The sequence below is a fragment of the Natator depressus genome, chromosome 10, assembly GCF_965152275.1.
Source record: "Natator depressus isolate rNatDep1 chromosome 10, rNatDep2.hap1, whole genome shotgun sequence".
NCBI classification, from domain to species: Eukaryota; Metazoa; Chordata; order Testudines; family Cheloniidae; genus Natator; species Natator depressus.
Window position 1 is genome coordinate 3,466,935 of NC_134243.1, and position 457,883 is coordinate 3,924,817.

The window sequence follows — 457,883 nt, forward strand, 5'->3', positions numbered from 1 at the left end:
GGATCCCCCTAGAAATGTCCAGTCCCTTTTCAAGTCTCCAAGGGGCTGGTGAGCCGTGCGCTGCGATGCTGGCCCAAGGGACTGGGGCATGTCTGAGAAATCCCAAATTGCTTATCGGTTTCTAAAGCCTCAATGTCCTGCCCCATTTCTGTAACCTGGCTCCCTCCTCCCTGCCCCTTGCTGTGTCTGAACAAGCAGGGGTGACGCCCGGACCAGAACTAACAGCCGTGGGGCTGTTCGTTGGGCTCAAGCTGAGGTTGGCCAACAGGGACGAGGCTGAGCAGCTGATGTGTTGTCAGGGCTTTTCCTCCAAACTCTTGACAGACCAGCATTTCCTGTCTACAAGGGCTCCAGTTACAAGGCCTCCCATCCTGCAGCCTGTACCCAGGTAGGTAGCTATTCCTTGCAGGCGTGGGCCCATGGATGTCAGCGGGGCCATGTATGAGTGAGGGGGCTGGGATCGGCTTCCCTGCTTCTTGCAAGTGCCAGTGATTTCCCCCGCCACATCCCGATATGTCTGCTCCTTTGTCAATCCAATGACCTTGGGGACCCAAAATCGGGCTAGAGGAATTCAGACCAGCCCATGGGTTCAGCTCCTTTGTTTCTGGCTTGAGCCTCCTGGTCCAAGAGGGTTGTTAGCTTCCTCTATATCCCGGTAGGTTTCTTACATGCGCTGAGCTCATTGCAGAGGACAGAGGGCCTTAGCCGAAGCAAGCAGAGCAGTGGTGGGCATGGCTGAGCGAGGCCTGTATTTAGGACAATGCCCTGCTGCAGTGAAGTGTTATGAACGCTTCCTAGTTGGGGAACAAAAACTCTTTCTGTGGAGGGTGATAAGGGATGAAGAAATAATAAGCTATATAAAGAAGTATTAATTTATTGGGAAAAAAAGATATAAGACAGATATTTTCCCCCAGAAATTAAAAAAAGGAATAAACTTTAACAAATATATATTTAAAATATTAAAAATAGTGTCAATTATATAATAAAAGTTTTAAAAAAATCAAGAGAACTGGATTTTAGCTTGAGAAAATCTATTAGATTACAATAAGCTCTATGTCTTTGTGGCAAGATCATATTAAGAGTAGCACAAGCATAAGATACCTTTTATCTCCTTAGAAGGTCTGTGCAAACAGCTTTTGGTTTGTTTTTCTGTTGGAATTCAGTGTTCTTCCTTTATTTTTACACAGTTTAAGAAACTCAAAGGATGTGCCTTGTTTCATGAAGGTTTTTGTTAACTCTGATCTGGAGGTTGTTTTATTTTTCTTAGGTGTCTTCAGGGTTGTTTTTTAATTTTTTTTTTAATGTGTGTGAATGTGTGTGTGTGTGTGCGCGCGCGCGCGTATTCTCGAGAATACACAGCTGTATATTCATGTATAAACAGGATTTGGAGTCTGGTTTATCGCTTGAATTCTGATGAATGCATTTTGCTTGTGGTTTCAAAACAACGTGTCGATGTAATTTTTTTCTGAGAAGTACAAACTGCTTTCTCTCTCTCTCTCTCTCTCTCTCCCCCATTGTGTTTGCTGATCCAGATGTGTTTGGCACAACTTTGAAATTTCTTTAAAAAAAAAAAAAAAGCCTAGAACTATCTGTTGTAAAGAAAAAAAATGTATCTTAAAAAAAATCCATGAAGCTCTCCATGATGGATATATACATATATATATATTTTTTATGATTAAGTTATGGAATCTGTATTGTATTCCCATTCTGTCAAAGCTATGCATCTTGGTGCTTTTCCCTGCTCTTCTGTGCTTCGGTTCCACCTATATTATTCTGACTATTCTGAATATTAAACGGCTCGTGGTGCTTTGAAGACGTTTGCTCCTATAAAAAGTCTGGCAACAAATATTTAAAGGAAAAAAACCAACCTTATCAACCTTAATTGTAAAAGAGACAAATGTTATTTTTATTGTTGGGAGTTAACACCAACCAAAAAAAATTCCATGGTACAGACAATTCCTAAAGCACCAGGTTGTACAGTGTGTGTATATGTCCTTCTGGTCCCCTGCGATGGACTGACTCATACTGTAATTTTTTGTCAGGCATGTGGCAGTGGTATGCTTGACTGACTGCAGTTACTGCCATCGGCTCTCAATAAATGTCAGAAAACTCCAGGTGGGTGCTGCTCTTGTTTCGCTAGGCCTGGCTGCTGTAGTTAATGGGCCTGCGGCCAGGAAGGGGCGTGGGTGTTGTGCTACAACCCTGGCAGAAGTGGCTATGGCGTGGAGGAGCAGGCGCACCTAACCCACCCAGGAGCATAGGGGTGGCCAAGTAGCACGGAAAGCTGGAGCAGCCACCTGTGGACCTGGGGACTGACATAATGTCAGCGCACTGCGGGACAATTACACCAAACTGTCCCTGCTTGCTTCGCAGCGCCTGGGCCTCCCAGGGCCCCAGGGTGTGAAATCCCCAGCCCAGCTGCTGCCCGGCTCAGTTCGAGCACCCAGAATGCTGGCACCTTTTGCAGATTGGCAAATTAGGATGGAAATGGAAATTCCCTGAGCAGAACTGCAAGAGCTGGTCCTGTAGCTTGGGGGCTTTGTCCCCTGGCTGCACTGTATTCACCATTGGCGTTCCCAGGGTTTGAAGCGTTGATCTGGCCCAGACGAGGTAAATTTCTTTGGCACGGGGTAAGGGAGCTGGGGCTGAGTTTACACCCTTTCCCATGGCTCTGGCTCCAGCAGGACACTTTAAGGCTTTTAATGCTAAACTTGACCCTTTTCAGAGTAGCAGCCGTGTTAGTCTGTAGCCGCAAAAAGAAAAGGAGGACTTGTGGCATCTTAGAGACGAACAAATTTATTTGAGCATAAACTTTCGTGAGCTCACTTCATCGGATGCATTCAGTGGAAAATACAGAGGGGAGATTTATATACACAGAGAACGTGAAACAATGGGTGTTACCATACACACTATAACGAGAGTGATCAGGTAAGGTGAGCTATTACCAGCAGGCGAGAAAAAAAACAGCACCTTTTGTAGTGATAATCAAGGTGGGACATTTCCAGCAGTTGACAAGAACGTCTGAGGAATGGTGGGGTTGGGCGGGGGGGAAATAAACCTGGGGAAATAGTTTTACTTTGTGTAATGATCACATCCACTCCCAGTCTTTATTCAAGCCTAATTTAATGGTGTACAGTTTGCAAATTAATTCCAATTCAGCAGTCTCTCGTTGGAGTCTGTTTCTGAAGTTTTTTTGTTGAAGAATTGCCACTTTTAGGTTGTGGGACCAGAGAGATTGAAGTGTTCTCCGACTGGTTTTTGAATGTTATAATTCTTGACGTCTGATTTGTGTCCATTTATTCTTTTACGTAGAGACTGTCCAGTTTGGCCAAGGTACATGGCAGAGGGGCATTGCTGGCACATGATGGCATATATCACATTGGTAGATGTGCAGGTGAACGAGCCTCTGATAGTGTGGCTGATGTGATTAGGCCCTATGATGGTGTCCAATCCCCTGGCCTGAGCCCTGTGCTGCACCTTGAACCCCTCCTGCATCCCACCACCCCTGCCCTGAGGCCCCTCCTGTGCCCCAACCCCTTGTCCTGAGCCGCTTCCTGCACACCGCACCCCCCCGCCCACTTGACCCTGTTACTCTTAAAAAATCTCCCTGATTGACACCGTGGGTGAAAAAAATGATCAAGAAGCAGGCTGGTGTCACCCAGCTCACGCCTTGTTACCGGAGCGAGGAAAGCAAGCAAGGCTCCTTGTGTTCGCCTCTTAAGGACGCCCATGTTATAGCAGCAGCTGTGTCCCCTGGCATTTAATTCAGGTGTTGTACTAAAGCAGGGGTGGGTAAACTACGGCCCACGAGCCAGATCCGGCCTGTCCGGGCTTTAGATCTGGCCCATGGGATTGCTGTGGCCGATGGGAGCTTCAGGGGAGGTACCTGCAGGCGAGGGCAGAGCCCTCTGGCCCCGCCTCACGTGCCCCAGGGTCCGCAGTGCCGGGAGCAGCGCGGGGCCAGGGCAGGCAGGGAGCCTGCCTTAGCCTCACTGCGCACCGCTGCCACCCCAGAGCCACTCCAGGTAAGCGGCGCCAGGCTGGAGCCTGCACCCCGAACCCCTCCTGCACCCCAATCCCCTGCCCTGAGCCCCCTGCCGCACCCCGCACCCCTCCTACACCCCAATCCCCTGCCACACGCTGCACCCCCTCCTGCATCCCAATCCCCTGCCCTGAGCCCCCTGCCGCACCCCGCACCCCTCCTGCATCCCAATCCCCTGCCACACGCTGCACCCCCTCCTGCATCCCAATTCCCTGCCCTGAGCCCTGTGCTGCACCTCGAACCCCTCCTGCACCCTACCCCCTCCAAGCCCCCCCCACACTCTACAGACCCTCCTGCACCCCAACCCCTTGTCCTGAGCCTCTTCCTGCACACCCCAGCCCCCTGCCCCAGCCCTACGTTCATGGCCCTGCGTTCAATTTCCACAGCCAGATGTGGCCCTCGGGCCAAAAAGTTTGCCCACCCCTGTTGTAGGCAGTCTGGGCGGGAGATGGGACTGCTCTGTGGATGGGAACAGGGGGTGTCAAATATATAACTCCAGCCTGTGCGCGGCCAAGGGACCAGCCTGCAGCTCCAGGGGCTGGTCCACCTGAAGAAGGAGGTGCTGGCCGTTTGGGCCCAGACCGCTTCCTGCTGCTCAGTTGCTGGGGCTCAGAGGAGGGGCCCCATGACAGCTGGAGCAGGGGATGGGCTCTTTCTGGGCCCCGCACGCACATTGGGCAGTTGCGGGGAGGCAAAAAGCGGAACCTGCCAGAGGCAGAGTAAAGCGAGGAGTGGGGTGGGACACCCTTCCAGTCCATGGGGGGTGTCCCAAAGTGAGGCACTGGTGCTACCCTCCTTGGGCAATAAAGCCCCCCCCCCAATGGACTGGAGGGGCAGGGTCCCTACTGCTAGCCTCAACATACCACAGAGTGTGTGTGTGGGGGGCTGTTTTCTGCAGCTTCAGGGTTGCCAGGTATCCGGTTTTCGACTGGAACACTTGGTCAAAAAGGAACCCTGGTGGTTCCGGTCAGCACCAGTGATCAGGCCACTAAAACTCTGGTTGTTGGCGCAGTGGGGCTAAGGCAGGCTCTCTGCACGGCGCCTGGGAAGCCAGGCAGCAGCCAGCATCTCTGTGGGTGGAGGGAGAAGGGTCAGGGGGGCTCCGTGTGCTGTCCCCGCCCCAAGCACAGGCTCTGCAGCTCCCATTGGCTGTGGTTCCCAGCCAATGGGCGCTGCGGGGCAGTGCCTGCCAGCAGGAACAGCAGGTGGAGCACTCTGGACATGCTGCTGACTAGGAGCCGGCCATGCCGGCTGCTGCCTGCCTTCCCAGGAGCCACCTGAGGTAAGCATTGCCCGGAGCCCCAACACCGCTCCCCAGCAGTATCCCACACGCTGAACCACCTCCCCCCAGCTCAGAGCCCCCTCCTGCACCCCCAGCTGGAGCCATCACCCAACACCCCAACCCCTTGCCCCAGCCCTGAGTACCATCCCACACTCTGACCCCTTTGGCCCCCGCCCCGAGCCGGAGCCATCACCCCCCTCCCCCCGCCCACAGCCTCCTGCCCCAGCCCAGTGAACGTGAGCGAGGGTGGGGGCGAGCACGGGCGGGGGGGGAGAAGGGACTGGAGTGAATGGAGGGGGCGGGGCTAGGGTGTTCAGTTTTCTATTAGAAAGTTGCCACCCCGAGCAAGCGTATGAAGGGGGCCTGTTGGCCCCTTACTAAAACGCAGCGGGGTTTTGGGTTGGCTAGCCCCCAGCACCAAAAGAAAGGGCAAGAGTCAATGAGAAATCAGGCCCCCTGAGATTGACAGGCTCCCAGAGCCAATGAGGCGAAGCCAACATGCTAAGGCAGCCTGATTGACAAGGCAGGCTGGTCAATGATGGGGGGTCAGGAGGGCTCATCCTCCCTAGGAGCTGGGGCTGCCTGGGGCAGAGCTAAGGGGAAGAGCCGGGGCCTGGGGAGCAGCATGGCTGGCCAGAACCAGGGAGTGGGGCTGGGGCTGGAGCTGGGGAGCGTGAGGGGGACCCAGGGCAGGCCAGACTTGGGGGGAATCGTAACCCCAACAGGGCGGGGATGATGCTGGGAAGAAGGGTCCTGCCACCTCGAGCCTAAGAGTGTGTGGCCACCGCCAGAGCAAGTGTCCGACCTGCAGCATAGCCAGGGCCTGGGACGGTGAGGGCCAGACTGGGGCCCACTGACAACCGGGTGTGATGTCCCCGGGCCGCACAGTGGGTGGGTGATGTGTTTTAACTTCACCCGTTCCCATTGTTTTCCTAATTGGCTGCTGGTTAGTAAATTGTCTTTGCTTTGAACTAGCTGTAACGATCAGTGGCTCAGGAAAGAGTCCGGTGTGAAGACAGTGCCCTTGAGTGGGGACACCCTAACCCCTGGCCAAAGTGACCACGATAAGATTGGGGGGTCCAGGCCCCCCAGCCCCGGACTCCTGGGCCAGCCTAGGCAGGGTTATGAGCACTCTGCCAGACAGCAGAGTGGAAGGGGAGTCCTCGAGCTCAGGCAGGCCTCTGGGTAAAGGCAGTGGGAGCGAGGACTCATGGCCTTTCGCGAGCCCAACCAGGAAAGTTCCCCACAGTAGCAGGGCCATTCCCCTGCTTACACTTAGCTTAGGCAGCCAGCTGAGCCCCGTGCATTTGGCTAATGGCGCTGCCGCAGCCAGAGCAGTTTAAGCTGGGTACGTGACGGTTCCTCAAGGCCCCCGTGAGGCTGGGGCATTAGTGGCCTGCTCTTTGGAGCCAGCCGGTGTGTGGGAATGTCTCTTTAGGTGAGCGTTACTATGTTACAAATGAAATATTTAGTCTGAAATGCTTTCGAACAGTGGGGTTAGTGAGCCCCCCCCCCCCGGTGAAGCCCGAGGAGCCCAGACAGCGGGGCACCCCTTTTTGTGTAACGGCCCCGTGTGGGCCCTTACCCAGGGTTAAGGCAAAGCCTGCTGGGCAGGGTGGAAGGCGCACAAGCTGGGCCAGGCTCCCTCCACGTCTGTTCCGTTTCCAAACCCCGCGGTGCCGGTGGGGGCAGGGGCAGGGAATGAGCCACCGGAACAAGAAGCTGTTTTCATGCGCTGCTCTGCTACCGGAGGTCAGTGCCTCCCTGTGCAGCTTTTGGCCTGGACCCTCCTTACCTATGGGTAGAACCCACCCATGCTGACCCCGGCTGCTTGGAACCCTTCATTAGGGCAAGCCTAGTTCTGGGGCCACAGCCGCTAAAGGCCCCAGGAGAAGCTGCAGTGCTCGTCCCATGGGATCCACCCCCTCTCCTTGCTTACAAACACACCAAGGCCTCTCTTCATCAGCCCTCAACTACGCGCCCTGTTGCTCTGCAAGGCAGTGGGTGTAGTTCTAGTCATGGTAGGAGACACTTTCCCATGGCTTTTGCCCGCAGCTAAGAGGCAAATACGCAGTGTTTAACACCCTTGGGCCACAACCACCTTAAAGCTCTGGTGACACCGGTCTTGCCAGGGCCCTCGCAGCCATGATGCAGCTTTAGCTCTCCAGTGCCAGGGATTATACCAAGGGGAGGTAATGCGGGGAGACAGGGATTCGCTTAGACTACACCCGACAAGGCTAGTGAGCCAGCTACTGCCAGTTACTCCATTCCTGCTGGCTTACTCTGCTGCCAGTAGCCGATCGGCGCCTTGGCTCAGAGACACCACCTGATTCTCACCCACCGCGTGGCCCTGAGCCGCTTCAGCTCGCTGCCGCGGTTATCGAGTGTACGGATGGGAAAGCCCCAATTCTAATGGGAGAAGAATTTTTCAAGAAACCACTTCACCCCTGCTGGTGCCATGCCATTCACTTCTCATGGCTCTTGTCTTACCCTATGTCTACACTGCAAAGAAAAACCCCTGGCTGGCGTCTGCCAGCTGGCTCACGCTGTGGGGCTGTTTCGTTGCTCTGCAGAATGCGGGGTTCAGGCTGCAGCCCCAGCTCTGTGACCCTCGCAGGGTCCCAGAGCCCGGGATCCAGCAAAGCCCAGAAGTCTACACAGCAATGAAAGAGCCCTTAGCTGACTCGGGCTCACGGGGCTCAGGCCAGCTGCAAGTGTCTAGCGGCTATGTAGACATATCCCTAGTGGCCTCCCACACCTGCTGTGCCTGGCGCAGGGACGAGCTCCCCTGCCCAGGTGTGCGGGGTTGGGAAGTGCGTGCCCGTGGAAGGCCAGGCAGGTGGCAGCTGGCCCTCCCCCAGCGAGCCCCCCCCCAGTAACTCACACGTGCCTGGAACAACTTTCCACTTTTATTGTCAATGAAGAAATAATCCAATTATATTACAATCTTAAAAACCGTAGAAAACGTGAGTAAAAATGCAACAGAGGCTTTTTCTCTTTAATGTGGAGACTGTAATTACAGGGAGGGTGAACCAATGCGCTTGTGTTACTTGATCAGAGAACTAGCTTGTGGTGTAAAAATCGTACCTGGCTACACAAGGAAGATTCCTCTTCAAAGGCCAAACAACAGCTCGCTATCGTCTGGGCAGTCAAATTAAATACGAGAGAGACAGAGAGGGGCCCGTGCGAACCCGAGCAGAGGGCAAGGCCGAAGCTCCGTTCTCCTGTTTGCAAAGTGACCTCGCTCCTGGTTCTTTGCTTCCTCGACAGGCTCCGCTGTGACCAGCTGAGTTGTGCTGTCCCATTGCCGCCTGGCGTCCCACGCCAACTGCACCATGCTGGGCCCAAACGGCCCAGCCAGCCTGGGCCCGGCTCTGCTGTGGTGACACCACACTCAAAAACCTCTGCCCGGTGCTGTGTGCAGTACAGAGAACAGCAGTGACCCACCGGCCCTGGCAGCAGGCCAGGTCTCCCATGAAATACGTGGGACATGGCTGACTTCTGGGGCGTCCCTGGGCGACGGCAGGTCGGAGGGACTAGCAATGCTGAGGGCGCAGTTGCTGTGGCCGATGGAAGGCAGCCGGTGGTGCTGGTGAGCAGCGGGGCAGCAGCAGCTATGTCAGAGCGGTGTCGGTCATCCAACAGGCCGGCAGAGGAGAAGGAGATTTTGGTAGCTCGGGGTGCAGGATCCGTGCCGTTAGCACGTCCAGACCTGTGGGGGCAGGGAGGGACGGGTGAACAAGGATCCAGGTCAGTCAAGGGAACACAGCTGGTTCCTTCCGCGCCCTTCCCCAAAACGCCCTTCTCAAAGCTGAGCCCATAGCGATCCCTGCTGGCCAGCCCGGGGCCCGTTCTGCTCCCTGACCCCGGCTGCTGTCCTAGCGAGCCAGGAGGAAAGGGGAGCTCTTGGCCTGTCCAGGAACCCCAGAGAGTGGACACGTTGTGGCAACAGCTGCTCTCCCCAAACCGCGCCCCCCGCAGGGCAGGGCTCAGGGAGTGAGCTCATGAGGATAGTCTCAGCTGGTAATTCTACCCCCTCCATCCAGGACAAGCTGCTGGGTTCTCCCCCACGGGGAGGAAGCCGCAGTGGGAAAGCTCAGGGGCGACCGACCTTAACAGTGCTGTCCACAGCGCCGGAGAAGAGGCGGCCCCTGGAGACCGCGAGCGCCGTCACACTGCCCTGGTGCCGCAGCAGCGTCTGAGTGCAAATCATGTTGTCCATGCTCCACACCTGGAAGCACATGCAAGGATGGGTGAATGTGAAGCCGGGGACCGCAAGGCCTGTCTTCCCAGGCACCAAGGGGGCTCAGAGGAGAGGGTTCTGGCCACGAAGGGAAGGAAACAACCTGGGGGTGTGAACGACCCGGAGAATTCTCCACCCCCAGCCTAGAGGCCTCCCTTGCCCTTCGGTGACCTATGTTACTCTCCCAGGGACTCGGGTTAGTTATGGGAGCCGGGCCTGGGGCACTGAACTGAGACAGTGTGTCTGTGCGTCACCATGTCCCGGCTGTCTGGGTATGGACATGGTCCCAGCACCACATCATCTGCCTCCCTCTCACTCCTTCAGTTCAGCGGCACAGTGCCCCACAGCCAGGTACTAACCCCAGCTCTCCCGAGTCCCAGGCCGGAGCCAGACTAGGCCGTACTGAACAGGTTCTGCGCGGCTCTGCACTGTGGCATCACTAGTCACTGTCATCGGGAACAGCAGCGCTCTGCAGCCTTGTCTGGGGGCTTTCCAAACATTAAGACACTGCAGCTGCTCCCATCACACAGGGCCGCACCCAGCCCCGTTTTACAGCTGAAGGGCCTGAGGAACACACAGCAGAGTGGCCCAAGACCCCTCACTCCCAGTCCCCTCCTTACCTGACACTGAGAACCTAAAAGCAAAGGAGTGCAGTAAGACCCACGGGCTGCAGGTGGAGAGGGAAGGGTGTGAGGTCTACGTGGGGACTAGCCTCCCAACGCTGCTTCCCCCTCAGCCACGCGAGCCGCACCTCAGGAGCCTCTCCCCCGGCTAGGCAAGGCCACGCAGCACGTACCCTAAGAGAGCGATCGTACGACGCGCTGAAGACTTTGGTTTGGTCCGGCGTGGAGATGACGGCCAGGGCATACACCGTCCCCACGTGCCCAGTCAGCGTGCGCACCTGCTCCTTAGACTCGATATCCCAGACCTGAGCGAGGAGAATAGGAGAGAGACGGCTCAGCATGACAAGGCGCCGCAGTCAGCGGACAAGGGTGCAGAGCAGGAGAAAGCTAGGCCAGCGTCCGGGATTCCAGGCAGAGACGATAACAGCATCCTCTGACTGCCTGGCACCCCCAGCCCCGAGAGGGTGGGTTTCAGGCCAGCCCCTAGGGAATGGGAAAGCACATTGCCTGGACAGCCGCAATGAAGCCCATCTCTCATCCCCCAGGGGGGCTCCGTCAGCCCGCTGGGCAGGAGGGAGGTGGGCCTGTTGCCACAGCAGATGCTGGGGATATCCCAGGCATGGCTAGCCATGCTGTGCCCCTGTTCTGCAGGGAGGGAGCGGCAGGGCTGCACCTCCTGCCCCGTCGCCAGACTCCGTGCTCTTACATGGATGAGGTTCTCGTAGGTGCCGCACACAATGTGATGGTTGGTCACGGCGATGGAGTACACGCTGCCCCCTGACGTCTGCAGCACATGGACACACTCCAGGTTCCGGATGTCCCAGATCTGAAACAGTCCCCGCCCAGGTCAGGGTCGCCCCAGTGCAGCAGCCCGGGCTCAAGAGGAACGCGCAAGCCCCAGAGCGATACACTGGATTCCTCTCAGTGCGTAGCTGGAGGTGCCTTTCCAGACCAGCTGGAGGGCCCGTTGGGGCCAGTGGCTCTGAACCAGGCAGGGCCAATGGGTCAGCAACAGGTGGAAAGGCTCTTGGCCAAGTTCCTACTGAGGCATGAGCTGCACCACTCCCACAGCCACCATCTGACAGGCAGCAAAATACAGAGCTGGGCCCAGCAGAACCGGGCTCGAGCCTGGTTCTGTGCCAGGAAGGGAAGGGGAGGTGGCCCCAGTGTCACAGGATGGGAGAGGGTGCTACAGCAGAGCCGGGCAGGAGCAGTGGGTGCCGGGCACAATGTACCCCAACTTTCTAACACAGTCCAGACACCAGCTGCTAAGTTAACAAGCAGGGACTGGGCCAACAAAGACAGGACTCTTACAGGAACCAAATGCAGATTGATGGTGTTTCTGCAGCCCAGACACTGCCCCTCTTCTCTTATCAGCAGGCGTGTCAGTGCAGGAGAATGGACAATAATGTCCCAGCAGCTGGAGAAGGGCCACGGCTACATGGCAGCGTTTGTCTTAGCTCATGTCAAACAGCAGCTGCAGCAGCGTGGACCTGCCAAACTCTGATATTACTGCAAAGACGGGAACCTACCAGCCGCAGTCGCCTGCGTAAACTCCAGTGTGCCAGTGACGCAACAGCTGTGCAAGCACGCCGCAGAGTGCGCCTGGCTGCCTTTGGTTTTGCCCAGTTGGGAAGTCAGTGCTCTCGCATGCCATCAGCGTACGTACCTTGATTGTTTGGTAAGACCCACTGTACAGATAGTTTTGAGAAGCCACAAGTGCTCGCACCCAGTGATTGAGACCTGTCAATTCCTTTTTCAGCTTGAGTTCGGTGCCCACGATGTCCCAGACCTGTGGCAGGCGCACACACATACACAGGGATTGGAAAGGGACGTGATGGGTCAGCTTGCACACTGCTAAGCAGGGCCATTGTGGTCAGAAAGACCAGTCCAAATGGCTACGACTAGCTGCAGGGCTGCTTCCTGCACGAAATCCACCTCTGTGCAGAGACAACACAAGGTCCCCAAAGAGGGTGGAAGTGGGGCCTCGATCCCATCCTGGCCCTTGCATGTGGGGGGAGAAGTGAGAGCGGCGGTGTCAGACACCCAAAACCAGAGGCACCTGAAATCACTGCTCCGTTGGCCCTGATCCCAGCGCCCTGCTGAAAGCACATGGTACACAAGCCCCCCATATGGGTTTGTGTGTTTGCACAAGTACACACCAACTACACACTTGCCCCCAGCCTCCGATTTTTAGGAGTCAACAGAAACAAACAAGGCTCTTCAGGCAGCTGCTCCAGAATCTGCTTGCAGCCTCGGCGGCAGGGAGCACTGGCCGTCCTTCCTAGTGCTCCTTCCTGCTCCCCCTAAGCTCATGCTGCAACGCTAACCAGGCCACATGCCGACATACGCACACAAGGCCAAAAGAGCCTTTTCTTGCCGGCCAACTTGGCCCCAAATGGCCACCCAACCCCAGCAGGTGCCTTCTCAGCCCCCTACCTTAATGGCTTTAAGGGAGCCACTGAACAGCATGTTGTGTGAGGAGACCAAAGTGCAAACAGGATTGTCATGTGCTCGGATCGTGTTCACCTTCTGCAAGGTCTGAATATCCCAGACCTCAAAAAGGAAGACAAAACTGGTTAGGGATTGGCCTGCTTTGGAAACCCCCTGCAGTCTCCCCCTCTCACCTACCTGCCCTGGAAATACCCCCCAGCAGGAAAACACAGCAAGGGCAGTTGTCACACAGGAGCTATTCTGCTGGGTGGGTGATAGAGGGCAGCCGTGCCCAGAGGATCTAGGCCTCTCTTTACAGCCCCTCTCTGATGGGCGTAGGTTCGGCTGGAGGGCTCCTGCGTGGGACTCTCATCCCAGACACTAACACAGCCTCTTGCTAATCAGCCAGAAGAAGTGGTGAGCATTCAGTGGCTGGGGGCCACACTCCCAGCCCTGGCTGGCCACAGAAGCTGGAGGCCTGGTCCCTCGTGTGGCAGGCCAGAGCCTTCCCAGGAAGCCACTGCTGGATTAGAACTTGTCACTTATTCCAAGCTACGTATGGTCATCCCTGAGCCAGTCCAATGCCCGGGCCTCCCACTCCCTGCACTGGGGGGTCTAGTCAAGTCTAGGACACTTGAAAGACACAAACGCCCACCTTTTATTATTATAAAACCCAAACAAATTCATCCCTGGGATGGGGAAACCACACGCAAGGGATTCAGGTGTTCTCTCGCTCTCTCAGGCCATTCCCAGCCAAGAGGACATTTGAGGTGCTGCTTTTCACAGGCTCTTGTGCTCTAGCAGCCGGGGGCCACCCTGTAACCTCCCACGTGCTGACTTGTAGCCAGGGCGGCCCCACATACTCACAATGATGGTGCAGTCAGCAGAGCCGCTGTAGAGCTTGTTCCTGTAACGTCACAAGAAAACGAAAGGGCGTCAGCAAGGGAGAGCCACCTGTGGGATTTCAGCTGTGCCTGGGGCTCTGCTCCCAGGACACAAAGGTCAGAAACAGGATTCTCGCACCTTTCAGACCCTCCTTGCCCCACCCCTGACTGCTCAGAGGAAAGGAGCCGGTGCGACACCCCCCGCCCCCCAACAAAACACTAGGCTCATCATCTCCCAGGCGGCAGGGCTGGTGCGGCTGTGGAGAGCGGGCGTTGGGACGAAGGGGCTTTTCACTCCGATGACCTGGCCCATTTGTCCCTCTGGCTTATTAAAAGGGGAGATCTGGGATTCTGGCCCCTCCAATCCACATGTGTGTAAAAGCCTGGTGCACGTGCTCAGGTCAGAATGAGGAAGGAAATTAACATCTTAGTCCCTCTTCTAATAATTCACTAATTAGGAGAGGCCAGAGGACAGACCACAAGTCTCTCGTCGCAATTCCCCATTTCCCTTGCCAGCGGCACAAAAATCATCCACTCCACTCACCCCTGAATGCAGAGAGCCAGGACAATTCCATCGTGGCCCTCCAAGGTCTTTTGGCACTTGTATGTAGTGCAGGTATCCCACACCTAACAGGAAAGACAAGTTAGCAGGAGATCACATGCCTGCACTAGAGAGCAGCTGGGGATCAGAGCAGGAAGTCAGCTGAGCCAGGAGAGCAGGGAAATCAGTCAGCTGTTTCCTGTGGCACCCGTTTTCCTGTCTGACCGGCAGAGATGAGCACATCTAGGAAAGGAAATTTCGCAAGCAGGGTCACACTGAATTTCCAAGGGACACCAAACACTGAAATGCAGCCACAGCAGCTCCACAGCGCTAGGGCGGACAACAAACTTTCCTAAAAACCGTACTAAGAAAATGCCAGGCAATTTCAGCTGGGGGACCTTGATGGAATCAAGCAAAACACACGGGTGGTGAGGGCTAGTTACTGCACAGCTAGCTTTCCCTGCTTCTTTTCTCATCACTCCCAGTGGTTGAGCATGAAGAATTTGTGTTCCCCATTATCATTCCTGCTGCATGGGGATTTCAGCTGCTGAGTATTACATGCTATTTGTACAAGTGACCTCAAAACCAACCCTACAGCAACAGCTTTCCATGCTGGGAGAGCAGGACACAGGCAGAGAGAAGAGGGAAGTTCCTGCTAATCAAGATTGGGCCTGCTTTTCTAGCCTGGCCTCCCCGCTTAGATACCCCACCATGCCTACATGTTGGCATTTGTGGCTCCAGCCAATGGAAATCAGGTTTAAAACCACATCCTTTATCTCAGAATTCAAAGTGTTGGGAGAAAAATGCAGACAAATGGAACACTAGGAATTATGCTTTGCCAGCCTCAGATCTTTAAGCACTTGCCACTTTCCGTGCCCTAAGGCTTCCGATGCCCCTCGGCCACAGGTCATTAAGAATTCTTACTCCCAGCATATGGATGGGTAAATGAGGCCCAGAGAGATGACCCGGCCAATTGCCATTGGTGCTGAGTACACACAGCGTTCACTGATGTCAACAGAAGCAGAGAGAGCTCAGCTCCCCTGGGGAGAAAATCCAGCCAACAAGGCCTCAAGTGACTTGCCCCAGATCTGAGCGTCAGCGGCTCAGGCAGGATTGGAACCCAGAAGTCATGGCTCCCAGCCCTTAAATAAATAAACCCAAAAGAATCAAGATTAAACCACGACCGTCTCTGTTTGTGTAGGGTCTATAGGCACCCTGTTTTCTAGTAATCAGTGAAATACACAATTCCCAGAGCTTTGCTGACATCCATCCATCAGTCAGTCATCGTGACACTGGTGGCTGGCCAGGATAACATTTGAAACTATTGTTTTGGTGGGACTGTCTGTTTGCTCTACTCAAAAGCAGGACAAGGGAAAGCAAACAACGTCTGTAAAATGGGCACATTTCGTAGGGAAAAGCTGGTTTGTTTTTCAGCGTCTAAAAGGGCTTTAGCCACCACGGAAAATAAAGAATTAGCAGCTAAAATGCTGAGATTGGGACAAGGTGTAAACATGAACAGCAGGAGCGAGATCAGGATCAGATTTTCATACGGAGCTCCAAAGCCTGTATTTCTCTCTGAGATGAGACTTGGAGGTCTGGCGTCTTCCTGCTGATAACTGAACAATGCTTCCGGCCCAGGTGTAGCTGGGAAGAGCCATTTCAGCTCCAACCTGGCGCCGGGCAGGTAAACTCAGAGCTCAGCGGAGGAGTGGGTGGTCCTGTCTAATGCATGCAAATGCTGGGAGGCTCTTACCTTAATGGTTTTGTCTGAGGAGCCACTGAAAAGCAAGTCTCCTATGGAGTAAACACACAGACACCAGACAGGGCCTTGGTGCCCGACAAAGGTCCCCTTGCATTTGAAGATCTGCTGAGGATCATATGCTGTGGAGTGAGAAGAGGCAGGAGAGGGTTAGGGGAATCATGATGCTAAGCCCCGCCAGCACAGAACCGGCCATGGAGCTCAGAGGGGAGGGCTCTACTGAGCCCTCTAGTGACAGACAATAGCTGGAGTGTTACACTAGCCTGAAATGCATTATGGGAAATACACTGAGTCAGCTGAAGCTTTGCCGACACAACACGGTTACTGCTCCAAAAGGGATCTGCTGAAAATCCTAACAACAAGCCTAACGTTCTGGGGCAAGCCGAGGGAGAGAGCATCAAGCTTGTACTCACATCCTAAGATGCCCATGTTGAGGCGGGCATTGATGTGGGACAGTTCATCCTGAAAAACAAACCAAGCGGGGTTAGGAGCAGAGCAACTGAAATCAATCCAGAGTCCTGGAACTGGCAGGTGCTCCGCTATGCTTCCCACAGAGTCTGAGCCACTGCTTTAATACCTCCCCTACAAACGCTGAGAACTCAAGCCAGCATCCTCCTGACTGAGGACAGGAGCGCCTAGCACTGCCCACCCAGGGGGTTCGTTCTCTGGCCAGAGGAAAGTGGAGGTCTGGAAGCACCTTCCTTATAGCCATGCATGTTGTCTCTGCAGAGGTGAGCAGACATCTGCTTTCACACTCCTGTGGGTACAGGGCTCAGCCTGGGTCTTCCCGGGATCAAGGTATGGATATGGACACTCGTACACCTTTCAAAATGCATGATCCTTCCTCTTCCTAAAACTGACACCGGGCAGAGCCAGGCAGTCATGAGGAGCTACTCATTCTGCGGTGCTTTCGAAATCCACTTTACCTGAAAATATTGCAGGGGTGACTCGACAAAGTGCTCTGGGGCCCAGACCTTGCTATCTCCCACGGAGCTGGCTGGATCTATGTCAGTCAGGGCTAGCGCTCTCTGCGCTCAGCCATGAGGAGCATGCACAGAGCTGGGGTGTGCGCTGCTGGTGGGACGTGTCCCACCTGAACCCTGATCCTATCAATGCCCTGAGAAGCGCCAGAAAGGGCTGCCAAGGGCTTGCTACATGCTAGTACTAGACAGTGATTGTGGCTCTGCACAATTCTCCTGCCAGTGGTAAGAGAGAACCGCGGTAAAGACCCAAAGAACCAGCCACGCTTGTGGCAGGCCCTGGGCCGATCCCTGGCTGCAAAGAAAGGCCCAGGAGTGCTAGAGTTCCGGGCAAAGCCCTGGCTACTGGCAACAAGTGTCCTGCTGGGCTGCTCACCGGGGCCAGATTCCAGCTGTGCTCTGGAGCCCTTTGCACCTGGCACACACAGGGATCCCTGCCTGGCTACGACAAGAACAAAACTGGGGGTGAAGAGAGCCAAAGCGGAGGGAATTGGATCTTGGCCATTTTGAAGCCCTAACCCGGCTCTCCCCCGCCCAAGGGAAGAGAAGCTTTACAGGTACATGCTGTTAACCCTTTCTTCACCAGAATCCCCTGCCAACCAGAACCACTGCTGAATACAATGGACAGGCTCCTCCACGCCGCCCTGTATCCTGCAAAGGACTCACGTTTAGCATGGAGGCATCCCTGCGGAACTCCATCAGGTCCTCGCTCAGCTTGCTTTGGTTCTCATCCAGCACATCTAGGGCGACAGAATGGCAGGTCTGTCAACCTCAGGGCCGCCTGGCCAGGAAACTCACTCACTGTCACAGGGTATTTGCACAGATAATGGGTTGTTTGTGTTACATTTGTCGTGACCCTGGAAATACTGCAGTTACCTTACTGTGAGGATGTGACGCAGCAGGGAGGGGGGAGTGTTGACCTGGGAATGTGCCCTGGGGACGGGAGACCTGAGAGCCTGTCACCTGAGCCAGGAGGGGGAGGGGGAGGTGACACCTCTGCCCAGGAATGTGGACGGAGGCTGCAGCAGGGAACCTGCTCGGTGGGTTTAGTTTCAGTTTGGGGCTGGGTGGAGGAACACAGGGAACCCCAGGGCTGGGGTCTAAGCTCCCTGCTCCCCCAGAAGGACTTCACTGAGGGGTCCTGGGTGTACCCCACAAGCTCTGTTTTGGACTGTGTTCCTGTTGTCCAATAAACCTTCTGTTTTACTGGCTGGCTGAGAGTCTCAGTGAATCCCAGGAAGAGGGGTGCAGGGCCTGGACTCCCCCACACTCCGTGACAACTGGTGGCAGCGTTGGGATCTACTGCACCCCGTGAACGGCGCTTCCTGCAGTAAGTGACTGGGGAACAGTAAAACGAAGGGGGATTGACGGGGACCAGGCGTGCTGAAGATTCAGAGAGAGACGGTTTCAGGGGGCGGTTAACCCCTGGGAGTGTGTGACCAGAGAGAAGGACTTTTGCAGTAACAGGGTCCCCCGGGGGATTGCAGCGAGCGGTCCCAGGGGCGGAGGAGTCTGCAGCTCGACCCTGGCAAAGAGGTGGTGACCTCAAGAAGGACTGGCACACTAGGGGCTTTTCCTGGAAACCGTGGACAGCTGCCCGGCCTGCGAGTGGCCAGCCGGGAGATGTACGCTAAACGCCTTAAGAGCGACCTGGTGGAGCTGTGCAGGCAGAGGGGGCTGCGCGTCGGGAGGTCCACCAAGGAACAGCTGATTGCCCAGCTGGAGGAGAGGGATCGCTTGGATGACCCAATCCCTGTCCCTGAGGGAAGCCGCCCGGCGGACGCAGCGTGGGCCCTGGGGCCTGACCAGGCTGGGAGGGGTCAGACTGCTGCCCAGGACACCCCGAGACCCTTCCTACCCATGCCTGGGGGAGGGGTTGTGGGAAGCCCAGCGAATACCGAGGGCCCCCTGACCCCAGCAGCCAGCAGGGGATCCTCCCAGCGGAGCTCCCCATCCCTGGAGCGGATGCGGCTGGAATGGGAGAGGGAGAGGAAAATGAGGGAGCTGGAGGATCATGAAAAACAACGTCAACATGAGGAGAAACAACGTCAACATGAGGAGAAACAACGTCAACATGAGCAGGAGGAGAAGGAGAGGGAGCGTCAGGAGAAGGAGAGGGAACGTCAACATGAGCAGCAGGAGAAGGAGAAACAAAGACAGCATGAACTGGAGCTGGCCAGGCTGAGGAGCAGTGGGGCCCCGGCTGCGGTGAGTGCGGGGGGACCCAAGACTGCAAGGAGCTTTGATAAGTGCTTCCTGGCCCAGCGGAAGGAGGGGGAGGACATAGATAGCTTCCTGACGGCCTTTGAGAATGCCTGCGAGCTGCACAGGGTTGACCCTGCAGACAGGCTCCAGTTCCTCACCCCCTTACTGGACCCCAAAGCCGTGGAGGTCTACAGCCGGATGACAGGGGCAGAGGCAGGGGACTATGAACTGTTCAAACAGGCCCTGCTCCGTGAGTTTGGGCTGACCCCCGAGATGTACCGGAGAAGGTTCCGGAGTCAGCGTAAAACGCCTGAGGTCACCTACCTACAACTGGTCAACAGGATGCAGGGATATGCCCGCAAGTGGACAGCGGGGGCCCAAACTAAAGAGGACCTGCTTGACCTGTTTGTACTGGAGCACCTGTATGAACAGTGCCCTTCCGACCTGAGACTGTGGCTGGTGGACAAAAAGCTCGCGAACCCCCAGCATGCAGGGCAGCTGGCCGACGAGTTTGTGAACAGTCGGTCAGGGGGTAGCCGGGAGGAGTCCCAAAAGAACAGGCCCCCCCCGATGCAGAGAGAGAGTCACCATGGGGCCTCCCAGCGGGGAAATAGGGAGAACCCCCTCCAAAGGGGAACGCCTGGTGTCGGGCCCCTCCGACCCGTTCGAGGGGACCAACGTGACCTGAGCTGCTATCACTGTGGCCAGAGAGGCCACGTACGGGCCCAGTGCCCCGGGCTCCGGGACAAACTGAGCAGACCCAACCTACCCAGGGTTAACTGGGTAGGGACTCAGCTGGACGAGGGGCAGGCGACCCAGGAAAGGGGGGCTACCAGTTTGCCACCTGCTCAGGAGGGAAGAGTACCCCCAGCCAGCCCCGCCAGAGGGCTGGAGGCTCTGGACTCAGGGTGCTCAGTTTACAGGGTGGGTGCGGGGCTGTCCCTCCGGAGAGAGTGCCTTGTTCCCCTGGAGGTGGATGGGAGGAAGGTCAATGGATACTGGGATACGGGCGCGGAGGTGACGCTGGCCCGGCCCGAGGTGGTGGCCCCAGATCGGGTGGTGCCCAACACCTACCTGACCCTGACGGGGGTGGGCGGGACCCCATTTAAGGTGCCCGTGGCAAGGGTACACCTGAAATGGGGGACCAAGGAGGGCCCCAAGGAGGTGGGGGTACACCACCATTTGCCCACTGAAGTTTTGATGGGGGGAGACCTAGAGGACTGGCCAAGCGACCCCCAGACCGCCCTGGTTGTGACCCGTAGCCAGAGCCGGCGAGGGGCACTGCGACCTGACCCTGGGGAGGGTACCACACTGGAGGCGCGAGACCCTACTCGGGTGGGGAGGGAGCGCCGAGGGGCACGGCTCAGAGAGGCTGCGGCCTCAGACCTGGCCACGGAGGGGGAACCGGGCCCCATCCCTTCCCCAGCCGCTGAGTTCCAGGCCGAGTTGAGGAAAGATCCCTCCTTGCAGAAGCTCAGGGACCTGGCCGACCTCAGTGAGGGACGGACCATGAGGAGAGGCTGCCAGGAGAGGTTCCTGTGGGAGAAGGGGTTCCTGTACCGAGAATGGGCTCCCCCGGGGGAAGGGGAGTCCTGTGGGATCAGGAGGCAGCTGGTGGTCCCCCAGAAGTACCGCCGCAAGCTCCTGTCCCTGGCCCATGACATCCCCCTCGCAGGGCACCAGGGAATCCGGCGCACCCGGCAGAGGTTGCTACAGAACTTTTACTGGCCCGGGGTCTTTACCACCGTCCGGCAGTATTGCCGATCCTGTGACCCCTGTCAGAGGGTGGGGAAGGCCCGGGACAAGGGGAAAGCGGCGTTGAGACCTTTGCCCATCATAGAGGAGCCTTTCCAGAAGGTGGCCATGGACATCGTGGGGCCTCTCAGCAAGACGACCCGGTCGGGGAAGAAATACATTCTGGTGGTGGTAGATTTCGCCACCCGCTACCCCGAGGCAGTGCCCTTAGCTTCCATTGAAGCAGACACCGTGGCAGATGCGCTCCTGACCATTTTCAGCCGAGTGGGGTTCCCCAGGGAAGTCTTGACAGACCAAGGCTCCAACTTCATGTCGGCCCTGCTCCGGTGCTTGTGGGAGAAATGTGGGGTCCGGCATGACTGGGCCTCAGCGTATCACCCCCAGTCCAATGGGCTGGTGGAGAGGTTTAACGGGACGCTAAAGATGATGCTGAAAACCTTTATGAACCAGCACCCGCAGGATTGGGACAAGTACTTACCTCACCTGCTGTTCGCGTACAGGGAGGTGCCCCAGGAGTCTACCGGATTTTCGCCTTTCGAACTGTTATATGGAAGGAGGGTGAGGGGCCCCCTGGACCTGATGAGAGACGAGTGGGAGGGGAAGGCCACTCCCGATGGAGAGTCAGTGGTGGAGTATGTCCTGACCTTCCGAGAGAGACTGGCTGAACTCATGGGCCTGGCCAGGGAGAATCTGGCCAGAGCCCAGAGGAAGCAGAAGGTCTGGTATGACCGCACGGCGCGGGCCCGTGCCTACGCCACCGGGGATCAGGTGATGGTTCTCATCCCGGTGAGAAAGAACAAACTACAGGCCACCTGGGAGGGCCCGTTCAAGGTCGTCAAGCAGCTCAATGAGGTAAACTATGTGGTGGAGCTGTCGAACCGGGCCCACCACCGCCGGGTGTACCATGTGAATATGATGAAGCCATATTATGCCAGGGGGAATGTGGTGTTAGCTGTGTGTGGTCAGTGGGAGGAGCAGGGAGATGACCCTTTAGTAGATCTATTCCCTGGGACCAGAGCTGGTTCCCCCCTGGAAACAATCCCCCTCTCGGATCAGCTCACCCCTGCCCAGCAAGCTGAGGTCAGGGGGGTGCTGCATCCGTACCGACAGCTGTTTTCCAACCAGCCTGGACGCACTAATCTGACTGTCCACCGGGTGCGGACAGGGTCGCACCCGCCGATAAGATGCTCCCCCTTCCGAGTCACAGGGAAAACTGCTCAGGACCTGGAAAGAGAGGTCCGGGACATGCTGGCTTTGGGGGTGATCCAGCCATCGGCCAGCCCTTGGGCCTCGCCGGTGGTGCTGGTCCCCAAAAGGGATGGGTCAGTCCGGTTCTGTGTGGACTATCGGAAGCTCAATGCCATCACTGTATCGGATGCCTACCCCATGCCCAGGCCGGACGAGCTCCTAGACAAGCTGGGAGGAGCTCGGTACCTTACCACCATGGACCTTACAAAGGGCTACTGGCAAGTGCCGCTGGATGCAGATGCCTGGCTGAAATCGGCCTTTATCACCCCTCTGGGGCTCTATGAGTTTCTGACCCTGCCTTTCGGCCTCAAGGGAGCGCCGGCCACCTTCCAGCGCCTGGTGGACCAGCTCCTGAGGGGGATGGAGAGTTTTGCCGTGGCGTATATTGACGACATCTGTGTCTTTAGCCAGACCTGGGAGGACCACGTGTCCCAGGTTAGACAAGTGCTGGACCGACTCCAGGGGGCTGGGCTGACTGTCAAAGCGGAGAAGTGCAAGGTGGGGATGGCTGAAGTATCTTACCTGGGCCATCGGGTGGGGAGCGGCCGCCTAAAGCCGGAACCGGCCAAGGTGGAGGTGATCAGAGACTGGCCCGCTCCCCACACCAAAAAGCAGGTCCAAGCCTTTATTGGGATGGCAGGATACTACCGAAGATTTGTGCCCCACTTTAGCGCCATAGCCACCCCCATCACTGAGCTATGCAAGAAGGGGAAGCCAGACAAGGTGGTCTGGACCGAGCAGTGCCAGGAGGCTTTCCGGGCGCTGAAGGAGGCTCTGGTCAGTGGCCCAGTTCTAGCAAACCCAGACTTTGACAAGCCCTTTGTGGTGTTCACCGACGCGTCAGACACGGGACTGGGGGCGGTGTTAATGCAGGAGGATGAAAAGGGGGAGAGACACCCCATCGTGTACCTGAGCAAGAAGTTGCTACCCCGGGAGCAACACTACGCGGCCATCGAGAAGGAGTGCCTGGCCATGGTGTGGGCCCTCAAGAAACTAGAGCCCTATCTCTTCGGGCGACACTTCACCGTGTACACCGACCACTCTCCCCTGACCTGGCTGCACCAGATGAAAGGAGCCAACGCCAAGCTCCTGAGGTGGAGCCTGCTCCTGCAGGATTACGACATGGACGTGGTCCATGTGAAGGGAAGTGCCAACCTGATAGCGGATGCGCTGTCCCGGAGAGGGGGCCCCGAACTTCCCCAGGTCACTGGTCACAGTGACCCCGCTCAGTTCAGTCTCGAAGGGGGGAGAGTTGTGACGATGTGACGCAGCAGGGAGGGGGGAGTGTTGACCTGGGAATGTGCCCTGGGGACGGGAGACCTGAGAGCCTGTCACCTGAGCCAGGAGGGGGAGGGGGAGGTGACACCTCTGCCCAGGAATGTGGACGGAGGCTGCAGCAGGGAACCTGCTCGGTGGGTTTAGTTTCAGTTTGGGGCTGGGTGGAGGAACACAGGGAACCCCAGGGCTGGGGTCTAAGCTCCCTGCTCCCCCAGAAGGACTTCACTGAGGGGTCCTGGGTGTACCCCACAAGCTCTGTTTTGGACTGTGTTCCTGTTGTCCAATAAACCTTCTGTTTTACTGGCTGGCTGAGAGTCTCAGTGAATCCCAGGAAGAGGGGTGCAGGGCCTGGACTCCCCCACACTCCGTGACACTTACTGAAGGCTGGGGCTGAACTAACAGAAATATAAACACCCTGGTTAATTGGGCCCCGGGTCCAGGGTTAAACCCTGACTCCCTTTTGTGTCTTTGGCTGACGTTCACTAACCAGCAGGAACATCACTTCTTTGTTCTGGGGTATAAGAAGCAAGGCTTGTAGATGTTTCTCTAGCTGAGCCTTTTCCGTACCCCTCTGGAGTTACTCCACGATGGGAAGGAATCTCCCAGGCCTGATTGTGCTGTGAGTATTTGGGCCAATGCTTACAATTGTGTTGCTGTTAGGATATAAAATATGTGTGTGTGTGTGTGTGTGTGTGTATATGCCTGTACTGATATTTGGATGTAATTAAGACCCAGTGGCCGTTTGACTAATAAAGGAACACTTGTGTGGAAGCTGAGTCGTGGTAAACCTTAATAAGGGACTTTTAAATTCCCAAGGGAAATTATTTCCAGCATAAGAACTGACGGATCAGGCCCCAACCCTGCAGACCCAAGAAATCCAGGTAGCTCCGAAGATCAGCTGAATTTTGGTTGTTCAGCCAAAGGGAATCCCTGACCCTCCTGAGGTTTGCCCACAGCTAGTTTTCACTATGGTGTGAATGGAAAGTTTAAACACTTGACAAACATGACCACCTAGCTGTAAAGCCCTGAAGGAGGAGCCATGCCCTTGCCCTGGAGACTCACCAAACTTGAGCTCCAGGTTCTTCTCCAACTGGTCAATCTTCTCTGAGAGCTTGCCCAGCATTGAGCGCAGGAAGGCGATTTCTTGGTCCTTCTGAGCCATTGCCACCTGCATCTCATGGAAGCGGTCGTCTGTCTGCTGCAGGAACTCCTTCAGCCCCTCAAACTTACACATCTCCAAGTGAGTCTCATAGGTGTCTTGATTTCCTATGAACGTACACCTGGAGGGAAGGGGGAGAGATGAAGGCTGGAACGAGGCTCTGTTGGGAGGGCCTAGTGCTCACTGGCTCCTGGGCTGGGCATTTAGACAGCTACAGGGCAAAGGCTCTTGCGCCCCACTCCCCTCTGGAGGGATCTCTGTGGTGCTGCAGGGCTTCCACTAAGGGCTGAGGTGCCCAAAGGCCAGTCGTGGCTGCAGCCACCCCTCCCCTGTAAGCACAGGAGAAGGCTGAGGCTGAGCGCTGCACCTGGGGAACTTGCCCAAGTAGGCTTTTGCGATTCGTCTCTCCAGGAAGTTCCAAGAACAAGCAGATCCCAGGCAGGATCTGAAGTATTATGTCAGTGCGCGTGCTCTACAAAGGCCCTGTCCAGCTGCCGTTAAAGTCAAGGGGCAAGCTCCAGCTGGCACAATGGGTGCTGGCTTGGGCCTCACGCATGCACCCAGGCTTCTGGCAAATTGCCGAGGCTGGTCTGTGCATTGCAACTGTTCTAGCAGATCCAAGCTCTGCAGTCATACATCAGGGGATGGCCCCATGATGGGGAGTCTCCTCACACAACAGCCACCTTCCAGGAGAGCAGTAGAATCTATTCCTCCACTTCTGGCACTGGGTCCTAGCCATGCCAGTGCCCTCAGGCCTTCTGTCCTGCAGGCCGGGCACTTCCCAGACGAGGAAACCTTCCTGTCCAGGGATTCCAGCACACAGAGCAGCGGCCTCAGCTGCACTTCCATTATCCTTGTATCAGTTCTGCCCTGGACAGATCCTGCCAGGCTCTCTAGCAGGCTCTCCAGCTGAAGTCTCCTCAGGACACTCCCGAACGGCCAGCAGTGGCCACACCTGAGCAGCGTGCGCTATGCTTGCCTGTGGGGGAGCTCAACGTGCTCCCTTCTGCAGACCTTCTTGGCCACAGAGAGTGAGGCCAAGCACCAGATTCGGTCTCAGGGCCCTGCCCAGCCCTGGGCAGAGCTGCCACTAGCCCAAGGACCCGGTGTCTGAAAGGCCGTCCAGAAATGGAGTCAAACCACCCCTAGCAGTGAGGGGCCCAGCCAACTCTCCCAGTGCCAGTCCCCGGAGCCCCACGGCTTACCCGTATTTGGAATGAGGGCACTTGATGTGTTCGCACTCTTTGAGATGCGCCTCCAGGTTCATTTTCAAGAGAGGTGGGCAGCTGGGGTTATTGGGACAGCGAACTGGTCTGTAATCACAGCTGCTTTCGTGATCTCTGCACACCGGGAAAGGCACAAAGGAGAGAAAGTCACCAACATGCAGAGAGGATGGGAAATGATATGGCTTGACAGGGCCTGGAGCAAAGCAGCCCTTACGAGAACTCCGGCTAATCAAAACCTTCCCCATCTCTAGATACACACTTGTTCAGACGCTGGAAGCTATCTTTGAACCTCTGTTTAACCATACGGCTGTAATTGGTGGAGGATATACAGGCCACATATGTGTCCAGCACCAACTTCTCCAATTGCATCCGTCCTTCCACAGACGGCTGAAAGGGCAGCTGATCAACAGCACCCAACAGCTGAGGACATGAAGCAAATTAAATGCTGTTGGGGCAGGGGGCGGATTAGGGAGGCAGGATGGGAATTCCTCAAAAGGGAATCGAGGTAGGGTAGTGGGTTTAATGCCCCCATCTCTTGGAGATCCTGTGGTCCTTGTCACAGGTGGCCAGAGCCTCAGTTTTAGATCTCAGCTGAAAGGCATCACATTCAGCAGTATAATATCCCCGTGCAGGGCCGGCTGGGTCAGTTCTGACTCTTACGGGCAGCACCTGCTACTGCAACACAGCGCCCCCTAGCGCCTCACTAAGACAGAGGCGAGGGCGTCCCCTCCTGCACCCACCCCATTCCCAGCAGCACAGGGCTGGACAGAAGGACCATGGGAGCAGAACTGTTGCAAGGAGCCATATAACGTTGCAAACACAGAGCAATAAACCAGCAACAGAGGCCCCGCCCTGGAGAGTCCATCCTCTGGTCACAAGGCACTTACTTCCGGGCGCTCAGTTTAATGGTAAAGGGGCATCCGTGGGGGTCCACCTCGAAGGCAGCGGGCTTGCTGCTGGCGGCGGGCCGGCAGCCATATTTACAGTGAATGAACAGCTCCCCTATCTGCTCGGCCACAGCAATATTGTTAACAACCACAGTCAGCTTGGCGTTGTCCACTGGGCACTTCTCTGAGAGGGAGTGGGGAGGGGAGAGAGAGGTGTTCGTTAAGACACTCCAAGTGCAGAGGGGCAGCTGGGCCTCGGAGGGCCAGTTTTCAATGGTGTTTGTGCAGGTTCTTTTCTCTAAGGCCTCATCTATGCTGGGAGTTAGCCCTGACTTCAGCTCTCAGAGCCAGCTCCTGGAACAGCTGCATCAGAGCAAGCCTCTAATAGCCACAGGGGAAACTCTAGTGTAGCCATTTGCATCAGTGCCGTTTCCTTAAGTGTCAAGCAGGCGTCGGCTGCACCAGTGCCAGTCATGCAGCCTGGGGCATGGCTGGCTGTGATCACCACCTACCCCAGGCACGAGGGAGAGAGGGAGAGATCTGCAAAGAGCCCCAGGACTCCGGAGCACAAATCCCAGTTATTTGGGGGGCAGAGGGGGGAGTGCTGTTCCAAAGTCACTGAGTCAACAGAGCCTTAAACCCGACTGATTTGTGCTAGGCATCTTTCCCACCTCAGCTCCAGGCACCTCTCTGCTGTCTCAGCGGGCAGAGGTGGTGGGGTGGGGGTGGGAGGTTTCTTTTCTCTCTCTGTGTGCAGAGAATACAAACATCTGCACCTCAGCTCTGATGAAAAGGGAACAGATGCTTTTCCACACACTGCTCTGGTGCCTTTGTTCGCTGGACAGACCCCAGAGCAAAGAGCCAAAATCACACCTATGAAGCCTCCTGCTTCAGAGCCCTGGGGTGGGAAGGAGCGGACGAGGACAAGGCAAGGTTACAGGGAACAATCAGCAGATAACTGGGGGGGAGCCTTCTCACTTGAAAGCCAAACATCTTTAGGCAGAATGAGCTGCTGTTTACTCAACCCCTCGGGGAGCCTTCCCTGGACAGGGGGAAAGCCCAGCAATCAGCATGGCTGGGCCTTGGGCTGGAACAGTGCCTTTCGTGTTCATGTGCCAAGCAAAGAGAAAGATGGATTTTAATAGCATGGTGGGCAACAGAGAGAGGTGCTGGCTACTCCATCTCAGCTGCCAAATGACTGAGAGCCTCTCCTAGCTTTCTCAACCGGAGTTTATTGAAGAAAAGAGGCTCAACTTTTGGACTGACTGGAAATCAGCGGCTGGAGGAGCTGGCATGAGCAGGGTGCCGGGAGGAAAGGAGACAAGTTGGGTGCGGTAATCTCTCTTATTGGACCAACTTCTGTGGTGAGAGACAAGCTTTTGAGCCACAGAAGTTGGTCCAGTAAAAGACAGAGAATCTCAGGGTTGGGAGGGACCTCAGGAGGTCATCTAGTCCCACCCCCTGCTCAAAGCAGGGCCAAGCCCCAATTTTTGCCCCAGATCCCTAAACGGCCCCCTCAAGGATTGAACTCACAACCCTGGGTTTAGCAGGCCAATGCTCAAACCACTGAGCTATCCCTCCCCCACCCATGACCTTACCCACCCTGCTTCTCTAATATCCTGGGACCAACACGGGTACAACACTACTGCATACAACAACAGGAGGAAAGGAGGCATTTACGACACCTGTGTCAAAACTCATGTCAATTATCCCTAGCAGAGGGGCTGAACAGAGCTCTAGTCAGTCACTGCTGGGGATCAAAAGCCAAACTACTTGGGTCATTTATTGTCCTGGAGATTATCCACTCCACATTCCTGACCAGGACTTTGGAACACTTTGCTCCTAGGGAATCCACTCCAGCCTGCACTGACTCCAGTACGTGCTGCAGTGGGGTTTGGGAGCTCAGTGAGGATGCCAATGCTCACAGCCATGTACTTCCCCACTGAGCCCCAGGGCCTGGATCTGAGGAGCTACCAAAAGCCTGGGGCACAGCAGGTCACATGGGGTGGGCTTGGGGGGTCCATTCTAGACCCTAGCAGACTTTAAGGCGGATGTGCTGCAGTTTCTCCAGGGGGATGAGAGGAACAGATTGCCAGGCTGAACGGCCCAGAGACACGGGAGGGAGCGGTGGGCACTGCACAAGGATGGTCCGGTACTTACCAGATGTCAAGGCACATCTTCTGCAAAATGTGTGCTGTGGAGGCAAAGAGGAACAGCACTGTCAGACTCCCCACGATCAGACAAATAATCCTGGGGGGAGGGGGGGGAAGGCTGTCAGAGTCCCGTGGATTGTGGGCCACAGCAGATATGCCCCCTGTTCTGTACCATAACATGCCCCTATGACCACCCAGACACATACCATGAGCAACGAAGCTGTTTGAAAACAGCCATATAGTTCAAGAAGCCAAAAAAAACCCCACCACCACCAGGGGCCTGATCCTCAGAGGTACTGAGCACCTGCAGTGAATCCAGTAGGACTTGCTCTGCACCTCTCTGAATCCTCTGGTCTGATTTCTCTAACCACAAAGACCAAGCCGGGTTTCCCTGCCACCCACCCCCATTATAATATGGAAATTACATAAGTAACGATTTATGAAAGAAGCATCCAAAGGTGAATAATACAGTTTAGCCTTTTCCCCCCTGGACCATGCTACTTGGCAAATTGTCCGCATACAGTCCACCCACCCTGAGAGCTTTTAGGTCTGTCCAAAGCACGGCTGTGCAGATAGAAGAATGGAAAGGTGGCTTGTAACCAGCTATGTTAAATGCTTTATAAACTGGTAAACCACAGTATCTACATTTCTCCTCAGGCAACAGAAACCTGCAGTAACTAAGGCAACCGACTCACTCTCAGGCTAAAGCTAATAGGCAGAACAAGAGAAAGACGAACAGTGCAGCAGTTCACAGGATTCTAATCTGACTCCGCAGGTTCTCTGGAGTCTGCGACAAGGCCGCAACTTGGCAGCGTCACCTGAGAATTTGCAAGTTATTATTACAGCAATATCTTATCTGCAACTCTGCTGCGGCCTCCCTTTCCTGCCTCACACAGCTGCGTGCTCCCTCCAGAGCTGCCAAACAAGAGCTGCAAATGAAACTGGTTGGTTTCCTGCTGCTGAGGGTTATTTTCCATATTAACCAGTAAATCTCAGAGTCTACATGAAAGGCTGCTGGCTGGAACAGTCACACGGGTATTGTGTACAGAGAGGCAGGCTTTCTGGCTGACTGAAAAGGAACAAGCTTCAAATAATGAGAGAGAGCACCATTACCTTAATAATCATCCTGCCTTGTGCTTACCACAAAGACATATTCCTTTTGCAGGTGGCATAGAAGCAGGAATAATATACAGCTACTATTAAAATACTAATAAAATGGAGTATATAGAAGTAATTAATAATCCTTTGCGCTTCCACTGTGCCTTTCATCTGAGGGTCTTAGAAACTTTTAAAAGCATTAACTAAATTAAGCCTCACGCCACACTTAGTAGATAGGGAACAGTCTATCCATCACTAAAATGCAGCCACCTCTGGGGTGAAACGTAGCAGAATGCAGAAACGCTGCACAGCAAAGCTCTTCAGGACTGGAAGTGAAGGGTTACAAACCCAACTGAAATAAGACTGGAACATGCAACATGAAAAGTGCCATGGGATCTTTAACCATCTTTAATCTCATTTGACAGACAGCACGGCTGGCAGCACAGCGCCCCCTACCACCTCAGTGGGGGCACTGACTCAGAATAGACTCAGGTGACAAAGCCACCTACTAATCATCAACACCTTTCATGGAGCACCCTGGGTTTTCCTGGCAGGTCTCCCCTCATCTAAGCACAGACCCAGGTTGGCTTGCAAAATCTAATGGTCACCAATCGAGGCGGCATAGCTGCTAGCCACATTGTTAATTCACAAAGCCCATGGCAGTGATGTGGAAAGAGGATTTCCTTACCCCACAGGTTGTGATGACTGGATCTTTGAACACACTACAACACAACTGGCAGCAGAGTTTCACTGATGGCTGTTCGGCAAACACCAAGGGCTCCTGAATACAAAGAAAGACCAAGGGTGAAGTCAGAAGATTCTCTACAATTCAAATGCAACCATCTTCCTGCACTGCAGGGAGCGGAGAGTAAGGAAGCAGCTAGTACAGTAAGAGTTCTGAGGCCACGTCTACACTACAAAATGAAGTCAACCTAACTTAGGTTGGCATACAGATGTCGCAGTAATTACATCGCTCCTGGGTGTCTACACATTGTTCCTTGTGTTGGTGGTGCACGGCTTCCCCAGAAGAGCTTGTATCCATTGTACTGTCAGAGTGGGGCATTGTGAGGTGACTCCTGAAAGCCAGTAACAGTCGACGTAAGTAATGCAGTGTCTACACTGACACCGCATTGACATTGACTCTGTGCTGCTCGGGGAGGTGGAGTTATTAAGTCCGCATAGCGGGGCGGTTACATCAGTGGAGCGACGTTTCAGTGTAGACACTTCCGTAGTTCGGTCGGCGTAAACTGCCTTGCGTCGACCTAACTCTGTAGTGTAGACCAGGCCTCGGTCTGCTTCTGCGGCTGTGATGCCAAACACCACCAATGCAGCCCCAAGGCTACCAAGGAGACAAGAGAACAAAGCTTCCTAACCAACAGCCAGGGCTGCCAGGACTCAACTTTCCTTATCTCCAGCTGAAGTTTAATTTCGATAGGCCAGCTTCTGGGGGCTGAGCCTAGAAATGGCTGGCGGCCCTTACCCACCACTCCATTCACTGGGAACCAGGGGTACTTGGCATCTGGCAAGATCAGGGCCCTAATGGGGTCAGCTAGTTTAAATTGAAGACAGTGGAGCTGTGCCCGTTTAGCCCAGCAGAGAATTTGGCTCCTAGTTTACAAGACTGGCTGAGTCCTTAGGAACTGCTCCGCTCGGCAGGAGTACCTTGCCAAGTCATGGACATACTGAAGCAACGAGTGAAGCTTAAACCTGCGGGGTAAAAAGGCCTCTGAATGATTGATTTGAAGCCTGGCATTCGAAAGTGATTTAGAAACAGGACGTACGTCCCCCTGTGTATCTGAGATGTCCTAAAGGAAAGATCTCTCTGCCTCATGCAATCCATGGGATTTTCTTCTGTCACTATGGGCCAGGAGCTCTGCTTTCGTTTTCCAGTTAGACTGGAAGCTCAGGGCTCAGAAGCAATATTCCCTGGCTGTATGGAGCACACCCTCTGAGCTCAAAGCAGACCCAGGGGTAAGTCTTTATTAACATTTCAGATCAGTCACTCAAGATTCAATATATATCGCTCCAAGCCTGAATTCCCCATGGATTGTGGTAAGGATGAGTCACTCTCACATTTGCCGAACACTTGAACCAGACGAGGCCTGGCCTGGGGGACATTTAAGTCTGGATGCAGTCTCTGTGACGCAGGCTCGGCTCTTGTTAATGCTTTTAAGAGTAAGGCCCTGATCCCGTATGAAGCTCCAAACAGGTAGATCCCCGTTCCCAAGTGGAGCTGCAGTGAAATCAATGGGACTGTGCATACAGCTAACTGCAGGACTGGGGCCTAAGACAGCGATGACCTACGGACACTGCCACCCGCAGACAGAACGATCACATAGACCTTTCCCCTCTGTAGCACCTTTCATCACAGCTAGGTTCTCCAAGCACTTCACAGATGTTAATCAGTGAAACCTCACTGCTCTCCAGTCAGGATTATCATCACCCCCATTTTATGACTGGGCAAACTAAGGCACAGGGAGATGAGGTGACTTGCCCAAGGTGACAGAGCAAGTCAGTGGCAGAGCTGGGATTGGAACCCAGGAGTCCTGACTGCCAATCTCCTGATCAACCCAACATTCCCTCCAAACAAGGGCTCTTCCATTTGAAGGCCATATGACACACTGCAGGTTACACAAAGAAGCTGTTTTGACATTGAACATTCTTGTTTTGCTTCTAAAGAAGACATCAAAATACCTACTGGTTCCTCCTCTTCCTCGTGGAGCGAGAACGTCGAGCGCAAGGACATGTTGGACTCAGAGTGTAACGAGCGAACGGAGATGGCAGAGTCGGAACGGCGTGGGGTGCTGATCGGAGGCTTCCACATTAAAGACAGAAAACAACCAAGTTATTACAAGTAACCCCACCTCTCCATGGAGCTTCCAACTCCCACCCTCCTCCGTGCAACTTAGCGGTTCCAGGGGCCCACATGCTCTGCCAAATATTCCTGCACGCCAGATTGCTTGGCCTAGCCAAGTGTAAAACAGGACTGAAGTAGTAGGTATCTAATCATCAACACAATACGGGTCACCTAACTCCCGCACCAGGTTTGGTGGCAGTAGTCATTCAGGCCCCACGTACACCAATACATTAAAATGCCACGGTTCACTTGTGCAGTTACTTACTGTGTGTCCCTGTAGAGCGGGAGCTAAGAATGAATCCTTTGCAGAAAGCTTAGTAAATCTGCCCCCGAGACAGCTCCCATGCGCTGCAGTTTCTATAATCTCTGCAGTAGCACTTGTTGTTTCACTGCTATCTAGCTTCTGCCAAATTGCTTTGCGTAAGTGTGGAGACTTCCTCCAATTCAATTCAAGAACAGCCGGGCTTTGTTGCTTCCTGTTTGGGAGGGGAGAGCTAACTGGGCTTTGCATGCACCAATCAAGGAGGTTGCTCTGGCTGCAGGGCTCTTTGGGATTGGCTTTGCAGGGGATGTTGCCACTGGAATATTAACCATCAGCATGGCCCTTAGCATTTCCAATTCAGCGTTAAAGCAACAATGGAGAAAACTCTTCAGCCTAGCAAGGGGGAGGGGGAATGAGCAGCCTGCAGTACGTCCATTGCTGGGCATCTCGGTACAAGAGTGATACCGACAAACTGGAAAGAGTTTGGAGAGGAGTAACAAAAACCTGCAGGGAGCAGGAGGGATGGACTGATGGAGAAAAGACTGAAAGTGTTATGCATGCAAACTAGGGAAATCTGGTCTAGGCGAAATTACTATAAAGCGGGTGCACAACGGGTTGAAAGACGGTTCTCAAAGAGCAGTTATCAGTGGTTAGCTGTCAGGCTGCAAGGACCTATCTAGTGTTGTTCTCCCAGGGGTCTGTCACTATTCAACATTTTCATTAATGACTTGGATAATGAAGTGGAGAGTATGCTCATAAAATCTGCAGATGACACCAAGCTGGGAGGGGTTGCAAGCACTTTGGATAACAGGTTTAGAATTCAAAATGAGTGTTAATTTCAGACCAGTTCTCTGATTTGTAACAAGATAAAATTTAATAAAGACAAGTGCAAAGTACTACACTTAGGAAGGAAAAATCAACCGCACAACTACAAAATGGGGAATGACTGGTTAGGCAGTAGAACTGTGGAAGAGGATCTGGGGGTTATAGTGGATCACAAACTGCATGAGTCAACTACGTGATACAGCTGTGAAAAAGGCTAATATCATCCTGGGATGTATTAACAGGAGTGTCATATGTAAGCCATGGGAGAGAATTGTCCTAGTCTACTTCGCACTGGTGAGACCCCAGCTGCATATTGTGTCCAGTTCTGGGCACCACTATTTAGGAAAGATGTGGTCAAATTGGAGAAAGTCCAGAAGAGAGCAACAAAAATGCTAAAAGTTTAGAAAACCTGATCTGTGAGGAAAATTAAAATAACTGGGAATGTTTAGTCTTGAGAAAAGACGACTGAGGGAGGACCTGATAATGGTCTTCAAATCTGGTAAGGGCTGTTATAAAGAATGATCGATTGCTCTCCCTGACAGGTAGTAACGGGCTTAATCTGCAGCAAGGGAAGCTATTAGGAAAACCTTTTAAACTTTCAGGGTAGTTAAGCTCTGGTCTAGGCTTCCAAGGGAGGTTGTGGAATCCCCATCACTAGAGGTTTTTAAAAATAGGCTGGATAAACACTTGTCAGGGATCATTTAGGTTACTTGGTCCTGCCCCGGCACAGGGGGCTGGATTAGATGACCTCTTGAGGCCCCTTCCCTAGCTTGGCTCAACAATGACTGAGAAGGGACAAGCAGAGGTTGCACCAAAGGCTGATGCTACAAGCCCTTACTCACATGAGTAACCCCAACGAGCATTGTCACGTCAGGGTTTACAGGCTCAGGACCCAGGACAGACAGGAATGGGTTAAGAGGAGCCTTAACGAGTGCACGACTGGAAAATAAGTAGGAGAAAATCAGGGAACATCTCTGCTAGCAAGATGTAGCAGGCTGTAAAATGGGCTCCCCAAGGGAAGTGCAGGGAAAACCAAAGGCTTTGGGTTTTTTGAAGTAAAGTGGCCAAGCCACACCACCGCGTACTGCAGGATGGGGACAAGTCTGAACTGGACCAAAGAAGATGAGCAAGTAGGACCAACTGGTCTTCTGCTTTTACCGTCTCCAGAGCGTAATGACACTAGAATTTGAGTTTGTATCATTACTGCACCTACTTAAAAGCCAAAGCTTAGAGTTCTTTGTAATAGAGTAGGCAAATGTATTGTTAGGTAAATATATAAACCCAACGCTGAGTAGTTCCAATGGGTTAAATCAGTTTTATGCACTCAGCCATGAATGTGCTACTGGTGGGAAGATAATAAAAAGTTATTAAACAAAGAAAGTCACTGCAGGAGCTTGACCTCAGTAGTCAGACAACACACGCTAGAAGGGGCAGTTCTGTCAACAATGCTACTCTGCATGTGTCTGAGATTTAGATAGGTGTAGCTAGAATATACCTGCACGGATTTATTGGGGGAAGGAGGGCACATGGGGTAATTAGGTAGTGAAATGAAGTTTTTGTAGCGGAAGATTCAGGGCTCGGTTCCGGGCGGCTCAGCAGTGGTGTAAATGGAAATGACAAGGAATCGATGAGTTAACTTAGAATTTTTGAAAGGAAAGCGACAGTGAGCAAAATCGGATGTCTGGGGAGGTGACCCCCTCGAGGTAAATATCGCCCTCGGTTTTGCCGATACAAAAGCATGGAGGCAGCATGCTGCCACAGACAGGAGACCTAGGCTTTATTCCCTGCTGCCTCACCCGGGAAGGTTCCTCTTCCTCCCTTGCTCTTGGCTATTCAGATGTAAGCGCCTTGGGGCAGAAATGTCTTTCACTACGTGTGTGAGCAGCACAAAGCGCAATGGGGCCGGGCTCCATGTGGCATCGAGCCGTTATTGCAATAAAATTAAAACAACCCAGGGCCAAGGGTGACAGAAGAGCTTCACGTGCCACACAAGGAGAACGTCTGTCTCCTGGATGCACATGGACACAGATCTACACGGAGCAAGGCTTTAATGAGCCGGCTAACGACCACTAGGGACTGCCCGGCCCAAGGGCTTGGTGACCAGCAGTGACGATTTGGCACATATTGGTTCTCCCAGGGCTTTGAGAGGGACGAGGTCTGTTAGCAGAGGTGCTGTTTAGTCTCGCCCTCCTCCGCCAAGGCTGGGTTGTTTCACACCAGATCCTTCAAAATTCTGTCTATTCCATCTTCAGATAACGTAAGCGATGGGGCTTCCATAACTTCCCTTGGTGGAGAATTAACAACCTAGCGCATTTCACAGGCATTATTCCGCCCCCAGGCACAACCCCGACCTAACAGAGTGGGAGCTGAGAATCCATATCCAAGGGCAGAAACAGGCCCACCATTGTCAAGCGTTTCCTCATACTCAGCGTTAGCCATTAGCATTTACACTAAGGCCACTTCACACTGTGCTGGGAAGACGGTACATTTCGCACACTGCTAGAGCACCCATCGTGTAAATGAAAACCGGGCCCATAGCTTGTACCCTCGTCACGTTCCCGCAAGGCCCAACAAGGATAGGACCATGCTGTGTAGGTTTCCGAACAGCCTTTGGTCACCACCCAGTAGGGCAACCAGCAGCACTCGCACCGCATGAAGACAGCACTTGGCTACTTTTGGTTTCGTTACCAGCAATTAAAAGAAAACTATCCTATTCCCAAGAGAGCTCGGGTTTGCCTGCAGCTCCCTCTGCGATGGGTGACGAGCCTCTGGCACCTCCTGGGGAAGGGAACGGAAGCTTTTCCCAAGGGTTAGTGAGAGTCAGTCTGGGATTTCAGGCAGTCATGGCTTCGCACTTCTCCTTGTCCAGAGCTCTTCACCAACTAGGTGGCTTCCTGTGTTCGTTATGATTATTGCTATTTTTGCTGACTGATGTGTAGCACTGTAGGGAAGACGCTTTGCACATTTGGGTGGGGACAGCTCTTACAAGAGATCTATTTTGTTTTCGATTGGCGTTTGGAGCCCTACATGCAAGGGGACCTAGGTCTCTAATTTAGTCTCCTCTGAAAATCCCAACTGGAATCTTTTTCCTCTGTCTATATTGTTAGGGTTTTAAAGCACTAGATGTTAGCGGAATGCGCCAAATCAATGCTTGGAACATAGGATTCAAGAGCAGGGCAGTGTAGCAGGCGTAATGGACCAGATCCAGGGAGCCAGCGGAGCTATACAGATTTAACCCAGGTGAGGATCTGGCCTCATATTAATAACAATTCTCTTATGTGTTTTTTTTAACTGAATGACAAGAGGGTGTGGAGGTTTTCACAAAAGCACCACAGCCCTTGAAACAACAATTTAGGGGAAGGTTTAGGGGCCTGATCTTGCAAATTGCTGAGCAGTCTGGCCCCAATCCAGCACAACATTGAAGCACATGCTTAACTGTAAGGGATTACTCTCATGCTCAAAGTTAAGCATGTGCTTTACACTTTGGGGGAACAGCACCAGCAAACGATCAAGCCCTACATCCCTCCCATAACTATGTGCATTGAAATTAAGAATCATAAAATCGCAGGACTGGCAGGGACCTCAAGAGGTCATCTAGCCCAGTCCTCTGCACTCATGGCAGGACTAAGCATTATCAAAGTCTGACAAAGTCTACTCAGACTAAGGTGGGTGTTTTATTTGTTTGTTTCAAAAAGCCATCAGTCTAAGTTAGATTTAAATGCCCCGTAACCACACTGCTCTCAAACCCTGTGCTAACACCTGATCCTTGAGGAGGGAAGTTACTCAGAGATGTGTGTGTGATGAATCAGTTAGCCAGATACAAACAAGAAGGTCTCCTTTTGCGAGGCTATCTGGAGACTCGGGAACGTTTTGCTTTAAGAACTTCACACTGGGTCATCCGTGGCTGGGGTAAAACCCACTGGCTCCAGTGGATGGGGTGAATATGAAGCACAGCCCTTCGGCACAATCACGTCCTGTCTAGCTCGGATTCTGGTTCCAGATTTTCATTCTCTGGTGAGGGGCCCCCTCTAGAGGTGCAAATAGGAAAAGATTCTGTGGAAGTAGCTACTTATCTAACTGGTGTGGCTGGCGCCACTGAAAAGGGGCTTGGTTCAGACCGGCAGGCCGCAACTGTGACCCCAAACCCTTCGAAAAACAGTTTTGTTTCAAGCCCTTCTCCACCCTGGGTAACAAGTGACACTTGGGGCAGAATGTTCCCGCACAGGGAGGTGCTGTATGGGCACAAGTAGACCTGTGGGCTTTGCAGCTGGTCTGCATGGACATTCAGCGGGCACAACTCTGGCACCTGCTTTTGAAAATGAGGCCCATCACCTCCAAAGCTAAGGCTGCAGTCTGAAGAGTCCCACGCATACATCTAACCCCAGCTACAAACTGCTAGAGCCTGACAGACACATGGCCTCGCGGTCTGAGCACCAGATAGGGGCAGCCACGAATGCGGAGGTCTAATCCCGACTCTGATATCGATCATCAGCGAGCACCGCCACCTCTCTGCCTGCCAAACAGGGACAGCGATACTTACCTGCCCTCCCACAGGTCCCTGTCGCACCACTCTGTGTCTCCAGTAAACCAGGCAAAGACCAGACAGGTCTAGCTGTGCTACTGTCCTGTCCAGGAACTGCACATGCCCTGATCGAGACTTGCCTGGCAGAGTGCTCTCAAAAGGGATAATCAGACAATGCGCTCCCCTGCGAGTGGGATCAGAAAGGTCACTCCCGTGAAATACGTACCATGCCATCGTCCTCGTCTCGCGGGGAGTAGGTGAGCGTGCTGGATGAGGATGGAGTCCTACGGTGCTGCTTAAAGGTATTGGTCCCGTCAGCTTTAAAGCAAAAGAAACATTTCAGGTTTTTCGCGGCACCTTTAACGAGCAAGGGCTCTTGTGAACGCAGCTGCAAACTTAGGAGACGCGAAAGAAAAGGAATAGGGATTTCCCCTCTCTCCCCTGGAGGCCCCAGGAAGGGCAGCGCAATCAATACCTTATCACCAGTGCTTCCTTGAGGGGAGCTGGCCCAGCAAGAAAGAGAAACAGACATTCCGCTCGAGCTATCAGCTTAAAATAGTCTGAAAAGTCTTAACATTTATCCTCTTGTAAATTGTTTATATCAGGGGAGGTCTGGATATTCCTTGGGCTCCAGGGAAGGCGGCTATACCCAGAGGGGAGACGTTCATATAAAGATCAGCTTGTTGCGAATTTACACTAAGGTTGTAAATGTAACTACTCAAACGTCTGGAAATGTGACAGGTACAGCGGCAAGTGTAACCTTTACTCCGCCCCTTTGTGAGTATGCATTATAACGGGAGCGCTCCTTTTACTATGTCACTTGCGCCTGTAGGAGAGTCTTAGCTTTGCTAAAGCAAAAGCAATGTTGTCAAGGCAAGCAAAGCCACTGGTCCTCTGTGAGGTCTATGTTCATGCCCTGCTCCTACCCTGTTTGGCTGGAGCCCTATGAGGTGGAGTGTACTACCCCTTTAAGGGATAGTCTGGCGCTTACAGCCAAGACAGCGCGGGAGCAATCAAGGAGCACCCTGCCCCGCAGTGATGCTGGGCTATTTAAACAGGAAAAGGGAAGCTGAGCACTCAGGGGACCAGAAGTCATGTTGGATGCTGTGGGTTGCAGGCCCCTGGACACCAGCCTGGCCTAGACTTTTGTTCGCTGATGGTAAGTTTGGTTGCTCTGTCTCAAGGCTCTGAGATAAGGGCCTTATGCCCTCCAGCAAGCTGCTCCTTCCCCGACTTGATGCCCAAGGAAAAGGGAGAAAGCCTGCCTGCTTCCCAGAGCAGTAAGAGAATTCTGTCAGCTGGAGTAGGTTTGAGGGTCTTCTTAAAGGGGACTTTTGGTTCGGGTGGTTGTGGACTCCCTTTCTTGGATCCTGTGCACTTTTTTTTTTTTAAATGAAGAAAAAAGGGCAAGGATTTATTTGTTCTTAAATGGGAAAAGTGAAGTCCCCCCTTGCTAAACTCAAAACAACTTGAGGGGATTTTGCTCAACCTGTCCAAAATAATTCACATTTGGGCAGAGAGCAAGATGGAAAGTATCTGCCCTAACAGCAAGCGCTTGGGAGGTTCACAAGGAGGGGACCATAACTGGAACAGGGGAGAGAACGGACACTGCTGTGCAGTCCTGGGCAGAGCAGGGGCCCCCCCCGCAGCACCGTGAAGTATGACTGATTGGAAAGCATTTCCACGGACACTTATCTCTGTCCTGCCTGGTGATCAGAGCCCTAGAATAAGCTGGGCTGGGACCGCATGTGACTTGTTGCTTGTCCCTCAGCGAACGCGCAGTGACTAGCTTTGGTTCACTTCAATCTGTGCAGCGAAGGAAGAATTCAATCGAAGTGGTAAGTTGCCCTTCCGGCAAGGCTGCAGTGCTCCGGGGCAGCGAGATGCTCACCTTTCGTGATGGTGGTCACAGCGGAATAGGCAGGCCCAAAAGTCGTTTCCATTCTCGTCTGAAAAGAAGGCAGAATTAATGTCACCATGTGTCGACCTGTGAAACTCCTTGCCTGAGGAGGCTGTGAAGGCTAGGACTATAACAGGGTTTAAAAGAGAACTGGATAAATTCATGGAGGTTAAGTCCATTAATGGCTATTAGCCAGGATGGGTAAGGAATGGTGTCCCTAGCCTCTGTTTGTCAGAGGGTGGAGATGGATGGCAGGAGAGAGATCACTTGATCATTACCTGTTCGGTTCACTCCCTCTGGGGCACCTGGCATTGGCCACTGTTGGAAGACAGGATACTGGGCTGGATGGACCTTTGGTCTGACCCAGTCTGGCCATTCTTATGTTCTTATGTTGATCTGGCACGGGACTGGGGATTGCTACTCAGCCAAGGTTGGTAAAATACACAAGAAGATTGCTAAGATTTTATTTGTGGAGATCGCAGCCCCAAGGGCCAAATTTTCATTCATCATCTTTATTTTGGCCAAACAAAGAGGAGGGCGTAAGAGGCCAGAAATACTTCTCCTCCTCCCCCCCTCCACCAATTTCTCGCCCCTGCTCTGCTCCTTACTCCGTTAGTGTTCTCAGACGTAGTGATGTTTGCTGCGCCACTGCAGAAGCGATTGTAGCGAGCGCTCTTGTTTGAGCTCATAATCTAGGCCAGCATTTATTAGTCATGGGAAGTTTGCTCTGGAGGAAGAACAAAAAGTTGGAGGGTTGGTTATTTTTGCAGGGGCAGAGGAGATCAGAAGAACGTCCCTCCTAACCCATGAATCTCCTTCTGACATTATACTGTCCACGCATGGCTACACTACATTCAGGCTTTCAAGAGCGACTGCTGAACATGGGTCTCTAACTGAAGATGCCTTAAAGGAGTCCGAGCTTTTTTCAGAGGGTGGAGGCTCAGCCCTTTCTCGAAACCAGGTCTCTTCAAAGGTGTCAAGTTGGTCACCCAAAAACTGAGAGGCCCAAAAGCACTGGCCATTTCTAAAAACGTAGCTTCAGTGCTTTAGGGGCAGACAGACAGCTCTGAACTCGGAACTCTGCCCTGGTGAGACAGTGTCCCACCAGCAACAATACACAGGAGTCTCTTTAAAGTGTAAGATACACGATGCAGCACAGCTCACTCATGACTGAGAAGAGGTGCTCTCTCTGCAGGGATTAGTTATTGTTCTCTTCCCTTCCTGGTCCTCTCTTCTTCCACAGTTCCATTAGCCCTCTTTCTCTCCCGGCTCTCTCCCTCCTTCCCAACCGACACCCACTTGCTACTCTCCCCTAATGCAGATCCTTTGCCGCTTTCCCCTTCTCTTCCCCAGCCTCTACCCTACACATGTAGCTATCATGATGGGATGGTGTAACCTGAAATGGATCCCAAATAATTACCTGGTTATCCACAAGAGAATGGCACTCCGAGGAGTCTGAACAAGGCTGAGAGAGATCTAGACCAATGGTTCTTAAACTTCTGTACTGGTGACCCCTTTCACACAGCAAGCCTGTAAGTGCGACCCCCCTGCGCCTTATGAATTAAAAACTCTCTTTTTTATATTTAACACTATTATAAATGCTGGAGTGAAGCGGGGTTTGGGGTGGAGGCTGACAGCTCATGACACCCCAGGTCATAACCTCACTATCCCCTCAGGGGTCACGACCCCCAGTTTGAGAACCCCTGATTTAGAGCTACTTGGATAAATGGCTCGAGCATGAGAGAGAATTTTATTTTCCATTTCCCAAAATGCTTTCCAAGACTCTGTACAAACAGCGCCCCCGAAATGCAGCCACCTCTAGGGTGGAGAGTGGCAGCAAGTATATAGGAGGATGCACAACAGCAGAAGGGGAAATTTTGCCACAGGTACCAGGGCAAACCTGATCTTACAAAAGCAGTAGGGGGGCTTCTGCATCCCTAGAGAACAAGCAGGACCTCTGGCTTTAAAGCTACATCGGAAGGAGACTCGCACAGTGAAGCGTACACACTGGGCTGAGCTGACCCTGCTCGGATTGGTCCCAGAGGGTCCACGTTCACTCTAACGTCGAGGCTTAGACCTCTGTGACACACTGGACCTTAAAGTAGTGCCCTGTAACCCCCACATTCATCATTCATACATGGTTGTGCTATTTCATGCAAAGCATGCCCTGTAAGATATCAGAGGAAAGGTCATGATCTGCTGAAACCCATGGTTCTGTCAAAAATATGTATATCGGTCGTGAGCATGAAGTCATGAGATTTTGCAGTATGGTTGTGAGTTTGGGAGTTGCCCGCTGCTAGTTCTCCAGTGACCATGACAAAGGAGGTGACCAACACCGGGGCAGGCGCAGAATGATCATCACCAGTCACTGACCAGCAGGGGAATAGTAAACAAGGGATTTACAATTCAACGGCAGTTATGCAAGCACCTCACCGGGGGGATTGTTCAACTCAGTGACTCAGCATGGCCCACCAGGGCATGTCTGGGCTAGTATTTTCCAGATACATGGACTGAGTGTATAAAATAAGGGACAGTGGCACCATGCGATTACCTTTCTCCTCCCTCACCTACAGTGAAAGCAACAAAAACACCGGGAAGGCAAAGACTTTGAACTGAGGAGACTGGTCCCAGGCGTAAATGGGAAGCCTGTGTATTAAGGACTGTAACCTACCTGCAACATCCAGTGGGATGAGAAAAACTACTTGATCCAAATATGGTTAGTCAAATAAGGTTTAGGATTTAGACTGATTTAAGGGTGGCAATTTTGCAGCAGAAAAGCTTCAAAAACAGACTCCAATGAGAAACTGCTGAGCTTGAATTAATATGCAAACTAGATGCCATTAACTTGGGTTTGAATAGAGACTGGGAGTGGCTGGGTCATTACACATATTGAATCTATTTCCCCTAAGTTAAGTATCCTCACACCTTCTTGTCAACTGTCTAAATGGGCCATCTTGATTATCACTATAAAAGTTTTTTATCTCCTGCTGATAATAGCTCATCTTAACTAATTAGCCTCTCACAGGTTGTATGGCAACTTCCAACTTATCTGTATGTATGTATATATCTTCTTACTATATGTTCCATTCTATGCATCTGATGAAGTGGGCTGTAGCCCACGAAAGCTTATGCTCTAATAAATGTGTTAGTCTCTAAGGTGCCACAAGTACTCCTGTTCTTTTTACCTTTTATTGTCTTTGGTAACTATCTCTGACCTTTTATGCCTGCCACTTATAATAACTGAAAATCTATCTTTCTGTAGCTAATACACTTATTGTAATGTTTTCTCTTAACCAGGGAGTTTGTCTGAAGTGCGTGGGGAATCTGCTCAGGTTACAAAGGCTGGTGCATGTCCACTTTCCTTTGATGAAGTCGTGAGCTAGTTAATAAACTTGCCCTGCTCCAAAGAAGGACTTGGGAGGCTTGCTGGTGTTTCCCTGTGTACAGTTCACAAGAGCATTCACACACCTTAGCTGGATGTGTCTCTGCATGCTGGTGACTGAGTGATCACAATGCCTGGAGGGGTTTGCTGCTTGGCACTGGCAAAGCATTGTGAGAGACAGCCCAGGCTGGAAAGTTAAGGGGGCACAGCAGTCCCACAGTCCCAAGCTATACCCCGGGGGTCCTGTCACAGCCTCCCAAGCCACCTTTCCAGCACGTGGCAAAAACTCCATATTCAAATCACAGCCAAGAGCTTTTATAGGTGAAGGGTCAATTCTCCCATTTCCTCCCTTCAAGGCCACCCAACATCCAAACAAGGGCTTGCCACATTTCCCTTGGCAATCTGGCCACATCACTCTGAATCAGCTGGGGTGGAAGATTACTGCTGCTGAGATTTTTGAAGTAACCTCTGTACCTAGAGTCAGAGTAGGCTGCCTCCCCAGAACTCCCAGCTCAGGAAGCAGTGGACTGAAATTCTTCTTCACCACCCGTCCTTAAGGCTGGCCCATAGTCAAGAGTGTGGTCGATACAGGCCTGCTCCTGGCCTTGTGGACAAGTCAATGGCAGTTTTGCTATTTTTTGTACATGTGTCCATGCTGATGGGATAGCTCAGTGGTTTGAGCATTGGCCTGCTAAACCCAGGGTTGTGAGTTCAATCCTTGAGGGGGCCATTTAGGGATTTGGGGCAAAAATTGGGGATTGGCCCTGCTTTGAGCAGGGGGTTGGACTAGATGACCTCCTGAGGTCCCTTCCAATCCTGATATTCTATGATTCAGGGCCATGGTGCTGGGCTTTCAGACCATGTAGCATGGGCTGGTCCTGCACCGGCAGAAATAGGACACGTGGTTTTCTGTTAAGCTATTACATTTTTGCAAAAGTTATCTTCAGCGTGATCCGAGCTGCATGGCAGACGACACCAGGAGAGAAACCTTTATTCAATTAAAGGTTTGTGATTCCTGGATCTCGCTCGCAGTTCCAGCTCCTTTAGGACAGGAAGCTGCCAGACCCCTGTTCCCTTATTCAGCTGGTTAAACTATTTCACTAGGTTCAGATTTGCAAAGCCGCACAATTGCCCACAATCAATCACTGAAAATTCTGAGTTTGCTTTCTTTAGTGCTGGCTGAAGCCCGATCCTGTTTGAACACATTTGCTGGGATGGAACCAATTCATTGTTTTAGCAAATTTCATGGTAAAAAGAGAATGCTATGAAGGTATTTGTCCATCTTTTTAATATCATTATTTCTGACAGGTTTGACACAAACAAACCCTTTGGGAGCTTACAACTCACAGCAGTGCCCGCATGGTTTTGGCTCGATAGTACACCATCACCAGGCTTTTTAATGTAGGGCTGGAGTCCTGGTTTGTTACTGTAGCGTCAGCCAGGAGTCCTGGGTCCTGATCCTGGGACGAGACTTTTGTGAGCAGGTCCTGATGCTCAGATGCATGCCTACTGACTTCAGTGGACTCCATGTGGGCGTGGTTCTCACCCTGCACACATCAGGCCTTGGCTTATAACAGTAAGGCAGCTCATGTGGGTTTTTGTTTAAACAGCAAAGCCCAGCCAACAGCCACCAGACACTGAGCTGTTTATTTGGCGGGTTCTGGGCCCCATGTAAAGAAATGCCTGAAACTTTTGGTGACAGAGATGGGGAGAGGGTGGAGCAAATTAAGAGGGAGTCCTCCCTAGCTGTTATTTCTGAGCCTGCTGTTCAGAACGATCACAGTGATATTGAATCTCCTCACCTAAAGTAATGCAGCATTTCCTCTCTCGGCCTAGGGGAGGCGACATCTTCCAGGTGAAAGGGTGCCAGGCTCTCCACACCCACAATCTTGCAGTACAAACATGCACACCAAGTCGCAACAAGGCCCCCATCCCAAATTCTGTTCAAAACAACTAACTGGTGTGGAACAGACTCATGTTAAGTGCATGACATGAACTGGGTGCCTCAGGCCATTGGGAATGAGATGCAGAGCCTGCCATCTCTAGCTCACCAGTTCAGATTCAGACCAGGGTTTGTGGAGAACTTTAGTTACCCATCTGATGGCTATTCGGAGACTTCCCAGACTACAGAGAAAACCCTGCAGTATTGTACGTTAATTGCTCCAATGATGGAAACTTCAGTGTGTGGGCCCACTACAGCGCGATACCATGGAACACCCATCGGGGTCACTCAGTCCAGTTTTACATCACAGCAGACAAGGATTCACAGGGCCCAGGAGACAGAGCTCCCCTCTTGAGTTTCCCCTTCTTCGTCAAGGCTGAGGCGCTTTGGGGATGGCACTGCAGAGAAGCTTGCATTCCTATATCTGTCTGGTGGATAAAGAGGGGACAGCTGAATTTGAAAGGCAAGAGGCTTGTACAAGGCATAGTTATCCTTTGGTACTCACTGCCACTGGATAACAGAGTCCAAGAGCTTAATTAAGAGGATTCAATGCAGGATTAGACATTTGTACAGGGAAGAACATCTCCAGGTGAACTAGAGAGGACAAAAATAATTAAACTGAACAGGGAGCCAAACCCTCCTATTTCAGGGCACGAGCCAACACTAACAGAGGTCAGATAGGGAGAAACATCTGCTCTGGCCAGCAATTGCATATTTGGCCAGCACAGTGTTTCTGGTCCATTTCTCCCAAGCAGCTGGCACTAACCACTGAAGATGAGACTGGACTAGACAGACCCCTGCCCTGGCAGCTCCTTCCATTCAGGACTTCGGTTTCCAGGGCTCTAAATGCGGCCTCTGCACTATGTCAATTTAAGCTCTTTGGGGCAGGAGCTGTCTTTGTGGTGGGTTTGTCCAGCACTGGCTCAATGGAGCACTGCCTCGCGGGCTACCACCACATGCCCAACAACCTAGCCTAAATTCGCACTTACAGATTTCTCTACGCGACCGAGACTACGCCGGCAAAGCTATGTCCCCATAGCTACACTGGCATAACTGCGCAGTGCAGAGGCTATCTGCGCCAGCGGAAAGGGTTTCCCATCGGTGCAGGGACACCGTCACTCCGAATGACTCTTTGGTAAGACAGCTGCATCTACGCTTGGGGTTAAGTTGGCATAACTGAGTCAGTCAGGGGGCTGGTTTCTTCACACCCCTCACCTAGGTAGCTGTCGCATCCTAACTGTGAAGTGTAGATCAGGCCTCACAAGCATGACAATCGTGCCGGGCCATGTTTATATTAAACATTCTGCTCGTGAGCCAAAAGGACACCACTCAGTCCTGCCTGACAGGACACGCTGTACAGGTTTTCGGTTCCATGTTGCACAACTGTCCAGTATTCACAGTACAATAGATCAGTCCTGGGAAAAGAACTGTTCCCTAGAACTAAACTTTTGGAACAGGCTGTGGTTTCAGAAAGCAAGAAACCGGAGACTGTTTTAAAAAGTCATTGTGGGATAATATTTTCCATTTCTTTGGAAGCAGTGCACTGGCCACTTTCAAACGCCACCTCCCGTAGGAGATGTTAAGAGTTACTGGAGTGGTCTCACGAACAGCACGGCGCTGCTTCAATCCAGAGATGAGCAGAGTCTCAAGCGGTGCTGGACACCACCAAGAGCCTGGCAATTGGTCGTGAGTATCTCTGTAGAGCCCAAAGAATAGGAATAAATAATATGGGCTTGTGGTTAAGGCACTGGGCTGGGACTCAGCAGACCAGGGTTCAATTCCCAGCTCTGCTACCGACTCTCTGCGTGCCCTTGGGCAAACCACTGACTCTCTCTGGCCAGTCTGCTCAGAGTCCTTCTCCCAGAGGTCACAATCTCTTCCTATGTAGCTGTACAGTGCCTAGCACGATGGGGCCTCTGGTGCTACTGTATTAATAACTCCTAATGCAAACGCACGTCTCCCCCCCATTGCCCAGGCCAGGATACCGCTGTGCCCATTTCCAACCGTTCCCAGCCCCGCTGGCAGCCAGGGTGCCAGCGCTCATGCAGACAGCCAAGCACCCCATGTGATTTAGGTTCAGCTCAGCTGCGTTTGTGCTGCCCCCCCGAGTCCCAGCGCATTGCACGAGCCCCAGCACAGAGGGCAAGGATTCAGTAGGCAATTGCCCTGCAGGAGTGGTTAAGGGGGAGCTGGGTAGGGGCTTGGGCACCCAGGAAGTGCGGGAGTTGGTGTGGTATCCTGGCAAGCAGGAAGCAGTTGAGATGCTTGCTGTTGGGGAGGGGAGGTTTCTCTTTTCTCCCACCCTTTAGGGCAGGAACAGAGGGGACTTAAATTTGGGGGAAAGAGGTTGAACTCGTGATTCCCCACCCTAGCAAACCTTGGCAGCATCTACCTGCTCCCTGCCCTCTCCCTCCATTCCAGTGCCCACCATTTCATCCAGCAGCAGGGGAGCAGCGCTCCCGCTTGACGTTCCTCCCACAGCGAGTGGAGCTAAAAGAGCTGACATTTAAGGTGTTCTTGTTAGGCTCAGAGTGAACAAACACCCCCTGAGATGAAGAGAAGCAAATTGCCTCCTTGGGGAATGTTTCAGGCTGCGTGCAGACTCAGGCAGACTCCATTTCACTCTCTCTCCCTTGGAAGGGTTTCTTAGCAACCATACGGGATGGAGACTTCACAAAGGAAAGGGAAGCTCTGGTCTGGGGCACAGGGATGGACTAGTCAAAGGAAGGACAATTAGAGGCAATTTGTGCAGTCATGTAATTGCATGACCCGTGGGGCCCTGGTTCCCTGTCCTCTCCAGATGGGAGTGTGTAACTGTTGAATGCTCCAGGGAACTGAGCAGGTACATCAAGGATGGGGAAAGTACACACCCTCTTGGGGGCTGATCCAAAGCCCACTCAAATAGACGGAAAGATGCCATTGGCTTCAGTGGCCTTTAGATCCAACGCTAAATAAGGGAACGTTGGCCAGAAGATAGGGATTTTCCACTCTTCTTTCTAAACGTCTCCTTGGCTGAGCAGCCCCCCTGAGCTAGGCAGACAGGAGTTGGCTTCAGGTCTCCCCTGAACGGCAAACCAGCAGAATGCAAGCAATGGGCAGGATGCCGAGTGGAATATCGGCTGCTTACAGAACAGCAGCAGCCACAACTCAGATTTCTATTTATATCATCTTTCATCCCAGACTACGTTAACCCCCATACCTAGGAATCACTTCACCGAGTCCTGAAATGCAGCCACCTCTAAAAAGCAGCCACCTTATAGAACAGTTGCCCGACTGACAATGAGACACCAGGGGAATTCCAGGGAGGCCAAATGTCAAAGACTCAAGCTGGAATTTGCTTAGGCCACTAGGGTTAGCACCTTTTGACTCTTGCAAAAATGATCATGGGATCTTAGATGGCCACAAGTGGGCAGGACTTTGATTTTACATCCGAAAGCCACATCCTCCTCACGCTAAGCGGGGGCAGTGAATCAACTCTAGCCCAGAAGGCAGAGCACCCCTGGATGAATCTGCAGCACTTCCCTACAGCACGCTGCATTTTCCTTCAGCTTCCCCGCTCCAAGCACTGTTGAGGAGGACAAAAATCGCATCCTTAGGTGAGGGGGCCGGCTGCCCCAATGCTGCATTCATGCCAGGACATACTCTGTGTTATACACAATACGTGCACACCGTGATCCCGAAGGAAGCCTTTAGGATACAAGATGTACAAGGAATAACAACATCCTTGGGACTGTGATGTCCTTCTCAGCTGCTCAGAAAAGCAGGTGGCCTTAGGTGTCCACCCAAGCAGCCCCCTGCAGATCTCCACTGAGAAGGCCCTAAAGTCCTGATTTTTGGAGACCCTCGCTGAGTTTTCCCACCCAGAACTTTATAGGGTCATCTCCCACAGGGGCAGGAGGTATCCAACCAACTGCTGCAGGGAAAGGGACATCTCCATTTTGCACCAGAAAGCCAAGCAAGCATCAACAGTTCACATGGCCGGGGGCATAGCTAGTGGCAAAGGCCTTGGGGTCATACCTTAGGAAAGGGACAGGCCTGGGAGGACAGCTAGCCAGCCTGACTAGATCCAGATGTCTGTATAGCGCCTCTGCCATGCAGCTTATTTCTAAAAGCAGCTTCCCTGTTTTTGCCAAGAGAAAATCAAAAAGAGGAAGCACTCAGGCCAGCCTTTCACTAAATCACATGACTGACTGTAAGCAGCTGCAGCAAGGGAGGTGGGCTAGATTCAAGTACTCACACTGAACTTTTAGGTCCCAGAATTCCTGCGTAAGTGACCCAGCCAAAAAGTCTGGGGCTGGCTGACAGCTCACAGGGACAGCGACCCTCTCCCCGCAGGGTCAGCAGCAATGAGAATTTCCCCCACTGCCCTTCCCAAGCCAAGATGCCTCAACCATGTTCTCTATGTATATAAATCTCCCCACTGTATTTTCCACTGAATGCATCCGATGAAGTGAGCTGTAGCTCACGAAAGCTTATGCTCAAATAAATTGATTAGTCTCTAAGGTGCCACAAGTCCTCCTTTTCTTCCTGATCAGGAGGAGCACCTCTGCGTAAGAGGGGAGCGTGTTCCCTACGGCCAGTCTAGCTTTTGGCCTCTCTCATGCACTTGCCTACAAGGCAGCGGAAACGGTGAACCTGCTCGTTTCCAGGGATGTCCCTCTTTTTGGTCCCTGAGCTCCCCAAAAACTGGGCGTCCCCTCCCTTTCACTGGGGAGGGTTATTTACAACAGGAATGGGCGCAGGAAGGCCAGGTCTAGGAAGAGCCATTTCCCCAAGAGAAGGAATCCCCCAGGATTAGAATCATAGAATATCAGGGCTGGAAGGGACCTCAGGAGGTCATCTAGTCCAACCCCCTGCTCAAAGCAGGACCAATCCCCAATTTTTGCCCCAGATCCCAAATGGCCCCCTCAAGGATTGAACTCACAACCCTGGGTTTAGCAGGCCAATGCTCAAACCACTGAGCTTTTCCATCCTCCTGCTTGAATACAGTTCTGTTTCCTTTCTGGGTCTACGTCCCAACCTGTGTTCCGTGTTTGGGCCACAGGGGGCCGAGGGCCGTGATGGGTTTTGTGATGTGGACACTTTCACTGGGGCGGGGCAGAAACCCTCCAATGCATTTCCTTAGATACAGACTTGCACCTAAGAAGAAGGACCTGAAAGGTGGGAAACCTCATACTGCAAAATGTCTGGTATTTGCCAAGGAACGTGCAACCACCTCCCAATTTTATGTGCCGAATGGTCCATACAGTCCAGTTAAGAAGCCTCATATGTGTAGCTTTCTTCCTCCCCCCTGCCAGCTTCACTGGAGTGGTCTCTAATGCTACGCTATGCTGCTGAAATCATACCAAGGACGGCTGTTTGCTAGAGAACACAGCCAGTGCATGGAGCCAGCCTAACGGTGGTGAGGATGGATGGGGGGCGGGGTGTGTGTGTCCGTGTGTGTGTGTGTGTCCGTGTGTCCTCTTACTGTATCTCGTGTGAGCCCCTGAGGCATAGAATTTCTTTAGTTCATAGCAGGTATTTTAATAACAAAATCACAAACTTCTGCAAGTCTGTAGCAGAGGGTTACACATTCTTTAGCTTATTTGCACAGCACCTAGGAAAGAATATTACAGGGCAGAGAGAGGGCAACAAAGTGAAGTAAATGGTGAGCTGGTCCAACCGTCGAGCACGCTGGGCCAAATGCAGATGGAAAGGGAAGGACGTGTTTGGAGTGGGGGATGAGACGATGGGGAATCGGTAACTACATCTCCCAGGTTCTGTCACATTTCTTCGTACCCAGAACTCTCCCCTGAGTCAGTTTTTAGATGGTCAGTTAATCCACACAGAATCTGCCATCATGGATTGAGCTTTCTCCACTTTGCCAAGCTGCAATAAGAATGGGCTGTCTATGTTTTACTTCCAGGCCAAAAAACGTTGTCTGATGGAAAGCTGAAAAGCCACCTTCTGTTGAGAACTGGCTCTTGGATTCAAGGGAGGGTATCCCTCTAGAAAGGCTGGAGGCCAGCTTTGTGGATTTTGAACGTCTCTGGAGATATCACACCTTCTCTACTTGATAAAGAATTCCGGACACCCGAAGACAGAGTCACATGTCAGGACTCAGCAGAGCCTTCTCTCTCTCTCTCAGCCATTAACTGTGTGTATGCGACAGAGACAGCCCTAGAAATTGCAAGTCTACGCACAGAACACAGAGACAGCGCAGCCATCAGCAGTGTGAGCCTCCTTCCACTGTCAGTGGTCACAGCTTCTGTCCTGGAGGGGACTCGGTCTCTCTATGACCGTGTTCAGGCTATATGGTTTATTCAATCCTTGACTGGTGCAAAAGCAGGCAAGGACAGCCTTGTGGCTAAGGCACAAAGGAGACCAGATTCATGGGTTCTAGTCCTGGCTCTGCCGCAGTCTCATTAGGCGACCTTGGGAAAGTCACCTCACCTTTCTGGGTCTCAGTGTCTCCATGTATAAATGGGGATAACAATACCCACCTCACAGGGGCTGTGAAGCTGAATTAATAGATTGTTAAGTCCAGAAGAGACCATAATGATGATCTAGTCTGACCTGTCCAACACAGGCCAGAGAATTCACCAAGTGATTCCTGCAGCAGCCTGTAACTTCTGGTTGAGCTACTGCAAGTCTTTTAGAGAGATCTAGAAAGTGCGTTGAGATCCGCCAACAGACTGCGCTGGAGAAATGCAAAATATTGTTAACAGAGGTACAATAAAAGGGGCCCCAGTTACTACCATGCAGGACGGCAGGTTTTGTAGCACTGGTCTCTGTTCTTGAGGAACAGAATCAGCCTTTCTAGTCTGTGTGTGTTCTTTTGCTGGGCTCAGACATCATGCTTCTTCTCTGAGCCCCTCTGAAGTGGTTTTCCCCTTCTAGAAAATAGTCAGCTTTAGTTATGGACAAACTATTAGCAATATTTTGTTTTAAAAACGGAATCAATAACTTGTACACATTCTTACAACTGGATCAAAACTAATTTTCAGGGGGATAAAGCATCTAGTTTTTCCTTAGATCACATCACAGCTGAGATCAGAGGTCAAAGGTCACAATCAATCTTGCAGCACTGAAAACAAAACCTATGCTTCCCAATGCTTTCCCCGACTTAATTTTAGGCAACTTGGGGGGGGGGAGCTTCCCCCAGGAATCCACACCAACCTCAGTCCTGGCGGTATTGTATGTGTGCACAAGAAATACACATCTGAAACAAAGCACAGCTGCCTACTCTGGGCAGGATGTCAGAATTTGCTGACCAACCCAGAAGTAGTGATAACAGACCACGGAACTTACTGTACAAACACAGACCCTGATCTCAGCCCCTACACTTCTCACCTCCCCAGCTCCCATAATTCATACACAGGCTCCTCAGATATTCTGTGGCCGAGGAATTTGCCTGTGAAAAAGCAGCAGCTGAACAGAAGCTAATCTGTCCTCAATCAATCAAACCTTTGGTGTTTGACTCACATTGGTTGCAGTGGATTTAAAAGCTATCTTTCACTTGAATTGTGAAGAGATTTAAACACCACCAAATACCCAGTGGTAAAGTTTAATAAGTGATCAAAGAAATCCCTGTCAATATCAAGGGAACTGTTGCCAAGTGGTAGAAAACCTGCCTCACCCTCGACACTAAAAGCAGCACATTACATTCTGCCTTCCTAAAACTCACCCCAATTGTATGACTATTTCTTCTTTACCTCCTGTCCTAAACTGTTGTGTACTGCTGTTGTCCGCCGTTAAACAGCCACTATGTTCCATGCTAATGGTGGCCGCATTCCTCTGGCAGGGTCCAGCAATTCCATTTAAAGAACTCTACGGGGATTCTTCTGGCTGAAAGGCATTCCGAGAAACACAAGCCATAATCTCTACCCAAACATATGTAGCTTCCATTTTTTTTCATACTGCTTTGAAATTGGATGACTTGCTTTACCCATGTTCTGGGTGCAACTGGTTTGCTTTAAAGACTCATCTGAAATATGCCAACCATTGCCCCCTTACTAGAAGTGTCACAAAAGCAATGAGAAGAGAAAAATTTCAGTGCGTTTCAGTTGTCTGCTCATATTACTACATCTCCCTGACTTCGCTGCTTAAAACAGAAACAATCAGACACAATGAAAGCCAACCAACACTACTGCTAGAGAAACTTTCAACTAGCATCAGAGCAAAGGAAACAGAGACTACGGAGAGCAGGGATTGCAAAAGATAGCCATGAATGGACCTAGGAAGCCCGTGCACTTTGACACTTGAAAACAGACCCTTGATTCCTTCAGATAAGTTTGTGACAATGGTGATTTCCAAATGTAAGCGCAGAAATTCAGTAGCAGCTTTTAGATCGAAAATGTATCAACTCCCATACTAATAAAACACTCAGACGTTTCCTTTAAATAACACAGAGCACTTTACAATGGAGTGGCAGCTTCAAGAGTAGCTGACATATGAGACCTCCTTAGTTAGCACTTGTGACAGGTTTGGAAATGTGAAGTCCCCCGATCACTGCACAGGAAAGGGTTAATGATGCATCAAGCTGACCTTATAGACAAGCACATTAAGATATCGTAAGGTATTGCAATTAGGTGCAGGCGAAGGGTAACAGCCACTTCCAAACGGGACTTGAATTTTAGCTCCATTCAGCTTCCTTACTTAGCTTTGCATACAGCTATGAACACGCATAATACTTCCCTCGCTTGTCACTGATTACTAAAAAACAACAGCCACCTTCCGACTATGCTTCAAACAGAAACTCTGCTGACATGCACAGGACACTCCTTACACAGGGCTTTACCTCGTGCGAAATTCACTCGGGCTATTCGAGCTGGAAGCAAGAAGCAAAGCTCACCAAGTGGCTCCCAGGACAAAGCGCTCCAGCTCCAGCAGACTTTTACTCTTTCAAAATGTCTCTTCCACTATCTGCGTGCGTGTCTGTGTGTATCGCTGGCTCTTAAGTGATGTAAACAGAAAGGCATGCAGAGAAGTGGGTGATATGTAAATTCAGATGGAAAATCCCACAGCTCAGCCAATCCCAACTCTCTATTTCGGCTTCGTCTGGGTTGTTCTCAGAGTCTGAAGAGATTTAGACTAGCAAGGAAAACCCTCCCCACACACGGATTTACTCTGGCCTGACAAACCTCCAAGGAGAGGTTAGTACATACAGTGCTCGCTCCAGAGGGATTTTAGAACTGGGCCAAAGAAGGGCAGAAATTCTCAAACTATTCATAGTGTTTAGCAGTTTAATAAACAGCAGCTCATGGTTTGCAGACCTGCCCAGGGAACGCTGGGGTGACTGGAATTGTTGTGATCACAAAGAGCCCTGTTACTGAGCGGAGAGCCTGTCACACTGGCATAGATCAGGAGGCGGCTCACTGGAGTTACAGGCCTGTGAAACCTGCTCCAATGAGATAAGAATCCGGTCGTAGGATTTTAGGTTTGCCCCTGCTGCAGCCAGTTATCTCCAAGGGGAAACACACATGGCTCTTTTTCCATTGCTTTCAAATCAAACCCCTATTTATGTTTTCTCCTAGCTCCTAAGAGTCACTGTTGACTCAGCTGAAGCTCAAGAGAGGCTCCGTTAAGGGGAAGAGGACAGTTTGCACCATCCAAAATGAACCAAAACTCTGTCAGTGACATTTGGACTAAACACGTGTTTTTTGGCTTTGTTTTTTAAATTGGTGGTGGGATTTTCAGATGTGCCCTGCACTGGCCTAACTCTGCTCCCATTTCAATCAATGGGAATTTTACCCTTGACTTCAGTGGGAGCTGAGCTAGACCAGTGCAGGGCCCATTTGAAAATTCCTCCCTCAAATCTTCGAATGCACCACTGAGACCCCCAACGCCGCAGTGATGGGACTGTGCCAGTTCGGGAAACCGAGCAAGCCCGGATCTGTTGCCCAAAGAGAACAAAGTGACGCCGGAGTGTGTGGGAAGCAGCGTAAAAGGATGAAAAGCAAACAGGATTTTTAAATGTTGCTTATTTTCCTAATCGAAGGGTGCAGAAATAAGACAAGGAAGGATCTTCTCCCCTGCGTCCTTCAGATGACACGGATGGAGGAGGTGTGTTGTTTGACCGGGGCCATAAGCAGTCTGAAAGACTAACATTACCTCAGCGGAAGATTTATAGATTTTAAAGCCAGAAGGGACTGTTAAGATCAAACATAATAAAAAGAGGCTTGATCCTGAGGGTGCTGGGCACCCACAGCACACCCTAAAGTCAACTGGAAGTTGCAGGATCCTCACCACCACTCAGAATCAGTCCCAAGTAAACATATTCACTTCACAATCCCTTCCTCTGTAATTCCCCTCCAGCTCGTCACATGACACAGCTTCCTGCAGAGCAGGTCCTAGCCTTATTGGGAGTTGCACAATCAAGAACAACAAACTGAACTGAACAACCTCCCAGACCTCTTGCCTCTGTGTTTCTCACCCTGGCAGCACGAATACAGCTTTGATGGCTGTCCAGGCGTTAATACAGGTACTACTCTTACCTAACACCACCACATCTCTTCGGCTTCCTTGCTGGAGCTATTTTCACTCACTGGACGCTTACACCTACCCCTTTGTGCACCAGTTTGGCCTTGGTTGCCCAACACCACTTAGGAACATTTCACCAGAGAGAAACTGATCTTTACCTTTTCCCAGCCACACCTTGCTGAGGCATTTTATTTGCAGTGGAGCAAGATCAGCCACAGTGCAGAGCACTCCAAAAAACGAATCCAGAACTTTCCAGATTGTCCTGTTTGAGTTTACTGTGGCATTTCTCAGTCTGACTCTGGGAAATAGTGCAGTAAGCGCCACCCACACCACATGGGAGTGAAGGCACTGGGATTGGAGAGCTGGGATCAATTTCCTCTGCCACCGACTTCCCATGTGTCCTTGGGCAAGTCACTTCATCTTTCTGGGCCTCAGTTCCTCACTGTCAAATACCAAGCCCTTTCTCCCATCTTGTCCATTTAGGTTCTAAATTCTCTGGGGCAGGGCCCGGTTCTTACTATGTACATGTGCAGCACTTAGCAAAATGGAGCCCCATTTTCAGCTGGGGCCTCTAGCCAATACGGTAACACAATGAATAATGATAACTACGGATTTCTTTAAGTGATAACTGCTGAATGTGTTCCAAAGAGCTGACTGCACAATGCACTCACCTCAGTGCTTCTCCAGTGATGAGCACGGTACAGCTACAGATAGGTTAAACAAATGCAATGGAATGGATTGGTAAGGAAAGGGTTAATCCCTCTCTGCCCAGATCTTTGCCTTCACTGCAGGGATTGTTATTGAGCAGAATAGGGCTGGGCTACAATGGAGCAAACTCCTTTTCTGGGGAGTGTCTGGACTCGGACTCCGGCAATGTGGAGCCCTGTAGACTGTGCCCAGTGAGCCTTGGCTGCAAGGAACCTTTTGCCTCCCTTTCTCAGAACTCCAAAGGTGCGAGATGTTCCTCCTCCCCCCATATCCTCTGTCACAGAGCGCCACGGCCTGCTCCAAAACCCGGCAGAGTTCCTGCTGGGGAGAGACTGGGCAGATGAAGTCCCAGAGAGCCACACAGAGGAACCTGTAACAGAAAGAGATTCTTTAGCAAGTTACTGTATGCGGCTGCAATCTCCTATTTAAAGAAAGTGTATCCAGGCTTCTGCTCTTGGCAGCTCGCATAATAGCAACCTTGGCATGTTCCAAGAGCTGCACAAACACTAACTGATGGGAACAAAACTCCCAGCTCTTGCCAGTGGATGAAGGAACCCTCTGTTGCGATTTGCTAAGGGTGGATTTTAACAGCAATTAATTTGACAATGTAGGAACTTGGGGCTGAATTTATTTTTAAATGTTCAAGCTTGTCTCAGTTGCTGACACCTACATCAGTGAGCCCTTCATGTGCTGGCTAGATTCAGCTGCCCGTACATTCCTGAACAGTTCATCTTCTTCTGACTGGGAAACTGACAAGGCTGGACAAATGGGAGAGCAACATGTATGCAAAAGAGGTTTTGGGGCATAAGATTTAAACTGAAACTTGTAAGTGACAAGTGCTGACTAGTGCAGAAATTATGTCAGGTAGACCTGGTGCAGGAAGCAATGTCTTGCAACCAACACTTCCTCGATTCCCTGCAGAATCCCACAAGGCCCTGCCTGAAACCAGCATAATTTCTCAGCTCTCTCTGCTATAAGCAGCGTTAGGAACATAGTCAGCATGTCAACAAAGCATCCACAACCCAGCCTTCTATATTCCCGGGTAACCCTTAAAGCCATAAGTCACAACTGTTTGATTAGCTACATTCAGCTTTTCCCAGAGAGCTTAGGTTCAGAATCTTCAAACTCGGGTGTGGAAAGTTAGGCCCGAAATCGACATTCCAGCACCTAACCAAGTGTCAACATTTTCAGACGTGTCAAGATCCTGCAGTGCCAGCGGAAGTCAACATCAACCCTTCAATGGGGGTCAATGGCTCACTCTCTATTTCAGACATTACAACAGCTGCTAGGTCCAGAATGGTTTTCCTCTGTGAGGAGTGTGGCCTATCGTAGGTTTTACTGCAGATTTACAGGTTTTACAGCTGATTTACCAGATACTCACACTCCTGTTACCACATACATACTTCAGCATGCCTACTGCAGACAGATTCGTGTCTGAACCAATGCCCACGTAGTAAATGGGAGGTTCTCCATTGACTTCAATGGATATCAATCAGGCCCTGGATAAATTTTATTTGTACATGCATGTTTTATCCTTATTCAGAAAATTGCACTGTTAACCCCTTCACACCCATGGCAGGTAGATATCTATATACAAGAATTATTTAAAATCCCATGCCAACTGAACAACCCTATGCATTTATGTATGTAAATGTATATAAATATTCACTGTCATACATATGGATACAAATCAATTCCTAGCCTACGTGGCCATGCATGCAAAGAGAGGCAAGTAGTTAACACATATTTCCATTCCTTCATCTCACCTGATGCATGTGACAGATTTTGGCACATCTGTGCCTCTGGGCAGTAATACCCATATGGGGCCAGGAAACGCCAAGAAAATCTCTCTGCATTCTTCTGCTGGGGAAACATTGCAGAACAAAGCAAGGATCCTGCAGGGACACAGGTCTTTGGGCATGGAGTCCTTGTGTGTCCCCCTCACCATTACCTGGCAACACAACTCAGTCCTCAGCTAGTGCTTGCCCTTAGGAGTTTCAGTGGGAAACTCTCCAGAGCCAGTGGGGAGGGGAAGAAGGGCAATGCACATTCTCCCTGACCTACCCACTTCCCTCAGACAGACGGCCATCTAGAGAAGCAGGTAGGGATGCTGTTATGGAGATGGCTGACCTGCTTTCCGCCATTCTGCATAGCAAGGGTAACCACGGCACTGTCTGGCCCTCACCCACTTATACAGCCCTTCCATCCCAGAGCGCATAGCAAATGTAACCAAATGATCCTCCAGTTCTACAAAGCGATCGCTCACCCAGCAACCATTCTATGCTGAAATGCAAAGGTACTTACTACTAATGCTAATCAGGTTAGGAGAGAGGTGAATTAAAACTGCACAGGGACTTTAAGGAGAAAAACTGAACTTACCAGAGCAGAAAGGAAGGATTTGGTACTATTTTCAAAGTTCAGAAAATACATTAATGCCACACAGGAGTTCTTTGCAGTGTAGTTAATCTTCACAGGGAGAACACAGTAACCTGCTCCTGACTTGTTATATGTGCATCAACAGCTGTTGAGGTCTACACTGATCTTTCCTTTCATGTCTATCCGCATACAGCAGACAGGTTCCCGCTTAGTGGCTTACAATGGGATCCCAGCACGAAGGCAAGCTGAACTGAAAGAGAGCCCATGCTTCATAGCTCCACAGAACAAAAAAGATCGGTGGGTTGAAATCTGATCAAGTAGGAAAAAATGGCTCTGGTACATGGACAGCAGCTAGACGTTGGCACGAAAATCAAGCGGAACTGAAGAGGCCATCTGAGATGAAAGATTCAAAGAGCAATTTTCTACTCTGCCCCAAAGAGGAAGATCTGTAACCAAAATATCCTTGAGGCTATTGCAGAATCTTACTACTAAATGCATATTGAGAGACAAGTAATGGGAAAGCTAAGGGCACAAACCTGAAGGAAATGTGATTATTAAGGTGATCAAGAGAAATGGAGGACAATCAACAGCACATGCCCCAGGGGCAGGACATGCAACACAACTAGCCAATATAGATTTGAAATGTACTGTATGATAAAGAAGTACATAAAACAGCACCTAGCAGAGAGAAGATATTGAGATAAGAGATAGGGAGAGCGAGAGGCAGTCAAGACTTACTGAGGCCTACGTCCCATAAGGAGACAGGAGACCTGGCTTTATTGTGCACTGGACAGTCACACATCCCCTATTGGGATTTAACAAATGATTTAACTTTTAATAAAAGACAAAGAAACAGCCACCAAGAGAGTCATCCCAGAGAGCCGTGTGCATAGCTTTATCCAGTGGCCAACTGCAGCGCTCAGCACCTCCACACAGCTGTCAGCCAGTTAACTAAACACAGGTGCAGCATAGAACATCTGTTGCAATAATGTGTCAGGCTTGTCATTCCCCTGCAAGGGTAACCAATAGGAGTGCAACAACTCACAGTGTAACCCCCATGCATAGAGGCCAACAGCCTCTTAACCCTTGAGATGCTGAGTATCTACCAGGAGCTCCTGCAGCAGACCCTGCATCGAGCAGCAAGCCCGGTCGCCGCCCGTACATGTGAGATCAAACTGCGCCCCTGTGGCAGCGCTGGGAACAGATCACACCAGTGCCCCTGTCACACAACTGGCCACAGCCTCCCCCAACAGATCCCATCCCCATTCTCCTCACCTGCAGCCTGCCCCACACCCCCTCCCCGGGTCTCCCCCCACAGTCTCCCCCACAAAGCCCCCCCTCCCCAGACACAGATCCTTCACCCCTAGGTGCCTCCCCATGCCCCTCCCCCCACTGCCCCCATAACGCCCCCTTGTGATCCAGCCCCCCCACCCTACAGCTCCCCCTTGTGATCCGGCCCCCCACAATCCCTCCCCCCACCCTACAGCTCCCCGTGATCCAACCCCCCACCCTACAGCACCCCCTCGTGATCCAGCCCCCCACAGCCCCTCCCCCCACCCTACAGCTCCCCCTCGTGATCCAGCCCCCCACAGCCCCTCCCCCCACCCTACAGCACCCCCTCGTGATCCAGCCCCCCACAGCCCCTCCCCCCACCCTACAGCACCCCCTCGTGATCCGGCCCCCCACAGCCCCTCCCCCTCCATCCCCCGGCCCTCACCCAAGGGCTCCCCAGCCTCAGGGCCGGGACCCCCATCCGTCCCCGGGGGCCCCGGCCCGCCAGATCCCCGGCCCCGCACTCACCTGGCGGCGGCGGCGGCGGCCCGACCGCGGCTGGACGGTACCGGCCCATAGTGATCTGCTGCCCCTCCGCCTCCTCCAGCTGCTGCCCCGGCGCTTGCTGCGCCTGCCGAGCCAGGCCGGAAGCGCAGGTCCTAGGGCTCCCTGGGAGTTGTAGTCCCTCATCGGCAGCCCCCCACCCACCCGCCAGAGAACCCCGTGGCTCATGGACTACAAACCCCAGCAGCCCTAGGCCGCCTTGCCCTGATTGGTGCTCATCTGCTCACTCTATGCTGCAATCCATGTCACTATTGGCCACTAATGTACGTCCCTCAAAGCTCCTGCCCAATCGCACGGCTAAAAACGAGTCTCTGGCCGGACTGGTGCGTGGGGGGAGCAGCTACCAATTAGAGCCGGAGGAGGCGGGGCTTTTCCGAAACGAGTGTTTGTGACTGGCTGTGCGGGAGGCGGGGGTGGCCATAAAGGTCGCGGTAGGGGGCGGAGACTCTCTCTCTCTGCGCGGAGGTGGCTGAGGTGAGGGGGCTCGTGGGCGCGCCGAGGCGCTGCGGCGGCCTCTTGCCGGGGGAGCCGGCCCGGGCCCTCCGGGCAGCCCGCGGGACGCTCCGCGCTGAGGGAGGGGCCGGAACCCAGGCGTCCGGGCCCGGCCCCGGTGTGGGGGCTGCCTGCGGGGAGGGGGCTAGACACGGGGCGGCTAACACGCTCTCCAGCTCTAGTGCGGACGGGCCGGTGGCGGCTGGAACCCGTGTTCGCTGGGCGGGGCCATGCGGCCCAGACCCCCCCCGGCTGGCACGTGTTAGACGCCTGGGGCCGCGGAGGGCTGATGCCTAGTGTGAGCAAGGCAGGGTGGGGGTGGCGCACGTGCCGGCTGGGCGGGTCTACACTTGGAGCGGCGGGCAGGGGTTGATTCCCCCCGCTCGTGTAGACTCAGCGCGGTGCGCGATGTCCGTGCAGGCGTAGCCGTGTAAACCGGAAAAAGACAAGGGGGACTTGTGGCACCTTACAGACTAACCAGTTTATCTGAGCATAAGCTTTCGCGAGCGACAGCTCGCTTCCCTGGACGCGAACTGGGAATCGCATCCCCCCGCCCCATGCCAAGTGTGGACGTAAGCCGCACGGCGGGCTAACGTGTTACAGCTGTCCTGCGTATGCGCTGTTTAAAACTTGTTCCCTGGCATGGCTTTAATGCACCTGTTTTTTCTAGTATATATACTTACCCTTGGGGTCTGCTACTGACGCACGCTTGCCCAAGGTAAAGGTCGGACCAGCTGCTGTTGTGGCCCTTGCAATGTGTGTCCTGCCAAGGGTAGCCTGTGATGAGCTTTCAATTTCTGACACCCCGTATGAGTATTGCCCAAGCAGTACTTGATTACACTTCATGCCCGAGGCTGCACCTTTGTACTTGTAGCTATCATTCCTTGTTTGAGATGTATTAACTGGTGTGGTTTTTTTAGGTTGCTCAATGGTCTGGTCAGCGCAAGTAGAGGTGAGTCTAGACCAGTGACTCTTGTTAAAATGAGGCCATGAAGTCTGCATGTTTCAACTGGGCCAGCAAACTCTAAACTTGAGCCAATGATGATTGACTTTATTTCTGACACCTCGTCTGAAAACTGTACCTGCAGTATTTGATTATGGTTTTCTTGGCTGAGGCTCAGACTAGTTTTAAATCTTGTTCAGGTAAAGGTGAAAATCCTCTGACAAGGACTGGAATAGAGAAGTTTGTAATCTATGCAGGGGGGAGTCAGTTTGCTACCTGTTTTACTACTATGTATTTACTGGTTGGAGTGTAATGCTGCTGTCTCTTTGTAGGAATGAAATGGACCAGAAGAGCAGCTCACTTCCATTGTTGGCATCAAAAGGACTGTAAATCTCTAATTCAAATGCAGAGGCTGTAATTTGGATTTACTTTAAAGCACTTGTGACCTGTTACGCATTTTGAATGAAACATGAAAAGTATATTGTATGAATGTAAATGACATGTAAGTCTTATTAAACAGAGTGAAACAACTTGCTGCTCTTTTAATGTGAGACTTGCCTATTCATTCACACAACATGTCAAAGAAATGTTCACTCCTGGGTGAAGGTTGTTTGTGCACATGGAACTTTCTGGAGTGCTGGTCTAAACTGCCATAAAACTCAGTATTGTTTGAAGGGCAGGGGGCATTTCTTTGGCTTTATCTTTACAAATAATATATAGAACATATTAAATAAAAGGTTAAAACAGGAACTTCAAGTTTCCCCTTTGATATGACCACCAATGGTGGTTCCATTGCTTATTGGAAGAGCCTATGGTGGGGGAGCAGGAGAAGAATATGCTGTTAAAATGTTGTGGTGTGGAGGAAAGAATTGTTTTATCTGGAAAAGATGATCCTTAATTCCATGCTGCTCTGTGGCATGTAGCTTTGGCCCAAGGTTCAATAACCATTAGCCTTATTCTGGTGAGGTGGGAAGATTTATCCCCATTTAAAGTAACAAATCTTCTGTTTTCAAAGATGGCTTTGGACTTTGGTAGATATAGTCCAAATGAGAAACCCCCTTTTAATAAGCTTGATTAAACATCTGGCTAGAATGTGTTATCTAATTCTACCATGGTTGATGCAATGAGGAATTCTGTGGTTTACTACTCTGGCCTTCAGTAATGGATAGAGAAGTCCGTCACTTTTTTTAGGCCAGTGATGGAAGAAAGCTGTCTTGATATTTGGAAAAAAATAAGCTACAAAGAAAAAGTCAAATTATATTGAATGGCAAACTTGTGGCAATACCAAACAACTTGTCTTAGTCAAGGAGAACAATGGCCTCTGAGCTGGATTTACTTAATTTTCAATACTGAGTATGGAACTCAAATTTTCATAAACATTTGACAAAGTATCTAATGCTAAGTCATTAGTGTGTGTGTTTGATGGTATCCTGAACATGCTATCCATTGGCTAGGTCAGGACCTCCAATATAAAAGCTCTATTCTTTGAAGCAGTTTGGGAGTAGTGGTGTAAGCTGCAGTGCTTTTCACAGCCTTCCTTGGTGGAAGGTATGACAATGTAGGCTCTAGAGGGAGAGAGAGCAGATTGATTGTTACAGAATAGTCTACTCACATCACAGGTTAAGATGAACTGTATCAGTCTGTTACTAGCAGGATTTAATAGTAAATTCACTACACTTGTTGAGGTGTATCTCCAAAGAGAAGTATGGAAAGGTTAAACCTTTGATTTGACTTGCCTTGGAATTATGCAGAAAACTCCTGGCTTTTTTGGATACCTACCATAAAGCTGAAGTTAATTGGCCTAGCCTAGAGCAGTAGACAATGTAGGTGTTCTGAGTAGAAAAGTACAGGAGTGAACATTGGACTCTGCCTAGAGCAAATTCGGGGAGAAGTTGGGAAATCTGAAATGTAGTTTACTTGGCAAATCTGTTCCTGCCTGGGTAGGTATATGATCTTTCTCCCCTGGTGCAATTCAGTCCAGCAGTGAAGTCAGTTTAAATTAGAAAAGGTTCAGAAAAGGGGCAACTAAAATGAGGGATTTGAATGGGTCCCATATGAGGAGAGATTAAAGAGGCTAGGACTTTTCAGCTTGGAAAAGAGGAGACTAAGGGGGGATATGGTAGGTCTATAAAAATCATGAGTGGTGTGGAGAAAGTGAACAAAGAGAAGTTATTTGCTTGTTCCTATAATAAGAACTAGGGGCCACCAAATGAAATGAATGGGCAGCAGGTTTAAAACAAATAAAAGGAAGTTCTTCACACTGTGCGGAGTGAACCTGTGGAACTCCTTGCCTGAGGAGGTTGTGAAGGCTAAGACTATATAATAGGGTTTAAAAGAGAACTTGATCATTACCTGTTAGGTTCACTTCCCTCTGGGGCACCTGGTATTGGCCACGGTCGGTAGACAGGACACTGGATTGGCTGGACCGTTGGTCTGACCCAGTGTGGCCGGTCCTATGTTAGTTCTCTGATGGAAGCGATTGAGAGATCAGAGATTGTAGTACAGGTGCTTCCTACAGCAGTGGAAGGGGTTTTTGTGGGTTGGGTAACTAAACAGCTGATGGTGTTGGGTTTTATTTTTGTTTCTACTTAGCTCTCTATTTTGAAACCAAGATACCATTGTCAAGACTCAGAGGCTCATTTAAAAAAAATTTATTAAGAGGAACAAACATTAAAAAGTGTAAAACAACTGACAGCAAGTTTTTAGTGCACACAACACTGAGTTCTTAGGCTTGTTTATGATTGAATGGACTGAATAATTCTTCCTTGCTTGGTGGCAGTAAAAGCCCATGTAAAAATAGATGCCAAGAACTTATACGAGTCCCAGGAGGTGCTGCAGTAGAGTCTAGGTTAGTTTTGAGAAATAGATTGCAGAAGTCAAGCAGCAGAAAGGCCTTTAATCAAGTGCAGTGGGATATTTAGTCTTATTTTTAAAGTCTAGGCTTTTAACCAGAAAAAATATCAGTTATTTGATACTGGCTGTTAATTTCTGCTATTAAAACACTCAGTGTTTGCTTCACACCAGGGGGATTTAATTGGGGAGGAAGGCAGGAAAGCACACTGCAGTGACATTGACATTTTTTACTCAAATATCTGATTTTAAATAGTTCTATTCCTACCGGCAGATTTTAAAGAATGGAGGTGGGGGTTCTTTTCATCTTTAATAAAGACAGCAAAGATCAAAGGATTATGCCCTGCTAGGAGAGAGGCAGCAATCTACCAGAACTTTAGGATTAAGTATACTGATGAGTTTTCCAGAAGGATTTTGCAATTAGCCGTCACTGTTTGGCATCTCTATACAGTGAATGAGGCTGGTATCTTGCAGGGGGGGCTCACCATGTGCTTCTCCACACTGAGAAAGTTCAGGTGCTGTTAGACCACTGAAAACTAGTTTTGGGGGGTTTTTTTGTTTTTTTTTAAAAGCAGAATCTAACAATTTTCAATTTATGGGTGATTTCACTACATTAGGTACTGAAGGAATGGCTTAAGTTCACTAGTGCTGGGTTCTGACAATTTCCAGTTCAGCGGCAGGCAGGGGGAAGTACTTCCTTTAGGTGCCACACAGCGGCACCAGACCCAAGAAGAAGAGCAGAAAGGTCCATGAAGTCCTTGAAGGACTTTGCTTTGCAGATCAAAAGGAGAAGTGCGTGCTCCAGAGGCCAGATCCAGACTCTCATTGCTCAAATGAACAGTAGTGATGCGCTAATGTCCCCATGTATATTTCTGCTAGGTCCTCTCCTAGCCCTAGACAACTACCTCTGCCTGAAAAGAAAAGGACGACTTGGGGCATCTTAGACTAACACATTTATTTGAGCATAAGCTTTCATGAGCTGCAGCTCACTTTACTGGAAGCATCCGATGAAGTGAGCTGTAGCTCCCAAAAGCTCATGCTCAAATAAATTGGTTAGTCTCTAAGGTGCCCCAAGTCCTCCTTTTCTTTTTGCAAATACAGACTAACATGGCTGCTACTCTGAAACCTGCCTCTGCCTAGGCGTTCTGCAAATACACTGTAGTGACTCAGAATATTGGTGCACAGTCAGCAGCAGCAGAGTCAATAAAGAGGAATGCCACTTTTCTCCATTAATATTTTCAGCCAAAGCGGTTATGTGCAGTCTAATAAGAGGGAATGAGGCTGGCTAACTAAGAAAAAACCTGTTTGCCAGCTGGGCAGGCAGGACAGCTACTGATGTTAGCAGCAACAGGAGCACAGCAAAGCTCACCTGCACACTGTAATGCCCTTGGCCAGACTCAATCTCCAACTCCTGCTCTGCCCTTGCTGCTGCCTACAAGCTTGAAAAAAGTGAAAACAGCCACGAATTGGGTGATTTTAAGGCGGATAGTTCTGTGGTCTAATGTGAGACTCGCGTGGTTATTGCAACACATGGCTACCTTTACACAGAGCAAGTAGCTTATATTTAAAAGGTAGCACACTGTTTCCTCACAAGAGATGTGCTGTATTTACTCACACAAAATAGTTTCTCTGGAGAATAGGCAAGAGATCTTAAACCATCTTTGCACTGCTGAACAAATGCCAATTAAAACATGCTGTCCACTTGCATCTTTTCAAAAACACTCTGTTCCCTGCATGTGGCTTCTATGATCTCTCAGACACAGCTCTGACCAGGAGAGGATCAGACAAGTTTGCTGAATCCAGTGCAGTCATTGCACTTCACTGGGCCCTGCTACAGGGCACACCAGCTGCATGGAGACAACTGCCCGAAGTGTGGTCCGCACGATGCATTTCGTTACCTGCAAACACTTGCAGAACAGCACACTGAGTCCTGTCCAATAACACGCCTGGTGGGGTCAGTTATTTATAGCGGAGAGCTGGGATTTATCAGCATCTCCCTCTTCAGGCCAAGGTTCACATCATGTTACCTGCTGCAGTGCTGGACAGCTGTCCAAAGATTTTCACCAAAACATTTTTTGACAAAAAAGCAAATCCAACTTTTTTTTGGTAAATTTTTTTTTGCTTGTTTTGAAGAAAAAAATGGTTTTTGGTTTATGAAAATAAAAAAAAAAATCTGTTTACGGGTTTTAAGCAAAAATCCGAAAAAAATTAATGAGAAATTTAAGGAAAAATTGCAAAATTTCCAGGGGAAATAATTGCCATGTTTTGACGAGGCCTGGGTTGCAGCTTTTCTTTTTAGGACTCTTCCTTGCCCTTACGCTGCTACTAAAAATGCATCAAACTGACCTTAACAGAGTATCTGCAATTCTTTGTACAACACTCACCATTAAAGTAGTTCATTGTGGAAAAGTGACTTTCTCTGCGGCCTGAGACCATTGCTTCAGTGGCTGTGCCTGGATCCTGTGTTCCTTTCAAACTCCAAGCTCCCCTTGGCAGGAGCAAGGTTTAGGTGTGGAAAGAATGCAACATCCCAACTTAACTTGGTTCAGCTGAACAGAACAAGGGGGTTGATTTTAATGGGCTAAGTAATCCCCAACCAGCTTGCAGCTGGTGGGGGTTTGATTTGCTGATTAAAATAACTATTTATTTCACAATTAAAGTGGTGTTGGGAAATTCAGTGCAATTAACCCTGATAGTCATAAATATGAAATCTGCAACTATCTGCAGTTAAAAATCCCCTTTTGGCAACAATGTCTCTGAACTCTCCCAAACATTGCATTTAGAAGTACATTACAAAAATAACACTGCTAAAAGACAAAGGGGCGGGGGATTCCAATGAACAGTGCTGGCAAAGGGCTTTTAACAAACCTGTACAGTTAAAACCTATAGCATTCTCCTTGGTTTTCTTTAGCTGAAAGCAAGATCTATCCCAAAAGAGTTTTAAAGAAATCAAAGCAGCATTGCAGTCTGAAAACGCTATCAGCCACGTTAAGATAGTTAGAATAAGCTGCAATACATTGGGGGTTTTTACTTACTCAGAATACTAGAAACAGCAATAATGGAGAGCAAAAGCCTTTATCAAACATGTAAACAATCAGGGTTTCTCTGTACAATAGGTACGTTTGCAGGAGCTTACTCAAAACAAGACAGCTAAGCTCTTGTCTTTTGCAGGGCAGAGCAGGAGAAGGCTCTAGCAAGGAATATATATTACACAACATGGTAAAACTGACGTATGTAACAAGGGAGAGACTACAAAAATGTTTGCCTTGAAAACAGAGATCTTTCTTGGGCATGTATATAGATCTATAATACACACAAAATGTACCCTGGGCCAAAATGTTTTCATAATTGAATCCCAAGTGGGAAAAGAAAAATGGAATGGAGCGGGGTAGCCCAGAAACAGTTATGAGTGGGGGAAGTTTCCCTCAGTCATGTAATAATACCTAGCACTTCTATAGAGCTTTTTGAACATTAATCCTCACAATGCCCTCTGCTGCTGGGTAAGTATTATCATCCCCATTTTATAGGTGGGGAAACCGAGGCACAAGGCAGTCAAATGACTTGCCCAAGGCCACAGAGGGACTAAGTATCAACAGTCACCATGATAACAGGAGTTCTTGATGTCTAGGTGTGCGTGTGGACCAATACCAAACTCCTCTTTGGACACGTTAGAGAAAGTCTGCGTCAGACCCATGTCAGGATTAGCAACCGTTAGCTCGCAGGAATGGACAGGTCCCCAGTGACTGACGTGGGACAGACGGTTTTGTCCCCCTGGGAGGAACTTGAAGTTTTACACCCCACCTGAAGCGATCACAGCATGTAATTAAGGAATACTACTACAATGGGGTGTTGGGCCGCGGTGCCTGGAATGAAGTGGCTACACCAGAGCCAGCGTCGGGGCTGCCAGGAAAGAGCCTTTTCTTCTGCTCCTTTCACTCCACATCTCAGCTCACCGTTACGAGAATACACAGACAATGAACACACATGCACATACTGTCCACGAGGAGGGAGTGTGGCACACGAACACTTGGCATGAGTCTCTATACAGCTGCCCTGGCTGCTGAGCCTGCACTTTAGGATCTGCAGCATCCTGAGCCTCTGACTTCCTTCTTCACGTAGTCATGAAGCTTGAATTTGGGCTCATTGGGCAGCTTCATGGACCTGTGTTTCAGCTCCCTGCAGGAGAGACAGACATGAGGTTATCGCTTTGCCTGTAAAAGGAACCCCTGGGAGCAAATCACAGGCAGGGAAAGCCTTTATCAATGCCGTCTTCATCGCAGTGCCATGGGCCGTGGCTCATTCTCAAGCTAAGCTGGACTGGGCTAGGTACTTAGGCTGTGGTTCAGGAAAGCGTCTCTACTCAGGAAAGCACTTAAGCACATGGTTAAAGTCCCACTGAAGTTACGTTTCAGACGTCAAGTTAAACACGTTTAAGTGCTTTCCTAAATCAGTCTTAGATGCAAGACAATGCAAGAAAAAGCCTCAGAATCAACTCATCTTGCTCCTTAGATACGATTGGTACCAAAAACTAATGGAATTCAGAGTCAACTTCAATGGTTTTTATGGCCATTTCTCAGAACTTTCCCCTGCGTATACAAAAGAGAAATAAATCCCAGGGGCTGGTTTAAAGATGGGGGCTGTGATTATTTCTTGGTGGCAGAGGAGGGCTGGGGGTGAAGCTAGCTGACCCACGCCATACCGTGGCATGCGAAGATAGAGGATAATGCCATGGCAATGGCGGGCTGTGGTTTCTGTTTCAGTGTTGAACACTCGTTTTGTGTCAGTGCGGGAAGGGAGCGGAGAACTGGGAGCGGTGCAGATTGCATTCCAACAGGAGAGGCAGCAGGAGGACAGGTAACTTACTTTGCGATGGCCGTAAAGGCCAAGTCGACATTCAAGCCGCTTTTCGCGCTGGTCTCCATGAAGGGCACTCCGTACTCCTGCAAGACAAGACCCGTCTCAGTACGAGACCCATCAGTGGCCCAGGACAGGCCACGGGTTCATGCTGTCTGCTTGGTACAAGAGAGCCCCGCTCCAGACACAGTCCCTAACAAACCCATCTGACTCCGGATGTGCAAAGTGACAGAGGCTTTGGAACCGGACTCTGCCAGAGAGTGGTCTTGAGGGGAACGTGGCCTTTAGGGGAAACCCTGGGAGGACAGGAGGGTTTGCTAGGAAAAATACCAGGAGGGGGAGGGTTATTCTGCCAAGCACTGAAAACAGCAGCGAGGTGGCGAAACGAGGGCAGCGTGAGGGGTGAGAAGGGGCTGGGAAAGCACAAGGAGAGGCAGAGAGCGGGAGAAGGGAGAGGAGAGAGAGGGGAAAGAAACACAAGAAATGAAAAAGCCAGGCCATGCAAGGCAGCACTGCGCAGGCTCCTTCCCACTACAGACTGGCCCCTGCACCAGCCTTCAGCCCCGGGGACTCATTGTTTAGCGGCTGTAGCCTCGCAGCTTAACTGTAAATGCAACTTTCCCAAGCAAGTGCAAGCAGCAGCTAATTTATCTGGGCGAAGTCTTGGGCTGCGAGGACACACGTACCTTGGCTAATTTCTCTCCGTCTTCCCTTTTTACCACTCTGTCCTGGGTCGAATCCACCTAGCAGCGATAACAACAAAGAGCAATTTGCAATGGATCAGCAGAGCAATGTCCGGCAAAGCTAAGGCGCGCGGGCTGACACGGACATGAATAGTGCAGTCACTCAGCATCCCCGCCCCCCGCAGCATCACCAGTAAATCACATTTCACTTCACTGACAAGAGAGCTGGGCCAAAGGAGGTGGTGTCTTTTCTCCCATACACGTGCTGGGGAGACCAGCTTGAGTTGTTGGAGCCGGGAAAGCACAAGGAGGGCTAAGGCTGCGATTTCTGTGCCATGACTTGTTGCTCGAGGAAAGGGGGCATATGATCTAATGCTCAGAGCAAAAGAGAGAGTTGGGACTCCTGGGTTCCATCCACGGCTCTGTCATTAACTTGGCCTTGAACAAATCCTCTTAGCTACTCTGTGCCTTAATTTCCCGTCTATAACATGGAGAGACGAACACTTCCCGGTGTCGCAGGGGGGATGGGAAACAGCATTAACTTATGCCTGTTGAATGCTCTGAGATCCTTGAATGATGGCTCCATAGCAGGGCAGAAAGACTAGAATTTTCGAGTTGGAGAACTAAGTAATGAATCGACGCACACTTGGCTTCAGCCCCGGAGAGAGATTAAAGCCACACGTGTCCAAGGAGTCTCCTGCAGTGAATGGATGGAGTGGCAGGGCTGCCCTAAACCGATTCAACAGGGAAACAAGCACTCATCTGATGTTTGATCCCTACCCAGCAAAGATACAATCAATCCAGGTCAACCGCCGGGTCACTGCTCTGTAGATAAAGGGGAAGGAGCCATGCTCGGGGGTGAGGGGTGGAGAGCAATGTACCCTGAGGGTGTGGAAGAGTAGGCTGAAGTAGAAATTAAATTCAGCGAGTTCCAGACAGGCTCACCAAGGCATTCACTTCAAAGAAGTTCCTAGAGACACCCCGGAACGAACAAGAGAGGCCCTTCAATAGACCACTGGTCCATGCGCACCCAGGCAGATGCAGGCAGGTCCCGATCAGACTCATCATCCAACTGCTGGCACGATGCAATAAACAAGAAGTGTTTGTAATTCGCTTAGGTTAGTGGAAACAACCAGCACTGTGTTGGAGTTGGCCTCTCGTTTCCGGCAGCAGCCCCCTCCCTGGTAACGGGAACGGAAAGGCTAAGGTGGGATTTGTAAGTGAGATCTGAATGAAGACAAGAACGATTCTTTTAATTCCTGAAGCTTTGCTTCCAATTCACTGTTCCTGGGAGGGCTTCTGTAATGTTCTTGCAAATCAGCTCTTATGACACGAAGGAGGGAACAGTCTCAGGCCGACAAAATTGGAGTCGGGTATCAGGGAAGAATGTGACAAGTGTGCCTGGCTCTGGCTAGCACAGCTCCCGCTCTCAAACCCAGGGGACCAAACCCAGGGGAGCAGCCAGAGAAGCATCAGGCTGCTTGGATCCAGAGGGCACCTGGCCTTACTGGGAGCTGCCCAGGTTGAGGATGCAGCTGGTTGGGATCCATGCTAGTTCACAAGCGAGTGACTCCTGGCCGGGCGGCTGACCACAGTTTAGGTGTCCCAATGTTTATCACTAAAGAGAGAGAAGGCAAGGATCTGTCCGTCCAGATCTCCGCTGCTCAGGAGGGAAAGCAAGTGCTGAACCAACCCTCAGAGAAGCATGATCACTGATCCCCACAGGCAGGGACTGACATATAGCCAGACTCTATGGACACCTCTTCATTCCTCCCACTCAGGACCCGCTTTGTAGACTAGGGAAGAAACTCAGTAAAGCAGCTCAGTAAAGCAGGTCTCCAAACAGGCCTGCGTGTTCCATACTGAACATGCCCCTGTTCCTCCGGAGCCTACCCATGGAAAGCACCTCTCATTTCATAGGCACCCAAGAATCAAACACTGGCCAAGTAATAACTCACAGACCCAACCTGGGCTTCCTCTAGAAAAGAGGACATTAAGGGGGGACATCTATCGTGGTCTTCAGATACTTGAAAGGCTGCCATAAAAAAGATGGAGAAAAGTTGTTCTCTCTTGCCGCAGAGGGCAGGGCAAGAGGCAACGTGTTCAAACTATAGTATTTAGATTAAATCTCAGGAAAAACTCCCTAACTGTAAGAGCAGTCGGCCAATGGAGCAGACGCCTTTGGAGGACGTGGACGCTCCTTCACTGGAGGTTTTCAAAAGGAGGCTGGAGCCGTCTGTCTTGGAAGGTTTACGCACAACAAATCCTGCATCTTCGCAGGGGGTTAGACTATGGTTCTATGAGGTCTAGGATTCTAAACTTAGGTCAAGTAGCTACATCACACAGGGTGCAAAATTCTTCACAGCCCTGAGCAATGTAATTAGGTCAGCCTCACCTCACTGTAGACAGAGTTAGGTCAATGGAAGAATTCTTCCATTGACCAGGGGGTGGATTTAATACAGCGACGGAAACGCCCCGTCACTGTGGTAAGGGCCTGCACTACAGCGGCGTACAGGGGCTTGCAGCCCACATTCCCCCCACGGTGGAAGCCAGCAAAATCTGTTAGCAGACTGGGCCCAATGTCTGCAAAGTGCCTCAAGATCCTTGGAGCAAAGAGGTGATAGATGCCCCAAGCATCACTAACTCTGTACAGTAGGGTCTGGGCATGCTGACATCAGGCAACGATGTCACAAAGTGAAGAAACGGGAGTTTCCCCCAAGCAGTATCACACATCCCAATTTTGCAAACCAGCTGAGTCAGAGGAACAGGGCTCTTCCTACACAGACCTCCCCAGACACAGGACCCCGCTCACCTCCATGTCGGTAACTGGCCACCCCACCCCAGGGTCACTCACGCAGCTGGTAATTTGGATACTCAGAAAGGGAGCCCAATCACTGGTAAGGGTCAGGCCCTTGGACCAGCAAATGCCGCAGCACAGTGAGGGCAGGGCACTGCTGGACATTTAGCCCAGTCTGCATCCCCTCATAACCTAATTCTCCTGATTACATTTGCTAAGAGACCTTGCTGAGGGCCCAGCAGCACCAGAAGCCTCCTGGGGAGGTTCCCCAGCTCTGAGTGACGCCTGCTTCACGGAGCATAAGGAACAAAGCGGTTTTCCTGCCAGCTCGAGATGAAGGCCTGGGAACTACAGGCCAGTCAGCCTCACCTCAGTCCCTGGAAAAATCATGGAGCAGGTCCTCAAAGAATCAATCCTGAAGCACTTACATGAGAGGAAAGTGATCAGGAACAGTCAGCATGGGTTCACCAAGGGAAGGTCATGCCTGACTAATCTAATCGCCTTTTATGATGAGATTACTGGTTCTGTGGATGAAGGGAAAGCAGTGGATGTATTGTTTCTTGACTTTAGCAAAGCTTTTGACACGGTCTCCCACAGTATTCTTGTCAGCAAGTTAAGGAAGTATGGGCTGGATGAATGCACTATAAGGTGGGTAGAAAGCTGGCTAGATTGTCGGGCTCAACGGGTAGTGATCAATGGCTCCATGTCTAGTTGGCAGCCGGTGTCAAGTGGAGTGCCCCAGGGGTCGGTCCTGGGGCCGGTTTTGTTCAATATCTTCATAAATGATCTGGAGGATGGTGTGGATTGCACTCTCAGCAAATTTGCGGATGATACTAAACTGGGAGGAGTGGTAGATACGCTGGAGGGGAGGGATAGGATACAGAAGGACCTAGACAAATTGGAGGATTGGGCCAAAAGAAATCTGATGAGGTTCAATAAGGATAAGTGCAGGGTCCTGCACTTAGGATGGAAGAATCCAATGCACCGCTACAGACTAGGGACCGAATGGCTAGGCAGCAGTTCTGCAGAAAAGGACCTAGGGGTGACAGTGGACGAGAAGCTGGATATGAGTCAGCAGTGTGCCCTTGTTGCCAAGAAGGCCAATGGCATTTTGGGATGTATAAGTAGGGGCATAGCGAGCAGATCGAGGGACGTGATCGTTCCCCTCTATTCGACACTGGTGAGGCCTCATCTGGAGTACTGTGTCCAGTTTTGGGCCCCACACTACAAGAAGGATGTGGATAAATTGGAGAGAGTCCAGCGAAGGGCAACAAAAATGATTAGGGGTCTAGAGCACATGACTTATGACGAGAGGCTGAGGGAGCTGGGATTGTTTAGTCTGCAGAAGAGAAGAATGAGGGGGGATTTGATAGCTGCTTTCAACTACCTGAAAGGGGGTTCCAAAGAGGATGGCTCTAGACTGTTCTCAATGGTAGCAGATGACAGAACGAGGAGTAATGGTCTCAAGTTGCAATGGGGGAGGTTTAGATTGGATATTAGGAAAAACTTTTTCACTAAGAGGGTGGTGAAACACTGGAATGCGTTACCTAGGGAGGTGGTAGAATCTCCTTCCTTAGAGGTTTTTAAGGTCAGGCTTGACAAAGCCCTGGCTGGGATGATTTAACTGGGAATTGGTCCTGCTTCGAGCAGGGGGTTGGACTAGATGACCTTCTGGGGTCCCTTCCAACCCTGATATTCTATGATTCTATGATTCTAAGGCATCCCTGGGCTCCCGAGAGCCCCCAACATTTCATGCCAATGTTAGGCTTTGAAACCACATCTGCAGATGGTTAATGCCCACTACTGCGGAGCTCCCATAGGCGGGGGGCGTCCTGGACCTGACTGGCAATGAGACAGCGTGACTGCCTGGAAACTAGCTTGGCTACGTGGCCGGGCCCAACTCACCTTATTTCCCAGGAGCATGAGGACCACATCTTGCTGTGCGTATTCATGGATCTCGGTCAGCCACGCCTAGGAGGGAAACAGAACAGAGGCTGCACAGCATGGGTAGAGACAATTCCGGACGGAGGAGCTCTGAGAGGGAGCAGGCCGCAGTGGGGCCAGTTCACAAAGCTACCCGCTTCCCAGGCCTGCCACCTGGGGGACACGCCCAGCCCTGGCGGTGGGAGACATCTGATCCATTCACTTCATACAGACGTGCTACCTGATTGCCGTGTTTTGCTATTCACATGACTGTGGCCTTTCCTCTAAGATCAAATACAGCATCCCTTTAACATCTTATCGGGGGACCTGCAGGGAGACAGACTCAGTCCCCTACAGCGCATGCATTTCCTAAAGCCATGATGAACGAGGCTACACAACCTACTGGAAGAAGTTTGGGTAAGTCTCAGCATCTCCCTCTGCCCTCAGTGATGTTACACAGTCCTGTGGAGCTGAGCACCCCCTAGCGTGCAGCCTCTGATTTACAGGGGCAGGACAGCTGGGGGACTGATTAAATTGTTACAGGAAAAAGACAGATTTCTGGCTGTGAGGGCACGTATCAACAAGGGCACGTTGCTGTTGCTCGGAGAGCAGACACCAGGAACGCTAACAAGATAGACCCTGCTGGGCCCTGCCATTAAGGCTCAGGGCTGCCGAGAGCCGGGACACACTCAGCACACTTACCCTGCGCGGCGGGGAGGCTGGGTTGAGGGAAAGGGTGTCTAGGAACAATTTTCATAGAATCATAGGACTGGAAGGGACCTTGAGAGGTCATCTAGTCCAGGCCCCTGCACTCGTGGCAGGGCTAAGTATTATCTAGACCATCCCTGACAGGTGTTTGTCCAACCTGCTCTTAAAAATCTCCAGTGGTGGAGATTCCACAACCTCCCTGGGAAATTTATTCCAGTGCTTAACCACCCTGACAATTAGGAAGTTTTTCCTAATGTCCAACCTAAGCCACCCTTGCTGCAATTTAAGCCCATTGCTTCTTGTCCTATCCTCAGAGGTTAAGAAGAACAATTTTTCTCCCTCCTCCTTGTAACAACCTTTTATGTACTTGAAAACTGTTATGTCCCCTCTCAGTCTTCTCTTCTCCAGATTAAACAAACCCAATTTTTTCAATCTTCCCTCACAGGTCATGTGTTCTAGACCTTTAATTATTTTTGTTGCTCTTCTCTGGACTTTCTCCAATTTGTCCACATCTTTCCTGAAATGTGGTGCCCAGATCTGGACATAGTACTCCAGCTGAGGCCATATCAGCGTGGAGTAGAGCGGAAGAATTACTTCTCGTGTCTTGCTTACAACACTTCTACTAATACATCCCAGAATGGTGTTCGGTTTTTTTTCAACAGCATTACACTGTTGACTCATATTTAGCTTGTGGTCCACTATGACCCCCAGATCCCTTTCCGCAGTACTCCTTCCTAGGTAGTCATTTCCCATTTTCTATGTGTGCAGCCCTAAAGCCAAGACAACTGCTTAATATAAGAACGGCCATACTGGGTCAGACCAAAGGTCCATCTAGCCCAGTATCCTGTCCTCTGACAGTGGCCAATGGCAAGTGCCCCAGAGGGAATGAACAGAACAGGGAATCATCAAGTGATCCATCCCCTGTCACCCAATTCCAGCTTCTGGCAAACAGAGGCTAGGGACACCACCCCTGCCCATCCTGGCTAATAGCCATTGATGGACCTATGCTTCTCTGCTCTGCTTCTCTGAGCCTGCCTCTGATGCAGTCTAGTAACAGTCACTCAGAACTAGGGGCCCCTGTAGCCACTTAACAAGAATTTTAAAACTAAATTGATCAATCTCTACCTTGAAGGCCATTTGAATCACATGCTTATTACCCTGCTGTTCTTCCTGTGCTTTTTTTAAAGGCTGAAATTAATGTCTTGTGTCCAAGAATCATTCGATAACCAGGTTTTATCTCACTTCCCTCTGAAGGGCTAGGCTGGAATTAGAGTCATTCTCCCGCCGAGAAGGGGCCTATCAGATTTTTTGTTTTCTTTGAGGAGTTAGTGTTTTTGACCATCTTGACTTCTTATCAGTGCTGCCTAGCCTAGCTTTCCCGAGTCAAGCCTTTTGAGGGAAGAGCTCCAGATGGTTCTCCGATGGCATGAAACGCCAATGGTGCACTCGGAAATATGTGGAGAAATAACAAACAACCACAGTCCTGTCCTGATGGGGGCTTGACCTGCAGCCCCCCTTAGCTGACCAAGAGCAGAAATGATTAACCGGAGCTGGTTGTTCTGTTTTCATGGCTGACATTCAGATTTAAAAAGAAAAAAAAAATCATGAAAATGCTTCAGTTTCTAGGAGATTATTACCGAAATTTTAAAAATAATGTGGATGTTAGTCCCTAGACCAACTCACCAGTATTCACGGGACACCGGCTCTCGTTACAATCATGAATCAATAAGGATGTAGCGTAACAGGAGCTGAGCAGCAGGAACCTACTCACCCACTAAGCTCAGTGAGAGTACTTAAGTGAGTAAAGTGTGCAGGATCAAGACCATAGCGAGAAAACAATAGTGAAATGGGATGTTTGTCCAAAACGATCAGATTTTTCTCTAAAAGCACTAGGTCAGGGAAGGCTCTGTGTGGGTCAGACACGCCATGCAGCAGCACTGCCTTCGCTAGCCTCAGTGGACAGCGGTGGTCTTGGTTGGTTCATCCAACGAAGTGGGTTTTAGCCCACGGAAGCTTATGCCCAAAGGACTCCTCGTTGTTTTTGCTGATACAGACTAACACGGCTGCCCCTCTGAAACCGGACATCCTGGGATTCTAATTCTTCCGACCTGCATGGAGGCTGGCAGCCAGCACAGTACAGCATGGTCGAAAATTCAGTCCGATCTCAGATGGCGACCCCACGCTGTCAGACAGGTTGGGGAGCAGCGCTCTGTCTGCTCGGCATCATTGTCCAGATCACCCGTACAACTCGCATCTTCCATGGTAACAGACTGGGAGCCTCTCTTTCCAATGCTGTGTGGCATGATGCACTCCAGCCCCTCTAACAGTGCCTGTTGCAGGGCCCCCAAAACAAATGTATACGATAAACAGACATGTAGACTCTCCTCCCTCGGTCATTACTCTGTGCAGTCCGATTCCGGCTTTAGGTTAGACAGACAAATCAGGGTATTTGGGGTGAGGGACGCAACTCGCCAACTTCCCCGCATGCGCTAACGACAACACTCCCGCCATTTACTGACTGACCTGAGCAGCGCAAGCAGATGCGACCCTGCCCTTCCCAAGCGCACCTGCCTTCTCAATGCTCTGTGCACCGGCTGCAAAGCTGAGCCACCGTGCTGGTGCGTTGGGAGGTGCTCCCGCCACATAGCAGTGAGAGCCTAGCCGCCACATGCTACCACTGCTGTCCTCCAGCAGCAGCATGCTTGTCCCAGCAGGTGGTGTGGAATAGTCAATCGGGCGATCCACGGCTGCTTAGGGCAGGCCGAGAGCTGTAGGGTGATACTAAGCCACACAGGCTGTGTCCATCAGTCTTGGAGCCAGAGACAACCACAGGGTCTGTCTGTGTCCAGCAGCCTCGCATACTCTGTCTGTCCATTACTGCCAAGCAAGCCCTGAGTGCAGTCCCCTGAGAGAGACTCCAGCCGGGGAGGCAGCCGCAGGGAAGGAGAGCTGCAGCTTTCATTCTGGAGACTTCGGTGCGACCTCTCACTTCTTACCCACAGGAGCTGGCACAGAGCCCAACCCCTCAAACTCTTCCCTTGCTGAGCTGTGGAGGGTTCACTTTCGAAAAGGCCTTTGACGGAGCCACTGTCCCCGACTCGGCCAGCAAAACAATGATGGATTAACGGGTGAGAGGCAAAGAGCGTCTGAGGATCAGAAATGAGAGCACAAGCACGGGACAGGCATCCACGGTGAATTCTAGCCAGGGAAGAGGCTAACGGCAGAGTGCTCCCAGCAGCCATGCTAGGCCTTGGGCTGGGTGGAAATGGGGGGGTGTCTTATGGACCCAAGGTTAATGAAACCCTTGCTCACTATTACAATCGTAACCAGGTCCGGGGGGCTCAGGGTTCCATGCCGAGTTATTGCTGTGACTCCCGTTGCAACAACCGCCCTGGAAATATTTTTAACCATCCAGAAAACGAAGGAAAAAGAAATCAAGCCTTTGCAATGGCACCCAAACCCCTTTTCCCTTTAGCTGGAGGGAGTGGCGTGGCCACGTGGTGCACTACTGGCTGACAGGGTGGCCCAGCTCGTGATGGGGAGGAGGTGCCGATGTGCCTGAGTAGGGCCAAGCCCCGCTGCGCCACCACCCGAGGTAAGTGCCCCCCTCCCGGAGCCAGCATCCCAAACCCCTCCTGCACCCAAACCCCTTCCTGCACCCCAAACCCCTGCCCCAGCCCTGACACCCCCCCCCCGAGCCAGCACCCCGTACCCCCTCTGCACCCCAACACTCTGCCCCAGCCCAGAGCCCCTTCCTGCACCCAAATTCCCTCCCAGAGCTTGCACCCCCCTCACCTCCTCCTGCACCCCAACCCCCTGCCCCAGGCTCAGCCCGGAGCCCCCTCCCACACTGTGAACCCCTCAGCCACAGCCCGCACCCCCTCCCAAACCCAGCTCCCTGCCCCAGCTCGGTGAATGAGGGTGGGGGAGAGCGAGCAACGGAGAAAGGGGGGATGGAGTGAGCAGGGCGGGGCCTTGGGGAAGTGGCAGGATAGATCCTGGGTTGCCCCTAAATTCAAAAAGTGATCTTGGGCGTAAAAAGGTTGGAGACCCCTGCTTATGGGGCACCCGGCTCGCATGATGAGCAATGCCTCTCTTGGACATTAGATGGAGCTGGAGACATGGAAGACCTCGCAGCGGACACACTGGGGGAGGAATCGCCCTGTGACCGTCCTGCCGGGCCTGGCAGAGCCGCGTGGGGAAAGGGCATCAGTCTGCTCCCGGCATACAAGGGCCAGCTGCGCCTCCAGACACTGACACCCCTTCCCCTGCCGGAGTCTCAGGAACCCTACGGGGCGGCAGCCGGATTAATACAGCACTTCCCCAAGGCCAGCCCCGTTGAAGCAACCCCGGGAAACCCAAACCAGCAGCCACTGCCCCTGTCCCAGTGTCGGCGTCACTGCACCCGTACCCCGCACCCTGGGGTCCACCCCAATCAGCTCTCCAGCCATCACCTGTCTCTGGGCAGGGGCCCACGTCACCCGCCCCTCTGCCCGGGGGGCTGAGGGCTGCCCAGCTCCCGGCCTTCCACTGATCTCCCCAGACGGCCAGCGCCTGCATGTCGCTCTCTCCCCCAGGGCTACGCGGTGCATTGCCAGCAGTTACACGTTACCCCACAGCTCCCGCTAACAAGTGCCCCTCTCCCTACAGTAAAAGCCTTCCACAGAAACACAAAGTCACTGGAAGTTCCCACACATGTGCCAGAGGTCACCCATCCATGTCATGGGGCACTAGCAGGCAAAGTCTTCCAAACCTGCTCCAGGGGCCGGGGCCCCTGGGGCCGACAGTCGAGTCCGTCTGGGGTTCAGAGAGCAGGCCCTGAGCCCGTTTGCACTCTGCCTTTTCTACTAAATGCCCTTTCTTTGGCGGTTGCACCCTGGAAACCCGAGGCTGAAGTGATCTGTGCCAGCCTCCCTGGGCTGATAGCTCTCAGGAACCAGGGGTGAAAGGCAAAGGCAGCGGGGGCTTCCCGTCTCCCCCGGGGCTGAAGCGCGACCGCCTCCTCCCGCATCAGTCTAGGGTAACCCCCGGCTGCAGGGGGAGCAGGCTGGGGAACCCGCCACCTACAGCTTCCAAGTTCAGTTCTGAGTTTGGGGCCATTTGGAAGCAGGACTTTGGTCTGAGCTCAGCCTCAAATGAGAGCAGTTCCCTCCAAACCACAAACACTGGGGAGACGGGGGGGGGAGGGGCAGTCCAGGAGAGTGGGGGTAGACACAGGTCTAGGGGGCCCAGGTCAGGGGAGTGAGGCCCAGGCCAGGGGACAGGATAGCACAGTGGTGGGTGCCATCTAAGAACCTGGACAGACGGATCTAGACAGACTGCCAAAGTGGCAGACTGGATTGGAAAAAATTGAACCGATTTGGTGTCACTCCTGTGTTTGGCCTACAGCAGTGTGGAGCGTGTTCTGCCCTATTAGTGCCCTGGTATTCGATCAGGAGGAAAGGTGAATAGCCAGCAAGCCGGCCGAGCCAGACAGCTGCCAGCCTGTCTCCAAGTGCTCTTGGCGGAGCCAGGCTGCGCTCTTCCAACTCGGGTGTGCCTGGTGCTGTACAAACCGGGGGTCCTGAGCTCCGCCCACAAAGCAAGCCCTGCATGGGTGGTGTAGCAGAGCCCAGGTTTGGCCTGTGACAGGCTCTTCACCCAGCTGGACTAGACAAGAGACTCAGCTGCTAGGCAGTGCTCGAATTACGGGGGGGTGGGGGTGGGGAACATGGTGGGGCCTTAATGAACGTGGATGGTCCTGGACACTCAGTGCCCCCACCAGAGCCCCCTCTCTACCCGCCACTACCCCTTACCCCTCCGTCTGCCCTCTGCCTCTAACCTGCCTCCTCTCTGCCCTCCCCGCTTCCCCGCAGCCTTCTGCACCCACTAACACCCCCTAGCTCAGCAGCTCCACTCCTGCCAGTCCAGCCCTGTCCCCGCCCCACTTCTCTCCCCACTTTCACTCTGTCTCCCCTGACCCTGCAGACCCCTCTCCCCGGTGCAGAGCTCCTAGAAGGGGAAGGGCTGAGCCTTTGCCCCCCTCGCCTCCCAGGGCGACAGCTTCCATTCTCTGCCCTCTTTTCCTCCTGGAGGTCAGCTGGTCCATCCACCCCCGGGTCCCAGCTCACCCGATCACTGACTCCCTTTCCTGAGCACATGGAATGGGATGCAGCAGGCTTCTCCTTTGCCAATCCCGCTCCTTGGGACTTCCCAAGGGCTCCTCACTACACGCTGCAGCCTCAGTGGGCCAGCCAGGGAGCGACTGGACCACGGCGATGGAATTCTCTCCCCCTGCCATGCAGGGCCGAGACACGCTGGCAGGGAGCTGTGGGGGAGACACTCAGCGTGTTATTGCCCATGCTGTGGCGACAACGAATCCTTCAGCCTGGGGAGGGGCGAGAATGCAGCTCCTTTCACCAGCACAAATTCACGATTTGCTCCCTTGGGCCCTGCTATCTGTACACTCAAGGTCTAGAGTCCAGCAGCGTTTTTAATGAATTGGTTAATTGCCCCGGTGGGAAGGGAAAGGCCCGGTAATCATACGGAGCCCAGCCAACACGCTCCCCGAGCCGCACAATGGCGGGCGGGCGAGGAACGGATGGGAATCTGATGCCACGCTTGTCTGAATCCGACAGCCTCATTATCACCAGGGTCAGGGTGTGAGAGACTGGCTGACAGGAGCAGTTAGAGAGTGTGACTCAAATGCAAAGGCAGATACATCAGGTTGTCAGCTGCCAAGTCTACAACACACAGCATGAGCGATGACCCCATGACATGGGGGGAGACAGCACAAGGCAAGGTGCCATTAAATGCAACACCCTCCCTTTCTCAGAGAGATGGTCACCGAGTTTTGTGAGTGCAAAACTGTATATAAACACAAGAATCTGCTAAAGTCATCGTGCAGTGAACCCAGCGATGCACACAGCGACCAGGCTGCTTACGGCAGCTGTTCTCAAGCTCTGCCACTGCCGGCAATTCATTAGCAATCCACCGATTACAGCGACAGAGGAGGGGCACCAAGGACTGCTGAGCTTTCGAGGAGGTACACGAGGCCTGAAAGTCTGAGAATCGCTGATTTAAGGGACTGGGCCAAGGCATAATTCGGTGTCAAGGAACGTTTTAAAAGGCGACAGGAAATGGCAAGTAATTAACTCTCTGAGAGCTCCTGAATCAAGAGTCTTTCATTGGAACACAACAATTTAAGGACAAAATTATGATTTAGAGTCAGTTCCAATTTCCCAGGCTATAACTGGGCTGCGCGTGTGGATGATAAACCTTGGGGAACCAGTGAATCGGTGGATTCCAGTGCTGGAGAGGGTGCAGAATTACGCCGAGTTCCACACAACGGATTATTCCAAGGAGGGATTTAGTCATGCCTGTCAAGCTCCTCTGCAAGCAGAGCTTGGTTTTACTACCCCCCAGCAATCAATTTGCCACATCCACCAAAAAGGTTTTTTTCTCAAGTATTCAGCACCGTCGGTGGCTGCTGTTGGCCGAGAGGACAGCAGCTTTTCAGGGAGAGTCTCGGGGTTTGGCTGCAGCGCATTAGGCTGAGAGCGAACGGGGGACTTGAATAGAATAATTAAAATTGTAGCCGTCTGTGGGCTTGACAATGCGGCCCAGAGTCTATTCCATGGCTGGTCAGCCACCACAGGGCAGAGTTTATGAAGACCACTGGAGAGGACAATACGTCCCACAAGTTTTTGTGGCCAGGTAGCAGACATTGGAGAGGTACTGAGATCTTGGGGTCTTCCCAGCAACCTTTAGATTCACGTCAGCATCCTCTCTTTTCTCTGGCCTACGTTATGCAGGCTTAATGGTACCTTCTGGCCTTAATTAAAATCTCTGGATGAGTCCACAGTGGACCCAGCCCAAAGCCAAGTCTGTAGCCTTTTGGGCAATCGACACCAATTTTGGGCAATAGACGCCAACCTACTCAGCAGAAATGTCCTGGGGCTGGGCTGGAGACGGGGTCTTTCCCCTGGGGGGTGAGGAGCAGAATGAAAAGCTGCTGCCCCAAGATTGGTTTCTCTGGCCCAGCAGCTGTGGGAGTGAACTGCAGCTGGATTGCACCTTCTGTAGCCTGCTTTGTAGTGGTGTGAAGTTACCATGTTTGCAAAACTGCATGGGAGCAAAAGTCTTTCCCCCCACGTCACTGACTCGACAGCAAAGCTGCTGCGGAGGGAGACAAGCTAACGGAAGTCACTGCTTGGCAAGTGCGTTACTTCTAAGCAGGAAGTGGGGGCTTTAACCGTTAACAGCGCAGGACTGTTCTGGGCCCATTACTTTACGATCAGTGACAGAGCTCGTGGCACTTGACCAAACCCGTCTGAGGGCAAGGTGCCCGCCCCAGGAGCGTCCATTCCCCATCCCCGACAACTGAGGGGCCGGGCAGCCGGGACACCCTGCGGCTGCAAAGAGGAAGCGAGCGGCTCGTAGGAGGCAGTGCTAGAGCAGCGGGGTTTAAAGGAGGGCGCTTGGCACGCGGGCACTAGAAGGGCAGCGTTGGCTCCACGCGGACAAGCTGGAAAACTCCAGGACGAGCCTGTGATAGTGATGAGACTCAGCTCACCTGTATATTCACAACAGGCTGTGCAAGCCAAGGGGCCCGGGAGGCAGGCAAGTACCATTAGCCCCATTTTGCAGGTGAGACTGCAGAGACTAGGTGAAGTGGGAACGCAGGCAGGGGAGATGGAATTCACTGGGCTGACGTTTTACCAGGAACCCCCCTATTCCGCCACTAAACGCCGCAGGAGCTGAGCTGCAGCAGTGTTACAGAAGCAAGCCAAAGAAAGCAGGCTACCGAGAGGCTCCACCGTCTCCAGGACATTAACTGCGGCCGGGGCAAGTCGTTGCAAAACGGCTCTAACAAACTTGCTTCTCCACGTTGCTTTCAGGCTGGTTGCACAATGTTGTCGCTACACTATGCTCCTACTCAACGAGCCCAAGGAAGATCCTGCACGGGGGCTAAATGTGTATTGCTTTTAATGGATGTGTCACTTCCAATCAGAGCTTTCCGGGGGAGGGTGGGATAAACATTTCATTCCAAGCGCTGGGAAGAGAGAGGCTCAGCCGCTGTGCCCAACTTGTCATGGCAGAAGGGGCCTCGATGCGTCTAGCAAAGCAAGCAGCGAGTGTTAACACGTTGTTCTAGGAAACCTGAAGGAAGAGCAAAGGTTAGCATGCGCTTGCTGGAGGTGGGAATCCTTCCGCTTGGGAGGAACCTGCAGGAGAAGAGCAAACACACTGGTACAAAAAGATTTCCTTGGCCTGGATTTTTCTTGTTCCTTTCAGATTAAATGGAAGTCACACTACAGGCGAGCTTTTCAGATCAGAGAGTGGAATTTTGCACAAAGCGACGGTTCTGAGCCAGGAAACGACAGAGCGAAACAATGGAGATTTCTACAAAACATGCCAAGCCTGCCCCTTTCACCCAGCTCTGCTTAGCAGAAAAAGGGTGAAAACCTTGAAGAATAATAAGATTTGTCAGTGTTTCCACGGTGCTTTTCATCCTTAATGTGCTTTCCGGGCCTAACTGGATTTATTAAATTAATTAGCATAGCTAACGTGCCTGTAGGACAAAAGGATGCGGGGAAGATTCACCTGTAACACGGGGCTGTGGAGGGATTACCTATTTTCAAAGGGAACCCACTTAGCCAGAGTGTGATAGCTGGGAAACATGCACTGTGCCTCCCTCTGAGATGGGCAAACACATTACAGCCCCTGTCCAGCAAAGCACGTGTGTAACTTTAAGCATGACAGGTCCTATTGAAGTCAATGGACAAGCACTTTGCAGATCGGGGCCTTTATCAGAAGCAGGCGGAAGGGATGCCTGGTCCCGTTGTTAGGGTGCTAGCCTGGGCCATGGCAGATCCAGGTTCAACACTGGCCACAGCCTTCCTGTGGGGCCTTGCACAAGTCTACTGAGACGCCAGTGATGTAAAATGTAATGTGACGTGCCAATTTGGTTGGAACAGTCCTGTTTTTACACATGGCAGCCAGGTGTCCTCCTCCTTGGACCCCTGAAATGTCCTAGGTGGGGGATCATTTAATCAATTACAACATTTGGCTGGGGGTGGGGTTTTTTAAAAAAAATTATAACTACAAGATGTCCAACCAAGACACACCGCTTCACACAGGAGAACAGCGCCTTGCTCTGTGATTGCCAGGAGCAGACCAGTGGAAAGAGAAGTGCTCAGTGTGATCAGGGGCATCTGGAGTGCAGAGATAACAGGAATGATTTACACTGGAAGCACTTTGGGGTCAGGACCTACTCCTCTGTTGTAGCTGGTCCCCAGGCTCTACCGTGATGCCCAGGATTGGGAAGAATGAGCACAGACACTCGGAGCTGGTCTTCTTCTTAATGGGAACGTTAACGATGCTTGTTCAGTGTTTCATTCAGACACTCAGGATACGTCTACACTGCAAAAGACGACCCACTGCAGTGAGTCTCCGAGCCCACATCCACTGACTCGGGCTCGTGGGGCTCGGGCTGCTGGGCTAACACCACCATCTCCTCAAGCACATCGGTGGGAGAATAGCCGCAGGGCACAAGCTCCCCAAATCTAGTTGTTTTATGCTTAGGCGCCCCCTTAAAAGGGCTGACTCTAGAGTCAGCCATCACCCGCTCCCAATGGAAGGGCTTCTTCCAGGGAAGGGAGTTCTGAATACCCGGAAGCGGTTAGGCTGGATCCCATCCAGCAATACTTGAGGAAAACAAGGAACCTGACTTACAAAAGGTTTTGTCAGCTTTCAAAGCTGGAAATAAAGAACTGACAGGATAAAAACACCTGACCGCCTCACTGACAAGGCTGGCATTATCAAGGGAGTCTCTGGAATATTTCTCCCAGATATTACAGAAGCCAAAGCGTGTCAGAGATGTGCAGGGCCACTCAAAATAAATAACACTCCTCGCTAGTTCGAAGAGACGGCACTACCAGATCGAAGGACGAGATCAAGCTGTGGGGAAGAACACGACCCACGTTTCTTTTTTAAAACCATGAATATTGAGGATCTGGGGATTTTAGAAAACAAAAACCTGGGAAACAGCAAAGATGCAAACTCCGCCTTTGGGGCCTTTGCTACTGAGGGCGGGGAGCTTAGTTATGGCCAAGCAGGAGAGGACAGGGCAGTGGGGAAGGTGCAGGAATGGCTTTTCCCCTCTTGTTGTGTCTGTTGTTAGAGCTGAAGATCTCCCTCACTGAGGTAGGTGCTCCGTCAGGGGGCTGACCTAGACCCCACCCCACCCACTCCCAGTCCGGGAAATGGGGGTGGGGAGACAGTGCACCCCAGACAGTGGCAGTGCAACCACCAATGGCCAGGACCTTGGTATCGTGTCCCATCCAGAAGCTCGCACTGCATCCCACACACCCAGCCATCATGCAGGGCTCTGAACTAGATCACACAGCCCAAGGAGATGCTAATGCCTGTGTGTGCTCCCTCACCACATCCCCTCTGAGCAGAGACCCCTCACCCAAACCTACTGTGCTCTCATAACACAGCCGCAACTTCCTACACAGCCTCTCCCCGGGCCAGTCACTGAGCTGGTTTTGAACAGGCCTTAGAAACCCTCATTCACAAGCAAACCAGGCGAAGGGACAATTTAATGAGCGTAGGAAACACTGCCACTAATCACTGGTTCCTCCTTATTTCCTCTGTGTAATAACGTCTTTAATTAGGGCCATTAGCCTGAATGCGATTTCATTTCGACACAGTCTCGGCGCGAGATGGGCCATCGATTCTCTTATTAATTTTTTATGGTTTTCCCCCCCTTGCTTTTGTCAAGAGAAAAGTTGAGCAATGAGTAGATCTGAAAAGGAAATTAAACAAGGGACAGCGCCGGACCAAATGGCTCAGGGGACGCTGGCACTTTACTCCTCTAGGAGAAAGGGTGGCCCAGTGGCTAGAATGCCAACCCCGAATCCTGCTTGGTTGAATCCAGATCCTGCTCAATCTCTGTGACCTTTAGAGACCGTGAAGCACTCTGAAATCTACTGATAAAAAGCTCTATATAGGAGTTAGGTGTTGTTTTAGGTAACAGGTTTAATCCAACCCAGCTCAGCGGTAAAGTGAAGCTGCTCCAGGCTGGTGGCCTCTCTGTGGCATGAGTTGTTGGGTCTCAGTCCATTTCATCATAGCTAGGTTCCAAAAATCACCCAAACCACCACAGCAAGTGGCAGCTTGAGAAGAGAGGGGCCCAACACAGCTCTCGCTTTTTGGGGAGTAATGGGAAAAATCCAGCCACAACCCATCATCAAGAGCAAGACGCAAACTGGGCACGTTTAGCCTTCTACAAAGCCTCTTCACACACTTCATTACGCTCAGCTCTGAAGCAAGCCTCTTCCCCAAGAGCTGAGCCAATCGTAAAGAAGTGAACAGCTCCCACAGGGCTCTCTTATTGTTAGCTTTCATTCAAGATTTATGCATGGACGTAAGCTCATTTCTCTATCCTCCCTCCTTTCCGGTACCAACCCATCGCTGCTGTTACATGGCACTGACTGGTTAGAAAAAGGGAGTGCAAAGGAGGGAAGTTAAATGATTCTCCAGTCTCCTCTTGCATTTACGTCTGTATGTGATTTCACAGAACTACACTGGCAATCACGCCGCCTCTCTGAACAGTGATGTGCAAACGGCAGGGCTGCTTTCCTTGGGGGTTTTTCACAGGCCTTTGCACTATTTTTGCTTCGTGTGCAAATAAAAAGGACCCGGGGTAATTAAAAAATTTCCTCCCCTTCCACTGGAATTCCCTTAGGAGAGAGTCCTGCCTATGCTCAATGCTAAGGAGGATGCGCTGTCCGTACAACTAGATCCAAACTAGCCCCTGGGAGCACAGGTGCTGAATCCATGGGTACGCTGGGGCTCAAGCACCCACTGAAAAAAATAAGGGGGGTGCTTAGCACCCCCAGGCTGGATTAATCTTTTGTGGGCCCCAGTGCCTGGACCATGGCCCTGCCCCCTGCTCCGCCCTGACGCCCCCTCCACTCATCTGCTTCTCCCGCCTGCCCCGAGGCCCTGTCCACCGCTCGCACGAGAAGCGGGTGGAGAGGAGCACCCACCGGCAAAACCCGAATTCAGCCCCTGTGCCTGGGAGTTCTCTCCTCTAGTCTCCTGGCCCCTGCTTACTCGCACTTCAGGTTGCGAGTGGCATGCCACACTGATCGTTAACAATTCCGCGCCTCTCCCTCAGTGCTGGGCTGCTAACCCGGGGGTCCCGCCCAGATTCAAACAAAACTGTTTCTTTTTTTGTTGAAAAATGTCAAAGGCTGAAAGTTCCCCCCCCCCCCCAGCTCCACTCCTTACACTCCCAGCGCCGTTTCCACTGGCCAGGGTGTTCATGTCTTCCTGCTCTAACCTGCACGTGCAACTGCAGCGTCCCACCCCAGAGGTGGCTGCACTTCATTAGCGACAGGAGCGAACACTCACCTACCCCACAGGGTTTCTGGTTGAGGCTTAACGAAGGTTCGTGAAGTGTTTTGATTTCCTTGGATGAAAGACGCTAGAGAAGCATAAATAGCTCCAGCTGCTGCCACCTCAGGAAATGGGACAAAGTAAGTGACAGTACTGGAAGTGAGAAGTAAATGCACCCAGACCTGGCACTGGCTTGGAGACCGCATCACGCAGCAGGTGAAATGCCAATGGCTGATGATTGCATCTCTGCCAAGAGCCAGCTCCTTAGACAGCGCCACGAGGGCCCCCCCTGTCATGGGCCAGCTACTCTCCTGGATTTCCTCCTCAGAGGAGCAAGGCCGCAGGCCCGTGCAGAGCCATCCGGCGTCACTGAAGAGCACGTTGCCCGGCTAGCTCCTGATGCTCTTTGCTCTGCTGCATCCATGGGGCGTTTTCAGGAGGGCAGCGCTAAGGCCAGGCCTCGCAGCAAGAACTGCGATCAAAGAGGAGTGATTCCTGCCCTCTGGAGCGGGGGGGAGGATGGGAGGGGCTGTGCGGGCAGCCGGCCAGGGAGAAGATGTATAACCTTCATTGCAAACACTGTCTGACTTCATGCCAGGGGCATAAATCACCATCCATAGCTCTGGGGTGCAGGCAAAACGTTAATTCCTAGCCCATCCCAAAGCCCAGCTGGGCCAAGGTAGAAAACCTGATGTCCCCAAACTCTCCCTCCCCGGCCCCAGCCCTGGCCTCGGTGAAGCTGGACTCTGGGGGAGCAAGGGCGGGCAGAGCCTGCACATTCCAGGGGCTGGTACCAGCATCTCTGCCAGGCACCTGGTAAGTACCATGGCAGTATTTGGGGAGAGAGGTGAGTCTCGGAAGTAGCCAGGAGCCCAGCTATGGAGCACGCAGCACCCCCACCTTGCACTGCAGCTGGAAAATGGAACGTCACACGAGGAGCACCAGGACGAAATACCAGCGTTACCAACGGCAACCTAACCCACCAGGGTGCGCGACTCAGCACCGTGTTCGCCAGAGACCCTCCCTCCAGGGCCTCTTCATCCCGGTTTCCAGAAATGACCAGCAGGAGCGAGGGTCACGGATGATAACGGGGCTGAAAGGCCTGAGAGATTCAGGCAGGATTGGCATCCCAGGAGCCCTCTGCACGGGGCCAGGGTGGATAGCCTTCCAGCCAAAGGCGGGAGAGACCCCAAACGTCTGGAGTGGGCTGCAGGACCCAAAGGTTTGTCCACTTCCTGAAGGGAAGATGCCAACCCTGCAAAGGCCACGCCCCGAGTAGGAGAAACAAGTGTGTTTTGCAGCAGGTGTTAAAGTGGGGGTCAATCCCTGGGAAGAGCAGGTTGAACTCGAGTTCAAAACACCCCTTGATCCTGGTGAAGCCAAGGCCAAAGACCACCCCAGCGCGGGCGTCTCCTTTGCCTTTTACCGACAGCCTCAGCGGAGGCACCTGGAGGTGGGGCACGAGGCAGGGCTCAGGGCTGCCTGGGCTGGGGGGCAGTTTGGACGGAGCTGTGTGGGTACCGGACGTGCCTGGGGGCGCCGAGCGAGAACACAGAACAGAACACAGATAAAACCGCCCTCCTCAGAGCGCAAAGACGCACGCGACCAGCCAAGCCGGCCGTGGCCAGGGGCTGCCTGGAAGAGAGAAATGAACCCTGGGTCATTCTCAATCGAACACTTGGAGTGCGGTCAGCCAGAAACTTCCAGCAGGGAGTGCAGGGGGAGAGGGCAGGCTGCCCCCAGCAGGGAGGGGGGAAAGGATGCGCTGCCCCCAAGGCGGGGAGGGAGGGAAGGGATGCGCTGCCCCCCCAGGAAGCGAGGAGGCAGGCTGCCCCCAGGCGGGGAGGGAGGGAAAGGACGCGCTGCCCCCAGGCGGGGAGGGAGGGAAAGGACGCGCTGCCCCCAGGCGGGGAGGGAGGGAAGGGATGCGCTGCCCCCCGGCAGGGTGGTGTGGCGAGGAGGCAGGCTGCCCCCGGCAGGGTGGTGTGGCGAGGAGGCAGGCTGCCCCCGGCAGGGTGGTGTGGCGTCTCAGCACGTACACCAGCCCAAGGTGATGACCCAGTAGCACGGGAACGCTGGACCCAGGGCCTCGCCCCCCAAAGCCCCTGTTGCATGTTCAGCTCTCTTGGCTGTGACATCCAAGGCGGGGTGCTGGGATTCCCACCCCCTGCCCTGCTGAGGGTGAGCCACGTGTCTCACACCCGGGCCCCGGGACGCCTTGCTGGCAGGCTGCACAGTAACACTGAGGAACAAGCAGTGGAAAGGCCAGGGGCGCAGGGAGAGGAGCAGGGGGGGCTGGGAGCGGGTCTTTCCCCACTGGCCCACAGAACAAATGTGTTGGCGAACCCGGGATCGAGGAATTCACACCGCTTGCCGTGCATGGGTCTCTGGACACCACTTAGAAACCAAGCCCAGGCTGCTCTGCGGGGATGTCGGTGAATTCTGGCTCCTTTCCAAAAGAGTGCCCCCCTGCGCTCTGAGACAAAGTTTCCCAGCGTGCTGGTCTCCCACCCCAGAAGTGGCTGCATTTCAGTGGTGCTGAGCATGTGCTGTGAAGAAGGTGCTTTGGGAAGAACAGTGCCGCAAAGGGCTCTGGGAGACGTGGCTGTAAGGTGCTGAAGCCAGCACTTGCCTCCTCCCTCCAGGGGGCTGGGCAAATCACACCCCTCAGATGGAGGGAGAGGAGGGGGATCATGCTCATGCCCATCTGACACCACAGCTGGAGCGTCAGCAGCAAATCTATTTTTAAACGGACCCTGTCAGCGGCACGCCGAGGCGGAGAATACGGTGAGGCCTAAACCCCTAGACACACCAAGGCGCCGGCGGATGCTGCTTGCAAACACTTGTCAAGAAGCGAAGAGAGGATGGAAACCAGGGAACACTCGAGCACCCCCATCCCTATCGCAGCCTCCCACTGCGCCCCCCGAAGGCAGCACGGCGACTCGGGCCCCTGGCGGCCTGCTCAGCAAAGCGTGAGGCTCATCTCTAATTCACCCCGCGGCAGGCTTTACAAGCCAGCTGTGGGAACATTTTGTTCGGACCAGGGACGCCGGCGAGAGCACAGGCTGTGAAATCAGCAGCACGGAGCAGCAGAGCAGATGGGGCACATGAACGCGCCGACTAAGAAGGAGGCACCGATGCTCCATCACCGGGCACTCAAGACCAGCTGGTGGGCCTGGCATCTGCTCCTCCACAAGGAGCGCCAGGCTCCCAAGCTGTCTGTTCAGGTGCCCCGTCCCCTTCTCGCAGGGAACAGGCCCCTCTCCATGCCCAGACACTCGCGAATGCTACCTGGTGGCAAACCTGCCAGCCTCAGCCTAGCCCAGACGCAGGCTTTGAGGAGGTTTCTCAGGGTGTTTGCTACAGCCAAGGCTGTCAGTGCTGCAAGTGCCAGCTTACGGGGGGTCCTGCCTCGAGTGCGGGGAGCATAGAGAGATGGGCCCTGTGCAGCGGGGCTGGATCCCTGAGCCCATAGAAGCTGGGGAGATGTTACTTTCCTGCTTTAAAGCGACAAAACTAAAGCTCGAGGCTCTTCTTTGCTTCTCAAATGGGAGAGAAAAGCCAGATTGTTGCGGGGAGAGGGGTCAGCCAGGAGCAAAATCTGCCCTACAGAGCCAGGCTGCAGGTGCTCCGGGAGCTGGGTGGGCACATTTTACAAAAGTAAAAAGACACAAACTGTGTGTGGCCCACTACTGGGGAGCGGAGGGCGCAGGGCTGGGGAGAAGGGCAGTGGCAGAGCTGGGAGCGTGAGGGAAGAAATAGCAAGGGGATGCTGCAGATCAGGTGTGAGACCCATCAGCTGAGCTGTGGGCTGGGGGAGCCAGGGCTAGAACAGCAGAGGGGCTGCAGGTCGGGTTTGAGGAGTGTCGGGAGAGGTGTCTGTTTGGGGGAAATTTGCCTGGTGTCTGCACACAGTGCCTGACTCTCACACTGATTCACGTTAAATTCACTCGGACGTTTGCTGAAACTCAGAAATTTGAAGAAGAGGCTAATAATTACTTGAACACTGGGATACCTAGACACAGCAGGGAAAACCCTGACCAAACCCCTCTCAGAAAGTGATTGTTTTAAATAGTAAAGACTTTGAGAGCTGGAGGGTTCTTAGCGAGAAGTACAATTGACATGGGAAATGTAAGTTCATTATTTTAACCAAGAGATGGGCCCAAGTCACCGACTGACCCCGATTCAACCTGGCTCTGACCGCGATCCAACCCATCGCCACATGGAAGCTCTTCCTTTTTGGGTCCAGCAGAGAGAGGGGCTTGGATCTGGTTTCCCAAAGCCAGGGTGAAGGGAGCTGGAGCTGGGGTTCCATGCAAGCCCATCTCAGAAGAGACACCTGTAGTAGGAAGAGAGCCTGAGACATAAGCCCTTGTATCAAAGGCCGAGTATGAAGCAGGACCTGCTCACAGAATCTGGCAAGAACAGGGCTGATAATGCAGAAATTCATATTCCTAAAAAGTATTAGTCACAAAGCACTCACGCAAACACATCCTGATATCAGGTGTTACTAGAACATCCTGGTATAAAAAATGGAACAAAAACATTACCCAAGAACAACAGGAACACACCGACTCCTCCTAAAAGATAAAGTCAGGATAAAAGTACATAGTAGAGATGTTTTGATCGACCCAACATGTACAAGATAATGGGTAATAACTAGCGATGTCAGGGGGCAGTAACTAACTGTCAAAAGGGCAGTACTAACTTGTTTGTATTGGGGTATAAAGATGTATCTCAGAGGGAGCATCTTTGTCTGGCCTTGGGGAGGAACGGAAAGTCCCACCGTTCACTGAGCTTGTCCATTGTTACTGGTATACATGTATTACTGGTCCGGTAGAGTTTGTGGGATACTAGTACCATGCTTTGTCGACTATAAACCTGGCCGGGTGCCCTCGTCCCTTAACGGATCTTGTGGTCATTGGGTGGTTCGCTCGAGCCTTGCCATGCCAGCTGTCTGCGGAGGGCTGGGGCGGCACACGGAGGGAACACACACACGCAGCCAAACATCCATCAACGTCTAACCACAACACCGAGAGCCCTGAAAGGAGGAAAGGAGCACATGGGTCTCCGAGGGTGTCCAGCTGCAGTAGCGAGCACTGCCCCCCGCACGGCCCCTGCCATGGACACAGCTGAATGGATTGAGGGGACATTCCCACCCCCACTGTTCATTCTCTCCAGGTCCGACTTGCCCTGTTCATGCTTTGCCACCTGCGTGCACAGAAAGCTCCCGTCCACCGTCTCTTCTGGACGCTCCAGGAGGCGGAACTGGTCTCCTGGTAGTACTGGACTGCAGTAAGGCTGGTGCAATTCAGACTGGGGCTTAAGTCGAGCCAGACAGATGTTGGTGCGTGAATCAGCCAGACACCTGCCAGCAGGAGCTGCTCCAGGAAGAATCGGAGACATCACCGACATAACGGAGCCTTTCCTGCTGCCCCGTGGGCACAGTGAGCAGCAGTTTCCTGGCACCTTTGCACTGACCTCTCAGGTGCCGTGATGCTCAGAGCTCCGTCCGCGCACTGGGACAGCGGGTGGGGAGGCAGGTTTCTCCGGGTGAGTGCAGCCAGCAGCGTTCCTGTTTATTACTTCACCCCCAGCAGAGGGACGTGTGAATTCACCACAGCAATAAAGGACCAACAAGAGACTGCGAGAGGGAAGCCGCTGGAAGAGTGAGGGACATCTGCCAGCGAGGCAGAGGAGAAATACGACGGGGAGTCGCCGCAAGGGGCAGAGGCGGATAATTAACGGACTAATTAACATCATGGATTGTCGGTGCTGCCAAAGGTGACGCATGCCGCTCGGCCTGGGGTTACCTCCCCTGTCAGAGGAGGGCCAGCACAGCTGGCCGGATCCGGAGCAGCACTCACACCTGTAGAGGTGTAGATCTTTCCCCGGCTCCTTTGATTTCTATGTGAGCGAAAGAGTGCCAGAAGCCCAGGAGAGGGCGCTGCCATGGGGTCCAGGGGCTCCGAGGGGCTCCGTGACTTTCCAGTTCCACTCACTGCTGCCCAATCCACCCAGGGGCCGAGCAAGAGCTCCAGCGCCACGGAGCAAGAGTTGCTTACTAGCTGGATACGACGTTTGCATTTCATACTCCCATTGCTCAAGGAGCTTGTATGCCCTGTTCTTTCTCCACTGCCCCTTTCTTTTCACCTCCCCCTCCTGCTGCGGCTCAGCCTCTCCCCTTCCCATCTCTGGCAGCCCTTCCCGACTCTGTACAAGCTGCAGGCTCAGCAGAGTTCCTCGTCCATCACTCCACTATCCTGGCTTTGAAGGGCCAACTGATTAGCTGCTACCTCCAGTCAGTGGCTTCCCCTTGCCTGCCAAATCCAGCACAAAGATTTAAACAACTGCTCCCCCATTAAAAGCAGAATATCGGAGAAGGTTGGTCACGTGAGCTGAAAGGCTAGAGGCCTGAGAGGTGGGGCTGGGTGGGCAGAAGGGATGGTGATGGTTCCACATCACCTGTTGAAATCCAGCCCAGTTTGGCAGCAGCTGTGAGCAGACACCAGCAGAGTGCTGTGTGGAGACACGCATGGCATGCGCTGGGTGCATTGCAGGCCAGCTCCTGGGGGCCAGGGGTGCACATCACCAAGACCACTAACACCGCCTCTGCCTGGCTGGCTGTTGTAGCAAAGAAGCCAGGACCGAATGAGCCGTGGTGCCCGAGTGGTGCTATCTGCCCTAGCGTCGTTGCAGTGAAGCATGCGGGAAGCTTACACCATAGTTGCCAATGGGTGTTAGACCCCACAGGTCACAGTCCAACCCCTTCTTCCATCACCAAAATGCTAATACAAAAGAAAGCAGTCCCCAGCACATCGTTCAAACTGCCACCCAAATGGCAAGTTACAAACTAAACCCTAGCTCAAAAAAAAAAGAGAAGGCGAAAAAATCCCAAGGCAGATTAATTTCCTGCCAAAGCCCTCTCTCATTCATTACGATCTCCATCTGGTGACCTCTACGATGTTGCCGCGTGAGCCCCAGTTAATGGGAGCAATTAGACGATAATCGTGTGCATGAATCTAATCTGACCATTGATTTTCCCAGGGACATCCACTTGGCTGCCGGCAACAAAGGAACATGAAACAAATGCCAGGGAGAGAAAAATATGAGCCCCCCCTACGGCCCCCATGCAGTTGTAGCTAAAGAGAAACCCAGTGACATGTAAATTTCAAACACCTGCCAACAGAGGAGTGCAGAGAAAGTAAAGAGGTGCATAACCAGGATTGCACTGCAGTATTCATGAGACAAGGACAGTCTCTGAGATTTACTAGCAACTGTTTCTCCCAGCTCCTGGCATAGATCATACGCACTCTGGCTAAGGTGTGTAGAGAGGCGGCCAACTATTAGAGAGAGGAGCGGAACCCAAAATCTTCTACAGCAGTTGCCACAAGACAGCCTGTGCTGCCCAAGTCTGCCCGAGCAGCTGTCTTCCCATCAGCAGGCACGGCAGCCGCGTTACCAGACGAGGGTCCTCATTGTCCTGTATCAGTATGGCGAGAAAACTCACCGTTGGTCATCCAGCCAGCAAAACGAAGAGTTAAGATGGGTAATTGTGAAGAGTGGAGTTGCAGGCTCATTTCTCAAGTCAATAAAAGCCCTTTACAATAGCCCTCAAGGAGTCGTATTCAATAAACTAGGCAGAGCCACAGCAAACCATTTAAAGACAGAATGGTTTTAATTATCAAGCTCCCCGCAGAGAGTTATCTCCCGTCCTTTTAAATGTCACTCTGGAGCTGGAATGGATAATGAAACTCCTGAATGGGGAGCAGAGGCGACAGCAACATCACCTGTTGGGAAGCAAACTGGGAGCCGATAATGGCTAAACAGGTGCCAGCTGAGAGCGCTGCTATGGATATATCAATCCTAGCTCAACGAGGAGAAACCCGACTTAGCTCTTCTAACCCACACACTGATAAAAGGGAGGAAGGATGGTTTAACAGATAAGGCTCTGGACTGGAACTCAGGGGATCTGGAGTTCAGGAGGGGTAACAATCAGAATTTGTTAAACAAGAACATTAAAAAATTGATTTCATTTGAATCATGATTTAAACCTTAGATCAACGTTTTATTTCCATGTTTCTAGCTCTTTACTCTTCACATTTTGTAGCCTTCAATTGCTAAGCAGATGTGTTGTACTTGGTTAGTTAGTTTTCTAATTGCTAGTAGAATTTCAGATCACAAAGAGATTTTTTCAAGTAAGAAATTTCACACTTAAAATGCTCATCTAACGCTGAAAAAGACACATCCTGGGTCTCAACAGTACCCTCACTGTGAAAACACCACAAATTCCAACACCTCGTCAATAAGCAAATAGCCCCTGATACATCTGCAACCAACCCTACCTTCCAACACACTGACCTCCCACAAGTTCACACAGCCACAATGCTCCAACCAGACAGTACTCTCCAACAGGTTTGCCACTGGAAGGCAATGGGAGCTATGCTCCCAAGTCACTGCTTTTGAAGATCCACCATTAGGTGCCTAAATAGGGGTTTAGGAGCCTACTTTGAGCCTCCCATTTCTGAAAATGTTGCCCAGCATGTATAAAAAGTTCACAATCACGTCTGTGTATGGAATTCTGAACAGCATTGCAGCAGTAACATGGAAGCAATTTTGCTTCGAAATGACAAAGATAATGAGCCACTAAGGGAAAAGTTTTCAATAAAAACATCATTTAGCCCCTGATGCTGCAAACAGTGCTTCCAGGAGAGTTCAGTCAGGCAGCTACTTATGTGTTTGCTGGCTCAGGGCCTTCATTCTCCTTATTTCATTTTTTGCTGTAACGAGTTTTGTAACATTCAGAGAAGATCCCAGGCCAGCAGCGGCATTTAAAAAACCAACATTCATAATTCAGCTCATTGTGACTTTTAATCTGAAGTTACAGTAGCACAAATTTTCAAAGTCATTTTATGACGTCGCAGCCTGATGATTGATTTAAATCATTATTTAATTGCCTTGATTTAAAATTGCCCCACGCTGTCTGGGTCCAATCCCAGCTCTGCCACAGGCTCCCTGGGTGGCTTCTGGTAAGTCGCTGAATCTCTCTGGGTCTCAGTCCCCAATCTGGCACAGGTTCTATAGGCCAGATCAGACCATCTGGTGTTACCCCCGCACAACCCAGGGGTGTAAATTAGGAGTAAGCTCAGACTCAGGCTCTGCTTTACCCATTAGCCTCCTGTCACACCCCTCCCTCCACCCCCTTCAGGGTGTAATTACAGTCTTCAATGCAAGCTGCATCGCCTCACTGTTTACGGCCCACCTTCAGCTCACCCCACGTTTCCGGCTCTACAGACCGCGGCCTGTAGAGATGGCTGCATCTCAGTCACCTCTGGGCATGAATCTCTCCATTCAGGAGGAGAAACAGAAGCCATCTGCTGAAAAATACCCTCGTGGAACCTGGGAGACTGCAGCTTGACATACAATGGGATTGTCTCATAAGGGCTCTCTGCAGGTCCTTGGGGGTTACAGTTCACTGGGGCCAGGAATATTAACGGCATTTCAGTCAGCCACAGACGATTGAAGGCAATGTTTTTGCAGAAGTAAAGGAGCCGAGTGCGATCATCTCCTCAGAGACGTACACAATGTACTTCCACATCTGGAACATTAGCAATTATGTCCTATTTATTCAGGACTAATGCCTCCTGCTTAGCGGGGCCTCGTAAAACTGTCTGACTGTATTTATTGAAATGGCTGTGGGATGGCTCGCCTCGCCAGCGGCGAGTGCTGCCAGCCGCTGCGGAAGGAACAGCCCCGAATGCTCCCAGTGTGCTCACCCAGACCGGGGAACTCCGCCGTGTCCTCTCTGCAGCTAGGAAACTGCACCGTGGAGGGAATGAGCCAGGCCCAGCCAGGCCTCCTGACTGGGGTCACTTAGTGCTGACTGCACTGCAGCTGCCCCCAGGCCCGTGGAAGGGAGAGCCGGCAGTGGTCTCGTGGTCCGGTCAGCCCTTGAGCTCTCTGCTGGGGCTGTCAGCAAGGTGCCCAGTCATGGCCATGTATGGCAGTGGTTGTATCTGCAGTAAGACCAGAGAGAGGCCCACAACTGACACTGAAGGGTGTTTTCGACTCTCCCTGGGTTCTTACGGCACCTACTGTTGGGGTATCTGCGTGTCTCCGTGGCCGGTTCTGCTTCTTAGGGCCAGCTGTGCAGGTCTGTTATCCCAGGACCTGGTCTTGCTGGGGCAACAGCGAAAGCACCATTGTGTGAGATGTTTGAAACTGGCCTGGATAAAATACCGCAGGGAGCACTCACTCCTGCATTGCTCGAAGGGGTGGGTAAAATGGGCTTTTTTAGTTCTAATTAGTGAGATGCTCTATCCATTACAGGGACCTCTCCTGGCTGGGAATTGAGCCGGTGACCTGCAAATCCCAAAGCTAAAGATCCGCCCTCAGTAGTGGTAACCTCTCTGCCCTCTGTTCAGGCCCTTCAAACCCACAAGAATGGAACCATTGCCATGAATTGAAGCCAAATGAAGGCTGGTCTTCCTGAAATTCTTTGGCACCCAGGAAGTAATCATGGACCCGAAATGTGCCTTGCACAGCTGACAGACCTAAGGAGTTCGCTCTATTTAGCGTACCGAAGAGACGGTTAAGAAGCGACTTGTTTGTGGTCTGTAAGTGCTTACATGATGATCAGATCTCTGATAGCAGATTGCTCTTTAATCTATCAGCCAGAGGCAGAATGAGACCCGACGGCTGGAAGCTGAAGCTAGACCAATTCAGATTGGAACTGGGGTGCACATTTTCAACATTGAGGGTAATTACCTTCGGAGCAATTGACCCAGTGGGATCTCCATCACTTGGGGTCATTAAATCAAGGCCGATGGCTCTTTCTGAAAGATCCACTCTAGCTTAAGCACAAGTTATTGGACTTACGCAGAAATCAGTGGGGGAAGTTCTCCGGCTTGTATTTTACACGGCAGCACAGCGTCTGCGTCATGGTAGTGGAGACACTTGTTGCAGGGAGGGAAGAGGTTTTTCCCGTCGCTGTAGTAACCCCACGCCTTCAAGAGGCGGTAACTAGGGTGACGGAATAATTCTTCCATCGACCTAGCAGTGGCCGCACTGTGGCATAGCTCAGCTTCACGACAATCTCCTTTTTCACATCCCTTAGTGACGCAGATCAGTCGACTGAAGTTTTAGGTGTAGACCAGGCCTATGCGTGGTGGGACCTGGATTGCTACCCGATACAAACACTAACCATGGGTGTATGGTGAAGGAGCCCAACGAACCAGGATGCCTCAGGCTGTCCGTGATGGGGTGCAGCTGGGCTTTCTATACTGCTCCCACCCCCTGGTCTGGAAGGGCTCTTAGCTTTTCCCCTTTCATCATGGCAACATTTTAAAACACAAGCTTTAGCACAGGGTCAGACTTTGGGCTTGCCACAATCCAGCCAGTCAACCTTTCAGCTGGGCTCTTTCGGTTTTATTTTGCCACCCCTGGTTGTAAATGTTGCGATTGACCGTTTGTAGCAAAGTGACAACGGAAGACTGTGGGGTCAAGAGATATGACAATTGCATTTCTCAAAGAGGCAGAGTCTTCAAGGAGTTTAATCAGGAAACCCTTAGGAGCTGCAAAGCTACACATCACGGCTTGTTTCTCGAGTTACTGGAGGCATCACAGGTGCTCAGATTAACAAATCGTACAATTTAAGCTTCAAAAATTTCACCCGCAAACGCCTCAACTATTCGGATTTATCCTAATCCAGTAAAGAAAAAGTCACAAGCTGGCCATGAAGGTTGAAATCCGGATTATTTCTGCAGGGCTGACTCACACTTAGCTTAATTCCTAAAGAGAAGAAGTGACTCTTTGTTCTAATGTTTAAACCAAGAATTGGCTCAGATTTTGTACTACTGTCTAAACTCCTTTCCTCCTGCTGAATCCAAAAACTCTTTATAGGCTGTCTGCTGGAGTCACCCCCCATCCAAATGCAGCCACCTCAGATGGGACGGCAGCGGCTGTTTAGGGTTGCACACAGCAACACTGGGGCAGGAAGGGAGGAAAGCAATATTCAGTTGAGGAATGGAACAAGTTGCCCAAGTTAACAGACAGGCCCTGGATCTTTAATGGCCACACAGAGCTGGCACTTCAGTTTTGTAGAGTTTCTGACAGACAGCACAGCGTGGGGTTGCCAGTTTGGGTTGGATGTATTCCTGGAGGTTTTGTCACATGACAAAGATTAATCTTTAATTCCTGGAGACTCCAGTACAATCCTGGAGGGTTGGCAGCCCTTCCATCGTGCCCTGTAGCACCATGCTGGGGCAGCACTGATCCAGGGGAAAGCACTCCCTACTGGGTCAGCTCCTGAAAGCCCTGGATTTCCATTTGGAGGTCTCCAAATCTTGGCTCCATCTGCCTCTCCTGGCTCAGCAGGGCAGTTCTGAGCAGCCTCAGGTGGGGTGGCTACGGGTGTAATTTGGACAGGACTTTCCTCACCCCCGTCCCTGCCACCGAGACCCCACCCCCACCCACGAGCCTCTCTCTTCCCTGCTAACAACAGTGTAGAGGCCAATGTAATCCCCGATTGCTCTTCAGCCATCCCCGAAATCAAACTGCACAAACTAACCCCAAACTTGCTGCCTTAAAGGCTCGGAGAGAAAACACAGCCCTCCTCTGTTCCATTAGCCCCCACAGCTGGGGGAAAAAAGAAAAAGAAAAAGCCTGTTTGGAAAATCAAACAAATAAAGGTGCTTCGTTGGGGTTGCTAAGCAAATATCAGCTGCTCCGGCTCCAAGGCCACGTCTGCTATGAATAGCAAACGCCGTACTGCTAGCAACACCGGCAGCAGGGCGGGAAACCGAACAGCGCAAGGAGCCGGGGAGATCGCTTACTGGTCAGAGTGACACGCCAGGGCCAGCGTGGGAAGGAACGATGGTCGAGGCCTCGGGCATTGGAGGGGTGGGGTGGGGTGGATGAAACCCCAAGGTTAAACAACAGCTGCAGCAGGAGGCGACACACTGAACCCCGCTGAGGCAGGAACGGTTCCCAGACTACCCCACCAGCCTACTGGAAGTGCAAAGCCAGCCCCCAGAGAGATGCCCAGCCCCTGGTATTTCGCTGACCCATGTCGGCTGGAGTTGCGTTGGGAAAGCTGGATGCCTAAAAAACTCCCAAAATTTAGATAAAATGTAGTCAGGTCCCCAGGGGTCACCGGGATTTTACCCCAAATCTGGATAATTGGTAGGCTTGGAAGGATAGGATTTTTCTTGGTAAATGCTGATAAATGTTGATTTCATCATATGCACCCAAACTTACTTTCTTTTTTTTAAATCAGTAATGGAAATGTACAGATAGGCAGAGTAAAAACAATGCTGCTTGAGACCATATTACAGTTTGATTTCAGGTTCAAATTTTGACATACGATGTTGACTGTTTGTGTTTTAACCGTTATAAAGCTGTAACGGTCTGAATCTCAGTGGCTACTGTCATTAAATTATTATTTGTCTGCCCCCCCCATCATTTCTTACAACTGTGAAAATGTAAATAGATAAAACATTTAAAAATGTGCAAATCCCCTCATTTAAATCAATAAAATTGAACAATTGCTAAAAATAAACATGACCATTGTCCATTATAAAAAGCAGTAAGAATTGAATAGTGCCAAGGCTAATGGTCTGTGAGCCGCTGCGGATCATGTCCCTGGAGGGTAGCAGGTTTTTCCCCACTGTTACCTATCCTGATCCCTTCCCCACACGAGTAACGTTTACTAGTATCACTGACTTCAGGCACTCCTCCCATGAGTAGGGACTGTGCCTATCATCAGTGTCCATGGCACCAGCTCACCCAAGGAATATTGGTGTTATTTAAACAACAGACTCCAAGGAAGCGCCGAGTTGTGAGGATCTGATGTGTCTCCTGATGATTAGAGGAGCCTTCCCATTGACAGCTGCCCTTAATTCCCTGAGGCATCCAGTGGAAAACCCAGGTAGCTCTGTTTTGTAGGGATAAAAATTTAACATACGAAGAGGTGGCAGATTCCGAAGTGGCTTTCTCTTGCTTCTCCTGGCCAGGGCTGCCCTGCAATGCACAGCGGCAGCTCCTCACTAGGGCTGTTACAGACAGCCAGCAGCCTTCGCTCACCAGGGGCAGGTGTCTCACACTGAGTGGCTGCTAGTGTATTGGGCAGAAGTCCTGCCAGGGCTCATCTAGACAAAGTGTAACCTTGTGACACAGAGGCTCACTCCTCAGCCACTCTCTTCAGGCCTGACATACTCAGTGTATCTCACACACTGTTGTCATGCTGTAGACTCAAACGGTGGCATGTAATATCTCTCCGGAGAGCTAATAACTCATTGATTATTAACATTCCTGCATGATGTAGCCATGGTTAACCTACAAAGAATTATCCAGAAGTGCTGGAAATATGCGACTAAATTGGGTTTAAACCAGGCATGTCAGGGGAACCCGATAAGAAAGGGGCCAGCACAAAAGAAAGAGGCCAGCACCTCAAGCCAGGTGTGGCCAAGGGCAGTGGCTATTTGTTTGTACAGGAGACTGCAGGAAGACTGCTTGCCTTGTAAAAATCACAAGCGGGGAAAGACCTGCATAGCGTATACACCAGCCAGCATGGCATCTAAGCCCATCAGGGGACTGTATCAGGTGATACACCTCCAAGGAATACATTTCCAAGGTTTACTGGGCTACAAAGAAAGCGTGAGAGAAGCCTTAAGTTACCCTTCACCTGAGGAGTCAAAGAAACCAAGTGCTTTAAGCTGCATGCGCTGGGTCCTGGCTAAAGAACGGGCCAGCCATGCTGGAAGAAAGACTGTGGGGAGAAAAACTTCTTTGAACAAAAGGCTCTAGTTAAGTTGAATTTAGTCTAGAAGTGGATGTTTATGTCTCTTTGTTTGTAACCATTTCTGTCCTGATTGCTTATCCTTGGTATCACCTAAACCTCTGTCCCTTTGGGCTTGCGTTTCACTTCTACCATAGAGCAACTAAGTAATTTGCTTGGAGTGGGGGTTTTGTCAACCCCAGTTAAGTTAATCAGCTGCCGTGCACTGTCTCTCTAAAGGGTGTAACCTGAATGTTACACAGGTGCAGTGAGCCTGATCAGGTTTGCGGGTGCTACAGAAGAGGGGCTGAGCACGGCGGAGAAAGACGTGCTGGGGGAGAACTGGGGGCTGTTGGTGTCGCCCCGTGAGGAGTAACCGGCTGGTGGACACCAGGGGACGTCACCGTGCTGTACACAGCCTGTTGGTGTCAGGACTCTGAGCCCAAGATGCACCCAGCAGAGACATCCAGGGTCACAGAGCAAGCGGTGACACAACCCCTTCCTGGCCCGGAGGAGCATCACAGCATGACTAAGCTATTGCACTTCAGAGCTGGTCAGGAGAGGAGTAGAGAGAGGACATCTGGAGAGTGCAGAGCGACACTGCTTCCTAATAGGATCCATGCCAGGTGTTGCTGCTGGGCCCCCGCAGAGACAACAGGAGCCACTATTCAGTGAAAGCCTTGCCCATACGGTCAGTCCTGTGCCGTCAAAGCCTGCCTACCGGCCGCTTCCTCCTCCCTTCCGGGTCTGCAGAGTCCTGGGATTCCTGTGGATACACACCGCTCCTCCCAAGCCTCTTGCCTTATCACGTGGCAGGCAGCCTGGACCATGCTTGTGCTCCAGGGGCTACCCTGCCTGGGGCTCTGCAGGCAGCCAAGAGCCCTGCCAGCCGCCTATCGTGAGACATGGTTTGTTTGCAGCTGCTCTGCTCAGAGGAGCAGGATAAGCTGGGGGCCCTGATTAGCATCCCCTGGCTTCGAGGCCCATTCCCACGGTGCAATCCTCACTCCCCTTATCTTGGCTGGGGCTGGGGAAGCATTTCAAGGGGAAGCTTTCATGATCTCAGGCTTCTCTGTTTGCCCTGCTGCTAAGTACAAATGGCGCTCACAGGCTGGTGGCATTGCAGGGACCAGAGGCATGTCACGGTTATTACTGAGACAGCACTACAGACGTGCAGGGCGCAGTAAGAGTGCAATTGCAATCGAGGGCAGATTACTGGGCAATGATGTGCTGGCCTCACTGGCTTTTCCTGCACTGGACTTCTTTACCTCCAGTGACTTGCTTACGAATCCCCAACCTGCAACACTGGCGGCCTGCCAAGGGCAAAGAACAGGTGTTTGGTGAGCGTCCACACTAGCTTTTACAAATGTTTGAGCCATCTCAGCATCAGCTGGCAATCAATGGACTGGGGCTGGTCTGCACTAGAAGGTGTTTGCTGGTGCAATCCCACCGGTATAGCTGTAGCAGCAAACCCTGCAAGCGGAGATGCAGCTTAAACTGGAAAGGCTGCTTTTGCTAGGACAGCTTGTACCAGTCTCTCCAACGAAACAAGCTATAATCGGCAAAAGCAGTTTTCTGATCGTGAAACAGCATCAACACGAGGGCTTTCGCCAGCACAGCTAAGCTCCTTTGGGGGAGTGGATTCCTGCACACTGCTAACTGACAGAGCTATGCTGGCCACACTTTTAAGTGTAAACCAGACCCAGCAAAAAAAAATATCTAGGGGCGTGCCACAGGGAAGAGACGAGAGGTCCCTGCACCATGGAATCCTGTCTCCAGCAGCAGAAAAACCCGATCATGGGGAAGACGTGACCCCTTACTCTGAAGTAACGTACACACGGCACTAAGGCAAAAGGTGCACTCTTAGCTAGAGCTAGCTAACGCCGGGTAAAACCCTTGGGAAGACAAGGCAGTTGGCAGTTTTCACATGAGTTAGCAGGTGGAGTTGACGATGGACACGGCTGCACTGAGCAGTTACCTGCAGTTATCAGTGCTCCAGCTACTCCTCTCAGGGCAGCCCCGCTCAAGTGAGAGCAGCCACCCCCCGAGACAACCCTGGAGCTGCTGCGGCCACACTGAGGTGCTGCGAGCTTTGGGGGTACAGCCCCTGTTCCTTTGAACCGCTCTGTGAATTGTGGGAGAACTTGTCTGTCCTTTCTGGGCACAAGGGGGGAATTGTGGGAAGGCGCTGGAGGATGAGCAGCGCTTGAGTGGAGCTAGCCTGCGTCCACACTACATAGTGGGTGTGTTAGCAGACGACAAGTTGTGCTAACTGGAGCTTTAGCCTGTACCCCAATGGGCCAGGAACTCGAGATAGGAGCATCACCACGCTTGAGGGAAAGGCTGACTGGTATGTGTGGAGTGGCAACACGTGAGTTAACTCTGCAGCCTGGTGTCGGGAACGAATTCCTGCCGCCGAGCCTGGGACTAGTTCACTCAGTCTCCAGGCAGGCTCATGAACTTAGAGGAGCTACAGCAGAACCGCCTGATTGACTGACCTGCCCGACTGGCTTTGGGGAGCCAGCAGACGTTGTCTGAAGCCCAGCAGCAGCAGGTTGGTGGCTCAGTGCTTCTGCCCACAGCCACGATCACTCCTGTGCCCACTTTTTCCTTGCCCTGCTCCAGTCTTGCTCCCGTGCTCGGTTCCTAACTGGCTCTGATCCTCACCACTGCTCGATTCACAAAGCCAGACTGCCCACGCCCCAGTCGCGGGCACCCTAAGCTTTAACTCACCTTGCTAATTCGCATGAACACAATGAGCTGCCTTGTCTTCACTGTGATTTTACCGTGAGGTGTCTCCCATGAGGTAAGAACATGCCATTCCCCCCAACCACTGAGGACAAGGCCCCAGGGGAAAGGAGAAGGATTCCCTCCTGACCCCAGCTGGTTATCACCTCCCCCTCGAAGCATGAGGACTGATTCTCATGGCAATGGGAACTACGCCCAGCCATGGAAGGCAGGAAGCATCCCTCCTCTCAGAGGAGCTCCCAGCGACCTCCCTCTCCCCCAGGGAGCTTGCTTTTATTCAGCTCACCCTTCCCGCCCTCCTGCCATCCAGAGGATCAAGTTGGCAGCAGTTCTCCCCTTCTGCCTCTGAGGGACAGGTCACAGAACCACCAAGGGCCTCGTATTTCCATCACGCTCAGGGATTTTACAATCATGAGCGGGCCCGAATTTCTCTGGACTTCAAATCCACATGGGTGAAACAGACCCGCTCAAGTGGCACCTCGCAACACTGCAAGTCACCAAAAACACAACAGTGGGGCCACTAAGAGAGTGCAACGGGCTTCATCAGCAGCTGCTTTTGTTTGCAGCTTCAAATCTTGCCCATCAGGATGATGTGGCGGCAGTGGACAATAAATGAGACATATGTTCACAGCCTCACCCATAAAGCTGGCTGCGGTAGATTACCATGGACATGTTTCCCAGCCTGTGTTGTAATTACACAAAGCAGAAATTAGCTGCTCAAGTTAACCTGTCACCCCCTTTCTCTCACTGCCGAGAGCAGATGTCAACGGTCAGCCCTCGAACATCTTCATAAATATAAACACTTGGAGCGAGACACAGTCAGGATTAACTGTATATATTTAAATGACCAGAGCTCATGTTACAGTAACACCTTGTTTTCTAGTATATTTTTGGTTAATAACTGGAAATGCATTTAGAGCCCTAAATCAGTATTTCCCCACCCAGCGTCAGGAGGCACAAAATGTTAGCCAGGGGGGTTGGGTAGACCTCTCAATCGTTGTGTAGAGTCTCAGCTTTGATTAAAAAAATAAGTCTAGTTAGTTTGGTTGCAAAGAAAAACTTAAAAAATGTGACCTCTGTGAAAATGATACTGGGATGTCTGAGTTTGCAGAGAGCCTGAAACAATAGCTGAGAGGTCTGAACTGCCCATTTCCTCTCAATGGGTGCTAACCCCAGTGCTTTAGAGCGTCAACAGCTAACTATTTCCTCAAAGCACACAATGAAGGAGAGGAAGTGTTCCATCATAATGGCAGGAGCCAGCAAATGGTGATGGTGCTGTTATAAACAATACAGGGCAGGAGTGAAGAGGGACACAATTGATGTCATTTTCCTGCAGGGAGATACAGTTTGCAAAGATTTGCCCTAAATTATGGGATTAACAGCATCCCTTTAACCCAGAATAAAGAAAACACAAATGCCTTTGGAAGCAAGCACCCTGCCTGGTAGAGAAGAATCTGTTTTCCCCTTGCTGCATGTCTGTGACTAATATTCATGAGTGTGACGCTGGCACATCAAGGGCGGGTTGCGAGGATTAGTTAGTGCTTCACAGCCCTCCAAAGATGGCCAGCACTGGTCAAACGCTGAGTGGTGATACGGTTATTGTTACAGCACAACCTAATGCCACAAAACGAAAGCGAGGCCTGCTCAGAACTGTCACGCTCCAAATTTAAGTGCCCCTAGATAATGCTTCTGTTGGGGCCGGGTTGCAATTACTCCATGTTAATTAAATGCCAATTAATGGCTTCAAATAGCGGTGTTCAGAGGGGGCAGGTTTGTAACTGAATAAAAGACTGGACCTTTCCTGACCTCCTGAGGTCCCTTCCAACCCTGATACTCTATGATTTGTGCCTCCCTGCACAAACCTCCAGCTAAATGAGGTTTTGCACATACATGGCTTGTTTGATGGAGCCACGAGGATGGATTGGGGGGGGCTCAGCACAGAATCCTCCCCTCTAGACCAATTCCCCAGCAGGACCCTCCACCACACACACACAGAGCAACTCACCCCCGCCCCCCCTACAGGGGATGGAGCCTCTGCAGAGCATAGCTTCATAGCACATAAATTCACAGACTCACCCTACCTGGGCCTTCTCTGGCCTGCCTCCCTGCACAGCTGCACAACCACATGGTTCTGGTGCCTTCCAGGCCAATGCAAACCGATCTCGGAGAGAAGGATCTGAGCTATGGATATGGCATTTTAGGCCCTGGTCCTGGTTCAGGATCCAACAGTGGAGCCCCTCACAACATGTGAGTTCCCAGTGACTTTGAAACTCTTGGATAGCAGATGAAAGTTTGATGCTACAAGGTAAAATTTCCCTCTGGCAACAACATTGAAACAAAAGCACCCTCCAGGAGACCAGCAGGGACCACATGCAGCCCATTAAAACATGCCCCAGGCACAAGGGAAGTTCAGTCTTTCAAATTCCTCCCCCAAACACTAATATATAATTACCTATTAGGAGCCTGATCCTGCAAACACCGACACACACAAGCAGTCTGCCAGCATTGCCAGTTCTCGCTAGTATATTGCAAAGGTCTCACGCTGTTTGGTATTTTTCTTAATGCTCCAGCTCCCGGAGTCCTGTGATTATGTGAGAATCTCAACTTTTATTTAAAAAAAAAAGAAAGTTTCTAGCTTACTTGCATCCGATGAAGTGAGCTGTAGCTCACGAAAGCTTATGCTCAAATAAATTGGTTAGTCTCTAAGGTGCCACAAGTACTCCCTTTCTTTTTGCAAATACAGACTAACATGGCTGTTACTCTGAAACCTTTCTAGCTCTTGTAGTTGCAAAGAATAGCTTGAAAACATGAACTCCAAAGGCTAAAAAACCAGAAGGAAAATAAGAACCCATCAGTTTATTTTTATTTTATTATTTCTTTGTTTAATCTTAAGCCAACCTCACGATTTTCTAAGGCCTGACTCACGATTTTTGAACGTTTGGGACAGGCAATACTGCAAATGTCAACATCCCTTCTTTGAGAATGACAGTGGATCTGCCCTTTTATTGTGCTGTGAATTAAAATGGATCACAAAAGAGCACATTACAGAGTGCCCAGACATACTAACAAACCTCCACTGACACCTCAACCAAACCTCAACACTGACACCTCCACATCCCAACGCGGGAAGTGCCAGAGACTGCATGTAGTCCCCTGGGGACTTTGCTATCTCTATTGATTTGATGATGATGGGCAGCCGGCTAAACCCTAGTTGCTGCTCACTGATAACCTGTGATTAAAGGATAGAGGGTGAAAGGCCACATGGCCAGCTGTACTCTAGGTGCTGAGAAACAAACTGTCAGCGAAGACAGCAGTTCTGAAACTGCCGCTCTGAGAAATACCTGCAACAGCAATCAGTCTGCAGGGAGGTCAGAGCTTGTAAGAAAGGAAGAAAACCATTCTTCTTGTGGCTAATTACATAATCTTCCCAGGTGGTCTTGCTAGAGGTGCTTTCTAATCCCCATCCTCTTTTCTTCATAGAATCATAGAATATCAGGGTTGGAAGGGACCTCAGGAGTTCATCTAGTCCAACCCCCTGCTCAAGCAGGACCAATCCCCAACTAAATCATCCCAGCCAGGGCTTTGTCAAGCCTGACCTTAAAAACTTCTAAGGAAGGAGATTCTACCACCTCCCTAGGTAACGCACTCCAGTGTTTCACCACCCTCCTAGTGAAAAAGTTTTTCCTAATATCCAACCTAAATCTCCCCCACTGCAACTTGAGACCATTACTCCTTGTTCTGTCATCTGCTGCCACTGAGAACAGTCTAGAGCCATCCTCTTTGGAACCCCCTTTCAGGTAGTTGAAAGCAGCTATCAAATCCCCCCCTCATTCTTCTCTTCCACAGACTAAACATCCCCAGTTCCCTCAGCCTCTCCTCATAACTCATGTGTTCCAGTCCCCTAATCATTTTTGTTGCCCTCCGCTGGACTCTTTCCAATTTTTCCACATCCTTCTTGCAGTGTGGGGCCCAAAACTGGACACAGTACTCCAGAAGAGGCCTCACCAGTGTCGAACAGAGGGGAATGATCACGTCCCTCGATCTGCTGGCAATGCCCCTACTTATACATCCCAAAATGCCATTTTACCAGCAATGGAAAAGGGTTTCTTGCTCTGATTTATAGCAAGGAATTCAGAGAGCTGATGTATACACATATCAAACTTCAGTCCAGCATGTGATAAATCTTAAGACTCCTGTATAGCTACCTGTAATCAGGATTAGCAAACCTGCGAAAGCTTCAGAGCCTTCTCTTGTCCCTTGAGAGGCAAGAATAAAGCAACTGACACCATGGAGCAGACCAAGGGTCCCTCTAGTCTCCTGTTGTACAGAATCAGATCATTTGATCCCTTGGATGTGTTAACAGCCTCCTGCAGAACTGGAGCAGAATACCAGCCTGGTGCGTAGGGTACCCTGCCACATCAGAGCACATCAAATCTCCAGGTAGTCTAGAACCCTGTCTCTGACAGTGGAAAATGCTGGATTCTTCAGAGGATGGTGAACAAAAAAATCACTATAATCTAATATCGTGCTGAACCGTGCCATGCTACAGTGCATCAGAAAGGGATGTTTTCCCTGATCCCAGCACGAGGCTACGCAGGCTGAGGAACACAAAGTAAATAAGACTGAAAATGAAAGAGACACACCCCACGTATTTCTGTTCATTTTTCTCAACTTAATGGTGACACTACGCCCCATAGTCTTCATAGAGATCTGGTTATATGATATGATTATGGCATAACTAAGATGTGTTTTTTGCAAGATGGGGCATGTGAGATCTCATTGGAAAGGTGATGATTCACTGAATATGATTATCATATTTGTATGCATGCATCATTCTGGTATCTGAAGTTAGGAATATTGTCTTTGCATCTATCACAAATGTGTTTACACCTGGAGAACGCCCACTAGTCAGAATGCAATCAGTCTGGATGGCCAGTTGGGAAGGGCCAGTAGGGAAAACAATAGGTCTTTGAAGATGCTAATCTTCTCCCACCAGGAAGTCTTCCTGGGGACATTACAAACAGCCTCTGAGTTATGGCTGCAGGGTCATGTGACCAAATCACCTGGTGCTGGACTCCATGATAATACTGGTATTTTTCCACTAACCGGGGTGGGAACCACACTGGGAGAAAAAGGGTTCCCACCCTATGCAAAACCTATTTAAGGCAGGGGAGTGACATCGTCATGGCTGGTTCTTCATCGACTCCCCACCCAAAAAAGAGGACTGCTGGAAACCTGAGAACTAAAAGACTGGACTAGGGGAGAAGGGCTGAGCCCAGGCTAAAGGGTGTCTGGCCTGTGAAAGGAATATCTGGAATTTTAAGCTGCCTTCAAGACCCTCTGCAATCCACCTAAAACAACATTTAGGGTGAGAATTTGCTACTTATAACCAGTTTCTTTAGTATATTAAGCTTAGTTTGCATGTTTGTTTTATTTGCTAAGTAATCTGCTTTGATCTGTTTGCTATCCCTCATAATCACTTAGAATCTATCCTTTTGTACTTAATAAACTTGCTTTTGTTTTGTCTAAAACCAGTGTGTTTGGAAATCATAACTTGGGGCAGAAAGCTGTGTATATCTCTCTCCACATTGAGGGAGGGGGTGAATTTCATGAGCTTATGCTGCACAGTTCCCTGTGCAGCGCAAGATGGTACAATTTTGGGTTTACCCACTAGAGGTGGGTGTGCACTTGAGTACTGAGCAATTCCTTAGCTGAGCCTTCCCATGCAGAGCTGATCTCAGCATCTGTGTGTATAGCTGCAGCTGGGCGTGTCCCTACCTGTGTGCGTGCTGGTAAAGTGCAGTCTGAAGCCTGGGAAACAGCTTGCCTGGCTTGCCTCAGCAATACGGTGTAAAGGGAGCCTGGGAAGGTGGGTCAGGCAGGCTCACTGCTACCCCAGTTCCAAGTGGCACCCCGGGGCTGTGGGGAACGACCTGTCACATAACAACCACCAAACTGAATAAAAAACAACTACAAACGTTTTTAAAGAACAGGGGCAAAATTAGCAAGGGCTAGAATTCAGGATCTATGCAAAAAAAACCCAACAGCTGAGCTTTCTGGAATAAGACGTGAACCGCTCTTTTAAAATAAAGCTTGGAGCGAACCTTTGGATTGAACCATTCCCCTGCAGCACTGGGGACGCAAATCGGAGCAGCATTGTGCTAGTGCAGGAGGAACCAGTCAGTAAATCTGGGGATACATGGGGAACCGGCCTGCGTTAGCTGGGGAAAATGGGAGGAAAATGGGAGGTTTAAACTTTTGGCCGTTTTAACAAGCAAAGGCGGTTCTAGGAATGGGGGGGGGTCCAGGGTCGGGAGGCACTTTTTCTTTGGCATGATTTTCATCTTGACCGTGTTCTTTAAAAAGAAAAAAGGAAAAAGAAACCTTCTATCTTTAACTCCTTCACGGCCAGATGACGCAATGATCCCAGATACGTGTTTTAGGAGCGGGTATGGGCATTCTAGAGAAAGGAACTCACTGAGACACTCAAAAGGTATGAATGGCAAAGATCTGCCTTTCCCAGTGTTGTTGGCCCAGGATGTGGGCACCATCCATTTATATTCGCTACCCAAAAGCACGAGCATTGCACAGTCAGCCCAGAGTGGAAGAATGGCAGGGAAGTACGGCCGTGACATTTAAAGTTAATACGTAGGAAAGGCAAGGACAGCCAACCAACCAGCAAAAGAGCCTCTCAGAGATGCTATTCAGTCATTATATTTTCATTCTGGAGTGGACAAATATTTAAGTCAGCAGATGACTATTTTATATGTTTATGTTAATAGGGAGAGAGCCGTAATTAACAGCCCCTTTGACAAGCATCGAAAGTTACTAACAAACAGCATAGCCACATGGTGCCAAAATATTTTCATCATGAAATGCCAGCACTTCGTCAGCTGCACCGCCGGGCCTCAGGGCCCAGTAGGACCGAGGGAGGTGGGGAAAGGCAGTGTCATTTCAGAGGAGCTCTCCTATGGTGGGTGAGATTGTGCCCAACCCAGCACCCATTTAGGGTCTAGCTGCTAGACCTATCACCTGTCCAGCCCCACCTTCTGCTCAAGTCTGGGGCTGTGAGCGCCAGCCCCTAAGAGGGCAGAGAAGGAATGAGACTGTGGCCCTGTTGTCTCTCCTTGCTAGTCAGCAGAGCTGGTCCCATTTGGGCGTGTGTCTGTGAGAGTAACACTCAAAATGTGCATCCTGGCTTCAGAGGATAACAGCCAACTACCGCTCCCTGCCAATGGAGTTACTTCCTAAGCTCAAATGGCAGAGGCTGTGCTTTGGTGCTGAAGGTCTGGGGTTCATGCCCTGCGGAGGGATCATGATGGGGGATGGGGTGATCCATATGCTCACTGTACTCTGTTCAACCAGCGCTCCAGGGAGGGGGCACGCTTTGGCACCCTCCGGGCTGCGGGCTCTGAGAGCCTGTCACAGCACAGCCCTGTCCTTTGTCTTTTAAACTATCTGGGCTGATTCCATCCCCGGACAAATGCCACTGGGTTCAACCAAGTTCCCCCAGGGATGGATCTGGCTGCCTTGCATTGTTTTTCCTCATGGTTCCATGCTGAGCGGGAGTCGCCAGGGACAAGAAGCCTGAAATCTGTGTGCATTAGTCACAGGAATGACTGACCCACAGCACCCCCATGAGCCCTGGCTCCAGGGGCCACTCAGTGCAGTGGAGCAGGGGGCTGGGGCAGCATCGGGAGTTATGAATATGGGGCTGAGCCAGGCTAGTCTTAACCTGCAGCAGGAGCCCCAGCGTGCCAAACAGACCAGGAACCTGGATGTTTAAAGACCACTGCCATTCGCTGTTAACGAGGTGCAGGCTGTGGGGACTGAGCAGGGAGCAGGCACACGGAGCAGTGTCAGAGGGAGCCACTTCCAGGGGAGCAAGTGTCCGCAGATTTTCCAGGGTATTTAATGCCCCCAGGAGCCGCCCGCGGATAAGCCCGGCAAAGCCAGGGGCCGGAGACGCACACCGGCCCTCTCTCGTCTGGTCGACTCTGACGGCATGGCAGGCAACGCCGAACAACAGCGGTGACTGAACCCACGGCAGGGGAGAACGCAGCACCGCTCAGTCCCACACCCCTGCCGGGAACATCCACAAGACAGCAAGCCCAGCTGAGCACTCCTGCCTCTCTAGCTGGCCTGGCACAGCGGGGTGAGCTGGGCGTGCGCCAACGGGGCTGGCTTGGAACCACCCCAGGGCTGCGAACTGAGCCAGGGAGCTCAGCTTTGAATTCTCTCCCCAGAGCAGCTCCCGCACCCCGGGGGAACGGGCTGGAGGCAGGATGACCTGCTGGTCCGACTGCTGCACCTGGAGACCTCCCTGTCCCTCGTGTGAGTGCACAGCGACGGCCAAGCCCTCGCGCTGCCCCGGCTCCCCTTTGACACAGCCTGAAGCGATACCATGTGCTCTGTGCGCCGCTCAGGGCTCCAGATGCCAAGTGCAGGGGAAACCTCCTCATCTCTGGAGTTGAAAGGCCTCGCGGAAAGCTTTCAAGTGGGGCCTGGTTACAGCCTGCCCTGCCGGCAGCCTGTTCTCAGACTTTTCCCTTCTGCTTTCATCTCATCTCCCCCTGCTCCTGCTAGAGACATCAGCACACAGGGGAGCTCGGGGAAAGGGGCAGGACTGACCTCCCTGGAGCCGGGAGCCTTTTGCTGACCCAGCAGGTACAGCAAGGGCAGCAGCAGGGAGCAGGTTTTCCCTCTCTGTCCCCAGCCCAGCCCTGATCTGCAGAGACAGGAGCTCAGTCTCCAGAGCCTGTTCGGTTCCTGGCTTCTTGGCCATAATGGGGGCAGGGAGAGGGTAAAGGGGGACTAATTAGTGATTTCCATTTCCCCAGGAAGGAACCCCAGGGCTCGTTCAGACCGAGTCGCGGCTCCCCCGGCATGGAGCCAGCACAAGGTCTGCGTGGGAGAGAGGACGCTTACTTCCAAAGCAAATCACTCCCCCAGCCCCCTGGAATTACAGACCCAAAGCTCCTCTATTTAGCTTTGCATTTACTTCTCTGCTAAACTGCTGCCCCCACCCCGTGGCACTTTCCCGGATTGCCTAACAGCCGCTCTTTGGGGGCCTCTCACTCCCCCTTCCTGCAAACCTCCCTCCCTGCATCCCAGGGCTTTGCAAGTACAGCTGCGTGACCGAGAGCCATCCTGGGAACCTCTCCCCTCTAGGGGCCTGCAAAGAGCTCGGCCACAGGGACTAGGCCCAGGACGGGAGAAATGGCACCCTCCTCTCCCAACCCACCTTGTGCCCAGGCTACCTGAGCACTCAGGCCATGTACACCCACTGTGGGCCCAGTTTCAGCCAGCGTTAGGAGTTAGCAAGCAGGGCAACTGCCTGGGACCCCATGCCACATTGGGCCCCACAAAGCTAAGGTGCTCTGTGGGGCTCAGGCTTCAGCCCCAGGCAGCAGGGTTCGGCCTTCGGCTTTCTGCCCTGGGCCCCAGTGAGTCTAACGCTGGCCCTGGTTTCAGCAGATGCTCACTGGGCACAGAACCACAGGTCATGGCCATGCTGTGCCGGTGCGGGGAGCAGGACAGAGCTGTAGAGACACATAGGCACCTCAGAATATCCCGGGGCAGGGTCCCCACTGGCCAGCCTCCCTCTGAGCAGAAGCACTTCTGAGCCTGGCACAACTGCTCGGGGTGGGGGGGCAGGGCTGGGCCCCAGGTTTGGCAATGGGTCCATCTACACAGTTCCCTTTGCCCGACTGAGCCCTAGATGGTCCCTATAAACAACAAACCCTGCTCTGCAAGGAGGGCTCCAAACACAGGTGCCTCTCCCACACAACGCAGGGTTTGGTGCCACCACGCTTGGATATCATAGCACCTTTCTTGGCAAGGGCCAGGCAACGGACCCTGCATCAAGAGGGGACAAATTCTGCAGCATGAAATCCCTGAGGAGCAATGGGAGAGAGAGAACATACCAGCTGCATGACCCCTGGGGGGGAGGCTGGAGCTCGGCTCCTGCAGTTTAACAGCATGCAAAGATATTCCTGGACCTGCCAGACTGTCAGAGGCACCTGGGGAGCCTTGCTGGTACTGAGGGGATGGAGGCAGGGTTAAACTCACGCTCGTGTGGGGAGTTCTAGCAACAAGCTGGGATGCTTTGGCCCAATCTATACATGCTCATGCAGCCACCAGGTGGCAACCTCACAGACACGCAGCAGGGCTTTCTCATCCCAAAGGGTGCCGGCTGCCCGTTCACTCAGCCTCGTTACATGATGGAAACAAACTGAGTCACCATCAAGTCAAGCCTGGAATTCACCCAGGGCCTAACCCGGAGATGTCAGGATATGCCCTGAGCAAGGTGGATCACTTGATGATGACCTGTTCTGTTCATGCCCTCTGGGGCACCTGGCACTGACCACTGTCAGAAGACAGGATATGGGCTGGATGGGCCTTTGTAAAGGAGAAAATACGCGGTGCGGTGTAGTTGCTGTGTGCGATGGGGGAATTGCAGTCAGAACTCTACAGCTCGGGCCCTTGGCTGCATACAGCCCTCTCTTGGCGCAGGGAAGATGGGGAAGGGGTAAGAGCAAGACCTACTTTAATCCTCTGTCGTCTCCTTACAGTCTCAGGAGGTGCAAGGTGATTGGATAAAGGTAGTAACATCACCAGGAGCCAAGCACCTCAATATTATGTGAACTTTGGATACTCCTGGCCTTTAATGTGACGTGCTAAACTCAGTGATTGTAAATGAAAAGGCCTGGGAGACTGAGTTTGCTCAATTGGGATTCTACACTGTTTTGCCGTCAGCCCGCTTGGAGCGTCCGTCCAACGCTGCAGATCATGGAGGACACGACCCGTCAGGGAAGCGAGAGACAGGAATCAGATGCCACCACGGTCGCTACTTCCCAGTGCTTCTTCCAAGCAGCGTCTCAATTTCACCAAGCCAAAATTCCACCGCCTGGCCAACGAGGAGCAGAGACTCAGAGGCTTTAAGGCCAGAAGGCACCGTCGTGATCATCTAGTTTGACCTCCTGCACATTGCAGGCCACAGAACCTCACCCACTCACTGCTGTAATAGGCCCCTTACCTCTGGCTGAGTTACTGACATCCTCAAATCATGGTTTAAAGACTTCAAGTTACAGAGAATCTGTCATTTACACTAGTTCAAACCTGCAAGCGACCTGTGCCCCATGCTGCAGAGGAAGGCAAAAATCCCACACAGTCTCAGCCAATGTGACCTGGGGGAAAATTCCTTCCTGACCCCAAATATGGTGATCAGTTAAACCCTGAGCATGTGGGCCAGACCCACCAGCCAGAAAGAATTCTCTGTGGTAACTCAGAGCCCTCCCCGCCTCGCGTCATGCTCTGCTGCAGAAGAAACGGAACCAGTTCTAGTTTCAGCAGTCAGGGGGATAGTGGGGGATGCTTTATGGGCTTTTTAAACAGTTCTCACAGAGGAGGCCAAAAACTAAGTGGACTTGAAAATGCTCTAATCAGAAAGATCCATCATGAACACAAAAGACAGGCTACGGCAGTGTAACGTAGAGCAGTTCATCTACATTACAGCAAGGGGTGAAGTGTGTCTGTGCATCTCCCCCACTCCCCACCCGGTGTGTGAGCATAACACAGGGGACTGAAATACTTGTAGTGACAGATGAATCCACCCAACATCTGAGATTTTCTGTACTGTATCACAAATGCAAAACAGGTCCTCTTTTCACGAGCACAGCGTTTCGCACTCTGCCCCGACGGTTTCTTGTACCCTTTAGTGAAAGGTAACAGAATGTGCATTTGAAAATGCAGGATTTCCACTGCTGATATAAAATAATTCACAGCAACCCACTTCCCAGTGCCAGCTCAGAAAGCTGCTGCCCCATGTTTAGTTCCTTTTGTAATTAAGATACCACTTGTTACATTTTCAAACCACCACCTTCAAGTTTTCTCCCAGCCTTGCCCTCATGCTTGGGAGGAGCTCTCCCTCCACATCTGCAAAGCCACCCCACTGTCCTCCTTCAAATCTCTTCTGCTGTGATGGCAACAAAAAAATTTGACAATTGTCAGGCCAGCGGTGGGCTGAGACCGCCGGCTGTTGGGCTGACCAATATTGCCTCATTGTTTCTGTGTGCTCCCTTGTTGGTCGGTTTGCCTCCATCTGGTATCTTGTGTCTTACACTTAGATTGGAAGTTCTTTGTGCAGGGACTGTCTTTCTGTTGTGTGTTTGTAAAATGGGAGCCTCACCTGGTCCGTGACTAGGGCTCCTAGGTGCTACAGTAATATCAGTAATAATAATTGCAGGAGGGATCGACAATAGGGCAGTAATGAGCAGGATTAGGGGATGTGGATCTTCATACCCAGTACTGTATCACCACGCAATTTACTTGGGTCGATTGCAAGGGCCTGTTCTCAGGAGAAGAGGCATGCAGTGTTCTTAGGGAGATCGCTATATATACACACCCCTTCTCATCAGACTCCTGTATCTGAATGGAAGACATTCTCCCCTGCTGCTCCCATTACCCAGCAGCAAGTGTCAATACTCTCGTGAGTCTTTGGTGTCAACAGAATCAATCTCCTGGTAACCAGACTGTGATTATTTCTTTTTCAAGCTACATAGCGTTACACAGAAATCTCCGTGTTTCGCAAGGTCCTAATTGTTCACAGTAATTTATTCTGTAAGTGCACTTGCCTCTGGAATGCAATCCGAGAACAAGAGTGCAGAGAGCATAACAAGCACTTGCTCAGAACTAAAGCCCGAGTCAGTCGCTCACAGATAGCAGGAAGGCATCAAAAGGCTTGGCAGTACAGAGGAGCATGCAAAACTCGAGCTGATGCTCAAGCGTCTTCTAATTCTTGAAGTCTCTTGGGTCTGCAAAATCAGGCTACAGATCTTGCCAAAACAGGGTCTTGTGAGACCGCCAGAACTTCCTACTTCATGTCTGGCCAGAATTAGCACGATAGCCGCCTGTGCCCGGGTATTCCAGACTTTGCCCTGCCACGCCAGATGGGAGCCCTGAAAGGCTGAGGCGGCAGCCAAAATAACAACTGCTGAAAATAATGAATCAGACTTCAGAAAGGTTTGGACTGAAGAGCTTAGTGTGAGCTGCAGGGAGGTGAGAGTTATCCTGGTTTACGGGACCTGCTTCACCAACCCTGCTCTTAAGGTGAGGCAGAACCGACCGGCCAATAGGATCTTATAAACACTGAAAAACAATTCTAGGATGCCATCAACACCAACCGACCAACCTGCGTACAACAACTCAAGAAACACAAAGTATTTGCCTTAAATTCTCATCACATTCCACATGGGACCTGACCGTGTCCAACTTACTTGGATGTTGTCAAACGATGCTCTATTTGTAACATCGTACAGCAGTAACAAAGCTGTGGAGAGAGGAAAAGACACAGTTAATGCAGGGAATTGCTTGCTGAATGGTCACAGGGGGTTTGTTTGTTTGTTTTGCTTTTTACAGCAAGATGTTTTCAGGTTGATGAAACTGAATGCTGAGAAATGCAAAGTAGTGCACAGTAGAAAACACAAGCCCAACTGTACATGCAAAATAATGGGTCTAAAGTTAGCTGTTATCACTCAACAAAGATCTTGGAGTCATCATGGCTAGCTCTCTGAAAACTTCTGTTCAACAAGCAGATCAGCAAAAGAGCGACCAGAATGTTGGGAACCATTAAGAAAGGGAGAGAGAAGAAGACATAAAATATCATAATGCCACTATACAAATCCATAGTATGCCCACGCATTTAATACTGTGGGCAGTTCTGGTCACTCCAGCTAAATATATATATATATATATATTAGAATTGGAAAAAGTAAAGAGAACAGCAAGAAAAATGATTGGGGAATGGAACAGCTTCCATGTGAGGAGAGATTAATAAGACTGGGACTTTTCAGCTTAGAAAACAAACAACTAAGGGGGGATATGGCAGAGGTCTGTAAAATTATCACCGGCGTGGAGAAAACAAAAGAAGGAAGTGTTATTTACCCCTTCACATAACACAAGAACCGGGGTCACCCAATGAAATAAGGCAGCAGGTTTAAAACAAACACAAGGAAGTACTTCCTCACACCACACACAGTCAATCTGGAAGTCGTTGCCAGGAGATGTTGTAAAGGCCAAAAGTATAACTGGGTTCAAAAAAGAATTAGAGAAGTTCATGGAGGACAGGTCCAACAATGGCTATTAGCCAAGATGGTCAGGGATGCTCTGGGTGTCCCTAAACCTCCAGCTGCCACAAACTGGGACTGGACAACAGGCGATGGGACACTCAATAATTGCCCTGTTCTCTTCATTCCTTCTGAAGCATCTGGCACTGGCCACTGTCAGAAGACAGGACACTGGGCTAGACGGACCATTGATCTGACCCAGTGTGGCCATTTTTACATTCTTAGGTGCATGCAAAGAGGCAAAAGCTTTGTGCTTTTAGTACGTGTTTTACTGAAATCATTAGTATCTCTCACAGTGGGTTAGGAAATCATGAAGGCACCCTCCATAAAACAGCTTTCTTTTTGTAAATTTAGTAGGAACCTTCTCAGCTATGCAAAACTTGCATGGGAATTGCACCAGTCTCCAGAGAGCCTGAGAGACCCAGCAGCAAGTGCCAGGACGAGCAGTATTCTGAACTCTCCCTGCCACAGCACTGCCTGGGGGAGACACTGAAGATGCAGCCAGTCCTTTTAAGGAGACATTAACACCCCAGGTGCAGGATGCAAGCTCCCTTCTCGCTGTTGGGGGAGGCAGCTGGGGACTGGGAAAGCAACTGGCAATTTTAGGTAATTGTCATTGACAATAAAGTAGCACCCGAGGCCCCATTGTGCTGGGCACAGGAATGTGCCTACGATCCAGGAAAGTCAGAGTCCAGAAAGAATTAATGATTTAACTGGGGACTGGTCCTGCTTTGAGCAGGGGGTTGGACTAGATGACCTCCTGAGGTCCCTTCCACCCCTGATAGTCTATGATTCTATGATTCTAAGAAATGACCAAAATCTTGGCAAGGACGATGAACAGAGATGACACATCTGCATAGCGCCTTCACAGACTGGTCTACACCACCTTGGGCCTGATTCTCACATGTACTCCTTCATGACTGCCCGACGGGGGCCAAGGGGCCTTCGTGTGAATGAGAATCAGGCCCTTTCTATAGGTATTATTCAGTTGTAAATGACACAGGGCGAGAACGGGAACTTCCCAGGCTTCTCGTTCAGGAGCCGAGTGTCCTGCGCATTATCACAGTGGTTTACACAAGTGCCTCTCTCGCCTGGTCAGTAACCTCTTCCCATGATGCTCCTCTGTCGCTCAGGGAGACTCTTACAGGAACAGCTCAGGCTGGGGGCAGAAGGGCCATCTCCCTCTTTTGTGTATCACGTGAAAAAACTGGAAGAATGCACAACACAAGGGAAAAAATAGCAGAGGCCAAACTACTACAACCCCCTGGGGGAGACCCCAAATGGACAAGCCTGCTCCAGCGCAATGCACCAGTCAGAGCGCACATGCTATATGTCCGGGGGCTTGGTACCTCAGTGTGCCAAAGACGACAGAGGACTGGATGACCGGGGAGAATGAGAATGCGACAGTGAGCCTTTAATGGCTAAACACTGGTTTGAATCCTGGCCAGGTCGGCGGTGAATGACCAAAACCTACCCCGAGCTAATGGCTGTTCAGTGGCTTATGTTTGCACATTACAATTGGCAACAACTGGTCCCTTGAAGGGGGACTCAGCAAGAAGTGCCATGGACCAACTTTGGAGATGGAGATTGTCCTCTCGGATGGGGCCCCCTCCAGGGTCACGTGGGGGTACAAGGGCAGTGCAGTGTGTGTGTGGGGGGGTCTTACGCTGCTGCTGCATCTGCAGGCAGAGAATTCAGCTGCCAGGGGTCTCAATTCAGCAACCTTCACAAGCCCTAGAGGCCTGCTCCAACTCCCATTTCAGGCAGGAGAGCTTTGGCTGACGCAGCATCGAGGCCTTTCAGGTAACTCCACGCCCCTCCCTGCAGAGCGTGTTCCGAGTGCCTGGCTTAGTCACATATTATGTCTTAAACAAATATGAAATTAAAACGCAACCTCCAGAGTTCCACTTGCTTTTGAATTTTAACATCAGCCTCGCAGATAAAAAAAAAAAAATCAGCGGTCAGCCGGGGGCAGGGGGACCCGCCCTGACACTCCCCCGTCCCTGTTCTCTATTGGGGTGCGCTGCTCCATTCCCTCTCAGAGAGGAACAAGAAAACTCCCCCCAGCCCCCTGAAAAGTGAAACTCAAACCCTGCCTCTCCATCACTCCCCTCCTGCCCCCAATTCCCCCAGCCCTCCCTGACACCCAAACAAGGGGATGTACGAGAAGGTTAGCTCTAGGGCTAGTCGCCAGCCAGTCGGTCCCTTGCTGCCCCTGCCCTACCCCATCTACAGATGCTGCAGATAGGTCGATACACTGGGGCCACAAAGTCTGGATGAAGATCCTAACTTCCGCAAAGTCCAGAACCGCTTGGGTGCAGGGGTTTGGTTGAGATACTGACCACAGGGCTGGTAACCTGCTGGGAAGCATCCCCTAGAACTAACCTACAAAGTGACCAAGTACAACATGACCGATGTACAAAGGACACCGTGTCTTACCAAAGAAATCAATTCTCTGAAAGGACGGTGAGCTGCCTTCCTTTCTCCAGCATTGTTCATGGGTACATCTAATATTGGCTTGAGACTGTTCAGGGAGCCAAAGCTTTACGTCCCAGTTCCTCTAAAAGTCTATGCTTTATTTCTGTGACTGAACACAATAGCTACAGCAGATCGGAATAAATGAATAAAAACCCGTGTAAGTCACTAACTCACGATTCCGAATTTCACACCAAGTAAGAGCAAAGGTTCTCCTAACACACGGGCTATCATCAGAGCAAAGCAATTATAACATTATCCCCTACCCGGCTGCACTTGGAATCATTCACAGTGAAATAGTGACACCCAAAAGCCAAATCCTTACTCAAGACATAGGCTGATGGGGACTTTTGCCAAGAAAAGACCACCCGCATGCCAACAAAGCACTAGAGCCACGGGTACATGATATGCCAAGGCAAGGAGGATGCTCGGGATATTAGCTTGGCATGTTCCTTGCAATGCACCATGATCTTTGCAGGCCTCCTATTTGCTACATGCAATCCTTGGCCTTTCACCAGCATGGGGCCCTCTGCACATGAGTATGCGACCATCTCCCAAGAGTACTCTCATTCTGTCGAACAGGATAAAGGCGCTGACTAAATGTGGACTGTTTAGAAGTCAGACGGGTTGCTCAGTGGGGGAAGGTTAATCTTCATTTCACAGAAGGAAAGCATCTGTAGATATCACTGGGTTGCAAAGGAAGAGTTCCAGTTTGCGGTGATCAATGCACTTAAAGCCAGCTGGCTTTTCCTCCAAAGAAAGCACGCCTGAGATACCACCTAACAGTCAGAAGCACTGAGATAACACTACGCACACAGCCTGCAGGTGCACTGGCTTGGGGATGTGAACTTGTCTGCTCTCTCAAATCCAAGCAGTCAGCCGTGTTCAGAATGTGGGCGGAAGACCTGCAAGGAAAACAGCAGGACCCGTAAGAAACAGCGTTGGTGGCTCAGTACATGAAAGATTTGGGGGTTGTGGTGGAGAATCAGCTGAACAAGGGCCCCCAGTGCAATGTCGTGGCCAAAAGAGCGAACGTGGGAATCTCGAGTAGGAGCAGAGCAGTTATTTTGCTTCTGCATTTGGCACTGGTGCGACTGCTGCTGGAATCCTGTGTCCAGTTCTGGTGCCCACAATTCAAGAAGGAGGTCGATGAATTGGAGAGGATTCAGAGAAGAGTCATGAGAATAATTAGAAAACATGTCTTATAGTGATAGACTCCAGGGGCTCAATTGTTCTAGTTTAACAAAGAGAAGGTTAAGGGGTGATTTGATCACAATCTATAAATACCTACACAGGGAACACATATTTAACAATGGGCTCTGCAGTCTAGCAGGGAAAGGACATGATCTAAAGACTGCAAGCTGAAGATACACAAATTCAGACGGGAAATAAGGCCTAAATTTTTAACAGTGAGAATAATTAACCACTGGAACAATTTACCCAAGGTCATGGTGGAGTCTTGATCACCGACAATTTTGAAACCAAGATTGGAGTTTTCGAACAGATTTGCTGTAGGAATTACTTTGGGGCAGTTCTCTGGCCTGTGCTACCCAAGAGGTCAGATTAGAGGATCATAATGGTCCCTTCTGGCTTTAGAACCTATGAATCTTTGCCTCAAGTTGGTACTGAGCCGTTCCCCAGCAGAGCACTCTTGGGGGCTCGGCCTCTTACCTTCTGCACACAGCTCAGGGCTTAACTATTTGTGGTTAGAGGTGGTCAAAGTTTTCCCATGGAAAAATGAGGTTTCGTTGAAAAAAATCAGCCTTTTTTTTTTTTTTTTTTTGAGAGAGAGAGAGAGATTTCAAAGCGAAACTTTGAAATTAAACATAGTTTGGAATTGAAATTTTTTTAAAAAACAAAGACTTTGGAAGTTTTAGGCTTTTGTTTTCTCCTCTCCGTTTTTTCGTTTTTCACCTTTCAGTGCAATACAATGAGCGCTGGCGATAGCTAGGGCTTTCCTCCTCCCCTCCCTTTTCCCATTTTCCAGTCGGATTTTTCAAAGATTTCTCCATCTTTGGAAATGTTACAGAGTGGAAAAAGAAAAGAAAAGGAAAAAGGGGTGAAGAAAATACTACCCATCACTCCCTGAATTGCATTCACTGGCAACCGAAGAAAACAAGAACTGGGAAGAAAAAGGAAAACGTCAAATTTTCAATTTTTTCAAAATTTCTTAGTGACAAAAGTTGTTTCATTTTGAAATTTTCCTGTGAAACACTGAAACATTTCAAACCAATATTCTGCCTGAGATGGTGTATGTGAAAAATACGATTTTTTTTTAGACATCCTCTGACAAGAGAGCCCAGGGTACTGCCCAAATTCCCACTTGGGTGATTCCATTTTCCTGTCTTAGATCCCTCCGCGAAGACCTGGGATTCTCCTTCATTTCTTCCCTGAAATGTTGAGCAACAGCTGCGTTCTCCCCAGCCGCCCCGAAGATTCCTGCATATACCGTTTGTCAAGCACTCTTGAGCTGTCCCCAAGGAAAGGAGCTGCATAAATGTCTGTTGTCATTATTACAGCTCATTTCACTTGGAGCTACAAGAACCTGCTGTTCAGTAACCATTTCCCAGGCGGGACACACCAGTGTCTCATCTTCCCTTGACAGATCTATGGCGCTCCCGTTCACTTTGACTGGAGCTCCCTGGGCAGAACCGGAAGAGAAGAGGTCGGCCTGGAGATGGCTTAACGGAGGGCTGGGGATGCTCTGGCAGAGGAAACTCTCAAAGGGAGAGCATACCAAATCATTAGAGCTCCTTCCAGCTCTGTCTCTATTGGCCGTTCGTTACTGCAGAGATTTCATCACTACAAAATGGTACGAGATCTGGCTTCTGAGACCCACAGGCAGGATCTAGGGGGGTGGCTTGAAGGAATAATGGCAGCTGAATGCCTGGCTTCCCTCATATATGGGGTTTACTGTTCTGTTCAATGGCTTTCAGCACCCCAACTCTACAAATTGTTCCACCAGCCTGCCCACAGCTGTTAAACACCCACTCAGGTTGGGGCATAGCCCCACTGATAAAGGGTGGGTTCTGAGCGTGAAAGACAAAATCTTGCATGGGGGCTGCACTGGAGTCTTTCCAAGGACCAATCATTCCCTTCACATGAGGAGTAAGCTAAACCTGGCACAAGTGAGAATGAGCCCAGCTCCCTTAAAGGGTCAGTTCCTCCTGACAGCCTTCAACAGAGCCTTGCCAATTTCCACCAGCAGAGGATCTTAAATGTGAAACTAACCAGTCTATGTTCCTTGCCCCAGGAGAAGGGCAGACAGGGCTTGAGCCTGCACCGTGGATTTCCTCGCTGACTCCAACAGAGGCAGGATGAGGCCGAAAATGAATCAATTTAATCTTTTAAAATTCTTTCCATTTAAAAATCACCTGCATTTCTGGTACTAATGCTAGGAATGAAGGGTGTTTTCAGGCGCTAACAGCGTCCACTTTCAATAACAGCTCCGTAAAATAGCGTGGTGTGGGAGGGGTGACATTTGCTCACTCACTGAGGAGCTGGACAATATAGAGGAGATAATTTTAAATCTCCCTGGGAAATTTTTTTTTTAAATGATGGACTCCCTTCCTGCCATGCTGTGCCTAGGATGACCAGATGTCCTGGTTTTATAGGGACAGTCCTGATATTTGGGGTTTTGTCTTATATAGGTGTCGATTACCCCCCCCCTTCCCGTCCCCAGTTTTTCACACTTGCTATCTGGTCACCTTAGCTGTGCCCCAGACACACCAGCAGCAGGCTGGGGCACAGAAACCAGGAGGGGAAAGTGACGCTAACACAGAGCTGTCTAGACTCACTGCCCAGCCCGAGCAAGGAGCACAAACTCAAACAGCAGCAACAGGGACCTGCCAGGAGCATGACGCTCTGTGTGGATCCATGATCCCGGGGGCCCTTAACACTGTCCCTTTAAACTCTATTTGGCCCCCCTAGAAAAAGGGAGCGCAGAGAAGCTCTTACCATGGGCATCTCGGTAATAGGCGTGAGTGACGCTGCGGAACCTCTCCTGCCCTGCGGTGTCCCAGATCTGAAAAGGGCAAAGAAAGGGCACCATCAGACACAATGCAAGCTGCTCAAACCAGCCCAGGCTGCTCTGGGAGCTGGGAGGATACACTGGGCTCCTTTGTTTTCCTTTTAAAGATGTTTCATTTATTTTAAGTTTAAAATGAATGAAGGGAGAGGGGCTAGCTAGAGCTGATCCAAGGACTCCAGAGAAGCAATGGAATGAGGATTTTGGAAGCCTCCTGCTTAGTCACACGTTGAAAGGGACTTGCAGTCCCCAAATCATCCCTGCACCAGTGTGCTATCAAGATGGCAGCTTCTAATTGGACTGCTAATTATTGTTTTAATTCTACTATAAAGTTACCCCTTTTGACTCAAGTGGTTAGCCAAAAATGTTGGGGTCCTGTGGGTTGGTCCAGTTAGAAATTATGACTGCACAGTCTTTGTAAAGAAACAGGATTGCATCAAAGAAGCACCTGATTTAAAGTCCTGTTTCTTTGAACCCAGCAGGAATCAAGCAACAGGAGGTCATGTCTTTGCTCATCGCTCCCAGCCTCTTTCAGACAACACTCTGCCCAAAAGCGCTCTCCCGGCTTTTTTCAGGGCCACACTCCCAGCGTGACTGCTCTTGGCTTTTCTGCCCCTTATCTCCCAGCTTCTCTGGTCTTTCTGATGCTTTCTCAGACACATGCACCTTCACAAAAGAATAGCCAGTGAACCCCCTTTGCCCAAGTGCCTTGCTGTGGGTGGTGACATGGGCCGGCGTACGCGGTGGAGGTTGTTATTGTTTCAGCTACCGGGTAACTTCATTGTGTCTTACCACTCTATTCAATGAAGGGCTGTGGTCACACCCAACCCATAATAGTATGGAAGCCACCTTTTCAGAGATTTGCTCTTTGTGCTTAGTGATCAGAATCTCTTTCCTTTCAGCCCACCTGTGAGCTGGCCCAGCCAAGGGGTTGTATATGCAATTACACCACAAAGCCTTTGCAAATCGAGCCAGTTAGTTCTATTTGTTATTACTTCTTTGCTAGGTGTTGGCCACAGGCAGGTTCTGTTTCACTCATGCTGTCATCACAAGCTACTCGTTCCATGTCTCCATCCCGCCAAGAGAAGCACCATGGAAAATGGTCCACTCAGCGCCTGATGGCTTCATGTTCTGCCAGGCCACGTACCGCAGGTTGAAGTGATTCAGAGCTGGGAGTTCAGCAGTCTGCTCACATGTGAGCAACACCAGCTGTCAGAGTGACGGAGGGAACATTGCGGGTTTCAGCAACGATGGGAGAAAAATTAAGACCCAACCAGAAATTCTTTTGGAAAATAAATATAAAATCCAGTGACAATGCGCACTCCTGAGAAAATTACTTTAACGTTTCATTTCAACAACAATTCATGGTCTGATCTATTCGCACATGATTAATTTGCAACAGGGGGATGTTTGTAGGGCTAAGAATAGAAAAAGTGACAAGCGCAATAAATATTTAAGAGGCGTGTCACCATTCTTCAGCATGTCTGAATACCGAAATGATGGCTTTTGACAAACGGCCTACAATGCCTCCTTAATTGAAAATCCATTTGCTGGATGGATGTGTGGGGACCTACTAATTGAATTTATCAGTTTTTAATGCAGTGTTGTGTTTGCACAGAAACACACAATCCTATTGGGGGAAAAGGAGAGCTAATGTTGTTAGTTAGCTTCCAGCACCGAGGTCACAGAAGACAGCCAGATCTTGTGGCATTACAGCAGCTCAGATTCTTTTGGAACTGAAGATGTTGAGTTGAGATATCATGGGGCCGGGATGGATCAGGGGACTGGGTAACAGTGTCTTTTACATGGAGTCTTTGACTTCAAGGGTCTTGTCTGCACCAGGAATTAGCCTGGATTTCAGCCATCATAATGCACCGCCATTGCAGACAAGGAAAGACATGATTTACACCAGTGGAACCCTGGTGTCTATTCTGTTCTATATAGGTTCTTATACCAAAAGCTCACCACCATAATATCTGAGCATCTTCCAGTAGTGTATTAAGCAACACGTTGTTTGTTCGCTCATCTTCTCCCTGGGGGAGAAGTGGGTACAATGGAGTGTCTTGTTTTGGTAGAGTTTTAAGGTCTGGCTTTTTGTTTTTAAATATACACGTTCAAGTAGGGATGTTTTAGTTGTGGCTTTCCTTGTCTGCATGAGTGCAATTAAATCAGCAGCTGAAATCAAGGCTAATGCCAGGTATATACAAGATCCAAGTAACTGGTTTGAATTGGGGCTGCGTCCAATCAGAATTTATTCTCACCCGGTGGTGGTTCAGTCGTCAATGTGGAAAGAGCTGCTGGGTTTAGACCAGTGTCCCCAGCAGAAGAATAACCAGCAGGGAGGTCAAGCAGTCAATGGACCACGGAGACTAGCCTCCCCTCCCTTCCCCAAGTGACCCCTCACAATGAGGCTTGAGGGGCATTAGCAGGGAAGGCAGGGGAAGCTTGCACTCTGGCCAGCTATGCTGTACTTGTTTAATGGTGCACAAAGGCCTGTCTCCAGAGATGCCTCTCAGCAGCGCTGAAAAAAATTCCCACTAAAGCTATTATAAAGACAAAGAAACAGGTAAATAGTCACAGAGAGGAACTAATGCAAAATCACAACTGCCAAAGATATTCCGCCAACTGCTGCTCCTCAGCGTGTGGCTGATGCTTTGTTTGGTGTTAGATATTGCTGATTTCATTACCCTGCTGCACATGTTCGAAAGTCGCTTGCAGACGGGAGAGAGCACTCTGGTACGTTCCTTACATCTCTTGCAAAACTCCAGATTCCCTGTGGAGACCATACACTGGGGAACCCTGTTAAGAAAGCCCAACAGATATGAAAGCCAACCTTGCTGGGAATTCTTCAGTCTGAGCAGATCTGAATTCAGCTCCATTACATGAGTTCAGAGGTCTGCAATGTCTTGCTCCGCCAGAGTACTTGTGAACGTTTGATGGTCTCCTGGTCTATGCTGTGATGGCGACGGGGGAGGTGGGGGATCCCTTTTTAAACAGCAGAGGCCTAACTAGCCCCAAGTAGAGTGGTAATATCACCTCCTGTGACTTGCATGCTATGCTTCTGTTAATATAACCTAAAAATGCATTTGCTTTTTTTTGCAACAGCATCGCATTGCGGACTCATGTTGAGGCTGTGTTCCACCACAACTCCCAGATCCTTCTCAGCAGTGCTGCTGCCAAGCCAGTTATCCCCCATTCTGTATTTGTGCATTAGGTTTTTCTTCCCTCACTGCAGGACCTTACATTTGTCTTTGTTGAATTTCATTTTGCTGTCTATAGCCCAGTTCTCCAATATATCAAGATCCCTCTGAATTTTAGCTCTATCCTCAAAGTGCTGGCCACACCCCCAACTTAGTGTCATCTGCAAATGTGATCAGTGTGCTCTCTAGTCCTGCATCCAGCTCATTAATAAAGAAGGTAAACAACCTAAACAAGCTATCCTTTAAAACTAAACCCAATCCAAACCAACGTGTTGGTTCTTTCTTTTTCTTTTTTTTTTTTTTTTTTTGGAAGTGCAGAAAGGTTTCATGAAGCCCTCGATCAACCATGGGTATCTACAGGGTGCTAGGTACCATAGCTAGCAGCACTAAGCCCCACAGCAAACAAGCTGACATGGACGAGTTCAGGTTCATGCAGAGCTGACGAATGCGGGTCAGGGGCTTACCTGCAGCTTTACCTTCACTGCATCCACATTTAAGACTTTATTCTGAAAGAGAAAACAGAAGAATGATGAGAACTCTGTACAAAACAGATTTAGACAGAGTTACAACAGCAAAGGGATTTGCCCCATCTTGTTTTGTTGCATTGACATTTTATTAGTTTGTATGGAACTGGCCAACAAATACTTAAGATTTTCCTAGGTAACTGTCACACTTCTGTATTGTATTGATTAAGAACAATAGCCTTTCAGTTATGCAGCCCCTTTCATCCAAAGCACTTTACCAGCTAATGCCTGGAGAGAGATCACTGCAGCCAGTGCTGGGGAAGAACACAGCAATGGTTTAGCAGTGTACATCAACCCCACACAGTAATGTAGAGAGAACTTTAGGTAGGCAGAATGTAATTGTTCAGAGTGGAAATTAGCAAGGCACTGGGGTTACTGACCCTTATGAAGGCAGTCAGCACCTTGATTTTTCAGCCCCTCTGAAAGACTGTTCCTGCCAGCACATTCTGGGAGTTGGGTTCTGGGTTCTCAGCCACCAGCCCATTGCTCTCACACCTCTGCTTCCCCATCTACAAAGGGGAGATCGTACCAAATTTCTTCGCAGGAGGGATTAAGTCATTACACATGCTTTGTGTGCTAGAGAACACACACTAGAGGGCATTCAAAGCACCACCAGCAAATAGGTCTGCATTACACCAGCTTTCAGCCAACACAGGGCTGTCAGATTTGATCCTCAATAAAGGTCCTTGCGGCCACAACAGGAAGGTTTTCTTCCATTCCTGGTAAGCCTGCTAGTTCTGACCTCTGGGATCCTGCCCCAGCACCGCCCCTACAGCACAGTCCATGGTGTTAATGCACAATATTAAACTGAAGGCTATAAACCAAGGTCACGCCCGTCAGAAGCCGCATGTCCTTTGCTGGGGTGTCGCACCGGGGGAAGATGCAGAGATGTGTCCATTTAACTGCCTGAAGTGGGCATGAATGAGACATGTCAGTGAAAACACTCCATAAGTACAGGCCCAGGACACCTTCAGGCGTCTGGTCACAGAAGAGACTGGAGTGACCTTGTCAGACCTGCAGCCGTGATGTCCTGGTGACCATCTGAAGAGCAGTGTCAATCACGAGTCTCCTCCCCAAGTCATGGGCCAGGAATCCAAAAACTTCAGCACCTGCCTTTAAAGAATGGGAGGGGTCGGATGGCTAGTCCCAAATGCTACGCCTGCACGGACATCCTAGCGCTGAACTCCTCCCTGTCCTACAGAACAGGGACGCTCTCTCCGTGCCCAAAGAAGGGGCACGGTGGTGCCTTGGCAATGGATGCATTAGAAACCTGTCAGTAGAACAAGCCCATGTCTTTAATATGGAGGTGAGGGTCCTCAGAGTCTACAGAGCCAAGCATGCCATGTGGCCTGGCTGCTCAAATCAAGACACAGCACTGCACGCCGGGTTTTGGAGTCTCTGCGGGTCACCACCTCGGCAGTTAAGATGACCGTAGGTGCAGAGTGCACTGTGCAGCTATGGGCTGCTTATAATCTATATTGGGGCTCCACAGACAGTGCTAGGCCCTGCTCCCTCTCTCACTGCCTTGGGAGTGTTCTCACCCACACTGTGCATTGCAGGCAGACACGGCCTCCATCTTTCTCTGCCACCGAGCGATATTTGCAAAAAACAACCCTTAAAACGCTGACTCGTCCAGCCCTGCTCAGAATGTGCCTCTGCAGGGCAAGAGCCTGGCAGGAGCTCATCATCACTTCCCCCAGGGAACAGACCCATCTTAGGAGCTATTCCAAAGTCACGTCCGGCTCCCAGCGTAGGGAGGTCTCTCTGTTACGATTAGGAAACCCAACAGACTTGTCAGAAGTGACACAGACAGACTTGGAGTATTCGTACTGCAAAAGGAGAATGAATAAGAAAAATGATTGTTTTCAACCTGGGTGCCTGACCCAAATCCAGGCACTTTCCTTCAGCAGCAGGTATATGGACGCACCGGAGAGGAAACCAACCCCAGCTCGGTCCCAGTCTTGGGCACCTACAGACAAACCGAACCAATCTATTGGCAGCCACTAACGCAGACGGGCAGGTTGTTGAGACAGATTAATTCTGACCATCCCCTTTGAAGAGGCTTTGCAGCAGGACACAAGCGCTTCTCTCAAGGGATGTCCCCAAGGAGCAGGCACGTTGCACCACCCGCAGGAAAACCATAACTTTCTCAGCAAACCAAGTTCGACTCCAGCTGCAGCTTCCCTGACCTCAAGTTAGCAAAATGCAGCTGAAATCCAGTGGGAGCCGGGGGCTCTGCAACTCTGGAGAGGCTCCCCAGGAATGCTGGGATGGCAGTTGTCTGAAGCGTGACCGCATGCAGCAGCTCGGCCTTAACCGTGCCGCTGTCGCACCCCAAATAAAATGTTGCTTTGATGGGCTCAGAGGCTCCATTTCCAACCTGCCCATTTGGTCCCACTCTCTAGGGCTATGGAAATTAACTGGTGATTTCCTCCCTGACAGCCCTTCTCAAAGCTGCCACAACCCCCCTGTGACCAGAGATACCAGTGAAGCCAGGCTTTGCACATCGTGAGGGGCAGTATCTGGCAGGCAGAGGACACTGAAACGGGTGCAAATCAGGAGCGATGTCAATGGAGTAGAGCGATGTAAAGGAGGTCAGAGCCAGCCCGCTGGCTTGAGGGGATGGAGGGTTGGCCTGACCTCGCTCTTGGAAAATTCTCAGCGAGGTATGGATGGACTGTCAGCTCTCCACCCTCCCCTCGACTGTGGGTTGGGGGGAAGTTGGTAAATCCTCCGGCCCTTCAGATGGCTTTTTACCACAAGCACTGCAGAGAGAGAGACTATTTTCAAGTGATTCCCCATCCTTATTTGCATAAGGAGTCTGCAGGGGCTTATAAATGGGAGCCCAGGTTTCACTGTTGAAGGCTGTGACACAAAATCTATTACAGACCTGTCTACCTAGAGCTATCTACTCTTTATTTGCACTGAGCTAGTGTCTACAGGCCCCAGCCCCGTTGGGCTAGGCACTGCACAAACATTTTACAAACAAGACTCGTGTTCCTACAATTCTCTTTTACTCGTGCTGCCCCTGTGTATACGTATCTCCAGCTCCTCTCAAAATGACCCCCACCTGGTGGGGCAATGCTAGAGAAAGTCTGCACATAAGTTTAGTTACTCCCTTCAAGGGGCAGGGCCCATCCCAGAGTTTTAAAAATCCCACCTTCAAACCGAAGCCCTCCAGAGACCACACTAGTATGTGCGTTTCTGGGTGTCACTGCACCAGGGACTGGCAGACAGGCCGAACCCAGAGGATCATTTGTGTCTAATGCCCACAAGGGGGATTCTGACAGGTCCTCATCTGATTCTTTCTTAAAATAGATGGATATACCGGGAGGCATGGAGGTCTGAATATGAATGAGAAAGCATTCCTTTGTATCCATCTCCTACACCTAGCAGAGCTCTTAAAAACCTAGCAATTGCCATTTCAGAACAGCCAGACGGTCCAGCTAGTCTGCAATCTCCCCGAGTTTTATCAGACTGACACCTGCTAGCTCAAAATCCCAGACCCTGTTGCACTCGCCTGGTATTTCACTTTCCATTGTGCCAGAACAGACCAATGGTCCAGCTAGCCCAGGAACCTGCATCCAACAGCAGTCAATGACAAACGCTTTGGAGAACAATATAAAACATCTAAAATGCACGGAACTGTGCACCGTACGGGGGAAGGAATTTCTCCCTGATTCCAGCTGCTGATCAACTTATGCCCTGAAGCAGGAGGATGGGGAGTCCTGGTAACAGCTCTCCTAGCTGCAGGTGTTATTTTTTATTCATAAGTGCTCAGGCGCTTGTTTAAAAAACTTCCTATGTTATATAAAAATCACCCGTGGAAACAATTTATATTGTGGTACAACTAGAAAATCGTTCTCAGTGTCAATGTCTACGGCAAGGTAGACCTATCTGGCAATTTAAAATCCAGTGTCACTGGTGCTAATTTACACGATTGCAGGTAGCTCTGACTGGAGGACCTCTGGCAATAAATTAATGAGCTACAATATGCTGTGTTAATGGCTTTAAACAGATACAGCCAATTACTTACAAATATCCAGTTAGAAACCACCCTTAGAAACATAAAAATCACTTCTTTTCCTGCCAATTTTGCTTCTTTTTCAAACAGAGATGCGCTCTCTCTCTCTCTCTCACACTCACACACTCACTCTCCTTTTTGTTCATTTTGTCTGTGTTTTAGATGATTGGACAATAAAAATCAATAAGAAAATGAGCTGAAGCAGTCAGACTTTCTGCACTGTCCCTCCATACTGCCCTTGTCCTGGATAGAACTTTAAGGAGACGAAGGATGGGCCAGAGATTATGCTGCTAGCTTGGGACTCAAAAGACCTGGGTGACTTGGGACAAGACAGGAACTCTACCCTGTCCCCCACAGAGGATGGAGAGAACAGCACAGCCTCCCAGGGGTGCGGGGAGGACTAACACACTGATGATTGTGAGGTGCGCAGATGCTCCGGTACCCACAGTGGATAAACATGCCAAGCTGAGGGTGGATCAGAATTGCTTCTGGCTGTGTTATATCTGCACTGATAAGCAGCAGTTCCGCTCTCCTCCTGACTTGCAGGTTAGCGACTCCTTCCCAATCCTCCCCTTAAACAAACGTTATTGCTGTGCGCTACAGCAGATGGGCTGCATTACCGCTATCCATTTTTTTGATGCATCCTAGTAATTAACGAGCCTCTAATGCTCCTATTTCCTTTTTATGGCAGTCCCTGCTGCTTCCACCCTGAGCCCTGCTGATCAACCAAATCAACAAACCCATAACAACTTTATCTCCACATCTAAACTGCCTGGTGGGAAGACACAGCAACGTGGGCTGCTCACGCGAGCCCAGCAGTGCCGTTCTGCTGCTCTCCTGGCTGCTACGCAGCTGCAAGACAAACTCTAGAGTGCCTGCTACGGTCAGATCACCTCTTCTGCACAGGGAGATGGTGCGGGCGAAAGCTCCCCATTAGAGGCCTGACAGTTACAAAGAGGGAGTATATCTAGTGGTTTGAGCAGGGGACTGGGAGCTAGGACACCTGCTTCTAGTTCCATCTCTGCCTCTGTCTCACTGCGGAAAGTCACCACCTCCCCAGGACTCAGTCTGTAAAGTGCTTTGAGATCCCCAGGGCGAGGGGGCGACAGAAGGTGAGAGGTGAAGATGACTGGAGGTGACTGGCTGAGTCCCAAGTACCGTCTCTCATGTATGACTGGAACGAGCCTCTTTCAGAAGCAAAACGGATGCTCTCCCTTCTGGCTGAGGAAGGGCTGACTGTGGGGACGGGCCAGGGAACACCCCAAGCCCTGTTCTACATCCCTCCCTTGCTTGGCTGGCGTTCCCCTTGGCCCTGCTCCCTTCCCACACTGCCCCCACTGCCTCCGTGTTGGGAGGGAAGCACCAGCCCCTGCCCTCCTGCCCCAGCTGTTTAGAGGGGTCAATTAGACACTTTCAGTGCCAAGCACGTCACAGATGCTGCAGGGCTCTCAGCTACTTGAGAGTGGGGAGACAAGCAGAGAAGATAGGAGCATCTCGGAGGTGCAGGGGTGGGGGGAGGGGGGGACCTGCACAGAGACCAGTGTCTAGACTTCAGAGCCCCTCTGAGCAGCCCGTCCAAGATGGAAACAACCTCAGGGCAGATCCTAGTTCAAGATGGATGAGATTATCAAGGAAAATCAACAGACTAACCAGTGAGAAGCAGAGCTGGTGGAAAAAGTGATTCTGATAAACACAGCATGGCTGGTTTGCTCCACTGTTATTACTCAGTGTTTTGGGGAGCGTTCAGCCAGACCATGGTCCAAAGAAGGATTCATCTCAGATGGGCGCTCGTTAGTCACTATTGATCCTTCATTATTCTCCTGATTAAAGAGAACGAGTCAGAACCAAGGAGCAGAATGTCCTATGTACAAATTACCTATGTCACAGAGATAATCAACCACACACTATGAAAAATATTACTACCTAACAGAGAATCTCCTTCCGTATCCAGAGACTGAATCCAGAAAAACCTGTTCAGAATATCTTTGTCACCACAGTATGCCTCTGCACTGATCTGGCACCTTAAAATCCCATTGGACCTGCAGAAAAGAGGGGGTGGGGGAAGATATCTTCTTGTTGAAAAATTGGATAGAATCGACAAACAGCTACAAGAACAATTCAAACCCCAGACGACTGCAAAGCTCAATCTATGTAGTTTATCCACGAGACAGTTAAGAGGTGACTGGATCACAGGCCATAAGTACCTACATGGGGAGAAGATTTAGCAGAAAGTTCTTTAATGTAGCAGACACAGGCTGAGCGAGATCAAAGGGCTGGAAACCGAAGCGAGACAAATTCAGACTAGAAATAAAGCACAATTTTTTGACAGTGAAGGTAATTAACTACTGGAATGACTTTCCAAGGGCTGGCGTAGACTTTCTGTTCATTGAAATCTCTAAATCATGAATGGGATTTTTTTTTGTAAAGGTCCATCTAACTCAACCAGAAGGTATGGGATTGATGGGTGAAATTCTACGCCTGGGGCATGCAGGAGGGCAGACTAAATTATCATAATGGTCCCTTTATGGCCTTGACTGCTATGAACAAATGAATCTATAATGAAAACCCGACAGTTAAAGACACATCGGAGCGAAAGGTTAGAACAGACTGAGATGTGTCGACAGATTTTATTTAAATTTATAATAAAAACATGCAAAAACCCCACATCTCTATTACTCTGGGCACCTTTGACTGCTAGCAGAGCACCTAAAAGCCACCCCATTGCACTAGGCACTGAAAAACAAACACACAGCAAGAGACAGCCCCTGCCCCAAAGAGCTTACATGCCAAAAAGACAAGACAGAAAGAGGATCAGGAGGGGAAACTGAGGCACAAAGGGGACACGACTTGCCCACAGTCACACAGCAGGTCAGTGGCAGAGACAGAAATTGAAACCAGGACTACCGAGTCCCAGCCCAGTGCACTATCCAGTGGACCAAAGCCAGCAGCTTATCTACCACCAGTCTCCAAAAGGACAAAGCTCCCTTCCTCCCCCCAAAAAGGAGTCACCCTTTGTCCTTCATAGAGGTTACATACAACAATTTACATAGCGTGCCCCCAAGGTCAACAAACCAGGGCAAGCTCAGTCCAAGAGGAGCAAGAGGATCCAAAGTGGAGGGCGCTGGTGGATAGCATCCTGTTAGTACTCCCTTTTAAAACTGATTCATAAGGCCAGAAGGGACGTCCGTGACCATCTCTGCCATTATGGAAAGTATTGCGAATTATTTGCAAACAGAAAAACAGGGTGAACCTCAGCTCCAGTGTGACGTGGGTTTGATTTTTAAAAAATTCTTTCCTTGTTAATAATATAAGGCATCAGCTGTGTCTTGACAGTGCCCCTTCTAACAGTCACCCTCGCTCCCCAGCAAAGTGCCAGGAGAAGCAATCTGCTAGCATATGGATCCCCTTGAAAAGGTGGCACTTCACTCTCCAGCCACGACATGGGCCGCAGAGACAGGAGGGAGTCAGACGACAAGTTTCCCATTTAAATTGTGAATCCGCAGCCTCCTTTATCGGGGTGGGCAAAGGGCCACATAAGCTGGCTTCACACACAGTACCCAGCTGGAATTCGATTTCAACCCTGCATGCATTTAGAGAGCACGGTGGATGGGGAGGAGACAGCTGCCTCAGTGAAAAGCTCTCTGGAAGAGTCTATTCCGAGCCCCACGATGGCTGGAGGCCAAGTTCACTCATTTCTCAGAGAAGGTGTTTTCTCTCTGTGTGTTTGTAATATAATTGTGGTAACAATGTTGTCGGCTAAAGCAATCACACACCACTCGGCAAATTAACTGACTCCCGTAACAATGGTTTTCTGGATGGATTGCAAGGGTGGACCATAACCCTGAGCCGTGTGCTGTTCCGATAAACAAGCAGAGGCGCTGGCTGCATGTTGGCGGAGGACGTACAGATGTTCCAGGTGCTGGCACAGCTCTTCGACAAATGCCCTCTGGCAACAGCAGGCTGCCTGCCAGGGAAGAAGAGCAGGCCCAGGAATCGCACAGCACCATGTGCGAGGCCTTGCAAGCCAGTCGGCATTTCATCATGCAAGAGCTCTGGACGGACGAACATGCCGTGGGCCCGTCCCCCAGCTTCTGAGGGAGCAGAGCTACTGTTACTCGTCACTCCCCACACCACACACATACCGGGCACCACCACCCTGCCCAGACCCAGGAGCAGAAAGGCAATTAATGGAGGTGCAGTGTGGCCTAGTGGCCTGGGCTAGAGTCAGGACACCTGGGTTCCATTCCTAACTCTGTGATGCTGGGCAAGTCCCTTCCTCTCTCTGGGCCTCCGTTTCCCCTCTTACCCTTTGCAGGGCTTGTCGGCAGAAGGTGAATTTTGTAGGGCAGGGACTGTCTCGCTGTGAACACGTGCAGTGCCCGATCTTGGCCAGAGCCTTTTGTCAGCCTTACGATAATGGCACAGGGTCGCTAGCCATGAGGGGCTCAGGTACCCAGCCCATCTGGGGAATATGAGCCGACCCAGACCCACCGGTGAGTAGCTAATACCTGGGCAGCAGTTAGTCTGGGAACCCCTGGGCCTAACAAAGGCTTAGGAGAGTGCAGCAAGGAAGCCCAGAATAGGGGAATCGCTGAGGTGTGAGACTCCTTGGGGAGACGGGTCGGCTATTCCCAGCCATGTCTCCCTGGCAAGCAAAGGCTGACGGCGAGAGACGCAGGCCCAGAGCCAGCGTTCCCAGGCAAGGGACCGTAGCAGTCCAGGAGAATGAACTGGGCACGGCCCCTCCTGGGGAGGTGCTGGGGACTGGCTCAGCAAAGAGCCACACACTGTCGGGGAAGACTGGTGTCCGGCCGAATGCCCAGCAAAGGCTCAGCATTCAGCCTGTAAGGGCTCCGGGGTGAGACGGGAGGTGGACTAATCCAGAGGTGGAGAGTTGGCGGTGGAGTTTTGTTTATGTTTTGGTGTTATCCTTTCCTGATAAATAAATGAGACCTCCTGAAGAGGGCGCTCTTGAATAATAGAAAGGCCAGCTTTGACTTGTTTATACCCCAGGTGAAGGGAAACTGAGGCAGAGGCTCATCTGCAGCACCATGCCAGACGGGCACGTCGGGGTGACCTGCATGCCACTGCAAGTAACAATAGTAGCAGTGACTCCCATCCTCCTGATGCTTGTTTGTGCCCCCCCACTGAGAGCCCCTGGACTAAGGAGAATGACAGCATCTCAGCTCCTGTAGCTTGCCAGTTAGCGTTAGCTTAGCCATGGCAATGCCCATCTGGGAGCTATTCCCCAAGAGAGCTGGAGGAATTTCTATCATCTCACTTTGCCTCGCTCAAGCCACATGCATCATTTTTGCAAGCCATACACCATGGATCAAGCGTGTAGTTAATCCCCGCTCACCACCCCTCACCAGCTCCAGCAGCAGCAGGGAGGCAGCTATTATCCACACCATTAAAAAGTCCCCTCAGGGCAGGCAGGAGCCAGTAGGATGCTTTAATGTGTGGGCTACACAGGGATCCCAACGAACACCCAGTGGCGGGGGCGCGTCGAGGGGCAGCATGCTGCTAAGGCAGACCTGGCCTTCCGTGGTGCTGAGAGCGGCTGGGTATGCCACAGAGAGCTAATGGGAGCTGAGAAAGGCAGGTCAAAGGGAACCTGGAGAGTCAGAGACTGTGGAGCCTCGTTAGCGAGTTCTCTGCTGAATGGAGCCTTACACTACACTAAAGCCTTCTCCGAAAGGAACTAAACTGGGAGATTCAATTCCACTCTCCCTGCTGGCCTGGAACCCAGCTGGTATTAATTACAGATGCCTTGATGAGAAAGCCAAGGAAGTGGTAATTAGACATCAGTGTGCTGAGGGGCTGCAGGACTAAACATATTTTAGTTTAAATTGATTGCTGGTGCCACCCTAGACCTGGGTCCAGACAGCAGGGCCAGCAAGAGGGCGAGCTTCCCCCCGGGCATCCCTGCCAACCTTGCCTGTAACTTTGGACCTTCATGAGGGGTGGGAGAGCACTTTGGTCCTTGGTCTCCCTGCTGAGACTGACAGCAAAGCAGGCAGTGAGGAATGTGTTTGTAGGACAAGGGCTGCTGTATGCTAGGAACTTCACTGACACCAACTGTTCATTACGTACAGGGCCCGCCACGCCATCCGCAGCTGTGACGGCTTTGGAGGGAGGTTGTCAGGGTTATAGGAGCTGGGCGCCATGTGTTGCCTTTGACAACCCTGCTCTGTTCATGGCCTGGGGCCAAAGGTGAAGTTCTCCACAGGACATAATGGAACCATGCAGTCCCCCGGGATAATGTTTTCAGGCAACAGTGACCAGCGTGCAAAGGAGTCCTTATTGCTCCAAGCAGATCTCCAAAGTACTTCCTCCTCTGGGGGCAATGGTTTGCTGATTGCTGATTCAGGGTCGCTCACGTGGGAGGACTTCCTCCGCACAGTGGAAACAGCAGCCATGTGAGGTGCAGCCCAGCCAGCCAGCCACCTTACCCATCAATTTGCCTCACAACTTTTGAAGATCTATCAGTTTAAAAGGCTCAAATTAATCCCAACAGCTTCTGCTTGTGGTGAATGGGTCAGCAACTGCAGGAAGATTAAATATTATTTGTTATGAAGTTGTATATTTCATGCATCAGGTTTATGGGAGTGTTTCATGCATCGGGTTTATGGGACTCTGCACCGTGTATATTGGCATCACAGAACAACACGTGCAAGGCTGTATGTAACCTCCCAGCAATTCCCGGCTCTAATCAGGTAAACTGTTTTGCTCTCATATGACACACAGAATAAATGTATTCATTTGGCAGAGAAACCAGTCCCTCAAACTCCTGTACTGTGTCTTTGGCACAGGGCGATTTTGCCGCAGATTTGCTGTATTCAAGTCCAAGTGAGATTCACAACCCCACAATGCCAAAGTTCTCAGGGAAACTTCTCTCTTGGAAAACAAGCAGCTGTCTGGTTGCACTCATTACTTTGCAGTTGTCTAACTCTGTGCCTCTTATTGACAATCCCCTACAAAAGCACTAGCCAGGAGGAAATCTTGCAAGAGTTCTCAGGAAGCTGTCCTCAGGGGTTCTCTTAAAGTAGAAATTTAGACTCCTGACTGTCCAAAGTCACTTGTGCATCCCGGTCATGGGCAATGTTCCCTCTAATTTTTGACAGGCCGTGTGCGCAAAAAATTTCTTCTGTGCAAATTGTTGTGCACGCGGTATTTTGCCGTGTGCGTGGGGTTTAGGATCTCTGTGCGCGCACACACGGGCACAGCTTAGAGGGAACAGTGGTCATGGGTGCTGATTCTCCCACATAAACAAAGGAATCAGAATATGGACCCGTGGCCTAGCTAGTCTGGTATCCTGGCTCTGGTAGTGGCCAGTACCAGATGTTGCATGGGAAGATACCAGAACTGGGCAAAGACGGCTTTGCAGGGCTAGATGTTCAGAGGAGCTCAGCATTCATCACGCTCCAAGGCTAAGCCCTTTTGAGAATCTGGCCCATAATGGACAATTATGGAGCAATCTGCCGACAGCGGAAGTTTCTTCCTATCCTCGGGCAGTGAGTGGTTGGCTCATGCCCCAAAGGAGAAGGGTTTATATACCTGCTATGTATTTCTATCCTAACCGAAGTAACTGTGCACGTTCTCACCCATTTAAATAGCCCTTTCCCAAGTCTTATTAAGATCTTGAGGGTTTGGATCTCAGAATTCTTATAACCATTGCCAATGGAGTTTATAAATATTTATTGATTTTCCTTTGTTACTGGCTTCCCAGTCCATGCATCAGTTACCCCGTTGTGGTATTTTGGTACTTGTGGCTTCATGTCTTCGTGAAAGGCAGGACGTGGAGAAGTGCATGAAAATGAAAACAATCCTAATTCACCGCCAGCACACCTACGCTGACTTCAGCGAGTCACACAAGGACTGGACATGGCCCCAAAAGTGCACCCAATGTGTCTGAGCTTCAGGAGACGCCCAGGGCTTGACTTAGAATCTGGGGTTGAAAGTTCAGGTCTATGATGAAGCATCATCTAGTGGTTAGCACAGCAGACTCGTAACCAGGATACCAGGGACATGTCCCAAACTTTGCCACTGGCTCCTTGTGCCCCTCAGCATGTCCCGTAACGACAATGAACCTCCATTTCAACACCTTTGAAATAGGGATTGGAAATATTTACCTACCTCACATGGGAGCTGTAAGCACTTACTCGACTAAAGTCTGTGAAGCACTTTGAGAACTTTGGATGAAACATTCTCTAAAGAGAGGAAAATTATTTATCCAAAACAAGTTTGCTTCCCACTGGGACATTAGATGCAGAAGGTTATGGAAAAGAAAGTTCAATTTTTATTTCCTGATGAAAATCCCCAGACAAGATCCTAAACTAGACAGGCCAAGTGGGGGGAGGGAACACAGGCACAGAGGGGGAAAAGACTTGCCCAGCAGGTCAGTAGCAGAGCTGGGAACAGAACCCAGGATTCCTAACTTCCAAGCCAGCAGCCTATCCACTAGGCCAGACTGCCTCTCCTCCTGCTCTTCCTCAAGGATTCCTCTGCACTTGGCAAAGGTGGCTGTAATAAATCCAAGCCACACAGGCCATAAAGCACCCTTTTTTCCTTATTTAAAAAAAACAAAACAAAATTATTTGCCCTGTCACAGCCTCTCCAATGAACTGTGAGCAGTAAATAACCTGCCATGTTAAGTGGCCAGCGGTGCTCGTTATTAGCTGATTGCTGGGATTCACTTCAGCCTGTCGTGTGCAGAAGGCCAGGGCAACACTCAACCGTGAGCCAGGGAAGGCTACCAAACCTCAGCCATTCGGACTGATTTCTCCTTCCCAACGCAGGACCAAAGCAAGCTCCCCCAGGCATTTGGGGGGTGCACTCTCTAGGTTGGTATGTGTGGCTGAAAGCAAAGGGTCAACTAGTAGAAGCAAGTGGCCTCTGCACTGCAGAGAGAAAAATCACACAAACTCCAAGCTAATGTACCTATAGCTGGTCAGTGCAGAAGGCTTCCAGCTCTGCAGAAGAGACTGAGGCCTGATCCATTCTTAAAAGTTAGGTTGACACAGCTACAGCACTCTGGGGTATGAAAACTCCACACCCCTCAGCACCATAGCTATGCCCAGTGCAGACGCAGCTAGGCTGACGGAAGAATGTTTCCATCAACCTAGCAACCATCGCTCAGGGAGGCGGAGTTCCTACGGCAACGGGAAAAATGCCTTCCCTTACTGTAGCCTGTGTCTACGCTACAGGGGTACAGTGGCATAGCTCCTGCTGCCATTCTGGACCTACTAATGTGGCAGGCTAAAATATGTCAGACATCTGAGCCTCCCAGATTCTGGTGGATAACCAGGGAGCTAAATTGAATTCACTGTGGTTACTGAGGGGATCAAAAATCTAGTCCTAACGTCTGCGTACTGAATGTTCACCCAGCTCTCTTCGAAACAAACTGCCAGGACTTGAGTTAAAGTGTACTAGGAGCTGCTGCTCTTGCTGTGTTTGCCCAGGTGGGTTCAGGTTTGTGAAGCATCTGACTGAATTGTCTCTTCTAACCCAAGTCCATGAGGGAATTCGTTACTGTGCACACCAGATGTCTGACTCTCCCATTCCCCATCAGGGTGCTGCGCGGGGCTCAAGAGATGTTCTGCAACTCTATTAGTGCTGACTGGATGACCACACGTAAACAGCCTTGGAAACCAAAAATGGCATCTCTGTCTTTGTGTAATCCGGGGAGAACCTTTCCCTAACACCGAGCACGAGGTGAAGGACCCTGTGACCACAAGACTTATTTTCAACCAGGCCAGTTGCTTTGCACTCAGAGTAAACTGGAACTGGGATCTGACAGCAGACAATCACGGCAGCTGGAGCTTATTACATTCTGGACGTGCACTAAACCATACTCGAGTCTCCGTGGGGCATGGTCAGTGTGCCCATGTTGAGCAGGCACACAAGGAAGCCAGGGAGAGAAAAGGTAAACCTAGAGCAGGTGAAGTACTGTAAAAAAGCGCTCGCTAATAGTTGTTTGACTTCTGAGTATTTGCTTTGACTGTATTCCTGTATCTTGCTGTTTGTGATCATTCACGCGAATGGTTTCCTTTGGCACAAACGGGTGGGAACAGATTTCTCTTCACATGAGCTCACGTGGAAGGAAGAATATTTGCTAGTCTCATGTTCAAAACATGTTCCAGTCACCCAATCAGGAAGTAGCAAAAATACCATGTGATTTAAGTTACCAATCACACAAAGAGTAGTTGAAGTGAACAGCTGGGGAATAACCCACAGTCCATCCGTTATGAAAAGTGAACAGATTAGTAAAAACCAAGGTCTGTTCCTACTGTGTGGCCAAATTGACCTGCAACAATGACTCTGTGTAAAGCCCAACCCGAGCTGATGGGGAAACTCGTGAGAATGCCCATTAGGAAGAATTGGATTGGCTGACTTTTTTGTTTTTTTTTTAAATTGAGGTCATAGACATAGTAGAGTTAAATCACTGGAAGTCGCCTACAATATCTATGGAGTAAGCCTGGAGTCAATGAAAAGCTTTAGATTTGATAGGGGAGATCAAGTGATTTTTAACTTTTTTCATTTTAAATTCTCTGCTCCAACAACTTCTTTACCTGTGTTCTAATTACTTAGACACACACACACACAGAGCTTTTCTTTCTTTCCTCCTGTTCATATTAGGTTTTGTTTAATTATTTGTTTTACAGCAGCATTAGAGAGCCCAGCCAAGATACGGACCCACTAGGCAAGAAGCATAAAGCAGCCAGAAGGAAATTAGTGGGGTTTCTGGCATATCCCACTTACAGGGCTGAGTGAAGGGGTTCAGGAAAAAAAACAGACTAGAACTAAACCCAAGCTTTTGTTTGTAATTTGGAAAGGTTCAGGTAAGTTGAGTCCCCAGATCATGCTCTTCCCTCCCCACTTCCCTTCCTGAGGTCTCCAGCCACTGCTGAAGTCCATTTCATTGTCACATTGGATCTAAGCAAGCTGGGCTGGGCCAGATGTTCTCTGCATACAACAGGAGCTCTGGGTTCACCCAGGGCTGGTGGGAATGGAGCAGAAGTATTGCATTCTGGGGCACCTTTAAACCCAGGAAATTTTGGAACCTGAAAGATGTAAAAGAGAGAGCTCAAGAGCTGGAGAGAGTGAAAGATCCCAACCCACAGATGTGATATCAGCAAAGCTGGAGTCAAGGAAAGATCTGGGATGCAAGGGAGAGAAGACTGAAGTTGTGGAAAGGGGAGAGGATGTGGCTGAATTTGGAAGAGAGGGTGGGGAGGAAGTCTTCAAGGGGTTGGGTTAAGTTTCAAATAAGCATCCAGTGTGAAATCCTGGCCCCAAATAAGTCAAAGGCAAGAATCCCATTGACTTCTCTGGGGCCAGGATGTCACTCCCTGTCTCCGAGGCTTATCCAAACACTCACACATCCTCATCTCATTGACAGGAGAGAGGGGATGGGAGGGTCTATTCTGAACTGGTTCCTTTTTGGAATGACCAGCCATGTGACATGCTAAATGTAGCTCTCTAAAGATTGAACGAACAAACAAAAAATTCTAAACATTAAAAAGCCCCAAGGGAAAGATCCAGGAAGAAATTAATTTACCCACTACAGCCACTGAAATTAGTAGCAGTAACAATTACGGTGTCATTAAAAAAACTCCAAGCAATCACAAAGCACCATTTCTGAGTTGGAAAAAGTTTATATAACATGCGAGTGGCCAGGAACTCATCTTGGGTTCGAGGACAGCCGAAAAACCAACATGTGTAAGTTTGTCCACAGAAATCAGTCTTGTCTGGTTGTTCTTTCTGACTAAATATCGCAAGAGCAGCTGGTCAGTTCCATGCATGCTAATGCTCCACCTTCTAAGTTGCAATTTAAACACGAACCCACAAGAGCCAGCACTTCAAGGTGTCTTATTACTGCTCTGATGGAGTTGCTTTTACAGCTAGGCACAGTCCTGAATACAGAAGGGAAAGAGACAAGGGACCCTAAACCCGCACTGGTGTAACCCTGCTGACTTCAAACAGAGATCCCCCCAGATGGAACCGGCTCAAGGAACCAGCCTAATCATACAGGACTTGATGGTTCTGCATAGCAATTTAATGCTGCATTAGTGACATGATTTAAATGTCGTTTGTTCAGCCTGAGGTGAGGGGCGCTCTCCCCCCCAGAGACAGGATGGCAGCCCCATTGCTTGGGTTGGGTAACAATGGATAAAGCACCAGGGGAATAAAACAGACGAGTAATGTAGGGAACAGTACTTCCCTGGCTGAGGGCCTGAACCAAACCCCAGTGACCTCTGAGCTTTAGAGCAAGCTCTAGAAGTCAGTAGGGTTTTCCCCCCAGCTCTAACATCTCTAGTTAGGATTTTCAAAGGGGCCCCCAAGCACCAGTGAATATACTTGGGATTTGGGTACCTAACTTCTGGAGGCTCCTTTAAAAAGCCCAGCCACTGATTCTAGGACTATAAAAACAACAGGTGAATTTGTGTCAGCTCTAACCTAAGGATGTCAGAGAGCTTTACACACACAACTTTAATAAGCCTCAACCCCACTAGGAGGTAGATAAGTAAGCTGTAATCCCCATTGTACAGATGGGCAGAGACCCTGTCAGAGTCAGTGACTTGCCCAAGGTAGCACGGCAAACTAATTGTAAAGCTGGGACAAGCTCTGGTTGGGAACAGAACCCAGGAGTCCTGACTGCCTAGCCCATGCACTAGCGTCCCGAGTTAGGAAACAGAGATCTCGTGATACATTTTTCATGCAATAATTGGGTCCATAGAGGAGGCTGCATTAGGCTGGTGTGGCTTCACCAGTGTGAGGGTTGGCGTTTAATGAACAACTTGAGTAATATATTCTACCTAGGCCTCCAAAAGTCCCCCTGGGGAATATGCCTGCACCTGCAGGGGACTCCACGGGAATGGAACAGTGAGGAGTTGGGATAATGAATCTTAGCCACCCAGCTCTAGTCAGGCAACACCACACACTGGAGCAGTAAGCTGAACCCCCGGAAATCTAGGGGCACTGTCAGCCCCCCAGAAACTGCTCACCTGTCATTTTCCATAAGGGGAATAGAATGAAAAGTTCATGTGTTTCAAACCATGACAGGAACTGGTGCAGAAGGTCAGGACAGATTTCTACACACAGTGTGAAATGCTTTAAATGTGAAGTATTCCCCCTAGGTACTGTGGGCTTCGGGCTGCTGAACTGCAGCATGTGAAGCTGACCAGTTAGAAACCATCATATATTGTCACCATCTGGGAGCCCAGCGGTCAAGCCTCCGATCGGAGTAATCCTCTCGGTTCTGAGCAAGCCTTTACAGACATCCCACCATCATCTCTCTGCCGAACACACAATACATGGCTAATGAGTACACTGCTCCTGCCAGGCAAGGAAACCCACGGGGGCAGACGGAGCTGGTTGCAGGGTTTCTACAGGACATAACGTAAGGCATTGTTTTGTACTTGCTCCAAACACGAAAGGGCTCTTTGTCCTCCCTTCCTTCTCTTTTTCTCCTTATGTTGGATTTTTATTCCACCCCCAGCTTCTCCCTCTTTTTCTATTACATGGGCTATGAAGACTATCTGAATCCCAGGATGTATCCATGTTGTAATGGTGAACTGCAAAGCAAAAAAACCCATTCCCCTATTTTGCCCTTCCCTGTTCCTCTAGGCTTCATGGAGACTCCTGTATTTGTTGAAGTGTTTCCCCATGTTTCAGCACATTAATATGATCAGGTCTCCCTCTGTCCCTCTTAGCTGGAGGATCTTGGCAAGAGCTCTGGAAGACTTGAATTGTGATGTTACAGGAGGCACTGCCCTGAGCTACAGCTTTCCCTAACCCCAGGTGAGAAGAGGAGGGATGCTGAAAAAGCCGATTTGATGATGATTGGGATTGGTGGGAGGAGCCTACCAAAGCATCAGAAGGCCCGCCCCCTGAGTAGAGGGTGGGGCCACAGAACTCAGACATCAATGGAGTAAGAGGGACCAAAAAAAATGAATAGGGACTGAGTTACAGGGTCAAAGCGAGAGAACCAGAAGGGAGTATGAGTAGAGAACCCTAGACAAGGCCCATTGCTCTGAGGAGTCCAGGTGTCAGTGCGAATGCAGGCACTGACCCGGGAGTGGAAAAAGGCCCCAGTCACAGCGAATCCCCCCTCTTGTGTCCTCCCCCGAACGGATGGATGGCTCTCTTTGTCAGGGCCAAGAGGAAGCCTCACGACTTTGTGAAGCCATGGATAACACAGCCTAAGAATCAGCAGCCCCTCTGCTATGGGACCCAGAGATAGATCCCTCTGTGCCCTCAGCCTGTGTACACCTTTCATCCTGTGGGGTGTCCTGGCAGACTTCACAAATGTGGGGTTCTATTCATAGGTGCTGGAACTAGGGGGACTGGGGGTACTACCACACCCCCTGGTTTGATGGGGTTTCCTTCCTAGACAAGGTTTACAATTTGGTTCAATGGCTCTCAGCACCCCCACTATACACACCGTTCCAGCACCCCTGCTTCTATTAATTTGCCTTCTAGTTTTTGAGCCTTTGGGGATCAAATTTTTGAATTGTTCTTCCCAACCACGGGGGCTAGAAACTTACTTTTTAAAAAATGAAAGCAGAGAGTCTCGTGTAACCTCTGGACTCCAGGAGCTGGGGCTTTAAGGAAAAAAACACCAAATATCACGAGACTCGCAATAAAATCCAGAGAGCTGGCAATGCTGAATGCTACTGTTAGCGAAGCACAGGGCTGCTTGTGTTTATTCTTGATACAGCTCAGTAAATTATACTTACCCCAATTGCTTATTAGGCACAGCATTTCGGTTCCTGGCAGTTTGCCAATGCAGGCCTGCACACCCCTGCCCTGAATTGCTCATTGTGCTTTTCTGATCTGTAATCTCTCTCTCTCTCTCTCCCCCTTTCTGCATTTTACATACATATGAATAAAACATCAATTAAAGTAACCTATCATTGCAGGGAAACATCTCACAGTACTAGGGCAGGCCAAGGAAAAGGACTGCACGTTTTACGCATCTCCTACACAGAAAAGTTACCCTAACCAATAATGAATGGAGAGAGACAGTGAACAACAGATACCCTGGCACCCCAGCATTGGGCATTTAATGCCATTCCCCTCAGAACATGACCTGGTAGGGTAATTTATTTGTTAATTAGGGCAGAAGTGGTGTCTTATCTTCTATTTCAAACACACCTGCACAGAAAAGCGAGAGAAAGGATTGGGAGCAGAAGATGTAAAAGGAGTGAATGAGAGAGCTATATTTATACAGTCTACTAAAGAAGACACAGGGGAGTATGTTCACAGTTTATAAATACCTTCAAAACGTGGCTATCTGAACGAGGGAAGGGAATGATTCACAGTCTCGGAAGCTGATTAAAATAGGAGCTCTGGCCTGAAGCTAAAAAGGAAGGAAAAGCTTGGGGGAGATATTGGGAGAAAGTTTGAACCCTAGTAAAGCAAAAGGAACCAGTTCCCGAGGGAGATGTTCCCCACAGGGCTGGCACAGCAGGGCTGATACAGTGAGATGTTAGTGTGGCGGATGGTGTAGCATCAGGACTCCTGTGATCATTCAAGTGGTTTACTTAGATCCTACCGTATCATTGAACCGAAGAACTCGTATTGTCCAGTGAGTTTCTTCCAGATATTAGTGGTGCCCGGGGGATTGCAGAGAAGAGCTGTTCCATGCTGTCTTACACGGATGTGTTCCCTTCTCAGGAATCAGAGTGGGGAAAGGGCTTCATGATGGGTCAGTACAGTTTGCCAGGCAGGGGCAGCATGCCTGCAGCTGGAGGAGCTGGACTCAGGAAGCCACTCATGGGTCAGAGGTAACAGCTTTACTGAACCTCCACACTCATGAACAATGTTGCAACACATTATGCACCGGAAGATGGTGCTCTGTATATTAACTATCTGCCTGTACACATTATCTCTTCTATACATACGCCCCTAACCCTGTACAAGACACGGCCCAGGCTCCAAGGTATTTATAGTCTAAAGAGATGGAAAACACAGGGCGAATGTGAGGAAAGTTCTGTTATCTGAAAGCAGGGTGAAAAAGTGATTTATTTCTTCTAAACATAGTTACTGATGGGGGACCTACTGACGCAGGTTCGCATTGCAGGCTGCACAGGGACAAGAGCTGATGGTTTCCCCTCATAGACTTGCCTACAAGCAGGGAAGGTTACATCCAAAAGCCAAAGTGCGTTTTGGGAGGGCTGCTTATACATGGGACAGTTTTGAAAACAGCCCCTGGGGCTGGGGTCTCAGATGAGCAGCAATTCTCTCGTTTTCCTCTGAGTGCCACAAGCCAGGGCAGGGTATGAGAGGTGGTTTATCAGAGAGGGAAACTAAGGGTACGCAGATCAGCTGCTGTCTGCTTGGGATAGCCTTGCCACTACTGCAAACACGTGGATGCCAGGTGTAGCTTGGAGGTTTCCCTGGGAGAGAGGCTTACCGATCCATGGGACCAAGCCCCTGTATCGCAGTGACGGTCCGTAATTCCTACAGTGTAGCCACCCACACCTTTAGCACAGAGCGTCCAGGCCCCACCCAGCATGCAATGCTCCGCCTTGAGCCAAGGGGCCACTGCTGAGAGCCTGACCCACAGGTTCAAGTTCGAGCGAGCCGTAACAGGCTCTGGGGTCTGTTCTCTTTTTGCAAACGGCATGAGGTCTGCGGATTCCTGCAAAGCTGCCATGCTGCTCTCAGTCCAGTCAGGCAACGTTTGGATGGCTCGGCTCTCCTGAGGGAGTTGGTGCCATCCCTATCCAGCTCCCCCCCAGCCCAAGAAGGGTCAGAGAGAGGATTCTCACGTGGGGGCGGGGCGGACGTCCCCCCTCCAGGAGGGCTCTTTCCTGCTGTTCTCTTTGGGGAAGGACGGACAAGAGGGCAGGGTCAGAGTCTGCGTTGGAGATTTTCAAAGCCGACTAGGGGATTTAAACACAATTCCCATTGAAACGTGTGGGAGGTCAGTGCCTGGGTCCTTTAGGCTGCTCTGAATACCTCAGCCTGCGGGCTGAGGTGAACAAAGAGGAACACGTGCCAGACGTGGGCGGCTACAAGGACGTCTCACTTTGTTCTTTAGACACAGATACAAACAAAGCTCTTCTGACGGCTGCCGCCTTGACATTCACGGTCTGCACCAGACGCCTCGGCATTCAGAGTCACATTCAGTCTGGCGGAGATGACCCGGGCCAGTGGAGAGTGATGGGGGAGGAGGGCAGAGAGAGGGCAGCCGGCTTCAGCAGTGTTACTGAGCATGCTCAGTCCGTCTGTTATCCGTACAAACCAAACAGCACAGCGGGGATGGGAGCACGTGACCCTGCATGCCCCCCACCCACGCGTCGCCTCTGAAGTCTGGGCTAGTTAATCAGCTAGAACCTGAAATATAGGCGAACCAATCCAAGAAGCGACCGTACGGGCTGCACAAGCCATTCAAGAGTTCCCAAAGTGCAGGATACCGACAAGTATCAGTCGGGGCGGGGTAAGACCCGCTAGGATAGGGTTATATGTCTTTGGGGCTGGGGCCATGTCCATTCGTCATTACTGTCCATCCCTGAGGCGGTAGCAGGTCACTGGGCAGCACGACGCCATCTGTCTCCCTTTCCCCAGGGTCAGGCACATTGGGATAGGACCTGGTTAAAGGCCTTTCAGATCAGGACCAGGACCCTGACTTATAGGTAGGAGCGATGGGGAGATAAGAGAGTGGAGAGTGTGGGGGCACGGGCATGATGTGCTCTTAGCGGCCACTTTCTGCTCAGGATGCAGGCCGGGATGCGTTGTGCACAGTGATTAATCGGACGGCTTAAAACGGACTTGCATCACTGCAGGGTCGCCACATCTCGCCGCTGCTGAAGAGGTTTCCATGCAAATGCGAAAGAGATTTAGAGAAGATGGGGGCGGTTCTGTACGGATGACCATGGGCAGTCTCCAAGATGTAACGGGCTAAAACGAAGGAGGCGGCCAAGTTCCCAGAAGCAAGAGCAACACAACAATGGAACATCAATGGGAGAGTGTGGGAGCAGGGCCGGCTCGACCGCTTTTGCCGCCCCAAGCACTGAAAAAGCCTGTCGCTGCCAAACTGCCACTGCGGCCGGAGGAACGGAGAAGCGGTCGTCGAATTGCTGCCACCACGGAAACTCTGCCACCCCTTGCCAACGGCCGCCCCAAGCACCTGCTTGGAATGCTGGGGCCTGGAGCCGGCCCTGCGTGGGAGGCCCTTCCAGCGAGGAGCTTGCAAAGGTGACGTCAGGGAGGAAATGCCAGGAGACCTATCCACACACTAGGGCTGCAAGGACCAGTCCTTTGGCTCAGCTCCTTGTCTCCTAAATATCAGCTAATCCTTTTTTGCCAGAATGCTGATTCCCCCCCTCCCCTGGTTCCTTCGGGAAACTCCCCTCTCAGATGGCTGGTTGGAGAAGCGGGTTTCCCAGCGTTCTAAAAGTCCCATGGATACTAAAAGCAAGCAGGGCTCTGCTTCCTTTCCCGTCACACACAATGCACAGCAACAAGACGGGCACCGCAGCACGAAATTAACATCGGAGCTTTCTCTCGATTACTAAGATGTGCTTGAAACAAAACAAAAACCAAAAAAAGAGGCAGATAGTAACAACAGGCCTGTCTCTTTAGATTCCCTGCAACCGTCAAGCCAGCTAGTGAGAAGTGGTCAGCGATAAATCCTATGGTGTCTGTCCGGGATAAGCACTTCCATCTGTAAAACCCAAGAGCTAAGCAACCATTTTTAAGAGTGGTCGCTGATTTTAACTGCATAACTCCAAACCCCTCAGGCCTGATTTTCAAAGGCTGCATCTCCAGTTGACATCAGAGCACCCTGGAAATTAGACTCAAGGTATCTTCTGCTGGACACCTAAAAATGGAAGCACCACAAAGCCAGAAACTGCGTTTTAAAATGCAGGCTCAAACCCGTGTAACCCCGTGAAAGCCAATCCTGCTGCCCGTACCCATGCCTTACTGGGAGCACAGGGTTCTGTCAATGTAAGGGAGGAAAAACTGGGCCCTTTGCAGACTAGAATGCTGAGAAATCTGCTACAAGAAAAGCTTTGACATCAGAAGCGGGAGCAATGCTTTTATATCTCCCTAACCAGACTGTTTCTTATTTTACTTTCAATTTTTACATGGAAATGGAAAGCAACAGGATGGTCGCAACTTTGGTCTCTAAGAGACAGCCCTTTCTCCTTCCTGGAAATGTACATGAATTTAGTGCAGTGCAAAAGCGTTTGAGCATATCAGCCCTGGAGAATGACATCCTCCAAGGGTTGGACTATAACCGGAGGCAGCATCAGTGCAAGCTTCCCTGCCCCACCCTTGCCACATATCAATTCTCACCCTCCTGTAGGGGTGGAAAGGAAATTCTTTCTCCATTAGCTTCACAGAATGATACTACCAGAAGATGCAAATTAATCCCCACTGCACTGGTGGTTCCTGGCATTCTGAACCTCTGACTCACTGAGCACAGGACAGATCCCCACCAAGGCCATTTCCCATAGGCCGCCGAAGCTACATGAGGTGACAGCCATGTTCAGTCCCTGCCCTGAGCTGCACTTCAACCAGTGACCTATTGTATGTGTAAAATATTCTGCATCCCATTCCCCATCTGCAGAGCTTCCAGGGCCTCCATAACGTTCCACGAGCTGAAGGGAAAACGAACGCTCCCCCAAGGTGAGAGCAGAGAGATGAGTCAATTGTGTCGCAGGCATGGCTTGATTAGCAAGTCGGTTCCTTTGTTCTGCATTAAAAATAATGTATCCTGGGTAATCGGCTTTCCTTTGTGTTCCCATGAACTCACTACAGCAGTTTGTCTTCACCAAGCCCTGCGCAGATGTTCCTATCTGCAAACGTTTCCTGATGAAAATCTCAGATGCTCCCTTAAACTCTGCTGCCTGCAGTGTCAAGCCAGAATACATACCATCTCAAGCCGTTACCACATCCATCGTATGAGATCATGATTAATTTATCATGCCTTGAGATTTCTAAGGGGAAAAAACCCAACTTTCAGCCAAATATGAGCAAGAAACATCACACATACACACACACACACACACACACAGAAGGAGCAGCTGTATAGGCATCACATCAAACCAAGAGAAACCAAGGGTCCTCAAGAAACAGAAACTCAACCCTTCCTATGTTAGCTAGTTAAATACAGCTTTGTTCCCAGTATAGCGAGATACTTCACTGCATTAGAAAAATTAATGGTACTGCTGAAACGAGGATGATAAATTAAGTGTGCGGTGGTGGAGAAAGGGAGAAAATGATGCTTAGAAAAAAAAATGGAGACAGATACGGAGGGGCCAGTGGGGGCTCATGGAACGGGCGTGCAGGAGTTTGGGACACTAGAAACACAGGACTCTTTCCCATGAGTCCTTGCGATCTCCAGCAGCCCCAAGCTCTCAGACAGACACTCGGCCAGACAGAGGAGCTTGGTCTTCGCAGGACAGGCAGGGTGTTCTGAAGAAACACAGACCACTCATTTGGCTTCTCTTAAGAAATGGTCACCTTCCATTCAAACACAGAGGAAAATTCCAAGATGCCAGAGGAAAAGACAGCACTTTCATCAGCTACAAAGCACGTGCTCCTCCTTAGTAGCTCTCCCACACCTCTGCCACCAGCCAGATTAAAGAGGCACAGTGCAAGCTACAGCATCAGCCGCAACCATGCACAATCTTTGGTCTGTTTCTAGCTAGGGAGTGCACAGCAATCCCCTGGATCCCCGTTCAGATCGAATTTACTTGTGCAGCACTTAGATACTAGAGCAATGGGGAGCTACAGAAAACCTGAAGTAGATACCAGAGTCCATGTGCTCAGAGATAGGCAGGCAGGAGGCTAGAGAACACACAGATTACCCAGCTAGGCAAAGCAGGAATGCAGCCGTTAGAGTAAGGAAATGCGTGTTAGGGTTCCTCGGTTCTGTTCCCAGCTCTGCAGCTGTAGGCACTCAAGTACATTCTTAAATCTCTCCTATGCCTCACTCGTCCCTGCCTTGCAGTGCTGCCGTGGAAGCCACTTTTCAAGAGCGCAGTATTTCCCCCGTTATTACTACTGTACGTGCATCGGAGCCGTGGGGCCATCTGAGTGCAGACTCCAGAGGCTAGCAAGGATTTAAATGCAGCAGTGGAGGCCGGCTGGCGGGCAGGAGGCAGAACATGTGGCAAAGCCAGAAAGTTGGCAGCAGAGAGGCCATGCCTTCCCGCCACCAAAAGCTGCAGAACAAAGGCTCCAAGCCAGCAATCAGACCCGCACAGGTCAGCGCTATCAGATCCGACTGCAGGGGCAGCTCCAAAATGATGGGTTTCCATTTTCAATAGAGATTTGACCCTTCCCCATCCGGGGAAAGGAGCCAAGACAGCTCAAACCCCAGCAAGATTCCCTTCAAGTTACCTGAAGTACCTTTCAAAAGACTAACTCTGTGGCTGACCAAATCGAGCCAGTTTTTTGCTGGCATGCAGGCAGTGACAGGGCTGGGGCTTTGTCTCTGAGGAGGTGAGAAAGATGACTCTGCTCAGATTAAATGCAGGTGGGTGGCTTGAATTACTAATAACGAGCAGAGTTTCTGAGAACACAGAAGGCACAAATAACCCCCCTGACAAGTCTGAGTTCCCCAAAGATGCAAAAATGTTGACTTTAAACAACCTAGTGTCTAGGACCAGAGCAGATAGATCCAGTTATGCCCAGTGTTCTCCCATCTCCTACAGGAGAAAGTAGGATCCTGATGTATTTTACTTCTAAAAGCCTTTTCGCATGAATCACAAAAAAGGTCTTGCACCAAAGTCAATTAAACAGCCACCAGCGCAGGCAGCCAAGCGTCAGGCCGCACCGGGCACTTTCCATTGATTAAAAATGGAATAAATTCACGGTCAAAGTCACACAAATTCACACAAAGTCCAATCCCAGCATTTGCTGCACTAATTCATTAAAGTCAACAAGAGAGACCTGCCTGCGGCTGGAGCAAAGCAGGCCTTTCAAACCTGCTTCCAAAGGCTTCACTGTGCTCGGGTGTCTCAAGGCAGCCAAACAAAGAAATATCCCATCCAACTGACCGAGGAAGCAGTCCCACCTCCAGAGGACTCATCAGCAGAGAACTCATTCCGGCTGGCCACAAAGCCCTAAAAATTGCTCCCCCGCCCTCCCCGACACATACCTAGCAGTTGTAATTTTCCAACGTTTCCCAGGGCATTGGACACCCAAAATTAAGTGCCAATTGGGCACCCACATCCCAGTCTCAGCCCAGGACTCATCTCTACCACCAATGCCTGACCGTGCCTTGCCTCAGGAGCCCGCAGCAGTTCTTGAACCAATGAGTCTCTTGTCCTAGCCTTAGCCTGTCAGCTGTCTGGGCCCAGCATTGTTTGGTTCTGTGTTCATACAGCACCCCATGCAATCATGTCCTGGGCACGACCACAAAACAATAATCAGGAAGGAGAAGGAAATAAGCCCTTACAGAGACCCCTTTCAGCTACTGCTCAACAACTGCAAAGGCAAAAGACATGGGGAGCTTCCATCACCCATCTGACTAGCGATTTAGCTCCGTGATCCTCCCTGGAAGCCCTGGGCTGGCCCTGGAGAAGACGATCATCTGGTCATCTATTGGGTCATGCGATGCACTCCCCTGCCGAAACAGGATTGTTCCGTACCCTGTATTGTCTTGTGTTTTCAGAGCAATGGACAGCTGGAGTCTGCATGACAGAGATGTTGTCTTAGGTGCCAAGAGTTAGTTGCTGACAGACCGCAATGAGTTGGTAGAACATCAAAATATTTAAAGGGGACAGACACTGGTCAAGGAGTATAGGGCCGAACTGATCTAATCTGGCCAGGAACATCCTCCAGATGTGTGTGTTCTTAGTGCACCATTGAGTCAAGAAATTAGACCAGCAAAGAGCAGCACAAAACAAAGCTGTCATCCCCATGAGCGCTGCAGCTCCAATACTCTGCTCCAGAGGAGACAGGCAGCAGGGGAAGCGCAAGTTAAAGCTTATGACTAGGGCAGGGCCTGGCTTCACTGAGCCCATGAACAATGCTGGGGACAACACAATGCTCAGTTCAGAGGAGGAGTGGAGGAAATCAATTGACCACAGCACAAAACCGGCAGGAAAACCCTAGCAAGCTATTTAATAAAGGCCAGCCCAGCTGTGCTTTGACTGGGTAAGGAGCCTCAGTTATTCCAGATCTGAACCCTCCTAAGAGAGGAAGAAATCCAGGCAGTCCAGTCCATCTGGAGTATTGCTTCCAGTTTTGGGCCCTCCACTACAGAAAGGATGTGGACAAATTGGAGAGAGTCCAGCGGAGGGCAACGAAAATGATCAGGGGGCTGGGGCACATGACTTATGGGGAGAGGCTGAGAGAACTGGGCTTGTTTAGTCTGCAGAAGAGAAGAATGAGGGGGGGATTTGATAGCAGCCTTCAACTACCTGAAGGGGGGTTCCAAAGAGGATGGAGCTCGACTGTTCTCAGTGGTGGCAGATGACAGAACAAGGAGTAATGGTCTCAAGTTGCAGTGGGGGAGGTTTAGGTTGGATGCTAGGAAACACTATTTCACTAGGAGGGTGGTGAAGCACTGGAATGGGTTACCTAGGGAGGTGGTGGAATCTCCATCTTTAGAGGTTTTTAAGGCCCAACTTGACAAAGCCCTGGCTGGGATGATTTAATTGGGGTTGGTCCTGTATTGAACAGGGGGTTGGACTAGATGACCTCCTGAGATCTCTTCCAATCCTAATCTTCTCTGATGGCCTTTGCCAAAATCTCCCCTTCTTATGTGTACGTGTTGATTGCTGCCTCTGTCCCCAAGGTGGCTGCGTTTCAGGGGGAGTAAATGTAGGTAGCTCGTTAAGTGCTCGGGATGAAACACACAAAGTCTGTCTATGTATGAAACCCTCCCAGGAAGAGAGGGCTCAATTCCTCATCCTGAGCTGCTCAGAGAATCATTCAATGGGAGGGCTGTGGTGGTTTGTTAACCCAATACATGATAAGCTTCCTAGCTTTGGGATTTCGTCAACACCTGACGAGCTTTACAGATTGGTCTGTTTATATTTTACGCTCATGAATTCCGGGAATAAGCACAAACACGAACGCACACAAAACTCCCACTCCTATCTTAGTACATACATTTTAAGAAGTTTTTGATTTTAAAATTACAACGTTTATAGCAATTTTGTACCTGTAGAGCGATTTGAACACTAACAACCCTATGCACATTTCAAATTTATTTGGATTCAAGTTTCCATCTAGGCCCCATCACTACTTTTTAGCATCATTTTTACCCAAACCGTTGTTGTTTATTTTAAAATCCTTTACAGGAAGGAACAATCAGCAGGAAATTTGTTGTCTGGATCCATAAGGATTTTTTTTTAATTAGCACTATTACAAGAGATAATAATGCCCAGTTGTACAGAGCATATAAATTGTATTTAGTGAATAACTGTGCTCCTAATATGCAAAAACCAATGTCCCAGCTAAGGCGGCCTAAAGCCGCCAGTCCCAGTAGAATCGGAAGCAGACTGCTTGCAATCTAGCACAGCTACTTACAGATGAGCATGCAGTTTCCAAGCAAGAATGGTCTCTCTCCCTGCAAATCATTACCCTGCTGAATCCGTTCCTGCCGGTATTCTTTTTCATTACTTTAGTCATTGCAACAATAACGAAAAGACAGACAGATCTGTAACGAAACAAAGCCACAGCTATGAACATATTACAAAGGACGGCTGATTCCAGCTAAATATTCCACAAACCTAATTGCTTGATGAAGAGAAGAAAATCTCTATTGGCACTTGGACATCATTGCTCAGAAGAGGGATGCTTGCTGCTGTCTATGCCATTGTTTTTTCCTGAGCACAGCAGAAGCCTTTCTCGGCAGCTGCAACCCTCTTGCTTCTGGACCTCTGTTCAGCATCAGAGAAGGATCCCCATATGAGCCATGTGCCAGGGAAGGGGGCAGCTCTGGGCATTGGCATCTTTTACATCAGAGGCTCATGTTCAACTCCAGCCTAGTTTGGAAGCAGCCTAAAATGATCATCATCTGATGGCCGTTTGTGGCCTGTGCAAAATGTGCTGGCTGTCTCAGGCCAGTGCCAAGGAGACAGATGGCTCACTCATAAAGCCATCAGCACAAGGGGGCCCTTTGCTGGCAGTCTCAACTGAGAGGCCCTCACTGAGCGTACAAAGAGGCCAGACTCCCCTCCTCGTCCCTAGAGAAGGGTCTTACTGCCAGGGAGGGCAGAGGCACATTTGCAGACCGCTTCCATTGCGGTTGCTGCTCAAGATGCAGGTGACCTGTGGACAAAGAATTTCACTCTCTAGGGCCATCATATAGCGCTGAGGGAGACGTGGGGGAGGGGGCATCAAACCCGCTTTGCTAGGCAGGGCTGTGGACGAATCTTACCCTTCGTCCCCAAATCGAATGCTTCCTGCTCACTCTTCTCCATTCAGCAGGGACACAAACTTTGCAAAAAGAGACAAAGGAATAAACAAAAGGAGGCCCAAGTTTGAACGGGCCAACGTGACAGGGACCCTGCAGCTAGCGTGACCAGTCACACCAGCAAGTGTGAAAAACCAGGACGGAGGTGGGGAGGTAATAAGTGTCCATATAAGGCAAAGCCCCGAATATCACAACTGTTCCTATAAAATCGGGTCATCTGGTCAACCTTACCTGTAGCTGCCCTGCAAGCTTGAACCATCATGGACTCACTGACACTGGGGGAGGTGACACACTGGGTCTTACCTACATCCATCTCCTCTGACAGCAGTTTCACTAATCCCGGAGGGTCTCTCTGAGGCCCGGATTCAGCACGTGTTTGAGTGCTTTGCTGAACTGGGGCCTAACTCCTCCTCTGTAAGTCTCGGAGGTAACCTCTTCTTTGTCAGCTGATCCATCCCGTCCCACCTGGCACTGTCAAATGTACAGCGCATGCATTTCCCCTGGGAAATAAAGGGGATAACACCTGTCGCTCTCTGCGGGTCTAATTCAGCACGCTATACCTGTGGCTACACATTAGCTGCCAACTTGCTGCTGTTATCACAGATGGAACAGACCCCAAGGATAAGCCCTTCCAAGCCCCCAGGAATGAGCCCTGTCATCCATGCGCTTGCTGAGGTTACAGGGAAAAAGTGGCCTGCTCATTTTCTCACCACGTGGCTGCCTGACTGGACGGCACGCAGCCTAAAGCAATGGCTGTCCCCCGGCTCTGCCAAACGAGAATGGGGGTCACAGGCCAGCCGCATGGAGTCAGCCAGCGTCCACTTTACTCAAGCCACCATCTGAGTTGAGCTCCCCCCACTTTTTAAAAAAGAATATCAAAATCTTTAATGACAGGTTTCAGAGTAGCAGCCGTGTTAGTCTGTATCCGCAAAAAGAAAAGGAGGACTTGTGGCACCTTAGAGGCTAACCAATGTATTTGAGCATAAGCTTTCGTGAGCTACAGCTCCCTTCATCGGATGCATTCAGTGGAAAATACATCTTTAATGTATTTACCCTCTCAACACACCCCGAGGCAGGGCTGTGCTCCTGTTCCCACTGTGCACATGGGGGACTGAGGTGCAGAGAGGCTACATGACTTGCCCAATGGCACACAGGAAATCAGTGCCAGAGTAAGGACTTGAACTTGGGTCTCCTAGGCTAGTGCCCTAACTATTGGGCCATGCTTCCTCTCGTTCCATCTTGGCAGTACAAAGCAGTGGGCTACGGAGAAAATTCTCTTTCATGCCTCAGGGTCCCTTCAGGTCTAGGCAAAGGCCCTGGGCAGCACTTTTCAAAACACACACACTTCTTCTGCTGTGTTATTTACTCCTTGTTCACTTTCTCCGCTCCATTCATGATTTTATAAACCTCTGTCACATCTCCTCCGAGTCATCCCTTTTCCAAGCTGAACAGTGACTCCTGCTTCCAGCCCATAACTCTCTTGGGCAGATCTTTTAGAGAGACGTTCAATCAAAGGCTCTGCTCACCAGCAGAAGCTGGGAAGTCTGTCCCTGTATTGAAGTTTGTGCGTTCTCAGGAATAAACTCCCCTCTCCACAAACTCCCAGCAAAAGAAAGTTATCGATTTCATGCAGCCCGGGAGTCAGACTCAAACCACTGCCCAGGGGAGAGGCAGAGCCCAAACCAAACATCACCTCTCGCTGCGGTCGATGGAGGGTATCCAACCCTACGAACACACGGAACACACCGTTGTGATATCCAAGTGTGGAATGCATCAGCAGAAGATGGTTCAGAGCAAGGCAAGGCAGCTATCAGTGAGACATAGGTCTTTGTTCCTTGATACCCACTCACTAATCTTATCCACTTACACCTTTATCACACCGTCCCTCATAATTCAGGAATCAATGTACTAACAACCACAAGAGCGATACAGCACATTTAATGTCAGTGATTGGATATCTGCACTCACTGCTATTAAATGGGCCTAACTATATAATTCTGCGTGCTGCGGGGAAGTTGAGCCAAGCATACAGATTGTGTGAGCGAGGGTAGCTTTTGCAATGACTCAGTCAGTCACACAGTGAAGTTGATTATATGTTCCAGAGGTCTGGTTTTCTCTCTGCCAGCTGACAGCAGCAGGAGATTGGTGCTTGGCAGAAACACACTGCAGGTTAGGATATATTTTTTTGTTTGCATTTAAAAATAACAGATTTTAAAAGCACAACTGTTAGGAACAATTCTCACCATCTCCAGACTCCAAGGGACACAAAAAGAATTTTTATTTATTTATTTTTTTTTAAAAAGTGTTTTTCTGGAGTGGCTGTAATAACAAAGTCACAGATTTCCTCCAGATTGCAAGGGCCTTTAAACAATATTCCCCCCATTAACAGAGTTACTTTCATATAGTGGCTGTGAAGGCTATTGGTTTTAAATGCAAACACCAGGGTTTGCACCAAGGAGCAGGAAGAGGAGCTCCTCTGTTTATGCTTTAAAGGGTTTTTGGATAGGGGCTGTGGGCAACACCAAACATTTCAGGCTCAGTCCTGTTCCCACCTCCCGTTTCTCCCTGTGCACACCCCTGCCTGTTCACTTTCAGTTTTGCTGCTGTGGGATACTGGTAGACCCCCTCTGGACCAGCCTGTGCCATCACCAACACAGAAACCGACCATCTCCAGATTGCGGTCAAACGCACCAGGCCCCAGGTTTGGGAACGCAGTTAAGTATTCTGAATTGGGGCCCACATAAGCAAACTGATGAGAGAGTCTTTTGTTTTAAATTCTCTAATCACTTTCCATTCTAGCCATTTGATGAGTACTTGTAGCAATCAATACAAGGTATAAAATCTTCCGCAAGAAATGCAATGCTCAAGTTGAGAGTTTCCCTTTAAACACAGTTATTGGTATTTTAACATCTAAAAAGAAAAAGATCCCCAAAGATCTTTTTAGGAAAGTGCATTTCTCTGGAACAAAGCTAGTAAGTGTTTGAATTATTGACTCTTGCATTCAAATGTAAAAAGCACACAAGCCTCAGGGCAACTGCCTGGATATTAATTAGCTGACTTTTCAGTGTTTACAGGGTGTCAAGGTTCCTTCCCCACTCTGAACTCTAGGGTACAGATGTGGGGACCTGCATGAAAACCTCCTAAGCTTACTTTCACCAGCTTAGGTTAAAACTTCCCCAAGGTACAAATTTATTTTATCCTTTGCCCCTGGATTTCCACTGCCACCACCAAACTTTAACTGGGTTTACTGGGAAATGTAGTTTGGACACATCTTTCCCCCCAAAATCCTCCCAACCCTTGCACCCCACTTCCTGGGAAGGTTTGGTAAAAATCCTCACCAATTTGCATTGGTGACCACAGACCCAAACCCATGGATCTTAGAACAATGAAAAAGCATTCAGTTTTCTTACAAGAAGACTTTTAATAGAAGTAAAGGAATCACCTCTGTAAAATCAGGATAGTATATACCTTACAGGGTAATTAGATTCAAAACATAGAGAATCCCTCTAGGCAAAACCTTAAGTTACAAAAAAGACACACAGACAGGAATAGTCATTTTATTCAGCACAGTTCTTTTCTCAGCCACTTAAAGAAATCATAATCTAACACATACCTAGCTAGATTACTTACTAAAAGTTCTAATACTCCATTCCTGTTCTATCCCCGGCAAAAGCAGCATACAGACAGACACAGACCCTTTGTTTCTCTCCCTCCTCCCAGCTTTTGAAAGTATCTTGTCTCCTCTTTGGTCATTTTGGTCAGGTGCCAGCGAGGTTACCTTTAGCTTCTTAACCCTTTACAGGTGAGAGAATTTTTCCTCTGGCCAGGAGGGATTTTAAAGGGGTTTACCCTTCCCTTTATATTTATGACACAGGGTTTTCACTCTTATGGGAGGTTTTGCAAGACATGCAAGCAATACAAGACAAGTTGCAGAGGGTGCTCGGATGCAACAAGTACCACTTGTTGATGGCAGAAAATCACTGGCTGTATGAAAGGGGCGCATTTGCCATCAGTTTCCCTACAGTGATATCTGCCTTACCAATTGGTTTCTCCTGTTCTTAGTAAACAAAAGAACAGCAGCAGCTGCGTGGTATCCACTGGCAAATTCCCCCACCTGTACAAGGGGGATCATCACCCATTACTTTTGTCGGTCTCTTTAGATTGTCAACTCTTAGGGCAGGGGTTGTCTCTTCCTGTGTGCCTCCTACAGGGCCTAGAAGGCAGAGCCCTGAGTCCATCTGGGGCTACTGTAACCTAAATAGTAACAGCAGCAGCAGCCTTGTTCGCCCAGTGTTTTCAGACTGCCGTGAAGACAGGGTGGCAACCGTAGATGAGTGCTTTTATCTGTAGAGAAGGGGAAAGTGAGGCACATAGTAAAAGACAATCCCTTGCAGCCTCATTTCAAGGTCAAGGCCTACATTGAGAGCAAGGAAAGGAATGAACGTCTCCTGTCCCCCAGTTTTAATCCCTGGACATGCCCCCCAACTCCCTGAAGCCTATAATTTCTAGTTGCAAGTATATGCAGCTAATCCAGCATTCCTATTGGTTCAACAACTCCTGACAACCCAGGCGACCTCTTGATAGGCCATTTTATTTGATCATTCCTGCACCGGGACAAATCTCGCTCAGCAGCACCAGTGCAATGCAGCTGAGTTACTCCATCACCCAGCTGCCGTGTAAGCGAGAGGGGGATCGGACTCTCAGGGCACGGAGCTACCTAGAACAAATCCCCACTGTGCTATAGGAAGGGCCATTTGCATATTTAAACTGTAAATCGCACACTTGTTTCCTGTCAGTTTAACTCTGGCTCCATCCTCACTTGGACAAAACGCAGGGAGATGCACTGAGTCGAAACTACTGAAATTAAGGAGACATTTCTGAAGCAACTGGATCTAAATTAAAGGCAGCCTCAGGTGGGGGTATATGGCTGAGATGAGTCAATGTCTCCACTGCACACCTGCTCTTCCCAAAAGTGATAAACACACCTCCTCTGAACACCGTTTTACCTTCTGGGCATTACGAAGCAGACACCTCCCGCAATGCCAACGCCGAGAGACCAGAATTAATTGTACTGAACCTCAGAGATCAGGCCCCTCCCAGGGAGCTGGACTCCTGGAGGAGCAGAGAGGCAACAACCCGGGCAACATGCACGGTTTTTTGCCTCTATTGCAAACAGGAAGGATGCTCTAGTCTAGACAGTTCTCTCTAACTGGCTTTGAGAGTCTGTTTTTATTACCATAACTATTCCTTAATGAAGTTGTGGAGTGAATTTTTCTGACAGAGGAAACACTTTATGAAAACACGTATTAAAAAAGTCATTAGGAACAGTGAGAAGATTATTGTGTGTGATACCCTGTCCCTCACCGTGCGTTTGTCTCATCTATGTAGATTGGAAGCCCTGTGGGACAAGGACCATGTACGACTGGTTTTGTATAGGGTCGCCCACTTGGTTGGTCCTGGTACACTGCCATAACAAACAGGTTAGTGCTGTGTAAACAAATATCAGACAGCCGTGAAGCAAACTTCACTATAAAATCTCACAGCTAAAAAACAAAATCTGAAGACACACAGTGGAAAGATCACAGGGGGTGTTCTGACCTAGCAAGCTTGGAAGAAACAAGCGTGAATTATTTATGTTTTTGCACTAATAAATGAGAAATGTAACACTAATCATCAAATCAACACCCTTTGCACTTCCTTGGTGCCTTCCCTCTGGAGAGCTCATAGCGTCCTACGGACGTGAATTAATTCAGCCTCAGAGCGCTGCCGTGAGGCAGGCAGTATTCCCTCGATGCAGATGGGGAACTGAGGCAGCGAGAAGTGATGGAACTGGCAGCAGAGCTAGCAGTGGAAGCCGTGTCTCAACTTCCAGTCCTGTCCGGCAATCAGCTTTTCAAACAGAATTGTCACAAGAGACGGGAGAGTGCAGACCGTTTGGGCCAGATATCCTGACGATGGGTGAGCTCAAGCCACCCATTCAGGCTGGCACTGCATTCAACGGCCTGCTGCAAGCTGCCATGCTCCACATTGATTTCTACGGAAGGCTGGTCATGTTTCCATCCCCCTGCCTGCCTGGCCACAGATCACCAATAATAGAAACACAAGGGAACCGAGATAAAACCACCTGTGTCTTTGTTGTGAGGATACACATACAAGCGTTGCCCCAGGAGGTTGTATTGTTGCAGGGAAGCTGGAGCAAGTGGTGAGCAAAAGCCACGTGGTTGGTGACTTGGGCAGAGGAGATGGAGTTAAACATGCATCGTGCGCAGACACCAGCAAGCAAACCAGATTGGCAGTGAGGAACAGGCCAACAAGAACTTGGAGACAAATAGGAAAGGGAGGACTATCTGTTATAGCCCAGAGTCTGCCCAGTAACCAGTGCAGCCCTAACGTGTCACATCACAACTGGAGAGCCCACGGCACTTGATAGGATGTGAGTTCAGGTAATCCACTGGGGAGTCGCCCTGTCAAAGCCAGAACTGGTAGGAAAACTTTAAAGAAAGTACAAGCAAGGAAGCTGTCCATCTGTCACAGATCGCACCAGGACAGCAGGCAGCTCAGCACCTCCCCAGCTGGAAAGCTGCCATTTCTTCTGTCTGTGTGCCATGTCGCTGTAGCGCTTCTCTTGGTCAGGCAGCTTATTTCGGCCAAGCCATCAAGCATCTAAAAAGCGTGCGGGGCAGGTTGTACTGACTTTGCATCTCATCTCTCTCGTGGCATACGAGTAAGACTTGGAAGGCTATAAAAGTGATGCTCTAGGCCATTTTCATACCCTCTAACAAGTCACTGGGCCTGCACTCTACACTGCAGTACAGATCACTCAGTCGATGCAGCCGACAGCTTCCTCTCCAAGGAAGAGGAACTGGGGAGGAACCAACAATGTATCTGTACCTTTTACCCATGACTCAGACACTGGCAGCTCCTTCCTAGTGCATTGCACAAATTATCTGTGCAGGTCAGGGAGGCATATTTTGCATGACACGCTTCCTATGATTACAGAGCACTGGGCAGAACCCTTCGATGCTTTCCAGCCTCGGTGCCTCTAGAGACACGCTGGCATCATGCCAGATGTTCTTAGGGGAACTCAAAAATAAATGGCAAGTGGAAATGACTGACTGCAGCTGGTGGAAAGTATGTGAAGTACGAGGAAAAGTGTGACTGGCACCAATCAATGCGTACGCTAGAAAAATCTACCTTGTGCCTCACAAGAATTCGGGGGAAAGTGCAGGGCTGCTCTCAAGGTGGATAGGTGCGTCAGGCTAAGGTACTGCTCTGCTAGTGTAAACTAAGTCTGCCCATTGCCCCCCCACCTCCTCCAACTCACATGCTCGTCTTTGCAGGCAGGGCTTTAAATTGGACATTCCTTAATCAGCAACTACATTTTGATGCCATTCTTTTCCCCGCCTCCTTCCCCTCCAGGGCTTGGAGCACCTGTCGCTCCCAGCACGTACCCCGCAACAGGCCTACTCTAGGGTGAAAAAACCCCACGCAGCAGAAAAAAATGAATGGGTCCCAAAAGAGCCCCTTACGTAAGGGGCAAGCGCTTTCAGAAGAGGACCTGGGCTGAGCAGGCTTGGTACTGAGACCATGAAGCATCAGACACTCAGAAATCTGCAGCCAACGAGCCCTGCCAGCCTCTGTGCTCTGCTGCTCAATCAATCATATTTATCACTTAAGAAATGAAACAACGACTCAGAGTCTACGGCCTGTTCAATCACTTCCCGACTGAACTTGTTAAAGGATAACACCCCGGGGACATTTCCATAATGGGAACAAACAGGACGGAGTGATGCCCCTTCTGAGAAGTGGTTTGCACCAGGCTTTCATTTAGGAGAAGGAACCAATGACAGGCGCTCTCCCCTCTCCCCTACCCCCCATAGTTAATGAAGAGCTGTCAGAGAGTCAGCATCTTCCTAACCAAAGCAGTGGCACCTATCATACCCTCAATTCAATGTGAGAGCGGAGCGCTAACTTCATAGGAGAGCTCCCACTGCTCCTGCTAGCTGGGAAAAGGAGCCCTCTGGCTGGAGTTAATTCCATTCCAGCAGGTACTGTGTCTGGGAGACACAAAATCCGACATGTGCGTTTCACTCCGGTGACAATTCCAATTTCACCAAGCGTCGCTTTTTTGCTTTCTTCGTTATTCTGTCTTGATGGGTGAATGTGCCCAATATTCCATCTGGGATGGCTCTGGTTACTTCAGAGCCTGCTATCCGGGGGCGCTTGGGATCCAGGGAAGTTTATAACTGAAGCCATAGGGTTACAGGTATGCTAATATTCTCCAGAGATGGACCTGGTACAAGATCAATAAAACTAGGGTGGGCAGGAAAGTGAAGGTAGCAACGGGGGAAGAAGGACGGGTTTGTGGTTACGGCACCACACGGGGACTCAGGAGATCTGGGCTCAATTCCCAGCTCTGTCATAAATTCCCTGTCTCCCCTTGGGCAAGTCACATCATCTTTCTATGCCTGAAATGGGGCAAAGAGCCCTTCCTCAGCTTGCAGGGGTGTTGGGAGCTACTGACATGTGTGAAGTGCTCAAATACTTGTGCGAGGGGGCGGGGCGGGGGGGGAGGGCCACATAAAACTCTAGGTAATTAAATATTTATCATCCCCAAAGATCCCAATTTTTTTCTCAAGGGAATTACTCCACTCTCCCCTGAAATACAGCCATGGGAGAAGCACACCCAACACAACAGGTTCGGACTGGGCATGAACACGCTGCATCCAGACAGTAATTTCAGGCAGTCAAAACCAGAATTCCTCAAATTGTAATTTGATCGGATAAATGCAAAGGCTTCTTTGGTTCTCTTGAGAATCTTCTCTCATCCCTGTTCAAAGCAAGCATGAGCTCAGAATCTGTTCCCCAGCACGCCCGTCACTCCAGCAGAGAAGCTGGACAGATTTCCGCCTGGTTTAAATGAGCAGGTCTAAATCAGGAAAAGTAAAATGTCTTCTACAGCGCTTCACTAACTCTGCCTCCTGGAATGGATCTGGAGAGCAGCCATCAGCCCAGCTGAGGAGAAGGCAGCAGGACGTATGTGCAAAATTGTGGCATTGTTTATTAATCACCCAGAGATTAACCAGGATCAGCCTCTCAGGCCATGTGAGCAGTGAGCCCATTAGCCATTGTCACTGACAGGATGGCTCCGGGCAAAAAGGTAAACCAAGATGAGCAAGTGGGACAATTTGCAAGACAAACTGGATGGCCTCCGACTCTTCTCTCGTCTTCGCCCTCCGTTTCAAATCCATTTCCATGGGCACCACAGTGTCCATCTTAATGACAATACTCGGAGCTCTAGCATCTGGAAATCTACGGCAGGGCAAGTTTCCAGAAGAGTTGCAGCCTCCAAATGCCAGGTGGTGTTAGAGTCATTGGCGCTGGAAGACAGCAGTGGGGAACCTGCCCTGTCACAGTCCCCCACCCCCCTTTCAAAACTTATTAGCGTTAAGCATAACAGCTGTGGCTAGTCCGGTTCTCTGGAGCAGGAGACTTACCAGGCTGATGCCAGCAGTCAGCTGCTCCCACAGCTCTCCTGCTCCTTTGAGTCCATCTCAGAGCTCAAACTGCCCTCAGTGTCCCAGCTGGCTGGGTTCTGAGCCACATGCTCCCTGCACGTGACCCCTGGACTCACCCCCTTCACCTGGGGGTGCAGGGGTAGCCCTGGCATAGGTGAGCCTCAGCCCAAACTCTCTTAACAGGCCAGCAGAGCCTGTGACTTTGTCCATGGAACGGTCCAATCCCTCTCCAAACTTTGATGAGTTCTTGGCCATCATGTGCCTTATTCTGGAGGTGGGATACGGAGGCGGGGACATAGAAATTGGCCCTAAAGCCTGTCATACAATAGGAGGCCTGATAGATAGGGCTTTCACCTGTAGGTCTCTGGTTTGAATTCATCCCCAGATCAGTGGTGATCAAACGCCACTCCCATTTGCTGGCTGTTCAGCGGAGCTTTGGTGTTCCAGGAGACGCAGAGATCAGACAAATGCTTTGCCTGTCCAGCTCACTGTCAGGAGCTTTTCATGATTTCAGCAAGAGATTTGATACAATGCAGCTTGCTGAGCGCCAATGTAGCAGAGTGCTGTTCTTTGGCTCCTCTAAAGCACAGGCCACTTCCAGCAGGAAGAGAGACAAGCTCTCCGTCCTAGAGCCTGCTCTCCAAGGATGGGCCATCAATTTAATAACCACACACAACGTAATTCCAGACTGAGAAGGGGGCAGGTGGATCAACTGGAGGCTGGGAGAGAATCTCGGCCAAGAGACACCATACAGATCAAGATGATTGAAACTGGCAAGGGAAAGCATGTTCTGTAAGCAACTCTGTGCTGCAGACACAGATCGGCGCTGGTGGAGCGCACAGCTCTCTGGGTTGTGCTAGAAACCTCAATATTCACAAAAAATGAATTACTGAAATAAACTGCCACAAAGCTAGAATGACAAGGATAATTACTCCAGCTCGGGAGCGGCAAGTGATTTAGGGCTGCTAAACACAGGGACTTACTGTTTTATGTTAAAAAGGAAAACTAAGCATGACACAAATCCCCCTCTCACTCCCCCCAGAAAAATTTAACTCGTATCCAAAGGGAACGGCTCCAGAATCTAAAATATCCCCCCACCCCCCTGGACACCTAGATTCATGATGTTTCTTTCATCAGAATCATGTCTCGTTCCTGGAGTCCAAATAATCTCCTGTGTCAGGTTCACCCCAATTTAAAGTGTCACTGTTTGACTCAAGATACTAGGAGACTAGCATCAAAATTCACCGACTCTTTAAACACCCAAGATGAAACACACACAAAGATCATCCAAAAACCAGGGGCTGGTTTCCCCTATCTAGATCTATATATATCAGGAGGATCAATTTCCCATTGACTTTTGAGCAAGCGACCCCCAACCAATGTCGATGGGAGTTTTGTGCATTTGACAGAAAGGGAAGATTAGAGCCGTGGGTGTTTACAAACCATTTCGGCAGCTACGAGCAACACAGCAACTTCATCCCTAGTGGAGTGCCACTGAGTTCAGTGGAGTGACACCAGGGATGGATGTTTTCTGATGCCGCTCTCCCAGGATGGAATTCACCCCTGTGCAAAGGGCCTATGCACACAAAGTTCCACTTAAGCCCTATTTTGAAGGCAAAAGAAGCACATAAGCTCTGTGCAGGCCCCCTGAAGGGGGGTGAATTGCAGCCCAAGGAGTAAGCCTAGATTTGTAAAGAAGAAGTCTGGGATTGCAAAACTATGCACCTGTTTGCTCTCAAAAAGTGGCTATTCTAGCATCACATAAGCCAATGAGCTTCAGGGGAGAAGGAGACAATGCAATTTATCTCACTTAACTAAGCTAATATGCAGCTGTAATGGCCTGTTAAAAATTAATAAAAAAATATAGGAATATTACAGTTCACAAGATGGCTGAACAAAAACTGCTATCCAAACGCACTGGCATGATTGCAAATACAAGCTTCGACTGCTTGAACATTTAATTCGTCACTGAGAGACACGAGTCAGCAGAATTTAGTGCATTCCTGTCTACCTCAATGGGACAAATAGGACAGACACGTACTGCAGAGACCAGTGGGAAAGCATCTGTCCACAATCAGGAGATGGGAGTTACAAGTGTGGCATCATACCTATTGCAGCATTTGTCTTCCAGAGATGCTTAATTAAAAGGAAAGTGAGGAGCGATGGGATTTACGGTAATTACCACTGACCTACATTGCACAGAGAAAAAAAATACTGAAACCTAATTATAATCCTAAAGAACAATGAGCAGCGCGTGATCCTATTACCACTGGACCATGACATGAAAAATTGAACCCTCTGGGCTTTTAGTGTTAAGTATATTGGAGTTTTAGGACTAATATTTGCAGACTCTTATTTTACTGCAGTCACCCTGGGTTTACTCGCCATGTGGCAGCAACAGGCATCCAGACTGAGCACCCCACCCTACACCCCACAGACTGTGTCCTCATCCCAGTTATTAGGGCTCCTAGGCAGTATTAGGACTGTGGCCCACAGTTATGACGACTCATTATTTGTATTAGCCTAGAGCCCCCAACAGAGATCAGGGTCCCCTTGTGCTAGGTGCTATGCATACGCATAGTAAGAGACAGCCCCTGCCCTGAACAGCTTCCAGTCTCAATAGACAAGACAGACAAAAAGGGCTGTCCATAAATTACGTCTCACATTTTTTGGTGATTTTCAAGATCCACCTGCCCCCTTGGAACACTGAAACCAACACGCAAAATTATGGAGCCACCCACTAGTGTGTTATGTAATTTATGGATAGCCCCACAGGTGGGAAAGGAAATGGAGGCCAGGAGAGGGGGGAGTCACTTGCCAAGGTCACCCAGCTGTTTAACGACAGAGCAAGAAACAGAACCCAGATTTCCTGAGGTCCAGTCCAGGGCCCCAACCCCTAGACCACACTGTCGCTCAGTGAAGCACCTTCTGGAAAGGCCCTTTAAGGCCTTGCCTGCACACTGGAATTGCACCAGTTAAACTAAAACTGGTTTAAGAACTGATTTTGTTAAACAGATGTAAGCCCTCAGGGATGCACTTATATCTCCTTCAAACTGATTAGAGCTGTCTAGCCTGGAAATTTACCAGTGCAAACTAAACCAACATAAACCAGGGTTAAATCAATTTAAGAACAACACCATGGAATCTGAAATCAGTTTACCTAAATCAGGTTAAAATCAGCATAACTGTGTATGTGCACAGACCAAATTTCCCGACCACAGCCTTCTGGCCTGAGAATCCCAAGCGAGACAGGTGTTACGCCACCTTTACTCACTGCCTAGCCCTAGAGATTAAAGGAGACATTTTTGGTGAAGCTCCCAAACCAGAGACCACCGCCACATCGGCTGTAGAAAAACAAGACTGATTGGTTTTAGTATGATTTTTAACTCTGTTCTCAAAGAAACAATAAGCAGCCTGCATAACACGTCATCTGTCACTCTGCAAAGAGTCATTCAGAGCAGTATGATCCATGTCATTACAGGGAAGAAGGAAAATATGCCTGGCAGCATACTAGACAATGCCCCTTCCCTCCAGGTAAGCGTTCCCTGCAGACATGATTGGCATCTGTCAGACTCCAGCTTTCTTTGATTTGCCTAGGTTATCACCATACCAGACGCCCCCGCCAAGGTGCGCGCTCAACGGTGATATCTCCACAGAGCGAATCCTTACAGCCTGCCCGCCTCGCCTGTTTTCACTATGGTGAGCTCTGCCCTGGGGTAAGCGGGGCTGGATTCCTGTTTTTCCCTCTGTCCCTTTGACATCTCAGTTCCCCTATAAGCATCTCCACCTTCCTAGTGCCATCTGCTCTGTGCTCTACCCTAATGACTATGCTTTCGTACATTGCGGCTCTGACCAGAAGTTTCAGCCCAAATCCAGACCCCAGTCTGCCCTGCTATAGGTCTAATGGGACTCTAGATGATAGATGAGCTCCGGAGAGATTGACCTCCACATGTCACAGAGAGGAAACGTTAACCTGCCTTTGGAGGAGATGATAGAAGTCTGCACTAGTCATATACTGGGGCCCTTTGTACTGGTGTCTTGAGCAACATGAGAAAGCGACAAAGACGTCTCTCCACCCTCTGAAAGACCAGTGAATTCCAGTCTCATTGCCCAGCCAGCTGGATAAAAGATTCTCCACTGAAACCAGAATTACAAAGGGGAATCCTAGCAGATCATTCATAATAGCCCATCCTCCTGGCCAGTGCAGGAGTGATCCCTACAGTGCATCTTCTAGTGCTTTGCCTGGGTCAGCTTCAAAGTGACTCTGGGGATCAACTTGTACTGCTGCCTTTGGGAGATGCTGGCTCTCAGAGCTGGGTGATGAGGCTTCGCCTGTCTGGTAGCTAAAGCACTGAAGGGATGGGTTAGATTTGATTTCACTGCTGTTAGCCTCACAGAACTTGAACAAGGAAGAGCACTGCCACCAAGCCTGGGAAGACCCCACCCGAGACAATTAGCAGCCTGGAGAAGAGTTTGTATCAGCACTCCGAGTGCAGTGAAATAAAGGCCTTAAAGTCTCAAGCCATGAAATGGCATTTGGGTGCAATAAATAGAGGCACCTTATAAGGAAAAATACCGCAGTGCTTTGCAGTGCTGGACAAGAGGTGGGATCTTTGTGCTCTGACTACAATACCATGGTGCTCTCCAGTGCCGGACAAGAGGCTGGGTACGTGCGCTTGACTGTACAATACCACAGCTGGTGTTTTCAGTAAGGGGGGGACCAGTCAGCCTGCATGTGGTGTGACTTTGCTTTTAAGCACTGCTAGATTAGGCACCGCATCGCTAATCAGCTGTCACCTTCAGCGGAAGAGACCGAGGGGCCTCTCTGTGCAGACTCAGCTCTGGCAAAGGGACCCTCTGTCCCCCACACCTCTGCCAGGAGGTCCACCCAGTCTACCGGCCCTGCCGGGAGCCCTTTCCCCACTTGCTGGTTTCTTTTGTTTGCTAACTCAGAGCTGAGTGGGGTGAAGTCAATGGGAGCTTTGCCATTGACGTCAGGGGGGCCTGGATTACACCCTGGTGCTTTAGGTTCCTGGGTTTCCCATTCCAACAGTGCAGCTCCGTTTCTCCAGAGGGGTGTTACTGTGGGCCCTGGATCCGGAATTGTGCCCCGGCTGGGAACACACAGGGACTGTGGGCTCTGCCAACCATGTCTAGAGCCGGTGGTAGCACCATTCCATGCCCTTTATAGCTAGCATTGCTCATCTTAGTTCTGACATTAAGATCTGTATGTACAGTGGGCTAGTAATCTGGGCTTGGGGTCCTGGCAACTGATGTGGCGTGAGAGCTAATGCCGCTTCATTATCAAGGCAGCTGCTTTTTAATCTAAATAGCCTTCAAACACAACTTCACAGGCACAATCCCTCATCTCTTAATGGGTAATAAGACTTTGTTTTCTCTCCCTCTTCTCCGTACATTCCCTAGGAAGCCCAGAGCCCCTTCTGCCGACAGAATTCTCAGTCACATTGGCAAAATGACATTTCAGAATGGAAATCCAGAGAGGCTGCATCTAAAATTGAAGCAGCTTTGCAAATGGTTTCTAAAGCAATCACATCACCCTTTCATTCTTCTTTCATTCCTGGCGCCCCCTCCTTCCCCCGTTAACAACTATTTCACCTCTCACTACTGGGAATAGTTTACTTTCTCATTTCTCCTCCCCCACTGCCTTGGGCACCAGGGTGGTCTCCTAGGCTATTGACTGGTGAAACCAAGATGGTCTGGCTACAGCAGTGTAGCCTCTGCCAGATGAGCAGCAACAGGACAGGACGGCAATGGGACTCTCGGTCAATAGGTCCAGTTCAGAGCAGACTGGAGCACAGAGTGACTCAGGCTCTCAGATGAGGGCCAGTCGTGTACCAAGAGAAGGGGGAGTGGCAACAGGACACAAAGCCTTTCACTGCTACTGGTTCCAGTGCAGCCCAGGGCAAGAGTGGACTCTCACGACACGGCAGAGTGGACCCGTCGCGGTGTCACGGGGCACACAGACTCACAAGGACTGCCTGCTGCATGGGAGTTCTCAGATTCCTTCCAGACGGTCTAGCAGGATACAGACAATCCTGCAAATGCCAGCTCCTGTGCCAATCTGGGCGGGCAGGCAGCAACGCCCCCTGGCCAAGAAGAGAGACTGGAGGGGCGGGACAGAGCACCCGCAGGGTGGGGTGGAACGACTGTGGGTTTCCAGGACTCATCAAGATCCCATTCCCGTGCTGCTGAGACCACACAGACGTGGAAATTAGAGGAGAGGGTCGTGCTAGAAGTACTGACAAATCGCAGTCACAGGCTGGACTCAGCAGCTGCAGGTCAATAATGCATATTTTGTTAAGCACTTCCTGACAACCAAGTCCTATGCAGGTGCCCCTTCCCCAGCACAGTCATTCGTGGTACTCTTGCTCCTTTATTTTACAGACATTATGATTAAGTCGGGGATGTGCGAGGGTGTGCCATGAATGGAAGAAGCCAGGCCAGAAGGCTCATCGTGGAGCCGTGTAGCAGAGTCTCATCCTGGTGCCACTCAGAAGCCAAGGCAGTGGAGAGGATCCTGGCCTGCTGGTCCACGTAGCTTTAATGGCACCAAAGTTCTGAAATGCCAAGGTGGCAGCCAGCCCTGCTCAGCAGTGAGTGACATGATACAAGTGCCCCTCCACAATCCAAGCACCGACCCCTGCTAGCACTCCTGCAGATGCCAGCCCCCAAAATGAAGACATGTTCGGGCTCCACATCTGCCAAAGCTGGCATGGGGTGCTGTCTCTACACTGCTTGCAGAGTGCGCTTCTCTCTGGAGATCCCAGAAGAGAATCCAGCAATCCTTTCTGCAACATGAACCCACCGTGTGCCCATGCCTCAGCTTGTGCAGAAGCCAGGAGCTAGCCCCAAACACCCTTTTGCTGCATCTGTTTCTGCAACTCTCCTGGTAAGCAGGCATTTCCATTTAGGAGAGGGGGAAAAAGCCCAGAACATCTGCACACCGTCTGAGCTGAGATTCTGTGCAAGACATGAAGACTCTGCTCTATTGAGGGGAGACCAGGACATTTCCACAGATGGATCACAATGGAAAGGGAGCCACGCACTCCTCTGAAACTGGTATGTGGGACAGGCAACCAGGCAGTGTCATCTAGTGATCAGTACAGGCAATTGGGCTATCAGGACTCCTGCGTTATACCCTCAGTTCTGCCACTTACGCTAACTCTGTGATTTTCAACCTGTGGTCTGTGACCCCTGGGGGTTCACAGACTATGTCTAAGATTTCCAAAGGGGTCCACACCTTCATTCAACATTTTTTTAGAGGTCTGCAAATGAAAAAACGTTGAAAACCACTGATCTAACTAATGCGTGATCACACAACCCCTCTGTGCTTGAACTTCCTTGGCCTGCTAAACCCAGGGTTGTGAGTTCAATCCTTGAGGGGGCCATTTAGGGATCTGGGGCAAAAATTGGGGATTGGTCCTGCTTTGAGCAGGGGGTTGGACTAGATGACCTCCTGAGGTCCCTCCCAACCCTGATAGTCTATGATTCTATGATTCCTCATTTGAAGAATAGGTACAGCATCCCCTACCTAGCTCAGGTGGGAGTCATGTGACTTGACTAACTTTCATAAACAACGAGAGCATCAAATAAAGTAGTTTTTATTTTTGTTAACATGGGTGACAGAGGTGCACTTGCTCAGCTGATCATTGACGAGGATTTGTAACAGGGCCGCTGCATTCTGGGGCAAAACACAATGTCTCCACTGGATGAAACATGCAAAAGCGTCCATTACCTAGCCCCGGTAACCAGACAAGCAGCATTATTTTCTCCCTTTTTTAAACAAAAGTCTGCTGAAGCAACTGAAGGCAACTGAAGGCAGCAGACACTTTGGTGTTTTGCGCAGTGGAGCTGTGAAGCTGTGGGAAGAATATTCAAAGTTCCCCTTTAGATTTGCAAAACCCTCCCTGGAGTTGCAGTCCCATCCATCCTGCTCCTTTGAAGTGCTGGGATGTCAAAGCAGAGAGCACTCTGGGAAAAGATGGGCCATGGAACAGCATCTGCAGTGGTACTGGAAAGAAACAAGCTAGGTTTGGGAGTTGGGGAGCTGGGGGTGGAGGGAAATGGATGCTGGATTCCATACAGTGCTAAATTATTTTCATTGACTTTAAAATTGAATTCCTACATGAAACGAAATGAAGGAACCTCTTAGGATACCAGGCCGTTCACAGCTATTGCACGGGGAGCAACCTCAGACGTATTAACCTGCTGGAATGGCCACGTGCCATGCATTTTTATACCAGCCCATGCCTCTGTTCCTGTTTAGGGTGGACGCGCACAGTTTCCAGGGTCAGTTTCTGCCCTCAGGCACACAGGTGCTTTGATCAATGCTGCAGGCTGAGACGCAGCAGCTGAGACGCGTTCTATGGTACACACAGCGCAGCAGGCAGGCGGGGATCCCAAATCAGAAACAGGACTTCAGCCTAGTTTGGATGATTAGTCCTGTTTGTACGAGGGTAGCTCCCAGTGATCAACTGGCTAGCTAGGAGCTGTACAAAGAGAGTCAGAGAGTCCCTGACCCAAAGAGCTTACAATGTAACTAGACAAGACAGACGTAGATGGGAAAAGAGATAGAACATTCACAGCGTTGGGCAGCAAATGGTATGGTAGCGTGTGACCCAGGAACCCCTCACTGCCAGCTGGCCAGGGGGTTACAGGAATGCCCTGATTCAGGTAGGCACAGACCGGTTCACGAAAGAATGTCACGTGAAGTCACATGAATGTCATGTGAGGTCTCATATGACAGCCAGGGTCATTAATACCATTATGAGATGCATGTATAGCTCCTACGTAAGGAGTTATGTATACGTCTGCATGGACAGAGGGGATCCCTGCCGAGCGCGCACCCTTCCGCGAAGTGGATCCACACCCCGAGAACACCAGCAGTGCTGTACTTAGACTGCAGGGTGTGGGAGCAGGCTAGGGAATCGGCTCCTCCTGCTGGAGGATCAGTGTCACAGTATGGATAGCAGTCAGTTCAAAAAAACCCTGCACATCCCATTCTCCCAGCAAGTTGTGGGGAAGAGACCACCAACAGAACAGCAGCGTCTGGCCCACCGTGCCACAGCCAGGGAACTGTTCCCCTTCCCCGGCCCACTGCAGCAGCCCCTGTGTGGCCCCACTTCACCCCAAAGATCTATACTTTGGAACCAGCTTCTACTGAAGAAACCCAACAATTCCTTTGGTGCTGAGCGGCTCCAATTCCCATCACAACCGCCAGACAATTTTTAAATGTTGTTCTCCGAGATTTAGTTTTAAGGGTTTTAATTGGCTAATCTAACTGTATAAATCCACAAAATAATCACATTAGCAATAAACCAAACTCAGTGCGATATATAGCCCTGGTACCTGCATATACAGTGCCTAAATACCCCACTAACAGGTGCTTTAGAATGACAGATACATGTAGATTACTCTTTATATAACCCAATCTTCCTCTAATGAAAGATGTAAGAAGCGACAGCACAGAAGACCCAGAATTCAGGGCTCTGGATCTCTTCACAGTTTTTCACACATTAGCTCATTAATTAAAGCCTTAAAAATTAAATTGGATACATGGATTAACTCAGCTCATAATTAAATTGACAAATCAAAAGCTTCTAAGAAAAACCCATTCAGGAGCCAACAAAAAATCAGATCTGGCTTCACAACAAATCTGAAGACTGCCAGTTAAATTAGAATACCAAGCCTTGTTCGTTAACTCTATTACGGCTCCAGCAACTCTCTTTAATCAAACATATGTTCAGCATTATGTTCCAGGTAACTCTGTGGCCTGAGCCTTGTGTATGGCCATTGTCCAAGCTATTTCCAATTAAATTCCATCAAATGCAAAAAAAAAAGAAACAAGTTATGTTCATGCAATAAGTTGGTTGAGGTTTTTCATGAGCCAGGGTCAGGAAGTTCCGGCGCCCTTGCACATATGAAGTATTTTATGGTCCTGGATATGCTCTTACCTTTAATGCCTTAATACACGTGCATGACGTGGGAGCTCAACACTGAATTTTCGGATTTCGGAAAAGCCGACATGGGGGAAATAGACCCACAGCTCATGGATGTGGCAAACTCCTCTTTTCTGTGTGCGAGCGGATGATGGCCTGCTCTGGTGGTGGGGCCCACAGAGAGACCACAGCACCAGCTAGGACAGCTCGCTAACAGTGTCCTCCTGTAACTACAATGGGAGAAAGCTGTGTGGAGGAGCTCCCCGTGCACGTGCTATTTACCCAGCAACTGTCTGCAGACGCAGCTTCTTCACAGACTGTGGGTTGCACCCAAAGTTTGCAGCACCAGGGTGCTGTGCGCCCCCCGACCCTGAAATGCTGTCATCTGCTGGGCATCTTCTGCCCCTTCTCCTACCTCTTGAGGATGGCATCAGAAGAGAGACTTCACGGGAGACGTGGCTGCCTGAGGTACAAGGACGCTCATGAGCTATGAGCAAGATCCTCAATCATCTCCATGATTTCCTGGCTCATAAGAACAGGGTGAACAGAAGGAAAACACACCAAATAGAAACCCAGAGTTTATCCGGGGATGATTGATTGCACTGTCAGAGTAGAGCCAGGACAACAGGGGAAGAAGGAAGTTAGCACAACCACTGTACATCTGCTATTGCCATTAGCATGGCAGCGCCTTGTCCACGAGACCTGGGGCAGTCAGCCGAACAGTTGGGGGCGGGGGGAGTCGTCGCGGCTGTTGCTGCTGCATCTATTTCGGATGAAGCAGGGAAAATGCCAGCTTTCATGACTCTGCTTTTAAGCCCTCGACTATCCTGAATGTAAGGGGACTGTTGCCCCTCAGTGGGGGTGTTTTGGTTGGCTAGCTCCCAGTACTAAAAGGGGAAGGGTTGATGGGAAATCAGGACCCTGAGACTGACAGCCCCCAGGAACAATGGGGAGAGGCCAATGCTCCAGGTCAGCCTGAATGACAGGGCGGGCAGACTAATCAGGGAGTCAGGAGAGTCCCCATCCTCCGTGTGAGCTGGAATTGCCTGGGTCAGACAGAGTGGGGCTGAACTAAGGAAAAAGCAGGGGCCCAAGCTGAGCCGGGGAGCAGAGCCGGGCCAGATCCAGAGGGGCCAGAAAAGCAGGTCAGAGCTGGGAGCAGGCAAAGACACAGCTCAGGGAGAGCAGATCCTGTGCTGGGAGCAGAGCTGCAGCCCCAGAGCCAGGTGTGGTGAGCAGCTGGGGCCAGCCAAGGGGGGACCTTGGGCAAAGGGGCCAGCGCAGAAAGACACCCCCAGCCAAGGATCCTTGCAGGCCAGACTGGGAGGGGGATCTTAACCCGATGGGGGCTGACACTGGGAATAAGGGTCCCACTACCCAAACCCCGGAGGGGCGTGGCCACCACCATTGCAAGTGTCCAACCCACGGCATCCCTGCAGCACGGCCAGGGCCTGAGAAGGGGCTTGGGACCTACAAGGAGCAGACTGTAAACTGCCCTGACATTCCAGAGACACTGTTTGTGATGTTCCCTGCCACAGAGCGGGGGGACGTGTTTTCCTTTAACCTTTCCATTTTTCCTTATTCTTTTTAAAATTAATTGTTGATTAAATACCTTGCATTTGCTTCAAATTGTATGTAATGGTCAGGGGGTCAGAGAAGTGCCCAGTGCAGAGAGAGTACCCCGGAGTGGGGACACCCTAGCCCCTGTCCTAGGTTACCACAGCAGGGTTGAGGGTCAAGCCCCCCAGGAATCCTGGGCCCAGCCTTGTTGGGGTTATGAGGACTCTGCCAGACAGGCGAGCGGAAGGGGAGTCCTCAAGGGCAGGGAGGCCTCTGGGTAAAGAAAGTGGAAGCAAGGACTCAGAGCCTTTCGCTAGCCCACTTCACCAGGGTAGTGCAGAAGCCAGGAAAGTTCCCCACAAGAGCGGGACCATTCCCCCGCTTACATACATCTGTGTTGGCAGCTTGTGAATGAATGAAAATGGGGGTGCGTTTTGCAAGACCCCGGAAGGACAAAACACGAAAAGATGCATGAACGGCGTAAGTGAGAGAGCCGGAGGAGGGTTGGGGCAGCTGCTGAGCTAATGACTGGTAACAATAGTGCCCTCTGCCAGAGGGCATGGCACAGTATTCTATCTATTTGCAAACCTCATTACTACTGCAACTTTATGTGTGCATAGATTTGGGGATTTTTGCGGGACGGGGCTGTTCTGTTTTGCAGGCAAAACTACACAGAAGCATTGTCCAAGTGCAATGCAGAAGGTGAAATTATTATCATTGTTGTTTGTTATTTGTATTGCGGCGTCACCTAGGAGCCCCAGTCATGGACCAAGACTCCAGCGTGCTAGGCGCTGTTCACAGAACAGACAATCCTTGCCCCAAAGAGCGTGCACCCTAAGTACCCTCCTTTAATATTAATGTCCTTCAGGAGGAGTGTCGCATGCACACGCAAGAGAACTTGGGCAAAGGGGCAGCGTTCCAAAGGGTGAATCATCTCTCACCAGTGGGCAGAACCCAGGACTGTCAATGGAGAGTCCATGTGCTCAGCTAACAGTTAAGATTAATTTTGCTTTAATGTTCTAGCTCAAAGCACACGACAGCACCAGGCTGCTTGGGTGACTTAGCATGTGCTGAAACTAATTAATTTATATGGAGACAATTTATTTAACCTGAAACAAATTAAAGCAATCAGTGAGCCAGGAGGAGTAAGATCTAATAGCCATTTTTAAGCAGTTGGATTGAGTTCCTTCTCCTGGTTCTCCATTGAAGCACATTGAAGTTGTAGGCACAGCAGGTATTACTGATTCTAGATGAAAAGCCAGGAGACTCTTTGTAATTTACAGATGCCTTCCCCCGTCTGCTGTCACTGATCTGGCACGCTCAAGAAGGGGCTGCTGCAGTTTATGTGCAAACCGAGAACATGACTGCTCCTGCTATCCCGTAGCACTAGTGGAGCAGATTCACGGGAGACACCCAACCACATTCACAACCCTGGAAAATACACGGCTAATACTTCTAGACAACAAGAAAAAGTCTTCCAATACCAACCCAGGTGGAAAACAACAGCATGTTGAGCATCGGCCTCATTCGCTTTCCCGAGAGCACATAGCCGCTAGTGAGAGTAACCAACCCCCAGGCAGAGGGGGCGTAGCTCACGATGAAGTGAGCTGTAGCTCACAAAAGCTTATGCTCAAATAAATTGGTTAGTCTCTAAGGTGCCACAAGTCCTCCTTTTCTTTTAGTGTGTATGGTAACACCCATTGTTTCATGTTCTCTATGTATATAAATCTCCCCACAGCATTTTCCACTGAATGCATCCGATGAAGTGAGCTGTAGCTCCCGAAAGCTTATGCTCAAATAAATTGGTTAGTCTCTAAGGTGCCACAAGTCCTCCTTTCCTTTTTGCGGATACAGACTAACACGACTGCTACTCTGAAAACTGCCTAACACCTTTTGTTTCAAAGCTATTCACAGTATTCCAAATACTATTTACAATATTTTATGCTATTTATAATATCTTCTGTGTGCATTAAATGCATGTTTGGCTAGGAAACAGTAAGGTGCTCTCTCTCTGAAGTTGACTGGAACTGTTAGCACCTGTTTATCAGGGTTTTACATACAATAGCCCTGACGTTTAACTTTCTGGAGTAACGCCTTCAGAAAAGCCCTCATCGAGGTGTAGGAAGAAAAGGAGTGAAAGGGAGTTACTCGAAATATTGCCCCAAGCCTGATCCCCCCTGCTACCTCAGGGCACAGCATGTCTTCGGAGCATTCCTCCTTAAAATAAAAGCAATTCAATAGCCAGCCACGTTATTCTAAACAGTGTGGAGAAAAATCAAGTCAAGGGAGTGTTCTCTTTTCTAAACTGACCAGTCCCAGTCTTCTTAATTTCTCCTCATAGGGAAGTGGTTCCATGCCCCTCACCATCTTTATTGACCTTCTCTGCACCTTTTCCACTTCTAATATATCTTCCCTGAGATGTGGGAACCAGAACGGCACGCAGCTTTCCACGTGTGGGTGTACCATGGTGGCTTTATGATATTTTCTGTCTTAGTATCCATCCCTTTCCTCATGGTTCCTAACATTGTTAGCCTTTCTTTTTTTTTTTGGCCTGCAGCTTCACATTGAGCAGGTGTTTTCAGAGAACTAGATATGATTCCAAGATCTCTTTCTTGAGTGGTAACAGCTAATTTAGACCCCATCATTTTATATGCATAGCTGGGATTATGTTTTCCAATGTGCATTATTTTGCATTTATTAACACTAAATTTCATCTGCCATTCTCTTGTCCAGTCACCCACATTTGTGAGATCCCTTTTGTAACTCTTCACAGTCTGCTTTGGACTTAACTATACTTGAGTAATTTTGTACTGTCTGCAAACTTTGCCACCTCACTGTTTACCCCTTTTTCCAGATCATTTATGAATATGCTGAACAGCCCTGGTCCCACTACAGATCCTTGGGGGACCCTGTTATTTGCCTCTCTCCCCACCATGAAAACTGACCATTTATTCCTACCCTTCGTTTCCTATCTTTTAACCAGCTACTGATCCATGAGACAACCTTCCCTCTTATCCCATGACTGCTTACTTTGCTTAAGAACCGTTGGTATGGGACCTTGTCAAAGGCTTTCTGAAAGTTCAAGCATACTGTATCCACTGGATCACTCTTGTCTGCCTGTTTGTTGACACCCCCAAAGAATTCTAATACATTGATGAGGCTCTTCTGCTTCTGATGTACTTTAATAAAGTTGGGTTTGGGGGGAGGGGAGGGTCTTTTTTGTGTGTGCTGTTTTTGTCTCTTAAGCTAGTTGCTCTTCACATTCTTTTTTGGCCTACCTAACTGTACTTTTACACTTGATTTGCCAGAGTTTATGCTCCTCTCTATTTTCCACGGTAGGATCTGACTTCCAATTTTTAAAGGATGCCTTCTTGCCTCTAACCACCTTTTACTGTGCTGTTTAGCTAGGGTGGGGTTGTTTTTATTTTTTTGTCCTCTGACTTTTTTTTTTTTCGTCCTCTGACTTTTTTTTTTTCCTTCATTTGGGGTATACATTTAATTTGAACCTCTCTTGTAGTGCTTTAAAAAAGTTTCCATGCAGTTTGCAGACATATCGCTCGTGTGACTGTTCTTTTTAATTTCCATTTAACTGGACTCCTCATTATTGTGTAGTTCCCCTTTTCGAAGTTAAATGCTACTGTTGTGGGTTTCTTTGGTATTTCCCCCCCTACAAGGATGTTAAGTTTAATTACATTATGGTCGCTATTACCAAGTGGTTGAGCTATATTCAGCTCTTGGACCAGACCCAGTGTACCACTTAGGACTAAATCAATAAGCCTTCTCTGCACAATGACCACCACTCTATCTTTGCAAGGTGTATTCTACTACCCACCTTGCTATTCTAGCTTCTGTATCTGGCATCTGGACTCCCCCCTCCCCCCCCAATAACTTGGTCCTGGGTTGAATAATCCTGAAATAGTCTCCCTCTTCAGAGGTCCATCTTTGAGCTGCCGTTTGACATGTAACATCCCCTCCAGGTTTCTAACCAGCATTTGGGAACAACCAGTTGAAGAGCCCGCCCCGTGGAGAATCCAACCTGGTGACTGAAGTGCATGGTGGGACAGAGTTTTGGGAGTTCAGAAAGCACAGTGTGGATACCCATGCAGAGCAGACAGCCAGTAAAGCTTGCAGTGTAATTATATACTTCATTATGGCGTCTCCATGCTACCAGTAACCTGCAGAACAAGCAAAAAGACATTCAGTATCTTCCTACCTGTGCTCCCCATCCTGATGAAGTCCTACACCAAATCAAGTCAATGGCAAAATTCCTATTGACTTCAATTCGATCCACCAACTCCTAAGGCGGAGAAAACCATAGGGAGGAAAGAGCGGAAGGCGAGGAGTTTGCTAGTCTGGACTCTTGCAATGGCTATGTCCTTTCACCCTGATTGGAGCTGTATAATAAGCAGAATCACTAACCCCAATGCCACTTTAATACTTGTTACAAGGAAGAAATAAATCCCACATGAGCTTTTTCCCAATCTTGCATGTTGAGCTGAGGTTTCAAAGGGACTCGGGTAAGTCTGGCCTGCCTTAGAGAGCACAAAAATATTAGCCAAGAACTACCTCAGATGAAAGAAACATTAAATAAATAACAACAACCCCAACCCCCCCAAACGGTCAATGTACCCCAATCTGACAAATGGGTCCCTAGAAAATACAAGGGGGCCTTTCACTGAGAAATCATTCCTGGACATTGGATCGTATGCAGAGGCCCCTCCAGGGTCATCTTAAAGAGTTGTACAAGTTTATCAAGCAGGAGGTAAGCAGGGTTTGCAATGTGCGGTGCTCCTCTCAAGGGGAGATTGCTGGTCTGCAGAATTATTACAGGAATGTCTGGTCAGGAAGGCAAAATAAAGACAGAAGAATGTGCCAGTTTCCTTCCTGACACAGGTGTACAGTTTGCTCAGCGCTCTCTTTAATTAATGACCCAAAATCCATTTATGCTGAAAGCCCAGGGGTATTGCAAACCTCATTTAGAAAAGTGTCCCACACGCAGTATTGATTCTTAGTGTAATACCTGCCTTTCAGTTATCTAGCACAAACTGTTCCATCACATAGAAAAACACTCATTCTCTTTTGGAAGGAAAAGGCCACACTAAGCCAGGCGGGCTGCCAAATCCTCTCTGATTGGCAGGGCACCAGGCTTGCTTTGTAGCCCAGATGATGTCATATAGAATGTGTAAATTTGGGGATTGACTCATGTGAGCTGGAGCTCTACACGGGGAACAAATGAGACGCACAAGGCCAGATCATTACCTGGAGGAATGGAGCATCTCACTTCAGTTGAGATGCACCAATTACCAGCCGTGAGGATCTGGCCTGTAAAACTCCATTTGCACATCTGTCCCAGCATTTGGCCTTTCTACTCGAGACTGCCAACTGCGTGGGGGTTTAGTCACAACATGATCATCTGTTTCAGCAGGACGCATGCACCAACTTGTTTCACAGACGCCACCGAATGATGGGGAGATGCGAAGACAGCTCAAGGAGCCTCAAAGACCTCCTGTGTTAAAACTAGTAACCGTGCTGGTGGAGTGGGGGTAAGTGGCTGGGTACCCCACTTCCAGTTCTTTGAGTCCATTCAGTTCCTTTCGCGTGCCCCCCCCCAGCGTTAGGGAAAGAAGACTTACTGCGCAGTAGGTGCTGATTCACAATCTGGCTGGGGATTGGCGGATCTGAACGTGCTAGACTTGCCATCTGCAATTAGTAAATACTAGGTGTAAAAAGAGACTGAAATATGCAAGACACACAGGGAGGGGCAGAGAGAGAGAGAGAGAGAGAGGAACACAGCAAGGTAGAAAATGGCCAAAATGTCAGACATTAAATATGTATCATTAAAACAGGGTTTTTTTAGTCTAATCCTCCAATGCTGAATTATTTACAGCATCTATGTGGAAACCTGGCACGCTGGTACAGCACGGAGTGTGTGACAACAACTCAACATGAACATATGGTTGCCTTCGAGGTTCTCCCCTGCTTGCAGTTGGCCTGTCTGTGCAGAGCGGCCAGTGATCTGTGCCCAGAATCATAGACATTAAGGTCAGAAGGGACCATTATGATCATCTAGTCTGACCTCCTGCACAACGCAGGCCACAGAATCTCACCCACCCACTCCTGAAACAAACCTCTCACCTATGTCTGAGCTACTGAAGTCCTCAAATCGTGATTTAAAGACTTCGAGGTGCAGAGAATCCTCCAGCAAGTGACCCGTGCCCCACACTGCAGAGGGAGGCGAAAAACCCCCAGGGCCTCTGCCAATCTGCCCTAGAGGAAAATTCGTGACGGGGATTCGTGGGCCACCGACAGCAACAGGAAAGGGTCAGGGCTGCAGGACAGGAGAGGTGTTCTGCAACAGCTACAATGGAGTCACATGCTTCCCATCAGTTTGGACACCCTGCCCAGAATCACCTGGGTCTCCGGTTACAGGAGTTAGCGAAGAATAAAACTAGACATCTCCATGTGTGATTCGGTCCTGGTCCTCTCTACTGAGCTGCAGCAATAAACCCCCTTAACTGAGCTGTTCTGCTGAGAGCAGAATTTGATTGTATAGTTTGTCGGCTAGCCATAGGAACTAGGCAGTTTCTAAGGCTAGACTGAACCCCTAGACAGGCAATCCAAATGATGCCCTGTGCATTCCACAGAATACATACATCAGGGAACCTTTTCCACCCCGTAAGCAGCTGTTAAAACATATATAAAACGTATAAAGGCCCCTAGTTTGCTATTCATCAAGCTGAATACCTCAATCAATTAGCCTGGGATTTCAAGCATTTTTTAATAAGCTAACAGCTTCCCCGGTAATACCACAGATACCGGAGGCTTCCAAATCCACCCTGGAAGGTTTCTGTTTGTTTTTTCTCAAGCCGCTGTGTATATGGAGCCTTGACTAATGCACCAGTGACAAGAGAGGCAAGCGTTCTGCAGGGCTAGCTTTTGGATCCACTGTCTCCCTACCACTGTGCGCCGCGACCGTGCTATCGATCCATCGCCCCTTTGCGCACGTTCAAAATTCCTCCTACTCCGCTGACCCCCCAACGGTGCTGAGATTTCAAAGTCCGGTCATTTGTAAAGTCACCGTGGCAGCAGCACCCACTTGCTGCTTATTCGGTCCTGCTGAATAGGATGATCAATGCCCTGTGCTCTTAACAACAGCGTGTCTGACTGCATCCTGGAAAGGTGGCCTCTTCCCTCAGCCACCGTAAGCAGCGCTTGGTGCTGCAGTGCTCCTGCTGCAGTGAGCGGGAAAGAGGGTTACCCAGAGGCCTTGGTGATTGAGATGGTTTTAACCAGAGTAAAACTCTCCGAATGACCCATTTGTGGGCTCAGTGATGACGTTTCCTGTTGGTTCTGGGACATCTGCTTGCTCTTGGGGACAGCATTTGGCCGACTCCCTGATCAGAAGCGTACTGAGCCGTGAGTTTCCATAGCCAAAATTCTCCTGATCTTTGGGGCTGCTCCTGGAGCAAAGAAACTTCTAAAAAAGGGGAGAGAGCGGGGTGCTCAGAGATATCAGCCACAGAGCGGAGATACACGGGAAACATGCCACGAGCCAGAGAGCATAACAGCACCATCAGGCACTCAGCAATCACCTCCCAAGGTCACCCATGTAACCTAGTTTGGCACAAGCCACCAGAAAGCCAAAGGAGGAAGGTGTCCTCAAGGAGAACAATGAGATGGGTACAGCAGGGAAGCATCAAACCCACTAATACAACATTGCGGCCTGATTTTCACCCTGCCACCCTCCTCTGTGCCTTCCTTCGGGTACAGGAACGATTAATAATCGAGCTGCAAAGAGCCAAAAAGCATCACCTCACCAGGAGCAGAAAGCTGACACAAGAGAGAGAGCAGGACCCAAGCTAGCACCCTGCAGGTTAATGGACTAAAGAATTGTTTCTTTCAGTCACTTGCACCACACCCAGTATGAAGTCTTGATCAGAAGCCTGACCCAGGAACTGATGAAGTACATTTGGCCTTAAAGCAAAGAGCGGTCCCCATGGTTGTTCGAGAGACTCTCTGGGTCAGCAGGAGTGGATTTAGAACATATGAATTCATGCTAAGAAGAATGGAACAGACGAGCAGGAAGCAGGGACTTCCTAAGGAAACTGTATGGTTTGAATCAAAATTCATTCAGCACAATAATTCATACATGAGAATGAGCATTTAATGTAGGAAGTGAGCCAGAAGAATGGACAGAGACTTGAGTTCAGACTGTATAAAACAGTGCTATAGCAAATGGAGAATGTGCAGCAAGAAGTTGTGTCGGGGGCCAACTGCTGGAATTATTAATAATATTAGAAATTATTAATATGGGAAACCACCAGACACCAATTTAACCATCAATTCCTTTATTAAATCTAAAAGCCAAATGGTAGGTGTACAATTGCCCTAAACATGCCTAAAAAGCCTAAATAATAAGCAATTTACTACATCCAAACTCTAAAGAAAGATTTATAAGCATTCGATGAAAATACTTACGAACAGGCTAAACCCAGTGGTGCTTAGACCCCCTGTTGGTCAGCTCCCACCTGCTCAGGCCGGTATGACCAATGAAACCTTTAAGAGTTTACTTTTTATGCCCTTTAACAAACAGGTGATGTCATTGCCTATTACCGACTTCAGCTAAAAACTAACGCTCAGACAGTTCGCCCTTTTTTCCTGTCTCAATCCAGACAAGATTTACTACCTCCCTTCTCCCCAAGGCTTTTCCTCCCTGTCTCTTCCCCTCCTTCTGGCTGACCAACGGTTTTTCCTTTGCACCTGGGTTTACATAGGAGAAAATACTGGTATATGGGTGGCAAGCGCCATATTGATTCATTTTAAGACAGATTCTTTGTCTTGTTTAAAACCATCTGCAGTCACCCCTATCAGTCAGGGGCCATTTCAGAAACTTCCCCTTATTTCATTGGTTATTCTGTGAACCAGACATCCTCCCTACTCCATTCCTTCTGGCCCTACAGCTCAACGTTCAAGGCCTTCCTTCTGCTAGCTAGCCAGGGCCTCTCTCTACAAAACATATATTTCCTTAACCAAACCCTAATTCTTTAATTTCATATTTATCCTACAGCAACAGTCTTATGGAATATAAAAAAAACAGGAATTCAGTTACAAAGAGAGACTGAGCAACCTCCCTTCCAGAAGGGCATCAGGTCTAGTCCACCTTCCAGGACATCGGATGTTTCAAGAACATTCCCCAAGCACCGGAGATGGGACCACCTACATATACACACACGTTCTCCCTAGAGGAAACTGTGCACTCCCCAGACAGGCAGATCGTGACTTTTGTTTGGCTGACTGAGGGTGTATTGGCATTTACTCATTCTCCTTGGCTATATTATTTTAAAAATCCCACAAAACCAAGATGCTAAGAGTCTTTTTAAAAGCATGGCGGCCATTCAAACAGAGATTGTGCAACTGTAAATAATGATAAATATTGCGGATTTGTATGCCTGTCTGTTCTTCGCTGGCAGGACTGTTTTGTTTTTATCTCCTCTGTAAATTTCCCTAGCTTTTTTTCCCCTATCAAAAATGGCATGCACTGGCACTGGTACTCCACCTCTCTGGGGATAAGACTTTTAGCAGAAATCTTGCCGAGCCTTTGGGGGAAATAAAACGGCAGTTACTTGGGTTTGCAGTCATGACTTAATTTTTAAACCACAAGACTGTTAAACGATACAAGTGCTGCACGCAAACTCTTGGGCTTATGTGAAAAATACCAAGCTCCTTGATAAAGGCTTTAGGGAGCTCATATATGGCCTCCTTGCAGACATCTGGATTTTCTTCAAGGAATCCAAGCAGGTGGCAACTCATAACAACAGACATGGGGTAGGGAAGGGCAGGCTCAATGCGGCAACCACATAAAAACATTTATATCTTCACTGCAAAGTTAACATGGATGCTACCCCAGCCCCAGTCCTGCCACCGACTCAAACTTCTGACCGAGGGTGATCGTGCTTTCAACCCAGGCTAGCTGGCTCGACTGGAGGTACAGGCTACGGCTGGGGTGCAGGGAATCCACCCACTTTGCAGTGAGGACGCAGGCTCTAAACCACTCACGTGATGACAGTAGAGGAGAGTCCTGCCATTGTATCAAGGGGGGAAGGAACAGGAAAGACAGTTTTAAGGGGGAGGGGCATGGAGACAAAGGAAGAGCACATGTCCTTCGTCCACTCAGGTGGCTACACTTGTGATCAATGGGTGGTGTTACTACATTGCCCAATCCACAGGAGCCTAGAAAGGCCAAGAACGGCCAGTGCTTGGAATGGACATCTCAAAGCTAGTTCTGTACAACCAGCAGACATTGTCCTCACAACTTGAGGACACTTTTAAAAAAGTGTCATCGGTCTAATGCCCCCATCTGCTTCGTACATACTGAGCAACAGCGGGGTAAGTGTGGAATTAAAGGCTGGGTTGGAATGCCCACGCACAGAGTTATGGGTGCACATGCAACCTTGTTTCTGGCATTTTTACAAGCTTAAGACATTAAGACGTTGCAAGAGATTTACGTACCAGATGCGCGAAAGATTCATATGTCGCTTGATGCTTCAACCACCATTCCAGAGGACATGCGTCCATGCTGATGACGGATTCTCCTCAATAACAATTAAAAGTAGCGTGGACCGACGTATGTTCATTTTCATCATCTGAGTCATATGCCACTAGCAGAAGGTTGATTTTCTTTTTTGGTGGTTTGGGTTATGTGTTTCCGCATTGGAGTGTTGCTCTTTTAAGATTTCTGAAAGTATTCTCCACACGTCGTCCCCCTCAGATTTTGGAAGGCACTTCAGATTCTTAAACCTTGGGTTGAGTGCTGTAGCTAGCTTTAGAAATCTCACCTTGGTGCCTTCTTTGTGTTTTGTCAAATCTGCAGTGCAAGTGTTCTTAAAATGAACAACATGTGCTGGGTCATCATCCAAGGCTGCTATAACATGAAATATATGGCAGAATGCGGGTAAAACAGAGCAGCGGACATACAATTCTCCCCCAAGAAGTTCAGTCACAAATTTAACACATTGTTTTTTTAAATGAGCATCATCAGCATGGAAGCATGTCCTCTGGAATGGTGGCCAGAGCAAGAAGGGGCATATGAATGTTTAGCATAACTGGCACGTAAATACCTTGCAGTGCCGACTCCAAAAGTGCCATGCGAATGCCTGTTCTCACTTTCTGGTGACACTGAAAATGAGAAGAGGGCAGCATTATCTCCTGTAACTGGAAACAAACTTGTTTGTCTGAGCGATTGGCTGAACAAGAAGTAGGACTGAGTGGACTTCTAGGCTCTGAAGTTTTACATTGTTTTGTTTTTGAGTGCAGTTATGTAACAAACAAAAAAAATCTACATTTGTAAGTTACACTTTCATGATCAAGAGATTGGTGCACTTCACTACTTGTATAAGGCGAACTGAAAAATACTATTTCTTTTGCTTATCATTTTTATAGTGCAAATATTTGTAATAAAAAATAATGTACACTGATTTCAATTACAACACAGAATACAGTATATATGAAAATGTAGAAAAACATCCAAAATATTTAATCAATTTCAATTGGTATTCCAGTGTTTAACAGTGCGATTAAAACTGCGATCAATCGCGATTAATTTTTTTGAGTTAATCGTGTGAGTTAACTGCGATTAAATCGACAGCCCTAATATATATATATATCTGGTACAATGACAGATTCCCACTGCACACTGGCGATGCTCTCAGCTCACATATAAATGAGATCACTTCCCACATTCTTCCAATAAACTTTCTGCAGGGAGAAGTGTCATTTATTTTCCAGCCCAGGTTGATTTATTCTCTCGGCAGGATTGTGCACTTCCACTCTGCAGCTAAAAATAGAGGCTTTGTTTTTTTAAAAACCCACATGCTCCTGTCAGCAGCAGACGAACTTCAGAGCAGACTGACCAATCCCCAGTGCCGAGAGCCTGTCAGAAACAACAGTGTGTAACAAGGGCTACTCAACTCAGCAATAGGCCACGCAAACACAGCTCATTACTAAGCCATTTCCTGGGCCAGCTCATTCCTTAGAATTCTCACCCCCATCCCCATTCACCAAAACACCACCAGTTCTCTACTTCCCATTGCTCCCTTCGGGGAGCTGCTCCCACACAGACCTCTTCAGCGACTGCCCAGTGAAATTACCAAGACAGCGCTCCAGAGCGGGTGGATGATATGCAGCTGTGGCAGAGTTTGATTTTTATTTTTTAAAAGAATTTCAAGTGATATCTATGTTTCTTTTTAAGAATTGTTTTCAGTTTTTATTTAAATTTTCACAGTTGCAGAAAATCATGGGGGCAGTCAGGCAATGGGGGTCAGACAATAACTATTTAATAGCAGTAAGTGTTGGGCTTCAAAAAGTGAAAGTTTTATAACCGTTAAAACACAAACTGTCAGTGACGTGTCAAAATGCACAAATAGCCTTAAACCAAACTCGAATAAGTTCACAAGCAGCATTTTTCTTACTTTGCCTCGCTGTACATTTCAGTGATTACTGATGGAAGCACTTTCTTCCCTCTGTGTCTGGTGAAATTGATATTTACAGACATTTACCAATAAAAAGTGAATCCGTCCAATCCCACTTATATGCAGAGACAGCTTTGTTCTTGGGAGGCTCAGCCTAGCGATAATCCTAACAGACCTCTGAAAACAGGAAAGCGTGGAAGCTCCCAAGGAGCCAACAGAGTTAAAGAGCAACATTTGAAAGTCAGAGCATAGTTGGGAGAACTCGAGAGAGAGCAGGGGACAATCCTGCATTGGCTAGTGGATCAACGAGGTCTTCTCCAGCGCGAATGTCTACGGAGTCTATTCATGAAGCCCAAAAGAGAGGTCTGAACAACCACGAGAATCAGGACAATGCACCTTCCACAGACAGTAGATGTGCAAGAGAAAGCAATGCACACTGCAAGGAACTCGTTGGGAGACGTTCTACAGAACGGCACACAAGAGATCCCTACCATTGTGCTCTGCAAAGGGAAACGCAGACCCAGGTGTCAGTCCCAGTGCATGCTTAACTTCACAGGAAATAAAGGATGTGGGCGTAAGACTAGATAGAACTACACAAGCCTCCCCAAAAGACCTAATACAAATAAACCACACGGGTCACAAACTGACAGCTTTATAGGTACAACTGGACTCTATAAAATGCCTTTGTCACTGCGAGATCTACAGCACCTGCCCCCTTGCCAATATTCTTACTTTCAAAACAGCCATTTTCAAAACCTTCCTACTGGCTTGACAAAGCCCTGGCTGGGATGATTTAGTTGGGGTTGATCCTGCTTTGAGCAGGGGATTGGACTAGATGATCTTCCAACCCTAATCTTCTATGATTCTATGCAGGGAGAAAAGGAGTAAAGAGCAAATAGGACAGCCTTATAGCACCTGGCAAGCATCAGTGACTGGTGTTTGCAGCACTCAAAATCTAGGGAAAACAAGTAGGTCTGTTAGTCTTTATAAAGAGACATATATGCTGCATTAAAGCAACATTAATAACTCCCGGGACCATGAGCCCTGTCCAAGATAAAAGTCAATTCTCTTGTTAGGCTGGATAGATTAAGATATTAGTGAATTATCTTCTTCTATTCCCATCTGTCTGTGTATAAACGGGTTCTCTGGCACCAGATATGGAATCGCTTGTTATTGATGGATTAGAAGGAAGCGGATCTGTTCAGGATCATATTTTTTTTAAATAAAGTCATACTCAGCTCCTCTGTAAATCCCACTACAGGTCTCGCCCAGCAGCCTGTGCAGCTCTTCAGCTGAGTTTTGGTGCAAGAAAGGGTAGGAAAAAAGGAATAATAAACCTTCTAAGAGTCCCAGTGCTCATTGTTGGTGAAATATTTCCATTTCCAGAATGAATTGCTCTGTTTAATGAGTTCATCAGCACCACTGGGAAACGCCAAGGGCAGTTTGGCTGAAACATTGTCGGTCCTGATGAAGGGAACGGCTCATCTAAGCTAATGCAGACATAAGAGTGTTTTTGTAAACCACAGTGCTTTGAAGTTTGCAAGAGCTCCGCCCACCCCGTCCCAGCCCAGCACTAAGCCCTGGTCTACACTTAAAATGGAGATTGACCTAGCTAGGTCGCTCAGGGATGTAACAAATTCAAACTCCACAGCTGGAATTAAGTCAGCCTAACCCCGGAGTAGACGCAGCTAGGTCGATGGAAGAATTCGTCCGTCAACCTAGCTCAGGGAGGTGGAATACACATAGCCATGGAAAAACCTGTCTCTGTCGCTGTAGGGAGTGGCTACATCATGGGCACTCCGTGCCACAGACATGCCCTAGGCAGGAGCTGTGCAATGTTTTCTGGCTGGTTTGTTTAAAGGGCCACCAGTCATATTAATGTGACCACTAGGGCCCCGATCCTACAAGGATCCTCGCATGTGCTTGGCTTTATGCATGTGAGTAGCCGCGCTGGTGGGGAAGTGAAGTGTGTATGTCTTTGCAGCTCTGGGGCTTACGTTTCGGGCTGGGGGGAAATGCAATGGGTTGTGTTATGCAGGAGGTCAGACTAGAATCTATCAACCTGTATTACAGCAGCAAGCTACCGGGGCATCCAGAGGCCCCAGTGGAGAGCATGGCCCCAGGGAGCTAGGCGCTAAAAACATACACTGAGTTAAAAAGCAAGAGTTTGCAAAAGTAGCAAATAGCTTATAAAGGAGTGAGGCTATTTCCAGGCTGATGGGGATTTTTAGTTAGAAGTATTAACACAGGTTGGACTGCCCTCACTCCTAGCCCCCCTCCCCACACTCCCAACTGCAGGGCGGGTAACAGATTCAAGGGGGAAGATTCTGCAAAGTTCTCTCTCATTCTTATCCTAACGAACAATGTTCTATAAGGCCCTGATCCTTAAACAGCGACACACGTGCTTAACTTTTCAAAAGTGGGTAACCCCATTGACTTGCTTAACTCTTTGCAGGATCGGGACTTAAAATATAGATATTTGGGGTTTTTTTTTAAATCGATCTGTATCTGCTCCCAAAGGGCTCCTCCCCTGCACCTGAAAATCAGCAGACACCTCCCCTCACCAGAGATGGAGAACATGACATGGCTCACTGCAGCTTCACTGGCTCCGGCTGTGTTATTCACTCACGAAATCTTTTATTTGCTTTACACTAGAGAAGGTGTGTTCCTAAAAGAGGCAGCCTTGGAAACTGGGGGGGGGGGGGGGCGTGTTGTGTTGATTGTTGTCAATACAAAGAATAAATAATTCAGAGATCTACATATTTATTTTCCTCATCAAGGACACGTTGTCATGAGAGCCAGAGCAAGGAGCTTTACAGCGTATTTATTCTGATCTGATTTCTCAGTTACCATACACACAGTGTTTATCAATGCTACATAAAAAGAAAACAAAATAGGTCATATATTAATGTGATGTAGTGAATCATTTACTAGCCCTGTAGGGGAAATAAAATCTTGTACCATCTGTATGATTAACTTCCCCCCCCCCGCCAAAAAAAATACAATCTTTCAGAATTATTCTTCCACTTTTAATACCTTCACTAGGCAAATGACAGCTGCTAGGATTGGAAATGAAGATGAGACGGAAGTGCTAATGCGGGGAATTGGGGGCTCTGTCTTTCATTAGAAAGGGGTTTTCGTCTCCTATTAGAACACATAACCTGCTTCACAGTTCATTTGCCTTACGGCATCTGTTTACTTTCCTCCTTGGAAGATCTTGTAAACATGCAATTGATACCGAACACGTGACACGTGTTGTTGCTTCATCGGGTACACGGACAATGTGGTTGGTGCTGTACAAGGCACACAGGGGCATCTTCTCTAGTTCACTCCATCGACGCTGACCTCTCGGGCTCGGGAGACTTGGATCTTTCCATAGCAGGATCTCAAAGTGCGTTTAGCAAATCCTACAAGTTCAGCCTCTCAGTCCCCTGTGAGGGAAGATCGACATTATCCCCAGGTCACAGATGGGGAAGACAGAGGCCCAGAGGAGTTAGGTGGCTTACCCAAAATCACACATGAAGACCCAGGAATAGAAACCCCGTCTCCCAGCTCACAGTCCCACCTGCAGGGTGCTCAGATCACAATAGCAGAGCATGCTGGGTTTTGTTCTCTCCATAGGCTACAGATCTCTGAAGAAGAAGAAGGTGGCTGCAGCTGAGTCATTATAGTTGGTGCTTATCTTAAAGCCCCAGCTCCTGAAGTCATGTGATGATGGGAGAATCTCCGCTTTCAAGCTTTTAGCCTTCATGGTTGTGGGGAAAAACCTTGAAAACGTGACCCCCTAAAGACTCAAAAGCCCAAGGGTAAGTAACAAACCCAGAATGTATTATGTTACCGAAATCTCCTGGGTTTTAAGCCAATCTCATGATTGGGAAGGCGGGGGAGTGGGGGCGTGCTGACAATTTTTGAACACCACTGAAGCTGGTGAGCCACGTGTCCTGCAGACCACGCTTCAGCAACCCTCAGATATGGCCAAAGAGTTCAACATCCTCACGAGTGACCCAAAGCACGAATGCAGACAGCAGAAACCCTACTGATTTTAATCTCTGGTCCTCGCAGCTGCGCTGGCCTATGGAAGGCTACATTTGTTTTTAAATATGGGCCTCAATAACATACCAATGCGTCTTAACACACGAGGCAAGACCCCATGACTAGTAGGGACTTACGGAATTGTCAGGGATCTATATCCTTAATAGAGGGCGATTTTAAAAAGTATCCAAATTCCCTACGCACTTGGTGGAGTTTGACTAGAGCAGAAGTTCGGGTGAAAGCATTTTCTGCCCAGGCAGACAGCGTCTCTTCATTAAGGCACTTCCATTTCCTCCACTCCAACAGCAGCTCTGGACTGCCGCACTGAGTGTTTGACACCTTGACGCTCTCTGAGCAGATAACGCTGGCAAAGACGACCGTCACTTGGCTATGCAGTGCCGCTGACCCCCCTTTCCTTCTGTTCTCTGGAGTACAGCAAGTGGTATGATTCATTCACCTGGGGCCACAGGGGTTAACTTACAGGGTGTTGCGAGAATGCTCCACCTCTGGATTCGGTTTCCACCCCCCACCTGGCTCTTGATACAATGGAACAAGCTATGGCTCCTGCTCCACGAACTTAGACAGCTGAGTGTTTCACTAAGGCCTAGCCGTCCATAGAAACATCTGTCTAAGAAGAAAAGGCACCCTCCCAGGTGAGCCCAGGGACGGCCTTAATAAAGACATGGCTTAGTGCTCAGAGCATGAGGCTGGGCAACAGGACTCCTGAGTTCCATCTAGTCGTCTGTTCCTCCTCCAATTATTTGTGACCCAGGGCTGGAGGACGGGGGACACTCCATCTGTCATAACTGACCAGACCAGCTCCACTGATTCCCGTGGAGAGCACCCAAGAGGCTACACAAAGGTTCACCCTCTACCTACCAACCAACCAACCGAGCCGTAGGAGGAAGGAAACCACATGCCTAGAAAGCGCATCTCATGGGCACCAGAAACAAACTAACAAGGTATAATTATCTATTGCCAGCGGCATTCCTAGTCCATCTGGCATGGTGACGAATCCTAACAAGGCAGGGGACATGAAGAACTCTCCGAACAGATCATTCAGTTAACCACAGAGATATCAAAAGAAAACGTAGAAAAGCTGTTTTTAAGAGCGTGGTGCTGGGTGCTTAGAGGAGCTAGCAACAACATCTGTACACCAGAAAAAACAGGGATCTGAAACCTGCCTTCCTAGCCTCTCCCACCACACCCCCACTCTCCGATCATTCCTAGGCAACCTCAGAAAGTTTTCATAACACATTTCAAAGATGAATGAGATCGAATGGGATGTCAGAGAAGCAGACAATCCATAACTACCCATGGCAGGGTGTCACGCCCTTTCCTCTAAAGCACCGGAGTCTGGCTGGCATCAGAGACAGGATACTGGAGTGGATGGACCATTGGTTTCATCTGGGATGGCATTGGCAAGGCCTATGTTCCTATAAAAACAGCACAACACAGTTATAATCCCATTTTCTTTGTTGTGTGAGGAGGACTGGGGGACCGAAGCAGGGTTTGGCTCATCTATACGATGACAGACGTCCGTGTACCTGAAAGTGACACTTGGACTGTTTTCGCATCTGGACTGTTTACAACCCACACATTGTTTTCGGAGTTCATACGAAGTCCTGCTGAGCTCACACCAGAAAGAGCAGGCGATTGGCTGGGTTGGCCAAAAGAAAGGAGCCAGCAAGCAGCAGCCTACTGTGGAAAGCCTTAGGCTCAGTGGATCTGCTCCACAGAGCTTTGGTTTGTTCTACAGCTCCAAAGCTGGTCCATTTCTTGGCTCAGCACTCAAGTATGTGAGGAGCTTTCAGGCACTGGAGGCAATTAGCACAGATTAGTTTTTCATGGGGCCGTGCGCGGTCCCTGCGAGTCATTTTTCATTTGGCCTGCTGCAGTCAGAAACGGATTAAAAATATTATTCAGAGCTCCGAAGCCAGCCATTTGGGAAGACAAAGTCACATGGCCTGGAAGCGATCTCCATTATAGCAGCGTCACTCCACTGAATTCAATGGAGTCACTCCGCATTGACGCAGACGCCACAGAACATGGAATCCAGCTCTCAAAGCCTACCATCTGAGACCTACCCGGTCACCAGTGTGGGTGTAATCAACCAGACCTGCGATCACAACTGCGTCAAACCAAGCTGCTGCCTGACTGCACCTGCACATGAGTATCTAAATGGGTGCAATTGTGCCTACAATTTTGGAGGTCAGGCTGACTCCCCAACTAACAATCGGGGTTTGAATAGCTAGAAAACGGTGGTCTCCAGCTATCAGAGCAAATTCTCTGAACATACTGCAGTTTGGAAAGCAACCCTCTTACAGAGCACCCTTCATCCCTAAGAAATCCCAAAGCACTTTAACAAATTACTATATGGCAGCATATGAAGGATTATATAGATATGCTTAACACTCACACAACATGCCTTCACCCGCCACTGAAATGCAGAAGGCTCTGGAGTGGAACGCAGCAGCAGTTTATCAGCTCCTTAGTTAAACACAGGAAGCGAAGAGCTCTATGCCAAGTGAATCTACAAGAGGGAGAATTTAAAGAAGCAGAAAATTAAAGATACTGAAACAGTTCCAAGCAGACATTTTCCTGCATTCTGTGTAAGTTCCTGAAGAGAGTTCCATCAAAATGTTGTGAAAGATATATAATGTATCATCTTGGTATACCAAATGTATCATTGGGCTCCTGATCCATCTCTAAGGCATCCAGAAATATTTCAGCCAAAGATCGTTAGAGTTTTAGCCAGATCAGTCATGAGACAATATAAGCCTAACACCAGTTGAGGGGCCAGTGTGGCGGCTAAGGGAAAGCCACCGACAAGTAAGAGACTGTTGTCCATCTAGAATGAAATGCTTATTTGGAGCATGCTTTCCTATGTCTAAGCTTGTTTGAGCTTTCACCTAATCATCAAACTACAGACACCGTGTTCTGCTGCTGATTACTAAATCCACCACAAAGCACTTTAGACAGTTCACAAGACGCACAGACGGCACAAAAGAGTCCGTGTTCTCCGTACCATTTAGGCTTTAGCTCTATCTCCACAACAGAGGAGCAAGCCCCAAATAAAACTCAGACAGATCTCTGGGTAAACCCAGAATATTAGAAAGAGTTCCTGTGTCTTGGGCTTAGCGCGCAAAGCCACGGAGGCTGAAATTCAATACCAGCGCCTGATTATACAGAAAAGAAAAGGCCTGAAAATATGAATTCTCATGAATGCTAATGCTGAGCACAGTGCACTATCAAATGTCAAGATATATTTTAATTAAAGTGCTGCCTTTGATCTTTTAGAACTTCCCCCCCTTCCCGGTAAACTGCGTCTCCCATGTGCTTATAGCACAATAGGAGCAAATTCTTTATTAGAATCATAGAATCATAGAATCATAGAATATCAGGGTTGGAAGGGACCCCAGAAGCTCATCTAGTCCAACCCCCTGCTCGAAGCAGGACCAATTCCCAGTTAAATCATCCCAGCCAGGGCTTTGTCAAGCCTGACCTTAAAAACCTCTAAGGAAGGAGATTCTACCACCTCCCTAGGTAACGCATTCCAGTGTTTCACCACCCTCTTAGTGAAAAAGTTTTTCCTAATATCCAATCTAAACCTCCCCCATTGCAACTTGAGACCATTACTCCTCGTTCTGTCATCTGCTACCATTGAGAACAGTCTAGAGCCATCCTCTTTGGAACCCCCTTTCAGGTAGTTGAAAGCAGCTATCAAATCCCCCCTCATTCTTCTCTTCTGCAGACTAAACAATCCCAGCTCCCTCAGCCTCTCCTCATAAGTCATGTGCTCTAGACCCCTAATCATTTTTGTTGCCCTTCGCTGGACTCTCTCCAATTTATCCACATCCTTCTTGTAGTGTGGGGCCCAAAACTGGACACAGTACTCCAGATGAGGCCTCACCAGTGTCGAATAGAGGGGAACGATCACATCCCTCGATCTGCTGGCTATGCCCCTACTTATACATCCCAAAATGCCATTGGCCTTCTTGGCAACAAGGGCACACTGTTGACTCATATCCAGCTTCTCGTCCACTGTCACCCCTAGGTCCTTTTCCGCAGAACTGCTGCCTAGCCATTCGGTCCCTAGTCTGTAGCGGTGCATTGGATTCTTCCATCCTAAGTGCAGGACCCTGCACTTATCCTTATTGAACCTCATCAGATTTCTTTTGGCCCAATCCTCCAATTTGTCTAGGTCCTTCTGTATCCTATCCCTCCCCTCCAGCGTATCTACCACTCCTCCCAGTTTAGTATCATCCGCAAATTTGCTGAGAGTGCAATCCACACCATCCTCCAGATCATTTATGAAGATATTGAACAAAACCGGCCCCAGGACCGACCCCTGGGGCACTCCACTTGACACCGGCTGCCAACTAGACATGGAGCCATTTATCACTACCCGTTGAGCCCGACAATCTAGCCAGCTTTCTACCCACCTTATGGTGCATTCATCCAGCCCATACTTCCTTAACTTGCTGACAAGAATACTGTGGGAGACCGTGTCAAAAGCTTTGCTAAAGTCAAGAAACAATACATCCACTGCTTTCCCTTCATCCACAGAACCAGTAATCTCATCATAAAAGGCGATTAGATTAGTCAGGCATGACCTTCCCTTGGTGAATCCATGCTGACTGTTCCTGATCACTTTCCTCTCATGTAAGTGCTTCAGGATTGATTCTTTGAGGACCTGCTCCATGATTTTTCCAGGGACTGAGGTGAGGCTGACCGGCCTGTAGTTCCCAGGATCCTCCTTCTTCCCTTTTTTAAAGATTGGCACTACATTAGCCTTTTTCCAGTCATCCGGGACTTCCCCCGTTCGCCACGAGTTTTCAAAGATAATGGCCAAGGGCTCTGCAATCACAGCCGCCAATTCCTTCAGCACTCTCGGATGTAACTCGTCCGGCCCCATGGACTTGTGCACGTCCAGCTTTTCTAAATAGTCCCTAACCACCTCTATCTCCACAGAGGGCTGGCCATCTCTTCCCCATTCTGTGATGCCCAGCGCAGCAGTCTGGGAGCTGACCTTGTTAGTGAAAACAGAGGCAAAAAAAGCATTGAGTACATTAGCTTTTTCCACATCCTCTGTCACTAGGTTGCCTCCCTCATTCAGTAAGGGGCCCACACTTTCCTTGGCTTTCTTCTTGTTGCCAACATACCTGAAGAAACCCTTCTTGTTACTCTTGACATCTCTTGCTAGCTGCAGCTCCAGGTGCGATTTGGCCCTCCTTATATCTTTCCTACATGCCCGAGCAATATTTTTATACTCTTCCCTGGTCATATGTCCAACCTTCCACTTCTTGTAAGCTTCTTTTTTATGTTTAAGATCCGCTAGGATTTCACCATTAAGCCAAGCTGGTCGCTTGCCATGTTTACTATTCTTTCGACTCATCGGGATGGTTTGTCCCTGTAACCTCAACAGGGATTCCTTGAAATACAGCCAGCTCTCCTGGACTCCCTTCCCCTTCATGATAGTCCCCCAGGGGATCCTACCCATCCGTTCCCTGAGGGAGTCGAAGTCTGCTTTCCTGAAGTCCAGGGTCCGTATCCTGCTGCTTACCTTTCTTCCCTGCGTCAGGATCCTGAACTCAACCAACTCATGGTCACTGCCTCCCAGATTCCCATCCACTTTTGCTTCCCCCACTAATTCTACCCGGTTTGTGAGCAGCAGGTCAAGAAAAGCGCCCCCCCTAGTTGGCTCCCCTAGCACTTGCGCCAGAAAATTGTCCCCTACGCTTTCCAAAAACTTCCTGGATTGTCTATGCACCGCTGTATTGCTCTCCCAGCAGATATCAGGAAAATTAAAGTCACCCATGAGAATCAGGGCATGCGATCTAGTAGCTTCCGTGAGTTGCCGGAAGAAAGCCTCATCCACCTCATCCCCCTGGTCCGGTGGTCTATAGCAGACTCCCACCACTACATCACTCTTGTTGCACACACTTCTAAACTTAATCCAGAGACACTCAGGTTTTTCCACAGTTTCGTACCGGAGCTCTGAGCAGTCATACTGCTCCCTTACATACAGTGCTACTCCCCCACCTTTTCTGCCCTGCCTGTCCTTCCTGAACAGTTTATAACCATCCATGACTGTACTCCAGTCATGTGAGTTATCCCACCAAGTCTCTGTTATTCCAATCACGTCATAGTTCCTTGACATCACCAGGACCTCCAGTTCTCCCTGCTTGTTTCCATTAGGTTACAGAATTACTGAAAAGCTCCCTAAAACTAGCTCCCTCTCCCCCCCCCGCTTTCTTTTGAAATAGCAACTGAAAAAGAAAAAATATGTAATAGAGAAAAAAACGTGTCTCTGCCACACGCTGAAGAGCTAGCCGGTGATACCGGGCTACCAAATAGCGCAGTCCAGGCCCCACACGGGGGGAAACAAGGGAAATCTGCTAGAGGACAGCCTGGCATATGTAAAAGACCTGGTGCTATGCACAATCTTGTTTTCTTGCCTAACTAGATTTCAGGCATGGAACAACATGTCTGCAAATCCGTTCCTCTTCGTGAAATGAGCTTTGCAAATTCTAACAGACTTGCAACTGCGACTTCACAGTGGTTTGGCCGTTATGTGGATATTGTGCTGACTGTCTATTTCTGGGATCCGGCTCTGTTGGAAACAAAATTAAAATGTGGCCCCTTTGCACGTGGCCGAGGACAGCTTGCACCCCAAATCGTGACATGTAGCTGTAGCTGACAGCATGCGGCACCACGGGAATGAGCAGACTTGCGAGGAATGATAACTGAATTCCAAATAATTCAGTGATTACTAGCGCTGATTAAAGAAGTTTTAGACCCTCTCATGCATGGAGTGAGCTCAAGACAATGACCAGCTGACACCACAGGATACTTATCCCATAAAAGACACCAGTTCTATGCCTCCAAGCAGGACCGAGTGAGCTCAACTGAGTCTGAAGACACAAGCTGGCATGTGACCGCGTTCAGTTGTGCAGCTTGAGGTTGAAGGAAAAACAAGGAGAGAGAAACCAAGTGATGGAGATAATTTTAAAAAGAGGCCTGCGGGATGTCCAGGGACTTGCCTTTCCACTGCTTAGCGAGAGCTGTAACAGTCCTGCTCTAGCTGCTAGGATCTGAGTGAGCCAAGAGGAGCAATGCATCGTACACCCATGCCATCACGTAAAGGAGAAGCAGCCCTACCCTCTGCTTAACTGAGATATAAAAACCCCAAAACAGATACCCAAGTTTCCTTATTCACTTGCACTAGGATCTAAATCCAGAATCTACAACCACCCTGTTCTGTCAGCAGCAACCAGAGGCAACCCAATGCAACTCAGCAGAAGACTCTGCTCAGAAGAGGACCACGTCAAATGGGAGCAAGAGCACATTTTACAGGACATCACTGGCCACAGCTGACAAAGTTCAACGAGCCAAGGGTGGAGTTGGACCACCTTTGTGGAAGAACATGGCAGCTGTTGAATACAACAGGACAGGAAATAAAGAGCCACCCCTAAGCCATGGACACTGAGGGGGGTTAGATACATAGAATTAGCAGCGCACAGGAGTCAACATCCCAACCATAGATTCTTCAATGGCTCCAAATAGTCAAAGGTCCTTACATCTCCCCGGACACGGTACATGCCAAATGAGACAGTGCCTGCCCCTCCACATTTCATCACAACAGGCTATCTCACAAAGGTGCTGCCGGCTGGATTTCCTCGCTTTTGGGAGAGTTCGTTATTATGTACCCCCACCAACCAAATTGAAAACCAAACCACGTATCTACGAGCTGCTGCAGAACCAGGCCGTGTCACAACCCGACAGGTGGCCGGATGAGAGACCGCTCCGGAGCCAGGAGGGACAAGAAGGAGTGTTCTTAAAACCAGAGTGTCCTGTCCCTGCTGGGCTCGCTCCTTACACCCAGCACAGCGGGCGCTCACAACCTATTCTTGTGTGCTTATTTTTGGCATCTCTGAAAACCTCAGAGGCAATTAACAGCTATAATCCTGTCTATCAGGCATCTGAGCGCTGACAGTCGGATAGAAAAGCTCCAGCTGCTCATAAATAAAAGGGGAGAGGAGTTTTTTCCGACTTCGTGAGGTAGGGCAGAGGCCCAGCAGACCCTGCTGTTCCGTAGGAGGCAGTGGCAGGCGCTCAGAGCACCTGAGCGCCACAGGGGATCAGTCCTCCTTTGGCAGGCTCATCTCCTCCCCTCACGATATTTAATGAACAAGAGTTTTCATTCACAAGACTTTTTTTAACCCTTCCCTGCCTCACTGCAGGCTCAAGGGAGGGTCAAAAGTGAGGTTTCCTGGGCTCCCCCTTGGGGAGAGGATGGGCACCTCATTCACCTCGTACCTCCATCCCTGATGGGCGGCTGTCCTGCGGACTGGTGCCGGGGTCTGAGGTGAGGCACTCGGGCTGCATCACAGACAGGGGACAAGGCAGTCCAATGTCCACCGCCTGCAGGAGACTGAGCTCCCCGCAGCCACACTCCTGGGAGGGGAAGCAGTCTTTAGACCCCTGAACAAAGGAAGCCTCGGCTCCTATGCACTCACACAGCTAATGCTGTGGCGTAGTCGAACAAAGGAACAAAACCCAGCCATCTGCTTCCTCAGAGGGCTCAGGCACTCTCAAGCCATTCCTCAGTGAGCAGCCTAGCACACAGTGTCCCGTGCTCCAGGTCTGCTGTGTTCACAGCAGCACACTAACTGGGCTGGGCTCCTCTCTTTGAGGGGCCCGCCAAGCCCCACAGGTGCAGCAGGTTGGGGAGATTGTGACCACTGCAACTCTTTAACCCCCTCTTGGCTGGGGGGAGAGATGAATAAGACTGGGACTTTTCAGCTTGGCAAAGAGACAACCAAGGGGGGATATGATAGATGTTTATAAAATCATGACGGGTGTGGAGAAAGTAAAGAAGGAAGTGTATTTACTCTTTCTCATAACACAAGAACTAGGCGTCACCAAATGAAATTAACAGGCAGCACGTTTAAAACAAACAGAAGGAAGTATTTCTTCACACAATGCAGAGTCAACCTGTGGAACTCCTTGCCAGAGGATGCTGTGAAGGCCAAGACTATAACAGGGTTCAAAAAAGAGCTAGATAAGTTCATGGAGGATACGTCCATCAGTGGCTATTAGCAAGGATGGGCAGGGATGGTGTCCCTAACTTCTGTTTGCCAGAAGCTGGGAATGGGCAACAGGGAATGGATGACTTGATGATTCCCTCTTCTGTTCATTCCCTCTGGGGCACCTGGCATTGGCCACTGTCAGAAGACAGGATACTGGGCTAGATGGACCTTTGGTCTGACCCAGTTTGGCTGTTCTTATGTTCCTTTAATTATCCCCCTTATCTTTAATTATCCAATTTTCAGCCGTATCTGCAAGCTTTTATTTGCCTGGAGAGCTGGGGTGTCCTCAAGCTGCACAAAGCCCAGGCTGGTTCAGGACCTGGTGAAGCTTTTCTTTTAAAAATAAATAAATACATGATGTTTATTTATAAATAAGGGTGGCAGTGTGGTCTAGTGGGTAGAGCATTAGACTGACTCAGGAGACCTGGGTTCCATTCCCAGCTCTGCCACTGGTCTTCTGGGTGACCTTGGCCGAGTGTCTTCATCTCACTGCCTCAGTTTCTCCATTTGTAAAATGGAGATAAATGAGACTGACCTCCTTTGTAAGGCACTTTGAGATCAACTGATGAAAAGCATCACACAAGAGCTAGATATTGTTATTTATCATAATAAAGTTCTAATTGCAGGGTTTGTTTTGATCTTGTCAGTCGCTGCAGTTTGTGCCCAAGCTGCCAATCCAGCACCTCAATGTATCCTCCAAAATGTACAATGCTAAAAACACCCTGTACTCGCTTTTGACTTTCAAGAGATGTTGCCTGAACAATCCCAAACCAGTCAATCATTTTGAAAGGAACGTGGCAGATACTGAGTCAACTTCAGCTATGAATCATGAGAGACTGATGTCAAGACTGTGTTAAAAGTTATTCTTTAAAACAAACGATGATGGGTTTTAGGCCCTGAGCCTCATGTGTCTGTGCAGCGCCCCAGTGACTGCGATGGGGTTCCACACGAATGAATCGGATTACAGGAACAGCTTTAATTTGTGACAACTGTGGGTATCCTTTCTGTAAGCGAGCCTAATCCTAGTGTTGATTCCCATGGGAGCTGAGCACCTAACCCCTTCCCCTCCCAACACCCTGTGAGGTAGGGCATCACCATTATCCCTACTTTACACATGGGGAATCAAATGCACACAGACTAAATGAACTGCTCCAGGTCAGACAGGGAATCTGCAGCAGACTAGGGATCTGAGCCCAGGCCTCCCAACTCCCAGGCTACTTCCCTAAGCCCTGGGCCACTGGTACACACAAGGCAACAGGAACAGCGTGGGGAGCTGCAGTGCACACCTACCAACTACAGCACTGCTGAAAGGGTTCATTACTCCTGCACAGGAGATGCAGCATCTAGACTGGCAGCCCTGGACACAAGTTCCTGCCCCTGCACTAACAAACACCCACCGCTGTCTAGGGAAGCGCCCACCTAGCATTTACAAATAACTGCAACTGATTAATAAACACTGCTAACGAGTTAACAGCTCAAGTATCTCGGCTTTACGCTGGCGAAAGGCTTACTAATGGCCAGTGAAGATCGGTGAGGTTCCCGTAGCAATGCCTGCGTTGTTCATGTTCCTGAAAAGGGATTACTAAAGGTAAAATCTGCAGCCAGGAGATCTCGTAGGGTACGTCTACACTGTGAGGAAACACCAATGGCTGGCCTGCGTCAGCTGACTCTGGCTGTGGGGCTCTAAAATTGCCATGTAGGGACAAGAGTCCCAGAGCCTAGGTGCCAGCCCGAGCCCAAACATTTACACAGCAACTGTATAGCTCCATAGTCTGACCCCCCGAGAGCCTGAGTCAGCTGACGTGGGCCAGTTGCGGTTGTTTTATTGCAGTGTAGACATACCTGTAACGGCTTGGCAATGACACACAACCTGTCACCCCAGGCCACCAGTCCGAGTCTTGTCGAAGTCGGTAGTGACTGAAAGTCATTACTTTTTCATGCCTGTTCAGTGGCCAGCACGAAGTGAGTTGAGCGGTGTCTGTCTGGTCCCCAGCAGACACTACACAAGCCACCATCCCAATGGAGCATTGGAGGTAGCCGAGGACTGAGAAGCCATGGAGACTGAACTCACTGGTCGAGGTGGTTCTCCCTGGTCAGCATTAGGCAGGGTGGATTAAAAAAAAAAAGATCAATGATTTTTTCAAAATAATATAAATGAATAAAAATCAGATTTAAAAAAAAAATTAAAGTAAGTACAGTAAAAGCTGTTTTATCCAGCACTTCACCAACTGGAAAACTCCCTAAACCGGCATTTCTGATCTTCATTGAAATTCCGGTTTATAGTCCGGTTGGTGCGGGGCCGGCAGGGGACTGAGGCGCGGGGGGTGTGTGGAGCGCAGGCTCTGGGAGGGGGCTCGGAGCAGAGGTTCCCAGCCAATGGGAGCTGCGGCACCCCAAGTCCCCTCCCGCACCCCAACCCCCAGCCCCGCACCCAAACTCCCTCCCTCTGAGTTAACCAGCATTTTTCACTTACCGGCACTCCCCATTCCCCCAACATGCCGGATAAAACCACTTTTACTGTACTTGGCTGTGTTTTTTTAATAATGATCCTATTTGAAATTATGACAACTTCTGTTAAGACCTGAACTTACTATATCTATTAAAATAATATAAATTAATTTTTAAAATTATATTAAGCAATAGATGTTCACAGCCAAGTTTTAAAGAAACAAACCACTGAGCTGGTGGAAGTCATTGGCTGAGCACTGGGAACCAGAGCCTGTTGAAGTGCTAAAGCAGCTTTTGATAGCAATAGCCTCTTTCACTGCTACAGAGAGATTGTTTTCTTCTTTTCAGTTTATTCAACTCATTCAGTTCAAGGACTAGTTCATTCAAAGTTAAGAAATCGATTGGGAGTTGAAAAAGCAGGAAAGCTTGTTTTCCTCTTCTAATCCATGAATGAAAACTAGATGGGAGAGGATGAGCTCTACTGATTCTAAAATCTTGAAGGACATTGTTTCAAATCACAAGGAGTTCAATTCACTAACTATAGTTAACGCTTCCTTTGTTTCATAAATCAGTTATGTTGACCAATATACGCTGGCTAGCACACATATATGTTATACAGATAATATGTATTATCTGCACCATATATATTACACATAAGCACAAATATTTAAGCATAAATATGGCTGTTATATAGCCCAGATTGGCCTATGTCTTTATTATAATCCTGTTCACTTATGCTACATATCCCATAACACCTTGAATTAGCTGATGTAAGTTTTGGCTTAAGTACATAGGAAAACTGTCAGTATCAGGACATATGATTATTTTATCATAGCAACAGAAAGGGAGTTACCCTCACAAGCCAATCTACCCTGGTAGAGATCTAGGAGGTGCCTGCATGCCCCTTAGTATGTGAAATGTACGTGTTCAGAAAAAAGATAAGGGTACACCATGGTACCAGAAAAAAACAGGTAAAAAGCTAATTGGTTAATTCAAGTTTCAGATGACATGTATAGTACCTTTTACTGGCAAACAAGTGGGGAATAAAGTGGACTTTAGGGGTGTAACTTTGGGAACACACCTTCTGTGTAAGGTGAACAGAACATTGCTGCACAAGACAGCTTCCCGGAGACTGGTATTCTACAGAACCTTTTTCCTGTATTATGTTATTTTTGGCTCGAGCAATAAACCTGACTGACATTGGTTATTTGGCCTCTTGAATATATTTCATAACAAACCAAAGTGTGGTCAAGCAATTAACTATACTATTTATCTCCAGTTTTAAAAGCAAATCATGTTTTGAAAAACTTTGATAATTTTTTCTTCTGTATCCCACACATTTAAAGTTGTTTTATTTAACTGAAAATTAAATTGCTCTTTTGTGCATTTTAATTGAACTTTAATTTAATCCAAGTAGAGCTTGGTAAAAACGAAAAATTATCTAGTAAATAAAAAGTGCACCTTTCTCCATTTTCTAACACATAAATATGTAAAGATTAAGAATCGGAATAATGTAAGTTAAGCAATATAATAGTTTAAATAAACGTATATAGATATAGTGTATCCTTCTTGTTAGCAAAAAGAAGCACCAGATCAAGTGTAAGGCTATATTTAATTGCAAATCAACATGTTTTAATGGTTACCAACCAATGAGAATCAACCTTTCCTTAGGAAAATAGCTAAAAAGTACAAAGGCAAAACAAGACTAAAATCAGTTACTTAAATCAAGGTTTCCTGCTTGTTAATTTAAATTGGTAATTTCCCATTTAGATTTAAATCAATCCACCCTAGCATGAGAGAGCTGATACTGCTCCTGCCTATTGTGCACCTGTTCTGTGCACATTAAAAGACTTCAGTCTCCAGAGCTGAAACTCTGGCATCTTTGACCTGTTCTATATATTTATAGATAAGTAAAAGCTGCACTAGTTAGGTTAAGCAACAGGTTTGATTCATATCAGATCCAGTCACCTAGGTGCACACACCACATGTAGCATCCCAAAGCTACACACATCTGTGTTCCTCCACGTCATTGTTCTTACAGGCTGCTCTAAGCCAGCCTTTGCCAGCCCTCGCGAGGAGATGCTCTACCACATTCTTAAACGGCTCTTCCAAGTCCCCACAAAGTTTCCCTTTTGGAGCCAGTACCTGCCAAAGTAAAATGAGGAAGACGGTTGGAAGAGAGTGCGGAGCAGGGTTTCTAAATGTGTGTAAACCAGGAGAGCAGCTAATTACCTCACTTCTGCATTCACCAAAGCCAGCTCCCTTCCACAGATGACACACACGAGGATAAAGAAAAGGAGGCACGAAAGCTTATGCTCAAATAAATGTGTTAGTCTCTAAGGTGCCACAAGTCCTCCTTTTCTTTTTGCGGATACAGACTAACACGGCTGCTACTCTGACACGAGGATAAATAGGGTGGTGAGAGACAGTCCTTGAAAGAAACAGTGTAATAACAATTAAATAAAAGCGAACAGTTCATTTTCCCAAGCAGCCAGGTGAAGCTCCATTGCGTCAGTTGCATCAAATCTCTAGCCAGGCAAGCCCGACTGGACAGCAGAGGTGAGCAGGTGAGGCGGGCAAGCCTCGGGGGGAAATTAAATGACAAAATCCTTCCATTGTTTCTTTTAGAAGGGGAAATGCAGCAGTGCATCGTCAAGCAGCTTCGGTCCCGAGTGTAGATTCCTTGACAGGTGGGGGGCAGAGAGGGGCTCCAAACCCCAATACAAACAGAGACATTTTCAAGATTTAAAAATACATCTGACCTGGTCTTGGATTTTAAATCTTCCCCTGCACTGGTAGAAACCCAACCAAACAACGTTGTTGCTAGGGAACCAGAGAGTGAAATGGCCACACAATTAGGCAGGTCAGTGCCAGAGAGCGAGGTACAAGAGGTAAGCAAAGCAGGATGAGTGGTGAAAAAGAAGTCTTTAAAACTGCTTTTCTTTTTAATCATCTCAGCTGTTGTTACTACCAGGGGCAAGGGTATTCTCCACAAACAATCACCTCCCTGACAGGACCTCTGGGAAGAAAAGCTTGCAGGCTTTATAAAGGGGTCACACAATAAAATAAGTGGCCTGTAACATACTGTTATGTTGAAAGGTTCGAATGGCTGCCATCAAGTGAGTCTTTGACCCAAAGATAACCGCCGGCCTCAGAACTGAAGTCAACAGCTGCACTGAGCACTCTTCCAAACAGAAGCAAGTAAGTTCCTTTATGTAGCAGAGAACGCTACAAACAACACAAGGAGTGGCCAAGGCACATGACAGGTCAGGACTAAATTGTGTGGGCTGAAGGGTTTACCAGACTGCAAATCCAGGAGTTAGGTGACTAGTTTTGCTGCCTGGGTGTGTTAAGAGGCAGAAAAGCCAGGAGAAGCAGCTGTGAGCATGACCCTGAGAGAAAGAGCGAGACAGGGCTTCTTGGGCACAGGACTTATCGGAGCAGCAGACATGGGGATCTCTGAGAAAGGAAACTGCCTGTTACTGTTTGTTTCTACTCTGTTCAGGGAAACAGTACCATGTACACACACACAAACAATATCGCACCAAAGACCAGACCAGACTGGTATCTCTGATTTCTCATCTTCGCCGACACACCCCTGCGAGACTCTGAATATTGGCAAATCGTTTGAGCCAAAAGGGGCAACCGTACTTTAGGAGAGAATTGATAATTCTTGGTCAAGCTTCAGGATGCAGTGAAGAAAACTATACCCCCCACCTCTCCAACTCCCACTTCACCATCCCTCAACACTTCTGATGGGTCCAATTGCAAACGCTATAAAGCTAAATTTTTTAAGCCACTTGACCTCGCTATTTTGCAGGAGAAGAGAGCACATCATGTTACTTAATCTACACATTAGTGCTTCCTGGAACAAGGAAAAGTTATTTTAAGCATTCTCAAACACTTTCCATTTTAATTCATGCACATTTATAAATACTGTATGATAAGGTATTTCAAAAGGTTTTAGGTCGTAATTATTAAAGATAAGCCTGAACCAAAATCCCAGAGCCAAGCACTCCCAATCTTGGATGTTTGAAATCAGCATCCAAGCCTTCCTCAATCTGGGGACTTAGGGCCATTGAGTAGTTATATAGCTGGGTTTGAACGCACTCTGTAAAAATCCATGATTCATCCCGCTATGAAAACGGTACACTGCACACCCACATTGCAGCATGACCTCTCACAGTCTAAATTCAGCTGCTTGTCACAAGCTAAATTAAGCATATTAGGTGCTGATCTCGAGATGGGCTGCATGCAGTAACGTGTCCCCAGTGCCCCACCAGGAGCTCTTCCGGGGGAGTTGTCTCTCCTCAACTTTCTGTGCCCATTTCTCTTCCCCATTCTGAGTTCATCATAAACAGACTTCATAAAAACAACCACACTGAGCTAACTGGCAAATAAAACATTCACTCTTGGGGGTTTTACTGCAAAAAAAACAGAGACCTAAGCAGAATCCCCAGTTAAGCTGGCATCACAAGAGCACAGCATGATGAAGTGGGCGGAGCACAGGTTTGGGAGTCAGGATCTCCCAAGGAGCCTGGCTTGTTTAGCCTAACAACAGGAAGGCTGAGGGGAGATATGATTGCTCTCTATAAATACATTAGAAGGATAAATGCCAGGGAGGGGGTGGAATTACATACATTAAGGGCCAGCGTTGGCACAAGCACAAATTGCTATAAATTGGCCATTAACAAGTATAGGCTTGAACTTAGGTGAAGGTTTCTGACCATCAGAGGAGTGAAGTTCTGGAACACCATCCAAGGGGAGTAGTGAGGGCAAAATCCTAACTGGCTTCAAGCCTGAGCTTGATAAGTTTATGGAGGGGACGGTGTGATGGGACTGCTTGCAATGGCATGTGGCCCATCTGCGACTGCTATTAGCAAATATCTCCAAGGGCTGGAGACAGGTCACTAGATGGAGAGGGCTTTGAGTTATGCCAGAGAATTCTTTCCCAGATGTCTAACTGGTAGGTCTCACTCACATGCTCAGGGTGCAACTGGTTGCCCTATTTGAGGTTGGGAGGGAATTTCCCCCCAGATCAGATTAGCAGAGACCTGGGAGGGTTTTGCCTTCCTCTGCAGCGTGGGGCATGGGTCACTCGCTGGTTTGAACGAGTGTAAATGGTGGAAATCCCCCAAATTTCTGCTGCCCCAAATCCAAATTCTCTGTAACAAAGTCTTTAAATGAAGATTTGAGGACTTCAGTAACTCAGCCAGAGGTCAGGGGTCTATTACAGGGGTGAGTAAGTGAGGTTCTGTGGCTTCCTTCTGGTTTTGAAGTCTTCCATCTGGTTTTGAAGTCTACCAGTTTTGATCACCCTGACACTGACTCGCTGGGCAACTTTGGGCAAGTCACTTGGCATTTCCGTCTTGGTTTCTCTGCACACAATACAGGGATTAAAATACTCCCCTCTCTTAGAGGGGGTCTGTGACAATGAGCAATTCTATAAATAGTATAATTCAACCCAATACTGGTTTCCCACTCCCTTGCTTTTAAGAAAAGGGAAATCTACCTTGGGACTGAAACAAGCAGCAAGAAATGCCTGAAAGCAGACTGGCTGAGGCCAGAGCTAACTCCCCAGAGGAAGCACTGATCACTGGAGAAACCGTACCCTGAGAAGAAACAAAATTCAGACAGTCATGCGGGAGTCTCAGCTCAAAAGCTGCCAACACAGTTGTTTCTTGACAGATTCTTTTAGGCAAGACACTCCTGCTGAAATAAGGAAATATATCCCTGCAGAATGGGAGCTGCACCCAGCACTCCCAGGCCATCATCTACCGGTGCTAGAAACACACCAGTGAACAGGACGGACACAGAATGGTCTCCTGACTAGGCTGTCAGACAGGAACTTGCTCTAGACACTTGGCGCTTCCATCCTGCATCCAGGAATCTCAAAGGGCTTGAAGTTCAGCATCCTCATGGAGATACACACACATTAGACATTTCTTGGGGTGGGGAACTGAGGCAGGCACAGGGCAGGGGCTCTGGGCCTGATCCTAATACTCATGAGCCCCACTGAAGTCAATCAGGCCCCTTTACTTCTGCAAATCAATTTCCTGGGCATCCATGGCCGAGCACTAAATTACTCAGTAATTCGGAGTCCAGCATCCAGTCCACTGTCTATCCCAAGCCCCTGCATGCAAAGTAAGGAAGAAAGAGGTGAGAACTAAACAGGCATGGGGAAAAAAGAAAGACCCAAAGAGGGAGGACTCACGATCTTTGCAAAGACCCTCATCCCCACTCAGACTGTGCCTGGTTTTGAGGCTCTGCAATCACAAACCTTAGTCACATTTTCAAGAGTTTTGCTCAACCAGTGCTTGGTTTTCAATCCCCCATTCCTCCTCATCAAATAACTGCGGCTTCCGGCCAAGAGGAAAAGACAGCCCAGCCCTTTCGGCACCATCCTTCCCCCATTCTAGCCTTCACAGGGCACCACCTTACCTCTCCTATCTAGCAGCAGGTTTACACCAGGCTGCCTCCGGCCATCTGCTGCCCCAAGTCCACGAAAGGGCCTTCTAGGAAGCAGAATGCTGGCCACCTTGCTGAACTGGGGCAAAGACCCACAAGAGCATGGGTGCAGGCCTGTAGCTAGGGCTCTCCAGGGTAAGAGAGCCCAAGAGGGCCTGATTCTCAGTCCCCTGCTCTAACCCTGTCACAATGCAGCCACCTTTCCAGCTGTTCACTCCACAAGCAACGTCAGCAAACTGCAAGTGGTGAGAGACGAGGGCCGGGCGGGCAGGTACACAGAGCGAGGTGGAGGGAGGAATGGCAGGATGCCAGCTCTGCCCTCCTTCGGTTCTGAAGGGTGAGAGGAGACGCCCCGCAGCACCCCGGTCTCTCTGCTCGGTACCACGCTGCTCCGGTGCAGTGTCAGACTGTGCGCCTTGGCATCGAAAGGAAAATGAAAAATCCCACTCATCTGAAACTTGCGCTGCGTGATCTCTGGCTGGGAAATGATTTTCTTCAATCAGTTTTCAGAAATCATTGACTCATTTAAGTTACAAGTCTGAAAAGCCCACACCAGAAGCATAATGCTTTCAGACAACTTCAAATTGCTCATGCGGTCTCTCTCTCTCTCACACACACACTCACACTCCCTCCCCGCCAGGCACATCCTCAGCAGGCGTAAATCTGCAGAACTCCACTGACTTTAATGGAGCTATACTGATTTATGCCAGCTGAGAATCTGGCCCACTCGAAGGCCAAACCCGTCCAGGCATTAGATCATGTATTCCAATATTAAAAGATCCATCACAGCAGTAACTAAAGGCACATGGTTAGAAAACTAATTTCGTAGTGCAGAGGCCGAGCCATAAGTCATAGTGGGTAATTTAGGAGAGGTACTGAGCTGACCCAGACGCTTGCCTAGAGCGGCGTGGCCTAGGGCCAGGCACTGGACTGGGATCAGAAGACCCAGATTCTATCCGTGGTTCTGCCACTGAACTGCTGGGTCAGTCACTTCTCTATCACTCCATTTCCCCTCCCACCCTTTGTCTTGTCTATTTCTATCACAAGCTGTTTCGGGCAGGAACCTTCTCTGACTATGCCAAGCTCGTGTACTAAAATGAAGAGGGTGATTAGCTAAGGTCAAGCAGTCTAACCCCAGCATTGGAGCCCAGCACCTGGCATGACTATCCCCGCCTGTGAGCCCCTGTAGCAATGCAGTAGCCAGCCGCAGCCACCAATCTGACAGCTAACACGAAGGGGAGAAAATCAGGCGTGACATGCTGCAGGCCCAGCTCCTTGCAGCCGGGGGGTTTCTCGAAGGGCAAGGCGTGAGGCCAATGCTTCCAAGCTTCACGTGTCACCTCTGTCGGGCTCTGGTTCTCACTCAGCAGCTCTTCAGGGGCTTCTGTTGCCCAGGCCCCTAGAGAGCTGAGCAGTGCTGATGCGACGGAGAGGGAGAGCTGTGTACAGCCTGTGTGTGGCTGGCTCCCCCGGGGATTGAATACATGCATTCAGTACAATAGGGCTAGGATGAGTGTAAAGCCATAGAGCAGAACGCTGGGTCTGTCACAAACCCTGCGTCTCTGTCCAAGGGGAAGCCAGCTCTGTGCTCTGCATGCCCCTGCCAGGTCCTCTTGGGGAGTCAGCTGGGGTTGAACAGCGCTGTCGGATCTAACAGCATGAGCAAGGCCATTCCCTCCCCTCCCACAAGCCCAATGGGTACCTCTATACTGCAGTGTAAGCCCTGGTTCAAACTCCCCCCTCCGTCGAACACGCAAACCCAGGGCTCAGACCCACAGTACGAGGACCCCATGGGGGTGGAGGGTCCGAGCCTGAGTCAAGCCAGGACCCAGGGTTCAAGCCCTATCGCTTTGCAGTGTAGCTGCAGCCCCACTGGACTCGTGCTCTGGGAGTTCGCCGCAAACATCCCACAATCCCACCGGCCAACTTCCTTTGTTCTCTGGACAGTCAAGTTTGGTGGACAGTCCAGTTTTCCCACACTGCACCAGGAACAAAGGGTGGAGCGCCGACATTTTGGGAGGGATGGGGTGGCTGGACTCAGGCCCGCATAATGCGGTGTAGATGCTGCAGCCCCAGGCTGGGGCCCAGGGTTCGACAATTCCACACCTGGGGTTACAAAGGAGCGTATACGCTCACGCCCTCGGTGAGCGGACCCAGGGTCTGCTAAGTCGAGTGCGACTGGCCCTGGGCGTACACTGCGGTGCAGACAGACAACGATACCGGCAATGGGGGCTTCTGCAGCAGGGAGTGCGCGAGGATTAGAAGATAAGGCAGTGTCGTGCTTTACGTAAAAACGCCAGTGCCAGAAGCAGGCAGGGCACTGCCACAGCCCTACCGGGACGCGTTCAGACTGTCCCTCTCTGCCCCCACGGCAGTCATCGCAGAACACACCATAGACTTGCTGGTGCTGCCTGGGCCAGGGTCACCTGCTGCAACCCCCCGCTGCCCCGAGGAGGTCTCCTGGGGGCACATTGCCACCTCGCTGCACAGCGCCCAGGGCCTCCTCCTTCCCCATCTCCTTTGGGGCTGGCAGAGTAACAAGTCCTTCCTGGGAGCCGAAGAGCGCTCTTGTGCTGTGTGTGGGATGGCTGCTCTGCTCCCAGACAACACGCACAGAGCAGCCCCCAACCCCTCCGACGGGGCCACGGTTTGCAGCGAACGGGGCTAAACAACAAAGGGGTCTGTCGGAGCGACAGCGGGAGGGGTCGGCTCAGGGACTGGAACCAGAGCCAACTGCCATGTCCCCGTTCAAATCCAGGCCAGTACGGCGCAAACGCTGTTTGCTGGTGGCTGAGCTGACGCAGGGATCTCAGGGGAACAGCCCGGCTGTTTCAGTCCAGTTCCTAGTGGACAGGTGCCCGCATCACTTGAAAAGCAAACCAACCTCCACAGCTAGCATGCCTGCTTCCCCTTACAGTCAGTCCCCGGAGAAAGACAAGGGCCCAACTCTCCTGTAGAGACACAACAGCTCCTGGATGCTGACAGGGGAGCCCAGCAGGTCAGGGTTGAGGCACGCTGGGCAGTGTGGGGGATGCTGGCCCAGGGGCCACCTGTGCTGTGCCTGCCCCATGGATCATCCGGCGTGCAACCTGGGGAGGAAATGGCATAGCTCCTCCCTGCCCAAAACAGCAGCAGTGAGGGGGTGGGTGGGACAGACCCCGAAGCATCCCCCATCCCAAGCCCAGCTGACACCTTTCCGTAGAAAGGGCAAAAGAAATAATGGCGGCGATGAGAGGACCAGAGAAACAACCTCTCTCCAGGAAGCTGTTTCTCGGGACCATGGAGGAGGCATTTAAGAACATAGGAAGCATCAAGGCCTAGGGGACAGAGCACAAGACTGGGGCTCAGGAGACTTGGGTTCTATTTCCAGCTTGGGCACATCACTTCCCCGATTTGTGCCTCAGTTTCCCCCATCTATAAAATGGGGGTAATGACACTGATCTCCTTGGCAAGGCACTTGGAGTTCTATTGATGACAAGCATTAAATCAGAGCTTGGCAATATTATTATTATTCATTTACACAAGCCACATGAGTAAGACAGCAAAAAGAGGGGAGGTCAGCATAGGCGCTCTCACTGTGCACTGTCCTGTGAGCAGGGCTGCATTCCCAGCCTCCAGTTGCCATGGAGCATCCGAACCGATGCCAGTCGAGACCTCGCTGCTCATTACCCGCTAACCGGTGAGCACGTCCGCCTAGAACAGCAAAGGTTTCCACACCGGGGCGATCCACTAAGAGCTACTCATGCTTCTGCCACGGGGAGAGTTTGACTTTTGGAGCCACGGAAGGCTCTCCCCCCATTACATGCTAGAGGCGTCCCCATAGCACAGACCGCATGTTCCCTATTGCTGTTTGTGTACAGTAGGGCCTTGTAGCCCCAAATGAAAAACCATTGTGTGCGTGGCACTGCACACCACACAGACCTTGCCCTGCAAAACTCACAACCTAGAGAAGTCAGGCAAAGGACAAGACGGGAAACACAGGCCCAGAAAGAGGACGGGATCTCCCTTGAGCTCACACAGAGGGAGTCCATGGCACAGCCAGGAACTGAAACCGGATCCCCAGGGGTCCATGCATTAACCCCAGACCATCTGAGTTCCAGGCAGGGACTGTGTTTGTCCAAGGAGGGGACCCACACAGGGAAAGCCACTGTACAAGTTCCCTGGAGCATAAACTTCCCTTCATTATTCATCTGGCCAGGGAGCAATTCCTTTTCTCCCTTTGACTTTGTTTCCATTGGAGGGAGTGGCACCACAGCAAGGCACTTTGAGCACAGTGAACCTAGTGAGATTTCTAACAGAACAGGGAGAGAAACCCGTGAAATGCTCACACCCAACGCTTGGCGTCTCCATTCAGTTCCACAAGCCGCAGCCTCCCAGGCCAGAGAAGACTCCTTCCTGGTAGTTTGCCACGGGAGCTTCTTTCCTCTCCCAGCTGCAGCCCCATCCTGCAGACACGCGAACCCCGGGGAGCACTAACAAAGGAGGGGGTGTTTCGGAATGAGCTACAGCTTAGAGTCAGAGCAAGGGACTAGGAAGCAGGACTCCTGGGTTCTATTACTGGCTCTACCAGGGACTCCCCAGGCAGGCTTGGGCAAGATGTCAGAACCTGGCACTGAGTAATATCTTCCTCCACGACGAGTCCCATTCAGTCAGGTACCACCCAACGTGAGCAAAGCAGCAGAATCTCCCACTAAAATGGGAGTCACTTCTGTGCCATGCAGGGGTGAAGAGGCTTGAAGGAGCTCATGGTCTGAGCTCCTCCAGAGGACAGGCTCTAGGACCCGATGTGCAGAGCATTATCTGCTGGGTCTGGGCAGAACAACCAGGCAAAAGGAACCTGTAATCAGGGGGGTGTTTATCGGCCATGGCCAGTGCAAGCAGGATAGCTGGGGAATTCACAACGCAGGAAGCAATTTCCAAAGCACTAGTACCTTAGGAGCTCATTTTAGTTCAACCTCATATATTTCACCGGTAAAATGTGTGGACCATCCCTGCACCCGCTCATGTCCTGGAGTGGTTGTGCAGCACCATGCCTCAGTTTCCCTTTTTAAACCCACAACTGACTCTGCTCTCCCCTTGTATTGGGCCAATCACTATGCCTGCATTCCCCGATGTATGGGAAAGACTGGCTTCCTTACAAGCCTGGGGAATTATTGGCCTCGCCAAATTAGTCTTTAGCCCTTGGTTCTGGGCTCCCTTGACTGTTCAAATGACCACAAACTGACAAGACGAAAGCAGGACTTTCAGGTGGGGCTTTCTAGCCAGCCATGACTCCCAGGGCTTGCCATCTGCAGTCTCCCTGCCTCAGGGAGCTCTGGAGAAGCCTGTCCCTTCCTGAAGCTTTCCCTGCACTTCCCCTCAAGGAAGCCACTTGCTGGCTTATATAAATCACTTACTCCCTTCGCAGCTGGGACGGATAATTACCAGGGCTGGCTGGCCACAGGCCCCTGACCCTGAAAGGGGTAGAACGCCCTGTGACGTGCCCCCAGAGACTGCTACATAATAATGACGAAATGCTGAATAACTGGAAATCTGTAACAAGGGGACAGACCCCAACGCTAGACCAGGGCACGAACGCAAGTGGAATTAGCAAAGGAGCAGATCGATCATTTCTCTTTAAAAAAAATAATAATAAATAATAAAAAGAAAAGAGAAACATTTAAAAAGAAAACCAGACATGGCAGAGCTTCACTAACGATGCCTTTAGCTCTGTAAAATGGTGCATGTTAGACAAGCTTTTCACGTAGAGCAACTCTATTAAAGAGCCTGTTACCGAGAGGGGAAGGTAGCTCAGTGGTTTCCATAGAGACATTGGCGTAAGCAATGCTGGAAAAGCAAAAGCCTCCATTTCCCAAATGTGTCACTTGGGCATACGATCATGGCAGCTTGACGGGGTGGGGGGGGAGAACAACATGCGCACACACAAGACACTCAGACAAAGATTTCACAAAGGTGCAAAGCTCCGGGTCTGCTGGAACTGGCTGGTGCCTGGTTCGGCGAACACAAGCAGGAATCTTTTACCTCCACATAGGTGCTGGCGGGGAGGGATTGCTTGGTTTTGTTTTTTAATTTGGTGCCCTCCCAGCTAAGCACTCGATTCCACAGTAGGGCTGGTCCTTACTGCCATTAAAGAAAGTCCATTTCCCACCTGCTGGATGGCACATGCTCGGGTCTATTCATACCCATGACCGGCATTAGCACCAACACAAGTCGCAGGTGGAAGAGGGATGCTTTGCATTCGCCTGTGAGAGAGAAATAGTCAAGTCCACAACTTGGTAATAATCAGCAGTGCCTGAAAGCCTCTGCTTTAAAGGCAGCCATTGATTGGAAGGGACATGGGCCAGTCATCAACTCAGGGCAAGGGAAGGTGAATCTTCGGGGTTCTATTCCCAGGCCCCGGCCCTGCTACTGAGTCACTCATGACCCTGGGCAAGTCACTTCACTTCTCCCTGCCTCCATTCCTCTCACCTTCATTTTTAGAAAGGAGCTAACTTACCTACCCCAGCCACTGCTGGCAGGCTTAGTAGCTGCAGAACAGTAAGAACCTCAGTTGGTAGGTGCTGTGCTACTGAAAAACGTCACTGTGCCTCTGCAAATACTATAGAAGACACATCTGAGTTAAAACTCAGTGTGGCGTGGCTCATGGGGGCAGGGGGTGGACCTAGGAGACTGAATTTCATAAGAAAACAGGTGCACAGAAGAGACAAATTCAGGAGTTGGTCTCTCGCTCCTCAGGCCACTAGAGCCTGGGCACCTCCCCAAGGAGGGAGTACCTCTCAATCCGCGACACCCCCACAGCATCGCAGTACAGAAGGAACCATCAGCCCTCTAGGGCAGGTGTTTCTGAACCTTTCTGATACCAGGGACCAGCTTACTGCCCTCCTAAACTGCATCAGGGAGACGTCAAGGACCAGTGCCAGCCCAGGACTGATCACTGAGAAACACTGCCCTAGGAAAATATGGAGCCACCAACACAGAGGGAAAGCAAAAGTGGCTCAGACTTAAAGTCAAGCACCATGATGGGCAATAATGAGATATCAGGCCATACTACCATCCACGCTGGGTCAAGTCCAGGAGAGGTAAGAGGTAAGTATGAATGGGGTCCCGGTCAGAGAGCACTCTCTCTATTGTACAGCACTTTTCTTGCATGCTCTGTTTAATAAGGAGAGTCCCAGACTGAACAAGCCTCTCCCCCCCGGGGCGGGACATGAGGAGAGGCAGGTGGCTAACCACACATTGGAGCTCTCATTTTCCAAGTGAGTCCACCTCCCTGCAGCTTCCTTTCCACTTCCAGCTAGTTCCACTTCTTGACAGCCCCAGCTACCTTGTTCACCAGAGATGCTCCACTGTGAACAAACGTTACAGCAGCAGAAGTTCCCTGCCAGACATAGACCTACAGCCCCGCTTGCACGCAGTAAGTGTTCGTGTAGATATGCAGGACTCATGATGAAGCACGAGCTCTGTAAGATTTGGCCTCTAATAGGCAGGGATACAGACCAAGCTGAGAGTAAACATCTATAGCCCTACAGCCTATCACAGACCACTGCCACGTCATCCCTTTAGCTCCCGGAAGGAGCTGGCTTTAATACTGTCCCAGATTTTGAGCAATCAAGAAAGGTTTGGATTGCTGGATCAGTTCTTTGTTGGGATAGAAACTAGTGGCCATAGACTCTGGACACTCTGTGCATGTTGTAAATAAAACGACATTAGGACAGTCATGCTTATTAAGGCTTTGAACAACGATGGATAAAACAGTAAGGGTTGCTGCAAAGTTTACGTACACCTCAGCCCTCCAGTCAGATTGCTCAGACATACAAAATCCATCCCCAGCTGCTGTGCTCCTGAAGTTTCTTTGCTGGGACATGTGGTTGGGTGTCACTCCTTTGGAGTAGCTATGGGACAGTTTTCCAAGGAGCTTACGGGACATACTGATAATGCTCGGCTTCCACAACTGGGACTAGACAGTCAAAAGGGCTCACGCTAGATGGTCGAAAAACGATTTTATTCCCCCTGGAAATTTGAGATTGAAATCATTCATTTTGGCCTAGGTTTTCCAACCAAAAATTTCAAATATTTCAGCAGAAATTCAAATACCAAAAAACTGCACTCAAAAACCAAAATTTCAGCTTTTGGACATTGGCTTTTTCAACAACAAATTGAAATTTTCTGACGAGAGAAAATTTTTGCAAAGATATTTGGATAGTTGAAGACCCGGTTTTCCATAGGAAAACCATTTCAATGGAAAAAACTTTCAGCCAGCCCAACTCAGCCCCTAGCGTGGCGATTCCTAGAAACCTGCCCCCAATTTTGGGTGCTGAATCCTTTAAAACTCCTGGCCTATGCTTCTCTCTAGATTAAACAGAAGGTAATAACTTTTTTTTTTTTATGTATTACATTCAAAACTGACATCCACATTTGAGCTAATAAATGAGCCAGTGAGGTGAAGTAAGTAAATCCATTTATTCACGTCTGGATATCAGTGACCTCGGAGCAGAATTTTTAGAAGCCTTCACAATCCATCGCTAACTTTGAGCACTCAACAACTGACCTTCCAGTGATCTGCCCCACATCATCCATCTATTTCCTCGCTGGTCATCCCCTACCAGGATGTCCCGCCACCATTCCTTCCATAATCATCAGTGCCGACTCTGTGGGTACTCTGGGGCTCAAGCACCCATGGAAAAAAAATACAGGGGTACTCAGCATCCACCAGCCGCAGCTATAGGGCGGGGCACCAGGGCTGGCCAGCGATCAGCTGTTCGGCACCTGGCAGGAGGCAGTTGGGGAGGGAAGAGAGAAGCAAATGGCAGGCGGGTGGCGGGGGAGTCTCGGGGGTGGCAGTGGAGGGGAGCCGGGAAGAAGCGAGGTGAGGGTGGGGCCTCGGGAGAAGGGGTGGAGTGGGAGCAGGGCCTTGGAGCGTGGGTGGGGCCTTGGGGTGCAGCGGGGGTGGAGCACCCACCAGGAAAAATAAAAGTCAGCACCTGTGTCCATAATAAACTTTCTAAAGGTTATTTCCATCTGTATGCCACATGTGACCAAAGTACATAAAAGTTTGCCTCTGCTCATTTCCAAGACCAGGGTCTGCTGCTTTCCAATAATGTTTCTAGCATAGGCATTCAGCTTTTTTCCCATTCAGGGGATACACAAGAGTCTTCACCAGCACCACATTCCAAAAGCTTCAGTCTTGTCAGCAGCATTAACTTCCCACAATTCACTTTCGTACATTTCGAGATGCAACAGTTTCCCCATGCTTTCCTAAGGGAGGCCATCCCTAGTCTTCGGATTTCTTTGGAGCAGCCTCCTTGGTTGGAGTATATATATATATATATATATATATATATATATATATATATATATATATATAATCCCAGATAATAAATTCACCTACTCTTTTCGTCGCTTTCAGGACTAGCCCACATTGCTCTCCCTAAAGTCTGTTTTTACAGACTCCAGCATTTATTGCTTTGCATTGGGGGCTGTAGCACAGAGCGCCGTGTCAATGAGGGAGCAATTACTTAATACGCCCACTCAAGTTCCTTAAGCAATAAGTCACTCACCCAACTGATGGAGAGACAAGGCACCTGAGACATCCTCCATTTCAATTCCTTATTCTGTTCTCGCTTTGCCAGTTTGCTACAGTATCCCCCACCCCACTCCCCAGCCTTGTATCTCTGCAGATTTTGCAAGGTCTGAGGAGACCCGAATCGCCATTTAAAGGCTAAGGAACACCAGGTTCCTGCCTGCATTTAACGGTGTTTGGGGAGATTTCTTTTCCACTGTAGGCCTCACCATTTGCTGTAGCTTTCAAGGGGTATTGCAATCCTTCAGGACAATGATTTGGTGCTTATCCGGGACTAAAGCTACTTCATGTCCCTGTTAGACAGACAAAGCTGGGTGAATTATACTCTTCTTTTGGAGATCAGTTAGAGGGGGTGACTACTGGCAGCTTCGCATCTCTCCAAGCTGAAGATGCCCAGTAGCAAATAAGGGAATCTGGAGGGTTACTGCCTCGCCTCTTCTCAGCTACTGAGCAGCTACAGTGCTGGTAACAGAGATGATATTCGGTAACTAGTCTCCAACTCCGGATCAGATCACAGGACCTGCTCGCACTCAGGTCAACGGCAAAACCTCACTGTCCCCGTTGGTACAAAATCAACCCCTTACGCTTTAACAGAACCATATTCTGGAACCTGAGTGAATCCCCTACTCTATGTCCTAGGCAGGATAAGATTGTTCCCTACAGCATATAGTTAAATGGAGGGGTTTATGCACGTGCGGGGATGTGCTGTATGATCAGATTTCCAGGTCCTCCAGGGTTTCAATAGAGGGGCTGCTAATTTGCTCTGGATTGTCTCTGGAATGGAATAAGAGAGACGGAATGACCTTGCTGTCAAGGCACCGGACTGGGACCCAGCAGATCTTGTTCAAGTCCCAGTTCTGCCACTGGTTTTCTGTGCAACTCTGGGAAAGTCACTTAGTCTCCCTGGCCCAGATCCTCACAGGTGTTTAGGCACCTAACTCCTAATCATTTCAGCGGATGTTAGGCACTTGAATACCTTTGAGGACCTGTGCCTCTGTTCCCCATCTGTAAAACAGAGAGACTGCGACATCCCTTCTCCCTCCTTTGCCTGCCTTGGCTACTTAGATTGCCAGCTCTTTGCCGCAGGGAATGTCTTTCCCTCTGTGTTTGTTCCACGCCTAGCACAACGCGCCCGTGACATCAGCGAGGCCTCTCAGCACTAACCTAATACTGCAGCTACCAATTCGCTCAGGAGAGCCGGACACACTGGATACGACAGGCTGGCTTTTTAACGTCTAAGATGCATAGCGATCGCTGTACTACCCTCATCCTTTTAGAAAGCAGTCGGTACCACAGAAACCAACAACTGTCGGCAGCATTTATGCAGCCTTCTCCGTCTGAGCCCGTGCACACCTGGAGTGGATATTACTCTCAGTTTGCAGATGCGGAGAGGTTAGGATGTTTCCACAAGCCCACCGAGAAAGTTACCGGCAGGGCCATGGGGACAGCATGGCTGTTCCTGGCTCCCAGGCGATGGACCATGCAGCCTCCTAATCCAATATCATACAGAACCCGTCCACAAACCAAGGCATCCAGCTAATGCCTTCTAAAAGCTGAGCACGGAAGAAATAACGGACACCATAGTATGAGCCTGAGTCCAAAAGAACATGGCGTCCCAGAGCCATCTGAGACAGAGCAGCAGCACCAGGTCCTGGCTGGAGGCTTGGACAGGCAGCGAATTGCAATCTCACTCTGCATAAGTTAGCAGAACACGCAGTAATTGCAGGATAGGCCAAAAGGTGGCCATTAATGGACAGCCGTTCCCCCTCCCACGAACACTGCAGCTGCTGAATATTTCAGGCCATAAAGATGGGCACATTAGCAGAGAGACAACCAGGGAAGCCAGGCGCAAAATCCTCAATTCTTTATCGAAGGAGGCAGGGGAAAGACCCACAGGAAAGTAAGATGCTGGTGAAGGAATATTTCCCATCATCCAATGAGTGGCGGGGCACTGTGCGCCCAATGCTGCTCACAAGATGCAAGGAGACTGGAAGGAAGCCGTCCCTACTGCCATGGTGGTGCTGGGACAATATAGCCAGGATCCCTCATTGAAACCCCTCACCAGGTGACAAGTAACACCCATACCGAGCCCTTGTCATCAATAGATCTCAAAGCACTTCACCTTCTATGAACACGTTTTTTCCCCACACCATCCCTGTGCGGCAGGACCGTTGGAGAGCTGTGGAACTGAGTATGCTGCCCAAGGACACACAGGATTTCTGTGACAGCACATGGGAGACCTGGGTTCAATTCTAAGTCCTAGGCTAGTGCCCTCACCACTGAGCTGACACACTCCTATGTTCCCCTCCCATTTCATGGTGCTCAGAAGCCCGAATGCCAGAGAAACCCACCCCCACCCTCCTCTCTGTAGTCAGCTGCAACAGAATTCCTGCTCCACCTCACTGGCCCAGGAAGCCTGTGCTGCAATGCATCCTGGGGAATGCAATCCTCTTCCAAACCACCCAGCAGTCTTCTATTTAAAGGGCTATTTCCCCCCTACCCCTCCAAAAACATGACTTGCATCATTTTTAGACTCCTGGAGGCAAAGCTTCTGCAGGTAAACAAGCACTTGATCTTTAAACTCACCATTACCATAGAAACCAGTGGTACCGTATGTAGCTAGCTCAGAAAGAGCATGGATGCTACAGCTGGGCAAAAACATGCAAGAGACTGGCAGCCCGGGCAGTCTATGGACAGAGTTTGAATGCACGCAAGTGTGTATTTTAAAGGAAGAGAAAGATTTTTCATAGGTACTCACTATTCCAGCTCCAGACTAGAACTGCATACTGATTACACACCTTTCCATTTGCTCTGCTAACATTCAATATTATCTATGTAGGACACTCCAATAGCCCGATGAATGGGACGTTCACCAGGTGATTATCTCGGTCTCTCAGGGCCTTCTCCTGACCTTTTGCAGATTCACACCGTAAAAGAGCAGAGTGATTTTTTTTTGACTGTCACATGGTGTTTAACATTGTCATGGAAAGAACAAGAAGAGACCCTGCGTGGAACAGGTGGGCAGCTTCCAACCTCGTCTCTCTGGTGAGCTTGCTTCCCTCCATGACACCTTCGCAGATAATGACAAACCCACTGCAGCTCCTGCCGAAACACACTGTGTGCGTCTACTCTATGAGTAGCATTACACCAAGGACTCCAGCACACACAGTCCCCAAAGCTCTGGAGACAGAGGCGTCTTACGAATTACGGCTTGTGGGGAGAGAGAAGGTGGGAATGGGAAGTCACCAGAAACACACAGGCGATCAACAAACAGTTTCCTCTGGTTAGAGACACCCCAGGCTCATTAAGGCTGTTGCCTCCCTAGTTTATGTGCTTTGCAAGCGATTTTAGTACGTAATTTCGAGGGGGCTGTGGGCATATGTCTCATCTGATCCTGGAACATTTGGGGCCATGTTGCTTTGTCATCAAGTCCGAGTGTCTGATCTATTCACCTAGGCACTAGATGTCCCAAGGTCCGGACGCCCGGCTAGATCATTAGGTGTGGCGTGCAGTTACAGGCAGTCTAGCTAGAGATGGGCAAATCCAGGTATTTTGTTTCTGTCGCAAAGCAATGTAAGTTGCAAACTCCATGCTGCAAACTCCAGGCGGCACAAACCCATGGGAACAACTGCAAGTCCAATCACGCAGGTCTCCCTCGGGCAGAAATCCCATTAACTTAAGGAACGTGGGACTGACCCTCGCCCTCAAATTGTCAGGAAGGAGCTGTAGGCTGGTTATCTCACCATTTTATCCTTCTTTTAAAAAAAACCAAACCGATGTGAAATAAGTGGCTGCAATTCAGTTGTTTTCAGGGGGAAGTCTTGCTGGCGGCTCACTTTATGGGAAAAAACCCTCCTCTCCGTGATCTGGTGGCATGGCCTCTGGTAAGTGAACGCTTCAATCACATTTAGTTGGAGCATCCTCCACAGACAGCGCTTTGCTGGTTCCATGCTCCCCATCAGGTCTCTCCGTAGCGTTGAGTTGCGGTAAAGGGGGAACTTTCACGTTAGGACAAACGTGGGAAAAGCGGCCTGTTGTGGGCAAGGGGGCCAGCAGTGGCCATGGCAGGAGGATGGCCACATATGGCCTGCAAACAGTGGCCATGCAGACAGGCCTGAGCAAGACGACGGGGTGCCATAGGTAAGAACCAGACTCCGGCCAGGAGAGCGACTGGCTCTCCGGGAGTGGGGGGGCCTGGAGTAAGCATTCGCAGCCCCAGGCAGAGTCGCACTCCTGTAGGGGACAGCGCGTAACGGATGGGTTGGGAGCTGGGGTGTGTGAGGTTAATACCAATAATTGCACTGTTTCTTTGTGGCAGTCCCAGCAATGCAGCCTTTGTAATTCATCACTCAGCACTGGAAGGTGAGAGCCTTAAGGACTTAGTGCAGGGAGCGACTATAGCATCTGCCTCTGAGCACGTGGCCAGGGGAACGGTATCCCCCGGCTCTCCCTGGGACACCCTCAGCGGTCCTCAGGCCAAAAAGTTTGTCCGCCCCTGCATTAGAGCCACTCACGGGGCTACTATGAGGGATCTGGCAGAGTTTCCAGTGCAAAACTTTGCATCTCAGAGATCAAACCTCCCCTGCACAGGGGACATCAGCATGGCCTATCCAGCTATGTGGAGTTAAAAAGTGTCCTCATCTCTCTCCCCCCTCTCCTGGTTTTACATCCCTGCGCCACAAGACCCCAGCACTGCCCTGAAGCTAACAGAGGTCTGGACATGACTCCCTCTGGAGTCAGTTGGGACCACTCCAAGTGGCTTCCCAGGTGTGTGTGTGTGTGTGTGTGTGTGTGTGTGCGGGGGCGGGGGTGGTGGTTGTCTGATGCTACCCTTCCGGAGGCTGAGCTCCGCTGCTTCCTCCACCTACTCCCAGCTCCAGGGAGAGACCAAAAATTCAGCCTCCAGGCTAGCCACTGAGCCAGAGAACAGACACTGAAGCTTGGCCCGAGGATGTGCAATTGCGGTCGTTACCTAAGAGCAACAGGGCTCAGGCAGGATCAGCTATCTCAAGAGACTCATTTATTTAAATACCTGCTGACGTCAGGTGGAGGGTAATTAATGAGCGGAAATGAAGACAGACAGCAGCAAAAGTAGGAAGAGAAATCAGGAGTCCAGACTCCCAAGCCCCTGATGGAACCACTCCACCACACGTCATCCCCAGAGGAGCACAGAAGCCAGTAGCACATCACCCCATCTCTCGTCTAAGCAGACGACTCTGCCCGATCCCTTGCCGGTTAACGCCACCATGGGTTTCTGCAGAGACGACATCGATAAGGGTGGGATTCACGTACTACGAAGACAAGACGTTGGAGTCTTGGGCCGAAATTCAATCCTGCAAAAGCTGGTGCTTCTGCTCTGATCTCAGTGCTTCATGCAAGTCCACCTCTCTCACTGCAGGGATGAATTCGTCTGGGCGGCTTTATCTTCGCACTGAATTTACATTTCCTCTCATTGACGAGGGATTTCAGACGAGTCCGTGAAGGGGGACTCCATAAAGCCTTCTGAGGGCACTGGGAACATTTTAAAATGAATGCTTTCCTTCCCATTTGCCAACACAAACGCTTGCGACGGAAATAAATCTCAACGCACTGGAGAACAGGCGAGAGAACACTCACGAGGCAATGGCGTCCGGAATGGCCGTCACGGCAACAGACCCGGGCTGATGGACTGCGTGCTCTTCCCAGGCCTGCTGCTGAGGCGCGTAAACAGAAAGATGCGATAAATCAACGTCCACAATTACAATGTGGTCCGATAGAGCCACGTCCTGGAACATAATTTCCTTCGACTCTGCACTCGGCAATAAAAAGGGTCTTCATTTCTAAGTATAATACCAGAGACTTCCCCTTGACTTGCTGCTAAAAGCCTGAGTGGGTTCATTATAGCTTCGGTAATGTATCGGGGAGAAGGCTCAAGTACAAATATTGAAGGCAGCTTCGCGAACATTGCCCAGAGAGGTCATTTATCGGAGTCAGGGCCCAATCCTGCAAACCTTCCCGAGGGGCTGGAGCATGTGTTTCTGGTCACAGGCGCAGAGCTCAACGGGGCCTGGGTCACTTCCTGGGTGGGGCCCACACCCTGCACTAGGCAAAACAGACAGCAGGGAGGGGTCATGGGATGGGGTCTTTAGTTAGGAAGCTGATAGACAGAGCTAGGGGCTCTCATTTTGGGTAGGAGGGGGGTGTTGTTTTGGGCCGATGGAGGAAAGATAGTCACAAGGGCTGGTGCTGGCTAAAGCTGGAGTTTCAATTACAGCTGGGTGAAAACTGGAAAAATAATTTTAAAAAAATCCATGACTGGTCAGTCCAGTTTTTAAATTAATTTGCTTCAGTCCTATTCACACCCAATTTTAATCAAACCCATTTCACACGCGGAGGAGCTTAACTTGGTACTTTAGGGCAGATAAAAGATTTAAATGGATTTGCACTGAACTTATTCCATTAAATATTCACATCATTTAAACTCAGTCTGGATCCGTGTGTTTTATTTGCAGTAAAACATGGCAGATTCAGATGTCCGCTCCCGGGTCCCGACCCCTTGGGATGTCACTGCCTCAGAGTTCTGTGGGAGGAGCTTCCCTGGGGGGAGGGGCCTCAACTGAAGCCAGGTCCGCCCATCGAGGTTTTGCCAGTCGAGCTATCTAGACTAGGGGTGTGGATTTTATGACATAGCGCTGCCATCAAAAGCAGTGGTGTAGACTCCATTATACCGGCAAAGACTTTTGCCAAGCTATTTCCCCGGGCAGCAGGAGGTTTGCTTGTCATGTCAGTACCTTCGATAAAACCCCGGGTGTTTTGTGGAAGGAAAGTGAGTTAAACATGAACTGCCACAAGGAGAGAGTCTCAGTCTTTTCTTCACATGTGCCAGGACTGCTATTCGAACCTCAGCTCCCAGACACCTGGCTGCACTTGGGAGGAGGTGGGGCACCAGGCTGCTATTTACAAAGAGCCGGCACCCCCACTGCGCCGTTCACCTGGTGCAGCAGCGATGCCATGCGCAGGCAAAGCGCATTCTTCCCTTCCATGGCGCTGGACAGACAAAAAGCATTTTAGAGCCGCACTCTCCCTGAGCTGGAAGGCGGAAGTCACGTGGCATCCAGTTCTATGTATGGCCAAAGCCAACGTCTGCCTAACCAGCAGCTCTGCTGTGCGCTCTGGCAATGCGGAGGATGGGCTTACATCACAAGCCCATGCAAAGCAGGTAGCCTAGAATTTACAACATACTCGTTGTATTCCACTCATCCTGCCACAAGCAGGTCAAGCATTGCTTACGCAGGGACAAGAGGCTATTGGATTAGCCTGAGGAGGTCACAGGCTAACAGGGAAATCTGGAAAATGTAACCTAATCCATGTTCCAGTAGGCTGGGAATGCTCCCAAACAAGACCAAGGTGGGTTTGGTTTTCTTTCCATGGAAGTGAAATACAACAATGAAGTGAGGCAGTGTGGCCTAGTGGATAGCGCTCTCAACTGGGAGTCAGGAGACATGGGTACTATTCCTAGCTCTGCCACTGGCCTGCTGGGTGACTTTAGGCACATCACTTCCCCACCCCGCGCCTCAGTTTCCCCATAGTTTCCAATGGGGATAGTGACACTGACCTCCTTCGTAAAGCGCTTTGACATCTATGATAAAAGCACTCTCTAAGAGCTAGGGACTGTAATTATACCAGAATATGACCAGCCCATCACAACAGAATAAAACAAACAACAGAGGCTAATATTTTCAAAAGCATTGCAGTGACTTAAGAACCTAAACCCCTTGGGATATGGGTAAAATTGTCCAAAGCACCTAGACACACTCTATGGCCTTCATCCCTGGGCCTCAAAGTGCTTAACAAATAAGTATTCCCCGCCCGACCCTAGGGGTCCGATAACGTGACACTAGTCTGACAGATGCGCAGCACACCCAGAGAGGGTGAGGCTCACAGTCCTAAACAGTGGGGACTGATTCGGGAAGCCTCGCGTTTTGGAAGCCCAGTGGGAGCTTCACTGTCTGCTCTTTGGAGAAGCTCAGCATGGGAGACTTGATATGAAGCCAGCAGGAGCTGCAAGTACTCAGCACCTCTGAAAACATTAGACCCAAAGGTTAATGGTAGGTCTGAATTAGTGTCAGTGGTGGATTCTCTGTAACAAAGCCTTTAAACAAGGGTTTGAGGACGTCAGTAACTCAGCCAGAGGTTAGGGGTCTATTACAGCTGGGTGGGCCAAGTTCTGTGGCCTGCGATGTGCAGGAGGTCAGACTAGATGATCATGATGGTCCTTTCTGACCTTAAAGTCTCTGGAGTCTCAATCTGGGCACCCAAAGTCAGTGGCCACTTCAGACAATTTGGCTGTAAGTTGGTTGCTGCAAGCTGCAATGTAAGCCAGTGGCAGAGCAGAGAATGGAATCTAGGAGCCCTGACTCCAGTTCCCTGCTCTACAGTCTTTCACAGCTAGGGACAGGATCCTGGAGTCCAGATTCCTGCTTTACCTGCCATCAAAGAAATGACACAGAAAAGCAAGCTGTTGCTTTGTTTCTCTAACCAGAGAGCCTGTTAGGGCAATTGCATTTCGTGGACTTCCTATTATTGTTTCTATTACCGAGCTAAGAGCTGTACAAAGGCAGAACTGCCTCGGTGCTAAACGTCTGCCTGTACAGTTTACAAACTGTACCAAACACACAACTCTTGGAACACTGCCCCATCAGACCCCACGATGAATTTAAAACTCTTAATTATTCAAGCAGTGCAGCAACTTTCAAAGGAACAACAATTTAAAATGTCGAACATTTAAAAGAATCATCTCAGCTCAAATTCCAGCCCTCCCTTCACAGGTTAGCACAGCTGAAATGCATGCGCTGTAGAATGTAGGCTCTCAATAACATCCCTGCAGACTGTTTCGCAGAAATTTAAAACTTTTTAAGCACATCACTCTTTGGGGGCACTCCCTTGCAAGCACGTTTAATTGGTTAACACAAGGAGCACACTGGTAAACCAGAAAGGTTAGGAGAAGCAAGGAAGCGATTTAGAATACACCGTGGATCAATTGCTCGCGGAGCAAGAAGGAACCCTGAGCAGCAACCCAGAAATATTTCTCAGGCTTAAGGCACAATTTGCAGTTGCTGCCGGCATCCATATTTTAATATTCCCTTCTCTCCCCCTGCTGATAATTCCCAGCTCAGATGTAACTGATCATCCCTGTTTCTTTAAGAAATGTAAAACTCGGTTGCCTTTGCTGGGTCATGTCCAAACACAGTCACCCCTGTAATTCTATAAGGCACAGTGGGCATCTTAAAAAGACAACGTCATGACTGCATCACATAATGTTCGTCTTCCCTAAGGCTCAGCTATAAACACAGAGGAATTATGCAGCTCCTTCTGGGGTGGAGGACTACAGCTAATTGCTGAGCTGTGGGATATTCAAGGATCTTTGGAAGCTCTCTCTGCTCTGTGGGGATGTTAGATTTACGGCCTCATTTGAAAGACTGACACACAAGTAAACTGCAGGCGTTAAACTAATCTAACCTTGAAAGGTGGAAGGGACAAGCCGACCCTGCTAAGATTAGAACCTGTGGGTAAATCTCCATACGTTCCATTAGACCTCTCAGCCCAACCTCCTGCACCATCCCAGTCAGCGAGAGGTTGGGAAAAAGCAATCAGATGTTAGTTTGTACCAGTTGAGACTAGTTTGGTAACAGGATCATACACATTAGATCCTTTAGGTCCTCCAGACTAACTCCCAGTCAGTGCAGGGCTGTGACCGACAGCATCATTTCTAGTGTCCCTGCCCCAGCCTAATAGAAGGAGAGATCCAAGAGTGAAATGGATCAGCTGGATTCCTACAGGGAAGCTAAAAATGAAACATTTGAGCTGCTGCCTAGGACGACGATGCTGTGTCACCCAGCGGATAGACTCTGTAGTGGCGGTGTCGCAGCTCTCACCTTGGCCCTCTGTCCCAAGCCCAGCATTGTCTCCCTCTGTACTGTGCAATAGCTTCAATGAGGAGTAAAATGTCTGTGTACAGCGGCCAATTCTCAAATCTCCTCTTGGCCCCAGGCCAGCTCCCATTATAAATTAGATCTAAGAGCCTGAAAATGTCAGGTTAAGGAATTAAGCGGTTTCTGTCCCAGACACAAAAGCCGAGCTGAAACAGGGAAACCTGCTTTTTCCAAGCCTAAAAATAAACAGGCTTCAAGTGACTGTTTAATGTGCCCCCAAGTTAGCAAATTCTCGGTGCCCCATTTGAATGCTGGGCAGAGCAAGAGGCCCTTGAAATAGGTATTCATAACAAAGAAAAACAGTATTTTTCTCTTGCTACATTAAATCTCTCTCCGTTTACTTGGTCTGCTCCTCCCATACTGATCCCCCCTTTCCCCCGTAGGGTAAGGAAGCAGGTGGAACTGGAGCTCTCCGGCCAAAGGGGCCCAACCCCTCAGCTTCCAAAGCGGAACTAGAGGCCCATCTATCTGGGGGTAGCTGAACTGGTGCAGCTACACCATTGCAAACCCCCAAAGTGGAGTGCTGCACAGATGTGGGTGGAAACCCTATCTGATGGCAGTGCTGGGAGTGGGCATATATGCTGGGGGTTACCATGACCAGTGACATCTGGTACAAACAGCCCCAGTACAAACAGACTCATAGAGTATCAGGGTTGGAAGGGACCTCAGGAGGTCATCTAGTCCAATCCCCTGCTCAAAGCAGGACCAATCCCCAACTAAATCATCCCAGCCAGGGCTTTGTCGAGCCTGACCTTAAAAACCTCTAAGGAAGCAGATTCCACCACCTCCCTAGGTAACCCATTCCAGTGCTGCACCACCCTCCTAGTGAAAAAGTTTTCCCTAATATCCAACCTAAACCTCCCCCACTGCAACCTGAAATCATTACTCCTTGTTCTATCATCTGCTACCACTGAGAACAGTCTAGAGCGATCCTCTTTGGAACCCCCTTTCAGGTAGTTGAAAGCAGCTATCAAATCCCCTCTCATTCTTCTCTTCCGTAGACTAAACATCCCCAGTTCCCTCAGCCTCTCCTCATAACTCATGTGTTCCAGTCCCCTAATCATTTTTGTTGCCCTCCGCTGGACGCTTTCCAATTTTTCCACATCCTTCTTGTAGCGTGGGGCCCAAAACTGGACACAGTACTCCAGATGAGGCCTCACCAGTGTCGAATAGAGGGGAACGATCACGTCCCTCCATCTGCTGGCAATGCCCCTACTTATACGCCCAAAATGCCATTGGCCTTCTTGGCTACAAGGGCACACTGTTGACTCATATCCAGTTTCTCGTCCACTGTAACCCTTAGGTCCTTTTCTGCACAACTGCTGCTGAGCCATTTGGTCCCTAGTCTGTAGCGGTGCATCGGATTCTTCTGTCCTAAGTGCAGGACTCTGCACTTGTCCTTGCTGAACCTCATCAGATTTCTTTTGGCCCAATCCTCCAATTTTCTAGGTCCCTCTGTATCCTATCCCTGCCCTGCAACGTATCTCCTCCCAGTTTAGTCTGCAAACTTGCTGAGGGTGCAATCCACGCCATCCTCCAGATCATTAATGAAGATATTGAACAAAACCGGCCCCAGGACCGACCCTTGGGGCACTCCGCTTGATACCGGCTGCCAACTAGACATGGAGCCATTGATCACTAACGGTTGAGTCGGCTTTCTATCCACCTTGTAGTAGTCCAGTCATCCAGCCCATACTTCTTTAACTTTCTGGCAAGAATACTGTGGGAGACCGTATCAAAAGTTTTGCTAAAGTCAAGGAATAACATGTCCACTGCTTTCCCCTCATCCACAGAGCCAGTTATCTCCTCATAGAAGGCAATTAGGTTAGTCAGGCATGACTTGCCCTTGGTGAATCCATGCTGACTGTTCCTGATCACTTTCCTCTCCTCTAAGTGCTTCAGAATTGATTCCTTGAGGACCTGCTCCATGATTTTTCCAGGGACTGAGGTGAGGCTGACTGGCCTGTAGTTCCCCGGATCCTCCTTCTTCCCTTTTTTAAAGATGGGCACTACATTAGCCTTTTTCCAGTCGTCCGGGACTTCCCCGGATCACCATGAGTTTTCAGAGATAATGGCCAATGGCTCTGCAATCACATCCACCAACTCCTTTAGCACCCTCGGATACAGCGCATCCAGCCTCTTGGACTTGTGCTTGTCCAGATTTTCTGGACAGGCCCCAAAAGAATTCCATTAGCTTAATCTGTCTTGCAAAAGTGACTTTAAGCATACCACTAGAATTTCAAATAACTAATATTTTACCTTGAGGACATGAACGACTCAGAGGGCTCCAGCTACTGGCTGCAGTCAACAGTCTGGCAACAGGGTGGGTCGAAGAAGCTGAATGCAGCATCTCAGAGAAAAGAAATCGGCCAGTAAGAACCAACATTGCCCCCGAAGAAGAGGGCTCAGGCCTGGTATGCAGATTCCACCCAGATGGGTTGTGAGATACGGTATGAAAGGAGGGAAAGCCACAGCACAGAGAAGTTTAGAGTCAGAGATTTTAAGGTCAGAGGGGACCATTTGAGGTACATCTACCCAGCAGTGGGAGGCCTGGTTCCCAGATGATGTAGACACAGACATGCTAGCGGCACTGGTGCTAGCCTAAACATAGCACTCTACGAATAGCTTGAGCTAGCAGCTGAGTCCACACCAGGGGGGTTGGGCAGGATTGCACTTGACACACTGGTATTTTGAGTGCACTTGCTCAAGCAGAGGTACGCACGAAGGTCTACATGGGCTGGGAGTCACAGCACCCCGCTGCTGTGCAGACGTACCCCTACTCTGACCTCCTGCCCAACACAGACCGTTAAATTTCTTGCAGTTACCCGTCCTGCGCCCAATAGCGTGTGTTTAACTTCCAGAAAGGCATCCTGTCTGGATCCAAAGGCATCAAGAGATGGACAATCCACCACGTGCCTGAGCTGTTTGTGCCAATGGTTAATCACCCTCACAGTTAACAATTTGTGCCTTTTTGCTAACAGGAATTTATCTGGCTTCTGCTTCCAGGCGCTGGTTCATGTTCTGTGAGTTCTCTGAGAGACTGAGGGAGAGAGCCAAGCACAGAATGCAGCACTGAAGGAGGCCAGGTGGCATAGCGCAGGCTGGCCCACGCTACATCCTTGCACTCATCGAAGAGATGCCAGACATGGGCTGCTCTGGAGGTGGGGCTCTGAGCGGCTGGAGTTCTGGAGAAGAAGAGGGTCCCCCCCCAGGCCAGCGACTGATGCTCTAGCTACCTCTGTACATTACTGGTGAAAGAGGGTGTGACACAGAGGCCCATTGGTGCCAGTCAGCGTTCTTTACAAGCAACTGTCTGACAAAAACTCACTACACCTAACACACCTCCCTCCTGGCATTTATTCCTGAAGGGTAGCACGTGAGGTCTCTACTGAAAGCTTGTAACTTATCAAATACTTCATAATCATTGTGAAATGTGTGTGTGTACGGGTACTATTTAAGGAATAAAGTACTCTACTGAAAACTATGTCCTCATCATTGTGGAGTAAAAGTTAGTCATCATTACCAGGCCACCGTATGTGTCTGTGACGGCCCATTTGAGAGGGAGGGAGTGGTCACGCCTCTTTGGTCAGCCAGTGATGTGATGCAAAGTTTTATCGCCTGCCCTTGCCTCATCCCACCCTGGTCACTGGAAAACCATCAAAAGACAATGGCGAACCATCAAAACCAGCTGGAGATAAGAAGGAACATTAAACCGGACGGGGGATCAGAAGACAAAAGATTGTTTCAGTCTGTCACAGGGTGGAGAGATGCTCCGCATCCATTCAGTGGGGGAACATCTTGTGGAGCAGGAGTGTTTTCAAGAAAGGCTGGATCCTGGTTCCTGTGAACCCAGCCAGCCCTTCAACTGACTGCACTGGGATGGGGGGTGAGATCCACTTTATTAGAGGGAAAGGTAATTATTAATAAGTGTAGGCCCTAGTTCACGTTTTATGATTTTGCTTTCAATTGTAGCCATTTGTTTCCACCACTCTCCCTTGTTTCTAGTGGACTCTATTCTCTCTTAAATAAACCTTTTGTTTTATTACAAGCACGCGGAAGTGCTGTGTGTTAGGGAAGTGGTGATTTAAGGTAAAACTGGTGAAACTAGGGTACACTGCTCGTATGGGGGCAGAGGATCCAGGATTCCTGTGAGTAGCTAGTGCCAGGGGCTGGATATCCCAGAGGAACGATTCAAAGGAACTCAGGGAATGGAACAGGGTATCCCTATCGTTAACCTGCAAGGCAAAGACAGGGCAGGCGTAGCCCAGAGGTGAGTGCCTGAGTGGCTGACAGGCTGGTGGTGTCAGGGAGCTGACACCTGGTTACCATAGGCAAGTCTATGTCTTGCTGGAGGCAGGGCGGGTTTCAAGGTGACACCCAGACCTGCCTCCCCCAAGAACTGTCACAGGGCCTGACCTACCAGTACAGAATCCATGGACCCAACACTCAAGAGAAATGGCAGCAACCTGACTGTAGCAGCCTTCCCACCAGAGCCACATTACCCAGACTACAGCAGAAGAGATCATGGAGCGGCAGATCACGCCAAGGAGCTTAGGTTCAGCCAAACAGCTCAGCAGCTGCATCCTCCATGATATTTATACCTTACATCCAGATCTGAGCAGGACCCAACACGACGGCACATCGACCCTGCTGGTGAGCAGGCTTTAAGACCCTATGTAAAGAGCTTTCATTTGCAAGTCTATGACACACTAGGGAAGAATAAATAAAAGTTGAAAGCCCCACAAGACTGAATATAAAATAGAGTTATTACATAGAAGCCACATGGCACCACCATCGAAATGGAGAAGTGAAATATGTTTCAGAGATTACTGTTTCTCCAGTTAGTACACGGGGATGAATGCTTCCCTCTCTGACCATCTGTACAAGTTCACTGATTACATCAGAGTTGCATCCGGGTATAAAGTCAGTGTAGGATTTGGTCCAGGAGGTCTGAGCAAGAGGGGAACTCAAGAAGAGCGAGACGAAATGTGTGACTATTCGCTAGGGAAGGGAAAGCTACCCAGCAAGTCAGATCTCAGGCTTCAGAATGTAAAAATGTTGTTTAATAGGGAAGGCCAAGAAGGAACCCAAATCTCCAGTCACCCCCTAGTGCATCATCCCACGATTTGTTAGAAGCCCATTTCCAATAATGCTTCTATCAGACCATGGGAAAGAAATATCCGGCAAATCTTATGTTCCTAGACACCCGAACATGCACACACAGAATCATCTAGTAACAACTGTAGGACCAATATACAGATGAAATACTGGAGTGTGCGCTACAGGGACAAATCCTGCACTGGCTGGGGGTTGGACCATCTGCCCCAATGAGTCATGAGGGATGTAATTTCTCTTCTCTGTCCAGCACAAGGAACCGGCTAACCTCAAGGACTAGATATTCCAGGCATCATCAGCAAGATGAAACGTAGCATGCAAATTCCAGGGTCTGTCTTGAACGTTTGCCCCAGGGTGGGAGACAAAGGCACGACGAGCCCCGTTCTGCAGCATGCTGAGCAGCCTCCCCTCCCCCGGCTAGCGAAGGAGGCCACTCAGCACCTCTTGGGTTCGGCCATTATGAATGGCCACGTCCCCAATACGCAGAACGGTGCCACAGGGGGTCAGTAAAGAAGTTACTGCTTTCTGCACCCTGGTGGGCTAGCATTCAGGAGTTGCAAAGTGGGAGAGAGGATTAGGCTAGTGCTCAGCAGAGAAAGCACTAACAGCAATTAAGAAAATAATCAGCACCAGCAAATTAACTTTGCTATTCTCAGTAGGCAGCACACGCACACACGCGTGCCATATTTTCTCCTTTTTATATTTTCCTGTTTAGCTTCCATCACATTGTTTGAAAAGTCATTGTAAGGATGGGGACCAATCTTGGAGCTTTAATGAGCACATCAGTCAACAGCTAGATAGCCCCATGCACAATTTTATCTGTAAATCCCACTGAAATAATCTAAATTGGTTTCCTAAATATTCCCATCCCTTTCATTTTTGACTGGGTTTGCTAACAGCTTCTGAGTTGTTTTTAAAAAATGCTTATGCACCAACTCTGAAAGTCCTCCGGGGCCCAAGACAATTAGTGATTGAGGCCTTCCATCCTGTGGCAAAGTTAATTAAACCTTTTATTCAAGATCACCTAGGACAAGGCCGTTTCAGAGGGACATTTCTCAAGACTGCCACATTCAGACAAAACTGCACCACAGAATATGCTGTCACATCTAAAACCAGCTGGCCTAGAAATTAGAGCCCAGTAATTTAGCACTTCATAAGCACCTCAGGTAACATCCTGGCCTCGTTAAAGTTATTAAAAGTTCTGCTGATGACTGCAGTGCAGCCAAGATTTCAAGTCCAAGATTGAATAGTGAATGCATTCTGCCCATTATCTTTGAGATACACAAACAGGGTTCATATATGGGTAGGGTCCTACCAAATTCACGGCCATGAAAAACGCATCACGGACCGTGAAATCTGGCCTTTTTTGTGCTTTTACCCTATACTATACTGATTTCAAGGGAGAAACTAGTGTTTTTCAAATTGGGGGTCCTGACCCAAAAGGGAATTGCAGGGGGTCACAAGGTTATTTATAGGGGGTCGCAGTATTGCCACTCTTACTTCTGCGCTGATTTCAGAGCTGTGTGGCCAGAGCGCGGCGGCTGCTGGCCAGGCACCCAGCTCTGAAGGCAGCAGCCCGCCGGCAGCAGTGCAGAAGTCAGGGTGTCGATACCATCCCCGGCCATCCTGACTTCTGCGCTGCTGCTGATGGCGGCTCTGCCTTCAGAGCTGGGCTCCCGGCCAGCAGCCACCGCTCTCCAGCTGCCCCACGCTCTGAAGGCAGCGCCGTTGCCAGCAGCAGCGCAGAAGTAAGAGTACCGGTACCGCAACCCCCCCCCCCCCCCCCCCCACACACACACACTAACCTTGCAACATCCTCCACCCCCAACTCCTTTTCGGGTCACGACCCCCTGCAATTACAACACCCTGAAATTTCAGGTTTAAATAGCTGAAATCATGAAATTTACAATTTTTAAAATCTTAAGCCTGTGAAATTGACCAAAACAGACTGAATTTGATAGGGCCCTATATATGGGCTCCCAATGTGCTCCATGCAATCACCTCACTGAGTTCCAAGGACAGGAGGCCTGGGGTAGCCTGCTTCAAGTCGATCAAGCCAATTATTATTCTGGGAGGTTTCTACTTCAACGTTTCACTAGCGTATGACTGGGAGCTGAGGAGTGGCTAGTCTTTGAGCCAGCACATAACCACCTTAATCAGGCTTCACTTCATGACGTGGCCAGACTTGGGTCTTCGGTCGCCTTTGCCAGCTGGGCTCAGGCCTTTAACGTTTGCCATTCTTAGTAAGATTAAAACATGGTCCATCTTTAAAATAAACAGAAGCCAAGAGAATGTTAATACAGATAATCCCCTGGCAATCCCATGCACCGATACACTTGGGTTTTGGCAGGATGATAGGGGTTCCTCTTCCTTTTTCTCCCCTGCTTGATTTGCTCAGTTTGCATTCTACAAAGTGCACAATAAAAAACCTTGTAGTTTGCCACTCTTAGCAGAGCCCAAGCATCAGCAAGCCGAGGCGACGGCTATGTTCCATTCGTTCCCCCATGAGAGCAACTCTGAAAAAACATTCCACTTCCCCAAAGGGCAGGTTTTGGGACAGTATACCATGATCGCCATGCACTTGCTGGGAGCATCCTTACAAGTGCACATCAAACCCAGATTGTCCCAATGTCTAGCCACCTTGTATCTAATTCACCCTGGGTTTGGTTTCTTAGTTATGCAGAGATTTCTCCACATTTTGTGACTTAGTTATTTCAAGTGTGCATTGGTGTGACCGTATCTATCCCATTCAATCAGATAGAAGAGAACACAATTTGGTTTCCTACAGCACTCAGCATATGAATAATTCAAAGTACCACACAGAGTGGTGAGTCGCAGACTGCGTGTGATTTTAGGCAGGCTGATATGCCAAATGTTCTCTTTTTGAGACCCCCCCACTGCCAGTTTGTTTTCTAAGACTGGACAGTCCGGTGGACTCAGGAATGGGATGTGGAGCTTTTTGCATTTCCTGGACAGTGATTTATGTCTTAGTCATCCTGGGAGTAGCCAAAATTAAGTCTCCGTGAGCAGATGACTCCTGGTATGAGCGGGATTGCTTTCAGACCCATTCCTCTCAGAATGGCCGCGAGTCTAGTATCTCAGCTGGAAATGTTTCAGCAAGGAGGCCAAGGACTGAACGGGCCACGGAGATTCAATCCTAGAGGGGAGCCCTCTAGGACCGGGGCAAGGCTCACTGGGAGGGGCAGCGTGACTCTGCCTGTGGTTCCATGGCTTGTGGGGAAAGAGAAGGCACCGGCCCCAGGGCTGCCAGGCCAGGATCACTCTCGCCAGCCAGCAAGAACAACTTGTGCAATTTTATTACTTTGGGGACATTAATTCAAGTCCTTCTTTGGCTGAGCCAGGAGGTGAGTTGGTTGCCCCCTAGGACTTCGGGGGGATTTCAGGCAGCACACACGCACTGGCAAGTTATCGGCAAGCGGCAGAATTAGGGCACATCCCGAAGCTTTGACGTTCTCCAAATGCAAACGCCAAAGAGACATGAATAAAATCCTAGCAGATGAGAACAAGGGAGGGAGCAGCCCTCCACTCTCAGCATCACTTGGCAACTGAGCCCCTGCATGCAAATGAAGGGTTTTGGTATTCATGTGAGGGGGAGCTGTGTCCCAGCAGCCGCAAATAAAGCAGGCGCTCGGCCTTCCCGAGGGAGAATGATTCCTGTTCACCCCTTGAGAGCCCCTCATGGGGAGCTGGAAAATGGAAGCCGAGGCAGCTAAAGACGCTGTCGTCTTAACAGTCAGAACTTCAGGAAATATTCCCCTGTGTTCCCACTAGCACCTTCACTCATTCCAAGGGAAAGCTTAAACAGATCCAGTCACTTTCCATTGTCAGGCTGCTAGTGCATTGCTCTCCTCTGGGCAAAGGAAACAGAGGAGTCAGTTATACATCCTCGGCCTCACGGAGTAGAGGACTCCAAAGGCTGCAGTGGCCGGGTTGCAAACATGGCAGCCAACTTCATTTGTTCTTAAGCAAACTACACAAATTATGTTGAACTGGTGTGCTCGCAAAGGTGGGCTAACTGGAAAAAACCTTCCCAAAACATGATAGAGACTTTAACTGGGGAGCAGGCTTGTGGTCCCTGTGATCCCTGGGCAGCGGAGTTCAAAAATGCAGCCAGAGCAGATACTACACTCTGAGATTGTTGCTGGAGGACTGGTCGTATCCATACAGGTACTGCTGGGTCCACATAGGCATTGTGCTGGTAGAACTGTGAGGGCAGAGGGTTTATGTCACTCAGAGAACTGGTGTGACTTCACTGGCAACACTTCGAGGTTTTGTTGGCAGGCCTCAAAATTGAGCGTGGACACAATGCAAGGCCAAGCTGACAGTGAACTTGGAGGAGGTCTCCCATTTAAGCTCTGAGCAGCCCCAGCCCTGCTTAGCTTGGAAGTTGTGAGGCTAGGTTTGAAAGGGCCCAGACTGTGACAAACAGGGGGGGTGTTCTTTGGGGATTACTAATACCATGATGGGCCTGGCACCACCATGGTATGCCTGTATCTCATCCTGAGAGTCAGTCCAGGAAGCAGAGCCCCTCACCTAGGGAGACAGAAGGAGGCCCTTTCCAACCCTTGCCTAATGGCTTACACTTAAAAGGTCATTAAGAAACAATGCCAGAGCGAGGCGCCTTAGGGTACGGCTACACTGCAAAACAAAAACCAAATCAACCAACCTGCAGCGAGACTCAGAGCCTGCGTCAACTGACTCAGGCTAGCGCTAAGGGGCTTAAGGTAGCAGTGCAGACATCCGCCTTGGCTGGAGCTTGGGCGCGGAGACCCTCTCCCCACCAGCAGGTCTCAGAGCCCGAGCGGGAACGTCCACACTGCTATTTTTAGTCCCACCGCGCAAGCCTGAGTCAGTTGACCTGAGCTCCAAGACTTGGTGCCGGGGCATTTTTTTCTTCTTCTGTGTGGACGTACCCTCAGTGATCCTGCCTGCTCCCATGCAGAGTGCCCAAACCTATCTGCGCCCCCAGATTAAGAGCCCTGGACACAAGAGGATCTGGACTTTTAGTCTGGGAGCACGTGTAAAGTTCACGGGTTCATTAATCATAGAATATTAGGGTTGGAAGGCACCTCAGGAGGTCATCTAGTCCAACCCCCTGCTCAAAGCAGGGCCAATCCCCAATTTTTGCCCCAGATCCCTAAATGGCCCCCTCAAGGATTGAACTCACAACCCCGGGTTTAGCAGGACAATGCTCAAACCACTGAGCTATCCCTCCCCCCCCAATATCATGACAAAAGCAGTCTTCAGTGATGAAATAGCCAAAGAGTCAGCCAAATGGAGACTTTGGGTTGTGACTTGTACAATGCCTTCAAAACCTAAAGAATTATCCAAAGGTCCATCAATCTGTGGGCTCCAATCCAGAAGAACAGACTAACACTGTGTTCAAATGCAAATAGGTGCTGTTACAGAGCTAACGGCAGACAGGTCATTGTTTGGTCATCACCTGGTTGCGTCCAGATCTCGGTGTGATATTGATCTACGGGAGACTATAGGAAAGTATGAGCTCCCTGTGGTACCATGATAAATGTTCAGACACAACGGAACAATGCATGAGACACTGATGTTCTAGGGCTCTCTGAGAGACACTACCCAGGACTTCTGCAAGACTCTGGTTTTGTGTCTGCTGTTGGGGAACAGAATCACTGGAACAGCATCCCTCGGAGATGTGTTCCTACGACCCAGACCATTAAAAGCCGCCGCAATGCCAGGTTTCCACACCCTTTTTGGATGAGATGCTACTGGAAAGATCAAATTATTTTACTGGAAGGCATTTGATTCAGCCTCCAAAGACTCTCCCCACTCTAAAAGTGCTCAGAATGGCTGAGACAGTCACTGGTGAGGTCGTAAATGCACTGGTGGCATTCAGACCCCAAGTTTACCATTTGAAGACCAACATTACGGCACTTGCAGAGATACGTTAGTGGACGCTTTCCAAGAAGCAGACAAATGGAGAAAAATTGCCACCAGCAAGGGGTGCCTTTATTCCTGCAATCATCAAGCAGCGGAATGGTTCTGGGACGATCGAGCACATCCAAAACTACCCTCCCCTATTGGGCATGGATGGGTCTTCGAGGATGGACTGATCACATAAGTTGTGTGTGAGATACCATAGGCTCCTGAATCAACCCTTCAGCTAATTGAATGCTCATGTGCAAAGACCACCCTGCCAATGTTTGGCCAGCACCATCTGCTTTGTTCAGAGATGTGCGAGTGCGGCATGAACAAGGATCAACATGATGCATTGAGCAGCAGGGCCCTAGACAGAGACGACCCTGGTGATGACTTTGTTGAATTAATGTTTTCAGTCCCACATGTCAAGGCTAACGTCCCTAGGATCAGCCACGATCAGTGTATGCAATGCAGCCCTGTGTCAAAGTAGAATTAAAAAACAATTGATTTTTCAACGTTTTCCCAAATAATATAGCTATGTAGTCATTCAAAATGGTACATGTTTTGTACCACTATGTTTGTGGGAGAAAGGGTTTTCAAATGATCCCCAAACTCAACCCATTTCCAATGACACTGTAATTATCAAAACTGGAGGACCTGGAGCTGGTAACCAGAGGGGCGGGAGGGAGGGAGTGAGGTCCCCCTCTCCCCCGCCCCCCGCCTCCACACTGCAGAAGATGACCCCTCTGAAACGGATTCTGTGGATTTTTATGAATCAAATGCCACCTCCCTGGCCTTCCAATCACTACTTTGCTCACAGAAGGAGATTTTACTACTTTGTGCTCCCAGACTATTTGCTAGGAGAATGTAAATTGCTTCTGTTCTGCTCCAGAGGCTCACGAGGAAAGCCTCTCTTACTTAGTTCATGGAGAAGCACAAGAATAGAGGAGGCTGAGGCCTGGTCTACAGTACGCGGTTATTTCGGAATTAGCAGAGTTACTTCGAAATAAAACTGATTCCGTCCATACGACCAAACCAGTTTTTTTATTTAAAGGGCTCTTTAATCCGATTTCTGTACTCCACTTCGGCAAGTGGAGTAGCGCGAAAATCGAGATCGCAGTTCCAGGTTACAGGTACAGTGGACGCAGTTCGACGTTATTGGCCTCCAGGAGCTACCCCAGAATGCTCCCTTGTGACCACTCTGGACAACACTCAACTCCGATGCACTAGCCAGGTAGGCAGTAAAAGCCCCGGGAACTTTTGAATTTCCTGTTTGGTCACCATCAGCACAGGCAACCATCAGCACAGTCCACCATCACAGGTGACCATGCAGAGTCCACTGTCACAAGAGACCACGCCGTCCCGGATTTGCAGACGAGCTCCAGCATGGTCCGAACGGGAAGTACTGGATCTCATCGCATGTTGGGGAGACGAATCTGTTATGGCAGAACTACGTTCCAAAAAAAAGAAACGCACATATGTACGCTAAAGTCTCCAGGGCCATGATGGAAAGAGGCTACTCCAGGGACACAGAGCAGTGTCGTACAAAAATCAAGGAGCTCAGGCAAGCGTACCAAAAAGCCAGGGAGGCGAACGGGCACTCTGGGCCACAGTCCCATACATGCCGCTTCTACCGTGAGCTGCATGCAATTATGAGGGGTGAAGCCACCACTACCCCACCACTGTCCATGGACACCTGCAAGGGGGGAGTAGCATGGAGTGAGGAGGATGAGCTTTTGGAGGACGAAGAGGAGGAGGAGGAGGAGGAGGAGGACAGTGCACAGGCGGCATGTGGGGAATCCGTTTTCCACCCTAGCCAGGAACTATTCTTAACGCTGGAGACAATAGCTTCCCCCCACTCCCAAGGCATGGTCCCGGACCATGACCCTAGAGAAGGCACTTCTGGTGAGTGACAGCTTGATCGGAGCCATGCGGTTGGGGGGCGGCGGGGCGAGGAAGGGTATTGTGTGAAGTGATCATCCCAGAGAGCCTGGTAGTTTGAAAGCATTGAAATGAATGTGGAAGAAGTAGAACCCCGCATGCCCCTATGGCTTACCATGGCTGCCTGCAAGCTGAATTCTGTTGCCCGGCCGCATGTGATGGCTTACTCACACCGAAGTGGCAGACACTTCAGTATAAGAGGCAAAATGCGACCTTGTACAGAAAGAACATGTGCTGTGTACTATGAATTGCCTGTTTCACTGAGAAAAAGAGTGTCCCCTTTGTTCTCTAAAATGTATCTTTTAAAATACTACCTTCCCTTTTTCTCCTCCCACAGGTGCAAATGTTTCAACACGGCCCCTATCTACTCCATCCCAGAGGCTGGTCAGACTAGAAGGTGGAAATAACGAACTCGGGATGACATGTTCGCCGAGCTCATGCAGTCCTCCTGCACTGATAGGGCCCAGCTGAATGTGTGGAGGCAAACAATTGCGGAGTTGCGTAAAGCGTTACATGAATACGAAGAGAGGAGGGACTTGTGCGACAAGACCAGGCAGGATGCTATGGTCAAGCTCATGGGGCAGCAAACTGACATGCTCCGCTGTATGCTGGATCGGCAGCAAGACCACAGACTGTCGCTGCAGCCCCTGTATAACCACCCTCCCTCCTCCCCAAGTTCCATAGCCACCTCACCCAGACGCCCAAGAACACAGGGGAGGGGAGGCTACAGGGACCCAAACAGTCAACCCCAGAGGACTGCACAAGCAGCAGAAAGCTGGCATATCTGAAATTTTGATTTGGTTTCTGGACTTGTCCTTCCCTCCGCCTCCACCCCCCTAACCCAGTACCCCTGACTCCCCCGTCTAGCTTCTGATTTCTCTGAATATTTGGTGCAACAAATAATAAAGAACGTTTTTTAAACAATTGTGACATATATATATATAAAGGGCGGGTAACTTTGAGAAACAAACACAACTGTCACACCGTAGCCTGGCCAGTCATGAAACTGCACTCTTCTAATCGCCCTGTTGTCTGGCTGTGTGAAACTGGCCGCCAGGTGAGTTGCCTCAACCCCCCACCCCACGATAAACATCTCCCCCTTACTCTCACAGATTTTGTGGAGCACACAACAAGCAGCAATTACAATTGGAATATTGGTTGTGCTGAGATCTAACCGAGTCAGTAAACTGCGCCAGCGTGCTTTCAAACATCCAAAAGCACATTCTACCACTATTCTGCACTTGCTCAGCCTATAGTTCAACTGCTCCTTACTACTGTCCAGGATGCCTGTGTACAGCTTCATGAGCCAGGGCATTCAGGGGTAGGCTGGGTCCCCGAGGATAACTAGGCATTTCAACATCCCCAACTGTTATTTTCTGTCTGGGAAGTAAGTCCCTTCCTGCAGCTGTTCAAAACAGACCAGAGTTCCTGAAGATGCGAGCGTCATGCACCTTTCCTGGCCATCCCACGTTGATGTCGGTGAAATGTCCCTTGTGATCCACCAGTGCTTACAGCACCATGGAAAAGTACCCCTTGCGGTTTATGTACTGGCTGCCCTGGTGTTCCGGGGCTAAGCCAGGGATATTCGTTCCATCTATTGCCCCGCTGCAGTTAGGGAACCCCAGCGCATTAAAGCCATCCTCAACGGTCTGCACATTTCCCAAAGTCACTACCCTTGATAGCAGCTGGTCAATGATTGTGTTGGCTACTTGCAGCACAGCAGCCCCCACAATAGATTTGCCCACTCCAAACTGATTCCTGACTGACTGGTAGCTGTCAGGTGTTGCAAGCTTTCACAGGGCTATGGCCATTTGCTTCTCAACTGTGAGGGCGGCTCTCATTTTGGTGTCTTTACGCTTCAGGGCAGGGGACAGCAAGTCACAAAGTTCCATGAAAGTGGCCCTACGCATACGAAAGTTTCGCAGCCACTGGGAATCATCCCATACCTGCAACACTATGCGGTCCCACCAGTCTGTGCTTGTTTCCCGGGCCCAGAATCAGCATTCCACGGAATGAACCTGGCCCAACACCGCCATGATCTCCCAATCGGCACATGCCATGCTTCTAGGAACGTCTGTGTCCATGTCCTCATCAGTATAGTAATCGCGCTGTCGTCGCTTCCTCGCCCAGTTTTGCAGGTATTGCACATGCTGCTGGATAATGCGCGAGGTATTTACAATGGTCCAAACTACAGCGGAGATCTGAGCGGGCTCCATGGCTATGGCGCCTGCATGGGTTATCCTGGAAAAAGGGCACGAAACGTAGGAGAGCAGAGGAAGGCAGTGGAAGAGGTGCTGTTCGGTTCACGATAGCAGAAAAAAGGCAGGAAATGGTTGTCTTCTGTAGCTTTCACGGCGGCGGGAGCCCAGGACAGACAACATGGAGCAGCTCGGTAGCGTGGCAAGAGTGGGAGAGCAGAGCTGGCGGCGGAAGCTGTGCTGCTCGGTTCACGATGGCCGAGCAGAGTTGGCAGCAGAAGCGTTGGATGAGGAAGAGAAAGAGTCGATGCTAGAGATTACGAGAGGAAATGCGAGGTGGATTCATAGTAGCAGGAGAGCAGCGGTGCACCGTCTGCTGCAAGCAGCATGGTGCCTACACGCCAAAAAGGCGCGAAACGATTGTCTGCCGTAGCTTTCACAAAGGGAGGAGCGACTGACGACACACACCCAGAAACACCTGCGAGAATGTTTTTGCCCCATCATGCACTGGGAGCTTAACCCAGAATTCCAACGGATGGCGGGGACTGTGGGATAACTACCCACAGTGCACCGCTCCGACATTCGATGCTAGCCTCAGTACTGTGGACGCACTCCGCCGAATTCACGTGCTTTAGTGGGGAAACAGAAGAGCGAATGTACAAAATCACTTCCAAAAATTCAAATAGAATAAATTCAAAATAATTTCGTACTGTAGACGTACCCCAACTATGCATGCAGGCTTGGCTGTGGATTAAAAGCCTCTCTCTCTCTAATACATTGCTCCAACTGTTAAATAAAACAGTTTGGTTGAAGGAGGCCATTGGTCACTATCTCACTGCTCTCAGGTTTCCAAAGGAGGAAAAAACACAGATGCTGAAATGCAGGTCTGGTCTACATGACAGACCTATACCGATATAACTCGGTCGCTCCAGGGGGTGGATTTTTCACACCCCTGAGCGATGTCGCTATACCAACCTTAGCACTGTCTACACAGGGGGTTATGTCACCAGGAGAGCTTCTCCTGCAAACAGAGCTACTGCCTCTCGGGGAGGTGGATTAACTATGCCGATGGGAGAAGATTTCCCCCGTCGGCCTAGAGCCGGCTTTATTAAAGCACCGCAGCAGTGCAGCTGCATCAGTACCGATGCAGTGTTTTAAGTGTAGATTTGCCCCCACCCAGACCTGCAGGGTGCAAGTGGCTGCTGTGCACAGGGTAATGCCCCCAGGCTCCGGTCAGAGTGGAAGAACAGTGAGATCTCTCCTTGAGACAAGTAAGAGCAAGAGGCTGAACCCCTGAAGGGGTTTACTCAGAGAGACCAGAATGGGGAGAGAGGTGCAGCTAGCCCCATAACCCTGACACAGCCCTTGGAGAGAATCAAATAACATTCACTGCAGATCAGTGTCACCTGCCCTTGAAATGTACATTGAGCAGAATTTATATTAATGGGTGGACCCACGTTGGAGCTGCTCATTCATCTGCCAACACTGTCCCGTCCCTTTATCCCAGGTAAGTCCAGGCTCTGGCTAGTTGATGCGAGGTCAGTAATCCTAGTCTGCACGGCCTGTGTGCTTGGAACACACACTACCATCCTCCTCGCAATGCTAGTCTCTCTCTGATACAGCCAGCCATCCACACAGCATCAGCAATTTTGTTGAGGAAAGGTACAGAGGCAGGCTGGCTACAGAAAGTCAACTGGCACCTACACAAGCTGTCCTGGGTATACGTGTGGGAATGCTCCAGGAGGAAGTCAGAGAGGCCCAGAGTGGAACAGCAAGGAGTGCATCTTTTGGGAAAGAAACAAGGCCCGGTGGCATGAGCCCAGGACTGGGAGTCAAGATCACCAGCTCTCAGTTCTGGGTTTGATGCCGATTCCATCTGTAGCCCTGGACCATGCACTTCACTGCACTACCGATCTTCCATATGCAAAATGGGTATTGGGCACAGGGGGGTGCCATTGGCACAAGGTTTTGAAGTGAAATGTATTACAACATGAGCTCACACTGGCCACCCCAGTGCTCTCATCACAGCTACATTCTCCCACAGAACCAAAGAGAACCAGGACGTGTCAGGTTTACAAAAAAACATTTTAAGAGGATGCAGGGGACAGCGTTCAGTTACAGAGCTCAGAAAAACAAGGGCTTCCAAAAAGCTCTGCTCCCAAATTTGGCCAGGAGAGCACCCCCTTCTTGACTCAGAACACCAGTTAATATGGAAAGCAACTCCTCTACTAAGGAAAGGAAACAGGCAAGCTCCTTACCACTTCCATCACAATGCAAGGTCCAAGGAGAAAAGAAATGCAGCTTTTTTAAAAAAAGGTCCAGTTACAAAAAAAATCTTAATTTGCACAGCTTGGCAAATGCATGAGGAAAACACAAAGGTGTAAGCTTCTAATTAGCACCAAGATTCACACGGAGAATCAAGATACAGTTTCTGAAGAGCCTCATGATCCAGGAGCCAACAGTTCAAAGACTGGTTAAGTGAGATGCTAGTGTTCTTGATTCAGCCACTTGGATGAACAGAGGATCTGACAGAACAATGGAAAGCCAAATTAGAAAGTTTGCATCACTCCCATCAGCTAAAAAGGAATAAACTTGGGAATTAACTGGCCCTTTGGCTTTATGGCTTTGGTATGATGTTCTTTCTCCAGCTGGCTGTGAAAATGAAATAGAACTACAGCGAACCTTTTCATTTCAATCAGGGTTTTCAGTGTGTTCTTGTAATTACACCATGACACTGCGTGGTGCAGGACTCCTGCCTCTGATTTACAGCTAAGCACTTAAATTTCATCTTCTCAGAACTCTTAATCATCAGGACAAAGGCTCGCCCTGCTCAGAATATTAAGTGACCCGTGAAGGTCGCCAGCTTGACAACACTGGAGGTCAGTCTTATTTAGACACAGAACAGGTACAGCCCTGCAGTGGCACCACCAGCCCATTGCCCCATCAGAGTAAGCCAAGACTGATGGGAAGATGCCTCGTGTCTAGGGGTGAGGAGAGGTTATTTCCTTTGCCCAGCCAGTCCTTTTGGGCTCTGCAGTCGACGCCAATCACCGACATTTCTGAGAGCTTTTAAGGACGCACTATGCACCTCTCCACTATGAAGAGAGAACCCGCCACCCAACCCCTGCAATTTGCATAGACCCACAAACAGCTGAGAGATGGTCACGCCCTCCTATTACCACTGAAAGGGGAAAGACAGTATTGCTACGAACCCTACCAAGCCAATCACGCCCCTTCAAAAGGGGGAGTTTGGACATAAATACGACAGCCAGAAATCCAGGAGCTTCTGACCTGTTTTATCCTGAACTTCTCTGAACAGATAAACAGGTCAGATAAACAGAAGTTCAAGATAAACAGCAGCAGCAGGGTGCGCACTGGGGGAGAGCGTGAACAGGTGCAGCCCTCCCTTCAGAGCGTCATGTGACAGAGACAGTGGGATGGGATCACAGAGGAACAGAACAAAACACCCGGTCTGACAGGAACTGGGGGAGAAGGAAGCACTACAGACAGGCTTTGCGCAGAGAAATGGCAGTCAGCTCTGAATCGAAGAGCTCTGAATATTCCCAAGCAAGGCTGGAAATCCTGAGCGTAAACCCTTTCTACAGCTCTGGAATTCCAAACTCCATAGTGAAAATCACAAAGGCAGAGAAAGAAACGGTCTCCTGCCCTGGAAACTGGGCAGGGAAACCAGGCTAGGGATGAGCCCAAGTGGAAAGGCACAGAGTCAATCATTTCCCCCCCAAGGCTGGGGGTCTGGTGTAAGCTTTTATGGGAGGAGAGTTGGGATCAGGTTGTTTTGCAAGTTTTGGGGGGAAATGCCACTGGAATCTCAGGACGTTCTTCCCCCTTCAGTCTGATTAGAAACAGAACAAAACACATCTCTGAAAGCCATGAGTCTATAATTAAAGTGACACAAACTGGAAGAAGATAAATTATTTAAAAACCCCCCAAACAAACGACGGTTTAGAAAAATAGATGGATACAATAGCCTTTGGGCTGGAGGCACCAGGGTCTCGAGACGGAAGGGCGGAGTACCCAGAGGTTTTCTGGAGATGGTTACCAGCAATTTCAGATGCAACAGGTAAGTACAGGGCCATTCAAATCAACAGAGCATACACAATCTTATCCCAGAGACCACTAGAGTACGAACAACCTCGGACAGGGATTGTTAAGCTTCATAATTAGAGAAAGTGTCACTGTTGCAAGCAGCGGGAAAAGGGAAAATTGAATTTCAATTAGAGCTGGGTGAAAACTGGAAAAATAATTAAAACACCCTTGACCAGTCACTCCAGTTTTAAAATTAATTTGCTTCAATCCTATTCAGGATCCTCATATTCACGTCTTCAGAATATTCTAGTGAGCAGGCTTTTCAGGCCAGAGTGGCCATGGAAACAGCAGATTTTAAGCCAGTGTTGGATGGTTTGCAGCGAGGGCGAAATTCAGCTCTGTGCAAAGCACTAGCGCAATGTCCAGGCACAACTTAAGCCTTCCAGTTTGGCCTTCAGTGGAGCCTCGGCCTCGTGCTAGCCTTCTGCACACAGGAGAATTTCATCCCAGAACGCAAATGTTATATCCACTTCCTGCACGGATCCCACTGCAGACTCGATTCCATGAGTCAGGTTAAGCCCACCAGAGAGCAGAACGCACACACGCAGCTCAGATTGTGAACGCTCAGAACAACCGAGCGACATTCCAACAACTATTACAACATTTGCGGGGGCGAGGGGAAGAAGAGAGAACGTGATCCGCTCATGGACCATTTACAGAGGCGGGAAAGGGGGGGAGATGTAGGGGTGGAGGACACCTGTTGAATAAGCAATTAATTGAAAGTATTCACCTCAGCTCCAATTTAAACTCCGGGATTTTGTTTTGCCTCCACAATTTCTCACCAGCAGTTACAACGAGAAAGAGTCCAGCATGTACACATTTTAAATGGGGGGCTTGGTGTAGGATTTTGTCAGTCATAGGATGAGCAACAGAGCTAATAGGATATTTCCATGTCCATGATTTGCCCCCTATAGTATTGTTAGGTGGGAGGTTGCATGGATCTGACCAAGTGCGTCTGGATCTATCAAGCTGTTGGGTTTGCTAGCCACCTTCCACAAATGAGGGATCTAGCAAACGCCCCTTTGGTTAGTGATAGTTGAAAAAAATGGAAGCTACCACCCGCAGACAAGACAATGCTAATGCAAGGGCTGGGGATTGATTTGGTTGCACCTGCGTGTCTGAGAGGCAGAAGCAGCCAGAAAGCTGGTGGAAAGCAGCAGAAAGTTGGGAGATAACAAGGGAAGAATTTATAGCAGGACTCAGAGAAAGCCAAGAGACAGCTTTTTGGTCACAGTAGTGGCTGGAAAGGCGGGCTTGGAAACGTACATAAGGAAACTGCCCCCTCTTTCAGGGAAACAGAACTTTGTACATTCTTTGTAAGTAAACAGGATCGCACCACAGAAATACCTGACACCATCACCATTTTCTCCTCCTAGCAGAAACAACCGGCAAGACCCCCCAAATTAGCTAAATGCTTGAGCTAAAAAGAGGAGACAATAGATTCAACTATGGAAAGAGTTAATTTCTTTTTAAAGAGACACCAGTGGATGAACTAGAATACAAGATAGGAGGCCTATCCTTTGGAAGGAAACCAAGAAAACAGCATAGGAATTTGGACAGACATTTCTGTCACTTAATGAAAGTCAATGGCATATATAAAAACCACAGGGTCTTGTGGTTTCAAATGATCAGGCTAAACATACGTAACCTTCTGCTCTGGATTTGTTTCAGATGCAGCTCTACCATTAGCAATAGCAATGGGTAAAAGGTCAAAGGGTCAGTTTTCATAAGCCCCTGTCCTTACCCAAACACCGTGGTCTGGCTACCCCACGAGTGCACAGAGCCTTGGAGAGGTCTGGCACTTCCTCACCTAAAAGGGGAAGATCGCAGTCTTTTCTGATGGACTCAAAATGCTCCCATCATAAAATCAGCTTAAAAAGAAAAGATGCAGAAATAATTTCTATCCCCAAACTAAAAATTAATGGACACAGTTTGATGCATTTTTTGAAAAATGGAATCATAGAATCATCGAATATCAGGGTTGGAAGGGACCTCAGGAGGTCATCTAGTCCAACCCCCTGCTCAAAGCAGGACCAATACCAACTAAATCATCCCAGCCAGGGCTTTGTCAAGCCTGACCTTAAAAACTTCTAATCCTTGCCGGGCCACTCGTATTTCTACATCACCACAGCTTTACTGCACACCATACATTTAAACTAAAAGGGATATTGTTCTCAGAGACTATTTTAAACCCTAAAACCTGGGAAAGGGGCTGTGTACATGACAGAATGATGAAAACCGAATAGAGACGACAATGCCAGATTAATTTTAAATGGGTTTCTATTCATTTAGATTTGTTCAGTCCTACATAAACCATTACAAATAGCTTTGTGGAGACCTAATGGTTTAACATTCTTGCAAATTAATAGCCTACCCTCTGGCAGGTTGGGACCACTAGACCGTAGCTCCATAGCTCATCCTCTTTGGGAGGAGAGAGGATCATGCCTCTCTTTCAATGTAGCGTTGAAATCAGATGCCAGAGAGGGCCTTGGATGCTGCATGAAAACCGTTACAGGTAGATACCTGGGTCTGTGGAAGTACCTTGGACAGATCACTCATCATTAGAGAGAAGCAGCAGGGACTTTGCAGACTGTCCATTCTGTTGGTGAGCTGCTGCTCTGGCCAGGGTGAGCTGCAGAAGACGACACCATGGGTACGTTTGTAGAGCTGTGCATGCCAGACAGAGACATAAACAAACTGTTTATTCACAGTGTTTTATCAAGCAGAGAGATGCAATCTGGCACATGCACGGTGAGGACACGGCTGTACGATTCAGCACAGGAACAGCAGGTCTCCGGTGCCTACTAGACCGGCCCTGCATCTCTGCTCTCCTGCCGGGGCGCTGGGGGGCAATGCTTCAGAGCGGAGCAGTTCTGCAAAGCTGTTCCTCTGATCTTGGCACGCCTTGCACCACTTCTCCGTGGCCCAGAGGCGGCAATCAGGAGGACTGGCTGGGAAGGGACGACAGCCAGGGACGCCAGGCTAGACTGGGCCTTTCTTGAACGGCCACAGCACTGGGCGCTCGCTTTTCAAAGAGATGCGGACTCAAAGGTCCCGTTGAGGAATCGGCAGTGGCCTCTGCTGGATGTATTCAGACCCACTCCGGCGTCTGGGTGATTGTGTCATCCGCTATGGGCCGGGCTGCAGAGTGGGCAGAAGCCTTAATTGTACTGGTACCTGGAGGAGGGGATTTTAGTTACACGCCAGCGGGGTATTCCTGTAATTTTGGAACAACCGGTCCCAGACTTTGCTCCCCTGTATGCAGTTGAGTTGACTGCTGTGATAGCTGTATGTACAGGTGTGTCAGGCATGGATTATTTACAGGGGCGGCCAAACTTACTGACCCTCCGAGCCGCATACAACAATCTTCAGAAGTTGGGGAGCCCCAGCAGGCACGTCCCATGGGGCTGGACCCGGGGCCCCCCTCCCTGCTGGGCAGAAGCCAGAGGCAACACATCAGGGGGCACATGGGGTCACGTGCCCCTGCATATTTTTGCCAGGGTTTGCTGGCCCCACTCGATCACATGGTGCCGCCAGGCCCCTGCCCTGCACGGCAGCGGCTGGGGCCGACCCCGGGGAGAGGCAGCACCGAACAGCTGGGAGCTGCAGGGCGAGCTGCTGACTTTGCTGCTGCCTCTGGAGCTGGAGCAGCGGCCCCTCCCCAGGGCGCGAATACTGGGGAGCAGCGGGGGGGGGGTGCTGAGGGCAAGGGGAGGCATGTATGGGGGGCTGTGACTCAAGCAGTTGGCGGGAGGCCAATTCTCAGCAGGTACCAGTCGTCTCTGGCAGAAGCCCCACGGCAGGGTAGAAGCCTTGAGCTTCTTTCCCCCTAGTCTGCTAGGCAGAGATTGGGGGGGGGGATGGGGGAAGGGGACACATGACAGGGGGCTCCAGGAGCTGCACTTAAAGAGCCACATGTGGCTCGCGAGCCGCGGTTTGGCCACCCCTGGATTATTGCAATCCCAAGTGATGCAGAATTCCCCAGAAACCAGAGCATCTTGGCCATCCCCGGTACTGCAGCCCTGTGATACAGCGGCATGGCTTGGGCAGACCGGCCGCCTTCGCTTGGAATTCTCTGGCTGCTGAGGGTACAACCAAACCTTCAGCCGGCCTTGGGTCTGGGTTTCAAGACCTTAGTGGAGGCTAGCAGTTAGACCAGGTGCTCTGCATCACGGGGATTCAGGTTTTCTTCCCAACTGCCCACGACCCCAGCTGTGACCTTGGGTAAGTCACCTACCCTCTTGTGCCTCAAGTTTCCCCATCTGTGCAATGAAAGAGACAGGACTTCTCCCCCAGGTTGGTGAGTGGCTTAGTTCTGGAAAGAGTTTTAGAGTCTCCGCGGAAGCCGCAACGTTTTACGTTTGCGGTGGAATCTCAAGATACTTTGTAGCAGCCCTTACCACGATGGGAAATATTTATTAATTTCCCTTTTCATTAAACAGCAACAGCCCAGCATTTGTCAGTATACAGTCCCTTCGTTCTAGCTCACTGAAAACAACATATAGTTCATTTAGTTTAGTCAAAAAATTTGATGCCAAATCCCTAGATTACACAAAGAGTTGTGATGTGACGGTTTGGTTATTAGACAAAAACACAAATTAAAAACCATATCCACTCGTGCAGCAAAAACCTCGCGTCTTATCAAGCCACAGCCTCATCAGCCCTGCGATGCAAACTGTAAGAGATGTACAATTACACGGCTGCTGCAGAGAAGACAGTCTTCTGGCTGCACATCTCCATGTCCAAAAACCATTAGTTCTTTTCAAAATCCATAATAAATTTCAGCAGAGTTACATAGTTTTCTTTGTATTGTATCGCCACATGACTACTCAATATATGTTGCATACACGGATATGCTGGAGAAGTGAGTTAACCATAATTTGATGGTCTACTGGTACTAGAAAATGCAGACGGTGTTCCAATGGATAATTCATAGGACTTCAGTATCTAAAGTCAGTGTTCTCAGCCTTGCATTGGGTAGTAAAAAACAGTCTATTTTAAAAATAAAATATTGAGCAATTACTTTCAGCAAACCCGAGTGCACACCTTTAAATATGGTTTTACAAAGCCAGCTGTAACTCAGCAGATATGTAAAACTCCTCCACCTGCCCTGCCCCTACAGTCTACTGTATCTGCAGGTAGCACAACCTCTGGTATTTCCACAGAGATTTCGAACCATTCCCTTTATCTCTTATCCTAGGCACTGTACCAGAAAAAGACAAATACTAGAAAGATATTGTTCATACACCTGCTTACTAGCAACTTGAAAGGAACATTGAGCTCATGGAAATCCTCCAAGAAATAGAAGAGATCTGAGGAACTACTGAAAAGAATCCCGGGAGGGAAAGGGGAAAAGAATCAGAAGTTGTTAGAGGAAAAGTGCATGTTTTCTACAGAATGAATCTAAATGCACTGTGCTGTATCTAGGTATTAAGGACACTAAAAAGCTGACAAGGACATATTTTTGCTTGGTTTGGATCACAGGCACAGCAAGTACCTAACACTTCTATCTACACTTGGGGCAAGATTCTTCCAAGTTTTGAGCTCCTGCCTACCAAAAAAAGAAAAAGGAAGGAGCAGACAGGCACAGCAGGAAAGGTGTTATAGGACAGTAGCAGATAAAGAACAGGTCATTGATTTATTATAGGGTCACAATCAGTATTCAGCTGGATATATCAGTCATCATAGCAATGTGAAAAACAGGCCCAAAAGCTACGGTTACAGTGATGCAAAAGGAGTGACATCATGCTATGAAAGGTGCGATATACCCCAAGTCCATACTGTTAGTACAGCTAGTCAAGCACCAAAACAACCGATTCACAGATAAAGCACCAATTTCAACATGCTACGGTTCACAGGGCTATCAGCTCTTCAGGAGACTGCTACATAGTTGTGAAAGCGTTCACCAATCCCAGATTTACAACATTTAACACCAATATCTGAATATTCAAACCAGCAGCTCATTCAAATATTCAAACTGTGGCCAATAGGAGCTGTGGGGGCGGTGCCTACGGGCAGTTGCGCACGGAAACCGCCTGGGTCCCCCGCCAAGGAGCCGCTGCCAGAGGGGTGTGCCAGTCGCTTTCGGGAACCGCTGGGCATCGGCCAGCGCAGGCACAGCACCACCCAAACGTCAGGCGGACCACGTCCACGCAGGCGTGGCTTGTGTGTGTGGGGGGGCCCCATTGACTGTTCTGCCCTGGGGCCCGGAATTGCTGTCAGCGGGCCGGATCCATTTCATTGAAGTCAATAGGACATAAAAACATGCTTAAGAACTTTCATGAACCAGGGACTTACAGTAATACACACGCACACTAATGTCCTAATGTCTTCAAATCGGTTGTAATTAACCCTAGCCAAAAAAATGATGTTCTCTCTGTCCTAGTTGAAGTGACATAACTTCCTTCAAGTTTAAGAATCAACTCTGCATGAAGTTTAAAAAAATATATAAAGTAAAACCACAGCCAGCTCTGCTTCCAAGAAAACAACTCCGGAGATCTCTGGTGAGGTTATTTTATATTTAATTGACAAGAAATGCATTATTTTAAATATTGATTGCACAAAGAGCAGGTTTGCTCATCCCCACAGAGCAATTCTCAGGACAGATGCAGCCTAAGCACTGCCCTTTTCTTTTAAGCCCTCACTAATTTACAGATGGGCTCAGAAACTGCAGCTCTGCATGCGAGAGCGAAAACAGGGGTGTGTTTGATTTCAGGCATTAGTTTTTAAATAAAGAATGAACAGACTTTAAAAAGCACATGCTCCAAAGCAGGAAAGTTCTGCCCGTCTCAAATAAATTCTCTTTCCCTGGACTTAAGGCTGCATCGTGCCTAGTGCGGGGAGGCTAAAAAGAGGAAAATATCTCAAGATGCCATCATGTTCACACAGCAGCAAGAGACGTGAACAGTTCGGGGACAGACAATGGGACTCCGAGTCTCTTTCATCCTTTGGCCAATGGCTCAAATCCAGCTGAGATGAGGAAGTGACTGAAGGTTATTCCTCTGGTGGCCAACAGGACATGAGTCTTCCTGCAAGTCCAGAACTGGGGGACACGTGCTGCCCATGACAACTGACCGCCTCTCAGCAGAAAGGCCAGCCTCTTCACGCATTGCATCTCAGTGGCCCTTCAAGGCTAGACCAGGCCCATTAGTATTGGTGATGCCCTTGGAGTTTTCACTGGCCCTGCCCATGCTCCACCCGTCTGTGGGGAGGGAAGGGACTCCATCCCCCACAGCCATCAGTCTGGCACATTCCACCAGAGCGAACCTCATTCAACACTGCAAACACAGAGGAAAAACACATGCAGTCCCTCAAGCCAGGCAAGCACAAAGTGTGGTGTTCCCCTCCCTCTCTTCGCAGCAAACCCCCAGCGATGTGCCTCCTTTGGGTGGGGCTGTCCTAAAGGAGGTTGTGCAGAGACACCTTGGATGCACAGAAGACAGGACCCTCTGACTGCTCCCCACTGGGACATGGCCTTCACCGATTAACACATCTCTTTGTTGAACCGAGTGGGGGCTTTCCTCGAACTAGAATTGGGGTTCTCCATGGAGGTGCATCCTTACGCACAAGAACCCCCACGCCTGAATCCATCCATGGCATAATCCCGCTGGCATCAACCGCGCATAGCCCTGATTATTTACCCTTCCGTGCAGCGGAGAGTAAAACGCAGCACATCACATCCCCACCCCAACCCCCTGCCCAGTTCTCTCATCCATACGGGGGCAGGTTGGCGAAATGTACATAGCGTTAGGGTTGGGTTGGGTCTTCAGCTGGTGCATAGAGGCCCAGCTCCATTGAAGCGAATTAAAATACGCTGGTTTATTTACACTAGCTGTACCACGAAGAATTTGTCCGACACGTCAGCGAGGTACTTCAAAATAAAGCTGCTTTCCAGCTGCTTCGTTGAAAGACAGACTGGCCGGACCCAGACACATACGTGAAGCAGCCACAGTCCTGGCTCCACATTAAAGAAATGGCAGCAAATCTGCAGCGGAGAGAAAGCTTTGAACATCTAAGCCTGCCCAGAATGGGATTTCAAAGGGAAAACCACTGAACTTTCCTAGGCCTGTTATCTGGAAATATTACACAGCCTGGGTTGAGGCGGCTTTCAACGCCCAAGCGCAGCAAGCCAACAGCCGCATGCATGGAAAGTGGCTGACAGCAGGTTCTGCCAGGGAAAAATCAAACACCAGCTGTGGCTATAAACGACAACTGGGTGAATCCTGAAAAATACATTATTTGAATGTAGACAGATGTTTGCAAATAAACACCCACCTATTTGTCCTGACTGGATCTATGACCCCATGTATGTTCCATAGCCATTCAGCCGAATGGTTTCTTCCTCTTCTTCACCGCTTTCTTCTTTCCCCTGGTTCCGTTCACACTTCACACTTGTGGAGTACAGCCACAGGTGTGAGCGGAGCTCGTGCAGACATACCCAAGCTGGCTTTAACCTATCTAGCTCAGGTACCAGAACAGGAAAGTCTCCCAATTAATTACCCAGGGCTCCAGGTGCTTTTGCACAGCCCGTATGGAAGCCCATCCCGCCAGAGCTTCACTGCTCCGGTATCCAAGCTAGCTAGATTAACGATAGTTCAGCTACGTCTACGCAAACTGCAGTCACTCCCTGAAGTGCAGACTTACCCCTAGGTTCTGCTTTACTGAGCGCCACAATCACTAAATTGCTGAGCTAGTGAAAAAGTATCCAATTTTTTTTTTTAATTGACAAATTTTCAAAAATTCTGCAACAAAGCTGTGGAAGGGGAATTTAGACAGCTTTTTTTTTTTTTTTTCCAAATTCTTCCCTGATTTTTTGCCCAGCTGTAGAAGGGGTTGACTGTCAGAATCGGAAGGGTGTTTCTAGTTTTGGAACAAAAAAGAAGCATGAATGACGTCTGGCCGGATTCAACAAACCCGCAGAGTCAATGCAACGTACGTTTCGTTCCTCTGTAACTACTGCTCAGCCCTTGTGTCTGGGCACCGCACACAAAAAGCCACGTCTCCCAGTCATGGTCCTTTTCCTACATCTGCAGCCCCCCTGTTCAGTCGTCCCCCACCCTGAAGGACTGGAACTAGAGATGCAGCAGCACCCCCTGGCTTGAAGGATAGGGCCCATCCAAGGATTACAGTTCTGTTCAACCACTTTCAGCACACCCACTATACAGATTGTTCCAGCACCCCGCCTGCACCTTCCCACCCTGCTCCTCTCTTGGCTTCCTCCCAAACCACCCTCCCTTCCTTCCAGGCGCAGTGCGAAACCTGGGCAATGATTACAGTAAGGGAAAGCCTCATGCATCAGCATGGAGACGTCGTCCAGAAGCATTCAGGGAGCCATCTTTTTGACTGCTCTCCTCTTTTAAAAAAAAAGGAGGGGACAGAAAAATCAGTCATCCAATCAGGAAACAGCAACGATACCATTTGGCTTCAGTGACCAATCACACCCCACGTATTCAGAGCCATGGTTAAACCAAATAACGCATAAGCTGGAGCACGTTTGTACAAAGTTTGTACAGTTACAACGAACAGGTTCATTGTCATCATGAGATGTCTCATTGTCATCATGTCTCATGAACTCATGTTCATGCATCATTCACAGGCAGGAGGAGAGGGTGAAAGTCAAACCGATTATTCGCTAGGAACAGGTCCGCTAGCTCACCTATAAGGAGTGTCAGGAACTTGGGATGGTGGGTTCAGTTAGCTCTGAAGGAGGACACAGACGTAGTTCTGCCCCAACTGGACTTGTGTGGGTGTGGAACTGGGGAAGAATTTGGAGCTAATCCCAGGGTACTTTTCTGTTCCATGCAGAGTGTTAGACAAGCACGGACCAGAAATACCGGACCACTGTCCTCCTCCAGACAAGTGACACCAAAATCCTTGGCTAGTGGTCTGCTTACTTTGTGCCTCTCCCCTGTTGGCCACTCACAGGCCCAATGAATCACCTAAGGCTTGGTCTACACGCAAACTCGTACCAGTTTAATTAAAGGTGTGTTCTTAAACCAACTTAGCTAAACCAGTGCATGCTCTTGTGTGGACACCTTTGAAACCTGTTTTTTAAATGGTTTCCGTTGACTGGAAGAGCGCGCGCAGCAAAGGCCCAAGACACACCCACAATCTCTGAAGAGCTGAACACAAGCCGAACTCAATGTACGACACCAAAATATGATTCACACAAGAGACTGGAAATGCTTCCTCCCTTCCGGATTCCTTCCTCTAGTGCAGAGGACTGCCTGCAACCTCAGCTTTGTGATTCTTCATTACTGGGGTAAATCATTCGACGATAAGAGCGAGGGAAGGACACAAAATCCATGTGGAATGGAGGAAATTTTGTGACCAAAACAAGTATCATCCCTTAAAAAGAGACACATTGGAGGGGCATGGACAGACCTTCTAGTCTACAAGATATCCCCAAAAGGCAGCAGCTTTGTGCCTCCCACATATAAGAGGGAGGAGAACATGGGCATCCCCTCTGTTGTCTCCCTAGGTTACTGGATCAACACCAGCTGTGATTATGAACCACAACTGGATGAAAACCTTGGGTCAGTTTTTCTTGGAATGTTCATTGAGCCAAACTCCACTAAACTGCTGCTCTTGGGCATTTACTCTCTCATAAAAAGCTGGTTTCACAGCCTTGTATTCTCCTCTCTCTGGACTGCTGTCCCTTAAATAAAACATGAAATGATACAAACAGGTTGTTTTGGAGACAGGCAGGGCCCTGATGGCAAGAGGCTGCCATCCTGGGGGCTACCCTGAGAAATGGCAGCACAAATCTCTAACGCCGAAGAGAATTACTCACCTCTTCGTGCTGGAAGGGCGTCCAGCCTTCAGGAGCTCGATCCCAGCTCACCAGCAGCGTGGCATGGTCACCCCTAAAGAACAAGCCCTTCACAGCAGAGAGAATTGCCGATTAGAAACATGGGGTGTTTGGAAAGAATCTGTTAATACCTGCCCGGGCCGCAACTGGATCCCTTGCTGGAAATCCCAAAGGCTGAGCAGGCCAGGGAGGCGGAACTCCCTTGCTCCCTGAATTGGTCACGTCCAGGTAAGAGCAGACCCATCATGGCACGTGGGGGTTGTCTGAAGCGTGTGCTGTGGCTGTCCGTGGTTTAGCTGTTCAGCAGATAAACTGAGGTCTCCAGCCTCCGGGGCGGTCACCAGCACTAAACGTACATCAAACTATTATGCTTAAAGAGAAATATTTTCCCTGGCTGACTGTTTGGAAAGCTGGACCTGTGCGGTGGCACGTTTAAAGGGCTCCTTGAAATTTAGCAGCAAGGCTGAGTTAGACGGGGGTGCCCGAGGTGTCAGTTCTCAGCCCTGAACGGGAAGAATGCAGCTGAGGAGCTGGCATACGCCACGCCAATGCACCAGGGAGCCAAGGGGCTTTGAAATGCTGAGACAACGCCAGAAACGTGCAACTCAACAACACGAGGCTGCCATAAGCAACGACGCAGGATCTGCTGCAACATGCTCTCCAGCTCCAGCTCGCCAAAGCGAGCTTCCCGCGCTGTCATCAGCTGTTCTCTCAGTCTGCTGGGCTCTTGTTTATTTCTGTTTAATATTCAGGTAAACGCTATGTCTGATGCTAATGGGGGGAGACAAATCCATTTCATTCCCTCATTATTCCCATTCATATCCAGGCTCTGTAGACACGACAGGTTTGGAATACCGATGGGCTCATGGAGGGTCTCTTCGGTGGAGCTGCTCATGCAGCAGGTTTGTTTACAGGCTCCAGAGGTGGGGCTGCAGGAGAGCGAAGCATCCCAGCTCCGTCCGCGTGCTGGGTGTCTTGCGGATAGCGAGGAGACGTGGACATTGAGAAGTGAAAGCGCTACCAGCCACCTTTCCGAGGCAGGCTCCTTTCCCAGCCCCTCCAGCCTTGAAAGACTCTTTATTCATGCTCACCTGCTCTATGCGCTGGAGCAGTTCCCGTCATCATTTGCTCCCACTGATACAATGATATGCCAGTGACTCTCAACCTTTCCATACCCGGATCCCCCAGAGCCTCCCTTCAACTCCATGTAGCAGGCTCCAGCTGGGACTCCCTTCCCCTTTAGCAACCTGGGAAAGGCAGGTGGTGGTGAACCCCCGATTTCGAACCCAAGGGATACCCACTATAAAAAAGGAGGCCTTCCTTAATATCATGGATTGGCAACAGGTTCCTGGACAATATGCAGTCTCTCATATTGATATAGTACTTCTCATCCCAATCGATACATACGCACCTTACCAACGCAAGCACCTCTGGGGAGAAATGGAGCAGCTGTTTAAAAGGACAGTACAGTCTAAAAATAATAATCATACTATTAAGAGAATGGAATCGCTTCCTCTCTCTTACTCACACCACCTTGGATTACTAAACCGGAAGGAATGTTACACAGCTAATTAACGAGACATTGGTTATGCTGCATCTTTACTTTTTGCATTTCTCAGCTCAGATAAAGAAAATAGATCAGACAGTCACAGTCAATTGCCACTGATTTTCCCTCCCATGCACAAGCATGATGCTGCAAAGTTCTGGTTGCAAATGCTGCAAGGGAATTTTCTGTTTGCAAAAATAGTTTCCATTTAAGTTTTTTTTTTTTTTAATATTGATAGAAATATTTTGATTGGCTTTCTGTTTTTCCTTTTAAAAAACCTTATAATATAAAACCTAAATCTGGGGACAAATTGCACTTGTCTGTGTCCATTGAACAGCACATGACTTCCTGGAGTGTGGCTACTGTATTAAATTAAAACAGGAGGAATGCAGGCACATAGAATGTAGTTACCCAAGACACTATCAGAAATTTGTGAATAAAGAATGCTATGTGGCCGTTTAATAACCGTGCGTGATCAGGACCTCTGTTTCAGAGCTTCTATGAACTGACCAGCACCTGTGCTGCCCAGAACTGTGCTAGGACCTGGGATCACACAGGCTCAGAGGGACAAGTATCCCCTGTGTCAGCAACATCACTTCCAGCAGTGCCCTGGTCTGCTTTGCTGGTGGGTCCCCATGTCATTGGACCAGGCTTGACTCTACTTTGCTTTTGAGATCAGCCTAAAGTGGTGTGGTTGCTGCAGAGTAACACACACCGTACGGCAGACAAACAAGACACTTTCAGATGCTGCCTCTTGTGCGTCAGGGATCCCTTCCCACAGCTCGGCGGTTGATGCACTGCACATACACCAGACCTATCTGAAAAGGAAGCACTGCCCTCAAGCAGACTTTGAAAAAGAACCGTGGGCAGGGTGGAGATTAAACAAAACATTCCCTCTGCCAGTATTTTCCTGTGTCCCACTCAGTGCTTAATTTGTAATGGAAGCGGTGTTGGAGCTCAAGCAATTAGGAGCTGGGCTCAAGCAACACTTTCTACATTCATAACTGATGCAGGAAGCCCAGAGGTGCTGGGGCTCTGGACTGCCAAGCCCAGAGGTGCCGGGGCTCAGCCCTGGCACAAATCAAGCACTGCTCCCGTTGTTAACATCGTAGATATCTGGGTCTGAATGAAGCTCTCTCCTACCCACTGAGGTTTTCAACTCATGCTAGACCCTGCAGTGAGGTCATATGCCTGTGATTATGACATCACAATACACATACATCGAAGCAGCATCTTAAAACAAAACCATGAAGCTTCTGCTTCTCCCAGTGGCATTTCCCAGGCTATTGCTCGCGTACGGCAACAGAAGACGCGTTTTCCCACACCCTGAGATGGCAAGTCATCACATTCGGACACTCCACTAGAGCAGATAAATAAAGCAACGGCTGCGCAAAGCACGCGTGTGTAACCCTGAGCGTGCTTTAGCAGCAGCCCTGGAGGAAATCTTCATCCCCCTGAGAGCTCGGAGGTTGGCATTTGCCACTCTCAGAATAGTTGAATACAGGAAGGGGGGGGGGAAAACAACACAAAAAAGCAACATTGTATAAAGCTGTTCAATAGCACCTTACCCGGAAGTCAATTCCAACTGTCGAAATGAAGCTGCCGGCCAGGAAAGCGCCATCTTTAAACCGCACCAGAAGGCAGGTTTTGCCAACCCCAGAGTCACCAACCAACATCACCTAAAAAAACAAGCACAATGCAAAGTTAGATACTATTTTTAAAAGGAGGAGGAGGGTTTTCCTTAAGGGAAACGTAACTACTGAGATTGGTTCCAGCACCGTAGGCCCCACTGAAGTTAACGGGATTACTCATGCACTCAAAGTTAGACACATGCTTCTGTGATTGCAGGCTTGGGGCTACAGTTAGATTCACATTTACTCAAGGCCAAGAGTTGGAACAAGTTTTCTATTTAAAAAAAAAAATTAAAAAGAATCACTTGTCTGAGATTGAAGAGACACCCCCTTGGTGTCTGACTTTGACCAAAGGAAGAAAAACCCAGTACAGATTGCTACGACATCCATGAATCTGCCTTGCAATGGCCAAATGCTGCTGTTCACATGACGCTTACAGCAGATAACTTCAGGACCCTGGCACAAGACAGTATGTTACAAACGTCGATCACTTTCATTAGACAGAGGTACTCGGAGAGCTTCTGTTCTCCCTGTCTCAGAACACAAAAATAAGGGGACATAAGAACGGCCAAACTGGGTCAGACCAAAGGTCCATCTAGCCCAATATCCTGTCTTCTGACAGTGGCCAATGCCAGGTGCCCCAGAGGGAATGAACAGAAGAGGGAATCATCAAGTGATCCATTTAATCAAACAGAATGGTGGTAAATGCAAAACTGATGAGAGTGACTATTTTTTTCTACCCACCACGTAATTAGACTTTGGGACTCATTGCCACCTGCTAAGGCCAAGAATTCAGCAAGATTCCAAAAGGGACTGGTGACAGTTTGACAAGTTACTCCTTCCAAAATTTTTGTTAGCGACATTAAACCTCATAGTTCAGGATTTAAGCCAAACTCGGACTTTTAGGGACCAGGATGACACCTCATATGGGTGGCAGATTATCCCATATCCGCTACTGTGCGGTTCTTCCACCTTCCTCTGAAGCGCCTGGCACTGGTCACTCTCAGAGACAGGATACGGGTGTAGATGGACCTTGGGTCTGATCCACTATGGCAATTCCTACATTACATGCAAGTCACTGGGACTGCAGGAGGAGTAAGGGTAACAGAATCTGGCCCTTAGTTATTCTGGGTATAATAAATGTAGGTTATTTAACCAGACATCCTGTGTAACCAGGCAATTTTTGAAATACACATTAATAACCCTCGATAGACCCTCAGGACACTCTTATGAAGTACAGACAGTATGTACAGTTCGGAGAGATTGTCCTCAAGCCTAGATGCTACACACCATTAACAGGAGCATGTGCACAAGTCAGTAACGGGGCCGAAAGCTTCTGAAGATCTGGGCCACGTCTCCGTTTTACAGAGAGGGAAACGGTAACAGTCGCACTCAGGTCTCATTCACGGCAGTGGAGCAGAATGCAGCCCAGAGAAGTCAGTGGCCTAATTTTAAGGGTGCTGAGTACCTGCAGCTTCCATTAGCTTCACTGGGATTTGTGGATGCCCAGAACCTCTGCGGGCCTGCTCCAAAGCCCGCTGAAGTGAGCAGAGTGACTAGCTTTGATTTCAGTGGGTTTTGGATCAGGCCCCAACTGACTTATTGAGGATCACTCAGCGGGGACACTGACAAAGACGGACTAGAAACCATGGGTGCAATTCCAGCAGCAAAACTCCCATTGACTTCAACGGGGCCAGGATTTCATCCTGCCAGTTCTGTGCCTGAGCACCAGCCCATCCTCCACCCCGCTCTCATTATTTAGGGTGTAAATCGTAACAGTACCCAAAAGCATTATGCTCAAAAATCTGATACACCTGCACCCCCCTCCCTCAATGTTATACACATTATAACCTTAAAACCAGAACTTGTCAACCCAGCCAGGCAGCAGATGGCTTCCCTTACAAAGATTAGCTCTCCGCAGATCAGTCTCACTCGGGGTCGTGTAACAAACAATCATGTCTCTGGGGCTAAGATAGCTGCTTGCGTAGCAGGAGGGAGTTCCGTGCTGGGTTTCTGGCAAGAGGGCCAGTTCCAAGTTCACTTCTCAGCTCCAGACTTGGAATTCCGAGTCTGCCCAAGCGCAGGACATTTAGCGGGATCAGCAAAGTCCACACTGGGCTGTTATGCCCAACAAAAGGCAAAGCAGGACAAATCTCACTTGCACCAGTCTCACTCATGAACTGGGAACAGGACAGGACAGTGGCTAATCTTTATAGGTTCACAGACACCGACTCTCTAGCAAGGCACTTGGATTTGGACAGATGCATTAAGTTTCTCATTATCTTGGGCAGCTGCCAGAATGTGAGATGGGGAAGGTCCTAGGAGTCAGATTCTGATCTCAGGTTATATGCGGACATCACTCTATTGACCTGAAGTCAGTCCCGCTGTACACTAGCGTATTGGAGATCAGAGTGTCGACTCTGCCTCGTTCTTCTGTACATAGCAACGACCTCTGGTGCAGACTAGAGCCCTCCGGTGACTGGGAATAAGAGTCGTACAAATCAGCTCTTTATGAGCTGCGGGGCCATTCATCTCCGTCACTCGTTCAAAAACAAAGACAGACCAAATTCGGTCAGAGGCTGGTGGCTCCTGCTGGCAGCTCTTTGGCTTATTTGAAACCTCTTGGTGTTTTCTGTCCAGTTCCTAATGGAGCAGGTGTTCCAGTCAGGAAAACCGTGGCAGTGGACGGTCCCTGGCCCCCTTGCTGGCCATCTCAGCAGAGGCCAAGGACAGGATGGGTCAGAGAGGCTGACAGTGAGAGAGGAGACTGGCAAGCTAGGGCCGAGGCAGGGAAGCTTGAGCGGCTGTCACCTCTGCTGCACCATTTCTGGAGAGGAAACAGAACCGTCCAGGCTCCAGGGCTGTGGATGTGTCAGGAGCATTGAATTCACTTCGGCCAAAGGCAATGATGTGTCACGCCACACGCTGAATTTCAATCGCATCCTGGCCATGCGGGGTGCCAAAGGCACCAAGTCTCTTTGTACACTGCACCAAGATTCGTACCTCGCTGCAACAAGCACTGGCTTCCACACAGCTTGATCCTCAATGCCAGAGGGAACTGGGTTAAAGGCAAGGCTCAGAGCAGGCTGGGACACTGAAATTACAGATTCAGGCCAAACAAAACCAGAGCGCTCCAAGGTGGGCGCACAGAGGGCCCTGTGACTGCACTGGAACAGACACTTAGATCCCGTGGTGATAGGTGCCCGAGAAAGACGGAAGAGACACAGAACAAGCTAAAGGTACAAACTAATGAAATTCCATCGGCAGCAGGCAGAATCAGCACATTGCAGCTGGTTAGAGGAATGCTGTCATCTTGGTTTAGAAACCAAGTTTCGATGCTGTTAAGGGGGAAACCAGAGGGTTCCAATACCTGATTGCAACAGAAAGCTTTGCATTCGTCATTTTAAAAGGTCAATAGAAAAGGAGGATTTTTAAGGGGGGTGGAAAGTGATTTGCATTAAAACCACCTGCTGTATCCCTGTCACTTGTGCCTGATTTCAGAGTAGCAGCCGTGTTCGTCTGTATTCGCAAAAAGAAAAGGAGGACTTGTGGCACCTTAGAGACTAGCCAATTGTGAGCTGTAGCTCACGAAAGCTCATGCTCAAATAAATTGGTTAGTCTCTAAGGTGCCACAAGTACTCCTTTTCTACTTGTGCCTGAGACTCAGAGGGGGAGACTGACAGGCCTAATTTCACTGCTGCAGCCCAGTGACACACACTCCGAAATGAGGATGTTTCGGGGTGCAGAGGGGAGATTATCTGAACAGTGCCCCTTCCCAGTACGGTTTTCAGAGAACTGCTTTCCCACAAGCACAGAGAGGAAGTGTATCTGGAGTAGCCGTCTGCACAAACCCCTGTGGGCAGGTTTTTGGTTCTCTCTTTGTACAGCACCGAGAGCACAAGGACTGGGGACAAGAGGCCCCACCGCCGTGCAGAGAATCCGAACAGATCACTTCTAGAGGCAAAGGAAGAGCAACTACCGTACACGGGGGCCACTGACTTATTAAAGTTCCAATGAAAGCTGCCAAGATACAAGATCACAAAGGGTAACACGGCACCCCTTAATGCCCACGTTCCTTACGGCCTATAATTGACCGTACTTCTTGTTACCAGGCTGTTAAGACATGAACATCTTCGGCTCTTTCTTTTCAACCACATTTTGCAGACCCATCACTGGGTGGATTGGGGGTGGGGGGCCAGGAGAGGTTGCAGAAGAATGGAGCCTAGTAGGGTGCCGCTCTGGGAATTGCCGAACAGGGAAAGGGAGGACGTGCTCCTGACCCAGCAGTGCCAGCCACCGGGGAATGCTGTACACGCTAGCACAGATGTCCAGGGTAAAATGAAGTGTAGGTGAAAAACAAAGGAAAATCTCTGCCCTGCAGGGCTCACCGCAGCCAGGGTTCTGTGCCGGGTAGGGGAACTTTTCCTGGAGCCGTGTAGGGGGAAGTCCTAGCCGTAGCAGGACAGGCAAGCTAGGTGCCAGGGGATAGGTTTGGTGGTGGGGTTTTTTGCGGGGGGGGGGGGGGGGGGAACACGAAGATCTGCCCTTACCCTCTCCACTAACTCCCTTTCCCCCCGGCTCCAGGGAGACCCTCCTCTGTACCCAGCCCAACTCCCCCGCTGCCCAGCGGCTGCTAAGGTGCAGCTCCATGGCTCTCTGATCCGAGCTCCCGGGCTCTATTCCGTCCACAGAGTGAAGCTGCAGGGCTCGGTCCCAGCCTCGCCTTCCCACCCGTCTCCGACCCTGCCCAGCCTCCCTGGGAACAAAGTTTGCGTGGAGACACGCGGCTGGGGAGGGCCAGGAAGATCGAGGGAGCTGCTGTTCCCAGTGCGGATCCCCTCCCTTTCCCCAAGCCTCCCCTGACCCATCGCCAGGGGCCAGCTTGTTCTGTCTGACTGGGGGGGGGGGGTCGGGGGGGGTCATTTAACCTGTCCAGCCACCCCGCCCCCAGCAGTAACCCGCTCCCATTCCCCCCTCTCCCCTTCTCTGCAGCCACAGCCCGACCCGCCACCCCGACTCTCTGCACCTTGCACCCTACTCCCGGACGGGCCCAAGTGCACGACGCCCTGGGATAACACCCCGAGCCGGAACCCAGCGCAGGGCTCTCTCCCGAGGCTGTGCCGTGCGCCAGGACACCCTGGCCTCGGGCTGCAGCCTGCTCCTGAACCCCGGTAGCCTCTCCTGGTCTCTGGGGCTGCTGGCTCATTCCTCTAGCCCCCCCCCCCGCACCCCCAAGCAGCCCGCGCCAACCAACGCCAGGTCCCTGCGCCCCACATGGTGCAGACACCTGCCCTTAAAACTTGGGGGGCGGCCTAGTCTTCGCGCTCAGCTCTCCCCGTGAGCCTGCGCGCTAAGTTCTGGGGGCCAAACTCCCCCCCACACACACATCGCTCTGGGATCCTCCAACCCCTCGGGTCTGCGACGCCCGCTGGAACCTGAGCGCGCCGGGACACTCCCCGCAGCAGCGGGTCCGTGCACCCCGGGCTACCCTCCCCAGTCCCGGGCTCGGTGCGCCCCTCCCAGCGCCCCGGGCTCCGTGCGCCCCTGCCCGGTACCCTGGTCCCCTCCAAGCAACCTAGCCGTCCCCGCAAACCCTGCGGTCTGTGCGCCCTGGCCCAGCGGTCCCCTCCCCGGCCCCGGGCTCCGTGCGCCCCTGCCCGGCACCCTCGTCCCCTCTCCGGCCCCGGGCTCCGTGCGCCCCTGCCCGACACCCTGGTCCCCACCCCGGCCCCGGGCTCAGTGAGACCCTGACCGGCACCCTGGTCCCCTCCCCGGCCCCGGGCTCCGTGCGCCCCTGCCCGGCCCCCTCGTCCCCTCCCCGGCCCCGGGCTCCGTGCGCCCGGTCCCCTCCCCGGCCCCGGACTCAGTGAGACCCTGACCGGCACCCTGGTCCCCTCCCGGACTCCGTGCGCCCCTCCCCAGCCCCGGGCTCCCCGGCACCCTAGTCCCCTCCCCAGCCCCGGGCTCCGTGCGCCCCTGCCCGGCGCTCCAGGGTCCAGCCCTGGGGTCGGTGCCCGGGTGCTGCCCTTACCTTGAAGGCCACGTCGTAGAACTCCCCGCTGCTGCTCAGGGAGGGCCGGCTGGGCAGCACCGCCCCGTTGAGGGGCAGCTCTGGGCTGGGGCGGCTGCTGCCCCCCTTGGCTCTGGCCGCCGCGCCGCCGGCTTGGCCGCTCTCCTTGGCGGGGGGCAGCGCGGAGGAGGGCGGGGAGCTGCTGCTCCCCTTGCTCTTGAGGGTCTTTTTCCTGGACATGCCTCCGGCTGGGCAGCGGCTGGCGTGGGGGCGGCGGGAGCGCGGCGCTCAGCGCGCAGCCTGGGCCAGCCGCCTGCAGGGGAGCGGGCGCAGCATCCCGGCGCCGGCCCCAGCGCGCCGTGCCCGGCGCATCCCCCGGCCGCCGCTCTGCCCCGGCTGGCTCCGGGCTGCCTCCCGCTGACGGCCACCTCCGGCAGCCACTGGGAGCGCCCGAGCCCAGCCAGGCTGCCAATGGCAGGCGGGCAGGGGCGGGGACCAGCCCCGGGGCTCCAGCGGCAATCCGCCCCGCCGAGGGGCAGGGAGAGGGGCGGCTGCGCGCGGACCCGCCCCCCTCCCTGGCCCCGGGGCCGCCTGCGCGCCCGGCTGCGCTTCACGGCGCTGCCCCTCGGAGAGGGAAATGCCCCTGGCCCGGGCTCCCCCCGGGGGCGCAGGGCAGCCTTCGCACCCCGCAGAGAGCCGCGCGGGCTGCCTTTGCGCGCTCACCCTCCCCAGGGAGCCGGCCACGCTGCACGAACTCTCCCAGGGAGCAAGGGCATGATCCATTGACAAGCTCCCCCACCCCCCGGAAAACAATGCAGAGCATGGCATTAACCCCCCCCCACCCGCCCCGCGCCCAGAAAGTAACGCGGATCCCCTCCCAATACAGCCTGCACCCCCACCCCCCCCGGGAGCAGAGCATCCTGCATTGACTTCCACCCCCCCCCTCCAAGAGAGCAATACAAATTGCCTTTAAACACCCCACCCCCCCGGAATGCATGTAACACCCCACCCCAGCACGCACACGTGGGTCCTTCCACACGGGTTGAGCAACGTGGGGCTTGCATTAAAAACCATCCCGAGGAAACAATCCGTCCCTAGCTATTGTCACTCCTAAAGCCAACTCCAGGAGTTGTGAGACAACAGCAAGCCCGCTCGGGAGGCTGCGGGTGCCTGGAGACCCGCGGCCGGGATCGGTCTAGCCGGGGGTGGGGGCCCGCAGGTGTCTCGGTCTCCAAAGCGAGCAGCTGTGTTTGTTTTGCGGTTACAATCCAACAGGCGAAGGACGCTGCTGCGGGGCCGGGTCCGACGGATGGATCGAGAGTCGGGTGGGATGGGAGCGGCAGTCGGGTTTGCAATTGCCAGGCGATCCCCAGCCTGCTTTGAGATCCGTTTGGCTTCACGTTGGCACTTGCCTCCTGCAGGCAGGCGCTGGGATGTAAATGCCTCCGGCTCTAGGTCTAGAGACAGGGCTGGGATGAACAGACCGGGGCAGGAGCCCTTCGGTACTGATTCACTGAGGGGATTTTAGGACCAAGCAGGGACTGGGTGCAGTATATCACCCAGGAAGGGGGAGGAAACATCCCAGAGCAGGCTGGACCTGGGGCTAGCAGGCCATCCTCACTGTCCATAAATGAAACCTTCTATGAATATTGGTGGAGGAGAGGCCATTCTTGCTCCAGGGACAATAATTATTTGGGGTGATGTTTCCTTTTCAAATGGCAACCTGCCTGATCTCCAGTGTGCCCTGGGTGACTGATTATTCCCTGTAAAGCTTGGTTTCTCTCACGCTCTCCTTTCGACAGTGCAAATGAACGATCAGCTGAAGAACTCAAACTGGGCTCTGCTGGAGCGAGTGTGAGCAGCTCTCCTGACACGTTTCCGGCCCTTGGGAAAGAGGCGGTGGGCACAGTCAGTCACGCCGCACGGTCCCATCCCCGGCAGCAGGCAGCCCGTTACTCTAGTGACAGGGTGGCTGGACAGACAAGGATGATGCAAATAAGCAACAGAGCTTCCATTGGTGCCAGATCAGGTCACCAGGGGCTGACAGGTCAAGGGCAACAATGGGAGGCAGGTGAACGGGGTTTTAGTGCAAGCTTTGGGCCCGATCCTGCAAAGTGCCAAACCCAGACATCTCCCCATTGAAGGGGCTGACCCTGCTCTCCTTGCAATCAATGCGAAGTTTGTCCCTGGCTGCTGTGGGAGCAGAAGCCAGAGCAGGCCTTTACAGGTTAGATTTTCAAGAAGGCTCAGCCCCAGACACCCTGAACCCTTCTGACCATCTGGCCCCCAGCAGCAGGCGTTGAGGACACTTGTCACATCACAGGATCAGGGCCCCACTGTGTGAGCTTGGGAAAATCACTTCTCTTGTTGCCTTAGTTTCTCCCGCTGTGAAATGGGGAGGATGGTACTAGCCCCACTGCCCACGGCTGGTGTGAGGCTCCAGTCACTGGTATGTTTAGAGCACTTTGAGATCCTGGCATGGAACGGGATGCACTGACTGTCCAAAACAGCTCTTTGTGGGACTACTTCAAGCGACCATATTCTGTTTAATTGTTTCTTAGATCACTCCAAATGGAGGCTTCCAAATGGGGAGCAAACCACTAATTGCTCATGGCAATTATTTATCATAAACAAGACAGAGAAACTGGGAACTCTCAGCCCTGTATCTCTGAGTGTGTTCCTGTGTAATGACCCCCACCCCCCGCTTCCATCCCTCTTTAATCCTGTTGAGAAGGAAAGCCAGGAGCTGACCCATTCAGGGTTTGATCACTGAAGTACTTGATGTTGGTTTCGCGGCCCTTATCTTAGCAGCCTCAGCAAAAGCTTTGAATACTGATCCCTCCCTGGCCCATCCAACTCTCTTTCACACTGAAGAGTTGATCGAGAGAGGTCACTGGAGGTCAAGGCCATAAGGAAATGGCAGAACTAGAGATAGCCGTGGAGATTTAGGATTTCTGGAACCGTTCCTGCGTGTGGCCCTCTGCACCGCAGCTGTCCCACAGCAAAGCAGCCGGGTGTGCAATCACCTGCGACCACGTACCCCTGGCGCCACAGGTCACGCCCCTTTGGGCCCCTTTGACCAGTTACTGCTTCATCACGCTGCCACTACAAGCTGTAGGGAGCTTCCACCCCAACCGGCCCGTAGTGTGGGGGTGCTGCTCCCCACTCCGCTCCCCCACCCCACAGCAGTGCAGACCCCAGACCCAGCGCAGCATGGAGCAGCAGGAGCAATGATTCCATGCTGCGGGCGTCAAGGGGAGAAGGGACAGAAAGCACCGAGGAGCAAGGCCACAGGCAGGGACCATGTCCTATGTTTCAGAGAGCTGTGTGCAAGCCGTCACGCTGGTGGGCTAAGATTCTTAAAGAGAGGGGCAGGAAAGCATCCCATTTCAAAGGGAAAATAACGCAATGTCATGTGAATACATACAAATCCTTAGACAGTCCACAGCGCAGTTCACCTTTGAAGCATTTTGAGCCCAAACCCAGAAATCGTACCTGAGTAATCCTCGCTCACAGTCTCACAGAACTCAAATGAATTGTGTGAGCAAAGGGTTGCAGGATCAGGCCCTTTAACACTCATAACACCCCAGGAGGAAAATCATTGTAATACCATGAGGGAACTGAAAATTAGGCCATTTAGCCAAGGCCACCAAGGAGGCCATGACAGAGCTGGGATGAGAAATCAGGTGTTCCTGGTTCCCAGGCCTGTGATCAGACCAATAGACTACATCCCTTCCCAGCCTGGAAGGTAGGAAACAGGACAGTGGCGCACATCGGTAGGAATTAATGGCACCAGCAGCCCATGGAGAAAAGTGGTCCAGAACCTCATCTCTGTAATATCTGTGTGGTCCAGGCCCCAGCAAGTACTGTTCCCATTTTCTCAGCTGCAGTAGATGAAAATGTAAATCTACCTGGCTGGCTTCACGAGCTTAAATAACCAAAGACAGCGGCTTCTCACAGTCACATCAGATGAACACTCCTGCAACTGGGGCAGTGAGTGAGCAAGAGCAGCAGTGGTGGAAGCATTGAAGCCATCTTATGTTTTACTCTTGTCTTTTCCCCTTACCGGAGATGGGGAGCGCTACAGCCAGGGGTGGCTTTGTTTCAGACTTCCCACATCCGGAGCCCAGACCTGAGGCTCATAACCCAGGAGCAGCCTAACTGCATTACTGGCTACCCCAGCCATGTAACAGATCACCTGGAACTTTTCCTAGAAGCCACTATTGCAAGCATAGATCAAACAGGGATTGGTAAAGTTGTAAAGACATGAGAGCAGATTGCTGGGAACTTTCGATGTGTTCCTTCCATCATTCTTGATCTTGCTAGATGACAAAGACCTATGACAAAATTGACCATCTGTAATTAACTAGTAGTGTGTGTGTGCTGGATGGTACATTCTTTTAGCAAAAGTGAAGCATTCTGTTCAAGAAAAATCTTGGGGGGAAATGCAACTCAATCTTCTAGGCTAGGGGGATGCATATGCTGGACCTCAGCAGAGTTGCCAGATGTTCCATCATGGTAGCATGTTACGATAGCCTTCACTTCTATGGCACTGGATCAAATCCAGCTTAGTTCAGGAAAACACATGCCACCTTTCTAGGGTAACAGGAGAGGAAACAATCAACAAATATGCTGTAATAAAGACGAATCTGAAGAAGAAATTTCACCCATCTTCCTGGAAGGACTTTAAATGCAGTTTTTAAAGGACACCACTTTTGTGTGCGTGCGTGTGGGGGGAGTCACAACTGAAATAAATTAGGGGAGAAGTGGAGGTGGGGAGAAGATAGTCACTAAAAATAGATCAAGGGACCAAACACATGCTTAAAGTTACGGTGTGCCTTAGTACCGTGGTGAATCCGGGCCATCGGAACGGGCAGGCCGTGGAGTGGGGCCAGTGGTATGGTTGGCAACAGCAGCTATTTGCCATCTCCAAGCTGACACCCCGGCAAGTAGGTTTTTCAGTTGGTGTATTTACTCGTTCTGAGGACTTCTCAGATATGAACCTCTGAGTACTGTTATATTCTAGATTATTGAGGTCTCTTTAAAAGCAAAGCACTGAGGCTTGGTACATGAATATGAGCTAATTTGGTTGCCCACACTGCATTAATATCCAGGCAGCGCTACCACGTTCCCAAAGGCCCATCCAGCATGCACTGGGCTCAGGGTAAGACGTGGATGAAGTACGTTCTTGTGTTGTTCCAAAGTCCTGGTCAGAAATCTGGAGGGGACAACCCCAGGACATTAAAATATCATAAAACCCAACTCCTGTTGCTTTGCAACACACACTTTATTTAAAGCAGGGCTGCTTAAATAGGTATCTCCCCTCATCAGCTCCACCATGTCCAAGTCATTGTGTTTGCTCCTGAACAAAAGAGCAACCAGAAATCAAAGTTGTTCTGTTTGTTAGCACGTGATGCAAATTAATTGTGGCACGTGCGCTTCCATAATAGAGTGGCGACCCACTGGCTTTCCTCTGACAGCGTATAATACTTCTCAGTCATCCCACACCCTCAGTCTGGATCCCAGATTGCCCCATACCCCTCTGCAGAGCCCTATCCCACTGTATAGTTTACTTACTATCGTTATGCAAAGTTTTGGCAATAAGGTTACAAACCCAATGTAGTTTTAAGGCCTGAGCCCATTGAAGGGACTGGAACACCTCCCATGGACTACAGTGGGCTTTGGATTGGGCCCTCAAAAGCAGCTTTCAGCTGCACATAGAACTGTATACTGGCCCCTTTGGGGGCTTTTCCTTTCGTTTCAAAGGGGCGTCCCATATTTGGTATTTTTGCCTTTGCCAGGCTGAGGTGCAGCAATGTCCCCTCAAATGTAAGGCAGGGCACAGCCAAAATACCTTTGTAAAAGGCAGGATTTTAGGCAAGTGAGAGAGCAGGGCAACAGCAGCTCCCAAGAAAAGATTTTGAGAAGTCCAACACGCCTGCTTCATCTCCTGACCAGCACAGAGGCGTATTGTATTGTGAGGGTGCCCCCTTGAGGCCAGCTGCACATAACAATAATAGTATTGAGTGTACCAGCGAAGTCTCTCATGTGAGCTAAAATATTCATTGGATCCTTTATTAAACAGTTAATTAGCAAGGGCCACCTGCTTCATGCATGGCATTCTATCACTTCTGACACAAATGGGTAGCTGCTGATTTTTAGCAGAGATGTGCACCGGATAGAGAGCTGCTGATTAATACTTTGGGATCTGGACAACTGTTCCGTCCACACACAAGCACAAACAAAAGGATTTTAAATCCAGTTGTTTCCCTTAAGGTGTATAATTCTCCACATACCCATTCTTCTGAGTCATGGTCACACGGATGTGTGGAGAAAGAGAACCAATCTCCTTCCTTCCTGCACTGTGATGTGATTTCCAGCCCAGATGTTGCAGTGTGGTACTTCCAAGCTGGGTAACTTCAAGGACAATCTATTCCCATCAAACATCTGTACATGGCATTGGCTGCACTGTCTTGAGAAGTATTTGTTTTCTTGATTACTGGCCAAGGCACCAAAGGTAACTGTAACTGCATTCACTGTAAGCATAACACAGACTTCTCCGATAACACACTTCAGTCCTGCTCTGGGGCTCGCTTCTTGTCCTTAATTTCACACTGCTTGGCTAATGGCCTGCTCTCACTTTGCTATTCCAGGCCCAGGCCCATCCCCCACCTTCTCAGACTCTGCCCCCCTTTGCCCCCAACCTCATTCTAACCTGCAGCTCCCCCTATTATTCCAGTCCTGGCTCTTCTGTACAATCCCGACCTTCAGCACCACTTGCTACTGAAGTCTGGGGCAATCTCTCTCGCTTTTCCTTTTTCTAAGCTTGGAACTAGTGGCCTAGAGGTCAGAGGGTCCATATCCCATCCTGCAAGCCCAGAGCAAATCAGTCCTGCAACACTTGTTTCACACAAGAATTAAAGGATTTACTGGCACATTCTTTGTTATTGTCAAATGTGTTCTCTAGAAGTGAGCGATTCACCTCTTAGAAAATACCCATCAGTCACCCAACTGTCCGTATTACCCTGCATTTCTACATGCCCTCCTATACAGCCTCACATGACCTGATCCTGCAAGCCAGGCTCACATGAGTCAATGGGTCTCGCGGTGCTGGGCTCTTAGTGATCCAACGCCCACTGAAGTCAATGCAGACTTTCCACTGGCTGCAGTAGGCTTTGGATCAGCCCCATAAGCCTTTGGCAGCACCTACGCACTAGAGTTTCCGGAGTGCGTTTCACATGGAGAAATGGTGCTACGTGCTAGCCCCACCTTCAGACAAATGCCTTACAAAAAGAAACCCGGGCCCCTTTCTATGCAGTAGAGTATTTGCTGGCTGTAAACAAACCCGATACCTTTTCACAGCTGACCTCTCTACAGAGAGAGTTCAGCTCTCCAGGTAATTCATTGTTTATACACCTTGTTGCATCACGCCACAAACATTGCCAAGAGCCCACACACCCACTGAATGCAATTCCTGACTCCAGTTTTCCGCTCGCTGCTCCCTCCTGATTTCCTTTCTAGAAGCTCTGGTGCAATTCTTGGAACCACAAAACCTTGTACTTGCTGACAATGCTCATAGGCTGCATTTTCCAAGTTCAATTTCATGTCCATAAAAATCTGGGAGGGATTTTGTGGGTTTTACAAATCCATCCTATTACATCCTTTGCATTTTGGGGCAGGCCAGAAGCTTTGCACAGAACTGAGGTAGTAACTGGCGGCACATGACTGCAAGCTCATTTGCTGAGGAATCACTGAAAATTTAATTTCCGCTGATATTACAAGGGGTTTGCATGTGTCAGCAGTGAATGTGTTACAAGGGGTTTGCATGTGTCATGTGAATTCATTTGTTAAACCTGAATGTGGAAGGGAAATTTAATTCCTCCAAAGGGGCTGAATGACACAACTTCCTTTTGATCACATCAGTGGGGAGATTACACCCTGGAGTCACAGAAGTTAGAGTTGGGAAAGAGCAAACCAGACCATCCCCCTCGACAAGGTAAGCCAGCGCCCAGCCCTACCTCCTCTAGTGCTCTGCCCAGTCTAACTGCACGTGTCCCGTTCTCCACTTCCCGTGGGATCCTATTCTGCTACAGTCTTAGGGCCAAATGCATCCCTGGCTCCAATGGAATTAGATCAGGGATAAATCTAGCCGAATAAGCCCATTGTCAGGAATCTTTCCCGCTAACCAGCCTGTTCTTGATTTCATCCCGTTGCTCCTATTTCCATATGTCGCTTTGGTAGACAGTGAGCATGGCTAGGCCTGGGACTCAGGACACCTGGGTTATATTCTCAGCTCGGCCCCACACTTACTTTGTGACATTGACCAGTCAATTAACTTCTTTGCGCCTCACCGTCCCCATCTGTGAAAAGGGGATAATGGTTTTACCTGCCATTGTGAATGGCTTTGAGAGCTATTAGGCTTGTCATTCAGAGAAGTGCTAAGAACAAAACCCTTGGAACATTCTGTAGCAAACAGGCCCTCTTCCTTCTGGCTGTTAGTAGCAATTGAATTTAAACTTTCTAGCCAAAATGTAAGAGAAGGGTTAGAAGGCTGCCCTGACCTGCAGGACTTAAAGTCATGAAGGTCAATGGGAGCTAGGTGCCTAAGTCACTTAGGCACCTTTGTAAGGCCCACTGGGCTCCTCTCTGGAACTTTAGGTTCCTCAATACATTTGTAACTGTAGCCCTTGATCTATGCATCAGTCACTTAGGTTCAGCTTTGCAAAGGAGCCCACTGAAATTCAGTGAGCGCTGGGACTGGGCGCCTTTGGAATCCCAGCCGGAAAAGGGTTTGCAAAGAAAAGCTAATTTTATAACCCGGCTCTCACAAAGCAACAGTCGGAGTGAACTCTGCCGGCCTAACCGGTGCACCCTCCCCGAGTGAGTGGTGATTAAGATGAATTGGGAGAGCTTTCATAAATCAAAATCAAGGTCTGTAAGACAAGCGAGTGCATTGAGTCTGCCAGGAGGATGAGAGCGCTAAGTCATATTCCACAAGGAACACATTCTTCTCAAGCAGCAATTTTGTAAATGGTGCCTTGAAATATATGTGCATGTCTAGGGGTGTATATATGCACAGAGATGTGTGTAAGGTGAGTGCATAGCAGTGCATATGCATGAAGACATGTATTTAGCAGGGTGCTTGTGCACAGAGGTAAGGTGGGGAAGGGGGTTCGTTTTCTAGCACTGTGGCATCTTGACTATACAAAGTTCTTTGTCTCTTTCCCCTTGGAAATACAGCAGCCCACACAGTTCTGAGCTGCCATTATACTTTTCCATTTATTGTTCCTCCCCCTTTCCATCCCACTTCTCACTTACCTTTCACACTTCAATCTCATTTCCTTTGTCAGTGTCACTCTGGTTTTTCATTGAAATTCCTCAAACATCATCTCGTCAAGCGCAGCCCATCAATTATTTTCAGGCAGGAACTGACTGTTTTCTTTTTGCAGCTGTGAATGTTTAAATTCCAACATTTTGCTGGAAGATCTGTTCTGTTTATTCCCTTTCCTATTTTGTCAGGTCAGTCCAAGCCTCCTTCCTTTGTCTCTTTATTTTAGTTTCTGTCTCCCTCATACACACAGGGCCCCTGTGTTTTGGATCTTAGGGTCCTTGGCTTATTTCTATCATCAGTCTTGAAAGGCAGCTTCTCTCTACAAGCTCCCCCCTTACCACTTTGTCCTTAACAGTATCTGCTGCGTTATCCTTGGACCACGAATACATGGATAACTACAGGGGTTTAGTGAACACCTCAGACTACTTGGGGTGGGAAGCAGAGGGAGCTTGATTGCCAAGTCTTCCTTTCCTGGCATGTAAACACATATTTTGTTTGCAAGGCAAATTCTATTTTAAAAAAGCAACAGCATGTTTCTGTAGCCAAGGAGAAAGGGGTTTCAGCTCTGCTGAGCACCTGCAGCTCCAGCTGACTTCACTTGGAGCTGAGGGTGCTCGGGACCTGCTGAGAATCAGGCCGATGGTGTTAATACAGAACCATGCCACAGCTGGCTGGTGCAGGTGGCCGCTTGAGATGGAGGGAGCAGACTGGGTTCTCTCAGCAGGATTCTCCTGCCCACCAACTCATTGTGTTTCATTATGCTCTGCTCTACTTTCACTCTATTCCCCCACCCACCCCGCCGGTCTCCTCCCTTTATTATTTCTCCTGCTGTACACAGAATCCAAGCCCAGTAATGTCAACCCACCGACTTCCAGTCGAGCTCACCCGCCCCTAATCTTGTGTTTCCAGGGTTAGGTTTTTTTCCCCAGGCTTGCGTCTGGATGTTTTCGTTACCCCTTCGCCATCTGCTCTGACCATGGCTGTAGAGCACATGGGGCACACCCAGTAAGCTGAGCATTAAACCAACACTCCTGTTTGGACCAGTATTCAGTTCCTCTTTGGGCAGCTTTTGAAATGAGTCACTGGGTTCTCCAGCTTCTTCCCTGGTGCTCTGCGTCCCATGACAGTGGCCAGCCGAGAGGAAAGAGTTGGCAGCAGAAGTTCCTTTTCTCCAAGAATTTATCAAGAAATCATTTCCATATATCACAAGGGGAAGGGATCCCTCCCACCCCCCAGTCCCTTTTATCCTAAAGAATCATGATGTGGATGAAAAGATCAGCTGTGATTGGAAAGGAAAGCCCTTGGGCCATGTTTTCACTGGATTCTTCAAAGATGCTCCCTAGCTCTGAATTCCAGCCGGGGCTCCCTGGATAAGAAATATTGTACTGACCTTGCATTAGGGTTGGGGTGTTAATTTTTAAAATTCCTTTTTAGTCTCTGTTCTTCTATAGACTCACCCCTGCCTCTGAGAGCGAGGGACTGATGAAAGCGTGTCTTTGAACTCAGTGTGAATGGGAAAAGGGCAGAAGTGTTTTGAAGCAAAACCTGATCCACAAGCTTTCCTCAGACTCAAACCCTGAATCGTGAGGGTCAGAAATGTTTCTATTCCCCCTGTAACAGGGGAGCTGGCCCTTAAGGAAACCAGGCACAGCGCTCCTCTTCCACTCCCGGTGTGTCCTAGTTTGCTATATGAGGAGGGCAGGGCTGCCCGACGAGTTTATAAATGAGAGGCAGCCCAAAGGCAAAGAAGAATTCGGAACTTCGGAGCGAGTGCAGAGCAGAGGTGGCATGAGAACTACAGGGAGCAGATGCCCCTGAAGGAGGAAGCAGGGAGAGTTCCCTGGTGAGCAGGAGAGCCAGATGACCCTGGTGAAAGCAGGAAGCAGGAAGGCAGTCGGGAGGGTCCCTTACAAATTTCCTCAGATGGGAGAGGACAGACGGCTGAGAGCAGCAGAGGGACATGCATGCGGCTCTCTGAGACAGAGAGCTAAAGCTGGAGGGCCAGAGAGGGCTGAACGCTGGGGGACAATGGACGGATGCGCCAGCTGATAAAAATCACAGAAATATCGGGCTGGAAAAGGCCTGAAGAGGTTATCTAGTACATCCCCCTCAAGCCAAGGCAGGACCATGGAGACCTGATATCTCCAGCTGAGAGCTAGATCCAGACCTGAGGACGAAACAGGCCAGAGAAATATCCCAGCTAGAGGGGTTGGGGTAAGGGATGGCGAGAGATCCTGGAGCCGTACCGGAGAGCTGGGGCGTGGAGAGAGAGACCAGAGCTGTGTTTGGTGTTTCAATGGACTGGTGGGACTTGAAAGACTGGACGTACCATTTGGACTGTGCTGGGGAATTCTGGGTTATAATTGTGGGGAATCCACAACCAAGTAACCTTGCAAAGGGCTATTATATGAGGAAAGCTTGCATGGAGTTACTGGGGACTCTGGAAGGAGGGGAAACTGAGGTAGGTGTACCTGTTGTGCTGTGGCCTGCTTCAGGAGCATGCTCCGTCACAGGAGAGAGCCCCAGCAAGGGGCTGCATTCTCACATATGACAGCGACTGTGGGCAGGCAATCAGCCCCTGGGAGAAGGGGATCAGTCAGCGTGTGCCTGGAAGAGGAAAACCAAGGCGCAAGGCACTTGCAGGGGCACCCTGAGGCCACAAACTGGAGCCCAGGAGGCAGCCACCCTATGACACCTTCTATATTTCACAAAAATCCTGATTTAATAATGCATTTGGTAAATCCTGCACGGGGCATAACATTTGCTGCACTGAAAACACTGCAAGAATACTGTAGCATGTGTTCATGTGTATATATATACATAACACTAACACGTACACATGTCTACTGAATATAATCACAGCTGCTCAACTTTGTGTCATGTGCCCTATACTGCCAACAATTAAAGGAGATTCTCCTTCAGCTCAGTTTAGTGGCTGGGTTTTCCGATCAGAAGGAGCTGAGCTCTAGCCAAGCTGTCAAAGTTCCATGCTGCTATGGCACAAAGCGCAGCAACAGCCATGAAGTCCTACCATAGATGACCACAGCTTTGTTCCAGTCTAAATGCATAATTCCCTAAGGGTGCAGGGAATGAAGCTGCAGAGGGAGTTCTGTGTTTTTGACACAGGAAAACAAACTTGCCACAAGGCAAAGGGTAAAGTAGCCTATACCAACAGCTCTGAGGTAAGGGCTTTCTGAAATGGCTGCAAGGTCAAGCCAAGAAAAGATAACCACTAAACTCTGAGTAAGCGCAGCTGAATTAGTCGCCAGCTAAGGAGAGCTGATAGGGATGAGATATAATTGAGTTTCCTCCTTAAAATCCAGGGTAAGAGATAAATATTTTACATTCTCAGCCCTTAATATTTAATAGCTGGTTGTAACATGTTCAACAGGAAAACTACACGTGTGGCAGGCCTCTAGCTTTTAGTCCTGGTACCGAATGAGTTTCATCTCTGGCGGGCTTTAGGATGCACAGCACCTTATGGGCTCCTTAGTAGGTCACCTGGATTCCACACTGGGATTCTCCTCTTGTCATTGAGGCAGGGGAAATGAAAACATTAGCAACTAAGTGCTGCTGAGATTCTGCACTGGCAAGACTTGTGCATCCTTAGTACTTACCACTGATACAGTGACCAGGCACACAGCGCCAGATAAGAGGCAAAACGTCCCAAACAAATAAGCCCTGAGGCCCCTGACCCCAACTGCTCACAGTCCAAGGACATTATCCAAAGATCCCTGAAGTCAGTGGAAAGAACGCCATGTATATTGCTTGCCCTGACATTACTTCTCTAGAGGATAAGTCTGAAATCTACCCACAGTCTCAGGAAGTCAATAGTAACAGAGCTTGGTATTAATCAAACAACACACCTATCCCTCTTCCCCTCCAATGCACAACAGCAGAGCCCGTCCTTTCTCCTGCAAATCTCCTTTTCCACCCCTGCTCTGGTGAGTACGCTCACCTCTTCCAATGCATCATCACTCTCCAGGCGTCCCAAGCACAGTGGAATCTGCTGAATTAGCACATGTTCCCAGATGCCGGGCTTCCTCTTAAACAGGAGGTGGTTTCTCTATTTTTGCAGTCCCCGTGCTGGCTGCTCATTCCTTTGGCTACAGTATAGGTCACTGTTACTCTGTTGGTTTCCCAGAATTGTTCCTTCCGAGCAGCACAGATAAGGTGCTGCATTAGCAGTTGTCAACCAAGTCAGGGTATTAGCACCTTAGCCATTTAATGGAACGGACATGAGCGAGCACTCGAAGAATACGATATTACAGATGGCTCAGTCCTGCAAGGTGCCACGTGCCCTCATTGACTTTCATGGGGGCAAAGAGCGCTCAACACCTCTCGGAAGCATGGCGCACCTGGCAGGATTGGGCCCATAGCAACTTTCATCAGAGCACCTTAAAAACGCTTCTAATAACACTTACCAATGGTCTTGTGGTTATAGCAGTGGGACTCTGGAGGTCTTGGTTCAATTCCATTCTCTGCCACAGATTTATTTTGTGACCATGGGCAACTTCCTTTTCCACTTTTAAATCTCATACTCCAAATTGCTTTCCCTTATTACAGCTTTCTGAAACGGCTGCAAGGTCAAGCCAAGAAAAGACAACTGCTAAACTCTGAGTAAGCACAGCTGAGTTACTTGCCAGCTAAGGAGAGCTGATAGGGATGAGATATAATTGAGTTTCTGCCTTAAAACCCAGGGTAAGAGATAAATATTTTACATTCTCAGCCCTTATTACCTTCTTCCTCCAGCCAATTGTCTGACTTGTCTAGTTAGATTGCGAGCTCTTCAGGGCGGGGACTCTTGTACTGTGTGTATGTACAGCACCTATCACAATGGAGCCCTGAACTCAGTTGGGATTGGTAGGTGCTACTGTAATACAAAATACAGCCATTGATTAATCTTCACAATACACCAATGTGGCAGGTATTACTGGCCTATTCCCCACTCTGTAACTGGGGAAATTGGGCAGAATGGCGACATAACTTGCCCAAGGCAACACAGTGGGTCAGTGTCAGGAGCAGATTAGAAATCAGGAGCTCCTGGCTCCCAGTCCTGTGCTCAGACCACACCTCCCAAAGCTCCTGCAATAAACTGTGGTCCTGGATGGTAGGTGCGAGTCACCTGCAGATACAGGGCTCCAGGTTGAAGAGGCCACACCATGGTACCAAGTGGGGAGAGAGTGCAACTTAGGGATGCTCGAAAAGGAAACAGAGGTGGATGCCAATGTCATTTTTGACATAGAACAAATTGACAAGACTCCCGCCAGCCTGAAATTTTTGACTTTTTACTGATTTCTTTTCAAAAGAAAACAGTTCCATTGTGCTTCAGAACGTGCCATGTTCTGAGAGGTGCTGCCCCCCCATGGATGGGAGGTTGTGCAAATAGCATTTCCCCACAGACGTCTTCCAAACAACGTAGCTCCTGGCCTGGTCTCCCTACCCTCCCATTCCTTGTGCTCTCCTCAACGAAGACTGCTAATCATGCCAGACTGTAAAGGGGCCAGGATTAGATGGAGGCCAGCAAACTAATTTTGCTCATGAACAGAGACAAAAGTGAGTCAAAGTTTCCATCAGTGAGGAGCTAGCACATAAAACCTCAACAGCACTTAGCCTTCACATCTACTCTGTTCCAATACACCTCTACTTTTATGACCTAAGAGATCCAAAAATGTAATAAGGGAAAGAGATTTGGAGTATGAGATTTAAAAGGTCTTTAAAATGTGTCATTTTTAATACTGGCTGCTGGGGAAGTGGAAAACTGACACCATTCAGCCTCCTGAATGCAAGGGCTGGAGTTATTTTCTGGCGAGTTGGGGCATTTTCAATGCTTTTCCCCGTGTGTCTTGGTGGCACCAAGCGTTACATAAATAACCGTAGCTTAAAACTGTCAGGAGACTTTTGGTTGCAAGATATAGGCACCTTTCATGATGGAGAAGGATTAAAGTGTGGATGTAGTTGTAAAAACGGCTGGAAAATGTCACCTCGGTGTTTCATATTTATCGGCAAGTCAGCCACTTCCATCTGAAATCTATCCACCAAAGTCAAACCGACCCCTTTGAAGAGCAGCTCGGGCGCAAATCACTCAAACCACGTGAGTAGCCTCACTGAAGTCCATGAATGGAACTGGTTATGTGCTTAAAAGGTGATGCATGTGCTTAAGTGCTTTGCCGGGTCAAGGCCACAGGCTGGCAATATACAAGGCAGAAGGGATCATGGCTGCTGTCCCAGGCCAAGCACACTCTGTCCCTGCTTTGGGGCAGGGAAAGGAGCATTATAGCCCCACAGCTGAGTCCACCTGACCATCCTCAGCCTCACGGCAGTGGGGCCTACTGGCCAGAGTCAACAGGGCTGCACTGCCTCGCGGAGCCGAGCAGCCCAATGGCCAGAAGCAACAGGGCTGCCCTCCCTCATGGGGCTGTGTGGCCCAATGGTCAAAGGGGATGGGCCACCATGCCAGGTGGGGTGGCTGGGGTAGGGTACCCGGGCCCTCCCTACTCCACTGGGTAGGCCCTGTACTAACCACTGCGTCAGCAGACATCAGACTGAAACACGCTGACTTAGCTCCCGGTCCTATGACCGGATCACTGATTAGTCCCCCCAGGCTACTTCCTAGCCTGTCTTCCCATGGCATGATCCACCAGCCTCCTGGGTCTCTGGCCTGTGAAGCTTCTGATGGTTCCGACACCTCCTGGGTGCCTGCAGGTAGCCGGGTATCTGCCCAGGTCTCAGCGGGCTTGGCCTCCGCTCCTGCCTGGGGCTCTGGCAGCTCCCAGGCGGGAACCTGCAACATGCATCGTCCCTCCTGACTGAGCTGGGCTGCTCCCTTTTATCCTGACGCTCTAGTTGGAGCTTGCCCAGCAGGGGCGAGGGGGCATGGTTTCCTCTGCTCAGAGTATGGGGTTAACCCCTCCTTGTCCCGCGTGGGGTAAGGACACCCTGTCACAGCCGCCTCTTGCCCAGCTCTCTGCAGTGCTAACTGGAGCAAAAACTTGATTTGACTCCTGCCAAATACCTGTTCAGAGCTTGAGGTGGCAAGGCCCGTGCCGCTCTTGGATGCACTGAGCTCCCGCAGCTCCCATTGCCCATGTGCTTGTGAGGACTGAGCCCTTCCACTGCAGTGCTGGGAAATTCAAAGGCGTCTCCAGTGCTCCGGCACCCACACCCTGCTGGAATTCAAGGCCATTTAGGGACCTAACTCCCTTTGCAAGGCCCAGGCCAAAGCACTTCCATGACAGTTGGCCCTGGCCACAGAGATGCATGGGTTTTTTAAAGGAAAAACAAATTATTGAACCAATATCAACTTAAAAACAAACAAAGAGTTTCAGACCCAAGAGTCCCCCACCAAAAATCCAGGCCCTGTAAGCTAGTACCCGTGGAGACCAAAGCTATTTCTGGTACATATGGCTCCAGTACTATAGCATCTGAGCACCTCCCAACCTTTACTAAATTTATCCTGACAGCATCCGCTGTGAGGCAGGGCAGTGCTCTCGTCCCCACGGCACATCTGGGAAACTGAGGCACAGAAAGACTCAAAGTATGTCTGCACAGCAAAGGAAAACCCATGGCATCAAGTCTCAAGAGCCCAGCTCAACTGACTCAGGGGGGATAGGGCCAAGGGGCTCTGAAACCTGGGGACAGGGAAGCGACTCAGCGCCTGGGTGGATGGCAGCACAAGAAGGAAAGTTTACACTGCTCTTTTGAGGTCTGCGACCTGAGCCCCACAAGCCCGAGTCAATTGACCCAGGCTCTGAGACTTGGTTTCTCTTTGCAGTGTAGACATACCCTAAGTGGCTTGTCCAAAGTTACCCAGAAACTCTGTCAGAGTATGGAATTGAATCAAGGTCTCTCATCCTAGCATCCTAACCACTGGTCTATCCTTCCCCTACTGAGCTCAGCTGCAGAGATAGTACATGGTGTGACCAGACAGCTAGTATGAAAAATCGGGACAGGGGGTGGGGGGTAATAGGCACCTATATAAGACAAAGCCCCAAATAGCGGGACTGTCCCTATAAAGTCGGGACATTTGGTCATGCTAATAGTCCATGGGATGAGACAGGCTCAGGCTAAATTGACTGTAAGCCACACAGAAAGATAGCTCAGCGAAGATAGCTACTTAATGGACAGAGACAGTCAAAATAAAAGCAAACAGCGTGTACAATGAATGAAATAGACAATACCGAGACTGTTAGCAGGCCATAACATAATTAATCTGGAGTGCTGTGTTTCGCTCCAGGCTTCCACTCTCAAAAAATAAAAATAAAAAGATACGGCAGAAGCAGAATGGGCCCAGAGAGAGGTGAGGAAAGTGCTCCGAGTCCTGGAAAGACTACAATATGAGGGAAGATTGCACAGAGCAGACTGTTAGGGTTAGACAGCAATGTGCAATTCAGCAAAGCATGTGCTTAAAGTTAAGCATGCGCTTGGCTGAATCAGCATCTAAAGGGATAAGAGGGGACATGCCAGATGTATCCAGAATAATGAATGCTATTGAGACAGCAGCTAGAAAGATAGGGCGCTCCTATTTACCCTCCTAATACCAGAACAAGGGGATAGCCAACGAGAATGAAAAAGGTCAACACATTTGAAACTGCACAGAAAACACAGATCTGGAGATATCATTGGGCCCAAGAGCTTACCAGCAGCCAATAAAGGATTAGACATTTATCTGGCTGAGATCATCCGCGGTTACATAATGCACCCAGCATACCTTGGGGCCCTGTAAAATAATAAGTGATGGTAACAAGCCTGAATAAAAATTTATAAGTGTTATAAAGCCTAATGTGTCAGTGCGCAAAGCAGCCGCTAACTGCAGGGGACTAGGTGAAACTTCCACTAATGGCAGGTTATTACACAACTGTCCATTATTATGGGGTTTTCTGCATCTTCCTCTGAAGAATCTGATGCAGGCCACTGTCAGAGACAGGAGCATGGGCTCAATGAACCCCTGGTCCGGTGGCAATTCCTACGTAGGACAATGCAAATCTGGCTAGCCAGTAACCTGCACGGTATGGTCAGCATCAAAGTGCTACTGCACAGACCTTTTTGAATCATTCTTTCCGCTAGCAAATGGATGATCTGCATTTCCGAATGAGTGGGGAGAGCCAGTATCTAAGTGCTAGGCTTGGTCAGCAATTCATGAGAGTCCGGAGCAAATCACTTGGCAACAGGTCAATGATTAGTCATTGGCAGCCTTTCTCTTAACAATATTTATAAGTCCCAAGATCAGCTGGGACTTGGAGTTACTGTGGATGGTTCTCTGAAAACTTCAGCTCAATGAGCAGCAGCCATTAAAATGTTAGGAACTGTTAGGAAAAGGATAGAAAATAGGACAGAAAGATCTTCTAATGGTCCCATATAAATCCATGGCGCGCCCACACCTTGAATATTGTGTCCAGTTCTGATCCCCCCATCTCAAAAAGGACATAGTGGAACTGAAAAAGGTTCAGAGAAGGGCAACAAGGATGATCGATCCAGGTATTGAGCAGCTTCTGTACAAGAAGAGACTAAAAAGATTAGGGCTTTTCAGCTTGGCAAAGAGACGACAAAGGGGGGATATGACAGAGGTCTATAAAATCATGACTGGTGTGGGGAAAGCAAATAGAGAAGCACTGTTTTCCCTTTGTCACGATACCAAAACCAGAGGTCACCCAATGAAATGAACAGGGAACGGTTAACACAAGCAAGAGGAAGTACTTTTTCGTGGGGTGTTGTCATGGCCACAAGTATAACTGGCTTAAAAAAAAAAACTTAGATAAGTTTATGGAGGATAGATCCATCAATGGCTATTATTCAATAGTCAGGGATGTAGCCCTATGCCCAGGGTGGCCCTAAATCTCTGACTGCCAGAAGCCAGGACAGGAAGACAGGAGTGCATCATTCCAACTGGCCTGTTCTGTACACTCCCCTTGAAGCTCTGGTGCTGGCCACTGGGCTAGATGGACCACTGGTTTGACCTAGTATGACGGTTCTTATGTTCTTAATTGCTTCCTTCTTTCTGCTCCTCTCCCTGCATTTCACTGCATCTTCTCATGCCATCTGTAACTTTTATGTGAACAGGACTGCAGGCAGCTGGTATTGATTCAGTTAATTCAAATCCAGAGCTTGAAGATGCTGTTTGATTTTTTTGTTTGTTTGCTTTGGGGTTTTTTTAGTGCTTGTTATTGTTTTCCAGGACAATTCTAATTTCCCCTCTTGGCAAAACTCTAATATAGGTGTGGGCAATTGACTATTCTGAGCTTTAGGGGACCATTATTTAATTGACTGGACAGCCCCACAGATACACGAGTTTAAAGACACTGTTGACTTGAAATCGAGCCAGTTTTGATAAATTAGTTCAAAGCACTTCCAGGTTCTCCTCTTGCCCCTGAGCCTCTCTGCCAATGTCTGTGGTCTTACAATTAAAATATTTCCCAGTTTCTAAAATCTTTCTTTTCTCCCTTGTTGCTGGCACCCCCACTACCTTACGCAAAGCTAATGAATGGCCCAGTCCTGCAAACACCTAGGCATACAGATAATTTTACTTGTGCGAGTCACCCTATTGAAATCAGAGGCACTAATCACATGAGAAAAGTTATTTCCATGGGTCAGTGATTGCAGGGTTGGGGCCTAAGGAAGCCATGAAACCAGCTCTATACAAAGCAAACAGCTGTTGACTAGCAACTTCTCAGAGCTGGCTTTTAAAATGGAGACTTTTTGTCTTGGGCGCCACATAGCCCCACCCAAGCCCCAGTCCTGGCTAATCAAGGAGATCTTTACGCTTCCGCTCCGGAAGTGCCTCCTCGCCCTTTCGTGGCTGCCTGCACCGTTCCAGGGTCTCATGCTCTGTCAGCGTGGAGGGGGGTTTCGATCCAGCATCTGAGCCCTGGGCTTTTTGAGCAGAGGGTTCAGTGCCTCTACCTCCTTTCTGATGCTACCCCTAGCATCCAGGGTCACATCCTGCTGCCTCGTCATCTAGAACACAGAAGGGTGGAGGTATGCGAAGAATCAATGATGGCCACTTTCTTTTTCAAAGATTAGAACTGAGCTCCAGCCCTCGTGTGATTTCAGATCTCCCAGAGGAGAGCTCCCGTCTTTTCATGTGATGCCATCAGTGCTGGAACTGAGACAGCCCATGTATTGTGCCAGCGACTGCTTTACCTGAACTCCCTGGAATATAATTAAATTCCAGCCCCTGATGCCCATTCTATTATATCACTTTCCAATCCCCCAACATGGCAGGATCCGGAGCAGTGATGCTGTGACAGGCTGCTCAGACACCAATGCCCGTGCCAGCCATGGGAGCAAAGCCCTGATCGAAGGTGTGTGAAATATCCACAGCAGAATGCAAAACCTCATTGCAAACATGGCCCCGGAGTCCGGCTCTGTGGGAGTGTTGCTTAGGAGTGCGCATGTACCTGACAGATGAAAGGGGCTCAGGATGGGAGCCACGCCAGGCCCAGTCCTGAAGCGAGATGATGGTTTTCTCATCAAAGGGAGGCAAACAGTTCCCTTTTTTTCAAGTTTTCAAATGCAAAAATAGCCACAAATGGAAACAAAACAAAGTGTGGGGAGAGGAGGCTCCGAAAATTGCACAAACCAGCAAGAATTGCTGGGGGGGGGAGGGATTCAAACCCGTGAATCCCAAGATTGCTGTCAAACATCTTCTCCAACACCGCGCAAGAGATGGCCAAGATTAGGGTCACTCTTTGCTTCCCACCCACCTTCAGGTAGGATTTTATACTAGGTGCTATTCAGCACAAGAACAAAGGCAGGTCAGGGTTGTGGCCCGTTGGTGGATGAGTGGGGTGGGACAGGGGTGAGGGGGAGAGCTTCCATCCATGGAGCACCTCTCCTGGGAATAAACAGAAATCTCAGGCTCACAGTGGCACCTTTCACCAGCATTGCAAAAATGAAAGTAATCACTGAGAACCGTTTCAAAATGAAGGAAACAAATACTAACGACCCGAATAAGAAATGCTCGTTAAGTTGTACCGCGACCTTGTCATCACTAGAGTGACTAACCCGGAGAGCGCAGCGACAGCTTAGGAAAAGCCATCTCGCTAGCAAGCTGGTGTGCTGAAATTGCTGCTTGCTACACCAGCTACGATCGTGTCATTGTCACCTTGTCTCCCTCTGGCGGTTTGTCACTTCCACCTCCGTGCCTCTCCTCGTATGCTTCAGCTGTAAGCTCTCTGGGTCAGGGATTGACTTTCATAGAACCACAGGTTAGAATGGACTGCAAGGGTCATCTCGTCTAGCCCCCTGCCAAGATGCAGGATTTGTTGGGTCTAAACATCCCAGACAGATGCTGTCCAGCCTCCTTTGGAAAACCTCCAGTGAAGGAGCTTCCACGACCACCCGAGGAGTCTGCTCCATTGGCCGACTGTTCTTACAGTTAGGGAGTTTTTCCCTGAGATTTAATCTAACTCGGCTGTGCTGTAGTTTGAACCCACTGCCTCTTGTCCTGCCCGCCGTGGCAAGAGAGAACAACTTTTCTCCATCCTTTCTATGGCAGCCTTTCAAGTATCTGAAGACCGCTATCCTATCCCCCCTTAATCTCCTCTTTTCAAACTAAACACACCCTCTTCCTTCAGCCTTTGCTCATATGGCTGCATTCCACCCCTTTGATCATCTTCGTCGCTCGCCTCTGGCTCCTTTCCAGTTTCTCCACCTCCTTTCTATACCTTGGTGACCCAAAGTGGACACAGTCCTCCAGCGGAGGCCTGACCAGTGCCAAGTAGAAGAGTCCCATCCCCTCCCATGACGTGCATGCTACGCCTCTGTTAACGCAACCTAAAAATGCATTTGCTTTGTTTGCAGCAGCATCGCATTGCCGACTCATGCTGAAGCTGTGATCCACCGCAACTTTCTCATTGCTTGTGTGGAGAGCACTCACCACACAGCGATGCCCTGGGACACTACCATTGACCGCGTGCTACGAAATGCATTGATCAGCATTAGACAGGGCCAGGTTCTGTGGCCTTTACTCAGGCTGACTCTTCAGCCAGCCCCACTACAATGAATGAGATGGTGTGCGGAGGAAGATGTTGCTCCAGGTGACAGCACTGGCATGGTCTCACCCCTACTCTTTGTGTTGTGGCAGTGTCCAGAGGCCCCAGTCAGGCACCGCGCTGAGCACTGTCTGGACACAAAGGCGATACTGTCCTTAACCTCTAGAGTCCACTATCCAAGTTCATCATCTAAACCCATCTCTAGACTTTTCCAGCAAGACCAGAAAGATGAAAACCACTCGGACGCACCAGCTGTCCTTTTTACAACCACCCTGGCCCAGCTCCTGATGCAGTGCCACGGAAGTCTGTGCACTAAATTGTCAAGGGCGCTCAGCTGATTTACATCAGCTGAGGATCGGACGCAGTCACTGGCCCATCTGTCTTTGACAGCTCCAACTTCCAAGCGCCTCTTTCCGTCTTGGAGAAAGGAAAGCAGTCCAAGCCAGAGTCCTAGCCTGGGGCCAATGCCAGCTTTTCTGTCAGACATTCTAAGCCAGGCAAGGCTAGTCCTAGGCAATATTTAATTGGAAAACACCCCCCACCACCACCTCACCTTCCCAGGAAAAAGCAGGACGCAGTAGGAAGGGGCATGCCCAATATCCAGCAAATGCACTTTTCCTTTGGATTCCATCTGGCTGCTCAGGCGGCCGGCAGGGATGGAGCGGCTGTCTTTTAGATGAGGTCTTTGTGGCCAGTAGTGATCACATGGCACCTTCCACAATAATAAAGGATGTTAGCCTGGTGTCCTTGCCAAATTCCACCTTGGTTAATTGCATTCTGTCTCCCTACATTCTCCCGGCCGTGTCCATTGCTTGGGGATTCTTCACCACCTGCCCAACACTGCTGTGTAATGTGGCAGTGTGAACAGCTGCTTTGTTCTACCCCAGAGATGGCTGCACTGGAGCATGGGGGTGGGGGGTGAACTGGTTCCTGCGTACACCGTTAGTAATAATAATTATAATAATAATTAATAATTCCTAGCTCTTATATAGTGTTTTTCATTCATAGATCTCTTAAGCACCTTTACATCTGCAAAATGGGGAAACAGAGACACAGAGAAGCAAAACGACTGCCCGAGGTCAGAGCTGGGAACCCAGGTCTCCTTGCTCCCAGTCTGGTACTCTATCCACTAGGCCACACTGCAGCCCTGTAGGAGGAGAGGAACTTCTGCGGAGGTAGCTGACACTGTTCTGACTAATGTTGTTTGACGTGCCGAGTAAGAGTGTATCCTGCAGCCTCCCATTAAAGAGAATAAATCAGAACATCAATTGTGGATGGATCTAAATGATTCAGTGGAGGGAACTGTCTCCTGCATGCATGCAGCGACAACTGTATTTATAGCGATTCAAAAATAAAACCCCTCTGTGTAGGGGGGTGACATGTGCTTATCGAGCTACCAGCACATTAGACAAGATTATCCCCTCAGGAGAGCAACCTGTATAATGAGCTACCTTTCCAGTGCCAGCTGATCTTCCGCCACGGTTGTCAAACGGGGGGATAGAAGATAAAAATCTGGCATCTAACTCTTTCCATATGCGCTCGTTATTCATACACAGCGAGAGGGGAATGGGAGCAGTTTTATAATGGACTTGACACAGAGTACAGTGTATGCCACATCACCACGTTTGCGCCGTCCCTTCTCTGTGGATGTGGCGAAGCTGGGCTCGAAGGAGCTGACTTTTTACCACTGCTGCGGGAAGGCGGCCATCTGCTGATGGGGGGGCCGTATCCCTCCCTAGGCCCAGCTGGGACAAAACCAAGGGAAGTCTGGGGACCTCCTGACTCAGGAGCCTGGCAGTGGGATAAGGAGCCATTTATGTCCTGAACGTGGCCCAGTTCAGCAGCAGTTGTATGGAGTCAGCGGCCGACAGCTTTGGGGAGCCGATGTGATGTGAGCGAGTGGTCTCGGTCTAGTTCTGCCTCACACTCAGCAGTGCTGGGATTAGCACCCTTGGGGGTAGCCTCATCAGAAGCCAAAGTCTGAATGGGCCATGGAGCACCCTGCCCCCAGAAGTGGTCCCTGCAGTTCAGGATGAAGCACTTATCTGGGTAGGGTGAGGGCTGTTTCCTCTGCTGCTGCCTGTTGTGGGAGAGGAGTCCTGTATCCAAAACCTGCAGGAGCAAGGGCTGCAGTTGGGAGGATGCCGATATGAAAAGATCAAACATGAGACAACATCCCCACTGACCTCCAGGCAAGGAATACCTTCCCCCTTCCCAGTCACCAAGCCAACCCTTCCCTCATTCAAATCCTGCCTGAAGACTTACTTCTTCACTGGTGCCCATCATGATAATACACTGAGAAATACACGAAACGCACAAAAGCCCACATATCCCCTCTGTTGGGCGCCTCAGAGCATGCTGGGTTTTCAGATTCCTTCCTTTGGACTCTGAAGGTACGTCCAGACTGCAATAAAACACACGCAGCTGGCCCATGTCAGCCGACTCCGGTTCACAGGGCTTGGGCTGCAAGGTTATAAATTGCAGTTTAGATGTTCAGGCCTGGGCTCTGAGACCCCATGTGGGGGGAGCTTCTCAGAGCTCAGGCTCCATAGCCAAGGGTCTGTCTACACTGCAGTATAAACCCAGAGTTAGTAGAACTCAAGTTAGCAGACCCTGGGTCTGCTAACCTAGGGCTTGAGCATCTACACTCACTTGTAACCCCAGGTGTGGAATTGTTGAACCCTGGGTCCCAGCCTGGGGCCCCAGTGTCTAGTGCCCTCCCAAAATGTGGCCCTTTGTTTGTGGTGCAGTGTTGGAAAACTGGACTGTCAAGAGGACAAAGGAAGTCAGCCCACGGGATTGTGGGATACTTTTGGCTGACTCCCAGAGCACAAGTCAAGTGGGGCTGAGTCTACACTGCAAAGCAATAGGGCTCGAACCCTGGATCCTGGCTTGACTCAGGCTCGGAACCTCCACCCACACGTGGTCCTGGGACCCTGGGTCCAGGCCCTGGGGTAGCACGAATTCTGTGTAGACGAAAGGGGGCTTAGGCTTATTAAGCCCTGTGTTTGAACCCTGGGCTCACATTGCAGCGGAGACGTACCCTGAGTCCTTCAGAGCAGGGGCTGTCTCCATTTGGTCTCATATACAGCACTGAACATACCATCAGTGCCTAATTGATAACTGAAGCCTCTGATTCCTTCAAGTCATATGGCTTCTCTAGGCATCCTTAGGAAAGGGCTAAATGCTCCTCTTTACAGCAGCAGACAGTCCTAGTTTGTGTGAGAGGAGCCTTTAAAGAATCTGCTCTCTGAGCTCCCTCTGTCCTCTACTTGTGCTCACACTCCCCGGGGAGTCTAGGCCCTTAGACTCAAGGTAGGCTTAGTCAACATCCTACCTGGGCCAGTCCTGAGGGAAAACCATGCAAGGAGTGTTGTCGGAGTAACAACTTCCTTAGGACTGAAAAAAATCCAGCCTATTTCCAGGCACTGCAGACGCTCCCCTCTAAATGACAAGAATGAGGGTCTCCACATGGCACGACCTGGAGGACAGCAAGTAGCGTCTCATCTCGTCAGAACCGTCTTCCCTTCTCCGGTTCCCTGAAGGAGCAACCCTTGCCTTGAGCGCTCTCCACAGCAAGAGAGATGTTGCTCTAGCTCACGCCTGGGCATCGACGGATGAGCTGCGGGTCCCTGTGATGTGACTTCAAGCTCAAGAGTGCAGCTCTGGGAGGCGATCTCAGAGACTAATCTCACTGGAGCCGCTAATGCAAGAAATCTCCAGAGCTCTCCCAGCCAGTCAGATCAGTGTGCAGCCACCATCCTTTGGAAAGCAAGAGAAACAGCGTTTAACCACAAGCCAAATCCTGAAGCCCTTGCTAAGCTTTCAACTAGGCCTTGTTGACTTCAGTCAAGAGTTTGCCTGGGTAAAGCCTGAGTCACAACTGATCAAGGGCCTCAAAGAGTTGGCCACGAACCAACTGACAAGGAGCTTGTCAACACCTGAACTACTACATGGCGTAGGGCAATGGAGAATCTGGCCCACAGTGTTCAAAGTCTGGGTGTGAAACCTGAGTGAAAACAGAGTGAGACCTTCAGAAGCCCACCACATGTGAATCAGCAACAGAAATTGAGATGCCAGCCAGTAAAGCTGGAGGACCTCAAAGCAATTTATCACCAATAGTTGGCGAAGCCTCATGACATCACTGGAGGAAGGTAAGTATTACCATCTGCATTGGACAGATGGGCAATTGAGACCCAAAGGTTAAGGCCCAAATTGGACTCTGATTTTAAATGTCCAACTTTAGACACAGCGGTGTTGAATATTGGGTCCCCCAACACTGAGGCATCAGTTAGAGGCTGCTTTTGAAAATTCAAATTTAAATGACTTGCTCCCAGCCCAGGTCACATACAACAGCTCAGCCAGAAATAGAACCCAGGAGTTCTGACGTCCAGACCTGGGCGCCAAAGACTGGAGAATGTTTTGGACTGTTCAAAATACTGTAGCCAGGGAAACCATCAAAGACAACGTGTTTGCTTTAAAAAGGTTGTTTGGTGAATAGAAACGAGAACATGAGCAATTAGTTACTGAGTATAAAAAGATATCACCTGAAACGGCTAAAGGCCCATATCCTTTTGTATTCATATGACATAAAGGTGATTTAAAATAATTGCTATGAATAAATTCCCTTCCTGAGCTTCTGAAGCCTTGCGCAGAAATAATTCAGACAGAGCCAAATGTTCCTACAGGGGCTTGCAAGGGGATTATGGAATTAGCCCTGACTAGAGCATCTGAAAAGTCAACGCTGAAAGTCAACCACTCCTCTGCCAGCTGGAGTTTAACTTCATGCACCATGGAAGGAACAGATAGTGTGCTGCTGGAGTTGCCTTTCCTGTAACATTTCAATAAAAGTGGATTTAACCAATGTTCGGGGAAAGATCTGGTGCATAAAGAGCATGTCATACCGGCATGCCAACGACTGCATCTCCAGGTGCAACCCAAGGCATTTTTTGCTCTTTAAGGGGTCAGTCCAGCTTCCTCTGAAGTCCATGAGACTTGACCTCCTATGGGAGCCTTTCCATTAACTTCAAGAGAAGTTAGATTGTGCCCTAAAGTCCCATATAGTTTGGGTCCCAACTACCAGAGACACCAGCTCTCTTCCCATGCACCATTACGCGAGCTGAGATCATTACACCCCCATGCTAGTGGTCCGTAGATTTGAGCATCTGCAGGACTCCAGACAGAGCAATCTCAGCTGAGGATCCTTGACTTTGGAATTGGTTTCCTCAGTTTGTCCAATGGAGAGAGAGTCTGTTGACCTCCAGGGCACGGTGTGAAATCCTCTCTCAGCCTGATGGTGGGGGACCCGAGGTCAATCTTCAGTGAGTGCTGTGAAAATGCCAATGCAGCATCTAAGCACTGATCATGATCTATTAGAGCTGCGTGGCATTGTCCATAATAAACTTAATAATGATTTCTTCACTTCTCCTAGAATATTTCACCTTCCTCTGCAGCGTGGGGCACGGGTCACTTGCTGGAGGATTCTCTGCTCCTTAAAGTCTTTAAACCACGATTTGAGGACTTCAATAGCTCAGACATAGGTGAGAAGTTTTTCGCAGGAGTGGGTGGGTGAGATTCTGTGGCCTGCATTGTGCAGGAGGTCAGACTAGATGATCATAATGGTCCCTTCTGACCTTAGTATCTATGAATCTATGAATTAGAAGCTCTGTGTGTGTGCACACACGTACACAGTCGTATTTCTGTGACTTCAGTTGTGGGGCAGAAGCTCAGGGTCTCTTTCTTCTCCCACGTGACGTACCGTATGTTATGTGTAACAGCAATAGCTGGGGTCGGGACTCCTCCTTTTCTGTTAGACCTGGAACTCTCACTTTGCAGTGGTTTGTAGCTAGGGTGACCAGATGTCCCAATTTTATAGGGACAGTCCCGATTTTTGGGTCTTTTTCTTATATAGGCTCCTATTACCCCCCATTCCCGTCCTGATTTTTCACATTTGCTGTCTGGTCACCCTATTTGTAGCATTTGCAGGCTTGAGGGAGACAATTGAGACCCAGGCTTTTAGACAATGGTTTAGAACAGTAAATCAATTAAGTACTAGAGGGCGCTGTCCATTCATAAACTGCGCAAGGGCCGGTCACCAGCCAAGCTGTGAACAGTGAGATGAAAGGAGCGTGTGTGTAGGGGAAGGCCTCCCTTAAGGTTCCAGGGGACAAGAGGCTCTCGCTGCTTTTTAGTTTGTTTCATGTGTTCACCCAAACTGTGATCTGAGTGAGCAGACCCTACCAATGTTCACCAGGAAGAATCTCTTCTTGTTTCCCCAAGGAACGAAGTCAGTCTTCACTAACGCAAGAGGCTGTACAGTTACACTTGGTGCCTCTGGTGCCCAGCTCCTAGAGTGGCCCCATCATGTGCCCAACGACATGGTCGCTTTTGTGCATCCTGCCCATTACTGCGGGTCAGGCTCAGACTTGGACCCTTATGGGTCTAGGTGCAGCAGCTTTACCAAGTGGAAGGCTGAACCCTTAGGAGCTGTGCCAGACACTTGTCCCTTGTCCCCTCTGTCACCATGTCTTGCTTATGAGACCGCAGATCATCACATCATCCTGCTGCATTGCGGCATCGCAACCCGACAGCCTTCACTGTGCAACAGGACAGCACCATGCGACGTGCAGCATGGGGAAGGCACTACATGTCTAGATGCACCTGGGGATATTTTAACACCCTGCCCAGGCTGCGTGTGTCACAGTGTGTGCTATTGCACAACAAAGCTGGGCTGTCATGTCACAACACACCATCCTGCCGCGCTGCGACGTTTGCCGTTCCTTGACACCTCAGGGCACTTTTCTCTCACCTTTGCAGGCACATCTGGGTGATACCCCCTAGCAACCGTGGGGTAACCACAGCAGCTCTCTGAATGACGAGGTTACAATCTGGGTCTGCCCCTTTGGAATGGAAGAAAGATGAGAGCTAGAGTGCTTTCTTTGAAGGGACAGGTCATCTATTGTACCCTTAGGGATCTGCTCTCTGGCCTCATGTATCAACTCCCCCTTATGCGTATGCAGACTTCTCTGCAGCTCGCTTGGGTGAACCATACCAACCAACCTCCATTGAAGTCAATGGAAGAACTCCCTTTGATTTAAATGGTGCAGGATCAGAGTCACAGACCACAGTGAGGCAAAGCTAATGAGCAGGCACGAGGCATTAGAAAATCAGTTCTGCTTCTTGAATATGATAAGGCCACTCTCAGTAGACAAATAAGAGCAAAATGACAAACACTGATTAACTGTTTCAGAGTAGCAGCCGTGTTAGTCTGTATCCACAAAAAGAACAGGAGGACTTGTGGCACCTTAGAGACTAACCAATTTATTTGCGCATAAGCTTTCGTGAGCTACAGCTCACTTCATTGGATGCATTCAGTGGAAAATACAGTGGGGAGATTTTATATACACAGAGAACAGGAAACAATGGGTGTTACCATACACACTGTAACGAGAGCAATCAGGGAAGGTAAGGTAAGATCAGGTAAGGTATTAACAGCAGGAGAGAAAAAAAACCTTTTGTAGTGATAACCAAGATGGGCCATTTCCAGCAGTTGACAAGAACGTGTGAGGAGCAATAACAGTCAACAGACTGAGTGAGCTGTGGGCTGGCTCCTAATAAAGATGACTCCTGCAGTTCCAAGAGCAATATTTACTGGCCTTGTTATTATTTCCCCAGTTGTCCTCATTTGGGGAAGCACTGCTCCAAATGCGCGGACGCTGGCTTATGACACCCTACAAAAATAGCCACTTCAGCTACTCAGCCACTGAATGAAGGCTGCCTGCTTTATACTTGTTTACAAATGAGAGGATAGGCAGGTGCTAGATTTTTCTCCCTTTCTGGGACTGAAGTCTTAAATTTGTTATTACCAACCCCCAGTATTGAATAAAATCATGAGTCAGATTCCCTTAAAAAAGAAATCGACAGATTGGCATAACAATCACGAACCATTTGGGGTGCTTTTTACTGGCCCCCTTATTTGGAGCCTTTACAGGTCACGTTCTCTATCTCTTCTCTGCAACCACACAAGCTAAAAACGAAAGCTGTGATTCTCAGCTAATAACACGATTCCAACATTTGGGCCTTTAACAACAAATATCATGAGGCTTGTGATAAAATCAATAGAGTTGGCAATCTGGTAAATTTCAAGCCATGGGACCATCATCAAATAACTCACGCTCCAACTCTGGGAGGCGTCACGTAAAAGCAGGAAAAGATGCGCATTGTATTTGTGATAAAAGTGATTACGTTTTACATGTCATCTCTCTGTTACGGTATTAAGGTTATTTATTTTCTTTCACAGCTGAAGCATCTGTTCTAGGGTATGCATTCTTTATTAACAGAGAAAGGTTTCGTGAAATGCCAGGAGAAACAGCTTCTGCAATATAAACAGCACCACTGCCCTCTACTGGATGGAAAAAGAAATGCTCAACTGGGTGTCATATGCTCTCACTAGCCAGGAGAGTCTGAGTGCTCGAGACTATGGGAGCAGAGGATTCTGGGTTGTAGCCATGCTGTCACTGTGAAGTTCTGACCAGTCATGGTGTTCATCTCACCAGATGTTAATTTATTTTGTTTAAACAGTGTTGAGAAATTCACAATTTGTTGATGGTGAGGAGACAGAAAAATCCCCTTTCCCACGTCCACCCGTTCCCTGGCAGTAAATAAGCAATAACATCCCAGCCCCAGAATGCATTTTTCCCCTCCATACTTTTCTGTGCTTTGCATTGTCATTTGTTGAATATATTCTGACTCGGAAATGAGACCTTCCTATAATATCAAAACTAATAAATCAATGTGAACAAAAAGAAAAGGAGGACTTGTGGCACCACAAGTCCTCCTTTTCTTTTTGCGGATACAGACTAACATGGCTGCTACTCTGAAACCTGTCAATGTGAACAGTTATCCTCTTGAAACTTTTGTGAGCCTCCCTATCTATCTGCCCATGCCCCTGATTAATTCTTTGTTAATAATCCTCATATTTGCCTGGCAAACCCATCATTTGGGGGAAACCTTTAGCTCCATGATAGCTTCATCTGCTGGGTCACATTAGCAAACTATCTGATCCGTTAATAATGATACAGTCCTTCCATACAGGAATTTGTTTTCCTTGCTGATATCTGAAAGCAGAGACGGTGAACATATGGATGTTAAAGCAGGAAGGTTGGAGAAAGAAATATTTACAACTGGGGAAAACAGAGATAAATAGTTTGCAGTCAAATAAGAAAGTAGTAAACACTGTGCTAGGTATGGCCCAATTCCTCATGCAATTAGCACAGATGGATGCTGTGTATTTCGGCAGAATTTGTGCCAAAAGGCACAAAAATTTTCACAAAGTAAATTTAACACACATTAAATATCCTCCCAAGAAGTGACACTGGGTGCCGTGACATTAGTTAAGGTTTGTACAGTGCTTTAGACATGGAAAGCTAGCATCTCAGTTGGTGTCAATTGGCATTGCATTGGTTTCAGTGAGATAATGCATGTGCTTAAATGCCTCGCTGGAGTGCAGGCAAAGTTCAGCATTTTACAGGACTGAGCCCTAAGTGTCTCAACAGGCAGATTAGCTAGATAGATTATAGAAGTAATATAGTGTAAATGGCCCTGACTTGAGGACAGACTGACACGTGCACATACTCTAATGCAGGGGTGGGCAAACTTTTTGGCCCGAGGGCCACATCTGGGTATGGAAATTGTATGATGGGCCATGAATGCTCACAAAATTGGGGGTTGGGGTGCAGGAGGGGATGAGGGTTCTGGGGTGGGGCCAGATATGAGGAGTTCAGGGTGTGGGAGTGGGCTCCAGATTGGGACTGGGGGTTGAGGTGCTCTGGGCTGGGACCGAGGGGCTTAGAGGGCAGGAGGGGGATCAGGGCTAGGGCAGGGAGTTGGGGCACAGGAGAGGGTCAGGGATGCAGGACAGGGTCAGGGGTGCTTATCTGAAGCAGCTCCCAGAAGCAGTGGCATGTTCCCCCCTCCGGCTCCTACGTGGAGGCATGGCCAGGCAGCTCTGCACACTTCACTGTCCACAGGCGCCACCCATGCAGCTCCCATTGGCCACAGTTCCTGGCCAATGGGAGCTGCGGGGGCTGCATTTGGGTCGGGGGCAGCGTGCCGAGGGGGGACATGCCACTGCTTCTGGGAGCTGAGCAGAGCGGGGCAAGTCCTCGACCACACTCCCTGGCGGGAGCTCGAGGGTCAGATTAAAATGTCTGAAGGGCCGGATGTGGCCCCCGGGCCGTAGTTTGCCCACCCCCGCTCTAATGCCAGCCCCAAAGGTTCAAAGATCATGAGTCTTCCCTGCCCTCCGCCCCCCAAAAATCATGAGATAAAACACACAGCGGTTATTTTTATTTGCCTTCTGGGTTTTTTAAGCTATTGAGAGTTGCATTTTCAAGTTTTTCTCTATAAGGAAGAGGCACTAGAAACTTATTTTTTTAAATGACACCTGAAATTCGGAGGCAGTCACCTGACTCCAGGAGCTGGAGCTTTAAGACAGATACAAAACGGCATGGGACTTGTGATAAAATCATGAGTTGGCAACAAAACTGCGCACAGAGACTCAAGAAACATGAAGCTGGGATCATTTACATACTCCCATAGCTAGAGAGAAACAACCATTTTAGGGGAGTTTAGTCCTGGAGAAAAGTAAACCCTGAAATCTCCCCCCCTGCAATTTATCCCTTGGACCGATGCAGCACAGGTCCCACTAGTCCTCTGAGTACCATCCTGGACCATTGCTTTGTCTGCCTGCTCTTTACACTGGTCAGATGCTTGTAGCGCATTTCTCTCCTCCCCCCCCCTCTTTTGTTGTGATTTTCTCTTGACAGCTGCCAGGCAGACTCCCTGAGCGGCTGACTGGGCCCCATCCCTTGCTAATCAGCTCCTGACACTTCTGATGAGGTGCCTGCTGCTTCAGCGACTACAGGCAAGTGTCAGCTTTCACGCCGCCTGACAGACAGACCAGTGCAGAGGGCCGGAGAATGCTCACAGCTGGCCTGATGATCCAAAGCCCACTACAGCCAGAGGAAAGATTCCAACTGACTTCAGTGGGCTTGGGACCAGCGTCACTCAGCTTTCAGGCCCCTTCTCCCTTGGATCAAGAAAGTGCCCATTCACGACCCACCTGCGGATCTGCTGCCAGCCCCACCTGTTCAGTGGGGATACAGTTCTCGACCTCACAGCAGGGTTGAGAGGATCCTTTAGTTTGCATCTGTAAAGCGCTTGAAAGGCCCCACTCCAGCAGAGCACATGAGCAGTCTCATGGACGTCATTGGGGCCATTCCCACATTCAACCCTTTTCAGAGTAACAGCCGTGTTAGTCTGTATTCGCAAAAAGAAAAGGAGGACTTGTGGCACCTTAGAGACTAACCAATTTATTTGAGCATAAGCTTTCATGAGCTACAGCTCACTTCATCGGATGCATACTGTGGAAACTGCAGAAGACATTATATACACAGAGACGGGTGGGAGGAGGCATTGTTTCATGGTCTCTGTGTATATAATGTCTTCTGCAGTTTCCACAGTATGCATCCGATGAAGTGAGCTGTAGCTCACGAAAGCTTGTGCTCAAATAAATTGGTTAGTCTCTAAGGTGCCACAAGTCCTCCTTTTCTTTATTCAACCCTTTGTGTGTCAGTCACTGGCTCACTGGTGCTCTCATGTTAATTATTTACTATACAATAGGGAGGACAATAAGAACCCATGGAATCCCTCCAACCAAGAGAGACTGTAGGCCAGATACTGCCGTCCTTATCTAGTCAAAAATCCCATTGCACGACTTGTCTCAATAAGGAGTCGGAGGCAGGGCCAATCACGCAAGGAGCTGAGAGTCCTGGACTTCCACTGAGTCATCAAACCTCCACTGACCTCAGTGGCACCAGTCTCACAATAGGGAGTTCAGAATTTGGCTCTGTGGACATAGCTGGCAGAACAAAAGTCTGCCACCCCACAGGGTAATATTTATCTATCTGTGCCTCTTGAAATGACTGAGAGAGCCCCTCTCTTCACAGGAAAAGGATTCCGTCACCCATGGTAGATGTTCTTGGATGCCACAGAAGTGTTCACAGACACTCCAAACGGAGCTGTGGTCCCTCTGACTTAGTTCCAGAAGCTTCGCAATCTCTCTTCGATCTCATTGAGCCGAGCAAACTCTTTCCAGGTTTGATTTGAAGCCATTGAGCAAATGCTTTGCATCAGAACAGATCCAGGGCTTGAGCCCTCGTGACATTCCGACGAGTTTGAACCCAGCTGTCTCACGCATGATTTTTGTTGTGAACCTGCAGCAAGACTCAGTTTGGTTGGGTTCATGCAAGTCTGTGTGGTGTTTGGTGAAAGCAGAAGTGGGACAAGTGGCCAAATCATGTCACTTGCCCCCTGGTGCCCTCTCCCAGTGAACACACCTGCAACAACAATCAGCAGTCTCAGACCATTTGCGGTTCTCTAGACAAGAGCCAGCCGTGATGAGAAGTCTGCAGCTGCAAATGCAATTCCAGTTAATTGCTGTTGGTTTGAGAGTAGAGACTGAACTCCAAGCAAAGCTGATTTTGTCTCTGGGGAAATTTAAAGGAAGACTTGAATCAGAACCCCAGATCTAGAGCAGTCCCCTCACTCTGGGGAAAGTCTGAATTTGAACCCAGATCCAAAAGGAGCACCTTGGGCCTATATCCTGTTAGATTTCTCCTGTCCCATCACAGTGACCAAGGTAATCTCCATCCCCAAATATTAAAGGAATTGGCACATTAAATTGCAAGCCCAATAGCAAAGATTTTTAATGAATCAGTAAACTCGGGGATTGTACCCTATGACTGGAGAATTGCCTACAGTACCTATTGTAACGGGTTATGCCCCACTCCGGGGTGCCAACTGATGTACTGGGGTACCACTGAGCCCGCCTATACCACCCAGCTGGGCTCCCTTACACTGCCCTGCTGAGCCAGGCTCTCAAGTCTCCTCCAGCACACACAAGGTAGGGGCACACCCAGCAGCAGAAAGACACAGACACCGAGATCAGCTCTGCAGGGGAAGACTCAGTAGGGACTTGCCCAGCACTCAAGTGCACTCCCCCTCTGGAGTGTAAACCCAAAATTGTATCGTGTTGCACTGCACAGAGAAGCGTACACTGTAAACTCATGAAATTCGCCCCCTCCCTCGATGTGGAGGAAGATATACACAGCTTTCTGCCCCACAGTTCTGAATTCCACAAACTGATTTTAGAATAAACAAAAGCAAGTTTATTAACTACAAAAGGTAGATTCTAAGTGATTATAAGGGATAGCAAACATCAAAGCAGATTACCCAGCAAATAAAACAAAAACCGCAATATAAGCTTAAAACACAAAAGAAACTGGTTACAAGTGGTAATTTCTCACTCTAAATGTTGTTTTAGACATTTCCTTCACAGGCCAGACACCTTCTCCAGCCTGGGCTCAGCTCTTCTCCCACCTTTTATCTTTGTTTCTTAGATGTTTCCAGCAGTCATCCTGGGTGGGGATTCAGTGAAGAATGAACCAAGATTAATTTACGTCCCCAACTTAAATAGGATTTACATATGATGGGAATCCTTTGTGTCCCAGTTTGATCCCCACCCCCTATTGGTGGAAAAATACTAGTAGCCCAAGATGGAATCGAGTACCAGGAGATATGATCACATGACCCTGCAGTGTCAAAGCAGCCAGGAGTCAAAGATTGTTTGCAACATCCCAGGAAGCTTCTCAGGAAGGTGGGAGATTAGCATCTTCAAAGTTCTATTGTTCCCCTAATGGCCCATCCATTCCATTTTGTCTGGTGGGGCGTTTCCCCAGGTGTAAACACAGTTGCAATATGTACATAGACAATATTCCCAACTTCAGATACAAAAATGATACATGCATACAAATAGGATAATCATAGTCAGTACATCATAATCTTTCCAATGATACCTCACATGATCCATCTTGCATAAAACTTATCTTAGTTATGCCATATTCATATCATGATTAGGAGACTGGAACACATGACTTACGAGGAGAGGCTGAGAGAACTGGGATTGTTTAGTCTGTGGAAGAGAAGAATGAGGGGGGATTTGATAGCTGCTTTCAACTACCTGAAAGGGGGTTCCAAAGAGGATGGCTCTAGACTGTTCTCAGTGGTAGCTGATGACAGAACAAGGAGTAATGGTCTCAAGTTGCAGTGGGGGAGATTTAGGTTGGATTTTAGGAAAAAAATTTTCACTAGGAGGGTGGTGAAACACGGGAATGTGTTACCTAGGGAGGTGGTGGAATCTCCTTCCTTAGAAGTTTTTAAGGTCAGGCTTGACAAAGCCCTGGCTGGGATGATTTAGTTGGGGATTGGTCCTGCTTTGAGCAAGGGGTTGGACTAGATGACCTCCTGAGGTCCCTTCCAACACTGATATTCTATGATTCTATAACAATATCTCTATGAAGAATATGGGGCATAGTGTCATGCCTATATTTAAGAAAGGGGGAAAAAAGTGATCCAGGAAACTACAGGCCCGTTAGTTTGACCTCAATTGTTGGCAAGGTCTTGGGACAAATTTTGAAAGAGAAAGTAGTTAAGAACATAGAGGTAAAATACAACATAGTTTTACATAAGGCAGATCATGCCAGACCAACCTGATCTCTTTCTTTAAGAAGATAATTGAGTTTTTAGACAAAGGAAATGCAGTAGATCAAAACTACCTGGATTTCAGTAAGGCATTTGATACTGTTCCATAAGGAAAATTTTTATTTAAATTGGAGAAAATGTGGCTTAATATAAGAACTGAAAGGTGGATAAGGAATTGGTTAAAATGGAGACTACAACAGGTCATACTGAAAGGTGAACTGTCAGGCTGGAGGAAGGTTACTAGTGGAGTTCTTCAGGGATTAATCTTGGGACCAATCTTATTTAACATTTTCATCCATGACCTTTGCACAAAAAGTGGGAGTGTGCTAATAAAATCTGCAGATGACACAAAGTTGGGAGGTATCGCCAATATGGAGGAGGACCGGAATGTCAGGAAAGAAGCTCTGGAGGACCTTGAAAACTGGAGTAATAGAAGTGGGATGAAATTTAACAGTACAAAGTGCAAGGTCATGTACTTAGGGACTAACAACAAGAATTTTTGCTATATGCTTGGGACGTATCAATTGGAAGCAACAGAGGAGAAAGAGCGGAGTGTATTGGTCGATCATAGGATGACTATGAGCCACCAATGTGATGCAGCTGTGAAAAAGGCTAATGCAATCCTAGGATGCATCAGGTGAGGCATTTCCAGTAGAGCTAGGGAAGAGTTAGTCCCGTTATACAAGGCACTGGTGAGACCTCATCTGGAACACTCTGTGCAGTTCTGGCCTCCCATGTTTAAGAAAGATTAATTCAAACTGGAACAGGTGCGTAGAAGGGCTACTAGGATGATTAGAGGAATGAAATACCTATCTTACGAGAGGAGACTTAAGGAGCTTGGCTTGTTTAGCCTAAACAAATGGAGGCTGAGGGGATATATGATTGCTCTCTATAAATACATCAGAGGAATAAATACCAGGGAGGGAGAGGAGTTATTTAAGCTAAGCACCAGTGTTGACAGAAGAACAAATGGATATGAGCTGGGCCATCAATAAGTTTAGGCTTGAAATTAGATGAAGATTTCTAGCCATTAGAGGAGTGAAGTTCTTGCACACCGTCCAAGGGGAGCAGTGGGGGCAAAAGACCTAACTGGCTTCAAGACTGAGCTTGATAAGTTTATGGAGGGGATGATGTGATGGGACTGTCTACAATGGCATGTGGCCCATCCACAACTGCTATTAGCGAATATCCCCAACAGTTGGAGAAGGGGCACTAGATGGGGAGGGCTCTGAGTTACTACAGAATTCTTTCCCAGGTGTCTGGCTCACGGGCCGACATGCTCAGGGTCCAACTGATTGCCATTTGGGGTTGGGAAGGAATTTTTCCCCAGGTCAGATTGGCCGAGACCCTGGGAGTTTTTCGCCTTCCTCTCATCTTGGGGCACAGGTCACTTGCTGGTTTGAACTAGTGTAAATGGTGGATTCTCTGTAACTTTTAAGTCTTTCAGTCAAGATTTGAGGATGTCAGTAACTCAACCAGAGGTTAGGGGCCTATTACAGGAGTGGGTGAGTGAGGTTCTGCAGCCTGCAATGTGCAGGAGGTCAGAGAAGGTGATCACAATGGTCCCTTCTGGCCTTAAAGTCTATGAGACCTCTCCACCTCCAACATCCCTAGGTCCATGATTCTGCAGTTCCCTTCCTGCACTTCCCACAGAGGCTGCTGTCTGCCCTCCCTGCTGCCCCATCAAGCCTGCACATGCTACTTGTGTTCCGAAGCATTGTGACCCTGTGGAAGACACCACAGATACTTGCTAAGTCTCCTCTTTCTTTTCCTGGGTCAGGCAGGCTTCCTCAGGTTGTGAGCTAGTGCCATGTGCTGACCTCTCTCAAAGAGACTACAACAAACATACACATTTGTTATGTTTACAGCGAGAAATCCCTGCTGGGCTGGACTGGGACTAAGGATTCCAGTTTCCAGAGTGAGCGCTCTGGCACGGAACAAGAAGAGCTGTCCCAGTAGCTAGAGTTTCCTTCTCTGCGTTATGCAGGCTTTCTTGTATCCCGCCAGACTCTGACACCTAGGACTTCCTCTTTGTTTTACCACCATACAAAAGATTAGGCCTACAACCCCACATCACATGAGGGCACTAGAAGGACGTGCTTTGAATTGGGCTGGCATTGACAGCCCTGGAGAGCTACCAAATAGGTGCTTCACCGTTTTTCTGGCAAGCTGATCCTCAGAGATATGGCGATAGTTCAGTTTCCTCAGCTTTGTGCAGCCACCACCTTCATGGTGATAATTAGCGCTATGTTTCGGGGTTGGTTTGTTTGTTTAAATGGAGGCCCTGAGTGCCGCTAGGAACGGGCGTGAGTCCTACAGGTCATTGTACAGCCATCAGATGCTGACCGGGGTCAGTTCCAACTGACTTGGGCTGAATTTGAACCAGTGACCCAGCACTGAGAAGTCTATTTAGTTGTTAATACCCTGGGCCAGCCAGTCCCCAACTGTTTCTAGCTGCTACGTTAATGAGCAGCAAAACGTAAATTGTGTTCAAACCTCTGCATTATTTTGTCATCGGCATTTCAGACAGAGCGTTGAGCAAGGGAACGCCCTTCCATTTCACCACCTCCATGCAGAGCTGAGCCCTGCTTCCAGACGACGAGGCTGGAAATGCCTAATGAGTTGCAGAGCTCTGACACATGCTGTCCTAGCACCCCGGATGAAGTCAGTGTGAGTTTTGCATGAGAGGACTGACGGTGCCCTTTAGAATGGACATCATCTCCGTGGAGTCATCTGCCAAATGCCTTCCAAATCCGAGTGTACGGCTGGTCATGGGTGGGTCCAGTCAGTTGCACGCTCAGGGTAAAAATGGAAGTTTGGGGCTTTTAGCCAGCCCAAGCCCTACCCACCTACCCGACCAGTGCATCTACACCAGGAAAAAGGGAGAAGGGCCACAGATTCCCTGAACTCTTCTAGGCCCCTGGCTCTTGCCAATCTATGGTGGATGGTAAGCATTCGGCTGCCCAGGTGATGGGCTGCAGGGGCTGCATCACAACATCCTAAGAGAGTAGGCTCCAGGTCTTCTGGCTCCCGGCCTGCTTGCCTTTCAGGGGAGACAGGGAAGTGTGCGTGTCTAGTTCTTACAGCGAAGGCCTGGGTTTGTGGAGCCTACAGGAGAGACGGGATCTGCGGGGCACAGCACCGCGGGGCAGAGCCGCTTCTCTCTCCCTCTCTTTCCCTCTTCCCTGGCAGAGGAGAAGGAAACTTTCCGGGCGTGCAGCAGCCGTGGAGCGCTGGCGCTGAGCTCCCGCAGGAGAGGGGCCAGCGGGGGCTGCGCTGGGGCTCGGAGCAGCCCTGGCCGCCGAGGGGCCTGGCTTGCCTGCCCGCAGCCGGGCGGAGGGCGGAGCGCCAGGGCGGAGCGGGGAGCTGGCGGCAGGCCCCGGGCAGAGCCGCGGGGCGCTGGGCTCCAGCTGTCAGGGCGGAGGAGGATGCTGGCGCGGCGGGCCGGGCGGCGGGAGGAGGAGCCCTAGCCGCGTCCCAGGCCAAGCGCGGCGGCGGCGGGCAGGACACAGCGCGCAGCCCGAGCCCCGGCAGGAGGAGCGCGATGCGTCGGGGCCGCTGAGCCCAGGCAGGGGCCATGCAGCGGGCCGGCCGGTGCTGAGCCCAGCGCGTCCCGGGCCCGGGGCTGTCCGGGCCGGGGGGATCGGCGGGCCGGGGCCATGCCCTGCCCGCAGTGAGCGATGCCTTTTGGAAATGGACACACTGGATCACGGCGCAAACATGGCGTCCCCTCGGCCGGGCTCCCCGTCTCGGGCTGGTGCCTGCTCTGCTGTCTGCTGTGCGGGGGGCTGGCCGCGGCCGGGGCCCCCCCCGCCCAGAGCTGCCAGCCCTGCGGCCCCAGCTGTACCTGCGCCGGCGGCAGGGCCCCGGGCTCCTGCCTGGTGAACTGCTCCTCGCGGGGGCTGGAGCAGCGCCCGGGGAGCGGCGTCCCGCCGGCAGCCACCGCTCTGTAAGTCCGGCTGCGCCCAGGGCGCACGGGGAGGGGCGCCCAGGGCGCGCGGGGACCGGGAGGGTCCTTGGGGTGGGGGGTCACCCACCCATGCACCAGCCGGGCCGAGCCGCCTGCGGCTCTCAGGTTGCTCATGAAACGCACTCACCGCTCTGCTCTGTGCTTGCCGGGACGTGGCTAGGCTCGGGGAGCCGCATTCACCCCCAGGCATTGGGGGTGTGTGTGTGTGGGGGGTGAAAGGCGGCTCTCCCCCTCCTCTGTCCCCCGCAGGCGCTAGCGGCTGCCTTGCTTTGTTGTTGTCGAAGGACGAGAAATGCGAGGGTACCACTGACCTTTTGTTTACAACCAAAGCTGCCGCTGGCACTAGCCTGGCACTGAAAGCCAGGGCTGAGAGCTAGACTGCAGGAGGCGTACGATTTCCTTCCACGGAGGAATAATTTTGTTTTAAACCTGTGACCGCTAGCAAACCCCCCCCCCCCCCCCCCGCCCCGCCCCGCAGCGGGGCTGGGATCTTTCCAAGCGAGCTGGGTCCTGAAATCTCACCTTGAAGAATTTGGAGGTGCTCTGGCGGTTTTAGTTAACTTTCTTTCCAGCAGTAGTTTTCCTTGTCTTGCAGTGGGGGTTTTGTAGCAATAAAACTTGCTGTGGTTTATGCTGAGACACAGATCATATGTATGACAGCGGAGGCAAATATGGAAAAATCAAGGGAGGATTGCTTTGAACTAGACCTTGCAAGAATTGGAATGTGTGCAGAACTGTACTTACTGAAGTTTGTGATTTAACTAAGAATGATACAGTGGCCTGGTGGAGGAATCAAAAGGGAACAACTCCAGCATCTGTAAATGAAGGCAGTCCAATCCTGCATATAACTTCATACAATGGCTTCAGTGGGACAACTCATGTGAATTCTGTTACTTGTGTGTAAGTAACAGGGCTGCCAGCAGTAGCAGGATACTGGATTTGATGACCTAGGAGGCCCCCTCATGTCCTATGTTACATGTGTAACTTTGCTGATGACACCCACAACCAGGGCGAACATACATAAAGTTACTCACATTCATAAGTGTTGACAGAATCAAGTAACTGCCTTGCGACTGTAGGCTTAGATCCTTGCAAAGACTCCTGCATGTGCTCAACTTTTTGCATTTTAAGTGGTGCGCAAAATTTGCAAATCTTTGCTAGCTCAGGCCCGTAGGCTTCTACCAGGATCCCGAATAAAAGTGTTATGGTCATGCCAAGCTTTTAAGGTGTTCCCTGGTATGTTAGAGGAAAAGAACAGGCTGTTCCCTTTTGCTCTGGGCTGGGGCAGAGAGGCGTGCAGTGGGTTTCAGAGAACCCCAGTGGACGTTACAGAGTGAGGGCCCGATCTGTAAATGGAACCCCATGGCCATGGTTCGAGCATTGGCTGCGTCAGGGGCAGATACAAAGACAATTCAAATGTTTGATCAAAACTTCTAGAGAGAAATAGCAGCAAAGCAAGGTGATTAGTATGTTTCTAACTGGCTTTAGATTCAATGACATTAATGACCAAGTCGAGTGTATTAAAAAAGAATCTGGCTGATCCCTAGAACGGTTCGGTCAGTTAAAAAGGTTAGAATAGCAGGTTTATTTAACAGGCTGAAGAGGAGCTGTGGGAATTGTTATTTTTTCTTTTAATGGGTGAGTTCAAATCAGTAGTTGTCCTACATAGATAAAACTTTAGGGAATAACTTTTCTGTTCTTCAGGGAACAAAACCCTCTCATAGGTTTTGTTGAAAAGGAAACAGCCACCTAAATGATATTTCCCTGTGCAGTAAGAAAGTTTCAGTTTATCCACATCCTATTGATATTGCAATAAGGTAAATGTCAGCTTTAGTGTTAGTGTCGCTTAACAATAATTTTTAAATCTGTGAAGTTTTAAAAGGCCATTGTTTTGCATAATTCTACTGGCAATCCCGTGAAGTGTGCAGTATTCGGAAACCTTTGTACTTTTTTAATAAAAAAAAATCCATCACAAATACCTTTGAAAACATTATAATGTGGATCAGGGGGACAGACCTAGAGTAGCTTCAGAGAGAACGACAGCTTTTCATCTCAGAGTGGAGGTGAGTTTTAAGTCTTTTCGTACAACAAAATTAGACTATTAAGTGTTTCTTTTCCTGGGCGATTTAAATTGTAGAAATATACTCTGGCCCTAGAACATAAAAACATGTTCCTCAAAGTTGTACATCTTGCTAAGTTTTTACATTTATTTCTTAAAATAAAGCAGAAAGTGAATTTTGCAGAAATCCCTCAACTGGGCAAGATTCATTTTTATTTATTTACTGGTTGCGCGAGCTGCGCAATAGGCAGAGTTAGACATTTGTGGCAGAGACTCTGCAAATTTAATTTTGCTTTGGACAAAACAAGCGGTGTATAAAATTGGCCTCTTCCCATAAGGATCTTTAAAAGCCTTCTGAAGACAGTGATGAGGATTAAGAGTGTCACTGGAACTTCAGTTCAAGCCTTCTAAACCGAGTTGGGGTTATTGTGGTGGCTTTATGGGTATTACTAATTTTACGAGTGAGTGCTTAAGACAGCTAATTATTGTTCAGCAGTGTTCAGGGTGCTTTTACCACCTAACAATTAGGATGGGCCCTTAATATATACAAGAGCTACTGGACATCTAACTTAAATACTCAAAGTGTGTTATACATTCTACTGGAGCAAGCACACTGATAACTCAGGGTAATGTTATTAGCAGCAGGATTTTTCCTATTTTAATTTATGTGAAATTATTGGTTTTACAGCCCTATTAATGTGAATGGTTCACAAGAAGAAGAACCTTCTTTGGAATTCACAAATTTTAGCTATATCTGAATTTGCAAAGGGATCTTTGGCAGGCTATGGATCATTCAGGATGCACAGTAAAGGCTCTGTTGGGGATCAAAGTATGTGTTTTTAATACTTGGTCTCTTGGAATAAGTTGTGGTGAAGTTGTGCCCCTCCTCTGGGAATGCACTGCAGAATTTGGACAGGAAATACAGGAAGATACAGTGTAGAAAGATTGCTACCCTATTTGATCTTCTAATGGGGAGAAAGCATGAACATGTAATTATAGGTGTCACAATTGTATGATAAGATCTATAAGAGTTGAGTTACTCCAGGGGTGCATTTAGCCCCACATCTTTTCACCCCACAAGATAGGAGGGAAACTCTACAACCTAACCATTATGTGCTGCATTTATTGACAGATAAGGCAGTTGGTCTTAAATATTCTGCTACCTATTCTCAGGTAATGGCTTGCAGTGATATTTTGTAATAAGAAAAAAGTTGTATAAATAAATTTTTAAACACAAAATGCAGCTGCATCAACCTGCATGAAAGCAGTACGGTTCAGCAACTATGAACCCTGAAGGAACGATAACACCTTGGTGATGAAGTCCTCAGTTGAGCAGTTAGGCACATATTAGCAGTCCACTGAAGTCAATGTGATTACGTGTGTGCAAGTGTAGAATCGGAGTCTAGGATAGGAATGCTCGTGAAAAAACCTTTTGGCCAGCGTAGCAGACGCAGCATTTTCTTATTCAAAATTGCAAACACTGAGGGAACGGTTACCACGAATACAGGAGAAATGCCACATCCAAAGAATCACCAAGGAAAACAAGTACTGCCAGAAATATAGGCTGCATACCTAGATGAAAGCAGTCTCCTGTTCCATTTAATAGCAACATCAAATCAAAATTTGTCACCCTGTAAGGTAAATAACTTGAAGGCATCTAATATTAAATGTCTAAACAAACGTAAGAGGAAAGGCTATGTGCAAATTGATCATCTTCAGTCCTTAACGTAAAAAGGTACTTTAAAAGCAAGAGTTTTCAAGTGGCAACCCTGGCCGTTTTGTACATTCATCCCCATTGAGAGGAATTCCGATAATATCTTAAAGTGTTCTTCTCCCATTGGTTGTGGATTTATGCAAACTTTTTGTTTAGGATATTAGATCTTTGGTGAAACAGATAATCCTGATTTAGATTTCAGCTGAGATCGGAGACTTGTTTTTCTTTCCCCTGTGAATATTTACTATTTCTGACACCTCTGGAGTATCTTAGTGACTCTTTTTTTAAACAGAGGGATTAGAATCTTGTTCATAGAAATGTTGGTCTGGAAAGGAGCTAGTCCAGCCCCCTGCACTGAGGCAGGACCAAGAAAACCTAGGCCATCCCTGACAAGCGTTTGTCCAACTGGTTCTTAAAAGCCTCCAGTGACAGGGATTCCACAACCTCCGCTGGAAGATTATTTAAGAGTTTCACTACCCTTACAGTTAGAAAGTTTTTCCTAATGTCTGACCTAAATCTCCCTTGCTGCAAATTAAGCCCATCGCTTCTTGTCCTACTTTCAGTGGAGAGGGAGAACAATTTTTCACTGTCCTCTTTATAAACAGCCCTCAACGTATTTGAAGACCGTTATCAGATCTCCTTTTCTCAAGACTAAACATGTTCAGTAGAAACTCATGTATTTGTTCTTCAGTAATCCATAATAGTAGTAGTTCGTGGGCGATAGCACTATCAGAATGCTGCAGTAAGGGCTTGCTGTTGCTCTTACAAATTATTGGCCCAAACCTGCCGACAGGTACATTTCAGTAGTTCCATTGCTTCAGTGAGATGGTTTAGGCATGTAGAGTTACTGATGTGCGTTAAATCTTTGCAGAATTGGGACCTGTATTACTAATTTAACACTACTTATTATAGGGGGATGTGTCAGCAGTCCCTATTTTTATGTTGCCTAACGAATAATCTAAGCAAACCCTGGCAGTATAAATGTATTTTAAGATGCAGGAACATATATTTTTTGTGTTTCCTAACTCAGTTATTTGCATGACTTGGTAAGTTTCAGTAGGTCTCCCAGTCATTAATGGAATTTGTTTATTTCTATTTCAACATATAAATATAAGAAATTCCTATCCAAGATTCAAGTCATGCTTGACAGATAATGAAAAATGAAATCCAATTAAAACAAAGCAGCAGTAGCAAAACACTCTCTGTACAAAAGCAGCCGGTCCACAAAACCAAAACATCCCTACTTCAGTCATGAAAAACCTGAATCTCACTCAAATAAGCATCCTTATCTCCATCTACACTTGAGGTTCTGGTTTTCTTTTTTTTCCAGAGAAAGACTTTTTTTAATGAAGAAGAAAAAAAAAAGAGAGAGAGAGAGAGTGAGCGCGCGCACACAGGTTGAGGTGCAGGGATAAAATTAATTAAAATCAAAATGAACTCAGTCTATTGAAAGGACAAAAAATGCATGAGGTACATCAGGAAAATATGTCACGTGTAACACATTGAACAAGGTAGGGATTATGTAGTGCATGATTTGATGCCAGTGAGCTAAGATATTATTAGTGAGGTGGCAGTGTAATGTCGGCTTTGTTTAAGGCAATGCCCTACAGTGGACTACAGAGTTTGCTACTCTCCTTCCAGAGGTTTCAGACAAATTACCCCTGTATCTTAAATGTTTGTTGGCTTTTTATTCTGACGACTAACTTTGGCTTTTTGTCTGCTGCTGGCGGAGAGCATTTTCATAACAACCACCACCTACTGTTTGGGGGAAACACTGTCCGTCTGAGAGATCACATTATAGCGGTTTCCGTGTATTTGCTTAGAGAATTTCCCAAGCTGCCATGTAGAAACTGGAGCGACAGAGAAGTCTCTTGCCTCCCTAGACTCCTGCCCAACCATTTAAGAATTTGCACTTAGTAATTCAGTGCAACCAAATGTGAACAAGAGCAATAATTTAAGGAGACAAACTAAGAAACCACAGCTAGACACCCCAAGTGGGTGAGTGAATACAGAGCTCCCTAGAGACCCAGTTCTGCTGCAATTCAGTAATGCAGGATCAGGTCCTAAGCATTTATCAGTGTTTGGGAAGAGGCTTTGGAGGTACCTGATGGTGTTTTGCTCCTATACATTTAAAGAATTAAGAAATAGAATTTTAACACCGTTAAAATAAATCCAGCTGTGGGACTTGCTCCGTGTTCATTGTTTTAAAATGATTGTGCTAAATAATTTCTTGACCAGCTAATCATTCCTTCCAACGTTCTGTTGGGAGGGATAATGGGGACAAGGTAACTTTGTAGGGTGAGTGTGAGGGAATGCCTTATCTTTGTACAATTCATGTGGCTGAGTTATCCTGAAATCCAGGTGGTGTTTAGAAGGGGTTTTGCTTTTGTGTCATTAATTCTGTTTTTCTCCTTCCTTCTGCAATTCATTTTCCTTTTGTCACTTCCTTCATTTTAGAACTAATTGTATAGCTTATTCCTCTTTAACGCAGCTCCTTCTTGCTTTTGCATTTTGAAGTGACAGCGTGGGCCCAATCCCAAACCACTATTCAGGCAAGTTGGCCCATTGGTAGTCTACTCACATGAGTAAGGCAAGCAAGATTTGTTCAGCTGCTTTCGTTCTGCTCTCACACCATGGGAATCTTTGCTGGTTTTAATCTTACATTTGAATCAAGCGATTTTTAAAAAGTCACCTGTTAATGCTTTGCTCCCTGTTTGTAGCCGAGTGGCATTCCTTGTTTTATCTCAGTGTGAATTATTTTCCCCACATTGTTTTCCATATTGCATTTCTGCGTTGCCCCTCTTCTACTTCTCCAGGCCCTGTCCTGCTTCTTTATGGACGCATTATCCTTATTTAACGCCGCTTCCCCATCACCTATCTATGGACTTGCTCCAGTCAACTTCAAAGACCTGAGGGCCAGATCAACCTCAGTTCTATTGACTCCCCCCCCCCCACCCCCAACACCTCCTCCCCTTGCCTAGCATAACATGCTTGTACAGAGCAGGTCACATTCCCCTTTAGTGGCTGGTCCACAAAGAGGATGAGACTTTTGAATTAGACCTTTCTTCTCATAAACGACATTCACATTCAGGAGAAGGCTAGCTAGGTTTTCATATTAAGGGCTCTTTTTACTAAGGGCTTGCATACACTTGAAAGACTACCGTGGCCCAGCAACTGTAACGCTTCAGTGTAGACGCTACCTACCCCGAGGGGAGAGATTCTCCCATTGGTGTAGGTAATCCATCTCCTCAAGAAGCAGTAGCTAGATTGTCGGAAGAATTCTTACATCAACTTAGCACTGTCTACATGGGGACTTAGGCCTGGTCTATACTACAGAGTTAGGTTGACACAAGGCAGCTTACGTCGCCCTAACTATGGAAACAGCCACACTAAAATTTCGCTCCCACTGACATAATCATCCCACTACGCCGACTTAGTAACTCCACCTCCTCGAGCACTGCCGAGTCAATGTTGATGTAGTTAGGTCAATGCAATGTCAGTGTAGACACGGCGTTGCTTACATTGACTGTTATTGGCTTTCAGAAGCCATCCCAAAATGGCCCACACTGACAGTAGAGTTGGTACAAGAGCTCCAGCTGAGGCTGTGCACCGCCGACACGAAGAGTGTAGTGTGGACATGCAAAAGCGATTTAATTACTGCAGCAGCTGTATGCCAACGTAACTTAGGTCGACATAATTTTGTCGTGTAGACATACCCCCTTAGGCTGTCTTAACTACATCACTCAGGGGTGTGGATTTTTCACACCACTGAGTGCTGTAGCTAGGTTGATCTAATTGTCTAGTATAGACCAGCCCTAAGATACTGATAATAAATTCCAGTTTAGCTTCAGCAAGACTACATGCGAGGTATAAATATTTCACAATGCATTGCAAACCAAAAACGGAGTGGTAAAGGGCAACAAAACAAACAACAAAAAAGGTTAAAATCTTAAAAACGGATTTAAAGAATATGGTCATCAGAAACAGCATTTGCAATTTCCAGTATAGCCACGGATAGCATTTCTTGTGGTAAAATTGCAGAAACCATGACTAGAAACCAGAATTTTTTGTTTGTTTTTGTATTAATCAATTTTAAGAGACATGCAGCTGATGGATTTTAAAATAGAAATAAACATTACTTTCTAGGTAGGTACATTTCCTCCCAATCAGACTATTAACCCTGTAATGAAGAGGTTAGCAGAAAAGACAGACTACCATCAGTTGTGGTCTCATATCTCAGAAGCTAAGTAGCACCAGACCTGGCCAGTACTTAGATAGCATGAGAGCCCAGGAAAGTCCCGTGTATGGCACAGAATGGTTTTAATTTATTAGGTAACACTCTTCTGTGCCAGTACTCAGCCTGGTGCGACAGTGCACTGGTTTGTATCAGTGCCATTTTTGGGCAGAGATGAAAAAGGAGGTGTGGACTGTGTGTGGTAAGAGCAGGGATGGTAACCATGGTAACATGCTGTAATACCGATTCGGTTTATACAGGCCGCCTCCCTGAAATCCCCACTCAGGTTTCAACCGATTCAGCATTCTTCACTTCCTGTCCTCAACTTCAGCATAGCACCGGTGTGTGCTAGCAAAGCAGTAGCAGCCTCCTCTGGGGTGGGACACGTCAGAAGCTATGGGCTGCGGAGGGAGCCAGGGGCCCACATGGATGGAGCCAGTTGCAGGAGTGGGGAGATAACTTGTAAATAGCTATGGGATCTCTCAAGCTGAAAGGCATCATAGAAGTTGACCTTTGTTTTTCCCATCCCAAAAGCATGATTTAAACAAAGTTTACCAAAACGGGAAGGGCAGGGAACTTCTGGCTGCACAATATGGAATTCAGGACAGGAACAGACTTAGTAGCCTAAGAAAAGCAAGTTAGCGTGTGTCATCATGGGATGGGAGATACTGGACTGGCTGACTTTGGCAATAACATGACAGAATCTGCTGAACAGACTTTTGCAAGCTAAGACCATTCAGAAAAAACAAACAAACAAACCAACCACTCATGATGGAAGACGCTTCGAAACCCCGTGCCAGGAACTCATAACTGTCTTACCCATCTCAAATTGCGTTCAAGTCACCATTCCTTGTCGGATTACATTCCAGTTACTGTTAGGGAACTGGGACAGAAAACCCAAACGCTACACCTGTGTTCTAGGCTAGAGCCTGCTAGCGTCTGAGTAATGTTTTTGTATTGAGGGTACACGCTATAATGGGAACCAAACAAGGGCGCTGGAACAATGTGTATAGGGCGGGTGCTGAGAGCCATTGAACCAAACTGTGAACCCTGGATATGATGGAAACCACTTCACGCCAGGGGGTGCTGCCGTACCCCCAGTTCCAGCACCTATGGAACCAAACGCATACCTTGGTTGGAGTTTTCAGGTTTTGAGTATCGGAACTGGGATAATTTGAAAAGTGTTCATGCAAAGACACAACCTCCTCTACCCTTTGGGCAGAGAGCTACAGATTAGGTGTGACCAAACTCACACTACAAAAGCAGTTTCTCTTCCCTTGGGGTTCACACCTCAACTGCTAGAAGAGGGCCTCATCCTTCCTGATTGAACTAACCTCGTTATCCCTAGCCTGATTCTTGCTTGCATATTTATACCTGCCTCTGGAAATTTCCACTACATGCATCTGACGAAGTGGGTATTCACCCACGAAAGCTTATGCTCCAATATGTCTGTTAGTCTATAAGGTGCCACAGGATTCTTTGCCTCTTTCACAGACTCACACTGGCTTAGATTTGTGTCTTTTTTGCAGCGTTGTGGGAAAAAGAAGAAATCTAAACACAGAAAAAACTAAGACACAGGGGACTGGATTGTGTCCTCACTTACAGGGGCCTGCTGAAGTCAATAGACAGAATTTGGCCCAATGATGATACCACCTTCTCTGTAATAGTCATTTTTAAGGCACAAAACTAACTTGCTTCTGCTTTGAAATTGGGGTTTCCGGTGAGGAGTTGGCAGGATGGGCTAGAGCCAGGAATCTAGAAAAATGGGCTCTGTGCAAGTTTCCCCGTGCAAACATCACTAATGAAATTCTGCTTGGACTTGCAGCCGCTTTGCTGTGCCAGCCTTGGGCGTTAAACAGCTCTCTACCCATGTACTGCAATCCCTTGCTCTCCCTGTACCTGACCAGTATGGCTTCATGTTGCTCAGAGGTTCCCCAATTGCAGCTGCCTCAAGGTCTTCATTGGAAGGGTGGGGGGCTTGCAGACCACTGAGAGGCTAACAGCATCATTTACAGCAAATTCTGTATGCAGTGACTTGCACCTGCTTGCCTTGCAGTTTTGGTGGGGCAGAAAATGCTGCGCACCATCCACAGTGGCCTTTAGTTGTCTGTAAAATTCTTTGGGCTCCAGAACCAGCGGTCTGTTTTTCTGAAACACCCTATCCTGTTAGCAGGTGTTGATCCTGCTAGGAATGGGTTAAGTAGGTTCTGCTGAGGTAAATGGCTCATAGCCCCCCAAGAGATGGGACTGGCTCTTGGAAGAGAGGATATAGAGTGGGGGCTGAGCAGTTTCAGAGGAGGAACCCTAGAAGCACCCAAGTTTGGGAAGGTCTGAGCTGAATTTTTATGTTGTGTAGATAATTTCTTTGTTCAAAAAGCCACACCTTAGGAAGGGAGTGAAGTGATTTTCTGAATCTGCAGTATATGGAGTTTTAGATCAGGTTGGTAAAAGCATCTGTTTACAGGTCCCTTCAGGAGTATGCTTGGATGTAGCAGTACAATTCTCACTTGGGGTGCAAGAGGACCTGGGTTGTATATTTAGAGACCAAGGTGACAGGTACATTGTAGAATCATCTAGTCCAGTCCTTTGCACTGAGACAGGATTAAGTATTATCCAGATAGTCACTGACTAAAGGGGGAGGGATAGCTCAGTGGTTTGAGCATTGGCCTGCTAAACCCAGGGTTGTGAGCTCAATCATTGAGGGGGCTATTTAGGGATCTGGGCCAAAAATTGGGGATTGGCCCTGCTTTGAGGAGGGGGTTGGACTAGATGACCTCCTGAGGTCCCTTCCAACCCTGATATTCTATGACTGACAGATGTTTGTCTACCTGTTCTTAAAAACCCTTCATTGACAGAAATTCCACAACCTCCCTAGGTAATTGTTCCAGTGCTTACAGGTAGGAAGATTTTCCTGATGTCTAACCTAAATCTCTCTTGCTGCAATTTAAGCATGTTACTTCTTGTCCTATCCTCAGAGGCTAAGGAGAACAATTTCTCCTTCTCCTCCTTGTAACAACCTTTTATGTACTTGAAAACTGTTATCAAGTGCCCCCTCAGTCTTCTCTTCTCCAGCCTAAACAAACTCAATTTTTTCAATCTTTCCTCATAGGTCATGTTTTCTAGACCTTTAATCATTTTTGTTGCTTTCCTCTGGACTTCCTCCAGTTTGTCTACATCTTTCCTGAAGTGTGAAGCCAGAACTGGACATAATACTCCAGTTGAGGCCTTATCAGTGTTGAGTGGAGTGGAAGAATTACTTCTCATGTCTTGCTTACAACACTCCTGTTAATACATCCCAGAATGATGGTTGCTTTTTTTTTTTTTGCAATGATATTACATTGTTTACCCATATTTAGTTTGTGATCCACTACACCCTTAGGTCATTTTCTGTAGTGCTCTGTCCTAGGCAGTTATTTCCCCATTTTGTATTTGTGCAACTGATTGTTCCCGCCTAAGTGGAGTACTTTGTATTTGTCCATATTGAATTTCATCCTATTTAATTCACACCATTTCTCCAGTTTGTCAAGATCATTCTGAATTTTAATCCTATCCTCCAAAGCACTTGCAACCTTCCTGGCTTGGTATCGTCTGCAAACTTTATAAATATACACTCTATGCCATTATCCAAATCATTTATGAAGATATTGAATAGAACTGGACCCAGGACAGATTCCTGCGAGACCCCACTCAATATGCCTTTCCAGCTCAATTGTGAGCCATGGACAACTCCTCTGAGTATGGTTTTCCAACTAGTTGTGCACTCACCTTATAGTAGGTTTGTCTAGGCTATATTTCCCTAGTTTGTTTATGAGACTGTCATGCAAGATGGTGAAAATATACGAAATCTGCTGCTTCCCCCCATTCACAAGCTTGCTACCCTGTCAAAGAAGGATATTAGGCTGGTCTTGACAAATCCATATTGACTGTTTCTTATTACAGTTTAAGTGCTGACAAACATTGTTTGATTATTTGCTGCATTATCTTTCCGGGTATTGTAAGCTGACTGGTCTGTAATTTCCTGGGCTGTCCTTATTCCCTGTTTTTATAGATGGGCACTATATTTGGCCTATTCCAGTCCTCAGGTCTCTCTCCCATCCTCCACGACTTCTCAGAGATAATTACTAATGGCTCAGAGATCTCTTCAGGCAGTTCCCTAATTAAATGTCCATTATCTGTCTAGATATTTGAAGGGTGCTCTGCTGTGAACCCAAGATCATTGGGTCCATGGAGATACACCAGAAGTTATTGTAGTGACAGGAACACATGGGCCCCTCTAGTATCTGAAGACAGATATTGTTCCTTTTATTTATTTATATCTGGCAGGCTCGTGGCACTTGAAAGAACGTTTAAGTGGCTGTTCTGTACTTCTCCATTCATCTCCTTGTCTTATAGCTGGGGCTGGTTGTGGTCAAGGGTGGCATCCTGTTTCGCCTTTCCCAGCATGGCTTAAGTAAAACAGATGTTCCCCTTCCTCACACTCATGTAACGCTTTTCCAGCGTTAGATCAACGCTGGCAAAGGTACTGTGATGTGCGTGGAGGGAAGATGTTGTGTAGCCCCTTTGGCCCTGTCTTCTCTCTCTCTGAAATTAACCAGAGTGTTGTGGCCGACTCCCCCAGTCGGCTTTTAAAATTGTCACCTGTGCATGTGACACAAAGCGGGTGTCTCTTTCCTCCCCCTCCTCTCATCTCCGGCAGTGGGGACGGGCGCGGACTGTTCCTCCAGCACGTATGGTTGATAGGGGAATGTTCACGGGTTTTGCCTCATGAGTTGCTTCTGTGCTGTTGCCTAATGGTTTTCACATGCAGAGGGAGGCTGCATTTCTGTTTTCCAGCAGACTGAACCGTCTGAGCCGTGCTCTCTGGCTGGTGCCAAGCGGGTCCATGGAATGATAATCATCATCCCAGGCCGCATCCAAGTTCTGAGTGCACGGCTGCCACTGGGGTCTAGGGGCGCTCCGAGGCCTCGCAGAGGGGAGCCCTGTCTATGGGAAGCATTTCCCCTTTCACTCTCAGGGGGTGCAGGACTAGTACCACAATTGGGAACAATTAAAACTGCATCAAATACAGACTATACAGTCCCAGACAAGCCAGATCCACTCCCAGGGCCTGGGTTTATGACCTGGAATTGCCCAGCCAGCCCCTCCACCCCCAATCATGGTCTACAAGCATAGATCCCTCCCCATAAGAGCTTATGAAGCATTGGGTCTAGGGCAAAGTCAGCCCTGTACACAAGGGCCTATGCTCCACCTAAGTGCTCAAGATAGGACTTAGCTGGTGCCTCGCTCTGCAGCTGGCCCTCTGCACAGGGGTGAATTTCATTCTTACTCTGCTACATCAAGCAATGAACAGGGACAGAAAGCTTTGTAAGAGGGGCAAGTTTTTAAAAGGAGGGATTGGAGTGAAGAAAGGGTGGTCAGCTGGAACATGGGAATTCATAGCTTCCAGGGCCAGAAGGGACCATTATGATCCTCTAGTCTGACCTCCTACATAACATGGGCCAGCGAACGGCCCCAAAATAATTCCTAGGGTAGCTCTTTTAGAAAAACATCCACTCTTGATTTAAACATGGCCGGTGATGGAGAATCCCCCATGACTCTTGGTGAGTTGTTCCAGTGATTGATTACTCTCACCATTCAAAATTTACACCTTATTTCTCATCTCAGTGTGTCTAGATTCAATTTCCAGCCTTTGGATCATGTTACACCTTTCTCTGCTAGACTGAAGAGCCCAGTATTACATATTTGTTCCCCAGGTAAGTACTTACAGACTGTGATCACATCGCCCCTTAACCTTCTCTTTGGTAAGCTAAATGGAGTGAGCTCCTTCAGTCTATCACTATAAGGCAGGTTTTGTACTCTTTCCCCGGCTCTTCTCTGAGCCCAATGAAGTGTATTTAACATTTTGTATTGGGGTAATACCTTGGGGCCTTGATAAGGGATCAGGGCACCGTTGGGCTAGACACTGTATAAACTCAGCAGAGAGGTAGTCCCTGTCCTGAAGCACTTACATTTTTGCACAATTACTTGCACTGTAAGCGTGGCACGTAGACAGTCTTGCCAGTGCTGCGGTCATGCCTGTTTCACAAACAATTCCTTAAAACTACACTGCAACCTTCTTTCAGTTATTTCTGTCTTGCAAACCTGTCTCTGCACCCAGATGCTTTCAGCCCATCACACAGTTTCAAATTTTTTTTTATTCCCCCTCCCCCCCCCCCCCCAACCACACATTTGAATGGGTTCCTGGAAATTGGAGATTTAAAAATGGGAAGTGCTTGTCTGAAATCTGATGCAGTGATTCCCTAGGAGAATACTTTCCATTTGGAAAGGTCTTGGCCCCTTTCCAGCCCTCTGTTAAAGTTGTTCTAAATGGTGGCTCATTATTGCTACCTCTGTGGGTTTTATTTTAAAAAAAAAAAGGCCTGTTACATAAGCAACAAGTTGGTGAATCCATTAGTTGGGCTCACTTCTCAGCGATTCCACTACGTGAAGTGACTGGAGGTCGAGACGCACTGAGACAAACAGAGTAACAATGGCCAGAGATTCATAAGTAATTAATTAAATCTGTGCAGATCAAAGGTTTCTATCAGAGTGTGGGAACGTTAGTTTACTCCTACAGAAGGAAAACCAAGATCAGTGGCCTTTATGGAGTGAATTCTGTACTGACTGGCAACCCTGGGGTGAGTGCAGAATTTGCCTCAAGCCTCTTTAAAAGTCTAGTGCCGACAAAGTGGAAGTACAAAACTATACGCCGCAAGGCGAGCTGCACTATTTCATGTTAAGAATGTGGTTTTTTTTAACCCCCTCCTGTAGTTTATTTAGGAGAGTGAAAAGTGGCCTGGGTTCATACAAATAGTAATTAATGGCCTTACATTTACAAGGCTCACTTACTGTTGTTGCTCCCACTACAGAAATGCAGCCACCTCTGTGGTGCAGCGTGGTGCATGCCAAGGAAGTTACCCAGACGGAACGGGAGAGGTTTGTTAGGTAGGCAGAACACAATTCCCACATTGGATTTGGCAAGAGCTGACAGACCTGTTCTTACAAAGGATGCTACGAGACCTTCATGGGTGGTCAGGGCCTCCATTCAAACAGCGACACCTCCAAGAGGTCCAGGCCTCTGCACCCTGCCCTAAAATTGATTCAGGATTGAATCTGGAGGCAAGGTCACGGTCTCCTTAGGCACCACATGTTAATATCACCGTCCCAGTATCTGCTAGTGGAGTTACAGGTTTTGCTATTCTCCGCAGAATTCGTTCCTGCTCACTTGGTTGGATTGCACCTAGTAACTCCATCCATTTCAACAGTGGCTCTGGATTTACACTGCACCGAGAACAGAATCAGGCCCACAGACGGCAGTGTCCAAAGGGTTAACTCCAATTTGCCATCTTGTCTCGAGAATGGGACACTCAAGCCAACTGCTGCGTTTCCTCTTCCCGTGGATTATTTTAGACATCTCACAGTTTGCAGCCTTGTCACATGAAGTTAGAAAAAATGGATTGAAGCAGGAGTGGGACTCAGGACCCCATGGTTTTGTTTACATCTCTGCCGCTAACTTCCTGTGTGGTCTTGCGTAGGTCACTTGACCTTTCTGGGGCTCATTTCCCCGTGAGGATGATGCTTACCTGCCTCACTGGGCTATTGTAATGATTATTTACCGTATTCATGCTTAGCTGCCAGGGTGCTGTATAAAGGGCAAGGATTATGAATTCCTATTTGTAGAATGCTTTGTGGCCCTCAGTTGAAAGGTGCTGTGGAAATGCATAGTGTTGTCACGTACTAAGTCCTGGTCCAACTGTGGTTTTCCCCATGAGACCAAACCACATATCCCAGTTCGTCTTGGGCACACTCATTCAGGACCCCATCGCTGCCTTCCCACCTCTGCAGTGATGAGCTGCCAAAATCTTAACAACCAGTTCCCTCCTCACCCCACGTGGATGTGGCCCACCCCCGCCCCCCGGGACTCCTGCCACATCCAACCCCCCGCGTTCCTTGACGGCCCCCCCCCGGGACCCATGCCCCATCTACCCCCCTCCCCGGTCCCCTGACTGCCCCCAGAACCAGGCAGGAGGGTCTTGTGGGCCACTGTAGTGGGTGCCCACCCCACCCCTAAGAGCCAGAGGGACCTGCCGGGGAGTCCCAGCAGTGCTTACCTGGGGCAGCTCCCAGGAAGCATCCGGCAGGTCCCTCTGGCTCCTAGGGGCAGGGGAGCGTAGCTGGGGGGGAGCAGCCGCTCCCCCCACTGATCACATTAAAAGTGGTGCCTTAGGTGCCCACTCCCCAGGTGCTCTGGGGCTGGAGCCCCCAACGGGAAAATTTGGTAGGTGCAGAGCACCCATCGGCAGCTCCCAGCCCCACCCCTGGCCCCAGCTCACCTCACCTCCGCTCCGCCTCCTCCCCTGAACGCAGCGCCCCGCTCTGCTTCTCCACCCCCCCCCCCGCGCGAATCAGCTGTTCGGCGGGAGGGCTGAGAAGCAGGCGGCGGCTTCGCGCTCAGGTCCAGGGAGGCGGAGGTGAGCTGGGGCGGGGAGCGGTTCCTCTGCGCGACCCCCCCCGGGTTACCTGCTGCGGCGTGGGTGGCCCTCCTCGCGCCCCCCCCCGCCCCAGCTCTCCTCCGCCTCCGCGAGCCTGAGCGAAGCCGCCACCTGCTTCTCAGCCCTCCCAGGCTTCCTGCCGAACAGCTGATCCGCAGGAAGCCGGGGGGCGGAGAAGCAGAGCTGGGCGGTGCGTTCAGGGGAGGGGGAGGCGGAGCGGAGGTGAGGTGAGCTGGGGCGGGGTGGGGAGCTGCCAGTGGGTGCTCTGCACCCACCAAATTTTCCCCGTGGGTGCTCCAGCCCCGGAGCACCCACGGAGTCGGCGCCTAAGGTGCCACTTTTGGCCGGTGGTTAAATTTAGAAGCCCTTTGAGAACCGGTTCTCCCTCGCGGGACAACCGGTTCTAAAAGGGCTTCTAAATTTAACAACCGGTTTTAGCGAACCAGCTCCAGCTCACCACTGCACCTCTGCACTAGTTTACACTCATGCCTGGCATCTTTCTAGATGCAAATAATGCTGTAGTTCCGGTCAGTGGCACATGACCGGACATCCAAGCACAGTTGCCCAGGGCAGAATAATTCACCAAGCCCTCATGCCCAGAGACATTGATTTTTCTTTAGCAAGTTTTAACACAACTCCAGGTTGTTTGGGGGCAGGATGAGGTAGGTCAAATGCATTTCTGAATTAATCACCCCTCCCATCCCCTCCACCTCACCCCCCTAATTCACAGTCAGATTTGATTTAGGCCAGGAATATCTGCTCCCCAGAAGAGGCTCTTCTGTTGCTAGCTTTGTCAGATAGGTGGAGATCACCTGCTGGGGATAGAGAACATCGCATTCTCCTGCATCCCATTGCACCAGGCCTCCCCAAGCAAAGCCGTAGAGAGGAATTGCTATAACCCTAGGCCTGGGAGTGGGGAGATTGAGCTGAAGATAACCCTGTGAGAGTTGTAGAACGGGGTTACTGGAAGAGAGGTGAGAAGAGCAGAAGCATTGAATTGTAAAGCAGCAATGCTCGCTAGGACACTAGGGGTTTGTGCCCTTCTATTTCCTGTAGGTAATTCCCCAACAAAGTCAATGGGATGTGGGAAGTTTAGGACTTCCCACCACCCAGGAGTACTGAGGGGAAGAGTTTTTAGTATATTCCTTCATAATGGGATCTTACCTCAGCCATCTAGCACATCTGCTGCTTCAGTTTCCATTCTGGTGTGCCATCTGCCTCTTGGGGTAGGCTACTTTATGCCTCAGTTTACCTTCTGGCTGGTTGATTCAGTGCCATTTAAATGCTTTGGCCACAGAGTCAAAGCAAAAAGACTTATCTTTGTCACACTTCCTTGGCCCTTCCTAACATGTCACCTGCACTCCATCCAGTGTCTCCTTCCACCCCTCTCTGAAAACCCCAATGATGGGGTCCCAAGCAGGAAGCGAGCACTCAGTTGCCCTCCCCAGACCTCTCTGCTTTGCCAACAGTTGCTTCCTTCACCCTTCCCTGGGGTCCTTCTTTAGTAGCCTGCCTCTCTCTCTCAGCCTCTTTTGCATGCCCTGCTTGGGTTGCTTCCCCAGCTGACCTAATAGTGAGCCCCACCCCACCCCACAGGCCTGCTCTTACAATACTTCAGAGAATAACCCCCACCTAGGTAGCTAGCTCACTCTGTTGGTAGGGCTGGCTTCTCCTTATATTCCCCGGCACTCCTTCCCAGAATGCCCTTCTGCTCCAGCCCACAGTCACATGGTGCCCACCAGTCCTTTTGGACTATATCCCCCAGAGTGTCCTGGTGTGGGGCTGGTCCCCCACCAGGCCAGGCCAATCGTCTCCCTTAAAGGGACCAACACCCCCATAACATTCCCCAAAGTTGGAGAAATTTCAAAAGTGCAGCCCAGTGGATTTGGGGCATGCTCTCTGTGTAGTGGTGGTGAATAAAGCTGGGCTGAGGTGACAATGAAGTGAGCTGTAGTTCATGAAAGCTTACGCTCAAATAAATTGGTTAGTCTCTAAGGTGCCACTAGTACTCCTTTTCTTTTTGCGAACACACAGTAATAGCCTGTCACATCACAAATACTGTATCTGAGAGACTCTGAGGCCCAGTCTTGCAGCCCTTACGCATTCACTTGCTTGAGTAGTTTCACTGACCTTAATGGAGCTATTATGTGATTGAAGTGAAACAGGCTAGGCAGGCAGTGTTGTCCAGTGGATTGAGGCACCAGCTTGCACTTCAACAAAGCTGGGTTCTGTTCCTGGCTCTGCCAGTGAGCTGGGGCTGTTTTTTTGCACTGCTGTTTCCCACCCCACCCTTTACTTGTCTGCGTAGATTATACGCAGCACCGAGCTCCCCACAAAGAGCTTATGCTGAGCTCTTTGAGACAGCATCTGTGTGCACAAGGCCTCGCACGCTGGAGCTGTGACAGCAGTTATTATTCTTTGAACTGTGGGGGCACCCGGAAACTCCAGCCCCGGTGCATGTACAAAATCACAACAAAGAGACAGGCGTTTACAGACGAAGGGCCCACATGGGCTGTCATAGCATAAATGATCGGCCTGTGCATGTTTTCAGGAGCAGGCCCTAAAGTGGCTCACCAGCTTGTGCATCTGACAGCAAATGTATTACAATATTTAAACGCTATAAGATTTAATAGCTGCTGCGTTTAGTGTCACATTCCTGCTGGGAGCTGCTTTTTAACGATAGCTGATTAAAGCGGGAGGAGAGGAACTTGTCCTCTAGAGAGCATGCCCCTTTCGTCTCCCTGACAGGGGCTCTCAGTACTCTTCCTGGGCATTTGATAACGTCTCGCTCGTCTGCCTAGGGAATCAAACGCACTTTAAGGTGGTAACGGAAGCTTCCCTTAGCATCTGGGACACTGGCTTCCAGAGTGGAGGTTCTTTTGCCTTTTCAAATGTGAACTGCATTGCAGTAGCATTTTCTTCCGTTTTCTTTATCAAGCTAGCTCAGAAAGGCCCACGGCAGGGACTGTGAGTTTACTGCTCAGATGAGACGCGAGACCTCGGACAGGAGGGGTCAGAATCTCCCTTCTGGCGGACGTCGCTACGACTCAGAATTCCCACTGTTGCTCTTTTAGCTTCTTAAATTTCTTCCTCTTCCCAGCTCAGGGACTGGTAGGCCGCAGCAAAGCCAGCACTGGCAGAGGTGTTGCAGCCTGCGAATGAGATTATGGCTCGAGATAAAACGGCTGGGAATGTGGATGGCTGGGAAAGAAGGTTGAGCACGTACCTCACACAACCACCCACGCCGTGAGAATTGCCATGTCAGAGCAGCCCGGCGGTTCCGCAGTTATCATAGAGTTTAAGACCAGAAAGGATCATTATGATCATCTGCTCTGACCTCCAGCGCACACAGGCCAGAGACAGGTGTTCCGCTTGTCCCCAGCAGTGGTCAATGCTGGTTACTTCAGAAGCTTTCCTTTGCATAATGCACCTACTTGTGCAATATTGCACCCTGAGGGAGAAAGGTTTTCCCAAGCCCAGCTAGGGATCAGTTTATGCCGGGAAATATGAAGGCATCAGTCCTGCAAGAGCCTATATCCAGGCCCGACGATGAGGGGGGCAAAGGGAGCAGTTGCCCAGGGGCCTGGGCAATTTAAAAGGGCCCGGGGGCCCCTGGCCGCCACCACTGCTGCAGTAGCAGCCAGCTGGGAGCCCTGGGCCCTTTTAAATTGCCCAGGGGATGCTGCAGGGCTCCTAGGCGTGGTACTCGTGGCGGCGAAAGCAGCCGGGTGGGCATGTGGAAGCTGTGGCCGTGCCAGAAGAGCGCACCCAGCCGCGCAGCCGGCAGCAATTCGCTGGGTGCCAGCCAGCGCGGGTGCAGCACCGTCCAAACGTCAGGCGGATCTTTCTAGGCGGCCCGCTGACTGTTCTGCCATGGGCAGAGCTGTCCCTAGGGTACGGCGAATTGGGGTGACCACTCCGGGCCCCGCGCTTTGGGGGGCCCCATAGGCTGGTGCGATTCGCCAGCGTGGTCGGTCCCAGAAGTGAGAGATTCATCACTTCTGCCCCGCACCCCGCTAGGGACGGCCCTGGCCCTGGGGCCGGAAATTGCTGTCGGCAGGCCTGCCGATATCCAAGCATTGGGACACGCAGAATCCCTATGAGACACATGCTGGTGCCAGCAGATGAACTGGCCATACGTACTAAAGGTCCCAGATCCTCATTTGTGTCTTCCATTTGACATCTATGTTGACATCTACAGGAGTCGTGTGGACCCAAATGCTGGACAGGATATGGCTGTTAGTTCCCTCCTGCAACAGCTCATAAAGCTGTATAATCCTCCTTGTAAGAATGATGGAATCATTTATGATCCTCTAATCCTGCATCACCCAGCCAGGGATCTAAAGAATTACTATCCTGGCAGCAGTTGATGGCAAGCAGGTCAGGGTACCCCTCCTGTCTGTCTTTGGGCGATGAGCAAGAAGGCAGCCAAATGACTTTATGAAATGTCATCAGCTCTGCTGCCTATTCACTTGTACCGACTCAGGAAGGAGAGGAGAAACAAAATGGCTCACTTTAAATGCAGATATTAGGCTGTAGCTTATGTGTCTGGGAGAACCAGAGGAGCAGAATCTGGGAATTGTTATCAGTTATACCGCAGAAGTATCTACAGCCCCAGCCAAGAATGGGGCCCCATGGTGATAGGTGCCATCCATGAACATCATAAGAGACAGGCCCTGCCCTGAAGACCTTAAAATGGAAATAGACAAGACGAGAGAGAAATAGGATCTGTTATTGCTGGTCTGCAAAAGAACGGCGAGATTAAGTTACTTGCCCAAGGCCCCACAGAGAATCTGTGTCAGAGCCTGGAACTGAATCCAACTCTCCAGAAGTGTCTTACCCATAAGGCCACCTTGATACCCCCACGCTGCCCCATTGTCCATGACTGATAGTCAAAGCAATCCTCATGGGATGCAGGGATTGTGATGAATTACAGGGACATACCAAGAGCAGAACACTGGTTCATTTGGCCCAGTCTTCTACCTCAGTCTGAGGGCTCTACCTACTGCTTCAGGGGAAACCAATCTCAACCATTTGGCACTATGGCTAACTGAACAGATGAATTTAGGAAGACAAATGACCTTCCCAAATCAGCTTATTCCTTGCAACATAAGGCTTGGCTTCCTCGAAGGCACGTCGACATCCACTGTGAAACAAGCTATTAGACTGGATGGGGCAGTGTTCTGCTAACATGTTATAATTCCCTATTAAATCAAAATATAATGACAGAACATGCACTAATATCTCTCCAGAGTAGTATGATAAAGCCATTAAATCAACTGCAGGATTAGTGTTGGCAGGTAATTAATATATTAAGCTAGGCCACCAATTCTGGGTCTGCTGAACACAGATGGAAGTTTGTGCATTAGCCTGTTTCAGGTACATCCCCAGATGCAATATGCAGTGACATCCCAGTGCATGAGCGGAGCAGCAGCTCCTGAGTTGGTGTCCCCACGCAAACCCTGCTCACCACAGCCTTACTGAGCCTTTGGGTGCAGATCATAAGTATCAACTTAACTGTGCTTTGGGGAGTGTTGCCTTGCAGAAGTTTTTATATGCTCATGCTAAGGCCCTGATCCTGCTATGCAGGGGTCTGCCCACCAAAGATGGGGGCCTAGCAGATTTTTCTTATGCTGAGATAACCTCTCTGTGGTGGACTCTGGGACACAGGCTCTATCTAAGAGAGCTTGGTGTGACACGAGGGCATGACATTTCATCATTAACTTCTTGTGCAGAAGTCCTGGATTAATCATTACCGCAGTTTAATGGGCTTCGAGTTTAAACCCAGAAACGTCCACAGCACCTGACCAGTCCGCTGGCAACGCCAAAGGGAGATCAGATTTTAGCACCCGGAAATGGGGCACGGCATTCTGCAGGGCAGGAGGGAATGAAGAGCAACGGTTAATATGCAGATCAGAGTTAATCATTCATTGAACGCCATAGCTACAAACCCCCTCCTTGGTAGCTGTGTTGTGCTGTGGCTGTGTGTGTGTGTGTGTGTGTGTGTGTGTGCGTGCGCGTGCAAATGCACAGCAAAAAGGCAAATGATCACCAGTGTCAGATAGGAAATGAGATGCAACATGATCCCTTTTTCGATTCTGACAAACCATAGCCCTGATAAGTGGAGAATTTCTGATCCTCCTCCAGGCAACAGGCTTCCTCCGGGGTGTGGAGATGAGATGAGGAGGAGATGCTTGAATGATCTAATAGGGATGAGCAAACATCTCTTGTTGCTGGACCTTGGCCAGTGCTGGGAAACTTGCTGTACCTGCACTCAGGCGCATCCCACTTCAGATACAGTTGCTGATGGCCAAAGAGGAAAAGTAAAGGTCTTTTACCTGCCAAGACCTGAAATCAGGGTTCTGTGTTTCTCCTGAAACAGTGGATGGCATCATCAACACCTAAAGCAGCAGCAGAAGAATTGGTTTTAATTAATCTGGTGGGCAGGAGGTGCTTACTTACAAGAGTGCACCATCCCTTGGGATACCCCAAAGCAAGTCATTGACTTAAAAATTATAAGGCTTTTAAAAATAATAAGATGTTGGGTTATTTTTCTTTGCTGTCTATTTTCAGAGTCTTTGGGTTACACTCGGGTCATGTTTTCTGGCTTTTCTTTGCAACCAGGAGGGCTAGAAACTTACTTTAAAAAAAAGAAAGAAAGAAAGAAAGGTGAGATTCTCATGTAATCACAAGACTCTGAGAGCTGGAGCTTTAAGGAAAAAGAACATCAAGTATCATGAGACAGCATCACAGAGTACATTTTCTGGTGGTGATCCGCTGTTGGGTGAAGATGGGGCAGTCAGCTCTTGTTCTGAGCCAGATATAGTTACAGCTCAGGCTTAAGCTGGACCTAAGGGTTCAAGACTGAGGTCGAGTCAGTGCTATGTCTGAGTTTGGAGTAAGTGGTGCTGAAACCTTGAGGGCCATTCACACAGAATTTCCCAGGTGATCTGCTGGATCTTGTAAGACTTCTGCTATCTTGGGGTGAAATCACATCCCCATGATACTTCAGCACTGTCTAAACCAGAGCCAGATTGAATCTAAAACTGGAAGGAGCTGGACTTGGATCCAGGGCTTTGAGTATGAACCTCCCCCATTCTCCCCCCCCCACCCCATCCCCCAATGATATACCCAAAAGCTGAAGATGTTTCGATCTGAAGTTCTGGTTTTGGCCCATCTTTGCTTTAAAGAGAGTGTCCTCCAGATTCAGGGTTTGTTACCTTTCTAGGCATACTCCAAACATGGTCTTTCTTTTGGAGGGGATGGAATAAGGGAGAGAGCTGGTTAGATTTGGGGTGTATGGGCATTCCCAGGAAACTCAATGTCCTGTAAGTTCAATATATGTTTTGTGGATATTATTCTTTGTATTGTGTATTTTAATTATTACAGAGCACCTAAAGATGAAGGATAGATGCCCCCTAGGAACTCACGGTGTAACTGTACCCTCTCTCTGCCTCAGTTTTCCCACCTGTAAAATGGGGATATAGTTACTAATATTTAGGCCTTGTCTACACAGGAACACTCAGGAAAATTAATCTGAATTAACAAAAGGTGTGAATTTAAAGTGGATTAGTTAAACGGCACTAAACCCCTGCGTGGATGCTCTGACTCAGACTAAAGTGGCCTTAATTTGATTTAGCTTAATTCACTTCCAAAGTGTGGTTTAACTAGTCTGCTGTAAAAGTCAATCTGGATTAATTTTCCTGAGTGTCTCCATGTAGACAAACCCTTATTTCCTGACATCCATGGCAGATTGTGGAAACGAATGATGTAGGGCCTGATTCTGATCTGCCTTATAGCCATTTTATGTCACTATAACTCCATTGCCTTCAGGGAAATTACTCCTGATTTGCACTGTTACGCAGAATTGGGCTCTTCATGGCTGTGTACACTTGGGGGAATTCTCATGCCAAGTCCTCTTGCCATCTGTTGCTTAAACAAATGCTTTGGATGTGTCCGTCTAATGGACGTAGACTGATTGCTTGTGTTGTTGGTCTTTTCCAATTTGAAATGGCAAACCCTAATTGCTCCCTGCAAGTTACCAGGGCTCCTTGGGCAGATTCTCATTAGACAGTACGGTTAATGGGGGGGATCAGTGAAAGAGTTTTAAATGACTTTGACAGTATGTTGGACTAGGGAGGATTTGTCTGAGATTACAGACTCCAGCTGGCAGGGAGAAGTTTTGCTGTATTATATATGCAAAGTGTGAGAGAGCTCAGACTTCCTCCTCTGCGCTTCCAACCCTGGGGGCTAGGAGCAGAGGGTTTGGGGGAGCTTTTCCAGTGGGAACGGTTTGGTAATTACAACAAAGCGAAAGGTTTCATCACTCGCAGTTTTCCTTGTTTTGCTTTCTGGAGACTTGAGCAGTGTCGGGCCAGAGGGCCAAGGAGTGACATGGTGCTAGGGGGGGATTGCACAGCATCTTGTGTGGAGGGCACTGCTTATGCTGGCCCTGGCCCTTTAATGCTCTGGGTGCTCTCAGTGTCCAGCGATGGGAGTTGGGAGCAGCCCTTTCCACCTGTGCAATGTGCAGCATCTGAAAAGCATCAGAGAGAACCTTTGAAGTGAGACCATTTTGTGGTGCCGGGGTGGCTACCCCGTCTCCTCTCCCCTCCCATCACATTGTGGCTGCCCAGGCTGCCTGCTGACTGGCAGGCATTGGGCAAGCCACAGCGCTTTGACTCCCTTTTCAGATCCCAGGTAGAATGAATATGTTGCCTGTTTCCAACATCCTCTTGGAATTGCGTCTGCGCTGGGAGGAGCCCCTGGCAGCAACTCTGTGGCTGCAGTGCTCGGGAAGTCTCTTCCATTCCTTTCCATGCCATCAGGGATATGCCCGCTTCAATTTGTCTCTAGCAATAAGACGAAGCCACATTCTGGCATGAAGAGGAAGGAGAGAAAGCGAGAGGATTCTAAAATCAATTAGAAAATGGCCGCAGTCTGCAGCTCAAAGGCTTTTGAGTGCCAAAGACTTTGAAGGAAAGTGCTGGTTCCAGAGGGCGTTCCATGAAACTCAGTCTCTTTTTCGGTCCATCTGTCTCACTTCCTCTGTTTGTCTTTCTCCAGATTCCACTTCGTTAAGTGTGGGAAAGTGACCAGAACTTTAAAATAAAAAAACGACCTGTGGCCATCCAGTGCCAAATCCTGTCCTCAGCAGCACCACTGTGAATGTGGTTGAAACCAACTGGCATCAGTGGAGTTACTGCAGCTGGACGCTGGTGTTGCTGACAGTGAAATCCAGCCCTGTGGTACGCCATGGTGTCATTTCTGCCCTGGCAGCAGCCACCCCTTAGCGCTCATCAGTTCCCTTCTGCTGTTCAATTTTATCCTTCCATGTCATTTTAAATTTTCCTGGGGAGATGCCACGTTTGGAGACGCTGTGGCTCAGCGCGACTCAGGCCAGGCAGCAGGCTTGTCTCTGGGTCCCACCTCAGCGACGCGGCATCTGGATGGGTCCCTTCCCAGCTCCCCACCCCACACATCCCGCAATGTGCAGGGCACATCGTTCAGCTGTTGTTTTGCAGCTCCACTCCTCTCCTTCCTGCCATAGCGGAGGGAGGGAACCAAAAATAAGCCAAATGAGAGTGAAAAATAACATGATGGGTATTAGTCACATCACATCGTGTGTCAGCAGTCAACTAGTGCCATCAAACACCTAGGGGGATCCAATTTAAACCCCTAAAAGCCAGGAAGTCTGGAGTTAAAGCTTGATTCTCTGCTCATGGAACTGGCCATTGCTAAGCCAAGAGTTACTGCAGTCCAGGGAGGGGTAGCATTTTAATCCATTAAACCAGTGTCTCTGAACCTTTTTGATACCAGGGACTGGCTTGCTGCCTTCCTAAACTGTGTCAGGAAGATCTCAGGGATCGGCGCTGGTCCATGGTCTGGTCATTGAGAAACACTGAATTAGACAGTCTAGTCAGTTATTTTCAAGGCTTTTATTTTACTGGCTTACATTTCTGCACAGCAGGAAAATAAAAACAGCCTCAGATACTAATTGTTATTTACTCGCATTGTACTGAATGTAGGAGTTGGGAGTCAGCCACAAAAGTCATAATATTTGATGATCGTGACATTAATTTCTTAATGTTTTCTCTCTCAGTATAATGGAATACTGAATTCCTTGACAGCAACAGACACACAAACAGAGCCTGCCAGACTCAGACGGTACAGCCTACCCACAGAGATAGAGGATAATTGCGAGTGCTTTGTCCAGCCCGGTTGTAAACGTTCCCTTCCCTTGCTGAGACTGTTCCACGTTCCATTAGTAACATTCTCCAGCTTTCAGCCTTGGTTTTGCCTTGCTCCAGTTTCATCCCATGATGCTTGTTGCACCTCGTGATGTTTGTTCCATACAGACACCTGTGGGGAGTTAGGGCTTAGCCAAATCTGGATTTACTCTGGAATAGCTAGTGTGCTTTAAATTCATAGAATCATAGAATCATAGAATATCAGGGTTGGAAGGGACCTCAGGAGGTCATCTAGTCCAACCCCCTGCTCAAAGCAGGACCAATCCCCAACTAAATCATCCCAGCCAGGGCTTTGTCAAGCCTGACCTTAAAAACTTCTAAGGAAGGAGATTCCACCACCTCCCTAGGTCAATTCACACCTGACCTTAACCTGAATTAACTTTCCAGTGTAGACAAGCCCTGTCCCCACCCCTGGACATTCCTGGAGAGGAGCTATGTTGCTCTTCTAGTGATGACATTCCCAAGAGGGACGTCCTCAAGGCTTTGGTGTTTCTGCCCGGGCAGGCGGTGCCCAGGAAGGAGAATTCACGCGTTTCGTTCTGTGCAGAATGCCCAAGGCTGCAGCTCCAGGGCCTGGAACAGCTCACCCATTACTTGTGTGTTTGCATTTTCTCCAAAGCGTCCGCGCAGGTTAAATTGGAACAATTTACCCAGGCTCACAGTAGCTTCTCTATCACTGATGATGTTTAAATCAAGACTGGATGTTTGTCTAAAAGCTCGGCTCTAGGAATGATTGTGGGGCAGGTGTCTGGCCCGTGCTATGCAGGAGGTCAGACTAGGTGATTGCAATGGTCCGTTCTGGCCTTGGAATCCATGAATCATCCATGAATGCCAGACAGTCTCTCCTGGCACAGGTGCTTCACCACATTTCACAGCAGAAGGTTCCTGCACACACGCCCCATTTCTAAAGATCACATCCATTGGGATGCCTAGAGACAGTTCCTGCCAGCTGCCGACTGACTCCCTGACTTCAGCCAGAGATGGGGGCTGCTACCTCCTGGAAACTGATTGTGTGCGATTTGCTGACCTGGGAGTGGTCCCAGCCAGCTCAGCAGAGGGAGACGAAGTGTATCGCACACCCCCATGGGGAAAAGGGGCTTCCCAGTCTGAGATGGGAGGATCAGCTTTAATCCAAGCCACGAGAGCACTGGCCATCACAGTTAGCGCCCGCTCTTTACAACCCAAGGTGCTGAGCGTGTGCAACTAATCCCTGTCTTGCTTCTAACAAATTGCCTCCACTCTTCGCAGATTCCTGCTGTAAACCGTTGAGTGCCTCCCACTCCATGCCACGTGATCCTCTCTTCTCCGAGGCCTCCCACGGCGCATGGGAGCGGAGCAGCCTGCTTGGCTATGAGGGTCCCTAAGTGCAGAACCAACCCCCACTGATTCCCCTCTTTCTAGACATGTTAGAAAGGGGGTGTCTCGACGGGCGAGGCTGGAGCAAGAGAAGAGCTTTGCAAACCTCCTGGCAGCTCATAGGAGTCCTGCTCTAGCAGCAGGCAGCCTCAGTGTGGGTGCTTCCTTTGTGGGTGTGCTCGCTAGGGAGGAGATTTATGCCAGCCGTGCAGGTAGCATTTGGAGTTTTCTTGGCAGGACAGTGTTGTTGGCTTTACCCTTTCAAAAGGAGAAGCCCTGGCTGGACTTTGTACTGTGTATAATTGTGGCGCCTTGGGCAGAATCCGAGTGGGCGGTGCTGATGTAACAGGAGGGCAGGTATGTCAGGCTAAAGCTTGGAAGCCCTTCGCTGTGTTCTGTAAGAGAAATGCGTTGGTAGTGGAAGATTGCTTTCACGCTGGACGTTCCTTTAGCGAGGGTTTGGTTCATAGAGCGCAATGATCTGCTACATTAAGGGCATGTCTACACTTGAAAGTTAACACAGATTAAGGTAGGGAGCGAATTTAAAGTGCAATAGCTATTATGGAAAAACCTCACGTGTGTTCATGAGAAACAACTTCATGTGTAGACAAGTCCTCAGACAACATCTTGCATCGATCAGGTTCGCGGAGAGAACCTGATAAAGCCTAGGTAAAATCCTGCCCTTCCTTGTCAGAGAAATTAGGGGTTAGGACCACATGAGAAGAAAGGAGCAGTGCCCACTGGGTATTAGGTACGGGAATCATGACCAGGCACAGTGTGTCAATCTCAATGAGATTAGCAATTCTTCTTCACTTCCCGTCCTAAACTCTCATGTCATGTTGTCCTCTACTGTTATCCAGCCCCAGCTGGATTTTAGTTGTGGGTTACATGATCTCTGAGTACAGTTTGTACTTCAGTAAATTAAGTTTGCAATGGTCTTTTGGGTCTTTGAGGATGAGCGGCGCTATGGAAACGTAAATGGCTGTTATTATATGGGAAGGAAATCTGTTATTTCACTGTCCTGACTGAAATTGTGATTACACTGCTGAGTAATTTTTAGCTTTGGCAGGAAGATGAGTTAACTTAAGACGACCAAAGATGTAGCTTAATGGAGAACCTGCCATAAATCTTGTAAAACGATGACATCGTCTCAGACGCCACGCTCCGTGAGAGCCAGGGCAGATGTTCTTTCCTGCTATATGGCGCTGATGTAAGGTCTGATTTACGAACGTGATGGTTCTTGATGAGGTTTCAAGATGGCTGCGAGGTCAGAAGATCACCAAAGGGCATTTACAAACAAAAAGAACCAACCCCCCCCCCAACCTCCATCTGAAGCAATAACAGGGAGGCTGGGGAGGGACTGGGCATCGTGTTTCCATTGCCCACCATGCCCCGCCTACGCTTGGTAGCTTGGCAAACTCTATGGCATTGGGGCTTAGGCAGATGACACTGCTGTCATCCAGACTGGTGTCCCTTCTGAGTGCTACACAGCTCCAGGGGGTACAAGCTACAGGAAAGCGTGCTGCATTGCGTGGCTTGGTTGGAGGTGCTCTACGTTTTCTTGGACTTGGAAATGCTCAGGTTTAAACTCTCCTTTCTGTTTCAAACCAGGCAAAATTTACTAACCCGTCTCATTTGTCACCAAAGGCCTTTTGCACAACCTGCTTTGTTTTTCTTCCTGGTATATTAAGAATACAGTCTGCTAGGTTAGATTTTTATTCAGAATCTTTACAGGGAAAATCAGCCCAAGATAATCACGGGCGCCTGAAGCGAAGTGTGAAGCTGAAAAAAAAAAATCATCAACCAGTTATTCCCCAGTTGGATACTGACCACAGCTGAGAAGGAATTCATTTCCTAGTTTTCTTTTTTTACTTGGCAGAGAATGAAAAAACGAAAAGAGCTTTAAGTCACACTAAATAAAATCTGTAAAAGGGAATGTGTGTGATTTACCAAAAAAAAGAAAAGAAAATGATCGTCTATGTCTCTCCTCCCGTGGGACCTGTCTTTGTGGCTCTCCGAATGTTTGTTTATCCTTTCTTAATCCTCGTGCTCTGCTGCATGACAACTGCGGGTAAGAGAAGTGGGTGAAAACCAAGAATTGTCTGGGGCTGTCCCAGGAGTTGTAACTAGGAAAATGGGGTACAGCTTGAGCAAGGGGAAGACTGACACTGAAAATCTATAAACATTTTTAACAGCATGTTCTAAGAGACTATGGACTCTTCTCCCAAGGGAAGGGGTCGAGGGAGGAGGGAGAGGAAGCCTGGTTGCTTGAGCCGTTTAAAATTAGAGTGGACAAAACTCTGCCAACTAGACTGCCGGGGGCAAACCTGCCCTGGTGAAAGATCTGGATTAGATGCCATCTCGGTTTCCTCTGTGGCTTTGGGTGAAGTGTTGTGTGTTGGGCTGTTGCATTCGTTGACTTCAATGAAAGGTTGCGTGCGAATGCCGGAGGGCAGAATTTAGCCCTCTGAGCTACAATAACAGTTCTGATGAACTTTTATTTTGGGTCCAGACAGCAGCTGAAGCTCCCAAATTGACCTGCCTGTAAATATTTATCTGGGAGAGAAAAAGCCTTTTGGATTTAAATGAAAAAATACATAATATACCCCAGGCGAGGTTCACCCTTTGGCAAACAGCCAACACAAACAAAGGCTCACGACCCATTTAAGCCCCGTTTTGAAGTCTTACGTAGGATTTAAGTGGGGGGTAGGCCTTATGCTTGTCTTCAGCACAGGGGAGAATTTCAGCCCGTCTCACTAAACCACAGCCTCCTGTCGCTAAGGTCTTACAACAACCCCATGGACACCATTTGTGTAGAACCTACGCAGAAATCATGTGCTCTGTTCTCGGGGTCCCCCTGCCCGCTCTCGGGCTCCCCCTGCCCGCTCTTCACAGCAGCACATGTTCTCGCTACTACGGTTAACAAATCAGAAAACAAATGCCCGACCGTGGGGCGGGGCGGGGGAGGATTGCCAAAAATAAAGAATCCTTTTTTTTTTTAAAGGGAGTGTGGGGGAAAGATTCTGGATGTGAAACATCAGTTTTCCCTCTGTAGAAGATTGAAAGGTCCAGTCTGTTGTATTTATGCTGGCAGTAAACGATCCCTGCAATAACAGCCGTACCCTGTTTAGCTTTGCTACTCGTTAGCAACTCTGTGCCAGGACTCATTGGACTCCCCCAGACAGGCATTTAGAAAGTCTTTAAAGAACCAAGACACAAGAAACCAAAACAAAACAAAAACAACCCACCGAGTCTCTGGAGAAACTGGATGTGTTTAAAAAGAAATCCACAGTAGGGTGATCTAGTGCAGTAGATGTTTAGCATGACAGCTTTTAACAAGATCAAGAAAGGGATATCTCCCCGTAGCACTTGCAGGTATTAAATCATTAGAAAGATGAGTGGAGCTGTGAGACCATTTTTTCCCCCCAGGAGGTGTAGTCCATGTTATGATGATAAAAAGAAGGGGTTGCAGGTTTCAGTCCTGAGAGGGAAAAGAAACAGCCCTCGTTAGGAAATTCCCTTGGAAGATCCGTAACAGGATTTATAATCTTGGCGGAATGAAATTATCCTTTTTACGATTCACTGAAAATAGAATCAGCTCAGGATTTATTTAATTTAGGGGAACAGTGTCCCTTTCAGAAAGGGGTCTAGGGAAGGCCGCTTGCAGAAGCGTACTCCCATCTTTGAAGGAGAGGGAGGTGGGTAAGTGTAACCACCACAGGGTTAGTCTCGCTCCCAGCCTCATTCCTGGAGCCCCCTTGCTCCGAACGGGATGACGGCGACCGAATAAATAATGCGAGAGGATTCTAGAGCAATGCTCCCAAAGGGCAGGATTTACAGAGTCACTGTGGACTCTGTGGCCAGTGCGGTAGTATTTCTCACTCAGGTGGGGCAGCTGAGTTTCTGAGCACTTCCACCAGGGGGAGAGAACAGCCAATTGCCCCTGGCTGTCTTTCTCCTGGGAATTTGGTGATTTAGGCTCTAAGGAAAATCTTGGGTTTCTATCCCAGCTTTCGTGTCTGTTGACTGAGAAAAAGCTTAGCATTAACCATGATCTCCAATCCCAGGAGAGGCCAAGGCCTGCTTCTTGAGATGAGTTTCTACTGCATGGCTGTGTGCTCCTGTCCCCTCTCCCCCCTGCATTACGCCCCTGGCCAGAGGGGAGCTGGATAGCGAGGCAAAGGCCTGCTGGTGTGTTTGAGAAAGCCCAGGCCTGCTGCACCAAGAGAGCACAAACTAGGAGATCAGATCTTGGCCTAAAAGACAGCGCATGTGGGAGGTAGACAGAGAAACGGGGATGGAGAGAACGTGGGGAGCAGGGACAAAGAAAGACTCGAACATATCCTTTTCTTACCCCCCCCCCATCCAACATTACCATCTCTCTGTCTTTCCCTCACTTCCATATTTCACTATTTCTGCTCTCCTCCCATAGTGTCATTCTCCCCACAGCCTATCCTTTCAGAAGCTGGAGGGGGCAGCAGGACAGAGATTCCCCCCATCCCAAAGCCTAAGGGTAGGGGACGGGGAGGCACCAGCTGCTCCCCGGAGAGTTCTTCGTTCACATGGCTGGTGCAGGGCCAGAGCTGTGCTCCCACTCCTGGGAGCTCCTGGGCACGCGGCTTGATTGCAATCAGCATCATAATTGTTCGGTCCTTTGCAGGGCCAGGCCCCCTATGGTCACTGGGTGGCGGACGGAGTTGCTGAGCGTTTAGTTTGGGGTTGTTTTGGTATGCTTGTGAACAGTGCTGGATCGACAGGGACAGCCCCCCACTGCCTTCGTTCCTCGGGACGCCCTGACCTGCATGAATCAGCTCCCCGGCTGAGAGCGGAGTCTATACTCCGTGGCTCGTTGGTTTCATGGCCCCACTGAGGCGGCTGCCAGGGAAGGCGCTGGTTTGTGCCTGCAGTGCTGGCAGTTTTGTGATGTGGGTGTCAGTCTACTAGGAAGGGCTGAGGCCCCGAAGCCCATTACATCTAGGCCACCAAATGGCTGTCAGGCAGCCACGACTTCCTCCCATGACACGCCTGGGCAGCTTGAAACGGATGAGCCAGAGGCGAGGGGGGAGACATGCTGCTCATCTGAGATTAGCTGGTGCCTGCGTACATGCGGGCCACGTACACGCCAGGATAGCGAGTGGTACCCGAGGCCCTAACCGTGCGGATCTATAACCGCTGTAGGTGTTGGGGGCCGTCAGAAAACATGGCCGTTTAGGTTCAAAAGCCCCAAAGAAGGGCAGCTCTTTCTTTCTCAGCAGGACCCAGACCCGGCTTTTCCCCCTGGGACTGCACCTGCAGCCCCTTGGTTCAGGGCGAAGTAGGAAGCGAGCACGGTTGCTGAGGCTCTCACGGGTTGTCAGAAACCAGCACAGAAGCTGCCTCACAGCCAGCAGAGGCAAGGCAGCCTTTGGCTGAGTGTGCCATGAATCATTCTCATCTCCCACCAGAGGTGGAGGTCATTCTAAGTCAGGAGGGAGGGATCGGATGGAGCAGCAGTGGGCAGCTTATCCTGAGGCCGGCTGCACCTTTTCAGGAGAGGCGGATAGCTCTGTTGCTCCGTCCTGCCAGGGCCCTTCCCAGGCACCTGACCTTCCCCCTTCACCCCATCCCCAGATACGTACTTGAATGCACAGCAGTGGATTTATCAGCTGCTAACATTTGGCAGAACTGCGGCCCGTTATTCTTCCCAAGCAGATCTTGTTGAAATCTTGGCTCTCTCCTATCTGGACTTTCAGCTTTTCAAGTGATGGGCAGAGAGTTAGATGTGCAACTCCTGTTTAACCCCTGAGCTCCAAATCCTCCCTTTCGGCAACATCGGGATCTCACGACCCCCACTACTGCACAGCAGATGTGCTAGCAGGGCCATCCGGACCTGTGGCACATCAAAGAACTGCTAAAGTCTCTCTGTAACCCCGGAGCACAAGGGGCTAAATTGATCTTGGGGGTAATGCCATCAACTGTTATTTGACAATTCTGCCCTAAATGCCCTGTGTTTCCTGCTGCATTTGCCTTCCCCGTCATTGTCGGTTATGGGGGTCCTTTGTGTGAAAACAGCCTGGATTGGTGGGTGGAGTCCCTCAAAACAACGAATGGCCATCCTTGCTGAGCTCCAGCATAAGGGACAGATTGGTTATGGTTTCCCATGCTCGAGTCCAAGATGCTTTTGTAGGACGCAGCAGGTCCTCCGAATTCGTGCCCCACTGGAGGGCCGAGTGAACTGCTAGTTTCCTTTGCTTTGTACCCACTGTGGGTCCTAGCCTCCTGCACAGTGGTATTTTTTTTTGATTTAGAACATTCTGACTATGTCACAGAAGATCTTCTAGTGCTAAGAGGAAGTAAACCAACCACCCAGATTATTAATGCCAGAAGCATGCAAAGTCATTCTGTCCCTGGAACCAGCAGATCTCTATTGGGTTCGGATTGTTTTTGTTTTTAGAGGGAAGATATTTAAGGATCCTCAGCAGACGTATTCCAAATACATTCAGCCAAGAACCTTCCAGCCCAAACAACCAGAGTAAAAATACCTAGGGGGAGTTCATATCACTCACTGAACACTGGAACTTCAGAATTAAAGGAAAGGACTGTCATTAATAGTTTTGTAAAAACTGTTTTTAACCTGGTCTCCTGGTTCAAAAGCAAGCCTTGGAGACAAGAGACCTGGATTGCAGTCTTCATTTGTCCTGTGATTTTGGATAAGTCACTTAGGCCAAAATTATTATTGTTTAATAAATTAATTTATTATTTCTATTCTAGTACCAGATCAAGGTTCTGATTGTGAAGCAGGGCCCATTGTGCCAGGTACTGTACACACACACAGATAATCCCTGCCCAAAGAGACCCTCTTTACATATGATGAAACAACTAGTGGATAAAACAAATAAATGGGTAGCGAGAACAAGGCAGTCACGGACAGAATCCCAAATGGCTTGATAAGTAGCAGTGACAGCACACCAACCGCCTAGCCCTTCTCAAGAGGAGAAGGGAATGGGCTGTTTTTTTAAAATGAAGGTGCTCCTCCCAAGCATAGGAGGCTGCTTGGGAGAAAGCCCAGAGGTGTCTGATGGAGAGTTGAACTCAGAGGTAGTAAAGGGACATTTACAAGTGTGAACATTTTCAGTTTGAGCCGCTTTGGATCTGCTGCTCAGATGTGCTGGGCCCCCAGAGCTCCTGTTGGCTTCGGCTGGAGTTCTGAAAAGTCTGGCCCTGGACATTTCGAAAAAGAAGGCCACTTTTGAAAACATCGGCCTTCCCCTCTGTGTGTACTTCCCGTTACCTCTGTGCGATGGGGTTAATCGCTCACCGTCAGAGGTGCTGCAAGGCATCGGCGCAGTTGCATCGATGCAGCTGCATCACCCTAGCGCTTCTGCCCTCTCCCTGCCCCAGTATTTTGTTTTTTTTTTTTTTTAAAAAGCAGCCCAGGCAACACTGCTACTTGCATTAGGTTTTGTTCAACCTAAGGAGCATTTGGGGTTTGTAGCATTTGACTGTGTGCGTTGGGGGCACTTTGCTTTTCGGGAGGAGAAAATAAGAACAATTGGACACTCTCATGGATTGACTGACTGCAGATTTCATTGCAATGTCATAAGAGATCAAGAACTGCAAAGTTTGGTACGACCTCCAGGTGCTGGAAAGCAGCACAAAGACAGTTGGCCAGGTCCTTGTAGGATCAGTGGGCCAACTCCTTTGTGGAGAATGGTCCCATCATGCACTGATAGACTGCAAGCACCTGGGTGAAACCGACCCAGCTTGTAGCAGGGACTCACTTGGTCTGTCCACTGCCTCAGTTTCCCTCCTGGTGCTGCTTCCGTTGTGACTCACGGCAGTCATCCATTGGCTCCCGGTGTGGGTAGGTCACTGAGGGGACTTAGCTCTCTGGCCAAGTCACAAAAATCCCCTCTTTCCAGAGTTAAGGACAGTCCAAAAGAAACATAGCACCAAATCTTCCACCCCAGAGTTTGCCAGGCACAGCTCTTCTTCTCAGGGACTGTTCTCTTCCTCCACAGTCTGTAGCCCTTCTCCTGGGCTCAGCTTCCAGCCCTCCTGGGCTCCAGTCAGTCTCTTCTTCCCTTCATTGACAGGGGTGGCTGCAGTACCTCACAAGGCGGTAGCACAGGGAGAACCCACACCCACCTTCTACTATGGACCACCAGCCCTGGGACCTAAGCCACTGAGCTCTGCGCTCGATAACTCCAACTGCTCCTACTTTCCTTCCCACGACCTCTTCCCGTGTGCTAAGCCTAGTCTTCTCACTGGCCCTTTCCTGGCTGGTTTCCTACTCTTTAATGGAGCACTCGCTCTAGGTCTGTTCTCCCTGGAATCTCTCCTAAATGCCCACAGGCTGCCCTTATATCTCCCAGCACGTGTGTTCTTAGTTACCTGTTGCCAGTCACATGGCCCTCATACTCATTCCCATCCCCTGTGGAGGTGGCTAGCCTCGCACAGGCAAGGCTGAGCCCAGCCCCTTAGAAGGCCAGCTCATCTTATCGGCCCATCCTGACTGTGATATAGAAAGGTGAGCAGCTTATGGCCTGGCTACATTCCAGACTTCCTCATCCTGAACTGGGATCCCAGCCACCGTTTAGCAAACAGCCCATGCTGCAGGTCAGCTGGCCTTTGCTATGGTGGGACAGTCCCAGAGCCCAGGCTTCTGCTTGAGCCTTAGTGTCTGTGCTGTAATTTTATAGCCTCGCAGCCTGAGCACCACAAGCCCAAGTTAGCTGACACAGGCCAGCTGTGGGTGTTTTGTTGCAGTGTAGACATACCTAGGGACGCAGACAGCTCTGAATCAAAATCAAAAGGCTTCCCACCCCGTGACCATACAGCAGTCCAGACACTCGCAGAGTGAATGGCTAAAGCACGTGGCCCAAAGAGTGGCTCTAGCATTTTTAGGGTTTGCTCTGCTGTTGCGAGCTGTGAAAACAGTTCTCTCCCAGGTGATTATAAGAAGCTGAGTCCCTAGCCCTGTCTGTCCCAGGGATTTTCTGTAATTAAAAAAGAGATAACGCAGCTGGAAGAAATATTTGCCTAAGTGCTAACTGAAGCCATCTGAAAGCAACCCATTCTGGAGGTGGGCACTTTCCCTCTGGGCCAAGCCTCGGTGTGCCGGATTTAGTGGGAGACACATGGAACCTGTTGAGGGGCTTCCAATCCCACATGGCTCTCTTTGTGGGAAATATAAAAAGTGAACCAAGAAGTGTGGGGGAGAGACAGAGGAGCCGTTTTCTAAACTGGAGGTGGATGAATGTTACATAACGCACCAAGCTGCTCCAAAGACACATTCTAATGATTAATTTGAGGTTCTGGCAGCCGCTTCCCTGTAATAATATTTTAAACATTACTTTTCCACTGCTGCTTGCCAGGGATCGTTATTTTGTGCCGTGGAGGCTGTAAAATTTCACTTCAAGGATGGGTTTCACTCCCGTTACAAAATGTGTCTGGAATGTGCAGATGTTTCCTTTGGGGAATAGAGAGCCAATCCGCTGCAACACAGCATCCCTTTTGGGAGGACTCAACATGCTAAAACAGCCCTATTCACAAAATCACAAACAAACACAGGCACACACGACGCTGCGGGGCTGTACCAGTGCTGGGAATGTCGCTCGGTACCTTTCAAATGTACAAAGCCCACCGGCTCTGCTGGAGCCGCAAAACGCTCTGAGATCGGCTTCTGCCAGCACATGGACCGACACATGTGTTGGCCTAACCGAGATTCCATATTGCTGCCTTTTGTTAGCTGGGAGTGTTGTTTGCATCACTGGACTTTTACACAACGCTGTACGTTATTATTTTATGAGGAATGGCTGAAAGAACCATGAATAATTTGGCTAGCAGGGCACAAGGTGCCAGCCTACAAGTACCTGAAGTGTGTAAAGACGAAGGAGGGAGAGGAGTTGTTTAGGATAGTCTGGAAGGAGGTAAAACAGGAAGGAATGAATAAAAGATTTAGTTTAATTCAAGAAGATTATGACCTGTTTGTTCCCCCAAAGGAAATGGACACCCCATAGGTTGGGACATTTTAAACAGGGCTAGACCAAGCCCTGGAGAATTGTAGGGAACAATCCTGCATGGGAAAGAGAATGGACTAGATGACTTAGCGGCTCACTCCATCTTTCATTTCTGTGATTTTCTTTTCCAATAGTATCTGTACTGTGCAGGATCGAAACCCGCTGCCGGGAAGTCCATCACTGTCATTGGCCCTGGCCCCCATGGAGCACTGACATGGGGTTATGAATGCTACACTAGAAAGCTGCTAATGCTGTAGGAATCCTCCTCTCCCACCCCCCACCCCCATTTCTTGCTCTCCGGGGCATTGAGCATTTTGTGCTTTTTCTACAGCTGCATTTGCATCTGCTACAAGATCGGAAAAGTCATTTCAATACTTCGTATAAAGAAAGCATCGACTTCACTGCCTGGGTGGTGCTGGGTTGCAACTTTGGATGATCATGCTTGGATTGTTTTAAACCTTGACTGGCTACTGATCCCAGCTCCCAGGGGCCCTTTTCTGTTTGCTTGTGTGTTTCTAAATTATAACTGATGAAAGGCACCGGATGAGAGTGATATTTTTCATATGGACAGAAGAGATGCAACAACAGAGCCAGATTCTATTACATCAAGCCTGTCCTGAAAGGACCCCACCTCTACGGGTGATAAGGGAGTTCCATCATCTTGACCTCTTTGGGGAGAAGGTCATTTAGGGTGTTGGGATTGGTTTTGTGATGGGGACACCTCGTTCTTTCCGCTCAGTACCAGTGTGACCAGTATATAGAGCTGTCCTTGTCATTGTCCTTGTCATTTACCCTTGTTAAAAAAACAGCTTGAGGGGAACTGAAAGCATTTACAAATAAATAAATTATATGTAACATGGAAAAAAGGGGAAGTTCATAGCAATGATTATCAATTAGAAACTAGGAATAGTAGAAAACTGATAAGGGAAGCAAAAGGAGACAAGGATAAATTTATGGCCAGCAGATTTAAGAACAATGAGGAGTTACAGTTTATTAGAAACAAAAGAAATCTAACAATGGCATTGGTCTATTACTAGATGGAAATGGTAGAATTCTCAATAATAATGCAGTAAAAGCAGACGTGTTCAATAAATATTTCTGTTCTGTATGTGGGAAAAAGACAGATGATGTATTCATATCATATGATGATGATCATGATATATTTTCCATTCCAACAGCAGTGCAGGAAGATATTAAACAACAGCTACTAAAGTTAGACATTTTCAAATCATCAGGTCAAGATAACTTACATCCAAGATTTTAAAAGCGCTGGACCATGAATGTTGATTTTCAGTAACGCTTGAAACGCTGGGGAAGGTACAGGGGACTGGAAGAAAGCTAATGTTGTTCAAATATTTTAAAAAAGTAAATGGGATGAGCTGGGTAATTATAGGCCTGTCAGCCCGAAATTGCTCCTGTGCAAAATAATGGAATGGCCGATACAGAACTCAGAGTTAATAAAGAGGTAAAGAAAGGTAATATAATTAATGCCAATCAGCATGGATTTATGGAAAACAAATCTTGTCAGACTGACTTGATTTCTTATATATGTGTGTCTGTATATGAGAAGACAAGTTTGGTTGATAATGGTAATAGTGTTGATGTAAAACTTTTGACTTAGTACCACACAACTAGATTCAGAAACTAGAACAATACAGCACACATTAAATGGGCTGAAAATTGGCTAATGCTACGCCTCAAAATGTAATTGTAAATGGGGAATCCTGGAGAGGGTGGGGTTTGCAGTGAGGTCCCGCAGGGATTGGTTCTTGGCCCTATGCTATGTAACATTTTGTATCAGTGACCTGGAAGAAAACAAAATAATTACTGATGAAGTTTGCAGATAACACAAAGATTGCGGGGAGTGGTGAATAATGACGAGGACGAGTGATCTGGATCGCTTGGTATCATGGGCACAAGCAAACAGTGTGTTTTAATACAGCTCAATGTAGAGTCAGACATGTAGGAACAAAGAGTGTAGGCCATACTTTCAGGATGGGGGACTCTGTCCTGGGAAGCAGCGAGTCTGAAAAAGACTTAGGGGTCATAGTGGATAATGAGCTGAACATGAGTTCCCAGTGCAATGCTGTGCCCAAAGGGGCCAGAGTGATCCTTGGAGCCATAAACTGGGGGATTCTGAGTAGGTTATATTATCTCTGTATTTGGCACTGGGGCGACCACTCCAGGAACACTGTGTCTGGTTCTGGTGTGTCCCCAAGTTAAGAAGGATGTTGATAAATTGGAGAGGGTTCAGAGAAGAGCCATGAGAATGATTAAAGGATTAGAAAACCTGCCTGATAATGATAAGCTCAAGGAGCTCCAGCTCATTAAAGAGAAAGTTAAGGGGTGACTTGACCACAGCCTATAAGAACCTACATGAGGAGCAATAATCGGATAAGAGAGGGCTCTTCAATCTAGCAGACTAAGGTATAACATGAGCTAATGGCTGGAGTTTCAAGCTAGAGAAATAAGGCACAGGGTTTTTTTAACAGTGAGGATAATTAACTATTGGAACAACTTAACCCAGGGTTGTGGTGGATTCACTCTCACTTTCAGTCAGGACTGGATGTTTTTCTAGAAGCTATGCTCTAGACCAGGGCTGGCCAACCTGGGGCTCCGGAGCCCCATGGGGCTCTTCAGAAGTTAATCTGCGGCTCCTTGTACAGGCCCCGACTCCAGGGCTGGGGCTACAGGCGCCAACTTTCCAATGTGCCGGGGAGTGCTCACTGCTCAACCCCTGGCTCTGCCACAGGCCCTGCCCCCATTCCCCCCCTTCCCGCCCCCACCCCTGAGCCTGCCATGCCTTCGCTCCTCCCCTCCCCCCAGAGCCTCCTGCATGCCATGAAACAGCTGACTGGGAGGCGCGGGAGGTGGGGAGCAAATGGGGAGCTGCTGACATATTATTGTGGCTCTTTGGCAATGTACATTGGTAAATTCTGGCTCCTTCTCAGGGTCAGGTTGGCCACCCCTGCTCTAGATCAACTGCAGCTATTGACTTTGAAGCTGGAATTAATTTATGAAAGTCCTATGGTCTGTGTTATATAAGATAACAGACTCAATGATCTCAGTTGTCCCTTCTGGCCTTAAAAGTGGATGAATCATCTTCTTTGCTCCTTGTTAGTGAAGAAAGCAGATTGCCAAGGAAAAGGGAAAGGGTTCCTAGCTTATCCGCCCGACTGGCTAATGTACTGGGCAGGTCGGGGTGTTTTAGAACATCTGGAGGCCCCGTCTGTCATTTACTCGACCACAGAGAGTAGACATAACACTACGGCTGCAAGGAAAACAAAAGCTGGACTTCACAGCAGCCCATGGTTTGGCCTATCCTAGTGACCTGAACACGCAGTCGCTTTTCTCTTGCTGTAGCGTGGCTTTGGATTTGTTCAGTCAACACAGTTGGGGGCGGGCTCTGTGTTTATTCTCGACATCACTGTTTGCTCGGCGTGTGGCCCCGTTTATGTTATCCTGCTTTTAGATGGATTTGATATCGGTCTGACAACCCTGAAGTCTTCTGCCCTGTATATTTGCAGGGCTGACGTTCAGCGGGACAAAACTGCAGATAGCTGTACACTTGTCGAGCACAAAATGGACGGCAAGACAGTTCCAAAAGTTATTCTTGGTCGCGAGTGGCCTGGGGCCATAAATGAACCAATGACCTGAAGGTAGACGGCACGACATCTCTATTACCCGTCCTAGCCTTTCCACTACCTCCATGAGTTTTAGGTTACTGTCCAAGTTTTAAGCTACATGGCATTGACAAGAGACCTGAACAGGAGAGCCTTTTAAATCAGAAGAGAATAACGTTGATAAAAGGTCCAACAATAAAGTCTGCATGCCAGACACGCTTCAAATAAATACAATGAAACCTGTCTTAAGCAATACCCTAGGGGTCTGCAATATTTGATTGCCTGGTGGAATTTGCTCTTAACTAAACAAAATTTTACGGGAAACCATGCGAGGAAGCTTTAAAGGGGTAGTTTGAGATGGGGTTGCTAATTTGTTGTAGTTATTTGGCTACTATGCCAATATCACGTCTGTCCACTGATGAACAGAAAGTTGGCCCTGCTTAGGTTCTTGTGACTCTTGTAAAGAGAACATAAAGCACTAATATAAGCACAGATAATGAGGATTCATCTTGATCCCAAGTGGCAGGCACTTGTGGTTTGGGAATTTTGGAGCAGATCTCACGTTCTCCATGTGACCCATGGTTTGCAGAACAGCTCATGAATAAGTTGCCACAAAGTGATTACATTAGGTCTGGTTCTCATTTATAGTCAGGCCACTTTACACCACTGTGGTGTAAAGGGGTCTTAATGTGGGAGTACATTATATTTACACCCACTTCGGGCCTGTTGACACAGCTAGAGTAGTACGGAGTGGTCTTAGTGTAAACGAGAATCAGGTCCGTTGTCTCTAGTGCAGGTGTAACCATATTTTGAGTAGATTCTTCCCCTGCATCCTCCTTACAAAAATTTTGAACCAGGGATGCCCAACTTTGCCTGTCGTTAGCAGATCAGTTTGCTGAGAACTAAGGTTACTATTAACTTCTCAGTCCTTCATGAGCTCCCCTGAAAGGAATAACCTTGCTGCTTTGGGGCTACAGTTTTCCTCCCTTTTAAGTATGGTTATGACCTGGGTACTTTCCAGTCACACACCTTTCTAGCAGCCTTTCTGTTTTAGCTCAGCCACAAAGTCAGTTGGACATTATTGATTTAAAAATCTGCTATTAAACTAAAAACCCCACCGTTGCATTTCAGATGAGCACGTACCAGCGACTCAAATCAATGATATAGCAGAACCAGTGGTATAGCAGAATTATGTGGTTCAAAGGTCTCATGGTTGCATGTTAATATCTAAAGTATCTTAGTGTTCCCCTGGTGAAACAAAACGTGGATGTCCTAAGAGGTTTCTACAGTAACAAGCTATGCAAATATTTACTTCATATCATGTGGGAATGTTTGCCAACTTGATGCGTTCTCTTTGAGAAGATTTACCAGGATTTATCTCCATTTTCTGGAGCTAGCTCCTTCCATTTAAGCGAACTGAGGTCCTTTTTATATCATTTAAATATTCTCTGAAGCTTCTTGCATCTTAAAAGCCTTGTCTCTGTCGCTCATTCGTTATATGTATCAGTGCTTCTGGTGCTGGGGAAAATACTACAAAATTTCACATTATTTCTCTCCGGGAGCCCTGCTCGTTTCTGGAACCTAGATGTTACTGCTTCAGCCAACCTGGCTGCACAATCCCCTTGCTAAGTCTGAGGGCCACGCGTTGGGGATGCTTCGCTTTCCACCAAAGAAAGCTTAGATACATTTTTCTTAGCAGCCCACCTGCATAGCTCCTAAATGGCTAGTGCAAGGTAACAAGATAAAACATCCCCCGGCCCCAGGAGTTGAGCATACTGCCCTCTTGCAGCCCTCCTGGTTTTTGAGAGAACAGGGCTGGGCATTGGGAGGAGAGCACATCACTGTGGGGTTCTTCCAAAGGGTCACTATTGGGGGAGAAAGGTGGATAGCTTCATGGAAAATGATTGGGTTCAGAGTGCAGGCTTCTAGCCTACTTATTCCCACCCCCCACCCCCCTTCCGTTCTGCTGTGCATGCGGGGAAGAGACGCTGTTTTAACATATCTTTAGTTTCTTTGCAAACTTTTGATGGAACAAATGTATATTTACAGGGCTGACCCGTAGCTGGATAAAACTGCAGGCAGCTTGTTATATGCAGCTCTAATTGTGACTGTTAACACAGTTTTAAATATTTGGGCGGTTGGATTTCCAAACTATAAGGCCTTGTCTGTTTGGGTTTTAAAACATGATTTCCCAGGGAGGGGTTGGGCTGGGTGTTCATCCTGTCACAGGAATGTGTCTGTATGCATGTGACGAATTAGGCATAAGCTTAGTTTCATGCTAATGAGAGTCACCTGGTTAGAGCTCCCACGAGAGAACAAGCCATGGAGATGCAACAGTAGGGTCATATTGTTTGAGAATGTCTGGATGACCAATCAGGTCATATGATTGGCTGAACAATTAGGAAATGATCTTAAAAGTTGTGAAAAATACATTTTTAAACAGGGAAAGTTCCAAATTTGGGACCAAAAGTCAACAGCAAAACTCTCAATGACCCTCGTGGATGTAGGAGGCGCTCAGTGAGTCATTAGTGTCCTGTTGCATTTGGCTTCATTGTTAAATGTTGGGAACAAGATGATGAACGAAATGATAATCTAAAAATAACTTGGAAAATGAACTGCGCTGCAGGTCCCAAAGCATCTCTCCAGTTCCTGGGAGGGTATGGTGTGAAAAATCACCCCCCTCCCCTCCTAATTTGGGAGGAGGAGGTATTGAACGATGCCCTCGCACACGAGTGAGTGAATCAGCCCTGCCAAAAATGACATCGCTCCATGAGGTAACACGTTCCCTTTGTCCGAGTGGCTTCATCCCCGATTGCTCTCATAACCATATTTGGGAAAGTCTGAGAAGTGTTCTCTGGCCAGAGTGATGTTCATAACCGCTATTTAAATCTCAGATAGACTTCAGACAGATCCCACCTGGAATTACAGCAGTGCCACTAGCTTGCCTTTGCCAGATACTCAAAGAATAAAATCCAAGGTTTACGCTGGGGAGAACACATCGGAACATGCCTGGCCACACACCAACATCCTGTCACACTGCAAAGTGAGAGTGGGCGAGGGGTGGCAAGCCCAAAGGCTTGCGAGTTAGGACTGCTGGCTTCCATCCCTAGCCCTGCCTGTGCGTTGCTCTGTGATCTTGGATGCTTTGCTTCTCCGTGTCTCTCTTTTGCTATCCGGGAAATGATTAATTAGTTCTATAATAGTAGCACTTAGAGGGTCTATAACTAGTTGCCCTTTCCAGAATCAGGTCATCTGCTGCCTTAGTTTCCCTACCTTCAATGCTCTGTCACAGGCTTCTGGGTGTTTTTGACCCTCTAATCCAATCTTTAAATTCTCCCCTCGTCAGCATAGGAAAGGGGCAACAACTCCAAAAACAAATAGGCCCTAACAACCCTTCCCAGGCTCAGACAGACCCCTCCAGCCCTTGGTACAGGGTTCTGCTGACAGCTTTTCCCCCTTAGCGCATGTGTCTTTGCAGCCCTCTCCATAGGGAAGCTTCAACCAACCCTTCAGCTTTGGTTAGGGTTGTCCATTGCCTTCTCCAGGAGGGGCAACTGAAGGTATTGCGGGGCCCAGTCCATCTCTCTACCCCAGGCTTCAGCCCCAATGTCCTTACTCCAACCTCACCTGTCCACAATGTTATTCCATCAGGGCTACTCCCTGCCCTGCTTGAGGTAGGCCTTTACCCCAGCCCCACCTCAGGCCTTGCCTTCCTATGACTAAGTCACTCACAGGCTCTGTCCCTCAACCACTTAGCCAGCTGCTGAGAAGCACACCTCCTCTTAGATCTTGCCTCTACCCTAGCTTCTTCCAGTCTCAGCTGAGTGTTGCTTTATATAGTCCCCACAGGCAGTCACATGACCCTTCCCAACCAGGTCTTAAAGGATCCACGCCTCAGTAACAGGAAGGCTGCTAGCATGCCTTACAAATCCAGCTCACCCATTGCACTAGATGCTGTGTAAATAGAGAGTAATAGATGGTCCCTGCTCCAGAGAGCTCACAGTCTAAATAGATAGGATGGACAAAGAGTGGAAGAAAGAATGTAGCATTATCCCGGTTTTACAGAGAGGGAAATGAGGCCCAGTGACAGGCCCAAGGTCACACAGTGAGTCTGTGGCGGAGCAGGGAATTGAATCCAGATCTCATGCGTCCCAGCGCAGCGCCTCAACCAAAACCCATTCTTTGTTCCCTATGGTTATAACAGCTACCTTGCAGGGGTGTACGTCAAGTTCTTTGCAGTCCTCTCGTGAGTGGTGCTGTGTGAATACAAAGCATACACAACATTGCAAACATTGCTGTGTCCTTGCCTTGAATTTTCAGCCCAGGAACTGCGATTTTGTTGTGGAAAAGTTTGTAGGGGAACATTTGTGAAAATAAATTTTCTTGGTCAGCACCCTTTCTGAGAGCTAAACATTCGTGACTTGGATTTTTAAATAAAAATGAACAAACCTGTTTGGTTTTTCAAATTAAATTGGCATTGTACAGTGGCTGCCTTGGATGGAAGATGGCCCTGGTCTCACAGTATTGTTGATCCCAGGAGGCAGGGGTCTTGCTCACGCTCAGCAGTTGCCCTGGTCCAGCCCCAAGTCTCAATATATGTCTCTTTTCCTGTCTCTGCACGGTGCTCTGTCTAGTACATTTAATCCCTACAGACCCAAACATGCTTTAGAAAATTATACCTGTAATGGAATCACTGGGATTTCTCTGTACTGAAATGCAGCCACCTCTGGGGTGGAATGCACAGCTCACAACAACCCTATACAACAGTTTGGGACAGAAAGGGTGAAGTGTGCAGAGGACCAGCACAGGGCCTATGCATAAGTTCCGCTTCAGCTCTCTGAAGTGAAATGGGATTTGGGCATCTTAATCTATTAACCTCCTTTGGAAGCCCAGCCTTAGCCAGTGCCCACCTGAGTCGGACTGAAACCAGCGATCCCGTGGAGAAAGGCGCCACGTCCTACCCCTATCCCCCAAGCTTGCTACGATGCCGAGAGACCGCCATGCAGCAGCACTGTGGAGAGAATATTCGTTTCCAAACTGGAAGCTGGGACATTCCTATCTATAGCATGAGTCCATAAGTGTCACTTCCCCAGGGCCCAGCTCCGGACTTGTAACGAGATGCATTTTTTAAAATTTCAAAGCCTTTGCGGCATAAATCTGGAACCCCCCTGCTGCACACAAGCCCCGTTGCTTCCTTTCTGCAACTTAGGAGAGGCGCAAGCCAAAAAAGAATCAAGTCAGCTAAAAAACACATTTTCCTGGCTCAAGTGTGCAAAAAACACCTAGGTTTTTTTTCCCTCCAGAAGCTCTATTTTCTGGAAAGGCTATTATGAAAGTGAGGCAGCACCAGGACACACACTTTCTACAGAGGGGCACTGGCCTGCATTTTCTTCCCATCTACTGCATTTGCCATGTTAACACCTACTGCAGCATGCCTGCTGTATAGACATCCTTAGATAGCAGTCCTACTTGGTCAGCTGCTCTGTGTGTCTGTATTTTAAAAGGGGGCATTTCAGACAGTTTTGCATTTCTGTTCTCCTGCTCCCCTCCTCCCATGCAACTTGTCCCCTGGGCGCTCCATTATTGTGTATCCCACAATTGTGCAATCTCACTTTTGGGAGGGAGTGTGAGCTGATGATAAGAGCAGAGGACGGGGAGTCAGGACCCCGAGGTTCTATTCCCACCTCTGTCAGTGATGTGCTGCAGCGCCTTGAACAAATCACTTAACTTGTCAGTGCCTCAGTTTACCACTCTGTGAGACTTTGTTAAGGAGAGCTGAGTCTTGCAAGGTGCTGCGTGCCCTCGGGGTTCTGAAGAAGCAATTTGGGAAATGTTTGGGGGAATAAGCAGAAGTTGCTGGTTGATTCTCCTCCCTCCCCTCTATTAAGTAGGGAAGTTACATTTAAATAAACCTTCTGTGAATGGAAGGTTAAGGTTACAATTTTAAACACTCAAAAGGGAGGAAATGCAGACATCCTGGGGCCCAATTCTCCTGTCAGATACACCTGCGCAGTTTCCAGTTTAACTTCAATGTGGTTCCCCCGATTCACAGCAGGACCTGGACTTATCTGCACCCTGTGAATTAGTTAGTACAAGCACCTCACCACACTGTTTCTTAGTCATGCCTTTCCCACCCGTGTTGGGGTGTGTGTGTGTAAATACCCTTTCCTCTCTCTGTGATTTTCCAGGCTCTGATGACTCTGGAGTTGTGATCTCACTCACATGGGCTGTCCCACCCAGGCCTTGCTGAGATGAGACGTGTTTCTTTGGGCTGAGGCATGCGATGGGGTTTTTTTGCTTGTGTGCATGTAACGTGGGGGCTGGGAGTGGGGCGGTGTGTATGTGTCTGGGGCAGGGGGTGTTCCTCAAGAACACAGGGCAGGAGGAGCGGGAGCCCCATTGTGGGGACATTAGGAAATGCATCTTCAATTGTTCATTTGGGAATTACATGAAAGGAGGGGAGACTTTCTGGGAAGGGGATGCAGTCGTGGAGAGGGAGGCACGCCCTACCCTCCAGGTCTGCAAGGAAACCCTAGTCTCTCCTGAAGGACAGAGAGCCCAGCTGTTGAATCTGGGTGCACCTACTTGGTCCCTTGAACTGGCACTTAGCCAGGGACATGCTCCTCTTACCCCAAAGCCCTAGTGTGTCCTGCAGGGACCAGCCCTGTCCTGCCTGGGAAGATCTGATAGCTTTTTCCCTTCTTTAAGTTTACGAGCTCATGCGCCCCTGGAGGCTCAGAGTTCAACCCCACGCTGGCACTGAGGGACTCTTAGCAGCAGCCACGCAAGGATGAATTTCCCTCACTTTTCCTTAATACTGACGGGGCTTTAATGGACTCTCAGAGTCCTGACTTGCTGGTGGTTCTTTTAATGAAACAAACAAGGCATGACCGTGGCTGCTTCTGCTTTTGAGTCCCTCCAGACCCTGTCCCCTGCTCAGAGTCGTGTGCTCCATCCTGCTTCAGAAGGGCAGAGAAACTCCTTTCCCCCACTTTCTCTCGGGGTTTGTTTTCTTCCCTGGCCCAGTGGCTTTTATTTTTGTAGCTTATAAACTCGAAGCTCCTTTATTAATGAATCATTGCAGCCCTCCGTCAGCCTGCACACAAGCCTCTATCTGTGCAGACAGTTCTCTGTGGCTGTGGATGCTTTTCCCATTACTGTTCTGGCTGGACTCCATGCACCAAAAGGGCTGAGAAAGGAGTGATCCAGCGTAGCTCTTTTTTCTTTTTTTTCCTGCCCCTCTCTTCCCTCCCCTTCTGCTTCATGAAAGGAAGGCGGGATGGGCCCGTGAATGACATAATGGGAGTATGACATCAGTCTTGGCAGTGAGGAGCAGGCTATATTCTGTTTAACATTATGTGTTCTTTGGACTAGGGAAGAGGAAAAAAAAAAACACATTGAAAAAGTCTTTCCCCCAGAATGCTGCAGGAATAAACACAATGGCTGCCCCAGCCCTGCAGAGCATTAGTTGGCCAATGTAAATTGAACAGTTTGACCGCTGCAAACCCTCCTCCTGTCTAAACTTTATGAATGAACAAAGCAGCCACCAGGCACCAGATGCTGCTGGTTTCCTTCTTGGTCTGCTCAAGGGGTAGCAGATAGCAAAGGTGGGGTTCAGATAAAGGGACCAGCTATCTCTCTTAAGTGTGTAACTGGTCACCATCCCTGGAGTATTAGCACCTCACAATCATTAATGTTTTGATACTCACAGTCTGCCTGAGCAGTAATCCCCATTGTACAAGTGGGAAACCGAGGCACAGAAAGACTGAGTGACCTCCCATGGTCACACAGGGAGCCTGTGGTAGAGCAGGGAACCAAAGACAGTTCTCCCAAGTACCAGGCTAATGTCCTAACCACCAGACCATCTTTCCTCTCTACATCTTTGTCCCGTTTGAATCCAACTCCAGTGGGCTTTTGGCAAGTTTGATAAAATTTGCTTAACTACGTATGTTTATTGACTGACGCATCTCTGAGCTTCCTGGTCATTTGGGGAGTTGTGAAGAGATCTCTTGTGGTGTAGTATTTCCAGCTCAGTTTTTATTCCTTCATAGTAATAACTGCTCTTTTACTAAAAAAAACAGGAGGACTTGTGGCACCTTAGAGACTAACCAATTTATTTGAGCATAAGCTTTCGTGAGCTACAGCTCACTTCATCAGATGCATTCCTTTTTCATTCCGATGAAGTGAGCTGTAGCTCACGAAAGCTTATGCTCAAACAAATTGGTTAGTCTCTAAGGTGCCACAAGTCCTCCTTTTCCTTTTGCGAATACAGACTAACACGGCTGCTACTCTGAAACCTGCTCTTTTACTGTGCCTTCCAACCAAGGCTCACAGAGCATTTCACAAAGACAAAGGCATTGATCTGCACAGCCTCCCCAGGCAGTAACATGATCCCCATTTCACAGACAGGGAAACTGAGGCTGCTCAACCCCTGAGCCCTCCTGTCACCTCTGAGACAATTGAGCTAATACTCTTTTTTTTTTTTAATTAGGGCACGTGACAGCCTGCATGCTGGTTAAATCTCACTGAGGAGCCTTGTTCTCTTGCTGGCTTTAGCTTGGCTTTGAACCTGTTCCGAATTTCCTCGGTCCTGGCAAGGAGATGGGAAAATGTAGCCATGGCCGTTTGTGGCACTGGACTGCTGCATTTTGGTCCCGTCCTGCAGCCTTAGTGTGGGGTTTTATTGGTCGGTAGTTTCTTTCCTGGCAAGTTTCTTTTTATGCTGTAACCTTGTTTGGTTAAGAAGCAGCCCTTCCCATGCCGGTAAGGCATCAGATTATTTTCCATACATGTTGCAGAGGAAACAGTGGGAAAAGACAATCAGTCCTTCGGAAGTGCAGCTGGCAGAGAGTGACCTCCTTGTGCAGGTGGGGCTGCGAGTAATCTCTCCATTCTTCTCTCACCCATTATCACCTTCACCAGGAACCTCGCTGCTGTCACAGGCCTTGCACAGAAGAGATCTGGTGCTGCTTAAAGTCAGGGAGATTATTTTAATCTATTGTTGGCTCAGAGAAGCCATGGGCTGACCAGCAGCCAGTGAGGGAATAATGTTTTGGCTTGTATGTGGATTGTGGTGCCCTCTAGTGGTAGGACTACAGGGAGGATAAAAGCCTTACTGGCAGAGCTCGCTAAAGCAGCTATCTTTTAACTCGGGTGGTAAAAGCCTGGGGTTCTGGAGTCAAAGGTACTTGGATCTGTTGCCCGTGCTGCAATGTGAGAGGTATAATTAAGGACTATGAGGTGGCAGAGCTGTAATCCAGCACAGCATTACGCTGTGCATGGTTGCTTATGCTGGGCAGTTTGTCTGGAACTGGCCCAGGTGCCCAATGGACTGTGGAGAGAAGCTTCTTTGGACTCCCTGCCCTTTCATGGGGCAGGCCAGGAGGAATCATCATTTCCAGTCTTGGTCCAGGGCAAGAGTGAATCTTAATAATCCTGGGGAGCCAGGGCTCTTCAGCTGTATTCCTTGGGCTGGCTACGGAACCGCTGTGTGCTCTAGGTTTACTCTTTGACAAACAAGGAGAATGATACTCAACTACCTGAGGGAGGGGAGGTGTCTGTAGGGGCTCCGTTAATTAACGTTCACAGAGGAGGTGGAGGGCCTCAGCACTGAAATAGCATTGGAAGATGGATGGGCCGGAGCCACGTTGCTTTCCCAGAGTGAATCACTTCCCCTCAGGGGCCTGTCAGAGGCCTGAAAGAGCCCGAAGCAATGAACTGTGTGTGAGGAACACCAAAGGAGCCCTGAGCCGACACTAGGGTGTGGGGGATAATGGAGGGGAAGCCAGGAGTACAGTAAGGTTTGGGGCACAGTAGAGAGGAAGCCAGCTAAATCTGTCAGGTACATTAGGGGAGAACAGGAATGTCAGCAAGTATCATATGCCACCTGCAACCCCCACCTTGACAATGACGTTATCCACAAATCTGACAAGGCCAGGCAAGGCCATTGCCTCTCTGCATGATGCGGCCCAGGCAGCCCTCTGAATGGCCAGTCATTGACTCTGAAGGCGCGACTGTACGGCAACATGTCAGTTTGTAGTTTTGGGGAACAACGTGTGGGAGCTGTCAGGGCTGAAACATGATCTCCCTCTGCCCTGCGCCTGAGGTCCTGTCTGACAGCATAAACGGGACATTTCCAGACATCGCAAAGGAGAGAACTGAAAAAGAAGTACTCTAGCTGTCTCCTTGTTATTGCAAGGAAATTAATTACCCACTGTGTGTGCACCCCTCACAGAAGGTACACGGTGCTTGCTAAAGACTTGGCTTGCCGTCAAGCCCATCCTTTCACTGAAGGTATGTAGTGTTTATGCACAGAAATCCTTTTGAGCTTGGCTGTTTTCTCCTGTAGGTTACCTGGGGTCCAGTAGCAGCAAGTAGATAGGTGGGGGTCAGAGGGATATCCAATACTAGCAATGGTTTTGGCTAGAGGCCAAAGGGAAATCAACTAAATAGTCTAGGACTATTCTGGTGAAAGTGACTGAAGTGGCAGGCGGCCAATCTCAAGCTAGCCAGCCTCACATGGTTTCAGGAGAAGCTGAAGACATTTAACTGTTTGAGCGCTAGGGGCCCAGGAGAGGAATGTATTTTGAAAGCATGTTAAAGGAACACGGTCAAGATAACAATCCTGTATTTAAAAAATATCATCCATCCCTGTGTTACAAGGGGTCGGGGAGGGGAGGGGCGCTTTAGGGTCCTACAAGCAAAAGGGTTTCAAAAATGTAAGTCACTTTCCACCACCGATGCTGTTTTTTGTTTTGTTTTGGGGTTGTTGAATTGGTTGATTTTTTGTTGTTGGTGGTGGTGCTATTTTACTCATTATTGAAGCTGGTCACAGAATGCAAAAAAAAAGAGTTACCCTGAATTTTATTGGTAACATTAATTTCAGTTCAGAGGGATCGTCACAAGGCCTATATGCCGCTTAAGTCCCACTTAGCCCATAGGGCTGGCTGGCTGCACAAGGATGAATTTCACCCTCCCTGCATAATGGCAAGTTCGGTGAATGGGTGAGCTGTGCTCATCTTAGCATCATTTTGTTTATAGTCAGTTCCACATTTTCTCTGCCACAGTAGCACAACACAGCTGGGTCTGGGTTGTCAAAGTCTGTGTTTTATTGCAAGTATCATGTTGTTAGATGTTTTTTCTTAAAGCCCCAGACTCTGGAGTCATGTGATTATGTGAGAACCTCTGCTTTCATTTTAAACGTTTTCAGCTCTCTTAGTTATGGAGAAAAGCAAGAACACTTGACCCCTAAAGACTCAAAAGCCAGGAGGCAAATGAAACCAAAAATATATATTTTTAAATGGCATCATATTTAAATCAATCTTTCAATTTTTGCAGGGGCCTGACTCGCAGTTTTTGAACATTTGAGATTGGCAATACAAGGCCTCCAGCACTGAAGGGAGAAGGTTTAAATCCACCCAAAAGTCTTATTTTCATTTTTTTCAACTTCATGAAGCTATCTTTTTTGATCAGGTTTTGTAAAACTTTTTCGAAAGGATAGACTAAATTTATTCCCAAGCGATGCAAAAGCCCCCTTGTAACTATCTCTACCTGTCCTCAATGAATCGGATTGTGGTGCAATAAATATAGGTCGTGTGGGGATAGAGGTGCAAAGCAGAGACCCAAGAAAATAAACTAGAGAAATGAGACAGCATCTCCATGGGGAAGGGCTTAAACCTGTCTTGACTGGAGCAGCTGGGATCCAATTCCAAAACTCTCATTTTTTTTGCCTTGTGAGTAGGAGTCGTAAATGGTTTTGGAAGTAACTCTGATGTCTGGAAGTTAAACACCTCCTACACAGAGTGCAGCTCATGCATCTTTGTGAAAGTTTAGCAAAGGATGCTTCATTTTCTGCTATTATCTGGCTAGGCTGAGCAAAGGAAATGCATATTGATTTGACAAACATCTCTGTTGGCTTCTGCCTTTGTGCATTTCTTAATTGTTATTTTGCAGCACTCATGTTCCCTTCAGAGGGCTGCTGGAAATTTCTTCTAAATGTGCTATTAGCTGGAGGAAAAATCCCCCAGAGAAAGTCCAGGTAAAGATACTGTAACTCCTCAAATAAATGCCCCTTCCCTGTTAGGCATTCCCGTCACTAATCTCCCAACAACCCCACATTCCTGTGGTTCTAGGACAGTTGTCTGTCTGCTGTTTGAGAGGATTGTTGAATTTTGGATTGTGATTTACCTTGTGTGTTCGGTTAAAAAAATATAGACCGAATTTAGGTGTCAGATGAATGATCCATCCGGAGGATTAGACCTTGCCGAATGAAATCGGAGATGAGGCAGCAAAGGGAAATTGCAAGGAATGCCCTAGGAAAGAATTCAGCATACAAAAAAAAAGGCTCTGATTTTTATTCTTTATGTGTCACCTCTGGAACTTAGGAGAACTTAGGAGAACTGCCTAGACCTGTCAGGGAAGTGCATGACACCTGAAAGGATCAGCCCATTGTGCTTATTCCAACCCCCTTTTCAACCTGCTGGTGTAGCTGGTTCAGCATTCAAACAGCTAGGAGAACCGTTGTATTTACTGTTAGACAGCTATGTATGTCATTGGTATTATATTAGTATATTAAAGGGTCACAGTCAAGTATTTTAGGCTCCCAATTTAGGTTTTGTCCTGTGTTGCAAAACCTAATATAAACAGTAAATTGTCAGGGGGTGGAGATAGATGGCAGGAGAGAGTAAGGGGTTTTTTGCTAATTTTTTAGAGCGTAATTGCAAAGATTCTCTTCTTTTTTTTGCTTAACCTTTTTCTTGCTGGTGCAGTTCCCTAGCAGCACTGGGTGAGGGTGTAAGAAATGAGACTCATCAGGAACTGAAATGGAAACTGACTAGTTTGTTTACTTTTAAATGTCACTTAGCTAGGACAGTGAAACAAAGGACATAAATTGAACAGTATAAATAGTGTAAAGTGAATGGGAGGGTGGAAACAGTTCCAGTTTGAATAAGGTGCAGGTTATTAGTAAGACGGAAGGGTTTAAAATGGTTATTTCCCCAGTGTTCCTTTATATAGAGTTCAATACGGCCCCTGTATTTACTTTAACAAAAAATATTTTCTTATTTCTCCTCTTCTAAGTTCTGCAGTCATTAAAAAAGATTTTTGTATTGAAGTTGAATGCGTCACTCCTGTAATTAATTACCAGTTCTTTGGCACTGGCAACACTACATGAAGGTTCCACAGAAAATTCTATGTATAATTCAATAACTACTTTGTCAAAATTATTCCTTAAAGTAATTTCTTTATGAGGCATATTTTAGACTTGGGTTTCAAACTGGTGCCTCAGAAATAGTCATAAATTTGTCATGCCTGTAATTATTTTACTTTAAAAATGTTATGAGGGTATTTTTCTGTGTAGTGATAGGCCTAATTCATATCGACACATAATGCAAAGCTTGGAGCAGCGGATGCTTTATAGCTGGGAAAGGTGTTATTTTTGGCTGGGAGAATTGTTCCATTTTAATACACCAAGAACTTACTTTCTGTCTGGAATCTGGATGGAGTTTGGAGACAGTCTTTTCTAAGCCTCGATGGTGGAAGACAGACACAATGAATTTGCATAATAATAAGCTGCATTGCACTGTTCTCTTTCTCTAGGGATCTTTCCAATAACAAGATCACCATTTTAGATGTTCAGGCTTTTGAACATCTGACTTCCTTGGAAGAACTGTGAGTACATGTTACCCCTTTGTAGTCTTATGGCAAATTTAAGGCATATTTGAGCAATTATGTAAAAATCCCTTTTGGTGTCTGGCAAGCTACCCTTGTTCCATAACACTTGCTCTGACCTTCCTGGCCCTATATCCCCTATGCCCAGGGCTCAGATGCATCAAAAGCCCCTTTTTTACTGTTTGATGCAAGCCTAATTTGTCCAGTACAGAATATTTGCACAGTGCATTTAACTTATGATCTAGTGAATTACTGATGAACTCTCCTGGCATTCAAGAGTTCAGATACGATTTGATTCAACCCAACGACCAGGCTCATCGATGGTAGAATGGTCAAGTATTGTAAATGGGGACATAATAAAGGACTAGCCCTGGGGATAGTGGTATCTCAGCATGTTGGTAAAGGGTTTTAGAACTTGGTGCCCAAATCCCACTGAATTTCTTGGTCTTGGGCACCTAGTGCCCTTAGACTGTTCTGAAAAGTCCAGCTGCCTTCTTCTTCCAAGTTGTCCTATCCACTGATGTCACGAAGACCGCTTGGCAAGGGAGACGACTGTGGCTTGTTAGCGAGCTCCCTGGTTTGAATGCTGCTTAGGTCAAAAGTAACAGAGTTGTTATGAGCTGGTGGCTTTTCACTGGCAAAAGAGAAAGCGCTGGTGTCTCTCAGTCCAGTCCCTGCTAGGTGGTAGGTACAAAAAAGCCCATTTGGCAGCCCCAGGAGAGAGACCAGGATGGAGCAGCCCATGGAATAGGAGCTCCCCTTTTGCTCCTAGAAGTGGGGTTCCTCCCAGGGCATAGCTGAGATGAGCTGGTGAGGCCTGTGCCGAGTCTGGTCTTTGGGTGAAGACAGGCTTCAGTCTCTAGGATGCCAAGCCAGCTCCTTTCAGCTGCACAAAGTCCGCATAGAAAAATAACAAGAAATAGACCCACGATAAGGAAACAGAGAGGTCTCATTGGACCAAAGAAAGGCCTAGGACAAGATGGTCAGCTTGCCTTGTCCCATCAACTGATGCTCTGTGCCTCGGTTTCCCCTCTTGCCCAGGGATCCTCCACAGCCCCTCCTAGTGTTCCACTGAAAAGCTAAAGGCCTCCCCCTTCCTGGGATAAATAAAAGTCCAACAGAAAGAGCCAAAACAAGTCCTGGCTCACAGCCCCCTCTGGGCTCAGTAGCACTTTAGCCCCATCACAGGCTCAGAGAGTCCTTCAGCCCTTGGTGCAAGGCTCACACAGCTCTCCTCTTAGGAACTGCGGCTAGCAGCCCTGCACCCTTGTCTCAGGACCAGCAAAGGGTGTGGGAGTGTGTGTGTGTTGGGAGGGGAGGGGGCCCTTGTCGCTCCCTTTCCCTCAGGCTCCAGCCCCAAGGTTCTCACTAGTGCATTGCTTCCAATTTCACCCATCTGCATCCCTATTCCCTGTGGGCTGCTTCAGAGCCTGTGTGGGCAGCCCTGCCTCAGGCCTCTCCCCGCACTCCCTCCAAAGCCCCTTGCACAGCTACCGCACACGGGAAGCAGAGCCTCCCCCGCCCCCGCCTCCGACAACCATACCCCAACTCCGAGCTCTCTCCTAGTGGCAGCAGGTTGCCTCTTTTATAGCAGGTCTGGTTCCCTGCTGAAGTCACATGACCTGACTGAGACCTGTGCTCCAGCTATAGACTGCCTCTCCCAAAAACTCAGCCTTAAAGAGGCCACGTCCCCTTAACAGATGTGCTGCCTAGGGCCCGTAAGAGCCAACACCTTTTAACATCTGGTTTACTGACTTCTTCACTCCTGAGGCTCTGTTGGCTCCTAGAACCAGAAAGAGAAGGTGGGTTGAAGGAAGGACTTAGTACTTGGCAATTAATGACTGTACCTTTGTATGTAGCGTGCCCTTTGAGATGAAAAGTCCTAAAGCCGGGGCCCCAGCTATCCAAAGCTCAGGGTTGGATTTTCACCCTGTAAGAATGGCAGAAAATTATTCTTATAATTATGAATGCTTATTAAACTTTTCTTTCCCATTTTCCCTGTGTTACAGAGATATAAGCCACAACATGATTTCTACGTTAGAAGATGGAATATTTGATAATTTATTTAATTTAAGTTACATGTAAGTTCTTGTTCCTTAATCTTCAGCTCTCTGAATACGGCTCTTGTTTTCAGAATTCCCTTCCCCGGCTCCTGCTGCGTCTCAGCTCACTTCGGGTCTGTCTATGCTGCAGTCAGAGGTGTGTCTGCGTGTAGACGTACTCGAGGGAGCTATGATCTACCTAGCTCCAGTATCAATAGCAACAGCAGCATGGGTTAGCTGCTTGAACACATACCCAGGGTCCTACACCCCGTGCCGTTATGGCTTCACTGCTCTCATTATTCAAGGTAGCTAGTTCAAAGCTAGCTCGGTATGTCCGTCAGACTGACCGCCACAGTTGCGGTGTAGACGTACCCTCAGGCTACGTCTACACTGCCCCGCAGTTCGGTCTGGGAAGTTGTGAACAGCTGTGCGCACTGAAGCGCTGCACCGTAACTCCCCTGTGTGGACGCTGGGGTGCTAACGAGAAGGTTCCTAGTTCACGTGAATGTGGTCGTGTTTCAAGAGGACGATGTTAACACCAACTAGGAACCTTTTCGTTTGCACCTGCAGCGTCCACGTGGGGAAGTTACATGGCAGCACTTTGGTGGGCAGCGCTGTTCTCACCCCCGTCCTCCCCGGGGGCAGGGTAGACGAGCCCTCAGGGAGTTTGCAAGAGCACAAGTGTTTTACTCACTTTAGCATTTTCAAAGCGCATGACTCCGGGAGTGGCAAGGCTAAATCTCTGCTTGACTTCCTACTGTGGGGCAGGGGCACTGACCTGGGACTCAGGGAACTACCGTTTAGGCACCTTTTGAAAATGCTTTCGAAAATGTTTACCTGAAAGGAATAAACTCCAAAGGTGAAACTGACACAGTTACAGCCTCTGTCACTTGAAATAATTGAAACAGACAAGAAGAGTAGAACTCCCATGCACCTTTTCCCAGTGTACTCTTCAAGAGGAACATGCAAATGAGCAAGAATCACTTCCAGTTCTGCAGCTTCCCTCCTACAGAGCATTAGGACCATTGTTGACAGTAATAGTAATGCTGTCTAGAAGAGTCCTGCAGTGGGACTGGGGCCCGCAAGACCTGCTGCCGTGATAGCTGGAGTGAGATTAAAGAATAGCGGCACGACTAGCTAGCTTTTACATACATAAAACCCTCACTAGGAGCATGTGGGTCTTTGTCTTCTTCCAGTGGCCGTGCCACAGGTTGAGAGATCAGTACATTTGCTACAGGTACCAGCAAGGGGATTTAATTCTTTAGCTCAAGCAATAGAGGCTTGTGCTTTCAATGCAAGAGAACTGGGTTCAAACGCTGCGAGCAGCACGACTACCGTTGGTTGTGCAAACATTGTCCCACCTCTGCCCTCTTTGCCGCTGACTGCCAAAGGCTGTAATTCCGGCCAAACACACCTGCAGTTAACGATTCCATCTTTTCATTAAACCGCCACATGACAAAACTGCCACTGGCTTTGCATTTCTTTTTTGATAGATCAATTTGATTCTCGTAGATGTTTTTTAATGACACTGTAAAAAATCTCCCTTAGCTACAGAGGTTGGTGTTGCAACCAACTGATGTTAGATGGCAGACTATTTTGAATATAGGATTATGGCTGTAATTTACTTCTAATTGCAACAATTATTTGTATTGTGAGAAGAAAGTGCTTGCAGTACTTGCCTAATTCTAGCCTTTAGAAAAATCATGTTAATTATTGCTTGATTCTCTATTCATTAACTCCCCTAGCGAGTCTTATGAGACGTTTCCTTGGAGTGGTGCAGATGGGAACAGGGGGATTTTTATGATGGTGTAATTAACACTTATCGGGTGGTTCCCATTGTCAAGTTAATGCATAATCTTTCTCTACTCTGTATATTCCAGAAACTTAAGTCTGAATCCATTTCTTTGTGACTGCAAACTTTCCTGGCTCCCCCGCTGGGTGGAAGAAAGAAAAGTTAACGTTAGTCGGCTGTTGGATACTAAATGCGCCCAGCCTCCGGAAGTGGCAAACCTTCCTCTTTTCAATGTTTCATTCACCAATGTTACTTGTGGTAAGGAAGGGGGATGGGCTCTGGTTTATGGTAAAGGTAAATCTAGTGGAAAAATTGAGATCAAAGAGGCTGATACTCCTCTAAGGACTCTTCCATCCCTCGAGTCATCTCAGCTGGTTCTCATCTAGCCCACTCCGTAGCAGGGGCAAGTCATTCTCATCTGATGGCTCCTTGGTGAACCTCAGATAAGGTCCTGGTAGACTGGAATCCATATCAGTAATGAGGCTCCTCTGTTGTCTGTCTCAGCAGAGAGGCTAAGGATTGGATGGGCCAGGAAGCTGCTATCTTTTCACCCCTAGAGGAGGTTCCTCCAAGCTACCTCAGAGGCACATTGGTGGGGCAGTGAGGTGGAATCTTGTGCTCCGGTTGCCCATGCCACACCTGTGGTGTGGACAAAGAGAGGGCTTCATTCTCCCAGCAGCCAGTGCCTTTCCCCAGCACTGTATACACAAGACGTTTTTCTCCTAGATATGCACTGCATTTCACCTTTCTTTTTATCTCCGCTTCTCTGCGCAGATCAGAGATCAGTGCCTGCCATGCTGGTGACTTTATTAACTGAGTCCCCATTCACTGAGAATAGGGCTGAGACCAGTAAACTCATTACCCACAGGCCACCAACGCAACTACCAGATGGTGGCCTCTGTGTTCTTTTTCCTTAGGCCCCAATTCATCAAAGCAAGTAAGCACGCGCTTAACGAGTTGAAATCCCTTTGAAGTCAATGGGACGTCAGCACATGCTGAGTAGGAATGGAGATGAGCAACTGCGTAAGTGCTCTGCTGAATCAAGGCCTTAATCTGGACAATAAACTGTCCTCTAAGGTGTCCCAAAGTAGAAGTCCTGCCATGAGTGCAGGGACCGGACTAGATGACCTCTCGAGGTCCCTTCCAGTCTTATGATTCTATAGCCAACACCTCTGCTCCTCAGGCATAGTGGAACTTCCTACCATAAGGAGCCAGGACTGGCAGGTGCTCAGATTCGGGGGTGAAGAGGGCAGAAGAAGAACTTGTATAGAACAGAATGGGTTTGGGAAATACCCTTATAGTTGTAGCTGTGTTGGTCTCAGGATATTGGAGAGACAAAGTGGGTGAGGTAATAGCAGAGCTCTGGGTGCCTGGAAAGCTTGTTTCTCTCACCAACAGAATTTGGGCCAATAAAGTCACCTTGTCTCTCTTTGGGAAATACTGGCAGTTATTAATGACTATTGCTGATCACATGTGGCCCCTGGGATGTAATTGGGCTGGTATTTTTAAAAAAGGTACTTTCCAAGCATCTATAATCATAACAAGAGTCTTTTCCCATGCATTTCTTAATAGGTAGCCTGGCTCAACGACTGTACTGGGGTTTCAGCGAGACCAGGGCAGGCAGATGGGATCGTTATGGGAAACCGACACGAGGACAGCAGTGTTGAGATGTTTTGGGAGCTATGTTGTAGCAACAGTCAGAAACAGACCAGTAAACATGCCTCAATTGCGTGGGCAGAATTGGACACGAGGCAAGGAAATCCCAGCTGGGCTGAGGCTGTGTACACTGCAAAATCAGTGTGTGTTTGTGGCAGGGAAAAACCCCCACCCCACTTGGGCAGGTCAAGAGTTGGGGAACACAAGTAAATAAGTTACTGCCCTGGGAATGGGATCTGATGCGTGTGTCTGTGTTTGGTGTGTGTGCGTGCACCATGTGACTATGTGTGTGTACCCATGTGCCTGTAGGGTTATATCCTCTGCTTATCCACAGCACAAGTCTGGCATGGGCTAGGGAATCAGAAGCTTTACCCATATACTACCCCATTGGGGTGCCTGTGTGCTCGCACCTCTGCTTGGCTGGGTTTGGGTGTGGGCTTATTGCTCAGATACCAGTGAAGTTAAATGAATGACACCAGGCCCTGCAGAGAATTGGTGGCAGAGCTAGGAAGAGAACCCACCTCCGATGTGCTAGCCACTCTCACTCCTAAGCAGGGACTCAGGATCAGATCAGCTTCGTACTCTGTGGGAGTGGAACGCTCTCTATGGTACTCTTTATTTACTGCGCCTTGCTGCTCCATAAATCTGTGCTGATGGCTGGATATTCTTGTCGTCACCGCTACAAAGGGATTGGCAAACGCCACGGATGGATTAAAGGGTTCCCAAGCAAGACTGCAACAGGAAATGCTCAGAATAGAAACCCTCTGCTGTGTAGTCTTCCTGCAGCTCACGGCCTGGGGGAAGTCCATTTGCAGAGGTGTGGTGTCTAACTGAGGGTTCCAATGAGTTATGGCCTGGCGTGGTCGGTTTTCAACAGGCTTCTCTGTTCTTTCTCCTCTAGGAGCGCCTTACATAGCATGCTTGACGGACAACACCACAGGGGCAGCCGATTCAGTCATCCTCTTCTCGTCCGTTCTTTCCGCAAACCTCAGCGAGGAGACCTGCAGCGCCCTCTGCTATGCTGACGCCCAGGAATACGGCGGCTTCGGCGACCAGGAGCAGTGTCTGTGCGGCGAGGTCCTTGAACCAAATTCTTCCTCCAGTTGTTTGCCGCTTTGCACTGAGGACTCTGCTTGGTGGTCCTGCGGCGGCCCTTCCCTCGTCCGCTCTGTCTTCCCAGCACGGCTGCACGCCTCTTTCACAGGTCCCCGCCGCCCCCATGGCCTTCACCACATGGTGGCCTTCAACGTCAGTATTCCAGTTGCTGCCAGCACTTTACAGTGGGACTTCGGGGACCGATCCGGGCTTCTCAACACTACCAAAAACGCAGTGCTCCATCAGTATGCCTTGCCTGGGCATTACAACGTCACCGTCACCCTCTCTGTGGGCGCCAGGGTCACCTCCGTGCAGACGGACGTCGAGGTGGTGGCTCCCCCAGAGCTGATAGACCTGCAGTGTCCTACCCTGGTCAGGACGAACGAAAGCCTGGACCTACAGATCAGGAATAGGGGCGGCACTGGCCTAGCAGCTGTGTATAGTATTACTGCAGAGAATGAAGAGCCAGGCAAAGGTGAGTCGAGTTTGGCTGATGAGGTGCCTGCTGAAGCTGGGTTGGGCTGGACTGGGTGGAGGGAAGAATTACACTGAGAACTGGTTCCTCCAAAAGTTCCTTCCTTTCAAGGCCCTGCCAGCACCGGGAACGAAGGGCCCCCGTGACCGCTGCCCTGCATCTTTTGCACTTATACCTCACTGCCAATTGGAGTAAGATGTTCTGGTGGCATTTTGCACCCACGTTGCACTGGTGGAAAGGAGTGCACAAGACACAGGGCACTGGAGAACCAGGCCCACTCTGTCCAAATAGAGCGGGCATTCTCAGTACCCAGGGTTTCTTCCACTCCCCCAGCACCTTTTTAGTCATCTGGTCAATCTCACCAGGTGTGCCTTGGAGAACCCTTGTGCGGACATGCCCACCTACACTATAGTATCTGAGCACCTCAAGCTTCTTTTCATCATTTCTTATATCCTTCCCTACCTCCTCCTTATTCACTCGTCTCTAAATTCCTCCTGCCTTAGTCATGTTTTCACATGCCCCAGATTATGTAACAACCTCCACCCACTACGGCCCACCCATGGGGTAAGAACCCACATCTCTCAGCACCAAATGCACAAGCCCCTGCTGCTGGAGCTAAGGGAGTAAGACAAAGGGCTGGTACTTCTAGCAGGTTCCTTATCCTCTGTGTAGGCCAGCCACTAGTGGGGAACATGGTCACACTTGCTGAGCTGATGTCTTACGCTTGCATCGTGGGGTCTCGCTGGTGGGTCGGGCATCCACCTTCCAACATGTGTCCACCTAAGGGGCTTTTTCTTTTTTTTCATGCAGTGATTCACCCAATGTGCCCATCAGATGGCCTGGTCTTCCCTGGCAACAATCACTGCTACCAACTGGTGGTAGAGAAGGCCCAGTGGCTGGAGGCCCAACAGCACTGCCAGGTCCATGGTGACGGAGAGCTGGCTTTTGTGAGCAGTCCTGAGATTAAGAGTTTCTTGGTCTCTCATGTCACCAGGTTAGTGAGTGCAGTAACAGCTGGGATTTGCTATGGGCAGGGTCGGCGCCTGGTGCATCTTCATGCCATTTTCATGGCACCCCACAGTCCAAGGGGCAACTGTGCTCTGCAGGGATCGGCAGCAGACAAAGGAAGGGGTGTTATGACCCCAATGTGAATTTACCTGTTGGCTGGGCATAGCTGGCTCTGCTGATTAGCTCCCCATCCTTACTCCCTGGAGTAAGAGAAGATCCGGGAATCATAGAAGATCAGGGTTGGAAGGGACCTCAGGAGGTCATCTAGTCCAACCCCCTGCTCAAAGCAGGACCAACCCCAACTAAATCATCCCAGCCAGGGCTTTGTCAAGCCTGACCTTAAAAACATTTAAGGACGGAAATTCCACCACCTCCCTAGGTAACCCATTCCAGTGCTTCATCACCCTCCTAGTGAAATAGTGTTTCCTAATAGCCAACCTAGACCTTCCCCACTGCAACTTGAGACCATTGCTCCTTGTTCTGTCATCTGCCACCACTGAGAACAGCCAAGCTCCACCCTCTTTGGATCCCCCCTTCAGGTAGTTGAAGGCTGCTATCAAATCCCTCCTCACTCTTCTATTCTGCAGACTAAATAACCCCAGTTCCCTCAGCCTCTCCTCGTAAGTCACATGCCCCACGCCCTAATCATTTTCTTTCCCCTCCACTGGACTCTCTCCAATTTGTCCACATCCCTTCTGTAGTGGGGGGACCAAAACTGGACACAACACTCCAGGTGTGGCCTCACCAGTGCCGAATAGAGGGGAATAATCACTTCCCTCCATCTGCTGGCAAAGCTCCAACTAATAGAGCCCAATATGCCGTTGGCCTTCTTGGCAATGAGGGCACACTGCTGACTCATATCCAGCTTCTCGTCCACTGTAATCCCCAGGTCCTTTTCTGCAGAACTGCTGCTTAGCCAGTTGGTCCCCAGCCTGTAGCAGTGCATGGGATTCTTCTGTCCTAAGTGCAGGACTCCCCACTTGTCCTTGTTGAACCTCATCAGATTTCTTTTGGCCCAATCCTCCAATTTGTCTAGGTCACTCTGGACCCTATTCCTATCCTCCCGCGTATTTACCTCTTCCCCCAACTTAGTGTCATCTGCGAACTTGCTGAGGATGCAATCCACGTCATCCTCCGGATCATTAATGAAGATGTTGAACAAAACCAGCCCCAGGACCGACCCCTGGGGCACTCCGCTTGATACCGGCTGCCAACTAGACATCAAGCCGTTGATCACTACCCGTTGAGTCTGACGATCTAGCCAGCTTTCTATCCATCTTATAGTCCATTCATCCAATCCATACTTTTTTTAACTTGCTGGCAAGAATACTGTGGAAGACCATATCAAAAGCTTTGCTAAAGTCAAGATATATCACATCCACCACTTTCCACATATCCACAGAGCCAGTTATCGCATCATAGAAGGCAATCAGGTTGGTCAGGCATGACTTGCCTTGGTGAATCCATGTTGACTGTTCCTGATCACCTTCCTCTCCAAGTGCTTCAAAATGGATTCCTTGAGGACCTGCTCCATGATTTTTCCAGGGACTGAGGTGAAGCTGACCGGTTTGTAGTTTCCCAGATTCTCCTTCCCTTTTTTAAAGATGGGCAGTATCTAAAGATGGGAGAAGCAGTGCAATATGTCAGGGTTACTGCAACCATTCATCAGAAACCCAGCCTCCCAGGTCATGTGTGCTTGGTGTCTGGGGATGGCAGAATATAGCTGCATCAGGGTTACTGCATCCAGTGAGGAGAATGCCGAGGTCCCTGGGCGTGTATGTCTGGGTGAAGGTGGAAGGGAGTCACTGACTGAATAGGAGGAAGGTAGTGGAATGAGCAGAGCTGTACCGCAGCATCCCTGGCTGTGACCCTGGAATGACGACTGAGTTTGTCAGGAATTAAATCCCGCTAGAGAAGCATTTTATTCCGGTTTATTGCACATGAATTGTTTGAAAGAGACCTTGGAACCCCCAGACCCTGTCTGCTCTCCATGGGTCCTTTTAGTGAGAATCCAAGCTTGCACTATGTTCCTAGCTAAAATTTCCCAGCTCCCCTACCTTTGGCACTGCCCTCCACCCCAGGCACGGCAGCAGGGCTCTGCATGTCCAGTTTGGCAAGCTGCGTCAGGAGTCCTGGTGACAGGAGCTAGGTGCTACAGAAAGGAAAAGGTGGTGCTGTAAGCCTGGCCTCTCTCAGCTGAGTCTCATGCCCAGTCACTTGGTGTCAGCCTCAGCCGGAGACCCTTATCCCTTTTGAGACAGAGCAGCCCACTTCCCCAAGCGTTGGGCTCTGAAGGCATCTGTTCCACCTCACTGCCAGCGGTTTCTAAACAGGCAGCGTGGAACGTGTCAGCCTTTGACGAAATCCACCCCACAAATGCCCTTTCTGCAACCAGCCATCTTAAAGGGGAAGCGCTCAGACCTTCCCAGGGGCCTGACAGCTCCATGCAGATGCAGATGTTGGCAGGGGCTTCTTAATAAACACGTCCCAGAAAGCACACGAGATTGGAGCAGCTGCATGTGATGTAGTCTTTGAACAGGCCTGTCCTGGGCCCAACGGCCTTTCTCCTGAACTTGTTTTCTTGTCTCGCTCCCTTCACACTGGGATTGATCCCAAGATTACAAACATGTGCGCCCGGCAAGGCCAAGTCAGAGGAGCCCATCCTTTCCGAAGGGTTAGGAGCTGGTCACTCAGCGCACTGATTTATCTCGCATTGCGTGCAGGGCTTTTGATGGACTGCAGTGGCGATGAAATCATGGGATCTAGAAAGGAGCAAGCCGACCAAGCTGTTTCCCAGCTGCCGCAGCTCATTGTTCTCCACTCCGGCTCCCTTATTCTCTTTATTTAATTTATTTATTTATTAATCTGTTCAGATAAACATGAATGAGCTGGTTCCAGGATGTGATTTCCCTGGCGATAAAAGAGAAATGAAGTATAAGCTATGTTTTTTTGGAACGCGTGACTTCCAGGGTTTCTTGTGGGAAAATGACAGAAGCAAAAATCTGTTTCCCATTAGCGCGCATGGCAGTTACGGTCACTCTCTTCTCTTCCTCTCTACCATCATTTGATGATCTTTCCCAGAGCCTGTGCACTCTGAACCAGTTCTCCCCACCAAGAACCAGGGCCCTGTGAACCAGTTTACCCCCAACACCTACAACCAGTGCGGGATGAAGCACTCTCCCCTTCCAAAATGCTGGAACTTTTCCTCTCCCTCCGGTGACCCAAGACAGGTCATTAGTTCTCAAGAAATGCTACTGCTGTAATAAGGAAAGTGCAATCCAGCTCCTACTTCAAATGAGAGAATTTACACTCGTTTAGAGATACGGGACCTACCAGCCAGGGAGGGTGCAAGGGAACAATCCAGCCAATCTTGGTTTGTTTCTTTTTTTTTTTTTGATGACCTGCAGTTAGATCATAGCTGGAATTAGGAAAGGAAAAAAACTATTGGATTTTACTGATGACAGCAAATAGGCTGTTTCCTAGCCCGCTGTCCTTAATCCCTTCCAGTGTTTCAGGAACAAAGCACAGCAATTCTTTGTTTTTTAATCTGATTCGTGATAAAAATTACTGATTCACAGAACAATTATGTTCATCGTCATTTTTCAGTATGACCTCATTAATCATGTCTAAGGCTATGATTTAATCACGGGTATTTTTAGAAAAAGTCATGGACAGGTCACAGGCAAGAAACAAAAAATCACAGCCCATGACCTGTCCATGACTTAGACCATAACGACCCTCGATTGAATCTTACAGGGGGAGGGGCGCTGTGAGTGGGACACTGTGGGGGGCAAGTCCACACCACCCGCTGCGGGGGGAGCCCCGGGGGCCCACTGCCACTCCCACCGCTGCCGGGGGGGAGGGGAGTCCCGGGGGCCCGCTGCCGATCCAGCCACAGCTTGGGAGGGGGAGGGAAGTCCCAGGGGGCCAGCGGCTCTTCTGGCCACCATGAGGGGAAGCTCTGGGGCCAGCCACTGAGCTGTGGCTGCTCCCACCGCCCCCGGGACTGCTGCAGAGCCGCTCCAGCAGTGGCCAGTGTGGCTGTCCCCAGGGCCGCTACTCGACCGCAACCTCCGTGACAAACACGGAGCCTTAATCATGTCATCTGGTACAGACTTGGTGGTGGAGAGACACCAATTATCTGCTTAGGCTGCTCTTTGCAAAGCACTACCTTGTGAGCATCTCAGATTTCAAAAGTGAAGCCGTGATGGATGCAATTTGGAGGGGCTACCTTCGAGGTGATGGTACAGGTGGTGCAGGGAAGGGTCGACGAGCGATGCTTTCTGTTGTGAGTTAGTATGGAACAAATGCCTTAGCATACGAGCACTATCTTTTGGGTGAGATGTAAAGCAGAAGTTCCTGGGTGCCTTCGACCACTGGAGATCCTACAGTATTTTCCACAAGAGACAACTCTGGTAGTCAGCCAAAATTCCAAATTGGGCAGTTATATTCCATTGACCTAAAATTATCCTGGCAGTTTCCATTGTATGGGACATTCTTCTTCACTTCCATATCCTAAATTGCTTTGCTCTGCTCTTGTATTCTACCCCAGACGTTGCTATGTTTCAGTCGTCAGTGATGCATAATCTATATATCATTACATATTTCGGTAGTGTGGAGGAACCCCAGTCGTGGGCCAGGATTTATCATAGTATGGTGTTAAACTCTGCACCAATGCTATTCCCAGCTCTAGTGTTACTGGAGAATACTGGAGTAGCTTTTCTTAATGAGAAGTTCCTATAGGTGAAACGCGAGGTTTATAAAAGATGCTGACAGATAATGGAAATTCTCCTTTATCTACAGAACCCACGTTCTATCCCGGTCATCATCAGGAGGTTCCGAGTGCAGCTCAATGACACGTGAAGTTTCTACATGGTCCCAGCTTTGTTATATTATTATATGGCAGATTCTGGTAGCACACCCATCACCATGGCATCTGAGCTCCTTATGCGGCAGCTTGCCTTATGAATTAAATGCCGTTATGACTGTGGCTTTAACTCATTAGCAGGTCACAATATGGTTTGCTACTTAGGAGACTGTCTTTCAAGGATCAGGTCCTTGAAGTAGAATGAGTATCGCAATAATTTAGTAATTTAAAGGGCTCTTTGCATATTGACTGACACATGGATGGAAGCTGTTGTTGTTATGGTTATTTTCATTGAGAACCCTGGATGAAGTCTGTCCCAAATCCTTTCAATACTTGTGATTTCCTGAAAAATCTGGCATTCTTTTGCATTGTTTTGAAGGGGCCTTGACGTCTGGATTGGATTCAATGATTTTGCAAGTGCTGGAGCTCAGCAGAGGGGTGAAGGATTTAATCTGGAGAGCTGTCAGAACTGGCTGCCAGGAGAGCCCCATCCATCAAACGCTGACCACTGTGTCCGGATGGGCCCGACGGGCCAGTGCAACACCGACCTGTGCATGGCCAAGCACAGCTACGTGTGCGAGTACAAGCCAAAAGGTGGGCTCTCCCGCTGCCCTGCTCTCAGCAGGCCTTCCACACCTGGGTCCTGGTTGGAGGTGGATGTATTTATCATCAACTACTGGCATGGGTCAGTCCAAAGGGAAGGGCCTCATTGTTTTTCTGGTTAATCATCATCTTTGTTAGATGGAAGTTGGGAATTTCCAAGCCTCTGACAAATGCTCTGGAAACAAAAGCATGTTCTGTAGAGTCCCCAGAAGGAGGGCAGAATGGACCAAATGCCCTATTTTATTGCCACCTACAATATTTGAGTGTGCACTAGTTTGGAAGCACAGATACCAGGCCTGAGTGCATAGAATAGGTCATTGCTCACTTCAAGTCTGACCTAGTAAGTAGGACAACTCATTAATTTGTAATTCAGACACGACTAGCAGCCCTAGGAGAATAGCCAACTGACTTGCCATAAATTGGTGTTTCTGTTGTGGATTTTGAAGCAGGAAACTTGCACATTGATGGAGCTGCAGCCCAGCCCGCTAACCCTTCCCGAATGTCTAAAATGTTCTCTAAAAATACGCACATACTAAGTTATCGCCCAAAGACATGGCCTCATATTCTTAATAAAACACACAAAAGATATCTTGGAGAAACATGCTCTCAGGCAGTGGTTCTTGAAGTGTTTAGTCCCCATATGTCACAACAAACTCCCTCTCACTGCTGGGAAGTTAGGGAGGAAGACAGAACAAAACATGGCTGTACCATGGTCTTTTTCATTCTTTGTTCTTTTTCTATGTTAACTGCTTGTGCAGCACCCCAACTGACTCAGCCTGGCGATGGGGGGGGCATTTTACACAGGCATTTCCTATGATTTTATTGGATATTTCTTTCAGTTTGCACATAAATGGCAATAAAAGAACCACGGCAGCACGTCTCAGAGCCTGGGTCAACTGACTCGAGCTCACGGGACTCAGGCTGCGGGGCTAAAAATAGCAGTGTAGACAATTGGACTCAAGCTGCAGCCCGGGCTTTGAGACCCTCCCTGCTCGCAGGGCCTCAGAGCCCAGGCTCCAGCCCAAACCCATATGTCTACACTGCTATTTTGAACCCCGCAGCCCCAGCCCGAGTCAGTCGACTCTGAGACATGCTGCTGCAGGCTTTTTGTGCAGTGTAGACGTACCCTAAGGGGTTAGCTGAATAAGGAAAAGAGGTGGAGGTTAAGTGAGGATTAGCTACGCTTCTGGGTCAGCTTTGACCAGCTAAATTGAGGTTAAAAAGGTGGTAAGCTGCATCTACGCTAGGAAAAAGTCAGAGTTAGCTAACCTCAACCTCCTTTCCTAATCTAGAAATATCCCAAAAATCTGCTAGCACAGAGGACCCTCTGCCCCATCCCTGACAGTGGTATATCTGTACCCCAGCCTGGGATGGAAAGTAATGCTGGGGTACACAGGGTTACCTTCTCTGAGCTCACAGGGCCTTCAGGGCTGGTTCAGCTCCTGTCTCGCCTGGAGCCTCCAGCTTTGTGGGCACTGCAGTGAGGCTGCCTTCCTTTCCTGCACCCGCCATACAACCCATCTGCTAGAGCTGCAAATGGTTCCTCCATTTGGAGAGCCACGGACAGGTTCCCTGAAGTTCGTGAACATGTTGGGAAGTGAGGGACAAGCTTTGGGTGTGCCCCCCATGCCAAAGCTGGAATGTGCATTGGCTGCAGGCATAGGCTGGGTACCTGGCCGCCTAAGGTGCCACCTTTCAGGGTGACTCTGAGTGGAGAGTCCACTGCGGGAAGAAGACATCTTAGCAGAAGACCCCACCCTCCTGCAGCATAGGACATACACCACCACCCCCATCGCACAGGCAGGAGGAAGAAGCAGACTGGCTGGAAGACAAATTCCTCACCCCAGGGAGAGGGAGTGGAAGACAGAGGGGGATGTTGGGAATAAGAAAGAGAATAAAGATGGGAGGGGACTCAGATAAAGTGTAAAGTAAAGAGATGGGGGGACCCACCCTGACAGTGAAGAGAGGTCCCAATAACTGCTCACTGTTACAGTACCTCAATGCCTGCCCTGGTTCTGAGCAAGCCTGAGCTAGGTGAGGTTATTTTGATGGAAACCAGGTGGCTTTGGTTGAGTTTTACATGGCGTTTTGGGGGGCTGTATTTATATCCAATAATTCAACGCAAACCTCGGGGCGTGAATCCCGTGTGAAGGAAGACGGACAGAGTTTGCAGGATTCCCAGAAGCCGAAGCTGCTGATTGTTGCGCGGCTCTGTCATCGCACTGGGAACGCTGCAAACATTAATTACACAGGCTGGGAAGGGAATCAAAACCACAGCGTGGAGAGAAAGGTAACTGAATCATAATCGCAGCTGCTTCTCCCCCAGAACTGAGAATCATGTGATTTGAACTGGTCCAAAACCCATTTTGTAATTCCCCCTGTGATGGGTGTTACCGTTCCGATCCGTGATGTGATCTAGTGCGAGCGGGGCCGAGGCACAAACACAGGCCTTGCTGGCTCTCACTGGCTTTGCCTAATGCTTCCCTTGAAAACAGGAATTCTCCTGAAAGCCGAAAACTTTTACGTGGGTGACCCTGCGTTTGACACCCCCGGGTCTGTGAGATACGTGACAAGAGAAGCATCGCTGCCGGCTCCATTGGACACTGTGGAGGTAAGAAGGGCTCACATCCTAGCCCATGGAGGGAGCTCCGTGAGCAGTGCAGCAAGGTGAAGGCCTTGGGTTTTGTTTTCCAGATGATGGTGTTCCCCAGTTTGGAGTTTCAGCAGGAAGCATTTTTGACGGCCCTTGAGTTTGTGACTCAAGAACTGCAGCGGTCTATTCATGTGAGGTTTCAGGTGCACAGACCAGCACACAGAGAAGGTACAACATCTCCTCTCTTTCCCTGACTCCAAGTTCTTTTAAAGGTGACCCACACTGGGTTTGTGGCCTTTCCTCTTCTTTTGAAAGGAGGCCTGAGAGAGGCTTTATGGTTATTTTTTTTAATCTTGAGAAGTCTCAGGTGAGGTCTCATCATCCCTGGTTTTGCTGGGGGATGTCGTGGGGGCATCTCAGTGCATGTGTATCGTGAGCTCTCGCCCCTCAATTGGAGGGTTGAATCTTTAACACAGTTGCCTGTTCCGCAAAATCTGTGTTGGGCATTGGCGTTAAACTGACAGAACAAAGACCCTTCCCCTCACTGTGGCTACGGCTTCCCACCTCTTTGCTTTTGGGATGCCGGTGGCATCACTCACTCTCTGGTCCCATGGCGCCTCCTGGGCCGGTTAGGACCTGAGTTTCTGAAGTAGACATCAAGTGAGAAACCTCCCCACTCCTCACTCAACAACCAATGGAGCCACTCCGGCCTTCTCTCCAAACCACAGAGCAGCAAAAAATGGGCCAAGCCCCCAGAGCTCTCTAGCCTCCTGTCCTGAAAGGGAGGCTCCCGCTATTGAATGAGAGGAGGCACTCTAGACCATGCCTCAATGGTTAGATCCCTGGAGGACTGAAGCTCTAAATTATGGAGACCCCCCAGGAGTCCTCCAGGACTCTAACCATAGGGATCCTGCCTCCAGGATAGCCCCCAACCCACATGACACAGAGCTAGGGATAGAGCAGTGGGCAATGTGAGGGAGAGACAGACACACTCTATGGCTATGGGCTGGTTGTGTGGGGAATATTCTTCTCCGAGAGTCTAGGGTTAGTGTGTATGTTGGGAGGGGCAGGGGGAAACTTGAGGTGAGGTGAGGAGAAGCTGGGGAGTCGAGGGGGGAGTGGAACCAGGACAGCGATGGGGAAGATGGAACCAGTCAGAGAAAGGGGATAGGTGGGGAAACACAAGGAAGGATTTGCAGTGGAGAAGGAGTCACAGAGGAAGTATCTTTGGATGGTGAACAGAAAAGGGGATTTATGCAAAAGAGATAATGGCTATTCATCAACTATATAAGTCAGGGCATTACATTATTAGCATACAGTCTGCAGCTCTCGGGACCTATCCCCGGAACAGGTGTGGCACAAGCCCATTTGCTTTCCTCTTTAATATCCAGGTGGCTCACTGGATTATTCAGAATGCACCACTTCTTGTAAGCTCCAGAGGGAAACAAAGCTGATTCCCAGACCAAAACACACAACAGCATTGGGAAAGGCCTAGAGTGCTGCGCAAATCCCCTTTCTGCGCATTCTCCTTGTGTCTGCCTCACAAACGGCCAGCACTCTTTGGACAAGGATCCTCTGTAGCGCCCAGGTGCTTTAATGCTAGGGCAGTTTGTAGGGGAATTACTCTGTGGCTGCTGGCATGAAAAGAGATGCTGCGAATTCCGCAGAGCCAGTTCATACAGTAACTATGGAAACTGCACCGAAGTTGCCCTGACTTTCGCCAGGTCTGCATCTGGTCCAAGGCTGAAGCTGTAGGATGATATTTCTTATAATAGATTCCAAAGGCTTCCTTAAGGAATTGTCGCATGTCATGAAGTATGAAGACTAACCAGATCTTGGACAGAAATGAATTCACCTTCTGTCTGCATTATTTCTTTCTACTTGAGAATTCAGAAAATGTCACACTATGATGGATTGTGCTCCATCTAGTCCCAAAAGTTAACGGGAGAAAATTTCTTCCTGACTGTGAAACACGACAATAGGGCATACTTATAATTTTGGTTGAAGAGGGATGAACAATATGGTCTAACAGGCCTTTTCCATGAGTCTCAGTGCAACTGTGCCAAAGTCACAATTTTTGTGGGAATGAATTTTCCCACAAGAGGGTTTGATGCAGTCACACAGTCCGCAGTTGTGAAAAAAAATATTTTGACATTGGAAAATTGATATTCTGACGTCTAAGTGCTAACTTGTGAAAACTAACAATGCATTTTCAATGTCAAAGCCAGCTCTGCTCAAAAGAATGGGTCTGCTTTTGCTTGGAAATAGTTCTAAAATTGGAAAAGGGACCATTTTTTCCCTCTGAACTGTGCAATCTTAATGAAATTTTCCACTAACATGGTCAATTTTTGGCCCAAAGAGCACATGCAGTTGACTGAGATTTTTGACTTTTCAAATTCATGGAAAAATGTGAGAAAGCCTTGAATTTGGAGTATTTGGGGATTTTATTCTTCATTTAATTCTTCACAAATATGTGCCTGAGCTATCAGATTTGTTCTTTCCTCCCGCCTTCCAGGTTACAAGGAGGAAAAAAACGCTACATATCCATTACGCACTTCTCAGGATATTGGGAACTGGACACTACTTGAATGCCCTGCTGGTTTCCAGTGGTGTCACTTGACTAACACATGTTTGTCGCTAAGCAGTTGCTGCAGCCCAGTGGAATGTGCCAATGATTCCATCACCAATAGCACCAACTCCCTTTCTTGGCACAATGAAAGCCAGCTCAGCTATGAACTCCTCAAAGAGTTTCTCTTCACTATACCAGCTAGCACCTCTGCTCAGTATCGGGTAAGTGCAAATTAACTGGTATAACCAATGTGTGGACAGGGCTGTTTTCCTTGGGTACTGAACTGTGGGTCCAACCTGTGTGGCAGGTGCTATCCCCATTTTACAGATGGGGAAACTGAGGCACAGAGACGTGAAGTGATTTATTCATGATCACACAACAGGTAAGTGGCAGAATCTGGAATAGAACCCAGGAGCTGTGACTCCCACTTCCTTCCTCTAACCACTCCCCCAGTAATTTGTTGCAACAATAAAGTGGACGGAAGGGTCAGTTTTCAAAGTTTTGAGCAAGATTTTAACAGGACCAGGCTCATTGCATTTAAAAAGAAGGGTGAACTGTAGAATAAAACTGATGTTTATCTCAGTTTACAGCACATCCAATTCATATCAGCAAAGAGGATAGCATTTTAAGAAAGCTCCCTGAGCTATTGGATTTGCTGTGGTCTTTATCCTGGCTGTAAATCCAATGGTAAACTTTCTCACCCGCCCAAATTCGGGACTGGTGATGGGGATGGTGATGCCTGCTGAGAATTTAAGCCATGGAATCAAAATAATCTCTACCCTTTCACAGGTGATGTTTAAAGGTGAAGACACCTTTGTCAGGCCTAAGGATGTCTTCAGCATCCAGCACGATGCAGCGCCAGGCTTGTTCCTCCAGTGCCGGCCAAGTATAATATCACCTTACAGAATAAACTACTTAAGCACAAATTCTTCTGACTGGGTGCCCAGCCTGTCTGCCAATCTCACGGGTGCAATCTGGAAGAATGACACCGTGTGCTCTCTCAGGGTTCTCTATGCCACAGAACAGGTAACGCCACTTACCAGTCAACACAATCCCGGGCTGGAGCGTCACGGCCTCTACACCGTTAAAGCCATGGTAGACAATGGAGTCTTCAGTGCCAACTTGTCTTGCAGTTTCTGGGTCACTTCTCCGGTGTCAGGTCTCCGTGTCATTTACCCACCTCCTCACAGTGGCAAAGTTTATGTGCCAACTAACCACTCTTCGCTGGTGGTGAAGATATCCTCAGGAGTGAATGCGACAGCAAGCTGGCTTGGCGAGAACAGGACCTTCCCCTTCGAAGGGGCATGCCCGCCAGCCATTGTTCCCCTGACAGCAGACTGCACCAGGGACACCAACGACACCTGGTTCTCAGTGGTCAAGCTGAGTGGCGGTGGGGAGAGCGTGGGCACCATGCTGCTCATGGTGGAAAACTCGGTGAGCTCCCAGAACATCACTGTCAAGGTGAAGGTGGAGGAGCCCATTAGAGGACTCAGAGCGACCCCTGACCCAGAAACCAGAGTCTTGCTAAACACCCGGGTGGTGAGTCATTGCACTATTGTTAAATTATTAATAATGTTTTCATTGCAGCCTTTAATGTGAATGCTTTGGGTTTGGGAAACAGCCCAGATGTAAACAAGGTGAATCACAGCTACACCTCCATGCGATCTGCCCCATTTTATGCACGTCAGATAGGGCCTTTGAGCCCCTGGCAAACTGCCAACCCCACTCCTCACTGGGGAAGATGCAGCTGCCCCTGAATTGGGTGTGTAACTTAGCAGTACACCTCCTCATGTCGACCTTAAATACCCCAGCATTAGGGTAGGAGAATGTTACCGTGATAGGAGAATGTTAGCTCCGCGTTTCTTTCCTTGCTCCCATAAATTGCCCAAATGACCAGGTGCATTGTGGAAGGTCAGGGTTCATGTTCCTGTGACTTTCTTTTGAAGTTCTGATTTGCTATCACAAATACTGTCCACCTGCCAGCTGGAGCTCTACATACTTTCTTTGTCCACCAAAGTCTTGTAATTATCCTGGTGTCTTCAATCCTCCAATCCTCCTTCAATGCTCCACTTCTCTTTCCCCACTGCAAAGTTAAACCCTGCTCAGAGGCTGTCTGGTAACTACCCACTGGATCTGTCCAGTGCTCTGTTTTAATCTCGGGCTGCGTAACGGCAGAAAATATGCACGCCTGTGCCCGCAGTGCCTTTCAGTCTCACCTTCGCCAGCTGGTCTCTGCAGCTGTTGGGTTAAGAAGTCTGATTGTGCTTATGAGACATGATATAGAGGAGCAGGAATCCAACCCCGGCCTGCCAAGTGCAACTGGATCTGTTTAGGCTTTGGGTCAGGTATTTCCTAGTGAAAAGGGTCAGAGGTTCAGTGCAGCGAAGCAGCCAGAGGGTGGCAGGAAGGAAGCATGGTCTTGTGAACAGATCTCCAGGGAAGGGGGGTGGTCAGGAGACCTGGGTTCTGGTCCCAGCTGTGCCATTGACTAGCTCAGTGAAGCATCAGTCTCTCGCTGCCTGAATTTCCCCATCTGTACAAGGAGGCTAAAGATGCTCACCCACCTCTGCAAATTGCACTGCAGTCTATTGTTTGAAAAGTGCTCATTGCTATTATCTGGAAAACCAGGTTTTCTAGAACATCCCATTAAGTGGGACTCTTTTCTTTTTTAAGGCATGATAGCAGAGGGGAAGAGTCGACAGCAAAATAGTTTAGACTGTGAATTCTTTGGGGCAAGGCCCTGGTCTGCTTGCTGTATGTGTTGTAAGAGCCATGCTTACCTAAGGAGCTGTAGGCTGGGATTTCAGCAGAATTTAGCCCCTCAACTCCCACTGACTTTTAGTGGGATTAGGGTACATCCCTCCTGAAACCCCTTTGAAAGTCCCAGGCATAAGAACTAATTTTAGGAAAGGCTACTTTGAAATTACCTTGAAAGGAAACCCAACAATAGTCACAGTGTTGTTATCCCCGCAGCTGAGAGTCTCCGAGTTTCTCCGCCTCTCTCTCGCTTCTCTATTTGGACACTTGTACATTTGTTTGAACTAGCGGCAATAAACAGGACTTCAGGCTCCCCCAGTGCCAACCAGAAGCTGGAGAGAGAAAGATATCTGGCCACCTGAGGAGGGGAGATTAGCTTGGACTATGAAAGAGTTAAAGGGACTCAAAGTTAAACCCTCCTATTTACTTTCCATTCAGACTAAAAACGGAATCCCCCAAAATACAGTAACTAAAAGTCAGAGTCTTTGGATGCAGAAACCGTTTCTTGTCCTAGCAGCAGCTGTCAGTGAATCTTGAGCTAGCCTGTAAGATCGAATCTGTTCCATCTCCGGTTCAGCTGGGACGTGCTGTGCAGGCTTCTCATGCCCTAGTGCAGAGGTTCTCAACCAGGGGCCTGCAGCCCCCTGGGGGGCCACGGCAGGTTTCAGGGCGGTCCCTCAAAATAACCCAGGAAACAGGGTCGGCCTTAGATGCACTGGGGCCAGGGCAGAAAGCTCAAGCCTGAGCCCCACAGTGTGGGGCTGAAGCCTGAGCAACTTACCTTCGTGAGGCCCAGGGCAGTTGCCCTGCTTGCTACCCCGCTTGCTACCCCCTAACGCCAGCTCTGGCTTTTAATCTCCTGGAGAAGCAGGAAAAGAATTGCTATGGCACAGGGCGGCCGCGGAGTTTTTAGAGCATGCTGAGGGGGACTCAGAAAGAAAAAGGTTGCGACCCCCCTGGTCTAGCATAAAGTATCCTCATACCTTTCAGAGCTACGTCCCTGTGATGGAGGCCGGGTCAGATGTGACTTTCAGATGGACGGTAGACGACAAGCCATCTTTCACTTTTTACAACGTCGTCTTCAATGTTATCTACCAAAGCCCAGCTGTGTACAAGCTCTCGGTAAGCCAAGGCCTCTCCCGCGGCACCATTTCAGGTCTGCTTGTCCATTGGGTTCCACCAGCTGAAAAGGAAAAGCAGCAGTCTGACACGTAGGCAGAGATTTCTGCCAACGCCCTGCCCCAGCCGCAAGCCAGTGGGTAATGCAGGCTGTGCACTGCAGCTGCCTGAAGAGGTTTTCGCTGCGCTTGCAAAGCTGCTTAGTCTCTAGTTTTGCTCTGTGCTTCTCTTGCAAAGAAAGATGGTGAGAGCTTCCTCTTGTGTTCTCCACTCCACTGCTCTCTCGTCTCTTCCCCCTCCCTCTCCCCTCTCCTTCATTTTTCATTTCCCCTCTTCTGCTCATTGCTTCCCCGCCTTCTCCTTTTCTCTTCCTTTGTCCCGATTATCTCCAGGTCTCTCCTCTGCCCATTTCCTTCCTCCCCTCCTGTCCATTCTCCTCCCATGTTGCTTTGCGCCTCTCTCTCAGTTTTCACAGTTCATCTTGGTCTCCTTTTCTGATTGTTCCTCTCTTTCTTCTCAGCCCCCCATCCAGCTTTGCCCCAGGCCCTCCTCCATCCCTGCCTTGTCTCACTAGAAGTGCTGAAGCCGCACTTTTCACGTTGCGTCCTGCGCCCTCTGTCATGAGCTACTCACCTGCCCCTAAGGAAGCTGCTGCTTCTCCATCAGTGGCTATGATGGCTGGAGGCAGCTTGCTAGCGACAAGGCTCAGACAGAGTCAGCGAATGAACGATTGGTAAATTCAGGGCTGGAAGAGTCTCCTGGGTCTTGTGCACTTGTTGAGGTCCAGGGCACCAGGGCAGAAATTCCTCTCCCTGACTCCAGACGCCAGTTCCACCTTGAACAGACCTAGCAGTGGAGCCATGACAGCTTCACAGGGGAGATTATTCCACTGGCATGTGACTTTGTGGTCATGGTGCTTTCCAGTTCCGACAGCCTATTACCCTGGCTTTCTGCCTCCCTTTCCTTTTGTTACTCCCCCTGCCTCATTCACACTTATTTGCCAGCTCTCCCCTGAGTGGCACTGGCCCTGTCCTTTCCCTTTCCCCAGTCCCTTTCAGTGTTTTCCTCTGGACTCTCTCTGGTTTATTGGAGCCTGTCATGGGGGCACTCACCACTAGGAGCGCCTCCTCCTGGCTGCTCTGGGGATTAGCTCCTTCCAGGTCCGGGGTCCCCTTCTGCTGCTCGCTGCATGCCCTACTGCGCTCAGTCTCTGTGACTGGGTGCTTGTTCTTCGTGACTTGGCTTTCCGACCAGGTCACTATATGCGTTTCCCCCTTCTAGGGTATCAAAGTCTTTCTAAGTCTCTGTTCACACGAGCTGTCTCAGGCAGTCTGCCCACTCACTGCCCCATGGTGCCACTCCCTCGGGGGCTGGCCGGGGAACCCAGGCCCGCCCTCTGCTCTGGGTTCCGGCTCAGGGGCCTTCTCCTCAGCAGCCAAGGTCTGACCTCTCCCACCCCTTGCTGCTTTTCCCCTGAGTCTTTCCTACCTTTCTGGCTCTCCCTCCCAAATTCCCTTCTCCCAGGGAGTAACTGTAGACTTCCCTTTATAGTCCCAACCACACCTCCCTTCCCCCTGAAGCCTTCCCGCTGTTGCTAGTCCCTTGGCTTTATGTAAGCCCCGCCTGTTCCCTCACAGATGAATTTGCTTCCAATTAGTGGCCTCCTCCTCACCTAAATCTCTCCCCTGTTTGCCGCTTAATTGGCTGATTGGGCCCACTTGGCCTAATTCAGCTCTCTCAGGGCCCGTTTGGGGAGACACCACATCCCAGTGTCCCTTTAGCACAGTGAAACCCAGATCCCTCATTGGTGCTATACTCCCAGGAGTGGGGAGCGTGGTGAGGTGACCTCAGAGCTCTTCCATTTGTCCTGCCCGTCCCTAACAGCTCACCGCGTCCAATCACGTCAGCAATGTCACAGTTGATTACAACGTCACGGTGGAGAAGATGAATAGGATGAAGGACCTGACCGTGTCCGAGATCCCACTGGTCCTCCCTCAGAACGCGACCGTGGAGCTTACCGCCAGAGTACAGATCGACTCAGCTGTGGACGCTGCCTTCTTGTGAGTCCTCTGCAAGTTGCCCAAACTTAGGGTCTCACCGTGCACAGCTCAGGGGCTTTGCCGTGGCTGATTCTCACCTGAGGGCCAATTGATTTCAAATGGGTATTAGGCCTAATTCGCAGGGTCTGGCTTCTTCTTTCCTCAGCGCTCATTCAAGGCAAATTCCTATTGAATTCCCTGAGTAAGGCCTTTGCTGGTGATCCTTTGTTTGGCTCTGTCTTCGTTCCTCACCTGCTCAGAAGAGAATCATCACAGAACTCCCTGTGCAGTGTCTCTCCTCTCCTATGGGATGTGTTTTGGCACCAGGGAAGGGCATGCTGGTATTTGTAATGCCAGGTTTTTGGAACAGGAGCTGAGTGGTGGTTAACTGGAGCAGGACCGAGTAATCTTGGTAAAGAAATCTAAACACAGTGGTACCAGAACAACAAAATCTGGTATTTACACAGAGACTGATTTTCAGAGGGGCTTAGTATCCCAGCATCCCCACTGGGTTCAGCCGGGGTAGTGGGTGCTCACTGTTTCTGGAGGTCAGTCCCATAATGCCTTTCTTCCGCAACACTTGCTATTTGGTTGTTTAGAAGTGACTCCTTCCCTTTCTCTAACTGCCACCATACTCCCGTCACCATGGCACTGCGATGGAATTAGAACAGCTCGCCTTGTGGTACTCAGCAGCACCCTTTGCGGTAGCTCCCTTGGTAACCACAGTGTTGTGACTGTAGGAGAACACTGGGAATGGCACTAGGGTGCTTACGGGACTCCAGGCGGGATCCTAAGATGCTCCAAAAGCAGCTTCCGTTTCACTATGTAACGACCAGCTCATGGCCTGCACGTCTGATCTGCTTTCCTCTCCTCAGGTGGGATTTTGGAGATGGTGGTCATGAAATTTACCAGTTTAAACCTCCATATAATGAGTCTTTCCTCGTTCCTGATCCCAGCATCCATCAGGTTGTGATCGAGCACAACGTATCCTACACCTATCAAGTACCAGGTAAGCTCTGTTTGCGTATCCTGGGCAAAAAGGGCTCATGCAGTTTTATTGCAGGGTTACAGGGGTCAAGAGCTTCAGAAAGTCCTAGCACCTCCACACTAGAGAATGATTCAGAGGCCTGCATGTATCATTAGGCTCTTTCTTGATTAAACTCCCTCCACTGTTGGTGCTGCTGGTCATTGGCAGTAATAAACAACATAGAATCATAGAATATCAGGGTTGGAAGGGACCTCAGGAGGTCATCTAGTCCAACCCCCTGCTCAAAGCAGGACCAATCCCCAATCAAATCATCCCAGCCAGGGCTTTGTCAAGCCTGACCTTAAAAACTTCCAAGGAAGGAGATTCTACCACCTCCCTAGGTAACGCATTCCAGTGTTTCACCACCCTCCTAGTGAAAAAGTTTTTCCTAATATCCAACCTAAACCTCCCCCACTGCAACTTGAGACCATTACTCCTTGTCCTGTCCTCTTCTACCACTGAGAATAGTCTAGAACCATCCTCTCTGGAACCACCTCTCAGGTAGTTGAAAGCAGCTATCAAATCCCCCCTCATTCTTCTCTTCCGTAGACTAAACATTCCCAGTTCCCTCAGCCTCTCCTCATAAGTCATGTGTTCCAGACCCCTAATCATTTTTGTTGCCCTTCGCTGGACTCTCTCCAATTTATCCACATCCTTCTTGTAGTGTGGGGCCCAAAACTGGACACAGTACTCCAGATGAGGCCTCACCAATGTCGAATAGAGGGGAACGATCACGTCCCTCGATCTGTTCACTATGCCCCTACTTATACATCCGAAAATGCCATTGGCCTTCTTGGCAACAAGGGCACACTGCTGACTCATATCCAGCTTCTCGTCCACTGTCACTCCTAGGTCCTTTTCTGCAGAACTGCTGCCTAGCCATTCGGTCCCTAGTCTGTAGCGGTGCATTGGGTTCTTCCGTCCTAAGTGCAGGACCCTGCACTTATCCTTATTGAACCTCATCAGGTTTCTTTTGGCCCAATCCTCCAATTTGTCTAGGTCCCTCTGTATCCTATCCCTGCCCTCCAGCGTATCTACCACTCCTCCCAGTGGTAGCCCTGATGAAGCCCTGGCAGAATGAGCGTTAAGGAAGGTGCTGATGAAGACAGGCGGTGGGACTGGATGATCAGACATCATCTCTGACTGTGAGAACCTGTTCACAGCTTAATTTCTCCTCTGGATTGCTGGTTCAAATCTAGCCCAGACTGGAAGTGAGCAGAAAGTGTCACCATCCAATAATCTCACTGGATGTGTGTTCACATCATAGAAACTACCCTCATTGGCACAAGCAGATTTCCTTTTTGGCAGTCTCAGGAGAGAGGCCAATAGCAGACTGGCCCGTGGAGACTGAACTTCCCTCACATCCCGGGTTTGGGTCAGGGGTGAGGCACAGGCAGAAGCAGCATGCATGGCCACTGCCCTGTCCATCCGCTATTATGTGGATGAACAGGAAAAGAATCAGCCTCCAGAATTGCCAGGCTGGCTTCTTATATAGGCAGGCTGGCCACACATGCCCGTCCCATTTTCATGCACCCTTAGAGGCAATGAGAAAAAAAAGAGAAATAAAGTGTGTGTGTGTGGTGCAGAAGCAGAGCAGTGTCTACCTGGAATGTTTTTAACCTTTCCCCTGTGGCCGTTAAGGCCTGTGGTGGTTGCATGGACCCCTCCAACATGACTGCCCATGCTCTGCTCTCTTCGTCTGCAGGAGAATATACCCTGGTTGTCCTAGTGTCAAACAGTTTTGAGAACCTCACCTACCAGATCCCGGTTCACATCCACGCTTACCTGACTGACTTGACTGTAGAAGCAAATGCAGATGTCCTGGTCGTAGGCCGGCCTGTCACCTTCGAAGCCTATCCGCTGCCATCCCCCTATGGAGTCTGGTATACCTGGGACTTTGGGGATGGCTCCTCGCTGCTGTTGGAGAGCCAACCTAGAGCGACTCACAGCTATCAGAGCAGAGGGGTGTACAACGTCAGCCTAACCGCCAACAACACGATTAGCAGCGTCGAGACACACCAGCGTTATCGCGTTTTTGAAGAGATCACTGGGCTGAGAGTTTCATCCGACGAGGTGGCAGAGCAAGGCATCTCAATATCAATAAATGCTTCAGTGGAGACAGGAGACAACATCACCTGGATATTTGACATGGGGGACGGGTCCATACTGATGAGCACAGTGCCAGCAGTCGAACATAGGTATGAAAAGGATGTCAACTGTTGCACTATTAACGTGACAGCTGTGAATCCTGTGAACTCTGTTTCGCAAACTATGCCTGTCCGGGTATTCGTCCTGGAGGTCCTCAAAATAGAGCCTTCCTCTTGCATCCTGGAACATCCCAACGTGCAGTTCACCGCGTACGTCACGGGGAACTCCAAAAACTACATTTTTGACTGGACCTTTGGAGATGGCTCATCCAACGTCACTGTTTATGGGGACCCCGTGGTGACACACAACTTCACCCATAGCGGAATCTTCGCGCTCTCCCTGGTTCTCTCAAGCAGTGTTAACAAGGCGCATTACTTCACCATCGTCTGTGTGGAGCCGGAGATTGTCAATGTCACGCTCCTACCCCCGAAGCAGTTTGTGCGGCTTGGCAAAGAGAGCAACTTCCAGGTCAGTGCCATGCCTCTGTACCAATACAGGTACCACTGGGACTTTGGGACCAATGATTCCGCTAGGTCCGGAGGGACTGAAGTGAGTTACACTTACAAGAGCACAGGGGTCTACCTGGTCACAGTGACCGTCTCCAACAATGTCTCGTTCAACAATGACACGGCTTTTGTGGAAGTCCAAGAACCAGCTGGGGTAGCGAAGATTGAATACAACGGGACAAGGGTTTTGGAGCTCAACCAGATCTATCTGTTCTCTGCCAGTGGGAATGGGACCAAAGTGAGCTACCGCTGGGACATGGGGGATGGCTGTAACCAGCTTGGACCGATCATCACCCACTCTTACAACAATACTGGCAACTACACTATCAGCTTGACTGGCTGGAATGATGTAAGCATCAATGAGACCAGGCTCAACCTCACCGTGAAGAGGCGACTCCAGGGGCTTACCATCAATGCCAGCAGGACTGTGGTGCCACTGAATGGGTCAGTGAGCTTTGTAGCCACTCTCCTAGCCGGCAACGCTAGCCGATATTCCTGGATCCTGTGCGATAGGTGCACACCCATCCAAGGCTCCTACACCATTTCCTACACATTCCGGTCTGTGGGGACTTTTAATGTCATTGTGACAGCGGAGAATGAGATCAGCTCCCTGCAGGACAGCATCTTCGTCTACGTCTTGCAACAGATCGAAGGACTGCAAATCGCCAGCAGCGACCTCGTGGAGGATGCCTATTTCCCAACCAACAAAACTCTTCATCTGCAGGCGGTGGTGAGAGATGGGACAAACATCTCTTACAGCTGGACGGCCTTGAAGGACAGCACCCCTGTGCAGACATTCAGTGGGAAGATCTTCTCCTTGAGCATCCTGGAGGCTGGGAACTACACAATCCATCTGAAAGCCACTAACATGCTGGGAAGCACAGCTGTTAACAGGACAGTGGAGTTCATTGAAAGCATCGGCCTTTTAAAACCTTCTGCCTTCCCCAATCCAGCTGCCATAAACGCCTCTGTTAACATAAGCACCAGTGTAACCACTGGCACTTGCCTAACATATATTTGGCACCTGGAAGATAGTAACAGGAGAGAAACCATTGTACCCTTCATCATACATTCTTTCCAAAGACCTGGAGCTACAGCGATCACTGTCACAGCTGAAAACAAGATTAGTTCCACTAATGCATTGGTTTACATCTTTATACAGGAACCCGTAGTGGGGTTGAGGATTGGGACTGCAGAGGTGGACTGCAGCTATGTCCCATCAGGCTCCTTGGTAACCTTCAGCGGTGAACTCGAAAAGGGGACCAACGTGACATGGCTGTGGGAGCTGCCAAAAGGCTTGCAGACTGGACAGACTGTGGCGGTGACATTCCCTAAGGCAGGCTTTTTCTCTGTCCATCTGAATGTATCCAATGACGTCAGCTGGGCTGTGGCCAGCAAGAATATCACAGTGCAGGACAGGATTGAAGGGCTGGAGCTTTTTGTGAGCAAGAAGGTGGTGGAGCCTGGGGAACAGATTTCTTTTGTGATCAGCATGTCCTCTGGTTCCTCCGTGAGCTATTCGGTGAACATAAGTGGGGGCTACTCTGTGGTGCTTAATGGATCTAGGTTCACCCATGAGTTCCCTGAGAGCGGTGACTACCTCGTGGTGGTGATGGTGCAGAACCAAGTCAGCAAGGCATGCGCACAGGTGCTTATCTCAGTACTGGAAGCCATCCATGACCTAAGGCTTGTGAACTGCTGCGAGCAGGGTATCCCAACAGGAACAAAAAAGACCTTCACCGCCCAGGTTGGGAGTGGCTCACGGGTGTTGTACTCCTGGCAGTTCTCCTTGCAGAAAGAGCACGGCCGTGCCCTGGTCAGCTTGGCAGGCAGAAGTGTCTCCTACACTCCAGTGGCTCCAGGGCTGCTAGAAATTCATCTCAGTGCTTTCAACGACCTAGGGAGTTTGAACATCACCAGGGTGATCCAAGTGCAAGACCCAATCGTTCAAGTCTCCCTTAAGCCAGCGTTGTCCTTTGTGAACAGGACGGTGTTGTTTGAAGCTTCCGTGCAGCCCAGTGCATGGCAAGTTGTTTTCTGGTGGAACTTTGGCGATGGTTCCCCAGCTCAAATCACAGAGGTGGCGGCTGCCAACTACTCCTACTTGAAGGCCGGAGATTACCAGGTGGAGGTGAACGCCACCAACCTTGTCAGTTTCATGACAGCCCATCTCACAGTCACCGTCAGAGTCCTGGAGTGTGAGGAGCCGGAGGTGGAGCTAGCCCTGCCGCCACAGGTAGTCATGAAACGATCCCAGAGGAACTACCTGGAGGCACAGATCGACCTCCGTGGCTGCGTCAAGTACCAGACCGAGTATCTGTGGGAGATTTACAGAGCACCCAGCTGCCTGCACTTCGATGACACCGACAGGGTCCACCTGCTGAGCGTTGACCTGAGCAGACCCCAGCTGGTCATACCCAAGCTGGCCCTGGAAGTAGGGAACTATTGCTTCGTCTTCTTTGTCTCCTTTGGAGACACCCCACTGTCCAAGAGCATTTTTGCCAATGTGACTGTGACGCCGAGTAAGCTGGTCCCAATCATCAACGGGGGATCTTACCGCGTGTGGTCCAACACGCGGGACTTAATCCTGGATGGTGAGAAATCCTATGACCCTAACCTGGACGATGGTGAACAGACGCCACTGCTTTACCGGTGGTCCTGCACATCTTGCTCCAAGGTAAGAGAATCTGCACTGAAAAAGACGGTGATAATTAGTAGCACCTAGAGACCCCAACCAAGGATCAGGGCTCCATTGTGCTAGGCGCTGTGCGCACACACAACACATTTTTGTGTCTGGGTTGGGAAGGCATAGAGGGAAGAGTTTGTAACGGACTCTCAGTAGGGTCACGAGGGAAGTGGGGGTGGCATAGTACCCATAGTACCCAGGAAAATGGCACAAGATCAGTTGCAGGATTCCTTGTGATGGCTTATTGTGCCTATACGCTATTCCTGTGCCCCGTCCTGACCATTTGCAGTGAGCCAAGGAGCTGTCCCTTCATCTGCCATTGCACCTGGCTCTGGTTAACCGTTCTGGTGTTGCTGCTGCTTTAATCGTCCGAAGGCATCACAACAACGGGTACCAATTTACAGTCTAGCAGGGTGGTGTTCTAATCCTGCTCCTGGTAGAGTCATTTAAAAACCTTCAAGTTCAGCAGGAGCCAAATGAAGCTTTTGAAGGATAAGCCCAACTAACAGTTGGGTACAGGACACTGTTCCTCTCTGATCGACACATCAAACCAGTCTTGGCCACCAATAAGAAAGGATCTCCCTTCAGAGTCTCATGGCAAACTCTCTCGATTAATATTGTCTTGTTGATACCAGACTGTCTTGTTTATTGAAAGACCTTTTCTTCGGTCATTTCCAAGTTCTAAATGAAATCATATGGAGGTTTGTGCATCAGACTTTGTGTAAATGTAAGCACTCTCATTTGTCTGCCTTCTGTTAGCATATTTACAAGATATTTAATACAGAATTAATTTTTTAAAAATGTGGAGGCCAGCCAAAATATAAGGGTGTTCCAAGAGTTGTTTACTAACCTGATGGAAAATACAGTGTGCTTAATGGTACCCCACCCTCCCTCCCCAGCCACAAACAAGGGGGTTGAAATGGGTAATTTATAGTAAGAACCGATGGTGTCTGAAACTGAACGTATTGGCTATGGACTCATGCAACGTGCATCAGTGCAAAGGAGGGTTTGAATGATCTTTTCTCCTCGCAAGCAGAGCTCGCCTGCAGGGTGCTCTCTGCACTTCAGTGCCACAAGAGGGGTCATCACCATTTCCAAGGCCATACTAGAAGCAGATGTGGAATATACGTTCGACCTGAGTGTCTGGAAGATGGGTCTGAATCCCGAGTCTACGAATCAAACCGTACGTACCGCTGTCCTCACTGTGCTTATGTCCGCTCCTGGGCACCAGGACAAGGCGCAGGGTCACACTCCCCTTTCCAAGCAAAACTCCAGAAAGGTGTATGGCTGGCTGACTTTTGGGATACCCACAGTCGTAGGTAGGTCCCGAGTCCTGCTCCTCTCCTGACCCCACTTTGCAGGACAGTAACAAACGTAACAAGGGACTGAGGAGCTTGCTGCTGTCTGCATTAATTGGGGAGGAAGCAGAAAGAGATTGAAGGACAGATTTGCCTTTGATCCCTCAAGAGTCCTAAAGCTCTCACTGTCCATGGCCCTCGTGGGGGCATATACCATATACTCAGTGATGGACACACTTTAAATTTCCAGGGGGCAGCATATCTGCTGACAATGGTAATGTGTTTTGTTGTGTTTCCTCCTGCAGGCCTTTTATTAAGATCACGCTGTCTCTCTCTGTCTTTGTCTGCATGCGCCATGTTAATAACCTGATCATGCATGGTTCCAGTTCACAGCAGATCAGATTCTGAGTTTGCAGTGGCTGATCTGCCTTCGGAGAATACGAGGATACTGCAGCCCACGGGGTTAAGAACTGATCCAGCAATGTCGTGCCCCAGCCCTACTTCCACTTAACAGTACCGTGCCCTTTCCAAATTGGCACCGGAAGGGCGAGCTTTCGGAGGGCTGGTACTTGCTTTTGCTGTCAATCTTCCTACCCTTTTTTCCTTTTTAAAAAAGAAAAGGAAGGTTTTTTCAGGGCATGTTGTTTATGTCAGATTAAACCGAACACAGAGCGCATTTGCAGTCCGACAGCACTTATGGCTTATGTCAGAAACATTCATCATGGTGCGTTTGGCAATTAAGAGATGTAGTTAGTCTGAAAGTGGAAACTCTTACTGCCTGGATTTTTAAACCAAAGCCGGAGGATAAAGAAAAAAAAATTAAATTGATAGTTTTTCAAGGACATTCCGTACTATCAGCTTTCCATGCATGAGCGCAAAACAATGAATCCAGTGTCATAGGAAATTTGCAATGGCTGGAGGAATGAGGGAAGCTTCAATGCTCTTCCCCTTAACTTGGTGGAACACTTCTCCTCTTTTAACAGCCTGCCATATTAAACAATGTCTTCATTACTGCCTCTCTTTACATGCAGAATATTCATTATGCTAGGGCCCAGGCAAACTCCATACAGTGCTGCTTGGTAAGGGATTAAAGGCGTTTAGGAGAAGCACAGAGATAATACTCCACTAGCCAGGGGCTCTGAGGGAATGGGGATGCTAAAGTTCTTATCCCGTACAGCGCTTTGTCGGAGAGGCATGTTAGAGGTAACCAGGTGTAGGCGGTGAAGTTGAGAGGAACGTCTGGGACCACACACCGTCCTGTGGAAAAGCTGGCTGTCCTGCACTGCAGAGCAAAATGCATTTGATAGTCAGTAGGAGCTACTGTTCTAGCGTCTTTTATCATCTCTCGTGTCTTTCAAGGGCATTTAAAAATGTATTTAGGATGCTGACAGTGTATACAGAGTAGTGACATAAAGAATGCACTGAACAGAGCCATGCAGGCCCAGGGCCAGATCCTGAGACCCAGCACAAAGGCCCAGGCTGAGCGCTGAGGATCTCAGCAGGAACAAGGGAGGAAGATGCTGCTGCAGGACCAGGGCCCACCGCATTCCCCTTCCACTGGGAAGAATGCCCAGGGGCCTAGGCAGGCACAGATCTGGGGCCTGCCCCGCACCCTCTGTATATTGGAGGACAGACAACCCGCATTGTTCAGGGCTCTGTGGCAAGCAGGGGGCCAGTCCTGCCTCCCCCTTTTCACAGCCAGTTTCACTGGCTCAGGGCTTGCTGCAGCTGCAGACAAAGGGCCAAAGATTTGGCCCAAAGAAAATCAATGCGAGTTGCAGAAGTTTCCAGGGCCAGATGCATGCCATATGTTTGATCTCCGATCCAAATAGACCTTCCCTCTCCGAGTTAGATGTCTTCTCTACAGAGCACAGGTTAGTCTTAAGTGGGGTCAGAGGGATTTTTTTTTTTTTGAAGGATGCCTCAGTTTAGCAACAGATGTTAGTAAAACCACAAGAGCCATCTTGGCATCCTACCCAGGACAATACACAGAAACCTCCAAAGCAACCCATTTTAAAAAATAAGGCAAAACAAAATCACCTAGTCTCGCCTGGATCAATGTGGGGAAGTTCCAGAGATCCCAGCAGCGTAGTATCTAGGCCCTAAAGGTGAAATCCCTATGTGGCTTATTCATGGCTTGTCCCACTAAAACCCTTTGGGAATCCTTAAGTGAACTTAAGCCATGCACAGGCCCCATGCTGGTCCCTCTGCATAGGGGTGAATTTTACCCTAAATACACGTCATGCTGAAATGATGTGAGCTCCAGTGCAGAGAACTGGGGACAAGGACGTTTGCAAACTAGTTAGAAGTTGATAGCAATATCCCCTTTGGCTTTTCTGTGTGTCCTGGTTGCATCAGGCATGGAATGGGCATCTCCTGAGCTGTTCTCTTGCTCTTCCTCCCTCCTCGTAGGTGTTGATCAAGAATGGAAGGGTCCCCATTGTGTCCCTAGAATGTGTTTCCTGCAAAGCCCAGTCTGTCTACGAAGTCAGCAAGAGCTCCTATGTCTACCTGGAGGGCACCTGCAGGAACTGCCAGAACGACTCCAAGCTTGGGGTAAATGGGAAGCTGTTGCTGTTGGAGGCAAAAATCGATCCATTTTGTTTTCGGGGCCGGGAGGGGTAGAATTAAGTAAAAAATAACACGATCACCGTGAACTCCCAAAGAGAAACGGAGCAGCAGGGCTCTGAGGCTTTGCTCAGTGTGTCCCCTTTGTCCACTGCAGTCCCCAGTGAATCGGCAAGAAGACTGACCTCCAAGGGGGTGATGCGTCAGCTTCTTAGAGCAGGTTCTGTTTGCAGTGAACCTCGGGCAGGGGCACTGACCCCATCACAGAGCCCCCCACGTCATGCAAGGCCTTGCCACTGTTGAGCCCGCAAGCTTGCTGCAGCTGCCATTCGAACTGAGCCGCTCAGGTTCTGTCAGCAGCAGCTCCACCAAGTGGGCCTTCCCCTAGCCGTGCCCATACGGGTCTTCCCCGGGCTGTGCGAATCGTGTCCCAGTGGCGAGATCTTCTCAGTAATGGCCCCGGGAGTTGGGGAAATGTGGCCTCCCTCCATCAGAATGGCTCAACGCTACCCCAGGGCCATTCAAACCAGGATGCCCCTGCCACGGCACCGCCAACCTGGGCTCACGCACCACCTGCTCATTTCACATTCCTTTTGATTGAGATTTTAAAGTGTTTTCATCTCTCTGCTGTGTGGCCTGTCGGAGTTATTCTGGCTCAGGGAGTTGAAACATAGATCACGCAGTCTGTTTTCTTCACCTCCAGCCACATTCCCCTCCCATCCGTGTACTGGGCTATATGCTGTTGGATGAAACAGGCTTTGTAAGTGAAAGTCCCACTGGAAACGCTGCTCTGTATCCCCAGTGAGCTGAGTGGTTTCCTGCGCGGTGTTTTCCGGCTGTCCGTCTCGGTGTGTCTCGTTGTCACAATTGTACGTTTGTACTATTGACAGTAACAATGCAGGACACATTCAACTTGCAGCCTGTAAAAGCAATGTTATCCCATGGAGATTCCACCACTGTTTAATTTGATTTCCTGTGTTTTGTGTTCTGTATTATGAAATATTTTGTCAGTGGATGATGTAATCCCAGAGACGAAAGTGGATCTCTCAGTGGAAATATTCCCACCAGACAGTTTGGAAGCTTTCCAGTTCTTGTTGCTTCAGCACATGAGAACAAAGCTGAATTATCAACTGCAAAATTGGCAGCCTTTGCCCCTAGATTCTATTTTTTCCCCTATAGACTCAGTTCAAAAACATTTTAGGGACAAGACTTCAGATTAAACCAGAATTTCTCCCGTCTTTCTCCCTTCGTCTCTGTAGAGATGGGCAGCGCATAGCTTTAAAAACAAATCTCTCATCTTGGACAAAACCACCACCTCTACTGGCAACACCGGAATGAACCTGGTCTTACGGCCAGGGGCCTTAAAGGATGGGGAAGGATACACCTTTACCCTTCACATCACTGACCTCACAACTGGGGAGGAAGGTTACGCCTCCATTGACCTGCTCCCGAACCGGCCCCCGATTGGAGGATTGTGTCAGCTCTCTCCGAACGGAGAAGTCAGGGCGCTGATGGCAAAGGTTCACTTTGAATGTGCAGGTGAGAGCATGGTCGTGACAGTGCCAGAGATTAGCCTGGCATCTCTACTGTTCATCGGTGAGTGTGTTTCACACACCAGGTGAGTTGTCCAGATGCATGTATTCCTTGGTCCCACAGAATTCTCGCTCTTTACCCTTAGCTCCAGTTCTGTTCCTAAGGGGACCTGTGGATAGGTCAGATTTTTCATAAGCAGAAAACCTTAGGTTTGCAAGTACCAGACTGCAGGCCCCGCTCAATTTTTGTACCCCAGGCATGCACATTCTAAAACTCATTTATGCAAGATTTTCCACATCTAAATCAAGTGGCCGAATGCCTATTAAGACAGTCAGTGCGAGTGGATTGTGTGTATAAACCTGGCTTTTGGGCGTGGGGAAAAAGTGAGTGCCCAAAATTACATACCCACATTCAAACAACTCAGAAACTGGACACCACTTAGAGGCCACTCTGAAAATGTGGCCTGAATGATTTCTTTCTGCTTTCCCTACACAAATATAGTTTCCTTTCCTGCAAGCTATTTCTGACGCAGTCAGAGACAAAAATATCTAGCTCAATGATGCAAAAAGCTGACTGGTCCCTGTAACATATTGCTGTGGGCCAGCAAGTAAGTGTCTCTGAAACTCTCCCCCTCTCCCCCAAATGATTAGTATTAGAGATTCATGCTTTATTGTACATGAATGCTGGGATTCTATGTTTCCGATGGTAGGGCAAATTGGTTTCTAGCGCTAGTCATTCTTGTGATGGTGATCACATTGCAGCTTAAATCAGGGGCGAAAGCAAGAGGGTAATCAGAATGATGTGATTTTAACGTCTGGTATATTTTGATCTGCCAGCACTAATTATGAAAACTTTGTACCTTTGGCATTATGGGGTTTGCGGCTATTAGTAGTAATATTTGTTAAGCAGGGACAAAGTGCTGGATACAAAATGCAGATCAGTGGGCTATATCCTGTGTAATAAACCATTCATTCCCAAAGCTGGTGGGCCATGCTCTGTTGGATTATAACAGGCCTGCACTGAGGTCTCAGGTTAATAGCAGCTTTTACAGGGCTTTTGTCTAGGACATTATATCTAGTCTGGGACCTTGGATATGTGCTGTATTCAGCCTCTGCAGTACAACAGAATCGTCCTGGTTTTGCTATTGCTCTTGAGTTATGGGGAGCATGTGGCTATTCCCATGGTGGCGTGTTGATTTCTTTAGGTCTCCTGAATGGTTAAAAGCTCATGCTTCAGGGTTTCAACTGGCCACCTCTAGGGGGACAGGAAAGGATATTTTACCCCCAAGGTATTCTAGGTTGTTTTGGGATTTTTTGTTGATCTCCTTTCTCTGAAGCATCAAGGCTGGCCACAGCCGAAGCTGGGCCATGGGGTGGCTTGGCCAGAACTCTGAGGTGGCACCAAGCATCCTCTCTCTCAAGGGCTTGGCTGTCTGGTTCTTGCTCACATGCTCAGGGTCTAACTGATTACCATAGGTGTGGCCAGGAAAGACTTTTCACCCAGGTCAGACTGGCAGGGACCTTGGGGAATTTTGCCTGTCTCTGCAGTGTGTGGGCGCGGGTCGCGTGCCAGGATTATCTGGGTATATCATCCCTGCTATTGCAGGGGCCTTGGGGAACCTTGGTCTTGCCCATCCTCTGCCCATGGCACATACTAGTCTAGTCTCCTGTGGGCTGTGATACTTTGGTCTCATTTCAGTGGTTGGGTTTAGGCCGTGAGTGCTGGCTAGGGGTTGATGGCCTGTGATATACAGGAAATCAGACCAGATGGTCCAGTGGTCCCTTCTGGCCTTAAACTCTATGACCAAATGTTCTAGGGCCCAAAATCCACATCAGAAAACCCCTAAACTTGAGGGAATCCAGATCAGAGCTTTGTATCTCAGCAGAGGGGCACTCACTGTGGATGGAGTGATGAGTAGGGCCGTACCAAATTCATGGTCCATTTTGGTCAATTTCAGAATCATCGGATTTTTAAAATTGCAAATTTCATGATTTCAGCTATTTAAATCTGAAATTTCACGGTGTTGTAACTGTAGGGGTCCTGACCCAAAAAGGAGTGGGGGGGGAGGTGATGCCGCAAGGTTATTGTGTGTGTGTGGGGGGGTTGCAGTACTGCTACTCTGACTTCTGCACCGCTGCTGTCGGTGGTGCTGCCGTCAGAGCTGGGCGGCCAGAGAGCAGCGGCTGTGCAGGCGTAAGGAGGGCATGGTGCGGTGTCGCCACCCTGACTTCTGCACTGCTGCTGCCTTCCGAGCCGGGTGCCTGGCCAGCAGCCACTGCTCCCTGGTCGCCCAGCTCTGAAGGGAGCGCAGAAGGAAGGATGGCAATACTGTGACCCCCCTAAAATAACCTTATGACACCCCCTGCGACTCCCTTTTGGGTCAGGACCCCCAATTTGAGAAATGCTGGTCTCCCCCGTGAAACCGGTATAGTCTAGGGTAAAAGCACACAAAAGACCAGATTTCATGCAGGGAGACCAGATTTCACGATCCGTGATGCATTTTTCATGGCCATGAATTTGGTAGGGCCCTAGTGATGAGGGTAAAGAGGCAGGGGGAGTCAGCAATGTAACTCTGCACAGTATTATGCAAATCAAGGGATAAGAGTAGCAGAGAGGAGAAGAGAGGCACGGGCCCCCGTTAATGATGGATTTAAAAGCCTGATCCCTAGTGGTTAAGACAATGGCTGGAGCTACAGGCCTGGCTTGGTAGGTGCGCTCGGATCCCATTGACACTGCCCGGTGTGCTTGGCTTGCAGGCTGGAGAGACACAGAGGACGAAGAGGCCCCCTTGGTGTACATCCTCCTGGCCACTCGCTGCAAAGTGGGGCAATGTGAGGAGTTTGGCATGTACAAAGGCAGCCGCTCTGAGCACAGCGCCTTCCTCCCACCCGGCTTCAGTGCAAACAGATTCCTTGTGTATGTTTCCGTGCTCGTGCAGGATCAGCTGGGAGCTACGTTTGTGGCCCTCAACCGGTAAGGTGCTCCTATTACAGACAGGGGAAGCAACAGGCCCACAGCCACATGGTGAAGTGGGGCCGAGCTGGGCACAAAATCCAGGAAGCCCTAATCACAGGCCTGTGCCCTTGGCTGGATAACAGTGTGGCTTAACAGCTGTGCAGTGGGCATGTCTGTTCGAGGGCTATGGATCCTTTGTAAGCTGGATTCCTACTGCAACCGTGCCCACCTCAGAAAACCCCCCAGCACTGCTGGCAGACACAGCATCAGTGAAATATTGGGCCACAGAGACTGAGCTCCAGTCCTTACAGGTGGTCTCTCAAGGACTGAGTTAAGGCACAGTGAGATGGGAACTTGCATTCCAGCTGCCTCTGTCATGCCTGGTCTGTAGGTAGAGGAAGGATTTCACACTTCCTTCAGGTCCTCACAAGCACTAACTTCTCTGATAGACACACACAAAAATTCATTCTATTTTTAACCATCTGTCGATAGCGTGTGTGTTTCACACGCACTTCCTCTCCTTATTGATTTTAATCAAACACAAGCACCATTTGGAAATCTTTTAAAGACCTCTTCGGGTACGTCTTAAGTTTTACCTCTCACCTAATAGACGTGGCCACTAGACCAGTAAAGCTTGATGAAAGCTGCCTTGTTAAGAAAGATCAAAAAGCCCCCTGCACACACATTTCCCCTCACCTGAGTTATTATTCCCGTGGCCAGGCCATTCATATTGATTCACAGCCATGCTTCCCTTTTGAGGCATGGTGTCGTTTTCTGGGAGATCCATCTATCTATTTTTTACAAGCAACATTGTTCATGGGCAATGCATCAGTCAAAGAGGCTGTGACTGACCCGCATTTCAGTTGGGTGGGAGAAGAATTTAATGTTCCTTTCATACCCATAACAAATGGCTGCATTATAATTAATGGCTTACAGGAAAAGCCAAATGAATAAATGATACCTGGCCCATTTATCTTGGAGATCTCCCTGCTTGTGCTGCGAGCGCGCTCTGCATCCTGCCCCTCCTTTGCAGCCAGAACCCTTTAAAGACAGTTGGAACCAGCAGGGAGCTGGTGCTTGGAATAACCTGGTGTCCCACTGCTGACAAGCAGGGGCAGAGCTGCGTTTAGCTCAAGGGGGCGCACTCCTGTGTTTGGATCCGGGGATCGCTGGGGCAGGTCCCAGCATGGGCTGATTTCTGATAATCTCATCTTTCATTCAGTAGTGAATAAACACAAGCCACCCCAGTGCATTAACCCCATGCACCTTGGGCCCCAGGGGACTAAATCCAAGCTACGAGGGCTCCCTGGATCCTAGAGGATTGACTCCTCTACAATCTAAGGGTTTAAGAATCCAGCTCACGAGTATCCCTTAGAGCCCAGAGGACTAAGCCAAAGGCAGAAGTGGACTGAAGACAGTTCTTGGGTGCTTCTTAAACTCCCTAAAACTGAACCCAGATCTTACTCCCAGGTCAAACACTTCCCTTGTGCCAATCCAGTGGTTACGTGGCGTTACATGAGGGAGGAATTTGGCCCCTTATCTCAACTATTCAGAAACAGGCCTCCCTCTCCGGTGGGACTGGGGTCTGAGAAGAGCTGGTCCAAGCCTGGGGTCCGAGCAGGAGTCGGTGACGCTCAAAGGACTCTCTCTAGGAGCTACCAGGGAAAGGCCGGGGCGGGGCGTACGCCCATTGCCCTTGGTTCCATTCGACAGTCAGCTCTTTACAAACCGACTGCCTCTTCCCCTTCCAGCTCCATGACCATCACCCTGCCAGCCCCCGCAGCCGGAGCCCACAGCCTCTCTCACTGGCTCTACAATCAGACTGACACTGTGCTGCAGGGCTTGGTGAAGCAGGGGGACCCGCAGCACGTCATCGAGTACTCCCTGGCCCTCATCACCATCTTAAATGAGGTAAAGTAGCCCTGTCTGCCCTGCCGCCGGCTGTGGTTGGCTGGCCACTCCTTATCCAGTCCATGAGCTCACCTTGGGCCTGAGGTGAACTGGCGGTTTCACCCGGTCTCCCAAGTAAGTCAGTAGATGTTGGAGACCTGTGGTGGGGTGCTGGAGATCTGAGTGCGTCCCCGTCACGTGACATGTGCGTGAGAGCGGGGGCCACCAAAGTAGGCCCAGGAGAGGGAAATATAGCCTGCGCCCACCCCCATAGCCGACTTTCCTCCTCCGGGTTCAGTCAGCCTTCCCTCGCTGTCTTCTACCCCAAGTTTAAACACTGCACTTACCAACAGAAACCTCATCCTGAGCTCCCTTTGGGCTGGCTGCTGCTAGGCTCCCCCTCTCCCGCTAGCCTTTCATACATCTGAGTGGGTGCCACTGAGACCTGCCTGGCCCAGCTGCCAGGATGAGTCAGCAGAACAGCTCTGCACCTGCACACAGGGCCTTCCACAGGTGCCCGACACGTGGCCACAAAATACAATTCATGACTTTTCTCTCTTAACATCATCTTCCCAGGCTACCCCCACAGCCCCTTTGTTCATTGTCACTCATCTCTCATTCAGGGCCCAGTCCTAGCAGGTGCCCAGTTCCCGTACTCTTTTGTGGATCCCTCTTTCTTGCCGCAGATGAGTCTCATCCCATCCTTGGGAGCCTATCAGTGTTGGTCCCTCAGGGCGTCACCACAGGGCTCTCCCTTCCCCATCCCTGAGGGACTGAGCACACGGCTTCCTCAGCAATCCCAGACCACTAGGTGAATGGGGAACAGGCCCTGACCTCCAGCCATGGACTATTCCATGGCAGTACAGTGGGCACAGATGCCTGTGCCAATCTAATCCACCTGGATTGTCCATAGCATAAAATTGTGTATCCCTAAAATGCTGTAAAGAGTCACTGTGCAGCTAGGGAGCCCAATTTTCAAAACATGGCCACTTACACAGAGCCTCCAGATTTCCACCTGGGTGCCTCGCTTTGTGCTTTGCTGTGTAAACGTCAGTTGTATGCAGCTAGGTACCAGTTTAAGCCTGCAGAACAGGGGTGTCCTATTAAAGTGCCTATTTGAATCATAGAATCAGACTGGAACGCTCTGTTGAAAGCTGGGCCCACCGAACCACAGCACAGGCAAGAGAGAAGAGATCTGATATGATCACACAGCAGCTTTGAAAAGTGACCAGTTGGAGAGAGACAAGAATGTTCTCATAGCTGGCAGAAGCTGCAGAGGAGAAGACTCTTTCGCAGGCGCTACAAGAGTGCCTCTTACCCTGTGTTACTGAGACTCTGTTTCCTGTCCTGCTTCCAGTTATATTTTCCACTGGCAGCAGAATGCAGAGGCTTTTTAACTTTCAGATTGTATCCAGCAGCAGCTCTGCCGAGAACCCAGATATCAGAGACTCCCAGCTGGAAAGTCATTAAATGCTGCAATGGAAATTTGTGGTTGAGTGCTAAAGCTCCTGTTCTGCAAGATTGTGATAAACCCCCCTGCTTTTGTTTCCCCTAAGCACGAGCACTTGATGCGCTCAGAAGCCGAGACCAGGAATGAACAAGATCTTCGCACCTGGACGAGGAGGAACATCACCGAGACCCTCATCTCCCTGAATGTGAACACTGTGGACGATATCCAGCAGATCTCTGCTGCCCTTGCTCAATGCATGGTATGGGACCCTCCGGCCTCATTCTGCCCTGACACTGAGTGATGGAAAGAAAGGGTAGCTCTGGCCATTCCTCGTTCTGTTTCAGCTTCGCACACATACACACACATTGATCATATTCAGAGGACAGTTATAATTTGTTGGTGACATCTGTAGGGCGTGGGTGTGTCTATCCATCCCTCTTTAAGTACAAGCATTATCACCACCACCCTTTTCTCATCTGTCATTCTAGAAAGGCAGCGAGAGATGAATGTGTGCTCTCATCTGCTGCAGATGTTACCAAAAAATTTATACCTGTCCTCTGGAAACAGCCCTAGCACAGTTGCTTGGCAGCAGGAGGCTCTGAGCCTGTCATCATTTGAAGTATTGCATTCCACATTGTGGCAGCCTAGCCAGTGGGCCCCGCTTCCCCGTGCTGGGGCTGCTCCCTGTTGGATTCAGGAGTGGCTTTTTATATTTCATCAGCTGGGCATCAAACGAATAAGCCCAGCTATTTAATGGGCTTGGCTTTGGCTGGCCAGCCAATCAGCCAGCTACTCCTCCTCCCCTACCTCTCAAAGGGGCTGTGAGGCTTTGCTTGCCCATCACCGTAATTTCTGAGCACCTCCCTCATACCCATAAATAGCTCTGCAAGCTCGCTCATTGGGAATACAGCCTGACATGAATCAAACATTTCACTGCTGAGCATCACTCACAAAATTCTTGTCCCACGATCCCCTTTGCGTCAAACAGCTTATCCTGGGATCCTTCTCACCAAACTCACTGCTTTCTCTTCTGCCTCTGGCCCTGCCCTGAACTCTGGCCCCAGACATCACTTTCCTCTGCTGGATTTTACTAACACGAGACACACTCGACCTCTTCTCATGAGCCTGCAACCCAGCACCTGATCGGACTGTAGTGGCACTGGTCAGGGAATGGAATTTTTGTCCCAGGGTCAGGTCTGACATTCCCAGATTAGTTTTGGCTCTGAGCCAGAACAAAAAACCAAAATAGCAACCAAAAAAAAAAAGGCAGAGAACAAAAAATTTGAAATTGGAAAAATAGAAACAAAAAGCATCATTTTCAAGTAACTTTTTTGTCTGGTTTTAGAAATGTTGGCTCAAAATAAACCTGCTTGTTTCTATTATCCCTATGGGGGAGGGGAAAAAATGTTAAAATTGACATTTTTCCCCACAGAGAGTTTCTATTTTGACAAAAACCACATTTTCTGACTGGAAAATCTCTCATGTCGGCTCTGCTCCTTGGGTAACAGTCTCCCTGGGGCAGTTCTCCCAGGACTCCTTTTTGCTGTTCTCTCTCTTCCTTCCTCTGCTCTGTGTAACCTGTTTTCATCTTACATGCTGCTGCTGTCTATTTAGATAGTAAGATCCCCAGGGTAGAGAGAGGTCCTCTTATATCTCTGTAAATGGTGCTGTGTAGTAACAATGTACAAATACAAGCCATGGGGGCTTTCACACCCCTTCGTGCTGCAAGCTGTTCTGACATCTGTGGTGAATCCTCTGACGACAAAAAGAAGAGGAGCTGGGTGGTGGTAACCGCTTCCATGTGTTTCGTAGATTATTCCCATCGAGCCTCCCGAGTGTGCTGCAGACTCAAGCCCATGCTTAAAATGTAGAACGTTCTGTTTCTTAGACACATCTGGGAGTGGATGGGAGGGATGGTCATCAAAACTGGGTGGTGAAACCCCTCCCACAGCTCTAGGACGTGTTTGAATGTTGGAGATGGATTCAGTTAGAGCCAAATCCTGCTCCCATTGAAGACAATGGAAAAAACCCAACCGCCTCTGGTTGACTTCAACAGGAGTTAAATTCAACCCTCATGTAACAACTTGAAAGAAGCAACAACAATAGACACATTCACTCCTGGTGTCAGAACCAGGTGCTCTGGTTGGGTGCTCTGCCTTGTGTTGGTACCTCTAGGCAGGCTATTATTGCAGTGTGAGTTACCTAGGTACTACAGTGAAGGGAACTCTAGACGTCCAGTAGGTAGGTAGATTATGGTATCCAGCGAGAGGGGTAAGTAGATGACTCGGGGGGGGAAAATGGGCTTGGTTGCAGATAAAGTACAATCTGAAGAGAAATATTATAGATGTACGGTCCCAATCCAGCAGAGCTCCTAAGCACAGGCTGAACTAGACACATGTGAGTAGTCTCAGAGCCAGAGCGCTCAGTACTTTGTAGGACTGAACCCAGTAAGTACCATGCACAGCTGCTACGGCCTTTTATACGGAATTGATTTCTGCTGGATTAGCCTGCATTTCTAATGGCAGGTGGCGAGCAAGGAGCTTCTTTGCAGATCATGTGTGACTGGGACCTTGAGCAAGCTGGAAAGCATGATGGCCATCCTCCAGGGCGAAACCACTCAGGGCATCATGACACCGACAGCCATCGCAGACAACATCCTCAACATTACGGGTCAGTTCTGGGGGGCCCCAAGCAACAGGGGGGACGTTCTCTAGGAGGAGTTCAGGGAACGGACATCACTGTGTGGGGGAGGGGGGAAGGTAGATGTTAAAAGATGATCAGGGAAGGACCAGGCTAGAAAAGCTGGGAGAGATTTCTTAGGCCTTCTCCCGGCTGGGAGGTGTCCTGAGCAAAGGCTGGCTACAGCTGGTGTTTATCACAGAGGTGGGCCAGTGCCAAGCCCTCCATTTGAATAGCACCCCCACCTCCAGGCTTTGGGGGAAATCTGAATCCGTAGGTTGGCCCCACCTGTAATTTATCATCTGTCTGATTTTCCCACTGTCATCCTGCTGCTGCCTGTTCCCTGCTGGGGCATTTGAAACTGACAGCCCCTGAATTAATGAAGCAGTTGATTCTCTAGGGAACAGCCCTTTCATAGGAAGCTTGAGGATAACAGAGGCAGCTTCCAGATGTGTGGGCTGCCATGCACGGCATCAAGCTGGGCTTCATCCTTGGCAGATGTGCTTATGGAAACTTCATTGGCCTTGGCAGATGACATCACATTCAGATTACCTTTAAAGAAAGGCCCTTTATTTGCATGCTTGCAGTGGGCTGTGTTTGTAATGGCATTACTCTTTATAATTCCAGAGGTTTGTTGTATTGGTTCTATGTGTCTATTTCCCTCTTTCCACTTTTCTCTCAGCCCTTTCGCAGAAGGAAGAGAAAGCCCACATTAGGATCTTGTAACTTGAGATCTTAACCACACCATAGAGTAGAGAAAACCCAGCGATGCAGTAGAGTGCTGTATGTGTAGCTATGGACGATGTCGAGCTTTCACTGCGGAAGGCCGTGTGTCACAATGCTGTAGTCCAGTAGAAAGCCAGTAAGAAAGGAGCTTTCCTGATGGTTGTGGGAAGGAGTTGAATGTTGCCTAGACTGTGGTACTCACTGCTTTTCCGTTTGCTGTTTTCTCTCTCTCCTTACAGGGGACTTAATACACCTTGTCAACACAGTTCCACAGGAGTCAAAACTCCAGGAATTGTGCAACGATCCCCACCATGTGCTGGTAGCTTCCAAAGCCTACAGCCTGTCCTCCAGCCTGATGCGCATCCTCATGAAGTCCCGGGTGCTGAATGAGGAGCCCCTTGAATTGGTGGGAGGAGAAATCGTGGCAAAAGGCAAACGGTCTGATCCCCTCAACTTGCTCTGCTATGAGAACACGTTGGACTGCCAGTTCTCCATCCCCCAGGCCTTCAACACCACCTTCTCCGACCTGACCGACGTGATCCAAGTCATGTTCCGGGTGGACTCCAACCCCTTCCCCTTTGGCTACATTAGCAACTACACTGTGTCCACAGAGGTGGCCTCCATGGAGTTTCAAACCAACAACGGGACCCAGATTCCCATCGGGAGTCTGGATGCAGAAAAGGCCATCACTGTGATGGTATTGAACAATGGCATGACGAACATCTCCGCTGGCTCCGCAATCATCCAGGGAAAGACTTCGGTGAACCTAGTTGTTACGACAGAAAACAACAACAGAGAAGCAGGCTTGCATTTCCAGCTCACCTACAGAGTCTTAAATGGTAGGTACTGCACTTTTTCTGCTGTTCAATATACTTTTCATCTAAAGGGCTGAGAGAGCACAGGACCTGGGGCCTGCACGCTAAACGAGATCTTACAAGGCTGGGATAAGTCGAGCACAACGAGTGAGCACGGTGCAGCAAGGGATCAGAACTGAGAGCTGCACTGCAAGTCACAGCCATAGGGGAGTCACTGCCCCAGTGGGACTAGAGCTCAAATCCTTTGCTCTCCAGGAACACAGGCCTGAACCACTGGAGCCAAAGGAGAATCCTGCTGGCATATAGCAGCCTCAGAGCTTAGTCTGTGTGTCCAGTGACATTGTGCAGGGTAGATGCTTTCCGAATGCTCAGAGTCTAGCTGCGCTAGTGCTGGTATATTATAGTCTCTGTGGACTTCCAGCCACTGGAGGATCATGCTTAGGATTCCCATTCCCTGCTGCAGAGGGGCAGGGTGATGCCTAATTAGGGAGCCGGCCGGCATTCCTCTGAGCCCAGGAGCTGCCGTTCCACCCAGCCCTTCCGCAAGCTGCACAACAAGTAGTGGAAGAAGTTCCTCACCCTTGCAACAACCTGGCAGAACCTACCCCCAGGTTTGACCGGGGCACGTCAGACATTGCAGGATACGCTGCCTTTGTCTGGCTGCTCTCGCCCTGCACACATGGTGCCACTCTCCTCTTCCAGGAGGACTGTCAGGCTGGGCTGGGCCGGCTCCTGCTGGCTTCTCTGACACAGGGTCAGACCCCAATCGAGCATTTCCCCCTTGGAGGGAACACACTGGTACACAAATGCGAATCGAGCTGCGCGGCGAGAATGGTCCATGGGCTACCTCTGGCGCTAGTGACACATTAAGTTACAGCGGGACTGAGCATTTGTTCCTCAGCACCCAAGGCCCAGTCCCACACTGTGCGGAGCAGCCTCCCTCCCTGCTGAGGGCAATGGGAACGGAAGGCAGGTAAACCCTTGGCAGCAGGTGCTCAGCACCTCTCAGGATGGATCCTTCCGACCAGACCTGTACGGGCTGCTGACATGCGAACGTGGTACCAGGAGCAGTGGCACTTCACCGTCGCTTCTGCGTAAATATCACAGGTCCAATCTAGCGGTCCTCACTCAAACAAGACACCTGCTGAAGTCAGCAGGATCGGGGCCTGTGCACGTAAAGCCATGCTGGGTGTCTGTAAAGTGCTTTCCATTCCCTCTCTTCCCCTTGCTGCCCAGATCGCTACATCTCGAGCGAGCTGGAGCCGTTCATCGCAGCCTACCTCTCTCCCTCGCCTGCACCCAACGAGCACAACTGCAGCGCGGCCAAGAAGATCAGGCTGGAGGCCGTGGAGAGACAGGACCACAAGCGCTACACTTTCTTCATTTCCCCCATGTAAGAGAACCCCCCCTCCCCACCCCCGCCTTGTAACCCCTAGCCCTGGCTCTCACTCGTGGCTTTAGACCCTAAGCTTTTGGGGGCAGCGTACCCATTCTGGCGTCAGGCACATCTGCTGCCTCGGTCTCCCCTCGGTCGAAGTCTGGTTCCTGCCAGCATACGCGTCCCTCTACTGATAGGACAGTTTGGTGCTTTTCCCCTTCTGGCCAAACGGAGGAGGCTTCTCCTTCCAGGGAAAGCAGCATCCCAGACAGAGTCCCAGTGTAGTTACTATGACCCTCCCGCCCAGCTTCTTTACTAGGGCCCAGCCCTCCCTTGAGCACTTGCCCAACCTCTCCCCACTCAGGGGGACAGCCTCCAGCCTCCCAGCTCTGCAGCTCCTTTCCCAGTAATCTTTTCTTCCTTCAAACCCCACCCCCCCACCCCAGCTCCAAGCCGGCCTTCAGCACCCCTTCTCCAGGCTCAATTTATTCGCCCTACTGAGGCAAGGGGTCTGCACCACCTCCCTCTGTGGGGGGTCACCACAGCAGGGGGCTCATTCCCCAGAACTCAATGGCTCCTTCACCCGGATGATGCAAGCTGAGTAAGGGGCTTGCTTCCTCCCCTCCCTTTCAGGGAACACCTACATGAGCACAGGTGCCAACCTAGACCTCAACCCCACACGGCTAATGTGCTGCCCAGGCCTCTTCCTTCTCATGCTCCATTCACCTCCTAGCCCCGTCTGGATTCTGTTCCTAGGCCCCAGCCAGGCTCCTTGCCCTTAGCCCATCCTGGCGGCTGCCCCAGGTCTGCCTGTCCCTGGACAGCTATTATGGGGCCGCTCACACACCAGCCCTCTCCCTTGAACCTCTCTCTAAGCAAGAGGCTTGCCTTATATACTGCAGTCACTTGACTGTCACCTGCCCCCGTTTCCCAGCAGAGCTTGCTCCCAGTTTTGACATGTGATTCAGAGAACTACACATCCCAGAATGCCGGTGCATTGGAACGGCCCTTGAAAGGAACAGACTGCCCTGTTACAGATGCATTAATGGTTCAGCACAGATCACCTACTGTACAGTGCCACAAAACTTAGGGTCTGGAGGAGTGAGCTAGGCACTGGGTGGTCCTGAGTTCTAATACTGACTCTTGGCTTACTGTGTGGCCTTCCGCAAATCACCTTTGGCCTCTGTTCCTCATTTTCCCCATCTGTAAATGGGGATATTGATACTCACTCACCTACCTGCCCAATTAGTTCTGGTCTGCATGGCACTTTGAATATGCAAAATTCTATATAAATGTTTAGTATTATTATTGTACTGTTAGATTTTGGGATCCCACCTTTCTTTTTTATTGCATTAATCATCAATATAACTTCAGTAGTTGAAATATTTCTTTTCTTTTTTTCCCCACAGCAATAAATGTTTACACCACCCATTATTTATGAACCACTCCTAGGTGTTACCCAAGAAGCAAGTTGGTGGACTGGGAATAGGTGGGGCCAGGGTAGAGCCACTGTTGTCTAATTTAGCACGGCTTCCAGGGCTTTTGGTCACAAGATTCTCAAAGAGGGATTCATAGTCTTAATGAACAAATCCTTTCCCAGGAAGAGTCACATGGGTCAGGGTAACGCAGTTAAGGGGTGGTGGGGTAGCTGTGCAAGTCTAACCACCGATTCGCTTTTGCAAAAGAGGAGAATGTGCCATATAATTAGTGCACTTACCACACCAGGCTCCTCATCCATGACTAATAGATATACAAATAATAAATAACAAAGCCTTGGGGAGCCCATGGGTTTCCCCACAGCAAAAGGACTCTGTAAATTACTCACCATTAGTAGGATCCTTTTTCCTATGTCACTTTGCACAGAAGTTGGTACTGAATACATTGCTCTCCATGCAGCAGGGCTGTTTGCATGGAAAGACACTTGTGTGCCATAGATCGGCTCAGGATAGGGATTTGCGGCTCATCCAGAGGCTGGCGGATAAGCAGCCCCATGCTTGCTCTTTTCTTTTTAGTTCTGACGACACCACCAAGGACTATTACTTCAACATCACAAACCATTTCAGCTGGTCGCCAGTGGAGGTGACCCTGAGTTTGTATACCTCCTTGTGCCAGTACTTCAGTGAGCAGGAGATGAGGTGGAAGACGGAAGGCATCATCCCACTGGAGGAGACCAGCCCAAATCAGGCTGTGTGCTTAACCCAACACCTGACAGCCTTCGGAGCCAGCCTGTTTGTTCCCCCAAACTCCGTCCAATTCATATTTCCTGTGAGTAAAAACAAAAACCAGACACTGGAGCTTTCCTGCACATGGGATAAATTAGCAGCTCGCTGGCTTTTGAATGGGCCCGCTTGAAAAAACAACTGCTGCTCTCAACACATCTCACGAGCTAAGTAGAGTCATGCCTGATCTATGCTGGGATGGGAGACCAACAAGCAACACGGAGGCTGGTCGTGTTCCTCTCTCCGGGTTACCCCAGCATAGTCCCCTTGGGAACTTTGCTGCTGGAGGTGCCTTGTTTCAGAGAGACGCGCACATTGATCCTGACCAGTTATAGTCATTAAAAAGCCAATAGCACTTTTACTGAGTGGAGGGTGGTTAAGCCCCAGTGTCCTGGCCAAATTCTGGTTGCATTTTGCTTACCTTATCGTTTTTGCCACTGTTTCAGTTGGATACGGAGTTCTTCCCTTCCTGCCCAAAGCTGCTGCATAGTTTTGTTCTACACTTTTAGAGGCTGCTCCTGCCAGGTGCTCTGTGCCTCCTGATGAAGTTCAGTCTTCTCTGTAGCTCTGTAAGTGATGTCAAGGGGAGCTACAGGCGCTCAGCACTTTGCTGCATGAAGCCCCGGACAGCTGCTGAATTCCACTCCAGAGGTGGATGCATTTCAGCAGTGGGCAAAGTGATTGATATGCATATGCATAGTCTGTACTCCAGTTAGGGAGCCTGCAGGATGGACGTCACTATGTAAGATGAAGATATTTGTTAATTATTGTTATTGCAATCAGCGAGGCAGTGAGTGTGAGGCTGTGAAGTGAGGAGTTTGGGGAGGGAAAAGCATCTTTCAATATCTTTCATTTTGCTTAGGCTCCTGGCCCAGGTCTCAACTACATTGTTTTGCTGACCTGTGCCGTCTGCTTTGTGACATACTCTGTGACCATGCTGATTGTGCACAAACTGGACCTGATTGACATTAACCGAGTGGGGGTGATTCCATTCTGCGGGAAGAACGGGATGTATAAATATGAGATCCTGGTGAAAACCGGCTGGGGCCGAGGATCAGGTCAGTAACAGCGTCACTCTCTGGAACGGCTGACTGTGGGTTAGCCTCCATATTAGTCCCTTGAGACTTCTAGGCACCGCATCACAGCAAATCCCCCTGCATGGCACAGAACTTTCCTAGGGTTCTCCGGAGCAGTGAGGGAGGGTGGCCCTTGAGGATCTGGAAGGGGTTGAGTTATTCTGCCATGCTCCAGCTCCTTCTTGCAATTCTGCTGAAAGCGCCCACGTATGTCTTTGAGACGTTTTCAGTTAAGGCCAATTCAATGAGACTTTGCTGGCAAGATGAGATGCCGCTGCATAAATAGAAAACAGAGCCCTCAGGTAAGTGTCAAATATAAAGATGATCCACACAGGATGGGTCTTCATACTGGGCTTGGGGTTTGAGCCCGTGTCCATTTGCCAGCCGTGGCTATTCCTGATCGGGGGCGATGGCTCCGCAGCATGATACCCTCTTGCTCCCGTCTCCCAGGATTAGGCACGATTTCTCCTCCTCTCATTTTGTTGAGGTGTCTCTCATGATTCCCGATCATTTCAGGGAGAGCGTTGAGTTTTACTCCCAGCTGGCCCTTTGGGGCCAGCACTGCCATAAGACAGAGAGTTGGATTCTCTCCTGCTTTATTATATGCATTGCCAGCACAATTAATCACTTCGTTCTGGTCCCTGAGTCTCTCTTAGCAGCGAGGAGGAAGGAGGCAGAAAGCTGGGCTTTAACATGTTGGGCTGGGATAGCAGCCACAACCGCTAGAAATATCATCTTTGGACTTCGAAACGCGAGCGGATATAATCTGGGAGCGTTGATTGAGCGTCTGCACGGAATGCCACGGTGTCACTGTCAGAGAGCTGCTCTCATTGACTCCAGTGGCTTCCCTGGGAGCAGGCCTATGCCCCGTAACCATGTCTGGATCCTGATAGGCGAGCAGGGGACATTTAGGTGGCCCAGGTGAAACAAGGAGTGTCTGGCAGCTGGTCCCGGGGAGTAGTCAAAGAAAACAAGCCTTTCAGCCACTCCATGGAAAGAACATCCAGAACAAACATCTCCTCCCACCAGGATGTCAGCAAGTTAAAGAACATTAGATCACATCCCATCTCAGAAGGAAACATACTAAAGCCCATGTATCAATCCGATCTCACCAGCCTACTCTTCCAAGCTGTGTGTAACCCTATCTCTGGGTGTGGGGAGGCCAAGCAGCAGCCTTGGATACAAGCATATTAATTTCTTGCAGGTCTCCGGGTGGCCTCTCAAAAGGGCCATTTCATTTGGTCATGGGGTTGGGGGAGAGAACTCTGTACTGGATGGGATCTGCCGAACTAAGCCTTCCTGTTAACTCCTGCCAGGTACCACCGCCCACGTGGGGATCACCCTGTATGGCATGGATAATAAAAGCGGTCACAGGCATCTGGATGGGGAGAACGCTTTCCACCGCAACAGCCTTGATGTTTTTCAGATTGCGACGGAGCAGAGCCTGGGCAGCATCTGGAAAATCCACATCTGGCATGACAATAAAGGTGAGGCTTGGGCAGGTGTGCCAGGTTTGAACAGCTGTGACGATCACCATTGGGTTGCTGATTTACATTGGTGTAAACTGGTATGAGATCTGAATCCGACCAGTGGTATTCGATATTCTTGCAAGGTTTCTGCCTGTGCCACTCTTGGCTACCCCCAGAAATCCTGCATGAGCAGCTGTTCTTGCACAGGGGATTGTGCTGGGAAGCTGATGAACTCTGACGGGTAACTAAGAACGTTCCCTACCTTAGCACACACCACACCGCAGAGAGACATCATTGTCCAGTGGTCAGGGCATGGGGCTGGCAGCCAGGGGACTGGAGCGCTGGCCCCAGCTCTGTCACTGCGTTTCCTTGGGAAAGTCTCAAAGCCACGTTTGCAAAAGGACTCCAATGTTGAGTGCCCAACAATAGACAAGTAGGTGGACGTTTTCCAAGGGGGTTGCCTGGAATTAGGTGTGTACATCTACGTGCGGGCCCCAAAATGCATGGCCTGATTTTCACAGATGTCCTTGGTGCAGATTAGGGCTATATTCTATTTACCTGCATCTGTAAAGTGCTTTGAGATTGAAGTGTGCACCCTTCCAGAGTGCTCCATACCATAGCCCCTGCGTGCTACCCAGTCCCTGTAGGGATGAGGAGTGTGATTGAGAAGCAACTGACTGTTCTTACTCTCCTGATCTCGTCCACGGGGCTGTGTAGCTATTGATACTGCATGGCAAGCCCTGCGCTCTGGCAGAGCGATGGTCTGCCATGAGCCACGTCTCTCTGTTTCCCTGCTTTTAGGGCTCAACCCTTCTTGGTACCTGCAGCACGTCATAGTCCGAGACCTGCAGACCAGCAAGAGCGACTTCTTCCTGGTGAACGACTGGCTGTCCGTGGAGAGCGAGGAGAATGACGGCATGGTGGAGAAGGAGGTCTATGCCGCCAGTGAGTGCTTGGCTGCTGGGACATGGGGCCTGGAGCAGTCAGTGTTCATGGGATAGGAGGAGGAGGGCAGGGCAGCTCCTGGGACTTTGGGACTTGTTATTTTGTAGGGAATGCCAAAAGAGTGACTGTACGGACACCACCATGGGTTCCCCTGTCAACACCCTCATGCTGTATCCAGATCGGAGGTGCTCTGCTGGCTTCTTTCTGCCTTTTACCTGCTCTGGCTCGGTCTTCTCCACTGCCAGAGCGTACATGGCAGAGCAGGAGGCCCCCGTGAGCGCCAGCTCTGAGGGATGGGTCCCGGCCAGCACAGGCCCCTGTGAGCTCCGGCTGTGGGGGCTGGTAGATCTAGGGCACAGAATGGCCCCCTCTGCAGTGTGTGGCTCTCACCTGCTCATCTCAGCCTGACCCTGGCTCTCTTTTCCCGGCATTCAGGCGAGACGGAATTGAGGAGCTTCCCTCGGATCTTCGTGGCTGAGCTGCAGCGGGGTTTCTTCGAGAAGCACATCTGGCTTTCCATGTGGGACCGGCCCCCACGCAGCCGCTTCACTCGGGTGCAGAGAGCCACCTGCTGCTCCGCCCTCATCTTCCTCTTCCTCTGCGCCAATGCCGTGTGGTACGGCGTGGTGGGAGACGTCAGTCTCAGGTAGGCTGCACATCCTATCGCGCTGCTCCTGGTCTCTCGGGATCACCTAACCAAGCCTGTGCCCTGGTCCTGCCAGAGGCAGCTGGCTGTCCTGCCTGGTAATGACCTGTGCAGTCACATGGCTGTGTGGCACAGGGACCATGATCCATCCTGTGAAGCCCCTGGCCCTTGATCTATCACCTCCCTAATGTCCTCCATTTCCACCAGCGTAAAGGAAAAGGAGCTCCCCAAACCTCCCTACCACAAGAATTTGTGAATTGTTCCCATGCTCAGATACCCCCGGGATGGGCGTCATAGAAGAGACTGGATGGACAGATCTTGCTGTCCCTTTCTCTCTTTGGCTCCACCTTACCACCTTGTAACCTACCCTGCCACCACCACCCCTCTTATCTTTGCCCGTAGAGCAGTATTTCAGACCTTGCCAATACTCTCCCTCCTGACACTTGTGAAGGGGGCTAAGCAGCAGCAGCTGTGAAGATGTCCCGCTTGCTCTGGACACAAGTGCCATGCGTGGCAGAAAGCAGCAGAGACACACAGCTCCTGGGTGTAATTTTTCCAATCGCCCAACCCTGATTTGTTCTGTGGTTCGAGACTTGGGAGGTGCTTTACATCCTGGTAAAAAGCAAAGTGACAAAGCCTCTGAAATGAGCTCGAGAGAGAGCGGGACAGAGCTGGGACAAGTTGAACAGAACAATTGCCATTAAAGGGAAACTCTCTGCGTTGAACAAAAATCAAGAGGCAGAGGAGGTCAGCAGCAGCTGCAGTCGTTTGCTACATAATCAGAATTTTGCCAGACCACAATAGCCCTTCACTTTGGTACTAATAACGCCATGTGAAAGGCTTTCTGCTGCAGATCCTCCAATTTAGGCAGGTACCTTTGATACATGTGAGGTACCGTCCATTTCAAATCAAATCCTGTTGATTTCAACAGAAGTTAGGACCTAAATACCTGTGAGGATCTGAGTCTAAGCCAGGGCTCTATTCTGCACTTCTTGCACACCCAAAACTCCCAGGGGAGCCAGCAAGGTCTTCTTGACAGTGTCCCGTTAAAAATGACTTTCCCTTCCAAACACTGGCTCCCTAGTTCAGGTGGCGACACGGGTGATGTTGGTTCTGACATCTCTCTCCTTCTTTTCCTGACCTTTTCCAGTAACGTGGCTGTTTCCAACCTGATCCCACTTAGCGTTGACACTGTGGCTGTTGGTTTGGTGTCTAGCGTTGTGGTCTATCCAGTGTACCTGGTCATTTTATTCCTCTTCAGGATGGCTCGTAGCAAGGTAACAGGGAAGAAAAATCATTGACTTTCAAGGGGTGCTTTACGACAACAGATTTGCTTACAGATGGCCAGCGTCTGTCATCGTTACTCCCATTGTGTTGCATCTTACTTCAGGAGTAACAGCATGGACAGGAGTAAGAGGCACAGAATCTGGCCCATAGCGATGCTACAGAAGCATTCTGTGCACATACAGAGAACAGCTTTGATTCTCCTTTCACTCTCACCCCCATGAATCGGGTGTTGCTCCTCTGCATCCAGCGGGCTGCCAGGGGGATAAACGATAGGAGATCCAGGCCCATAGACGCATCAGGCAGCCTGTGAGCCAGAGCCAGGGCAGGTGAGACCAGAACAAAAACCCCAGGTGGGAATATGCCAATTGCAATGAAGAACGATGGAAGCCAAGCACCATATGAAAGACTCACAGAACGTGAACTCTCTGCCACAGGAATTCACTGCGGCCAAGAAACTAGCATGATTCAACATTGGACATTTATATGGATAGCAAGAATTATAATCGTTAATACTAGTTATAACAGATAGTAGTGAGAGCAGTTACAATAGTCAAGGCTAACTGAGTCTGGAGGGGACATTAAACCTCCTTAGCCAATTTCTGACTATTAGTGATCAGGATGAGATCTAATGTAGGGGGCAAATTATCCCACTGCAGCGTTCTTATATTTTCCTTTGAAGCCTCTGGTACTGACCATTATTGGAGACGGGACGCTGGCCTCCATGGCCCTCGGGTCTGATTCAGTCTGACAGTGCCTATGGTCCTCTTTTCCTTCTGTGGATTCTGTATCCATACTTGTGTTGTAATATGGCTCCCACCAACTCCCAGCTAGCTACCAGATGCTTTGGTAATGGATACATTAGAGATCTAATGAAGCACCACTGTAGGTGGAGGTCCCGCTGTCTGGGCAGTATGGTGGTTATGCAGCCACAAGAGGATGATCTGGCTAGACACAATCAGGCAGCCCCATTAAGTAACACAACCGGCCATTATGTGGTTGATAAGGAAATTAGGAAGGGAATGTCGCTTAAGAGCACACATGCTCAGCAGGAGATTGCGAGCCGTTCCTGTGCTGGGACGCCCTTGGCTAGGGGAGACTCAGGGGCACCAGGCAGGCAACGAGGCAATTGGTGTCATTTGACGTGTAAAGCTTTGGCCGGTGAGAGCTGCCCCCTGGGAGGTATTCGAAAAACCCACGTGGGTTTGGGGCGCTCCCCTAGTTTTGCTCTCACTGTTGCCAGGCAGCCCACGGTTGCCCGTTTCAGGGTGCCCATGGGGTCACGCGCACTGTTGTGCTACCAAGCCATTTATTTGCTGGTGTAACACATAAGGCAGGTCAAGAGCATCTGCTCGCTGATCTGATGGATGGGGCAGCGGAAGGGGGTGCTGCGGCCTGGAGTGCCAATGTAGGTGGTGTCGGACCTAGAGGGGCAGCGCTGGGGCCATAAATTAATTATACAAGCGAGACCTAGTTCTTAGCCAGAACAATGGCCTCACCCTCCCCTCCCTGCCTCTTATGCAGGCTTCCATCAGCCACACCCTGACCCACTCAGACCAGCAGTCCTTGGAGATCGATAATTACCTGGACTCCTCCCTCCTGGAGAGCTCCTTCCTCACCTTCCCCGGGATCCGGGCCGAGGTAAGCAGGCGACGGGAGGCCTCTCCTGCCTAAAGGCGGCACAAAGCAGGTAGTTCTGTGTGCTTCCCCCAGCCCCTCTGGGCGCCGTTCGGCCTCCTTCTGTCCCTGCGTGTGGCTGCGGAGCGGCGTCAATCCCTGGCCCCTGGGTTAATGCAGCGTGGTACAGGGAAGAGTGGGAGCTGGCACAGGGTCCTGCCCCTGGCTGAGTACCTGATGAGTCAGGGAGGGTGGAAGCCATGTAGAGTGGGATCAGCATGCGCTCACGCCCCCTCCGGCCCCCAGGCCAGTTCCAAGGCACTTAATGATAGTCAGCATCGATCCAGCACTTTCTGCCCGATACACGTTAACACCCTGATCGGCCCAACACCTCGGCGCATCCTCGCCTTCTACAGTGGGAAATGGAGGCAGAGAGGTGCTGTAAATTGCCTAAAGCCACAGAGCGAGTCAACATCAGGGCCAGTGTGTGAGTGCCTGGCTCCCAGTCCTGTGCCCAGACTGCGAGGCTGGCCTCTCCCCGGGGCCACTTCCCCTGCCTGACCCCCCTGGAGAGCCCCGTTTTTGCTGTGTTGATCAGCTGTGATTTTAACCAGAACCCAGCCAGCGTATGGTGACTGAAACTTATTCTGCTCCTTCCCCACAGGCCTTTTCCGAGCAAACCAAAACCGATTTGTTCCCAGACGATTCAAAGAGGTGAGCGAGCTGCCGGGGATGAAAACCGGCAGGGAGACTGCATTTGTAGGGCCTCGGAGCGCGCGCACACAGACACCTTTTCAGGGAAGACAGTAAATTATGGGTTGGGGAGCCTGAGACATCAAGCCCTGATTAACGTCAGTGGGCAAAAGGCTCAATTTTATTGTAGTTGGTCATTTTTTGCGGCTCAGAGATGAGGCGCGTCTGCCAGCTTTATTGCTACACTAGGCTGCATTTTGATTTCTCCCAGGGACAGGGGTTCTGCCCTGCTTGCATGTATTGATTAGCAATCGCAATAAATGAATGTGACTGGAAGGCAGGACGCTGGCTTCTGATACAAATCCCGCTGGAGACCATTATCCCGGCTATTAATACACAGCGCTCTCTCTCCCGCTGCCTACCCGGGAACCTCCCGCTCTGCCTTCTGTCCCGCAGTCTGATTCGGTGGCACTCCAGCGAGGCCCTGCTCAACTGGCCAGATCTCCTCAGCGACCCCTCCATCATGGGCAACACCATCCAGAAGCTGAAGCGGGGACGGGCCAGCCGCCATCTGGGGCTCGAGGTGCCCCTGCCGGCTGAGGAGGACAGCTTGTCGCTTGGCTTGCACCAAGGGCAGACCAAATACTTCTCTGCCTCAGGTGGGGGTGAGAGCAGTGAGGTGTAGCACTGGCGGGGCGCGCCTGGCTCCGGAAGCGCTGCTAGGGAGGGGCATTTGGCCTGAGCGCTTCCCTCCTGTCTAGCACTTGCTACCCTGGGCAATTATGCCTGGACACAGAGACCGAGTAGGGTGTGTTTTGTGCCTCAAAACCCCTCTTTATTTCCGGTCCTAAAGTCAGTGACACCTCCAGTTTCCTGTGTCCAATACACCAGCCTTCACAACCCCTGCCCTTGACCACTGTGAAAGGGGACGGTGCTACGATAAAAGTCCTGGGCTCAATCCCTTGACTCAGACAGGCGATTGGCCTGAGCGAAGGCGTCTGGATTCGGCCCACCTATCGCCGATGGCGACTGAAGAGTTGTGCTCATGGCAGCAGGGTTATCGCTGCCTCCTTCGGCCAGGGAACCCTGCGATGACTCCTCAGGGCTGGCACCACGGCTCCCTGGCTAAAGGAGCAAAAGGTCATTTGGTTCAGCCCAAGTGTCAATTGACCCATTTCTCTGCATGTTGGGAGTCCGAATCCAAATGCGACCAGAATGGGTCAAGGACTCGGGACTGCAGGAAGTCGGGCTGCAAATCTTGCTTGGAGCAGGCTGTCCCCAGCCCTCAGGGCATGGGAAGGAGGCACTGTGGCCCTCAGCCATCACACTGCTCCCCTGTGTCTGAGCATGACCTGTTCCTACCCTAGCTTGCACTGCGCGCCGCCCCTCCCCACCCTGTCCTGTGCCAGCAGCCAGCTCTCATCTTAGCAGAGGAGCTGCACTTTAACTGAAAAAAATCCCCCAGGATCAGGTTTGCATTTGCCTCAGAGCTCTTTAATACAGGGCCTGTAAAAGCAGAGGAGCTAACGCCCTAGGAGATGGGCGACAGAGAGCTATCCTGCGCTGGCCCGGGGCAGCTGAGCTGCAGATGCAGACCTGTTTGCTGCCACCGCCTGGCCCATCACCCGGGCTATTGCAGCGTTGGGCACCCATGGAATGCAGGTCAGTCGGACTCCGGGCCCAGGGGCTGCTTGAACCTGGTGCTGCTCTCACGCCCACGGGGCGAGTCCATTGAACCCATGGCATTACCCTGCTGTCAAACCCCTGGGAGCAAGGGGAGACTCACACACCCAGGGTGTCTGAATTCCCCAATGACCTGTGCATCCTCATTGGTCATGGAGCACCAGCATCCTCATCCGTGAGCCCCTGAAGTGACCCTAAAAAGGGTGCTCCCCAATTCGTGCATCCATCCCAACCAGGGTGCCCAAGCAGGTTCACACAGGGTGCAGGAGTGATGGTGGGGAGCCATAGGAGGAGGTTCAAGGTGGCTGTGCAGGAGGGGACCCCGGTAGCCTCACCTATGTGGAGACTGGCCTGAAGCCCTCTCCCATTCCACTGAGAGGTGCTGTGAACAGATCTAGCAGCCGTAGGCACCGACTCCATGGGTGCTCCGGGGCTGGAGCACCCACGGGGAAAAATTAGCAGGTGCTCCGCACCCACCGGCAGCCAAGCTCCCCCGCTTCCTCCTCTCCCAAGCGCACTGCATCCCTGCTCCTCCCCCTCCCTCCCAGTGCTCCCCCTCCCCCCCCGCCTAACAACTGTTTGGCGGCACTTAGGATTTTCTGGGAGGGAGGAGTGGGGATGCAGCGCGCTCAGGGAAGGAGGCAGAGAAGAGGTGGGTCAGGGATGGGGACTTGGAGGAAGGCGGTGAATGGAGTGGGGCAAGGGCTGGGCCAGAGTTGGGGTGGGGGGGTCAAGCACCCAGCGGGCAAAGGGGAAGACGGCACCGATGCTAGCAGCCCTGTTAACAGGGAGAGGGATGAGGGAGCTGGTTAGCGGTTGGGGTGCTAACTTTCCTGCCCTGCTGTCTGTCTCTCTCAGATGAAGATCTGATCCGGCAGATCCTAGCCGATGGAGCTAGTGGCATTTCCCACCCCCAGGATACGGGGCAGTATGCCAGAGCCGAAACGGACTTGATCTCAGGCCTGTAAGTATGCAGGGAGAAAAAAGTGCTTAAAGAAGGTGTGGTGAGTGAGCGCTCCCTGGGCCCCTGCCCTCCCGCCAGGAGTGTGGGGGACAGGGGCGACTGATTTTCTGCCTAAAAGAGGGGGGCCACGAGGCTCTGCCCCCTCCTTGGCCCCACCCCTGCCCCTCCTCTTCCTCCCGAGGCCCTACCCCCCAGTCAAGTCAGAAGCCAGAGCCGGGCTGGGAAGCCCAGGCCCCTCCACCTGCCCTCCACCTTGGGAGGAACGCAAGAACAGCCCCTGACCCCCGCTCCCCAGGCCTGCTGCCCTCATGCGGCTCCTACCCCAACCTGGCTCCAGCTTCCGATGTGGCCAGGGCCTCGGAGGGCCAGGGTAAGAGCCGTGTGGGGGAACAGGGGGACTGGGCCTCTGGCATAAAGTGGAAAGATCAGGCCCATCCACTTTCAAAATTGGGAGGGCCATGGCCCCTTGGCCCGCCCTGTTCCAGGGCCCCGGGCAGGGGGAGTTGTTTTGTGCTGCACCAGCTTTGCTGAATCTGGCCTTTTGGTCCTGGCTGGCAGCTGCACTCACAAAGCAAACACCTGGAGCCGTATCAACCAGGCAGGCAGAGCTCTTCCCCACTCACGTACCTCCTGCTAGCCCCAAACCCTGGGCGCCAGCTGCCTGTTTCACTCTAGATTCCACCTCGCTGCAGGCAAGCACCTTGGTGAAGGAGTCTCCAGAGGCCGCAGAAGCGTCTCTGTCGCGGTTTCCTTTGACCTGCTCAGCGAGTGCCGCTGATGCAGGTCAGCTCCGCTCGAGAGCAGCTCCACATCGACAACGCTGGGCTGAGCTGCGATCTCCCGGTGTCTGGGTTTATAGCCCAGTTTAAACAGTGCCAGCAAAGACAGGAAAGTATCAGGGTCTCTCTGCCTCGCTATGCCCCTATAAGATATAAAACAAAGAGGCCATCAGTCTGAACCGTCTGCGCAGGGATTTGCGTTGGGGCACCGTGGGAAGGCTGCTGGAAGAGCAATTTCCGAAAGTCATCAGCAGAAACCTGAGCAGCCTTGCACTCCTGCCGTCCCTTCTCTGCAGGCGGTGAATCAAACCAGGTGGCCCAGCGGGAAGTTAGCAAATCCCACTGACTGATGCTGCCGTCACTTGGGGAGGGAAGCAGTTTTATCTTGCCCATGATTGCAGGGCATGATGTTAGTGATCCCTATGGAGCAGGCTAGTAGCAGGGAGGACTGGCTCTCTCAAGAAGCACGCACCTTTAAAAGAAGAAAAGCTGCTAATTAGCCAAGGAGTTGCCTGCGGCTGGTGCTAGATTAAATGTCACATTGCTTGGGCTCAGAATCCTCTCTCTGGGGCCCTCCGAACCAGGCTGCCACCGGTTTGCTTACCGCAAAGCCCGTTTGTCTGATGGAGTGCCTCTTGCAAAGCAAACCCGGGTTTAAGCCCCATGCTAATAACGTTGATTTGCCCTGGCAGATCCAGTGTGTTTGGGGAGAAGACAGAGACCATCATGCTGCAGCGGCTGAATGAGAGAGGGCAGAATATGGTAGCCCCTGCCAGGGAAGTGAGCAGATCTGCCAAGTCCACATGGACAGGTACTGGGCGGGCAAGGCCTTCTCTGATGTCAGTGCCCAGCGCAAAGGACATGCTCCCTGAAACAAGCTAGGGTGAAGAAAGGAGCTCAGATGTTATGGCGATAAGGGGTGGATAGGCAGATAAACACAGACAGCCATGATGTGCGCCCCTTTACGAGCCAGGTTCAGAAGGGGGCATGCTCGTTGCATACAATTCTCCAGCTCTCTATTCCTTACCATTTCAGGATCCATTTCCCTTTGTTCCCTGTGCTCTCATTAAAATCATCATAAAAACCCCTTCTGGAAAAGCCCTAACTCGGCATTTCATGCTCAAAGGCATTTACCTACCATGTGCAAAAACAAAGCCACTACTCCCCACTCCCACAGGGGGATTGATTTCAGAAGCACATTACGGCAGTGAACTAATTAGACCTGAAGGTAGGGGAGGGTCCTGATGTCAGCACAGGGGAAAGGGAGTTAGAACTCAAATGAAAACTCAAACCAGTTAAACAAGAGAGAGGGAGAAGGAAAGGAGACTTCATGCAGTGACGTATAACATGGGCAAACAAAGAGTTCACACTGTCTCCCTACAGACCAGCCTCTCCCATGGCCAGGAGGTGAAAAGCTGAACGGATGGGAGACAGGTCATGGGTGGTGATAGGTTCTTAGCTTCTCCACTTAAGAGTCCTGGTAAGGACCTTAGAGCAGTGGCTTTCTTAGCACGAGCTGTCCTGCTTTCAGACACCCCCCAGGAATTTCTTGCACTACAGCCTCTCTTCTCAGTGCAGAAAACTAAACACGGAGCTGGGGCTCTGGGGCCTATTAAAATCCATCCATTGGTTTTGCCTGAACTACTGTAGTATCTGATTTGTACAGCTTAGTCACATGGTTGGATGAAAGCATCTCTCTGTCTAAGCAGCCCCTCCTGGACAGGGTGGCTTAGAGGCAGAAGCAGCCGGTTAGGAGAGTCAACTCCTGGTGACATGCAGGTTCAAAGCCTCACAGGGTCACCCTTGTCCTTCCCGGGTGAACGGAACAATCTCCTTGGATTGGGTCTTTCGAGTGACACCTTAAGCCAAGGCTCTGGCTGGGCACTAAAGATCCCCTGGGCCTTTGGTAAGTGAGGGCCCGTGTCTGGGTCAGAATGGCTGCCCTTCCCCATGTACACACGGTGCAATTTGCAGACGGGTGGCTACTGCCCTTCACTTCAGGGATGGATGCATTTCAGCAGCGAGCTATGTATGTGGTCGGTTCAGCGTGGTGGGGCCACAGAAACGTGGATTATCCTTCTAAAGAACACCCAGGTTTCTGAGGGCTCCCCACAATGACTCAGGTCTCTGGTGGGGCTGGCGGTTGCTTGGCCCTGCCGGTTGCTGGCAGCACCGTTGTGGGATTTCAGGCCCCTGCTTTGCTCCCTGCAGTTGTGGACCATACGTTCAGGAAGCGCCTGCTGCCAAACTGGTGCTCATACCTCGCTCACGCCATCAGCCTCCTCCTCTTTGCCACCTCCATTGGGGTCTCCGTGTGGATCGGAGTCGGCTTCACCTCCAGTGTTGCCCTCATGTGGCTCATCTCAGGGATATTCAGCTTCCTGGCATCCTTCTTGGTCTGGGAACCTCTGAAGGTAAGGATGGGTGTGTAATTTCTTTTCCAGGTCGCTGAAATTGCTTAATGTCTCATGATTTTCTGTCCCCACCAGTCTAGGCTGCATAGGGTCCTGCTTCTCTCTCTATCTCCTTATCGATCACTCCCCTCTGTAAGTTACCGCAGATTTCTGAAAGGGGATCAGCCCTGATTGAACTGGCACCGAGACGCCCTCAGCAGGCTGTAAAATGGTTCAATCTCTCTGCCTGCGGCAGGGAAGCATCTGTGAAAATTACAGAGGTGTAAAGCTGGAGCCTCTATCGCTGTTGTGTATCAGGCTGTACAGCATCTGGCTTTAGGAAAACACGGATCTTCTTCCCCACCCCTGGCACAATTCCATGGGGCAAATGGAGAATAAACCTCAGATGCCAACAGCCAGACAGGCTCTACCTCAGAGAGGAGAAATTTGTTAGCACAGACCCATGGTCGGCAGCCATGAAGCCGCATGGATCCAAGTCGAGGCCGGCTCCTCTATTCAAGCTTGAATCCACGTTGGGAACGGTGAGGACGTTCCCATCATGGCCTTGTGCTGGTGAGGTTGCTATACAGGTGTCTTAAAGCACATTGATTTCCTGGGTCGCAGGTTCTGCTGGAAGCCCTTTATTTCGCACTGGTTGCAAAGCGCCTGTACCCGGAGGAAGACGACACACTGGTGGAGTATCCATTTGTCGAGCACGTTTCCGAGAAGATCAACAAAGTCCGACCTCCTCAGGGATTTGCCCTTTTCCAGGCCAAGGAGGAGGCCAGGAAGGTCAAACTGCTTCACAAGATGCTAAAGGTAAAGCGCCTGGCAAACTACTTGGATATCTTTTTTTGACGAGATGACAAGTTTGGTTGATAAAGGTAATAGCGTTGACGTAATAGACTTCGATTTCTGTAGGGCGTTTGACTTGGTACCGCACAACACTTTGATTAAAAAACTAGAATGATATAAAATGACCGTGGCACGTATTAACTGAATTAAAAACTGGCTCACAGATACGTCTCAAAATGTAACTGTAAATGGGGAACAATCATCACGCAGGTGCATTTCCAGTGGGCTCCTGCAGGGATCAGTTCTTGGCTCTTCGCTATTTAACATTTTTATCAATTACCTGGAAGAAAACCTAATATCATACCTGATAAAGTTTGCAAGTGACACAAAAATTGGGGGAGTGGTAAATAATGAAGAGGACAGGTCACTGATACAGAGAAATCTGGATCACTTGGTAAATTGGGTGCACGCAAACAATATGCATTTTAATAGACTAAATGTAACTGTATCTCGGAACAAAGAATATAGACCATATTTACAGGATGTGGGATTCTATCCTGGGAAGTGGAGACTCTAAAAAAGATTTGGGGGTGGGGTGGATAATCAGCTGAAGGTGTCCAAAAGGGCTAATGCAATCGTGGGGAGCATAAACAGGGGAATATCAAGTAGAAGTAGAGAGGTCATTTTACCTCTGTATTTGGACTGGGTGCAACTGTTGCTGGACTACTGTGTCCAGTTCTTGTATCCACAGTTCAAGAAGGATGTTGATAAATTGGAGAGGGTTCAGAGAATGGCCATGAGAATGCTTAAACAAGATTAGAAAACCTGCCTTATTGTGATAAGCTAAATAGATTGAGCTCCTTGAGTCTAACAAAGAGATGTTTAAGGGTGACTTGATTACAGTCTAAATACCTAGATGGGGAACAAATATTTAATAATGGGCTCTTCCATCTAGCAGAGAAAGGTTTAGCACAATCCAATGGCTGGAAGTTGAAGCTAGACAAAGACAGGAAATAAGGTGTCAAGTTTTAACAAGCGAGGGGAATTTACCATTGGAACAATGTACCACGGGTCGTGGTGGATTCTCCATCAGTGACAATTTTGAAATCAAGATGGGATGTTTTTCTAAACGATCTGCTCTAGGAATGATTGCAGGGGGGCAGTTCTCTGACCTGTGTTATTGAAGAAGTCAGACTAGCCCATTACTATGCTCCCTCCTGACTTTGGAATTCATAGACTCCTCCCCGCTTTCTACCTTACTGAGACTCTGAGCTTGGCCCCAGGGTGTGGCCTGGGCCCTCCTTGCATCAGGGTGTGCCTGCAGTAACCTGCCATGGAACATGGGCTGCTCCAAACACCATCTTTGTGACTGCAAGCAGCTCAGCCTAGCACGTGAGCATCACTGCAATAGCACTGCCCTGAAAGGGTTAGGAACCACTGACCTAAAGGACACTCCTGCGATGAACCTTGTATCAGGTTAGGAGAACAAAGCAAGGAAACTAACTGTGCCTGCCTGTGTGGCTTATACGAAGGGCCGGGTGAGTCTCTCCAGTCTTTGCAGCCCACCCTACAGGTTTTGTTTAAAGGTGGGAGGTATGGATAGAGCATGGAACTGGGACTCAGGAGATGTGGATTCTCTTCCCGACTCTGCCACTGGGCTGCTGGGTGACCTCGAGCAAGTCCCTTCCCAGCTCTGTGCCTCAGTTTCCCCATTTGCACAAGGGAGTGATGATCCTGACCACCTTTCTAGAGCGCTTTGAGATCTGTGGATGAAAAGCGTTATGTCTGAGCGAGGTGGTAGGATTCCAAAGCTAAGAGGAATGGAACTATTTCCTCCCCGTGAAATCAGTTGGTTTTGGAGTCAAAGCATTCCCTTGCAGTGCTGGAAACACAACAGCTCCGGCCTGGGGCACAAGAAAACGGAACAGGCCACTTGCGTTATCCAAGCCCAGTGAAATGCAAACAGCCAACCAGCTGTGAAAAGGAGCTTCCATCACTTTAAAGATCTTTCGCTGTTAATACTCCCAGCTGGTGTTAGTAACACTCCCAGGGTTTAAAAGCTGTGCTGTGTTGAACTGGGCGCTATCCCTTTCAAGAACAAAAGCCCCACTAAATGGGAAGCTGTTACATAAGCAGCGCTGCCAGCACCGAGCGGGCCGGGATGTTGTGTAATCTGTATTGACTTGAACATGTGGAGTTGGGCTGGCTGGTTTGGGGGAAAAAAAAAAAATTGTTACAAGGCCATGGTCTGGGTCTGGATTTCATTTAACAGCAGCTCCCATATGGGAAAACACCAAACCAGTATGTTGGGGCCTGCTTCTGCTCCCAGTGGGGGTCTTGCCCTGACATCCAAGGAGAGCAGGATCTAGCCCTTGGGGCGCAGGACAGCTTGCTTCATGTACTCAGCTGCCCTGCTCCCACCAAGGTAGGTACCGTGCCCTAGGCTGAGAGCAGTCCTCTGACCGCATGCCTCTGTTTTCTGCTTGCCAGAGCTTCCTCATCTATATGTTGTTCTTGCTGGTGACATTGCTCACCAACTATGGCGACGCCTCCCGCAACGGCAGGGCCTTCCTTTTGCAAAGCTCCCTCAAGCAGCAGCTCGGTGGCGAGGAATTCCTCCGCGTCAAGAGGTAATTGCGAAGCCCCAGTGGGGCTTGGAGCATCAAGCCATGTGGGTTGTTCCATCCTCCGGGCCAGGCAGCCTCAGGCTGAACACTGTGGGGCTTTGCGCTGGAAGTCAGTGAGCAGATGCGTTTCTTTACCGATCACAAATTACACACACACAAATGCCGAATCGTCTGTGGTCACTACAGCCCTCGCCGCTCCCATTCGAACGGGACAGTCACCAGTGTGTCCAGTCTCATGGTGTCAGAAGACAGGAGAGACTGACATTCACTAACTGTATTGCTCGGGTTCCTTCTCCCATCATTAGGCACCCAGGGGTGCACCAGATCCTCAGTGCTGAGGTTATAATGTACGTGTCTGAGTTGCCAGATGTTAATTTTAGAAATTCACCTTGGGAGGTCAAGGATGGTTTTGTGACCAACACCCAGTGCAGGAATTCAGGAGGAGATCTGTGTTTTCGTTCTGCCTCCATCACACCCTCCCTGGGGGGCACGTCCTTTCATTGCTTGATGCCTCCATTACCCTATCTGTAAAATGAGGATAGGGGTTCTGTGAGCTTTAATTCATTAATGTTTCTAAAGGACTGAGCGCCACTGTTGGAAATTGGGGCGGAGGGGGGGAAGAGAATCAGTTTATACTTCTCTTTCAGATATCTGAGCTATGAATTCAGAGTTGCAGCATCAGGACAGACTGAGACGACCTTTAAAAACCGCAGCTTTAGAGAAGGTTTAGCAATAAAGAGGCTTATGAAAACCAGAAATAATCATCTATTCTATAAATACTAAACCCTACCATTCTTTGGGGCTTGTAGCAAGAGGACAATTTCCTGGTGGAGTTTTCAGGATGTCGTCATCCCTGTTGACCAGAACGGCCCCAGAGCTGCTTTCCTGGAATTAGTTCTGTCCTTGTGTCAGCCCTCTTGATTGTTCTACAGACAAATGAGACTTGGCAAAGTGAGAGCAGGAATCCATGCTACATCTGAGTCACTGATAGAAGTCAGGAGTCATCCCACGGACATCAGCACAATTACATGGGATTAAAAGTGGTGTCAAATGAGAGCAGACTCAGCTCCTAGTTACGGAGGGACCTGGCTCACGTTTACTTTGCACTGGCAGTGGAAAGGGGCTGTGCCATGGGAGCATATGTATGGCTACACCCCACTGAAGGCCTCTTTACCCCACAAGAATGCTGTGAAGTGGCTTTAATGTAAATGAGAATCAGGCTCAAAAGATTTCTGTGGGACACTTATTTTGTGAGGTTAGAGCGACACGGAGAAAGGGCAATGGGATGAAGCGGAAAAAAAGGAAAAATTTGATCTAATGGCCAGATCACTTTGGCTATGGGTTAGTTTCCCAAAGGAAGTGATAGAATCCTCATCTCTTCGCTCATTCGAAGCGAGGCTGGATAAAATCACTCGAGTATAACACTGGAGAACAATTGTGCATTGGCCTGGAACTAAATCAGATGTTCTGATGGTCTCTCTCAGCTCCATCTTCTGTAAGAATATGCTGAAGCAGGGGACTAGTTTTACCTTGTAGGGTTTTTGCGTCCCAAACGTCTATACTGTGTGATCTCTCAGGGTATAGGATAATAGTCTGGAGGATAAAGCCTGCCTCTGGCTGAGCTGGTGGGCCACTGAATAGCAGTGGAGGTCACCTTTCCAAAGCTCAGTCTCCCCCCAGTGGCAGGATACAAGCTTTCAGATCATCCCCTTGGCGTAGAGAACTCCTCAGAACCAGAGCTGGGCGTGGGGCTGGGCTGAGTGGAGACACTTTCTTCTGTATTGACCGGATTAACCTTCCTCTCTTCTCCTCCCTGCGTGCACAGATCCGATGAGTTTTGGGCATGGATGTCACAGGTCTTGTTGCCCTCTCTCTACAATAACCAGTCGCGGCAAGAGAGCTACAGCACCATGCTGGGAGTGCCACGGCTGCGTCAGCTCCGCCTGCAGGAAGGTGCGTGGCTGCCAGCATCCCTGGTTTGGGAGCAATGGTGCCTCACAGAAGAGATTCAGATCAATGAGACAGGGAGGGACAAAGCTGAGAGCCAGCTCTAGTTTTCTAGCCCCACAGCAGCCAGCTTGCACACCACTGTTCTCTGTAGAAGTTTGGCCAGCGAGGCTGCAGGTTGGTTCCTGGTTATCCTTACGCCCAAGAACACGTGCCAGGTACTGTACAAAAGCCAAAGACCCGGGCCCTGCCCAATTTCAGACAGGATGCAACAAGCAAGGGTGGTCGGCCATCAGGATGGGGTGAGCTGAGGAGCAAAGTCTGAGCCACATGACTCACGTTCTCCTGTGCTAAGCCCAGTAGCTCAGTTATGGATTTTGCATTTATAAATAAATGATATGGACTTGCTCCCTTCTCTAGGTCTGGCTGGGAAAGGGGGAACTGGAATGGAGGGTTTAACTGAAGCAGGGGGAGGGACGCAATGTAGAGGAATAGCTTTCTGCACTGGGATGTTCATATGGCCATGTAACGGGTTTCCCTACTCACTGCTGTGGTGCCCCCTCATGGCTGGGTCTGGGGAACAGCTCTCAGCTGGAACAGTGCCCCCTTTCATCACTTGCTCACCCCGTGGCCCGTCTCCCGTTCCAGAACTTAGGGTGCTCTCTCTTTGTGACAGCCCTCCAGCCAAGTCTCTATATAGTTTTCCCCTTCCAGGGTCGCTAAGTCCCACTGGACAATCCACCCGGCAGTATTCTGTAATTTCTGGTCTGTGCCACTTTCCCAGTGGTTGGCAGGGGAGCCCGGGCCTGCCCAGTACTCTGGGTTCCAGCACAGGGACCTGCTATCCAGCAACGATGGTCTGCTTATTTCCAAACCTCATTGCTATTGCCCTCTGCTCCTTCTTACTTCCCTTCTCTTTCTTGATGTTGTGGCCCACTCCTGGGGTCCAACTCAAGCTCCCAGCTGCCGGGAGTGACTGCAGCCTCCTTCCCCAACAACCCCTTCTTGTCCCTGCTTGCTAGCTTTGTACCAGTGCAGGCTACAGCTGCTCAGCTGAGCTTCACCTTCCATTAGCACTTGTCTATCCAGCCTAATCCTCCCCCAGATGCAGTCCACTAGATTAATTACCCCTTCCAAGGTACCTGAACCCCTTCCGATAGGTGCAAACACCCCAGCACAGGCAGTCTCATGTCTCGTCACCGCCAAGCTAACACGATACTGGCCTCTTTTCAGCAGAATGCCCGGATACCATCCATGATTTCTTTAGTGGGACGGATGCATCTGTCGCTGCGAAGAAATGCACGTACGAGTCTAACGGCTTTAATACTGGCGATTATGCTGTTGGCTGGAAGAGGGTATCTGTAAATTTGACACAGCCGTGGTCCTACTCGCCGCCTGACCTAGCAGGGTACGAAGCTGCGCATTCCACACGTACATTTCCTGTTCTGGCCGCAAAATCCAATCACAGCATTGGGCTCTTACAGCCACTCCGTTTCCAGCTGTCATGTCAAGTCAGCCAACTGCTGCCCCCGAGAGCCAACCGAATGAACAATACGGAAGGCATAGTGCTGTTCTGATCACCAGCCAGCTGGTTTTGTTCCATAGCAGTTTGATTGGCACGAATCATGCAGCCCCATTTGTAATTTTGTGGCATACACACTGCATGGAAGATAGAGTGGAGCTCTGTGTGTGCAAACGCATGCCACCGCGAGGTACTTTGCCAATGCAGTGGGGGCACATGCCGGGGGCACCGATATTTCAAAACTGCTGTTTAAGAGCAGGAGTGGGTTACAGAGCAATTTAAAACCTCAGCAAGGAAAGATTTGCATATTGGTGGTAGCTTCCTGTTATTGCTGGTTAGAGGGGCTCAGGAAACAGGTATAAAATCTGGGTCTATGCTCATTTAGCTTCGGTTCTAGCATTTGTTTGGCTCTGGATCATTTCTGGGAGGTGTGTTTCAAGATGGGTTTGGAGGGGGGTGTGGGTGGGCTAGGGCCTGTTTTGGGCCATTTAAGTTGATACAGTTTTTGTTTGTAATTTCTCATATGCCCTAGATGCACTAAATAAGATGCTTACTGTATGTCAGTTCAAATCCTCCGTTTGCATGGAAAGTAAAACAATGCAACTCCTCCTGGCTTTGCGTGAGTTATGAGGCCAGGTCAGCAAATCCCCACCCCCAAAATGCAACCAGTGGCTCCTCTTCTTTTTCAGAGTCTGGTACTGGGGCTACGTCTCCATGTATGACAGCGGAGGTTACATCCAGGAGCTAGGAGCCACGCTGGAAGAGAGCAGAGCGCAAGTGGACTATCTTCAGCAAAACAACTGGATCAACAACCTGTAAGCAGCTGGCAAGGCAGCAGAGGGGGAAGCCCTGAGTTTGGCTGTAACCTGGGAACAGTCCCGAGTCCTAATCTGAATTTTTCAGTGCAGGTAGTTGAGGTGGTGTCTGCCAAGCCTAGAAGTGGTTTTTTTTGGGGGGGAGGGGGGCGATTATTCAGCCAGAGGACCCCCTTTATCTTCCCTCACCTTGGTTTTGCGGTCAGGCGGTGTCCAACCAAGGCAGGCAGGATGCGTTCCCCTCTGTGGTTCCTTGGTGGGCAGCAAATCCACTCACGGTGCACCCGGAGATGCACACCCGGCCTCCCTCGCACCAGCTGCAGGGAGGGTGCTGCCCCAGACAGACCCTGAGCTGCTCTGGCAGCTCTCGCCCCTATAAAATGGTGTAACCTGACATGACGGACACTGTTGCCTGCTTCTCTGTCCCCACAGGAGCAGAGCGGTCTTTGTGGAGCTGACGCAGTACAACCCTAGCGTGGACCTGCATGCTGCCGTCACCCTGCGTCTGGAGTTCCCCATGGCGGGGCGAGCAGTGGCCGCCATCGCAATTGGGCCCTTCCCCCTGCTGCGTCTCAGTGGGGGAGTCACGCTGCAGCTTGTCATGATGGTCAGTTCAGCAACCTTGCTCCTCTCAGTCAGGCCTGTGGAGAGAAATTGGGGGCTCCCATCACATTTGCTAGGCCTGCCCCCATTTCAGCCCAGTTACAGGCTTTTGCGGGGCCCCTGCGCTCAGGGTCCTGGTACCATTGTCCCTCTTTGGCAGCCCTGCTCGCAGTCGCAACCTTAGCGCAGTGGATGGACGTCACTGGGATCTGGCTGTCGGAGGGAGTTACTCGGCCCTGCTCTGCTTGCTGCTATGACCCTGTTTCCCAGACGCGCTTCACAGTTGTGCTGTGGAAGGGCTGTCGGGGACCCCCTTCTTAGGTTGTGCTGTTGGCTCAGGAGAATAGTTGCTTCCTGCTCCCATGGCTCAGAGTCACCTGGCTGACTTGGAGGTTTGGGCCAAAAGAAATCTGATGAGGTCCAACAAGGACAAGTGCAGACTCCTGCACTTAGGACGGAAGAATCCCATGCACCGCTATAGACTAGGGACCGAGCGGCTAGGCAGCAGTTCTGCAGAGAAGGACCTAGGGGTGACAGTGGACGAGAAGCTGGATAAGAGTCAACAGTGTGCCCTTGTTGCCAAGAAGGCCGATGGCATTTTGGGCTGTATAAGTAGGGGCATTGCCAGCAGATGGAGGGACGTGATCGTTCCCCTCTATTCGACACTGGTGAGGCCTCATCTGGAGTACTGTGTCCAGTTTTGGGCCCCACACTACAAGAAGGATGTGGAAAAATTGGAAAGAGTCCAGCGGAGGGCAACGAAAATGATTAGGGGACTGGAACACATGACTTACGAGGAGAGGCTGAGGGAACTGGGATTGTTTAGTCTGTGGAAGAGAAGAATGAGGGGAGATTTAATAGCTGCTTTCAACTACCTGAAAGGGAGTTCCAAAGAGGATGGATCTAGACTATTCTCAGTGGTAGCTGATGACAGAACAAGGAGTAATGGTCTCAAGTTGCAGTGGGGGAGATTTAGGTTGGATATTAGGAAAAACTTTTTCACTAGGAGGGTGGTGAAACACTGGAATGTGTTACCTAGGGAGGTGGTAGAATCTCCTTCCTTAGAAGTTTTTAAGGTCAGGCTTGACAAAGCCCTGGCTGGGATGATTTAATTGGGGATCGGTCCTGCTTTGAGCAGGGGGTTGGACTAGATGACCTCCTGAGGTCCCTTCCAACCCTGATATTCTATGATGGTTTCCCACCCCCATTGCTGGGCCCAAAGCCTGCATGCCCATCACCACTTCTAGTACAAGGAATACAGTCACTGAATACGTCCCTTTTGGAGGAGTGTTCTTTGGGTGGGAGAGGGAAAAATTCCCCCTCAGGCAGAATCCAGACACGTTTCATCCTCTCTTCTTATGGGCGATTGCTAACAGATGAGGCCTATGTACAGATGGGGGGTACCTTAGGGCTGTGGCATGGGCAGGCCCTCTGACAGACAAAACCCCAACCTCCCAGGAGCCTCCAGCCAGGCAGTTTGCCCTAGGGGACTGGGGGAGAGTCATGGAGCCTTGTGCTTTGATCCACCCCAGGTTGGGCAGGCCACGAGGGTCTAACAAGAACTTAGCGCACCGCTGCTCGAAGGTGAGTCCTAAGTTAGCTCTCTCGGCTGGGAGTGCTGTGGCGACATTACCCTTGGCCCCTCAGGCGCCAGAGAAAGGGAGAGCCTTGCCTCACTCTCCAGTGCTCACCTATCACCAGCAAGTCAGCGGAGTTACACCAGGGACAGGTTTGGCCCAAAGTTTCGGTGGCAGGGTTGCAGCCATATCATCATCATGGGAGTTAAAGGCCAGTAGTACGGACCCCATTCTGCCATCACGGGACAACGGCCCTGCCACTGCTCCAAGGGGCCAGCACTGCAGTTCTGTAATGGCAGCCTTGGGTGATCAGCATTGCCCCACTCTGAACACCTCTTTCTGGATGAACTCTTCCTCCTCCCCTACATTACAGGTCTTCCTCATGGTGTTTGTGGTCTATTTTGTGGTCTCCGAGTCCCTCTTCATCAAGAAGGAAGGCAGGGCCTACTTCGCCGTGTTTGGGAGCTACAGCCAATGGCTGCTCATCCTTCTGACCACCTGCACCGTGGTGGTGCACTTAAGCCAAGCCACCATTGCTGACCAGCAGTGGGCAAACTATCTGAAGAACCGCAAGGGCTTCACCAGCTTTTACCAGGTGGCCTTCCTCAACTCAGTCTTCAACAGCCTGGCTGCCTCCCTTCTCTTCCTGCTGACTGTGAAGGTATGGCAGTGGGCCTGCTGTGAGGTAGTGCTAGGTCTTGAATGCACGTCATGCAGGTGGGGCAACATTTGAGTCAGCTACGCCTGTCCCAAGTCTCCTTTCCTGTGCAGTGTTAGATCCAGAGCATGAGTAGTAATTAGATCCTTGTCTCTCCTTTACTAAGAGTAGTACAGACAGGTTACACAAACACCTGTCAGGGATGGTCTAGATAATACTTAGTATTAGATAATACTTAGATACCTCTTGAGGTCCCTTCCAGTCGTATGATTCTAGGATACTGCGGTAGAGCTGAGGAACGCCAGCCATCTCACTTTCCAAAACCCAGCCTTGAAGATGGAAGGGTGACCATCAGATCCCCATTTGTGTAAACCAACCAAGCTGATATGGAACCAGTGAAACACAAATGTGGAGTCATCTTTGAGAAGTGAGCGAACGAGACCTCTGCTTCGCAGGCCAGATTGTCAAAAGAGCTCAGCTCCCAGCCCCTCCCAAAACCTGATTCCACTTGTTGGTACTGGGCACTTTTGCAGATCTGTCCATGAGCCCTTAGACAGTATAATGCAATACACCAACTCTTATAATATTCTGGTCTATAAACCTGGGTTAAATTACATAGTGCTCAATCCCCAGTTTGTATAGGAGATGAACTTGACCATATTCTCTTCACCAGATTTATGTACGTGGCACCCTGGTACCCAGCTGTATTTAATGAATAGTAATGGTCATGAGATGTAGCTTAAGTGCAACTGCAAACTAGCTGTTCAGACAAGGGCTGGTGACGCTAAGCATACCTCCAGAAATGTGCGCTAGGTGCTGTACAAATAGAACAAAGATACTCCCTACCCCTTAGACCTTACAGGGTCGGACAAGAGACAATGGGGGCAGGGGGTGAGACAGATGGGGGAGCACACCCACACAATGCGACAATAATACAGGCCAGCATGCCGGGCCAGTAGTTTCTACACACCAGCAGCCTGGCCATTATACTGGTCTGTGCTCCAGCAGAGAGCCACACATGGGGTTGGTTTTATCCTTTGGAGCCTCCCCCTGCCCTAGACCATTCTGCTACGGTTGAGATGAGGAAGTAGCACTCAAACTAGAACTCTCTCATTATAAACAGGCAGGGCTGCTGGCAGGACGTTCTCTGCAAGGGACCCTCGATGCTGAAACGTCCTCCCCTCCCACCCCTTAACCAGAGCCTGGATGCACGAGGCTAAGCAACACATTACCAAGCATTAAACACAAACTAGATACCTTTTAGTTCATACCCCCAGCGTTCACGCAGGGGAGAGACAGCACAGGTCACGTGTCTCTAGTCTGAAGCGCAGGGCCATGCAGGAAGCTTTAGGCTCTCAGGTCCATTTGACTGATAAAAACTTCACCCGCACACAGTTTGGGGGGGGAACCAACGTGGCAACAGACTGGCAGAGCGCAATGGCGGCAGGAGCAGCACACGCTTCTTCTGAAGTTTGCTGTGTTTATTTAAATGAGTTCGAACCCCCCATCCGAGGGCTGCTTTAGCCAGTGCAGATGTTTTAATGGCGGGAGTCGAAAACGGGCTGAGGGTACTTGGACCTTCATCAACCACATGCCAGCAGTGCAAGTGGACCCTGAACACCGGGCATGCAGTGTCTGTTTCTTTGCAACAGTGCCCCAGGGTGGAATGCTACCCCAGAAACACATGCAGCAGATTCCTTGATCCACATGGGTATAAACCTGGCTTCTCTTCTTTGGTCTCAGGCTGCCCAACAGCTGCGCTTTGTCCGGCAATGGTCTGTGTTCGGCAAAACCCTGCAGAAGTCCACGAAGGAGCTGGCTGCTGCCGGGCTGGCCTTTGCGCTGCTCGTCCTTGCTTACACCCAGCTTGGCTTCCTGGTAAATATTTATTTTTATTATACAGTCAAGACTCAACCTAAGCTGGGCGTTGCTGAGGGAGAGGAGACTTGATTGCTAAAAAGGGAAGGGTTCATTAGAGAGACCTCAACTCTGATCCAAGCCAGAGCATTCTGGTGAGCAAGGCTCAGCTGAGCGGGCCACACTGCAGTTGGCCCCTTCCTGGCCTGCAGCAGAGTCATCAGTGGCCGACGCGACCATGGGCATGGAACTCCAAGAACTCCTTGAGGCCCCATTGGCAGGGGGCACAGGGCAGCCCATCAATGTTGTAGCTGATAGATGGAGCAGGGCTCCCGCCTCCTAAGCCCCTGTGGTGTAGCTGGGGATGCTGCTGCTTGCCTGCCTTTGCAAGGCGCTCGGAGGTCTGGGACCGAAAGGCAGTCTCGAAGGCGGGGTATGGCCACTCTGCCATTGAGACAACGGCCTTTCATTGCAACCCCTGCGTTTCCTTCGCAGCTTTTCTCCTCCTGCTCGGAATCCTTCCGCAGCTTCAGCAGCAGCCTCCTGCTCCTCTTGGCTGTGGTCCGCGGCAGCGTGAACCTCCGGCTCTGCCTGCCCGAGCCTTCGGGGCTGTACTACCTGTTCTGCGCCAGCTACATCATCCTGGAGATGTGGATCGTGCTGAGGCTGTTTGCCGCGGTGCTTGTCCACCGCTACCGGGAGATGAATTTCGAGCTGTACCGCCCGGCCTTCGAGCCCCAGGACTATGAGATGGTGGAGCTCTTCGTCCGCAGGCTGAAGCTCTGGATGGGCTTCAGCAAAGTCAAGGAAGTAGGTGCACAGTCCCATAGGGCTCCACCCTCCACCTCTGTGCAGTGTGCTAGCCAGGGGGAGGCCCAGGGCCCCTGGCTGGTGGGTCACGGCCAGAGGTGCCAGTCCCTTGTGGGCCACATGGGATGCATGGTTTTGCAGTGTTTCGGCCGGCCTTTGCAGTCACAGGGCCGTGGGGGCCGGTGATACAAACACTCTGATTGTTTCCCCCATTGCAGTGGTGCAGCAGGGTGGGGGCAAACGGTGACAGGCCACTGCTCACAGCAGTATGGGTCACAGGGGCCATCACTGGCAGGAGGCGGAAGGACTGGTAACAATAGCTGGTGTCCCAGGTAGAGGACTGGTGGCAGTGCTCATGTCCTGGCTGGCAGGAGCAGAGACTGCCCCCAGCATTGTCCCCTGCTGTTGTGCCACCCCCACGGTTCAGTTTGGTTTCTAATCAGGCTGGTGGGTGTATAAACCCCCCACCCTTCTTCTCATTCGGGTCACCCCACCATCCGGCCAGGCCAAGTGGGGAGCACTCTGCAGTTGGAGATAGTCATTCAAGGCTGACATGAAGAGCTCACCCCCATCCTGCCTGCTGGGCTGGAGCAGGAGCCTGCAGGGGGTGCTCCCACCCTGGGGCGACAGGCAAGGGTTCACGAGTGCCTGTTTTCTGCACTAACCCTCTTTCGCTCTCGCTTCCCTTCCAGTTTCGGCACAAGGTGAGGTTCGAAGGGATGGAGCCGTTACCATCCCGGTCCTCCAGTGACAAATCCTTCCGGGGTCCCACCCCCAGCGCAGCCTCCGACAGCTCCAGGGCCTCCACCTCTTCGAGCCAGCTGGACGGGCTCAGCCTGGTGCTGAGCACCAGAGAGAGCTCAGAGGTGGATGCTGATGTCCAGCGGCTCCTCTCCCTCTTCGAGATGCTGCTGGCCCAGTTTGACCGAGTGAACCAGGTGACGGAGGACATCTACCGCATGGAGCAGCAGCTGGAGGACTCGCAGAGCAGGAGGACCAGGACGAAGTACATCCAGATGACCGAGGACCTGCTGAGTCGGTACCACCTGGGGAGCACAGATCAGGGGAAACAGGGACTTTATCCTGAGAACTTTTCCGACGCTGACCTGCACCCTCCCGGAGACCCTCTGTTGCCCTCCCATCCCGCCAGCGCCCTGGGTGCCCTACAGAGCAGCACCGGCTGTGCGCCCAGCCGGATAGTCCGGGCCAGTAGGGGCCTCAGCATGGCTTCTTCTCTGCTCTCCCCACACAAGACGTATGCCACCACGGCGCCAGTGGTCAGGAAGAAAAAGCCACTGCGGGCAAAGAACAAGGTCCACCCCAGCATCAAGTAACGGGAGACCATGTGCAGGGTCTCTGGGAAAATACCTCACTGTGCCTCCCCTGGGAAGGCAGAGAGAGCCTCGTAACGTAGCCCGGGAAGGTTCCACCGCAACTCGGAGTCAGAAACGGAAGTCGCAGGGAACCGGCGTGGAAAGCTGACACACTCACGCCACACCAAGGACTGGGGAGCCACTGTGCCCTCCCGGGCTCTTGGCCAGCTTAGATGCTAGCAGCATCACTGCCGCTTCGGGACACGCGGCTAAGAATACAGGTGTTGCCTTGAGCCTCCCAAGTGCCTAATGAAGATGGACACAGCCACTGTGTGTTGTACATACTGGCAGCTTCTATTACCAAGGTGCCTCAGTTTCCTGTTTACTTTAGCGATGGTTTCACAGCTTTTTGGTGTCGTTGGAGACTGTTTGGCCCTTCAGTCCAGGACAACCTAAGAGACTCAGCTTCACCAAGAAGGCCAGATGAGAGAAGCCGCAGGGGTCTCACCTAATATTTAGCGTTGGCAGCAAGAGGGCAAACAACATTAATCAGGGCAATATTAAAAAGAAGTGTCTCTCTTTTTAAGTGACCCTAGCTTCAAACAAAATGAACAGATTCCAAAAGCAGAGGCCTGTTATTGTTAAGTTGCTTTATCAAGAACTGCTGCGAAGTAAAGTGAATGGTGCAAGGAGCAACTCAAGAAGGATTTCCCGTGCTCAGCTGGCTGCGCCAAAACGGGAAGAGAGGAGCTGAAATTGCGAGTAGTTAAGGTTTAACAGACTTTTGGATTCACAGACCAGTCACACTGTGGAGGAAAACGACTGGTTTCAGGGGAATATTTAATTCAATATTTGTATTGGCATGAATATAGAGTGACAGTATCTGCACCCAGATCAGTTAGTTTTCAGTATTGGCTAGTGTTATCCTCCAGCATTTGGTACTATTATTTTTATTTAAAGAAATTCAATATTTAAAAAATATGAATGACCATGAAATCCACATTAAGCCACCACTTCTAATAATCAGCCAGTCTTAGGACATGGCAATTAGTGACAGCTCAACCAAAAAGGTACTGGAGACCTGGGGGGGGGGGTCTTAATTGGTCACTTAAAAGAGGGGGCTGCCGGCATGCTGGCTCCATTCCGGCCCAGCTCCCCTTTAGCTACTGATCTTCCCCCAGCCAGTGGATTGAATGGGTAAGTATGGTGCGTTGGTTGCTTGGTTTTTATAGTTGAAGGAATGTATTGACATATGTAATTTTTTTTTTTTGGTTTACTTTTTTGTATGTACTGCCGAGCACTTTAACAATGCTTTCCTTGGCTAACAATGACACATGCGACCTTTTTAACAAGAATGGAATAATATATCACAAAAGCAGTATTTTTGTGTAAAAAAAATCATAAACGGAAATGAGCAAACGGTAATGTGAACGCACTTCCCCAGTGAACCATCACCAGCTGCAGCCCTGCCTCAGGGGCTGGGTGCCAGCCAATGACACTCAAACCTACTCACCAGCACTCTTAGGAGCTTCCAAAGAGGAACAACAAATGCATTAAAAAAATTAACGCACTAGGTGACGCAGGGAATAAGCCACCTGCCAGCAGAGGCAGGTGGTGAGAGACAGGGGCAGATGGTTCTTAGTTTGCTTCTGTCTGGGACAGAAAGATGTATCCGCTCCTACTCCAACCTGCTTCCACTCCCGACTTCGCTGTAATCCACAGTATATCGAGCTACAGCTGTGCTACGCTTGATATGCCATGGCAGGTACTTGTCCAGCGCTCCCTTTTAGACAATTGGTGTGGGTAACTATCAATCAAAGGCACCTATTCTGGGCAGCCACAGCCTATGTAAATTATTTCCCGCTATGGTAAGTGGTGCTACCAATAGCAAAATCTCCCTGGCGGCTAGTGCCCATGGAAACCCCCCGGCCAGCCCGTGTTCACCTCACCCTTGTCATTCCGCGTTATGTATATTGTAAGTAATTTATACGGGGTTTTGAAATGTATATATTTGCTATATTTTCATAGCATCGGTACCATGTTTGACACATGTAGATAGGAGACAGAACACTGTTGTCAGAGTTATTTAAAGGATGTATTAAGTGCTTCTTTCTGGGAATGTTCATTGTATATAAAGTATTAGGTGTCAGAGTGCGTGTGGCGTGCGTGCTCTTGTGCCAGATGAGGTGTGGGCCGGGCTGGCACTGCGGCAGTCCCAACCCATGGAGCCGAGAGTGACAGTGGGATCTTTCGCGATGTACTGTGTTGTTCCCCACTCTGTCTTGCTCAATGCTTTTGAAAGGTAACATTGTTCTATGGAGCTCTTTGAAACCAAAGGCCAATGTTTGCAGGGGCCATTGTTCATGGTACAGCATCTCCTGTTAGACTCCATCTAGCCTCCATTGCTTCCGCTCTTGGAAGACACTGGGCTTGTAACGGAGCTCTCCTTTCCAAGCATTGCAACTATCTAATCCAGAGGAGGAGAGAGCCCTAAGCGGAAAAGTCTGTGCTCCTTTCCAGCTGAGTAACTTTATAAAGGCTAGAGATAGGGTTTCCCCAAAGACACTTCCATTGGAGTTAGTTCTTCTGACCTTTTTGCTGCTTGTTCTCACTCTCCAGCTCCTGCTGCCTTTCTCCTGCTGTGCGCATGAGATGGTTTGCACACAGCGTTGTATTCCAACAATCCCCAGATTGTATCCAGCTTGATTTTCCTTGTGCTGCACTCCCCACCTGCTTCCCTCTCTGTGGAGACTTGAGCAGCAAGCGTGGGGTTTCTTGGCCATCGGGTTTACATCCATGGAAGTTATTGTACTTTTGTGTTAGTTGCGCGGAGGACAGAATTAGACAAGATGTTGCAGAGCGCGTGGGGGAGGGATTAGCGTGATGTACAAAGAAAGTTCTCTTTACAACGGCAAGGTGGTTTGGTGGTGATAGGAAGGGCATGAAAGAACAGAAAGCCGGGGGCAAGTAGAGTACAGATGGAAGGAAATGGAAGCAGGAACCACAGGCACTCTTCACATAGGTGATGGAACGGCTGTGGTTGGGGCAGAGCGGTGACAAACATTAAGTGTTTGGAATTTTGGAAGTGGCATCTGGAGTGGGAGGATAAGAGTTGGAAAATGGCAGGTGGACGTTAATGGTACCCATCCCTTAGCTGCAGGTACTACAGTCAGCAAGGAAAACCGTGCCAACAAAATCACCACCACTACTGTTCCAGGATAGTTCAGCTACAAGAACTGAACCCAGAGCCAGGGGCAGGTTTTGCTATTGAGTTTACAGCAATAAACCCTTCTATGTTCTAGACAAAAATGGTTTAATATTCCTATTACTGCAATCCATCTGCCCTTGGACTTTTTTTTTTTGGGTGGGGGGGGGAGAGGCACATTCAGACTATTTAACCATGGCTTTTTAACAACCCCAGTTCCCTCTACTTTTTACAAGCAGCATGGCCACCGTTTAAGTACTCACCACAAAGTCTCTGCTAGATTCCCAACGCCCGACTTTGGAGACAAAGCAGCATTAGAGGAGAGGTGTAGCATATAAACACAGAAGTGCCTTAGTGCCATCTGTACAATCACTTGATTTTCCCCATGCTTTGGAAAAAAATGAAGCAGACAGGCTCCTCTATCAAATTAGAAGGGAAGGGGTGTGTGATTTAACTGACAGTAACCAGGACTCAGCCCTTCTAGGCCTACAGTATGTGCTGTGTGACCTTGCACAAAGTCACAATTTCCAGGAGTCCTTTTCCCTAGCGGTACCATAGGTATTACTTGTTCACCTCACTGCAGGGACGGGGAGGCTGTGAGACAGAACCAATGCTTTGGGCTCAATACAGAGGTAACTGGATGAAATCCTGTGGCCTGGGTAACGCAGGTCAGCCTAAATCTAATGGTCCCTCTTCTGCCTTTAATTGATGACTCTTTCAAGGGAGTCTTGGAGGTTCTTGGAGAAAAGGTTTGAGAATTAAGTGGTGTGAAAGGACTGGAGGTAAAGGCAAACTTCTACCAGTATTACTGTATTAAGGAAGGATTTTCAAGTATCTGCTGCCTTTTAAAATGAACAAACATTCCAACATGCCTGCTATAGCTTTCTTTAGAACAAGTGGTAACGGGATAATAGGGCATCTCAGAACAGATTCTTTGTGATTAAATTCCATTTTCTACATTCAGCACACCTTCTGATGTAAGAAGTGTCTAGATTTGGGGAAGGTTAGCCTCAAGAGGAGAAATGGTTCTAGAAATCAGATGAGTTTTGATGGTTAACAAATAAGGGAATTAGCACCACTATGTCCAGATGAGGGAAAAGCAAGCACAAGACAGACAAGTGCCTCTAGGATCCTTACATAAGGTAAGGTCTAGTTTTATATTAGTGGGAATTTCACTATTTGAATATCCTTCCTATCCCAGCTCTAGGAAATTTTTCCCACACTTAGGTCTTTTCTACAATGAAGACAGACAATTCCCCCCACCCAATGCTGCAGTGAACATGATACCCTCCCCAAGTTTGTTTCACCCCAGCATTCCCATGGCCACTAGCACCCCCTATCTGCAAGCTTGCTCTGCCAGCTGAGCAAACTAATTAGCGTCCCCTTTTCCATTTGGGAAGATAGGACGTGGAGGATGGATGGTTTGGAGTGCAGCTCAGGGAAAGAAATATCATTACCACAGGGTCTCCCTCCCACGTTGTAAGAATGTTTATGAGTGCAGACCACAGACCACCATACGAGACCAGGCCAGATGAAAACACAATAAAATGATCCTCCCTGTTTATAAATATCCATGCTCATATGACACCAAGACTGCTAACAGCTTCCCACATGGATTAAAACAATTGCCCACTACACTAGACAGCATTGCTCTAGTTGTTCCGATTAGGGATCTGACCCCTATGCAGGGAACAGAATCAGCTGGCCAGCCAAAGACTCCACTTTTACAGCTCCACTAAACACGTGGTCTCGTCTAGGACAGGCTGTAGAGATGACAGCCATTAAAAACATGGTATTGGAGGATGGTTAATATCTATCTGAGGTAAGAGGCCTCTCAATCAACTGGAATTTCCAAGAGCTAAATGGTATCTGCAGGGACTAGGTACTACGGCTGAATGTATCAGTTAATTGCCAAGGGCTCTGAAAGTCTAATAGAACCTTTAAGAGTTAAAGGGCAAAAATGAGACGCTTGTTGTCAGCTTTAGTTTGGCTACAGTAGATAGTGTATTTAGACTCCCCTCTCCCACAAAAGCCTTGAATAGGCTGTGTTAGAGGAAGTTAACTGAACACAGTTAACACAGGGACAAGTTAAGAGATGATGGCGAACTGAAAGCCAAAGCGGTTTGCACAGCCTTTAGTAAGCTCGTAGGTGGCAGTAAAGGTTAAAGTTAGGATGCTCCCAATGTGAAGAGGCAGGTTTTTCTTAAGTTAGGCCTTAAAGTGAATGAGTTTCTTATCCAGCTAGCTGTGTGCACGTGTGTATGGTGGTGTGAATGAGTCTTACCAGTGCTTCTTCTAACTGTAGAAGAGCAAAGATGGGTTAGGACAACTGTCCTGCTACTTTTCTTGGATCCCAGTAGGTGGAGCAGCTCTAGAGCCCACACAGGTGTTTCAGAAAAGCCAGACACTTCAGTCATACAGCTTTGAAGCTATCATAGTTCTCATAGGAGCACTTGTTTGTATGGAGCCTTTAGCCACACACATGGGGTTCCTTGAAGTGTCACAGGTAAGGTAGCAAGTATATGAAATCTGAGCTTAGCTGCAGCCAAAACTATTAGTCATGAGATTATACTCCTTGTCAACAGCAATACATTTGACTTGCATCCCTAACTAATAAATACTCTTGAATGTATATTTTGTGTTTATAGTCACCAAGAGATGGTTTCTTATTTATTGCCTTAAGTCTCACAATGATGCAATAGTATCAAGCTGCTTAATACAGAACCCTATCAGCTAGTTAAGGGGTGGGGTTTGGGGGGGAGGGGGTGGGAAATCTATATAATGCTTTTGTAGCAATGGATGATCAGGACCAATGCATCAAAATATTGCCTTCTGGTCAATGTTACATTTGCAAACAAAATAGCCTATTTTGTAACTGTGGGAATGTTTCTTCAAAATGACAATGTCAAATAAAAACCATGGACTGCTAAGTAAATGTCTGCTATGCTTTTGTTGGAAGCTGCCACAACATCCTCTTTGCCTGTTAGCAATCCATATACACCACTGTCTGAAGGATGCATCTAGGAGGTACGGTGCCGCAAGTACAACAGAAAGGTCTGAAAGCTATTAGCTTCAGAGCTAGTCCAACTCGACAACTTCAAATACGAGTAAATTCAAACCTCTGAAAAATATCCGGTTTTGATTATTGGTAACAAATTGATAGCGGGGTAATTAATCAATGTTACTTCATTAAGGAGCTTTGAGATCTTTGATAGATGTTTTACTTTAAAACGAGTACAGAATTTGCTCCATGTAAAAGAGACTCACTTCCTTGTGGCTGAACACGTATCTGACGCATGGACTCAACATAGGTCACGAGACTCCATATATGTCACTGGGAAACACCAGCATTCCTGCAGCTGCAGCAGGTGGTTACATACCATTCTGTACTTTAAGATCTGAAAAATTCACAGGAGGGGAGTCAGCATCTTACTTCTGCCCCAGGTAGCAGCACCCAAACACTTTACAAAGTGGTGCTTCTGGGAACGGAGTCCATAGGTTCTCAGTCCAGTGCTGCTCAGACACGGGTCTACACTTCACCACTGGCCTCGTTAAAGACAGTCTTAAGAGGCCAAGGACTGAATGGGCCATGAGAACTAATCTATGCTTATGCCTAGCCATCCCTCCCAATCAGGGTTGAGGCCAACTGGCAAGGTAGGGTGGGAGTTTGTCCTGCTGCCGCCGCCCATGCTGTACCTGTTCTTTGGACAAGTGGGGTTCTAGTACCAGACACCTTTCACAGGTCAGAGAGAAGAAACAGGTCAGTGGGAAATGACCTTATTGCCAAATGATGGAGCAGATTCATCCGGAGTGATTCTGATACGCAACACGAGAGATTGCCCATACCAGTAACCATACAAATACTTTTATTTCATTTACAATTTATAAACACTCAAAATAGGACATACACATGAGTTACTGGACAGTCCCCTTTCCCTCCAAAAAAAAAGTCTCCCAAAGAATTCCAGCTTTCGATTGCTTTGCCTTGGATTCCATTCAAATTACTCAGAAGTTACCCAGTCACTAAAAACTGCTGTTATCCAGTCACTGAGTTTAGCATCTTGTTTAGCAAATTAAGAGCTCATCACTCATTTTGATGAGGACAGCAGTCACTGAGAAGTGACAAAAGCTACAATAAAGTAGTCACAGTACGTTCCAGCTTACATAACTTCTCCCATTATGGTAGTGTAGTGTCCCGTTATCTTTCACCACAAGACATGCTACTTCTGAAAGGCCTGGCACACACCTGCATTAAAAGGACCCCTTACAAACAATCCAAACTGCTGGCTTCCAAAGGTGGGACTGTCACCATATGACAAGTCCAATATGGTGATGCTGCCACCAACCAGAGCCAAGGGTCATTTAAAAGAGAAGAGAAAATTTTGCATTTGAGGGAAGATTTCTGGCAAGGCCACATTATAGAACAGGTTAAAGACCAGTCAAGTGCATCCTGGTCACACATTGGGCTACCTACTTAGATCCACTCACCTCTCTGAGGATTGCCTTTCAGCAGAGTATGTGAATACGCACAAAGGGGTCAAGTTACTTCCCAGCATCCTGGCCACATTCTTGGGGACCATCCTGCCACCCTTGGAGTCAATGGAAGCTTTGCCACTG

General features: G+C 49.7%; 3 protein-coding genes, 2 long non-coding RNA genes and 2 other non-coding genes across 10 annotated transcripts; 4 read left to right on the forward strand and 3 right to left on the reverse strand.

Annotated features, from left to right (window-relative positions):
• Positions 1-8,231: 8,231 nt before the first annotated feature.
• Positions 8,232-60,964, reverse strand: TRAF7 (TNF receptor associated factor 7). Of its 4 annotated transcripts, none has more exons than XM_074965007.1 (21): positions 60,832-60,964; positions 40,771-40,889; positions 40,154-40,211; positions 38,489-38,580; positions 32,495-32,611; positions 30,485-30,577; positions 28,706-28,739; positions 26,546-26,729; positions 25,638-25,772; positions 24,336-24,553; positions 17,454-17,527; positions 16,221-16,269; positions 15,802-15,929; positions 14,052-14,134; positions 13,491-13,530; positions 12,630-12,746; positions 11,860-11,982; positions 10,897-11,016; positions 10,364-10,495; positions 9,436-9,555; positions 8,232-9,036 (listed from the first exon to the last, which is right to left on the reverse strand). In XM_074965007.1, the coding sequence occupies exons 2-21, from the start codon at positions 40,849-40,851 to the stop codon at positions 9,022-9,024; spliced, it is 2,013 nt and encodes a 670-aa protein (XP_074821108.1). In that variant the 5' UTR covers positions 40,852-40,889; positions 60,832-60,964; the 3' UTR covers positions 8,232-9,021. The 4 variants fall into 4 exon arrangements, with proteins under 4 accessions (XP_074821108.1, XP_074821111.1, XP_074821110.1 ...); XM_074965010.1 differs by lacking the exon at positions 60,832-60,964 and adding an exon at positions 56,619-56,729; XM_074965009.1 differs by lacking the exon at positions 60,832-60,964 and adding an exon at positions 54,320-54,455.
• Positions 60,965-61,282: 318 nt separating this feature from the next.
• On the forward strand, positions 61,283-63,267 carry LOC141994333 (uncharacterized). Its single transcript, XR_012641098.1, has 3 exons — positions 61,283-61,341; positions 62,280-62,311; positions 62,635-63,267. It is a non-coding gene; the product is annotated as an uncharacterized LOC141994333 (long non-coding RNA).
• Positions 62,134-62,216, forward strand: LOC141995489 (small nucleolar RNA SNORD60). Its single transcript, XR_012641337.1, has one exon. It is a non-coding gene; the product is annotated as a small nucleolar RNA SNORD60 (small nucleolar RNA).
• LOC141995488 (small nucleolar RNA SNORD60) lies at positions 62,393-62,478 on the forward strand. Its single transcript, XR_012641336.1, has one exon. It is a non-coding gene; the product is annotated as a small nucleolar RNA SNORD60 (small nucleolar RNA).
• Positions 63,268-64,997: 1,730 nt separating the features above from the next.
• RAB26 (RAB26, member RAS oncogene family) lies at positions 64,998-275,420 on the reverse strand. The gene is made up of 9 exons (XM_074965011.1): positions 275,187-275,420; positions 269,093-269,203; positions 131,323-131,364; positions 127,589-127,655; positions 120,308-120,360; positions 75,392-75,457; positions 70,693-70,749; positions 70,016-70,092; positions 64,998-69,328 (listed from the first exon to the last, which is right to left on the reverse strand). Exons 1-9 carry the CDS (start codon positions 275,403-275,405, stop codon positions 69,226-69,228), a joined length of 795 nt encoding a protein of 264 aa, XP_074821112.1. The 5' UTR covers positions 275,406-275,420; the 3' UTR covers positions 64,998-69,225.
• LOC141994334 (uncharacterized) lies at positions 187,497-200,844 on the reverse strand. Its single transcript, XR_012641099.1, has 3 exons — positions 200,755-200,844; positions 199,650-199,771; positions 187,497-187,536 (listed from the first exon to the last, which is right to left on the reverse strand). It is a non-coding gene; the product is annotated as an uncharacterized LOC141994334 (long non-coding RNA).
• Positions 275,421-315,769: 40,349 nt separating the features above from the next.
• PKD1 (polycystin 1, transient receptor potential channel interacting) lies at positions 315,770-455,995 on the forward strand. Its single transcript, XM_074965012.1, has 46 exons — positions 315,770-316,038; positions 371,424-371,495; positions 373,505-373,576; positions 375,418-375,587; positions 377,887-378,555; positions 379,366-379,549; positions 384,810-385,024; positions 387,529-387,644; positions 387,728-387,854; positions 390,142-390,416; positions 390,985-391,734; positions 393,943-394,074; positions 395,956-396,131; positions 396,986-397,119; positions 398,843-402,468; positions 403,514-403,660; positions 406,188-406,331; positions 407,603-407,882; positions 410,633-410,849; positions 412,583-412,742; positions 414,278-414,430; positions 416,697-416,841; positions 417,816-418,415; positions 419,628-419,784; positions 421,782-422,034; positions 422,851-423,046; positions 424,381-424,551; positions 425,335-425,478; positions 425,914-426,124; positions 427,275-427,401; positions 428,933-429,049; positions 429,690-429,739; positions 430,175-430,377; positions 432,260-432,365; positions 433,837-433,955; positions 435,356-435,558; positions 436,162-436,356; positions 438,823-438,962; positions 440,785-440,912; positions 442,140-442,314; positions 443,118-443,243; positions 443,676-443,850; positions 445,797-446,084; positions 447,825-447,959; positions 448,434-448,748; positions 449,441-455,995. The coding sequence occupies exons 1-46, from the start codon at positions 315,770-315,772 to the stop codon at positions 450,080-450,082; spliced, it is 13,209 nt and encodes a 4,402-aa protein (XP_074821113.1). The 3' UTR covers positions 450,083-455,995.
• The last annotated feature ends 1,888 nt before the right edge of the window (positions 455,996-457,883 follow it).

Bases quoted from the DNA above. Each gene is read 5' to 3' on its own strand.
- TRAF7 (XM_074965007.1), bottom strand. From the start codon at position 40,851: ATGAGCTCAAACAAGAGCGCTCGCTACAATCGCTTCTGCAGTGGCGCA. The intron at 26,730-28,705 runs GTAAGTACCGGA...ACTCCCTCTCAG, and splicing joins AAGATGTGCCTTGACATCTG to AGAAGTGCCCAGTGGACAAC. The intron at 9,556-10,363 runs GTACGTGCTGCG...ATGTGCTTCCAG, and splicing joins CGTACGATCGCTCTCTTAGG to GTGTGGAGCATGGACAACAT.
- RAB26 (XM_074965011.1), bottom strand. From the start codon at position 275,405: ATGTCCAGGAAAAAGACCCTCAAGAGCAAGGGGAGCAGCAGCTCCCCG. The intron at 127,656-131,322 runs GTAAGCCCCTGA...TGCCCTTTTCAG, and splicing joins CAGTGAAGGTAAAGCTGCAG to ATCTGGGACACCGCAGGGCA. The intron at 75,458-120,307 runs GTAAGTTGGACA...TTTCCCTCCTAG, and splicing joins CATCGTTTGACAACATCCAA to GCGTGGCTGACCGAGATCCA.
- PKD1 (XM_074965012.1), top strand. From the start codon at position 315,770: ATGCCTTTTGGAAATGGACACACTGGATCACGGCGCAAACATGGCGTC. The intron at 410,850-412,582 runs GTAAGGTGCTCC...TTCCCCTTCCAG, and splicing joins ACGTTTGTGGCCCTCAACCG to CTCCATGACCATCACCCTGC. The intron at 429,050-429,689 runs GTAAGCAGGCGA...CCTTCCCCACAG, and splicing joins TCCCCGGGATCCGGGCCGAG to GCCTTTTCCGAGCAAACCAA.